Raw genomic sequence first — 550,516 nt, forward strand, 5'->3', positions numbered from 1 at the left:
TAAGCAGGGGTGGCGGCGTGTGATGACTGGATGGGTGACCTCACTGCCGGCAGCCCGCCTCCAGCCGCTGGGAAGATTTTACAAATCACAGAGCCACAGACTGGTTTGGGTGGGGAGGGACCTTAAAGATCATCTAGCTCCAACCCCCCTGCCCCGGGCAGGGCCCCCTTCCCCCAGCCCAGGGTGCTCCCAGCCCCGTCCAACCTGCCCTTGAACCCTTCCAGGGAGGGGGCAGCCACAGCTGCTCTGGGCACCCTGGGCCAGCGCCTCACCCCCCGCACAGGGAACAATTTCTGCCTTAGATCTCACCCAAATCTCCCCTCTTTCAGCTTAAAACCGTCACCCCTCGTCCTATCCCCACACCCTGATCCAGAGTCCCTCCCCCCCTCTCCTGTCCCCCCTTTAAGCCCTGGGAGGCCGCTCGAAGGTCTCCCCGGAGCCTTCTCTTCTCCAGGCTGAACCCCCCCAACTCTCTCAGCCCGGCCTCCCAGGGGAGCTGCTCCAGCCCCCCCAGCATCTTCGTGGCCTCCTCTGGCCCCGCTCGAGCAGCTCCGTGTCCTTCTGCTGTTGGGGGCCCCCGAGCTGGCCCCAGCACTGCAGGGGGGTCTCCCCAGAGCGGAGCAGAGGGGGAGAATCCCCTCCCTGACCCTGCTGCCCCCCCTGCTCTGGCTGCAGCCCAGGGCACGGGTGGGTTCTGGGCTGCGAGCGCACGGTGCTGGCTCACGGGCAGTTTTCCCCCCACCAACCCCCCCAAGTCCCTCTCCTTGGGGCTGCTCTCCATCCCCTCCTCGCCCAGCCTGGATTTGTGCTGGGGATTGCCCCGACCCACGGGCAGGACCTTGCCCTTGGCCCTTGTTGAACTCCATGAGGTTCACACGGTCCCACCTCTCCAGCCTGCCCAGGTCCCTCGGGATGCCATCCCTGCCCTCAGCGTGTCACTCACTGCACAGCTCAGTGTTGCTTCGACAGCCCCTGAGATATGCAACACCCCAATTCCATCGGAGCCATGTGCTCCCGGCAGCATCACCGCTTACCACCACCAGACCAGTGCCACCAGCATCATTGGGCCCACGGCCACCAGTGCCCAGAGCCCACCAGCCCATGATGGGGGACAGGATGGGGCTGAAGTTTCACGCGTCCTTTTCCATCAGCACCGGAGCTGAATGCGAAGCTGCCTGCAGGGATCAGGTCCCGCCAGAGCAGACATCTGTCATTCAAGCAGTGTCCCACTGTCCTGCTGTCCCACTGTCCCACGCCACTGCCCCAGGATGTAGGATGGGGGGCATGGGGCTGCGGAGCCAGCACCCATGAGGATGGGGACAAGCACCCTTGCTCCCAGAAGAGCTCCTGCATCTCCCTTGGGAGACCCTCCAGCCCCCGGGCAGGCAGCCAGGGACCCTCATGGGCTGTGGGTGCTGCCTGAGGTGCTGCTGGGGGGGGGGGCACCTGCCCCCCAGCTTGGGGGGACGTGACCCTTGGGGGACCTTCGCAGCACCGGCAGGGCAAGGCAGGGCTCGGGAGCTCTGCCCTCGGGGATGGGTGGCCCCGGTGCCCCCCTCCAAGCTGGTCCCCACCCCGCCCCCCCCCCCCCCCCCCCAGGCAAGGTCCCGGCCCCCCGGCCCGGGCCGAGGAAGGAAGCGGCGGGGGGGGGGGGGGCGGGCGCGGCGGAGGGAAGTTTCTCCGCGGGACCGCCCGGGGCGGCGGGAGGAGGCGGCCGCAGACTTCCTCCTCCTCCTCCTCCTCCTCCTCCTCCTCCTCCTCCTCCTCCTGCTCCTCCTGCTCCTGCCGCTGCCGCCGCTTCGGCCCCGCGCCCGCCGCGCCATGTCCCGGGGTGAGTGCGGGACGGGGGGGGGGCCGGGGAGGGCCGGGGGTCCCGGGGCCGGGGGTCCCGGGGCCGGGGGTCCCGTTGTTGGGGGTCCCGGGGTGGCGGGAGGAGCCACCCGCCGAGGCTGGGACCCGGCCGGAGCGGGGCGGGGGGTAACGGGGCTCCGGGGGTAACGGGGGTAACGGAGCTGCGGGAGTAACGGGGGTGCTGCCCCGGGAGCGGAGCTGCGGGCGGGAGCGTTGGCCGGCGGCTGCCGGGACAGCGGGGACAGAACCGGCCCGACCCCCACGGCACTGCCCACGGCACCCACTGCGCTGCTCACGGCACCCACTGCACCCACGGCACCCACCGCAGCTGCAGCCACGGGCGCCCTGACCCTGCACGCGCTGTCCCCGCCGTGCAGTGCTCACACGGTCCCGCTGCCCGCACTGCACGCCGTGCCCCGCTGTGCCTGGCGCTGCACGGGCTGCACTGCACGCCAGAGGGCACTGCACTGCACCCACTGCACCCACTGCACCCACTGCATTCACTGCACCCAGTGCATTCACTGCACCCACTGCATCCACTGCACCCACTGCACTGCACCCTCTGCACCCACTGCACTGCCCCCCTTCACTGCCCACTGCACCCACTGCTCCCGCTCACTGCACCCACTGCATCCTCCCACTGCCCTGCACTGCCTGTTGCGCTTCAACTGCACCCACTGCACCCCCCGCGCCTGCTGCATGCCCCACTGCACCCGCCAGGGCTTGGGGGTCCCCCCCCTGGAGAGGCCTGGGGGGGGCCCCCCCGCTCCCCAGTCCTGGCGTGGGGCCATGGGGGGTACACTGGGGGGGGGCTGTGGGGGGGACGTGCTACGCCACCGGTCGACCACCAGCTCCCAGTTTGGTTTGTGCCGCCTCTCAGTGCCGTCCCACTGCTGGCCAGCTGCAGGGTGGGGGCACCCGTGGGGCCCCCAGTGCCTGGGGGACGCGTGTGTGTGTGTGTGTGTGTGTGTGTCCCCACCCCTGGAGGGGCTTGGCGTGGCCGTGGCTCCATGGATGGGGGCACGGGCTGGGGTCCTGCTGGGCTCGCTCTTCTTTTCTTGGCGGAAGGAGAAGCACGTGGGGCCGTTGACGGGTGTTTTGGGGGGGGTGGGGTGGGCAGTGGAGCTGGCACTGGGGCCGCCAGGAGCTGGTGAATGGGCTTTGGTTGGGCCGGAGCACCAGGAGGTGCCAAACTGGCCGGTACTGGTGTGCTCGACACTGTGCCTCCCCCACGCCGCCGCTGTCCGGGCTGTTGTCTCACCCCAAGGCCGTGGAGCATGGCCTGGCCTGGCTGGCCCTGTCCATCCATCATCTGTCCACCCGTCCATCCCTCTGTCCATCCATCCATCCATCTACCTGTCCATCCCTCTGTCCGTCCATCCATCCCTCCATCCCTCTGTCCATCCATCATCCATCCTTCTGTCCATCCATCATCCATCTACATGTCCATCCATCCATCCATCCATCCATCCATCCATCCATCATCCGTCCCTCCATCCATCCCTCTGTCCATCTCTCCACCCAGCCCTCCATCATCCACCCATCCCATCCATCCCTCCATCATCCCTGTGTCCATCCATCTCCATCCATCCATCATCCATCTCCATCCATCCATCATTCATCCCTCCATTTCTCCATCCATCCCTCCGTCCATCCCTCTGTCTGGCCCAGGATCCCCCCGCCGCCGGCAGCCGTGTCTGGCGGGTGCTGCCCCGTGTCCCACCGTGGGGTTGGGGAGGGGGTTTGTTCCCCTGGGGGCGCGGGGGCTGCTCCTGCACCATCCATCAGGCAGGAGGCCGAGGGGCAGAGCGGGACACGGCGGTGGAGCTCACCGGCCCGGGAGGAAAATAAAATGAGGAAATTAGTCATGACAAGCCTGCAGCTGGAAAATGAGGGAAATCAAAATCCTTCGACTCAGCGTGAAAGTTATTTTAGTCACGACAGCAGGGCCGGGGGTACCAGCAGCAGTGCACCCCGTCTCGGCCGCGCTAGCACTGGGTCCCCACCCCACTCCCACGGCGGTGCTGGTGCCAGGCCGGCGCGCTCGGCCCCACGGGGTCCCTGCTCGGTATTTATAGATTTTATTAGTTTCCTCTTTCGGCCTGGGGAGCCAGCGGCAGCGCCGGGAGGGCCGCGCTGTGCCCCTCTCCCCTCAGAGCAGGAGGTGATGGCTGCTGACCCCCTGGCCCCAGGTCAGTCTGGGCTGGTCCGTCTGTCCGGGATGGACACACTGGCCGTGGGGTGCAGGATGTGGGGTGCAGGGTGTGCTGTGCACAGCATGGGGTGCAGGCTGTGGGGTGCAGGCTGTGGGGTGTGAGGTGCACAGCACGGGGTGTGAAACCGGGGGGGGGGGGGGGGCGGGCAGTGCACACTTTGGGGTGCTCATGGCGTGAGGTGCAGGGTTTGGGTGCCGTGGGGTCGGCCAGGCCAGCAGAAAGAGGGGTTGGGGGGTGTTTCTGCTCTGCTCCCCCCCCCCCCCACGGAAAAACCCAGTGGGGGGATGCCCCGGCTGTGCGAGATGGCAGCGGGTTTTGCTTCCCTTTTCTGCTGAAGAAGAGATGAGTCGCTTTTCCCGTTCCGGGGGGGGGGGGGGGTTGACGATGGGGGGGTGGGGAGGTCACAGTGCATGACCCGCAGCCCCGCTCGCCCGCCCACACCCTCTCCCCAGCACCCCAAATCCCGGCGGAGCACCCCAACAGCGTGGAGGGTGCCCGGGGTCCCGCTGGAGTGGGGGATGCTGAGCCCCGGGGGATAGGCACTGTGTGTGGACCCCCCCCCCTTGGGGCTGTGGGGACGAGTTGGGGGCATGATCCGGGGGGGGGTGGGGGGAGGGGAGCTGAAGCCCTCCTGCCCCCCCCTCCTCCTCCTCCTCCCTCACCTCCTCGCAGCGGCGATGCTCCCAGGGGCACAAGCGTTCCCCCTTGCGCCCCGTCCCCTTCCTTGGCAGCCCCACTGACTCAGCCTTCCCTGGGACGGGTGCCCGCTGGGTGCCGGCTCATCCCGGGGTGCCCACGGACCCACAGCCCCATTTTGGGGGGGGGCAGGGTTGTAGGTCGCGCCGTGTCCCGCTGCGGGGCCGTGGCTGGGGCTCGGGGGTCACCCCGTTTCCCCGAGGGATGGGGAGCTGCGGGCTGGGTGGCCTCACTTCACCCCTGTCCCCTGGGAGACCTGCCCCTTGCACCCCGCTTCTGGTCACGGCAGCTTCCCCGTGTCACCCCCCCCCCCCGGGGCCAAATCCTGCCCATCCGTTCCACCGCCGACGTTGTCCTTGGGCTCCACAGCGGCTCTTCCCACCCGTGTCCTTCCCCCGGGTATTTATAGACGACGACGGGCTCGGGCCGCATCTCCCCTCTGCAACGGGGTGTCCCCAGCACCCCGGTACTCCCTGGGGTGCCCCCCGGCAGCCCCTCGGGGCAGCAAACTGCCCCCGCCCCCCACCCGGGCTCTGGGGCTGCAGTGGGACCCCTCTCACTCCCTGCTCCTGTCACCCTGATCCTCCTCCTCCCACTCTCCTGCTCCCACCCACCCAGATTCTGATCCCCTCGATCCTGCCCCCACTGCCCTGATCCTGCTCACCCTGCTCCTGTCCCCATCACCCTGTTCCTGCCCCCGTTGCTTTCCTCCTGCTCCCCCACCTCTGCCCCTTCTCCCACCACCTCGGACTCGTCTCTCTGCTCCGAGCCCCGCAGACCCCAGCGGGGTGTCATGTCCCCCCCCCTCCCCCCCAGGCCTTGGGGCACCCCCACCGCCGCAGCCTGGTGCCGAGCAAACCCTTCGCGCCGCGTTTTGCGACCAAAAACTGAGGCCGAAGGCCGGGTGTGCGTTTGTGACCTGCCCGGGATCCCGCGCTGTGCGAGCAACCCCCAGCCGGCTTCCTGCTGCTACGGGGGGGGGGGAGCAAGGGGGGGCTGCCAGCCATGGTCCACGGCTCCCCCGTGCTGCGGCCCCCTTTGTGGGCTGAACACCCGGGGATCCCCCCCCGCCCTCCAGCCCCGCTGTGGAAACAGTTTTGCAGCGGGGAAACTGAGGCACGGCACCGCTGGGGGGGGGGGGGGGGCCGGGTCCCCCACTTGTCGTGCGTGTCCCCCCCGGGGGGGGGGTGCAGGCAGGGAGCCAGGCAGGGCAGGGGTCACGGCGCAGCCGGCCCCGGCGCGGGCAGGAAGCCGGGTGTCAGGGTGGGAAGGGGAAGAGCGACTTCCCCATCCGAGGGGGCAGCGTCCGGCCCGGCCAGGGCTCGGGGTGGGGGCTGTGGCCCCTTCGCCTCCCCCAGCCACGCTGCCTGCCCCAATCTGGCCCCGCGGGTGGGCACCCTCCCTGCACCGTGGGGCGCCCCCCCCCCCCCCCACGCCGTGGCTGGGCTGGGCTCGGCGGCGCCCAGCTCCCGCCCGCAGCAGGAAGGGGGGAGCAGGATGCGGCCCCTTAATGGCAATTGCAGAGGGAGCCCGAGGAGGGGAAACGGGCGCTGGGCTCGGGGATAAACACAGCTGCCGGAGCGGACGTCAGCCCCGAGGGGCCACGGCACCAGTCCTGCTTGGGGCGTGCGGCACCGGGGCTGGCGGCACGGCACAGCATGACATGGCATTGAACAGCATGGCGTGGCATGATATGATATGGCACAGCATGGCGTGGCATGGCACAGCATGTCATGGCGTGACGTGGCATGGAATGGCATGGCATGGCACGGCATGGCATGGTACAGCATGGCATGACATGATATGGCACGGCATGGCATGACATGATGTGGCATTGCATGGCATGACACAGCATGATATGGCATGGCACAGCATGGCATGACATGGCACAGCATGGCATGATGTGGCGTGGCATGGCATGGCACGGCATGACATGATGTGGCATGGCACAGTATGGTATAGCATGATGGCACAGCATGGCATGACATGGCACAGAAATGCATGAGATGATATGGCACAGCACAGCATGGCACAGCATGACATGGCATGGAACAGCATGGCATGGCATGATATGGCATGGCATGACATGACATGATGTAGCATGGCACAGTATGCTATGGCATGGCACAGCATGGCATAGGATGGCATGGCATGATGGCATGGCACGGCACAGGATGGCATGGCATGACATGACATGATATGACATGACACGGCATGGCATGGAACAGCACGATGTGGCATGGCATGGCATAGCATGGCACGGCATGGCATGGCATGACATGGCATGGCACAGGGCACTGCAGCAGCCTGGCTGGCCTGGGAGCACGTCCTGGGGACAGCGCTGTCCCCATGCCCACCAGCCACGGTGGCACATGCGTTCCCCCCCCCCGGGAGGGGGGGGATGCAGTTCCCTGGGGGGGGTCTCAGGGCTGCCCCTGGCTGGGAACCCCCCCGGAGCTGGGGGCTGGAGGGCGGACCCAGCGTCACCCAGCCCTCTGTACCCTCGGAACCACGGCCACCCCAGCCCCGCCGCCCTCCCCTGACCCTGACCCTGTCCCCTCCCCACAGGCTGCTGAAGGGAGGGACGAGCCGCGGGGATGCAGAGCATCAAGTGCGTGGTGGTGGGCGACGGGGCGGTGGGGAAGACCTGCCTGCTCATCTGCTACACCACCAACGCCTTCCCCAAGGAGTACATCCCCACCGTCTTCGACAACTACAGCGCGCAGAACACGGTGGACGGCAGGACTATTAACTTAAACCTGTGGGACACGGCTGGCCAGGAGGAGTACGATCGCCTCCGGACGCTTTCCTACCCCCAGACCAACGTCTTCATCATCTGCTTCTCCATCGCCAGCCCGCCCTCCTACGAGAACGTCAAGCACAAGTGGTACCCGGAGGTGTGCCACCACTGCCCCAGCGTGCCCATCCTCCTCGTCGGCACCAAGAAGGATCTGAGGAACAACCCCGAGACCATGAAGCGGCTCAAGGAGCAGAACCAGGCGCCCATCACCACCCAGCAAGGCGTCAGCCTCTCCAAGCAGATCCGCGCCGTCAAGTACCTGGAGTGCTCGGCGCTCAACCAGGAGGGCATCAAGGATGTCTTCACCGAGGCGGTGAGGGCCGTGCTCAACCCCGTCCCGGCCAAGCCCAAGAAGCCCTGCGTCCTCTTGTGACGGGGCTGCCGGTGGGTCACCAGCGAGAGACGATCCTGCCCCTGCCCCACCGCCCCCCACCCCGAGACACTGCCCGGTGCCGCCAGAACCCCCCTCTGCCCACCCCGGTGCCTCGCTGTCCCCTCCCCGGGGACGGTAGGACCGGGGCCACCAGCCCGAAACCGCCAGCTTTAATAATACAGAACCTCGTTTGCACTAACTGGTCGCCCGCCCCGGGGGCAGCGGGACACCCCCCACCCCCCCCCCCAGCCCCACAGGATCCCCCCCCACCCCGGTCCTGGCTGTCAGCGTTTGCTTTTGGGTGACGCCTCTCCGGTCCCGGCACAGAGCAATGAATGCTTCCTGAGAAGGGGGTGCCCCCGGGGTGGCCAAACCCCCTCCCCGCCCCAAGCATCCCAAAGGGACCTGCCACCCCCCTCCTCGAGCACCCCGTGGGGACCCGCCACCCCTGACCCTGCTGGGGGGGGGTGGGGGGTGGGGGAAAGGGAGGGGGTGTGCGGTGGGAGCCCCTCAGCCCCCCAGCGCTCAGCCACCTCCGAGCATCCCTCTGCCACGGCCCCATCCTGCTGTGGGGTGCTGGCGGCCGCGCCGGGGGGGGGGTGTGGGGGTGTGGGGTTGGGGGGGGTCTCCGGGGTGGGTGTTTGGGGTGAGGCGGGGAAGCCCGGCGCTGGCGAGAGCGGAGCCGGGGCTGCGCGGGGCGGTGGGACTCGCCTGTAACCAGCCGCTCCCCGAGTCGCTTCTCTTTTAATAAAAAGTTCTGCCCAGGCTCCCCCGTCTCCTGTGCTCTCCCCTCCCTGCGATCCCCCCCCCCCCCGCCTTCCCCGGGCACAGGGACACCCCCGCAGCCACCCCGGGGCGGGGACACACACACACACACACACAGACACGCACGGGTGCCCCCACCCCGAGCTGGACCAGGTCCCCTCATCCTGCCAAGGCTGAGCAGAGGGGGCTCAAACCGGGGTCCCTGCCCAGGGTGGGGGCTGCAGCTTGGGGTGCCCCTGCCATGGCCAGCCCGGACCCCCAGCCCCCGCCCCACGCCCACTCAGGGGACGTGAGAAGGCGTTGCAGGAGGTGGCCGCGGGGACGTTGCACTGGGTGGGAAACGGGGACACTGGGGACATTGCGGGGGGGGGGGGGGGGGGTGCTGCCGGAGCCCCGCCGCGGAGCCGCCGGCAGAAGCTAGAGCCCCCGTGTCCCCCACGCCCCGGGGGCTGCGGGGTGCCAGGGGACCCCGAGTCCCGCCGAGGATGAGGATGGCGGCTGCTGGGCCACCCCCCTCGCCAACCCCCCGGGGCACGTGCTGGCCAGTGGCCGGCTGGATTTTGGCAGGGCCCCCCCACCCCCCCCCCCGCCACTGCCACGCACACCCCGGCCCCTCGTCCGGCCCCGGGGCCTTTCCTGCAGGAAGGGCCAAGACCCGGGCGCCTGCCACAAGCCGCTTTTGTTCCCCGCTGCCATTTCCCGGGCAGAGCCGGGGGGGGGGGGGGGGGGGGGGGGGGGGGGGGGGCGTGGGGGGCCGCCGGGGGCCGGCGTGGGCGACGAAGTGCCCGCGGGGCAGGGTGGCTGCGGCCGCGTCCCGTCCCTGTCCCCTTCCCGTGGCCTTGGCGCAGCCTTCCGGGGGTCGGTGCAAAGTGTGGACACCCCCTTCCCCCCCCCCCCCCCTTCCCCCCCCCTTCCCCCCCCCTCCCCCCCCCCTTCCCCCCCCCCCCCCCGGCTCTGCCCGGGAAATGTGCCGAACCCTCCTCCCACCGTGGGGGATCTCCCCATTCCCACGGGGGTTGTGTGCGTCCTGCTCCCACTGCAGCCGCAGGATTTGACCCCACTATTGTTTTTTTGGGGGGAGGGGGTGTGGGGGGGTGGTCCCTTCTTTGGGGCCAGGGCACCCAAAGGGCCATGCCCCCCCGCGCAAGGGCTGAGCCATGGGTGCTGTGGTGTGGGGACCCGGGGTGCTGCAGTCGGGGTGTCCCCGTGCCCGGGAGGTTCTCCTGCCAGGGCACCGACACAGACAGACCCCCCCGCCCCCCCACCCCCACCCCCCCCGGACTGGCGGGGTGCTGGGGCAAGGCGGGGACCCCGGGGTGGGACGCCGAGAGGGGAGCAGCAGGGCTGTGGCCCTGGCCCCGGCGCGATGAGCTCATGGCTGTTCCCCTCCCAGCTGCGATGAGGTCAGGACCCCACCATGAACCACCCCCCCACCCTCCCCCGGCACGGGGCAGAGGGGAAACTGAGGCCCCTGGCAGCTCCCCTGCCCCCCACTCCGCACCCCCAGTTGTGCCCACCCCAGCCCTCCCGGCCCCGTTGGCCCCCGCAGCACCCGTGGGCTGGGTGGGGAGCGGAGCCTCCAGCTGTGGGGTGGACACAGACCCTGGCACCCAGTGGGGGCGGGGGGGAGGCTCCCATCCCACCCCACATCCTGCACCCCAGCACCCCAAGGCCACATCCTTGCACCCACAGGCCAGACCCCACCCCGACACGGGGTCACCGGGAAGGGATGGGACCCACCGGCCGGGCCGGGTGGAAGCGGCGTAGAGTTTGCCGAGAGCTCACAAAAAATACTCGGTGTTTTATTTCCACTTCAAACCCGAGGCGCAGATGCCACACGCATGCAGGGCAGCAGGGATGGATGGGAGCCCGGGCACGGCGCTCCCCGAATTCCCGACGGCTCCTGGTGCTGACAGGCCTCAGCCCCCTGCTCGTTCCTCTCCCAGAGCCTCCAGCAGCGAGCCCTGCGCTACGGCTCCGAGCCCAGCACCGGCTCCCCGCTGCACAGGATGCGGCCGTGGCCCCTGCGAGCCAGAGCCTGCCAGCACCCAGCTCCCACCCCGACAGCACCCGACACCCACCCTGGCAGCCAGAGCCCGCAGATGGGGGGGTCCCCACCAAGCCCCCAGGGCAAGCAGCGGCACCGCTGAACCCCAGCAGCCGCCAGCTCAAGCCCCACGGCCCAGGGGAAGCCGCACGGGCGTCAGAGCCAGGACCTCCGGCACCAGCCCACTCGCCCCACTCACCCTTCCTCCCCAAACTGGGCTGGAACTGGAGCACAGCACCCCGGCGGGCACCCTCTGCTCGCCGGAGGGGGCTTCTGCCAGAGGCAGAGCAGGAGAGCAGGGATGCTCTCGGCCTCGGCTGCGCCCCTGCCCTCGCCGTGCTCCCACGCAGCCAGCGCCTCGGGCGACGCTCCCGTCCCAGCACCACGGGCACGGGTGGGCCGGGACCCTGCCCCGGCGCCGGATGGGAGAGCAGCACCCGGGGTCAGCCCCCCAGCTCGGGAGGAGCCTGGACCCAGCCCCGCGCACCGCAGCACGGGCCCGGCTCTGCCCCAGCCCCTGCAGCCTCCAGAAGTCCGAGGCTGGGGGCTGCTCCGCTTTTTGAGGGGGGGGAGGGTGTGCAACCAGAGAGATGCAGGGGCAGCAAGTGCTCCTGCTCCCCAGGCTGCCTGAAAAGCCACGGTTTTTGAGGACCTTGGCCGAGGACCCCCAGCCTGGAGGAGGAACCGTGGGAGCACCCAGGCGAAGCAGGGGCAGGGCAAGGCTGGTCCCCGCCGTGCCCCGGCGCTGGGGGCACAATCCTGCTCTGCCCGGAGCATCCTCCAACGGAACAGGCAGCAGGTACCTGCCCCCCTTCTCTGTCCTCCTACCCACGCCGGGAGCCGGCCGGGAGCCAGGGCAGGGGGTCCCAGCCTCGAGGGTCCCCTGCAAGAGCCCCCAGTTCCCCCTGTAAAAGAACTCCAGGCGCAGCCAGGGACCATGCACAGATTGGCAGGACCCGGGACGATCCTTGCAGCAGCTCCACAGCAAACACCCCAACCCCGGGGGGCAGCGGGAGGGGGAAGGGGCTTTCTGCCTCCCCCAGGGGATGAGCAGCCCCCCGTCCGGCACCGGCACCACGGCCGGCTAGAAGTGCTTGTCCTCCAGCAGCGAGCTCACCACCAGCTCCTTGTTGCCGAAGTCCCAGAAGGCAGTCATGTGGAAGGCCATGTTGGAGAGGACAACCAGGTACTCCAGGAAAGCGAAGACGGTGTACACTGGCAGAGGAAACACAGCAAGTGAAGGGAACCCGCAGCCAGGTCGGCCCCGGGGAGCTGGGGGATCTCCTGGGGCACCCCTCCTCGGGGCAGGGGGCTCGTCGCCTGCTTGAACCCAGGTGGGAGGAGGAGGGTGGCTGGGCGCTGTCCCTCCCGGGGGAGCAATCCTGGCTGGGATTTGGCAGGCAAGGCGTCAACCCCAGTCCCCTCCCCGGCCACATCCCCGCCCCGGCACGGCTGAGCTGCAGGGGGACCCACATCCTTGCCCGGCCCCCTCACCTCCAGGGCTGCAGTACCAGTTGTGGTGGAAGTAGACGCACACGGCAAACGCGAACGTGATGAAGGTGAAGAAGAAGAGCAGCTGCTTCCACTTGTACGACTTGCGCTCCTGGAAGAAGCCAAGAGCTGGGTCACAGCCCCGATCCCATCCCCGTCCCTCTCAGCCCTCGCCCCTGCGCACCCCGGAGATGCTGGAGCAGCCACCCTCATCCCTGGGGAAGCTCAGCCCTGGCCCCCCCCAGCCCCGGGGGGGCACGGGCAGGCACTGGGGGAGCCCCTCTGCACCCCAGTTCCTTGGGCACAGTCCTTGGGTAAGGACCACGGGCTGCACCGGCTGCTTTGGGAGGGCTGTGACCGTGGGGATCGCACCTCTGCAGCGATAAACCGAGCTGCTGCCGGGGCTCCCCGGGGGGGGGGGGGGGGGGGGAGCTGGGGGGGGGAGGCATCCATGGGGGGCTGCAGCGTGCCCAGGGATGCGCAGAGCGGAGCTTGTCTGACAGCAACGAGCCGCAGTGGTGCTGGGATGCAGCCGGGGCCCCCGCAGCCCCCCCAAACGCTGGCCAAGGGGCTCTACCAGATGGTAAATCCTCCGGCTGCAGGTAGCCCCAAGCTTCCCACCCCACCCCCCCCCCCCACCCCCCCACCCCGGGGTGCTGCCCAACCGCCCCGGCGCGGGGAATTCACCGGCACCCCATCGCTCGCAACTGCGCCGGGGGAGGAGGAAACCACATGAAGGGGCGGCAGCCGTGCGCGGAGCCATCGCATGAGCCGCCCTGGCACCGGGCGGGGGGCCCCATCCTGCCCCCCCCCCCACACACACACCCTCCCCAGCACCATCTCCGACAGCGCAGCGGGCGGGAGCAGAGCTGCTACATTTGCATTGGCAGAGTCGTGTGTGTGTCCCCCCCCCACACACACACCCCCTGGCACAGGGGGCACCCAGGGACCGGCCGGCTCCCCCTCAGTGGGGTCCCCCCAACCCATCTCCCTGCCCGCACGCTGCCCCACCGAAGCTGGGGGGGGGTACCAGCTCCAGCCCCATTCCTCCCTTTCTCCCATCACGCTGAGCATCGTGGATAAAGAAAAACTAAAGTCCTGGGGTGCGCAGGGAGCCCCGTGGCAGAGGAACCCCAAACCGCAGCCAGACACCAAGGGGGGCTTAGGGGGGACCCCAGTGTCCCCGTCCCAGTGCAGGGTGGCCAGCATGCCGAGCCCTGGGGCAGGGGGGCCGGGAGGGAGGGGGTCAGCCCCATAGAAGGGGGCTGGGGATGCCACGGACGGCCCAGACGTGGGCTGTTATTCCTGTTTCTGGGTGGGAGGGGAATTTCCCCGCCGTCTGACGCTTCACGTGAGACAGAAACTCCATTTCCAGGGACCGCTGAGAACGAGGAAAATTTAAATCGCCCCATCACACTTTCCATTACACACACACCCCCCCCCCCCCCAACCCCTCCGGAAAGCACAGCAGCGGGCTCAGCCCCCACGCCCCACGAGCACAAACAGGTCACGGCAGGGAGGAAAACCCAAAGAGGAAGGACGGCCCCGTGGTCACCTTCGGCATCTGGGGACACGGGGCCACCTCCGCCCCGCGGGGCCCCGGCAGGTCCCTTCCCGCTGGGGCTGACCAGGGTCCCTCTCCCCAGCCGGGACCCTCCGGCGGCTGGGCTGCCCCCAGGCCCCCCCAACCCGCTCCCCCCCCCAGGGAGCAGGAGGCGGCTGGTGCTCGGCCCTGGGGGTGCGGGGCCAGGCGAGCGCCCGGTGCAAACCCAACCCGGGAGTTAAATAACAACGAGCAGCCGGAGGCCGAGGCGTTATGTAAAGTTTCACACCGGAAAAAAGCAGGTGGCAGAAAAAGCCCTGGCTGCTTCACCCAGGTCCCACGGCAGCGGAAACGGGGGCGCGACGGAAGCGGCGGCCAGAGTCCCGCGCCCCGCTGCGCGTCGCCCCGCGTGTCACCGTGCTGCACCGCGTGTCACGGGGCACCGTGCTGTGTCCTGTGTCACAGGGCACCGTGCTGCACCACGTGTCACAGGGCACTGTGCTGTGTCCTGTGTCACCGGGCACCGTGCTGCACCGCGTGTCACAGGGCACTGTGCTGCACCACGTGTCACAGGGCACCGCGACATACTGCACCGCGTGTCACAGGGCACTGTGCTGCACCGCGTGTCACAGGGCACCGTGCTGCACCGCGTGTCACAGGGCACCGCGACACACTGCACCGCGTGTCACAGGGCACCGTGATGTGTCATGTGTCACAGGGCACCGTGCTGCACTGCGTGTCACAGGGCACCGCGACATACTGCACCGCGTGTCACGGGGCACCGTGCTGTGTCCTGTGTCACAGGGCACCGTGCTGCACCGCGTGTCACAGGGCACCGCGACATACTGCACCGCGTGTCACAGGGCACCGTGATGTGTCATGTGTCACAGGGCACCGTGCTGCACCGCGTGTCACAGGGCACCGCAACATACTGCACCGCGTGTCACAGGGCACCGTGACATACTGCACTGCGTGCCACGGGGCACCATGATGTGCCACGTGTCACAGGGCACCATAACATGTTGTGTCACGTGTCACAAGGCGCTGCATCATGCTGCACCGCATGTCACAGGGCACCACGACATACTGCACCGCGTGTCACAGGGCACCGTGATGTGTCATGTGTCACAGGGTACCACAACATGCTGCACCATGTGTCACAGGGCACCGTGACATGTCACAGGGCACCGCGACATGTCATGTGTCACAGGGCACCGCGCCGTGCTGCACCGCGTGTCACAGGGCACTATGACATGCCAAATCATGTGTCACAGGAAACTGCGACGTGCCGCTCGTGAGTCACAGGGCATTGTACCATGCTGCTCGTGTCACAGGGCACTGCGCCGTGCTCTGCTGCGTGTCACACAGCACTGCAACATGCTGCATGTCACAGGTGTGCAGTTCGTGTGTCACAGGGCATCGCGGCATGCTGTGTGTCACTGCCCCGTGTCCCAGCGCCTGTCACAGGGCACTGTGCTGTGCTGCGTGTCACTTCCCCATGTCACAGGGCACTGTGCTGTGCCACGCTGCGTGTCACCGCCCCGTGTCCCACCGCGTGTCACAGGGCACTGTGCTGTGCTGCGTGTCACTTCCCCATGTCACAGGGCACTGTGCTGTGCCCCGCTGCGTGTCACCGCCCCGTGTCCCAACGCGTGTCACAGGGCACTGTGCTGTGCCACGCTGCGTGTCACCACCCCGTGTCCCACCGCGTGTCACAGGGCACTGTGCTGTGCCCCGCTGCGTGTCACCGCCCCGTGTCCCAACGCGTGTCACAGGGCACTGTGCTGTGCTGCGTGTCACTTCCCCGTGTCACAGGGCACTGTGCTGTGCCACACTGCGTGTCACCGCCCCGTGACCCACCGCGTGTCACAGGGCACTGTGCTGTGCTGCGTGTCACTTCCCCGTGTCACAGGGCACTGTGCTGTGCCACGCTGCGTGTCACCGCCCCGTGTCCCAACGCGTGTCACAGGGCACTGTGCTGTGCTGCGTGTCACTTCCCCGTGTCACAGGGCTCTGTGCTGTGCTGCGTGTCACTTCCCCGTGTCACAGGGCACTGTGCTGTGCCACGCTGCGTGTCACCGCCCCGTGTCCCACCGCGTGTCACAGGGCACTGTGCTGTGCTGCGTGTCACTTCCCCGTGTCACAGGGCTCTGTGCTGTGCTGCGTGTCACTTCCCCGTGTCACAGGGCACTGTGCTGTGCCACGCTGCGTGTCACCGCCCCGTGTCCCACCGCGTGTCACAGGGCACTGTGCTGTGCTGCGTGTCACTTCCCCGTGTCACAGGGCACTGTGCTGTGCCACGCTGCGTGTCACCGCCCCGTGTCCCACCGCGTGTCACAGGGCACTGTGCTGTGCTGCGTGTCACTTCCCCATGTCACAGGGCACTGTGCTGTGCCACGCTGCGTGTCACCGCCCCGTGTCCCACCGCGTGTCACAGGGCACTGTGCTGTGCTGCGTGTCACTTCCCCATGTCACAGGGCACTGTGCTGTGCCCCGCTGCGTGTCACCGCCCCGTGTCCCACCGCGTGTCACAGGGCACTGTGCTGTGCTGCGTGTCACTTCCCCGTGTCACAGGGCACTGTGCTGTGCCACACTGCGTGTCACCGCCCCGTGACCCACCGCGTGTCACAGGGCACTGTGCTGTGCTGCGTGTCACTTCCCCGTGTCACAGGGCACTGTGCTGTGCCACGCTGCGTGTCACCGCCCCGTGTCCCACCGCGTGTCACAGGGCACTGTGCTGTGCTGCGTGTCACTTCCCCGTGTCACAGGGCACTGTGCTGTGCCACGCTGCGTGTCACCGCCCCGTGTCCCACCGCGTGTCACAGGACACTGTGCTGTGCTGCGTGTCACTTCCCCGTGTCCCAGGGCTCTGTGCTGTGCTGCGTGTCACCGCCCCGTGTCCCACTGCGTGTCACAGGGCACTGTGCTGTGCTGCGTGTCACTTCCCCGTGTCACAGGGCACTGTGCTGTGCCACGCTGCGTGTCACCGCCCCGTGTCCCACCGCGTGTCACAGGGCACTGTGCTGTGCCACGCTGCGTGTCACCGCCCCGTGTCCCACTGCGCGTCACAGGGCACTGTGCTGTGCCACGCTGCGTGTCACCACCCCGTGTCCCACCGTGTGTCACAGGGCTCTGTGCTGTGCTGCGTGTCACTTCCCCGTGTCACAGGGCACTGTGCTGTGCCACGCTGCGTGTCACCGCCCCGTGTCCCACCGCGTGTCACAGGGCACTGTGCTGTGCCACGCTGCGTGTCACCGCCCCGTGTCCCACCGCGTGTCACAGGGCACTGTGCTGTGCTGCGTGTCAGTTCCCCGTGTCACAGGGCACTGTGCTGTGCCCCGCTGCGTGTCACCGCCCCGTGTCCCATTGTGTGTCACAGGACACTGTGCTGTGCTGCGTGTCACTTCCCCGTGTCACAGGGCACTGTGCTGTGCTGCGTGTCACCGCCCCGTGTCCCACTGCGTGTCACAGGGCACTGTGCTGTGCCACGCTGCATGTCACCTCCCCGTGTCCCACCGCGCGTCACAGGGCACTGTGCTGTGCTGCGTGTCACTTCCCCGTGTCACAGGGCACTGTGCTGTGCCACGCTGCATGTCACCTCCCCGTGTCCCACCGCGCGTCACAGGGCACCGCAGCCAGCCGCACTGCACCGCGCCACCGCACAGCCCCCCGACCCGCGCCTGGCGGGGGGGGGGGCGGATTTAAGACACCCCCGGATTCCCCGCGAGGGGCTCCCGGCAACGTGGCAGCCGCAGGCTGGGGGGTGCCAGGCAGCCGAACCTCCCCAGGGACCCCTAGCAAAGCCCAAGCCACGAGCGGGGCGGTGGGCGCGGTGGACGCTGGCGAGCAGACACGTAGCTCAGCTCCGGTGGGCACCAGCAGCGACCAGAGCTCCAGCCACACTGCCCGAAGCACCAGCAGCCCGGTGCCTTCCTCCTCCTCCTCCTCCTCCTGCACCAGGGCAGGGGTAACGCGCTCCAGCTCCCCCACATCCCCCCGCAGTCCCCGTCCTCCTCCCCGCTGCGGCCGGGCGTCCTGCCCACGCTGCCGCAGGGCCCGTTCCCTGAGGAGCAGCAAACCGTGCCAGATTTCAAGCCAGCGGCTGCTGAGAAACCTCCGTTCAGCGGCGTGGGCATCTATCTGCCGTGACACGCGCTGCCTCCCGACACCCCCACGCACCCCCGGGGACACGCAGGGGCGATCCCCCGGGGCTCTGGGGTGAGCTGGACCTGCCCCGGCAGTAAGGATGAGCACCTAATTATCCACTCGGAGAGCGCAGAGGGCATCTCTCCCCGCCCCGAGGCCCCAGAGATGCAGGGTCAAGGGCGGCCGCTCCTCTGGGGACCCCCGCCAGGGTCCTGCGGCAGGAGACCCCCCAGGTTAGTGCCTTGGAGGGGAGCTGGCAGCTCTGAGCAGCCGGGCAAAGCCTCCACACGCCAGCTCCCTGCGAGGGAACAAGAGGGATAAGAACATCCCAAGGATGTGGGGCGGGTTGGCTGTGAAACGCTCAGGGCACGCGCTGAGGCAGGCAGGGTGGGTTTGCAGCCTGGCAAACCCAGAAGGAGAGAGGTGCAGCCCTCCTATCCCAGGAAGGAAAAACCCTGACCCTAAGCCTGACCCTAAGCCTGATCCAGTGCAGTGCAGTACAGAACCTGCTTGCCAGCTGGGCTGGGGCAGGGGGGTGCTGGGGAAAAAGGGTGCTGCCGGGGCACCCCCGTGCCTGGCACAGGCAGCAGGCATCAGCCGCCCAGCATTGGGGTGCTCCCAGTTCAGCTGCTTCAGGCTCCCCCCAGCCCTTGCTGGGGCTGCTGGGCTGGCGCAGCTGCAGCGGGCAACGCTCGGCTGCCAACCCCAGCTTTGCAATTTCCTTCTGGCAGGACAGACCTGGGCACCCGCTGTCCCCTGCAAGCCACTCCAGTTTCACACAGCCCCTCCCCGGCACCCCCCGAGCCACCCCTCTGTAGCTGGATGCACGTCTGGCCCCGAAAACCACAAGCAAACTATATTTAGTCTGGCAGCTCGCAGGCTTTGAGCTGAGGCACGTTACCCGTGCACACCAAGGTGAGTCAGGAGCAGGAGGCCAGATGATGGGGGGGAAGAGGAGACCATCTCCACCAACCCACCCGGGGGGGCACAGCCCTGCAGCCCCAGCCCGGGATGCTGCGCTGTGCGGCCCCAAGTCCACCAAAGGCTCCCAGCGTCTCCTTCACCATTCCTGGGGGAACCCCTGACTCCATAAACCCGGCTCCAAGTGCTGGAGGCTGGCTGCTGGGAGCGGGCAGATAGGAAACACAGAGCCTCCTGCTTCTTCCACTGCCTCTGGAGAGGAAGAAGAGGGACCCAGCAGAGTCCACACCCCAGATCCCAACGGGGACAGGGAACGGAATGGCAAAGTGACATGAATTCAAAATGCAACAGCTACGCTCTCCTGGGACCCGCCAAGCACCGGCTCTGCTCCCGGAGCCGTCCCTTCCCGGGGGACAAGCGGCACCCTCGGGGCTACACGCTGCACAGCGGGCCCAGCTCCCCCTCGAGCTTTTCTGGCTCCCTCTGCGGTGACCCCGAAGACAAACTGCCCGAGCACTGAGGTCAGCGCTGCGATATTTATAGAGGGCTTGTGCGAGCTGTGCCGCTGCCACCACCAGACTGCCGGCTAGGCGCCGGTGCTACCGAGGAGCGGGGCCGAAACCACACGGCGCTTGCCGGCTGCCTTTGCAGCACCCCCTGCATGGCTTCAGCAGCAGCTGGAAACTCAGCTCGGACCATCCCACTCTGGCAGCACGAGCAGAAAGGGCTTAACTGGCGCCGAGCGGGGACAGGAGCAACCTGCCCCCCCTCCCTGCTCACGCAGTTGGGGTTTGCACCCGAGCAGCAACCCTGCCCTCGCCCTTGCTGGAGGAGAGGGTCCCCAAAAGCTGGCGGCGTGGGGCCGGGCTCAGCCTGCGCCCCACTTTGGGCAGAGCCCCCCCCCCCGGTGCTGGCAGCACGGCAAGACCCGGCCCCACAAACGGGCCCGAAGCAGCCGTGCCCGTGTATCTCCCCTCCGAAACGCGGCGCCCGGCGCTGTCAGCCGCTGGGCTAAGGTGGGGGGGGGGGGGGGGGGGCAGGGGAGGGAAATATGTTTGCAAACAAGAAGTGAAACCGCTCCGCTCTGCTGCGCAGCTCATCATCTCCGCGGGGGCAGCGCCAGCTGTGGAAGGAGGGTTTTTAAAGGGCGTGCAGCCGGCCGGGAGCGGAGAGCGACCGCAGAGATGCCAGCCACAGCCAAGCACCCAGGACTGGGTGCGCTGCCCCGACCCTGCTACGATCAGTCCATAGCTGGAGGCTCTCTGGCTCCATTTCCCTTCCTCCCCAAGCTCTCTCCCCTGCTTTGCCCCCTCCCCTCCTCCTCTCAGCCCGCTTTCTCTCTTCTTCCCTCCTGCGGAGCTTTATTTTCCTTTCTCTCGCTATTTGCCACCTTGCAACTGGAAACCGCCTGTACTTCCCCATTGCAAACAAGTTCCTCAGCACCTTCCTGCCCTTGCAGAAAGGCAGTTGCAACACCAGCCCCGACGAACGCGAGGCTTTTGCAAGACCAATTCCTGTCACTCATGCACGGAAACTCCGGCAGACCTGGGGAGCTTTGCCCCCTCCAGCAGCTCTAAAAAGCTGTGTGAGGCGCAGGGCCTGAGAAGGGCTGTGCACAGACCCCCTGCTCCCTCCTCGAGGCCAAGCAGGGGGAAGGCTGGTTCCTGCCTTCCAGTTCCTCACATGGAGTTTGTCCTGAAGACAGTCCCAGATTTAGTCCTGGAGAATCTAAACCCGCCCTGGGGACCCTTGGTGGCTTCCTCTGCTCTGAAGAGGAGGGAAGGATGCGACACTGTGGGGTCCGAGTCATCCCCTTCATCCGTTCCCTCCTGCAACTGCCGGTTCCAGGGCTGGAGGTAACAAAGGTGAATATAAAAAGCCCCCCCCCCCCAACAGAAACAGAGCCAGAATCCAACCCCAAGATGCCGTGACCCGCAAGAAAAGATCACTCGTGCCCTGACCTAAAACAGCCCCGTGAGCCTCTGGTTTGCCCAACTTCTCCCTGCTCCTGCTGAGGCCAGCAGTTCCCGCGGGCTGCTCGGCTCGGGGCGAGGGGGATGTGGTGGTGGCCCTGCCACCCCTCCGTGCCGAGCCCAGCCCCGCAGAGCCCTGCTGCTGCTGCCAGCCTTGGGACCCAAACAGCAGGACGAACCCCAGGAGACCCTGCCCGGCCCGGAGCAGCCGTGGCCCCGTGGGAGTGATTCACAGCCGGAGCCCAGCTCGCGCATCACGAGACACCGACGGAGCGACAAGAGCTGCCCGGTGACGATAAGGGCGAGCGCCCGCTTTATCGGAGGACGGCACCCGCGGCCGCGTGTCGAGCCCTCGGCCCGCTGCACCCAGGCACATCCAACCCGGCGGCCGTGCCACCACCCCGCAGTGCTTTCTTTTTTGGAGGAGCTCACCCGTCGCCCTCGCTCCCCGGGCAACAGCTCCATCTGCCGACACGCGGCCCCGCGGGGAGCTGGTGCAGGGGACACCGCGCTCCCGGGCAGGGGCGGGCGAGCCCCAGCTTCAGGGAGACACCCAGCTTTGGGGGGGACCGGGCACCCCTGCGAGCAGCTCCCCTCCCTCAGCAGGTCCTCTCCAGGATCGGAGGAGGAAGCCGTGTCGGGCAGTCGCACCTTTGACCAGGGCATCACCGTGTGCCCCCCCCCAGCCCTTCCACCCAGGGCTGTGCCGTGGTCCACGCGTCCCCAGAGGGGACAAATGCTCCTTCGCTGGGCTTGGGCACGTGCACCAGGACACAGAAGCACCCCAGCACGGCTCGAGCATCGGGGAGAGGGTAACGAGGACAAGCTGCCACCTCGCCCACTGAGGCGCACAGCTGCGGTTCGGCAGCGGCTCCCAGCCCAAGTGATTCCTGGGTGGGGGAACGGGGCGGGGGGCTGGTTTGCTGCGCCCCTCATCCCGTGCCCTGAACAAGCCACCCAGCAGCACCGGAGCAGGAGATGCTCCAGTGCCGATGGGTGCACAGCACCAGTGACACCCAGCCCACAGGCTCTGTGGGTGCAGGCAGCTCCCCTGGCAAGGCCACCACCCCACTGCAGCTCCACGGACGTGCAGACCCACGGGACGTGCTCCGGACAGCCATGCCAGCACCTCCTGCAGCTCCTCGGCGGGTGATGCGGCAGAGGAGGGACAACCTGCCTGCAGAAGCGCTGCCAGACAAGCAGCAGGGCACACCGGGTGAAAACACCGCCGGCGGGACTTGCCTCATGGCATTCCCCAGCATGAAACTGGGAGAAACCCTCCCAAATCACCTGGCAGAGAAAAGCCAGGCGTTTAGAGGCAGGCTGCTCACCTCCCTGACGCGATCCTCCGGCTCCTGTGCCATGATGGGTCAGGGACACATTACGCCACAGCTCGGTGCCTGCAGTCCCTGCCACACGCAGCGACACGTGCCCATCACCACCAGGCTCAGCCCAGGGAACAGCTGCCCTGCCCAGCTCACAGCCAGCATCTGGGTTTTTGGTGTGGTTTGTTTGTTTTTTTTTGTTTTTTTTGTTTTTTTTGGCTAACATGCTGCAATCAAAGCACCTGGGCTCGCTGCAATGCTACTGTCTGCAAAGGTGCAACGCCTGCAGATACGAGCTCCCCGGGAGCCCATGTCTGAGGTGCAGTGCTGGGGGAGGAGATGCAGCGGCTTGGCATTCTCAGAAAACAAACAAACAAACCAAAACAAAACAATCAAAAAAACCCCAAACCAACCAACAACAACAACAAAAAAAAAATCAAGGCGGCAAAAAAAGATGAAATAAAGGAATCCTCAGGAGAGCTGCCAAGGAGTGACTGCTGAGCTCCCATTATCCCCGTATCACCGGAGGCAACGGATCACTTCCCAGTGAGAGGGGAACCCCAGGATCTCCAAAAGCCCCTTTCACAGGGAATCTTGCAGCCAAACAGCTGCTGGCAGCAGGCTTTCCCAGGTCTCTGAACCACAGCAGCAAGGGGACGGGCTCGGCGAATTGCCGGAAGGGGACGATAAACAGCCGTGATGGAGCAGGAGCCTTCGCACGGCGCTCTGTAAGTGTCCGAGCAGATGCCGAGCACAGCACCTACCCTGCCCTGTATTCCCGTATCCCGTCCCTTGGGAGAGACTTGCTCCCGGCCCTCGCCAGCTTCCCGCTCCCGGAATAAGGGCACACACCTCCCCAACCCGAGGGGGGGAAAAAAAAAAAAAAAAAAAAAAAGCGATCACCTTCCCAGGGCAACACGGCCCAGGGAGCCCTGGGGACCCTTCCCCAGTTAGTAACGGGGACTGCGAGGGTTGGATCAGCTGGGTGAGACGCATTCCTGGGGAGAAGAGGACAGAGAGGTGCAGGGAACCCAGAGCACCAGGCGAAGCCGAGCGTGCAGGAGGCACAGAAGCAGCTCTCACGAACGGAACTTCAAAGCTGCCGGTGCCCACGGTGGTCCGGCACTCACGGCACAAACCGGCACAGCACCAAAGCTGCATCCAGGTGATGGAGCCAGAGCCCCTGGCTGGATGCTCTGCCTGACCAGCGAGTCCCCAAGCCCATGGGCCCCCTCCCCAAACAATGAGCCCTCCCCCCCCGCCAGCCTGCTCAGTGCAGCCATTCCTGGAGGAAAGGGCTAACACTTCTGCTGCCCGCTGCTGGCAGCCGTTCCCAGCTTGCAGGTTCCCCAGCACAGAGAAGGCAATTCCAGCTCAGAAACAAGCAACCTCAAGCAAGGAGAAGAGGGCGGCAAACCCGGCCCATGGGGACATGAGTGGAGCAGGTTTTCAAATGTCAGCTCTGAGCGCAAACCAGAAAATAGGAAATTAAAAGATTCCTCCCCGCTTTGTCTTGGTAAGCTATGAATTTTGGTGACCAGGTTTCCCAATTTCACCGGGTGGTGTTAACTTCTTTAGCAGCCAGTTGTGTCACGAGTGAGCGGCAGCCGAAGCCCCCCCACTGCCAGCCGAGACCCCCCTCCCCAGCACCCAGCACTGCCCGGAGAGAAGAAAGGAAAGTTTCTGTACCTCAGGACTTACTGTGTGTTTCTTAGTCATTCTCCAGAGGATGCACGTCAGGAGCATGTGGCCCAGAGCCGACGTGATAAAGACGATGAAGGCATTTTCGTGGATTGCTGAATCAACAAGACAACAAGTTTCCTGTTACATCTGAGCTAAGGGGAACGTGGGGCTGTGGGAGGACGAAGGATTGCTTTCTGCAGGACGCGGTGCTGCTGTGGGTCCCAGCATGAGCAGCGGTCTGGGGACTTTGCAGGAGACAGGCACAGCACAGCTCCGCACCCACACAGAAAATGGGAAGGGGGATTTAACCACAAAGCCGCTCGTGTGAGCCCCACAGACCTCTGTAAGCCCAGGGCTGGAGGGGGGGGATGTGAGTTCTGGAATATTCATCCTAAAGGTGCCAGGAGGGTGTTTATGTGCTCTGGCACCCGGTCTGAGAGTCGCTTCACATGGCTGTAAACCTCAGGCACCCTTGAGAGCAGCTCAGCATTACCAGTCTTGTTCTAGGGATGGGGAAACTGAGGCACAGAGGGGAGGTTTGTGGAGTGATCAAGTTCTAAATATAGGAAGGGCCATCTTCTGGCTTCCTGCGTTATCTACCTGCCAATTAACAGCTGCCATCAGCCTCACCACCAGCATCAAGGCCGTCTCCTGCATCACTGAATTAGCACAAATAAGAGGGGTCAAGCTGGAAATGCAGCCAGAGCGACACCATGCCAGAGCAGCTCACAGAACCCCGAAGCCACACACAAAGCCCATGCGTTATTTTCAGGCAAGTGCTTCAATTTAAAAGAGTTTCCCAGCCTCTTCTCCAGGAACTGAACCACAGGCTGAATCCCCAACCACCCGAGTGTAAGAAAAGATCTTCCCTGCTTCCCGCCGTGATTCCAAGGGAAGGGAAACAGCGTGAAGAGCGATGGTAGAGGTGAAGGCGTGAGCCATGTCCTGCCGAGATGGTTAACCTGAGCCTGTTCTCACCTCAGCACGGCAGCTGAGGTCTGAAACTTTCCCCACAAACCTAAGATTAGTCTGGAACAAGGATCTGAGAAAACAGGGTTAGCCTCAGCTCTCGGTATGGCTTTTGCCCAGCCGCTCTGCCGCACCTCAGTCTCCTCGCAAAGCTCCGCGCCAGCCAGGCAGAGCCATCGGCCACGAAACGCGGCACAGGCAGAGCTGTTCGGGTGACGATGGGGACTGGGGCATCCAAACCCCAAAAGAGCATCTGCTCATTTCTAAGGGCATGCTCCCTGAGGGGTTGGAGAAGCCCCATGGGCAGGTCTGTCTGCAGTCCCCTGGGCAGCTGGGGACACCGGCGGAGTGGTGACAAGCTGTCTCGCCGTGGGGGACAGGGAGAGCTGGCAGGAGACGGGGAAGGCGAGCTGGAAGGGAACATCCCCTAAACCACAGGCCTCCTTCAGCCGGAGGTTCACATCCAGCCACCCCAGGTCACTGGGCTCCGCTGCGGATCTCCACCCACACCCTAAAGAGTGTTTGATTCCGCTCATGACACTGCAGCCCTGAAACCAGCAGGCTTACTGGTGAAGACCCAGTGGAAGCCAGTGAGCACCCGGGCGGTAGGAAGCTTCACGGGAGCGCCAGCCGGCGTGCCAGCGACACGGGCTGCTCCGGGCACGGCGAGCGAGCGAGGGGCAGGGGAGCAGCAAAGCAGCAACCGCTGCGCTGCGAAAGGCAGGAGCGAAGCGAGCAATCAGCCACCTCACCGGCCCGGGGAGGGGGGGGGGGGGGTTGCTGGGGCTCCCGCTCTCCTTAGCTGCTTTTTTCGGAAAGACGCGACGTCTCCGAACACCCGCTTCGACAGGGAATCGGGACGGCGCCCGTACTGCTCCGTGCTCTGAAGGGGAAACCGTGCTCTGACAGCAGCAGCGGGATGGAGGGAGCCTCGGAAATCACCCACCCGGTCCCTCCGCGCTGGGGCTGGGCCCCTCCACCCCACAGCCACGTCCCCAGCCTTCCAGGGAGGGGGCTCCGGTGGCCACAGCCCCTTTCCAGCTCGTTGCTCTAAGCCCCCACCACATCTGCCTTCCAAGAGCTCGTTTTCCTCACCCACCGCGAGTAGGAAGATATTCTCAGCCCAAAATCAGCTGCATCCCTGCCCCTCATCCCACCTCCCTTGCTGCGAGGAGACAAACACTTTTCTGCCAACCTCCCCTCACCAGCACCGCTCCCAGCCTCCTCAGAGCTCCGGCCTCGTCTCTCTCTCTCGAGTTTGTGAGTACACCCTCCAGCGTGGCCCCACGGCCAGACACAACATCCATCATCATCATCATCATCATCAAACGGGGTGCGGGGACAGCCGACACGTGACTCTCCCGCTGCCAAGTCCCAGAACTGGGGTTGTTCCTGCTGCAACAGCACCACCTCGCTGGCTCGTGGATTCGAGTCCTCCTGAGCCAGCCCCCGGTGCCGCCTCCAGATCTCAGGATTAAACAGCGGCTGGATAATCATCACCAGCACTTAAATTCATTTCAGACGAGACTATGTGGGAGAAGAGCATTTCCCAGCCTACCGTGACCGTATTTCACACACACACTGATTTAACCTGAAAAATTCTGATTTTGTTTTCAGGTCACGGCAGGAAATTTTACCCGGACCATTTTGTGGGAGGGTGTTTAAACCGCAGCTGGAGCGTGAGCGCGGGCTGGAAACCAGCTCAGAGCCAAAGCCAAGCTCAGCGGTGGAGCCGGAGCAGATCGCAGGGACGAGCACTAACCTGCCTTTGCTCAGCTGCGGTGAGACACCGTAAGCCTGGCCTCGGCGCACGGGCGGGAACTGAGCCCTAAAGTCTGACCCTAGGCTTGAGATAAAAATCCCACCTACGGTTTCAGCCAATTATCAGCAACCAGGAATTCTGCAAAGAACACTGCTGTTTGCACATTATGGACATAATACTAATTTTTTTTTTTTTTTTTTACTATTTTTTTCTCCTCCAAACTGACTCCACAAAAATCCCACCTACGGTTTCAGCCAATTATCAGCAACCAAGAATTCTGCAAAGAACACTGCTATTTGCACATCATGGACATAACACTAATTTTACATAAATACTAATTTTCATAGAATTTTTTTTTTTTTTTACCATTTTTTTTCCCCTCCAAACTGACTCCACAAAAATCCCACCCTACGGTTTCAGCCAGTTATCAGCAACCAAGAATTTTGCAAAGAACACTGCTATTTGCACATCACGGACATAACTTTATAAATACTAATTTTAATAGAATTATTTTTTTTTTTTTTTTTTTTTTTTTTACACACTATTTTTTCCCTCCAAACTGACTCCTTCTAAAACACTGGCGTGAAGCAGAGCTCTGCAAAGCCTCGGCAGCCGCGAGCAAGACCACTGGCACGGCGGTGAGCACAGAGCGTGGGAGGAGACACCTACCATAATTTTCAGACGAGGACACGTACGTCAGAATAAGGAGGGCGAAGTTTTCAAGCAGGTTGAGCAGCAGGTTGAAGTGGCACAAGCGCGGGTAGCGGGGGTGCGAGCAGTGGCAGCTCTGGTAGTGGTTCCAGTAGGCGACTGCCACGAGGAAGCGGGGAGCCGAGTGGAGGCCGATGCAGAGACGCCAGACGTAACGCTGGGGGGTCTCGCCTCCGATCGCGGCGCTGATGGAGGGGAGGTAGTTGGGGACCTGCAAGAGAGACACCCGCTCGTGGGGAGAGGCATTGGGAGTGTGTCATATTGTCCTATTTATAGCTCTTCGAGATACTAAATTTTTTTTTTTTTTTTTTTTCCTAAATACGTTTATTCTTATTTCAAAATCCAGCAAACCTACAACAGCAGCATCCCCAGTTCACCCGCCCCAGGACCACGCAGCCCCCCAGCCCTGCTGGGACAGTCCCTGGGTGCTGGGGTGCCCCATTCCGGGTTTTAGCTTTACACTTTTGACCCTTACTCCTTCCCCTTGCTCAGTCGTGGTCCACCACGTGTTTTCTGCCCCCAAGTCTGGGGAGAGAGAAGGGTGCCTGGTTTTGTTAGCCCAGCTCTGATGGGGAGAACTGATAGCAGCAGCAGGCAAAGACCACGTTCAAGGAGGAACATAAAGGCAGGAAAAGCGCCAATGCAGCCCCGGAATAAACTCCCAACCTTGAGAATTTCACAGCTGGGAGACCTCCCGAGCCAGCTGCAGTTCCTATGTGCTGGGTAATTTGCTTTTCCATGATCCTACCCAGTCTCCCCTGGAGCCCATGCAGAACTGTGCACTCCCAGTGTCCTGTGGGGAGGTGTCCCCCATATCGGCTACTCCCAAGGCACCCAAAGAGCTGGTTCCTCAGGCAGAACCTGCCACCTCCACACGACATCCTCCACTTCTCACCCTGGCAGAGGGGTGCAGCGTATCCCTCAGCAGCCTGCCTCGCCCTCCCTGATCCAGGATTCTGGCATCGCCATCACCCTACATCACCCCACTGCGTACGGGCACGAGGAACACCACAGACCCTCCCCAAAACCCTGGAGTCATCTCCTGCTGGTATGAGGATGACTCCTGCCCTCTCTTCCCAGCTTGTAACCAGTTGCTTATCTACACTTCTGCTGTGGCTGCTTGAAAGCCCTGGGGAGTAAACCAATCTCATCCCTTTTGGAAATCCACATGGTCCCTCTCAACATGAGCTCCCCAGGCACGTGCTTGTGACTCCTCTGAAGAGCTCCAGCAGATCTGAGGGGCAGCAATTCCTTTTATAAAAGCTGGGCTAAAGTCTTCCACAAGACAATATATTTATCTGTAGCTTCACCAGTTTTATTCCTTCTCATAATCACCACCAATGCGCTCAGTACAGGCATCAGCCTGACCAGTCTGCACTTCCCCAGGTCCCTTTTAAAAAGCCAAAACCTCAATTGCCAGTCCCAAGGCATCACAAGTACAACAAAATAAAGCAGCTTGTTCAAGATCCTGTAATACTTCTGGTAGGAAAGCCCAGAAGAAGAGAGGAGCCCTGCCACTCCGCCAGCTGCCCCAGCCGAGCAGCCGTGACCCTGGAGGGTATTTTGCTGATGAGTCGCTTACCCCGCAATGGGTCGCGGTCGTCTCTTGGAAATGGAAGAGCAGAGACCAGATTACACAGAAAAGAAAGCCAAAGAGTGGGCAAAACACAGTCCCAACGGCCAGCGTGGTAAAACGGAGCCGGAAGAGGATCCCATCTCGATCCAGGGGCAGCGGTACCTGTAACATCTTGATGGACCTGAAAACAAAACAAACAAGCAAATGTTTGCTGGGGAATGTCTGTCCTCCTGCGAAGTCCAGTCCCAAACAGCCCTGGATGGGGACACACACATTCAGAGACGGCCTCTCACACCCGTGTTTAACGGGACAGGCAGCCAAAAGCACCGTTCTGGAGACGCAGGAAGCCCGAGACTCACGTACAACAGCGAGCAGGGTCAGAGCAGCATGCCGGGGAGGAGCGGGCAGCGGGCCATCCCGCGCCGCTGATGGGGCTGGAAGGGCACGTCAGCTCTTTTTCGGCGGGGCACGTCTATCTAGACCTTTCCTGGGCTGTGCCCGGAGCTGCCGCACAGGACGGGACAAGGGGTTTATCAAGCCCGGCCGCTCGCTCAGGGCTCTCCAGCTCAGTCTCAACACTCGCTGGCTGCGATCTCCCCGCTCAGCCATGGCTGCACACCCTTCAACCTTCCCCTTGGCAGCAGCCCAGACTGCCAGGGTTAAACCTGAGCTAAACCAGTCCTAACCATCACACGTATCTTCCTTCAGGCTCTCCTCCCGCCGCGCCTGGCCCCAACCTCTGTGTCCCAGACAGCCCCCTCCCCTGCCCGGGGGGGGGACAAGGGCCACCCAGCAGCCCAAACACTGGGCTGCCGACATTCTGCCCCCTGAGCGAGCAGTTCCGGACCCCGGCCCTCGCCTCACACATCGCTCAGGATAAATCCGATTTATAAGCGATCCCGCAGAAGCCAGTTTAGCAGTGAGGGCTGGAGTGTGGGCAGCTGCCCCCGTGCCCACCCCAGCAGCGAAGGGCTGTGGAAAACACAGCTCAGCCCCCACCCCCCTCACCACCCCCCCGTGGGGGCTGTGCTGCTGCGGTTGGGGGGGAACGTGGATTTATTTGCAGGCGGAAAGCAAAGCACAAGGGCAGCTCCACCGTGGTTCTGCTGGAGGCCAAGGAGGTGGGGAGTGGGATCCCAGCCCACACTCATGTCCCTGGGATGTGTGTCCCCCCCCAACCCCCCCCCAGGAGTGACCCCAGCCCCGAGGGGATGGCTCTGGAAGGCAGGGCTGTCTGAGGCAGCCAAGAGCAATGCTGGGATTGGGGGGGGGGGGGTCCCTGGCACCCTGCACCTCCCTCCCTTGGGGACACACCGAGCATCGCCTGGTGGGAATGTCTGAGGCGTGTCCGCCCTCGGGAGTGGGGGGGACACAAACAGATGGTGCCCCCGCCATCCCCAAAGGGAGCCCCCATTAGCTTCTGCCCCCCCCCCCCCAAGGGTCTTGCCCAAAGGGCACAAATAAAAACGCCAATTTTCTGTGTCACACGCCGAAGGGCCCCCAGCACCCCACATAGCCCAGAGACCCCCTGAAACCCTCCCCGGGCACCCCAAACCCCCCCAGAGACACCCCTCCCCGGGCCAGACTCCTCCTGAGCCCCCCCCCGCCCCGGGCACGCCACATCCCCCTCAGACATCTCACAGTGCTGTGGCCCCTCCAGCTACCCCACACCCACCACAAACATCCTCCCCCCCCCAACCCCCCTAGCTACCCCGCACCCCCACCACAGATATCACCCTCCCGCACTGGGAACCCCAAACCCCCCAGACAGCCCCCTCGGGGGCCCCACATCCCCCCCAGAGACAACCCCCCGGGGATCTCACAGTGTTGTGACCTTTCCGGGCACCCCAAACCCCCCAGACACCCCTCTCGGGGTCCCCACATCCCCCCCAGAGACACACCCCCCCCCCCCCTCGGGATCCCACAGTGCTGTGACCCCTCCGGGTACCCCACACCGCCCACGAGCATCCTCCCCCCAGCTACCCCACCCCCTCCCTACATACATCACCCCCCCCCGGCACCCCAAACCCCCCAGACACCCCTTGGGGCACCCCAACCAGCCCCCCCGAGACCCTTCCCGGGCACCCCCGAGCCACTCCCTCAGACACCTCACTGCTCCCTGAGCCCCCGAGAACTGCGCCCCCCCAACCACCCCCCCAGCCCCCCCGCACCGCTCAGCCCCCGCCGCACAGCTCCATGCCCCGGCCCAGCACCGGCACGCCGCCGCCCCCTTCTTCTTGTTCCTGTTCCTCCTCCTCCTCCTCCTCTTCCTCTTCCTCTTCCTCCCGCCCCTTCCTCGCCCCTTCCTCGCCCCCTCCCCCCAAAAAGCGCCCCCTACCGACCAACCCTTCTCACCTCCTCCTCCCGGTCCCTTTAAGGCTCCTCGGCCCCGCCCCCTTGCGCCTCGCTCGCGTCAGCGCTCGCACGCCGTCGGATTGGGCCGGTCGGAGGAAGAAGTCCCGCCTCCCATACCCCGGATGTCGGGGGGGCGGGGTTACCGTCCGCGCCTTTCTGGACCCTTCTGCAGCGCCAGCCGCGTTCGGGCCAATGGGCGCTCGGGGCGCAGTGGACGTCACTCTCCCCTTTGCCCAGTCAGCGAGACGCAGTCATTTACACCCGTAGTCGGGGGGGGGGGGGGGAGGGGCGCAGCCTCGCTTTCAAAGGGCGACAGCCAATGAGCGGCTGGCGCGTCGTGGGTGGGGCTAGCCAATCGGGCTGGCGGGCGGCGGGTTGCGGGGGAGGTTGGGAGGCGCGCGGAGTGGATTGTGACGCATTCCCCCTCTGAGGCGGCGGCGAGCCCCGGCCCGGCCCGGCCTGGCCCGGCCCGGCCGCTCCTGCCCCGGGCACCGGCGGTGAGCACCGGCACGGCTCAGCGCTTCGCGGGGGCGCCTCTGCCGCCTTTCTTTTCCCGTACTCCGGGAGAGCGGGCCGGCCTGGGGCTGAGGGAGAGGTTGGTTGGTTGCGGGGGGGGGGGGGGGGTGGTGGGAGTGGGGCCGGTTTGAGAGGCCCGGAGCGGGGGGAATGGGGGGGTGGGTGAGCGTTGAGGGTGGGGAAAGGGGTGTACGGGAGCCCGCCGCGCCTGCCCCTCGTGGGAGGGGGGTCCCTGTGGGTACATGGGGAGATAATCCCCCCCCCCCCCCATCGTGTTTTTGGGCGCTTTCGGTTTATCGTTTCGGGGTCTTGGCGGAGCTGCCGGGTTGATCTGGGGAGAGCGGGGGATGGGATGGGATGGCGCGGGAGAGACGGTAACGCTGTGAGGGGGGTTTGGGGGGGACGCAGGAAGCAGCGAGGGGGAACAGTGGGCCCGTCTCCAGGGTCTTCGCTGCTGGGGGTGTCTGGGGATGTAAAGGCTAGGCTGCTGTCAGGGGGAGTTACTGGAAGTTATGTTAATGAATTAATTAAATTTCTGCGGGTGGAGGTTTATGTAATGTTACTGTAAAACTGTAAATAGAGCCCGTTCCTTCAGGAGTGAGGGGATGGCTCCTCTTCAGCTGGGGATGGAGTTCGGCGAGGGGCAGAGGACTGTTGCATAAAAAAATTCCTGACTTTTATAAATTCTGCTCCAGCTCTTTAGTTCTCTGGTGTCCCTGCCATCAGCGGCTCTGAGCGTGTTTTCGTGGGACAGCTCTGAGCCCCTTTGGTTAACACAACATTTCCCACGTGCGGGCTGTGCGGTCGGGAGCCCGTGGTCTGCCTGCGGTGTCCCCCTGCTCCTGGCCTGGGTTCAGGGGGCTCTGGCACGTCCGCAGCATCAGGGACCACCTAAAGCCCAAGGTCTGTTTTGGCTGAACCTGAGCTGCTGAGGGTCAGTAGGTAAGGAAGGGTGGGTGTCAAAGGAAGGGGGAGTGACATTTTAATAACTTGTTGGCGTTATTGAAAATAGGCTTCGGATTTATTCTGAAATAGAATTTGGTGTTTAACGATCCTTAGTACGCTGAGCTTGAAAAAGCAGTTGCATAAATAAGGGCGACAGGGAAAGAAGAGGGGCTTTATGATTTGAGAATGAGGTTGAGAGTAGCAAGATTAAACGAGAGCTGAAAAGTGCGTGGACCCTTTGTACCTGGCCTTCGGGAGACTTGCTTAGGGACAAAGCAAAGGTTGGATTTTGAGGAAGCAAACAGGAGGTGGGTCTGCGTTTTTGTCGTGTGATCCAAAACCACTTTCTGTTGGAAAACAAAAAGCATCCTCGGCACCGCAAAGGCGAGGTGCTAAAGGATGAGTTGGAGGTGCAGCTGGGCAGTGTGTGTGGTACGGGGAGTTGGGGAGCAGGCTCTTGGCAGGGTTGTGGGATGCAGCGTTGCCCTGTGTCTCACAGAAGAATCCCGTTGTGTGGCAGACAGCTCTAGGCTTAAGGTGCTCTGACAATTTCTCAGATCAGCTTTTCATTTGTTATACCAGAATCATTTTATTTGAAGTACTCTTAAAGTGCATGAGAAAGTCCATAAGGACTTGCATGTGTGAGTGGGAAGACTTGTCACAAGATTGTGATGTACCTGCTGTTCTGAATAGTTGAAGATTACCCAAAACATCTGTTTAGTTGCTCTTTAACATAGGTGTCAGGTACTACTCTGCTCTTGGAGTGTTCTAGTTTCCAGTAGTGCTGGGATGGCTGCAGGGGTATGGTGGGTACCTATGACTGTTCAAAATCTAGATTTGACTGTTCCCAGAAGGTGGTATGGTTTGGAAGGAAAACAAATACATATGATTCTGCAGAGAAGCTGTCAAACCTGGGCAGAGGTAAAGGTGTGGGGTTTGAGTTTAACTTAAGTTGTTGCCAGCCAAATGGAGAATACCTGATAGGAGTTTATTGTTATCCTGGATGTTGAGCCTCCTGGAAAACCTAAACGAAGTTTTAAAAATGCCAAAATGCTAAAAGTTAGTGTGTTGGTACATAAAACTGTTATCCTAATGTGATAGTAAGTAGTACTTTGTAAACATCCTTAGTATGGGCCATGTCTTAGTTTTCTAAACTTATTAGTTCTGTGCTGATGTGGATTAGTTAATGCTGCCAACAATGGATTTTTTTTTTTTCCTGGATAATATTGGCACTTTCAATGGTAGAGCTAACAGGTGTTAGCCCCAATACAGGAAAAGACTACACATTTCTCTGGAGTATGGCTAAGGATCTTTCATGATTTTATTTTAACTTGGTTGGTTTTGTTGAAAAAAAACTGTAACACTGTGTTTGTACTTGGAGAAGAGATTGGGGTGAGGCTGCATTACTAAATGTATCTGTAAATAAAATGACGGGTGTTGTAAAGGTAAATTGGGCCCCTGCCTAAAATGGGGTAAAACTCCCCTGAACAAGTATTTAAAAACAACTTTTAGAAAGTTAATATCCCAGTGCAGCCCCGTGAGCAATAGATGGGAAGCAGATGGAAGGTGTATTGCTGTCATTCTTGTGCAGTGCATTTCCACTTGTCTTGTTTGAAGTAGTTAGCAAACAGGGTTTAACTGAAAATCAGTCCTGGAAAATCCTGGGGGTGTCACAGGAACAGCTGTGGCATGGTGTGGATCCCGGTGTGCGTGCTCAGAGAAGCATCCCACTGGGGTTGTCTTCCAGGTGTTGGGGGGGCTGAGCAAAAACGAGTTTATGTTGCCCGATGTGGCTCAAATGTGGTAGAAAGAGATGTGGGAAGCGCTGTTAGTGTCAGATGTTCTGGAGGGTTTTGTTGAGAACACAGGGGTCGGGGGAGTAGTTTAATTTATTAGTTTTTTTCAGTGTGTAAGACATACAGAAAATCTAGCTGTAACTAAGGGTGGAAGGCAGGTTACTTGTCATTAAAGTAGTAGTGTTCCTGTCCCTTTTAGTGTTCTGACAGTGTTTTAAATTGCTTAGTGTGACTTAAACATGCTGTCGTGCGTTTTATGGCCTAATTACTCAAATTAGATTGCTTACATCAACAACAGGGAAGATGAAAAATGAGTTCTCAAGATAACCTTTAAATAAAAGCTGAAATCTTCTTTCCAGGTTTAGGGGAGAATCCTGATATATCCTGAAAATGTTCAACAAATCCTTTGGAACTCCGTTTGGAGGCAGCACTGGCTTTGGAACAACTTCAACTTTTGGACAAAGTAAGTAATACATCTAAACTGACTTTTCAGTAGGTGAGGTACTTTTTCCTGGAGGTGCAGCTAGAGGATCTGACAGAGGTGGCGAGTGTTTGTGTGTGATGAAATTGCAGTGCTGCTAGGCTGTGCAGCTCGCTCGCTTTGCAGTGATCGGGTTCGGGAGCCCCAGGTTTCTCCACTAACCGAGCTTTTGATTTGAGTGGACACCAGGATTCCATGCACAGTCCTTCAAACTTCCTTTTATAAAAGGAGTGGAAACTCAAATGCTTAGATACAGGCTGTCTTGCCAGGGTGGGGGGAAAGATTCTTTCAATCAGGACTGCAATACACTGGGAAGACTTGGAAGGAAAAAGCATGTAATCCAAGGAGTGTCTTCTGGAGATAGACATTGTGAATACCACAGTGAGTGAATTGTTAGCCATTAAAGGAGACCGCAAACTTCTCCATATGGCCTATTTGTTAGAAAGGAAACACAGTAATTTGTTTATATTCCTCCTAAATCATGGTATGAGACCACCAACTTCCAGGAGCCATCAAAAGTGGCAGAGGAGAGTCTTTACATTCTGTAGAGGTAGCTGACTCGGATATCATAGCCTTTGCTTGAAAAGCTCTGTAGAAGCATTAATTGTGCCACTTCACATACCCCAGACACTGGTGTATAGGTAGTTGTGCACAAACTTCTTTTGGAAAGCTAAAAAGGCAGCAGCAGCGTTTAGTTTCTAGTACATGTGTTTAGAATATAGTTCCATCTAAACCATAATGCCAATTTTCAGATGCTGGCTTTGGTACTACAAGTGGAGGAGCGTTTGGAACATCAGCCTTTGGGTCGAACAATAATACCGGAGGCCTCTTTGGGAGTACACAAACAAAACCAGGTATTGCTGTGTTAGAAGGATGTTTTTAAAAAAAGCAGGGGGGGAAGGGAAAGAAAAAGGAAACAACAAGCAGCCATCAACAAAAGTAACAGAAAACCCCAAACAAACCAAAAAAATCTCCAAGCAGGTGATGATTGCAAAATACGATTAGTCTGTTTCTGTCTTCAGGAGGATTGTTTGGTTCAACTACATTTAATCAGCCAGCCACCTCCTCCACAAGCACTGGCTTTGGGTTTGGTGCATCAACAGGGACTTCAAACAGCCTGTTTGGAACTACTAGCACTGGTGGAGGCCTCTTCTCATCCCAGAATAATGCCTTTGCACAGAGTAAACCAGCTGGGTTTGGAAGTGAGTAAAACTGCTGCATCTCTCTTGAGTATTGCTTATTTTCTTTGATCAAAAAGCACAGAATGTTGGATGTATGTGTGGACCTGGTACAAGTGTTAATGTGGGTTTTTGGTGGGTTTTGTATCCTGAAAGATACGGTAACATTATTATGGTCCTGATATGCTACAAAATCTGTAGCTGCAATTCTAGCCATGGGTGTTAAGTTGAAAAAGGTGGTTGGCTGGCATTTTCTATTCTTAAAATTTTTTTTGTGCTGCTTGATTATAGCTTTTTTTATTCTGCTGTTGTGGAGCAGTGACTGATTTTGCTTCTGGCACTAGAATGCTTGAGATGCCTCTTAAACTCTGCTGTAATTCCGCAAAGCAGAAGCAAGTGCCTGCAGACCCTTCTAAGAAGAGAGAGGAAACTTTACTGATTCCCTTTATACAGATTGTTTTCTTAGCATTGTCAGGAGTAGAATGAAACTGGCTGCTGTGGTTATTCTAATGTTTCCTGGGGTGATGAGTTAGGGACAGTATTTTACAGCAGAATATTACATGAGCAGACTATTGGTTTCCAGCATTGCTGTACATGTATTTTTTCTAGTCATTTCTTCTAGTTCCAAATTATTCTGTAATTTGAACAAAATATTTGGGTTTAAGTTTTCAAATTCAGGTTTGTTTTAGAGTTGACCTTTTTAATTTTTTTTTTTTTTAAGACTTCGGAACCAGTACCAGCAGTGGGGGTCTCTTTGGAACCACTAACACTACTTCCAATCCTTTTGGGAGTACATCTGGCTCTCTTTTTGGCCCAACTAGTTTTACGGCTGCTCCAACTGGCACAACAATTAAGTTTAATGTAAGTTCTTGTTTTCCTTCTTAATCATGCCTGTTTACTGTAGGATGCATTACATTTTCCAGTTATTTGTGTAAAGTAGTGTCTTGGTCACTGAGCTAAACAAATTGACTAATTCATATGCAAGTATGCAGTGTTCTGAAATGATTTGGAAACATCCCCTTTAGTGGAACTGTCGCAGTGAAAATAGGATGTATAATTAACTCTAAAGAACTAGACTTTTCTTATTCTGACTTTGACTAACTTTTCAAACGTGGAGTAATGCCTTCTCTAGACTTGCTAGGTTTACACCTGTGTTAAAGCTGAAGAGGTAAAGCAGCTTTTAAAATTGAGCCTCCTCAGGAAGGTAGGAAGTGCCACAGAATTCAGGGCGATCAGTGCTAAATATTAACAGCAATAATGACTTTTTGGAATGTGTCAAATTCAATTTTCTAAGTCAGCATGGCTTTGGAAATGTAAGCTGAAGTGGGATGACTGATGCCCTGTGTTTCCTGGGAGAGTTCCCTTTAAGAAAGGGGTTGAATATCGGAAGTTCTGTGGCAGTTGAAAACAGAGGGTGGCTGTGAAAAGAAGCCATCATGGAAAAGGGGTAACTGCTATCTTCTGGAAAGAGGCTGTCTTTTTCCCAAATACTGGTTTATGCATATCTCAGCCCTCTTCATTCCTGGACTGAGCTGATTTAACAGGCAGACTTTGTTATTTCAGGATGTAGACAGAACTGTGGTGATAACTTGGGCAGCCTGAGAGGTGTTGATGTGTACTTTCATAGTACAATTTAAAAAAATGGGGCATAATGAAATCCATGCATACCTAGAAGATTTGTGTCACAAATTTAGGTAAACTACTTTTAAACTGAAACTGAAAAATGAATTGCACTGCGTTGTTTTGAGTGTTGCTGGGGTAAATTCCACTACTGATTGCTACTGAACGTGCCTCATCGCTGGGTGAGGCTGCAGCCACACAGATAGCAGCAACACCCTGCTTCAGGTCCTGTGCTAAATCTAGGCTTTAGCAGCATCTGCTGAGAGAGCACTGACTATATTAATGAAAGTCTACCTGGATCTTAAGTTTGACATCTTAACCTCTTCTCTTGCAGCCACCAACCGGTACAGATACTATGGTAAAATCTGGAGTGAGCACTAACATCAATACCAAGCACCAATGTATTACTGCGATGAAAGAATATGAAAGCAAATCTCTTGAGGTCAGTCAGTGAGTGCTTAGATGTGCTTACGTTGTTTGGCTGTTCATTAGCATTGGCTTAGTAGCACTTTTTTGACTGTAATAAGTACCTTCTGCGCTCATTAATAGGAGTACAACACTCAATATCTGCATCATTCACAGAAGAGAGGCATCATCAAGTATCTTAATGCATCACCATGTTAATTTTGTCTGGTTTTAAATGCTTGACACCGCAGTGTTTGAAGAGCTGAAATTCCATCTTGCTGTCTACCAGAAGGGCGAGAGACCCTGTTGGGAGCAATCCTACACTGCTGAGATAATGGCAGAATCTCGTACAAAACTCAGCTGTGTTCCCAAACATTTAACCCTGAGGCCTTTCCATTCAGGTTGACTTATTTGATACTTCAAAACAGGTCTTATATTCAGAAGATCTGAAAAAGCTCTGAAGTAAAATTGAAACCAAGACATACACTGCAGAGGTACATCTAAGTTTAGGTCCTGTTTATGGTGTCCTTATTTTTAAAAATGGAGGCATTAAAGCTTTTCTTGATACCTTTATCCTGGAGTTGGCTTGAATGCTGTGTAAACGTGCTAATGATACTGTTCTCGCCTTATCCTCTGTAAAAGGAACGTCTAAAGAGAACTGGATTTTCCTTTACTAGGAACTGCGTTTGGAAGACTACCAGGCAAATAGGAAAGGGCCTTCAAATCCCGTAGGAGCAGGAGCAGCTGCAGGCTTGTTTGGGTCATCTACTGCTACATCAAGTACAGCTACAGGACTTTTTGGTTCTTCTACTACTAATACAGGCTTTTCGTATGGACAGAATAAAACAGCTTTTGGAACCAGTAAGTACTGCCTGTCCCCTGTCATTACTGTGACTGGGTATGCAAATATTCTATTAAGCTATTTAAAATTCTGTAATTAAAGATGAGGAAACACTGTGAGCTCAGTTTTACTAGTTGCTTTATCAACATTCAATAATGAGGTTCTTTGCCGTAGAAATTTCTACTGGCTTACTCTTCAGGGCTTGCAGACTTCCTCTGCATCCCCCAGGTTTTGCTGGAAGACAGTTTGTTAGAGCATCTGGCTTTACAAGGAAGTCAGCTAGTTCCCATGGGTGAGCAAAACAATTTGAAGTAAAACCACCAGGATATTGCTCATGATCAGTAGGGTGATGGCATCAGATGGTTAGTGGTGAAGTCAAGATTCTACTTCTGCTAATGAGCGAACATAAATTCCCTGAAAGTAGACAAGTTAATTTATAGTAGCTTAACTAGATTTTGCTGGGAGCTTTTCTCCACAGTTGATCAGGGTTCGGATGTGGACCTGTTACATGTTGTGCCATTCTGGTTTCACGCTGTCTGTCTTGGCATCCTTGGTCAAAAAGTAAAAGCCAGACAGGAAGTAACTAATTTCCATAAGTGTTTGTATGTCTCGTAGTTGCAGATCAGTTGTGCTAACCAGTTAGTGTACCTTTTTGAACTTAATGTAAAACAAGTAGTGCTGAAAAATTCAAACACAAATTTTATTTTTATGAGCTTCTGTTGCAAACCTAAAAGTAGGTAGGTATTTGTATTTGTGGAGTTACTGTGAAGAGCAGATCAAAATGCTACCGTCCATAGAAACAGAAGTGATGATCTGCTGTAAGAAAGGCTGTACTGTCCTGGGCTAGAATTGTGTCTGTCCTTAGTGACAGGCACTGCTGGGCTTAAACCCCGGGGTTTGCTTGGGACCCGTGTGGGTTGAGCTGAGCTGCTGTCCTTGAGAACGATCAGCATACAGGTGGCCTCTGCACCCCACGAAGGTATGGTTGGTTAAAACAGAGGGACTGCCCAGCCTGACGGCTTCGCTGGGCGTCGTGTTTCTCACGCAGTCAGCTCTAAAGAAAGCACCTAGTTCCGCAGCGGTGGCAGCGGCAGTTGTGAGGAGGAGCAGAAGCTCTCGGCTGCGCGTGCACCTTTTTTACCACACGTAAACAGCCCTTTTCCTTTGGGGAGGAAAAGGAAGGTGGTGTTGGAAGTTGTGGTAGAAGTTTCTGTAGTAGTTGTGCAGGTTACAGAACAGAACCGCTGTGCCCGCGGCGTGCCCGGTGAGCTCAGGCGCTCGTGGCAGGGTTTGCTTTGTACTGCAGAGACCAGATGGACCATATCCAAGCTGGTGTCCTTCTGGTGAGACCTATCTGTGAGGGAAACTTGCTGGTCATCTTCGAGGGTTTTGCTCACGCTGACTTCAGGACAAGGAGAATCTGATGAAATATCTAGTGTGAACACAGATGGCTTGCTGTGTTGATGACCCTGGGTGTTTTGCTGTTCCATTGAATTGAGGCATCTTTTTTCCTGTTTGAATGTGCTGAGCGTGGAAATGCAGTGGGTTTGGATAAATACTTGAGGGTTTTTTTTTTTTTTTAACCAATGTGTTTTATATTTTGTAGGTACGACTGGCTTTGGAACGGGAACAACAGGGGGTCTTTTTGGTCAGCAGTCTCAAAATACAAGTCTGTTTAACAAACCATTCGGTCAAGCCACAACAACACAAAACACTGGCTTTTCTTTTGGGAATACCACTTTAGGGCAGCCAAACACAAACACAATGGTAAGATAAATTGTTTGAACCCTTAAAGGTGTAAACTGTGTTACAACTACTCCAGCTAGACACAGGAGGCTGCAATATAGTGATTTAGGTCTTAAATTGTACTACAGCTTCCTAAAACTAGGAGGAAGAGCTTTGAACGCTTCTGTCTGAGCTAGCAACTTCTTGCCAATCAAAATTTTTCATTCATGGTAATTGGACAGCAATACAGCTTTTAACAAATAACTTCCCATTCCCTTCTTTAAGCAGTCTGTTCTCTATCAATTCAAGTATTTCCAGTCATGTTCACAGATAATAAAATTCCATGATTAGCATTCTGTGGAAATTCATTAACAATTTTGTACTTTCTGGTGACTAGTGAGGAACATTTGTGGGCTCTTCCGACAGAGGATGCTACATAGCTGTAGTTCGTTGCATAGCTAGGGGCTTTGGCTCCAGATATAGCGTATTCTTTCTGAAAGTGTTGTGATATCTCCCAGAAAACTCTGAAATGTTTCTTTTCCATCTCCCTCACTCAGTGATGAGGAAATTCCAATATCCTTTTAAGCTTGCAGCATAAATTCTTTGATTTTATTTTTTTAATTTCCTTTTTGTAACTAATTTCTCAGAGAATGACTAAAGCTTCTGAAATGCTTTTCACCCACCACCTTCCCCCAGCAAAAGGGGCAATGCTGTAGCATGATTTTATTAACTGACTTTGTGCGTTAGTTCTGTTATTGTCAGTGCTAGACTTCAAAAAGCACGGCGGCATTATCTTAACCAAGTTCCTGTTTGTAGGGTCTCTTTGGGGTAACCCAGCCCTCACAGCCTGGAGGACTTTTTGGAACAGCTGCCAATACAAATGCTGGTACTGGATTTGGAACCGGAACTGGTCTTTTTGGACAAGCCAACACAGGATTTGGTGTTGGCGGTTCGGTATGTCTGTCCCTTACTAATTAAAAAGATAAAAGAATAAAATAGAAAAGGAAAATAAAACTAAATGGCTCAGAGTCCTGTTCCCGGGTTTTGACCTCCATGAAAGTAGCTTAAGATGCAAAAATAGCGTGGTTTTGTGTAAACTAGAGGATACAATGTAAGCATGTGTAATAGTACTAGTGTTGCAGAAATAATTTTTTTAATAAGTAATGTCTTGAGTGATAAAAGACAGCAAGAGAGACTGAACACCTCACGGCTTGTATATTGCTAGGAATGCCTCAGGGTGGTGTTGAAAATATGGGTGTTTAAGTTGTGATGATGACTTGTCAAGAATCGAGTTAATTTTCAGTTATTTAGTCATTTTAGCTTTGAGTAAAAAGACTTGTTTCCAAAAGGTGCTTGCCACATACTAGCACATGTGGCTTGCAAAGAACACACCCCTGTTGGGAGTCCGGGTTGTGTGGTCTGACTTGTGCTTGGAATTAGTTCTGCTTTCTTGCCTACAGTCATACACTAACATAGCTTGTCTGGAACCCATCTGTCAGGCTTATGGATTTGTGTGTTCTTCCTTTCAGACCCTGTTTGGTAACAAGCCGGCTGGATTTGGAACCACCACGACCAGCGCTCCCTCGTTTGGTACAACCACTGGCGGCGGGCTCTTTGGTAACAAACCAACCCTGACTTTAGGAACCAATACAAACACTTCCAATTTTGGTACATATAAAAAAAGTGGGATTTCAATCACTTAAAGCTATACTGCATATACCACACACCTGGCTGCTGAGTATCGCATGCTAAATGATTACAAATGTTAAAATTCTCAGGTAAGCCATGCTTCTGATGCATGTTGCTGCAGGGAAACATCTTGGGGTTTGTGATACACCTTTCTTCTTGGTGGTACTCCCTGGTTCAAGAAGGTAGATGTTAAGTAAAAGTACTAGTCTTTCAATGAGTGCTTAAGAGAAGGTGTAACTTGTAACTGAAAACTCTTGAAATCAAAGAATTCATACAACATAGAGGTTTGTTAAGAAGCTGTAAATACACTGTGGTTGCACAGGAGTGCTGAAGGTAATAGGGCAAAACAAGTGATATCTGTAGCCTCATGGCAGGAATGAGGAGATGTTGCACTGGAGTGAGGGTAAAAAGAAACAGTCAGTTCCAGTTTAACTGGTAGCTGTTGTTGTCTCTTATGGTGTGAAGGATCAAAGTCCTGAAGAACTGGGTCTTGTGTTAATGTTGGCCTCCGATACTAATGTTAGAGACCTGGTGTGGAATGAGTGTGTGATTGAGCTGGAGAAATGTGTAGTAATGGTTCGAGTAAATGACAGTCTTCCTTCACAGAGCAACAAAACTGTATTCCTGAAAGTGAACAAGTGTGGGGTTAGGTCCTGACATCTGTCCTTTGGTGGTGTTTGGTTGTTTTGTTTTGTTTTGTTTTTTTCCATTTGAATATCAGCAATAAAGTCTAAAATGCAATTAGCCTGCCAGAATAGACAGAAGGAAGAAATTGTAAATTCTCAGACTGCCAGGACAGCAGCTCAGCAAGCACAGTGTTGTGGTGACCAGCTGTGGGTAGCTACCACGGTATTTGTGACAGTTGCTGCCCAGTCCCTTGTGCTTGTGCTCTCCAAGATCTTCACAGCCACCTTGTTGTGTTGATACTGCTTGGCAGTGAACAATACTGATGAAGTGTGTGTTTTTAATTTGCCTGTGTTACTTGCAGTGGTACAGTTTATAGGAAAAATGGAGTTTGGTTCTAAGGTATTTCTGATATTGGTCCATGACTGCAATTTCTAGTTTAATTCTGTCTTTGCATACTAACCAACCATAGCATGGCTTCACAATCTTCAGTTTAAGAACTGATCTGTCTAATGTTAATTTGGATTGTAGTTGGTTACAGTTAGAGATGTGTCTTTGAACGCTGTGCTTGAAGGAATTTGAGTTGTTACCTTCTATGTCGGCAAGAATCAGAGACCTCTGTGTGTGTGGTATAAACAGTATAAAATGGGATTTGTTCTTCCAGGCAGTTGAGAAAACTTAATACATTTTATTCTGTTGCCAGATACAGCATCATGTTCATTCTGGCTTTCAGTAAACCTTTTGAAGTATGTAACATTAAAAAGCTTATGAAGGCAAAACAGTGTTTTTCTGTACTGATGTTTTCAGTATTATGTTCATAACTCAGATATGCTTTTTTACCACTGAAGTCCCTTCTTGCCTCGTGTCAGTTTACCTTGCATTGTGGGAAACAGTGTGAAATTTGACCTTAACTGTGACAGGGCTGTCTTTGAGCTGGTGATGCTTATTTATTTAAATATGTGGTTTTAATTTCATCTCTGATAGTGTTAGATTAACAAGCCACTACTTCTATTGTTGAAGGTTTTGGTGCCAACACGGCTGGAAATAGCTTGTTTGGAAATAAGCCTGCAGCTGGGACTCTGGGAACAGGACTTGGAACTGGATTTGGGACAGGTAAACAGTTTATCAGCTTATTTCATGTCAGCCTAAGTACAGTCCTCAAGCTTTAGTGATAACATAGCCTTGGTATTACTTGTTAACTCTAATGCAATACAGGCTGTAGATGTTTTAGCCTGAAGCTTTGAATCTCAGCCTCAAACCAGAACCAAGTAGAGCTTGCTAACACCGTGCTGAGTAACCTTTTAGAAATTGTAGACAACAGGGCTTACGGTGGTGGCCAGTGGCTCAAAAAACTGGTGGCATCCTCTGTGTTCAAAGCCTCTGGTCTGATTGTGTGAGTCTTGAGTGTCTGTAGCATTGATGGACATGTTGAATGTTTCTTGCAATTTAAGATGTAATTGATTCTTTGTTGTGGGGCAAATGAGCTTGTAAGTTTGAAAAAGTAAATGATGGTCATCTCTCCTGCCACAGCTCTTGGGGCAGGACAGAATTCTTTATTTGGGAACACCCAACCTAAACTTGGTGGAACACTGGGGACAGGAGCGTTTGGAACACCAGGATTTAATACATCAACAGCTACTCTGGGCTTTGGAGCCCCTCAGCCTACTGTAGGTAAGTGTACGCTAACCCGAGTTCAATTGCTGCTTCCTCCCTTGTTCAGATGTGCCTAAACATAGAAGCACATCCCACCCAAATGCTTTGGAGGGGGAAAAAATTTTTGAGCATCTATTTGAGGCCACTTCTGTTCTTGGTAGCAGTGGAGACCATGTTAATAACTTTTTTTTTTATGCTAATTATATACATACAGTTTAAATTCAGAGTTGCTAATTACTAATAGTTGCAGCTGTTTTGGAGCTTTGTCTTCAAGATTACCAACGTATTTCTCATCATTGAATTTGGGGCAGCAACAGTAGGTGCTTGCAAAAGAAACATAAAGGAAATGTAGTGCTAGCTGCTTCAGTATTTCCAGATAGGATAGCTCGAGGGATTTAATTAGCGGGTATGCTTGTGCTGTTGGTGAAATGAATGGTCTTTGGCTTCAGGCACTTGCGCTCCCATTTTGTGTTCACCTTGTCTGGCAGATCTGAGCACGTTAATCGAATGGTGTACATAACCAGTGCTCTACCCCCTGAGGCTGTGATTTTAGGAAAATTATTTTAAATTTGGGGTGGGTAAACAACGACACATGCGTGGCACACACCAGTGGGAAGACGGGCCCAGGAAAGCTGGTTGATAATGGATCACCTCCTCCAAGATCTGGAGAGTTCCATCCCAATGAGCAGGAAACTAGGCAAAATGACAGAAGCTTGTGTGGATCAGTGAGGAACTCTCAGCAAAGCTCAAACACAAAAAGGAAGCATACAGGAGGTGCAAGCAGGGGCAGGTAATCTGGGAAGACTACAGAAATAGTGTCTGATCATGCAGGGATGGGTTTAAGAAAGCCAGAGCCCAACAGGAACTGAATCTGGCCAGGTCCATCAAAGGCAACAAGGAGGGCTCCTATAAGTGGCAAAAGGAGGATTAGGGGTGGCTGGTGGATCAGAGGGTCGTGCTGCCATCCAGAGGGACCTGGGTGGGCTGGAGAAACGGGCCAGCAGGAACCTCATGAAGTTCAACAAGGGGAAGTGCCAAGTCCTGCCCTTGGGGAGGAACAAGCCCAGGGACCAGCACAGGCTGAGGCCGCCCAGCCTGGCAGAGAAGATCCCGGGGGGCACCACGTTGACCATGAGCCAGCAAAGGGCCCTTACCACAGAGAAGGCCAACGGTGTCGTGGCTGCATTGGGAGGAGGGAGGTGATCCTTCCCCGCTGCTCAGTGCTGGTGAGGCTGCACCTGGAGTGCTGGGTCCAGTGCTGGGCTCCCCAGCATGACACGTGGACATACTAGAGAGAGTCAGGTGAAGGGCCACGAAGAAGCTGGAGCATCTCTGCTGAGAGGGCTGGGGCTGTTCAGCCTGGAGAAGAGATGGCTCAGGGGAAGCTCATCCACATCTACACATACCTGTAGGGAGGGTGTCAAGAGGATGGAGCCAGGCTGTGCCCAGTGCCAGGACCAGAGGCCACGGGCACGCGCTGGAAGACAAGGAGGGTCCCTCTGAACATCAGGAAACACTTTTCACTGTGAGAGTGACCAGGCACTGGTACAGGTGGCCCTGCTTGAGTGGGGGACTAGGAAAAAGGTGACCCTCAGAGGTGCCTCCAGCCTGTTCTGTGATACTGTGAACACTCCTCAAAGTAACTTTTTTTAAATATACTAGTTATGATGGACAAAATGCCATTGAGGGGAGCTACGTTCTCATGACGAAATGCTCTCACCGGGGTGTTGCAGTCAGATTCTGTCTTGCTTCCATCATACTTCTGTATTTCTCATGCTTGGACATCCCTTGATGTAAATCTACAGGTGATCCAAGTATTCAGCTCCACAGGCAATGCCTGCAGTGGGGCGGCAGAGGGAAGGGTCTCGCTGGTTAACATCTGCTCAGTTAAACCAGCTTTCAGTCTGGGAAGAGCCAGTTGCCTCAAATTCTACTCTTCCTTGCAGACTTTGTCCAACAATAAGCTGTTGTTTCTCAGAGTGGCTGTGTTGTTCTTTGGCAATGCACAGATTTGATCAGATTTTCTTAAAATTAGAATTTGCTTTTGGTTGCTTGAAGCATGTCATGGTGTGAATGATTATAGCATTTTAATGGGCATTAAAATTAGATGTTAGAAGATGGAGCCAAAACTAAGAGGCCATTGTTGTAGAGAGAACCGTAGACATGTAAGTTTGGTTGCTGTAGCAAGAATATCAGAACTTAGCATCACAGACTTCATTTTGTTTTTTTCTTTAAAAGATGTTTCAGAAGTCAGATGTATTAGTTAAAGATTTTGGCAGGCCAAGCTCATTCTACTGATGTGTAGCTCTCCATGCCCTCAGCTTCTCACAGGTAGAAACTTAATGAATGTGATTGCAAATTCTGATGAAGGAATAGTGTGATTTCTTCCTTCAGACTGCTGCAGAAATGGTGTCTAAAGAGCCAGGGAAAGGAATGCTGAAGTTTTTATAGGGATTTGAATTCCTATGAGGAGATCTTCTTTTTGAAAGGATGTCTGTTCTACCTACATTGGTTCTATTAATAAAACGTAAAACTAAAAAATTGTTTTTTTATAGCACTGACAGACCCAAATGTGGCAGCTGCCCAGCAAGCTGTCCTTCAGCATCATCTCAATAGCTTGACTTACTCACCCTTTGGAGATTCTCCTCTATTTAGAAACCCCATGTCAGACCCAAAGAAGAAAGAAGAGGTAAGTGCATGTAAACATTACATCCACTTTCTGGGTAAGATTTGAAATTACTTAAGTCAATGTTTTGTGCTCACTATCTTCACTTAAGTACACAGTGAGCACCAAAATGTTTCCATCTGTACACTCATACTGGTACAGTGGCTTTTGTGCTCTCCAGGATGCAAACTGCTTATGCTGTGGCTTTTTTACTACTTTTGACGACATCAGAGCCTTGGCTTTGGTGTTCTTGTCATGCTCACTGCTGCTAGTTGAGATTAAAGATGGGTAATTGTCTATGCTTGGAATATTTTTAGTGCTTCGCTTGAGCTTTGCTGATGATGTCTCTTATGACAATCTCTGACAAACCTTACCCTGTTGGTTTGTTTTAAGAGGCAACAAACCAAATTTTTAAGTGTTAAGTGAGGTTCTAAATGGCTGCTGCCCCTGGGCACATTCCAGGGGCTGGAGGTGAATTCTGCCCAGAGACCCAGGGGTCTCCGTCCCAGGCTGAGGGACGGGGCTGCCGCTTTGCGGCTTGCACGTGCAGTCGGTTGTGAAACTGAGCACACACACGGAGCGCTGGCACAGCGGGCTGCACGGCCACAGGCGAGGCACTGCCTCCAACAGCACTCGTGTAACACTGCCAGGACTCTCATAATACATAAGCATATACAACCATATCTCCTTCCTCCTCCTTGGCTGATAAGGGTTGAAGTTCCCTTGTGAAAGCACACCTGGTCACACTCTCTAGATACACCTGCACATCCTTGGAACCCTGGAGCATTGGCGTGGCTGCTCTGCCCATCCTATAGCCTTGCCCAGATCTTGAGCTCTCTTACCTGCTCCATGGAGCAGGCTAGTCCAGCTTGGTGCCACTAAAAGATGCGTGCACCCACACACTCGTTTCATGGGCACCCTGTACTCATGGATCCCTTGATAACACCATGAGCCCTCTGCCTCTCCAATATCCCTGCCAGGATCCAGGGCCTCCAGCTTGAAGCTTGCTAGTGAACTACACACACACACCACCACACACAAGAGGTTTGGGGACAGTGCAGGTGCTGTGCCTGTCCCTTACTGCCAGCAGCTGTCACCCAGCCACGCAGGCCTGTGAGCTGTGGTTTTGTTCCAGCAGATGTTGCGGGAGACTTTCACTTGCCCCAGTCCCCTCCAGTAGCTACACCTGGGACACACTGGTCCCACCTCAGGGGCTGGAGCAGAGATCCTTGTCTGCTCCAGGCACTGAGGCTTCCCCTTGCTCCAGCTGCTGGCTCTGCAGGCACGGGGTGCCCCCATCCCCAGTCTGACTCCAGTAGCTGTCCCCAGATTCACTCAGCCTGGACAGGAGGTCCCAGTTGGCCCTCTCCAAAGCTATGCCTGTAGTTGCTTAATGGCCCATCAGTGAGTGACTGGAGACTTTTGTTTCTGTTACCTGTTGTCAACCAGTGTTGTGTTTCTGGTTTTGTTTGTTGCTTCCCCCTTCATTTATTATCCCCTTGGAATTTCAGAGGTCATTGGCTGGATAGCCTTAACAAGCAGGCACTCTCACCATCCATAAACCCTTACAGTAAGTGATATGATTCTACATCTTTTTGTTTCAGAGGCTGAAGCCAACTAATCCAGCGGCTCAGAAGGCCTTAACGACTCCCACCCACTACAAGCTGACTCCCCGTCCAGCAACCAGAGTTCGACCAAAAGCATTGCAATCAGCTGGCTCTGCTAAATCTCATCTTTTTGATGGCCTTGATGATGACGAGCCCCTGTCCAATGGTGCATTCATGCCAAAGTTAGTGTTTCTTTTGTGTATGTTGGAGGGAGGAGGTGGTGCAAGAATCTTTGGATCAAATTGAGTAAATTTCTGTATAGTGTCCTAAGTTCCATGACTGTTTTGTGACCTGGTTCAAATACGAATAGCAATAACACGTTTTTTGTAAACATTGAACAGAAATGTTCTCTGTGGAGGAGGTGAAAATGGTCACCTTAAACTGTTAAGGCCAAATAAGCTGTAAAGTGAGACCATCCCATGATTGGAGCGGAGCTTGTGTAAAGTCAATTAGGAATATTACAAGGAGACCTTGTATGATATAACACTTCCTGCTTCTGAAGCAGAAATGTTATTAGGTTTGCTTATGCATGCAGTACAAAGGCAGACTTCTGACGTTGTCTTAGCATAGCACTGGTTCTATTTTAGATCCGCAGATGTTTCTGTGAAGAATTAATAATGCTGTGGATCTACCCTACTGAGGCTTTTGATTTCAGTCTTCGAGATCACCAGTGGCAATCAGATTGAAAAGCAGTTTGGAAAGCTTTGGAGTTTAGTTAAAAACAACAATGAAAAAAAAAACGGAGAAAAATGCATTAGTCATTGAAAGTACTTCTAAGCATAGGCTTTTAAAAAACATTTTGTAACTTTTGTGAACTTGGTTTATCTTTAATTTAACCTGAACCGTCTGTTGACTTTCCAGGGAGAGAGCAGAGTATGGAATTACTCAGTGTTTTATTGAAAAACACCAAATGTACAGAAGATCAGAACCAAGGGGTACTTTGACTTTGAGTGCAGTTGGGATGGATGTTCAGTGCTTTTCAGACTGCAGGCAGTGAACCCTAGCCTAGCCATTGATGTGCTCCTAAAGTGACCCTGCAGTAAAGAAGAACCTGCATCTGTGGGCCAGACTTTCTCTGCACAGATAATACTGTGCTTTACTGAATTTGGGCTTTCAAGATTTCAATGGCTTATGTTTTTCATAAACCTAAGCCTTGAATGGAATTCCAGAAAGAGTTTTAGTATCTCAGCTACTGTAGTGGTCTTACAGAAGACTTCATATGTCTTGAGTGTGGGAACAGGTCTTACACAGCTGGTTCCTGGTCCCTGGAGTGTGCAAATTAAGCATGAAATACAGATTTATGCAGTGGGTATATTCAGATTTCTCTCTCATGCTTTATTTAGGAAGAGCATCAAAAAGTTGGTTTTGAAGAATCTCAACAGTAGTAACCTGTTCTCACCTGTTAATCGTGAAAATGAAGACCTGGCTTCTCCATCAGAGTATCCAGAGAATGGAGATCGGTATGTTGAGTCATCATGCAAGCTGGTTATGCCTGTCTCTCAACTATTATTATTAGAATAGGTAGTTATTTTCAAGGATGTCATCTTAGCTGTTCATTGGAAGCAGGTTGACCTATTGTGAGATTCATTTCCGCTTAAACTAGCTGTGTATTCTTCCTGTGTGGTCACATACCAGTTGAATCCATCCAAAATGAGTTCAAAGAGGAATGACTTATTTTCTGGATATGTCTCTCTCTTCCCTGTAACAAGAAACTAGGCCATTTCTTGAGGAAGGTGATAAACCTGACTCTGAGGTGAGAAGAACGTCTCCTGCTTAGTCCCCCTCAGTAATGAGGGGATTGTAGGGAAGCTCTGCTGATCCAAATGTCTCGTAATATATTTTCTACATAGTAAAATGAGCTATCTCTAAGGCCATCTTTTCCCCTTCAAGTGCCTAAATTCTTACTTCCTCTAAAAATCTGTGGCCATATTTCAGATTAACTCTTTAAATCAGAGGTTGGAAAAATTCCTGACCAGCTAAACGTTTTTATTTTGTTTAAAGCAACTAGAAGAAGGAACTGATTATGGGAGGGGGAACCTTGTTTCTGATCACCTTAGTCCTGACCTGTGCACTTCATAATTAATGGGGCAGAGGCACTTGTTTGCTGTGGTGCGGGTAGCCAGGTCCAGCAGGCAGCTCTCTGAAGCTGGTGTTTTGGAGTGACTGTCGTGATAGTGATCTCAAGCTTGATTTGATCATGGTGCCTGCAAGATTTAATCATCCCATTCTTCTAAACCTGTGTGTGTTTGGGGCACAAAAGCCTGTAACAGCCTGGTTTGCAAATCATTGAATTGTTCAGGTTGGAAGTGACCTTGGGAGGTCTCTGTTCCTCAGGCAGTCTCAACGCTGAATTCAGACCTGGTTGTTGTGGGCTTTGTCCAACCTCTGTGGGTAGATTCTGCAGCTTCTCTGGGTCCCTGTTTCAATTCTTGACTGTCGTCTTTGATTTCCCCATTTTAATTTGACTGTTCTTTCCTCATCCTTCTGCCACACCTGTCTGTGGGGAGCTTGAATTTTGTCTTGGGTGTTGGAAGGCTGCTATTACACTCTGCTGCAAGCCTTTTGACCAGGCTGAACAACCTGTTTCCCTCAAGCACTCCTCACAGGGTGTGTGCTTTAGTCCCCCAAGCATCATGGTACCTCTCTCTAGGTCTTATCACTATCTTCCTTGTAGTGGGAGCCCCAGATTAGATGCAGAATGGAGAACGGAGGTCGCCTAGCAAGGGCAGTGTGACCCTGAATACTTGCATCCCTCAGTCTCCTGACTGCAGTTGATGTGATGGTTCTGTTTGCTTTTTATATGAAAAGACAGCAGAATTTTAGTGCTGACATAAGCCCCTTGGAACTCAATAATTCAACTTCATTCTTCATTTATTCAGGTTTTTCTTGTCGGTACCTCCCGATGAAAACCACAGACAAGATGGTGAGCGAGAGGAGGAGGAGGATCATCATGAAGTGACTAGATTTTACACCAACCCCATTGCCAAGCCCATCCCACAGACCCCAGAGAACACTGTGCACAAACACCAGAACAGTGTGGACGATACCATTGTGGCTCTGAACATGCGGGTGGCCTTGCGAAACGGTCTGGAAGGCGGCAGTGAAGATGCCTCATTTCATGATGATTCCCTGCAGGATGAGCGCGAGGAGGAGCCTGAAGCTGTGCATCATCTGCATCCTGCAGGTTAGGCTCTGTGTGGGCAGGAGACACGTAGTTCCCAACAGCGCTTCGTGCTCAGCTTTTACTCTTTGCCTTTCCCTCCTCTTCAGAATACACATCTTGCTTTTCAGTCTCTTACGTAGCGCAGAAATTTTTTTCTGCCAAGTCAGTGAGCAATTAAATTTCATCACCCACTTTTATATTAGATTGAGGTAGTGAGATGTGTGAAAGGGAGGAGGAAGAGGACCCAAATCTGTAATTGTTCTGCAGTAGTAGACTGAGTTGACGCTTGTTCAGGAGCAAGATTGTAGAGTTGGAAATCTAATGCTTGGTAGTTACTAAGATGCAAAGTGCATCGTAGAGTTTGCCAGGAAAGGAACAGACCATTGAATGTGGCTGTGTCTCTAGACCCATCGTGTGTGTTTTCAGTATTCCCAATTCTGGTCTCAGGGTTTAGTAAAACTAAAAAAGATGGACAAGTGTGAAAATGCGTTGAGGAGTTTTGAGTACCTTTCCCTTGACTAAGACTTTATAGCTGCTGAAGAGGTGGGGACGTATGTTTATGTTTTATGGGGATGTATGAGATTTTTAAACTCATGAGTGATCTGGAGGAGGTGAAGAGGAAAAGATTTATTCATCCTTTCAGGTAATATGTGGCATCTAATGAAACTAGCAGGCGATGTGTTCAGAAGAAATGGCCTCAGGCATTTTGTAGGTGCAAAAAGCTTTTGTGAATTTTAAAGGTCATTAGACAAATTGATAGTTGAAATAGCATTGGAGGCTGTTAAATGTAAAAGATGCTGCATCTTGGTCAGCAGGTACCTGAGCCCCCAAATTATTAAAGCTGGGTGTTTCTGTCAAGTGTTGCTGTATGTGTTTGCATTTTTCCTTTTACCTGTGCATCTGCTACTGATCTCTGATGACAGGCTAGAAGAACCTGGCACCATTTGTCTTAAATTTCTATGAAGACTGTGGGAATAAGGCATCTTGATTTCTCTGGTTTTGTTGCACTGATTTGCAGTTCTTGAGACCTTCAGTTGTTGAGGCTTGCAAAAGAAAAGGAATGAAATATTAAAAGTTGGGAACTTGCTGTCAGCCCAGTTCTCAATGAATTTTGTGTTGTAGGAATTGTTCTAACGAGAGCTGGCTATTACACCATCCCATCCATGGAGGAGCTAGCTAGATTTACCAATGACAGAAATGAATGTATTGTGAAGGACTTCACCATAGGCCGCAAAGGTAAGCACATAGAGCTTCTCCAGTTGCATAAAGCTGAACCAGTGGTTTGAGTTCCATGCCCTCAATATGATTATAAACAGCACCCTTGGGTCATGAACAGCTTGCGTCAAAGGCTTGTAATATTTGAGACTGGCAGCACTAACTACCTGTGTTTATGGCGTGACTTGAGAAGCTTGAATATGGACAGAACAGCACCTGTAGCTTTTGAGATGCTTGCTGTTCTTAAACATGAAAGTTGTAAAATCCAAACTTGCTGGAGCACTGATGCAACCCGATTGTCATTGCTTCCGTCTTAGTTGTTACCTATGCTGGAGCTAGCTGAGCTTTAGTGAGGAGCCCTCAGCCCAAACAGTATTCTTTACTGCTTTTATTAAAAAAAAAAAAAATCATATGGTGTATACTATTTTTTAAAACACTTTTTCTAAATATGCTATAAAGCTGAGGGTACATGTAGTATTTGTGTTGTCAATATGAATAGCCAAGTGATAACAAAAACCTTTCTGTGCAAAAGAATTGGCTATAAAAATGTTAGTAATGCATCTTTGGTATCTTTGCACTGGGAAGTTGTCGTCAGTTGTACGTTGTTCTGCAGACGTGACAGAGCAAGGGGGTAAGGTGGGGAAGGGAGGAGTACAGCAGGAAGGGAGGTTCTCTGGCATGAGATTTTTTCATGGACAAATTGTGGTGGTTTTGGTTTGTTTTGCAGGTTATGGATCAATTTACTTTGAAGGAGACGTAAATCTAACTAACTTAAATCTGGATGACATTGTACATATCCGTAGAAAAGAAGTTATTGTTTACCCTGATGATGAAAGAAAACCACCTATTGGGGAAGGTTTGAATAGGTAATTTTTAAATGTGTGGGGACAGTGGCTAGTGAGGATGTCTTCTATAATAGTGACAGCCTGCTGTGTTTGCAGGCAGGTACCAAGAAATCTAAATCAGTGATGTGCATTCAGATTGCAGCATTACACAGTTACTAGATGTTTGCAAGTTTCTGAACAAGAAATTAGGTTTAAAAGCTGGTTTGAGCCCACATTTTCAATTTTCAGCTCCTAGATGTGTACTTTAATACCTTTGCCTTAAAACCTTGTAGTCCCTTACGCTTTTGTCTGTCTTTAACAGACGAGCAGAAGTTACCTTAGATGGCGTCTGGCCTACAGATAAAACATCTCTCTGCCTGATAAAAAGCCCTGAACAACTGGCAGAGATGAATTATGAAGGTAGACTGGAGGCTGTGTCTCAGAAGCAGGGCGCTCGATTCAAGGAATACCGCCCAGAGACCGGATCCTGGGTCTTTAAGGTAACATTTTTATAAAATTACTTATAAGAATATCAGAAGTACTCTGAAGTTAGAATCTCCTGAGAACTTCAAAAACCTCTCTAAACTTCTGTAAACTGTCTCACGTCCTTCAGCTGTAGTGCAAACTGGCCTCACCAAACTGTGATCAAAACTCCTTTGAGGGGCTGAAGACCTGCATGAGGCAGATGTTCTTGGTCTGTCTAAAAGCCGGATTTGTCCCAGGTGTCATAACTGCTGCGTGGGGTGGACAGTTGCTCCAGCTCCATTGTTCAGGACTGTTAGAAATGGATGCCTGAAACCTCTCTGCTGAGGTGTGACGTATTTGCCCTTCTCATTGCACAGGTGGCACACTTTTCCAAGTATGGCCTGCAAGATTCAGATGAGGAAGAGGAAGAGCATCCTTCAAAATTGGACACAAAGAAGTTAAAAACAACACCTGTGCCACCCCCAGGGCATCTGCCGCCCCAGCAAATGACCCTAAACGGCAAGCCAACGCCTCCATCTCAGGTAGAAGGAGGACAGTGACTAAAAGGGAATTCATAAAATGAAATTTGAACACTAGCTGGTGCCTAGGGAGGGGTTGTTGGCATAAGAAGTAGCCTGGAAAACGAAGAGCAAAACCTTACACAAACTTGCGTGAGCTCAGTAGCTCTTCTGACCTCTTGAGTGTCTGCATGTTCTCTTTTGTTAAGATACTTGACATTTCATATGAGGATGCGTGGGGGATGGGAAGGCTTTAAACACTCGTTTCTTGTTTAAGTTCTGATCTAGATTGAGTTTGGCACATTTGTACCACTTACAGAAGAAAACTCATTTTTGTGAATAATGAATATATGCTATATAATTACAATGCCTTGTGCTGCCTGCCTTGAGAATGCTGTTGTGCATTAATTTGATTTGACCATTATTTAGTATGCAAGACTGTATGCTTTATATTTTAAGAATGTGCTCTATTTTTACTAAAAATTACTTTTTTAAGGCTGGTTATATGCTGGATTTTTAAGTGTATTTGGATGTCTCTGCTTCTAAAGGTCTATAAAACATCCCCAGCACTATGCCTCTGGCTTACATAGGGAAGGTAGCATTTTATCCAGTTCACTGGTAACCCCTTAAGGTCTGATGCTAATTACATTTTTTTTTTAAAAAAGTCATTTTGCATGGGTTTAAAGGTTAGTCTAATTGCGGCTGATGTGCTTGCATCTTCCAAATGTCATTAGTATGGATATTGTCAAGCTAAATTAGGAGCTGCTTCATTGTGGGTGAAAAAACAGCCTATCTGGAAGGCATCCTGGCACCGATGGGATAGAATATACTCTATGCCAGCTGTTAATGGTAAACATTTGTGAACTACCTACAGCTTTTTGAAGTAACTTGGTCATAAAGCAATAAGCAAGTGTAGAGAGCAGGCTGCTTTTTTTTTTTCCCAAAACAGAGTTTTTGATTTCCTTGGTGTGGAAGTAAACCTTCAGCAGTTTGGGTGTGCAGGAGGGCTGAGCAGAGGGTACTCAGCAGCTGGACAGAACGTGCTGAGAGGTTTTTGTTGCTGTGCATAAGCAGGATTTCTGATTTGCCCTTTAGTAGTTTGTGTGTGCAGTGCAAGGCGAGCTCGCTGAGGCACAGATCACGTGCCAAGGCGCTCGTGATGTGTCACAGCACAGGGAAGCAGCGGAGGAGAGTTTTATTTCTGCATCTCTGAAGTCAAAGCATGAAAAACAGCTCAAAGAGGCAGTACTGTCAAATGGGTTGCACACTATTTTTTGCCCTTTTTGGTACTGGCTCTAGTCCTTTTGAAACAAGGTGTTACAGCAGCATTTCCCAATGACTTTGGGTGACTTGGAGCCCTTCTGGCCAAGGGTCTGTTGGGAGATGTCCCAAGTCACGCTTCATCACTGCTTGCGCAAAAGAACAATTTCATGACTTTTGTGGTGGGACAGCATTAAATCAGCTGGGAAATGCTTTTAATCTTAGAGTCTGTGAGCTACTTATAACCTCTAGAAACACATGAGCCGCTCCAGCTCTGCCACGCTAGGTCCCCACGCAGGTTAGAGGGGCCCGGAGCAGAGATCTGGCGGCAGCAGTTCACCCCAGCGCCTTTCGGCACGGCCAGCGCCGGGGCAGGAGGCTTGAGCGCCGCGCAGCCAGCCAGTGCCAGGGCAGTCTGCTTTTTGAGCAGAACAACTCCTGCAGTGACAGATGAGGTGAGCTGCCACCTCCTGTATGGATTCTGCTTCGGAGAATCCCATGGTAGTGCACCACTGCCTCCTTATTGCTCCTCCTGGCTCACTGGCTAATTAAAACTCATAGTTCACCCTGCTCTTATAAAGAAGATTCCTTAAGTATTTACATTTTGAGATGAACCCCAGGCTGTCTAACAGACTTGCCTGTGTGTACCTCCTTTCAGTTTCCCTTCTTGTTCAGATTAATGGGGTCAGAGCTGATGTGTTAAGCAGTCAAAAATATCAGGAATGTATGCGATTTGTTCAGACCTGCCTTAGAGATTCAAAAGTACTTAGCAATTACTTGTCGGAGTTAATTAACCTCTTTGACTTGCATACCATTAACTAAGGTTTTTGTTTCTGAAAACAGGGAAAACATCTAGCTTTGTTGCCCAAACCACTGAGAAAGAGCCTATCATGGCTTAAAAACTTGCCAAACTCTTGGCCTGTAAAACACCTGAAAATAACATTATTTGGTCTGTAGGAAGCATTTAGGATCTAGAGTTGGGGTGTTTTTCTTCCTTCACTAGCTTGAATATTAATGAATTTATTAATGTTGCAAGGTCCACAGGAAATAGTTACACCAGAGACCTGGCTGCATTAAAGCACAATGAAGGGAATAGTGAAACTTTCTGTGTTTGTAACCATATTTTGACTTGTAAATCTGTTCCACATAGTGTAGGCATGCTCAGATACCACTAGCTAATGCTCCTGCCATGTCTGCCATTAAGTTCTATCTTTACAGACCCCCTAGTCTAATTTTATCTGCCTCATCGGATAACCTTCATCGCATTTCTTGGCTGATTCTAATGAGCTAAGCAACTGCCATTTGAATATGCTCTTAAATTCCTTAGCATGATTTCCAGTGCACTCTCTGCCACTGTTCCCTTGCACATATATGTATTTTCATCGCTCCAGAGCGTTGCTTCAGCCATCTGTACGTTGTTGCTCCTGGACACCAAGGAAGCCATAAGCTTTCACAGACACTCGTATCTAAGCAGCAGAGGATGGTTAGACTGGGTGCACTGGTTTGGGGTCAGAGCCCACCGGGAATCCCCCAAAGGCCCTTCAGCTGAGTCGGCACAGGGTGTCGCTTTCAGGTTGGCCTGTGAGGGAACAGCATTCTCCAGGGGTTTTTGTCCAGTCAGACAGTTTCTGGTAGCAGAGCTGACACGCAGCCAGGTGGCTCGCGGCGTGCTGCCATGCTCTCTGCAGTTTGGTGCTGGCAGGGAGGGCTCGCTGCTGTCACCAGTCGGCGAGCTGGGCAGAGGTAGGGATGATGAGTGGTCTGAGCTAACTTCTGGTGTTCTGCTCCTTGTTTATACCTGGCTGACGGTTTTCTGGGCCTGCCTGGAACAATTGAAGGGGTGTAGAGGTCACCTCAGGCTCATCACAAAGGTGATGCCATGTGTTTGCCTTCAGAAAAATTGTAAAGCTACTTCTTCCCCTTGCCTTGGACTAGCAGTGGAGATGAGAAATTGAACTGCAGATTGGAAGAGAACTACTGTATTTAACTACGGATGTGCCAGTGATAAGTAGAATACCACTGGAAAAAACCCACAGTCTTCCAGTCCAATGACTGTTGTTTCCTGGTTTAAAATTAAAAAAAAAATAAATAAAAAATTCACATATGCGTGTGTGCACACACACACTCTGTGAACCAGTCTTACGTGATCTTGAAGGGGCTCATGTCCACTTAATAGAAGCTTTAAGCTCTTCGTGGAATATTGACTCAATATTTTAACTGGTGCAGCGTCACAGCTGGGGAAGCAAAGCAGGTATTACAGTGACTCATCTGCTCATCAGCCACCAGTGGTACCACACATTAGTGCTGGAGAATCGCTGCTTTTAAACTGGCTGCTCAGTCATCTACGATGTCCCAGGCTGAACTTGGACACAGGAAACTTTTCTTTGTGTGATAGCATTTTGAGTGAGAAGGGGAGGCAGAATGAACAAACCTCTCTTCTGTTTTGTTGGTCATATGAAAAGCGGAAAGCTGAAGAATAGTTTCTTAAACTGAATGGCAGAACTTGGTAAACTTCAGGAGGTCACCACTAGACCCTGACTTCTCCTTCACTTTAACTTGCACTGTTACGTTACAACTGAAGATAACGGGAATAGGTTGTAGATATTCATCCCTAAACTTAATGTGGAGTCTTGGCACGAGCAAGGGAGTACTCCGCTTCATTTGCAGGTGATTGTTGAAACTATTTCATACTCTTTCTTGGCGAGCTGTTGCAGTGTGGTGTTGTCTAACATGGCCTCTGCATGTGTCTGCAGACGCCGGAGGTGGAGCAGCTGGGCAGGGTGGTGGAGCTGGACAGTGATATGGCAGACATCACCCAGGAGCCCCCACTGGAGCCCGCTGGTGAGGATAACAGGGTAGAAGAGCAGGAGGCAGTGCCTGCCTCCACTCACATCGCCTCCACCCTGGGCATTAACCCCCATGTCCTACAGGTGAGTGTCCTGCAACTTCCCCTCTCTTTCAGAGAGGACTTGGTAATGTTTATCACTGACTTCTCAGTTTGCCTCCCCAAGTATATTTATGTACCAGCTTGTACTAAACTATGCATCACGCCTGTAGTGTGATTCAGACTTACACATTAGCCTTCTGCGTTTCTGCAGTAAACCTTTATAGACATGAAAAGCTTAGTGCAGAAATGAAAATCATCTTAAGGCTAGAATTCAGATTTCCAAATTCTGAAGTGTGGGCAATGTGATAAGCTAAACTAATACCTAGCCAGGACTGTCTCAGGACCAGCTTGTGGAAAACAAGGTAATAGGATAACCGGTCTTGATTTGGGGTTTGGTGAAAGGATAGTACCTGGACCACTTGTGGGCTTCTACCTGTGGTTTTAATTTGTAAGGAAAAAATAGTGCAGTTATTCCTTAAGCTGAAAAACAAGTAGATAGAGCTAAGATCTAAAAAAGCATGATTATTTTAGGACTTCACACCCATCCTAACAAGTACTGTGACACTGACTTTAGTAGTTTGTAAAAGCTGACAAGCTTGTGTTCATTTGTCCTGAACTGTGCGCCTTTGCCATTACTTGAAATGTTGGTGGCATGAGCGTATTGTTTGGTCATCTGCAACACGAAGTTCTCTTGGTTGGGAAAGGAGCTGATTAGATCAGCTAGCTGCTGCTGTGACAGTGATTGCTAATGTGCAGGCTTGGCCATCCACCTTTTCTTTAGATTATGAAAGCTTCCTTGCTTGCTGATGAAGATGACGTAGATTTGATCCTGGATCATTATCCTGGGAAGCAGCCTGTAAAAATGGATACTTCTCAAGAGATCTGCTCTCCGAGGCTCCCTATTTCAAAATCGCAAGGACAGAAAAGATACTCAGGTATTGTGAGAAACCACAGACTGCTTGAAGAAAGAATTCAGTTCTAATATTAACAGGCAAAATCCTATCACTGGCTGAACATATGGTAGAACAGTTGTGTACTGGGGTGGGTTAGCTTTGGCCAACAGCCAGATGCCCACCCAGCCACTCTCCCACTCACCCTCCTCAACAGGACAGGGGGAGAAAGTTGGATGAAAAATGGGTTGAGATAAAACAGGGAGATGGTGTTGCTTGTGACAGTAACCAGTAAACAGACTTGATTTGAGTAGAATTAATTTATTGCCAGTTAAAATAGTTTTGGGTAGTGAGAAAGGCAAAACACTTTCCTACCCTGCCCCTCCTTTCCCAGGCTCAGCTTCCCTCCGTGGTTCCCAACTCCTCTGTCTCCTGCCCGCTCCGGGGGGGCAGTGGGGAGGGGGAAGGGGGGGGGTTGTGGCCAGTCCGTAGCAGTTCCTCACTGACACTCCTTCATTCTCACGCTCTTCCCCTGCTCCAACATGAGCCCTCTCCTGAGGGCTGCGGGGGGAATATGTGCTCTGGTGCCTGAAGCACCTCCTTCCCTCCTCCTTCTCTGACCTTGCTGCTTGCACTCCTGTTTTCACTCTTTTTTTGGTTGGTTGGTTGTTTTTTTTTTACCCTGCCTGTGTGGCATTTTCTGCCCTTTCCTAATATCCCACAGAGGCACCACCAGCTTTGCAGATTGGTTCAGAGGTACCATAAATTCCCCCAATGGACTCAGCTGTGGCCTGTGGTGGGTCTGGTGTGGACACCAGCTGTGTTCAGCACAAGACAGCTTCTGGCCTGGTTTCATCCCTGTGGCCCCCCCAATACCAAAACCTTGCTATTTACACCCAATACATTCTCTAACTTGTGATTTCAGTAGGAGCAATACCTCTGATAGCAAGCATGGAGTTGCTTCCTCAGCTAAATGGGCAGACCTAAGATGTTTTTGTAGGGACAGTTTCAGCCCTGGTCCTGTTCATAGTATCAAAGTATCTGCTTTCCCCACGAGCTGCTTCTGTTCTAACAGTCTAACTATGACAATATCCATTAAATTGGCGACTTCTTTAGAAACTGCAGATTTTGGGGTGAGACTGTGTAGGTACTGTTCTTGGTGTAATGCCCTGTGCTTTTGTTTGGATAATGCAAATCAGGCCGTGCGCAGTGGGTTTTGCAGTTCTCAGTACTGTAGATAATCATGCTTAGCTATGTGTTACCACCACAAACCATGGCAAATGTTTTCACTGGCTGCTCAAGAAGTACTGAAATACCTTTAAAATATCAGAAACATACCGCTGAAACGTGCATACCCCCTTCACTCAAACCTTCTTCCTGCTTCTTCCCTCTAGCTGGTGGGCTGCTGCAATCCAAATTTGCTAATGTAATTTTCCAGCCACCAAGTGCTGCCCTGCAAGATTTGAAGGGACCGGGGACTTCGAGCAGTCCCCCTTCTGCTGCCCTTTGGCCGGTGACTTCTCCGTTAGCGTCTGCGTTCTCTGTACCACCAGCAGTCCCTGAGGTACAGATGAAGACAGTTGGTGTCCGCAGGCAGCAGGGGCTTGTACCTCTGGAAAAGTCCATCACCTACAAAAAAGGGAAGCTCCTGATGGATATGGCACTCTTCATGGGGCGCTCATTTCGGGTTGGTTGGGGACCCAACTGGACACTTGTCAACTGTGGAGATCAGCTGAGTGGATCGAGTGAAATGGAAGATCTTCAGTCCGAGTCTATAGAATATGGATTCCTGCCAACTCCCGTTGTTCCAAAATCGTGAGTAGCAGTTTCCTTCAGGATAGTTCTGACATACTCTCTTAATTTTTGACAGAATTGTAGGTTGATATTCCTTCTGATATACAGAAGCTGTGAGATTTCCTTCAGCTTGATACTTTATAAAAATCTGTATCTTAAAGACCTGGAATATCATATTAAGAATAGGAGGATTTTTAACAAGAAAATAGCACCATCATCCAGCAAAAGGTTAAAGAGAGAAAGTTAAAAATTGTTGTCCAGGAAGCTTCTAATCTGCCATTGATTATCCCTCAGGCTATCTGCCTTACCCAAGAAATTGCTTGTTTAGCTTCTGAATTCTCAGATGCTTTTAATTCTGCTTGTCTATAAAGCAGCATACAGACCTTCCCTGAGCTGAGTAACTCCATACCTAAATGTGACCTAGGTGGTCTACCATTTGAGCCTTCCAAAAAACTTGTTTGTTTGGTGTTAAATCAGTGTATCTGATTTGCTGGCAGAATGAGGTGCTGTCAGAAACTGCACTGGGCTATGGCAAGGTGTGCTGATTGCCTTTTGAGAACGTGAAGCACCCATTTCAGAGAGGTTGATTGGACAAAGTCTGATTCGGAGTCCCAGACTGCTTAACCAGGTTTTTCATACCTAGCTGTTGACCTTGGATCGTACATCTTACTGTTGTTATGTTAAAATTAGGACAAGCGGCAAAATGCAGCCGCCACATGATGGATGCAGTTCACTCATGTGGAGAACAGTTCAGAACGTGACTACCTGTTTTTATCTTCCTTTTTTTTTTTTCTCCAGACTCTCAGAATCCTCTTTCAAGGTTCATGTAGAGAAGCTGAGCCTAGAACAAAGGAAGATGGACAGACACAAAGAGTTGTACCTCATCCCTCTGGAGATAAAGCTGAAACACAGCACTGTCCATATGGATGAACACTGCCCTCTCCTAGCGCCCAACCTGGGAGTTTCTGTTGTTCACGACTACGCTGACTGGGTTAGGAAGGCCTCTGAGGATCCTGCTGTGACAGAGAGTGAGTATGGAGTAATTCTTTTCCCAATGGTGATAGTGAATCTGGAAAACTGTCCAGTTCAGATTAATTTCAGGTTGCGTTAGAGCAGTGAAATGGGAATAAAACAGAAAAACTGTCTGTAACTCAGCATTCATTCTGAAAGCATAAGCATGGTTGGTTGCATCTGGGGAGCTTGCTGACTCCTGCCTTGACTTGCAGCAGTAGGATATCCTTTGACATAGTGTCCTGGGTTGAGTGAGTGGTGGAGTTTCTTGGTGGCAGGGGAGGGGGCTATCGGGGCGGCCCCCTGTGAGAAGCTTCTCGAAGCTCCCCCAGCTCCACGTCAGCTCCACTTCTGTTTGGGAAATTGAGCCAATCGGCTGCGCCTCTGCGATAACGTATTTAAGAAGGGACGTGGTGACGGGCAGTGGGACTGGTGAGGAGGAGTTGCTGCAGCTGCATGAACACCAAGGTCAGTGGAGGAACGGAGGAAGAAAGGAGGGGGGAGGTGTGCTGGAGCAGAGACCCTCCTGTATCCTGTGGTGAGACGGCAGGGCGGCCCCCCCCCGCCACCCATGAAGATCTACGGTGGAGCAGACATTGATTTATGGCCTGTTGTTCCTGCTCAGATGATCAAGGTTCTGTGCCCGAAGAAGGCCGGGGTCTCATGGGAAAAGGCAGCCCCGCTGCTGTAATTCAGTGCTGGGAGGATTGCAGCATGCGGGGGTGTCCCACACCGGAGCAGCTCGGGAAGGGCTGCAGCCGTGGGAGGGAATCCAGTCAGAGAAAGTTAGTGACTCATGACGGAGCAGTGTGGGGACCGCTGCGGCCCATGGGAGGAATTCAAGTCAGAGAAAGTTTGTGGAGGACTGTCTGCTGTGAGAGGGGGACCACGACGGAGCAGGGGGTAACAAGTTTCGGACACTCCCCTCACCGAAGATGAAGGAAGTGGCAGCGCTGACTGCACCCCCCATTCCCTGCCCCTGCGCCACTGGGGGAGGAGGTAGAGATATCGGGAGCAGAGCTGAGCCCGGGAAGGAGGGAGGGGTGGGGGGAAGGTGTTCTCAAGATGTGGCAATGCTTCTCACTGTCCTACTCTGTTATGTGTTGTTAGTGTCTGTAATAAATGTATGTTCTTTTTTTTTCTTCCCCTAACGAGTCTGCCTTTTGCTCGTGATCATAAAAGGGGGATTTTCCCCCATCCCAGTCCTATCTTGAACCCCAAGCCTGGCTCTCTGTCCCTTCTCATTGCCGGAGGGGAAGGGAGAGAGAGCTGCTGCATTGTGGTTGGCTGTCAATCAGGCCTAAACCACGACACAGCCTACGAGGTTGCGCTTACGATCTTACATGAGTCCTCTCTAAATACTCTCCTGTATGTTTTTACTCCTGTCACTCTGTCCTGAACAGCTATTGTGAAGCACTGGTACTTGGCATGGACTCTATGTGAAGCGATTTGGGGGAACTTGAAGGAGTTGGAGGCCAGCTTGGAGGAACCCAGTGAATACATCCTGGCCCTGGAGCGCAGGAAAGCCTTCTCTCGCTGGCTGTCGGAGTCTGCTGCAGGACGGATCGAGGAGGAGGTCTCTCTGTCCCGACACGGCAATCACATAGAGGCTGTGTTCAGCTGCCTCACTGGGAAAAGAATTGGTGAAGCTTGCAAGCTGGCACAGCAGTCAGGTAAGGTGCTTGAATCTCTCGGCTTCTTGGGCGTGGAGGAAGAGAGGCACAAGGAGAATTTACACTTTGAGAGCTGATAGTAACTGGCCACCCTGAGTGCGGGGTTTTCCCTTGTCAGACAGTGGTTAGGCTGGGGGCTGCTGTGTCTCCTTGCTGCTTGAGTCACGCTTACACTGGCTTCCTTGTCAGCTCTCCTAGAGTTGGGAAGTGATGCTGTATTGCATTGGGAACTGTTTCTTTGCATAGTATCTCCTTCAAATGTTGGTGGTTTGGGGTTTTTTGTTGTTTTTTTTTAATTACTGTTTTTAATTGAGCTTCTCTTAAGCTTCTTCGTGTTTGTTTTAAACCCCTGCATTTCCAGAGCCTAACGGCTTGTTTCATCTTGGTCTTTTGCGTCAGCTCAAATCTTAAAACTTTTCTGTTAATCTGTCTCCTCTGGGCGGGTCTGTCCTTCCCATTCCTTTGTCTTTCCTCCACCTCCATTCTACAGGGTGTTTATGGTATGCTTTCTTTCATAAGAAGTGGTGCACAAAAACCAGTCATGCAGCTGTAGGCTGATCGAGGTGCCCCACACGTCGGAAGCAGGTAGCTGTGGCCCTGGTAAGTGGGAGGATTTGCCTGATGTGCTGTTGTCTCCTGTCCAGGCGACCACAGGCTGGCTCTGCTGCTCTCCCAGCTGGCCGGCAGTCAGCCCGTGCGGGACCTCCTCACCATGCAGCTGGTGGACTGGCACAGGCTGCAGGCAGACTGCTTCATCCAGGAGGAGAGATTGCGGATCTTCGCCCTGCTTGCAGGAAAACCTGTAAGTTCTGTCACTCAGCTCTTTTGTCACTGACTTCCCCTTCTTGACAGCAGGGACGTTCGAGCTGTAACACTCGACCACAGCACGTGGTACGCAGCAGGAAAGGAGTACAGGGTGTTGACCTGGGTTTTTTACTAAAGTAACCTCATGCTGTTGCGTGCCTGGAATGTACTGACCCTTGTGCAATACGTTTGATTAAACTTAGTGATTTGTTTCTTTAGGTGTGGCAGTTATCAGAGAGAATAAGTATCAACGTGTGCTCACTGCTGGACTGGAAGCGTTGCATGGCTGTCCACCTCTGGTACCTGCTTCCTCCAACAGCTTCCATTTCCAAGGCACTTGCCATGTACGAGTCAGCATTTCAGGTAGGTCAGTCATACCTGGGTAAAAGGAGATCTTACTCTGTGCCATTGGCTGTCCCATGCTGCACTGGCACTTCTGTGGGCTGTCAGGGGTCACTGCGGAGGTGCCGAGTGTGGAATTGTGTACGGGGTCATTATTTCAGTTGTCACCGCATAGGATTCTTTCCCCAGCTTTAGTGAAGAGCTCTAGCATCAGTGCGCTTTGATAGGCATGATCCTTCCCCTGCAGGAATGGGAATAAAGCACTGGGACTGAACCTGTTGGTAATTCTCATTGCTCAAGCTTTAGGGTGTTCTGGTAGTGACTGACGTGAAGCGTGTCTCCCACTGATGGAGTGTCTCCAGGTGTTTTCCAGCTAGACAAAACTAGGAAGATGGGTAGTGACCACCAGCAGGGAGGCTGTTGGAGCTGGATAGCCAGTCAGTTTTCCCAATGGGTCCATTAATACTCAGGCTTCCTGACTTGTGAGATGGTCTTTGCCGGGCCGTACACCCTGTTTGCTACACTCACTGTTCCTACAGCCAGTGTGGAAGCTGGCCTGCAGGCACTGCGTGCCTGCATGCATTATGCAAAGCCTTGTTTGTTGCTGCAGAGCTGTCAGCCTCTGTGTACAGAAAGACAAAGGGTTCTGCTGAAAAAAGTGTTTAATCATTTAACTAAAGATAGTTCGGCCCTTGATCTGTACTCCTAAAGATAGCCCAAGCACAGCATCAATTCTGGTAACTTCTAATTGATGCGTGCTTAATGCTGAAAGAATAGTGTTCTCTTTGTACATAGTGTGTCAGTATAACGTGCTCATCGCTTCAAAATACCAAGCTGGAGTTTTATCATGACTTGAACTTAAGATAATGCTACTAGGGTAGAACGTGGGGGTGGTCTCACTGCAGCTTGATGAATGCACACTGAGCTGTGTGGAATTCAGAGTGCAATTCTGCTCAGAGAACTGTCTTTAAACTTTACTGTTAAAACTATTTCTTTAGAACACACCAGAGTGTGAAAAATATGCCTGCTGTCCTCTGCCTCCTTACCTAGAAGATTCTGGTTGTGTAATTGAAGACGACGATAATGCAGGAAGACCTTTGAGAGACGTGTGTTTCCATTTGTTAAAGCTCTACAGTGACAGGTAAATGGGTAAATAGGTCAAAAAACATTTAGTGAAGGCTTGATCAGTCAGTGACTTGTTGAATTCGCAGACCAGGGGTATGAAATCAGCCTCAGTATTCACTGAACCACTTACAGTAGTCAAAAACCTGCCTTGCATGTACATCCCTAAAGAATGTGGTGCCACTGTCGCTGCTGGTGTTGGTATAGTTGATGAAGCTTAAGCTTTGGAGCATGTTTGTGTGTTTTTTGGTTTTTTTCTTGTGTGTTTTCTGAGTCTGAAGAGTGCAGCAATCTTGATTCAACTTAGTTGCCTTTGAGGCATTGAGAAATCTGCAGGAAGAGCGCATACAGAAGAAAAGGTTGTGACAGTCTGCATGCAGACTCAGAAGAGCAAAAGGATTTTAACAGTTGCTCCTATCTTTCTTAAAAAAAAAAAAAAAGGGAAAAAAAAAAAAAAAACACCACCACCCCCACATAAAATTGCTTGTATGGAATAATTGGACGTGGGTGAAGGGCAGGAATTAAGTAGCACCAATTTCTGATTTTTTGTGGGCACAGTTAGCTATTTCTGTTACAAATATTTTTCCCTACAGGCACTATGATCTTGACCAGCTGCTTGATCCCAGGAGTGTAACATCCGACCCTCTGGACTATCGTCTCAGTTGGCACCTGTGGGAAGTGCTCAGAGCCCTGAATTACACCCACCTCTTCAAGCAGAGTCAAGGCGTGCTGAATGCTAGCTACGCTGCCCAGCTCGAGAGCGAAGGCCTTTGGGAATGGGCTGTCTTTGTGCTGCTGCATGAGCCCCATACACAGTGAGTCAAAGATTTTTATTTTCTATTCCTTGAAAGTAGCATGTTCTCTGTTTTAAAGAGCTGCTATGTATACAGTAATTATCATGGCTTCTCTCCCATTAAATGGGAACTGCACAGCTGGAGAACTTCATGCCACCAGTGAAAATTGTGTGCTAGGATTACAAAGTGCCATGAATAATTCTGCTTAGTTAAATGTCTTGTTAGATGTTAAATAGTATTGTATTGTAATGACTGTAACTCCTGAACTGTGCTACAGAAGCAGATCTCATCGTTTTGATACCCTGTGGCCATGTATTTTGTCTCTGGCTCAGCAAACTTACTACATTCGAGAACTCGTCCTGAAAACTTCATTAGTGCAAAATATCATAACTGTTCCCATTGGAGCTGAACAGAAGGAAGTGTGTTTGAAAGGAAAGCTTGGGAATCACCAAAATGCATGTCCTGCTTCTGTTGTGAAATACAGGCTCAACAAGAAATTGTCTTGAACTTGTAAATAACACATCTTTTGTGGAGAGGTGTCTGTTGCTGTTAATGTTTACAGCTACCAGTAACACACTGCAATAGAATTTTTTTCCAACTGATAACTTCAGCTAGAGCCTGTACGTTACTTTTAGGGGCCTGGCTCATCCTGAAGTGTTTTTAAGCTTAGAATGTTCAAGATGTTATGAAACACTAGCAGTGACTTCTTTCTTAGTGGTTAACCCACGTTCAGCTGATTTTTTAGAACTTTCCTTAACAAGAAGTTACAACTTGGTGCTGCTGCCTTGTTCAGTGCTCGGCTGCCAGTACTGAGCTTCTGCTGGAGTGGGAGGAAGGATTGCTTGCTGGAGTAACACCTTGTCCTCTCTCCCCCAGCACGCGGGAGAAGGCCGTGCGTGAGCTCCTAAACCGGCACTGCGCTCTCACCGAGACACCGGAGTCTTGGGCCAAGGAGACTTTTCTGACTCAGAGGCTCTGCGTCCCCCCGGAGTGGATTCACGAGGCAAAAGCAGTTCGAGCGAGGGTGGAGGGCGACAAGCACAAAGAAGCCCTCTTCTTGTTCAAGGCTGGACACTGGAACCAGTGTCACAAGCTGGTTGTCAGGCACTTAGCCTCAGGTGAGTCTGCTCTCCTGATGATTTTTTTTTTTTTTTTTTTTATTCTGTTTTTGAACAGCGCCCACAAACACAGTAGGAACAGAAATCCTTGGGTGTTCAGTAACAGGAAGGGGTAGGGCTGTGTTTCTAGCGACTGGGTTAGTAGAGCGGCTCTCGCTTGATACCTGGTGGGATGGTTCTTCACTGCAGACACGTGAGAAGGGCAGGGCTTAACCTTCTGCACGTCCACCTTCCTGGGCCAGAGGTGTCTCGGGGAGCAAGGGCAGCGGCAGCATTCCTGGAGCCCCGACCCCATGGGCGTCCCTGCTCCAGGAGATGGGCTGCCCTTGGACTTGCCCTCTGTAGGTCGGCGATGAGGTAAGGGTTTCAGGCCACGGCTGCTGGTGTCAGGGAATTGCAAAACTGCCTGCAAGTACAGTCCATCAGTTGCTTTTCTTTAACGATCAGTGACTTGTAAGAAACCCTTTTTGCTCCGTTACTAACATACCTGTTCTCTCTAGATGCTATTATTAATGAAAACTACAAGTACCTAAAAGGATTCCTGGAAGATCTTGCTCCTCCAGAGCGTAGCGCGCTCATCCAGGACTGGGAGATGGCAGGGCTGGTCTACCTGGATTACATCCGTGTTATTGAGATGCTGGATAGGATTCAGCAGGTAACAAACTAAAACAGTTGCAGGGATTTTTTTCCTAGAGAGTCTCACTTTTAGAATAATTTCTACTCATTATTCAGTGCTAATGTTAGTGTTTCCCTTTGGCAGACACTAGTAAACAGAAATTGGTACATGTCTGAAAACGCAGAGAGATTTGGTAGATACTGTCAAAAAGTCAGATGTGGGCTCTGCCCTGCTAACGTGCTCTCTGGAGCATGGCAGTGAGGTAAGTAAAAGAGAAGAAACAAAATTAGCAGTTAGTTGGCTCGTTAGTGGGAGTCTGCATGCCAGTCCCCTCTAGTTCAGTTCCAGACTTCCTATTTCCACCACTTCAGGCGTTAACTTTAAACAGGTTTTAGTGTAGCTTGCCTTCTGTTGGATAGATTGGGCTTAGAGTGCGCCCGGGCAGTCTGCGAGCGATTCCGCCGACCGGTTTCGGGTGACTCGGAGGCTGACTCTCTTGTTCTGCCTCCAGCTGGATTGTTCCACCTACGAGCTGGAGCGGTTACACACCAAAGTGACGTCGCTGTGCAACAGGATAGAGCAGATCCAGTGCCACGGGGCGAAGGACCGCCTGGCTCAGTCAGGTACGGTGACACCAACATCCAGCAGCCGAAAGCCGCTTTCACAACCCAGCCCAGCTCGTGCTGCCCGTGTGTCTGTCCCTGGTGAGGCAGCTGTGTGCTGCTCCGGTAGTTCCCGTACCTGGTTGTCACTTGAGGCAGCTTTTGTTGCCTGGTTGATCCGGTGTCTGATCCCTTAATAAGCAGTAAAGTTAGTTAGCTCTACGGTGCCCAGAAGAGCGTGAGCATAGTTGCAGGAAACAGTCTGGGCTGAGGAAAAAGGTCCCATTTTTATTTTATTCCCTGTATGGAGAGAGGCGATTCCCAGCTGAGGCTGGGAAAGGCCAGGTCACGCTTCCACCGGCCCAGCCACATCCCTTTGCTCCAAAACTTCCTGCTGAATCACTGTGGAAGCTCCCCGCCCAGGAGCCTGCAGAAACACTCCTCTCCTTCCTCCTCTTTCCAGACATGGCCAAGCGCATCACTAACCTGCTACGGGTGGTCCTCAGCCTGCAGCACGCCCCGGAGCCCGTCTCCGACTCCGCGCCTGACCTGCAGCGCGTCCCCCTCCGCCTGCTCGCTCCCCACATCGGGCGGCTGCCCATGCCCGAGGACTACGCCTTGGAGGAGCTCCGCAGCCTCACCCAGTCTTACCTCCGGGAGCTGACGGTAGTGACTCAGTGAGGACAAGAGCCCTTCCCCACCCGTGGACAGTTTTTACCATTCCTAAACCCTTACCCTTGTTCTGAGGGCGAGCAACCTCTCCGGCTGCACGGGTGTTTCCACAGAGGTTTAAAAACAGCTTTAGTATGTGGGCTAAGGCAGGAATTTTTCTCACCCGGGGGAGCATTGAGACTGGTTGGACCTCGCCGGCTGCACCATCAACCACCCACCACCTTCCTCGAATCAGTAAATCATGTCTTGCCCAACCTGCCTGCAGTTGAGGTGGTACCTGTGGAGGGGGGGCAGGGTGTGGGCTTCCTTTCCCAGCAGATCCCTTTTCCCTCCTCGCGGTGCGGCGCAGAGGATGGTGAAGCAAGGGTTGGGACAGTTTTCCGTGGGCAGATTCCCACTTCCGTGGGGCCGCGCTTGGCAAACCGATGAGCCTGACCGCGGGTGAGCTTTAACTGGGGCTTTCCATGAAAAGCGTGCTCTGTGGGTGGGAGAGGGAGAAGGAACTTCAGGAGGGTCTTTTCCTGCCTTCTCTTGGTAAGTTGGAGACCTGCGAGCGTGGTGTTTCTCTGGCTTCTCCATCCACCATCTCCAAAAGCAAAGCAAGCTCTTTCCCTGCCTGGGGAGGAAGGGGGGTGACACATCCCTGTGCCCGAGGACGCGTGGCTCCTGCGTCCCAACCACGGCAGCTTGGCCGAAGAGCTCCAGGACCCCGGGTTTTTGGCGGGGGGGAGAGACACACACGAACAGTGCTGAAAGCAAAACAAAAAAACCTCCCCAAAGCGTTCAGCCACCCGAGGAGCAGAGCCCTGGGCTGCACTGCTGCCTGCCTGGGGAGCTGGGGGCTGTGCACCCCCCGGCCCCTCCGCTGGGGTGACACTGAGCAGAGCCCCCCCCCCCCCCCCCCCTTCCAGCCTGAGAACATCCCACAGGCACACCCCGACCCTGCCCACGTGCTCTGGTCTGTACAGTCTTTGTTGTTGCTGTGTTTAGAAACTGACTATTTTTGGAAGAAGGAGGAAAAAAAAAAAAAAAAAAAAAAAGAAAAAACAAACCCACAACAAAAACCAAAACTGTCTCTTGGTCTGCTCTGGGTTCAGGGTTATTGCAGCGGCGCCTCCTGCCCACAGCTCGCGGCGGCTTCCAGCCTGCCTGGTGCTGCTTCACGTCGGCTCACTGAAGGTCTTTATGCATGAGGGTTATGTAAAGGTTTTTATTAAAAAAAAAAGAAAAAAAAAATATAAATAAATGATCTAGATTATTTTCCTGTCTTTTTGGAAACAATAAATAAAATGTTTATAGTATTCCTGTGCTTTCCTTCGCTTTTTAAGAACGATTGCGGTTTGAGGCATGTGTCCCTGGGCCTGTCCCGTCTGCATGCCGTGGGCTCGGCGTGGACCTGGTCCCGAAGGACGGGGACAAGGGGCTGGATCTCCTCTTCATGCTGGCCTTTACTGGTCAGACTGGCCTGAGACCCCTGGGAAAGGTTAGGGTGAGGAAGGCTCGTGGAGGCTGGGGAGCACTGCGAGGGGGCTGGGTGCACCCCGAAGGGCTGCGGCAGCGACGCGGCCCCTCTCACCTCAGGCAGGTTCTGTCAGGGTCGAGGGGGAAAGGGTGGAATGACGAGACCACCCCCGGCCTCGGGGAGGAGGGGATGGGAATTGGGGGGCCAGGTTGGGCATGGGAAGCTGGAAAAGTTGTCGTCTCCTCAGCCCCCTGGGGCCACCGTCCCCCCATCGCCCCCCCGTAAATGTGACACCGGCCGTGCGACGTGCTCGGGGAGCCGGGTCACGCCGGCTCCCGCTCCTTCCATTACCGTAATTGCTGCTGCCCCGGGCGGAGCAGCGGCGCGGCCGGGACACGGGGCTGGGGATGAATAATTCACCGCCTGGAAACAAAACCTCCAGCCTTAAAAACGATCGGCGGCGGCTGCTGCTGGGGCTGGGCGTGGGAGGGGTGCCAGGGCGGTGTCGGGGAGCGCGAGGCGGCGGCTGGAGCTGGGGGACGCTCACAGCTCCCCTGCGACACGGACCTCTGCCACTTGCTGCTTCGTCTTCTGGGTCACGTCCCTTAACCTCCCGGGATTTTGTTCTCACCAGATGGGAATAATCTTCCTCTTCCCTTTCCTTCCTCTTTTTCTGTGCGCGGCCATCCCTCCACCCTCGGCTCTTCCCCCCCCGCCCGCTGCCGTGGCTTCGGTGGGCTTCAGTGCCCCGGCGTCTCCCTCGCAGCCTCGGGGTTTCCTTTTTCCAGCTCGCTCTGGGCCAGGGTTGTGGGGAGCCACCCCCTCTCCCCGCAGCCCCCCGAGGCACCTCGAGACGGTGGTTTCCAGCTCAAGAAGCTGCCGGCAGCTCCAGGAGGGCAGAAGCTCCGGACACAACGCAGCCAGGAGCGACCTCGTCCCTGCCTGCTCCATCCCACCCCGTGGTCCTTGTCACCCCGGTCCTTGTCACCTTGTCCCGGCCCGGAGACGGCAGAGAAGGAGCTGCTGCCCACCGGCCTGGCTGGGAGGGTCTTGGGGATGGATGGTTCAGGGGGCCGATGGGCAAAGCCCCCCCTGGGCTTCAGCAGCCGACGTGGCACTGCCGGGAGCTGCTCAGCACCCAGACCCGTCCCAAAGGGGCTCAGCAGCACCCACACCCCATCCCGGCCCCCCGCCAGGTCGCAGCCGGCAGACCCTCGGCACCCGTTCTCCCCGAGACCATCAGTCCCTTGGGACACACACACACACAGACACCTGTACCCCCCCCCCCCCCAGCGCCCTGTCCCAGCCCTGACGTCACCCCAGCGCTCGCAGGCAGCGTGGGCCCCCCCCCGCCCCGTGTCCCCCGAGACCTGAGCGCGGCGGGATGGAGCCCGGAGCTCGCCCGCTGCTCGCCCTCTGCCTCGCCAGCTGCCTCCTGGCTCCGGGTAAGCGGCGGAGGGGGCGGCGAAGGGTGCTGACCCCCCCCCCCCCCGCCCTCCACCCAGCCCTGGGTGCGGGGAGAGGGAACCCCACCCCACCCCCCCCAAGCCCCCTGCGAGCAGCAGCGTCCCCCTGCACGTCTGGGATCCCGGCGTGGGGGGACCGGGGTCGGGGGGCTTAGGCTGGCAGCGGGGAGGGATGGGTGTCCCTGCGTGCTCCCCCCACCCCGCTCAGCTGCCCGTGGCTGGGTTCTGGGGGTCGCTGGGTGGGTGCCGGGGGGGGGGGTGGGTCTGGCTGCACCCCCAGCGCTCGTGGCCGTGCCCCCCCCCCCCCCTCCCCAGCCCCTCTGTGGGTCCCTGCAGGCTGCCGGGGGGCTCAGGGCAGGGTCGCCTACAAGCTGCTCCACGACCTCTTTGCCAACTACTCCAGCGCCCTGCGCCCCGTGGAGGACACAGACCGGGCGCTCAACGTCACCCTCCAGGTCACCCTCTCCCAGATCATCGACATGGTGGGTGGCACCGGCACCGGCACCGGCACCGGATCAGCCAAAACGAGCCCGTCCCCGTCACCCTCCCGGCCACCGCGCAGCCGGGCTCTGCTCTCCCCCAACCTGCCCCCCCCCCGGCACGTCTCGCTCAACCCAGCGCTGATGCTCATCCCTCAAAACCAGCCCAGCTGCCCCCGAATTATCTCACACCACTTGCAGACATCTCAGACCCGCCCCCTCCCCGGCCCCTCCAAAACCAGCACACACACACCCCCCCCTCCCCAAAATGAGCTCGGACCACTCGAAACCAGCTCAGACCTCACCAAAAACCAGCGCGGTCCCCGCGAAGGCAGCTCAGCCCCTGGGGACCCTTGCAGAGGCCGCGGGGCTGAGGGATGAGGTGGGGGGGGGGGACGGGGGGGGGTGTCTGTCCCCCGCACCCACCCGCTCCCCTCGGCAGGACGAGAGGAACCAGGTGCTCACCTCCTACCTGTGGGTCCGCCAGGCCTGGCTGGACGCCCACCTCACCTGGGACAAGGACGCTTACGGCGGCATCGACAGCATCCGCGTCCCCAGCAGCTACGTCTGGCGGCCGGACATCATCCTCTACAATAAGTGGGTTGTGCTGGGGCTCCCCCCCTCCCCGACCTCACACCCCCCCCACACACACGCTGCTCCTGGAGACAGGGGGAGAGGCGGGGGGGGGGCCTCAGGCTGGGGCTGCCAACATTGGGGCTGCACATGGGGGGGGGGTCCTGGGGTGGGTGATGCAGGGAGATGGTCACCCTGACTGGGTGAAAATGGGGGGGGGTAAAGGGGGGGGGGGGTCTGGCACCAGCCTGGAGCGCCTGCCGCTGGGACATGCCACCCTGGGGGTGGCCAGGGGGGCACCGAGCCCCCTGTTTGTGGGGCAGGATGACACAGGGAGGGGACATGGTGCTGGGGAAAGCACTCCCCCCACCACCACCACCACCAAGGATGTGGGACTCGTGGCCATCCCAGCCCTATGGCCCTCCCTCCCCCAGCGCCGACGACCGCTTCGGCGGCTCGATGGAGACCAACGTGGTGCTGCGCTCCGACGGGCGCATCATGTGGGACTCGCCCGCCATCACCAAGAGCTCCTGCAAGGTGGACGTCTCCTACTTCCCCTTCGACGGGCAGCGGTGCCGCCTCACCTTTGGCTCCTGGACCCACAACGGGAACCAGATCGACCTCCACAACCGCCTGGACACCGGCGACCTGACGGACTTCGTGGAGAACGTGGAGTGGGAGGTGCTGGGCATGCCGGCCACCAGGAACGTCATCACCTACGGCTGCTGCTCCGAGCCCTACCCCGACGTCACCTACACCCTGCTCCTCCGCCGCCGCGCCTCCTTCTACATCTTCAACCTGCTCCTGCCCTGCATCATGGTCTCCTTCCTGGCACCCCTCGGCTTCTACCTGCCGGCTGACTCGGGGGAGAAGGTCTCGCTGGGGGTGACGGTGCTGCTTGCCCTCACCGTCTTCCAGCTGCTGGTGGCAGAGAGCATGCCGCCCTCGGAGAGCGTCCCGCTCATCGGTGAGCCCCAGATCCCTCCCGTGGGGTGCTGGGCAGCACCCGCGCCAGGGTGACCGTGGGGTGGGTGTGTGTGTGTGTAGGGGTGGAGTTGTGGGTCCCCACCCCCTCCCCATCCGTTGCCCACGCAGGGAAATACTACATCGCCACCATGACCATGATCACGGCCTCCACCGCGTTGACCATCTTCATCATGAACATCCACCACTGCGGTCCGGGGGCCCGACCCGTGCCCCCCTGGGCCAGGCGGTTCATCCTGCACCACATGGCCCGGCTCTGCTGCGTCTACGAGGTGGGCGAGAGCTGCAAGAGCCCCCGGCGGGCCCCGAGCGGGCGGGAGGGCAGGGGGGAGGCTGCGGGGCAGGGGGAGACCCCCGGGGAGGGGGAGGCAGGGGTTTGCCCCCGGGACCGTTGCCTGTGCCACCATGACGGCTTGCTGAGGAACGTCGGCTACATCGCCGGCTGCTTCCGACGCCACCGAGCCGCCCAGCGCCGGACCAGCGAGTGGAAGAAGGTGGCCAAGGTGATGGACCGCTTCTTCATGTGGGTCTTCTTCCTCATGGTCTTCCTCATGAGCGTGCTGGTCCTGGGCAAAGCTGCCTGAAGGCCCCACGGCCCCACCGCCCCCATGCACCCCCTTCCCACCACCACCCCCCCCTCCCCAACCAGGGACGGTGGTGGCTGTGGGTGCTCTGACCCCCCTCCCCCCCTCCTCCAATGGAGCTGTAGGGTGGGGGTTCCCCCAGCACTGAGGAAGAGGAGCCCAACAGCGGGGACCCCCACCCCGGCTGCAGGCTTGAGGGGTCCCGACCCCGCTGCGCCAGGGCGTGCGCCCACATCCTCCCCTTGCACCCCACGCCCGAGAAACCCAACAAAATGGAAATAAACCCTGGAGCGTGTGTCGTCCTTCTCCTGCCTGGGGGCTGCAGGCTGGGGAGGGGGGGGTGTCCCTGGGGTCTCGCAGGCAGCAAAAAGGTGGGGATCCCTCAGGGACCCTTCACTCCGTGGGGCCATCCAGAGCCCCGCAGTGGAGGGAGGGCTGGGCAGAGCCTGGACGTGGTGGATGTATAGTGCTATAGCTCTAAAACTATGTATAGACACACATACGTGGTGCTGGACACACACACCCCCACCATTCACCAGCCGTAGGGGCTCGTGGCCTTCAGGAGGGGGGTTCCCCCCCCCTCAGGGATCCCATCAGCCGATGGGGAGGGGGGAGAGCAGCCAAAGGCTGAGGGGCACCCACGGGTGGGGGGGTGAGAGCCGGGGAGGTGCTGGGGGAGCCGGGACGGGGTGCGGGGGACACGGAGGGTCCCTGGGCTCAGGCGCAGGCGCTGGTGAGAGGAATTGCCTTAGTGGGGGGGGGGGAAAGGGGGGGGGGGGGCATCGCCCCTGGCTGGGGGCAGGAATCCGGCTGGGGGGACCCCAGCGAGGGGAAGGGACATGGTGTCAGAACCCAGCGCAGCCCCAGTTTCCCCCCCCATGCCCTCCAGCAGCGGGGTGGGGTTGGCAGGAGGCTGGGTGGGGGCACAGGTGACCCCCCCACCCCCAGAACCACACTGCCCGCTCAGCCCGGGGGGGCTTTGCCATGGTGGGCACCTCGGGGGCTTTGGACCTTTCCTTCCCATCCCGCAACAAACCGTCCGGCTCCGGGACTTCCCGCATTGGCCCCCCTGAACCCCCCCCCACATCCCACTGAGGGGGAGTGAGCAGCCGGGGGGGGGGGGGGGTGAGCAAGCAGCTGGGGCCTGGGCTCCACACAGAGGGACCCTCTGGGTTCCAGAACCTCTGCCCAGTGCTACTGCTGGTTGGAGGGGCAGGGGTGGGGGGGGCCTCCTCCTCCTCCTCTTCCTCCTCTTCCTCCTCTTCCTCCTTCTCCTTCTCCTTCTCCTTCTCCTTCTCCTTTTCCTTCTCCTTCTCCTACTTCTTTCTCCTTCTCCTCCTCCTCATCCTCCTCCTCATCCTCATCCTTGTCCTTGTCCTCCTCGTCCTCCTCCTCCTCCTCCTTCTCCTCTTTCTTCTCTTCCTCCTCCTCTTCCTCCCCCCTGAAGCACCCCCATAGTCCCCTGTCCTGCAGACCATAAGCTTCCATCGGCTGTGTGGTGGTTTGAGCCTGGGCAGCACCCAAACACCACGCAGCCACCCTCTCCCCCTTCTCTTCCAGCAATGAGCAGGGACAGATGGGCCACGCTTGGGGTTTGAGATAGGACCAGGAGGGGCAGATCACCCATTATGGTCATGAGCAAAAGGCAGACTTGTTAGGGGAAGAAAAAAAGAACATACATTTATTACAGACACTAACAGCAACGCTTAACAGAGTAGGACAGTGAGAAGCATTGCCACATCTTGAGAACACCTTCCCCCCACCCCTCCCTTCTTCCCAGGCTCAGCTCTGCTCCAGATATCTCTACCTCCTCCCCCAGCGGTGCAGGGGCAGGGAATGGGGGGCATGTAGTCAGTGCTGCTGCTGGATCTTGTTCCCCTGCTCCAGAGTGGTCCCCCTCTCACAGGAGACAGTCCTCCAGAAACCCTCACTAATGTGAGTCCCTCCCACGGGCCGCAGCGTTCCCCACACTGCTCCGTTGTGGGTCACCAACTTTCTCCAGCTGGATTCCCTCCCACGGCTGCAGCCCTTCCCGAGTTGCTCCGGTGTGGGACTCCCCCACACGCTGCAATCCTCCCAGCGCTGAATTACAGCAGCGGGGGCTGCTTCTTCCCACAGGCTCCTGGCCTCCTTTGGGCACAGTCAGCCCTCACAGACCATAAATCAGTGTCTGCTCCACCGTAGATCTTCATGGGTGTCAGGGGGCTGCCCTGCCGTCTCACCACAGGATACAGGGGGGTCTCTGCTCCGGCACACCTCCCCCCTCCTTTCTTCCTCCGTTTCCCCACTGACCTTGATGTTCACGCAGCTCCTCCTCACAAGTCCAGCTTCTTCTTACCACGTCCCTTCTTAAACACATTATCGCAGAGATGCAGCTGATGGGCTCAGTTTTGGTGCAGAGGCGGAGCTGACTTGGAGCTGGGGGAGCTTCAAGAAGCTTCTCACAGAGGATCACCCCTGTAGCCCCCTCCCCTGCTACCAAAAAACCCCACCACTCACTCAAACCCAGGACAGGCCGTCACCCTCAATTTCAAGTGGGACACCCCAGCCCCTCACATCTGCCCACACCAGCCAGCGAAGGGCACAAAGCAGGGGGGTGCCGGGTGTCACAAAGGGGGGGCTTCCTGCCCTGTGATGTCACAAAAGGGGGGGGACTGCCTGCCCGCCCGCTGACATATTAAAGGGGTGAGCAGCAGGCGGGACGGGGGACCACTGCAGCCTGGAGTCGTTTTGGCAGCTGATGCCTCTGCCACGCCAGTCGTGTCGGGGGAGGTCCCCGTGGCTCTGGGGACGGGGCAGGGGGGTCTCTGGGGGGTGCCATGGGGCTCTGCAATGGCCCCAGCGTGACCCAGCTGTTCTCGGTCCTGATGTTCACGCTGCAGCTCTTCCTGCTCTACGCCGTGCTGCGGGCCAAGCGGCTCAGGGTAGGCGGTGGCTGCACCGCGTGGCGTGGGGTGTTCTGGTGTGATGTGGTCTGGTCTGGTGTGCTCTGGTGGTGTGCTCTGGTGTTTCCTGGTGTGGTGTGGTGTGGTGTGCCATGGTACAGCATGGCATGCCATGGCATGGTGCGGCGTGGCATAGCATGGCACAGTGTGACATGGCATGGCGTGGTGTGGCATAGCATGGCACAGAGTGACGTGGCGTGGCGTGGTGTGGCATGGGGGGGGGGGGCTGTGGTGTGGGGCCGGGAGCTGCCCCTATCTCACCCATCTCCTGGGGTTCCTGTAGAGGACTGGGAAGAAGCCGAAGCACCAGAAGAGCGCAGTGAGAACCCAGCCAGGGGAGCAGAGCGGTGAGTGGCCCCCGGCACCCCACACATGGCTGACCCCCCCCACGGCCCTGAGCCGGGGCAGTGCCGGGGGGGGCTGCCGGCCGCTCACCCCATCTGCTCCCTCTACAGCTTCTCTGCTGGAGGAGCGGGGAGTGGAGAAGCCCGAGCTGCCCCTGGAGACAGGGTGAGTGGCTGGGGGGAGTCCCCCAGACCCTTCCCCACACCCTCAGTCCCCTGCCCCGTCCCGCTAGCTGAGGAAGGGGAGTGCTGCCTGGGGGTCCTGCCAGCCAAGGATGGGGGGCTGCCTGGGGGTCCCACCGGCCGAGGGCAGGGTGCTGCCTGGGGGTCCTGTCAGCCAAGGATGGGGGGCTGCTGCCTAGGGGTCCCACCGGCTGAGGATGGGGTGCTTCCCGGGGGTCCCATCAGCCAAGGATGGGGTGCTGCCCAGGGGTCCTGTTGGAGGGGCCGGGGTGTAACGGGGTCTCTTCCCTCTCCTCCTCTGCAGGGCCAGCACGGAGGCATCGAGCAGGAAGAGCCCGTGCCCACAAGCCTTGCTGACCTCCCTGTCGAGGAGCAGATCCATTTCCATGGGATCCCTCTACTCCTTCCCGGAGCCCTGGCCCGGTGCGATGGTGGAACTGGCCATGCTCAAGGGATCCTCCCAGTCCCCCAAGGATGCGGAGGGGCCGGAGGGGGATCGGGGAGCAGCCCTTGGCCAGGACCCCCCATTGGAGCTGTCAGAAGGGACCAAGAAAGAGCGGGTCCCCGGGGATGGGGGGGACAGGGGGCAGAGCCCCGTGGGTGTGGAGCTGCCCCCCGACAGCCCCCTGGGCAAGGACACAGACAAGTGGGAGCGTATTGTGGAGCTGATCCACACCATCTGGACCAGCCAAGCCATGACGGAGCAGCTCTGCAAGCTGCTGCAGGTGGAGCTGGTCCAGTGGCAAGCGGCAATGGAGGGCGGCGGCAAGACCCTCAGCAAGGAGCCCCCCCCCCCCAGGCCGGAGGTGAAAGCCCAATCGGGGCTACTGGGGGACAGAGAGTGGCCCCAGGGTCTTGGAGCGGAGCTGCCGTGGGCGGACATGGACGTGGAAATGGTGGCGGAGTGGGATAAAGACAGCGACAAGGATGTGGAGGTGGAGAGGAGCAGCCCCACGGACGTGGAAAGGCTCAGCCCCATGGATGTGGAAAGGAGCAGCCGGGCAACTGTGGAAAGGCTCAGCCCCACGGATGTGGAAAGGAGCAGCCGGGCAACTGTGGAAAGGCTCAGCCCCACGGATGTAGGAAGACTCAGCCTCATTGATGTGGAAAGGAGCAGGCCCATGGAGATGGGAGTGCTCAGCCCCACGGAGCCGGGCAGCATCAGCCCCGTGGGGCTGGGCAGGAGGATCCCGTGGGATGCGAGGAGCAGCAGCATCTCCATGGGGCCAGGCAGGAGCAGCCCCATGGAGACGGACACGAGGTGCCCCATGGGGCTGAAGAGTCGCATCCCCACGGACCCGGGTGGGAGCAGCCCAGCGGAGCCCGGTCCCCGGCCACGCGTGCCCGTGGAGAAGGTGCGTGGCTGGGTGGCCCTGGGGCGGTGCAGGGCAGGACGGTGCCTGCGGGAGGGCTGGGCCCGGCTCTTGGGGTGGCTCAAGGTTTGGTGGGGACATCACAGTCGGCCCCTCCACCGCCGCTTCTGCAAGCCCCCGTGGTGGCCACGCTGGTCCCAGGGGTGCAAGGGGCTCCCTGGGTACTTGGCATCCGCGGAGCACTGGCCTGGGAACCCCCCATGTGACATCTTCAAAAATTAAATATTTTCTCTACCCCTGATGCCGTGGGTCTTCCAGCCATCCCTTGGTGAATCTTCTCCCCACCTCCCTTTGACAAGCCCCCCCTTTCTGTCCCTTACTGAACCCCCCCCTTCTTGTGCCTGGTGTCCCCCAGGCTGCTCCTGCCTGGGTCTGGGTCCTCGTCCCCATTCCCATCCGCATCCTTGTCCCCATCCATCCCTGACCCCATCTGCTCCATCCCAAGGATCCCACACTCTGGCCCCAGCAGCCCCAGTTGGAATCGTGCCCCCATGCTGGCAGGAGGCTGGAGGGGGGGCGGGGGGGGGGGGGCAGTGTCCCAAGGTTGTGTCCCACCATCCTCAGCAGCGTGATTTGGGGAGGAGGTTGAGGAGGGGGTGTCAGGGCAAGTGCCACATCCCAGCACAACAGGGCTGGATCCGGCATCAGGTCCTGCAGGAAAAGGCCGAGCCCCCAGTGGGAATTTGCACCCAGCAAAGGCAATTTACCCCAAGTGTTCCAACCCGGACTGGGAGCCTGGGGAGTCGTAAAAAGGTTCTGAGATCCCTGTGGGTTAAATTAAGGTGAAATGACACCAACCAACCAGTTAAAATATTTACTTGTGGTAGAAACAACTTAATAAACTTGGAAAAGGGTGGTAAGCACTGGGGTCTCTTATTGATAAATCTGTAAGAAAGAAAAGGAAAGGAGAGGAAAAGAGTCCAGATCACCACCCCAGGTTCCAGCGCTGCCTCAGTTCTGGTTATCTCGAGGGGTGGGGGGGTGGGTACCCCCCCAGCAAAGTTTTCTATCACCTTTTAAGTTTGTTTTATCAGCTGATTTGCACACTAGACAAAGAGAAGGGGGGGTATGCCAGGAATTTATTTCCATGAGACGAGGAAAAGCTGGAGCACGGTTTCTGCACATGCATGGAGGGGAGGGGGGTGCACCAACCCCTCGTTCAATTGAGTCGGTGCTCATGCTTGCCCCCCGCCCCCCGCCGCCTTATTTTTTGCTTAGGTCCATGTGGTGCTGGTTATTCTTTTCTTATCAATCTTTTAACCCAAACAAACGGCTTCACTCAGCCCACCTTTCCCCACTTTGGGGCTTATCTAAGGAATTTGGCACAACAGCAGCAAGGGAGTGGGGATGTGCACCCCTTGATTTTGACCCCCCCCCCACCTACCCACCCAGGGTGGCTTCCCCAGACCGGTCACAACGGCCTTGAAGTTGCCCTGTGTCAAGGGACATTTGGGGCATCAATTCCTGCAGTTCCTCACACCCACCCAGGGGGTTTCCTGACGGGCTGCAAGGCAGGAGGGGGCAGCGGCTGCTCGGGGAGAGGGATGGTAAAAATAACCAGGAGGGTGGCGGTGGGGGCTGGATCTGGGCCCGAGCGAGCCCGGCCAGGGCTGCTATAAAAAGAAAGAGCGGCCGCTTCTCACCTCTGCAGCCGACAGCGGGTCAGCACCGAGGGGCTGGGTGCCGTGGGAGCCGGGGAGCAGAACCCCAACCCTGCTGGGGGTAGGGGGTGGGGTGGGGGGGCAGGTACCGCTGCTCGCTGGGGCGCAAATAACGGGGTCGGGGTCTCGGCCGGTGCTGAGCGGGGTGCCCCTGGCTGGGGAGACAACTTGGGGAGGGGGGGGGGTTGCTGTCCCCCCCCCAGTCCGTCCCGCTTCTCCCCCACCCCCCTGCTCTCGCTCCCCTCGCACCTCCCCAGCCGCTCATCGAGGAACCTGCTGCTTCCCAGCTCCCCCCAACCCACCCCACCCACTCCCCCCAGGCTTCCCCCCCGGGGAGGTTCTGCCCAGCATGGAGCATCTGGCGCTGGGACTGGTGCTGCTGGTGGGCACCCTGGCCGCCAGCAGCCCCCCGCGCCGCCGAGACCTTGACCCCGTCAAGGAGGTGGCGCTGGACATGGCCCCCGCCGCCTTCGACGACCAGTACCGGGGCTGCAGCCGCATGATGGAGGAGGAGCTGGCGGAGCTCAACCGCACCGAGTTCGCCAACAACAGCATCTACGCCAAAGCCTGGACCCTCGCCGCTGCCGAGTGGCGGAGCCGGGGGGGTCGCGTCCCGCAGCCGCCGGCGCTGCGGCCGGAGCAGGCGGTCGCCCTCCTGGCGTACACGGCGCAGGGACCTTTGCACCAGGCGTTCAACGCGGCCGTGCGCGAGGCCGGGCTCTCCCGCGAGCGATACCTGGGCGCTTTCTGCTTCAAGGCGCTGCATTTCCTCCTGAGCGAGGCCCTGAGGGTCCTGCGGGACGCCCGGCCCCGCCGCTGCCACCGCGTCTACCGGGGAGTCCGCGACATCCGCTTCACCGCCCGGCAGCGTCAGTCCGTCCGCTTCGGCCACTTCACCTCTGCCTCCCTCCGGAACGAGAGCACGCTGCCCTTCGGCCAGGACACCTTCTTCTCGGTGGAGACCTGCTACGGCGTGCCCATCAGGGACTTCTCCTTCTTCCCCGACGAGGAGGAGGTCCTCATCCCGCCCTTCGAGACCTTCGAGGTCACCCACGTCGCCCGCGACGGGGACAGAGCCCTCATCCAGCTCCGCTCCCAGGACGCGCTCAGCACCTACAACTGCGAGCTGGTGAAAGGTGACGTCCCCGCTGGTGGGGCGCAGGGGGCTGGGGGGCGGCCCCGTCCCATCAGCTCTGCTGGAAAAGGGGGGGGGGGGGGTGTCCCGGTCGTGGGGAGGGGGCTGAGGGTGCTGGCCTTGGGGTGCACGGCCTCGCACGACTCCCAGCTGCTTTCCCCTGGGGTTTGAAATGGGGGCCCTCGGCGGCAAAGCATGGCACGGCATGGCATGATACTTGGTATGGCACAGCATGGCATGACATGGCATGGCATGGCATGTCAGGGTATGGCATGGCATGACATGGCACAGCACTGTATGTCATGGTATGGCGTGGCATGGCACAGCACTGTATGTCATGGTATGGCGTGGCATGGCACAGCACGGCATGAAATGGCACGGTATGGTAAGGCATGGCATGGCATGGCACGGCCTGGCACTGTATGGCATGGCACGGCACGGCCGGGCCGGGGCGAGGAGCAGCACGGTGCGTGGCGCACAGCACCGTGCAGAATTGTGGGGTTTGGGTTTTTTTTTGGCAGAGAAGAGATGCAGGAGCCGCCCGTGCGTCTTCAGCGCAGGTGAGCCGAGAGCCATCCCCCCACCCCCCCCAACACCCCTCTCTGACAACCCCCCTCTGACACCCCCCCTCTGACACCCCCAGGCAGAAGCATCCCCGGGGACCCCCCGCAATTCTGGGGGCTCCTCCTGGCAGCCGTGGCCCTGGCAGCCGCCGGTGGTCCCTGAGCTGCGAGGCGCCACGGCGAGGAAAAGGGGTCGGGAACGGGAGGCACCGGCTTCACGGGGGGGGGTGTGGGGGTGGGAACCACCTGGATGAGGCCTTGGGACACAGCTGAGCGACTGGGGGGGGGGGGTTGTGTCTGTGAGGGGCTGTCCCAGACACGGGGGGGGGGGGGGGTGGTGCCAAGACGGGGACGCGGCAGCCGAGCTGCTTTTGGGGGTGCCCCTGCCCCGCCGGCTGCCCCTGGCTCCCAGGGGAATAAAGACTTGGGGTGTCCCCCCGGGGGGTTTCCTGCGGCTCCTTGTGCTGGGAGCAGCTCGGGGGCGGGGGGGGGGGAGTTGTACCTGGGGTCTTCTCCAGTCCCCCCAAATCTAGAGCATCCCGCAGAGCGACACCTGCACCCCAGATCCTGCTCAGCTCCCCGGGGGTCCCTGCGCCCCACGGCCACCCGCAGCTCCCCAGCCCCTCGCTGGGGGCTCCTCTCCCTCCCTCCCACCCCCCCGCACGGGTTCTCTCTGCACCCACGGGCGTCTCCAGGACATGGGTGACACTGAGCAGCCTTAATGTTCTTTAATAAATTCTGGGGTCCCACAGCCGGCTGCGGGCAGGTCCCAGGGCCGGCCCGGGCAGCGCTCCCGGCTCGGCGAGGCGAAGCGGGGTGGGTGGGGGGGGGCCGGGACCCCCACGCAGAGCGGGGCCAGCTGACGCGGGGCCGTGGGGACCCCCACGGCGGGGCACGGAGACAGACCTCCCGGGAGACATCACGTCCCTGGGGCAGCGGTGCGGGGCCGTTGGGAGCGGGGACCCAGACCGCGGGGCGCTCACCCGTCACGAGTTGCTCCCCGGTCTCAGCCCAGTCCGCCGCTCTCGGCGGGGGCCGGGGAAGGCCACTTCAGCTCCCGCGTGTCGACGCCGAGGGGGCTGAGCACCACGCAGGTGAAATTGGTGCTCAGGTGCCGGGCGCCGAAGGAGACGATGTGCAGGTCGCGGCGCAGGGCCACCCCCGAGCCTCGCGGCTCCTCTCTACGACCCAACAGGGACCCGTCAGCGCCCCGATTCCACCACACACACACCCACACACACACACACACACCCCTGCTCCCCAACCCCGGGGTTCTGGGATCCCTGCCAGAGCCCTGCGCACCCCCCCTACACCCCAAAACCCCAAAACCCCCCCCAGCCCCGATACTCACAGCACCGTCCCCTCGCGCACGGCCCCGTCCGGGTGCAGCTTCTCGACGAAGGAGCCGTTTCCCAGCCAGTAAAGCAGCGTGAGCTCGGGGAGGTCGCTCACCGCCTCGCACGACACCGTCACACTCTCACCTGGAGCCCGGGGGGGGGGGGGGGACACGGATGGACGCGGGGTCAAGGGGGGGGCTTCGAGGGTCCCCAATGTGCTCCCCCCCCACCCCCCAGCCCCCCTGCGCAAAAGGGAACGTCCTCCCATCCTCACTGTCACCCCAAAAATCTCGGCTGCGGGTGGAGGATGCACCCCAGGAGCTGGTTCAGAAGCTCCCACATCCCCCCCCCCCGTGCCTCCCCACGGCTGGGGGTCTCACCGCAGTGACCCCCCCCATCCCCACGTCTGTATGTGTGTGTGTGTGTGTGTGTCCTGCAATGGCCTTGGGGGGGGGTCACTCACCTGGGCGGGGGGGCTGTGTCGGCTTCCGCAGGACGGTGATGCTGGGGGGCTGCAGCGCCATCGCGTCTGGGGGAGCAGAGCGGGGTGAGTTGGGGGGACACACACAAGAGCCGCCCCCCCCCCACCCAGACACCCCACATCTCCAGGGTGGCGGGGAAGGGTCCCACAGAGGGGACACAGCTCATCCTCAGCCCACCCCACCCCCCGCCTCCAGGCCCCTGGGTGAGGTGGGGGCACAGAGCCAGGAGTTGGACCCAGCCCTCCCCCTCCCTGCCCTCACCCCCCGGCCCCCCCCAGCAGCCCCCCCACTTACCCGTCCAGCAGGAGGCCAGGGCCCAACAGAGCAGGGGCAGGAGGAGCCGGGCAGGGGGTCCCGGGGTTCCTGCGGGCAGAGAGGGGGTTCAGCTCCCCCCACACCCCCCAGCATCCCCTGAACTGGTCATACCCCCCCCCCCCGAATCCCCCCAGTATCCCCCCCACACCTTCCAGCATCCCCTGAACTGGTCATACTCCCCCCCCCCCCCCCCGAATCCCCCCAGTATCCCCCCCCACCTCCAGCATCCCCTGAACTGGCCATACCCCCCTGGCCCCCAGAATCCCCTGGCCCCCCCGCAAAAGCATCCGCCTGGTTTCCCTCCCCGTCCCGCTGTCCCCCCGGCCAAACCCCGGCGGGTGCCCCCCCGCCCCCTCCACCCCGGCCCCACAGCAGCCGTACGGGCGGGGCGCGGCGCAGCCATGGGGCAGCGGCTCCCGGGGCGGCGGCGCTTTATGGGGCGGCCCGAGGGGGCGGCAGCGCCGTGACTCACCGGGACCCGCCCCCCACCCACCCCCCCGGGACGTGCCCAGTGACCCCCCCGTGGCCCGGTGTACCCCCCCCCCCCCCCATGTCTCCCTGTACCCCACAGCCCTCCGCACCCCACAGCTCTCTGTCCTTTGCCCCTCCGTGTCCCCTGGGCCCTACATCCCCCCAGATGACCAACCTCGCTGCTCCCCCCCCACCTAAAAAAATCCGCCCCCCCCCTCCAGCCCGGTGCTGTCACAGGGCTTGGCGACAGTCCCCGGGGCTGGTGGCAGCACCGAGCCCACAGCCCCACGCTGCGCCCTGACTGTATCGGGGTGCTGGGCCATGGCACCCCAATTTGGGGTGAGCCTGGGGGGGGTGGGGGGGGGCCACGGACAAGGCAGGGTCTGTGCAGAGCGAGGTGCGTGAAGCCCCCCCCTGCCCCGGGATTGGGGGGGAGCCCTGGATGCTCGGGGGATGGCTTTGGGGGTGTCCCAGTTGGGGCAGCATCCCGGTTTAGTACCAGCCCCCCCCCCCCGTGCCAGGGGATGAAGGAGAGAGACCCCCAGGGACTCCCCTGGGGGGGAGGGGGGGTCAGGTAGAAGCCCTAGGCGAGGCGGGGGGAGAGCCAGAACCCAGCCCCTCCTCAAACCAACGCTGGGGGCCCAGCAGCAAAACACACAGGGAATTCAGGAACCCCCAGAGATCGGGCTGTAAAACCGGGGGGGGGGGGGGGTGTCCTCCTTCCCCAACCTGGGAGAGGCTGGGACCCCCCTCCCACCCCACCCCCCCGGCCCTGGCAGCGCCAACGCCTGGGAAAAAAAAAAAAAAAAAAAAAAAGCCCCTAAAATCCCGGCGCGTTTCCCAGCAGATGTTATCGAACGGTTCCCAGAAGGGCAGGAGCGCGGCCGGGCCACCTCCGACGCCTCGCCAAGTGCCACCACGCGTCCCCTTCCTCGTGCCGAGGCCACGACGGTGCTGGCATGGGGGACACCCCCCCTCCCCGTGCTCCTCCACACCCCCCCTGCTCCCCACAAACGCTCAACCCAGCTGAGCTCAAGGGCACACGTGGGGCAGGGGCTGAGACAGGGGGGCTTTGTCCCCAACCCCGTGTGGCAGCTGTCCCTGTCCCTGTCCCCCCCCACCCCCCCGGGCCTCCCCAAGGAACACAAAGGCGGAAGGAGGAACCGCGGCGGGGAAAGACGCTCAAGAAAAACCCTGAGCCAACGTCTGTTTCCAGGACTCTTATTTCTGTTTGGCACAACATCGTGACGTGGTTTCACCCAAAAGAAAACCGAAAGGACTCGGCGGGGCGCGCGGCGCAGCCACGACGGGGTCTCCCCCGGGGAGACGCAGCCGAGCTGCCGCTGCTCCCCAAACCCCCCCTCGCACCACGAGCAGGGGAAGGAGGGACACACACACACACACACACACACACTCGGCCTCGTGTCCCCTTGTCGCGTGTGTCCCCCCCACCCACCCCAGCCAGACCCCGGCACCCTCGGGGGGCCACGGCTCGAGCCACCTCCCTGCCGCCTCCAAAACGTCCCCGGGGTCGGGGACCTCGCCCCCGCACGCTGCTGTCACGGGCTGCACCCACCCGCTGCCAAAAAAAAAAAAAAAAAAAAAGAGCTCAAGGTCCTTCGAGCGAAAGGGACGGAGGCTCAAGGCTCCGGGAACTGGAACCGCAAAGGGAGCGGAGCGACACCGGGGCAGGGAAACGCTGGCACCAGCCCAGCCCTGCCCTTCGCTCCATCCCTTTTATTAGTGCCAAAAAGAGCGATCCCCCGAGCCCCGGGGCAACCTGCTCTTGCCATCCCGACCCCATCCCCGACCCCCCCCCCCCCGCCCCCCCCCCGGGGAGGAACACGGAAAAGAGGGGAGCGTCCAAAAGGGGCTGCAGGAGAGCGGCTTGGTTCCTCCCCGCACCCCCACGGCAGCGGGGAAGGGACGCGGCAGCCAAGAGTCCGGCCCGCGGCACTAAGGGCCCTGTGTCCCCTCCTTTGGGGCGCTGGGCTCCAGCCCCCCATTCCCCCCCCCCCCCCGCCCCAGGCAGCGTCTCCTCCGCAGCCCAACCCCGAGGCTGCTTCCCCGTGTCCCATCCTCGCTGCTCTGGGGAGCCGGCGATGCCTCAGCCCGCTCCCCATCGTTTTTCCCCCCCTTTCGGCAGCGGAGGGAGATGGAGAACAGCCCCCCCCAGCCACACACTGGGGGGCCGGGGAGGGAAAGGGGAGAAGCATCTCTTTTCATCTGCGATAGAAAGTTTTAAATACGCTCATTAAAAGAATCGCCTTTTTTAAAAAAAAAAAAAAAAAAAAAAAATACTTCCCCCAGCCCTAATGGGAGGGGGCCCCCGGGCAGAGTCCTCCCTCAGCCCCCCCCCCCCCGGCGCCACAGTCCTCAGGGGCGGCCAAGGTCCTGAGAGGTGACGGAGAAAAGCCAACGTCCCCAGCTGGCTGCTGTCCCCTGCCCTGGGCACGCGTCCTCTCGTGGCTCCGTGGCTCCCCGCCCTTACTCCAGCCCCAGGATGTAGTTGATGCCCTGGACCAGTCCGATGATCACCGGCTGCCAGGCCACCAGGTAACGCAGCCAGTCCAGCAGCTGCCCGTACATGACGTGAGGCCTCTCCCAGCTGGGCAGGAAGGAGTTAAAGAGCCACGGGGGAGTGGGGGTGGGGGGGGAGAGGGAGCCCACCCAGGAGCCACCCAAATCTGCCACCACGTGAGGACGGGGTGGGGGACACAGCCCCAACCCTCTGCCAGTGGCAGGTGCCTGGGGAGGGATGGCTGCGGGCAGGCTCGCCTCGGCTGCACCTCAACAAGGGGGATTTTGGGGTGCAGGCAGGTGTCCTGTGGGATTTGGGGGGGGGCCCTGGCTTCCCCACCTCCTCCCCGCGAGGGACCCGCTTTGGCAAGCGGCAAACCCGGCGGCCGGCTTTGTGGGGACCCATTCTCGTCCCCGTGGGAACATCCAGAGGGGGAAAAGCAAAACCTGGGGGCTCCAGTCACCCCCTGCAGAGGGGAGGGGAAGGATTTGGGGTGGGGGGGGACACACTGTGGGGGTTCAGCCACCAAAGGCTTGGTGAATATTCTCACCTCTCCCCCGAGGGAGCAGCAGCCTCGCTGGAGCAAAGGAGCAGCCAGCATGGCCCCAAGCCCCTCGGGCGCTGTGCCCCCCTGCTCCCCTTCCCAAAGTCCAACGCGGAGAAAGGATACGGGTTACTGAACATCCTCTTGAGATCCACCTTCTCTTTGCAGTACGGACACGTCTGCTTCTTCCCGACGATGCACCAGCCGCGGATGCAAAACTCGTGAAACCTGGGGAGCGGCGCGTTAAGGGAAACGGCTTGGGGCTGGAGGAGGGCGGCAGGGAACGCACCACCCGTGCGGCCGAGTGTGGAGGAAACCATCGAGCTTAACAAAAAAAAAAAAAAGACACCCCTCACGGGGTGCTCGGCCCACGCTCACGCCGGGTCAGAGCGATGTGGGAAGCCCCTCGATACGAGGGGTACGAGGCAGGGATGGGGCTGGCTGGGCCTTCGGGGGTTGGCATGGCCCCGGAGAGCTCTGCAGGCTCGAGGGTGAGCGTTAAGCAAGGCTCCTGCAAAGGCTTCCCGGGGATGAACAACCTATTTAAGGAATTTCTCCCAGGGTCTTGACTCCCAGGTGCCAGCTCTGCTCCGTCACGGCCAGCGGGTAACGAGGATTTACCCAAGCTGAGCGGAGGCCTGGGAAGTGTGAGGGGGGCTGCGGCACGGTGAGGCACGAGGGTGTCACCGAGCAAACACAAACTCCCTGGGGTGATGCCTCTGCTGCTCAAACCAAGGGTTAACGCCAGGGAGCAGCCAGCCCTCACCCCCGGGGACCACCACGAGCACCCACAGCCCCAAACCCACCCACCCCGGAGCCGCAAGGGGCCCCATGGCTGAGGCCAGGCTGGCATAAACCTCACCAAACAGTTTCTAGCGGTTAAATTCAGGCAACGAGCTTTGCCAGCGTGACTTTTGCTCAGGCCCAGTTTGGAAACCACCTCGCAGCCAGAAAATGCAAATGGTGCCAGAGGACATCCCATCTCCACCCCTGAGTCACTTGCCAGGAAAAACCCCTGCTCCGTCCCCCCGCCCCGGCTGGGGCTGGGCCATGACCAGGCACTTCCAGTTTCAAAACAAAAAATGACTGTGTGTCGATCAGCTGATGAGGGCTGAGCCCTTCCAGGGAGCTGGAAAACCCAGGTGCAACCGGAGCCGCCGGAGGAGTTCTGGAGAAGGAGGAAGCTGCCGGGCTATGGCTGGAGCAGGGGGGCTGCGTGGGGCAGGCAGTGCTCCCCCCCAAACTCGACCCTTGGGAGGCAAGTGCCGCGCAGATTTGGCAGCTGGAAAGTGAGGTGCAGCTCTACGGCAGCGGCGTCCGAACGAGGAGGGGGGGGGGGGGGGGGGGGCCGAGAAGGGGAAGGAAGAGAAAACAACCGCTCATAACGCAGGCGGAGGCGGCGAGGAAGTGATGTCGGGGACACGCAGGACTGTGCCAAGTCAGCTGTGACACAGGCAAAGATCACATGCAAAATCACAACGGCGCCAAGTCCCGGGACGGGCGTTTTTTGAGTCCAGGTTGGGGGGGGAACCGTGGGACAGGAGGTGCCGGCTGCCAGCCCCGGAGGAGAAGGATACACGTGGTTGCAGGAGAGGCGGTAGGTGTTCTCGATGATCCCCTCCTCGTTGACGTCCACGAAGATCTGCTGGCCGCAGACGGCGCAGACACTGTCGGAGAGGTGCTTGGTGGGCATCCCCGAGGCGCTGTAGAACTGAGCGAGGGCAGAGCAGAGGGAGAGAGGTGACAGCGGGAGGGCGAGCGTCCCGCGCCACCTAGCCTCGGCTTTTGGGGCTTAAAAAAAAAAAAAAAAAAAGCCCTGTTACAGGTCCGGCTGCGGGAAACAACTACGACAGGACAGGGAGCTGCTCAGTGAGGCAGGGGGGGTCACCACACCCCAGCCCCGCACGCCCCTTCCCCACGCTGGGGACCACCCAGCTTCGCTGCCGGGGAGTTGTCGGCTCGCTGCCGGGGCTGGTGTGCCCACACCGGGCAGCGAGGCCGGGGCAGAGAGCAGGAAAAGGCGGAGGTCACAGCTTCGACCCGACGTGAGAACCTTGGGCTGGCAGTGGGATACGAGCCCCAGCTCGCTGAAGCTCGAGCAGCCGACGAGCGAAGCGCAGAGCAGCCGCCCCTCTCCCCGGTGTTCCCAAGCCCGGCGCAGGAGGGTGCAGGCACACAACTTGGCGGGGGGTGTGTGTGTGTCCCCTCCCGGCACAGCTCCAGTCCCACATGCTCCAGGGACGGCCACGAGCTGCAGGTCGCTCCTGCTGTGCCCCAGCTCCCACGGCCAGGCTGGGAGATGTACCATCATCGAACGTCTGAGGTTGGAAGGGATCCAGTGAGGGTCATCGTGCCCAGCTCCCTGCTCCCCTCGGGACTGCCTAAACCAAACCACAGGACTAAGAACACCGTGCAGAGGCTCCGTGAATTCCGACGGGCTTGCTGCCGTGCCCACAGCCCTGGGGAGCCCACTCTCAGGACCAACCACCCTCTCAGTGAAAAGCCTTTTCCTGAAGAAAAATCCTAATGGGAATCCTGATGAAGTCTGAACTTCCCCTGATGCTTCCTCCCGTTTCCTCGTGTCCTACCGCTGGTCACCAGAGAGAGGAGGTCAGCACCTCCTCGCCTTGAAGAAGTTGTAGGCTGCGATGAGGTCACCCCCCAGCAACGAGGTCACCTTCTCTTCTCCACGCTAAAGAAACCAAGTCTTGTCCTCGAGGCCTTTCACCACCTCGGTCGCCCTCCTCTGGACACACTCTCATAGTTTGAAGCCCTTTTTATAACGAGGAGCCCAAAACTGCACCCAGTACTGGAGGTGGGGCTGCCCCAGGGCAGCGCAGGGTGGGACAATCCCGTCCCTTGACCGGTTAACGACGCTGTGCTTGATGTCCCCCCTGGACACTGCTGGCCCTTTGGCTACCAGGGCTCAGTGCTGACTCCTGTTCAACTCGCCATCAACCCAGACCCCCGGCTCTCTTTCCGCAGGGCTGCTCTCCACCCTCTCATCCCCCAGTTTTTACGCGTAACCAGGGTTATCCCATCTCAGGTGGAGAATCCAGGACTCGCTCGTGTTAAATTCCATACGGCTGGCAATCGCCCAGCTCTCTAGTCTATCCAGATCTCTCTGTAAAGCTGCTCTACCCTCCAGGGAGTCCACAGCTCCTCCTGGCTCAGCAGCAGAGACCTGGCACAGCTTCGCTCTGAGCATCCAACAGAGCCGTCGGGCTGCAGTGCCAGCTGGCAGCAGCTTCCTCCCGGCAGCCCTGCAGCCAGGCCAGACCCTCAGGTTGCCCCTGGGTTACTAGAGGCCTGGCCTGGGTGCCCACCACCCACGTAGGGGGAGACCCAAGCCGTGCTGAGGTGTCCCAGCGCGAGTAGAAGGCAGCTGGTGAGGGGCTGGGGCAGAACCTCCAAGGAACAGCAGCAGAAAGCTCAGAGAGGAGGAGGAAACGCAAAGTCCAAGACCCTAAAGAGCTGATGCAAAGAAGCACGATGACCTACTCCACCGGTGTCCTAGGTCACGTATTTTTTGGTGGGGTGTTTTTTTTTTGGTACCAAGCGAGCGGGCTACAGATTCTAGGCACGCAGGAAAGTGCCCTGTGTGTCCACAGGGACAGCACGAGGTGCAGCAGCAGGAAGCCCGTGGGGTGAATCCGTGCTGGTGGCTGCAGGTCCCGGAGGAACGCACCCGCAGCGTGGCCCCAGAAACAGAAGCACTCTTCAGCACCGGAGATTTTAAAGGCCCAGCTAGAAAAATATTTGTCAGGAGGTTAGAGGGGCCGAACGGATCCTTCCACTCCTCATTTCTTGTGCTTCTGGGGATGAGGGGACACCCGCAGAGGCTTTGCTCTTAAAGGAAGGATCTCGGAGCGACTCTGTTAGGTCAGAAACCTCCCAGCCCAGACACCACGGCAGTGGGCTCAGAGAGCAGAGCGAGAAAAGCAGCAGCCTCCGGGCGCCCTGACTCAAGGGGGGAGTTTGATGCACTTTCCCTTTCGGGGGGAAGCAAAAGCTGGTGCTGCTATGGACACGTTTCAGGCCCCCCCGTAACGGGGCAGGACTCTGGCCTAGGGGACAGCACGGCGTTAACTCACCCCGATCGTGGAGGCCATGTAATCCGCACACATCTCGGCAAAGTCCCGCTCCAGCACCCCGTAGTAAAGACCGTAGAAGAGGAGGGAGATGCCGAAGTCCATCGCGTCTTCTGGTTTGATTCTACAACAGAAGAGCCCAAAAGACATCAAGAGGGTTTTGGATTTTTTTTTTTTTTTTTGGTGGGGGGCTGGTGAGGTGTAAAGCCAGTGTGCTGACACAGCCCACGGCACCAGTTCAGGTACCAGCATCTCACCCGTGATCCCCCCAGCAGGGAGAGGACACCCCAAGAGTCTCTTTGGCCCCGTTAATCAGATTGCTAAGAAGACAACTCTTTATCCAGAGTCGTAGCCAGCGCCTTATTCCACATGGTGCGTTACGTCCCCCGCCCCAGGAGTGGGACCCGAAAGATTCACTCACCTGAATAATAAGTTAAGACCAAAAAGTGTAAACATCACAGCCATGTACCCTACGATTCCAGTGGCATAGCTGATCTTGTATATTAGTAGAAACCATTTATAAACCAGCCTGTAAAGAATTAAAACAAGAATTTAACTACTTCATTTTTTCCTGAATGAAACTGCACCAAGCACCCAAAGAGTTTCCCTTTTTAAACCCAGATGATGGTGCCTGCAGACACTGCAGCTACCCGTACGCACGGGCAAGAGAGCTTTAAATTTCTAATTCAAGCTACAGATCCGCCGCTGCCACGGGCCATTCACGGTCTTGGCTTCCAAAAGAGAAACCTCAGGATCTCCAAAGGCTGTAAGCAAGTGTGCTTCATGCTGGGAGTGCCTTCGGTGAGGCTACCAGCCCAGGTGGGATCTGCCTTTCCACCACCCCCCTTGGCTACCATGGGCATGGGGCTGGTTGCCAGCAGCCCCTTAGTGCTTCACACCCACCGACCAAATTGGGCAGGGGCTGCACGCCCCCGGGGTGCAAAGTTTAAGGCAATGATCTGCAGCAGTGAAACGGAAAAGAGCTGCTTGTAATGGTTACCCTGGGGCTGAGGAGTTTTCCCAGGAACACTTGTACATGTGCTAACCTGGGCGTTGTCTGTACCAGAGGTTTTCGAGTTGCCCTGAAGGTGACAAAAGCTGTGACTGCTGAGAAGAGCACCCAGATGACCAGGAACCGCCACCAGTACAGCTTGATCGTGAAATACAGAGGCACTACCCACATCTGGAAGAGGGTCACCATCTGCAGGAACAGAGGGGAGGCATTTTGAGCTGGTTCTCTGCTCATCAGACATCAGGAACACCCTGCCAGTCCTGGCAGCCGTTCTCCTGTATCAGAGGGCCCTGAACAGCACCAGGAAACTCAGAAGGTTTGGTCTGTGGCGCCCAGAGAGCAGGCTCAGAGCCCGACGGAGTCGGAGGCAGCAGCCAGGCGAGCTTTGGTAGCAAAGGACTAGGGCTGGAGGCAGAACGTTGAGGAAACATCTCCAGAGGAAGGTACAGGAGGTTATCCACCTAACTAGTTGTTGTAAGGAGGCTACCTAAACCTTCATCTTCCCAGGGCCCCAACATTGCAACCACAGACACCTCAGGCAGGCGTTAAACAAGGAGATGGGTGCAGCGGAAGGTTTCAGACTCGCCTCTGCCCTGCAGCCCACCCCCAAAAGGGATCTACAGCTCCCGTGGTGCTGCCGGAGGGGAACAGGCAAACAGGGTCAGGTTGAAGTTCACCGAGGATTACAGATATTGCCTGGAAACATTAATGATGATAAGGAAGGCAGAGTGAGGTTGTTTCAGGTGAAATAAGTGTCCCTGAAAAGCCAGTGGCATCAGCAGGTGGCAGGTTCTGCTCAGCAGAGCCCAGCGGTGCTGCCGGAACCCTCAAACCCAGGCTCCCTGCAGCAGGAAGCCCCCGTCGCTGCTGAGCAAGCGCCCAGAAAACGCAGCTTCCCTTCGCGTCGCCCTCGGATCCACTTGTCCCATCACCTGGGGTCAAAGCGCTACGTAAAACCGAGTTATTGGCATCACTTCGAGCAGAAACTTGAGGCCTCCAGGTGCATCCACCCGCAGCTCTAGCTAGAACCACTCCCACGCTGCTGGGAGGAGGAGGGTGTCTCAACACCAGACAAGAGAAGAAAACCAGGAACATCCTTCTCATCAGCTAAAGGACGGCATCACTCAGCACCCGCATTCAGCCTCGGAGACACTTACGTTGTAGGAGCGAGGGTGCCTCTGTTTCCACTGAACCAACAGGAGCTGTGCCACCACGAGCGTGGCGATAAGGATGAGGACCATTTCGGCGTGCATAGCCTCGTGACCGCGGTGCTTGGCGTGCATCCGTGCATGCTCCACCCTGCAGCAACAGGGAAAAATCGGCTGAAGAGCAGGCGGGCACGGGGCCGCGGGCCAACAGCGCGGCGGGGCTGACAAACGCCTCGGCACACCGGACCGAGGGACGGCACGAAGGAGTGCTGTGGGGACGGGCGCTGCGTTGAAATCCAGAGGAGGAAGGACAAAAGGCTTCTCTGAGACTAGCTCGTTTTTAAAACCGTGAAAGCCAAGACCGCCATCCAGCCCACCCTGGTGTGAACGGGGCAGAGAGAACTCACGCCGACGTACCCGAACTAACGAACGTGGGAGTGCTCGCTTCCCCGTGACCCACCCGGCAGCTCCTCGTGCAACAGCATCAGCTGAGTGTCTGTTCAACACCACGAGCGTGTGCTAGCGCTCAGTACCAAACCCTCAGCCCAGTTTCAGAGCCACCAGCACCATTCTCCCTCTCGCCCAGCAAGGAAAAGGCTGGACGGGAGGCAGGGGCAGGGTCCACGGCCGGCAAAACTCACAAACCCCTGCAAACCACTTCTCTCTGCCCTGGGCAACCCCATCTGCATCCAGGAACAAGAAATTTCCAGGCTGCTGCTCTACAAACATCTGGGGTTTCTTTGCAGTTGGTGCTTTTTGACCAAAAACCAAGGCAGAATTAAGGTCTGTTAACATCCTGACATCTTGGTCTTAAGCTGGTAAGATAGTTCAAGTTAGGGGGGGAAAAAAAAATAAATCCAAACCCAAGTAATATGCCAAATACTCTGACCTTAAGTCATCCTCTATAAATTAATACTGAGAGGAGACCAATCCTACTTTGCTTTTCAACAAGTGTCTGGCTGGAGCTGGTTTGGCTAAGGAAGAAGGAGGAATATCTAGTAAGCAGTTTAAAAGAAAAAAACATTAGCATTGTCTTTTAAGACAGTTCATACTTTCCTCTAACAAATAATGCCGCGCAGGGAACGCTGGCCCCGTCCTCTCCTGCCGTGAACATGGGCTGCGCTGCTGGTAGCTCCGGTCAGGAGCAGGAGCTCACTTGAGCACGGGTTCACCTAACACAGACTCACCTCCATCTCTCCTCTGGGGACAAGTGTGACAGATCAACCTAGGGAGAAAAAACAAAACAAAACAAAACAAAACAAAGAAATCAGCCGCTGAAGTTTGGGAGCAGCAGGACCAGCCTGGAGTGGATAACTTATTTTCTTCTTCTCCCCACAGGGCGCAGCTGCTGGTTCATGCCCCACGCTGCCTGTTCACCGCAAGTAACGCTGACACGGCACCCTGCTCCTTCATCTCCCAGTGAGACCCGATCGGTGGCGACAGCAGCAGCAGAGTCAGCTGCAAAGCCATCCCGTGAGACCCTGGGATTGCTCTTGGAGAGCTTGAGGAAGGGAAACCCTGGATTCAGAAGCTTTAAACAACCAATCCTCAAGGTGCCCATCACGACACCACAGCCCAGAGCCATCCTTCGAGCCTCCGGGCAGCACAGGGAGAGCTGCAGAGTCCCCCTGCTCCTCATCACCTGTGAGTACTTTTCCCCTTATACTCCCAGATTTTACTGCAGCCAGGGCTCTGCCCACCATCCCGTGCCACTTGCACCGGAGAAACTCATTGAAGTCCCACGTTCAGAACCCAGCCAGGTTCTCTGGGCTCAGTGCACACCACGAACAGGACAGAGAAGGGAGTCCAAAATCCCAACCAGCCTGCAGGACAGAGGGTGGCGTCTGCACACCAGCAGCAAACCATCACCAAAAAAATTTTCAGAAAGAATCACGGAAAAAGGAAGATTTGGGACTTGCTTTGCTGACATGGCTGGAAGTTTCTCTCAGGTGTTACAGTGCAAAGTCTTTGCCCGGTCAGAGCAACCAAGAGCAATGGGAGTTGCTGTGATTAGTGACGAGAGATGACGGGCTGGTGTAATCCGTGCTTAACACACACCAAGGCTGCCAGGCTGGGCAGGGTGTTAAGGACTCCTCCATCTGACAGGTTTAGGGACAGAAGGAACCGGACTAAGTGATTTAGAAGCCTCCTCTGCAAAACTGCGACTCTGTGCTAACCCTCAGCTTGCAAGCCAGCAGCACCCAAACCTCACCCAGAGGCCGAGTCTCGCCAAATCCCCTGTTTTTCCCAGTGAGATCTGGTGGGAATATTCTCACCTCCAGGCATTTGGACCAGGGAGGGGTGAGGGGACCTTTGACATTGCATTTCAGCTTTCTCTTGGAGCTTTTTATCCTCACGGAAGAGCTGAGGTGGCCTCCAGCACCGGTCACGTCCCTGCACGGGCCGACTGGCCGGGCACCACTCGTCCCAGCGCCAGCACAAACCCTGGGGGATGCAGCAAACACAATCCTGCAGCTCGGACTTCACCTCGCCTTTCCTTGGCAGATAAAACCTACAGCGGCTCACCTGGGGCTGGGCATATATATACACAGTTTACAAACCCCCATCTGGCAGGAGACCCCCCTGCGTGGCCGAGGGGCTGGGGACGGTGAGGGCAGGGCTGGCCAGCCCCGAATGACCCGGCCTGACGTTTATCAGCGAGCAGGCGTGGAGCCGTAAGGAGAGAGAAGGAAAACAAATCACAGCGAGGACTTTGTTATCGCGTTTTCCTGCGCACACCGGGGACGTGTACACAGCGACGGGCTCCACCTTGGCCCCAGCCTCGGATCACCGGGTACGGAGCCACCGGCTCGGCTTCAACCTTTACCCCAGGGCTCTCCCGGTCCCTCGGGGCTGTTCCCCCCAGGAGGTGTCTTGCAGCCAGCACCTCCAATCGCACCGGGGCTCGTGCAGCTGCCTCGCTTCCTCTTCAGCGCCTAATTATACCCTGGGGTGAGGAGGCAGGGAAACACACGGGTGGCAGCAACCCGTCTGCGTGCTGTTACACATCTGCTGCGCTTCACCCCAGAGCGACGCCTGTGAGAGATTTGGTCCCCGAGGCCTTCAAGGAGCACTTCAGTACTTCAGCAGGCGCAAAACACAGACCTAGAAAAATCCCTGTTTGAGCTCGCTGGCTTGTGTAGGAAGCAGCGTGTAGGTGGTGACGATCCGACACCGGCTCCGAGAAGGGAGCTTGTATCGCCCCAAACTCCCCGAGCAATTCTGTTTCCTAAAGCAACCACGTCCAGATGAATCAGTTCAGTCGCTGTTTTCCCTTCAAAAAGTCGGCTACGCAATTCGTAGTTAGAACAACTGCTCTGATAACCAGTTTTTAAAAAAATAATAATTTTTAAAAATGTTCTCAAGTCACTGCGAGCAGGAGGAACTGAGAAACTCCAAGCGCTTGTTGGCCCAGCTCAGCTCTGGTGTAGGTGAATCCCCCCACGAGCTCTAGGCAGTCACCTGGGGGCTCCTGCTGCCCCACCCAGGAGATCCCTGCTCCCCTGAGTTCTCGCTGCATGAGGACACTTTACAAGCACAGACAGTCCTGCACCTTCAAGACAGCAATTATTTCCCCCCCCCCCCCCCCCCCCCCCCCCCCCCGATACAGTGGCTTCTGGTCCCTCCTCCTCCATGCCACGCCAGCAGCCGCTCCATCCGCCGCCGGTCTGCCCCACGCTTGGGAGCACTTCTCAGCCTTTTCCAGCACCTTCCCTAAATCTACAAATTATTCCAGCAAACGAGCCAAAGCCTTCTCAGCCCCCAAACCTAAGGAAATCCCATGGAGGCGAGGGCTTCCAACCTATCTGTCCTCTAAAGCCAACAGCAACTGCCACCTTCACTGTCCTCGCAGGACATCGGACATAATTTTCTCTCAATTACGGGGACTGAGCTTCGCCAGATTCTCCAGAGCTTAAAGCTCCTGAAATAACTTTATTAAGGGGGGCTGGGACGTGACGGACAGGACGTTCAGGCAGAGGGAGCGATCTGATAACTGTCAGACAGGACTTGGCAGAGCAGCCGCCCCAAGCTGGACCTTCCAGTTAACCCCTTCTCGATCTGCACGTCCTCTTTACCAAAGAAATTGAGTTTTGGTTCTAAAAACAAACAGCAATAGGGAATTCAAATGTGAGAGACGGTGCCAGGAAGCACCTGCTCTCACTATTAAGCGTTAAGCTCTATTTCCAGATTGGGGTTGGCTCATTTTAACACCCAGGTTTTGGGTCCCTTCCTATCCCCGCCCACTGGCTGAAGAGCTTCTGCTCTTAAATCTCCCTTCAGCAGCCCAGCGAGGAGAGGGGTTGGACAGGAACCATGAGGATGGCTGCAGGATCTAAAGAGATGCTCTACCACGCCTCGAGCACCAACCCACTGCCACCGCCGACACCAGCACAGGACCTGCTCCGTGCGCCCAACTAGAGCTCTTAGAATATTTTTTTTTTTTTTTAAATAAAGAATGATATATTCTGCCCTCCATCTCCTCCATAACTCACGAACCACTCAAAAACCCCAGCCCCCCTCTGAGTGATAACTGGGAGAAACTGGATATCTATGATTAAAGTCTAATTCTCTCCTCAGACATGGTATCGTGGCCTTTGGACGAAACTCATGCCACTCCCCCGTTTTCAGCAGGCTAATGCCCCAAAGCCACCACAAACCTGAGATCCTCAGCACTGGGACAGTCAAGAGAGTTACCTCCCTCTAGGAGAACACAAATGCTGTGGTCGCCTACACTACAAACCCCGTAACTGCCCGTTTCTCGCAGCCCAGAAGCAGTGAGAGAGGAGGATCTCCGGGCACATGTACCAACCGCCCTGCTGCGAGCCAGCGGTAATCTCCTTACACTCTAAATCTGGGAAGGAAGGCAAGGAGAACATCTTGAGGATGGAGAATAAGCAGCTGCCGATTTCAGTTCCAAGCTACAGAGCAGCCTACAGCTCATGTCGCGCGGCTCCGTGGTAGTTTGACCATCAAAGACAACAGCATCCAGCATCCACTAAGCACAGCACCGGGCTGAGGCACAAGAGCTGAGGCTGCAGCACGCCTGGGGCCTGAGCTCGCCTCTCCCTCGCCCCCAACCTCAGTATTTGTTCCACATCACCCACTAGAAAAAACCTGAAATAACTGGAAGATAAATCTCAAGAGCGCCAAGAGTCCAGACGTTCACCCCAAGCAGATTTTTGAGGAGGCAGGCTCTTTAGCTAAAATCTGAGGAAATTCTAGAATCTCAATTCCTTGCTGCTTCTGCTCATAAAAGTAACAGCCGGCAGGGAGTAGCAAGGTCCCAACTGATCAAACATTTCAGCAATTGTAAACGAAACCTCTGACGACAGCCTGAGCTGCAAGCAGGCAGAGCCAAAGCCACGCGACACTCAGCGTTTGTCCCGTGCGGGTGCCCCAAGTGAAAATGTCAAACTGCTTCCCGAGCCCCACCGTTAACGGTTCGTCGGCAACCTGCTCAGCCCAAAGACCTGCCAAGAGCTCAGAACACCACAAGGATATGGATTTTGTCCGGACGGACTTGGGGTTTATGGAATCCCAGCACAGGGATAAGCAGGGTCCTGCGTGAACCTCCTTACCAGCTGCCTCCTGGCAACCCCCCCTCAGCCAGCCCTTAAAGCTGTTTCCTGACAGACTGAAAAACAGGAATTTTATTTCTGGGGGTCAGAGACTTCAAATCCCCCACGTTTTTACAGGAAGGAGGTTTCCCACCTGCTGCTGGCACTGAACTCACGAGCGCAATAGTTCACTGCTTACTAGCTTGCTTTAAGCCTCGCTTATAGCGACGGAAGAGATTCACAGGAGGATGCCAGGCTTGCTCATTCAGAGATTGTTATCCAGCGGGCACACGGACACCTTGGCACTCCTCAAAGCCTGGCTGGAAAAACACCCCTCCGGCCTAAAACCCCACCAGTGAACACCTTAAAATACAACAAGCAGCAACTCGGGAGCGACCGATGCGTGGCTGAAAGTGCTTTGCTCACTGGAGTTGGGGTTGGATCCCCCCATCGCCTGCCCTTCGGCAGCAGCTCGCATTCTCCCCGCGCTTCAGGAGGCCAACGGCCCTGCCAGGCTGCCAATTTTTGAGGAAAAACACTGAAAACCCCCAACCCCCCTGCTCTGCGTCCCCGCCGCCGTGCGTGCAGAGCCGCCCTCTGACCAAAAGGAAAGCTCACGAGCTGACAGCGCGAGCCCCTGCCCCCTACTCCAGCTTTCTGCGCAGATTTATTATTTTTTTTTTAATTTATTTTCAGCTTTGTAATTTTTCATCTCCAGGCATGCTTGAACGCCAGCACGGGAACAGAGAGAACTTCAACTAAAGCCCTCGACCTCACATGGCTTCACCCCACCAAGAGCAACAAGAGCCACTAATTATCTCAGCAGGCTGAAGCGGCTGCCAGCACCCGAGGGCACCCCCCGAAACGCAAATTCCACCCACCCTGGTCCTGCAGTTTTCCCAGCAGCGAGTTTTGCAGCCGGGGGGTGGGGGTGGGTGGGGATTTAACAGCGGAAAAGCTTCGCAGGTGCCGAAGGGCCCCACTGGTGTCCCCAGGGCCCCTCTTCGGCCCCACTTCCCTCCCACTGCTCAAAGGCCCCCCCCGAATCGCTGCTTTCCTCTTCTCAGCACTCTCCAGCCGATTCCTTCCCCCCCACGCCCCGTGGCCCAATCTCCCCTTCCCCAGTCCCCCCAACACCCACGAGCACCCTACAGCCCCCCCCCCCATCACTTCTCCCAGCGCCCTGCAGACCCGCCAAGAAGAGCAACCCCCAGAACCCCTCCTATCCCAGAGCCCCCCCACATCCCTCTGCCCCAGGGACCCCCCACAACATCCCCCCCTGTCCCCGGGACCCCCAGAACCTCTCAGGGATCCCCTGCCCCAAGGACCCCCAACCTCCCCCCCTGCCCCAGGACCCCCAGAGCCCCCCAGCCCTAACGTTCCCTATACCCAAAGCCCTTCAAGCCCCCCACAACTCTCCCCCCGCGGCCCAGGGACCCCCAGTAACCCCAGTGCAACACCCCCACCCCGTCCCAGCACCCCCAGGCCCCGGGCCCGCCGCTGGCCCCTCCGCTCCCGAGTCCAACCCCCTCCTCTTCCCCTCCCCTCCCTGGGACGCGCCCCGGAGCCCCCGGCCTCCCGCTACCTCCTCCACATCGCGGTCGACGGGACCTCCAACCTCCACTTCCAGCACCGCCGCCATCTTTCCCCCCCCCCCCCCAGCGGCCAGCTCCTTCCGCCACCGTCCGCCAATCACCGGCTACGCTGCCGCGCCTCCGACCAATCGCTCAGAGGAGCGCTGCCACGCCGACCAATCACAACAGGGGAGGGGGCGGGACAGCCGCCGGGGGAGTCGCGGCTGGAGAAGGGAAGCGGCGAACTGTCACGTGTGGGGGATCGTCTGCCATTTCTAGGCGCGGAGCGGAACGCACACTCCGCGCCGGCAGGCCCGGTGCAACCGGCCGCCTCCGTTTACACCGGTCGCCTCCGTTACACCGGCGCTGCCTCGCACTGCGGAGCCGACGGTGCCAATATTGCCAGATCGCCGCCTCCCCGCCACTTCCCGCTGCATCCTCTCCCCGCTGTTTCGAAGGGGAGAGTACATGTCAGACGGTCCCTTAGCGCCCTCTGCGCGGGGCGGTGACGCGGCGCGGCTGGAGGACTACGTGTCCCGTCGTGCACCGCGGCGGAGCGGCGGGCTGGGGGTCGGAGGTCGGAGGTCAGGACCGGGGGGGGGTGTGTCGGGACCGGGGGGGGGTCGAAGGGGGCTGCAGCGAGGAGGGAGCGGCGGTGGGCGGGCCTTGCGGGGTCAGGGGTCGAGGGTCAGGGGTCATGAGGATTGGGCGGGAGATTCAGGCGGCGGCTGCGGGATCGGTGCGTTGGGTCTGGGTACACCGGGGGGGGGGGGGTGGAACTGGAGGGGCTGAGGGGATTTGGGGGGCAAGGCTGGGGGGGAGTGAATGGGTCTTGGGGAGGGGGGAGCTGTGGGGGGGGGTCACTGCTGTGGGGGGATGTGGGGGGGCCGGAGCGAGGCCGAGGCCAGCACGGCCTCAAGGAGCGGCTGCCCCAGTGCCCCCCACTTCAAACCATTTCCAAATTGGGGGGGGGGGGGGGGGGGAGAGGGTCCGCTTGACCCTGCCGCTGAGCTGCCTGTTCCCCCCCCCCTTCCCAGGGCACAGGGACCCGCTGAGGGGAGGGGGGGGTCGCTCATCTCTGGGACCCCCCGGGATGGCTCCGGTTAAAATCAGCCACGTCGTCTCCTTCTCCTCGCAGGTCTCCGGGGCGTCTCCTCAAGGAGGGGGGGGGGGGGGGGGGGTCGCTGAGCTGCTGAGGATATGGGGGAAGGGAGGGGGTGTCTCAGTGCTGGGGGGCGCTGGGTTAGGTGTTAATTAGCACTACAGGGTGCTAATTAGATGCGATTCAAGCAGCGTGTGGGCTGCGGGAGAGCGTCCCGTGTCCGTGTGTGTCTGTGTGTCCCGGGGGGGGAGGTCAGGGAAAGGGGGAGGGGTCAGCACCTCTCTGCCGTCGCTCGCAGGACCCCAAGTACCCGGCGGAGAACCTGCTGTGCCAGGACGACCCCCAGCCCTGGCTCAGCTGCCCCCGGGACCGCAGTGGGGAGCTGAGAGCGGAGCTGCAGCTGGAGAGAGCCAGCGCCATCGGCTACGTGGATGTCGGTCTGTGCGTCCATGGGTCCGTCCCCCCACCCCAGGATGGGCTCGGACCCCCCCCACCCCCCAACCTCGCCTCCCCTCTTTCTTTTAACGCAGGGAACTGCGGCTGCGCTTTCCTCCAGATCGAGGTGGGACGTTCCTCGTGGCCCCTTGACCGGCCCTACCTCACCCTGGTGCCCAGCGTCGCGCTGATGACACCGGCGGACTCCAAACTGGGCCGGAACCGCTGCGGGGTCCGGATGTTTAAGGAAGGTAAAAATCACCGAAATGGGGAAGAACCCCCGGGGGCTGGCGGTGGAAGGAGCTGGGGGACCCCAGGAACTGCGGCCGCCCCGGTCGCTGCGCACCCTCCGCTCCCCTCCCCGTTAACGTTGTCACCGTGTCCCGGTCCCGCAGCGGGGAAACAGCAGCACAGGGTGACGAGAAGAAGGGAGAGGGGGTGCCCCCCCTCTTCCACCCCCACATCTGCCCCCCAACATCCCTCTCTCCCTGCAGCAGATTTCCTGGCGCTGGCGGCGGGGCAGAAGTGGGATCGCCTGCGGCTCACCTGCAGCCAGCCCTTCAGCAAGCACGGCCAGTTCGGGCTCTCCTTCCTCCGCGTGCGCACGCCGCTGGACCCCCAGTCCTCCCAGTCCCCCCAGCAAAGCCTCGTAGGTGCCTCTCGCCACGAAATCACGGCGATGGGGGTTTCTCCGCCGCTGCTCGTGCCCCGCGCTGGTTGAGGGGGGAGCACATCCCCATTCCCTGGGGGATTCTCTTGTCCCACAGGAGGACGCTGAGCCCACGGACGGCGCCTGGCGCTCCAGCCCTGCCTTTTACCGGACTTTTTTTCCCGAACCGCGCTCGTGAGTAGCCCGGGGAGGGGGGGGTCCGTCCCCCTGTGCGGGCTTGGGGGACCTGCGGCTCTCCCTCTCTGTCTCCAGGAGCTCGAGGGAGGAAGAGGAGCTGAAGAGCCGCCTGCTGCAGCTGGAACCCAGTGCCTGGAGCCCGGCCCACCTCAGCCGCCCGGCCCGCATGGTGCTGTCGGCGGCGCGGAGCCGGGCGCTGCGCCCCAAAACCGCCACGGCCGCCCCGGGGGGTCACCCGGAGCTGCCGGGTGAGCCAGAGCCGCCGGCGTTGGGTGCGTTGCCGTTTGTGTGTCCCTCAAAAAACCATCCAGGGGGGAACTTGTCCTGCTGGGGGGTGTACCCACAGGTCCCGGTGGGACCCCGTTGCCTTCCTCTGGGCGACTGCCCCCCCCCCCACCTCCTCGCTGGCGTGACAGAAGCGTGCTGGTGAACCCCACGCCTCACCCAGCAGCCTCCCGGGATCCCTTGACTGGCCGTACTGGGGCAGCTGGAGGAGGGGGCCGGCCGTTTGTGTCGGGCGGCTGTTTTCCCACCGCTCGCTGCTCTGGTTTTTCAACCCGCTCCTTTCCACGGGGGAGACTGGGCGCTGCTGGGGGCTCACCGCTCCTCCCCTGCTCCCCAGGACCCGCGCAGGATGTCCCCGCAGCCCCTCCCCGAGCCCGCCGGCCGCCCAACAGCAGGCAGAGCGCTCCCGGCCCCACGGGCAGGTAATCCCCTCGCCTCACCGGCTTCCTCCCACCCTCACCCCGGCCGTTTCTCCGCTCTGAGCCTCACCCAGCCGGCTCCGTGCCTGCGCCCAGCTCCCCTCTGTGGTCCCAAGCTCCTTGGGGTGGGCAGGATGAGCCCCGAGCTTACCCCCCGTGCCGTTTTGGGGTGCTGCTGCAGGTCTGTGCCAGCCGCCTCCAAGCACTCCGGCTCTGGAGGGAGAACCCGAGCCTGCAGCCAGCGCCAGAGACGGGCCAGGAGCGGTGACAGCGCTCGCAAGGGGACGGGCGTCTGCCCCATCTGCTTAGGTGGGTGTTTGGGGGGGGGTTTGGGGCATCCCCCAGCTCAAGCAGGGAGCGGCAGCGCATCTGTCTGTCCATCCAGACAGTCCCAGCAGCGTGCCCTGGGAGGGGACGGGGTGGTGGGAGAGAGTTTATGGCAGGGGTGGGGGGTGTCTCCATGAGCTGGAGCAGATCCTGTCCCCAACATCCCCGGGGAGCTGCGGGATCGAAGTGGGCACAAACTGGGGGGGGGGGGGGGGACAGGGGACAGCAGGGGCTGGCACCGGCCCTGCTTGTGCATTGAACCCCAAATTTTCCTGGGGAGAAGGGGTGATGCTTCACACCTGAGCGGGGGGGGGGACACACACACACGACACAAATGTGTCCCCTCCCCTGCCCGCAGGCCGCTTCAGCCTGGATCTCCTCCCTGTGCACGCCTCCAGCTGCGGGGAGGAAGACCCCGCCGCAGCTCGGCCTTCCTCCCTGGGCGCCTGGGTGTCCTGCCCCATCTGCGAGCTGCCCTTCACCGCGGCGGAGGTGGAGCAGCACGCCAGCACCTGCGGGGAGGAGGGGGGGAGCCCGGGTCCCCCCTCCCCATCCTCATCTTCATCCTCCTCATCCTCCCGCCTGGGGTAAGGCTGCGAGGGCAGCAGCGGGGGGACACACGAGCCCCGTGGCAGGGGCTGGAAGCTGCCACGCTGGCAGAGGCATCATGGACCTCAGTTAATTGGGGGGGGGGGAGGGAGAAACCCCTTCCCTCCCCCGCGGCTGGGCTGAGGGGGGAGGGGTGTGTGGGGACACCCCAGGGGTGGGGAAATGCTGTAATGATGAGAGGTGCTGCTGGAGAATAAATTAAAGATGAAAAAAAGAAAAATCCCCTGGGGGGGTGGGGCTGGGTGCTGCAGGGTGGTCCCGGGGCGGGGTCCTGGAGGTGGGGACAGTGAGGAGGAGGAGGAGGAGGTGGTTATGCTTTTCCTCCCCCCACACTGGGCACAGAAACAAGGAGGAACAAGACAGAGCAGGAGAAAAAATACAATTTATTTACAAGTAGAAACACTTTAAAAATGCTGCTGTCCCCCCCCCTCCTCATCACCGCTGAGGCAGTGGGTGGGGGACACCAGACACTGTCCTGCTGGGGCCTGGCTGCTGCCCCCCCTTCCCCCCCCCCCCAATCCTGGGGGCTCCCAAACCCGGGGGGGGGGGGCCCTGGGGACGTTCCAGCCCAGCTCTGTCCCCCCCCCCACCTCCCTGGGGGTCCCCCCCAGGGGAGGGCTCAGCCCCCAGTAACTGCACAGCCAGGGCTGAGGTGGTGACAAATATCAGGGTCACGCCCCCTCCCCAGCACCCACGGGTGGGTGCAGGAGAGGGGTGATGGTGGGTGCTTCACCCAGGGCAGTGGCACGAGGTGTGGGGGGGGTGTGTTATGTGTCCCCCCACCCCAGCGCACTGGGGGGGGCAGGGAGCGGGGAGCAGCACAGCTGGGGTGACCTCAGAATTTGGTGTCCTTGAGCGGTCGGCGACTGGCCTGGAAGGGACAGAGCAGAGAGGGGACGGGGGTGACCGAGCCCCCCCCTACCCCCCCAGGGACAGGGCAAGGGCCGTGTGTGTGTGTGTGTGTGTCCCCACCGTGAGCCCGGGGGGGCCGGTTCTTACCTTGCCCTTGGGGGACTTGGCGGTGGCGATGCGGGGCGAGCGGCGGGCGCTGCCGTGGGGGGAATTCTTGGGGGTGGTTTTCCGGCCGGCCGCCCGGCGCAGGAGGCTGTTCCCCAGCTTTTTGGGGGTGTTGAGGATGCTGAACGCCATCGACTGGCGCCTCTCGGCCTGGGGGGGGACAACACACACACGACATGGGAGCGTGACCTCAGAGTAGGACCGGGGGGGGGGTCCCAACCCCTTTTTTTTTTTTTTTTTTTTTTTTTCCCCCCCCTCTCCAGAGCTCACCTGCTTGCTGGGGGGCTGCTGCTCGCTCCTGCGGCTGACCTGGGAGCTGCGCCGGTCGCTGCGCTCCCGGGGGGTCTGGGGCCGTGGGAAGCAGCTGGTTGGCTTCTTGGACTGGGGGGAAAAAAAAAAAAAAAAAAAAAAAAAGGGGATAAACTGGGACCCTCGGCTGGGAAACAAGAGCCCCGGAGGGGGCGGGGGCCACCCCCCCTCCCCAGGCTGGGGCAGGCAGAAGGCTCAGCCCTTCGCTGCTCGAGCTCTGCCCTGCCCCGGGGCTGCTGCAGCCCTGCTCCTCCACATCTGGAGAACATCTGCCAGCTGTACCGCCCCAGCCTGGCTCTGGGGGAGGTTGGGGGGGGGGGCTCAGCTCACCTCGGGGGTGTCGGGGCCCTGGTGGGACTCGTCCGAAAGGCGTTTGCGCTGCTGGCGGGTGGTGATGCCGCCGGCCCAGGCGGCGCTCAGGGTGCTGCCGAGGGTGCTGCGCCGGGCGGCCGTGCCGGCGGCGATCTGGGCGGGCTGCATGCTGGCCCGGCGCAGCGTCTCCTTGGGGTCGCCCATCTTCATCTCCTCGTCCGTGATGGTCCCCAAGGAGTTGGAAGGCTGGGGAGGAAGCGGTGATGTTCCCTGCAGCGCCCCGCCCCCCCCCCCCCCCCCCAACCCGGGGTCAGGAAGGGGCACCCCCTTCACCCCCCCCCAAAATCCCCTTACCCTGTTCTCCAGGGGGTAACAGGTCTTCAGGTGGGGAGGGCAGATGCGGTTCCGCTGCTGCAGCTCCGCGATGCGGTTCCAGTCATCCAGCGGCTCCGGCTCGTCCTGGCACGTCCCCAGGTAAATGCTGCTCCGGCCTAAACCCAAAGCAGAGAGGGGGCTGAGAGGGGGGTCCCAGGCAAGAAGGGGGGGGGGGGGGGGTGTCCCCCCTCCAAGCCAGGGAGGAGCCCCCCCCTCACCCACACGCACCGAGGCTGGAGCTGCTGCCCCCCTGCAAACGCCGCAGGGAGCTGCGAGTGACCGGGCGGTAGCCGGGGAGGCCCCGCAGCGCCGAATCGCCGGGGGTCTCCTGTGGGGAGGAGGTTTCCAGCTTGACCAGAGAGTCCTGGGAGGGGAAGCTGGTGAGGGAGCGGGCGGAGGCGGCCGAGCGCAGGCGGCCCTTGGCGGGGGCGGCGGTGGGGGGCTGAGCCCCGGGGATGCTGCAGAAGGAGGAGTCGGCGCTGTCGGGTTCCTCCGTCTTGGCCTGTTTCTGGGAGGGGGAAACCCATTGATCATGGAATCACAGACTGGTTTGGGTGGGATCATCTAGTTCCAACCCCCAGGGTGCTCCCGTCCACCCTGGCCTTGAACCCTTCCAGGGAGGGGGCAGCCACAGCTTCTCTGGGCACCCTGGGCCAGCGCCTCACCCCCAGCACAGGGAACAATTTCTGCCTTAGATCTCACCTAAATCTCCCCTCTTTCAGCTTAAAACCGTCACCCCTCGTCCTATCCCCACACCCTGATCCAGAGTCCCTCCCCTGTCCCCCCTTTAAGCCCTGGGAGGCCGCTCGAAGGGCTCCCCGGAGCCTTCTCTTCTCCAGGCTGAACCCCCCCAACTCTCTCAGCCCGGCCTCCCAGGGGAGCTGCTCCAGCCCCCCCAGCATCTTCGTGGCCTCCTCTGGCCCCGCTCGAGCAGCTCCGGGTCCTTCTGCTGTTGGGGGCCCCCGAGCTGGCCCCAGCACTGCAGGGGGGTCTCCCCAGAGCGGAGCAGAGGGGGAGAATCCCCTCCCTGGCCCTGCTGCCCCCCCTGCTCTGGCTGCAGCCCAGGGCACGGGTGGGTTCTGGGCTGTGAGCACACGGTGCTGGCTCACGAGCAGTTTTCCCCCCACCAACCCCCACAAGTCCCTCTCCTTGGGGCTGCTCTCCAGCCCCTTTGTCCCCCAGCCCCCATGGACACGCAGGGTGCCCCCACCCAGGTATCAACGCCCCCCCCTCCTCAGCCCGTGGCAGGTGCTGGAGTGGCCCGTGGAGTGCTGTGCCCTGCAGCTGCCATCCCACGGGGCAAGAGGCGAAGAGGAGGAAGCAGATAAAAGTTTACCACCCTCCTCCTCTTCCCCTCGCTGCCCCCCCAGCCCCACTCATCCTTGGCACAAGGCGTCACGGGGGAGCTCGGTGCAGAGTTTGGGGGCACAAACAGCCCCGCAGCGGCTCAGCAAACTGCGCGTCCCTGTCCTCAGCACAGAGGCCCTGCCCCACGGGTCCCTCCCAGCCCCACGGGTCCCTCCCAGCCCCACGGGTGCCGCTCACTTTCGTCATGGTGATGTTGATGGTGGTGCGGCGCCGTGCCGAGCGGGTCTTGCAGCCGGAATCAAGCGAGAGGTCTCCCAGGGAGCCGGCGCTGCTCTCCAGCTGGGAGCGCGTGCGGCTGGGGATGGGGGTGAAGTAGAGGCTCTCCAGGGACTCCACTTTGTGGGGCAGACGCTGGGACGCCAGCGGATCTCCGCCATCCGGCGGCACCGCCGAGGCCTCCGACTGCGAGCGGCCAGCCTTCCTGCAGAGACAGGGCAGGAGGGCAGCGCCGAGGGGCTTAGCGGGGCAGCGGCGGGCGGGGGGAAGCGAGGAACCGGATTTCGTGGTACCTGGTGGAGTTGAGCGGCTGCGCTTCCTCGAGGCTGAGGTCGAGGCTGTCGGCGCTGAGGTCAGATGGGTGCTGGTGGAAAGGCTCCCGGCCCTTCAGCGTGTCCGTGGCCACCTGGAACTTGCCGAGCTCCCGTAGCTGCCGGTTGGCAAACTCCACCTGGATAAGAAGCGGGGAGGGGTGGATCCTCCGAGCGAGCGGGCAGCGGAGGCGAGGAGGAGGAGGGTGAAGCCCCGCCATGCCGTGCCCACCTGAGCCTCCAGGCTGCGGACCTGGCTGGTGAGGTTCCTGCAGCTCAGCTCCGACTCCTTGGCCTGCAGGACGCTCTGCTGCAGCTCCTTGGTCAACCTCTCCGACTCGGTCCGGAGCTCCGCGTTCTCCTTCTGCAACTGCTCCATGGCCTTCAGCTTCTCCGCCAGGTCTTGGTTCTGCTGCTTCTTTGCGTCGTAGTGAGTTTTTGCCTTCTCCATCTAGGATGTCAAGGAGAGAGAACCATCGAGCTTCCCCACAGAGTGGGGACGGGGGCGGCGGGGCTGTGCCAGCCCCTGGCATACCTGGCCTTTGTAGTGCTCGGCTGCCTGCTCCTTCTGGGCGAGCTGCGCCTGCAGCTCTGCCACCTTCTCCTGCTGACGCGTGGCCTCTGCCTGCAGCTCCCCTTCCAGCACCTGCGGGCAGGGAAGGGACCGCCTCAGAGCCACCCTGCACCCCTACATTGCCCAGCTGACCCCCACCTCCCCAGGGGAACCCACCACCAGCTCCTGGCCAAGAGCTCAGCACCCCCCCCGCGGGTTTTGGTTCCTGTTTACCTTAACTCTCTGCTGCTGGGTTCGGGCAGCCTTCTCGTGCTGAGCCAGCTTTTTGTTGAGCTCTTCCACCTGGAAGAACATGGCTGGGTTAGACCAGGTCTGAGCACAAGACAAGGGGAGCAGGTCCCGTGTCCCTCCCGCCCGCTCTGGGAGCAGCCTCAGAAGGTTTCCTGCCCCCGGGGCGGGGGCTGCTCAGCAGTGCCCAGCACCGAGGAACCTCCCGGCGTTGTGGTTAGTGAGCCGCAAGCTGCGTTAGTCTTTGCAAGGACGAGCTCTGTGCCACCCAAGTGTAAGGAGCAGCCGTGCGCCAAAGAAGGGGGGGGCAAAGCCAAGACCCCTTTTAGGCGGGAGGGGGAGGGAAGCCGGTGAGGCGATGCGGTTGCTGCCGGGGTAAGAGCCCAGCCCGCCGCGGGCATCCTCTGTGCCAAACCTGGTGCGGGGGCCCACGCCTCTTCGGGGAGAGGCATCCCACCCCCCCACCCCCCGGGGATGCTCCTGAGGTCCCAGGGGTCGGCCGTCGCTCTCAGCGAGGGGAAGATGGCCAGCACACCCCAGCTGGGCTCCCCCTGCTCCAGGGGATGTTGGGGAGCCCCCAGCCCGCCCACCGCCCCAAGTCACAGCCACAAGGCCTCTGCGGGGTCCCTGGGCAGCTCAGGCTGGGACTGTGGGGGCAAACTAAACCGGGGAGGGAAACGGGGCTTGTCCAGCGTTGTTTCCCAAGCGCTAACCCGCACCATGTCTGGGACTGAGGCTGCTGCGAAGCATCCCACCTCTGGCCACATCTGGATTGCACTTTCCGGGAGCGCAGCACCCTCCTTCCCCACACCAGTTCCTGCCAGCTGGGCGAGGAGCTGAACCCCAGATAAAGGCAGGGAGGGGGGGAAGGGCTGGGCAGAAGGAATGAGGTATCCCAGCTCCCCCCCAAATCCCCTCTCTCTGAAGACAAGGTATTACAGGAGCAAGGGTCCCGTGCCGAGGGGCCCTGGGCGCTCTTGGCTGCCGGCCACTGCCCACGGCCACGCCAGAGGGGCGAGAAGCCGAGGCGTGGGCAGGCAGCAGGTTTGGGCCCCGGTTCCTACTCCCCGGTGGGGCAGGGAAGGGGCGAAGGCGCGAGCCCAGAGACCTGGAGCCAAGCGCCCCACGGCTGGGTCCCCACCGCACACAGTTCACGAGAGGAGAGGGCGGCTCCGGTGGGAAGCGGCAGCAGCCGGGGCCGTGCACCGTCACCGTTTAAGCAGCCGGCACTTCGCGTGCGTTACCTGCTTGGCTTGGTCTTTCCGAAATACCTCTAGCTGCTCCACCTGCGAGCGCAAAAAGCAGAAGTGAACACGCAGCCGGCGCACACCGCGCCGCCTTTCCGGGGAGCATCCGTCCCCTTGGCGCTCGGGGAGCGTCTCCCGCACCCCCAGCTCCCAGGCCGAGCGGGAGGACGGGGGGTTTTGGGGAGTGCCAAAAGGCCCCCCTTTCCCCGGGAGCCCTTACCTGAGCTGTCAGCCTCTGCCTCTCCTCCAGCAGCTTCCTCCTCTCCTCCAGCGCCGCCGCCTTGCTGCTCTCGTACTCGTTACTCATCGCCTCCATCTTCCGCGCCGCCTCCTCCGCCTTCTGCCGGCTGCTGGCCACCAGCTCCTCCGACGCCGACCGCAGCCGCTCCAGCTCCCGCGCGTGCCGCTCTCTGGCCTGGCCCAGCTCCGCCTCCAGCCGCTGCTGCCCGCTCCTCCGGCTCTCACCGAGCCCCCGGTTCTCCTCGGCCAGCCGAGCGTTGGCCTGCTGCAGCCCCGCCAGCCGCGCCGCCGTCTCCGCTGCCTCCGCCTGCAGCCGCTGGACGGCCCGCTCCTGCTCCGCCGACCGTTCCCGCAGGGACGGCGCCTCGGCCGCTTCCAGCTTGGCCCGCGCCAGCTCCGCTTGCAGAGCGGCCAGGGCTTTGGCCCTCTGCTCCAGGTCCTGGCGGTGCTGGCTCTCCAGGGAGGAGCGCTCAGCCTGCAGCTGCTGGCAAAGGTGCTTCACCGCCGGCAGCTCCCCGGCGAGCGCCTGGGCGCTGCCGAGCTCCTGCTGCAGGGCGGCGAGGAGCTGCTCCTTCTGGAGGCACTTGTCCTGGCAGACCTTCACCTCCTGCCGCAGCTCGTCCTCCCGCTCGGTCTGGCAGTGCCGGTCCCTCTTCAAGGCCTCGATGGCCACCCTCTGCTTCTCCATCTCCTCCTGGCACCGCTGCACCTCCACCTTCATGAGCGAGCACCTCTCGGCCGCCCGGGAGGCGGCGGTGGCCATCTCCGTCTGCAGAACCCGCAGCCTTTCCTCCAGCTTCTTGCTCTTCTCCGACTCGGCGACGATCAGGCGCTTCAGCTCCTTGCTCTCCCCCTCCTTCTCCGTCACCTGCCGATGGAGGATGGAGACCTCGTGCTCCAGGCTGCCGATCAGGCTGTTCTTCCTCTCCATCTCCTGGACGCACTGGGACACTTGCTCCTTCCAGTTCTCTTCCGACCGGCTCTTCTCCTGCGCCGCGGAGCGGAGGGACGCCAGCTCCTTCTCGGCGGCAGCGGCGGCGGTTTTGCTCTGCATCAGCTCCCTGCCCTTCTCCTGCAGCTCCTTCCGCAGGGCCTCCAGGGCGCCGTCGTGCAGAGCCTGCGCCGACCTCGAGGCCTCCAGCAGCTTCTGCAGCTCCGACGCCTTCTCCTTCTGCTGGGCCGCTTCCTTCCTCGAGGCCTCCAGCTCTGCTTGCTCCACCATCACCGCTTGCTCGAGGGCAGCCACAGCCTCCTGCTGCTCCCTGCGCTGCTGCTCCAGCTCCTCCACTTGCAAGCGAAGCGCCTGGTTCTCCTTCAGCTTCTCCTGGTAAAGGTCTTGGCTCAAGCCGGCTTCCCGCTCCCTGGGATGGGTCTTCTCCAAGCTTTTGAGGGAGGTCTCCTTGGAGCAGGTGGCCTTGACGCTGTCCCCCTCCGCGTCCCTGCTCCGGGCGGCCTCTGAGAAGCCCTGCAGCTCGTTGTCCACCTTGGATGCCCGCTCCTTGGCCGCCTCCGCCGAGGCGAGCTCTCCTTTCAGCTTGCTGACCGTCTGCTGCAGGTCCCTCAGCTCCTCGCCCCACGAGACATTTTTCCGGCGGAGCTCGTCCAGCTCCTTCTCCTTCTCCTCCACCAGCTCCCGGGAGCGAGCCAGCTCCTCCTGGTGCACCGACCTCTCCACCCTCTGCTCGTTGAGGGCGTTTTGCAGCTGCACCTCCAGCTCGGCTTTGCGGGCTCGCTCAGCGGCGCAATCCGCTTTTCCCCGTTCCGCCTCCTGCCTCAAGCGTTCGGCTTCCTCCTCCCGGCACGCCAGGTCCCGCCGGTGTTCCCGCAGCGTCAGCTCCAGCCTGGCGCCCAGCTGGGCCAACTCCCCGGACAGCTTCTTCACCTCCACCTCTAGCTCCAATTCCCGCTGCCTGCCGGCGGCGGCCGCCCGGGAGAGCTCGGCCTCCGTGCTCCGCAGCTGTTCCACGGCGGTTTCCAGCTCCTTGGATTTGAGCTTCTCCTGGGAGAGCTGCTGGGAGACCCCCTCCAGCACCTCGGCGGCTCTCCGGGCATCCGCCTCCAGCCCGGCTGCGCGCTGGGCTGCCGTTTGCTCCACGACAGCCATCTTCTCCTGCAGGGAGGAGACTTCAGCCCTCAGCTTCTGCTCCTCGCCCTCCTTCTCCTTCGCCCGCGCCCGGGCACTGGACAGGTCGGCTTGGAGGGCGACCAGCCTCTCCTGGTGCTCAGCGGCCAGGCGCTCTGCCCGGGCTTCCAGCGCAGCCGTCTTCTCCTGCTCGGCTTGCAGCCGCTGGCAGGCTCGCCCGTGCTCCCGGCTCAGCGCCTGCATCTCCTCCTCCAGCCGCCCGCGTTCTCCGTCCTCCCCTCGGGCAGCGGGGGAGGCTCCCAGCGCCTTCTCCCGACTCTCCTCCGGCGCCCGGCGCTTGGCCGGCTCCTCGCCCCGCTCCTGCGGAGCCGGCTCTCGGCCCTGCGTCAGCCGCTGCCTCTCCGCCTCCAGCTCGGCGATCCTGGCCAGGCTGCCCTCCAGGCTCTCAGCCGCCCGCCGCTTCTCGTCCTCCAGGATGCCCTCGGTGTTCCGCAGGGATTCCTCCAGGAAGAGCAGCCGCTCTTGCAGGCGGGTGTTTTCCCGGGCCAGCCTCTCCCTCTCGGCCAGCCTCTGCTGGCTCTCCTTCAGCCTGCCCTCCAGCTCCCGCAGCTGAGCCCTCAGCCCCTCCGCCGCTCCCTGCTGCCGCTGGGCGCCGAGCTCGAGGATCCTGGCTTCCAGCTCGCTGACTTTGCGGCTCAACTCAGCCTTCTCCTCCGCTGAGGCGGCCTGGCTGGCGTCCTGGGCTTGTGCCATGGCCTGCAGCTGGCTGCTCAGGGACGCGTTGGCCTCTCGCAGGTGCTGGAGCTGCTGCAGGGCAGAATCTCTCTCCCGCAGGGTTTTCTGGTGCTGGGCGTCGAGGGCAGCCAGCCGCCCGGCCTCCTCCTCACACCGTGCCTCGGTGTCCTGGGGCTCGCCGGCTTCCCGCGCCCGCAGGTCCTGCTCCAGCCTCTCCCTGACCCGGTGGCTCTCGGAGAGGGAGCTCTGGAGGCTGGCGACGAGGCCGCCCAACTGCTGCTTCTCCTCCTCGAAGCGGCAGCGTTCGGCCTGCAGAGCCCCCTCCCGCAGCTGCTTCTCCTCCTCCAGCCGCAGGACGGTGGCCTGGAGCTCGGCCCCTTTAGCGGCGAGGCTGGCCACCTCCTGCTTCAGCTCCTCCAGCTGGCAGAGAGAAGGGGACACACACACACACACACACACAAAACACACACCCCCCCCGGCATTACTCAAGCTGCAGCCAACACTCCCATGGGAGACCCAGCCACTGCACCCCAGCGGGAGCTGCCCGGCGCCCGCCTTCCCTCCTGGCACCCCGCTGCACCCCACCGCACCCCGCTTTCCCCTTAAGCCTTGTGCCAGCCCTGCTCTCTCAACCCAAACGCCTTTTCTCACCGTGCAGGAGCCGCTCCCTCCACAACCGCCCCACAGAGCACTCGGCCCCACAAACCCCATCCAGCAGCAGGGAGCAGCCAGCTCTGCCCCACACGGCTTCGCCATGCATCCCCCCAGCTCTCCCCAGTTAAGAGTTTCCCATCCAAGCGCTGCCTGCCCTCGCTGCGGGAGCCAGAGGCTCTCTTGAGACCCCGCTGTACCTTCAGGATGTCGCCCATGACCTCCCCTTTTTCCTGGGCGCTGCAGTCCCCCAGCTTGGCCAGCTGATCCTCCAGCAGAGAGATCTTCCCCTGGAGAATCTCGATCTTCTCTTCCGAGCATTTCTAGGGACAGAGAGGTGGGACTGAGCGTGAGGTGAGGAAACCAAGCAAAGGGAGGCGCAGTCACCCAGATTTTTTGAACGCCAAGCTTGCTGGCAGCTTTGTCTCGGCAAGCTCAGGGCTTCTCTCCTCACTGTGGGGACAGCGGCCCGTCCCACCGTGGGGGACCCTTCCCAGGACGGCTGTCGCACAGCTTCTTCCTGCCCACGGAGCCGGCGGGGCAGGAGGAAGCCCCAGGAGACGTCGCCCAGCCAGGGGGGGCTGGGGGGGACCCACCAGACCCCCTCACCTTGTCCTGCAGGGCAGCACGCAGCTCGCTCTCCAGCTGCCCCTGCTTCTCCTGCGACTGCGCCAGGGCCGCGTTGTGCTCCTCCGAGAGCTCGTTCAGGGCTTCCTGCAGCTGGACCAAGTGGCTGGCGATCTCCCGCAGCTGCAAAGGGTTAAAAAAAAAAAAACAAAAACAAAAAAAAAACAAAAACAAAAAAAAAAAAAAAACACCCCCCCGGGGGGTCAGAGAATCCCCACAGCTGCCCAGGGCCTGGCTCAGCTCCCCTCTCCCGAGGGCTGAGCATCCACAGACGTGCCAGGTCCTGGGGGCTCACACCCTGCCCCTGCAGCACCACGCACGGGCAACTCCCCCCCAGCCCCTATTTCCCCCCCACCCTTCAGATCAGGATCCAGAGCCCAAAGCCAGCTCAGTCACCAGGTCAAGGTCACACGAGGCCAGTGGCAGAACCATAAGGAGCCCAGCATCCGGCACTGCCATCAAATCCTCCCCTCTGGGTCCCACAACAAACAACTGTGGGGCTGCGGGGACGGGGAGAGGACACACCTTGAAGGAAAGATCCCCATTCTCCTCGGAGAGCTGGTTGATTTTTCGGTCCATCTGGCCTTTTTCAGTCTTCAGGTCTTGGCACTGCTTAAGGGCCTCATGCAAGCGCACCATCAGGCTGTGGGAGAAGAGGTTGTTAAAGAGGGGGGTGCAAGCCCAAGGCAGGTGAGGACATCGCTGGGGATTGATGTTGCTGGTTATTGCTGAGGAAACTGAGGTACAGAGGCACCTCTGCACCGTGGTGAGAAACCACCATAAATTCAGCTCTAAACTGGGTCCCAATATGTCACAAAGCAGAGCGGGGATAAGTGGAGCTTGCAGGAGCCTGACCGCTCCAAACCGAGGGCGGAGGTGGCTGCAGGACTCCGGCCACCCTTCTGCAAAGTGACATAAAGGAGGAAAGGACAAAAAAAAAAGGCCTGGCGCCTGCCAGCGAGGCTGGGCATCCTTCCCAAGTAAACACATCGCTGCACGGGATGGGGCAAAGAGCGGGACGCAGCGTGGCAAGTGACAGAATTCAATCGCGCGACGCAAACTGGATCAAACTGGAGGGCTGGCGGCTGGGGAAGGGGCTGGCGTCGGGAGCTCCAGGATCAGCCTGGAAGCTTTCAGTGGCGCAGAGCCTAACCCAGGTGGGCAGCACACCCCTTCCCCACAGCAGCGACGGCCGTTCCTCTGCCGGGCTGAGGGTAAGGAGCAGGTTGTCCGAAGATGCTGTGTGGTTTGGGACCGGCTCCCTGCCCGCTGCGATAAAAATGGGCGACGGGCCACAATCGCCTCGGCCATGAGGTGCAGCGTGCTGGCTAGCACAGCCGTGCCCTGGGCTGCAGCCAGAGCAGGGGGGGCAGCAGGGCCAGGGAGGGGATTCTCCCCCTCGGCTCCGCTCTGGGGAGACCCCCTTGCAGTGCTGGGGCCAGCTCGGGGGCCCCCAACAGCAGAAGGACACGGAGCTGCTCGAGCGGGGCCAGAGGAGGCCACGAAGATGCTGGGGGGGCTGGAGCAGCTCCCCTGGGAGGCCGGGCTGAGAGAGTTGGGGGGGTTCAGCCTGGAGAAGTGAAGGCTCCAGGGAGACCTTCGAGCGGCCTCCCAGGGCTTAAAGCGGTGACAGGAAAGGTGGGGAGGGACTCTGGATCAGGGGTGTAGGGATAGGATGCGGAATGATGGTTTTAAACTGAAAGAGGGCAGATTTAGATGAGATCTAAGGCAGAAATTCTTCCCTGTGCAGGGGGTGAGGCGCTGGCCCAGGGTGCCCAGAGAAGCTGTGGCTGCCCCCTCCCTGGAAGGGTTCAAGGCCAGGTTGGACTGGGCTGGGAGCACCCTGGGCTGGGGGAAGGGGGCCCTGCCCGGGGCAGGGGGTGTCACTGGGTGGGCTTTAAGGTCCCTTCCCACCCAAACCAGTCTGGGGTTCTGTGACTGCCGAAGCCATCTCCTCCCCAGGGTGCAGCACACAACAGGAGGAAGGTTTGCCCTCACCCCTGTTTCGTGCACTGCTGAGGAAGGGACAGACAACACAGAGCCTGGGGACATGCGAGTGACAGGGCCCAGCCTAGCAGGAGGGAGCGGATGTCCCTGGAGGATCACCTCTCATTCTTCTCCCTCAGCTCCTCCATTTCCTTGGGCTCCAGCTGGTCTGTGGCTTGCTTCTCGTTGAGCAGAGCCAAGCGATCAATCCGCTGCTGCATCATGGTGATCTGAGCCTCTGGGGAGGGTGGTGAGAATGAGCCCGTTACCATCTTTTTATGTCACCTGAACCCCCCCCAACAGCACGGCGGAGGATGTCTGTCCTTCTCCCGCGCTGGCGAGGAGCTGCTGCACAGAACTCCTTTGCAGCAGGAGATGGAAGAGCCAGGCTGCCAGCACTGCCGCTCGGCACGGGCATTGCTTCGCTCACGGCGTTTGCTGCCCAGGTTATATAAGGGGATACGAGAGGGAAGAAGGAACCTGCAGTCTCCGCCTGCGTCTGGGGAAATCCCCAGCGTGGAGGGTTTTAGATGCGGATGGTGAGACTCCTACACCCGCCAGCCTGCTCCAAATCGTTTGGCAAGGGGGACCAACAGCCATCTCCGAGAGATGCTCGGAGTTGTTACAGCAGCATCAGAGGTTTCTCTGCTCCCAGCAGCAAGGCCTTCTGCGTTGCACTTTGTTCCATACTAAGGGGTGAGGGTCCCCTTGGCCCACCGTGGAGCGAGGCACAGCAAACCCCGAGCTGCCCTGCCTGCTCTGGAAAGCTGAAAAGCCGCAAGCTGCGCTCGCTTGGGGTCTGGCAGGATGGACTGCACACAAGCACAGTCGTGACAGGGTCCAAAGTCACAGAAACTAGAAGTCCCCGCCCTGGAGAGCCCTCCCCGCACACCAGGAGGTCCCGCTAGCCACCGACCCTTCTCCGTGATGAGTTTCCGATTCTCTGCCAGCTCCACCTCCAGCTCATCCCGGTTTTCTCTCTCAACAGCCAACTGCTTCTTCAGCCGCCGCAGCTGAAACTGGGGGGTCTGCATGATGTCCCCCATGGGCGAGGACGGAGCGCCGGGGAGCATGCTGCAGAGAGGCACACGGCGTAATTTGGTTATCTGGAGCCAGACCCGCTCTGGTTCCCCCTCTCTGGGGGGCAGGTTCGGAGCAATAACTGACACCTCATTGCCTGAGCAGAAAGCCCACTCTCCTCATCTGGCTGACACTAGGGCCAGCCTCCGAGCGTCCGGTGTACCCGTACAAAACCAGTTCCAGGGCAAATCGCCCACCTCCCTTCGCACCATATCCAGAATCCCCCCGCAGAGCGCCCAGCTTGCTCAAGAGAAACTCTTCTCAGCCTTGACACAAGCCTGATCCTCCTGAATCCTCCCCGGGGTTGGAGAGGACCACAGGCTGCTCTGGGAAGCGTCTGTGCTTGTTAAACTGAAACGAGCTGGGCTAAAAAGGAGCTAATTACAGCCCGACCTCACGCCGATACCGTACGTCCCCATGTCAAGCCCGAGGAGTTTGCAGCACCGCGGCAGAAAGGGCGTCTCTGTCGAGTCAGCGCCCATCCTGGCTGCATCGCTGGGTCCCAGAAGCTTCCCTGCCCGCGTGTGTCCCCCCCCCCCCCGCCTCCCCTCGCTCCCCCACCCCCCCCCCGCAGCCAAGACGTACTTGTTGGCGCTGGAGGAGGAGGAGGCAATCTTCTGCAGCTCCAGGAAACGCACCTCTCGCTTGTGCGGGAGGGGGAGCAGCGGGGAGTGCTCCTCGGAGCTGCTGCCGGACGCGCTGGACACGGGCAGCGGCGCTGGGAATCATAAGCGAGAAGCAGGCTGTGATCCTCCCGTTAATGCCAGAAGGGAGGGGTTTCCAGCTGAAAATCCCAAGGGCGCAGGAACCGCGAATCCCAGCGGGGAAGGATCAGCCCAGCAGAGAAAGCCATAAACCTGCCGTACATCCCTGTGGGCATCCCACCCGCCTCGCTCCTCCGGCAACAGCGGCGAGTGCCGCAAAGGCCGGGGTGCCACGAGCTGGGAGAGCCCGGTGGGTACAGGGCAGCCCCGCTCTTAAATTAGAGCTTACAGGGAACCATTTCATAGCGCTCGGTCCTGGGGCGAGGGGATCTGGATGGAGTTGGTGCTTTTATGGCTTGGCAGCTACAGCCGCACAAATGGGGGCGGGAAAAAAAAAAAAAAAAAACAAGCAAAAAATGTTTTTATGCTCTAGAAAAGGGTCATCCGTGCCGGATGCCGGGAGCTGCACAGGAAGATGCCAGCAGCGCTCAGCACTCGCATCATCCCACACTGCTGCTCTCCACAAAGGTTGTGGACTGGTTTTGTCCCCCTCCAAGCTGACACTTGGATGTCACTACAGCAAATGCGTTAACCTGTCGGTCTGGCCAGGTGAAAAAACGTGCCCAGTGCCTGCTCTGCCTGCACAAGGCTGGGCCCGTTTCTCCGGGCTGGTGCCACAGTGCAGGCAGTTAGGAACCGGCGCTCACCTTTCCTCTGCAGAAACATCTCCAGATTCTCATTCAGGCTCTCCTCGTTGTCCAGCACAAATCTGAGGATCGCTGCCAGCTCAACCTGTGTCGGAGGAGCCGTGGGGTCAGCAGCTCTGCTGCCTTTGATTGCCCGCAGCACCTGCCCTGCACCATCTTTCAAGGGGTCCCCGAACATGAGGGCAGGTCTCAGAGCACCCCGGAAAAGCACCTCTGCTTCCCCTCCACCCCCCTGGTCCAGAGAGGGGGAACCCAGAATGGATTTACCTGGGTCTTGTAGTCAAATTCATTCCAGTCCCCGGGGCTCTTGCAGCTCATGGAGGTGTGATACAGGAGCAGCACGGCCACCTGAAATGAGGGGAGAGCAGCGTCACCAACGCTGGGGCAGTCACCGGTGCTGGCTAGGAATAAAGCGTGCCCCGCAGTTACCTTGGCCAACGCCAGCTCCTCTCCCTCCAGGAGCTTCTGTGCCGAGACCAGGCTCTCCGCGGCCGATTTGTGCTTGCAGTGCTCTGTGAAGTGAAGCAGGATTCCCAGTCATGCAGGAGCCCCCCGGGCACGCTGCCTGCCAGCCCGTGGCGTGTGTCCCCTCCTCGAGGTGACGCGCTCGGACTGGGGGGCACCGTGAGGAATCCCCGAGGAGAAGGGGCACGGGTGGGGAGGCACAAGGCTCCGGAGCAGAGCCCTCAGTGCTCAGCCCCTGCCATTAACTGACAGGCTTTTATTTCCCTCCCCAGCGACTTCCCCCTCGGTGCAGCCCCCCCACCTCGCCCTCAGCACCCCTCTGCACCGTTTGCTCCATCGCCACCAGCACAAACTGAGTCCCGTCTATGGAGGGCGGGGATACGAGGTGGGATACGGTGTCTCCCCTTCCAGGAAAGACTGAGCAAAAATGCAAGAGACTCCCACTTCCCCTTCCCAGGGTTCCCACTCAGCGTTTTCCAGGGGGATTCGAGCAGCTTGAGGCCAGGCACCGGGCTAGGACGTGACACCCCCTCAAAGCAGCCGCTGGCACCCTGCCCTTCACCCCCTGGATCTCCTTTGCATCGAGCCTGGGCTCTGGCAAGGCTTCCCATCCCGAAGCTTTCCTTCCCGCAGCCCTGCCTGCACCTCAGGAAGCTGCTGAGGCGCAGGGGGCGTCACTTTGGGGAGGGGGAAGCCTGCAAGACCCCACAGGGGTGGGGGGCACCGAGCAGGGGCAGCTGCTTCCCCCCAGGCGCCGGCGGAGGCTCTTACTCTGCAGGAAACCACGGATGAAGGAGATCCTCTCCGGCAGCGGCTGCTCCAGCACAGACTCCCCCTCCTCGCTCCTGTGGCTAGAAGAGTGCAGGGGTTAATGCTTTGCTGAGGGATTAACCAAACGGTGCTATTTTTTTATTTTATTTTTTTGCAATGGAGCTTGCTGAGCGAGGCGCTGGCTCTCGGGCCATACGGTGTTGCTCTGCCCTACTCCCCCGCGCCAGGGCGGGTGGTGAAGCAAAACCCAACCCTGCCGTGGCCGGGAGCGGGAGTGGACGCTCCCCACAGCCCCGACAAACGTGGCTGCGTTTGGTGAGCAGGCGGGGCCGGGCAGTCAGACACCCCCCTCCCCTCCTCCCTTTCCTCCTCCGGCATCCGGCGCAGCAGAGGGAACCGGCGGCATCCCCGCCAGCCAGGGAGGCACCGCGGGGGCCGTGCGTGGAACGGGGCGTTTTTGTTGCTATTGCAAAGTGGGAAACGGCGTTTTGGAAGCACTCAGACCCCGCTCCCCTACAGGGCGCTTGCCCTGGAGCCCACGCTGAATTTTGGGGGGGGGGGGGGGGGGGGCTGAAGCCACCTCTTGCAGCTCTTATTCGAGACCACGCTCTTCCTCAACAGCCACCAGCTCAAAACAAGACCATGTGCCTAAAACCTGTGCCAGCCGGCGCCGCTTTGGTACCTTCAGTTACTTCCAGGGTGACAACAGCAGGGACTCAGCGTGGGGAAGGGGCTGGCACGAGGATTTTCTCATCCTCACAGAGATCCACTCCCCCCCCCCGTCCCCTGGTGCTGGGGGGAGCTCCCCAGCTCAGCCGGCTGCCGTGGGGTCCGCCCCGCTGCCGCCCCACTTATCAAGCCACGGTCAGGCCTGTTCAGTGAGCGCACGCTGCCAGTGATCCCGCCTAATCGGAGCTGGAGCACAGACCCAGGAGATTAACCAGGTCTGACTAAATATATCTCTGGTGCAGGCGGCTCCTTCCTCCCCACCCACCGCAGGCAGATCCCTGCTCCGAGCAGGCTCTCGTTACACGGCGCGGGAGGTAATTATAGCAGACAGGCTCCCACAGAGCCTCCCGCCGGAAGGGTTTGAAAGCAATGCCGCGCTCAGCGCCGAGCGGCAGCCTCACGCCCTCCCAATTTGCCTCTCCAGCTCGTTAACAACGTGCAGCTGGAGCAGAGCGTGCTCGCTCTTAGCTCCGATGCCCATTACGGCTTGAGGGTTTTAATCGCCATTCCTCCCGATTCCCTCTGGTTCTGGGATGGAGCAAACAGGCTCCGTCCTGCCCGTGTCGGACTGTGAAGCAGCCCGATGTCCCTGGAGAACAGGAGCACTTCGTGGGGCGGGAGCTGTCATGCCTCAAGCTGCTTTGCAGACCCAAGGTTTCCTCAGGATCCCGAGGCTGCAGCTCAGGAAAACTTGCTGGGCTGTTTCCTCACCTGAGCAGCATTTACAGAAATAAAGCATCTCCCATGAAGGTCCGGGAACCCCCGTGCCGCTGGCACCAGCGCTCGGCTCTTTGGGTGAGCCCAGACCTCAGTGCCAGATGTGACAGCAAGCCTCAAACGACAGAATCTCTGGTCAAAAAAAAATCCTACCTGAGCAGCTCCATGGGGCCCAACAGCTCTGCCCGGGGCTCTGCAGGCAGAGCCCGGCCACGCAGCGGGAGCAGACCCTCACCCAGCTGCCTCGAGCAGGTTTGTCCTCAAGCCTGAGCTGCTGGCAGAGCATCATCTCTATACGGTGCTATATATGTCTCTATACTAATGCCATCGACGTATGGGGGCTTCCAAGCAGGGCAGCCCAAAAGGCTCATCGTCCCGCGCACGGAGGCTTCACGTGCGGAGGCACGAGCCCCGTGTTTCACCACAGTGGGGTTCAGAGCACCAGGCTGCCTTCAGCCCGCCGGGTGGTTTGGCTCCCCCCCCCGACTCACATTTTGTTGATGATCCTGATGAAGACGCTACAGTCCTGGAGCTGTGAGAGATCACCGAGGGCATTGGCACAAACTTTGGTGCTGTTCACCTAGAAAAACGGGATGAGACAGTCAGAAGGCAGAAGCCAACACCACGCCGTGCTGTGCCAACCCGTCGCCTCCCAGGCCTGGCAGGGGACGGCAAGACCACTCTGGGTGCAAGAGCCACAACAGCCCTTCCGACCACCCCTGCCCTGCCCCGGCCAAAGCTGAACGTGATCCCAGGCAGCTTCCACAGCCAATCCAAGCTGTTCCAGCATTTCTGGTTACTCAACAGGAACGGTGAGCAAAGCTTCTCCTGCAAACACCCACCTGCCCACAAACAGCAGGGACTCGGCTGCCCCAGGACCTGCCCCAGCTGCAATCCCTCCCTTAGAACAGCCCCGAGGAGCTGCAGCCAGGACCCACCCGGGCAGCGCATCCCACCTACGGAGCAAAGGAAAGCTTTACCCAAGCGAGGAGAGCCGCGGCTCTCGCGTCGTGAAGAGGCATCTTTGCGGGGCTGCCAGGTCACTGCCCGGACCTAGGAATGCCAACAAAAAGGGGGGGGGGGGGGAAAGGCAATTAAGGCCAAGCATAGTAACCACATCAATATGCACCTTGCACTCAGCGCCAGGCACTCATGTTTGTCGAGGGAGAATCTACCCTCCCGAGCCTGGCTGGTGGGGGGTTGTACAGTGAGCAGCCAGTATCCTGCTTTTCAACAGGCACCGAGCTGCGATCGGCGCTGCCGAACAGCAGCGGGGTCCTTACCCACAGCCCCCCCCCAGGATTTATCCCCGGGGGTCAGGATCCCGACGAGCAAAGCTCAAGGGAAAAGGGCTGCTCAGGCTCCTCACCCCCAGCACCTCCTGCCGTACCTCGCCCTCACCCCCAAACTTCTCTGAAATTTCTGGTAAGAGGAATTTGAAGGCCTGGCACCTCGGGAGCCCATCAGACCCCGTGCCCGGGCTGGTTTCAGCCCCAGCCCCCTGGGGAGGAGGGCAGCATTCTGTCAGGCCTGTCTTTCAGGTCCCGCCGCAGTGGTGCAAAACAACCAGTCGCGGCTTGGGCCAGCCGTCACCCCGAGGGATCCCGCGTCACCATGGGGCACCGCAAGACTGCCATCATCCCAGGAAAATTCACCTCCCTCTAGAAAACATGAGCAGCAGCTTTTGAGGGGGAGACAGCGTGGTTCAGAGCACAAAAATCGGGCATGTGCCAGGGCAGGGGCTGAGCTCCCATCGCGGTACTGCCCGCAGCTGCTCTGGCTTCCTCCCAGCCACGGCCACCGGCCCCCAAAATGCCAGCGGGGTGGGAACTGGGGGTCCCTTGTCCCCCACCTCCCTGGCTGCCACCAGCCCCCCAGCAGCTGGGACCCTCGGGGCAGGGGGGGTGGGCAGGCTGCCTGCTCTGCCCCTCAGCTGGGACATGGCCACGGGGGCTGGAAGGAGCCTGCAAAGGTCACCGGGCCCCAAACAAGCCCGGCGAGGTGCTGGCCAAGCCGTCGGAGCGCTGCCAGCTCTCCTGCCCGCTGCCACCAGCGCTAAGGAAAACCACTGGCCAGGGAGGGGGAGCCCCCCAGGCATTACTGAGCCACCCCAGTGCCCCGAGGAGCGCTGCCTGGTTCCCTCCACAGCGACCTTTGCCTCCGCGCCAGCCGTCCCCAGTGCCACCCCGGTAATCTTCCCGGCGAGGGAGCTGCTGGGAGCGGAGCAGAGGTGGGAGCTGAGCGGGGGCCCTGGCCAAAAATCACCCAGATGGGGAGGGTGCTCCTCTCCCCGTATTACACCCCGAAAACACACCCCCCCCCCCAAGGGCCCTGCTGGGATCCGCAACCGTTCCCAGCAGCGCCCAGCACACCACGGCCACCTGCCACTTGGCTTTTGGGGGACACGGGGCACCCACCACCTCCGTGAGCCCATCTGGGAAGCGCAGGATCCTGGGCAGGATGGGTCCTCCCTCCAGTTGGGCTAAAAAACAGCTCCTCGCCGCGACACCCAGCACCCACAGCCGGGGGCGCAGCGTGCCCAATCTCCCCCAAAATCCGCCCAAAACCTCCAGGCAAAACACGCGTGCCAGCCCCCCAACACAGACTCCCTCCGCGGAGGGCCACATCCTGCCAGCGGCCGAGCTGTGTTTTTACCGGAGAAGTGCCGGCGCTCAGCAAAATGCCGAGACAGGCAGAGCTGCCCTGGTCACAGCGTGGCGTGTCTCCTTCCCTGCGCCGTCTTTGGTGAGCACCAGAGACCAACACCGGGACCCTCAGTGGGGAGCAGACACTCGCGCGACGGCGGACGGGAAGCAGCTGGGGAGCCCAGTGCGTCGGTACAAAGCGCGGCAGCGAGCGTTTTGTTTTAGTGTTTTGGTGGTTTTGTTTTTGTTTTGGGTTTTTTTGTGTTGTTTTTTTTTTTTTTCCTTTTTTTTTTTTTCCCCAGGCATGTCCCCAGGGAGGGGAGCTGCAGCGGGTCGGTGGGGAAGGGTCCGGTGAAGGCAAGGGAGGGGGGGGGGACACACACAAAGCAGTGACAGCATTGTCCTTTGCCGCTTTCCCCCCAGCGCTCGCTCTGGTCAAAACACGGCGTTACGCAAGCCTCCAGAGCTCCCGACCAGCCCGAGGGACGCACCCACGGTCCCCCCCCCCAGCCACCCCAGTGTGTGTGTGGGGGGGGGGCTGTCCTGCCGTAGGGCGCACCCAGCAGCTCACCCAGGCAGAGGGGGAGACCCCCGGAGGCCCCCCTGCAACGGGGATGGGGCCCACGGCTTGCGTGGGAAGGCGGCGGGGGGGTGGGGAGGGTGCGGAAGGTGGGGGGGGGGGGGGGTCACAGCCGCCACCCCAGAACTCCCGGATGTTGGCGAAACCCAACTGGGCCGAACGCAGAGTTGGGGATTCACACCTTGGGGGGCAAGGGGGGGGGTTCATGGGGCGCCGGGGCTGGGAGATGGCGAGCTTTGCCTCCCCCCGCCTCCCTCCTCCTCAGGCCTGTTGAAAACAAACAAGGAAAAGGGATAAAGTCTTTGTTTGGGCCTTACCGGGGGCGTGCGGCCGGTGTCGGCGCGGGGAGGGGGGGGTTTTAATCCGCCATGAGCGCTGGCAGCTGGGGAGCCAGCGGCCACGCACAAAAGAAAAAGTTGTCGGGTATTTTCCTCGGCGGGGCTGGCGGGTGACGGTTCCCCCTTTCCTGGCCCTGGGCCACCCCACGTCACCGCGCCGAGGCCGCGCTCGTTAAAGGCGCCCGGTGCACAAACCCTCCGTCACCGGGAAAGCGGCGACGTCCCGGCCCCGGCTGTGGGTGCTGTCACCCTGCCAGGGCTCTGGGTGACGGGAGGGCGCTGGGGACCCCCCCCCCCCCCAACTGCCAACCCCCTGCCTCCTGTTAATTCAGCTGGAGCCACGTCCCAGCTGGTTCCCCCCCCCAAAATTTTACCCCCAGCCCCGCAGCAGCCGTGGGTTTAGGGACCGAAGCGGGACCGTTGTCTTCCACCGGACCCCGGGGCCCGTCCCTCGCCGCCCACCCCCGGGAGCCATCCCCGCGGCGTCGGGGCCGACGAACCGGGGTCACGCACGCCTCCCACCCCCCGGCTCGGTGCTGATGGAGCCAGCGGGGATGGAACGGCGGAACGCGAGCGGAACCGGCAGAAGGAGTTTTTCCTACCGGATCGGGAAGGGCGAAGGCGCGGCCGGGACCAACGGGCCTTTCTCCGGTAACGCACCCGGTGCGGCTCCCCCCGCGCCGGCAAACGGCGGCGAGCTCTAGTTGTGCGTGTGCGTGGGGGGGGGTGTGTGTGTGTGTTTTCCTCCGTTAAGCCTCGGGGCTGCTGGCGGGGGTGAGGAAGCGGAGCGGAGCCGCTCGGCCCCGCCGACCCTCACGGCGAGCACCGGGCCCGGTCGCCCCGGGATGGCGGCGGGCCCAGGCCCCACCCAAGGCCCCGGCTCCCGCCGAGGGCGATGCCTGGCCGCGGGAACCACCAGGCCGGCGGGAGATGGATCGATTCCGCCCCCCCCTCCCGGTAACCCCCCCCCCCCCCCTCCCGGTGCCCCCGGTGACCCCTCCCCCCGGTACCGTACCCGGGCCGCCGCGATTCAAACGGCTGCGCCCGCCCCCGCCGCCTTTCTATTGGCCGCGGGCCGGGGAGGGGCGCGTCACGTGGGGCGGAGCGGAAACTACAAGTCCCAGCGGCCCCTGCGGGCGGTTGGGGGGGGAAGGTCTCGCGAGAGCAGGTTGCTGGGGGCGACGGCGGCGCGTGGGGCCGGGAGTGGAACATCGGGAGACATTTGGGGTCACGGGGGGGTTGGGGGACCGCAGGCCTCAGACCCCCACTCGGGACAGGGGGTACATACAGACCCACGGACTGGGGGGGGGGCAGGGGACACGCGAAGCAGGGATCCCCACAGCAACGGGCAGGGGTCTTGCCCCGGGGGGGGGGGGGGGGCGGAACACGCCGACACGGAGAGGAGGGGCAGAAATCACCCTGTTCCCCCCCCACTTCATGGGTGGGCATGGATCCATGGAACCCCCCCACCCCTCCCTCAGCCCCTGCCCCACGGTGGGGGGGGGTGTGGGGGGGTGGACACTGCTCTGGGTGCATCCCCACACTGGCCCCCCCCACCCCTGAGCCCACAGAGGAGTGCTGGAGATACTGGTGCCATGGGGCGGGGGAAGGGGCACACTCACACCCCCACCCCCCACCAGAGTGCACGGGGGGACCCTCTACACCCCACTGAAACGGGGGGGGGGGGGGGGGCACAACCCAACCTTACAGCTCCCCTGCTCAGCCCCAAGAGCAGGGAGAAGCTGTGGGGCCACCTCTGACCACCCCCCCCCCCCCCCCCCCAGCACCTGTGCCAGAAGCAGAACCAGTAGGTACCATTAAGCAGCTGGGAGACTGGAGTGGGGCTCCACGGATCTCATGTGGGTGTGTGTGTCCCCACCCAACATCACAGACAAGGGCTGGGCTCCCCCCCCCAACAGCTGGCGCAGAACAGAGCAGCCGGGCACTGGATGAACATGGTTTTATCTACTGTGGCCAAAAATAATAATAATAAAAAAAAAAAAAAAAAGAAAATAAAGGTCCAAATATGTAAAAATGAGTGGGGAGGGTGTCGGAAGCCACCGGGTCCCGCTCAGGGCATCACACCCGTGGCAGCCCGACTGGCTCCAGCCCTCCCCACGCCGGCATTCCCTTTGTGGTCAGCCCTGTGCAAGGCAGCGGCCGGCAAAATGCAGCCCCACCCACCCACGCACCCACCCACCCACGAGGAGGAGAAAGGCCCCCACACAGCGCCGGCGGGGGCGAGGGGCTGGCGACGGGGGTGTCTTGGCGAGGAGTAGGAAAACCGGGGTGTCTGTACAAGTTCTGTCGTGGTGCCATGGGGAGGGAGGGGAGAGGAAATAAAGACCAAAAAAAAAAAAAAAACAACCAAACAAACCAAAAACCCCAAAAGTGTTGAAGCGGCGGAGCTGCGGGGAGGGCTCAGGGGATGCCAAACTGTACAACCAGTTCTTCTTTGGCGTCGACACGGATCTGTGAGAGGGCGCTGAAGGCGTAGGCAGCTATCCGCGACACCTGCAGGCACACGGAGAAAATTATCTCAAAAGAAACTTTCCCCCCTCAAAAAAAAAAAAAAAAAAAACAAACCACACCAGGGGTGGCCCCAGCCCATCTCGCACCCACCCCGAGCGCTCGGCATCACTGGGAAGCACCCACCCTCCCCCCTTGCTCACAGCACCCACCCCACGGGACGGGGCCCAACACTTGCAGCCCCCCAAGAGGCGCTGGGGCAGGATTGTGTGCCAGGGCGGTGGGAGCTCTCGCCCGGGGGATTTTTGGGGTGGGGGCAGGGAAAAGACACCCTACAAACGGGCTGAGAGCGATGCTGGGCCTTTTCTGTGCGAGGCGGCGACTCTCGGCACCGAGGAAGAGCGTTTTCTCAGCGGCTCCTTCCTCAAAGGGATGCCCCGCTGCCACGACGCGTGGTCTGAAGGGGCTGAAAGGAGCTGCCTGCACACAGCCACCGCGCTGAAAACCCATCCCCAGGCTTTTGCCTTCAGTGCTAACGAGTCTGTACAGGGGCAACCCGAAACTCAGGATTTTGGGCAGTGGCCACGTTGGCCACCGGCACTGTGACTCTCACAGGAGCGCTGGCACAGCCTGTGTTCCCCTGGCGAGGCTACACCCAGCTAAAAACCCCCAGGAGCGGCTGCTGGGGTGAGCCCCACGGGCATCTCTGTGGAGCACTGAGGGGGGGGGACACTCCAATCTGAAGACAACCCCCCCCCTTCACCTGCTGCAGGTCTGCGAAAGGGACGGGGTCGCTGGCGAGCACTTGGTGGGGTTGGGTGGTCAGCGACGGCAGCAGCGGGAGCTTCTTCCAGTGCGTCAGGTTGTTGCTCAGCATGGCCAGGCGCGTGCTGCAGGGTGAGGAAGGGGCGGAGGGACACACACACACACACACACATAAGGGTCAGCGCCAACGGGGACACCCAGGTGTGGCAAAAAGTGGGTGCTGAGCCTCCAGGCACCAGCAGCACCGAGGGGGAACAGGGCAGAGCCTCGCCGTGCCCGGCATCCACCCCTCACGGTTCCCCGCGAGGACCAGGGAGCTTCCAGCTCTCCCCACACAGACGCTTTTCAAGCAGGAGCGATCACTTCCAGCCACCTCCCCGTCTGACCCCAGTGCTTTCAGGGCAGGAACACAGGAGCTCTTTGTGCCCGGCGGTAGCGCCGGGAGGGCAGAGGAGAGGAGCGGGGCTCAGCACCACCTCCCCGGGTGCAGGGAGCCCAGCTCTGTGCCAGGTTTACCCTCCCAAGGATCACCCCACCCGGGGACGTGGGGTTTTTGAGGGGCTGCAAGTGCCCTGGGGGAGCGGGGCAGGTCCCACCTGTACTGCCTGGCTCTGTCCATGTACTCGTGCTGCTCCATGCCCTGGGAATCAGCTGCCGACACGTCGATGATGTTGCTGCAGAAACACAAGACAGCGGCAGGGGGGGTCCCTGCTGTGGGCTCGATGCACCCTAGGATTTTTTCAGCACCCCGAAACAGACAGCTCGGGGATGTTACAAGGCCGAACTCGCAGCAGGAGTGTGCCAGGAGGGAAGTGCTGAGGAGTTTTTGCCTGCAGCTGCCCCAGGGACAGAGGGAGGCAGAGAGGCTGCACGGGGAGCCGGGGGTGGCCCACACCCCAGCCACTCGGGGAAGGAGGCTCCGCCACGTCGCAAGGGCTGCGAGGATTAAGCGCCTGGCAAACATCCCAAGAGCCCCGGTACCGGGCCCTGAGCTCAGATTGGAGCTGGGCACTTGCCCAAGTCCGTGCCACAGCCCCAGCAGGGTGTCCCCTGCCTCCCCCCCACCAAGCAGAGCAGTGCTCAGGGCTGCTGTGACACACACCGGTTGTCACCAGCCCCTCCGTGCCAAGTGGGGAGCAGCAGAGTCCACGAGCAACCCAAATCCCACCCCACACTGCCTGTGCGCATATGGGGAGAGGGGAGGCAGCCTCCCCAGGGAGAATAGAGCACCCCAGCGCTGGTGCCCCCCAATCTGCACACCCCTCCCCCCCCAAGGACTCACTTGTCCCAGTTTGGAGCTGGGCTCCCCAGTGCTTGCCCCTACGGTCCCCTCCCACGCAGGGTCTCGCCTCTGCATCCCCACGGGGCTCAGAGCAGAGGGAGGGGGGGCTGTGGGAGGGACACGGTAGGGCACTGCCACATCTCCCCCCACCTCCAGCCCGGCAGACCCCCACCGAGGCCATCGCCACTCCCCCCCCCGCGGCGCTCACATGGCTGTTTTGGCGAGGATGGAGGACAGCATGGCCTGCTCGTCGGTGCGTGCCGACGGGAGGTTGTGGTAGCTCTGCTCCGCTCCGTTCAGCACCTTGTTGGGAGGGCTGGCTGCTGGCTCCAGCAGCCGCTTCGTCTCTTCTTCCTGAGGGAAAAAGGCGAGAGGAGGATCAGCTCTAGCTGCCTCACACCACGGGCCAGGGCGAGCCTCACCCTCTGCCTGCCAGGCTGCCAAGAGGGCTCCCTGCGCTTCCCAGGATAACGCCGGCACAACCCCAGCTCTGCCAAAGCTCTGGTCATACTCCCCTTCCCCAATTCCTTCCCTTTTTCCCAGCCAAACTCCCCACTGCCACAAAGGGAGCAAGCACAGCAGCAATCAGGCAGCGCCTTCGGAGCCCACAGCCACTCCCACCCACGAGCCCACGCAGATCCACGGAGGATCCCAATCTTCCCGCTCCACGTGCCAGCGCCGGACCTGCCCAAAGGTCTTCGCTAATGAGGACGCACCTGTTGCATCCCAAACCTGCCCGTGCTGACCCGGAGAGACCCCTGCCAGCCTTTCCTCACACCCACACCTGCACAAAACACGGCTCATGCGCGTTATTGTGTGGCCAGCACACGGTGACCCCCACTGGCCACAGCCCAGGAGCATGGGGGTGCCTGGAAAAGGCTGTCGGAGGGAGCAGATCCACGGGGTATATATTCCCCCCGCCCCGTTCCTCAGCTCTGGAGTTGCAGCTCAGCCCTTAATCCCTGGGGACGAGCATCCTGGCAGGGCACAGGCAAGGCCTGATTAAATTTCCACAGGGAAGGTGACAGCCCCGATTTTGCAGCGGGGACGGTCAGGCTGTCCCGGGAAGGAAAACTTGGCCCCGCTCCCGTCAGCGAGCCTGGAGCTCACGCTGCACCAGGATGGGGTCTACAAAGAGGAGGGGCGAGAGGGGGGACAGGGACCCAGGGTGACAAATGGGCCACCCCAAATTTGCCAGGCAAAGTGGCACAGCTCCCCTGGGGGGCGTGGACAGGCCGTTTCCCCTCCTGCTGTGTGTGTCCCCCCGCCAACCTCTGCCATGGTGGGGCAGTGTCCTGCAGAGAAAGGATGCCCCCCCACACCCAGGCCCCCTCCCAGACAGGACCCGGGACCCCCAACAAGCATCTGGATCCTCCAAACAGGCCCCGGACTCCCAATGGACATCGGGACCCCCCCCCAAAAACGAGCACCGGACACTCATCAACCGGCCCCAGGATCCCCAAACACGCCCCGGGACCCCCCAGACAGGCACCCGGACCCCCACCGAACAGGCCCGGGGGACCCCCTCAAACAGGCACCAGGGCACCAAGACAGGCCCCAGGACCCCTCCAACGGGCACCAGGGCCCCCACACAGGCCCCGGGACCCCCCCAAACACGCTCCGGGCACCCCTCCCCAGACAGGACCCAGGGCCGCCCAACAAGCAGCCGGACCCCCCGCAACGGCCACAAGAACACCCCAAACAGGCCCCGGACACCCATTGACTGGCATCGGGACCCCCCAAAACGGGCAACAGGGCCCCAAACAGGCCCCGGGACACCCCAACGGGCACCGGGAGTCCCAGACAGGCCCCGTATTCCCCCGACACGCACCAGGACCCCCACAACAGGCCCCGTACCTCCCCCCATACAGGCCCTGGACCCCCCCGACAGGCCCCGGGACCCCACCACCGGGTCCCGGTCCTCCCGCAAATAGGCCCCGGCCCCCCCGCACCTGGTCGGAGGCCTCGGCCTCGCTGCTGTAGCAGCAGCCCATGGCGGGGCGGGCCCGGGGCCGCGCGTGGGGCCGCGACGGTGTCCGGCAGGGGCCGCACCGCCCCGGTCACGTGAGAGCGGCGGGGGAGGAGCCGCGCCCCGCCCCCGTGACCGGCTGCCGCATCACGTGGGAGGAGATGGGCCAATGGGAAGGGGAAGAGGGGAAGGGGGTGACCGCTCGCTACCCGCCCCGCCGGAGGGCGCCGCCGTCACGTGACGGGAAGCCAATCAGCACGCGTGGGGCCGTCACGGGGAGGGGCGGGGCTCGCGCGTGGGCTGCGTCACGCGGCCGTGGGCGACGCGCGTGAGTGGTCACGTGAGCGCGTGCGCGAGACCCACGCAAAACAATCCCCGCCCGCCCCACGCGCGTGCGCGTCCCAGTGCTCCCAGTTCCCACCGTGTCCCCAATGCTCCCAGTGTCCCCCAGTACCCTCCATATCCCCAGTGCTCCCAATGCTCCCAGTGTCCCCAGTGCTCTCCCGCTCTCCAAGTGCGCCCAATGATCCCAGTGCTCCCAGTGCTCCCAGTGCTCCCAGTGCTCCCAGTGCGCCCAGTGTCCCCAGTGTCCCCAGTGCTCCCACTGCTCTCCCGCTCTCCAAGTGTGCCCAATGATCCCAGTACCCCCAGTGCTCCCAGTGCCACCCAGTACACCTGATGCTCCCAGTTCTCCCACTGCCCTCCCTATTCCCACTATCTCCAGTGCCCCCAGGTGCTCCCAGTATACCCCCAGTGCTCCCAGTACCCACCATGTCCCCAATGCTCCCAGTGTCCCCCAGTGCTCCAAGTGCACCCAGTGCTCCCAGTACCCACCAATACCCCAGGTGCACCCAGTGCTCCCAGTTCTCCTATCGCCCCCAGTACCCTCAGTGCTCCCAGTGCCCTTCATATCCCCAATATCCAGAGCACTCCCAGTGCTCCCAGTACTCCCAGTGTCCCCAGTGCTCCCAGTGCTCTCCCGCTCTCCAAGTGTGCCCAATGATCCCAGTACCCCCAGTGCTCCCAGTGGCACCCAGTACACCTGATGCTCCCAGTTCTCCCACTGCCCTCCCTATTCCCACTATCTCCAGTGCCCCCTGGTGCTCCCAGTACCCACCATGTCCCCACTGCTCCCAGTGTCCCCCAGTGCTCCAAGTGCACCCAATGCTCCTAGTACCCACCAATACCCCAGGTGCACCCAGTGCTCCCAGTTCTCCTATCGCCCCCAGTACCCTCAGTGCTCCCAGTGCCCTTCATATCCCCAATATCCAGAGCACTCCCAGTGAGCCCAGTGCTCCCAATGCTCCCAGTGCTCCCAGTGCTCCCAGTGCTCTCCCACTCTCCAAGTGCGCCCAATGATCCCAGTACCCCCAGTGCTCCCAGTGCCACCCAGTACACCTGATGCTCCCAGTTCTCCCACTGCCCTCCCTATTCCCACTATCTCCAGTGCCCCCAGGTGCTCCCAGTATACATACCCCCAGTGCTCCCAGTACCCACCATGTCCCCAATGCTCCCAGTGTCCCCCAGTGCTCCAAGTGCACCCAGTGCTCCCAGTACCCACCAATACCCCAGGTGCACCCAGTGCTTCCAGTTCTCCTATCGCCCCCAGTACCCTCAGTGCTCCCAGTGCCCTTCATATCCCCAATATCCAGAGCACTCCCAGTGCTCCCAGTGCTCCCAATGCTCCCAGTGTCCCCAGTGCTCTCCCGCTCTCCAAGTGCGCCCAATGATCCCAGTACCCCAGTGCCACCCAGTACACCTGATGCTCCCAGTTCTCCCACTGCCCTCCATATTCCCACTATCTCCAGTGCCCCCTGGTGCTCCCAGTACCCACCATGTCCCCAATGCTCCCAGTGTCCACCAGTGCTCCAAGTGCACCCAATGCTCCCAGTACCCACCAATACCCCAGGTGCACCCAGTGCTCCCAGTTCTCCTATCGCCCCCAGTACCCTCAGTGCTCCCAGTGCCCTTCATATCCCCAATATCCAGAGCACTCCCAGTGCTCCCAGTGCTCCCAATGCTCCCAGTGTCCCCAGTGCTCTCCCGCTCTCCAAGTGCGCCCAATGATCCCAGTACCCCAGTGCCACCCAGTACACCTGATGCTCCCAGTTCTCCCACTGCCCTCCCTATTCCCACTATCTCCAGTGCCCCCAGGTGCTCCCAGTATACATACCCCCAGTGCTCCCAGTACCCACCATGTCCCCAATGCTCCCAGTGTCCCCCAGTGCTCCAAGTGCACCCAGTGCTCCCAGTACCCACCAATACCCCAGGTGCACCCAGTGCTTCCAGTTCTCCTATCGCCCCCAGTACCCTCAGTGCTCCCAGTGCCCTTCATATCCCCAATATCCAGAGCACTCCCAGTGCTCCCAGTGCTCCCAATGCTCCCAGTGTCCCCAGTGCTCTCCCGCTCTCCAAGTGCGCCCAATGATCCCAGTACCCCAGTGCCACCCAGTACACCTGATGCTCCCAGTTCTCCCACTGCCCTCCATATTCCCACTATCTCCAGTGCCCCCTGGTGCTCCCAGTACCCACCATGTCCCCAATGCTCCCAGTGTCCACCAGTGCTCCAAGTGCACCCAATGCTCCCAGTACCCACCAATACCCCAGGTGCACCCAGTGCTCCCAGTTCTCCTATCGCCCCCAGTACCCTCAGTGCTCCCAGTGCCCTTCATATCCCCAATATCCAGAGCACTCCCAGTGCTCCCAGTGCTCCCAATGCTCCCAGTGTCCCCAGTGCTCTCCCGCTCTCCAAGTGCGCCCAATGATCCCAGTACCCCAGTGCCACCCAGTACACCTGATGCTCCCAGTTCTCCCACTGCCCTCCCTATTCCCACTATCTCCAGTGCCCCCAGGTGCTCCCAGTATACATACCCCCAGTGCTCCCAGTACCCACCATGTCCCCAATGCTCCCAGTGTCCCCCAGTGCTCCAAGTGCACCCAGTGCTCCCAGTACCCACCAATACCCCAGGTGCACCCAGTGCTTCCAGTTCTCCTATCGCCCCCAGTACCCTCAGTGCTCCCAGTGCCCTTCATATCCCCAATATCCAGAGCACTCCCAGTGCTCCCAGTGCTCCCAATGCTCCCAGTGTCCCCAGTGCTCTCCCGCTCTCCAAGTGCGCCCAATGATCCCAGTACCCCAGTGCCACCCAGTACACCTGATGCTCCCAGTTCTCCCACTGCCCTCCATATTCCCACTATCTCCAGTGCCCCCTGGTGCTCCCAGTACCCACCATGTCCCCAATGCTCCCAGTGTCCACCAGTGCTCCAAGTGCACCCAATGCTCCCAGTACCCACCAATACCCCAGGTGCACCCAGTGCTCCCAGTTCTCCTATCGCCCCCAGTACCCTCAGTGCTCCCAGTGCCCTTCATATCCCCAATATCCAGAGCACTCCCAGTGCTCCCAGTGCTCCCAATGCTCCCAGTGTCCCCAGTGCTCTCCCGCTCTCCAAGTGCGCCCAATGATCCCAGTACCCCAGTGCCACCCAGTACACCTGATGCTCCCAGTTCTCCCACTGCCCTCCCTATTCCCACTATCTCCAGTGCCCCCAGGTGCTCCCAGTATACATACCCCCAGTGCTCCCAGTACCCACCATGTCCCCAATGCTCCCAGTGTCCCCCAGTGCTCCAAGTGCACCCAGTGCTCCCAGTACCCACCAATACCCCAGGTGCACCCAGTGCTTCCAGTTCTCCTATCGCCCCCAGTACCCTCAGTGCTCCCAGTGCCCTTCATATCCCCAATATCCAGAGCACTCCCAGTGCTCCCAGTGCTCCCAATGCTCCCAGTGTCCCCAGTGCTCTCCCGCTCTCCAAGTGCGCCCAATGATCCCAGTACCCCAGTGCCACCCAGTACACCTGATGCTCCCAGTTCTCCCACTGCCCTCCATATTCCCACTATCTCCAGTGCCCCCTGGTGCTCCCAGTACCCACCATGTCCCCAATGCTCCCAGTGTCCACCAGTGCTCCAAGTGCACCCAATGCTCCCAGTACCCACCAATACCCCAGGTGCACCCAGTGCTCCCAGTTCTCCTATCGCCCCCAGTACCCTCAGTGCTCCCAGTGCCCTTCATATCCCCAATATCCAGAGCACTCCCAGTGCTCCCAGTGCTCCCAATGCTCCCAGTGTCCCCAGTGCTCTCCCGCTCTCCAAGTGCGCCCAATGATCCCAGTACCCCAGTGCCACCCAGTACACCTGATGCTCCCAGTTCTCCCACTGCCCTCCCTATTCCCACTATCTCCAGTGCCCCCAGGTGCTCCCAGTATACATACCCCCAGTGCTCCCAGTACCCACCATGTCCCCAATGCTCCCAGTGTCCCCCAGTGCTCCAAGTGCACCCAGTGCTCCCAGTACCCACCAATACCCCAGGTGCACCCAGTGCTTCCAGTTCTCCTATCGCCCCAGTACCCTCAGTGCTCCCAGTGCCCTTCATATCCCCAATATCCAGAGCACTCCCAGTGCTCCCAGTGCTCCCAATGCTCCCAGTGTCCCCAGTGCTCTCCCGCTCTCCAAGTGCGCCCAATGATCCCAGTACCCCAGTGCCACCCAGTACACCTGATGCTCCCAGTTCTCCCACTGCCCTCCATATTCCCACTATCTCCAGTGCCCCCTGGTGCTCCCAGTACCCACCATGTCCCCAATGCTCCCAGTGTCCACCAGTGCTCCAAGTGCACCCAATGCTCCCAGTACCCACCAATACCCCAGGTGCACCCAGTGCTCCCAGTTCTCCTATCGCCCCCAGTACCCTCAGTGCTCCCAGTGCCCTTCATATCCCCAATATCCAGAGCACTCCCAGTGCTCCCAGTGCTCCCAATGCTCCCAGTGTCCCCAGTGCTCTCCCGCTCTCCAAGTGCGCCCAATGATCCCAGTACCCCAGTGCCACCCAGTACACCTGATGCTCCCAGTTCTCCCACTGCCCTCCATATTCCCACTATCTCCAGTGCCCCCTGGTGCTCCCAGTACCCACCATGTCCCCAATGCTCCCAGTGTCCGCCAGTGCTCCAAGTGCACCCAATGCTCCCAGTACCCACTGATACCCCAGGTGCACCCAGTGCTCCCAGTTCTCCTATCGCCCCCAGTACCCTCAGTGCTCCCAGTGCCCTTCATATCCCCAATATCCAGAGCACTCCCAGTGCTCCCAGTACTCCCAATGCTCCCAGTGCTCCCAGTGCTCCCAGTGCTCTCCCGCTCTCCAAGTGCGCCCAATGATCCCAGTACCCCCAGTGCCCCCAGTGGCACCCAGTACACCTGATGCTCCCAGTTCTCCCACTGCCCTCCCTATTCCCACTATCTCCAGTGCCCCCAGGTGCTCCCAGTATACCCCCAGTGCTCCCAGTACCCACCATGTCCCCACTGCTCCCAGTGTCCCCCAGTGCTCCAAGTGCACCCAGTGCTCCCAGTACCCACCAATACCCCAGGTGCACCCAGTGCTTCCAGTTCTCCTATCGCCCCCAGTACCCTCAGTGCTCCCAGTGCCCTTCATATCCCCAATATCCAGAGCACTCCCAGTGCTCCCAGTACTCCCAATGCTCCCAGTGCTCCCAGTGCTCTCCCGCTCTCCAAGTGTGCCCAATGATCCCAGTACCCCCAGTGCCCCCAGTGGCACCCAGTACACCTGATGCTCCCAGTTCTCCCACTGCCCTCCATATTCCCACTATCTCCAGTGCCCCCAGGTGCTCCCAGTATACCCCCAGTGCTCCCAGTACCCACCATGTCCCCAATGCTCCCAGTGTCCCCCAGTGCTCCAAGTGCACCCAATGCTCCCAGTACCCACCAATACCCCAGGTGCACCCAGTGCTCCCAGTTCTCCTATCGCCCTCAGTACCCTCAGTGCTCCCAGTGCCCTTCATATCCCCAATATCCAGAGCACTCCCAGTGAGCCCAGTGCTCCCAATGCTCCCAGTGTCCCCAGTCCACCCAGCATTCCCAGTGCTCTCCTGTGCTCCAAGTGTGCCCAATGATCCCAGTACCCCCAGTGCTCCCAGTGCCACCCAGTACACCTGATGCTCCCAGTTCTCCCACTGCCCTCCCTATTCCCACTATCTCCAGTGCCCCCTGGTGCTCCCAGTATACCCCCAGTGCTCCCAGTACCCACCATGTCCCCACTGCTCCCAGTGTCCCCCAGTGCTCCAAGTGCACCCAATGCTCCTAGTACCCACCAATACCCCAGGTGCACCCAGTGCTCCCAGTTCTCCTATCGCCCCCAGTACCCTCAGTGCTCCCAGTGCCCTTCATATCCCCAATATCCAGAGCACTCCCAGTGAGCCCAGTGCTCCCAATGCTCCCAGTGTCCCCAGTCCGCCCAGTATTCCCAGTGCTCTCCTGTGCTCCAAGTGTGCCCAATGATCCCAGTACCCCCAGTGCTCCCAGTTCTCCTAGTGTCCCTAGCACTCCCAGTGCCCCCAGTTCTCCTATTGCCCCCAGTACCCTCAGTGCTACCAGTTCTTCCAGTGTCCCCCATAACCTCAATATCCCCAGTGCCCTCAAGTGCTCCCAGTACCCCCAGTACCCCAGGCAACTCAGGCTGAGCTGGGTCACAGGTGGGGCCGCACTGGGGGCACTGGGACGATGTGGGGTGTGGAGCGGGTACACTGGGGGGTGGGGCGGCCCGATCCAGCCCCCAGCCCCCAGTCTGGCATCCACCAACCTGGACCCACTGGATGCTCCCCCAGTCCCAGTGACAGGACCCCAGCCCCAGTATGGAAACCCCAGTCCCAGTATTGAGACCCCAGGTACAGGGACAGGACCCCAGCCCCAGTTTCAGACCTCAGCCCCAGTATCAGGCCCCCGGTCCCAGTTCCAGGTGCCAGCTCCAGTACCAGGCCCCTGTATCAGGACCCCAGTCCCAGAATCAGGCCCTAGCCCCAGTAAAAAAGACCCCAGTCCCAGTTTCAGGTCCCAGCCCCAGTATCAAGACCCCAGTCCCAGTTTCAGGTCCCAGCCCCAGTATCAAGACCCCAGTCCCAGTTTCAGGCCCCAGCCCCAGTATCAGCCCCCAGCCCCCCCAGCCCGTCCCCGTCCCCCGTAAACTGAGCCGGTTGCGTCTCAGGTGACACCATCAATAATTGAGGGGGTCGGGGTGGGGGGGGTGGCTGCTGCCTGCCTGCAGCGCAGGGACAGGTACATGCCACCCCCACCACCCTGTCCCCTCCCTGCCGGGGACCCCCTGCAGCTCAGGGGGTGGGTTTTGGGGTGCAGCGCCCCCTCAGCGCACTGTGGGGCTGGGAACTCCCCGAGGTGTCAAGGGTGCTGAGCACTGCCAGCTCGTGGCACGTGTGGGAGCGGTGAGGACCCCCCCCCCAGCATCGCCTGTGGGGGTTGTTTTTTTTTTTTTTTTCCCCACAGCCTCACCCCCTTTCCCCCACCATGGTGTCGCCGGCGATCGCCCTGGCCTTCCTCCCCTTCCTCGTCACCCTCCTCATCCGGTACCGGCACTACTTGGTGCTGCTGTACCGGGCGGTGCTGGTGGGCTGGCTGCGGGACCGCCTCACCGGCGTGCCGCGGGAGCAACGCGCCTTCCAGTACGTGCTGGCCCACGCCATCCCCGGCGACCCCCGCCACATCCTCCAGACCTTCGACCGCTGGTGCTACGGCTGCGAGCACCTCAGCAGCGTCGGACCCGTCAAAGGTGAGCGAGGGGAGGGGGTGGGGGGGTCCCGGCACCACCGGTGCAGCTGTAGCACTGCTGGTATGGCCGTGGCATTGCGAGCGTGGCCGTGGAATCATTGGCACGCCCTTGGCATCATCAGCACTGCCACAGCACCCCCGGCACAGCCGTGGCACTGTTGGCATGGCCATGGCATTGTTAGAGTGGCCGCAGCATCGCTGGCACAGCCACGGCACCCCTGGCACAGCTGTGGCATTGTTAGTGTGGCCGTAGCACTATTTGCGTGGGTGTGGGATCATCGGCCATGCCCACGGCACCATTGGCACAGCTGTGGTATTGTTAGCATGGCTGTGGCATCGCTTGCACAGCCACAGCACCGTTGGCATGGCCATGGCATTGTTACCGTGGCATCGTTGGCACAGCCATGGCATCGTTCGCATGGCCACAACACCCCTGGCACAGCCATGGCACATCTGTGGCATGGTTAGCGTGGCCATGGCACTGCTGGTGTGCCTGTGGTACTGTTAGCATGGCCATGGTACCATTGGCATGGCTACGGCACTGCTGGCACAGCCGTGGCACCATCGCCACAGCCACAGCACCCCCGGCACGGCCACGGCACCATCTCCAGGGCTGTGGCATCCAGGTGGCTGTCTCACCCTTGCCGTGGCCACAGCCCCACTGGCACAGCCCTGGCACTGGCGGTGTAGCCACAGCATTATTGCCACAGCCATAGCACGGTCAGTGTGGCCATGGCACAACTGATATGGCTGTGGCATGGCCGTTGAGGCTCTGCCCTCCCAGTGGCACTGGGAAGGGCTGGTTGTGGCCACAGGGAGGTTTGCCACTGCCCTTCCCCTCCCTCCCGCCCCTCTCCGTGCTGGGGACCCCCTTGGCACCATCCCTGCTGCCCAAGGAGGGGGGGAATTTTTTGGGGGGGGCGGGGTGTGTGGCACAGGGAGGTGTGGATGCAGCCCCTGAGGACCGTGGGCCGTGGCAGGGCGGATCGTGGAGCGGCTGGTGGCGGAGCGGGCGCCGCGGCGGGTGCTGGAACTGGGCACCTACTGCGGGTACGGCACGGTGCTGCTGGCGCAGGGGCTGGCCCCAGGCGCCCGCCTCTACACCGTGGAACCCAACCCCAGCCACGCTGCTGTGGCAGAGAAAGTCATTCGCCTGGCCGGCTTCGACGAGCAAATGGTGAGTGCCACGGGGCGGGGGGAAAGAGAAGAGGAATTGGGGGGTGGGGGGGACGGACACCCCAATCCTGTGCCGGGGATACCTGCGAAAAACTGGCTCCTTTCCCCGGTGGGTCCTGCCACGCTGCTTGGACCCCTGGAGCACCGTGGTTGGGTGTGGGCTGTGTGTGTCCCCCCGCCTTCTCTGCTCTGGGGGTGCAGAGGGGCTGAGGTGGGGGGGGGGGCTGGTGCAGGTGGAGCTGATCGTGGGCCCCTCGGAGGAGGTGATCCCCCGCCTGCAAGCGCAGCACGGTTTGCTGAAAGCCGACTTCGTCTTTATGGATCACTGGAAACGCTGTTACCTCCGGGACCTGCAGCTACTGGAGACCCACCAGCTGCTGGCCCAAGGGGCCACCATCCTGGCCGACAACGTCCTCTTCCCCGGGGCCCCCCACTTCTTGCAGTATGCCAAAACCTGCGGCAAATACCGCTGCAAGGTGCACCGCGCCAGCCTGGAGTATTTCCGTGCCATCCCCGATGGCATCGCCGAGCTCCGCTATGTTGGGAACTGCTGAGGCAGCACTGGGAGGGGAGTGGGGAGCACTGGGATTCCGCCCCCCCCACCCCATAAAGGGCACTGGTGTGGACGGTGGTGGCTGCCGGGGTGGGTGGCGTCGTGCCAGTGCGCCTGGCATGCTGGATTTAAGGCGGGGTTTTGCTTGGAAATGGAGTTTATTAGGGAAAAATAAGAAAGAAAACTATACAATGACTCGCCGCCTCACTGCGTGCTTCCCCAGTGGCCGCAGGGTCTCTGCGGCCCCCCCCCGGGGGGGTTCACCCTGCAGCCCCCCTAAAGGGCTGCAGCCATGGGAGCTTCACCAAACTACCCCCTCCCCGGAGCTGGGGGTGGGGTGTGAGGGCAAGGGGTCTCCCCACACCTCCATCAGATCATCCACTGGTCCTGATCCTGCTCTGCCCCCTCCATGTCCACCTGGGAAGTGGAAAGGTTTGAGGAACGCCCCCAAAGCAAAGGCCAGCCCCCTTGCCCTCACCCCAAAAACAGGGAGAGATGGAGAGGGACAGGGCTGAGGGGGTGGAGAAAACGACACCCCCCCCTCATTATTTACCTCGTTGATCTCCCCGTCATCGGGAGACTCGTTATAATCGTTCATCTCATCCATATCCTGCATGTCCTCGTCGTCCTCTGAGTCCTCTTCGCTGTCTTCATCATCCTCGTCGTCCTCTTCCTCCTCCTCGTCGTAATGCTATGGGTACAACAGCTCCAGCCCCCCCACCCTTACCCCCCCACCTTACACAGGGGTGGGGGACCCCCCACCCAACCCCCCCACACCCACCTCGGACGCCGGTTTTCCAATGGGCACCAGGTTGTTGTCCTTCTCGGCTATGCTCTGGAGCTGAGGAGTGGCAGGTGGGTGAGCACCCCAACACCTCCCAGAGTCCCCCCAGGGAGAGGCAGGGGGAGTCCCAAGGAGTCAGCACCCACCCGTGAGGAGCACCAGCAGAGCCCAAACACAGAAAGTTTTAATTTTTTAAATAAAAAATGACCCCAAAGCTGAGGTATCTGCTTGAGAACAGCTGCTACGGATAATTACAGCGCAATTAAAACCCTTCACCCAGGGGGACTCACAACTCCTTCCAGGTACTGGGCTTTTAATTACTGATTGAAATGATTTTTTACTTAATTATAATAATGTAATTGCTGAGATTTTTTTTTTTTTTTTTCCCCTAAACTTTATCCAAAGAGATGCTTTTCCCCCCAGCCATACTCAGGGGCTGCAGCACTGAGCAGCACGCCCGATACCTGTGGGTCACCGGGATCACTAATCACCGCTGAGATGGTTAATTAACTAACCAGGAGGTACCGAGGGAGCCTGGGGCCAGCCCCAGCCCCCTAACGAACCCCCCCAGACAGCAGGGAGGGCAAGGCCATGCAACCCCCCCCACAAAAAAAGGCCAAAACGGTGAAACCGCTGAGGAAGCAGCACACAGAACCAGCCTGGGAACTCCCCAGCCCTCCCAAACCAGCTGGGGGGCTGCAGCGACCCCCACCCCCATTCCCCCCTCACCCATACCCGCCTCAGCCCCCCAGCGCCCCCCCTCATCCCCAGCAGCCCCCCCCCCAGCTCCATCCCCGGCTCCCCAGCTCCCTGCCTCAGCCCCTCCAGCACCTCCCCAATGCCCCCCCTCATCCCCCCCCCCCAGCAAACCACACTCCCCCATGCCCCCCATCTCCCTCAGCACTCCTTCAACGCCCCCCTCATCCCCCCCAACCCCTCCCCTATGTCGTCCTAATTCCCCCCGCAGCCCCCGGTGCCCACCCAGGCCTGGTGCTGCTGCTCCTGCTGCTGCAGCTCGGTCTCGTCCACACAAGGCCGGTCGAGGTTGAACCAGAGGGACTCGGTGACGCGCGGGAGCAGGGAGGGGAACAGCGTCGACATAGTGGTGGAGGAAAAGGGGGGGGTTGGGGGAGGGGGGGGAAGGGGGGCGGGCACCGGGAGCAGAACCGGCCGTTACCGGCCCCCACCCGGAAGTACAACGCGGCCCGTGCCCCGCCGGAAGCAGTTCTTTTGCGTCTGGCACGGCGCATGCGCGGAGGGGGTGGGCGAGGCCACGCCCACGAGGGGGGGAGGCAGCGGGGGCGGGGTCAGCGCGGCGAGGCGAAGCCTGATTGACAGCTGGGGGGCGGAGTCTGCCGCCCCCCTCCACGGAGCGCGTCCGGCTGCGGTGGGGGGGGCTGACCCCAATGGGGTGGGCGTGACCCCCATAGGGGGGTGTCTGTGACCCCAATGGGGGGGGGAGGGTGACTCCAATGAGGTATCTGTGACCCCAGTGGGGGGGTATCTGTGACCACCTCTGGAATATCTGTCCCCCCCGAGGGCTTCTGTGACCCACGGGGAGGGGTATCTGTGACCCCAGTGAGGGGGCACGTGATCCCGATTGAGCATCTGTGACCCCAATGGGGCATCTGTGTGTCCCCCCGGGGCATCTGTGAGCCCCAAGGTGGGGGGGTGACCCCAATAGGGGGGTATCTGTGACCCCCCCCGGGACATCTGTAACCCCCAAGGTGGGGGGTTGACCCCAATGGGGAATCTGTGACCTATGATGGGGTGTATCTGTGAACCCCCCGGGGTATCTGTCCCTCTGGGGCCTTCTGTGACCCATGGGGGGGGTATCTGTGACTCGTGGTGGGTACGTAAATCCCGTGGGGTATCTATGACCCCAATGGAGGGGTACCTGTGTGTCCCCCCCCGGGGGCATCTCTTACCCACTGGGGTTTCCCCCCCCCCAGGGCCCTTCATGGACACCCTGCAGCATTGGGAGGGGTTGGATCCTGCCCCTCACGCTGATGTCAGGGTGTGGGGTCCCCCCCCCCACTCCCCCCCCTGCCACGGGAGGGAAAGAAAAAACATCCACGAGTGGATTTTGGCAGGCGCTGGTCCCATCACGGCGCCGGGAAGCCGGATCCTGGCTCCACGCAGGGCTGCGGGGGGGGGGGGGGGATGGGTTGGGTTTGGTGGGGGGGTGTGGGGGTGTGTCGGGGGGGGGGTGTGGGTGTGTGTGTGTGAACCCCATCCCCTCTGTGCCCCGTGGGTGCTGCCCGACCCGCCGTGCCCCGCGCCGGGCGGCATCCCGTGATCGGCGATCGGCGGCCAAGGGTTGTGCCGCACCGCGACCTTTGAGATGAGCCGCGCTCGCCCCGCGGCACCCGGCACCTGGCACCCCCCGAGGTAAGCACCCTGACAACCCCACCCCCCCCCCGCCTTAAATACCATGGAGCCTCAGCACTGGCCCCCCCCCCACCTCGACAGAGCCATGGTGGCCACATGGGCGCTGCTGGTAGCCCTGGCCTGGCCGACGGCCACCGCGCCGGCACAGAACTCGCTGCTCAACATCTGCATGGACGCCAAGCACCACAAAACGGAGCCCGGCCCTGAGGGGCAGCTCTACGGGCAGGTAGGGTCCTCACCCCCCCCAAACCCCACCCCACCCCGGGGCACCCACCGGCACCCCCCACCCTTGGGGTCACCGGGATGGAGGGTGGAAAAAGAAGGGGGGGGGGGGGGGGGGGGGCGGTCCATCACCCAGTGGGGCCACCCCACCCGTGGGTGCCGGTGATTTCGCTGGCACGCCTCCCCGCGCCGCTGAGCCCCGGTTGCCCCGGCGCAGTGTGCCCTCTGGAAGGAGAACGCCTGCTGCACCGCCAACACCAGTATGGAAGCCCACCAGGACCAGTCCTACCTGTACGGCTTCAACTGGGACCACTGCGGGGCCATGCCGGAGAAGTGCAAGCGTCACTTCATCCAGGACACGTGTCTCTACGAGTGCTCCCCCAACCTGGGGCCCTGGATTGACCAGGTGGGTGCAGGACCCCCCCCCCCAGGTCTCCCCCCCCCCCCCCTCACTGGGATGAACTGGGGTGGTGCCGCAGGCAGACACCAGCTGGCGTAAGGAGCGGATCCTGAACGTGCCGCTGTGCCGGGAGGACTGCGAGCAGTGGTGGGAGGATTGCCAGGACGCCGTCACCTGCAAGGTCAACTGGCACAAGGGCTGGAACTGGACCACAGGTTAGTGTGTGTGGGGGGGTATTGGGGGAACTCCCCCTCCCCAAAATATGTCTGGACCTCCCCCCACACACACAGGTCCCCAGTTGCCCTGCATCTTGCCGCAGGGGAGTCGGCCACATCATTCCCCATCCTCGGTGGCTGCGAGTGGGTCTGGGGGTGTGGGGACGGGTCTCCCCAATTGGGGTGCTGGCAGCGTGGGGTGGTGCTGGCATTGGGGGGGGGGTGTGTGTGTGCTGGCAGCTGGTGGTTGGGGGTCCCATGGGTCAAACGCACCTCAGTAAAGGCAGCAGGACCCCTCAGGACACCGATACCACGCGCAGGTCGCAACAGGGGGATGGCCCCCCTCCATCCCAAAGACCCCCCCCACCTCATACACACCCCCCCCCCCCAGGCACCAACCAGTGTCCCCAGGGCGCCCTGTGCCAGAAGTTCAAGTTCGTTTTCCCCACGCCGGCTGCCCTCTGCGAGCAGATCTGGTCCCACTCCTACCGCTACACCCCGCACCACCGCGGCAGCGGCCGCTGCATCCAGATGTGGTTCGACCCCGCGCAGGGGAACCCCAACATCGCCGTGGCGCGCTACTACGCCCACGCCGCCGGCCCCCCCGGCCCCCCACTCCCCGTCCTGCTGGCCCTGCTGCCCCCCACCCTCCTGGCCCTGCTCTGAGCAGGGGAGCTGCAGAGGGGATGGGCAAAGTGGGGAGAAAAAAGGGGGGGGATCCGGGCTCTGCCCCATGGGACACCCCCAAACTGCACCATCCGCTCCGTGCCCCCCCCTCAGTATGTGGCTGGTGAATAAATGCTCCTGCCCTGCTCGGTGTTGGGGTGCTGCGGGAGGTGGAAGGGGGGGGCGCGGCGGGATGGGAGGGGGGAACCTGGTCCTGCTCCTCTTTGCGGGGGGGAGGGGCGCAAAGCGGGGACCTCACCCCCCATTTCTCTGTGTCGACCCGCCAGGCAGCGTGGCATCGCCTGCCCCCCCCCCCCAACAGGTGCGCCCTGCAAAGTGGGGGGCATGGGGGTCCCCGCCACTGCGATATGAGAGGGGGGTGTCACGGGACCCCCTGAGGAGTCTCAGCTCTCAGAGCCCGGGGGCGGGGTGGGGGGGGTCACCGGCACCCCGGAATGTGCAGGGTGGGACTGGGGAAACGATAGGGGGGGGACGACCCCGGGGACCCGCCCCGAGGGGGGGGACACGGCTGCCGCGGGGGTCCTACCAGCCTCCAGCCCTCCCCCTGCCCCGTGTCCCACCTCGGGGGGGGCTCGCCCACGTGCCCCGGCCGCCCCCGTTTTTGAGCCCCGGGCCTGGCCCCCCTTGCAGCGCGCCCCCCCCCCCACCCCGCCCGGTGCCCGCCGGTCCCGGTGCCCGCTCTCCGATCCCCCGCCCGCCTTTCCCAGTTTCCCCCCGGTGCTCCCTGCCCCTCGATGCCCCGACTCCCAGTGCTGCCCGTCCCCCCGGTGCTCCCTGTCCCCACGGTGCCCGTCCCCCCCGGTGCTCCCAGTCCCCCCAGTGTCTCTCCCCCCAACGCCCCCCTCCCAGCGCTCCCAGACCCCCCAGTGCTCCCAGACCCCCCAGTGCTCCCAGTCCCCCTGGTGCTCCCTGCCCCCCCGATGTCCCACCCCCCTAGTGCTCCCAGACCCCCCAGTGCTCCCAGTCCCCCTGGTGCTCCCTGCCCCCCCGATGTCCCACCCCCCTAGTGCTCCCAGTCCCCCCGGTGCTCCCAGTCCCCCCAGTGTCCCTCCCCCCAACGCCCCCCTCCCAGTGCTCCCAGACCCCCCAGTGCTCCCAGTCCCCCTGGTGCTCCCTGCCCCCCCGATGTCCCACCCCCCTAGTGCTCCCAGTCCCCCCAGTGCTCCCAGTCCCCCTGGTGCTCCCTGCCCCCCCGATGTCCCACCCCCCTAGTGCTCCCAGTCCCCCCGGTGCTCCCAGTCCCCCCAGTGTCTCTCCCCCCAACGCCCCCCTCCCAGTGTTCCCAGTCCCCCCGGTGCTCCCAGTCCCCCCAGTGTCCCTCCCCCCAACGCTCTCCCCCCGTGCCCACAGTCCCCCCAGTGCCCCCCACCCCCGGTGCCCGCCCCAGTACTCTCAGTCCCCCCAGTACTCCCACACCCCCCGGTGCTCCCCATGCCCCCCCTCCATTCTTCCCCCCCCTCCCTCCCAAGTCTCCCGATCCGCCCCGGGTGCTTCCCCCCCCAACTATCCATCCCCCCCCCCCCCCCCGCCCCTCATCTTCTCCCCGCCCCTATCTCCCTCCTCCCCCGTTTCTCCCCGCCCCACCGTTTCTCCCCGCCCCCCCCCCTTTCCCCCCCTCCTTTCCCGGTTCCCCCGCCTCCCCCCCGGTGCTGCCCCCGCCCGCCCAGCGCGGAGCGCGGCCCCGGCGGAGCATGGCGGGCGCGGGGGGCGCGGGGGGGCCGGTGCCGGTACCGGTACCGGTACCGGTACCTCCGTCGGTACCTCCGTGGTACCACCGGGACCTGAGCCGAGCCGCCGCCGAGGAGCAGCTCGCCCGGGCCGGGCGGGACGGCAGCTTCCTGGTGCGGGACAGCGAGAGCGTGGCGGGGGCCTACGCGCTGTGTTTGCTGTGAGTGGGGGGGGGGGACACGGGGAGGGACACGGGGGGGGGAAAACCCCGGGGGTGCCGGCGGGGGTGCCGGAGAGATCGGGGAGGGGGGGTGGGGTTGTCTCAGGGGGGCACTGGAAGGCATCCCCGCGGGGGGGTCTATGGGGAGCAGCGGCGTTGTGCTGGGGGGGACACCGGGGGTGGGGGGATGCTGGGGTGCAGCAGTGGGGAGCACTGGTGGGGTAGTGGGGAAGCATTGGTGTGGTACTGGGGGAGCGCGGAGGGATGCAAGTGGGGGTGACCCGGGGGGCATTGGCTCCCGGAGGACAGCAGGCACGGGGTGGGGGACACACACACACACGTGTATTGGCGGGGGGCACACTGGGCACGGGGGTCACCAGGACTATGGGGGGGACTGGGAACTTGGGGAGAAATGGGCACGGTGGGGCTGGGGGGTTGTGGGGAGACCGGGAGGGCGCTGTGGGGCACCGGTGGGGGACAGGGCACCCACTCTGAGGTGGGGGTCCCGGGCACTAACAGACTGGGCGGCACTGGGGGCTGGGGGAGTGGGGCTGGGGGGGACAAGCCGTGTGGGTCACACTGGGGGGGGTTTGGTGGCTGATGCCACGTCCCAGCTGAGCGCTGGGGGTCCCTGAGGTGCTGCCCCCCCCCCCCACCCTCCCCAAGAAGTGGGGCTGAGAGTGCGGTGGCCGAGCCAGGTCACCCTAATGTCCCCTCGGGGTGCCGGGATGTGTGGTGCCGGGGTGCGCCGTCAGCTCCCCTCGGGGCCCGGCTGCCTGTGCCAGCGCCGGGACCTTGATGTGGTTGTGGGGCAGGCGGTGTGGGGCGGTGGCGAGGGCACCTCGAAATTAGGCTTTTTCCGCTCCCCAAGAGCCCGTGGGCACTGGCAGCCGCCAGCTCCTTACAGCAAATAAATGGGGGGGGGGAGAACCAGGAGTTGGTGGTGAGCCGGCCTGCCCTGGCTTGGGGGCTGTGCCGTGCCGGTGCTGGGCACGCAGACCCCCGGCCTTGTTCCTCATAGCCGGTGGCTTGTGAAAATTTGGTTTGGTGGCCATGTGGGCACAGCGTGGTCGCCGGCTCCCCTCTGCGAAGCCGGGGTGGCGAGCGGTGCTGGGGGGAAGAGCACGCTTCGCCCCTACGAATACCAGTGACTGACGGTGTGCCGTGGGGCTGGGTGGGTGGGTGGGTGGGTGGCAGGGAGGGAGGGGGGGGGGGGGGGGGGCTGCAGCCGGGGTCTTGACATGGCTCACCGAGAGCCGGGACCCTGCAGCGAGGCAAAACCCAGCACGGGGGGATGCCACGGCGGGTGGCTGTGCCGAACTCTGCCGCGACCACGACCGGTGAGGGATCCCTGCACGGGGGGTGGGGGGGGGTGGGACAGGAGCGTGCCACGGTCCCACCGAGCAGCCCCCTTTGCCAGCGCGGGGGGCAACCGGGGGCCGCTGGTCTCATCGGCATCGTCCACCGCCACCGCCGGGGCCTAAAAATAGCTGCGGGGGCAGGAGGAGGAAAGGGAACTGCGCCGGGATCCCGGCAGCGCCGTCTTCCTTTAACCCTCCCGCCGACGTGCCGCGGCACACCGGGGCTTCGCGGTGGGGTGGCATCGCTGGGTGACACCGTGGGGGACACACACACAGAACCCCACAGCCGGACCCCCCGTCCTGGCTCTCCGCTGGTTCGCCCAGTGCCAGGGTGGTGCGGGTGGGTGCAGGGTGCCCCCCCCCCCCCCCCCCCCCCCCCCAGCTATGCCAGGGTGCTGTCAGCGGTGGGTGGTCCCGGCGATGCCGGTGGGGAGCCCTGGCACTCGCCGGTGGCCGCACTCCCACATTATGGCTCTTTGTGCTGGTGGCCCCCCCCCACCCCCCACCCCGGCCCCCTGGGATTAACTCACCAAAATAGCAGCCGCAAGCAGCACAGGGCTGGGCGGCCCCCCCCCCCCCGGGATGGCGCCTGGAGGGGGGGGGGGGGGGTCGTGTGTCCATTCCTCCCCACCCCCACGCTTCCATCCCCTGTGCTGGGGGTCCCCATGGGGACTCTACCCATAGAGACACCCCCCCCCATGCTCCCCCCCTAAACTGAGGTTTGGGGACCCCCCCTTTGTCCCCATCCCCCCCCCAATTTGGGATTCCCCATACTGACCCTGTGCTGGGGTTCCCCATGCACCTCCCTGGCCCCCCATCACCCCCCCATTGGGATTCCTGCTATTGGAGACCCCAACTGTGCTTCCCACAGAGACCACCCCCTCTCCCCAGCTGGGGGTCTCTGTGTGCCCCCCCCCCCCCCCCAGTCCCACCAGATGGGGGTCCCCATACAGAGCCCCCTGACACCAGCTGGGGGTCCCCCACATTGACCCCTCCAGGACTCCTTTGAGTTGGGGACCCCCAGATCCCTCAGTGGGGGTTTCCCATATGGACTCCCTACCCCCCCCCCCCCCCGCCTCCAACCTGCAGCAGGATTTCCCATACAGCCTCCCATAGCGGGTTCCCATTCAGCCCCCCTCAAACTGGGGGGGCTCCCCATGACCCCTGGTTGGGCATTGGGGCACCCCGGAGCAGCACCAGTGCTGGAGGGAGTGGGTGCTTCCCTCCCCCCTCCCCCCCCCTCGGGGTGCAAAGCTGGCTGTAGCTGGAGCAGGGGCAGAAATTGGGGATCCCCTTTCTGGAGGCTGTGGGAGGACGCTCGTGCTGTGCCCCCCCCCCCCCCCCCCCTTGCTGGAGGAGTTGGGGAGGGGGGGCTGGGATGGGGATCTGGTGCTGTGAGGAGCAGGGTGGCACCGGGGGACCCACCCCTGTGGCATGTGGGGTGACACTGGGGGACCCGACACTGTGGGGAGCGGGGGGTGGGGTGGCACCCCCTGGCGCTGTGGGGCACAGTGTGGTGACAGGGGGACACGGCTGGCAGGGTGTCACCGGGGTGGGGGACACGGTGGCTGGGCTGACGGGGGGGTCCTGGCGTGGTGACAGCCACCAGTGACCTCCACGAGCCCCATGGCCACGAGCCAGCCCAGGAGACACCATCCCTGCCGCTGGTACTGGGGGCGGGGGGTCTGGCCATGCCGGGGGTCCCCAGCCCCTGCAGTCTCACTGCTGTGGAGGGGACGGGGAGGGGACATGTGTGGGGTCCTGCTCCCCGCGCCCGCTGGCACCCGCACCCCATCTCTCAGCACCGGCCGTCACCCCCTGCCCTGGGATCACGGCCCCGGTTCCTGTCAGCTTCCATTGAAAAATAAATTGTTTCCTGGCATCCCGGCTGCCAGTGGCTGCCTGCTCCTGCCTGTCCCTGCCTCCTTCTTCCCTGCTCCCTGCCTGCTCCTGCCTGTCCCTGCCTCCTTCTTCCCTGCTCCTGCCTGTCCCTGCCTCCTTCTTCCCTGCTCCCTGCCTGTCCCTGCCTGCTCCTGCCTGTCCCTGCCTCCTTCTTCCCTGCTCCCTGCCTGTCCCTGCCTGCTCCTGCCTGTCCCTGCCTCCTTCTTCCCTGCTCCCTGCCTGTCCCTGCCTGCTCCTGCCTGTCCCTGCCTCCTTCTTCCCTGCTCCTGCCTGTCCCTGCCTCCTTCTTCCCTGCTCCCTGCCTGTCCCTGCCTGCTCCTGCCTGTCCCTGCCTCCTTCTTCCCTGCTCCTGCCTGTCCCTGCCTCCTTCTTCCCTGCTCCCTGCCTGCTCCTGCCTGTCCCTGCCTCCTTCTTCCCTGCTCCCTGCCTGTCCCTGCCTGCTCCTGCCTGTCCCTGCCTCCTTCTTCCCTGCTCCCTGCCTGCTCCTGCCTGTTCCCTGCCTGTCCCTGCCTGCGGGGCGGGCAGGGGATGCTCACTCCAGCACACTGACGGGCACAGCGGGGCTGGGACTGCAACATGGCAGGAGGACATGGGGGTGTCAGTTGGGGGGATCCCCGTTTGGTCAAGCATGGGGGGGGTGTCACTCTGGGCCCCCCCCCCCCCCCAGCACCCATCTGTGCCCCCCTCCCTGCACCCATCTGACAGGAGCCGGGCTGAGACCTGGCAGCTCATTACATGCCACTGGTAACGGTGGGACTGGGGCTCCTCGCTGCGGGTGCTCATGCAGGATGGGAGCCTGGTGTCCCCCGGGGGGTTTATGGGGGGGTTGTGCAGGCAGGTGGGGGGATGCCCCCCCCCCCCCCTCGCCATGGCCCCCCCTGCCTGACCCGCCCCCCCCTGCTGCCTGCAGGTACCAGAAGCACGTTCACACCTACCGCATCCTGCCTGATGAGGAGGACTTCCTGGCCGTGCAGGTGGGCAGAGCCCCCCAGGGACACTGCCCCCCCCCGAGGGGGGTACCCCCCTACAGCGGGCAGTGGAGGGGGTCCCCAGTGTGGGCTGAGGGAGGTCGGGGTGCCCCGGCCTGTACCCAGCTAAAGTGGGTGGGGGGGGGGAGGCTGTGCTGGGTGGGAGCAGCACCACAGTTACAGCCCCTCACCCCCGAGTGTGCCGGGGGGGGGGGGGGGGGGCTCCCTGCCCCCTGCCTCTGCTGTGGGGCTGGGGAGGGGGGGCTCGGCCTCGGCCCGGTGCTACCGCTGTGCCGGGCTCCAGCACGGCTGGGTGTCTTGGTTCCAGCCCAGTGCCACCAGTGCGCCCGGCTCTCCGGCACGGCCGGGTGTCTCGGCAGGGTTTGTCCCAGTGCCACCAGTGCGCCCGGCTCTCCAGCACGGCCGGGTGTCTCGGCAGGGTTTGTCCCAGTGCCACCAGTGCGCCCGGCTCTCTGGCACAGCCGGGTGTCTCGGCAGGGTTTGTCCCAGTGCCACCAGTGCGCCCGGCTCTCCGGCACAGCCGGGTGTCTCAGCCTGGGCCCAGTGCCACCAGTGTTCCCAGCTCTCCGGCACGGCCGGCGGCTCGGCAGCTCCCATCTTGGCTGGCCGGTGCCGCCGGGTATTTTTAGAGCAACAGAAACCCCTTTGTGCCGCCCCGGGTGGGCAGGAAAAAGCCGCCCCTGGGAGGGAGGAGGCGGGGGGATGGCTGCACCCCACACCCCGCACCCTGCCCGTCCCCCCCCTCGACACGCAGCCACGGCACCGCGGCGGGTGCCACGTCCCCCCCGGGCCCCGCTCCCCACGGAGAGTGTCAGCCGTGGGGCTGTGGGCTGAGCCCCCCCATCTTGGATGGGGCTCGCTGCCCAGAGGTGGGGGGGACAGGGTTGGGGGTCCCCACCCCCGCGGGGTGACCCCGTTGGCAGGCGGTGACAGTCCCCGGTGTCCCCGCAGACGTCGCAGGGGGTGCAGGTGCGACGCTTCAAGACGCTGAGCGAGCTGATCGCCCTGTACCTGCAGCCCAACCAGGGGCTGGTCTGCACCCTCCTCTTCCCCGTCGAGCGGGAGAAGGAGAACGTGGAGGACAGGGACTATTCGGGTATGACCGGGGGGTGGGTGGGCTCCCGGAACCCCCCCAGTTCCCTGCGGGGTGTGGGGGGGCTGTGACAGACACACCCCCCCCCCCCGCTCCCTCCCGCCATCGCCCCGGTGCAGATGGAGAGGATGAAAAGCCGCCGTTGCCGCCGCGCTCCGGCTCCACCAGTTTCTCCAGTAGCCCCGCAGGGCTCAGCCCCACCGCCCTGGGGCCAACCCTGCCGGAGGGGTCGGCGGAGAGGTGAGGGTCTGCACCCCTGCCTGCACCCCTGCCTGCACCCCTGCCTGCACCCCATCCTCACCCTCCCGGCTCCCTCCCCGCAGCACCAACGGGCTGAGCAGCATCTCCCACGAGTACCTGAAGGGCAGCTACTCGCTGGACCTGGAGGCGGTGAAAGGGGGGGCCAGCAGCCTCCCCCACCTCAACAAGACCCTCGTCGCCTCCTGCAAACGGTTGCACAGGTGGGCGGCCCCGGGCGGGATGGACGGACGGACGGACGGACGGGCGGGTGTGCCGCCGGCTGAGCCCGCTCCTCTCGCCCTCCCCAGCGAGGTGGACAAGGTGCTGGCGGGGCTGGAGATCCTCTCCAAGGTTTTTGACCAGCAGAGCTCCCCCATGGTCAGCAAGATCCTGCAGCAGGTGAGGGGGGGACGTGGGGACACGGGGGGGACATCCCCCCCCGCCTCGCCCTCACCCCACCCTGGGGCTTGTCCCCACGGACCTGCCACAGGGACGTGTGGGTGGAGGGAAAGGCAGCAGAGAAACACCCCCCCATCCTGCCCCGTCCCATGGTGCTGGGGGGTCCTGCCCCTGGGGGGCTGGGATGGATCTGGGGGTCCCATCCTGCCCCTTTAGGGGGGCTGGGGTAGATGTGGGGGTCCCATCCTGCCCTGTCCCACGGTGCTAGGGGGTCCTTCACTTCTGGGGGGCTTGGGTGGATGTGGGGGTCCCATCCTGCCCCGTCCCATGGTGCGGGGGGGGTCCTGTCCCTGCGGGGGGCCAGGGGTCCCATCCTGCCCTGTGCCACGGTGCCAGGCGGCGGGGCAGAGCGGGGAGCAGGAGCTGGAGAGCCTGGTGCTGAAGCTCTCGGTGCTGAAGGATTTCCTCTCCAGCATTGAGAAGAAGGTGGGGCTGGGGGGGGGGGGGGGGGCGGGGGGGTCCCCCCTGGGGGGAGTCTCTGCCGGGTCCTGGGCCAGTGTGTGGCCGGAGCCCAATCCAGAGGGGGCTGGGGCCGTAATGAGCTGCCTGGGTGGCATTGAGGGGACCCTGTGGGGGGGCTTGTGGGACTGGGGGGGCTAATGGGACTGGGGGGAGCTGGGGGAACTGGGGGGGCTTTTGGGGCTGATGGGATTGGGGGGAACTGGGGGTGCTGGTGGGGCTGGGGGAGCTGATAGGGCTGGGTGGGCTGGGAGGGGCTGGGGGAGCTAATGGAGTGGGGGGGGCTGGAGGGGTTTATGGGGCTGGGGGGACAGAGGGACTGGTAGGGGCCAATGGGATTGGTGGGACTGGTGGAGCTGGGGGGGCTGGGAGGATCCGGGGAGGGGGCTGATAGGGCAGTGGGGCTGGGGGGGGGTTGATGGGGCTGGGGGAACTGGTGAAGCTGAGGGGCCTGGGGAGGCTCTGGGGGCAGGTGGAGCTGGGGGGGGTCAGAGGGACTGGGGGGGCTTGGGGGGCTGGTGGAGCTGGGGGGGCTGATGGGGTTGGGGGCACTGGTGGAGCTGGGGGGGGGGGGGGGGTGATGGAGCGGGGGGGCCGCGATGCCTGGCTGACACCACCTGGTGCTGCCCAGGCACTGCGGGCTCTGCAGGAGATGAGCTCGGCCGCCCCCCCCGCGCCCCCCCAGCCCCTCGCCCGCAAGGCCAAGAGCATCCCTGTGCAAACCTTCGAGGTGAGCGTGTGTGTGTGTGTGTGTGTGTGTGTGTGTGTGTCCCACGCCCCCGGGGTCCCATCCAGCGATGGCAGGGGGGTGTCTCTGGGATGGGGGGACCCCCCCCGGATCCCCCCCTCCAGCACCTGGCCCCCCCCCCCCTCCCCCCGCCAGGTGAAGCTGGACGTCACCCTGGGGGACCTGACCAAAATCGGCAAGTCACAGAAGTACACGCTGAGCGTGGACGTGGAGGGGGGGCGGCTGGTGGTGCTGAAGAAGCAGAAGGACTCCCAGGAGGACTGGAACACCTTCACCCACGAGAAAAGTGAGGGGGGGGGGGGGGGCACCGGGGGGAGGCATCGCTGCACCTTGGGCTGGCCACGCTGCAGCATCCCAGGGTGGGGGGCGGTTGGTTGTCCCCATCCTGGGGGTCTCCCAGAGCGTGGGCTGGGAAAGACAGGGTTTGGGGGGGGGGGGGCACGGTGTCCAGCTGGCACCCAGCACCCCCTTGCCCCCCCCCCGGCATTTGCCCCCCGTCCCCCCCAGTCCGGCAGCTGATCAAGTCGCAGCGGGTGCAGAACAAACTGGGCATCGTTTTTGAGAAGGAAAAGGATAAAACACAACGGAAGGATTTTGTGTTCGTCAGCGCCCGGGTGGGTCGCGTTCTGCTGGGATTTTGGGGGGGAGGGGGGTGTCCAGGGTTGTGGGGGGGGGCTCGTAGGGATTGAGGGGTTGGGGGGGTGTGTATGTGCAGGATTTAACCCCCTGGTCTCCCACGGGGGCTGGTGCCCCGTGTTGGGGAGGTGTGTTTGGCTGAGTTGGGGGCGGCCAGGCGGGGGGGGATGTGGGGATCCCCTCTGCCCCCACTCACTGTGTGTCTCCCCCCCCCCCCCCAGAAGCGGGAGGCTTTCTGCCAGCTCCTGCAGCTGATGAAGAACAAACATTCCCACCAGGATGAGCCCGACATGATCTCCATCTTCATTGGCACCTGGAACATGGGTGAGCGCCAGGGTGGAGAGGGGAGGGGGGGGAACACCCTTTTTGGGAGGGGGGGGGGCACAGAGCCCTTTGGGGCAGGTTGTGGGGGGTGTGTGTGTGTGTGTGTCCTGTGACCGTGCCGCTCCCCGCCGCAGGCAGCGTGCCCCCCCCCAAGAGCATCACGTCGTGGTTCACCTCCAAGGGGCTGGGGAAGACGCTGGACGAGGTGACGGTCGCCATCCCCCACGACATCTACGTCTTCGGCACCCAGGAGAATTCCCTGGGTGACAGGGAGTGGGTGGATTTCCTGCGCGGAGCCCTGAAGGACGTCACCGAGGGGGAGTACCGCCCGGTAGGGACGGGGGGCTGGGGGGCACAGGGGGGTGGTATGGGAGGGGTGACGCTCGGTGGCCTGCTGGGTGCTGCGGGGCTGCCTGTTTTGGGGTGGGTGCTGGGGTGGTGGTGGGTGCTGAGGCAGTGGGTGCTGGGGGTGGTGGGTGCTGGGGAGAGTGGTGGGTGCTGGGGGTGGTGGGTGCTGCGGGGCTGCCTGTTTTGGGGTGGGGGCTGGGGGTGGTGGGTGCTGGGGTGGTGGGTGCTGGGATGGTGGTGGGTGCTGGGGGTGGTGGGTGCTGAGGAGGTGGGTGCTGGGGAGAGTGGTGGGTGCTGGGGGTGGTGGGTGCTGCGTGGCTGCCTGTTTTGGGGTGGGTGCCGGGGTGAAGGAGGGGACACCCAGCACCCATGGCACGGGGCAGGGAGGGGGGGACACCCCCCCACCCAGCGGGGTGCTGCTCTGGGGGGGGTCTCACGGTGGCGGGGGGGGGCCCGCAGGTGGCCATGCAGTCCCTGTGGAACATCAAGGTGGTGGTGCTGGTGAAACCGGAGCACGAGAACCGCATCAGCCACGTCGGCACCTCCAGCGTCAAAACCGGCATCGCCAACACCCTGGGTAAGGGGGGGCTGCACGGGGGGGCTGGGGCGGCACGTGCCGCAAGAGGAGGGGTCCGGGCACGTCTGTGTTGCACAGGGAGGGGTCCCAGAGCACGTGCGTTGCACGAGGAGGGGCCTGTGCACAAGGAGGGGTCTCAACATGTGTGCCTTGTGTGGGGAGGGGTCCCTTCATGGGTGTGTTGCACGAGGAGGGGTCCTGGTGTGCGTGCGTTGCACGAGGAGGGGTCCAGGCATGTCATTGTTGCACAGGGAGGGGTCCTAGGGTGCATGTGTTGCACGAGGAGGGGTCTGGGTGCGTGTGTGTTGCGTGGGGAGGGGTCTCAGCATGTGTGCCTCGCACGGGGAAGGGTCCAGGTGTGTACCGTTGCACAGTGAGGGGGCCTGGAGCACGTGCATTGCACGAGGAGGGGCCTGTGCATGGGGGTGTGTTGCACGAGGAGGAGCCCATGTGTGTGTGCATTGCACGAGGAGGTGTCTCTGTGTGTGTGTGTGTTGCACGAGCAGGTGTCTGTGCACATGTACATTGCACGAGGGGGGGTCCGGGCGGGTGTGTGTTGCATGAGGAGGTGTCTGTGCACGTGTGCGTTGCACGAGGGGGGCTCCGTGCTAACAGCCTGAGTAGGGCCCATCCCCCCCGTCCTGGGGGGCAGGGGGCTCCCCACCCCCCGGGGGCAGCCGACCCCCCCCTGGTCTGACTCTGCCCCCGGCCCCGCAGGGAACAAGGGAGCCGTCGGCGTTTCCTTCATGTTCAACGGCACCTCCTTCGGCTTCGTCAACTGCCACCTCACCTCTGGCAACGAGAAGACGGCACGGTGAGCACCCAGGCGCCGGGGGGGGGCCCCGTCCTGGGACACCCCCATCCCCGTGACACCCCCCTGTGTGTGTGTGTGTGTGTGTGTCCCCTCCCCTCGCTGAGCAGGAGGAACCAGAACTACCTGGACATCCTGCGCCTGCTCTCGCTGGGGGACAAGCAGCTCAGCTCCTTCGACATCTCCCTCCGCTTCACCCACCTCTTCTGGTTCGGGGACCTCAATTACCGCCTGGACATGGACATCCAGGTAGGGGGGAGGGTGTGTGGGGGGGCGCTGCTGGTGTGTTTCCCCCCCCCCCCCCCAAACCCCAGCCCCGTGCCAGCCCCTCTGTCCCGCAGGAGATCCTCAACTACATCAGCCGCAAGGAGCTGGAGCCGCTGCTCAAGGTGGATCAGCTCAACCTGGAGAAGGAGAAGCACAAGATCTTCCTGCGCTTCGGTGAGGGCTGGGGGGAGGTTCTGAGGAGGGTGTGTGTGTGTGTGTGTGTGTGTGTGTCCCACTGCTGGGACTGTCCTGACCCCCCCCACCCTGCTGTGGGTGCAGGCGAGGAGGAGATCACCTTCCCCCCCACCTACCGCTACGAGCGGGGCTCGCGGGACACCTACGTCTGGCACAAGCAGAAGCCCACGGGGGTAGGTGCTGGGGTAGGGGGTGGGGGTTTAGGGTGGGGGGGGCACCCCAGCTTGACACCCTCCCCCCCCCCCCCCCGCCCCATCCCTGCTCCTCCCCATCCCTGCCAGGTCCGCACCAACGTGCCGTCCTGGTGCGACCGCATCCTCTGGAAGTCCTACCCCGAGACTCACGTCAACTGCAACGCCTACGGTGAGCTGCATGTGTGTGTGTGTCCTCCACTGTCCCCCCGACTCCAGGGATGGCCCCCCCCCCCCCCCAAATCTGACACACCTCCCTCCCCCCGTCCCGGATCCTGGCTGACCGCAGGGTGCACAGACGACATCGTCACCAGTGACCACTCGCCCGTCTTCGCCTCCTTCGAGGTGGGGGTGACGTCCCAGTTCGTCTCCAAAAAAGGTGCCTGTGCCCAAGGGGACACCCCGCTCCCCTCCCTGTGGGTCCCACCTCTCCCTACAGACTGGGGAGGGGGGGGTCCCAGTTGGGCGGCGGTGGAGGGGGGGGTATCCCAACACCTCATCTCTCCCTGGAGGGCTCTCCAAGTCCTCCGAGCAGGCATACATCGAGTTCGAGAGCATCGAGGCCATCGTGAAGACGGCCAGCCGCACCAAGTTCTTCATCGAGTTTTATTCCACCTGCCTGGAAGGTGAGGAGGGATGGCTCCGTGGTATCGGGGGGCTGGGGGAAGGGGGGGCGGGTGTCCTAGCAGGGTTCTGGGGGGGCTGTGCTACATGTGTTATTCCCCTCCCTTATCACAGAGTTCAAGAAGAGCTTTGAGAACGACAGCCAGAGCAGCGACAACATCAATTTCCTCAAGGTGCAGTGGTCGTCCCGGCAGCTTCCCACGGTGAGGAGGGGCTGGTGCTGGGAGGGGGGAGCCACAGGCAGGGAGATACACACACACACACACACACCCCCCCAACCTTCCCAGTGCCACCATCCCATCCTTTCACCCTCAGCTGAAGCCCATCCTCTCCGAGATCGAGTACCTGCAGGACCAGCACCTCCTGCTCACCGTCAAATCCCTCGACGGCTACGAGTCCTACGGTGCGTGCTCCCCCACTCCCCGGCACCGCGCCGCTCTCGCAGGGTGGGTGGGTGGGGAGGGAATCTCTTGGTGGGGGATGCAGACCCCTGACACCCCCCTCACCCCAGGAGAGTGCGTCATCGCCCTGAAGTCGATGATCGGCAGCACGGCGCAGCAGTTCCTCACCTACCTGTCGCACCGTGGCGAGGAGACCGGCAACATCCGCGGCTCTATGAAAGTCCGCGTGCCCGCCGAGCGCTTGGGCACCCGCGAGAGGCTCTATGGTGAGGACACCCCCCCCTCCCCAACACACCCCCCCACACACACCCCACCCCGGGGGAGCGGGGGGACACTTGCTAAAGCCCCCGTCCCCTCGCAGAGTGGATCAGCGTTGATAAGGATGAGACGGCGGCCGGCAAAGGGAAGGTGCCGCTGGGTGCCAGAGCCAACCAGGATTACGCCAAGTACGGGGGACAGGGCTTGGTGGGGTGGGGGGAGCGCTGGGGGTGCTGGGGGTCCTGGCCGGGGGGGTGCTGAGGGTCCTGGGCAGGGGGACTCAAGCATCAGAGCATCCCTCCGGGTTGGTGTATGTGATGTGTTTGGGGACAGTCCCGGTGCTGGCTCTGCCACGCGGGTCAGGGCTGGGGGGGTCTCGGTGCCTCGTGAGAGCGGCGTTGGCCCCATCCGGGGGGGGGGGGCGTGTCTGAGCCTGGGAGGGGTTTGGGGAGGGGCTGTTGAGCACCCTGGGGCACCCTGACACCTTTTGTCACCCAGGTCGGTGGGGCGGAAGCCCACCAGTGCCGAACCACCCCCCACCACCCCGGCAAAGCCCCCAGAGGAGCCTGAGAAGGGCAGCGCCGCGCCGGCCCCCCGCCCCCCCGCCCCTCACCGCGGCACCCCCAGGGAGGAGGCTGCCCCAAGCCGGTAAGGACTGGGGGGACAGGGAGAGCTTTTTTGGGGGGGGGGGGGCACCCCACGGCTTCCCCTGGTGGGGTGACACGCTCACCCCCGTGCCGGCAGGTCCAAGGTGGAAGCAATGCCAGAGCCGGTGGCGGGGGGGCCGCTGAAGAACAGCTTCAACAACCCGGCGTACTACGTGCTGGAGGGGGTCCCGCACCAGCTGCTGGCGCCGGGGGACCCCGGCAAACCCCCCGCCCCCAAAGCCAAGGGGCAGCTGGGGGTGCCCGAGCGACGCCGACACCCCTCGGCCGGGCAGCCGCCGGCGTGCCGCGGCGAGGAGAGCTCCTCGGATGAGGACACCGGCACCCTCAACCTGCCGCCGCCGGATTTCCCGCCGCCGCCCCTGCCGCGGGAGCTGGAGCTGCCCCCCAACCCTTTTTTTGGCAGCGCCAAAGAGGGGCCGGGACCCCCCGGGCGTGAAGAGCCCAAACAGCGGGTGGGGGGTGCCGGCGGTGCTGCCGCTTTTGGGGAGTCCCCCCCGCCCAAGCTGCACCCCCGGACCCCACCGGTGGCCGGGGCTGGATTTGGGCTGGAGGGGGGGCCCAGCGGGATCCCTGGTACGGGGGGGCTGCCCACAGCCGGTGCCGGGGGGCTGCCTGCGGCGGGGGGGCTACTGGACGACCGCTCCTGCTCGGTGCTGCAGATGGCCAAGACGCTGAGCGAGGTGGACTACGGCGGCGGGAAGGGGAGGGCGGCCCCCCCGCCACCGCTGCTGGCCAAGGGGGGGCGGCTGGAGCTGCCCCCCCGCTGCCTGCACCCCGACTATGGCCGTCCCCTCGCCTTCCCCCCCCACTCCATCCGGGAGAGCATCCAGGAGGACCTGGCTGAGGAGGTGGGTGTTGGGGGGGGGGGGGGTGGGTCAGGGTGCTGGGACCCCCCTGCCCCCCCACCAACACTTCCCGGTGCCCTCCCTTTGAGGGGGGCACTGGGGCTGTGCTGGGGGAGGGGGGGTTTTAGGGGTGCAGTGGTGGTTTGGGGTGTGGGGCACGACTCCCAGCTGGGAAGGGCGGAGGGTGCGCACTCATCCTGCCCTGGCTGGGATGGGGCAGGGGGATCCCATCCTAGGGGGGGTGTGGGGTGTGTCCCCAGGGGCGCGGTGGGGCGGGGGGGAGGTGACAGCAAGGCTGAGGGTGCAGGTGCTGTGGCGCAGGTGCTGTGCCAGGGGGGCCGTGGCGTGGGGGCCGGGCCCGGCGTGGGCGAGTGGCTGCGGGTGCTGGGGCTGGAGCGGTACGAGGAGGGGCTGGTGCGCAATGGCTGGGACGACCTGGAGTTCCTCAGGTGAGCAGCCCCCCTGGGGGGGGGACCCCTGACACCCCCCAACATCCCCCAGCCCCCGTGTTATCTGCCCTGATGGGTCCACGTCCTCCCCAAGGGGTCACAGTGATGTCTGGGTGGGGGCACCCTGCCCAGGGGAGACCCTTGGGAGTGTTCCCCTCAAGGGTCCCCACTGCCCCTGGGGGGGTCCCTATTGCCCTCGGGGGGGTCCCTGCTTGCCCCTGGGGGGATCCTCATTGCCCTTGAGGGTCCCTGCCTTGCTCCTGGGGAGTCCCCACTGCCCTCGAGTGGGTCCCCATTGGCCTCAGGGGTCCCTGCCTGCCCCCGGGGGGTCCCCACTGACCCCGGAGGTCCATGGCTGCTCCTAGGGTGTCCCCATTGCCCTTGAGGGTCCCCGCTTGCCCCTGGGTGGGGGTCCCCACTGCTCTTGAGGGTCCCTGACTGTCCCTGGGGTATCCCCATTTCCCTCGGGGTCCCCGCTTGCCTCTTTGGGGTCGTCCCCACTGCCCTTGGGGTTCCCCACTTGCCCCTGGGGGGTCCCCACTGCCCTTGGGGGTCCCTGCTTGCTCCTGGGGGTCCCCGCTCAGCCCCAAGGCGGGGGTGAGGAGGAGGCTGAGTGGGAACCCGGAAACCTGAGTGGGGGCTCCTGCACCCACCAAGGGGGTCCCCTCCCTGGGGCCAGGGTGTCGCCCCTCCACCCCGGGGGGGGGTGGTGAGCCCCATGCCTGTGACACCCCCCCCCCCCCTTCCCCAGTGACATCACAGAGGAGGACCTGGAGGAGGCCGGCGTGCTGGACCCCGGCCACAAGCGCGTCCTCCTGGAGAGCCTCCAGCTCCGCAAATAGCTGGGGCTGAGCATCCCGGACCCCAGGGCTGAGCATCCCACATCCTGGGGCTGAGCATCCTGGATCCCATGGCCAAGCATCCTGGATTCCATGGCTGAGCATCCTGCATCCTGGTGCGGAGCATCCCACATCCTGGATCCCACGGTTGAGCACCCCGGTGCCGAGCATCCTTGATCCCACGGTTGAGCATCCCGCATCTCGGTGCTGAGCATCCCAGATCCCAGTGCCGAGCATCCCACATCCCGTATCCCATGGCTTGAGCATCCTGGTGCCAAGCATTCCGGATCCCATGGCCAAGCATCCTGCATCCCGGTGCTGAGCATCCCAGTGCCGAGCAGCCCACATCCTGGATCTGGTGGCCGAGCATCCCGGTGCTGAGCATCTCAGATCCCGGTGCCAAGCATCCTGGATCCCAGTGCTGAGCATCCCAGTGCTGAGCATCCCACATCCTGGATCCCGGTGCCGAGCATCCCACATCCTGGATCCCAGTGCTGAGCATCCCAGTGCCGAGCATCCCACATCCTGGATCCCAGTGCTGAGCATCCCGGTGCCGAGCATCCCACATCCTGGATCCCAGTGCTGAGCATCCCACATCCTGGATCCCAGTGCTGAGCATCCCGGTGCCGAGCATCCCACATCCTGGATCCCGGTGCTGAGCATCCCACATCCTGGATCTCAGTGCTGAGCATCCCAGTGCTGAGCATCCCACATCCTGGATCCCGGTGCCGAGCGTCCCACATCCTGGATCCCAGTGCTGAGCATCCCACATCCTGGATCCCGGTGCCGAGCATCCCACATCCTGGATCCCAGTGCTGAGCATCCCGGTGCTGAGCATCCCACATCCTGGATCCCAGTGCTGAGCATCCCGGTGCTGAGCATCCCACATCCTGGATCCCGGTGCTGAGCATCCCGGTGCTGAGCATCCCACATCCTGGATCCCGGTGCTGAGCATCCCAGTGCTGAGCATCCCACATCCTGGATCCCGGTGCCGAGCATCCCACATCCTGGATCCCAGTGCTGAGCATCCCGGTGCTGAGCATCCCACATCCTGGATCCCGGTGCTGAGCATCCCAGTGCTGAGCATCCCACATCCTGGATCCCGGTGCTGAGCATCCCACATCCTGGATCCCAGTGCTGAGCATCCCGGTGCCGAGCATCCCACATCCCGCCCCTGTGCATCCCACCATCACCAGCAGCAGCCATCATCTGCAGCCGGTGGGAGTACTGGGACCACCCCCCCCCCAGGTGCTGGGTAATGGGGGGGGAGGGTTTGGGGGGGGGGTGGGGGGCAGGGGGTCCTGGTCAGACAATTTCAGTGGAGGGGGTTCCTGCTGATGGGGCCTCCCCTCGTTTAAGTTATTTCTTATTTATTGAGAGAAGGGACGAGCGTTCGTCTTGGGGGGGGGGCGGGGATTTGGGGGGGGGGGGATATCCCCGGGGACCTCTGGCTCCCACCGCAGCCCCTCACAGCCGGGGACGAGGAGGAGGAGGAGGAAGAGGCTTGGAGCAAAGTCGTGTCGCAACCCAAGTGCCTTCGTGATACCCGGCCAGTGCCGAGCTGGGATCGGGGAAGGGGGGGGGGGGGGTGTTTGTGGGGTTGGGGGAGGCTCTGCCAGCCCCTGGATGACACCAGGCAGAGCTGGGGGGGGCCCATCCCCACGCCGGGGGGGCCCCACTGCAGCAAAGCTGGATCAGTGCCTTCACCCAAACCTCCACCCCCCCCCCCCCCGCCCCAGTGCCTCCCGCATGGGTCGTGTGTTCCCCTGTTCCGCGCCCCCCCCCCCCCCCCCCAAACTCCCTATTTGCCCATTAGGTACTTGCTGGATCTGTGTGTTGTCCGTGTCCCCCCCCTCACCTCCGGGGTCTGCTTCACCCTTGGTCCCCCATGGGTGCCCCCCCCGGGGGTGCTCAGCCCCCCAACCTCACCCAAGTGCCCTTCCCGGGGGCGGTCCTCAGGGTGGGGGTCCCCCAGCCGTGCCTTCTCCCCCCCTCCCCCTTCCCTGCAGGGTTGACCCCCCCAGGCTCTGGGCTGCACCCCAGGGGTGATGGGGGGGTGATACCCACCCCCAGACAGGTTCCTCAGACCCCCGTGCCCCCCCCGCCGCTGCTCCGGCTGAGATGAAGGATGGGCCTCGCCCCCCACCGTGCCCCCCCCCCCTCCCTGTGCCCCCCCCCCCTCGTTCGCTATCGGGGCCTTTGCTGTGAATTTGATCCAACTAAAAGCGGCGGCTGTGGGGCCCCGTCTCGGGGGGGTCTGAATTCACCGGCTGGTGTGGGAATGGTTAATGGTCTGCGGGGCGGGGGGGGGGGGGCATCGAGGGAGGGGGCCGCCTGAGGGACCATGGCCCAGCAGGGGCCAGGATCCCCCTCACTGGCCATACTGGCCCCACCGTGATCTGGGACCCCCCCAGACTGGCCATACTGGCACCAACACCCCCCGTACTGGCACCAACACCCCCCGTACTGGCCATACTGGTCCCACCATGATCTGGGACCCCCCCCAGACTGGCCATACTGGTCCCAACACAGTCCTGGATGCCTCAGGCTAGCCCTACTGGTCCCACCATGATCCGAGACCACCCCCCCCCCCGGACTGGCCATACTGGTCCCAGCCCAGTGGACGCTGGTCCCGTGTCCCCTCCCCGTGGAGCAGAGCCCTGCGTGGGACAGTTCTGCTGCCCCATTTGGAAAGGCCCATCCCTCCTGTCTCCCTTTGCCCCACTTTGTCCCCTCCCCCCCTCTGTCCCCCCCCATCCCCAAAGCACAACCCCCGCCCCACCCCAACACCCGACCCAGACCCCAGCGGGGCATCTCGGTGGTCCCTTGCAGACAGAGTCTGTGCCTGCACCTCCCGCTGCCCCCCCCCCCCGCACCCTCTCTGCCCATCCTGGGGGGTGCAGGGCTTCAGGCTCCCCCCCCCAGCACCCCAGGGTGCTCCTCGCCTCCCTCCCGCTGCCCCCAGGGACCTTCCCCATCACACCCCCGCCACGGGGCACGGGGGGGTTGGGGGGCGGGGGGCGTGGGGAACCCCTCTCCTTTCCCTGGCCTCGTGGGGGCTGCTGGTGGGGGGGTCACCCCAGGCCCCTGTGGCTGTTCAAGGCCTTTTTTGGGGTGGGGGGTGGGGGTCTGTGGCATCGCCAGCATCACTTGGGGGACCCCGCCAGCACAGGGGGGCTCAGGGGGCTTGGGGGGGGGGTGGCCGTGCAGACCCCCATCACCTACAGCCCTTTGGGGGGGGGGATGTTGCAGCCAGGGCAGGGGGCCGGCAGCGTCTTCAATAAATTAAGTTTTATTTGGATTAGTGTCGTTTGCAAATGGGGTCAATAAATTACATAACAGTTAAAAAACAACAACAACAAACAAAAACAAAACAAAAAACCCAAACAAACAGAAAAAAAAAAAAAAAGAAAAAAGAAAGAAAAAAAGAAAAATGATGAAACCCAAGCCCACCTCAGCCGGGATGGGGAGGGGGGGGGGGACCCTCGGCGTGGGGGGGCGGGGAATGGGGACAGGACCCCGGCACGGTCTCGCCGCTACTCACCAGGCCACGAAACCCCCCCCGGCACCCCACCCACGGTGGGTGCAAGGGCCTGAGCTGCACCCCTGGCCCCCCCGACCCCCAAAAGATCACTGCCGAGATGTGCCGGGGGAGGGGGGGGGGTCCCGGCTGCACCCACACCAACTCGGGTGGGAGCACCCATCCTGCTCCCAGCACCGCGGCGAGGGGGCGCGGCTGCTCCGAGGCGCGGGGGGGGGGGGGGGTTGTTCCATCCCACGCCACCCCCCTCTCTCTAGGGGGGCTGCGGCATATTGGGGAGGGGGGTTCAGCCCCGGCACACTGGGACAGCGGCAGCTCCTGGTGCCTCGTCCCCGTTGGCGGCATCTGGCGAGCGCAGAGTCCTGGGTTTGCCCCCCAAAATCTCACTGCCCCCCCGAGGCAGGGGGGGTGTGGTGTGTGTGTGTGGGGGGGAGGGTCTTCTCCCCTCCAGTCCCGCCAAGCCGGGATGCTGCTGGGGAGGGGGGCAGATCGTGTCTGCAGGTGGGATTTGGGGGGGGTATCACCCCAGTCCCTGCACCGATTGGGGGGGGGTCTCGCTGCCAAATTCCCCGGCGCCGCTCCCCAGCAGCCCCCAGGAACCCCAGCCCTAAAGTGCTTCCTCATCCCCCACCCCAGCAGCCATGGGGGGGGGGGGGGGGGGGGGCGTGTCTCCCAGGGTGGGGTGGCGGGGGCCACCATGATACCAGAGCACCCGTAGTGCCGTGGGGAGCCCCGCAGCTGCCCCCCACCCCTGGGGTGCACCCCAAAAGCTGCGCCCGGGGCATGCCAGCTGGGCCAGAGGCTGCTGCCCCCCCCCCCTCTCTTTGCACCCCCATGGTCCTACAGCACCCACGGGTGGGGGCTGCCCCCAGAGTTCAGGAGAAGGGGGGGGGGGGGTCTCCCCTCCCCGGGGGGGAGCAGCTTTGGGTGCAAGCAGCACGGGTGGAGGGTTGTTGGGGTGGGTGGTGGGGTGGTCCCCAATCCATCTCCCCACCAGCAGCCATTTGCCGGAGTGGCATCGCTGGGGGGGTTTGGGGGGTGGGCAGCACTTGGGGAGGGGGGGGGGCGGTGTGTGTGGGGGTTTTTGGGGCGGGGGCAGCTGGATCCGGCAATGGTCGCATCAGAAGAGGTTTGTCTTGAGGGCGTTGGGCTTCCGATGGAAGGAGGAGAGGACGCCGGAGAAAGGTCCCGGCACGGCTTCGGCGGGTTGCCAGGCCTTCAGCAGCTCGGCGGCGTTGGCGGTGCCGCCGGGGGGGCTCACCCCGGGCCAGATGGGTGCCTTGAGGGGTTGCGGGGGGTGACCGGGTCCCATGGGTGGCCCCGCGCTGGGGCTGGGGCTCAAGCTGCTGCCGGGGCTGCCGAGGCTGCCGGCGGCGGGCAGGGACGCCGTGCTGTCGGGGGTCGGGCTGCAGTTGGACTCCTTGGACTCATCATCCTCCGAGGAAGAGCGCGGCTCCGATTTCTTGCCAGCGGGGCCGGCGCTGCCCCCCGCGCCCTTGGCGTTGGCCGCCCGCTCTTGCTTGCGGAATTTGGCTCGGCGGTTCTGGAACCAGACCTGGGGTGGGGGGGTGGGGGGGAACGAGGAGGGGATGGGAGGACCCCGCGCCGCCAGTCCCCCGGGGGATTTGGGGAACCCCCTGGTGTTCCCCTTGCAGCACCCCCGCTCCCACGGGTGAAACGTTTCCCTGGGGTGGGGGGAGGTTTAATATATTTAAAACCTTCGCGGTGTTGCCGGAGGGCGCTGGCACCGGTGATGGCGGGGGGGGGTCCGCAGGAAGATGGGGAGGGGGCACTGCCGGGGCCCACGCTGCACCCCTGCCTGCACCTCGCGGGGTCAGAGACCCCCCCCTCACGCAGCCTGTGCCCTCCCCACGGGGTTCCTGTGGGTCCCCCCATCCTTGGGACCCCAGTGGGCAGCCTGGGACCCCCCCAGCCGAGGGGGGCCGGGGTTGGGGCACCCGGGGTGATCCCTCCTGGGCTGTCCCCACATCACTGAGCTGTGGGTCACCACAGCTTGGGGTGCAGCAGGAAGACCCGCCCCACCTGCCCCCCACAGGCCAGCACGGTCATGTCCCCCCCCCCCAGTGTGGCACCCTACAAGCACCCATGGAAACGGGGGACCTTTATTTGTCCCCCGTGTGCTGACAAAGCGACTCCCTCCACGGTGCCCCAGCCCACGCTGCCTGGGCAGGCGCTGCCCCAGAACACCCGATTTCCACCCAAAAGCAGAGGGGAGGAGGGGCTGAGGCCGGGGAGGGGGGACCCCCACCCCTCTCCGGGGGGGTCACACTGGCCAAGAATGGGAGCCTCTCCCTGCAGCGAGACTTGGCGCCCCGTGGGGACGGGGGTGCTGACAAAAAGGGGGGGTCTGCACCGACAGAGGGGCCGGTGTCCCCCCCCCACCGCCTCTCACCAACCCCCCCCCCCCCACCAGCTCCACGCGTTTAGGGCTGAGGTAAATCCCCGCAGCCGGGTACCAGCGCCTCAGGGATGTGGCAGAAAACCAAACCTGCCCCCCCCCCCCCTTCCCCAATCTTTGCTGAGGGTCCCTCCGAGCCCCCCAGCAGAGCAACGCCCCGTCCTGGGAGGGGGTGTCCCCACGCTGGAACCCTGCAGTGGGTCCCCACCGCTTCCCCGACACGTGAGGAGCGGAGCAGGAGGGTCCTAAGGTTGGGGTGCAGCCGCCTGTACCCCAGCTCTCACTCTGTGCCCCCCCCATCCCCAGGGCCCCCCCCGGCAGCTCACCTGCACCCGGGCTTCGGTGAGGTCGATCTTGAGGGCCAGCTCCTCACGGGTGTAGATGTCGGGGTAGTGGGTTTCAGCGAAGACTCTCTCGAGCTCCTTCAGCTGGGAACTGGTGAACGTCGTCCGGATCCGCCGCTGCTTCCGCTTCTCGTTGATCCCCGACGGGTCCGAGAAGAATTTGTAGGGCACTGGAGGGGGGGGGACGGGGACAGGGACAGGGACAGGGACGTGAGCAAGGCTGGCACAGCGGGCAGGGATGCACCGGGCAGGGCAGGCAGGAGCGGTGGGCAGGGAATGGCAGGCAGGGATGGATTGGGAAGGGACGGAGCAGGCAAGGATGGAGCAGGGATGGTTTGGGAAGGGATGGAGCAGGGATGGAGCAGGCAGGGATGGACTGGGAAGGAATGGAGCGGGAAGGGATGGATCGAGCAGGGATGGAGCGGGGATGGATCAGGCAGGGATGAATTGGGCAGGGATGGAGCGGGCAGGGATGGATTAATTCGGGAAGGGATGGAGCGGGCAGGTATGAATAAATTGTGCAGGGATGGAACGGGAAGGGATGGAGCGGTCAGGGAAGAATCGGTCAGGGATGGAGCAGGCAGGACACCGCGGGCAGGGATGGAGCGAGCAGGGATGGATTGGGAAGGGATGGAGCGGGCAGGGATGCCCTGGGCAGGGCACACTGGGCAGGGATGGAGTAGGCAGGAATGGGGTGGTCAGGGCAGGCAGGAGCAGTGGGCAGGGCACACTGGGCAGGAGGCACCGGGCAGGGATGGAGCCGGCAGGGATGGAGCGGGCAGGGATGGAGCCGGGCAGGGATGGAGCAGGCAGGGATGGAACGGGCAGGGATGGAGTGGGCAGGGATGGAACGGGCAGGGATGGAGCGGGCAGGGATGGAGCGGGCAGGGATGGAACGGCAGGGACGGAGCGGGCAGGGATGGAGCCGGCAGGGATGGAGCGGGCAGGGATGGAGCGGGCAGGGATGGAGCCGGCAGGGATGGAGTGGGCAGGGATGGAGCCGGCAGGGATGGAGCGGGCAGGGATGGAGCGGGCAGGGACGGAGCGGGCAGGGATGGAGCCGGCAGGGATGGAGCCGGCAGGGATGGAGCGGGCAGGGATGGAGCGGGCAGGGATGGAGCAGGCAGGACAGGCAGAGCAGCCGCGGAGCTCGGGCTCTGCCCCCCCCCACCTCCGCGCCCCCTGGTCTCGGTTGTTCGTTGCCGCCGCCGCCCCCTCGGCGGGCCGGGGGGTCCCGGGCGGCGGGAGCGGGGCTGGGGGGGGCAGCGGGGCCGGGCCCGGGCCGGGTCGGGGGGGGCCGGTACCGTCCGGCGGCTCCTTCGTTATCGGCGCATCCGCAGGCAGCGCGTCCGCGGCGGCAACGAAAGCGGGGCGGGGGCTGGGAGCTCGGCGGCCGCGACCCCCCCCAAATCCCGCTCCGGGGCTTCCGACGCCCCGGGGACCTCGGGGGATCCGCGGCCGCGCTGTCGGGACCGGGAGGGGCGGCGGGGGGCGGCCGTGCCGGGGCTGCGGCCACCGGGAATCGATTGCACCGGGCACCAGCGGTACCGGGAACCAACGGCAGCGAGAATCGACAGGACCGAGCCTCGACGGCACCGGGGACCGATCGCACCGAGCCCTGACGGTACCGGGAACCAGCGGCAGCGGGCACCGACGGCACCGGGCACCGGTACTGCAGGCACGGGGAACCCGACGGCAGCGAGCACCGACGGCTACCGAGCCCCGACGGCAGCGGTTACCGACGGCACCGAGCCCGGACAGAACCGGGTATCGACGGCAGCGCTCAACTACGGCACCGAGAGTATCGGGGATCGACGGCCCAGGGAACCGACGGCCCCGAGCGCCGGTGTCAGCGGGCACCGACGGCGGGGGCTGCTCCCCGCCGCCCGACCCTCCGCCGCTCATTGGGGGGGGGGGTCCCCGAGGTGGGAGTGGGGCTGGGGGGGGGGGGGTGGGGGCCAGGTTCCGTTACCTGCCGAGTAGGGCGAGGGCTGGTGGTCGCGCAGCGCGCCCAGGGCGCAGTTGGCGGAGGCGAGGGGGGGGCAGGCGGGCCCGGCGGGGAACCCCCCCCGCATGGGGCTGTACTGGAAGGAGCCGGCCTGGCTGCAGGGGCTGAACTCGTAGGCGGACGCCTCCATGGCGGCCACGCAGGAGTCGTAGGAGTTGAGGTAGGAGTAGTCCATGGCGAACATGGAGCGGCCCCGGCTGCCGCCCGCCCGTCACCGTCGCCTCCTGCCCGCCGGCCCCCGGCCCGCCCCCGCCATCCGCCGCCCCAGCCCGCCCCGGGCCGCCGCGCCCCGTAAATATACCGGCGGGGGGAGCGGCGGACAAAGGCTGCGCTCGCCGGGGGCTTTTGCATGACAATATCTCCCGGGGCCGGCGGGCGCAGCAGGAGCGGGCGGAGCCGCCGACACCCCCCCGCCCCCCCCCCGCAGTCCCCCCTCCCGCCCTTAACCCTTCGTGGGTGCCCGCACCCCCCGCTCCGGGCCCCGCAGCCACGCACGTCGGGGCGGCCCCTCTATCGCTGCCGGTGTCCCGGCCCTCGGTAGGGTGTTCCCACCCCGGCCCCCACCCCCCCACCCCACCCCCCCCCCCCGAGAACCGGCACCAGCGGCCCCGGCCCCATCCCTGGCTCCATCCCATCCTCATCCCCATCCCCATCCTCATCCCTGGCCCCATACTTATCATCATCCTCATCCTCATCCCCATCCCCATCCCATTCCCATCCCATCCTCATCCCTGGCCCCATCCTCATCCCCATCCCCATCCCATCCTCATCCTCATCCTATTCTCATCCCCATCCCCATCCTCATCCTCATCCCTATCCCCATCCCCATCCTCATCCTCATCCCATTCTCATCCCCATCCCCATCCTCATCCTCATCCCTGGCCCCATACTTATCATCATCCTCATCCTCATCCCCATCCCCATCCCATCCTTATCCCTGGCCCCATCCTCATCCTCATCCCCATCCCATCCTCATCCCCATCCCATCCCATCCTCATCCTCATCCTCATCCCCATCCCCATCCCAGTGTGCACCCCCCACTCCCCCCAGCCCCACGGATCCATTCCCACTCTCCCCCCCCCAACCCCCTCCACCCACAAACACCCCACAACAGCACGGGGTGTGTGTGGGGTCCCTAAGGCAGCCGCCGGGCACCCACCCATGGGTCAGGCCCCCCCCACCCCATGGCAGAGCTGGGGTCCCCCAGCCAGGGCAAATCCCCCCTCTCCCAGCCCCTTGCAGGGGTCCCGCGGGGTCGGGGGCTCCTTCACCCCCCACAGCTCTGATGGGACCTTGCCCGTCCCCAGCTCCAGCTGCTCTGGGGGGGAGTGGGATGATCCCGGGTGGGGGACACAGGGCACCTTGAGCCCTGTGGACCCCCACGGGGGTGGCCGCATCCGTCCCACACCCAGGGGACCCCCGGCCTCGGGGAGAGATGCCCCCTCGGGTGGGGGAGGAGGGCTGGGGAGAGCCTGGTCGAGGGCAGGCGATGCCCCCCCCAGCAGTGGGGAGCAGGGAGCCACGGCCTCCCCCCCCCCCTCCCTTGCACCCCCTTCATCCATCCACCCCAACCCCAGTGGCGACTGGGTCCCCAGTGTCCCCAAGCACTGGGATGGGCCTGTCGTCCCCTGGGACCATTGTGAGGGGACAGGGGGTTCCCCTTCCCCGGGGTGGGGGGGCTGTGGGGCTGAGCAGGAGCCGGGGGGGCAGCAGGGACATCCTGCTACCGGGGGGGGGGGGGAAGCAGGGGGATGAGGGGGGTGCTGAGCCCCCTCTCCTCCCCCTGGGGGGGCTCTGCTCTTTGCCCCCCTAATTTGAAGTCCTGATGAATTTCAAAGAGGCTCATTCCCCACCCCAACCCCCCCTTCCCCCCCGCTGCCCCCACCCCCCCACACCCCCCGCCTAGCTGAGGCCAAGGTAAAGGCTTTGCCCCTTTTCAGTGGCACCGGGGGGGATGCAGGGAGGGATTTGGGGAGGATTTGGGAAGGATTGGGGACATTTTCAAGACAAACACTTTCACTAAAGAGGATTTAAAAGTCTAATTACGCCAGGCTAAGGGCTTTGTGCCCCCCGCCTGGGAAGGAGGGGGGGTCCTGCCCTCCCAGTGGGCACCAGCCCCCCGAGGCGGGGGGGGGGAAAGGCCGGACCCTGCCCAGGTCCTGTGGGATCAGCTCTGCCCACGGGGCTGGAGGGAAGTGGGGGGCTCATCCACGGCCCCCGCGGTCCCAGGGGCTGCCCAGGACCTGTCCTGCCCCACATCCTGCCCCACATCATCCTGTCCCACATCCCGCAAGGCAGAGCTGGTGCCCCCCCACTCCCACCGGGGCTCCCCTCGCTGGCCGGGGCGGGGGGGGAGGCACTGTCACCCGGGTGGGCCAGGGCCAGGTCCGGTCCCTCGCGTGGGACCCTCAGGACACCCGTGGGTGCGGCAGGGGCTGGTGGGTGCCCCCCACCCGAGCCCACCCCAGCTGCGCCGGCCGAGCGGGCTTGCTAAACAAGTTAATTAGATCACGGAGCTGGAGGCTGGCGGCTGAGCGAGAGCCCTGACTGTCAGGCTGCTGGAGTTGTGAAAAAGTTAATTCAATTAAGTTTTCCCTCTAAACTAATTAGGCAGCAATCTGCCACGCAAGGAGCTGCTGCTATTGCTACCCAGAGCCAGGGGCAGAACGGGGTGGGGGGGGGAGTGGGGGTGGGGGCGAGGAGGATGAGGGGTTTGAAGGGGGAGTGAGGAGAGGGAAGGGGACACGGTGGGGGGGGTGGGTGGGCTGGGGTGCCCTGTCCCTGCCCGGCGTGGGGGGTCAGTGCTGGGGAGACACACACACACCCACCCACACACACCCCCCCAGATCCCCGTGGCTCCTGTGGGAGCTGGGATGGAGATGTGGGTGATGCCTCCAGCTTTTGGTGGGGTACCCAGTTGTCCCCAGCATTGCCTGATGGGGTGGGGGGCGCAGGCTGACCCCCTCACTCCCACCCCCATGACATGGGTGACAATGGCAGCGGGGTGGGCTGGGCACGGCCAAGGAGCTGGGGACAGGGACCCCACACACCCCCCCTGGTCCCACCGGGCTCCAGGGGCCGCCTGTAACTTGAGGATCGTGTCCTTGTGCCCAGGTGGGTCAGGAGCTGGAGAGGCTGAGGGGACCACCCCTCTGATGGGACCCCCCCTTCTGCTAGATCCCCCCTTCTGATGGGACCCCCCTTCTGATAGATCCCCCCCTCTGATGGGACCCCCCCTTCTGCTAGATCCCCCCTTCTGATGGGACCCCCCTTCTGATAGATCCCCCCTTCTGATGGGACGCCCCTTCTGACAGATCCCCCCTTCTGATGGGACCCCCCTTCTGATAGATCCCCCCTTCTGATGGGACGCCCCTTCTGACAGATCCCCCCTTCTGATGGGACCCCCACCTCTGATGGGACCCCCTTTCTGACGGGACCCCCTTTGGGCATAACCCGGGTCCCCCGCACAGCTCAAGTCCCAGCTTTGTCGGGGTCGTTGACCATGCGCAGCCCCGTCCCAGCGCCTGCGTCACCGTCCCCATCCCCTCCGGGCCATGTGACCCCCAGTGGGGACACCCCCCCCACATTTTTTTCACCAGGGGGGGGTCCCGGCAGGTCCTGGCCCTGGTGCCACTGGGACGGTTGGTCCTGCCCTGTGCACGGCCCAACGGTGCCGGAGGCCTCCGGTCACCGTCGCTTTGTTCCCGGTGACAAAGCCCCGAGCCGGGGCTGCACCGAGGCCCCTCCGCTCGCTGGAGCTCGCCTGCCCCTAATCGAATTAGGAGCCCGGCACGGGGCTGAAGGCTGCCGGTAATTGAATTTCCCCCGTCACAGCCTGATGTTTCTCCCCTCCGGATCCTGCCTCCCGTTTATTGTTCCCGGCCCGGCTGCGGTGGCACATTTATTTGATCTGTCAGAGGGAGCCCTTTCACCCGCTGCTGTTTGCTCAGAGGACGCCGGCACCGCGCCTCCAGCACAATTAAAAACAAATAAAATGATTGGGGAGGGCCCCGGGTGCCCCCTCCTCCCGGTGCCACCCCGGCCGGGACGCTCCTGCCGACGGGGACCTCGTGGCTGCGGTCGCTGGGGTCCGGCGCTGCACGGCGCGGCAGAGATCGGCATGGCACGGAATGGACTAGCGTGGCACGGCAGAGCGCAGCGTGGCGTGGCAGAGTGTGGCACAACACGGCCCGGCATGGAATGGAATGGCATGGCAGAGCAGAGCGGGGCACGGCACGGCGTGGCATAGTGTGCCATGGTGTCACCCGGCACAGCACGGCATGGCACGGCACGGCATGGCACGGCACGGCACGGCTGGCCACAGGGTCCCCGCTCTCCCTGTGTCCCCGCCAGCAGCTCCAAGCAGGGCGATGCAGGAGCCCTGGCACTGGGAGCCCCGGCACTGAGATCCCCAGAAGTGGGAGCCCCAGGAATGGGAGCCCCAGCACTGGGACCCCTGGCACTGGGTGCCCCAGCACTGGGACCCCTGGCACTGGGACCCCGGGCACTGGGTGCCCCAGCACTGGGACCCCTGGCACTGGGACCCCCGGCACTGGGAGCCCTGGCACTGGGACCCCCGGCACTGGGAGCCCCGGCACTGGGACCCCTGGCACTGGGACCCCTGGCACTGGGACCCCCGGCACTGGGAGCCCCGGCACTGGGACCCCTGGCACTGGGACCCCTGGCACTGGGACCCCCAGCACTGGGAGCCCCGGCACTGGGACCCCCGGCACTGGGAGCCCTGGCACTGGGACCCCCAGCACTGGGAGCCCCTACACTGGGAGCCCCGGCACTGGGACCCCCAGCACTGGGAGCCCCGGCACTGGGACCCCCGGCACTGGGACCCCCGGCACTGGGACCCCTGGCACTGGGACCCCCGGCACTGGGTGCCACGGCACTGGGACCCCCGGCACTGGGAGCCCCGGCACTGGGACCCCCGGCACTGGGACCCCTGGCACTGGGTGCCCCGGCACTGGGAGCCCCGGCACTGGGACCCCCGGCACTGGGACCCCTGGCACTGGGACCCCTGGCACTGGGACCCCCGGCACTGGGAGCCCTGGCACTGGGACCCCCGGCACTGGGAGCCCCGGCACTGGGACCCCTGGCACTGGGACCCCTGGCACTGGGACCCCCGGCACTGGGAGCCCCGGCACTGGGACCCCCGGCACTGGGACCCCTGGCACTGGGACCCCCAGCACTGGGAGCCCCGGCACTGGGACCCCCGGCACTGGGAGCCCTGGCACTGGGACCCCCAGCACTGGGAGCCCCTACACTGGGAGCCCCGGCACTGGGACCCCCAGCACTGGGAGCCCCGGCACTGGGACCCCCGGCACTGGGACCCCCGGCACTGGGACCCCTGGCACTGGGACCCCCGGCACTGGGAGCCCCGGCACTGGGACCCCCGGCACTGGGACCCCTGGCACTGGGTGCCCCGGCACTGGGACCCCCGGCACTGGGACCCCTGGCACTGGGACCCCTGGCACTGGGACCCCCGGCACTGGGAGCCCTGGCACTGGGACCCCCGGCACTGGGAGCCCCGGCACTGGGACCCCTGGCACTGGGACCCCTGGCACTGGGACCCCCGGCACTGGGAGCCCCGGCACTGGGACCCCTGGCACTGGGACCCCTGGCACTGGGACCCCCGGCACTGGGAGCCCTGGCACTGGGACCCCCGGCACTGGGAGCCCCTACACTGGGAGCCCCGGCACTGGGACCCCCAGCACTGGGAGCCCCGGCACTGGGACCCCCGGCACTGGGACCCCCGGCACTGGGACCCCTGGCACTGGGACCCCCGGCACTGGGACCCCCGGCACTGGGACCCCTGGCACTGGGTGCCCCGGCACTGGGACCCCCGGCACTGGGACCCCTGGCACTGGGACCCCCGAGCCCAGCAGTGCCGGTGTGGGGGTGCTGGTGTCATGGCACGCAGGTACTGGGGAGGGGTCGGGTAGACGGGGCTTGGGGGGAGCTGCTCCTGGGGCTGCCGGGGGGGCACCTGCCTTCGTACGCGTGCACAGCCATGCACAGCCTGGCACAGCCATGCACACGTGTGCACAGCCATGTTACACCCCTGCACTCCCCAGCACAGCACACTCAGCTCAGCCCTGCTGCCCCGCTCCCACTCCCCCTTTATCATCACTGCACCCCCACCTTTTCCAGCCCCATTTTCCCCTTGCACCCCCCAGTTTTTGGGGTACCCGGAGAGGCCCCAGCGATCCCAGCTTTGCCCCGCGGTGCCCATCCTGCCCCGGGGCTGGTGGGGTGCTGAGCCCCCACATCCATGTGGGGCGTGGGGCTGGCGGTTCTCACCGGAGGTGACAGCAGGTTTGGGGATGCGGCTGGGGATGCTCTGAGGCACCCCAGTGTTTTTGGGGACCCTCTCCCTGACTCCCCCCCCCCCCCATCCCGCCACAGCCTGGCAGTGCCAGCGGGACGCTCGGGCAGGGGGGACATTGCTTTGCTGGGCCACGTTTTTCCCCCAGAGCCCCACAAGGCTCGGAGCTGGATGCTCAAGGAAAAGTGGAGAAACAGGGATTTTCCCCCACAAATCCCCCCCCCCCAATCAGCCCGGGGGGGGGGGGGGATGGGAACCCTCCTCCACCCCAGAGGGGACGCACCCCAAAACTGCTCGCAAGGGGGACCCTCACCCCGGGGTCCCTCCGTCCCTGTCCCAGCGCTGGAGGGGGCCAGGACCAGCCCCCAGCCCCCCTCCAGCCCCGGGGACCCGGCAGGATCCGACCCTGCAGCGCTGAGGGAACCTCCCGACTACAAACCCGCGCGAAAAATCCCCAATTCTGCCCGGTGAGAACGACCAAAATTGTCTGGGCCCTTCGCTCCGGCTCTGACACACCGCAGTGAGGTGACACCCCTGGTATTAAATATTTCCCGGGAGCCAAGTGAGAAGAAAAGCAGCGGGGAGGATTTGGGGCGGGGAGGTGGGATGGGGAGATGTGGGGGTGCTGCCGACGGCTCCCGGGAGATGCAGGAACCACCCCCCCCCCCCCCCCCCCCCCGGGGACATGCCCTGCCCACGGGCAGCCCCCACCTCTGCCCTCCCCGCCCCAGTCGCAGAACGCTGTCTGTGCACACCGCGTTTATTGGAATAAATAAAGAGAAGAGGGCGACGTACAGAGTCAGGAGTGTCTGGTGGCTTTTAAAATCCAGCGGTGGCACGCCCCGTCCCTGTCCCACCCCCTTGCCAGCCGCTGTCCAACCCAGCCTCCGCTTTAGGGAATGACAAATCCCCCCCCTCCCCAGCCAGGCTGAAATCTGCTTTCCCCCTTTTTCTTAAAAAAGCCCCAACACCTTCTCCAGTGCCAAATTAACTCCCCCCCCTCCCTGTCAGGACCCTCCACCAAAACGTCCCCGAGGCACCTCGCCACCCCCCAAGAGGTGCAGGCTGGTGGGGCAGCTCCTGCCTGCCCGTGCCCGGCTCCGGGGCGGCGGGGGGGAGCACGGCGTTGCCCCCCTCCCCACCTCCCGCCTGCCCTCGCCGAGGCTCACGGCGTTTTATTGCCGGGGCTCGTCGCTGCCTACAAGAAGTAAGTGATGTTTTCGGGGTTCAGAGGCGCTTGGATGTCCAGTTTTCGGGATTTGCTGTCTTTCTCCACTATCTCCAACCGCAGGGTCGGCATCTTTGATTTTTCCGCTCCGGGGGAAGAGCTGTCCTTGGTTTTCAGGAGCTGCTTGTCCGAGTCCTCCACCGTGATCCTCAAGGTGCAGCCCCTGGGCAGCAGGTCCTGCTCGTAGGCAGCTGCCAGCTGGTTCACCACGCGCCGCTCCACCTGGCGAGGAAAATCCAGCTGCCATCAGAAATCCCCCGCCAGCACCCCCCGGGGGAGGCGGGCAGCTCTCCTCCCCTCCCCGGCCAGCGCAGGACCCCAGAATCTCCTGCTCATCCCAATTATTCCCTCTCTCTGTTCTGGAGAGCTTATGCCACAGACTGTGACCTCGGGAGCCGTGGGGACCCCCTTGAGTGGGACAGCCCCAAGCAATGGCCCCCTCCTGTGTCCCCTCCACCCCCCCCCCGGCGCCCCGTCCGTGGCTTCACCTCGTGTTTGATAGACCGGGCACCGTAGTGCAGGTTGTAGCCGTCAGCCAGCACGTCCATGACCTCCCTGTCCCACAGCAGGGTGATGTTGTGCCTCGCCTTGGCCTGCCGGGTGAGGAAGAGGAGGAAGAGTTACCGATGCCTCCGAGCAACGCCGGCACCCCGGCCCTTGAGCAGCGGGGACACCGCAGTGGGGTGCTGAGTGTCCCCGGGCCGAGGAAGAAAGGCCACCAGGCCAGACCCACCAAAGCAAGCAGTCCCTTAATTCTCATTTATCACCCCCAATCGCTCAGAGGTGCAAAGACCAACTGGACAAATAACGTCTCTGAGCGTGGCCCGAAGCTCAGCCCTGTCCCAGGAAAGGAGGAACCGTCCCCCACCATCCCAAGGGGTCCCCACCCTCCCGGGCAGGGTGCCCTCACGTTGAACAGCGTGTAAGACAATGGTAAGGATGTACATTCCCTCTGCGTCCGCATCAGGAGGCTTGAAGGCTTGGGCAGGGATCTCCTCCTGCTCGTGCGTCACTTGAGAAGTTGCCTCTCAAGCTACGGATTTTTTTTTTTACCTTCTTGGCCCAAAAATTCAGCTCCTTGTTGACAAGCTGGATGAGTTCCGAGTGGCAAAAAGGCAGAAAATAGACAACCTCATTGATCCTCCCCAGGAACTCGTCTCGCCTGAAGTGAGCCTGTGGGGACAAGGAGGGGAAGGTCACTGGGGACAGGGCGGGTGACCGCGACAGGGGCAGTAGCGGCAGTGACGCTGCTCCCCAAGGGATCACCCCCACCTCCCACAGCTCACACCCCCCACGGCCACGCCACGGAGCTGGGAATCCACTCGGGTCACCGGGGTGGCTCTCAGCATGGCAGGAGGAGGAATCCCTACTGCGGGGGATGACAAGAGGAACTAGAAATGAAGCTCTCCTGTGGCGTGAGCCCAGCTGCAGCCTCTCCTGCTGTTCGCTCCTGCCCCAGCCCCTTCCAGTAACACCCCTCGTCGCTCTCCAGCTCCCCCAGGTCTGGGGCTCAGAGGTCAAGTTCTTGGTCTCTGTCGGAGCTGCCAGGGAGCAGCGCCCCGAAGGGCTTCAGAAACGTCTTAAAGAAACTATATGTTGTCGGGATGTGTCGCCGCGGTCGGGTTTTCCCAGCCTCTCTGCAGCAGCGCCGGGAGCTGAGCAGTGACCCCCAGGAGAGCAGAAAACCCCCCAAATCCCGCTGCAGCACTTCCCACCCCATGGTCCCCTTCTTGTCTCACATCTTTGCTCTAATACAAGAGCACAGGCAGCGAGTAAAGCTGTTGTTTATTTCTGCCGGGCTCTGACCTTGCTTCTTTGTGGCTGAAGAGCAAAAAATGACGTCTCGCAGCTGGGGGAGGAATATGGTGGGTATTGCATTGGATGACCGAGTGACCAAAGCTCAGGACACCTGAAATATAAGCCGTGAAAGAAATCATCTGTACCTTCAAGATGGGGCGAATAACCTTTTCCTTGAACTGCTTGGAGATGGTTATCTTGTCGGACATCTGGACGTCCTCTGAAAGACAGGAGGACAGGGGGTGTCGGTGGCTACGGGGGGGATGCGGGCAAAGCAGAGAGCCAAGGAGGCAGGGGCTGGTCAGGGGGGTGAGGTGGGGGGGTGCGGGGGGGGGGGGTCAGAACAGACCCGGAACCTCCACAGGTGCCACCCAGCTTGGTAGTGGGGTCTGGACATGGGGTCTGGGTCTCCCGTGGCTGCCCCCCATGCACGTTGGGTGCCCCGAGGAGAGCACCCTACACTGATGTCTTCCACTCCCTGCCCCGCACCCCCGGGAGCTGCCCTCCGGAGGTTTTTGGGGTGCAGGGGTCCTCGCTCGGCCGCTGCAGACCCCGGCCGGCGGCCAGGCTCTGGGAGCTGGTGCTGATTTCATTACACATCGGGGACATCATCACCCCAGGCGGCTCCGCGGAGGCTCCCACAGCTCTGCCAGGGACAGGGGAAGGGACCCCCCCGGTCCCTTCAGCAACCAGCAAACCCCACGTTCAGCCACGCACAGCTCCGGCTCTGGCCGGCGTCTACTTCCCTCGGCTGACTGCAGATGGAGCCAGGGTCTGGCTGGCTCCCAAATCCCAGCTCTGAACCACGGACCCGCGGCTCAAACGCAGGTTTTTACCTCCTCCGCTGAACCAAATTCCCTCTTTTCCTTTGTCTTTATCCCCTCAGCTCCCCCCGCGTTTAACTCCGCGGGCTCTTTTAACGCAAGGACGCTCAGGGCGATCCCTCGCCTCCAGGGCGCCCCGGGCTGGATCCTGACACGCAAAGTGGTGGAGGAACACCCACGCTGGGTGCTGGGAGCCTTGGTGAGGGTTGTTGTGCCTTCAGCAGCGGCAGAAGGGACTCGGGGGCTTCACCAGACCAACACCGGTGCCGGCATGAAGAGGAGCTGTGTGCTCGGGAATCACGCTCGTGGAACCCGGGTGTGTCCTGGGTGGGGGTTTTGCTGCACAACGTGGGGGAAAGGGACGGTGCAGCCCGGCCCCATGGTCTAAAAAGAGTGTGTGGGGGTCTTCGGTTATAAGGATTTGGCCCATTTCACCTCTCTGTCTTCTGTTAAAAGACCCCGAGGGTTTTTTTTCAATAAGCAACAGGGATTTGGCAGGGCACTGTGGAAGAGGAGAGCTGGCGGAGGCAGAAGCGCCAGGGCTGCCCCCAATATTCAGGTTTGCCACCTGTAATATCCGCTGCTTCCCCGCGCAGATGCAGAGATGCTGCGGAAGCGGCTCCTTCCCTTTATCTTTCCATTTATCTGCCCACCCAGGCACTCACGCCGACCTCCTGGCCGCTGCCTTCGCGAGCGTCTCCAAGCCAAGAGTCAGTAAATTGCGAGGAGCTCCACGAAACCCAATTGAGGGCAGGCTTCCGAGCCGAAAGGCATTTTCCGGCTACGCTCTCCCGCCGCCGTTCGCTCACTGCAGCTGTCTGCTGTACAGTTCTAGAAATTAAAATTCAATGCTTTCCTCATTTAGGAGAAAAGCGCTTGGCATTTGAAAATGTTATTCTTGAAAGTTCAGTTGCAGGCATGCTTTGTCCTTTACCTAGCTTGATTGAAGTTTAAAGATTCTGAATTAAGCCAGCTTTGGCATCCACTTCTCAAAGTAAAAAGGAAGAGACAGTGAGAAAGAAGCTGGAAAATACATTTGACGCCAAAACCCAACACGTTTTCCTGCTCCCGTGGAGCTGAGGCAGAGGGCTGTGGTTGTTTCCTGGGCACAGCCTCAGCGCACACCGCAGCATCTCCGGGCATTTCCACCGGTGAGCAGAGCTCTCAAGACTGACCTTTAGGAAATACGGTGTATCCGTGACGACTGATGAGGTTTTTTTTTTAAAACTGATGAGAGAACAGGGGATGCAGCTGCCAGACGTGACTGCCTGGTTACCCACTGGCACAGCAGCACGCGACGGAGACAGGTTTTCCCTGTGCTCCCTCTGCCCGTGTCTGTGCTCACAAACTGCTGCGTGTTTTAGAGCTGGAGGGGACGGCCCCTGGCACAGGCATCACCGTCCGTCCGTCCGTCCGTCCGTCCTTGGCACAGCAGAGACCTACCAGTCCCTGGGGCCTCCTGGTGCCACTGGAGTCATCACCAACCGGCTGGGGAAGGTGGGAGGGGGGTTGCACGTAAATTGGGGCTCTGCTGCCTTCAGCAGAGTTGTTCAGTCCAGATCTTGGAGGCTGCCCTTACTCTATTCAATTCTCCTTTTATTTCCTAGTTCACATTATTTGGATAATTTTCTACAGGACCCTGACATGTGGGTCCAGGGTTCCCATTCCAAGGTGAAGTAGAACTGGTTAAGCTCAGTCCTTTTTGGAAGGACTGTGTGGAAACAAAACTCTTCCTCTTTAATATGTACCACCCCAGTGTTTTCTAGAAAGCATTTGGGAGGGTCTTGAAAGAACGGAAGGGGTGAGGGGACATGGGGAAGGGAGCAGAGCATGAGGAAGGCTGAGAGGTGGGATCTAAAGCCTTCTCCAAAGATGTGATCTCCCTCGGAAGGGCGTGATCTTGCATAACGAGGATTTTAGAATGGAGCAAGCCCAAAGCAGAGGGAGGACGGTGGAGGTTGGGGTGTGGGACTTTGCACCAACAGGTCAGCCCGGAAGGTGACGGTGTGAGTTCCCGGGCACCCCGCAAAGATGAGGGAACCGCCTTCTCTTGCCCTCCCTCTGGCAGAGGAGCACCCCCGAGGCAGAGGGGTGGCTGAGCCAGTGTTAGGAGGGAGGGAGGTTCTTCAGGGGTTTGGAGCACGACACTGAAAGAGCAGTACCTAAGTTTTCTGCGATCCTTTTCTTGCTCATCTCCATGGCCTCTTGTCGGAGCTGCAGAGCGTGCTGGGCGATCTCATCGCTTGCCACATTGGAGGTCATGATGAAGATGGCATCCTTGCAGTCGATGGTCTTTCCCTTCCCATCCGTCAGCCTGCCCTGCAACAACAGCGAGACGACACGAGCGGCGTCAGCGGGTGCCACAGGACAGTGTCAAAACACGAGGCAAAAGCACTCGGGTCCCGTTTTTCACCCTGAGCAGATTTATTTTTGAAGGGTTTGAACACTCAGGGAGGTTCGAAGGACTCTCAGAGGCTCTTGGCTCAGCCCTGCCCCTGGATGGGGTTTAGGTTGGGACGCTGGGCTTGGTGCTGGAGCGGCTGAGATGTGAGATGTTCCCCTGTGCCGGCAATTTTTGGAGGCTGAGCGGGGCAGCCACAGGCGTCGGTGCCTTGACCAGCTCCAGCGACATTGCCTGGGTGTTCACCAAAGACGAGTTGGTTCAAAGCTCCCTGTGGCACCGTGGCTGCCTGGAAGGGCTCAGAGGGGGCTTTGTGGGGGTCTGAAGGCACCAGGGGCAAGCACAAGATGCTAGCAGCCTGGCCAAAAATATGTAAAGCCAAAATAACCTTGCAGAAATAATCGGGTTGTGGCTATAACGGAATGAACTGAGCAACGGAGAGGCCGTGACAGCAAGAGGCAACAGAGAGTGTCCCTCGGCGCCGTGGGATCGCCGGGCAGAGCAAACCAGCCCAGCACCGCGCTCCGTGGGGGGAGCGACCGCTGCCAACTGCGGCAGCATCAGCCCTCCTCCCACCAAACCAGCGCAGGAACCCTTCAAAAGTACCAGTTCTCTTGATTAATAAAATCAAAAAGCGAGAAAAATAAGGAAAAAAGTAAGCAGCTCCCCAGGCAGTTTCTTTCCTCGATACGTCTCCAGCAGCAGATATCCAGCACAATGATACAAATCCTTGTTGGGTGCTTGAGATTAACATTTGGGTTATTGCCCTGTCAAGTGCGTGGTACAGGAATTGATTTCACATTTAGCTGCTGCTGCGATGATCTATGCAAGAAAAAATTGTGTTATTAATCCTTAAAAGAAAAAACAAAAAAAAAAAAACCCTCCCCAAACCTTCCAGTGTGTTGCTCTGGAGTTTGGTTGCCTCTGAGGACAGACTGGGACCTTAAAAATAAACTGAAATGCCGGCACGCGATGAGCTGAGGGCCCAGCAGAAGGGGCAGAGCCTGGAGAGATGCTTTTGTCCCTGGCTCCCACCAGCTCGTGCGGAATAGCTGTGGCTGCTCACGACAGGTCGCAGGCCAAGGGTCCCCCAGAGACCAGCAGACAGCAAAGGGCCCCAAAATCGCAGATTTGTGCTCCCTTCCTCCGACAGCGGGTATCTGCTCTCGTCCCACTGCCAGCAGGATGGGGCAGTGTCACGCGTGGAGACGCCTGGGAAGAGTATCGGGGAGGTAACTGGCATGGGTTTGCCTCCTAACGTCGACAAAACCCCTTGGGTAGCTACTTTGGAGGAGTCTGGGGCTGTGACCTGGGACTTCAGTTCTCTCCAGAGGAGGCCAGCACACTCCTGGAGATGCCTGGGAGTCTTCTCGGAAAGCCCCCGGGCACAGACCTTCCCCCAGCACACACAATGTGCTCGGGAGCTCCAGGCTCCTCCGAGATCGCTGCTTGAGGAGTTCTGCGGGTGCGAAGGCAGGGCCGTGCTGGTCGCTCTTCAGGACTCCTCCCACTCTTCTCCAAAAGTGTTTTGGTGTCCTGGGTTGAGTGAGTGGTGGAGTTTCTTGGTGGCAGGGGAGGGGGCTATCGGGGCGGCCCCCTGGGAGAAGCTTCTCGAAGCTCCCCCAGCTCCACGTCAGCTCCACTTCTGTTTGGGAAATTGAGCCAATCAGCTGCACCTTTGCGATAACGTATTTAAGAAGGGACGTGGTGACGGGCAGTGGGACTGGTGAGGAGGAGTTGCTGCAGCTGCCTGAACACCAAGGTCAGTGGAGGAACGGAGGAAGAAAGGAGGGGGGAGGTGTGCCGGAGCAGAGACCCCCCTGTATCCTGTGGGGAGACGGCAGGGCGGCCCCCTGACACCCATGGAGATCTACGGTGGAGCAGACATTGATTTATGGCCTGTTGTTCCTGCTCTGATGATCAAGGTTCTGTGCCCGAAGAAGGCCGGGGTCTCCTGGGAAAAGGCAGCCCCGCTGCTGTAATTCAGTGCTGGGAGGATTGCAGCATGCGGGGGAGTCCCACGCCGGAGCAGCTCGGGAAGGGCTGCAGCCGTGGGAGGGAATCCAGTCGGAGGAAGTTAGTGACCCATGACGGAGCAGTGTGGGGAACGCTGCGGCCCGTGGGAGGAATTCAAGTCAGAGAAAGTTTGTGGAGGACTGTCTCCTGTGAGAGGGGGACCACGATGGAGCAGGAGGAAACAAGTTTCGGACACTCCCCTCACCGAACATGAAGGAAGTGGCAGCACTGACTGAACCCCCCATTCCCTGCCCCTGCGCCTCTGGGGGAGGAGGTGGAGATATCGGGAGCAGAGCTGAGCCCGGGAAGAAGGGAGGGGTGGGGGGAAGGTGTTCTCAAGATGTGGCAATGCTTCTCACTGTCCTACTCTGTTATGTGTTGTTAGTGTCTGTAATAAATGTATGTTCTTTTTTTCTTCCCCTAACGAGTCTGCCTTTTGCTCGTGATCATAAAAGGGGGATTTTCCCCCATCCCAGTCCTATCTTGAACCCCAAGCCTGGCTCTCTGTCCCTTCTCATTGCCGGAGGGGAAGGGAGAGAGAGCTGCTGCATTGCGGTTGGCTGCCAACCAGGCCCAAACCACGACATTTGGCTTCTTCAGGAGACATCTCGAGTCCTCGGTAGACTCCCCCCTAGGTTGTTAGCTGAAGAGATTTTTTAACGATGAAGGCAGGTCCATGCTGGTAGCTCTCTGGGACTCCTCCCAGGCATCTCCAAGAGTGTTTTGGCTTCCTCAGGAGGCAGCTCGAGTCCTGGGAAGCAGCCCCACACTCCTCCTAGGTAGTTAGTTCAGGGGTTTTGTCCATGGCGGTGGGGTTGGAACTAGATGATTTTTAAGGTTCCTTCTGACCCAAACCGTTCTACGATTCTACATTTGGGGGAGAAAAGGTGTGAGACAGATCACGTGCCACCTTGAAAAGTCATAAATTAACCAACCTGAACTGTAAAACAGCAATTAACAATCCATTAGAATACCGATGGACTACGAAGTCCCCGGACTACCTGCCTGCCTGATGCGCCAACGCCCTGACCCACGCCTGGGACCTAGGAGCTGATTTCCTCCACGCCATGGAGGTGCACAGGAGGTGGGCACAGGGCACCCCCGGGAACGGGGCCGTCACCCTCCTGCCTCCTCTCGTCGCTCCTGCTCTCTGCTGTGGACCAGCAACCCGCCTACTCCCACACTGAGCTGTCACTGAAGTGGTTTTTCCTTAGCAGTATCCTCATGACACAGTCTTCAGCGTCACAACTTCCTGGTGACACGGGACAATCTACCTCCCAGGCTTCTTCCTCAGGTTTCCAACTTTTCATCGCTGGCTTTTTCTTTGCCTAAAGATGTCATTTATTTCACCACGACACCTCAACATCACCCTGTTTCCTGGTGTTAAAATGGAAAAGAGGTTGACTGGCTGAGTCACGTTTTTTGGAAGGGACTGTCGGTCTGAAGCATTTCAGCTCAGCCCCAGGACACCTCCTGCATCCGTCACCCCTCACACCACTGCCACCGTCACCTTCCGAACGGCCCCTGTGCAGATTCCGACCCTGAAAGGCGGATTTACCTCATCGAACAGCTGCAGCATGATGGTGAGGACATCTGGGTGGGCTTTGTCAACCTCATCGAAGAGCACCACGGCATTTGGACACTGCCTCAGCTTTTTGGTGAGCTGCCCGCCCTCTTCATGGCCCACGTAGCCAGGCGGAGAGCCGATAAACTTGGCGACCTAGGAGGAAGCAACAGGAGGTGTGAAAGCTGCTCCATGGATGCTGGGAACGAAGCCCAGGTAGCTCAGCAGGCAGCCACGACTCTTTCCCGCAGACAAATCAAGTTCTATATTATTTGTGACATCTATCGTGCCCCAGGTATCCCAAAATCTGCTTAATAAGCAACAATTTGGCGAAATGGAGCTTGGTGGCTGCTGAGCAATTACCTTGCCCAGAGCTTTAACCAGCAGGATTTGCGGGAGCAGCCATGGGCAGGTGAAAAGGCACCACCCCTGCTTTTCTAAACAGTGTCTGAGTGACCCATCCCAGCTCTCCAAGACCTATTTTCATCTCCTTTAGCCTTTTTAAGCCCAAGAATTCGAAGGATTATAAGTGGCAGGTGGCTCTGGTGGGGCATCAAAGCTTGGGAAGAGGCCACAAGGAAAATATTTTTCCTGTGTCAATAACCAACTTCATTACTTCTCGACACTGTGGTGTTTTTACTTTTAAATTAAGTTTAAAAATTTAGTAGATCATTTAGAAGAATATTTCTGACAACAGAAATGTTTTGGCAAAAATGACAAGTAATTTTTGACACACAGCTTGGAGCATTTTCAAGCAACCTGGCTTTGTGGGTGTGCTTGAAGTGACAGTCCTTCAGGTGTACAAAAGTTGAAAAGAACAAAATTATCAGTGAATTCTGTGTGGTTGTCTGGGACACTGGACATGGAGAGTCAACAGCCAGCTGGTTGTACAGGAATCAGAAGGAATTCTTGGAGCAAAATCCTGAATCCTCATAAAACAAAGAAATTTCCTCTCCTTAATCTAGGACAAGGAAGCAGCACAGCTGAAGGGCGAGTCCATCGTGGCCTCGGTGCTGGTGAATGACAAAAGCCACGTGTGTCCCCTCTCGGTGAGCCTGGGGCTGGCGGGGGAGAGGAGCCACAGCCAGCACCGACAAGCACCCAGCTCGTACTGGGGAGACGTGGACCTGCTCGAGCGGGGCCAGAGGAGGCCACGAAGATGCTGGGGGGGCTGGAGCAGCTCCCCTGGGAGGCCGGGCTGAGAGAGTTGGGGGGGTTCAGCCTGGAGAAGAGAAGGCTCCGGGGAGACCTTCGAGCGGCCTCCCAGGGCTTAAAGGGGGGACAGGAAAGGTGGGGAGGGACTCTGGATCAGGGGGTGGGGGTAGGACGAGGGGTGATGGTTTTAAACTGACCGAGGAGAGATTTAGGTGAGATCTAAGGCAGAAATTCTTCCCTGTGCAGGGGGTGAGGCGCTGGCCCAGGGTGCCCAGAGAAGCTGTGGCTGCCCCCTCCCTGGAAGGGTTCAAGGGCAGGTTGGACGGGGCTGGGAGCACCCTGGGCTGGGGGAAGGGGGCCCTGCCCGGGGCAGGGGGTGGCACTGGGGGGGCTTTGAGGTCCCTTCCCACCCAAACCAGTCTGGGGTTCTCCGATTCTCCCATGTGGCTGCTTTTTGCCGAGCGATACGACCCGGCTGCCCGGGGAGAGCTGCGATTCCCTTCCCCGAGCATCGCCGCCCCTGCCCGCTCCCACGGACACGATGCAGAGGTGAGGGGGGTCCCGCTGACTCGGGAACGGGCGAGCAGAAATCAGCTGGTGGCAGCTAATTCGTTGCATTTGTTTCACTACGCCTGGGGCTACGTGAGGCTCCCCAGGCTCCTTCAAAGGACGCTGTCTCCTGGGCTGACCTCCTGATCCTTGTTTGCTTGAAAAATTTATATTGCTCTCACCGCAATTCTCCACTTTATTCCTTCCCTTTGCTCTGCCTCTTGTCTTTGTCAGGGCACAGTGTTTTATATCTTACGTTTATACTGCTACTCTTAACTCCTCTTTGTACTGAATCATCAACATGGCTTTATTTTTATCTATTTTCTACTCCTACGGTGTAGGAGGCTAGCATAACCGATCTATCAGGCTAGCTGCAGGCACGTCTTTGTCTTTTCTTCCCACACAACTTCACCTCACCACTTTGGACAAAATAACACATTTTTCTGGACCTTTTCTAGCCCTGGCCATTCCAGGGCTCTGTGGTTCCTAATGATGCTGCTGAGGCTCCCACTGCCTCGTGCCAGGTCAGAACTCGAATTGGCCCTTGTCACACCGAGTGAGAGGGTCTGCCTGACCCCTGCCCTTGGCAGCAAGAAATGCAAAAAAAAAGGTACTCCTGTCTTGGACCGGGCCTTCTGAGCTCCTCCCCAGCACCCTCCTCCTCTCCTCCAAGATACCATCTTCCGAAGTCCCAGCCAGTGAGTTTTCTTCCTCCTCCTCTTTCCCTGTCTCCAAAAAACAACGCAGCAGCTCCGGTGTTTAGGGGGATGATCCTCAGATCCCTCCTGGGATATCTCCCATCCATTGCTCTCTGGATTTGGGCGCACCTCACCACCAGTATCAATACAAAATACATGGCTCCAAAAGAAAAATATTATGACCCTATCCCAGCTAGGACCCTCGTTTCTTTTTGTACGGTCAGTGGGGAGACGGAGCCCTCCAAAGGGATTTAGGGCCCCCCCAGCTCTGGGGGTGACCTCGGTGAGATGTCCCACCTCTCCTGCGGCACCAGAATCGGGCAGGAGGTGTGATGGGAGGGGTGGACGCTGCATCACAGCCCTGTCTTCTGCTGGATTCCCCCTCCCTTTCTCCAGTGGGAGATGTGCCGAGGCGGTGATCCCGCACTGGACTTGGCAACGTGCTGGAGGCAAGGAGGGGAACGGGGCTTTAGGCTGAGCTTTGCCTGCCCGGGCACGGGTCCGGCACGGGTGGGTGATGTACAGCATGTGGCTCGTGCCCAGGCTGCAGGTTTTCATGCACAATATGATCTCTCCTCGGTCACTCTTCCCCCCAGGGTTGACACTGTGTACAGAAGCCACAGCATCGGACACAAATTGTTAAAGCTGTTCTTGCTCCTTGGTCTCTGTTCCTAATTTTTTCGAGTTAAACTTCCTTTTTTTGTTTTTTTTGGCTGGTATTTCCCATATTGCAATTTACTGCCCAGCCTGAAGCAACTGCTGGTGCTCTGCGTCTCTGACACACCAAACTGCCTGTTTTCTGGAGAATGTGGAAATAATTTGGGAAGGTCCTGGATGCCGCTTCCAGGGTGAGACAGGAGATGCTTGCTGCATTCAGCAGCAACAGGGAGATGCTCAGCACCATCCAGGACAGGGACCAAACGCAGGGGAACGAGGGCATCGACAGGATTTGTTTAAATTACCCATTAAACTCGAAGCTGCACCCCTTGGAAGCAGAGTCAGACCGTTTACTAACCTCGTGCCTCTCCTGGAACTCTGACATGTCCAGTCTGATGAAACCCTGCAAGAGAAATAAATATTTAATGTGATTTTTGATGAACACGCTCCAAGTTTCATTACATTTAGAAGGCTCCTCCAGAACCAGGCAGGTGGCTGCACAGCTGAACACGCGGTTTTGTGGCTCCCGAAGGCTGCTGGCACTGGAGTGGCCACATCCACCACAGAACTCCGAGGGTTATTCTGAGGAAGAGGAAGATGATTGCAGTTTGTCAAAGAGAGCCAGGAAGAGTTCCCACTGCCAGCTCACAGCCCCCGGCCGAGATGTGCTGTGGATGCTCTGCTCCTCGCTAGAGCCACAGCAGCACAGATGGAATGAAACAGCAACTCACAATTTGCTAAATCAAACGGATATTCTTGCCGTTCAGCTCTTTAGAAATAAATCAGAAGAAGAATGCAACGCCTCCCCGCAAAAAATAAAATAAAAATCAAAATCATAAAGCCGAGGTAAACTAGGTTTGTGGGTGATCACCTCCAATAGATAATGTCAGAGAATTTACAACTACTACCCAAGCTTCCTTTTTGCATTTGAAAAGCTGATGATTCACGGCAGACACGGAATTTCCTGGGCTTGCAGCTATAACCCAGCTCCTGGAGGTATGAGACTAGACTAGACCATTTCAGTTGGAAAGGACCTACACTGATCACCTAGTGCGACTGCCTAAGAAGAAGACAGGCTTGATCTTTCCGAGCACCGGCGTGGGCACGGTCAGCCGGACACCACAGCTCTTTGTTGGCATCTGCCCATCGGAGCCTGCACCCCCCTGCTCCGCTGGGCCCGACCTCCCGGGCAGGATCGGGCAACGATCCCGCACCGCTACACACCTTTGGAGGCTGGTTGTAAATGTGCCAACACAAATATTATCCCCCAGCAACAGCCAGACACCCATGAGAAATCGTTATTTGCTGGGAAGAGCGAATGGAGGTGGGAGGATGCGTGGATTGGGGATGAGCACAGGTATCTATTGTGTGGAAGGAGACGTGTCTGTGCGTACATCCCACCCGGGCACGCGTGCACAGCACAGTCACCCGCGGATCACAGAATCACAGGAGGGTTTGGGCTCAAGACACCTCAAAGGTCATCTAGTTCCAACCCTCCTGCCAGGAGCAGGGACATTTTCAACCCGATCAGGTTGCTCAAAGCTCCGTCCAACCTGGTCTGGAATATTCAGCTTCGGAGCTGACGGGTGGGACATCTGGCAGCGTGCAGGGAGCCCGGAGCTTTTCTGCACCGAACCGAGACGGTGCTGCCATGAGCTCCCACGGGACGGAGGAAAGCAGGAGGATCTGCCTGGTTTGGCACTCTCCATGAAATGCCCATATTTTGGGGGAGGGTGGTAAGAGTTGAGGCCGGTTCAGGCCAGATTTCAATACAAAACAACCACATTTCCTTGCACAATATTAAAATACCAACAAAGTGCCCAGGGCAGGGCGAGGTGTACAAAACTGGGGCGTGCACACCCAGGAGTGTCCCGCTGGCGTCCCGGCTGGCACAAACAAAGCAGAGCTGGGCTCTGCAGGACCTGCTTCGCTTTGCTCCGACCCTGCTCCCAGTCCTCCCGTCCCTGTTTGCACTCACGCAGGCTGGAGAAGGAGGTTAGCATCTGCCCTGCCCTTGCAGCCTCTCTAGCGGTATGAAAATGGGACGGTTACGGGTTTTCCTTCCTTAATCCGTCAGTTCCTGCGAATTGCCGCACCCCCATCCCCGCCCGTGGGGTTTAGGACCCCCCCGCACACCGCTCATTACAGCACTGACGGCCGAGCTGATTCATTACCAATAAAACTCTGATTTGTGCATGCGATTGGATTAACACAACATTCAGTGTTTAACTGATTTCTCCATTTGATGTCTGGCCGGGCATTGACCAGTTCCAGGTGCGGGAGTTGGGGATGAAGGTGCTGCAGAGGCAGGAGCCGGGATTTATTGCTTCTGGAAGGCAATTATGGAAGGATGAGGAAAAGAAACCAGAACTGCCAGTTTTATAGAGTTGTTTTACTTTTGATCTTCTTTCTACACGTGTCATTTTCTCTTGTGCCCGTTCTCTGCCGGAGGATGTGGGGGAGAGGAATTAATCTGGTGTCGGTGCAGGGGGCAGCTCTGCTTGTGCTTCCTCCTTGTCCACAGGTCCAACCTCTGAGCCCTCCCCACTCCTCCGTGCGAGAGAGCTGGGCTCGTCCTCAAGGCAGGCAGAGGCTTCAGTGTGAATCGGGGAGCCCGGCTTTAAATGCTCGGTGTTTTTATTAAAATCTCAGACATCCCTGAACTATTCCCCTGCTAAACTACTACCAGCTAGAAATAATTCTAACCCATCTTCACTAAAGACTGCCAAGTGGAAAATAAACTAGACCACACAAACAGCTTCTGCTGTTTGGATCCCAGACATTTCAGCACTAAGAACCCGAGCACAGAAGCAGCGCTGAGATCTCCACTGTGCGTACTGGTACAATGCGACAAGTGGTGCAGCTACGGACATGTAAAATGTATTTTTTCCTTCTACTAATTCACAGTGTTATTAGTAACAGAGGCCAAAAAATACGTTCGCGACACAGGATGTTAAAATGACAGCAACCTCAAATGGGAAACACAAGATTTTGTTAAATCCATTTAGATTTTTACAGTTCAAATATACCAGTAACACAGACAGGGACCTTCAGGGGTTCATTTTAATGCAGCAGCAGCCCTTTCCTGGGGCGCACGGGCAGACCTCACATTTCTCTTTTACAGAAGAATTCAGTGTGCTGCAATGCAGCCGGGCTGACCGGTGAGCCCCACTCCTGGCCTAGCAAAGCCAGACACTGACCCTGCCGCTGAGAAACCAACCCCAGCCCGTTGTTACAAGCACCCGGATGGCAAAAAGCAAAGGGAAGAGGCGTTACCTTCTTGACATCCTTATGGATGTACTTGGCTGTCTGCTTGGCCAGCTCGGTTTTACCTGTTCCAAAGACAGGAAGAAAAGACTCGTGGTTAAACCAGGCTTGTCCGCTGCCTGTCTGTCTGTCAGCTGTGCTAACGCCGGGGCTGGCACCCCCCTGTAATCAATACACATATTTTTTTCTGCAAATGTACTGTGGGAAGAGGGTATTGCTGTTGGATCCCCGGGATAACACCCTGATGAGGGCCCAGGGCCGGGCAGCAGTTAAGGGGTTGACAGGAGAGCAGTATCACCCAGCGGGCTGCTTCACTTCTAATAGTTGATGTTTACATGATGGGCAGAGAGATCTTTGATTTTTTTTCTACAAAAAGGTGTGGTTAGATCAGGTTTTTGCTGTGTTTACTCTCGACATTCTCGGTTTCGTGCACAATGTCTTTTACTCTCTAAAGAATTTCAGGAAAACAGGATATTCTTTTTTTTCGTTGATTTAGATAAAATGTCTGTCATAAAATTCCAGGGTTAGCAGCAATCAGTAATGGAGCAAATCCACAGTGACTCGGATGAACACACGCGCCAGCTCACGCAAGGCCAGATCCCGTCCTCCCAACCTGTCCATTCAGGGAAAAACTTAATTAAACAGGCAGGCTCTACCCGGGGCAGGAAACATCCCCGGCTCGGCCAGCAAACCCCTCTTCCCTGCTGCCACCCACTGGCACCTAATTGCTGGGTTTATGAGGTTTCTCAGGCGGAGAATCTGGCTGATTTTGGCTCCTGGGATGGCCAGCGAGGTGAGGTGCAGCCTTTCATGGCCGTGGAGGAAGCTCAGTGGGTTAACACCAGCACCTCACACACTGTCGTGTGCTACCTGCACCGCGCAGAGACCCGCTTTACATTTATCTGCACACTGAAAAATAAACACTCTGACATGTTAGGGCAGAGAGCAGGCACATAAAGAACTATTCTAAGTAAAAAAATCCCACCTTAAAAAGCAAACTAGCTAAAAAAAAATGTACAGTCTTACCGGAGAATGACACATCTGCCCCAGCCCCACCCTGACCCAGCTGTATTTTGGTGACTTTTGGTAAATCGGGTGGCTCAGATCTGCAGGATCACTTAATTAGGTCACCACAAAAGGGCTGCAAAGATGGGGAGTCATCACTGCGCGGGGCAGCCTGCTCTGGCAGGTGCAACCTCTGCCAAAATTCAGCACCTTATTTCAGTTCAAGCTTTGTTGACTCTGTATGTTGCCATATCGTAGATCCCAATGTGTAAGCATACGGGTATATATGTGTACTTACACATATTGTATATATATACATATATAAGAATGGATCTTTAAAGTGCTTCACTGCTGTGGGAATCTACTGAAATGTGAAAGCATGTTAGATAGTTTAGTTTGCACACATTTGGGCCTTCAGATTGCCGTTACATCCACACCCATGTAAAATATCCATCTGAGACGATAAAGCTCTCAGCTTCTTTGCTTTCTGATTTCAATATTCATTTTTATGGCAGTAAAAGAAGGAAAAAAAAAAAAAACCAACATGGAAATACATGGGAGCCAGAGAGCTGATAATTTACATTACTGAGCCTTCAGACCTGCTACAAACAGCGCGATGGAGTCTCAAAAACTATTTCTTACTGGTTTTCTACAGCTTTATAGCAATCTGTTCAGAGTTAATATTTGGGCTGCCCCTGCTCTGAGGCAGGAGCCTGGTTGGGCAGCAACAGTGTGTGTGTCCTGCTGCCTTAACCCCGCCAGCACCGGCACCTTCCCTGGGACCACGGGAGTCAGCGGATGCAGGAAAAGCACCGAGGCTGTTTCAAATGTCACAGTTCGGTTACTTTAAAGCTGCTTCTTTTTTTTTTTTTTTTTTTTCTTTTTTTTTTTTTTTTTTCCCCTGACTAAAAGTCATTTGGTCCATTTCATGAACTGATCAGCTGCCATGTTGCATTTTATTGTGCTCGAGGACAAATATTATCGGTGTCAATAAAATCCCATCATTACAAAGCAATCCTTGCCCACAGGAGCAAGATGAGCAGAGATTCGGTTTGCAAGCAGCAAATTTCTTCTATTACCCCACCCATGGAGGCATTCCTACTGGAGAGCACCGGGCTGTCAAAATAACACTTTTATTGTGAAAACTGCCCCTTTTATGAGGCTTGGAGGGCAGAGGGGGCCCCAGGATAATCCAGCGTGAGGCTGCGTGTGCCCCAGCACGGGACGTGGCCGCGCGTGCCGGAGTCTGGCGGTGGTTGTCCCGCGGGACGATGGACTTGGGTGACCGGTTGGAAGGACGACAGCACCTTTAATTGGTATTTTATGCAGAGCCTGGGGAAAGGGCTGTGGGTGCTGAGCCCCAGGAGCAGCCCTGCCGCAGCCCCCTCGCCCGGCCCAGCCTCTCCATGGGGCTCTCCGTCCCGCTCACCACAACCCAGACGTTACCTATTCCAGATGATCCCAAGAAAAGAAAGACCAGCGGGTGTTCCTCATCATACCAGCCATTTTCCTTCCTCCGAATAGCTGCATTTAAAGACAGCGAAAACAAAAAAAAAGGGGGCGGGGGAGGGGAAGGCATATAAATCAATGACACAAAAGCAAGTATAATTATCACTAAGTATACACTATGTTTTACTGCTCTCTACCCACTCAAAGTCCTCACTACCATTAGTGCTATCTAATTTGATTAGCCAGCCAAGGCCCCAGAGACACCTAATCAGGTTAGCATGGATTTGGAAAGCTGCCCAGAGCAGATTTCGGATAAAGTTTTCCAGGATGTGCACTCAGCGTTGCCAGGGAGACGGCGGGGAGGGGGGACAGGGATGGATAGATGGATGGATGGACAGATGGATGGATGGATGGATGGATGGATGGGTGGATGGATGGATGGATGGATGGATGGATGGATGGATGGATGGATGGATGGATGGATGGATGGATGGATGGAGCGGCGGGGGCTGGTGAGGGGAGGGTGCAAGAGGCACGCCGCGTTGCCAGCTTGCAAGCTCAACCTTTCTGTGAAAAAGCGGGTTTGAAGAGGTTTCCGCATTATTTCTTGCGCGTGGATGGAAAGAGGGAGGTGTCTGAAGGTCTCAACAGCTCTGAACTGGTGCAAGGCCTGAAGGACTGGGTGGGGAGAGCCAGGTATCGCCGTGTCTCCCTGGACAGCAGTGCCCAAGGGCATCCTGGCTAAGATACCAACGTAAAATTTTACAAAAGACAAGGAGGGTTTGGAAGCTGCAACACCCGCTTACCTCCCAAACTCCTAGTCCTAACGGCACACCCCTTCCTCAGGACACCCATCTGCCTTGCAGAGCTGGTGAGGCCCCCCCCCCCCCCCCCCCCCCCCCCCGACGTGTCCACAGCCACCCAAGATGCGATTCAGCCTCATGGAACAGCCCTAGACTCTGTGGGCACGTTCACCAAACCAGTAGAAACCCGTAACATTACTGCATTAGGCTTATCTGGAAGATAAGGAACATCTTTTGAGGCCAAGAGGATCAAACAAAGTCATCTGCAGGCTGGATCTGGCCCTTGGAACACAAAAGTGACTGTCCTGGTTCAGACCATGGATCCATTGCTGCTTGGCTTTTTGCCTAAGTAAATGGTTCTTAGCATTTTAATATTAGATACTCCCCTTGGTTGGGCTGGACTTGCTACCTGGTGGATGGCCTGCTAAGCAGCAGCCACAGGAGGAGGCTCAAGGACGTGAGCAAATCCCATCAGTGGGACTTTTCTCCCTATATTGTGCTGACCCCCAGCCATCTGCAGCCTGGGGGATCTCCTGTGCCTGCCGTGGTGTGGATCCTCCACGGGTCTCACTTCCAAATACCTGCTCAGCCTCCCCCGGAGTATGGGCAAGTGCCACGAACCTCTGAGAAAAGCCCTTCCTGAGCACAGCTTATGGAAAAGATTCCTGAGGCATCTGCACCCTGAAACGTTTTGAAGTGACCACCAGCAAATGTGAAATACCAGTGCAGGCGGGCAGGGTGGTTAATCTGCTTCAGTTCAGGCAGTGGCTAAAGATGGCAGGGAGAGAAGGAGGTATTCCCTGGGCTCTGTTCTGAATTTCCATCTGCAGGGGCTTCAGATCTCATCCAGATCTTGTAAGAGATGAGCGAATGAACTCTTATTTTAGGATGTTTGTAAGAATGGTGGCTCAAGGGAGGGGATTCTCCCCCTCTGCTCCGCTCTGGGGAGACCCCCCTGCAGTGCTGGGGCCAGCTCGGGGGCCCCCAACAGCAGAAGGACACGGAGCTGCTCGAGCGGGGCCAGAGGAGGCCACGAAGATGCTGGGGGGGCTGGAGCAGCTCCCCTGGGAGGCCGGGCTGAGAGAGTTGGGGGGGTTCAGCCTGGAGAAGAGAAGGCTCTGGGGAGACCTTCGAGCGGCCTCCCAGGGCTTAAAGGGGGGACAGGGAAGGTGGGGAGGGACTCTGGGTCAGGGGGTGGGGGTAGGACAAGGGGTGATGGTTTTAAACTGACCGAGGGGAGATTTAGATGAGATCTAAGGCAGAAATTCTTCCCTGTGCGGGGGGTGAGGCGCTGGCCCAGGGTGCCCAGAGGAGCTGTGGCTGCCCCCTCCCTGGAAGGGTTCAAGGCCAGGTTGGACGGGGCTGGGAGCCCCCTGGGCTGGGGGAAGGGGGCCCTGCCCGGGGCAGGGGGTGGCACTGGGGGGGCTTTGAGGTCCCTTCCCACCCAAACCAGTCTGGGGTTCTATGCCAGTGGGACATGAGGACACGCATGGAAAGCATCACTGGGATTTGTCTCCCAGCTTGTGTTAAAGAGTTTCCAGCAATGACTGCGGAGCAGGTGCTGCCCAGGGGCACAGCTCTTCCCCACGAGACCAGAACAAGAGCTCACAGGGGATGGCAGCCCTGTTATCCTCGTGCCTGGACCGCTGACTCTGCCCCTGAGCCAAACTCGAGCCCCAGGAAACCAAAATCATCCGAGCTTGCTCTGCTCTGGGTGCACCACTGTGTGCTCCTTCCCACCAAGAGCCGTGGATGGTCCCCCAAGAAGGGACCACAGGGCATGAAACGCTCTGGATCATGGCCTGGACATGATTTGGCAGCAGGTTCAAGCAAAACGATGTGATGCAAGGCTCTGGAGCAGAGCACGGAGCTCACCACATCACCGGGAGCTAACCACAGAGGCGCTGCAATATCCTGAATTTCCAGCTCCTTGTTCAGACAGAGCCTCGCATCTCCCTGATTTATCTATTTAAGCAGGGCCTGTATCACAGCTCTTAAAAAGAGTTATTCTTGCCATATGGATTGGTGCACGTGCTGAAGCGCTTTGTGATGTTTTGTAAGAAGTGACCTAAACCAAAACTGCATGGTGTTATTAATGATGGGGAGGTTGTGCTGAGCAAGGGACCTGCAAGCATGCTCTTGAATGGCGCACGGCAGCTGCCAGACGTCGGCGAGACCGAAGACGTGGCACGTTGTGTTTGACAGAAGTAGGGCACGAAACGGGCAAAATGCCCAAGAATGATACCCTACGCTATTTTGAAGGTAGCAGAGGAAAATTGCAGCATCAGAGGTAGAATGAACAACAGAGGGGAAACACTTGGAGATCAGCAGCTCGACCACACTTTGAAAATAAAGCACTTTAACGGCCACTGCGCAAGTGGCACTGCAAAGTTCTGCATTTGCTGCCTTGCAGTGGCGTCCACAGCAAACACAGGAATAAAACCGCATCCCTCTTTGTGACTGCCAGCCCCAAAACTGCATCTCCTCTCTTTCTGACTGCTATCCCCAAAACACAGCCTGGGACTGAGCCTCTGTCCTTGTCCCTCAGCCCCGGGCTTGGAGCTGCCCGTGTCTCCCAGCACCGTGGGGAGCTGTGGGTTTGTCTTGTCCCCAGAGCCGGCAGGAGAGAATGGCAGTAACCTTTAAAATTGGGGAATTCTGAAATTCAACCTCAACAAGAAAGTCAGTCCAGAAAAGCCTCTGCCTGATGGGGTATAGGAAAATAAAAGAGCCCTAAGAAAAGGCATCCTAGCTGTGCCACGCAAAGAGATCTTCCTGCAGAAACAGGGAGAGTAAACCGACATGGGAAATATTTAACAAATATTTCCATTTTGCATGTAAAAAGAAGCTGAATATTGTAGCCTGCAGAATGACAGTGAAATGCTGCCTCTGCCAGCAGGAGACATGGTGGGAAGATGATAAATAGCAGCAGAGCAAGCGAAATATTCCAGCAGCTGGATCGTATAGCTGCACTGAGGAGTCTCACGTGAATTTGCCACGAAGCTCTTGGAGTTGCTCCTGTTGCTGAGAAGACCTGCATGCAGCCGAGCTCCTCTGAGCCCAGGTCTATATTTGGGGAGACCCAGGTAGGATGAAAGCTGATAGATTCAGTGAGGATCAGGAAAACAAGTGCAAACCCTCCAGTGAGGCTGAAAACTGTAAGAAAAAAATCGATCTACTGAGGTTAACAACGAGAGGTTTGAGGATTGACTTGACCACAGTCATTAAGTATCGCCACAAGAAAGCACACAACTTGCTCATCTGGCAGACAAAATTAACATGCTCCAGGGGCTGGAGCTGGATGAATTTAAACTAGAAATAAGGCAGAATGTTTTTTAATAATGAAGGTGATTAACCATTGCGGTGACGTACAAAGAGGAGTGTGACTGAAGCCCTCATCCCTGCGAAGTCTGCAGGGAAAGATGGGAGGTGGTGGTGCCTCGGAGTGAAGGTGAAGGTTTGCATCGCTGCGCTAACAGCCGAAAAAGCCCAATTTAACCTTAAAGTCCAGGGCACGCCCACCCAGGGAAACGGGGCTGAGCGCAGGGACTGTGGTTAGTGAGAACTGGAGCCCCAGAGCTGGACGCAACCGAGATGCGTCGCTTAGTGCCTCAGCCATGCTAATAAGTCCTGACTCCTGTCAAGGCTTAATTAGCCCGGGCGTAGAGCCAGGCTGCAGGACTGGCCTGCGTCCGGCTCTGCCTCGCCCTGCCCGGGTGCCTCTGCTCGGCCCCTCGGCCCAGCTCGGGCTGCGGCCGGCGATGCGGCTTTTGGAAATCACGGGCAAAGCCCTGCGGGCATCCAGTCCTGCCTTCCAGCCGCTCGCGGGCCACGACACCCCCCCAAAACAGCCACCATGGGAGGAGGAAGAGGAGGGTTGACACAGAGGTGCAGGAGGGTCTGTGCCAGCCCCTGCACGCCTCCGAGCGCACCCCACCGCGTGCCCTTCCCTGTGCTGCACGCGCTCCTTCCCCGCCTTTTATCGCAGCCCACCCGAGCTCAAACACTCGGGGTGGATATATTTTATAAAAATTGATGGGGAATAACATGACCGCCGAGAATTTCTGCAGCTATCTCAGCTAAGATAATAAAGGTAATAAACTTCTGCTTCAGGGCATGGAGTGACCACTTGCAGGGGTCAGCATGCTCAATGGTCCGAAGGCAGTGAGGTTAAGTGCGGTCTTTTTTCACTTCCCTCTGCAGCAGGATACTAGACTTTATGGGTAAATGCTCGTCTCACTCATAGCAACTCCAGGGATATAACGCACCCTATAAAAAACTACCATAAAGTTAGTGCTTGCGATTCAGCGTGAGATGCTGGCTGGAAGGTGTTGATCAGCAATAGTTAGAACAACGGAGCGATGAGGTGTCAAATCTTTTCTACAAGCAGCCCTAGAAACGAGGAGATATTGTAGCACACAGCCTGGCCTCGTCGCTCCTGAGGTTTGGAAAACCTGCAAAATTCTGGATGTCACCAGAGAGAGGCCACCGCACCCCCAGGTCTCGCAGCCACGGTGGCAGGGGGATCTCCTGGGTTGGCCATCGCACAGCTCAGCTTCAGCAAGGGGAACAAAGATGCCGTCCTAGGGCAGAGCAGGACATCAGTGGGAAGGGTGAAAAACTCAGCTGGGAAAGCCCGCGGGAGCACTCCTCTCCTCGGGGTTTGCATCCCCAAAGCAGCTGCTGGCCACGTTGACTGCTCTTCATTGATAGCCAGACAAGAAATCCATGCCATGCCTCTTGGCAAGCTGTCCCCTTCCTCCTGTAACTTCGGGGATGGCAGAAAGAAAGAAATAAAAGGAGGTAGATCACACTGCTTTGCTGAAATTTCATTAAGGCATTCAGACCCAATGTCCAAGCAGAGAGGCTGATGATGACGCCTGGGCCTTCTTCTTTGGAGCCATTTCCAGTGTCGCTGCAGTGCTCTCACTTTATTTTGTACATCTGTAACAGCGTAACTGTAGCGCTGTGTCTCTGAGAGGCCCTTCAGCTTGCTATTGAACTGATAAATTCACTGTATTACTTTACACAAATCAATACCCTAGCAGTTATCAGGGGTTGATGTGACCGAAATTGGTTTCAGCCAATTTGAGAGTGTAATAAATGTCCATTTATCAAATCAATTCATTCAGCGGTGCTTCTCAGACCGCCTGGGCTCAGGGTACCAGAGGGTGATGCCTCCAGGTCCGTACCCACCATGGGATCTCTCTCTTCCATCCAGGCTCTGCATCTACGGTCCAGGGTCTACCACATCCCCCAAGAACCGCTCGTCCAGCCGCACTGTCGGTGGCTCTGGGATGGGGAAGAAGATGAACCTCAAACTCAGCCAAAGGTGCTTCCTTGCGCAGTCTGACCCGACTTGCAGGCAACCTGCCTCTGTTATAACATGTGTTCCACACGCTGAAACACAGGACTCACAAAGGATCCTATCTTGTCCAAAATAAACCCGATATCCTTCAGTCCAGGCCAGGACAATATTACTGCTCACTCATTTTCCTTTGAAACGTCAACTGATTTCAACATCTCAGCCACTCAGCGTGTTCACAATTTGTAATTTTGTAATTAAAAAGTGGATTTTCTGCACCACCCTTTATTCAGAAAGTCTCTACGCTATAAAACAAACAACACTTTTCCTTCCTCCTTCCTTATTCAGCTTCAGGAAGAGTCATAACAGGCTGCTTGAATCCAAAAGGTTTAGAGAATCAGCACTGAGAAGTGGTGGTTTTGGACATCCCACCCCTAAGTGACCACTGCCTGGCAAATGATAGCTATTTGTAGAGAAGAGGTATTCTTTCTCTGGCATGATATTTAGGATATGAGATCACAAATCAAACCAAAAAATCTTTCCAAAAATGCCCTCCTTTGGTTTATAACCTCAGACAGGAGATGCTTTCTGTTGCTCCCTAAGAAGCACACGCTGCTTCACCCTGGTGCCTGTGCATCTTCAAGTGAAAAGCCAAATGAGACCTAACCAGATTCAGAGTACCGTCATTTACGAAAGCGCCCTGGAAACACGACCATAAGCCTCTCAGCTGCTCGTTTGCATGACCCGGTTGTAGCATCCCGGCTGCCATTAGTTCACGGGATCGCAGGAATGACCTGCCCGCTTCTTTCCGACATGTTTCGAGATGGAATACTTAATTTGGATTTTGTTAAAATGCAACAAACACCTACACCCACAGAGGGGAGAGTGTCAGTCGGCCAAGCTGCCCCCTGCCATCGCCGTCCCCAGGCAGAGCACGGGGAGGAATCCAGCACCCTCGGAGATGCCCCGTTACGATCGATTAATCACCATCCACCTTCTCGCGGTCCGGCCAGCCTCTGGCCTGCTTCCTGTAGCAGAAAAGAAAGCAGCAGGGTTCGGATCTATCCCGTGGAAACAGCAGAGAAGGGATTCTTCCCTCTGCCGTAGAGATGTTGAGCTGTTGGTGAGCTCCGTGAGAGCATCCTGGCAGTCGCAGCCCCCGTGCAGCCCCACCGCCCCGCAAACCCCAGAGCGCACATTCCCTTTGTATTCTCGGCTGAGCCCCTCTGGAGACTGTTTGGATCATGCTCCGAGTGACGGATTAAATCGGATTATTCAATTAAGGCAGCAGTTATAAATTAAACCTATCAGCTAGGCTCGGTAAATCTCGAGATGTGGCGTGCGGCGAGTCTCCCAGCCAACACACCGCATCGGCGAGTGCGAAACAGGAGGCACGTGGAGTCCACAAAGTGGCAGCAAAACCAGCTGGGAATAAAATAAATAACAAGAATAGAGAGGGAGTGCTTGAAAGAAAAAGTCATGTCTCTAAATTCACCCTTCCTGAACGTAAACAACAAAAATGGGGCAGAAGGGAAGAAGGGGAGGAGGGGATGGAGACTCTCCTGCTACCTTTTGGTCTGATATCCCGAGGCTGCGGGGGTATCAAGCACATTCCCTATAATTCAATAAGAGAAACCTCCATAAAGGCAGCCACTTTAATGTGCAGAAACACCACCTGTGTCAGAAACAGGCACTACCCATTAATCAAAGCTTCCCAATTAGCCCGTACTGCTGCCCCCAGGCACAGCCGCTCTCCAAACACAGAGGGTGTCTGTTGTGTTTGCAGGGGGAGAGCTGGCTCTTTCCAGGGCTTCCAGATCGCACAGGACTCGTCTTTGTTAACTAGAGAGCTATGGGGTTTTGTATTTATGACAGCGCGTCGCTCGCAGTTCTGCCCTGACCTCAGCCCCCTCTTACCTCACTGTCCCGTTTTCAGGCACTAAACTGGGATGCGTGGATGGTTTGGGGAATTATTAACAGGATCCGGAGCCTTTCTGACTTTGAACTGGAGAATTGAACTCAGCCCAGCTTGCTGGAGCCTTCACTTCCTTACAGCCTTTCAGTGGCCAGCATGAAATAAACCGCTCCCGAGTGTCGAGAGGCTGCCCCAAGCTCGTGCCACCAAGGAAAACCACCTCGCACAACCAACCGGGTCCCCCCTTTTTAATTTTCCCCGCAGGCGCTCCGGTCGGGGCCGTGCGCTCCGCCGCGTGCGAGCGGCGAGGGCCAAGGCGCAGCGCTCCTCGGGAGGGAAAGCGGGTGGTTGGGAGCTGGAGAATTGAACTCAGCCCAGCTTGCTGGAGCTCTCATTTCCCAGGCTCAGGCTCTGCCAGGCTGCTGCCTTCAGAGCCGCGGTGGTATGAGCAAAGCCAGGTTTGCAGCCAGAGGTCAGAGCATCTGCTAGGCTAACCGATCCCGTCAGAAAGCATCCCCCTCTGCTCCGCAGATGCCCAACACCCTTTCGTCTCAAAGTGCCCAACTGATTAACATAATGAAGTTATGCTCAAAGCAACTGTCTGTGCTCATCTGAAATTCGTGGTTTCTCTTGGGGCCCATGTGCCTAAAATCTGGTCTGGTTTTTTTTCCCCCAACTCCATTCTCTGCTCTGACAAAAACCATTACCTTTTCCTCCAAACCCTGCTGCACACTTGTACGGTTCCACCGCAGCCACAAGAGGCCAGACTCCTCATTTATTCCCTGTGTTTATTAATTATTTTTTTTTTTTTTAACAGTGAAAACTTAGAATTTGGCGTGCAGGAAAAACACCTGAAGACAAAGGCACCAGCACCCTGGTTTGGGAATGAGGGCCAAGGGCTTTCAGCAGACCCGGACAAGGGAACACTAGCTGACGGAATACTCCAGGCTCGCGCTATCTGCAACGGATTCACAGACAGAAACCACCACGTGTTTGACCAAATCTACAGCGCAGACAACGGACGCGGCTGCCCAGACAGAAAACAACAGAAGCAGATTCATCAAGGCAACGTGCTTTAAAGAGCAGCCTCTTAATGGTGGCAGCTCTCTCTCGGCAGTGGATAGAGCAAGAGAAAACAGGGTCCCCTTGTACCTGCAAGGGCTCACGGACACAGCAGGGAATGTCCCAGGAACATGCTGCTGCAAAAGGGTTTGCTTTAACGTTACTTTCAGTACTGACTGGCAACACCTCCAGAACGGTGGGGATGGCAGGAACTCAGGAGGCAAATAACCCTTCTGATAGCTAGCATCCATCTCACCCTCCCCAAAGCCTGGCTATCTGATGACTAACCACCACCAACTGCCCTCTGAGAGCTCAGGATCGTAACTCCCGCTGACCAGAGAGGGGCCAGGCTCTGAACTCCAACTGAAATCAGGCTGTTAGGAGGTGAGAAGAGCTTTGTGTCATAAACTGCAGCTGCTTCAGATGAGCAACCGTTTCCTCAGCAGCAAATGCTTCATTTGACACAAGAACAAGAGGGCACCGGGCAGAACTATCAGGAGGCAGATTTAAATGAATAAAAGGGTCTATTTTTTCACTAGCTATGAAAAAATCACATCCCTGCCAAAGGATGCTGCAAAGGCCAGACGTTTACAGGAGATCCAAGGGAAACTTGGACAAATTCATGACAGAAAAATCTCTCATGGGCTGCTGCACACAAAGATGTAATTTCTGGTTCAGGGCACTCCTGGCTTGCAAATCAATGGACACTGGGAGAGTAGAGGGGAGAAATACCACTCTCTATTTAACTTGCTAAAGCTCCCTGTGCTCTGGTACCAGTGACAGGCTATTGGCCTTTGATCTGATGTAGCACACACGGCCAGGAAAGTGTGGCTGAAGTATGTGCTCGTATTTTATGTGGAATGAAGCTCCAAATCTGTAAGGGCTACAGAAAAATTCCCCAAAGCAGCCCGTGTGTGAGCGGCTTCTGTACACAAAGCTGTACAAAACCACTCATAAATTATTAATGAGTGATATTCTTAAGACAAATGCTCTTGCAAAAAGATAGCTCGATGTTCAAGTGCCATCACGTTCAGCCGGTGTGTTTAGCTGAGAACTGCCTGCGTGCTCAGAGGTGTGTGGTGAGCATCTCCCTGACCAGACCTGACCTCCGAGCCACTGTGCTTAGTCTGGGGAGAAATGATATCCTGATTTGTTTCCTGAATGAAAGGGCTTGTAGGCCCCTCACTCCAGTGCCTGGGAAGAAAGCACCCGATGGTCCTCTCTGCTCTTACACCTGGAAGAGCCCCTCTTGTGATGGGGTTTTCCCTCTCACACCCAAGAAACATCTGCTGGACCTCACCGTGAGTCCCCCACCAGCCTCAGTGGCAGCCTCAGATCAGGGTTTGAGGGCATGGCTCGCTTTCCCTGCGGAGCTGAAGACGTGGGAGGGCAGAGCGGGCGGCGTGCGAGGGGTCCTACCTGCTCCCACCGTCGCTATTGCGCTCTCCTGACCGATGATGTGCTCTTTTAGCCGTTGCTCCAGAGGAAACCTCCGGCGTTCCTCCACCTCCCTCCTGCGTTGCTCCTCCTGGAACTGTGAGAGGGAAGAAAACGTTGGGATCAGAGGCTTTTTGGAGCAACAACATGAACACTGAGTAGGTACGTCAAGTTTTTTCCCCCTCCCCAGGACTGTGATGCCCTGCACGGGGATCTCTCTGACACCCAGTCAGTCAGAGCTCTGCCCTGGCACTGGGAAGCTGCTGGGGCAGAGGCAGCTCGGTCTGGAAGCGCCAGCCCAAGCAGGAGGAAATTTCTGGATCTGCTGGGGATGGGTCTGGGATCCGTGGGAATGGAGAGAAGAGCATCACTGTCTCCTGTGCTGTATGCCCGGGAGGTCAGACGCCACTGCTTTGCAGACAAACCCACAGCAGCACGCAGGACGGCACTGGGAAAAGCTCTTTACTCAGGACATTTGCTTTTGCCACCTCCAGCTCACAAGGCAGCAGAGCCTTTGAGAGCCAGAGACTTATGCACTGCCTCCTCCCAGAGGAGCACAAGGCTGAAGGCTGAGATAGTGCACAGAGCAGTTTACAGAGACATCTGACACAAGCAGAGCTCTGAGATGCTCAGGGTCGGGATACAGGCAGAATCCCAAAGCGGGAACAGTGAACTTCTAGAGAAAAAAGGACAAATCCAACCCCTGCTCATCTTTAGAAAATGCTGCAAAACTTTCTGCTGAGCACCTTTCCCCATCAGGAGCAGAGGTTGGCCATCTCACCAGTGAAACCACTGCTCTGGAAACAACCATCCCCCAAAGTCAAGGCTTAGCTAAGGACAGAACATGAAGAGCCCACAGGGTTTGTGGAGTGAGTAACGTAACACGCGTAACCGGCCCCATCATTTAACCCGCCTTCCTGAAGGGGAAACACCTCCAGCATAACCAGAAAGCAGCTGCAGAAGGATCCTGCTGCCAGAGCCGGAGTGGATAAAACCCCCCAGCCAGGTTGCCAGTGTTTCCTGGGCCAGTAGTGACTCTGACAGAAGTTTAAAAAAAATAAATAGCAAACAATCCAATTTTGGCTGGTGCTATCAGTCTCGCGTGTAACGCAGAGATGCCATCAGCCCTGACGCCTCATATGGAGCAATAACTTCCCTGCGGATCCCAGTGGAACAGCACTGTGGGACAGACACCGGCGCGTCTGTGGGGATCTCCGAGTACTCCACGAGGCTCAAAGCACTGCTCTTGCCATATATCTGTGTCTTTCTGTATGTCTCGACAAATCTTTTCTTCCTCCCTCCTCTTCTGCCTTTCTTAAGGCGCAGAGAACTGTGTTGCCAGGATGCTGAAGAGTTTGAATGGGTTTACAGAGAGGTGGGAAGATGTGCAATGCCCTCGTCCTCCCTCCTTGAAAAACCAGCATTGTCAAAGTCCCTAGGGAGGAAGAAAATCCCTTTTGTGGGTGAAAGACTGCACCAGTTACGGTGCATTTTCCAAGCTGTCCCACTATGGTTTTCTTCTCAGGATCTGCTCTGGAGAGCCCTGCTCTCCTCTGTGCCATCTCCTCGGCGGAGCAGCCAGGTCAACCCCGAGCAGCCACCACAACCCCCACTGAGCAAAGGCCACCAGAAAGAGAAAAATCCACCGAGAAAAACATATTTTAGATCACTCTGGGATACAACCTGCAACAAAAACCCCCACTAATCTTGGGTTTTACACGAGACACAAGCTTCCACTCCTTTCTCTTCCGTTCCCTCCTGCATAGGTACACGTCCAGCTTCTCCCACCTCCTCCCTGCTGTCGTGATGCTGGAGCAGCACATCTGACCTGGGTCTTGCTCCTCCCAGACGTTTCTGCCAGATATTTCAACCATGTTTGCCCTTGACTTCAGTCCTCAGCATTGGTGATGAGGAAACTGGCAGCTGAGGAAGGCAAGGCTTGTTCCTGGTTTGAAATGGTGTCAGTGGGGACTGCGTCCTCCCCCTCCAACGACTGATGTTCAGGTCTCCTGACGAGACTCCTACGGCACTGCACCGGCACTTCAGCGGATTACAGCGGCGTGACGTGCTCTGAAAGACATGCAAGGAGCAGTACTCTGCTCTCAGGTCGAAGGCAACCAACCTCCTGGGCTCGCCTGGGCTAAGAGGTTCTCCTGATGGGATGCCAAAAGCACGAGAGATGTTCGCTTTTAACGAGATTTGCCCTCTCCGTGCTTTGGCAGACCTCACCGTGAGATAATCACAGCTGTCACCAAGATGGGCACGGCAACCACGTTCACCAGCTTCCGTTATTCGTCCTCCAGCATGGCATCCCTCCCAAGCATGACTACATTCACGGGAAAATATTCAAAGGGAAGAGGTTCAAAAGCACAGCCTCAGCAGAACCAAACCTCGGCAGAAAACCTGCAGATGCGGAGGGGACAGTGTTTTTTGCCTTACAGGAAAAGGAATTTAAAAGATTAAAGGCAAGTGGGATGGTAAACTTCTGGTAGGCTGCAGAACACGAATGAAGCTATCACAGCCTTTGGAAATCTGGAGAGTGGTTCTTCTGTCCGAAGGCCAAACACCGTCTTGAGGTGATTCTTGTGGGTTTACAGAAAGCATAAAATCAGCTTTCACTGCAAGGCTGCTCTGTCCCTGACACTACAGATAGGGTTGTGTGTGGCTTAACAAACAGATGCTTTGCAAACAACCAAAAGAGACTTTTTTTTTTCTCATAAACTATGGTTAAACCAACAACCTGAGGATGTTCTGGATGGAAAAAGCAGACTGCACTCGAGCCACAGCTGAATGTTTGCTTTCTTTAAAAGGGCCATCAGAGGTAACTCGGTCCAAGGCAGGGGCCAGGAGCTCAGGTTCAGGGGGTCCTCACACTGCTGCGTGCCAGAAGGGAGCCAGCAGAAAGGGCAACTCGTCCATAAAAATCTTTTTGCAGCCACTGATGGAGACAGGAGACACCACTGGATGGATCTGACTGGGCCCAGTATATCAGGAGAAAGAGGAGTTGAATGGCAAAGAAAGACTTGGAAGAGCTGAGATCAGTCCTGAGGCTGTTTCCCTTCCAGTTCCATGCTGAAGACACTAGTTTCGAGGGACACTCCCTTCCTCTTAGCCCCAGATACATGACAGCTTATTTAGATTTCACCAGACCGTTTAGCAATGTGAACTAGCTCAAGAGTCCTAAACACCAGGCAAGCGTGGTCTAGCACAGGGAAAACACACGCAGAATTCTTTTTTTTTTTTTTTTTTTTTAAGAGTAAAGGAAATCAAAATAAATTAAAAATACATATGAAAACTCCTTGTTATTCTGTCACAAGGATATGTAAATAAAATCTATGGGATGTGCCCATCCAGTAATAGTTCTGCCAATTCATTCTCTAGCAGTGATTAAAATGAGCAATAAATTCTCAAAGACTCTCGGTGGAATGCAGATACTGGGGTGGATGCAACCCTGGGAGCACCACATCCCCCCCAGCTGAATATTCATCACGAGCTGGCTTGACTGTCTTATGTTTTATACACAAGTACAATCATTTTCATCAGGAACATCTCTATAGATATATTTCCTTCCTCTCCTCCATCTATTAGTTAAGCATAAAAACCAATGCAGCTTTTCAAACTCTTAGGGGCAGGTTTCCTTGCCAGTGCTGGACTCCAGAGACCATTTACCCGGCAGATAATTCCCCCCTCCCTCCTCCTCGTAAAGATTGCAAGTATTTTATTCTCAACTTTTCTTCCTTAAAACTTGCCTGGAGAGCTGTCCGAGTGACCAAGCAGCACTTCTGGCCAACACAAGAAGGTTCCTTTGTCGTGGTGGAGCTTGGACAGCCCAAGAGGAGAGATCCCCGTCTCCCCACACAGGACAGAGGTTTGGCATTTGGGAACATGGTTTTGAACTGCTCGAGCAATGATTCTCCTCAGTGAGCACAGAGAGCACTGCAGTTTTGACTGCCTGGCAGGTTTAATTCATGGTAATATCTCCCAAGTGCAGTAATTTAATTTAATTTAATTACCTTCATCTTCCACTTACGGGCAAGTTCTTAACCTCAGGTTTTCCAGCACGCAACTTCAAATCCCAAACCCACAGACCAAACTCTGAGGTGCACAACGTCAGAGGACAAGTCTGCAGCCAGGAGCAAACCTGCCCCAGGTTCTGCTTCTGCGAACTGGTGGCACTGGTACCCCCCTTTCAGCAGGCGGGGGGGTATTTCACACCCTGGCTGGCCTGGGACCCTTGGAGAGATGATGCTCAAGAGGCATCGCTCATCACTGCTGTGGGCCTCATACCCAGGAATTTTAAATCCTTGACATCAGGCTGCAGATCCCTCACTGTCTAATAACCTGCTACTCGGTAAACCTACTTACTCCTGGGCTTTTTATTGGATCTGCTACAGCCAATATGGCTCTTTTCCCTCTTTAAAATACCTTATAACAGGGACTGACGAACGGGACATGGTTGTGCTCCAGCCCACTCAAGGAGACAGTGAGGCTGGAGGGGGGAGATGGGTGTTTCACAACCAGACAGCAGAACTGGGTGTCTTTTGCCTCAGACTGGTGCTCGTGAATGCGTGGATCCCAGGCCCACAACTGGACTCTGGATTCTCAGACCCAGTTCTTTTCCCAGCAATTTCAGAAAATACAGTAAAAACAACTCCCTGATTTTACAGTATGTTTGCTAAGGGGTTACAGAACTATATTACTGGTCCTGTGCAGGTCACTGCTGGGAAAGAAATGTTAAAATAGAAGAGGAGAGCACACAGCCACAGCTAAAACACTTCAGAAGTGTTTTTTTTTTTTTCTTTATGCATCATGTCATTAATTTATACAGAACTCTTTCTGAAAAAGCATGGAGCTGGAGGTGTGCTAAGGGTCTTCTTTAAAACTGGTTTCATCGTGGCAAAGGAAACACAAAGTCACCTGAATCTCAGGCTCACTCACCTTCGTCTGGGACGCTTTCAAAAGGCTCATGACCTCCCCTTCACGGGCGTAGTCCAGGGGTGTGTGTCCCATTTCGTTCTTCTGCAGGGGGTTGGCACCTGATGGCAGGAAGGAATTAATAAGATCAGGGGATCAGAGTTCAGTCTTGGGGCAGAATGAGCAGGAAGCACATCTTGTTCCTGCCGTCCTAGTCTGTGTCCCCTCCTAACCTTCGCCCCAAAGGGTATCTGGATCAGAAAGAGACAATGTACAACCAGTGGTTACATGCGCGGGTGTCCAGGGAAGAAGAAAAGGAATTGTCACTGCTAACAATTGGCTTGGCAGGGAAGAGCTGCTGTGGGGGGATGAGAGCACACGGTCACCAGAAGAAAATACAGCTTCACAAAAGCACCCGCTCCCCATCCTGGGGGAGCCACATGGGACCATTACGGCTTCAATTGGACACGCTGCTCTTCCTCTCTGTTACTCCAAGCCGGAGCTGGAGCTGGCTGTAGTCTGCTAAACAGCTGCCACCCTAAGCCACAGGAGCAGCTTCTGGAGGAAAAGCACACTCTTTAGAATTTAATTTTCAAAAAAAAGGCAACAAACCCCAAAAACTGAACTAGAGGGAGTCAGAGAGGCACCCTCACAGAAACAAGCTTGCACAGAGAGAGCTCCCCATCCTCTGCCCCATCCCAGACGCGCTGGATGGCAGAACATGCACAGTCAAACTGGTCCCAGTTGCAGTGATGGGATGAATATTGAGGAAATCTTGGACAGGGCAGTCCGAGAGCAGGAGAGGGGTACTGGGGAATAACCAGTGCTGCAGGCAAGGATTAATCTCTGGCTCTCGGCATCTCAGTCGGTATCTCTAAGGTGCAGGGACTCAGCACTAATGTCGGTGCACTCTGTGACCCCACGACAGCTCGCTGTCGCCAACCAGACACTAAGGGTTACGAGAATGAACCTTCAATTCAGCTTCAGCCCCCTCCAGGCTGGTGCTGGAGCTGACCATCCCACCCAGTTCAAAGCTACGGCGCTTACAGAGCCTCGAGAAGCAGCCTGGTGAGGGGAGAGCCCGTTACTCTGTTCAGTGGGTCTGGCCCATTCACCAGTACAGCAGAGGGGACAGCGGTGACAAGCTGCTGGGAAGGGCAGGCTGACCCCCCAGCTCTGCAAGGGGCTCGGCAACCGTCTTCCATCCCGCTGCAAAGACAGGAGGGAAGCGGGTACCTCGGCCCACGCAAACCAGGCTGCAGCTTCTGCTTCTGCCCCGCCGGAGAGGGCGCAGAGCGCCAGGAGTGCTCAATAAACGTGAGCAGCCATCATAATATATGAAAGAAGTGAGAGGCCTCTCTGCGAGCATGAGCCAGAGAGATTAGCCATTTCTAAGCATTGGCATCAGGGATCTATATTTGCTTACAGAATGAAAAATGTGCTCCATAAACATTCGACACAGAGTAATTTCTATTGCAAGCCTTGTCATTGCAAATAAAGAATATGATTGAGACAGGTGAGATTATATACTGCCGAGGCCGGCCACTCAATATCTTTTAAAGAGACAGTGGTGGTGCCACCCCCGCCCCCCCCAGTTCCAAACCCCACCCCAGGTTTGTGCAGCGAGGAGGGGGGCAAGTTTTCTGGCTTCTCCGAATGATGACATCCTCGAGGCTAGGCCTGCTCTCATTTCAGATGAAGGTTGAGGGTTTGTTTGGCTTTTCCCTCGCCCTGGTTCTATCAATAATGGCTATCCAATATTGGCCTAATCCCCCTGTTAATGGCTTTGACGACTTGACTAATTGCTGCAATAATTGATAGAACCCGACTCCTACAACTGGTCGATTCCAACCTCGAGTACCAGCAGCAATAAAATATTACGCCGCAATAAATAACGGTGTCACTTTGCTTGCTAATAGAAGGTAAAAAGTGGCGACCGGTTCGTCAGCGCCCCGACCTGACCCCCTTCCCCATCCCCACCTCCTCCCCTGCCCTCTCCCACCCCGGCAGCTGGCTGAAGCGGTGGCGGAGGGGACGCCAACCTTTGGAGACTTAATAGAAGGCAATTTGTCACCTCCCACTAGCTGTCTGTAGCTGGAGATCGACACCTGGGCAACACCTCGGGCTGTGCGAGTCCGTCGCCTCCTCCCGCACCTCCCTGCTCATATTAGGAGGCCCCGGCTTATAATATTTGATAAATAGCACACTGGTTCACTCCCAGCATCCGCGCAGCGTCGCGTCGCTGGAGCAGCTGCATAAGGTCACTCATTGGGGAAATATGTTTCTGTCAGCGGTATCGAAAAAAGTTTAGTAGAGCGACAGGCCTCAATTTTTCAAATTTTATTAACTCCATCCTCTTAACAATTTGTCTTGAATTCCTTCAGATTCTGGATAACTGTCAATAGAGCTCGTGATGCGGCGGGTGCTGGCACCCGGCTCCTCCGCTGCTGTCAGGGAGATGGGGATGGCAGGAGGAGGGGGAGACGGCAGAGGGAGAGGAGGAGATGGCAGGAGGGTGAGGAGGATGCCAGGGGCTCGCAGGCGATGCCAGGGGCTCGCAGAGAGCTTGGAGGAGCATCCCAGTGATTCTTGCAGCTCGGTTCTTGCTCTCCGTCCTCTGCCGCAGTCTGTCCTGGGAGGGCAGAGGAGCGGAGAGCTGGCTCGGGCAGCAAGAACAAATCTCACGCCTCGGACAGACAGAGAAGGACTCACAGCAGCATCAGTGACCTATATGGACACTCAGAGAGCGACATTTCTCCGAAGCCTGGGCACAGAGGTGCTTGGGGAAGTCCCGGACACTGAGACAAGGGATGAAGTGCAAGGATCTCATTTCACAGCGCAACCAGGCGCTGCGGAAGCTCCTGCGTGGATTGCTGCTCTCGGGGATCCTCAGAGGTAACCGCCAGCTGAGCACCGGGGGCTGAGCCTTCTTCTGCCGGCCGCTCAGCAGGAGCTGCTGTGGGGACAGAGGATGCGGGTGCTATGAACTGGCACGAGATGGTCCATGTCCTGGTGCTACCCCGAAGGTCCTGTCTGCAAAAGAGCTGGGCAGAAGTGGTGACCTGTATGGTAGACAAGCCGCCAAAACGCTAGACATCTTGTTGTTGTCCTTCCTTTGCGTCCTGAAGATACAATCTGGTGAAGGTGGCAACCAAGTCTCCAGTGCAGAAGACAGCATAGCTTCAGTCAGGAAGGTCACTGAAAACCATTCTCCCCAGTATAAAGCCACCTCTGGTCTCCCAGCAGCAGAGCTGCTAACTTCATAATTAAGGTCATCAGCCAGGGACTGATCTTGCAAACATCTCTTTGCAGCGGTTGCCCAGCCACCATGAAGGCACTTCAGCAAGGGTTCAGGCAGGGCCTGGGCACTGCAGGCAGCTGGGCTCAGCCCGCCCTCGGCCCAGCAAGGGGCACGGACAATCCTCAGACCATGGAGCTCCAGGACACTCCTCCCTGCTCTTCACGGCACTGTGCAGGCTTTGTCACCCTGCCCTACCCCTGGGAGCACCCCAAGGTCTTTCAGCAGGCTCACTGAGCACCCCTTCAGCCAAAGCCACTGCCCTGGACCTGCCACAGCCCTGCCTGTCCATCCTGTGCTCCAGCTCACTGGATTTGGGGAGCACCCCTCTTCCTGCAGCAGACTCTGCAGCACCCCATCCACAGTTTGCCAGGGGGAAAAAAAAAAAAAACAAAACAACACAAAACCCAAACAAATTTTTCTGATGAAGCAGACTAAATCCCAGAAAGAAGAGCCTGGAAATCCCCAAGCCTGCAGTGGGTAAGCTGCTGAGGGTGCTGGAGATGGGCATGGAGGGCGTCTGTCATCCCAAACCAGGGAGGCTCTGAGCACTGGGAAGAATTGCACAGCTCCGGTGCGCTAAATGCAATTTGCCGCCGCAGTTACACCTCTCCGTGGCCCTGTTCAAACACCACCGTAGTCTGGGATTCACCAGGAGGAAGCAGCCCATGCTACCTGCTGGGGATTACACAATGTCATCAGCCATCAGCTCTGACAAGGAATGACATTATTATTGTTCCACATGGCTAGTTAAAGTAATATAAAAAGACTTCTGTCCTCCTGAGTCTTCAGTGATTGAATTAGCATGATCACCCCTTTTTCCAGTAATGTAAACCTGTTTTTAAATCAATGAGACACACATTTCACAAGCAGCTTTTAACATACAACGTGAATATGAAAGTAGCCACCCCAGCCTGTGATCCTACCACTCTTTCCCTGCCTGATATTTCAGTAAATACAAGAGACACATTACAGGGCACTGCTCCACTTGCTGGGCAGTGACCTTCAGCTCTTGCTGAGGACCTGACCCTGCTACTACATCGAATACATCTTCCCAAGTGCTTGAATTTCAATGTGATCATACGCTCCCCTGGGATCCTCCAATCTCATCAAGGGAAGGCCCAGAGCAAAATTTTCAAAGGTACTGGGTAGAAGCAGAAGCTGTGGACACACTTGAGGACAATACTCCAGCCCCACCCCTCTTATTGGTGGCATTTGCTAATTATCCTGGCTACGAGAGTGTATGAGATCAAACCATCTCAACGTACTGCCACGCTGAGGGTAATTCTGCCTGTGGTCCCTCCAGTGAAAACATTACTCTCCATAGGAGTAAATGCTCAGCGTACTGAAGGACCACGGTGGGCAGCCGCAAGGTCCCAAGCTCCGATGTCCCCCCATACCCACACACATCTACACGCAGCTCCACGTGTGTGTGCACACACACACACGTATCCGAGTACTTTCACTGAGTTGAAGAAATCACGTAAGAAAGTAACAGGGAGGAAAAAAGGAGAGAGAAAAGAGGCGAATGAAAATTCTCAAGGAAAAGCAGCTACCCCAAAGCCCAGCAATCTGCCCCAGGGAAGGCGTGTGACTGGGGATCCGGACCCCCTCTCCTCCGGCTGTCCCTTCCAAAGCGATACAGACCCATGGGGAGTGGGGGGCAGAAATCAGTGTGGCCCAGAAACGACGAGCTGCAGAGCAGAAGTGATGATAAAGAGATCAACAAAACCCACCACCACCAAAAACCTTTCCAGAGATACAGGCAGTTGCTAAAGGGGATGGTAAACTACAGACGTCATGGGCAGGAGCAAAATCCACGCTGGCTGAGGCTGCGTGAAAAGCAGGTCTTGCCAAACAACCTTATTTTCCCTCTCTGAGGGGACTACAAGTGCAGCTGAGAAGGTAACTGCAATTACGTTGCACCGAATGATGAGAACCACTCATTAGCGATTCGTAATATCCTCATTAAAAATGTTAGTGTTGCACAGAGCAATGATACCCCAAACACTAATCACAAGAGTTAGAAAATGATGCCCAAGCGTGCTGCTGTGCCCAAATGTGGTGATCTCACACCGCTTGGCAGGATTTTCAACCTCCTCTCCTACACGGTTCCTTGAATCATTTCCTTCTGTCACCAAATGAAGCATCACTTTAATGAGAACCCCCATGAAAAAGCTTCTTTTTGTAGCCTGGCAGCTCAGCCCATGAACGCTGCACCGGGAGAGCCACACATGCAGACGAAGATGGCTGTGAAATGCCATCCTCCCCCCTGCCCGAAGCCCTCCCGGCTTCCCGACGGGTGCCATGAGTGTGATCCCCCGGGCAGCGCGGAGCTGCCGTTACCTGCCCTGGGTTCAGCTCAAGCATCGAGCGCTGGGTAACAACCCTGCAGTTCCTGGGGAACAGGAGCTGTGCTCCTGAGGTCCACCCTTGCTCTCAAGGCTTGGAAAGCCTTTCCAACATGAGTTTGACCAGCAGCAGGCATTAATTCTTGTGCTGCCTCTCCTTCCTACGATCCCCCTCGCCTTCTGCTCCCTGGTTATACAGCCCAGGACTGGCTCATTTTGCTGTGGCTCAGCTCTCAGTGTTTCTTCCTGCTCCTGCTTGCCTGGTTGTGACTCTGCACCTTTTCCGGAGCCTCCACATTCCAAGGGTCGATGCCGCTCTGCGCTCCTCTCCCAGCTCGCCCAACTTTGCATCTCACTGCATTAAAAATACATTCTGTCCCAACTGACCAAGCTGACAACTCGTCCACCTCTTTGAGGATTTGTTCTCACTGTATTTACCTCGTCACTACTGTGACTCTGCATGGCTTTTAATAAATTTCAACACACGCACGACCAGAGAGATGGTGCCTTGATACGCAGTTGAAAAGGGGATGTAGGATGGAATGGTTCAGACTTAATTAAGAACTAGATGTTTCCGGAGTAGAGAGAGTCTACGTGGAAAGGAGAGATCCTCTAAGCCTGAAACATCGAGAGCTCCCGAGATGAAGGTCAGATGCTGACAAAGCAGGTAAGAAACAGCAAGGAGAGATCATCGCAGAGGTGCAGCTTAACCAGCACTCACAAACCAGGCTGAGAACAAATCTCTGTGTGCCGCTGACAGACGGCAGCACCAAAGACCAAAACTAGAATGTGCAAACTGGAACGGAGGTGTTAGAGGAGACTGATAATAGCAGGAAGGAAGGTAATAGCAGGATGCCTTAATGCCAGCATATAAAATGTATTGCAGTGAAGGAGTAAGTCCCATTGGTGGAGCAGTGATGCTAGGTATTAAAGACTGGAAACAAAAAGAAGGTAAGTTGATTGTATGAGACAGTAACACAGAACTTGTACAGAATGAAATGTCCTGACTGAGTAGGGAAAATACAGTACTCGGATCACACCTCTGAGAGAGTGAAGGACGTGACGTGCTAAGAAAACTGCAGACTGCAAGGGCAAAAAGCACGATAGTAATAACTTGATAAATTGGTAAGAACCAGAGACTAAGAGGTGCTTCCTGAAGCAACTATTCAGAAAGCTCCCAGGACAAGAAGCCAGCCCTAATTCTGGTCGGACAGAGCAAAAGGCTTTTTCCAAACCCTCAGCTCCTAAGCCCCACGCTGCAGCAGGACACACATTCATGCTTAAGTTCATTACAAGCAAAACCCAACAAAGAATCCATTGCCAAGGAGCTTTGTTCTGAAAGAGGAGCACAGGGATCTCGCTAGAAATAAAGCAGCAGTGCACCAGCAGAAAACTTCCAGAAATGTGGATGTTAAAGGCTAAAGAAGCCCATGCTGTTTATTAAAAAGTCTTCATAATGAGAAAAGTTAGGCTCTTAAGAATAAATCACCCTCCCATCCTTCAAAGCCTGGAAGATGCATCCAGATGAAGAAAACAGAATGGAGCACTTGCTCTGGCAAGTTAAATGGAAAAAGCAGAGGTCAAAAAGGATTTAAAAGAAGCCCTTGCTTCAGGAATAAAAACTAAGACCTCTTTTTAGCCATATCCGAAGCTGGAAGTCAGCCAGGGGAGGTGAGCTTCCACAGATGACCAAGGTGAAGCAGGAGGGCTAGAGATGATGCGAGGAACGGCCAGCTGCACTCACCCACCAACCCTCTTACAGGGACACACCGCAGGAGCTGCCTCAAGTTGAAGCATCAGCAGAAACAGTTTTAAAACATTACTGAGCGTTAACAAATTGCCAGGCCTGGAGACTTTTCACTGAGGAGTTCAGAAGGAGCTCAAACACCAAGTTATCCACCAATGCTAATGACTCACGGCTTGTCATATCCACCACAGGATGGAAGTGGAAGGCAGCAAATGCGACACCAATCTGTAAAAAACACTTATACAAGGAAATACAGCAGCAGACACGTGGAAAAAAACATGTAAGAGGAAAAGTCAGCACAACCTTTTTTAGCAGAAAGCCTTGCCTTCCCGAGCTGAGGGCAGTGCCAACACCGGTCAGGTGAAAACCGGGATCTGCTCCACGCAGATGCATCTCTGATGTCCAACAACCTGGAACCTGGAAGTCCCTCACCTAAGAATCGAGTTGTTACAAGGAAAAGGCTCCTCATGGAAAAATAATGACTTAAACACTGAAAACAAAGGACTGGCAAGAGAGCAAGTGGTCAGTGTCCACGGGGGAAGAAAGCTATCCAAGGGATTTCTGCTGATTGATGCTTGCGTGGTCAAGCCAGCTGCGAGTGACTGGAGTGAGCGCTAATACCGACATGATGAAGATGACGACCAATATTAATTTATTCAAAGCCACTTAAGTGGCAGCAATGAGCTGGCAAGTGAAACTCAACTTAGATAATACATGTAAACCAGCGCGCGCGTGGAAAAATCAATCTGAATTACATACAGGCACGGAGCCACCCTTCACAGGGAAAGCGGGCACGAGGCGTTGGAGCCGCCATGAACAGTTCTGTGAAAACATTAACTTGCTGCTGAATCAAAGTGGGAATTAGTCCAGAAAGAAGAAAGTGCCAGACATCTGTCCTGCTCCGAGTTCTGCTCTCCAGTGCTGCTCCTGGCTGCTCGGGGAGGTGCGGGGCCGCGGCTGGATGCCGGGTGCTCCCAGCCATGCCAAGTCCTGCAGCGCTGAGCCCTGGGGCTCTGTGGCTGGACACGATGAAGGATGGAAGAAAAAGGAATATGTAGACCAGCAAGCTGCTGGCAGGGCTGAGGAGCACCCTGGATCTCCTGAAACTCAGCCCAACACTTATTTAGGCAAACACGTCTTGTCCCGAAGGTGTTTTGGTATCCTCAGCACCCTGTAACGCAGCAGCACACACCTCAGGGTATGAACTGCTGAATGCTCTTTTAAACTCAGAACAAGCCCTGCACAGTTACTTGATCTCTTTTACGCTGTTGCTGGGACAAGGCTGTTGTCCTTCTTTATGGGTGGACTCTTTGCCCATAGGTTTTTCACCACAGCATAAAATTACAAAATACAACGAAACGACCACATTTGCTTTCAGTGATCCGAGTGGAACTCTGGAAAAGAAAGAGCTCTGCAAAGGTCTGCCCAGTGCACAGGTATGATCCCGACCAGAACCTGCCCTCCAGAAAAATAACAGTAGAGTACTGTATTCCCCTAGGAATGAATACAACACTTCACATCGCCGCACCTCTGAGAGCAGCCGGGAACAGCTCTTAGGAGGAAAAATGGGAAGACCTCACGATGAGGGTGAAGAAGGGGAACCAGGTATGCAAGTTCTTGTACTCCATGCACGCAAGTTTTTGCACTCTGTGCACAAGACTTGACATATCTGAGGAAAAAAGGCTTCCCCCAAGACAATACAAATATTAGCTAGAGTCTTACTTCAAACTGCTTTCAACTTGCACAGGTGGTTAAATTCAAACTGCCTTCAAACACAACGTTCTCCAGCAACACACAGGAAGGACCAGAGCATGGAAAGGCTTGGGCAATTTGGACTCTGTATTTTGGGCTCAGAAAAACCTTTATTTTTTGCCATGCCTTTTAAAACAAGTTGACTTCCGTGCTCCTTTCAGTCTTTCTTTATTGTAATGTGTGTGTAAGTTGTTTTATGCCTACTTGATACCTGGGTGTGAAAACAATCTCCCTTATTCTTGTTTGTAAGGTAGCAGTATGAGAAGGGAAACTAAAGAATCATCTATATCTACACACGTGTGCAGAGCTATTAAATTCATGACAAACATCATGTCACTGTAGAGTTTTGTACCCAGAAACATTTAGAGAGGGATCTATTTGCTCCCCTGCCCTACGGGGAAACTATTCTCAAGCACTCCGACATGGACATAAATGTGCTCGCACGTATACCCTTATTGCTCTCGCCACAGTGGGATGTTGGATGCTTTGATGCTGGGATATGATTGGTGTCTAAATCCCAGTCCCACAGGATTTTAATTACTGGTCTGGCGCGGCTGGGAGTGGAACTTGCTGCCGTCGGATGGAGGGGGTCGATACGCTGGCCCAGAACATATTGAGCCACGGTGCTTGCAGACACTATTGCACTATTTAATCATCTTTTGCAAAATTTACAGTGCAACAGAAGGAATCAATACTGAATTTATCACATTCCCTTGTAAATATGAGCACAGAGAGAGAGAGAGAGGATTTCAGGCACTCTTGCACGACAGCTGGCCTGGGATGGATGCGTGATAGCAGGCGCCAGACCTGGAGCAAACCTCCAGGACAGAGCACCCAGGGGTGGCCACCACGTGTGTGACTCCCCAAAAACACTGGCCCCGACACCCCGCTGCGGCTACGGGCTGAGGAAGAGCTCAGGGGGGGACTCAGCCACGGTCCCTGCCCCGACACCAGGGCCTGGGCAGTGTGGGATCCGCGAGCACACGGCTCTGTAGGAGCAGGGATGCTCCCCTGGCACGAGCACTCCCCACTTTCATGCATCCCAGCCAGCAAAAACAGAGTTATTATTTCACACTGGTCTGGTTTTGCTCACGAGGACTGAGTTACAGCCTCGCTCGTCACAAGACAAACAGCTCCTAACTCCAGCTCACGCGAGGCAAAACTATCTCCGTGAAGACAGAGCAGCCCGTGGTTTTCATCTCCCCAAATCGAGTCGCACCAACACCGGCTGTTCAAGACAAACACACACGTTCTCCCAGCTCCCTGCGGACACTGGGCCCTTACAACAGGTGCCAGGGAGCAGTGGGTGCCTCTGTTGCTCCGTCCCGTCAGCTGGCACCGCCTCAGCCACACCACTGCTCCTTCCAAAGCCCTGCCTGATGTCAAGGCATGCAGCAGAGATAAGGGTGAGCCAGGAAAAGCTGCCGAAGTAGCTTTAGAATAAATGAAATGATTTTCAAAGGGAACCAGCTCACGTGGGAACTTTTTGAGCGTACCATCTACTGTCTTGGGTCCCGGGGCAGCGCTTTGCAACCTGACTGATCTCCAGCCCTCAATGGAGAACCAAGCAAAGCAAAAAAAATTCAGTAGGTTTAAACTCACTGTACAGTTGCAGCTGAACCTTGGCTGGAAATTTCTGGGGATCCACCCGTTTGCAAAGACCTCCTGTTCAGAGACTGCCAGCCTAGCAGACCTACAGCAGCTCGACTTTGCAGTTTCTCGGGTTGTTTCCCTGGTTTTGCTCTTGTGTACAGCAGCGACCCCACTGAGCGCAGGGAAATGACAATGTCACCTCCCCAGGATGTGATCAGGCCCAAGGTATCTCCTCTTTGTCACCAGGGACCTGGAAGGCCACAGCTTCTAGTGATGTCCTCCACCCTCTCTAGGAGAACGAAGCCCTTTCCACCTGGGATGCAACTGAAAACGCTCTGAGACATATTGTACAGAACTGAAACACGAGGAAGGCAGCTATAATTACAACCTGATTTTTCCTGAGAATACCCCAAGTGCTTTCACCTTCTGATGCCAAAAGACCATCCCTTGTAATGCTGGCTCTGTAATTCATTTACCCATCATTCATCCTAGTCACAATATCTGCAACTGTACTGTACCAAACCGGCGAGTGTGGAGCACTGCCAACAAATGGACTGTGCTAAATTTACTGGCAAATCGCATTCAGAAGTCTGGGTTATTGCAGCTCCAGCTAAAATGTTTGCATAAATGTATGTTCATTCCTTCCTCTCTCCCCTCCAATTACAGATGTGTGCACTGAGCTGACTTGATTGCTCACGTTTTTCCAGAGAGACTCGAGCACAAGCCCGAGGCACGTGTGCTTGAATCTCTCGCAGTGGCAGGGGTGGTGAGGCTGCTCCTGGAGTCAAGATCTGAGCTCTGCTTGTTCCACCTCTACTCCAAGACCATCAATCCCAGTCCAAGAGACTGTAAGAGCTGCTATGAGAGCAGGGACCACTGCTGGAGTCCCGCCAAGGGTCCCACGCAGGGAGAAGGAGGCAAAGGGGGTTTTGGAGCAGGCGTTTCCCACTCAGGAACAGCCTGGCAGGCTGGCTCTAGGAGGAGCTGGAAGCAAAGGGGGTTTCTGAAGATGGGAGGCAGAAAGCAAGGTGGTGATCAGTGATCAGGAGAGTGCTGGGGAGAATGAGAGAAGCATAATGAGGCTGCTCAGGTTTGGCAGGAGATGTGTCTGTCCCTGCGATGGGGACAGAGAGAAGGGAGGCCCTGACGACGGGCAAGGGTTCAGTCCCTGAAGGAAGGAACTGTTTGACTTTTAGGCAAAGATATGCCATGTAGGACATCACCCATCTCTGTGCATTTCCACACAACAGCAGCCAACAGTTTGACCAAGCCCTCATTACATGGACACCCCCACAAAACACACCTCGGAAAAGCACTTGGAAGAGCAACTCAATATCCAAGAAAAATGACAGCTGAGCTGCTAAGTGCCAGGGAGACCTTGCTTCTACGCTTCTTCCTGCTCTCATGTGTCTTGGGTGTGTACAGGAGGAAAAGGTCACAATATTTTGTATTTCATAACCTCTAGCCCCAGAACACGACGGGTCTCTGCAGCATTTTTTCAGCCATGACAACTCTTCCCAGCATGAGGCTGCAGAAGGTAAGCAGTGTCCCGTGTGGGGAGAAGGGCTATCTCCCTGCAGGGCAAATCCCTCAGCGGTGGTGTTGTCCCTGGGTCTGAAGCCCATGGGGTTTCCCCTGGCTGTCCCCCCTCCCCACTCAGCCTTGCTGAGCCTCATCCAGGGCACAGGACAGGACGTGGGGGTCTGCCCAACTTGCAGGGGTTGGGCTCCAGTAGGAACGTCTGAAGCAAGGAAGGTTGACCCTTGGTGGAGGAGGATCAGGTTAGGGAATGTTTAAACAAGTATCCACGAGCATTGAGGGACCTGAGCAATGTCACTGTGAGGCTGTTCTTGATGATGGTTAAAAGGTGAGGAGAGGCCCCTGGGGATGGGAAGAAAACAAATGTCACGGCTGTCTTCAAGAAGGACAAGAAGGAGGATCCAGAGAGCTACAGACCGGTCAGCCTCACCTTGATTCCTGGGGAGGTGATGGAGCAACTCATCCTGGAAACTCTTTCCTAACATGTGAAGGACAAGAAGGTGCCAGCATGGATTTAGGAAGGGGAAAGCAGTGGATGTTGTTTATCTTGACTTTAGTAAAGTGTTCAACACTGCCTCCCGTAACATCCTCACAGACAAGTAGATAAAGTGCAGGCAAGAGAAGTGGACAGTGAAGTGGGATTGAAAACTGGCTCAACGGGCAGGCTCTGAGGGTCATGAGAGGCAGCAGAAGTCCCAGCTGGAAGCCTGTCACTAGTGGGGCAGGGCTGCTGAACAGCTCCATTAATGACCCTGATGATGGGTAGAGCGCGCCCTCAGCCAGTTTGTAGGAGATGCAAAACCGGGAGGAGTGGCTGATGGACCAGAGGGTCGTGCTGCCATCCAGAGGGACCTGGGTGGGCTGGAGAAACGGGCCAGCAGGAACCTCATGAAGTTCAACAAGGGGAAGTGCCAAGTCCTGCCCTTGGGGAGGAACAAGCCCAGGGACCAGCACAGGCTGAGGCCGCCCAGCCTGGCAGAGAAGATCCCGGGGGGCACCACGTTGACCATGAGCCAGCAAAGGGCCCTTACCACAGAGAAGGCCAACGGTGTCGTGGCTGCATTGGGAGGAGGGAGGTGATCCTTCCCCGCTGCTCAGTGCTGGTGACACACATCTGGTGTCCAGCTCTGCACTCCCCAGGTCAAGAAAGACATGGAGTGAGTCCAGAAAAGGGCCAAGAAGACAAGCAAAGGACTGGTGCCTCTCATACGAGGAGAGGCTGAGAGCTGGGGCTGTTTAGCTTGGAGAAGGCTCAGAGCGATCTTGTCAATGTGTACAGATACCTGATGGGAGGGAATGAAGAAGATGGAACCAGGCTCTTTCCAGTGGTGCCCAGTGACAGGACAGGAGGCAACTGGCACAAACCAAAACACAGGAAATTCCGTTCAAAACATAGGAAAAACTTTACTGTAATAGATATTGGGCACTGGAAGAGGACGCCTGGAGAGCGTGTGGAGTCTCCATCCCTGGAGACATTCAAACCCCAACCAAACACAGTCCTGGCAACCTGCTCTGGGGGACTCTGCTTTGAGCTGGGGCTTGGACTAGATGGTCTCCAGAGGTCCCTGACAACCTCAGTGATTTCATGGCTCTGGGATTCTACAATGCCTCAGCACCCCAATGGGGAAACACAGCTCTCCCCTCAGCTTCCACTTTGTCTCTCAGGACTATTACAGAGTATCTTTGGACCTAGATGCTTTTGTCAGGGGCAAAGATACCGTTCCTTGAGGAGCGTACACTATGAGACAGCAGCTGGATACAGTGAGAGGAACACATGCCATCAATGAAACACTGCTGAGCAACAGGCGAGGCATCAACAAACCACTTGCAATGTCTCCTGCAAGCAACTGAGCACTGGGGAGAGCACGAGTTGAGAGAAAACAGCAGCTCTGCGGTGTCCAGGTGAGCTCCTTCCAAGCCAACAGGCTTGCTCGACAGCCCATCCGCAGGGCAGCGGTGGCTGATGCCCTGGCTGTCAGCAGCATGATCTCTCAAGAGCAAATGACAGCGTGACACACAGGGCTGGGACAGGCTGCAAAGGGCCTTTACATCGAAGCCGAGCAGATTGTGCTTGGCTTAATAAAGGGGAGGCCACTCAGAGATGCACAACAATTTCTGGTGAAACCTCTCCACCTTCTTCAGGTTTCTAAGCTTCTTCAAGCCTCCTACTGCTCAATTCCCCCGGTCAGGGTCTGCCCTCCTTCACAGCCCCACTTTTGAGCCCCATGCCAGGTTTGAGATCATTAGAGTATTTGAACCCTAAACTTTTCTCCCCACATTAGCCCAATAAAGTAATATCGGGTACTTGTTCAAATCTAAAGCTTGCAGGTGTTCTTTGGACCTAAACCCCTGCTGTGTATTTGTCACACAGGAGTGAAAAAAAAAAAAAAACAAAACCCAAACCAACCCAAAACCCAAGAACACAAGCATGTCCCAAGAAATTAAACAAAACGAATCACAACTCATTCCATTGCAAAACACCCCCCAGCCCTCATCCGCAGTAGTGCCGGGAGTGTGAGAGCGGACAGGCCTCTAGGCAGGGAAATAAAAGCGCTGCAGGTTGTGTCTTTGCTGCCTTTATCACCACCCGGAACGCGCCCGCTGCAGCGCTTGCGCTGCTGCACCCACGCAGCTACAAGGGCTGAGCTCTGAATTCAAGCCAGTCCTGAACTCAATCCCGCTCCTAAATTTCCTGCGGAGACTTGCTGGAGGGCAAGAGGGCTGGTAGCAATGTGGGCCACCAGCGAGGTTCGGTTTGAGTATCGGCAAATGTGTGGAGATACGAGGAGGATGGAGGGCAGGAATACACCCACTCTAGGTATGAAGACACCCAGTGTGGTTATTAATAGGGTACGACTACCCTACTGCCTGCAGAAAGCTGAACCTTTTAATACCAGCTATTTCATGTAGCCGATTTAAATACTGACGTAATAAAAGCTCCCTCTAAACCAAAGAGACTTCCATCATCAGCGAGCTGGAGTCGCGGCCTTCCTTCCTCCAAGCCAAACACAAAGCCCCCCGAATCGATCGTGCCTGCAGTAGCAACTGGTGCACTCTGTGGCTGTGAGCTCCCACCCACACTCCTTCCCCCAAAAAACCAGATATTTATGGTGTCAGCTCAGGTCAGGAGACTGTGAAATGTCACCAACAACCGCCCAAAAGGACAACAGCGCGGCGACTTCGTCTCGCGGTCCGCTGGGCACACACATGCTGACCACAAGGCGATAAGGTCCTGGAGGGGTCAAGCGAGTCACTGAATGGGCCACAAAAGGCCAGGGATGTGGGGTGAGGGGCAAGTGCACGGGGGCTTCCCTTAAAAAAAAAAAAAAAACAGCGCTGCACAACAGGGTAGTTGTTTTAGCAGAGAGGGGGCTTGGCAGTTAATGGCTTTGGCCCCGAGGGCAGGGCATCGAGCGAAGGAAGTGTTTGGGCGAGTAAATGGACAGTTAGTAAAAAGGCAGGTGTAGGGAAGGGGAAGGGAGGGAGCGAGGGGAGCCTGTTCCATGTCAGCAAACAGGAGACATCCTCCGCGCGGATGTCAATGGCAGACTGCATGGGGAAATTATCCTCACAAAGGGCCCGGGGCAGGCGCACTGTGAAAGGTGTTCGATCTCCACTTCTGAGACCTTCAGCCATGTATTCATCGCAGATTATTCTAACAAGGACGCAAGGACCGACGCTTTGTTAAGAGCATGGAACCAGGAGGAGGGGAACACCCCCGGTCAATGCGGTGAAAACCTTGTGTCAGGCGCCAATCGTGAAATCAAACTCCAGCGTGCCAAACTCACTGAAAGGAAAGGGAAGGGTCTGCTGTAACACTACCAGCTCAGAAGAATTCACCTGACAAAGAGGGCAGACGTATTTAGCAAGCAAATCGTCATAAATTTTCATCGTAACTATGACCTCAAAGGGTAAGTGGGTGTTGTGGAGGGGCTGGTGAATACGGATTAATCTGAAGGATGTTGCAAACTCAGCCTCAGGATCCTACAAGGACTTTCACATCGTGCACCAGGTGGAGATTCACGGTGGTGGATCTGCTATTCCCAGGGTCTCGGCACTGGGACACGCTCGGACCTTTGCAAGACGGTGATTTTCACTTGGAAGTGCATTCTTAGCGTAGACTCTCTTGAATCTGTACCCGGAAGGATTTTCATGAGGCCGGATTAAGAACAGAATGGTGATGAGCAATCGTCACATTTTAGTGCTGTGGCTGACAAATTCAGAATTTTCACTCCGATTTGGTACACAGTCCCTTCGGTTGTACTCAAACACAATCCTACAGATTGTTACACGTTTTTTTTTTTGTTTTTTTTTTTTTTTTTTTCTGAGATTCAAGTGAGTTCTTCTGAGCTGAGACACTTTGCCATGAACAAAGAAGCCTCTCTGAGCATTGAGCAGCAGAAGTGGTCATTCACAAAGACGGCAGTGGCTCCAGTACAGATACAGAAACAGCTTTTGAACAAAAAGTACAGTCCTCTCTATTAAGAAAGGCCTGTATTGTAACAGCACTCAGATAGCCGAGCAGGGGACAGATGTAAAAATGAGCTGGACTTGCTACTTGCAGTTATTTATTCAGTAGGGTGAAATTCTTTAGTGCCAACTTCACTTATTTTGCGCCCATATTTTACCCGTACTTAGGATAACCAAGCAGCTGCCTCGGTACTTTCAATCAGCTAATAATACACGTCTTGCAAGGAGACTTTCAAAGACAGAAGCAAGCAGCAAGTATCTTTGTAAAAAATGTTATTGCAGCTTTTCCCCAGGGGGTAGGGGGGCGGCTGCCAGCCCAAACCTGACAGACTGAGGAGCCTCTTGCTGGCAGCTCTGCCAGCACCTTCGCTCGTGACCACGACATAGGTACGTCCCCGCTGACGCCGTGGCTGTGCCCGTGTACCAGAGTCACAGAGGACTGCCCCTCGGCCCCCATGGCTAGCCCACGCTGGCATTTTAGGCATTTTTAGAGAGCAAACTGTTGAGATTCACACCAATCCCACAGGTGAAATGATACTCCCCAGCCTCAAGAGTCACCGACTCACCCTGCTCCCATGTGTTCGCAACGCTGCTGCGATGAGGAATTTTCCACGCCAGCGTTTCGACCACGCTGCCTCCCCCCTGTAACAGCACCTCTTGCTCGCTGCCCTCACCACCAAAGCCCTTCCTGGTCTGTGCGTTCAAAGCTCATCACTCAGCGAGGGGAAGCCCACTCTGCTGCTTCCACAGCCAGCCCTGCCCACGCCCGTGGGAGCTCAGAGGTCCTCCCGGGCCAGCTTCTTCTGACCACCAGCGCCCTTGGAGGAGGAACCGCGGAACACGAGCCGTTGGACGGCGCAGCAGACGTGCAGCCGGTCAGATGCAGGAGGAAGCGCCAGGTTCAGTGCTCGCGCAGTGTCTACACATGCTGCGAACATGGAGGAGGTCTGCCACGTCAGGCAAACGCGCTGGACCACGCAGGGGCCAATGTTTTTGTCTGCGGACTTGCCAGTCACCACACGCACACACTCCCGCAGCCTACAGAGCAGCTGCCTGCTTTTTCAGCTCCCTTCTCTGCAAGCATCCCCGAGGAACCTTGGCTAAATCCATTTGCAATAGGGTTTATTTCAGTGGCTCCTTTTTTGGGAGGCTAATTTATAGCCATGAGAGAGGGTTCTGGTATCTGGCAGGCTCCCAGAGAGGAATCCCGACCCAGAGTTAACTGTGGAATCCAGTGGTATCGAATCACAACCTTTCACTCTTGTTTTTCTATTTGTGAAAGATAACAAGCATATGGTATAGATGAGTATCAAGGTTCAATGCTCCTACAATTATTTTTCTTCATCTCTTCTGGGGATGTTTAGCCTTCACAGATGCTACTTTCCATTATCTTTTTAGTTGCTTTCTTAAGGAATGTGCCTTATGTGAGCCCGTCTTACAACTATCTGCCTGCCTGCTTCCCTAGAATTAACTCCAGAGACGCCCACACCATGAAGATTCCAACATTTCTATAATTTTTGCAAAAATCAGCATCTGGCTAGAGAGTCTCTCCACTGCAGGGACCAGGCTGCCAGCGCTCAGCTGCTGGCCGCTGCATTTGGCAGAAGGCAGCTGGCAAGCACATGCTCGGAAGCGGGCACAACGTCGCTGCTTCTTGCTCGTTCAAAGGTGCCCTAGGTGACCCTGAGGGGAAGAGTTGGAATTGTTGTAGTAGGAGGAGTGGCAGGGACAAAGGACACAAACCTGGAGGAAAGCAGAACTCTACTGACTAGCTCTGCGGTCTGCAGAACAATTTGCATCGCAGCAGATGCAGCTCATTTAACAGCACCGTGAAGATGTAGATACACATTCAGCAGACCCCGGTTCTGGATAAGGGCGCAACACAGACGCAAATGTCATCCTGGTAAAGATCAGCAGGAGGGTAAAGATAAAAACCTGTTGTCATGGTAGCACATCTCTATTCTGTTAGCTAAATGCATCTTCTTCTTTTCCTCCACTAGTGCTGATGAGTTTTCTCCCCGTGAAGACGGGCAAGCATTGCAACAGGTTGCCCAGAGAGGTTGGACAGTGTCCATCCTTGGATGTTTTGTAACCTGGTTTGGTCTCACAGCTGACCCGGATTTGAGCAGGAGGCTGGACTAGAGACCTCCTGAAGTCTCTTCCAATTCAAACTATGTTCTAATCCTATGAATTTTCATCTCTTTAGTATCATTTAGGTTGGAAAAGACCCTTAAGATCATCGAGTCCCACTGTAAGTACCTCTATGGGCCTGTAATCTAGAGCTGTGAGTACAGAAGAGATGACAGTAGAGCAGGAGCCATGAGAAGAAGCGGTCTGTGATCTAACTAAGAGGACCAAAAACTGCACAAGCTAATTTCTACCAATCCTCCCAAGAGCTGCATTGCCAAGGCACCAACTGCACCTGAGCCTCAACCATTTCATGTGGGTACTGGTATCCACCCAGTGCCTTGTCTACAGAGCAGATCCACTCCCAGTAAAGCAGGAGCTCTTCGATTCCACGCCACACAGCTACGTAAGGGATATGACAGATGAGCAGAGTGCAAATTGCAAAAGAGAAATGTTTAAAATACTGAACAGAGAGACCAGGGGATGCATCCCCACCGAACTGCAGGAAGAAAGGGAAGACTCGATGACTGAGATGAGAACATCCATCAGAAGTACAAGAGAAAAACTAGTGGAGATGAATGGGAACACAGAAACTGAAATATAAAGAGATTAGAGCAAACAGTAAATCATGTCTCATCCTGACAATGGAAGAGCGTGGTCCTTGTCCAAGCCTGACAGTTCTGTGGGACAGGCCTACTCAGAAAAAGTGCTCCTGGCCCAAGAGCCGGCAGGAGCTACAAAACTCACCTCCATCCAGCAGCAACTTGACCGTCAGGTAGTCGTCAGCCAGTACTGCGTAGTGTAGAGCTGTGCAGCCCTTGAAATTGGCTCGGATGTTCAGGCGGTTGTTGAAGTCATCCTCCCGGGTCACAAGGACTGCAGGGGAAGAAGAATGAAAGCTCAGCTCACTGAGACAAAAACCTGAACGTGCACTGGCAGCACAGACCACCACCGGTCTGGAAGCTTGTTAAGGGCCTAATGGCCTTTTCCAGGAGACAATCGAGAGGCTGGTGGGGGTTTCTGGTGGCTACTGTCCCCACTCCGCCGAGCAGCAGCGGAGATGAAGACAACACGGTTTCTACAAATCCCAGTCCCTGTCTTCAGAGCACCCGGGCAGAGGTGGAAGTTGTTGGAGAAAACCTGAGAGAAGATCTCTCAGCCTTGTTCCAACTGCAGCCCTTTCACACCTTCAAAGTGAAATCAGGATTCAACACAAGTAAGCAATACAGAGACTTCTGTAATTTTTTTTTTCCCATTTTCCTGTCCAGAAGGGCCAGAGAACAACCATTCAAGGCTCCCTCCATACCGCCTTCCTCCCCCAGCCAAAGCACGACCCCAGCAGTCGGCACCTACTCCAGCCTGGAAGCACAAAGAACCAAAACCAAGAGAAAAGAGGTGGAGAGGCTGAGGGCTGAGAGCACTGCAGGTCCTCGGGACAGGGGGATGCCCTGGGGATCTCCTCAGTCACTAAACTTCCCTGATCATACCGCTCCCACTGCTCAGGTGCCTGTCTACCTCCGGGAGCCGCCTGCTCTGCTCCACACTTCCCAGCAATGTCAAGGAGCAGCCATTTAAAAGCAGGAATTCTTCTAAAACCCCCTCCTTTGTTAACTGAAAAGTACTAAGTGCTGCAGAGGATGATGCTCAACTCCATTCTGCTCCTGCCCGTATCTACCTCCTTGCTGTCTCCGGTTTTGTGTTGAAACTGGGTGTTTTTTGGGACTTTTGAGTTTTTATCCTGTGCTTGCTCGGCACACAGTGCTTCTCCAGCCCTGTGTGCTCCATGAGGTGTGTTCCTCGATGCTACCAGGATGGGAATAATTCATAATAACACATTTTACAGCTCACTAGAAAGCCTGGAATCCCCTGAGCAAACGCAATTCCACCGAGCCCTGTCAGGTTTTGTGAAATCAGACCTAGAAATTGTGACGTTTCTTTGAACAGAAACTGGTGCTTTCTAAAGCTGATTAATTTTAATTTTTTTGTTCCCTTGAGCTCTGTCCTACTGAACGCCAACATGCACGGATACCCTGCAAAAGGGAAAGCCCAATGACTTGTGCTTGCAGGCCAGAGCAAAGCCGGGCCAAGGCGCTCCCAGGAGGACAGCAGAAGGACCGTGGTGAGACAGACACACTGAAACACTAAATCTTCCTGATCGGGCGCAGAATCAGAGTCTGGAGCGCAAAGCTGGGAAATCAAAGAACGCATTAAATCAAACTGCTGTGCCGAGGCAAAGGCTCTTGTGGGAAGCCAGCACCACCCCAGCTCCAAGCCCAGCTCTGGCTAGACCTGTCCCGTTTCCACACAGCGCAGGCACGAGCTGGGAAGGTGGCAGCTCCGGACACAAACCCAGCTGATGCTCAGGCCGTGGCTAACAGACGTGGCCGAGCTGTTACCGCACCGGCACGGGACCCCTGTAAGGTGACACCCAAAGGCATCGTCACCCTTCCCTGCAGCTCCGACCTGTCCCCGAGCACAGACTTAACAACGTCTGCAAATTTACCCGTGAGCTTAGACTCAGGCGCGCAGTGGGAGAGGCGAAAGCACCTCCGCTGCTCTGGTGCTAATCGAAGACCTATTTTTAGATGCTCTTTCTACGATGGGAAGGAATATTCTCCCAAGGCAGGAGAAACTCTCTCCCGATACTCGGTGATTACTGCAAGGCAGTGGTGATTTCAGCGAACAGAAGGGGAGCTGTGACAGGAGAGGACGCTGTCCCACCATCGCTTGGCTTTCAAGTAAATTCCTAATTCTGGGAGTCTCCAGCAGATCAGCCCGTGTGTCTGGGCAGGGCTCCAGCACCCTGTGTGGGTCTGCAGCTGCTCTAAGGGTCAGGCTTTAGAAAACCTCCTGGTTTTTAAACACTTTGCTCTGCTCATCAGCAAAAACGAATAGTGGAATAAAGGAGTGGCTCTTGTTAGGTATTGAAGGAAATACTGAGCTGCTGATTAGCTGGGAAGGGAGACTTAGGGGAACAGAGATGGCACCTTCACAGCATCAGCCCTGAGAGAGTTCTGCATGCTGGGGAGAAGCCTGACCTAAAGCCTGGCCAGCTGGACAATCACGGCCACCACAGAGGTCAAGTACTCCATGATCCAGAGTGTGATGTGAGCACCACCGTGGCATCTGATGGCGGGGGCAGAGCCCTCTCTCATTTCAGCATTCACCATCTTCACTGGCTCTGTTATCAACAAGCAGATGCCATCACTCCGGGCGGTGGGTTTTGACAGGCACGGCACTTTATATCTGATTTTTGAGGCAAGGGAGGCTGTCACACCCGTTCTAGAATGAAGGGAGACTGAGGCATTCACACAGCTGAGGTTGGGGGGGCAATAGGGCCAGGCCTGGCCACAGCCTTCCCCCAACTGTGGGTGATGAGGATGCCCCACAAGCACACAGCCCCATCGCAGAGCCCAAGCGATGGCAGGGCTGGTACATGCCTTCTCCTGGGGAATGACCCCCACCCCGCTGGCGGGCCAAATTCTGCTCCTGGAGGTGCGCTCAGCACCGAGGCAAACGGGTATTTAACCAAAACTCTGTAAACCCACATTCAGGGACTTTGCCACCGAGGACTTGAAGAGGATCTGAGCACCTAATACCTTGTCACAGCAAAGCAAGCAGACCCGGAAGGCGGATCCGCTGCAGGGCAGTCTCCACGTTCCCTCCTAAGAGCTACCGACACGTTTCCAGAAGATTTGAAAAGTTCAGAAGAGAAAAACACCGTAATGAATACTTGATGCCATCCTAGCCCAGCATCTCCGCTAATGAACCGCAGTACCTCCAGGAAGATCAATTAATGCCCTGGCTCCTTTCCTTTCCTGGGTCTTTTCTCCAAGCATCCAGGGTGAGTATGTATATTTATTTATTTGTCGTCATTTCCTACCCAGGGAGGAGCAGGATAATGAACTGCGTGCGTCAGGGAAGATGAATCTGAGATACTAGGGAGCAGTGCAGTAAAGAGATTAAAGTGTTATTATTGTTGGGTTTTTTCCCCCATGGTCCGTTGTGACAGCTCGGCCGTCATCTGTAAAAAATGTCTCAGAGAGAGATAATCATCGGAAACTCAATAAAGCGTCAGGGGAAGCCTCGTCTACCATCAATCACTGGGTGCCTGGAAATTTTCAGCCCTCTGTCTCCCTTCCTGCCATCCATATAAATGTCTGTAATATATTTTGTGCAGTGTTTGTGGAGCATACCCTCTCGATTTGGATGTTTTTATGAAAAAATATTTATACACGAAATATGTAAATGTGTAAAAAAAAGTAAAAAACAAAGGCAGTTTCTCTCTCTCCCTCTCTTCTTAAAAATGCAACTGAATTTATTCTTTTTAATAAAACATGTCAACCAAAGAATTAATGCAACTTCTTACTGAGTGGCCTTATCTTTTCTTCACCCCAAAAATATATAACATTATAGAGGGATGAACGCAGACAAAACAATTAACTTTACTGGTTGATATACTTTGTCTTAAATAAAGTCTATGTACATGCATTATGTATTGGCATTCCATTGTTCATTTTTTAATGTTGTTTCATACATTTTGCATTTGCTGCTACAGCGATCTGATAGATGCGTGTTCTCACTTCCATCAAGGAGCAGGTCTATGGCACGGGTGGGTTACAGTGAGGGATGAGAGAGGAGAGCTTTTAAAAATAAAATAACGCCCTGTCAAAACTGTCCCCTCACTGATTCATCTTCTTAACTCAACCTGTGTTTTATGAAAGGTTCAAATATTACACCTTCATTAGACTTTATATAGCTTTCAGCTCTTGGCGGCGAGGCAAAAGGCACAGACAGACCGATGGATAAAGTCACCACCCGATTTTGGCTCTGCAAACCACGCAGGGCAAACAGAGCTCTGGACAACCCATGTTGCTTCCTCCAATTCTCTCCTGACAGCAGCTAGGAAAAGGTTTACCTTCAAAGCAGAAGGTCAGAGGACAGAAATGCAGTCCCTGGGGATGCAGCACTTCCCGGGAAGGCGGGCAGAGCTCTGGCAGGGCGATGGGGACGGCTGGGACACCATCCATGATCTGCCAGCTCAGGGCCCAGCCCGGCGGGTCAGCGAGGCGCCGGGATGGGGAGGAGGCTTCTGGCACGGGGAAGGCAGAAGCTGGGGACATTTTAGTGGGGTCAAGTCCTGACAGCGTTCCTGCCAGCCCGGGAGCTGAGAGCCTGGGGACCAGAAGTGTCCGTGGAACATGCAGCTGGCCTCTCTGCTGGGCACCAAGGATATAGAGATCGCCCCTTAGGTTCCACTGATAATCACAAACCCAAGAAAACGTAACCACTATTTGTTGTCATAAAAAGTGGAAACAGTCTGGGAAATTGAAATTGGTCAGAATAAACAGAGCAAGGTTCAGAGCAACCTCTTCTTGTTGAAGATGGCCCTGCCCATGGCAGGGGGTTGGACTAGACGACCTTGAAACATCCCTTCAACCCAAACCCTTCTGCGATTCTGTGAATCTACGTCTGCATCAACATCCCAGCAACGGGGGTAACGTTAGGGTGAGACTGGAACCTGAGACACTGGCCAAGAAAAGTCATAACAAGATGAAATGACACTGCAGAAAATGTCCTTATTTTCATGTAAGGACTTCAAGGGCTGAAAGCTAGCGCTAATGCCTGCCCCCAAACCAGCAGCAGTAATTGCAACCTGTTACATCATTCACCTTTATTTCGATTGGACAAGTCTTTCTTAACTTTATATCTCCTTACAAGACCCAGATTAAAGCTACCAGTGGAATGCACTGCCGTGAACCCTTCTCCTTCCCCAGCAAGAGGCTGCATGAGGGTCAATGGGATGATGCTTCTATCTACAACTTTGTGTTATGTTCTGGCTACATAAAAGCAGGTTATCTCTAGGATGGTGAAGGATTGCTTCCCATAAACATCTACATAGTGTTTTCTCTCATCTTCAGACATACACTTACCCACGTACCACCAGTTACTTTGCATTTAAATGGAAGCTGAAATTAGCTCTAAAAAAAAAAAAAAATGAGGTCATATTTCCATTTCAAAGCCAGGAAACAAAATTTTGGGACCTGAAAAGCAAATGCAGGTAGCTGCACACAAACGATTTTACCTTCCAAAGAATGGAGGCCTTTTTCCTTGGCAGTCTCATACACGCTGCTGAAATCATCTCCAAGGTTTGGATCTGCTTTAGCCGCGAGCAGGATCTTCACCACACTGTTACAAATCAGAAATAAGGCAGAGGGAGAACGTGAGTAACTGAAGTCCTTCAGAGACTGAGAAGGGAGACAGTGCTCAGAAAGCCCTCCTCAACCATTCCCAGCTAGTGAAGGAAAGTTAAACCAACAACCTTAACTGAACATTTCAACAAACAAACCACACCAGCATAGTCTGAAACCAGTTAGATGTGGGAGGCACTGGAGGCAGGGGTGACACTGGAGGGAAGCACAGCCCTCCCACGACAACCTGCGCAGAACAGGCTCTGAGCATGGCTCATACTCCCAGTCTGCCATGGGAATCCTAGAACTCTGTAGGTCTGGATCAGTGGTGGAAATTGTCCCCAGCCGCAGTCAGTGCACAGCCAGGGCCCTGCAGTTCACAGCATTCACATGAGCGGTGCCTCTACATCATGCAGCCAGTGGAAGCCACCCGTGAACAGGCGCCCACAGCCGCTATGAGAGACAGCTAGTCCTTCTTTGCCTCTTTCTGACTCACAAGACAAAGCACCGACCTCAGCATTTCAAAAAATAAATTTCAACTGCATTAATTATATGGGGTTCTGGAAGAAAAGCATTTGACTGCTGCATGAAGTTCAGGCAAATCACCGTCTCTGAGAACCAGACAATTTGTATGAGATCACCACTGAAGACAGCCTGATGATCTGCATCCAGCCCAGCAGCTGCCACCACTCCTGAAAGAGATTTATCCTCTGGATTTGTCTAGAACTTCCCCATTATTTTATATTGCAGCTGCAGGACCCACTGGAGAGGCAGGTCCTCTTGGGGCTGACCAGCGTGGCGAGACAGGCAGGACAGCCCGGACTACAGCTCTCCTACGTGCCAGGACCGAGGCTTTCAGTCTCCAGACCTGTGAAGTTATCAACGCGCTGCAGCAGGACGGATTAACAGGAGACACACAAGGCAGTGTTGGTGTGGAAGTCCTCCATCTCTGCTTCCGAGCCCAAACAATCATCAGGCAAGAATTAGATTTCTCACCACCTCTGAAAGCAGCTTGAAGCCAGTTAATTCTTAATTTTTTTTCCAGGGTTCAAGCTTTCCATGACAACTAGACACTAACTCGTTAGCTAGCATTCATCACTGGTGACATGGCTCATGGGCTGACAGCGACGGGCACTGCAGCCTGACTGACATGTATCTGCAGGCTGTGTCTTGTCAAGTCACATTTAGAATTAAACTTAAGCTCCTCTCCCATTTACCCCATAAATGCATTAGTGGAATAAAAGGTGGTTATTTTATTCTTTGAATACGGTACAAGAGAGGCCAGCTCCTTACTGGCACTGGTATGCTCTTCACCACGTACAAAGTTACTTCTAGTGAGCAAAGCACCAGGCTGGAAGCCAGGAGATCCCCCCGCCATCTCCTGTGTGAGCAGACAGAGTTCACTTATATCTGCATTTCAACAGCGCCCTTTGCTCTAAAATATTGAGGTTGAGCTGCACTGGATCTTATCCATCAAACAGCAACTACCAGCTAGGACTGTGCACCACTTCAATGTAGTCAGGAGCACGTTACACAGAAGATTTTCTCGAATGGTTTGAGTTGCACACCCATGATCAAATTAGATAGTTGATGGTTTAGGACTGGCACTAAGGACGGGGATCAAATATTATGGACGTCGGCAATGGAGGACGTGAAGCCCTAAGTAGCCTCACATCGTAGATGTGCTCACTCTCTACCCTTCCAATCCCTCCAAGCAGCCTGAATTTTCTTTCAGCTCGTCCACCAGCTTTGGTCTTGGTGCAAGGGTCAGTGTGTGGGATCATCTGCTACCCTCAGCGCAGTTCCAGCAAGATGTAACCTTACTGTGTCACCCTCAGTTCTCCTGGCACAGACAGTGTGCTGCCAGGGAAAAGATGCTGATACCAATCTCCCCCTCCACGTTCAGAAAAGGTGTGTCTACACTGCCCTGCTGCATTGCTCCTGAAGGCCACACCAGTGAGGACACCTTACATGGGACTGCCATCTCTCCAGCCACATGACAAGCCTGTAGGTCCTTCTGGACCACCTCAGGAGCATCAATAAGGCATGGGGCACAACACTCATCCTAAAAGTCCTTTAGCACTGCTAGCAAGGGCTTTTCAGCACAAGCCTAGCTCCAGACTCACTTCCACTTCACAAGTCCAACGTGTTGCCTCGTAGAAAGGGACACTGCATGACCTTTACCACTGACCTCTATGGCTGCAGCAAAATGGAAAGCAAGAGCGAGGCTGGGCTGCAAGTAAAGCCCCGTGAGCCCAAAGGCGTAGCCTTGCCTGTCCAGAACAGCTACAGTCAGAGCCCATCAGCCCAGGCTCTTCCACTTCTGGTCATTAGGTAGGAGACCTGTCAATCCTACTTTTGGTGCCTGGCTGGCAACACTGGGCAGGAGGTGCGTCCAAACCTATGGATCAGGAGAAGTAAAGGTGCCCCAGCCAGGCTTTCCAGCTGGGAATGCTCTAGCACAGGTCACTGAGTCGTGCAAAGTTCTTCTGAAAGATCCAGTGCTGGATTCCTCTGGAGACATCCTGCATCTCCAGCACTTGGTGGTACTGAGGTCAGCCCAGTCATCAAGATCTTGAAGAAGCAGTCCCTACGAAAAGCAGGAGGTACAGGATGGAAGATGGTGGGGTAGGTACCGCCCTGTTGCCCTACGGGATCTGTGTTGATGATCTCCATGCTCCTAGAGATGAACAGAAGCTGTCATTAGTGCAATGTGCCTCAATTCAGCCTGTGATGATCTTACCCCAGCAGCTGCCTTACTGCAATTCTTGCATCAGGGCTTCCAGCATCTACACCAGAAAGCCACACCTTTCTAATCATTCAAGTCCTTAGAAGTTCAGGTTCTGATACAGTCAAACACCTTTCTTGGACCTGTCAAGACTAAAGAGATTCCTCTGCTCCAATTTTAGCTGACAGGCTATGATATATTTTAAGGTCCATGCACCTTCCTCATTTTAAGAGCAATGATCCCAAGTCCCTGTGAAGGACTTCAATGCACAACCTTTCAGCCGAGGGGTGAGCTGTGGGTACCGAATGAGTAACAGGGTGACACACAATGACTTCTCATTTCCTTGGTAACTCCATCCATCTTCCTTCCCCAGTCTTAGTGACTACGTTGAAAGAAATGTTCTTCCCAAGCACTTCACCAGGTGTCACCTCCACGTGCTCCCAGCGACGCTTACGAAGCCCTTTCCTCTTCATTCGGCGTTTCTCTTTGGGTGATGACCTTTCATGAAAAGTTTAGCAGAGGACCACAAATGCTAGATGCAAGGTGGTCTAAGAGGGAAAGTGGGAGGGGATAATGTCAGAACTGCTCTGCTCCATTAACAACCCTCTACACCACCTCCCCTCCAGTGATAAGAAACACTTCCTTGGCTCTTAAGATAGCTGGTAGGCTTAAATTTAATACGCACAGATATCATCTCTTACTGGCAAAATCTGGTGTTCCAAAAGCCTGGTCCCATTTTGGGCTGTGATCCAGCTCTGAACGCAGAAAGGCCTCACTGGTCTAATAGCAACGCATTGCACATTCAGCCTCCCTCTCCAATCATCTTTCAATCTCACCTCCTGCCTTTGCAATGTGCCATCCCCTCCAGGCACTTCTGCACCAGCCAGACGTTCCCAGAATCACAAATATTGATCGTACCTATCCAATTTGCAGGTAATGGGACATCCAAGCAAATTAGCCTCTAGGAAAGGTAACGGTGCCATCAAAATACAGAGTAACTGTCCTCATCAGCATAAAGCATGTGAATGTCATTGGAATAAGCAAGGGACTTGCAAAATCAGGTGACAGTCGCGGTGTGTGGTCTAGTAATGCAGTCCCTGGGTGAAAATCTCAGGTTTCCCAGGAAGAAGAGGTGTAACCACTTCCCAATTCATCAGGCAGTTCTGGGGGTCAATTTAGGAAGATCAGGTGAAGGTGCTAGAGAAGGCAAAAGGCATCTTTCTCTTCTGCATCAGCTCAGATTTTATTTATGAATAAAGGGATGAGTTTTAAATGGAAAATTCTCTGGCCCATATACCTCCTGCTTCCTCCCCCTTGCTGCCAGGCATTGGGGCAGAACAATGCTCCATGCCAGAGGGAGAGGGAACACCGACGGCAGGCTTCCCTCCATAACTCACCTGTGCTCAACACCCTCAACAAGCTGAGTTTTAATTTGCTGATCAAGTTTTCATTAGATTAGAGGCAGAACCTATTCATCAGCATGAATATAAATCTAAATTGACCCTGGTGATGAGTCAGAGGGCAACACTTAACTGAAGTTCGCTGGGCAGTACAATCGATTGGAGAAAGTGCTTTGTGCTTTTAATGGCCGGACCAACATATCGTTAAATAAATAAACACATACATATAATACAGGGGGTGGGGAAATCAATGATGAGATGGCTGGACGTGACTGGGGCTGTGTCAGAAGAGACACTGTGCCTGGACCAATGCGTCGGCAGCTGGGGTTGGTGAACCAAGAAGTCCAGTGATCCCCATGACCGTGAGGTATCAGTACAATGCAAAAGCCTTGTCGGGTTTTGATATGCAACTGCCCTGAGCTCTGGCAGCAGCCACAGGTCCTGCCTGGACACAGCGGAGATCCCTTGTGTGGCTATATCTTAACTCTCTGTAAAACTCAGCAGGGGCAGGAGGGTCAGGGGGAGCTGCTGTTTCCACTCCAGCCTCTGTTCTCTCTGATTTTTCCTCGATGAGGTCTAAATGTGGACGTGTGCCTTCCCAGGAATAAGTTTAAGCCTACCTGCGGCACAGAAAGCAGGGCAGGCGCAGCATCCCCTCACTCCGTGGCGGTTTATTATTGACCCAGCTGAAAATGATCCTCTCCCAAAAAAGGGATAAAAAGGGATTATGGAATCCAAAAAGGAGAAAAAAAAAAAATCTTGAAAGGTGATAATTGTTATACTGCTCACAACGGTTTTCTCTTAAGAGCGTGCCTCCGGTGAATCACACCTCAGAGATGTGGTCAAGGCACAGCACCGCTGCTGCGTGCCCGCAGCCATCTCTGAGGGAGCCTTAAAAGCCTTGCTACCTGCGTGTGGTGGTACGAAAATGTGCACAGAGGTGGTTTCTGTGGCTTGGAGAGGTGCAGGGTCCTGCTAAAGTGACGCTATCTCCTTGTGCCTGACCTGCAGGATGCCGTTCATCCCTGGAAAGAGGGGTGGTCCTGCACAGAGGTCTCGGATGGGGGGGGGACGCTGCCGAGGCAGTGGAGCAGCAGCTTGTGCCCAGGCAGGCAGGCACAATGCAGGAATGGCTGAGAGGACACTGTCCCTCAAAGACACCCAAAAAGGGAGTACCTGAAAGACAATGCCCCAGTTTGTAGGATCAAGCCCTCAAAATGTGCTGTCATCACAGCTGAAAACCATGTTCAACGCCTCAGCTCCTTGACAGGCAACGCTACAGGCCATATGTGCTTCCAAAGGCATCCAGATATTTCTCCAGCTCTGCTGCAGACAGCTTTGAATGAGCTGCCTGAAGTGAAAGGAGTAAAAAAAAATCACACGGAACAGATGTATGTACCTAATATAGGTAACAAGACTGCACCAGTGAATCATGTCATTGCCTATAGACAGTAAATAGCTTCAGATAGGTCACCCTTCACTATAAGTCTTAGAACATACCCATTAGAATATTACTATGCATGATGTACTGTTATTACCAATATAAAACATCTATACAGCACCTTCAATGCACAGAGTCTAGGTAGGCATGGGAGAGGCACAAGTCCCAGCAATCTACACTGAGGCAGAGGGCAAGCTGCTTCCCAAGTCCTCTCCTAAGGAGGGTTGGAGGAGGGCAGGCTGCAGGAGGAGGAGAGGGCAAGGGAAGGGATGGGATCACGCTGGGACAAGCACTGCTGGTTCCATGTCAGAGCCTCCAACCCACAGCTCTTTCCATCTACACAGAAAGACAGAGAAGGAAAAGAAGAGCTGAGGCACAGGGAGGAGTCCCTTGTTGTCAGTCATTCCCAGCAGGAAAGTGCTGAGAGGCAAAGGTGAGGAAAGGCAAAGAGATCCAGACCTGAAGATGGAGGGAGAAGAAGAAAGGGTGTGCAAGAAGTCAAAGCAGCAAAAAGAAAATGGAGGAGAGAAGATGATGTTGGGAACAGCTGAGAGGAATCAGAGGATAAAGCCCCTGATGGAACAAGAACAGGTATGTCTGCAAGGTGCTTATACCATGATCTGGATCGAGCACAGCCTCTGCAAGTTCCCTGCCCACACCGAGCTGTGGGGTGCGGTGACACTGGAGGGCAGGGATGCCATCCACAGGGACCTGGGCAGGCTGGAGAGGTGGGACTGTGTGAACCTCATGGAGTTCAACAAAGCCAAGGGCAAGGTCCTGCCCGTGGGTCGGGGCAATCCCCAGCACAAATCCAGGCTGGGCGAGGAGGGGATGCAGAGCAGCCCCAAGGAGAGGGACTTGTGGGGGTTGGTGGGTAGAAAACTGCCCGTGAGCCAGCACCGTGCGCTCGCAGCCCAGAACCCACCCGTGCCCTGGGCTGCAGCCAGAGCAGGGGGGGCAGCAGGGCCAGGGAGGGGATTCTCCCCCTCGGCTCCGCTCTGGGGAGACCCCCCTGCAGTGCTGGGGCCAGCTCGGGGGCCCCCAACAGCAGAAGGACACGGAGCTGCTCGAGCGGGGCCAGAGGAGGCCACGAAGATGCTGGGGGGGCTGGAGCAGCTCCCCTGGGAGGCCGGGCTGAGAGAGTTGGGGGGGTTCAGCCTGGAGAAGAGAAGGCTCTGGGGAGACCTTCGAGCGGCCTCGCAGGGCTTAAAAGGGGGACAGAAAAGGTGGCGAGGGACTCTGGATCAGGGGGTGGGGGGATAGGATGAGGGGTAAGGGTGTCATACTGACAGGGAAGATTTAAGTGAGATCTAAGGCAGAAATTGTTCCCTGTGCAGGGGGTGAGGCGCTGGCCCAGGGTGCCCAGAGAAGCTGTGGCTGCCCCCTCCCTGGAAGGGTTCAAGGCCAGGTTGGATGGGGCTGGGAGCACCCTGGGCTGGGGGCAGGTGTCCCTGCCCGGGGCAGGGGGTGGCAATGAGTGGGCTTTAAGGTCCCTTCCAACCCAAACCAGTCTGTGGTTCTATGGATGAACAAGCAGGAGTCCTTGAAAAGCACATGGAAGGAGTGATTCACCAGCACAGAGTGTTAAGGTTGTCCCCTCCTGCTCAAAGAGAAGGTGAAGCGATCCATACAGAAGAATTCCCATGGGTAAGGGCAGACAGGGACAAGCTTCCAAGAGAAAGCACCCATTGAAATAACCAAATGCTCTTTAGGTGGAGCTGCACTCTGATCTTGTGCCTCCTCCCACCTTCCCTGCACTCACTGAGGGTATCACCCTAAGGTCCATGCACAGATGCTCACAGCATCTGGGGTGAGAACGAAGGGCTCATATGTGTGTAAAACAAGATGGGTGAAGAAAGGAGCATGTGAAAAATGGGAGGAGGAGGATGGGCAGAAGTACTGTAGCTGTGTGTTAGTAAAGAGGAAAAAGGGAAGCTGGAAAGAAGAGGATTGACTGTTAAACCTGAGAAAACTCCCACAAACTTACTTAAAGCAGCCATGTGGCCATCACTCTCACCCACATCCTCTGTCGTCCCAGCAAACAGAGACCTCGCTGCGACACAGAGACTGGCTGCAGCCGAGTCATTTTCTCTCTATCTTCTCTCTTCCCCTGGAAAATGGGGGTACTGCTGCTGCAGAAGCCATTCCCAAGCCTTGCAAGGGCCTGAGCAGCTCCAAGAAGGTCACTCCTCTGGGTACAGCTCCTCCGCACCACCAGAGCTAGGTATATATATTTGGAAGTCCTAAAATCGCACTCCAACCTCTCCCTCCCTGCTGGGCTGGTGCACAAGGGTTACATGGATGGGAAGGGATAGGAGCAGAACCAGGTGCACAAACTCATCTCACGGGAATTCAAGTTTCCGTGCCTTAGTTCCCCCTTCCGCACCACCAGTTCTCCACCTCGTAAGGGGCTGAGAGGATGACTCAGTATTTCACTGCCATTTTATTTCTGCTGAAACAATGAAAAACAGAGTAGCTATATGCAGAAAAGGTCACTACACTACAAATGCACAGACACTTAGCCTCCTCCAGTCCTAACTGCTTTGGTTTTTAATTTATGATAGCTTTGTTGCTTATTTTAACAAAGGCACAAAACTCAAAATGCTCTCAGTAAGCATTTAATTAAAGCTTAATTACTATAAATATGTTAAATGTGCAAACCTAGCAGGTGCAGCCAAGGGAAAGAAGCCCCTAGCAGTGGTTTTCACACAGACTATAAATTCTCCCTTTTAAAACTGATGTCTTTCCGGGAGAATTAAGAAACCACTTTGAAGTAGGTCTTGAAATCCAGAAGAGCAATATGCTTTCACAAAGACTAAAAATAAAGCAGACGAGGAGTCACTCCAACTGAAAAACGTAAATGAGACGTGAAGTGGAATGTGTGTGTGTGTGTGTGTGTGTGTGTGTGTACGTGCACACCCACTCACCTGTGTTACTCCTCAGGCCTGAACAGAAAAGCACAGTTACAACACAGCACTGCAGACTGCGCAGAGTGACAGTTACACCTCGGTATGCTTAGACTACAACCAGCACCACTGTCTCATCAGCAATGTTAAAGCTATGGGAAATTCCCCCAGCCATGGGAATTACAGCATAAAACCTTCCTTTGATCATGTAAACGTGGTCACAGCTGATCTGTCTTTAGCCCACAACCTGGTTACAACCTGCATTATCAGAGAGCTGAGGAATTTGGGCCTGGACTGCCTCTCACACAAAAAACAAAGAACTATAAATGAATCTATCCACACTTCAGGAAGGTAACTAATAAGCTAATTAAAATAATAAAAGGAACACAATTCCTTCAGTAATTTTTTTATAGCATCTAAATTATCTTAATGAAATGCTTCTGAAACACAAACATCGAAATTAGATGCCCGACTGAAGTATTTGGCCACTTCCCTTTATGTTTATAACTATCACCACTGCAGTGTTTGGGGGCTTAACGTGCTGGAACCACATGCTGGGGCCCTGGGTGTTTGTAGCACAAGAGAGAGCCCCAGCTGCATGCCAAGACAGACACGGAGTATAAGGGATGCTAGAAAAGAGAAATAACTCCTCCAAGCCGCTGAGCTGAGACAGAGTGGATCCCAGGAGTCCTGATAGCCCGGGACCACTAGATCATAAACTACCCCAGGGTGGAGAGGTGCCAAAGCTCAGCTGCAATCGCGCTGCGCATCTGCATTTCAGGACAGGGAAGATGCAGAGGAAGATGCCAACTAGGACTAGAAACACTCCCTGCTCGCCGAAGAGTGATCCTCTAAAGAACCCCTCTGCCTGGCCCTGCAGCTGCTGGAGGTGCCAGTGCCTCTCCCACTTCACAGGGTTCGATGGGGCTAAACTCACCTGGATTTGGAGCCTTGGGGAGCCCATGAGAAAGGCTCTGCTTCAGCGTGACATGGAGCCCTGAGCCTGCTCCTTCCCAGCTATGCACCCGCCTCCCCTCTGAAACCCATCCGCAGGGATGCACCAGAACACTTCTTAATGCTTTGCTCTGTTTTGGACACAGGACATTTTCAACAGGAAGAGAATGATCAATGTTTTGTCGTAAAAAGGAAAGATAGACCCCAAACTTCCCTGCTGGCGTACAGGATTTCATCTCGTAGCTGATGGCAACTGACAGAACTCATTAATGCAGTGCCTCTGAAATTAAATTAAACATATGGACTGTAGCTGTCTAATTGGAAGTGAGGGCTGTGAAAATTGGGAAACATTACAGAGCTAAAGGACAGGTCACAGAAACCTCCAGCAGCACTGCAGAGACTGAAAACATAGTTCTTCTCTGAAAAATGACTTTGGGAAGACAGCAATTTGGGGCTGAAGGCTTACTTTTTCTTAGTGGTTCTAAGCTGAAAATACTCATTCCAGCTACCAACGTCACAGCCCCCTAAAGCCACAGTGCAGTGAGTAACTTGCGCAGGTAGCAGCAACCTTAAAAAAAGAAGTGGTGACAGAGCAATCAGGTTGAACAAAATTGAATGACCCTGCTTTTGTTGCAGGCTAACAATACATGCACCGAAATTAGATGCTCAGCTGGCTGCACCTTGACCATCTCTGAGCCACTCGTTACCGTTTCTGGGATGTGCCAGCCAGGGAAAGACCCAGCTCACCTTCCCCTGGTTGACTGATGGGCTAAGAACCAAGAGTCGTAACAACTTATAATCCACCAAATCAGCTGCTGTGGCTGGATAAACCAATTTTAGATCATTGCTCTTTACAGAGGGACCACACTTTAAAAAAAAAATAAATCCTGCATCCTAATGCAAAGCAGAGTAAGTCATATTTAGACTAATTCCTACCTCATGTATGCACAAGGATTGCAAGAGATCCAGAAAACCAGCAGGCGCTCTGCAGTGGGAAGGGAAAAGCTAATAAACATTTAAAATTCTGCAGGCAAACCCGTGCCACTGAGCCAAAGCCATCAGCTCCCAGGCTCTGCCCTCTCCACTTCCAGAGCCGACCGCACACACAACGCCCAGCTCGGCCGGGTTCGGGTTAAAAAGGTCACCCCGTGGTCTACGTCTGCGATTTGTCGGGGATTTCAAACACTCTGTGTGTCATGTTCCAGCCCAATACATTTCCCAGCCAGCAGCGAGACCCCACTGAGGACATTAGAAAGCTAAAAACCATACGGAGGGCCAGAAACATGTCTGGCACAACCTCAGTGGTATCAACAGAGTTGTTACACCAGGAGTAAGTCTGGCTTGTGTTTATGTCTGCCTCTGTGAAGCATCTAATTACTCTTCCACTATATCACTGGAGACAAGTCCTACCAAGCTTCAGATATTCAAGGACTTCTCAATTTTCAATTAAAGTCAACATTCATCCAAAATGTGAGAAAAATAAAACACCATTTGCCCGACACAGCTAAAAGCTTTTTTTTTTTTTTTTTTTTTTGCCAGATACCCAAATAAGACTTGCCATCTTTATCGCTCTGCCAGTCCGTTACAAGGGACCAGCCCGGGTGCTGAACGCTTTTTACTGCCTAGATGCTTTTATTAGCATTTCTACTTGATTTTAGAGCTGATTTTAGGTAATTATTGCACTACGAACAGCCTTCCTCCCTGTCTCCTCTTAGCCTTTGCAACTCGGGAAGCCCTGTTCTGGTCCACCAGTCGCTTGGAATGGTCAACAGCCGTCACACTCCATTGCTGACCATTGTCCACTGGCAAAGGTGGGAGGCTCCAAAGCCCGTCCCTCTGCGGTCGGGCAAACAGCGGGGCCCGTTGCTGCTCGGACATCAAAGTTAAACAAACAGCCCCAAGCCCCCGCCTCTGTGCCCGTCTTAAGGAGCTCCCCAAGGAGGTCACGACTTTCAGCTTGTCATAGCACACATCAAAGTTTGCACCACACACGAACTCGGCACATGGATTCGAATCGTGTCGCCCGAGAGCGGATATTCAGCTTTTGTGCACTGCTCTAATCCTGTGTTTTCCCAAGTAATTAGGCTTTTTTGCTTATGAACTTGTGACTAAGTAAAGCATCCCTGAGAGGTTGTAACATCAAAGCTCATTCTCCCGTCTGTCCCACGTTTTCCAAAATTGGATTTCTTTTTCTCTTTTTTTCCTTAAATAAAAAACTAATTGAATTTAGTTGTAGACTGAATATATTTAAGAGTGTCTTTAAAAGGTTACAAGAAGCCACAGCGATCATCATGGGAACTAAGGAGGGAGGGCACAGCATTCAGAAAGGCCTAGCATGAAAGACCCAGCAATGGCCCCACAAGCCAGGAGGGACGCGGCAGCTCTTACGGGAGCTATTTCTGATGGTGGGGTGTTAGACTACCCACCACAGTGACACCCCAAGGTTACGGACTCATCAGAGGCCAAAATCTACTGCCAATTCAGCAGTCACCTCTCTGGGACTGCAGAGCAGCCTACCTCAATCTGTCACACAACGTACTGGGCACAGGACGAGTGAAAAGCTCCCTCGGGTTTAGCTCGCCAACACAGCCCAAACTTTACGGAAACTCTGTGAAGCTCAGTAGGACTTTACAAAAAGGGGTGGCAGCTGTGGAGTGACTTACCCACTACGTGACGGTGAATGCCGAGACAAACGTACCTGGAGTTCCTGCTGATAGCTGCCACCATGAGAGCAGTCCAGCCAAGCCTGTGCCTCGCGTTCACGTCTGCGCCCTCCAGCAACAACCTGGACAGAAGAGAGACAAGTTCAGGAAGAAGCCGCAGAGAAAGTGTCCCGAGCAGACTGGAGCTAACGATGGAAAGCGCAGTATTTTACTTCACGGGAACTTGCTCCAGCGCAGCCCAGGAGAGCCGGCATGAAAAGCGGATTTAATCCAGTTTCTCCTCAGCTACGAAACTGAAATGAGCTGGTAGGTGATAACAAGCACAGCCCTTTGAAATGGCGCAATGCCAACTGTCTTGTTTTCTTTATCTTTTCTTTCTTTCTTTCTATTCAGTCTAATACCCGAAGAACCAACCAGCCGCATGATGGAGAGGGAAGCTGATCAACCCGCAACCTGACGGCAGGTTCAGATCTTCAGGCTGCACTGGAACTTTTAGGGTTTCAGAAGCAGCTCGGCAGATCTCCAATGTCCATATCAACGGGAGACATTTTGCTATTTTTTTGTACGACATGAGAAGAAAGAAGACAAACCCAAAACGTACGAGGCATCAAACCACCCTTGGTGCTTTCTCAACCTTTGCACTGTTTTCCCTAATCCCTCCCTGGCACCTTTTAAACTTTGCTCCTACACAACTTCTGCTGGTTTTTACTTTGATATTCTTCAGACTCCAAAGCACCAGAAGGCTTCTCTACCCTTTTTGCACCCCCTGATCCTGCAGTAACAGCACTGTTACTCTCAGCACTAGATTCCAAGCAATACCTTAGAGCAGTGATATTTCATAGAGACAAACCTACCCAACCCTTCTCTCTTTCATTGCCAAACATGAGATCTAAATAACCTCCTGTAGCCAAACCCAGTGAATGTGAGGAGTCCAGCCCCCCCCGAGCTGCCTGTGCTCCCCACAGCAAATGGTGAGGGACACATCCTTGAAGAAGCTAAATTCACCTCATCCTAAACCAAGTGCCAAATGGTATGGTATGAAATGACAGCCTGGAAGTGCCATTCTCTCTGCAGACCACAGACTTCAGACACAAATTTTAGAATGTTCCAGTGAAATGAGAAGAGACAAAGTCTGAACCCTACATGTTCAAGTCTACGACTACAATCCCATTTACCCCCCAAGAACACGGTGCTGCCCGTATCAAGCCAGGACAGCTGTAGGTCAGATTTTAGAAAGCAGGGAGGACTATGTGGGATTCAGCAGTTCTCCCCCGTTGGCTCATCCTTCTTCCTTTCCCCGAACAGAGGCTTTTCCTTCTTCCTTTCTGGGTGAGGCTGTTCCTGCACAGCACATCTTCCATGCAGGTGTAACAGGGAAGAGCTCCCATTAAACTCCGTGCTGTGAGAGACACAAGTGAAAACACAAGCCACGTTTCACACATGCAAAAACCACACTTGAAGTGTTTTAAATCCCCCCAGATCCACGGATAAGGAGGTTGATGGCAGCTGTGGCTGCTTGCATGCATTGAAAAAGTCAGATCACTTCTTCAAGGACTTGAGAAGTGTGTCTCCGAACTTGGCCACCCTATTCAAATGAATTGCCCTCAGCCTGCTGTGGTGGTAACTCTGTCAGATGGTTAATAAAGGGTGCTGAGATGCAATTAGTGAAAAGAAGCTAAATGCACCATATTCCTCCTCCTACAGTTGGAACAAAGGAAAGCATGAACGCTAGCCTGGAAAACCCCCACAGCAGTATACAAGGTCTCTGCAAACCTTCTTCCACCTGGTCAAAAATCTGCACAGTGGTTTCACTAAAAACTTATCCCAAGGAACAAATATATAATCCTAGAGTTATTTCCAACCAGCAGTACCAATACCTCAGCTTTGGCTCATGTCTTGAACACAGCTGAACACAGTTCTCCCTGCTGCCCTGAGAAACCAGCCAGTTAACTGTCATCCAAATCAGATGTCCCAAATGACCCCTATCCCTCTCCAGCTGAACTTTTTGCCCAGTTAAACTGAGACTGTGGGGGCATGAGACACAACAGGCAGATGACTTCAGCCAAGCTCTACAGAGAAGCACATTGGATAACTCTTTGGACTCAGGTGGAGGTATGATATGTAGGTAGTGGGTACAGGTGGGTAATTTGACCATCCTTTTTTGACAGAAGAGGTAGCCAGTGCTGGTGCCCTGGTACTGGATGCTCTGAACTGCTCATCAGGTACTTGGACTGAGATCCAACAGCTAAAAAAATAGAATAGTAACTGGTCCCCTTTATTCGTAGCTCCCAATTGTGGTTCAGGAGGCCACGACCTCTGTCAGTGATCCACAGCACCAACAGAAGATTTATGTTCTCTTTCCTGGGTTTACAATCAAAAGTTTAACAATAATGAACTATTCGTCAAGTAAACAGTAAGTCCATGATCCAAAAAAGTTTGATACTTGATGCTACACAGTAGCAGAGGAACAAATTTTCATGCAGAATCCTTACCAGGTCCATGCTATGTATGTTTGCACATCATTAACTCTGGGCAGGTTGCAGCTCCTGCATTATCAAAAGGTCCTGCAAACTCCAGCCCGAGGTGCTGCACGGGACCAGCCTTGGCTCCCCCCAGGATATGTCCTCGTGCTTTCTCCTTCTTCCAGCACCTAACCACTGAAAGCAAACGGTGCTGCCAGCTCTGCCGCCTGAAGGGCACTCCCAGACAGCAGAGAGCTTAAAGGAGAAACAGCCGTGTGCAGCCACGAAGCTCTCCTGTCCCTGTGAGTGCCTCGACGCACAGACGATGGCAGCCTGTGCGCGGGGCAGATCGCTATCTCTGGAGATCAGCTACGCATACGGAGGGTGTTTGCACTCACAACAGAGAGATAAGCAAGTCTGACTCGGATCCAGGGCCGCTGCTGGTCACAGCCATCACCTGCTCTTGCTTGGAGGGATGCTGCCTGCAGGAGAAATCCACACCATTGCTCCATCTGTGCCACCGCGTGTGCCGCGTCCTCCGCCCAGGCACAGAAAGCTGCTCCTTCAGACGAAAAACTGCTCGCTCGCTGCCGCTGCGGGGGCCAGCTGCAGCCCCAGCTCCCCCAGAAACCACAAGGGGCTGTAGCCAAGCCCAGCAAGAAACGGGGGAAACCTATACTGAGATCTTACTGTCTCCCCTCCAACCCACCCCAGGTGCTTTGAAAAATCCTTTCGTAGCCATCGCGACGCCCAGCCACCTTCCGATCTTCTCACGGAAGGATTTGTACAAGTTATTTCTGAATTTCATTTTATTTACTAGGCCATTTGAAAGTACTCTGAATGCAGTAACTTCCACCTCACCCCCTTTCTACCGTGTGTCAATCTGACAGTCTAATAGCCACATAAAATCCAGGAAATAAAGGCAAATATTACTGCAATGGAAAGGAAGCCTGACAGGGAACCCAGGAGAGGCAGGGGGAAGTCAGACACAAAGCCTCCCGAGGTATGAAGGCATCAGCTAAGCAAGGATGGAGGCAGCCACATCCCTTCGGGCTGGTAACTTTCACCTGACAGCTAAAACCTCACAGCCCAACACTGACCACTTATTAACGGGGATAAATTAATGTAATCCACAAAGTATTAGCCCTATTTGCACTTGACCATGGCATTAATGTGATTTAACACTAAATGTGCAAAAGTCCTGGTCGCCTTCCACCAGCCAGTGGGTCGCTCTGCTGCAAAAGCTTGGTCTTACCTCTGCATGTCATGGATTTTAACATTTGTTTTCCCATGAATGGGAACTGCAGCCAAACACTTTAGCATCTCCTCGCGAGACAGAGGACAGGCCGGCAACCTTCACTTAAAGCACTTTGGAGCCACTAAAAATGAGATTTCCACTCACTGGAAGGCTTTTATTCTCTGCAGACATACTGGTAAGGCATATTGAACAATGAATTATTTTCATTCTCAGATAAAAAAATAATGAAATAAGATCCCAGTCCAGCAGTCAAACCTGTTAAAACATAGTGCATCCAACAGGAAGGATGCTGGAGCCTCTGCTGCGGGATTCAATTACAGGCTTGGAGCTAAGATATTAGAATTAATCTAGTAGTTTTCCATTCAGGAATCTAGATAATCGTAAGCATCTGGAATGCCACATGTCCGAGCCCAGTAGAGAATTACCAGCGTCACATCATCTAGCATAATATGCATTGACATTTCATTTAGGAGCTGTATGATTTTTTTTTTTTTTAAATCATTGCAAGATGCTCAGCAACTTAACAGATTTTCTAGACAACTGAACTTTATGTTCAGGGTCTTCAAGCCTATCATTAATTTTTTCCCCGCCTGATTTAATGATATGACAATCGATAAAGCGACAATCACTGCTCAGATCCTAGACAGCCAAATGTATTTACCAGCAGGAGTATTTTTTTAATTAAATAAAATCCTCTGATCAATGTTTAAAGATGTTTATCCACATTTTAACCAAATAAGATCCAGGACACTCACTCTTACCTCCTAAGGAGTTTCTCATGCATATATAGCTCTATTAGCACCATTTTCAGTGTTTCTCAAATGACAAACTGGTCCTTGGCTGCAGCAGCCCCACCAAGACGCAGCCCCTTGAAGAACCCTGCTAAAAAGCAAGTGCTTTTCTTGTTTGGTGGTGTGTTTGTATTTGAAGCATTTCTGGTTTGGGTTTTGTTTGGGTTTTTTTTTCAGGTTTTAGGGCAGAAAGCTCATCTGTTTCTCCAGACAGACAGGGTATTCTGCATGAACAGCTTTTCCTGACAGGCTTCTAATGGTTAGAACCTGTGAGCGAGCAGTGACAGCTCCTGGTTCCAGTCTTTGACGGACGTGCCCTCTCCCTGCAGAGCCTCGGCTCCAAGGACAGAAATGGGGACATTTTGCAGGATTGAAGATTTCTCTAGAAAGGAGCAGAGGCTCTGGACCAGCAGAACATCACCACCAGCTCTGGAATCTGCTGGAGGAGCCCGGGCAGAGCGGCACCCGCTGCTTTGTGCTATTTTACCGTGAGACAGCAGCTCCCAAAGCTTCAGCACTTTGATCCACCCAGAAGAGAAAAAGAGCCCAAGCTGGTTGTGGCGACAAGCCTTCTCCCCCCGCTGCCCCCGGACAGATGTGCCTCCTATTCACCCCGCTGCCGGGGTTCTGGGTGACTAACTCGGTGACACCGCGCTCACAGCCGAGCCCAGAGGGCATGTTTGAGTTTGTGCTCAGCGCCGGGAGCATGCCCAGCGCTCCCTCCTGACAGGTGGAGGAAGAGGAAGCTGGAAACTTGAACTTTTGTGACAACAATAGCTTCTGTTTCTCTCAGTCACTTAAACATCTCCCCCACCCCTTCCCCAATATGTCACTGTTTAACTGCAGGGGTGGGGGACACCCTCAGACGTGCTCAGCCTCTTCTAACTTGCCCTCTGCTTTGCAGAAGAGGGAGGGAAGAAAAAACATCCAAACCCAACAATATATCTAAACATGAAAGCACAATCTCCATCAGAGGCCAGGGAAAGGATCTGCCTGGTCAGGAGAACAGGGTAAGATGCTGAAAAAAGCCTTTGATCTTGCTGCTGTCTCCTTCGAGATAGCTCACGTCTGCTTTTCAACCCCTCACGATCACCTCAGGGCCAGTAACACACCGTGGTGGTTCATGAAAAAGCACAAACCCACGAGGCGTTGGGCAGGGTCGGTGCAGATGGTTCAAGCAAGGCTTGGGAAGGGATGAGGAGAGGAGCAGTGGGTTCGCTGCAGCTCCTAAGGCAGGCAGGCTGCTCCCAGGACAGGCGGGTCCCAGAGCGGACGGAGCCCCGAACACACACAGCACAAACTGGGCACGTGGAGAGGCAAGTGGCCAAGGAGAAACTCTGAGAAATACATTTCCAAAATCAAAGGGAAGATCTTATAAATCATAGAACCCCAGACTGGTTTGGGTGGGAAGGGACCTCAAAGCCCACCCAGTGCCATCCCCTGCCCCGGGCAGGGACACCTTCCCCCAGCCCAGGGTGCTCCCAGCCCCGTCCAACCTGGCCTTGAACCCTTCCAGGGAGGGGGCAGCCACAGCTGCTCCGGGCACCCTGGGCCAGCGCCTCACCCCCTGCACAGGGAAGAATTTCTGCCTTAGATCTCACCCAAATCTCCCCTCTCTCAGTTTAAAAACCATCACCCCTCGTCCTACCCCCACCCCCTGATCAAGAGTCCCTCCCCACCTTCCCTGTCCCCCCTTTAAGCCCTGGGAGGCCGCTCGAAGGTCTCCCCGGAGCCTTCTCTTCTCCAGGCTGAACCCCCCCCAACTCTCTCAGCCTGGCCCCCCAGGGGAGCTGCTCCAGCCCTCCGAGCATCTTTGTGGCCTCCTCTTGCCCCGCTCGAGCAGCTCCATGTCCTTCTGCTGTTGGGTGCCTAAGAAGGGAAATCCAAGTTTCAGAAGGGAAACCGAGCTCCCAGATGTGAGCACGGGGTGGTCTGAGGGCACAGAAGGTGGGTGAAAGCACCGCAGGTGAGAACACACAGAAAGGGGAAAGCTGAAGTGACACAAGGTGAACATGAAGAGACTGATACAGACATGGTGAGATGCTGGTCTTCGTTCTGTGCCTACACAGCCTGCAAGATGCTCCAACACTACGAGTAGATTTTGTTTTTCAAAACAGGCTGAAAGAGGGAGAAAAGGTTGGGACATACACACCTTGCCTCCTGCTACTGCCCAGGGAACAGGGGAGGGCAGTTTAGCAGTGCTGGCTTCGCTACCAGCTAATGTGTGCTATGGTTGGCATCACCAGGTTGGGGAGGAAGAAAAGCCTCACCCACAGGAGCCCTGATTCATTCCTGACTTCTCAAGTCACTGCAATGCAACAGTGAAGTTGTGCGTTGGAAAAATACTACACCAGCCTGTCTCTGGTAGCAGCCAGGAGCAGATAGTTGAGGAAAGAACATGAGTAATCAGTTTGCAGAGGGACGAGAGGATAATACACTAACTTCTGGCAAGCCATAACACACTGGTTTCTGAGCTGGAGGTGACACGTGGTTACCTGCGTGAATTTGAGCTCGAGTTTCCGACTCCCTGGCATCCACCAAGTTTCACAACTTATGTGCTGCTTAAGAAAGGACTCTGCATTTCTTCTAAACCTGCTGCCTGACATCTCCCTGAGTGCTCCTTAGCTGCAAGGGAAGTGGAATAATTGCTCCCATCTGTCACCATCACTCGTGGTTTTACAGGCCACTTCCATGCTGGCCGACTGCCCTTCCCGGTGCTGCCAAACCCAGAGCTGCTGGGCTGTCTCCCTCATGCGGAGGCAATCCTGCCCTCGGCCAGAGCGATAAACACCTCCATTAATTGGAATTAACCCTGTGATGGCTACCAGATGTATTCCCCACATCCAGCCATGCCAGCTGCCGGTGTTTGCTTCCAGAGAGGGGGATTTGGGCACAGCAAAGGGTTTGAAGTTGTTTTGGAAAGAGGCGTGAGATCTTCTGTCTCTTGTGGCCGGCTGGCAGGACGCCGACTGCAAAGAGATTGGTCTTATGACTCAGCATGCAAACACCATCAGTCCTGGGAGGACAAAACACAACAAGAAGCATGAAAAAAGGCCACCACAGAGGAAGTGTTAAAGCAAAAGGCTCCTGGGAAACCAGTGAGAAACCAAGCAGCGACAGCAGAAGTTACCACTTTATTTCCCATTTTTCCTTCTCAGTCCTTGCTGCCGTTTGGGAAACCTGCTCTGCAGTGCTGCCTGGTAAAGGCTGTTCCCTTGTGGTTTCTCAGCTATCCAGTACAGGAAAGCACAGTGCATGCAAGCATTCTCTGGTATTTCATAGCCAACACAAAGAAATCTGGGCTGTTGTATCTGCTCCAAGCCCACGGGGCCATGCGCCAAGTCAAAAACTTCCACTGAAACAAAGTACTGTATAATTTGGTCCACGCATTAGGAGAAGAGATTAAAGGGGACATTTACAGGAAAAACATCTGTTTATCCTAAAAAACCCAGGTGTCCATTAACTCAGATACATACTAACAAATACAGGCCCAGTGAGGGTAAACAGACAGCATAATATAAAGCGTGTAGCAACGGAAATAAATGCAATTATAAATAATCTTCCAATCCTGTCTCCAACCCTCCCGCACTGCCACTGCTGAAGACGTTTCACAGCTGTTTAGGACAGAAGATAAGGTGCATGTCTGGCTGGTGGCCAGAGGCAGTCATGCTTCGGTAACCGTTGACATGACTCCTACATTTACCCTACAAAGCATTCAGGTGTCCCTCTAGCATAAGGCCCTGTGCACGATATTCACAGTACTGCTAATTATTCTGAGACAGGAAGATGCTCTGACAGGTACAAGATGGAATATCTGCTCCTGAGATCTGATGGTTTCCCGGCTGCGGGCATGACTTTTTTCCAGAGAGAAAAGCCACCAGCGGGGCTGAGCTCCAGGAAGCTCTGACGCAAACAGCTCATGTCCAGCTCCGATTTGGGCTCATTTCAGACAAGGGATTCTCAAAAATCCATCCCTGGACTGAGAAAGGTGTTGATGCAAGTTGGTAACCAAAGCCTGATTCACGACAGAGGGATTTTCTGTCCAGTTTGTGATTTCATATGCAGTTTCTGATTTCTTTAATGAACCCTTGAGAAGCAAACAGAAGGTGCTGAGCCTACCCCCAGCGCTGGAGAGGACCGAAAAGGAGACAAGTCCAATGTCCAATGTTTTACCTAGAAACAGACTCATTTTTATGGATCTGCTGTAGTCCTGGCAGCTAAATTCCGCTCCTCCTAGCAATTTAAACATAGAAAGATATATAAAAGGCATAAAAGACACGGACAAAAACTGCTCTGGTCTAGCTGGGAGGACTCTGCAGGTCCTGCACGTCACACATGCCCCAGAGCAGAAAGGGCTCGCACCCTTCTAGAAGAGCAGCCTTCTTTTCCAGCACATCTCACCACCGTGCCAGGTAGGGATTAGAAAGCAAATCACCTCCACGACCAGAGCTCAGCCAGCACAGCAACTACCGCAGCCCGTGAGCCCTCAGCTCAGTCTCCTGCAGCTGACCACAGCTTAATCTTTTCCCACTAGCAAATGTCAAAACAGCATGACAGGGTATGCCCGGGGTCAGAGGTGTTTCCATGGTGGGGAAACCCATCTGGCCCTGCCAGCACGCACCCCACGTATGCCGTACGCTCCGGAGCACACCCCGCATCAGCGCTCCTGCGACGGATCTGAATGAGAGCTACGTGGGGACTGAACAGCCCTGGAGCACCGTGCTGGCGGGTGGCAATCCCCTCTGTGACAGCAAGGGCACAGAGGACTGGAAGCAGGGCTGGTAACGGACCAGGACCACCCTCCTCCCAGCTGGGCAGAGTGGGGTGTTCTTGCCCTTGGGATCAGGATCATTTCTTGGGTGTAAGCCTGCCGTGCCCACGCTGGGCCAAAACCCATCTTGCTGCAGAAGGGAACTCGTGCCTGACGAGCTTTGTTGCCTACACAACAAGGGAGAAGAGACAGACACAGCCTGAGAGGAGGCAGCACGACGATGAGTCAGAGGCAAGATGAGTGGCACTCGGCTGCCTGACCAAAAGGGAGGGATCATTGTTTGGGGCGATCAAGCTTGACTTAGCTGCTTCTGCAACCCTTCGGCCTAAAAAAAAAAAAAATCAGTCTGGAGAGAGCAAAACCAGCTGCAGAAGCTGACACGGAGCTTCCTGCCCCACCACCATGTCTGGCTGGATCCCTCCGAGAGCGGGAGAGCGCCTGGTCATCTCCAGATCTCCTCGACATGCAGATTTGGGTTGCTGCCCGCTGTTACGAACAAGCCTGATAGCCACAGTCTGACACACGCGCCGTGTTTCCATGAGTCACAGGCGCACAGTGCTTATGAGAATATTGTTCCATCATATTTATCTGGCGAGGAAACTCTGCTGTAAGCCTGCACTTTTGTGGGTGGCTTATTAAGAAACAAAGCTGGAACACAGGGAATCAATATTAATACTGAATATAAACACAGGGGGGATTGAGGCAGTAATTCTTTATGGCTTTGCTTCTTGCTTTCCCTCCAAATGCACAGAACAACTGAGGCTGAGGGAAATTAAACTATCCACATTAATTAGGTGTTATCTTCTGTACTGGCTAACAACACGAAGGGCTTGAAGGGAATAGCTGGTTTGCCACACACTCCAAAGGGAACAGACTCACGAGTTAATATGCTCCTTGATCTCGATGAAGAATTCAGCCTGGTTTCTTGCATTTAAAAAATGGGTAAAGATGAGAAAACCTGTCTGGGAGCTGAGAGGAGACAGAGGGAAGAGGAGAGCCTATGGCTCAGGGGCTGGATCCAGCCTTCGGACACGCAATTCTTCCTGCAGCAGCACTAATGTGTGTGTTAATAGCAGGTCTGCCTGAAAGGCCTGTTCATCCTTAACCAAGGACAAAGCTGCTGGTCAGAATAAAGCGAAATTCCACTGCACATAAACCTCCCATTCATTTCCGATATATATAACTTCAGTCTTTCCAGGCTTGACTGAGAAATTTCTAGTTACTGGCTGAGCTAACATTCATTTTGTCTCATTGCTCTCCCTATTTAGCAGTTCAACAGCAAAAAGGGACCCAGAGAAAGCCTTTCCGAGTCAGGTGCTCTGTATGCTGTTTGTGAGGAGAGCTCGGTGGATTGTGCAGGTATCCTAGCCCAAACTCAGAGCAGCAGCACGGCTGCCAACCAGCCCGAGGCTCACGTGCTGCCCGAGGGTCCCAGACACAAATCCTCCTTTCAGTCCCTCCAGCCCAGTGTTCACCTGTGCCTGTGGCTCTTCGGGTTCCCACAGAGAAGATCTGGACATGCATAGGACAGATTGGTTTCCAAGATCAAGCGCTTTTAATTTTGTATAACTGTTATCACTTATTTTCCACCTCCATTCACGTCCCGATGGCTGGAACAAAGCACCGTGTTTGCCTGCAGCCTCGTGAAACATGAGCTTTGGTACAGGATAATCCTTACACACGTGGAAGCACTCATCATATAGCAGTGCCCTGCTATCTGTTACTTCTCCGTACATCGTTTAGGAGCTCTGTAACTGCCTGATGCTCCTCTAACCATTGCCATTACCCCATTTTCTGACCTTCCTACTCATCCGATGCGATTAACTAATTTGAGGACTATGATGACGAGATGTAAATACTCAGAAAGAGGCAGCGAGAAGACCTGCACTGGAAGATTCACAGTCCAAGACGGGGAGTCTGAGATCTTCTGGAAAGGTAACCTGCTCTGAAGAGCCAGGCTCCTAAAAGCCAGCACCTTCTCTGGTTGACAATTTTGACGCTGCTGCTCCTGCCCCCTCCATCTTCCACATCACGCCTCCTGTCCCCAGGTATATAAGGCATGATTTCTGAAGTCTCCCCATACAACCCCTCCTTACATTCATCCCTACAGGAAAAATTGCTTCACTCTTCCTTGCACCAGGTCACCATCACACTTTTCAGGAACACAACCTCAAAACAGGCAGCAGATTATGGACATACACGCCACAGTCTCTACACCTCCCGTTCTTTGACTATCACTCATTTTAGGAACCAGATGCCAATTATCCTTATTGGCATTCAAATCCTGTACTGGGGGTTTCCACAAGGATGATACCCTCGGCCCCATCATCCTACACATGGCTGTTGGGGTGATGAAGGGAGTCACTCTCTCCCAAGAGACAATCCACAACTCTTTTGGGATAAGGGACACAGTTATCCTAAAAGCTCTTCAGTTCAGGTCTCTGCTTATAGCACAGCCTCTGCTCCAAACTGCCTTGGAGCCTCTCTCCACCCTGTTTTCTCACTGCAGTTAAGCGCAACTGTGACTTAACTCATGGTTTCAAAATTACTTTCTTTGTACCTCACACCACCCTCTCTCACACATCCGTTTTCTACACTTCAGACGAAAGGCTTGCATTTCCTAGTCATTGTATTACGAGGTTTTAATGCATAAAGGGCCATGACAAGCTGTCAGCTGAACAAGGCACTTGAAAAATGCCAGCTCCCCAGTTTGTGCAGCAAGGAAAAACAAGTCCCCAGCAGCAGATGAAGAGAGCATGTAGCTGAGAATGCGGTCTGGAGAATTACAAACATCTGGCTGCTTCTTCTAACAGTCTTTGAGCCAAAAGGACAGAAAACTGAACAACATCAGCAACTGCTCCACAACACGAGCAACAACACGTCTCTGCTCAGCTTTCCTGGCACGGCCTAATGAGACAGGTTACTGAACAGCAGAGAACACGTGTCTTGAATCGCTCTGCGACGCCTGAGCGAGACAGCGCGCAGGAGTTCAGCCCTACCGGCTTTTCACTGCCTTTAAGTTATTATACCAAGACATCAGGCCATGGGAGAGACTTTAAATAAGCCTAAAACTATATCAGAAAACTCTGTCACACCAGCCTCCCTGCTCCTACCTCACTACCAGCGTGTGGAGCAGGCAGGGGACAGCGCTGTCTGGGGGGACACAAGGCACGAACAGGGTGTTGCGTGGCCGGCGCTGCCCTCTCCCGGGTGCAGCCCACAGTGCTCAGCCCAATGTGCTCACAGCACACACGCTGCAAGTTCCCTGCCCACACCGAGCTGTGGGGTGACACTGGAGGGCAGGGATGCCATCCACAGGGACCTGGGCAGGCTGGAGAGGTGGGACCGTGTGAACCTCATGGAGTTCAACAAAGCCAAGGGCAAGGTCCTGCCCGTGGGTCGGGGCAATCCCAGGCACAAATCCAGGCTGGGCGAGGAGGGGATGCAGAGCAGCCCCAAGGAGAGGGACTTGGGGGGGTTGGTGGGGGGAAAACTGCCTGTGAGCCAGCACCGTGTGCTCACAGCCCAGAACCCACCCGTGCCCTGGGCTGCAGCCAGAGCAGGGGGGGCAGCAGGGCCAGGGAGGGGATTCTCCCCCTCTGCTCCGCTCTGGGGAGACCCCCCTGCAGTGCTGGGGCCAGCTCGGGGGCCCCCAACAGCAGAAGGACACGGAGCTGCTTGAGCAGGGCCAGAGGAGGCCACGAAGATGCTGGGGGGGCTGGAGCAGCTCCCCTGGGAGGCCGGGCTGAGAGAGTTGGAGGGGTTCAGCCTGGAGAAGAGAAGGCTCCGGGGAGACCTTCGAGTGGCCTCCCAGGGCTTAAAGGGGGGACAGAAAAGGTGGGGAGGGACTCTTGATCAGGGGTGTAGGGATAGGATGCGGGATGATGGTTTTAAACTGAAAGAGGGCAGATTTGGGTGAGATCTAAGGCAGAAATTCTTCCCTGTGCGGGGGGGGAGGCGCTGGCCCAGGGTGCCCAGAGCAGCTGTGGCTGCCCCCTCCCTGGAAGGGTTCAAGGGCAGGTTGGACCGGGCTGGGAGCACCCTGGGCTGGGGGAAGGGGTCCCTGCCCGGGGCAGGGAGTGGGACTGAGAGGGGTTTAAGGTCCCTTCCAACCCAAAGTCCTCTAGGAATGTCACACTCCTGCCCTGCTAAGACAGACTTTGGGCTTTACCCCTTGCAGGTGGCAAGAGCAAGAGCCCCAAAGGTAACCCTGTTCATGCCTCCTCTGTCAGCTCTGCAGCAGCTCTGGAGCTCCTGGGCTGCAGAAGTTTGTTCTAAGGCAGAGGCTGAAGCCACCCACAGCAGGGAGAAAGTCAGTAGTTTTCCCAGTCTTCTCCCCAAGCCTGGATGCTTCTTTGAGCCAAAAGGATGAAGGTACATGCCAGGCAGAGGTAGGCAGGTTGCTCCAAACACCGAGGGTGCTGCAGGGGGGAGGCAGCTCCCCAGTGACTGGACTGGTAGGAAAGAGCACAGAAACAAAGGGAGAGGCTGCAGACGTACAGCACAGCTGGCCTGTGTACAGCCACCAGCCCTCCCCAAATCAGGGGCAGCACAGAGCATCCCTCTTGCTGCTCTGCCTGACCAGGCTCACAAATCACCCAGACATCCCTAAGTAGCAGCTTCCTGCAATTACAAGCAGCAGAGCACATGTGCCAATTAGCTGCACACCAATATCCTCTTTGGTCCTTGATTTAAGCCAGATCTCGGCCCCGGGGTGCAGCAGAGCCAGGCTGTTTCCTCTGAGATCCTGGGGAGTGGAAGGAGCATCCCCTGGCTGCAGGCCTGGAGGGTTCTCCTGCCCTGCCACAGGAGGACGCAGGGAGAGCAGCTCGCAGCACTGAGCTCCCTGGATGCCTGCACTGGCTGGGAGATCTCAGCCAGAGGGAAACATCAGGTGTGGTGAACACAGGAGAGCAGCGGTGTCTCTGCTCCCCTCCTGTGCAAGCTGCCAGGGTACCAAAACAATTTTAATTCTGTACTGGTTGTGGGCAGCGTTTGGGGCATGGGAGACCTCATCACCACTGGGTTACTGGGAAAGACCAGGCAGGACAGCCAAGCTCTGCTGGACAAGCAGCTCCACCTGGTTCTCAGACAGTTCTCCTCAGCCTGTGTTTTCAGGACATTTGTTTCCCCACCACAGCTCCAGACTAAGTCCCTGGCACATGCTGAAGATGAGATCAGCGCTGGCCTGCCAGCAGACATATTTTGTTAATGCAGCACCACTGCTCACAAACCATCCTGGGAACGGATCGAGGCAACCCAAGTCCCTCCCCAGAGCTAAGGTCACGGGAGGAACCGAGTGGGCAGAGAGCAAAAGTGCCTCTTGGGGACTGCTCACACGTTCCAACCCGAGAAACACACTTGTTTGTCAACACCCCAGGGAATTTAACGCTGCTAGACAGCTCCCGAATGATGCCACAGCACAACCCCAACAGAGGCAGGCACAGCCAACAGCAACAAGAGCTGGAGGCATATTGTCTGTGGGACAGGAGCACAGGGACAGCTCTGGAGATGCTCCGCTCCCTAACGGGCACGTGCTTGGTCACCCAACCAGCCACTTCCCTGCCAGATCAGCTTGGGTGGCACAGCCAGACCTGAGCTCTCTCCTGTGCTCCTGGTGGGACACAAGCCCCTGTCCAGGCTGGAGAGGAGCCCACAAAGGCTGTCTGTTCAGAGACAAACCCCCACAAACGAGGCTCTGCAGCTTCTGGCCTGGAGGTGTACATCTGCACCATGCTGCATGGCAGGGCCTCATGCTCTGTCCCCTCCCAGCACAGGGATCTGCAATCCACCTTCCACTTCACAGGTAACTGTGTTCACCGTCCCTTCCAACCCGCTCTGGATCCAAGACGGTGAGGTGAGCACCCCAAGGGGTGTGGGAGCAGCCAGCACCCGCCGCTCTACCCCAGGAGCTGTGCCTTGGGATGCCCACCCCAACACGGACAAGCGCCAAGCCACAGCGAGTGACAAGGATGAGCCCACCCTCCCCCGAGCGCTGACAGAGCCTTCCTGCCCTCCCAGCACTGCTCTCTCACACCTCTCTAAAGCTCACCTGTTGACTTCTGAAACGTTGTTGATCCTTGCAGCTTCCAGCAGAGCATCTTCTGAAAACAGAGAAAGAAGGGAAAACCAGTTAGCAGCAAAACACACACACGCGCACGTAATAACCCAGAGGTGGCACAGGCCACTGCAGCAGAGAAGGCAGGGCCTGTGCTTACAGCTCATTTCAAACACCACAGGTGAGGAAGGATCTATTTCTGCGAGCAGGTTACTCCAAAATCCCCTTCCTCGCTTGCTGCCTTTACCACAGCCTCCCTTCGAGCCCCGGTGCTAGGCTCTGTGGAAGGCAGGACTGAACAGCAGTTCTCAAAACACAGCCACAAGCCGACACATGGGAACCTGTGTGCAAGATGAAGCCCTGGCCTGGCTGCACAAGTCCCTTCCTTGCCTCTCCAAGCCCAAACGCAGATGTTCAGCCAGCTGAAACAGCAGCTTCTTGCATGCCACATCGTTAAAATGAGAGATCCCTGGGGCAGCAACTCAGCAGATGCAGTCAGGGATGTGAACTGCTCCTCCTCTGGGGACCGGTCTCTCCCAGCTTGCCAGAGATCACCTGCATCTGCAGGAAAATAACTCTGCTTACAACCAGGGGCTTGGAAGGTGCCACGGGATGGGCCTGGCAAAAGGCTGGAGCGGAGGGGAGAGGCCCTGCTGGGGCACCCGGGGCTGGGGGCGAGCCAGCAGCGGCTCCAGCAAGGAACCAACTGCGTCAACAACTGGAGAAACAAAGACTTCTCCTGTGTGGGCAAAGCAAACCCTGCAAACTGCAGGCTCTGGGGTGCAGCAGGCGTAGTGGGGCAGCTGGCACTGGGACAGTCACAGCCTCAGCCAGAGGTTTCCAGACACCACGTGAAGGCCAGCCAGTTCCTATCACAGGCACAGAATGACACCTCCTGGCTAGAGGGGGTAAGGACAGCACCCCAGCTCTCACAGATCCACAGAGCTGCTGGAGCAGGAGTTGTTCAAAACCAGTGCAGCCAGCAGAGCTGTACTGGGGCATTTGGGAAGCTGGGACAATTCTCCCCAATTCTTACCAGCCTTCAGGTGCTTCCTGCTCTCTCCCCAACATTTTGTGCTGCCTCCTTTCTCTTCTCCAAGTCATTTGTGTCTGTGGCTCAGCCTTCTGCCTTGCATCTTTAACCCGTCTTCCTAGAGAGCAGCCCTGCCCTGTGCGCCCCATCCCCTGGTCCAGGGGTGAGGGTCCCTCTCTCGGGGTACGAACACACAGCCACAACCGAACAGAGGATCACGGCTCACCCCAGCAGCCAGCTTTCTGCAGAGCTTCGAGCCGCACCGCAAACCTCAACGTTTCCTTCGCTGTCCTGAAAGTAACAGCACTCAGTGTGCTGCAGGGAGCTATTCTGGCTAACGGATGTCATTGGTGCCTCCAAACTAAAAGCTTTCCAGCACAAATTGCTTGTGGTCTTCCTAGGAAAGCTGAGATCAGTGGGCACTGCGGGTTTACGTGGGCAGTGTGCTGTCTCAAGGACAATTCACCAGGCTGAGTGTGTCAGAGGGGAGCAGGGGACGTGTTTATGTGTCCCCCCCAGGGGATGGCAGCTGCTCGCTGTCCTGAGTACCATGGGTGAGCACCGGCAGGACAGGGCACTCAGCCCTGCCCCAGACACGGGGTAAACTCCCAGCAGTTGGGGACAAATGACCTTTGGTGTCCAAGTCACTGAGAGTTCAGCCACCACAGCCTAGACTCAGGCCCAGCACAGCTGCCTCTTCCCAGTCATGGAACCCCAGACTGGTTTGGGTGGGAAGGGACCTTAAAGCCCACCCAGTGCCACCCCCTGCCCCGGGCAGGGACACCTTCCCCCAGCTCAGGGTGCTCCCAGCCCCGTCCAACCTGCCCTTGAACCCTTCCAGGGACGGGGCAGCCACAGATTCTCTGGGCACCCTGGGCCAGTCCCTCACCGCCTGCACAGGGAAGAATTTCTGCCTTAGATCTCACCCAAATCTGCCCTCTTTCAGTTTAAAACCATCATCCCGCATCCTATCCCTACACCCCTGATCAAGAGTCCCTCGCCACCTTTCCTGTCCCCCCTTTAAGCCCTGGGAGGCCGCTCAAAGGTCTCCCCGGAGCCTTCTCTTCTCCAGGCTGAACCCCCCCAACTCTCTCAGCCCGGCCTCCCAGGGGAGCTGCTCCAGCCCCCCGAGCATCTTTGTGGCCTCCTCTGGCCCTGCTCGAGCAGCTACGTGTCTGTCATGTGCTGAGGACCCCAGAGCTGGACACAGTACCTGGTAAAGAACAACATGGGGCTTCCCCAACCCTCCCCATAAAGCAAGAGTGAGGGGCAGGCTCTCTGAAATGTGCCCCAGCTCAGCAAGGGTCCCCTGAGCTCTCTGGACCTAACCTTCTGCAGCCACATCCCCACATCCCTCCCCTGTCTGGGAAACCATCCTGCCTGCTTCCCGTACCCTCCCTGCCACCCTGGCTGGGGGGTTTGGGGCTCTTGTGGCTCTGTCCCCTCTGCCTGCAGCCACAGCCAGGTGGCTGCCCAGCTCTAAACACTAACCAGTCTGCAAACCAGCTCCTGCAACAAAGCCAGGCCTTGGTCTCACAGACCTTTCCTGAGTACTAATTACACACAACTCTCTGTAATGACAGTGAAACCTCCTGAGTAACCAACCTGGCAGCCAGCGCAGCAGTTGCTGCGTTATTCACAGGGAAACCAACCTCTGACCTGCCTGAAACTACTGAGTAAGTGTCCTGCTCTGAAGTCACTCCCGCCCCAGGCCTGTGTCACACCAGCTCGTCACCAACAAGCCCAAACCCGCGAGCACCAAGTGCCGGTTCACGAGGAAGGCACCGCAGCGAGCAGGGAAGATCCCTCTCATGCACACACCATCTCCTCTTCTGGAGCTTGTACTGATCCCGGAGCCTGAAGGGCTGAAGGCTGATATGCAGTGTGCCTGGCACACAGCAGAGCAGCAAACATCTCAGCTCCAACACCACTTTGTCCAGTGACACCAACGAGGCCGCTCCATCTCCTGTCCCGCGGCAGGAAAGCCGAGTGACAACAACCGGGGGCGGAGAGGCCAAGCTCAGGACTGTACCCCCAATACTCCTGAAGAGGAAAGACATTCTCAGCTTCTCTCCCAAACACAAAACACTGCATGAGTGCCAAAAATGGGACTTGCTGTGGCGCAAACCTAGTTACACATCAACCTAAAAGCAGGCAGCTTGCCTCAGCAGCTCACGGGGACGATCCCGTGTGCTTCAGCTCAAACGCACACATCAGCCTTTCTACACCCAAACCTAACACTGCAGCAACAGGGCTTGTGGCCACCCACCAACTGCTTACTTCCCACAGCGGGGTGGACTCTGAGAAACCTTGGGCTTATCAGGGTAGTCACTTAATCCCTTCCCAACTCCAAAACCTTTGTACTTGCCCAAAATATCCTATGTTCAAAGCAGAGGAGTGGGGAGAGGCTGTCCTGGGGACAACATGCACTCTGCCAGCTCAAACCCTCCCCTGCCTGCCTTAGGGACCCGGAGCCAGGTCCTCTTCCAGCACATATCACAAAACCCGTCCGCAGAGACCAGCTGGGGTGCAGCCAACAAGAGCACTGGCTATTTTATCTCAGTGGCAAACGTGAGGCTCGTTATCTTCACACTACAGAAGAATTTGGGTGTCCATCACGGACCAGGACACCTCTGGGCTAGGGATCACAGACACCACTGTCCCTGGAGGGGCAGCGGCAGCAAGCAGGCTCCATCTCCAGGGAGCTCCCCCCACACCCCCCTCCCTGAGGGGCACAAGCTCCTCTGTTCCACATCAAGCTCCCAGTTCCCACCCCGGGGGCTGGGGACAGCGAGCAGCAATAATCACCCTTGGACAAGTGGTCCCTCATGTAGCAGTACGCCAGCGCAGCGATGAGGGCAGGCACCGCAGCTCCCGGGGGGCAGCTCCCGTCTCCGCTCCGATGCCCACTGGGGTCTCCTCTGCGACGGCAGCGTCGCTCAGCACCCGAGGGCCGTGGTGCTGGCTCTCCAAGGGGCACCGCGAGGCCGGACAGCCCCAGCACAGGACAACCTGCGCCAGCCAGGCCGGTGCTGCGTGGTCTGGGGGTCTGCAGCTGGGTCAGCTCTGGGACCTGCAGCCCCTCCGCCATGGGGGCCCCCTTTAGGCCTGGGCCCAGATCTATGGGGGTGTTCCCTGGGTCTGGCTCCACTGCTAATGGGGACCTCCCCACTGCTAGGGGGGTACCCCCTGGGCCTGGCCCTATTGCTAAGGGGGAGCCCCCGGGGTCTGGCCCCATTGCTAAGGGGGAGCCCCCAGGGTCTGGCCCCATTGCTAAGGGGGAGCCCCCAGGGTCTGGCCCCATTGCTAAGGGGGAGCCCCCAGGGTCTGGCCCCATTGCTAAGGGGGAGCCCCCAGGGTCTGGCCCCATTGCTAAGGGGGAGCTCCCCAGGCCTGGCCCCACTGCTAGGGGTGAGCCCCTCAGGCCCAACCCCATTGCTAGTGGGGTACCCCCGGGGCCTGGCCCCATTGCTAAGGGGGAGCCCCCCAGGCCTGGCCCCACTGTTAGGGGGGAGCTCCTCCGGCCTGGCCTCATTGCTAAGGGGGTACCCCCAGGGATAGGCCCCAGTTCTATGGGAGAGCTCTCCAGGCCCGGCCCCATTGCTAAGGGAGAGCCCCCCGGACCCAGCCCCGTTGCTAGTGGGGTACCCCCGGCGCTTGGCCCCAATTCTAAGGGGGAGCTCCCCAGGCCCGGCCCCACAGCTAGGGGGGAGCCCCGGGGGTCTGACCCCGTTGCTAGGGGGCAGCCCCCCGTTGCTAAGGGGGAGCCCCCCGGGCCCGGGCCCGTCCCCGTTCCCGGGGGTCGCCCCCCCCCGGGCCCGCCCCGCCATGGCCGCCCCGCGCTGGGCGGCAGGGGCTCGCGGCTCCCCCTGGCGGACGGAGGCGGGAGCGGCCGCAGCCCAGCGGTCCCAGCCCCTTCAGCCACCCCCGGAGTCCCGTAGGTCGCCCGCGACGGCGACAACCGCGCCCGGAGGAGCCGCACCAGCCCCGGTGGTGGCGGGCGGGACGCCAGAGAGACCAGCATCGTCCCCGGGATAACGCCGCTCCGCACGTTTATCCCCCCGCCCCCCCCCCCCCCCTTTCTGCTGCCACCGCTGAGGAGGCCGGCGAACCAAGATGGCGGCTGCCGGCTGCCCGGCGCGGTCTGGGTGGGGGGCGGCGCAAAGCCTGATGGGAGTTATAGTCCCCGCTGCGCCCTGCGCGGCGCTGCCACCGCTGCAGCGGACTACAGCCCCCAGGGGGCGGCGCGGCCCCGCCCGCCTGCCCGCGGCATGCTGGGAAGGAGCGCTGACTCCTGCCCTTGCGTGGCGGCGGGGGGGGGGGGGGCGGAGCCTCAGCGCTGAGGGACCAGGGTTCGAGACTTGCTTGGGCCCGCCCTGGCAGACACGCGCGCTTGCACACGCGTGTGCGCGCACACGCGGCCGGCCCCGCGGGAGCCCATTGCACCCCCCCACACCCCCCCCCCGTGCACCCCGGGGGAGAGCAGCGCTCGGGATGGGAAATCGGGGAGCAAATACCGCGGGGAGGCTCAGCGTGGGGGGGTTTGCACGCCCAGGTGGACTCGGTGCTGCTGACACGGAAGCTACATACGTGTGCATGAATCTCGGCTGTGCGTGCACATGCGTGCCTGTGAGTGTATGTGCATGCCTCTTTCATGCACAGGGGCAACGTGTGTGCACGCATGGACGCGCGTGTGCATGCACGTGTGCGTGTCCTGGCGGGAGGCACCGAGCAACCCGCTGCCGGCCTGGTGCCGTTTTAATTACCAGGGCTTTGCTGACATGAGGGACCCAGGGACGGCTCCAGCAAACCCCTCACCACCCTCAGACATCCCCAAAAAGCATCAAGTTGCCCCCCAAAACCCCCCCAGGCCCTTCAGCTGCTCACCGGCGACGATCCAGGACCCTTCCCCACCATCCCACGGAGCTGCTCCCCAGGACAAACAGTAAAATCGCCTCCCCGCGCTAGAAAAGCTTCTTGGTAGACGATAAAAATGCATCTAACGGGATGCTTGAGAGAAGGAAAATGCAGAATCGTGTGGTTTAGGGGTGAGGTGAGAGGTGAGCGGCGCGGGGGGCTGCGCTGGGAGACGGGCTCCCCGCGAGGGCGAAGGAAACAGGTGCTTCCACGCCCATGCGCTGCTCAGGGAGGCTTTTTTCTCAAATCTCAAGTGTCCGGCACCAAAAGGAGCGTGAGGCCGGCGGGCAGGCTGCTGCCCCAGTTTCGCTCCTCCGGGCCCATCAATATTTCAGAGCTGGAGGAATTCGTGCTGTCTCTCACCCCGGCTTACAGCTCCCCGGAGGAAAACGGGGATTTCTGCTTCGTTATTTGGTGAAAAAACACTATTAAACGCGGCCATGTGCAGGGGGAAGGAGCTGCGGCTGCCCGGAGCCCTGGGCCAAACTCGGATTGGGGAGGGGGGGGTGGTCCGCCAATGCTCCCCATTTCCCCATTATTCCAGCAGCCGCTTGCACAGTTGGACGTTACGTGCCATTGCTTTGGCATTTGAATGATGGGCTCAGGCAAGCTCGGGGCCTGCCACGGCTTCTGGGTGGTGAAACTGGGTTGAAAAGTTGCATTTTAGCAAGGAAAAGTTGACAAAAATTTTTTGAGAGGAATTGGCTTTACTTCACGCATTATTAACTAGCTGTTTTCTGCTCAGCAGCACCTGGAGAAGAGCTGGATGCGGAGTTGGGTGCTGCTGGGCCGAGCCATGCTGAGCCATGTGGAGCTGTGCCAAGCCATGTGGAGCCATGCTGAGCCATGTCGAGCCATGTTGAGCCGTAGAAGACGTGCTGAGCCATGCCAAGCCATGCCAAGCCCTGCTGAGCTGTGTCGAGCCATGCCAAGCCATGTTGAGCCATGCCGAACTGTGCTGAGCAGCGCCAAGCCGTGCTGAGCCATGACGAGCCATGATGAGCCATGCTGAACCATGCCGAGCTGTGATGAGCCATGCCGAGCCATGCTGAGCCACAACGAGCTGTGCCAAGCCGTGCCGAGCCATGATGGGCCGTGCTGAGCTGTGCCAAGCCATGATGAGCCATGCCGAGCCGTGCCAAGCCATGATGAGCCATGCCGAGCCGTGCCGAGCCATGATGAGCCATGCCAAGCTGTGCTGAGCCATGATGAGCCCTGCTGAGCCATGCTGAGCCGTGCCGAACCATGATGAGCCGTGCCGAGCCATGCCGGAAAGCTCCAGGCAGATCATGGGAGCTCGCCGGTGCCCGCGGCAGCTTGCCTTCCCGTGAGATCCTCATTTTCTTCGACGCGGCGATGAGCCTTTAGAACCCGGCGGCTGCATCTCTCCACCGGCTCCCGGCAGCATGGGCCCTGTTTGCGCGGCTAATTTAGCCCTGCGCTCAGCTAATTAAGGACGGAAGGGCAGAGGTGAGGCTGGCCCAGCTGTGCTGTAACCTCTGCCGAGAGGTGCCAGGGTGCCCGCGAGGACTGCAGGGCCAAAGGAGCCAGTTTGGGGAGAGTGGGAGCCACTGGGTACAAGGTGGCCCTGGAGAGGAGGGGTGGGCACTGGTCCCCTCGCTCCCCTCCCCGCTCCCAGCGCCCGGTGCCGGGAGCAGCCAAAAATCGGCATTTCAGCACCTGGGGGGGGGCGTGCAGCTGGGCTGCGAGTTGTGTCACAGGAACTGCCAGTTCCCCCAGTTCCCCAATCCAGCTCCCCCACCCTGACTCCCTGGTTCCCTCAGCTCCCAGTTCTCCCAATTCCATTTGCCCAGTACCCCAGCTCCCACAGCCCATCTCCCCCAGCTCTGCTCCTCGGCTCCCAGTTCTCCCATTCCAGCTCCCCCAGCTCCTCCAGACTAGCTTCCCCAGCCCAGTTCCCCCAGCCCAGTTCTGGCTCCCCCAGCTCCCCCAGCCCAGTTCTGGCTCCCCCAGCTCCCCAGCCCAGTCCCCACAGCCTGGCTCTCCCAGTTCCCCCAGCTGGCCCAGCACCAGGCAGGATTTCCAGGCCTGTAGCTGCCATCTGTCCTATTTTGGGCTCAGTTCTGCCCCCCCTGCTGCTGTGCCTGGCCCCACTGGGGACGTGGGTGCTCCTGCTCCTGAGAGCTGGAATTGCTGGGGGGGGCGGTGGGAGGCGGGGGGAAGCCAGGCTGGGAAAGGCTGCGGGGTGCTGGCACCCACTGCGCTTGCCTGGGGACAGGGTGGGAATAATAATAAAAATAAAACAAAAACAAAAACAACCAAACAGGTTTCAAGAGTGGAGCAGACACTGGGCTGACTGGGAGGGCTGGGTGGAGGGGCACAAGGGGACAGGGCCCCCCCCACAGCAGCCGTGTCCCCAGCCCTGCTGTGACCCACTGGTGACGGCAGCGGGGGTCCCCCACGTGGGTGTTTTCAATGTTGGGATGATCCAAAGCTCCCTCGGTTCTTGTTCCCCGAGGCAGGAGCGGCGGGGGGACACGGAGCCCGGGGATGCAAGGTGCCCCCGTGCCCAAGTGTCCCTGCATGGTGACATACCCCCCCCCCCCCCCCGCACCCCTGTTCTCTGGAGAGGGCCCCGTCCTGGGACATGTGGCACGGGAGGGGGCTCTGGGGGCATGCACCCATGTGCGTGCACGTGTGTGCAGGCAGGGACGTGTGTGTGCACCCATGGGCGTGTGTGCCCATGTCTGTGTGCAGGCAGGGACATGTGTGTGAACCCGTGTGTGTGTGCAGGCAAGGGACATGTATGTGAACCCATCTGCATGTATGTGCAGGCAGGGACATTTGTGTGAACCCATGTGTGTGTATGTGCAGGCAGGGACATATGTGTGAACCTATGTGCATGTATGTGCTGGCAGGGACATGTGTGTGAACCCATGTGCATGTATGTGCAGGCAGGAACATGTGTGTGAACCCGTGTGTGTGTGCAGGCAAGGGACCTGTATGTGAACCTGTGTGTATGTATGTGCAGGCAGGAACATGTGTGTGAACCGGTGTGTGTGTATGTGCAGGCAGGGACATATGTGTGAACCTGTGTGCATGTATGTTCAGGCAGGAACATGTGTCTGAACCCGTGTGTGTGTGCTGGCAAGGGACTTGTATGTGAACCCATGTGCATGTGTGTGCAGGCAGGGACATGTGTGCAAACCTCTGTGTGTGCAGGCAAGGGACATGTATGTGAACCCATGTGCATGTATGTGCAGGCAGGGACATGTGTGTGAACCTGTGTATGCAGGCAAGGGACATGTATGTGAGCCCATGTGTGTGTATGTGCAGGCAAGGGACATGTGTGCACCTGTGTGCGTGTGCAGGCAAGGGACATGTGTGTCCACCCATCTGTGTGTGAAGGCAGGGATGTGCATGTGCACCTGTTTGTGCAGGCAGGGACATGTGTGTGAACCCGTGTGCAGGCAAGGGACATGTGTGTGCACCCGTGTCCATGTGCACCCGTGTCTGTGTACAGGCAGGAACGTGTGTGTGCATCCATGTGCATATACGTGCAGGCAAGGGCCGTGTGTGTGCACCTGTGTGCGTGTGCACCCGTGTGCGTGTGCACCCGTGTCCGTGTGCACACAGGGACATGCATGTGCACCCGTGTGCACGTGCAGGCCGCGTGTGCACTGGCGCGAGCACCGGGGGGGCGGGGGGTGCGTGTGCACAGTGTGGGGTCTGTGCAAGTGCAAGAGGTGGGTGCTGCCCCCCCTCCAAGCTCTCCCGGCCCCTCGCCCAGTGCTCCCAGTGCCCCTCTAGACTCGACCCCTCCCGCTGCTCCCGGTGCCCCCCCCCCCCCGGGTCTCTCCCGCCCCGCCACTGCTCCCGGTGACCCCCCCGAGCTCTCTCTCCTCCCCCCTGGTGCCCCGCTCCCCCCCCCCCCCGTTTCTCCTCCCCCGGTCTCTCCCTCCTCCCCACTGCTCTCGGTGCCCCCCCCCCCCCAAAGCTTTCCCGCCCCCTCGCCCAGGGCTCACAGTGCCCCTTTAGACTCGACCCCCCCCGATGCTCCCGGTGTCCCCCCAGCTCTCTCCTCCCCACCGATGCCCTCCCCCCAGCGTCCCCCCTCCGGTGCCCCCCCCTCCCCGGTCTCTCCCGCCCCCCCCCTTCCCGCGACTCTCCCACTTCTCCCGCCCCAGCTCTCTCTCCTCCCCCCCGGTGCCCCCCCCCCCCCCCCTCCGGTTCCCCACCGCGGTCTCTCCCGCCCCCCCCCCCCCAGCTCTCTCTCCTCCCTCCCGGTGCCCCCCCCCCCCCCCTCCAGTTCCCCACCGCGGTCTCTCCCGCCCCCCCCCCCCCAGCTCTCTCTCCTCCCTCCCGGTGCCCCCCCGTTCTCTCCCCCCTCCCCCTATCTCTCCTGCTCCCGGTGCTCCCCCCACCCCCCCCCTCCCCGGTGCCCCGCCCCTCCCGCGACTCTCCCGGTACCCCCCCCCCAGTCTCGCCCCCCTCCCCCGGTCTCTCCCGCCCCCCGCCCCGCCCCGGCCCCGCCCCGGCCCATCGCGCCCCGCGCCCCGGGCGGTGCCGCGCACCGGGGATGTCGCCGCCGCCGCCGCCGCCGCCGTAGGGGCCGCCGCCACCCGCGGCCACCGGCACCGGCGAAGGGTGGGTGGGTAGCAGTAGTAGTGGGGGGGGGGGGTGTGTCGCGGGGCCATGTCCGGTCGCGACAGCGTCCAGATCCCCGACGACCGGGACTTCGGGGCATTCCGGGCGGAGTGCGAGTCGGAGCGGGGCTGGAGCCTCACCTACAGCAAGGCGGGGGTGGCCGTCTGGGTCCAGCTGCTGGAGCCCGAGCGCTCCCTCCACAAGATCAAGGTGAGGGCACCCCCCCCCCAACCCCCCCCCCAGCATCTGCACCGGCGCTACTGGGGGCACCCAGCGCCCCGGGGTGGGAGTGGGAGGGAGCGGTAACATCCTCGGGGAGCCTGGAGTAAGGTCGGGGTGGGGGGATGTTGGTGAGGATGTGTGAGGGGGGGGGGCTTGGAGGGAAGTGGGGACCCTGGGGTGATGCAGCACCTTGGGGTGAGCAGGGACCCCGGGGGTTAGTGGGGACTTGGGGGGTGAGTGGCACCCTGGGGTGAGCAGGGACCCTGGGGGGCAAGCAGGAGTCCTGTGGCAAGTGGGGACCCAGGGGTGATGTGGCACCCTGGCGCGAGTGGGGACTCGGCCGAGCTGGCACCCTCTTGCAAAAAGGGACCCCAGGACAAGTGGGGACCCAGGGGGAAAGCTGGGACCCCAGGAGAAATGGGGACACTGGGAGGGAGTGGGGACCCCAGGACGAGGAGGACCCCAGGGAGGAGGGGGGTGCGCTGGCACTGCGGGGTGAGCAGGGACAAGTAGGGACCCCTGGGGCTGCACAGGGGTGACAAGGGACTCACCCAGGGACAAGCAGGGACCCTTGGGGGTGGGGGATTGTGGGGCCTCGGTGCTGCTTGTCCCTGCCCCCCCTGCCCTGGGGGGGGGGCTCCTTGGGCCCGCTCTCACCGGGACTGTCCCCAACCGGGCTGTCCCTTGCCCCACCACCCCAAAACGGTTTCCCAGGGGCTCCCCGGGTCCCTCCACATCCCTCAGCGGGTCCCTACCCACCGCGGTACTGGATTGCCGGGCTGGCACGGGGCAGGCGTGTGCTCATCCCACCTTGTGTGTCCGTGTGTCCCGTCCCCCCCCCCGCCAGCACGGTGGGCACAGGGGACCCGGAATGGAAGGGGAAAACTTGGGACAGCACCAGCGTCAGGCTGGGCTTGCCGGTGGCCACGGGCCACCGCGCCACACTGGCCGGCGCTACTGCAAGGGCTGGCACCGGTGTCCCCCACCCCGCCGGCGCGGTCCCCAGGGCCGGGGAGTCGTGTCACCGTCACGGGCCGTGCCGGGGCTCGGCGGTGACGCGGCCTGCTCGCCCCGCCGCGCTGCAGCAGCGCCGGGGTAACCCGTGTGTGTGTGTGTTTGTGTGTGTTGTGTGTCCCCCGGGGTGCTGGCACCGGCGGTGGCACCGGCTCCCCCCTGGGAAGCTGCCTCCGTTTGCTGTCCCCGGCATGGCAGAGCCGTGGGGTTTGGTGTCTTTTTGGGGCCGCCGTCACCCGAAGTGGGGGGGGGGGGACACACACAAGTCCCCGCCGTGCCCCGGTGGCAGTGCCTGCCGTAGCAGCGAGCCCTGTGGTGGGGGACACACACACACACGACAGACATGCGCACACAGGGGACACCCCCCCCCCCCCCAAGCCCTGTCGCTTGCTCTTGGGGTGTTGCTGCATCCCCCAAAAAAATCTCTGGGGGTGCAGCTTGTGGAGCCGTTTGGGTGCAAGCACGCGGTGGGGAGGACACGGGGCCGGGGGGGGCTTGTCCCTGCCTGTCCCCACAATCCCAAAGTGCCACGTCTGCCCGCAGCCATTGACGATGTCCTGGTCCCCCCCACGGGACCCCTCACCCCTGTGAGGGGGGGTCCCCAAAACCACGTTGATAACCTGCGGGTGCTGAGCAGCACCCAGGCAGGTATCGGGGAGCGAGGGAGGAGGGGGGGGGGGCCCGGCGGGATGGGCACCCGCCCCAGCACACGTGGCATCGCCAACGTGGCACGGCCACGCTGTGGCTCCCCGGGGAGGGGGGGCTGGGGGGCTCCTATTATGCTTGGCACCGTGTGTGTGTGTGTCCCCCCATCCAAGAGCGCTTTTCCTCGCAGTTTACTCCTTGGCTTTCTCCTTCTTGCTCCTGCTTGTTAATTAACTGAGAGGTGAAGGTCTCGCCCCCATGGTGGCCCCCCCTCCCAGGCCCCCCCCCCCCCCCCCCAGCCGCCTTTCCTCCCATTAGGGATGCAGCTCTCGTCTAACCTGTTTTCTAGAGTCTGGAAACAAGTTTGTACCACCGGGACCTGACACAACCCCAGGGCTGATTCACCGGGATTCAGTGGCCTCGGGGTTGCCCCCGATGGCTGCGGGATGGGGGGAGCCCAGCTGGGACACCCCCCCCCCCCCTTTTCATTCCCCGCCCCAGGAGATGCTGCCCCTGGGAATGGGCTACTCCGAAAGGACGGCCAGGAGCCACCCCGTGGGATGCATCTGGGGGGCGGGGGGGGGGGCCTGGAGCTTTACTGGAGCCACTGGGACACGTGTGGTGCCCGGACCCCGGCTCCCGCTCGTTATTTATTCATGGGGTCACCTTGAGACGCGGCGCCCGGTTGCTAATGATCGCGCCGAACATCTGGGCCACAGGGGAGATCTTCTCTTTAATTAATGACCCACGTGGCCGTGGCTACTGGTGCTGCCTGCATGGGGGGCCTGGCACCCCCCGGAGCAGGGGGGGGACCCCGCCAGCAAATCCGAGCAGCATCACCCCCTCCCCCCCCTCCCCGAGGATGTGGGGCAGAGGGTCGAGGTGACCCCCAGGGGAGTTTTTATCCATCCCTGGGGTCCCCAGCCACCTGCGTGGCTGCTGTGAGCGTGTCCCCAAGGTAGTCACAGCCCCCGCAGGTGTGGGTGGGGGGGGGTGTGGGGGGGGTCCCCCTTAGTTCTGCTCCTGTCCCACAGCCCCAGCACAGTGCTGGTGTGGGCACAGGCAGCCCCCACCCAGAGCTGCCCCCCCTCTCTGCACAACCCCAGGGACAGAGCCTGGCACGGATGGCCCTTGTCACCCATCGCATTCACCTCCCTCTTCTTGGCCTTCCTTCCTCCTCCTCCTCCTCCTCCTCCTCCTCCTCCTCCTCCTCCTCCTCCTCCTCCTCCTCCTCCTCCTCCTCCTCCTCCTCGCCCCATAGAGTCAATATTGACTCAGGGCTGGGGCCTCTGCACTGGGTGCTTCCCGGCTGGCACCGTCCCCTCTCCTGGGGGACCCCCCCAGCCTTACCCCGAGCCCCCGCCCCTCGGCACCCCGCGGGGACATGAGTCACCCACGGGTGGCACGCAGCCAGCGTGGGCAGGTCCTGAGTCACCCGGCTGGTCCTGCCCGCGTGGGCACGTCTCGGCCGACCTGCCTCGCCGCACTGGGAATAAACGGGAGCGGCGGCAGCGGCGCCCAGCATGGTGCTGGGGGGGTGTCAGGGGGCGGGGGGGTCCCCAAGAGTGTCGCCCAGGGCTGTGCCCCCCGAAGCCGCTTTGCCAGGCTTGTCCCCTGTTTTCGGCTGCCCGGGGGCTCACGTGGCGGAATTGCGATGGAAGGCGCATGGGGGGATGAGCGGCCGTGCACGCCGTGGGGCTGGGGACGGGCTCCGTGGGCTGGGGACAGGCTCCGTGGAATTGGGGACAGACTCTGTGGGGTTGGGGGTGGGAGCAGGGACAGGCTCCACGAAGCAGGGACATGTTCCATGAGCTTGGGGACGGACTCTGTGGAATTGCGGACAGACTCCGTGGCACTGGGGACAGGCTCCGTGGAATTGGGGGCAGATTCTGTGGGGTTGGGGATGAGCTCCAGGGGGTTGGGGACAGACTCCGTGGGGTTGGGGATGGTCTCAATGGGTTGGGGACAGACTCTGTGGGGTTGGAGATGACTCTGTGGGGTTGGGGACGGGCTCGGTGGGGTTGGGGACAGACTCTGTGGAATTAGGGACAGGCTTCGTGGGGTTGGGGTCAGACTCCGTGGGGTTGGGGACAGATTCTGTGGGGTTGGGGATGAGGTCCATGGGGTTGGGAGCAGGTCTGTGGGGTTGGGGATGAGCTCCGTGGGGTTGGGAGCAGGTCTGTGGGGTTGGGGATGAGCTCCGTGGGGTTGGGAACAGACTCTGTGGGGTTGGGGACAGGATCCATGGGGTTGGGGCTGGGCTCTGTGGGGTTGGGGACAGGCTCCATGGGTGGCAGCTTTGGCTCTGCGAGCAGCAGCCCTGCCCCACTCGAGGGGTCGGGCGCCGGGATGTGCCACGGTGCCAGGCGCTGCCATTCCCCTTGCCGGGGTCGGGGGGGGGTCTCCGGCAAGGACCCGAAATCCCTAAACCTGCTCCCAAAGGAAGGGCTGGCGGCTCCCTCCGCCGGAGGGGCCTGGGGGGGGCCAGAGCCATCCTCAGGGATGGAGCAGGAGCCGGTGGCAGGGTTGTTTGGCGGGGTGGGGGGGGGATGCTGGTACCCGGCTGCGAGGTGCGGGGGTACGTGCGTTTCCCGGGGTGCAGGAGCAGCATCCCCAGGGCCCGGCTCCGGCCGCCCTTGGCCAGCATTTGGGGGAGGATGGCGGCTTCTCCTGCCTTTTTCTCCTGGTTTTCCCAAGGATTTTGCCGCCGTGGTTACCGGAGCTTTTGGGGGAAACCAGTGATGGAGGGGGGAGAGGCGAGGTGGGGAGGTGCCCCCCTTTGCCCCCCCCAAAGATCCCCCCAGGATCCGGGGCTCAGCTCCGTCCTGCCTCAGGGTGTGCCCAGGCTACAAGGTGGCTCTGGGTGGCAAACTGGGCCAGACTGGGCTGAGCTACTGGTTGAGATCGAGCTCCTCTTGGGAGTGGGGGGGTGGGGTGGGGGGGGGGTGCGTTGGTTTTTAGGGAACCTTCGAGGTGTCCCCATGGCCACCTTTTCCCCCAGGATCCCCGCAGCTGCCCTCCCCCTCGGGGTTTCCCCACAGCCACCCTGTCCCCCAGTGTCCCCACTGCCACTCTCCCACCCCGGGGGTCCCCACAGCCCCCCCCCCCCCCTCCTGGGGCAGTTTCTCAGCTGCTCCCCCCTGCAGTGCAGGATGGAGTGCAAGGACGTGCCGGCGGAGACGCTCTACGACGTGCTGCATGACATCGACTATCGGAAAAAGTGGGACACCAACGTCATCGAGACCTTTGACATCGGGAAGCTGACCGTCAACTCCGACGTGGGCTACTATGCCTGTGAGGAGGGGGCCGGGGGGGCGGGGGGGGATGTCCCAGGGGGGGGTGCTGAGCCCTGGGGCTGTCGCAGCAGCATCCTCAGGTTCAGCATCCAGGTAATGGCTGGTCATTGCTGGGAGGAGCCCAGAAACCAGTTCAGGAGGGATTTGGGGGGCAGGTTTGGACCCCCAGAGGGGGATGCCTGTGCTGGGGGGGGGGGAAGGGGGGGGTCTCACCGTGGTCCCCCACTACTGTTTTCCCCAGGGAAGTGCCCCAAGCCCCTGAAGAACCGGGATGTCATCACGCTGCGTTCCTGGCTGCCCATGGGCACCGACTACATCATCATGAACTACTCCGTCAAGCACCCCGTGAGTCCCCAGGGGGGGGCTGGGGGGGTTGAAGGGGGCCCCCCCGCGCCAGGATGGGGCTGCGTTTATTTGTCATAGCTCGGGGTGGGGTGGGGGAGGTTCAGGCTGGAGGCATCGGGGGGGTTTTGGGGCTCAGGGCAGCCCTGCTTGCAGTCGGTGCTTGCCTGTACCCCATCCCGCCACCGACCTGTCCCTGTCCGTGTGTGTGTCCCCCCCCCTCGCTGTGTGTGTCCCCCCCTCCCCTGCAGAAATACCCCCCCCGCAAGGACATGGTGCGAGCGGTCTCCATCCAGACGGGCTACCTGATCGAAGGGACGGGAGCCAAGAGCTGCACCATCACCTACCTGGCCCAGGTGGACCCCAAAGGTCGGGGAGGGGGGGACAGACAGACGGACGGACACCCCCATTCCTGCACCCCGGGGCTCTCAGCCCACCCAGGGCTGCCCGAGGTTGAGAAATCGGGCTGGATGTTTCCCAGGAACGGGACGGGGGTGGGCTCGGGGACAGGCAGCAGCAGGCAGGGAGGTGGCCGGGAGCATCTCGAACAGCCACCAGAGCCAGACCAGGGGCACTGCAGAAAAAATTTTGACCCGGTTCCCTTGAAAAATCTCTTTTTTTTGGGGGGGGGGGAGAGGGGGGGGTAGAAGAGCTGGCCAAAATGCTGCAACAGCTTTTTTTTTTTTTTTTTTTTTTAAAACTCAGCAAGAAGCTGAGTGGGTTGAACCCCGATTTCCCAGCACTGTCCCCGTCTCCCCTCTCCAGGCGGGTGTCCCCAAGCCCTCCCGTCCCCGAGGCGGGTGAGTTGGGGGTCCCGTGGGGGGGCTGGTGCTGGTTCCAGCCCGACTCCTTTTATCTCGCAGGTTCCCTGCCCAAGTGGGTGGTGAATAAATCCTCACAGTTCCTGGCCCCCAAGGTGAGTCGACCGCAGCGGCGAGTGTCCCCCCGGGGTGGTGAGATGGGGAATGGGGGGGGGGGGGTGGAGGGCTGAGGGCTTTTCCCCCGCCTCGCCTCCACCCTCGCCCTTCCTCCCAGGCGATGAAGAAGATGTACAAGGCTTGCCTGAAGTACCCGGAGTGGAAGCTGAAGCACAACCCGCACTTCAAGCCCTGGCTGTTCCCGGAGCAGAGCCGGCTGCCGGCGGTGCCGCTCGCCGAGCTCTCCCTGCAGCACGCCGACTCCCTGGAGAACATCGACGAGAGCTCCTTGGCCGAGACCAAAGACGACCGCGGCGAGGCCAGCGACGAGGACAGCGTTAATTAACACCCCACCCCCCGGGGGATATTTTGTCCCTGTGACACCCCCCACCCCCCCCCCAGCTCCCCGCTGTCCCCCTCCCAGCCCCCCCCCCCCGACGCGGTTTGGGGCTCTCTCACGCGTGTGTGTGCGCTCACACTTTCTGGTTTGAAGGGATGGGGGGGGGACGGGACACCCCGGTGCTGCCATCCCGCCCTCCCCTCATCGCTTGGGGGGGGGGGTTAGCGGGGGCGGATAGCTGAGACACACACCCCCCCCCCGCCCCCCAACTGGGAGCCGCCACACCCCCGGGGTGGGAAGTTGGGGGGTGTCCGGTTCTTTCGCAGCCACCGCAGGACACTGATGTCCCCATCGGTGACAAACCCAAAGTGCCCTTCAGCTCTCACCCTCGGGGGGGGGGGGGGCAAAAATGAAATTGGGGGACCCCGCCCCGGCTCCCCAGCCCTGAGGGTACCCCCACGCTCCCCCTCTGCTCCGCTGTCCCTCCTCTTCATCACTTCTGTTACTGACAACTGCCTTCCTCCCGCGGGACCCCCAGCCTGAGTGGACCCCCAGGGTGGGGGGGCTTGGGGGGGGGGGTGTTCTGTGGCACCCCCAGGCATGTTGAGGCGGGGGGGCGGGGTGTGTGGTGTGTGTGTTTTTGGGGTCTTGCAGCATCTCCAGGCATGCGGGGGGGGGGGGGGGGGGGTGGGGGGGTGCTCCTGGCTTGTCCAAGCATGCGGGGGGGGGTGCTTGCAGGGTCCCGGCACCTCCAGGCATGTTCGGGGCGGGGGTGTGTGTCTTTTTTTTTGGGTCTTACAGCACCCCCAGGCATGCGGGGGGGGGCGGGTTTGGCATGTCCCTGGCACCTCCAGATGTGCTGGGGGGTGGGGTCTTGGGGGCTCCCGGCACCTCCATGGATGTTGGGGAGACCTTGGGGGGGGACGCTCCCAACACCTCCATGCATGTTGGGGGAACTTGGGGGGCTCTCAACACCTCCAGGTGTGCTGGGGGGTCTTGGGAACCTTCTCAGCATCTTCAGGTGTGTTGGGGGGGGGGGGGAAGCGCTCAGCACCTCCAGATATTCTGCGGGGACTCTGAGCATCTCCAGATGTTCTGGGGGTCACTGGGGGCTCCCAGCACCTTCAGGTACTTTGGGGGGACTTGGGGGGGGTCTGCCAGCACCTCCAAGCGTGTTGAGGGGGGGGGGTTCCTGCACACCCCCCCCTTTTTTCCAGGCGAGGGGCCCCGAGCTTGGTGTGTGAACACTTTCTATGTTAGAATTAGAGGCCTTGAATCGGGATTTTGGAGCTGTTCCTTGGCCGTGCTCCCCCCTGCATCCCCCCCCCCCCCCCGCTTTGCCGGGTGGGGGTGGGTAGGCGAGGGGAGGAAGGAGATTTTGTACCTTGTACTGGAGCTGATTATTTAGGAATAAAACAAATAAATCCAGTGCCGGGGGGGTGACTTGGCCTCTCTGTCCTGTCCCAGTCCCCAGTTTGGGGGGGGGGGGGGGGGGGGCCATGGGGGTCCCCAACTGCCCTTGGGGTCATGGTTATGGGGTCCCTGGGCTGATCCCCTGGAGCCAGCGTGGGCTTTGGCCCAGGGGGGGCCCCTGGTGCCAGAGAAACCCCTAAACCCAATTAGCACTGGGCACCAATCAGGGGCAAGCCAGACCAGTAACACCTGTATTGCCTGTCAAACACCCCACTGGGGGCACAACCCCCCCTCCCCCCAGAAACACCTCTGGGAGAGGAGGTGGCGGGGGGGGGGGCTCTATTTGGGGGTACATCCTTGTTTTCTCCAGCGTTTCTCCATCACTGCAAGGAGGCTGGAAAGGCCTCAAAATGGGGCTAAAAAAATATAATTTAGGGGGTGTCCCTGCAGGGCCAGGGGCTGCTGGGGGAGGGGGGGGGTGGGCTGAGCCCTGTGGGGGGGTCCCCGGGGTCCGGTGGGCCCCACGCTCTAGCTCCAGGGAGGATGTGATATCCCCGAGGCCTTCATCCTCCTCCTCCTCCTCCCGCTGCTATTCGCCAGGAAACCTAAAAACTCTGTGTGTGTGTGTGTGTGTGTGTGTGTCCCAGCACGGCCCCCCCTCCCTGGGCTGCCGGCCCCCCCCCGGACCGTGGATGGGGGTGGGACATCCCGCGCGTGGGGAGCGAGGAAGAAGAGGATGAGGATGGTGGGGGTCCTCGGGGGGGGTGTGTGTGTCCCTCGGCGGGCGGCCGGGCCGGGCTTTGCAAGGGCCGATCTTTATTTATTTAATTATGGGAAGGGTTTTTCCCTTCCCCCCCCCACCGCCCCCTCCACTCGTGTGTGTGTGTGTGTGTGTGTCCCGCCGCGCCCCCCCCCGTGCCCAGACCGGAGCCGCTGCCGGAGCACGAAGCCGCCCGGACAGGTCAGAGCGGGGCGAGGGGGGGACACACACACACCCCGGGGGGGACACACACACACACCACTTCTAGGCGTGCAGCCAGCCCCGGCACTTCGGGGGGGGGGGGGGGTTTGCACCGAGGGTGTCCCTTTACACTCCCCCCCCCCCCCCTTTTTCCTTCACCCCCGGCTTTCCGCGATGGCTGCGTGTCCGGGGGGGGGGGGCGGGGAGTGATGCACCCCAATTCCAGGCGTGACCCCGTGTTGCCGTCACCCGTGGGACCGGGGTGGGCACGGGACACACACACGCACGTTTCCGATTTCACCCCGTTCATTTATACCCGCCGCATTTTTCACCTCCCCCCCCCCCCCCCCGGCCGCCCCCGCTGTTCTCCCGAACCGGCATTAAAAATAGGACCCAATTAAAAAAAATGGAGCCGGGCGCCGCTCCACCCCTGCGCGGGGCAAACCGGAGCCAAACCGGAGTGTGGGGGACACACACACACACGCGGGGGGGGGGGGGGGGGGTTGCAGATCACGGGGGGCCAAACCCCTCAGAGGGGGGGGTTCGGCAAGAGCCGGGGGCTCAGGTAGGCTGCGGGCTGGGCGGGGGGGGGGGGGGGAGCTTTTTTGGGGTGCTGGGGTGGGTCTGTCCCGCTGCTGGCTGGGGGTGGGGGGCATTAGTAACACCCCCCCCACCCCGTCTCGGTGCTACTGGGAGGGGCGTTGCTGCGGGTCCCCTGGGGCCTCAGGGTGCCCTTCGTGCCACCTCCGTGCCCTCATTTGGGCTGAAGGTTTTGGGAGGGGGGGGGGTCTCACCCGGGGGGTCCCACCCCGGGGAGAGGGGGGGGGGGGAGTGGGGAAGTGCGGGGGGGGCTGCAAGCAGCAGGAGTGCTTTGTTTTGGGGGAGAGGGGTATCGGACCGGACCCCCCCCCCCCCCCCCCAAGGGCATCATGACCTGAACGCGGGTCCGAGCCCGGTGCGTGGGCCGGTGGGTGCTGCTGTGCCCGACCCCCCCGCACCCGGGGCACGGCCTCGCGTGGGCGGGGGTGTCCGTGTGTCCGTGTGTGTGTGTGTCCCCGCCTCCCCCGGGAGCAGGCGGCCAGCGTGTCCCCGTCCCCGAGCCGCTCTGCGGGATGAAAGGAGCATTGTCCGGCCCGCCGGAGTGCACCCCGCCGCCACCGGGGCGGGGGGCCGCGGGGGGGGGCCGCGGGAACCTCACGTCTGCCCCCCCCGCACCCCCAAACCATCCCGCTTCGGCTTTTTCCCCTGGGAAACTGGGTGGGGAGGAAAAAAAAAGGGAAAATCAACCCCTTCTTTTATTTTTTATTTGATACTTGTTATATTTTTAATTTTTCTTTTATTTTATTTTTTATTTTATTTTTTACTTTTTAAATTATTTTTACATTTTAAATTATTTTTAATGTCTTGTTTTTAAATGTTTACTTGTTTATTTTTGGTTTTTTATATATATTTTTTACTTTTTTATTTGAAAATTTTAATTTATTTTTACTTTTATTTTTGTTTTTATACATTTTTCATCTTTTACTTTTTTGCTTTTTTTATTTTAAATTTTTTATTTTGTTTTAAAATTTTCTATATTTTTCTATAGGTTTATTTTTAGTTTTATTTTTTAATATTTTATTTTTAAGTTTTAAAACTTTTTTTTTTTTTTTTTACTTTTTCACTTTTTTATTGGTAAATTTTGTTTGTTCGTTTGTTTTGGGTTTTTTTTTGGTGGGGATGGAAAGTTCCCCTGGTTTTCCCCTTGGCTTCCATTTCCCTGGGGCTGCCAGAGCTCGGTGCGGGAACACACCCGGGCCCGGCAGAGCTGCCGCTGGGGCTGAGGGGGGGCTGGTGGGGGGGACCCCTGTTCCCCCCTCCGGGAATCACCCCCCCGCCAAACCGAGGGGCTTGGTGCTCCTCACCGCGCTGTGCTCTCTGCGGGGGGGGGCAATGGTGGCCGGGGGGAGTTGGGGGTGCAAACCCTGCCCGGGAGGGGACACACACCCCCTAACTCCGCGGCTGGGGGTTTCTCGGGGGACGCAGAGCTGCTGTGAAAGGGGAGGTGGGGGGGGCAGCTTGCACCCCTGATCCAAAACTGCTCAGGACTGAGGCCCCCCCCCCCCCCCCCCCCCCCCGGCTGGATGCACCCCCAGCACAGCCCAGTTCAGCCCCAGTACTCCCCAGCTCAATTCCAGAATGTCACGGCTCCCTCCCCAGCAGACCCCAACTCAATCCCAGCTCAATCCCAGCTCAATCCCAGCTCAATCCCAGATCAATCCCAGATCAATCCCAATACTCCTCAGCTCAATTCCAGTACTCCCCAGCTCAATTCCAGAATGTCACCGCTCCCTCCCCAGCAGACCCCAGCTCAACTCCAGTTCACCCCAGCTCAACCCCAGTACTCCCCAACTCAATTCCAGCACGCCCCAACTCAATCCCAGCTCAATCCCAGCTCAATTCCAGTACTCCCCAGCTCAATCCCAGCTCAATCCCAGCTCAATCCCAATACTCCCCAGCTCAATCCCAGCTCAATCCCAGCTCAATCCCAATAATCCCCAACTCAATCCCAGCTCAATCCCATCTCAACCCCAGTACTCCCCAGCTCAATTCCAGTACGCCCCAACTCAATCCCAGTTCAATCCCAGTACTCCCCAACTCAATCCCAGCTCAATCCCAGCTCAATCCCAGTACTCCCCAACTCAATTCCAGCACGCCCCAACTCAATCCCAGCTCAATCCCAATACTCCCCAGCTCAGTTCCAGCACGCCCCAACTCAATCCCAACTCAATCCCAGCTCAATCCCAATACTCCCCAGCTCAGTTCCAGTACGCCCCAACTCAATCCCAGCTCAATCCCAGCTCAATCCCAATAATCCCCAACTCAATCCCAGCTCAATCCCAATACTCCCCAGCTCAGTTCCAGCACGCCCCAACTCAATCCCAGCTCAATCCCAGATCAATCCCAATACTCCCCAGCTCAATCCCAGCTCAATCCCATCTCAACCCCAGTATTCCCCAGCTCAATTCCACTATACCCCAGCTCCCCCCAACACACCCCAGCTCATTCCCAGCTCAACCCCAGTCTCCTGGGGGTCCCAGCTGTGCCGACAGCCCCATCCCCGTTGCGGGGGGGACACAGCGAGGTGCAGCAATCCCCCTGCCCCCCCCCCCCGGTCTCATCGCTTGGTGGGTTGAGGGACATGCCCAGGGCCACCGGTGCGGCGGTGGCAGAGCAGGTGCCGGAGGGATCAATCCCAGGGAGGATGGGGTGTGGGGGGGTAGCAAGGTGGGGGGGGGGGAAGCAGGACCCCCAGTGCCTGGCTGGCAGATTTGGCAGATTTATTTTCTTTTTGGGCAACGGCTCGGCGTGGCCCAGTTCGCAGCCAAACAACGCCGGCAGCTGCGGCTCTGCCGGGATCCCTGCCAAACGCCGGGGTGATGCCGCCGGTGGCTTTCTCTCGCCTTCCTCCTCCTCCTCCGCCGCCTCCTCCTCCTCCTCCTCCTCCTCCTCCTCCTCCTCCTCCTCCTCACCGCGTCCCGGTACGGCTGGCATGGCCTGAAAAATTATTCCAGCCCAGTCTGCCGGTGCCACGCGGTTGGAACCGGGACGGCCGCTGCTTCGTCCTCCGGTAACATCCGACCTGGCTCCTCGTGTCCCTTCACCGCTGCCACGTCCCCGGGACCACCGGGACGATGCTGGGGTGGGGTGTGCGGGGCCGGGGGGGTGCTGTGCCTGCATGTGGGGGGTGTGTGTGTGTTGGGGGTTCTGCAAGGTTTCAGCATTGCTGCCAGGGTTGTAATTTTTAATTTGCGGCATTCACGCCTCCCTAAAAACAAAACAAAACTGCCTTTGAAGGTGTGGGTGGCAGATGTGGGTGCTGGGGGGAGGTGGGGTCTGGGGGGGTCACCAGCAGCTCCCACCGGGGAGGAAGCTGAGAAAAACCCCTCCAAGAGCTGCTGGTTGTTTTTTGGGGGTGCTCCCTTCTGCGGAGGTGACTGCTGGGGCCGAGCTGTTAGGGGATAGCGGGACGGGGATATTTATAGCAATTTTGGGGTTTTGCGTCCCTCCATGCTCCTTGTCCCCTGTGTGTGTGTGTGTGTGTGTGTGTCCCAAAAGCAGGTCGTTTGCTGCCAAAACAAAGAACCCTCCAAGGGGGTGAGCTCTGAGTATTTTGGGGGTGTCTGGGGGGAGCCAGGGAGGGATGCTCTCCTCGGGCAGGGTGGCACGTCCAGCCCCATCCCAAAGCCAGGCGAGAGCTGGTGGGTGCCAGGTATTTTTACCACCCTGTTCCCCCCCCACACTCGGCAAATTGAGTTCTGTCCCACCTTCGTGGGTGCCATCACCAGGGGCGTTGGGTGCCCCCCACGGCTGGCGGGGTGTTAGTGCTCGGGGAAGTTTTGCAGAGGGATTTGAGGTGTTAAATAATTGAAATGCAGAGCGAAGACCCTCCATAGCAGCAGGTGAAATTTGGGGTGTGTGTGTGTGTGTGTGGGGGTGGTTATCACTTGCCCACCCCCCCAACCCCTCCAGCCTGCTTTGCTGCCCGTGGCACGGCGTGAGCGTCACGCTTGAGGCGAAAAAAAAATAATAAGTTAAAATTAATTCCGGGCTTCCCGCCTGGTGGGGGCAGGTTAGAAAGTGCTGCTGTGCCCCCGCCCCCCCCCCCTCCCCCCTCCGTCGGCATGGCCTTCCTCCTCCTCCTCTTCCTCCTCCTCCTCCTGCCTGTGCTGTCGGGTGATGCCACCCTGGTTTGGGGCACCCAGTGAGTGGCTGGGGCTTGGACACCCCAAATCTGCAGGTGATATGGGGGGGCTGTGCGGAAAGGCTTTGGCAAAGGTGGGGGGACATGCGGTTGGGGGGTACCTGCTGTGTGTGTGTGTGTGTGTGTGTCCGGTAGCATCCGCACGCCACCGTCGGGGTCTGTCCTTGCTGGGTGATGCTGTGGTGGCTGGGGGTGCTTGGGGGGGGGGGTTTAGGGGGGGAACATGGCCAGGGATGGGGTGGGACTCGGCCCTGGGGGGGGGGACACTGCCCCGGGGGGATGTGGGGGGGTCCGTGCATATGGGGGACACTTTCCTGCCCTATTTTGCAGGCGGCTTCTAGAAAGTGTGTCAGGAGCTGAGAGTTTCCCGGGAGGGGCTCAGGGGGGGGCAGGGACACCCGGTGCCAGATGGATTTGCGCTTTTATTTTTCTGGATTTGGCCTTTTTTAAAAAAAAAAAAGTTATTTATTTGCCCCTTTCTTTTTCTGGATTTGCCCCTTTTGGGGGGGGGCTGGTTTTGCCACTTTTTTTTTTGCTAGATTTGCCCCTTTTCTTTTCCTGGATTTGGCCTTTTTTTTTTTTTTTTTTTTTTTTTTTCCCTTTTTCTTGTGCAGGATTTGCCCCTTTTTTGCTGGATTTGCTTTTTTTTTTTTTTTTCTGGATTTGCCCTTTTTTTTTTTTGGCTGTTTTTTCCCCCCATTTTTTGCAGGCTTTGTGCCTTTCTTGCTGGGTGTGCAAGCCCGGTGGTGATGCCCGGGGAGGGGGGAATGCCCCGGGGGGGATGCCCCGCGGGGGTGGATGTCCCGGGGGGGGGGGGGGGGGGGGGGGGATGCCGGGTGCCTTTGCTGCTGCAGCCCCGGGTGCGATTCCCCCTCCCGGGTTTTGCTTCCGGGGGGGGTGGGGGGTGGAACGGCCACGGGGGGGGGGACCTTGGGGAAACGGGGAACTGCCAGTGCCCTGCCCCCTGTCCTCGATGCCTTCCTCATCACCCTCCTCATTGCCTTACCATGGCCTTCCTCATCACCTTCCTCACACTCCTCATCACTTCCCCCATCGCCTTCCTCTTCACCCTCCTCACTGCCCTTCTCATTGCCTTCCTCATCACCCTCCTCCTCACCCTCCTCATGGCCTTCCTCCTGAAGCTCCCGGCAGGCGGGGGGGGGGGGGGGGGGGGGGGGATGGCGGTGTGTCAGCTCAGGGTCGTCTGTCCTGCTGCTGCTGCCGTCCCTCCAGCACAGCCCGGCCACACTGCCGTGTGCACCCCAAACTGCCACGTGCACCCCAAACCGCTCTGCGCACCCCAAACCACCATGTGCTCCCTGACCCGCCACATGCACCCCGACATTCCGTGTGCACCCCAACCCGCCGTGTGCGCCCCAAACTGCCAGACTGCCAAGTGCACCCCAAGCTGCCGCATGCACCCCAAACCACTGTGCACACCCCCACCCGCCGTGCACACCCCGATTTGCTGTGTGCACCCCCACCTCCCGCTCGCACCTCCACGCACCCCCATTTCCTTGCACCCCCCCCCCCCCCCCAACCTCTCCACGCACCCCCCAGGGGCAGTTCCCACGGGGGGAGCTCGCCAGGCGGTGCCCCCCGCGGGGGGAAGCCAGGTTTTGGGGGTGCTCCTGCGCCCCCGCAGCCCGCGGCACGGCTGGGAACCCTCCACCTGCCTCAACACGAAGCTCTTTGAGCGCCGAATCCCTGGAGCAGGAAGAGGCTCCGTGGAACATTTCCCACCCCACAATTTTGTTACTTTTGCAAGATTTAACTTGATTTTCGAACGCTGCCCCGGGGCCCGGTGCGGTTGAATATTATTTGCATGTTTTATTTACGGGCCTGCGCTCCACCGTGAGATCTTGAAAATGAAAGAGCTTCATCTTCCCAAACCTTTGCCGCTCCCGACCTGACGGGACTCTGGGCGCAGTTTCGGTGGGAGGTCTGGGGGGGGGGGGTGGGGGTTGCAGTGCTTCTGGGAACCAGGGCTCGGTACGATCCCGCGCCCCTGCTTCTGCTTTTGGGTGTTTTTTGTTCACTGAGGTTTGGCATCGGCAAGTTTCAGGGTGAGGATGCGGCGGTGGCTCTTTCGATTCCCGGCTGAGAGCGGCGGCTCCAGGCAAGTGGGTCCTGGGCTCCTCTGCCAGGCTGGGTCCGTCCCCCGGGTCCTGGGGGAACACTGGGGACACCGGCCACTGTCGTGGCTGCGGATCCTTTCTTAATTTAGGCAGAAAAGGGTAAAAGTCACCTTGGCTCGAGGCTGGTTGCCTGTGGCGACCGAGTGACCAAGTGACCCCCCTTCCCCGTTCCCACAGGTCCCCCCACGCCCTGGCTCCGTGTCTCCGGCGCCCACCGGGACCCTCGCTGCCCTCCCCAGGGGGGATCCACGGGTGTCCCCGGGGTGGTGGGGATGGAGCAGCCACCCATCCCATCCCAGCCTTGGTGCTGCTGGTCCCAGGACACCCTGTCTGCGGTGCCGGGGAGCTTCACCTCGCCGCTTTCCGGGGACCACCCTCCCCGTTTCTTCCTTCCTCTCTCTCGCTGAAGGCCCTGCCCCATCCCGCCGTCAGCCGGGGCTCGGCCGGCACCGGGGTCCAGCTTCCTCCTCTCCCACGGCGGCTCTCGGCCGTGCCGGGGCACCGCAGGTTTTGCCAGAGCCCGTGAGCTCTCGCAGCGCGGGAGCGAGCGGCGGTTATCGCGACACAGCTCCCCGCTGCGTGCCGGGCTCGTAACGCCCGGCTCGGCTTTTTGGCAAGTTCCTGATCAGCCAAGGCTGCATTTGAGGAAGTCCTTGACCAGCCACTTCACCCCCTCCGCTGAGCCGAGGTACCGTTCGCCCGCTTTAATTAGCTCTCCTCAATTAACGAGCCCAAGGGCCTGGGGAAGGAGAACGCCGGGGTGGCGGCAGGGTTCTCCTGCCGGGTTGCCGGTGCTGGCGGAGGAATGGGGATGGGATTTCGGGTGGACAACCCAAGGGGATCCTGCGGCTGTTTCGCTCCCTTGAAGGGGCGGGCAGGGAAGAGCCGTGGGGCGGCCGCGGTTCCGCTGCCGGTGCCGGTGCTGCCGGAGCCGCTCGGTACGGCTCTGCCACCGATGCACCAACCGGCCCTGGTCAAAGCCCTTGACTCCCCAGCACCTCGTTAGGGGTGACGGTGATTTAACTGGGTGCCATGGGGGTGTGGGGGGCTGCGTGCGACGGCCTCTGCAGTGCTCATGGCTTTGCCAGAACCGGTGGAGGCAATGTACTCACCTACCACCCCCAACCAGAGCCCACGGCCCTGCCCATCACACACACAGCTCGTTAATCTAACGAGCCCGGCCTTCATTAGTGCAATCCCGCTGCCCTGAGCCATTTGCCTCCTGTTAGGGGAACTGGTGGCCCCATCAGCAGCAGTGGGATGAGGCGGGTGAAGGACAGGCACAACCCCACGGTCTGGGGGGGGGGGGGGGGGGGGTTGTTGGGGGGCACCCAAAGGTAGGTGACCCTCGGTGGGGGCAGGGAGGCCACGGTGCAGGGTGCTGGGGAGACTGAGGGCAGTGTGGGTTTGGGATGGGGCTGCCCCTGGCTCCCGCAAGCCCACGGAGTGTTTTTGGCATCCCAGTTCATCCTCCCAGTTTGCAGGCAGCAGCAGGTGTGGGGGGAGGTGTGTGGGTTGGGGGGGGGGGGGGCGCGGTTTGCAGCCCCCCCCCGCCTGCCCCACGTCACGCCACTCTTACAGCTTTTAAGTCTCTTACAAAACAGCCTCGGCGGAGTTGCCTAATCCCGGGGAGGAATGCGGTGGGTAAGCACGGCGAAGGTTTGCGAGCCGAAAGGGGCGGTGGGGGCCAGGGTTGGGGGTGACCCCCACCCCGGTCCCCAGCAGCCAGCTGGGTTACGGCGTCTCTCCGCATTGCTTTTATTGCTGGAATTCCCTCGTGTCTTTTTGGATAAGGGTGAAATGATTAATGACCGGAGGAGGGAACTCAGCAGGGCCCTGATGAATTATTTACCTGGGGAGGGCAAAGGGCCGGGGAGCTGCCAGCCCGGCACACCGGGGTCCCGGCGGGTCCCTCGGCAGAGCTTTGGCCCCGTCCCCAGTGAGCAGCCAGCACGTCCTGGGTGCTGGCAGCAAGCAGAGGTGAGCGCCCGGCTCTTCCCTCGCAGTGGCTTACCCTGGGGTGGGGGGCTCAGGTGCGCACCCACCCCCTGGCACCCCAAATTCCCGGCTGCTGGAGGTGGCTCTGTCCCACCATGGCTCCGGTGGCCCTGGCACAGAGCGGGGGGCCGCTGTCCCCTGTGGCATTGGGTGATGCTCGTGGGGACTCCACGGCTTCTGTGGGAAGGGGACACACATGGGGACCCCCCTAGGCCCCCCCCCCTCACCTTTCCCTCTGCTCCCCCATGGGGTTTTGCCCCCAAGAAGCACGTCACAGGCAGCGACAGGCCAGGGGACAAGCCTGCCCGCGCAGGCAGCACCAGACGTCCTGTGACAGCGATGTCACCCAGCGACGTCACTTGTCTATTTTTAATAGTAAACGGTGGTTTTGGGTTTTGTTAGGTTTTTTTTTGTTTTGTTTTGTTTTTTTCTTTCATTTTAGCTGTGGAGGTGGGAGAAGGAAAGGGCCCGTCTGCGGGTGCGCAGCCCCTGGGGTTTTATGCTGCTTCAGGGATTTTTCTTTTTTTTCTTTTTTTCTTTTTGCTGCTGGTTGGGTTTGCTGGGACCAATGGGAAGGTTCCTGGGTGCTGCTGGTTTCTCCGGTGCAGCCGGCCCCGGGGTCCCCGTTTCTCCTTCCTCGTCAGGAGACGAACGCACCTCTTTTGCAACCTGAAGCAAAACCCGACTGTGCCGGGAGGTGCTGGGGAAGAGGCACCGCGGCCGGACCCCCGCGGCAAAGCCGGCGAGATGTGGGGGGGGGGGCCGGGGGGGGGGGTCTGCTGGGCTCGGCCGTGCCCGCCGCTGAAACCACGAGTTCTGGCCGGAGGGCTCGGAGCTGCCTGAGTCAGAAAAAAACGTGACTCTGACGGGCAGATTTGGTGCTCGGCCTATTTACAGCCCCCGGGAAATCCTCGGGCTCTCATTTAGCCGGCCTAAAAAAGCCGCTGGCAAACCCAAAATAAAACGCGCGCCGGGGTCACCGGCAGTGCCGCGGGTAGCGCAGCCTTGTGCTGGCAGGACCTGAGACACCTAGTGACACCCCCACACACACTCCGTGTTTTCCGCCCCCCCCCCCCCCCCCGCCCCCAATCTCAGGGTGCCCCAGGGGTGCTCTGCTAAGTGGATGCTGTGCCGGAGCCCAGAATTGCCGGAGCATCCCCCCCCGGGCACCGCGTGTCCTCCGGCGCAGGGCCGGATCCTGATGCTGGTGGAGGTTTGGGGGGGGTGGGGGTGGGTGGATGACAGTCCTTGAGGGGGGTGCAGCCCGCAGCTCCCTGCCCCCCTTCCCCCCCCCCCCCCCCCGAATTGGGCATCATCCTCACCAAATTCCCGGGGTATCATGCTGCCCCCCAGCACTCTCACCGCTGTGTCCCAGTGGCTTCCGCCGGCTCTTTGCTTGGGGGTCCAGCTGTGGGGGTGTCACAGCCAGCGTGGGACTTCCCCGTGGGACTTTCCCTCCCCCCCCCCCCCATCAACCCTGCCCTGTCCCCCCCAATCCCCTCCCCACACAGCGAGATGCCGCAGCAAGCCTCGTCTCCATTTAAACACCCAAACCTGGATCTCCTGGGGTCGCCGCAGCCCCCTCGGGTCAGGGGGGTGGCAGCATCGGGGGGGCACAGGGCGGTCGGAGGCGGGGAAATCTTCATTTTGGGGGGGGGGGGACACGACACACGACACGACACAGCGCGGAGATCCGGCCTGATCCCTGTTGTTGTCTCCATCCCCAGGTCCTGATGCCGTCCTGAGCCCCGCCGGGCGCGGGAGATGTACTGAGCGGTGCGGGGTCTCTGCGGGGCGGAACCCCCCCCCGCCATGGCGGAGGGGGGGGCTCTGCCGGTGGCCTCCTGGTTGGCCGCCCTCCACCTCGACCAGTACGTGGAGAGTTTCCAGCGGAGCGAGCTGTGGACGGTGTGGGATTGCCGGGAGCTGACGGACCAGGAGCTTACCCGGCTCGGCGTGGTGCTGCCCGGCCACCGCCGCCGCATCCTCTTGGGGCTCCAGAAAGCCTTCGCCGAGACCCCTCCCCAGGCCGGGACCCCCCGCCCCCCCCCCCCGAAAACCCGTGCCCGTGAAACGCCACGTCTTTCGCCTGAGCGCCGCGACGGTGCCGGAGGAACAACCGGAGCGGGAGTCCTGGGAGGTGCCCGGGGTATCCCCACTTCTGGAGCAAGAAGGAGGGGTGAACTTCACCCAGCTGCCCCCCCCCCATCCCACCCAGGGTGGGCTGCCGCCCCCCACTCAAATTCTCCTCATCGCTAACGGGGAGCAGCCCCCCGGACCCCCCCTCACCGCCGGCCCTGGCCGAGAAGCCCCCGAGACCCCCCCCCGTGCCACCGCTGCCGGCCAAGCGTCACCAGTTGGAAGCCAAGTGCCAGTCCCAGGAGGGCCCCCCCGCCCCCCCCAGCCGCCCGCCGGTGCTGCCCCCGAGGGCCGCGTCCCAGAGGAGGTGAGTGGGGGGGCTGTGTTTGTGTGTGGGGTCGTGTTTGGGGGTGCCCTGAGGTGGTGGGGTCACCGTGGGGAGCTGCTTGTGTTAGGGGGGGCGGGAAATTCTTGGGTGGGTGCATGTGGTGAGGGTGTGGGTTGTCCAGGGTTCTTCATGCCCTGCCCCCCCCCAGCCCCAGCACATCCCCCGGGGGTCCCCACACCCCCCCAGCGTATCTGCTGGGGGTTCCCACAGCCCTCAGACTCGGGGGTCCCCACACCCCCCCCAGCACATCCCCTGGGGGTCCTCACACCCCTCCCCAGCCCCAGCACATCCCCTGGGGGTCCCAGATCCCCCCCAGCCCTGGGTTTTTCCCACACCCCCCCCAGCACATCCCCCGGGGGTCCCCACACACCCCCCCCCCCAGCCCCAACCCATCTCCTGAGGGGCCCAGACAGACTGGGGGGGGGTGGGGTGGGGTGGGCAGATCATGAGAGGAGCTGCGGCTGCTCTAGTGTCACACTGTCCCGGGGGGGGTGTGTGTGTGTCACCCCCACGGACACCTCAATTTTGTTCCTTTAGGGTGTGGGGGGGGGGCGGCTGCGGCTCTTTTCTCTCAACCAGCCTCTCGGGGGGGCTGGATGCGACCACCCCAGCCTGGTTTGGGTTTCTGTCGTGTGTCCCCCCCCCAACCTTTTCCCACACTGACACCACCCCCACCCCCCCCCAACCCCCCCTGCCCTTGCCTGCAGTGCGGGCAGCGCTGAGACCCGAGGAACTTGTCACATGCTGTGGGGACAGGCAGCAAACCGCAGCAGCGCCGGGATGGGGAGGGGGGGAACCGTCGCGGGGGCGGGGGGGGGTAGTAGAACAAGCAGCTACCGGCTGGTGCGGCCGGATGACACAAGAGCAGCGCTCGCAGCCCTTCCTCGATGTCCCTGTCCCCCGCCTCGTCCCGTCCCCCCCCCCCTCAGCCGCAGCACCTCCCTGCCAGCGCAGGCTTTGCTGCAGCCAGGCCGGGCTGCTCCTGCTGCAGCTCCCAGGGCATGTGTGTGTGTGTGTGTCCCGCGCCCCCCCGCCCCGCCGCAGCCGCTGCACCCCCAAAACCCTGCGGAGCTGCAGGTGGGTGCGAGGTTGAGGTGGGGGGAAAGGGGGGGGGGGGCGGGGTTCTGGCAGTTTGTGGGGGTGGAGGAGAGGAGGAGGGCCCCCCCCCCCCCCCAACTGCTGTGAGCATCCTCCTTGGTTGGGGGGGGGGGGATGTGGGTGGGAGGAGCGTCCCCAATGTGGGGGCGTCCCCTGGTCCCCCCCAGTGCTCCAAGGGACGTGCTGATGCAGCCAGGGAGGGGGGGGGGAAGGTTCTGGCTGGTCCCCGGAGGGGTGGGGAGGTCAGAGACTGCTCCCGGGGGGGCGGAAAACGGGGTGTGGGGGGGTTGCCCTGTCACCCTGGGTGCCAGATGGGACCCGTCCCTCCCCTCTCCCGCCCCCAGCCCCGTGGCACCCATTCCGTCAGGAAGGTTTGTTCAGCCCCCCCCCCCCCCCCATTGGACTGTCCCCATCCCTGTCACCCCATCAGTGCATTTTGCCACTGAGGTGGTTCCCAAAATCCATTCCCCCCACCCCCCCCCCAAAAAATCTTCCTTGCGAGGCCAGTGGCCACCAGTTTGTCACCGTTTGGGCCAGCTCAGGAAGTTTTGGGGCTGGTGGAGCTTTTGGCAGGAACCGCGGGGGGTGACGAGGTCACAGCCCCCCCGCTACTAAATCCGGGGGGGGGGAGGGGGAGGGGGGTGTCCCCCCGCTTCAGGCCCGGGTTGGTGGGGGGGATGTCACCGCTGCGGCCTGCGCGAGATGGCAGCGGGGCCGGGGGGGGGGGGGTTTTGGGGTGCGAGTTGCACCCCTCTGGCTTGGGGGGGGGGGGCAGCCAGGGGGTCACTTCCTGGGTGCCACCGCTGAGAGATGCCGGATCGGGCCCACGGGGCCGGGTTGGGGGCGGCGCTGGGTTCCACGCGGGGAGCAGAAATATGTCACAGGATGTATGTACGGCTCGGTAGTGGCTGTGGGGACGTATAGCGTGGATGTATAGCGGGGACGTGCGCGTGGCTGGTCGGTAATGGCAGCAGGGACATATAGCGGGGACGTATAGCGGGATCCGTGTGCACAGCTGGTCGATAACAGCAGTGGGGATGTATAGCGGGGATGTATAGTGGGATACGTGTGTGCAGATGGTTGATAACGGCAGTGGGGACGTATAGTGGGGACGTATAGCAGGATACGTGTGTGCAGATGGTTGATAACGGCAGTGGGGATGTATAGTGGGGACGTATAGTGGGATATGTGTGCACAGCTGGTCGGTAATAGCAGTGGGGACGTATAGTGGGGACGTATAGTGGGATACGTGTGAGCACCCAGTCAATAATGGCAGTGGGGATGTATAGCGGGGACGTATAGTGGGATCTGTGTGCACAGGCAGTCAATAACAGCAGTGGGGACATATGGCAGGGATGTATAGTGGGATCTGTGTGCACAGCCAGTTGCTAACAGCAGTGGGGACATATAGCGGGGACATATAGCATGATCTGTGTGCGCAGGCGGTTGATAACAGCAGTGGGGATGTATAGTGGGGACGTATAGCGGGATACGTGTGTGCAGATGGTTGATAACGGCAGTGGGGACGTATAGTGGGGACGTATAGTGGGATATGTGTGCACAGCTGGTCGATAACAGCAGTGGGGACGTATAGTGGGGACGTATAGTGGGATACGTGTGAGCACCCAGTCGATAATGGCAGTGGGGATGTATAGCGGGGACGTATAGTGGGATCTGTGTGAACAGGCAGTCAATAACAGCAGTGGGGAAGTATGGCAGGGATGTATAGTGGGATCTGTGTGCACAGCCAGTTGATAACAGCAGTGGGGACATATAGCGGGGACATATAGCATGATCTGTGTGAGCAGATGGTTGATAACAGCAGTGGGGATGTATAGTGGGGACGTATAGCGGGATACGTGTGAGCAGCCGGTCAATAATGGTAATGGGGATGTATAGCAGGGATGTATAGCAGGATATGTGTGCACAGCCGGTCAATAACAGCAGTGGGGATGTATAGCAGGGATGTATAGTGGGATATGTGTGAGCAGCCGGTTGATAACAGCAGTGGGGATGTATAGTGGGGGACATGTGCGCGGCTGCTTGGTAATGGCCGTGGGGACGTATAGAGGGTATATATGCACAGCTGCTTGGTAACAGCAGCAGGGACTTATAGCGGGGACGTATAGAGGGGAATGTGTGCGTGGCCGCTAGATAGTGGTGGCGGGGACTTATAGCAGGGTACACTGTGGCCTCTTGGTAATGGCAGTGGGGATGTATAGCAGGGATGTATAGCAGGGTATGTACACACGGCTGGTTGGGAGTGTGCAGTAGCTTATATACCTTCCTACTGTGGTGCATATATACAGTAGGATATGTATGTGCTGATGCTTGATGGCTGTTGGGAATGTATACAGGAGGGTATGGATAAGGTCGGTGTTTACTGCAGGGTATATATCCATATGGTATGTGTGCTGGTGCTTGGTTGCTACAGCAGGTACCTGCTTGGTTCCTGTATGTAGGTGTGTATGTCAGGGTGTGTATAGGCTGGCACTTGGTCCCTATGGCGGATGTATATGGCAGGGCACATATAGGCTGGCGTGCAGTCCCTATGGCAGATGTATATGGGGACTGGCCCTGGGCTACCTGGGGGTCCCTGGGGGGTGGGGGGGCACTGCTGGGTGCCCTGGGCCTAAAGCAGTGGGGTGAGGCTTGCCCACCTCAGGGTGACACTTGCCCATCTCAGAGTGACACTAGCCCATGTCTGGGTGGCACTTGCCCATGTCTGGGTGAAGTTGCCCACATCAGGGTGCTGCTTGCCCATGTCAGGGTGTCGCTTGCCCACGCTGGGGGTGATGCTTGCCCATATCTGGGTGATCTTGCCCTCGCTGAGTGACACTTGCCAATGTCTGGATGATGCTGCCCACGTTAGTCTGACACTTGCCCACACCAAGGTGTCGCTTGCCCACGCTAGGGGTGATGCTTGCCCACGTCAGGGTGACATTTGCCCACGTCAGGGTGTTGCTTTCCCACATCAGGATGTCACTTGCCCACGTCAACGTGCCACCCACGTTGGGGGGTGACGCTTGCCCACATCAGGGTGTCACTTGCCCACGCCGGGGTGACAGGGCCATCTCAGCCTGGCTGGCTGCGGGATAGAGTTGCCCCCCCACCCCGGGGGACACTCTGGGGTGCACAGCAGCCCCCCCCCAAACATCCGGGGGGGGGAAGGGCAAGAGGTTGATGGCAGAAAGGTTGGGCACAGTTTTGGGGTGCTGTTGCCTACAGGAGAGAAACACCCCCCCCATGGCCCCACCTTTTGGGCAGGGGGGGCCCAGCCGAGCTGTGGTGGTGGGGACAGGAGATAAGGCACCGATTGGCACTTCCCTAATGGCAGAGGTTTGGGCATGGCTGGGGGGGGCGAGGGGGGGTCAGGGGGGTGATAGGGACCCACGCTGCCCCACGGAGCCGGGGGGAGGGGAGTAGGGGCAACACGTGAGGCCCGGGGAATGACCTGGAGAGCGGGCAGAGCATCGGGGGGGGGAGTGTTTTGGGGAACTGGGGTGTTATCTGTGCCCGCACTCCGCAGTTCCTGTCCTGCCAACCCCCCTGGGGCGGGGGGGGGGGCAACGGTTTCCTCCCAAACCCTCCGGAGATGTCCCCAGCGAGCAGCAGGCAGGACAGCCGGGGGGGGAAGAGGGGGCGGAAAACGCCACTCGGGGTGGCCGTGCCCACCCAGACCCTGTCACCTCCCTGGCCCTGGGTCTCCCACACCCCTGGGTGCCAGCCCCCCCCCTCTGCCCCAGCAAACCCCTGTCTGGTGCTGCTGGGAGCAATGGTGCAGCCCTGGGCTGTGGGAGAGCTTGCTGCCTGCCCTGCACATCCTGCCCTGCTCACCCTGCCTGCACTGCCCGCACTCCCCTGCCCGCATTCCCCCTGCCCGCACTCCCCTTCCCTCACTCCCCTGCCCTCACTCCCCTGCCCTCACTCCCCTGCCCGCACTCCCCTGCCCGCAATCCCCTGCCCGCACTCCCCTGCCCGCACTCCCCTTCCCGCACTCCCCTGCCCGCACTCCCCTGCCCGCACTCCCCTTCCCGCACTCCCCTGCCCGCACTCCCCTGCCCGCATTCCCCCTTCCCGCACTCCCCTGCCCGCACTCCCCTGCCCTCACTCCCCTGCCCTCACTCCCCTGCCCGCACTCCCCTGCCCGCACTCCCCTTCCCGCACTCCCCTTCCCGCACTCCCCTTCCCGCACTCCCCTGCCCGCACTCCCCTGCCCGCACTCCCCTGCCCGCACTCCCCTGCCCGCACTCCCCTGCCCTCACTCCCCTGCCCTCACTCCCCTGCCCGCACTCCCCTGCCCGCATTCCCCCTTCCCGCTCTCCCCTGCCCTCACTCCCCTGCCCTCACTCCCCTGCCCTCACTCCCCTGCCCGCTCTCCCCTGCCCGCACTCCCCTGCCCGCACTCCCCTGCCCGCTCTCCCCTGCCCGCACTCCCCGATGCATGGCTGGCTGCGGCCGGTTCCCATGGCAGTGCCTGCTCAGAAATGAGGTCACCCCGCCCCGGCCTCCCCCCGCTCCGCAGAATTTTCCTCCCGCCGCTCTCCCCCAGCTCCCACACACCGGCCGCGGGGGGCCGGGACTCTCCGGGGCTCGGTGGTCCCCGGGGGCTGCCGGTGCCACCGTGGCCGTTGCCAGCCTTTCTCTGGCTCAGCCGCGGGGCGATGCCGCTGGCCGTGCCGAGGTTTGGGGGAGGGGGTGTGGGGGGGTGGGATGGATCCTGCACCCGCTGCTCCGGCTCGGGGTTCCCGGGGGAGGGAGTGGGGTTGAGGATGGGGATGGTGACGTCCCCGTGTGTCCCCTGGGGTTCACCCACCCAGCTGGGGGGCTGTGAGGGGCTCGGGGTGGGAGCTGCCTGCTCCCTGCCCTCTCCCTGCCTGCAGGGCTGGACAATCAGGTGCCTCATATTTTTATACCCTGAAGAACCTTCCTCTTAATTTCCTGCCCTTAAAAAGTCCATCACCCCGGGGTTTTCTATTTCTTGCCCATTTTCCTGTGTTTCTCAGGGGGCCAGGAAGCAAGCAGAGAAAAAAAGAGGCAGGAACAGCCAAGCCAAGGGCTGGATGGTCCCCAGGGTCCCTCTCCCCTCATCCCAGCCAAGGTTTTGGGGCTGGGGGCACAGTGGGCAGCCCACTGACCCAAGAGAAGCCCAAAGCTCCATTATTTCAGGGGGGTTTCTCGCTGCTCAAGTCTCCTGTGCCCACCCCACTGTGGGGACCACGGGAGGAAGGGAGTATCCCCGGGACCCTCGTCCCGCTCGGGGGAGCCCCTGCAGCCACCTGCAAACTAGCCGGGGAAGAGGCGCTGCCGTTGTTTAGGCTGGAGAAGGGAAAAAAATAAAACCTGATCCAGGACGTGGGCTTCAAGGCTGCTGGTGGCTCCCAGTGTCCCTGGGAGCCAGATAAGGAACCTGAGCCGTGCTGGTGATGTGGGCTCGGGTGCCAGAAAATGTTTTCAGGCTAGAAAAGCACCAGTGTAACTCGAGCAGGGTGAAGTCTTTGCCGTTGGAGGGGCTGTTAGGAAGTGAGCTTGGGTCTGTGGAGGTTCGGGGTGCTTGATGCCTTTTGGGGGGTGCCAAGCTGGCTGTGCTGGGGGGTCCTTGTGCACCCCGAGCCCCTCACTCTAATGGCTGTGGGTGCCTCGGGGCTCAGAGGGCAGGGAGGGCCGGGGTAAGGCAGTGCTTGCTCCTCTCTCCCGCAGCATCCCAGACAAAGAAGAGGTCCCTGACCCGCCCCGAGCACCTGGCATCCCCCCAGCCCTCCTTCCCCGCACGAAACCGCCGGCCCCGCTGCCGCTGGAGCTGCCGTCCAAGGCCAACCCCCTCTTCGTGCCGGAGTTCGGTGAGTATGGAGGAGTGGGGGTCACACCTGGACCCCTCCAATCTTCCCCTGTCCCAAATCTTCCCTCGGGACGCCTGGCTGGGTCTGTCCACCCAGCCATCCCATGGGTGCTGTGCTTTCCTCTCCCCTTGGTTTGTCCGTCTGTCCCTATCCGGGTCCCTCCCGCCTCCATCCCTCTCTTTGCAGTCTGGGCTGGGGATTTTCAGAGGGTGCGAGATCTGGGCTGGGGATTTGGGTGCACCCTCTCTCCGGGGTGGGGAGCAAAGGGTTTGCACGGGCTCTGAAAGCAACTGCATCAATTCACAGAGGAAAAATACACACCCCACACCCCCCCCCCCCACCGCCGGGATGTTAAATGCGTGAGCCTTCGGCTGCCCCCGAGCTGCGGCTGGAGGGTGCTGGGGGAGCACGGCAGGAGCAGGATGTAGCCCCCGACCCTTCGGCAGCTCTTTGCACCCACCAGCCTCATCCTCAGGGGCGTCACCAGGGCTCCACTGGCTCATGATGGGGTGCAGCTCCGGTCCCAGGGTGTCACCTGGGGAGCAGCCCTGGTTGGGGGCTGCTGCTCTGTAACAGCAGTAACTCGGATTTCTGTGCTCCTTTTTTTAAAAGCTCTAATCCCGCTTGAATAGCTCTGCTGAAAGGAAGAGGAAGGGGCAGGGTTCTGCTGGGCGCTGGGTGCCTGCCCGGGGTCTAGCCTGGCCAGCAGCCGTGCGGGAAACGGCACTGGTTTAACTGGGAGCTGGGGTGTGTTTCAAAAGCTCGGAGAAGCTGTGGAAAAGATTATCCTTTTTCGGTGGGTGTGAAGGGAGGGAAGTTGCTCCTGCCCCTGTCCCAGTGGCTTGGCTGCTCCTCCGCACCAAAAAAGCCCACGAGCGCTGGGTGCTGCAAAGTCTGTGGGGGGGTGGGGGGTGGTCCCCTGTGCCCAGGGAGAGCACCCACCCGCACCCCTCATCCCCACGCAGCCTGGGAGCATCCTCGCCCTGCCGCCAGCACCGGGGCTCCCTGGGCCATAACCCCATCCTCTGGATTAGGATTTGGGGAGACATCTGGTCCGGGGTAACACCAGGGTTTGGGAGAGGGTGATTGCGGGGGACAGGCTGTCTGGGGCCACTTGTCCCCTGCGGGACGGGGGCTTGCTGGCCAGGATTTCTGCTGGGTGAGGAGGGACCGGCTGCTCTCTCCTGTCTTTCTCCAGGATTTTATTTCCCGTGGGTGCTCAGGCTCGAGAGCCACTTGCTGCTCCTGGCTCTCCGATAAGGAATGGAGGGGGGGAAGGGAGGGAAATCCACCCTGAAAAACAAGCCCCTGGGGGCCCCCCAGCAGTGGGAGCTCCCGGGTAGAGGCACCAGAGCCTGGGTGAAGCCGTGGTGCCGGGGCTGGTGGCACCCAAGTCCCCTCCCGGAGGTGCCAGGAGGGTCGTGATGGTGCCGGGAGCTGCCACCAGCAGGACTTTGCCCTTCCCTGCTCTTTTCCCAAGTGCTTGATAAAATCCCCGTTGTCGCACCGACTGGTTGTTTGCCAAGGGCAGAGCGAGGCGGGGAAACCCCCCCCCTGCTCAATGCCCTCCTCCCCGGCGGGCTCCGGCGCTGGCACATCCCCGTGCTGGTGGGGACAGGCAGGGGGGTGGCAAGAGGGGGACACGGGTCCCTTCACCCCAGCTGGTTCCCAGCATCTTTCCCTCCGCTTTTGCAGATGACTCGGACTACGAAGACTCTGCCTGGGAGGAGGAATTAGCCGGACCCGCGGGGGAAATGGCCGACAAGGTTGGTCCCACCATGGGGCAGGAGCGAGCGGGGTGACCAGCCCCACGGGAGCGGCGCTGGCCTTGGGCTGCTTTGGAGATACTGGTTAGGGATGGAGTGGCCGGGTCTCCCACGGGGGGCTGGAACAGGCCCACGGGCAACCCCAGGGTCCCCGGGGAGCCCCAGCACCGCCCAGCACCCTCTCCGCAAACTTGCGTGTGCGCAGAGTGCGCGCTAGTGGACATCGGCAGCATCGCAGCCTGAATTTAACCCCCTGGATCCGGGGATTTATATCTGCCCCGCGCTCTCGAGGCTGAATTTGGGTGGGTCTGGGTGGATTTGAGGGGTTGCAGCAGCCTGAGAGACCCCTGAGTACCTGCAGCCTCCCCCCCCCCCCCCCCCCCGCCTCCACAACCTTCTCTTGGGAACAGGTTGATGGGGAGAGATGGTGCCGTGGGTGCCCCCCCAACCCCGGCCCAGCCACCCCCTGCCCCGGGGGCTGCTGCGTGGGGCACGGGCTTGTGGCTAAACAGCCGTGGCAACTTGCTGGCAGAGGTTCCCCCTTCCCGGTCCTGCCCGTCCACCCTTCACACACACACACACACACACACACACACACACCCCCGCAACTCTGGACCACGTATTGCCTGCCGCTGGGCAATGAGGGGGAAACTCAGGATTTCTCAGCAAGCACAGACACTTTTGTTTGCTAAAAATAACCAGCCCAGAGCTCAGCTCCTCCCAACAGCCTAGTTTCCGTCCTGCTGCAAGCAGGAACATGCCCCTTCCTGGGGGTTGGCAATGCCTGGGCACCTCCCGGCGCCGTGGGCATCCGCGGACCCGGGAAACGCGGGGAGTGACTTGGCATCTGCACCCCTTTTTCTCCATCTCTCCCCCCCTGCCCATCCCTCGTGGTGCAGGCGGGTGGGGAGGGGGTCAGGGGGGGTCAGTAAGGGCCTTCTGCTGTCAGCTTTGGGCAGCAGAGGCCAGGGGGGGAGGCATGGGGCTGCCCACGTCTGTCCTGGCAGGAGGATGCTGAGCCCGTGACGGGGCGGCCGCGGTCCCTGCGTGTCGACAGCCTCTTCAGCGAGGATGAGCTGATCGAGGACTACTACGATGCTCCCCGCGCCAAGTAGGAGCTCGCCTGCCCCCCCCCCCGCCTCCCCCCACTGTGTTTGTGCGTGTGTGCATGTGCACGGGCAGGGCACACGCGTGTGCACGTGGGCAAAGGAGCACGAGCGGGCAGGGAATCTGCACACGCGTGTGCGCGCAGCTTGGGAGAGGGGTGTGTGTGTTTATGTGTGTGCGCACGTGTGCGGCGATATTTTGCGTGCACGGGTATGTGCGTGTGTGTATAGGAGAGGGATGCGTGTGCTGGGGAGGGGTGTGCTTGTGCCTGGGACACACACACACAGACACACGTGTGTGTGTGTGAGCACAGGCAGAAAGCGCTTGTGCATGGTGGTGGTGGTGGGGTGTGTGCGTGCACAGGACAGGGACTCTCACGTGTGCGTGCACAAGCAGAGAGCAACTCTGCACGTCTATGGGGGTGACCCCCCCGTCCCCTTTCCCAAGGCTGGGGACACCCTGGCACGCCCCCCCCCCCCCCCCGAAGAGGTGACTGTCACCATGGTCCCTGCTTGCAAACAGCCAGCACTCGCATTGCCAGCGCCTCGGGGAAGGGTACGGGGAGGCCGAAGCGTGCGGGGGGGCTGTGCCTGCCTGCCTGCCAGCCCCCCACCGTCGTTCCCCCCCCCCCCCCCCCCCCGCCCCCCAATCTGGGAACCATCAGCCCTTAACCTCCTCCCTCGGCTCCTCGTCCCCAGCGGTGGCAGCGGCTGGAGGGACCACGGCAGCAGCCCCGGCACGCTCGGTGACAGCATGGAGGGCACTGCCACCCCGCTCTCGCCCACCATCAAAGCGGGGTGGCTGGACAAAAACCCGCCACAGGGGTGAGTGATGTGCCGGGGGGGGGGGGGGGGGCAGCCCACAGACCCCTCCACACACCCCTCCACACACCCCGGTGCCTTGGGGTGTGTGCACCACGAGGGGAGACGCTCCCCCACTGCTCCCCTCCCCCTCTTCCACCTGTAATTCCTGCTCGCAGGGGGTGTGATTTTGCTTTGGTGAAAAGCCATCCCAAGGGGTTCCTTCAGCTCCCTTCTACCCCTCGATTTCGGTTAAAAATGCCCATTTTTGAGGAAAGAGCCTTCCTCAGGGGGGCTGCGCTGAGCCAGCTGAGGAGGAGGAGGGAAGGCTGCAGCTCAAACTTCCCCCTGGCCCTGCACCGCGCGTCGGGCTCGCTGGGAAATTTGTTCTGGGGAAGCCCTGAAATAGCAGCGATCCCAGAAAGCAGCTGGGGGGGGGGGGGGAGGGAGGGGCATGTCGGGCTGGCTCCTGACCCACACCGCTGCCAGCCCCTGCTCCGCAGCGGGCACACGGGTTTGGTGGCCGTGGTGTTTGCCACAGGAGGGGCTGTGGCTGTCGGTGCCCGCGGGATGCCGGCCCCAAGCCGGGCGATCCGCAGCCCTGGCTGCAGAAGTAAAATTCAGGGTGTGGGGGCTGATGGGGGGGGGGGGGGGGTGTCTGTGTGCCCGAGGGCGAGTGAGCCCAGCAAGCCCACAGTGAGCCAGCAAGCCCAGCAAGCACACAGCGAGCCCAGTGAGCCCAGCAAGAGCACAGCGAGCCCAGCAAGTGCACAGCGAGCCCAGGGAGCCCAGCAAGCCCAGTTAGCCCAGCAAGCCCACAGTGAGCCAGCATGCCCAGCAAGTGCACAGTGAACCAGCGAGCTCAGCAAGCACACAGGGAGCCCAGCAAGAACACAGCGAGCCCAGAGAACCCTGTGAGCCCAGCGAGCCAGGGAGCCCAGCGAGCCCACCAGTGATGTTAGTGCCGATGCAGAGCATCCAGCTGCAGCGTGCTTGGTTGAAGAAGTAAAACTCCGGGGGCTGCTGGGGGTGTCTCTGTGTGCTGGAGAGCAAGTGAGCCTGGTTAGCCCACCGAGCCCAGTTAGCCCTGTTATCCCAGGGACCCCAGCGAGCCCAGTGAACCCAGCAAGTGCACAGCGAGCCAGGAAGCCCAGGGAGCCCAGTTAGCCCAGCGAGCCTGAGGAGCACGCTTCTCCCCATCCTGGCAGGGAACCCACTCAAAGAGCCCCTGTGCCAGTTGAGAGGCAAAAATCAAGCTGGAGACGTGAAGGGTATTTGGGGGCTACTTAATCTGGGCTACGAGGAAGCCTGGAGGCTGCAGTCCCGCCGAGGAGGAGGAGGAGGAGGAGGAAGCTCTGGCTGTTTGCAGCCTGGCTGCTGGGGAAGTGAGAGCAGCTGGAAGGTCCCTGGGAAGCTGCTCCGGCAGCTGCTTGCGGGGGGGAGCCGGAGCCTGGGGAAGGCAATTGGAAGGAAAACCAGAAACCCCAACCAGCGGGAGGTCGGATCAGGGCTGGGGCGGGGGGGGGGGGGGTGTCTCTGCACCCCATGGGATGGGGACGAGCTCCTGATGGGGAGTGGGAGAGCCTGCGGCAGAGCTGAGCGCTCTTAATCCCGGTCGGTGTTGGTGGTTACGTAAAGGCCGAGCGCCGGCGTCACGTGCGGCGATGGCGAAACCCGAGCAAACAAACCCTTAAGCAACAGCCACCGGGGCTGGGGGGGCTGGCACAGCAGCCGGGGGCGGGGGGGGGGGGAGCCCTGGGGGTGCAGGGCTGGCGGGGAGCTGGCTTGGCTTCCCTAGCAGCCCTGACGCCAGGGTGATGGGCTGCAGGGTTCAATGCCTTGCCCCGTGTTGTGTGGTGGGGATGTGTGCAAGGCTGGAGGGGGGGGCAGGAACAAAGGGGTCCCTGGTGGGTTCTGCTCCATTCTTGGGGTCCCCCTTCTCCCCTTCATCCCCATCCCCCCTGCCATGCAAGAGCCTGGGGTGCCACCAGCCCCACCTGGCACATGTCCCCTGCGTTGAACCCTCACCAGCTTGTAGGTCCTGAGCAGTAATTACAAATAGAGATTTGGATGGGGCGGGGGGCGGGGGTGTGTGTGTGTTGGCTTTTAGGGGCAACCCCCTTTCCCAGCTCCCACGTTTTAATTGGTGCCGGGAGGAAAGGCTGGCGTCCCCATCGCTGTCCCCAGCAGTGCCACTGGAGCTGGGGATCGATGGCGAGGTGGCCCCAGGCTTTTGGCAACTGGGGCGTGAACGCGCAAGCGGCGTCACCCCGAGTTCAAGGGCGACATAGCCCATGCCGCGGGGCCGGGGCTGACCAGGGAGGGGGCTGCTCCAGCCTGGGGGGGCTCACCCCACCCTTCCTGCACCCTGGTCCCCTCGGGTGGGTAAAGCTGGGTCACCCTGTCCCCTCCAACGGGTCGCTCTGGTCCCTTCCCAGGTCCTACATCTACCAGAAGCGCTGGGTGAAGCTCAACGCCGACTACCTCCGCTATTTTGACAGTGAAAAGGTGAGTGAGGAGGATTTGAGGGGGAGGAGGGGGTAAGGAGGTGTCCTCAGGGGGGGTCACATCCCTCTGGGCATCCCAACCATGAGATGTGGCCGTGCCAAGGGGCAGCATCCTGGGAGCAGATGGGTGCTGGGGTGATGCTGGCACCGGGGTGGGATGCTCTCGGGGTGCATCACCATCCCGTCACCCCGAGACTGGTGAGCAGTGTGTGTCTCCCCCCCACCCTACCCCATGTCCCCCCCCCCCCCCCCCCCCCCCTTCGCCCCAGGACACCTACTCCAAGCGGTTCATCCCCGTCTCCTCCATCTCCCGCATCGCCAGCGTCGGCGATCAGAAATTCGAGGTCATCACCAACAACCGCAACTTCGTGTTTCGGGCTGAGAGCGACGGTGAGCGATGGGGAGTGGGGTGGTTTGGGGGGGGGGGTGGTCCCTGCTCCAGGGTGGCCCCAACTGCTCCCCCCTTCCTCTGGCCCGAGGGGTGAGCCCCAGAGGGTCCCAAGGGCTGACCCCCCTGCCCCATCTCTCCTCCGGCCCCGCAGCGGATCGTAACGAGTGGATCCGGACCCTGCAGCAGATCGCGGAGGAGCGGAAGAGCAAAGCTCCGGAGAGGACGCCGATGTACCCGGCCACCAATGGGGCCACCGACCCGGCCGACAAGAGCGGCTTCCTCGAGCTGCGGGGGTTCAAGCACAAGCTGTTCGTGGCGGTGGCGGGGGACAAAGTTTTTCTCTATAAGAACGCTGAGGTGGGTGGCTGGGGCGGAGGGGGGTGTGGGCATTGAGGCGCCATGAGGGACCCCCCATCCCGTTTTGAGGGGGACCCCTTCCCTTTGCCTCCGCTGAGCAGAGCGGCGGTGAGCTGGGGCACCCCAGGGCTGCCCCCCCCCCCCCTCCAAAATGCAGACAGCTTGGACCCCCCCCTGGCTTCAGCCCCACCGCCTCCGAGCCTCGGGGTCCCCCCAGGAGCATCACACCCACTGCAGATTCCCCAGAGCTCCTGGCCCACCCTCTGGCACCCTGTGCACCCCCAGGGCTGGGAGCTGGGCTGGGAAGGGGCACAGGGACCCACAGCACCCCCCCTCAGCTGCCCTCCCTCACCCCCCCACCCCCCATTCCCCCTCCCCAGGATTATCGGCTGGGGATCGGCATCACCTACATCGAGATGAACGTGGGGAATGTCAAGGAGGTGGATCGCCGGGGCTTCGACCTCACGACGCCATACAGGACTTTTAGGTGAGGCGAAGGAGGGGAAGGGGTGCCGGGGGTGCTGCCCCCCACCCCACCCCCCGCTTCGCCCCACAGCCGTGCCCTCCCTCACCTCCCCGCCCGCAGTTTCTCCGCCGATTCGGACCAGGAGAAGGAGGAGTGGGTGGAAGCCATGCAGCAATCCATCGCCGAGGCTCTCTCCAACTCGGAGGTGGCCGAGAGGATCTGGGCGGTGGAATCCAACCGCTTCTGCGCCGACTGCGGCTCGCCCAAGCCCGACTGGGCTTCCATCAACCTCTGCGTCGTCATCTGCAAGAGATGCGCAGGTACCCAGGGCTTTGCGGGGGGGGGGCAGTGAGAAGGGGCCTTGCATCCCCTGCCCCGGGTGGGGGGTGCAGCAGGGCACCCAAAAAAAAGGTCCCCAACGGCTCGTCTCGCTGGCAGGGGAGCACCGGGGTTTGGGCCCCGGCATCACCAAAGTCCGGAGCCTGAAGATGGACAGGAAGGTGTGGACGGAGGAGCTGATCGAGGTATCGGTACAGTGCAACCCCAAAAGCTCTTTTTGGGGGGTCTCCCCCCCTCCCTCCCATAACAGACCCACTGGCTATGGGCTGGGGAGTTGGAGGAGCACGGCGGGGATTTTCCCAGCCCTATCCGAGCCCCTTGGGGTGACGCTGCGGGGTGGCTCGTTTGGGGAGGGGACACCCCCGTCCCCCCCAGCACCCCTCTGTCCTTGTCCCCACCGTCACTTGTGTGTCCGTGCGGAGAGCCGGCGTGGGGAGAAGATGGCTGCTGCAGGGCCGGGGCACGGGGCCAAGCAGCGGAGCAACACCCCCCCCCCCCCCCCCCACCCTTCCAAAAAAAAGCCGCCGGCGTGGAGGAATGCGTCGGCGCAGCCAGCGCCGGCGGGGGGGCAGGGGGGGGGTCAGGGCAAGGGGGGGGGCGAGCTGGGATTTGTTACCAGACCCAACCCCAGCCGCCATTTCCAGCCTGGCTGGCCTCGCTCTTCCCAGCCATCCCAGTCGGATCCAGCATTCCTGCCTGGCGTCCCACCCGCGCAGCCCCCGCCTCCGGCATCGCCTGCTCCCCGAGCCCCCAAACGCTTCCAGCTGCTGCTCCCCTTCCCGGGCAGGCTGCCCTAAACCCTTCTCTCCACCCACCCCCCCCCCCCCCCCCCCCAGCTTGCTCCAGCCCCTCCCCAGCCCTGCTTGCACCCATGCCACCCCAAAGAGCTTGGTGGGTTGGGGCGTGGGTGCTGGCAGAGCACCCCGTGGGCTCGCTGGGGTGATGTGGGGCTCCCACCCAGATGGCAAGGGGGCCACGAAGGGCCCTTTAAATCTGCCCCCGATGGATGCTGAGCATTTCCACCACCACCCCCCCACCCCCCCCCCGCCTGCAGCTGGGCGCTGCTTTCCAGATGTGATTTTCTGGGGTGGGAAAGGGAGGTGTGTGTGTGTGTGTGGGGGGGGGGTGTTGGTGGGGGCTGAGCCGCCGGTGCTGCGGGGCCGTGGGGCTGGGCAGGGAGCGTCCCTGCAGCGTGCGGGTGCTCCTGCACCCTTGCCCACCCGCGGTCCCCCTGCATCTCCCCCCCACCTCATCCAAAACATCCCACAAAGCGCCCCCCCCCTCCCCGACGCCACGGTCCGTCCCGTGCCATCGGCCTCTCCTTGTCCCTTCAGCTTTTCCACCAGCTCGGCAACGCTGTGGCCAACCAGTTCTGGGCCGCCAACGTGCCCCCCAGCGAGGCCATCGCCCCCCCCAGCAGCAGCCAGGAGAGGAGGCGCTTCCTCATCGCCAAATACCGGGAGGGCAAGTACCGCCGCTACCACCCGCTTTTTGGCAACCAGGAGGAGCTCAACAGGGTCAGTGTGTCGTCCCCCCCCCCCCCCCCCCCGGGGCTGGGCATCATCTCGGGGGTCCCGCCTGGGTGCTGAGGGGTGCAGAGGCTGTTTTGGGGAGCAATGGCTCTGCCCAAGCGGGCTGCCTAGCTTCGTACGTGGGGCTGGAAGGTTTTCCCACCCTCCTGGATCACCCCAGACACCCTGTGTCCCCACCACGCACCCCGAGCATGGGGACAGAGTGATGTCTCTTGGGGGCCCCTTGAGGACCCCCCCAGCCCCTCCTGCAGCCAGATATCCCCAGGGTTCATCTCTCTCTGGCTTGGAAATCCTGTCAGGGTCTGGCACTGGGCTGGCACGGGGTCCAAGGAGGGCTGGGGAGGCGGGGGGGCAGCAGCTCGAGCTCCCCCCACAGCATCGGGGGTACCCAACCAGCACCCCCAACCCTCGACCAGGGCACCCAATCCCAGTCCCGGCCGCTGGGAATGTTTGCACAAGAGCTGGGGGTGCGCCGGGGGCCCCGGGGTGGCTGCCGGAATTTGCATGTGGGCTTGTTTGTTTTTCTCCTCCGGCTCGCCCGTCCCGCCCCGCCGCCGTATGACTTCACCCCGGCTCCTTAAGGGAGGGATTCACCGCCCGCTCCAAAATTTTTCGCCCAGTTCCAGCCTCCTTTGTCCTGCCCCAGGCTACTGGGAGGCGGTGGGAGTCCAGCTGCTCGCCACGCTCCCACCCGGCTCCTTTCGCCGGGGTGACTCCTCACCGGGGAGGGGGGGGGGGGTCCTCTCCTCCTCCTCCTCGGGAGCCTTCGGCCTCACCGGCCATCCTCTCCTGGCTCTGCCGCAGGCTCTGTGTGCGGCCGTCACCACCAGTGACCTGGCAGAGACGCAGGCTCTGCTCTTCTGCGGGGCGGCCGTGACCTGTGACACGGGGGACCCCCAGTACCCCACGCCCTTGGCCTTGGCTGAGAAGAGCGGGCAGAGGCTGCAGATGGAGTTCCTGCTCCACAACAAAAACTCCGGTAAGGGCTGATCCCTTGAACCCCCCCCCCAGCCCTCCAAGGGCTTAAACCCACCGCCTGGAATTCCCTGCCAGCTGTCAGGGTGTCCCGGGGGGTTGCAGGGATGATTTGAGCTGATCCTGGCTCCGTATCCCCCACCCAGCAGCTTCCCGGCACGGGGATCTCCGGCTTTGCACCCCGGGAGAGGGATTCTGGGGAGCCCTTGGCTCAGGGCTGGGGAGGGAGGCTCCGTCCCAGTTTGGGGACGCAGGGCTGGAGTCCCACTGGGGATGCGGGCTGGTGCTCCGGGCACTGGGAGGGATGGGACCAAGCTCTCCCGCACCGTCCCAGCCCTCTGCGGGCACCCCCAGCCACCTCAGGTGGGCAGCCCCCCACTTCCAGCATCCCCACCAGGACCGGTCTGCCACCATTTTACAGACCATCCCCCCCCTGCTATACCTTCCCTTCCCCACTCCTGTGCCACTAAAAGTGCCTACCCCCCAACAAACCACTCTCCGGGTGTGTGTGCGGGGGGTCGGCTCCCACGGGACCGATCCGCACCCTACCGTGGGGCGAAGCTGGGATGGAGGGGGGCTGGGGGCCATCACCTCTCCTTCACCACCTCGGTGGCCAAGCCCGTCCCGCAGAAGCTGGAATTTGCCCAAAATCGGGGCTGGCTTGGCTGGTCTGGACATGTCAGCAAAAAAAAGGGGGGGTGGGGGGGTGGGGAAAGCGGTGAGGCTGCCCCCGTGAGCCCTGAGCTCATCCTGCCGGGGCCAGCTCTGGCAGACAGCTTGTGGGGGGTCAGCCAGTCCTGGGGGTGCTTTAGGGGTGTCCCTGCACCCCATCTCTGCTCGGTCCCCAGAGGAAATGGGGGGGGGGGGGGGGGTGCGTCTTCCCGGCAGGCAGGGTCGGGAAACTGAGGCAGGGGAGGGGTCGTGCCCGTGGTCGCACGGGGAGGCTGCGGCAGAGCCCTGGGCTGTTTTTTGAGCCACAGGACTGCAGTGCTCTGCCCTCCTCCTCCTGTGGGGCAGCAGGGACCTGGAACAGCCTGGGGGGGGGACACACACCTGGATGATGGGGGACACCGGTCCCCACCTCCCAGAATGTCCCCGTCTCAGCCCAGTGGTTGGGGCTGGACCCCTCCCTGGGGGACAACACGGACTGCTGTCACCCTGTCCCGCACCCAGCGGGGTCCTGCTGCGTCCCATAGCGCGGGGCGGGGGAATCTGCAACGGGGGTGCAGCCCCCCAATTTTCCCCCTCGCCCCTGCTGTCGCCCCGTTTGCAGAGACGCCGCGCCTGGAGGTGGGGGGCAGCGAGGAGAAGCCCTACTCGGTGCCCCTGCCCTCTGTCACCCACAACGGCTTCCTCTACAAGACTCCCTCCATGGCCAAGCCCGTCAGCGAGAGGAAGGGCCAGGAAGGTACATGGGGGCCCGTCGGGGAGGGAAATAGGGGTGCAGGGGGGCAAAGGAGGGGCCCAGAGCTGGCACCCAAAGGGGTTCTGGGGAGGCTGGTGGGGGGGTTGCCCCGTCCCCTTCTCCCCAGGGCGCTGGGGAGGGAGTGGGGAGGTGCAGCATCACCTGGTTTGAGTAGAGGAGGGTGGGTGTTGCAGCTGCGGGGGGGTGTTAAGGTTTGGGGGGTGGGGGTGGGGGTGGGGTGTGGGGGGAGCACCCAGTGGGTGCTGAGGGATCGCCCAGCACCACCCTGTGCCGCGCAGAGTTCAGCCGGCGGTGGTGCACGCTGCAGGATGGCGTCCTCAGCTACTACGAGAACGACCGCAACGCCGTGCCCAACGGCGAGGTGAAGGTGGAGGAGATCGTGTGCCTGGTGAGCAACCCGCCCCACGCCCACGGGTAAGGCTGTACCCCCCCGCACCCCCCCCCCCGAACCCTACCCCCCCCCCCCCCCCCCCCCCCCCCCCCCCCACGCCACGGCACCCCGACATCCCTGCCATGGGGGGGGGCTGCTGGCCCCAACCCCACTGCTGGCCCCTGCAGCGAGCCAGAGTCTTTGCAAGGGGTCTGTGTAACCCCTTTGCAGCCCCTTTGCAGTCCATTTGTAATCCCTGTGCAATCCCTTTGCACCTCCTTTGCAGCCCCTTTGCACTCCCTATGCAATCCCTTTCCTTTGCAGGCCCTTTGCAATTGCCTTGCAACTCCTTTTCAACCACTTCGCAGCCTCTTTGCAATGCATTTGCACCCCCTCTGCTATGCCTCTGCAACCCCTTTGCAGCCCCTTTGTAATCCCTGTGCAATCCCTTTGCACCTCCTTTGCAGCCCCTTTGCAACCCCTTTGCAGCCCCTTTGCAGCCCCTCTGCACTCCCTATGCAATCCCTTTGCACCTCCTTTGCAGCCTTTTTGCAATTGCTTTGCAACTCCTTTTCAACCACTTTGCAGCCTCTTTGCAACCCATTTGCACCCCCTTTGCAGCCCCGCTGCGATCCGTCTGCAATCCCTTTGCAGCTCCTTTGCAGCCCCTTTGTAATCCTTGTGCAATCCCTTTGCATCTCCTTTGCAGCCCCTTTGCAATTGCTTTGCAACTCCTTTTCAACCACTTTGCAGCCTCTTTGCAACCCATTTGCACCCCCTTTGCAGCCCCTCTGCGATCCGTCTGCAATCCCTTTGCAGCTCCTTTGCAGCCCCTTTGTAATCCTTGTGCAATGCCTTTGCATCTCCTTTGCAGCCCCTTTGCAATTGCTTTGCAACTCCTTTTCAACCACTTTGCAGCCTCTTTGCAACCCATTTGCACCCCTTTTGCAGCCCCTCTGCAATCCCTTTGCAGGCCCTTTGCAGCCCCTTTCATCCCCTTTGCAATTGCTTTGCAATCCCTTTGCAGCTGCTTTGTAACCCCTTTGCAATCCTTCTCTAATCCCTTTGCAGCCCCTTTGTAACCCCTTTGTAGCCCTTTTGCAGCCCCTTTGTAACCCCTTTGCATCCCCTTTGAAACTCCTTTGTAACCCCTTTGCTGCCCCTTTCCATCCCCTTTGCAGTTGCTTTGTAGCCCCTGTGCAGCCCTTTTGTAAACCCTTGGGCATCCCCTTTGTAACCCCTTTGCATTCCCTTTGTAACCCCTTTGTAACCCCTTTGCACCTTCTCTTTTACCCCCCGTGCTTTTTGCGAGACCTCGTCTCCATTCCCCGTCGCAGGATCCTCTGTTTTACCTGCGCATGTTCAGTCAGGAAGGGGCTCCTCTTGCCGGGGAGGACTTTCCCCTACTCCAGGACAAGTTTTTACTATGTTAGTAAGGAAAGCTCACCCATGGTTCAAGTCGTTCTCGCCTTGGTTTTATCAGCACCTTTTGATCCTGGGCACTTCTCTGGGTATTTCCCCGACTGGCAGTCTCATGGTGTCACCCCTCGCGCTCAGCCCAGGAGTTTTTTGGTTTAATCACAGCGTTGCTTCCTCAAGGTCGAGTTCCCCCATTCCTTTATCAGCTCCTGGCATTCTCTCGCCACCCTCCTTCGGCCGTTTTATCACGGAAGATGCAACAGCGGGGTGTTCTCCCCGCCCCGCCATGCCCCGCCACCCACCCAACTCCATCCCACCCGCCCCCCGTGAGCACCCAGATTTCCCCCTTCCCTCCCTCCCGCAGGATCGAGAGCACGTTCGAGGTCTACATCGAGTCGGAGAGGCTCTATCTCTTCGGGCTGGAGAGCCCCGACTCCGCTCGGGAATGGCTCAAATCCATTGCCAAGGTAGAAGGGGATGGCTGAGGGGGAGGCCCGGGGGGCTGGAGGGGTGATGGAGAGGATGCTGATGGGTCCCCCATCTGCCTGGCTCAGTCCTTCGTCCCCCCCCGCGCCGAGGAGCTGCTGGCTCTCGATTTCGAGCGCGTCGGCCGGCTCTACTACAAGGGTGGCCTCAACCTGGAGCGAGCCGAGGAGGGCTGGTTCGCCCTGGCCGGCTCCGCGCTCCACGTCTGCTTGGAAGGCGGCGAGCGGCAGGAGCCTCTCCAGCTGCGCAAGCTGCAGGAGCTCTGTGAGTCCCCCCCCCTGCCCCACGCCGGGCACTTTGGATATTGGGGGGGGTGGGGTGTACCCAGAGAGGGTGGGGGCGACCCCTAAATCCTCCTGGGTTGCACCCAGGTTGTGGCGGGGAGGGTGGTTTGGGGTGGAGCCGCTCTCCCTCCTCTCCCATCCTTTTAGCCATCCCTGGAAAGTTGATGCTTGTCCTGTTTGGGTCTGTTGGCCACCCCCCCCACACCTCCGTGGCGTGGGGGTGGGTGTGTGTGTGGGGGCTGGGGACCCCCTGTTCCCACGGGTGACGAGCTCTCTGCCTTCCCTTCCAGCCATCCAGGGAGACAACGAGGTGTTGGTGCTGGTGGAGAGGCGGAGGTAAAAGCAAAGGTGTGGGGGGGGAAGTGGCGGTGGGGGGGGGGGGTTAGACCCCTCCAGCGAATTATCACACCCTGCCCGAGCCCACTTTCATCCTGGGGTGCCTTCACCCTCCCCACCATCACTGGGGACCCCCAAAAGAGAGTCAGGACCACCCCCAGGCCCCCAGGGCCAGCCTTCCCGGGGGTCCCAGCTGCATGGTGGTGGAGTTTGAGAGGTGCAACTGGACACCACCCCCCCCCCCCCCCCGCCTCGCTGAGGCCAGGCTTGCTGGCAGGACTCTGTACATCCAAGGGGAGAGGAAACTGGATTTCCTGGGCTGGGTCCATGCCATCCAAAAGGCCGCGGGCAGCTCAGGGGACACGTTGTCGGAGCAGCAGCTGACCGAGTCGGACGTCCCGCTGCTGGTGGATCGCTGCATCGACTACATCACCCAGTGCGGTACGTGCCGTCAGTGGGGAGTTCAGGGCCCTTTAGGGCCCCTTTCCCCACGGAGAGGTGTGGGGGGGAGGAGGGGGCTCATCCCCACCGGCTCTGCCCCAGGGCTGACGTCCGAGGGCATCTACCGCAAGAGCGGGCAGAACTCCAAGACCACCAGCTTGCTGGAGATGCTGCGCCGGGACGCCCGCAGCGTCCGGCTGAAGGAGGGGGAGCATCAGGTGGACGATGTCGCCAACACCCTCAAACGCTTCTTCCGCGACCTTGGCGATGGGCTCTTCACCGGGCGGTGGGGCCAGGACTGGCTGCGGGCGACTGGTGAGCTGCTGGGGGTGTGGGTCGGGCTCCCCGGCTCTGCTGCAGCCCCGCTTTGTCCTCTCCTGCCAGGCTGTGGGGTGCACATCTGCACCCCACATGCTCCGGGGGGGGGTGGGGGTGGGGGGCTGAGAGGTGGGTGGGGAGTGGAGTGAGCCCACAGTGACCCCAGGCAGCCCCATGAGACAGGGCAGAGAGCCAGACCCCCCCCTCCCTCACCCCCTGCCCATTGCATCTGGAGCCGGTTCCTAAATATTGGGGGTGGACATAACCAGCGGCAGAACAGCCACAGGACGTGGCCCCGGGGAGCTGGGGTGCTCCGGCCTCGCAGAGCTGGGGTGCTCTGGCCCCACAGAGCTGGGGTGCTCCAGCCCTGGGATGCTCTGGCCCCATGGAGCTGGGGTGTTCTGGTCCTACGGAGCTGGGGTGTTCTGATCCCACAGAACTGGGGTGCTCTGGTCCCACAGAACTGGGGTGCTCTGGTCCCACGGAGCTGGGGTGCTCTGGCCCCATGGAGCTGGGATGCTCAGGCCCCACAGAGCTGGGGTGCTCCAGCCCTGGGATGCTCTGGTCCCACGGAGCTGGCGTGCTCTGGTCCCACGGAGCTGGCGTGCTCTGGTCCCACGGAGCTGGGGTGCTCTGGTCCCACGGAGCTGGGGTGCTCCAGCCCTGGGATGCTCTGGTCCCACGGAGCTGGGGTGCTCTGGTCCCACAGAACTGGGGTGCTTTGGTCCCACGGAGCTGGGGTGCTCTGGTCCCACGGAGCTGGGGTGCTCTGGCCCCACAGAGCTGGGGTGCTCTGGTCCCATGGAGCTGGGATGCTCTGGACCCGTGGAGCTGGGATGCTCCAGCCCTGGGATGCTCTGGCCCCACAGAGCTGGGACGCTCCGTCCCCACAGTGGGGCAGGAGGGTCTGAGGTGGGGTCTGGTGAGGGGGATGATTAATCTCACCTTCGTGCCCCTCCATGCTCCTCCTCTCCCTCGTGCCCCTCTCGCAGGGCTGGAGGATGAGGAGGCAAAGATTGGCGAGTACCGGCGGCTCCTGGGCACCCTCCCCACGGTGAACCGGGCCACGCTGAAGACGCTCATCAACCACCTCTTTCGGTACGACGTGGGGGGCAGGTCCACGGCACGGCAGAGCCCGGGCTCCCGTGGGGCATCGCCCCATTTGCTGGGTGGTCCTGGGGAGGCTGTGGGGTGGGAGGAGAGCCCTTGTCCCTCCATCCACATCCCCAGCGAGGAAAAGAGCGGGATTTGGGGTTAAGCTGCGCCCAAAGCTGAGCATCGCATCTCGGCGTGGGGTGCATTCCCCTTGGCAAGGCTGAGGGGGGGTGGTTCCTGGGGGGGCTCCAGGGCAGGAATCGCAACAGGGTTCCCCACAGGGTCCAGCTCTTCTCCGGGGAGAATCAGATGAACACGCACAACTTGGCCATCGTCTTCGGGCCCACGCTCTTCCAGACGGACGGGAAGGACTACAAGGCAGGCCGTGTGGTGGAGGACCTCATCAGCCACTACGTGAAGATCTTTAATGTAGGTTCACCCTGGCTCCGGCGCTGCTCCGGGTCATGCCGGTGTGCGGACATTCCCAGGGGATGGGGAGGTGGAAGGAGGAGGAAGCTGGGTCTACTCTGTCTGCAGACATCTCCCGTGGGGAGGGGGGCCGATGTTCCTGCAAACCCTGGAGACCCCCGAGGCTGGAGGTGTTGGGCAGGGGAGCAGATTCTCCTGGGGACCCCCATCTGCTGCTGCGGTGACACTTAAAATGGGTCTGGTCATCTCTGATGGCTCCTTGGGCTCCTCTTCCTTGGCAGGTCAACGACCAAGAGATGAAGAAGCAGCAAGATGAGATCATGGCCATCATGAAGATGCGGGAGGCAGCGTCCAGTGGGACGCAGGTGCGTCCCGGACACGGTGACCTTCTTGGGGCATCCTCTTCGCATGGGGACCTCACCGCCTGCTCCAGCATCTCCTGGAGATGCTCCAGGCCGGGGGTGTCCACGCGGGGAAGGGGGGGGGATTTAGCCCACACGTGGGAAGCTGCAGGTCGAAGGGCTTTCCTGTTGTCCTTCAGCAAGCCGGGGACTTCATCTGTACCGTCTACCTGGAGGAGAAGAAGACGGAGGCAGAGCAGCACGTCAAGGTGAGCGGTGGGTGGAGGGCGCAGAGGGGACAGAGACCCCCCCTTATATGGCCAAACCTCTGTGGTGTCATGGGGGGGTGCTCTGAGCTGGCACAAGGGTGGCATGGCCCCAGACACTGGCTGATGGAGGCCTGGCCCTTCCCCCCAGATCCCGGCCACGATGACGGCTGAGGAGCTCACCTTCGAGATCCTGGACCGGAGGAAAATCGTCATGAAGGAGAAGGACTATTGGAGCTGCTTTGAAGTGAACGAGAGGGAGGAGGCAGGTTGGTGTGGGGGTGTGAGGGTGGTGGGGGTGGGGATGGGGGTGGAGATGGAGATGGATGGGGATGGGAATGGTGATGGAGATGGAGATGGTGATGGAGATGATGATGGAGATGGAGATGGAGATGGAGCTGGGGATGGAGATGGAGTTGGGGATGGGGATTGAGATCGGGATGGAGATGATTATGGGGATGGAGATGGAAAAGGAGATGGGGATGGTGATGATGGTAGAGATATGATTGGAGATGGAGATGGAGGTGAAGATGGGGATGAGGATGAGGATGGGGATGGGGATGGGATGGATATATAAATAAGGATGGTGATGGGGATGGAGATGGAAATGGAGGTGGTGATGGTGATGGTGGTGGACATGGGGATGGAGATGGAGGTGGGGATGGAGATAGTGATGGTGATAGTGATGGTGATGGAGATATGGATGAGGATGGAGAGGGAGGTGGAGATGGGGATGAGGATGGAGATGGGGATGAGATGGAGATAGAAGTAGGGTTGGTGATGGAGCTGGTGATGGAGAAGGGAATGGAGATGGAGCTGGTGATGGAAAAGGGAATGGAGATGGGGATGGTGATGGGGATGGACATATGGATGGGGATGGAGATGGGGATGGAGATATGAATGGAGATGGAGGTGATGGAGATGGAGATAGTGATGGTGATGGAGATATGGATGGAGATGAAGATGGAGATGGGGATGGTGATGATGGTGGTGGTGGAGATGGGGATGAGAAGGCTCTCATGAGGACCACACCATGGAGCAGTGCTGGGACGGGCTACAGGTGCTCGGGGGAGGCCGGCTGTGGGGCCGCAGCTTTGCTCGCCACATCCAGGTTGCACGTGGCCGAGCGCTGCAGATGGGCCGGTGGCTGGGGCCAGGACCCACAGGGCATCTGTCTGCAGCCTTGGGGGGATCAAACGCCTCTGAGACCTGGTGGGGGGTGTCCAGGCTCCCCGGCCACAGGGAGCAGCTCTGGGGTGCTCGTAGGCAGCAGCAAGTGAGAGCAGGATGAGACCCTGGTCCTGCCCACCAGTGCCAGCTCCCGAGGGAGATGGGCAGGGTGCTGAGCCCGATGCTGGGCACCACTGGGAGCCTCCGCTGAGCTGGTTTGGGCCCTGCCAGCCCCAAGCCACCCTCCAGCCCCCGCGGGAGACAAGCAGGAGCTTGATGGGCGCTGGAGACACATGTGTGACCCCTCGCTGGGGGGGGTGCCACCCCCCGGGGGTGCTGCCTGAGCCCTGCCCGTTTCCCTGCCTGGCAGAGCGGCCCTTGCACTACTCGGAAAAGGTCCTGCCCATCCTGCACGGGCTGGGGACGGAGAGTTACCTGGTGGTGAAGAAGCAGATGTCCATGGAGAACATGCTCATCTACCTCGGTGAGGGGCCGGGGAGCCACGGAGGGGATGGGGTGGGGTGGGGATGAAGATGGGGTGGGATGGGATGGAGATGGAAGTGAGGATGGGATGGGGTGGGATGGGGATGGGAATGGGATGAGATGGAATGGGAATGGGGATGGGGATGAAAATGGAGATGGGATGAGGATGGAATGGGATGGGGAATGGGAATGAGGATGGGATGGGCTGGGGTGGGGTGGGCTGGAGATGGGGATGGGATGAGATGAAATGGGAATGAGGATGGGGATGGGATGAGGATGGGATGGGGAATGGGGATGAGGATGGCATGGGATGGGATGGGATGGGATGGAGATGGAGATGAGGATGGGGATGGGGATGGGGATGAGCATGTGATGGGGATGGGGATGGGATGGGGACAGGGATGGGATGGGGACAGGGATGGGATGGAGTTGGGGAGAGGGATGAGTTTGGGGTGGTGATGGGATGGAGATATGGATGGGGATTGGGACAGGGATGGGGACAGGGATTGGGACAGCACCCCATCCTACCAGCTGCGACCCCATAGTAAAACCCCAAGGGACTGACCATTCCCGGGCCACATCCTGCCTGGCCGTGCCCGCAGAGCAGGCACCTGCCCCGTCAGTCCCCGTGCTGGGGCTGGGACTGGGTGCTGTGTACTCATATCTGGGGAGACAGGGCCGGGGGGGGGGGGGGCTTGCTCTTGCCCTGCGGGCTGGGGTCTGGCTGCACCCCGCGCCCTTGCTGGGGGCCCTGACCCCCCCGGGGGGGCCGGAGCCGCTCAGGCCTGTGCCCCCAGCCAGCAGAGTGGGTGACTGCAAGCACGGCATGATGAAATTCCGGGAGGAGAGGAACCTGCTGGGGCTGGGCCTGAGCACTGGCTTCCACGACCGCTACTTCATCCTCAACCACACCTGCCTGCGCCTCTACAAGGAAGTGCGGGTGAGCCCTGCCTGTCCCTGCCTGTCCCTGCCGGCTCCCTGCCTGTCCCTGCCTGCTCCCTGCCTGCTCCCTGCCTGTCCCTGCCTGCTCCCTGCCTGTCCCTGCCTGCTCCCTGCCTGCTCCCTGCCTGTCCCTGCCTGTCCCTGCCTGCTCCCTGCCTGTCCCTGCCTGCTCCTGCCTGTCCCTGCCTGTTCCTGCCTGCTCCCTGCCTGCTCCCTGCCTGTCCCTGCCTGTCCCTGCCTGCTCCCTGCCTGTCCCTGCCTGCTCCCTGCCTGCTCCCTGCCTGTCCCTGCCTGTCCCTGCCTGCTCCCTGCCTGTCCCTGCCTGTCCCTGCCTGTCCCTGCCTGCTCCTGCCTGTCCCTGCCTGTCCCTGCCTGCTCCCTGCCTGCTCCCTGCCTGTCCCTGCCGGCTCCCTGCCTGTCCCTGCCTGCTCCCTGCCTGCTCCCTGCCTGTCCCTGCCTGCTCCCTGCCTGTCCCTGCCGGTCCCTGCCTGTCCCTGCCTGTCCCTACCTGCTCCCTGCCTGCTCCCTGCCTGTCCCTGCCTTCACTTTCCTTCCCAGTGGTGCTGTGTTGGGACATCAGTTGGGATGCACTGGGGCACTGCAGGCAGCACTGGGGCATCGCAGGCAGCGCTGGTGCTGGCACCCCCGAAATGTTGTCTGGCTCCCTTGTCTGACACTGCACCCCAGCATGTTGCTGCCTCCTTCCCCCGTCCCCTGCCCCTCCCCAGCCTGTCCCCTGCCTGTCCCCTGCCCATCCCCTGCTTTTCCCCTGTCCCCTGCCCGTCCGTAGGGTCCGCAGGCAGGTGCTCCCCTCTCTCCCGCTGCACCTCAGCGTGTCCCCCCCCATCACTTTGCACCCCCATTATCCGGGCTCCTCCGGTTTGGGGGGTTCCGCTGCCCATTGCTCCAGGCAGCCAGAGCGGGGGATGAAGGGGGGGATATGTGGTGTGTCCCCCCCCATCCCGCCAGCATTGCGCTGGGCTCTTGTCACGCCGCTCACATGTGTCCCCCCATCATGTCACTTGTGGCTTGTGCCGCACTGGGGGGGATCCTGGGTTGAAGGGGGGGGTGGAGTTGTGGGGCTTTGCCCCTACAAAACATCTCCCAGCAAATGGGGGGGTGATGCTGGGACCGGGTGTGCTCTGGCTTTGCTGGGACACCTCATTTTGTCCCCGTCCCCCCCTCTTGGGCACAGGGAGGGGGTGCAGCTCACAGGCAGCACCCCAAGGGGTGCTCTGATGTTGGGGGGGGAGCCCAGCAGAGCCAAAGCGGGACAGGGGGAGTTGGGGGCACCCACCTTCACCCACCGTGGCGGCGGGGGGGCACTGCTGCCCCAGCCATGATGCTGAGGAGGGGTGTGACTTGGGTGTCCCCACGGGGGACATGGAATGCCAGGCTCTGGGGACCCCCATCTCCGGGGTGACCCCATGCAGGGACAGGCCTCTCGTGTCCTCCCCCTTGCCCACAGACACCCCCTCTGCTCTGTCCTGGGATTCACCCTTGACCTTGGCTTCACCACATCCCCACGGCTTCTCCCCCCAAAACCGAACCCCCATCCTGGCGGGGGGCAGGGGGGACAGGGTGGCGAAGGGTCTGGCGGTAGCCCGGCTGTCCCCAACCCTAGGCCATGTCCCCTGTCCCCCCCCTCCCCCAGAGCCACAAGCCGGAGAAGGAGTGGCCCGTCAGGAACCTGAAGGTTTACCTGGGTATCAAGAAGAAGCTTCGACCCCCGACGTGGTGAGGGGAGGGGGACGGGGACAGGGACGGGGACGGGGACAGGGATGGGGACAGGGATGAGGATGGGGACAGGAACAGGGATGGGGATAGGACAGGGATGGGGATGGGGATGGGGACAGGGACAGGACAGGGATGAGGATGGGGATGGGGATGGGGACAGGACGGGGATGGGGACAGGATGGGGATGGGGACAGGGACGGGGATGGGGACAGGGACAGGACAGGGATGGGGACAGGGATGGGGATGGGGACAGGGACAGGGACGAGGCTGGGGAGAGGGGTGAGGAAGGGACAGGGCTGGGGACAAGGGCCAGGGCTGGGGATGAGGATGGCGACAGGGACTGGGATGGTTTTGGCTGCTGGGACCCGTCTTGCCACCAGGTGTCAGAGCAGCCTCGCAGAGCCCGTCTGCGGTGGGGGGGGTGCGGGGGTGTGTGCGTGCGTGTCAGCGTGTGTGTGCATGCATGTGCATGCGTGTGTATGTGTGTGCATGTCTGTGTGCATGTGCATATGGCGTGTGCACATGCACGTGTGCGCATGTGGGTGTGTGCATGCCTGTCAGTGTGCATGGGTGTGCATGTGTGTGCGTGCATGTCACCGTGCGTGTGCATGGGTGCGCATGTGTGCATGCGTGTCAGCATGTGTGTGCATGTCAGCATCTGTGTGCATGTGTGTGCATGTCTGTGTGCATGTGCATATGGCCTGTGCACATGCACGTGCGCGCATGCCTGTCAGCGTGCATGTGTCTGCATATGAGTGCGTGAGTGTGCACGTCAGCGAGGTGTGTGCATGCGTGTGTGTGTGCACATGTGCAGCATGTAAATGTGCACGTCAGTTGTACATGTGGGTGTGTGCATGCATGTCAGAGGCTGCGTGTGTGCACACATGTCAGTGTGCATGGGTGTGCATGTGCATATGGGTGTGTGCATGTGGGAAAATGTGGGGGGGGGGTTGCAGGGCCCCGGGGGGGTTTGCAGAGCCCCGGGGGGGTTTGCAGGGTTTGGGGGGGTGGGTTGCAGGGTTGGGGGGGGGGGGTTTGCAGGGTTGGGGGGGGTTGCAGGGGCTGGGGGGGTTGCAGGAGCCGGGGGGGGGTTGCAGGGGCCGGGGGGTGTTGCAGGGTGTGGGGGGAGTGTTTGCAGGCTCAGGGGGTGGTGGGTTGCAGAGCCGCTGCCCCTCACGTTTGTGCTTCTCCCCCAGCTGGGGCTTCACCGTCCTCTACGAAACCGAGAAGCACGAGAAGCAGCAATGGTGAGGGCGAGGGGGGCCGCTGGGACCTGTCCCTGTCCTGCCAGACAGATGGACACGGGGTGGCTGCTCTCCAGAGCTGGGGTGCCTTTGCTGGAGGGGTGTAGATGGGGATTTCTGTGGGCAGAGCTTGGCTGGGCACCCGTGGACCCACTCAGGATCCCACCAGGGGCGGTGGCTGTCCCACCTTGTCCCCCTCAGTCCCCCCTTGTCCCCTTCAATCCCCACCCTCATCCCCTTTTGTTCTCCCCTTGTCCCCTTCAGTCCCCTCCTTGACCCCTTTGGTCCCCCCCTGTCCCCTCTGACCCCCGCCTCGTCCTCTCCAATGCCCCCCTCATGTCGTTCAGTCCCCCCCTTGTCCCCTTCCATCCCCCTCTCGTCCCCTTTGGTCCTCCCCTTGTCCCCTTCAGTCCCTCCCCTTGTCCCCTTTGGTCCCCACTTGTCTCCTTCAGTCCCTGCCTTGTATTCTCTGATGCCCCTTGTCCCCTTCAGTCCCTTCCTTGTCCCCTTCCGTCCCTTCCTTGTCCCCTTCCATCCCCCCTTGTCCCCTTCAGTCCCCCCCTTTGATACCCCCTTGTCCACTTCAGTCCCCCTCTCATCCCCTTTGGTCCCCCTTTTGGTCCCCCCTTGTCTCCTTCACTCCACCCCCCTTGTCCTCTCCGATCCCCCCCTTGTACTCTCCAATGCCCCTCTTGTCCCCTTCAGTCCCCCGCCTTGTCCCCTTCAATCCCCCCTCAACCCCTTTGGTCCCCTCCTAGTGTCCTCCAGTCCCCTCCTCATCCCTTTCAGTCCCCCCCCTTGTCCCCTTCACTCCCCACCTTGTCCCTTTTGATCCCCCCCTATCCCCTTCGCTCCCCACCTTGTCCCCTTTGATCCCCCCCCCGTCCCCTTCGCTCCCCACCTTGTCCCCTTTGATCCCCCACCCCGTCCCCTTCGCTCCCCACCTTGTCCCCTTTGATCCCCCACCCCGTCCCCTTCGCTCCCCACCTTGTCCCCTTTGATCCCCCCCCCATCCCCTTTGCTCCCCCCCTTGTCCCCTTTGATCCCCCCCTTGTCCCCTCGCCTCCTCATGCAAAGCACCGGCTCGGTCCCCAGCAGCCCCTGGAGCCGAGGAGCAGGGGGTGGGGTGGGGGTGTCCCCGAGGGTTCACCCCTCACCCCGTGTGCCCCCCCCTCTGTGGCGCTGACGCCGTGTCCCCACAGGTACCTGTGCTGTGACACCCAGGCCGACCTGCGGGAGTGGTTCGCCACCTTCCTCCACGTGCAGGTGGGGAGCGGGCAGGGTGACAACCCGGGGTGGGGACACAGACACACACACACACACACACACACGCGCTTGGCTAGCAGAAACCCTTTCGGGGTAGCCAAGCATCCTTAGAACGCTGGCATCCTGGCGCGGAGGAGAGGTTCCCCGGGTGGCTGAGGATCGCAGAGGTGGTCTTCAGCTCTCGTTCCCCCCCCACACACACACTTCTTGTCCCCTCTGTCCCCAGAACGGCGGGGCCCTGTGGCCCTCGGACACCTCCAAGGTGCGGGCGTCGCGGTCGCAGCCGGACTCCAGGCTGGGGAACATCTCCCTCATCCCGCTGCGGGGCAACGAGAGCGAGATGAGGAACAGTGTGGCTGCTTTTGCTACTGACCCCCTAACCGTGAGTGAGATGGGACACACCCACCCCCCCCCTACACCCACCCCCCCATCCCACCCTCCTCGGGGCCGTGTCGCCCCTGCACCACGCGCTGGCGGAGGTCCTGGTCCCCAAATCTTGGGGTATGTGGGGTGTCCCCACTCCCATTCCTTAAGCACCAGCATCAGCTTCTGGTCACCCTGGAAAGAGCTGGGAGCGGGGGAAAAGGAGTAGGGGGGGTTGATCCTTTGGGTGCCCTCCCCAGTATTGGGGTGTTTTCCCAGGTGTGGGGGTGCCCCAAACCGAGGGGGTGCTGCCGGGCTCCTGATTTTTCCTATACCAGTGGGGTGGTTTCTCCATCCCGGTCCCAAAGCAACCCCTCCTCCTGCTGTCCTGCTGTCTGTCTGTGCAACAGCCGTCCTGCCCAGAGGGGGGGACACAGAAACACACTGGGTATCCCCAACACTGCAGCGTCCCCTTGGAGGATGTGCTGGGGGGGTGTGTGTGTGGAAGATTCCCTGTGCTCTGAGTTTTCACCCCCCCTCCATCCCCTGGGGCTCCGGGTGATGCCGGGATGTGGAGGGTGCTGGGGACTCACGGGGACCTCTCTGCTTTTTGCCCCCAGCTCCTGCGAAACGTCTGAGCTGGAGGCCTGACACGCTGGTAAGCGGTGAACCCCCCATTCCAACCCCGTGCCCCCAACTCTTGCCTGCCTCCTCCCCCCCCCCCCCCAAACCCCTCCCATCCCACCGGCGCAGGCAGCGGGAGGTGAGAGCTGATGGCTCTGGCTGTCCCACTGCCACCCCGGCTTGGGGACACAGGCAAACGACACACATCCACGGTGGTTCCCCCCTCCCTGCATGTCCCCCCTGCAAGGTGGGACACACACACACACACACACACACACACACACACACACGGCATCCCCCTCCCCTTCGCTGACCCCTCGCTCTCCCCTTGTGCCGTAGGTTCGTCCGCAAGCGGGGATCCCCTCAGGGACCCCCCATCAGCCCCGCACCCCAGTACCTGCTGGGGGTCCCACCAGCTCCAGAACCTCCTCTGGGCCTTCTTTGCCACCTCCCTCGCCCCCCCCCCCCCCTCAGTGGCTGACGGGCAACCAAGAGGGGAAAGAACAGCGAGGCCACCCACGCACCCCTGGAGCTGGGCTCAGGAGCCCACGGGGACCAGGCAGTGCCAGCCCCCCCCGGCCCAGCACAGCCATGGGGGGTGGGGGGTGCTGCAGCCGTTTTGGGGCGGGGGGGAGGGGCTCTTGCTTTTCCTCTCTTTTTAGAAGTCTCTTTCCTTTCCAATGACACTCCCGGCGGGATGCATTCCCGTGGGATGCGCCCCCGGAGCATCACGGTGCTCCCATCACTCTTGGGGAGGGGGGGGAGCCCATCTTTGAGGTCCCCTCCCTGCGGCGCAGGGCATCAAAAGCCTCCGGGTCCCCCCCCCAAATTGAGGAGGGGGGTAGGGGTGCATCCGACCTCTGGTGCCCCCCACCCCGTGGCTCCAGGCTCTGCTGGAGGTGGAGGGGACAGGGTGGGGGGGTGGCAGGAGCTGCCCCCGCTTCCCGCCGCCGCCTCTTGATGATATTAAAGGTCTTGGGGAAACGGGGCGAAGGTGTCCGGGTCTCTGTGTGTGTGTGGGGGGGGACAGGACCGGGGGGGGACAGTGGGAGAGCCCATGGGTGCCCTGGATGCACCCACTGGGTGCTGCCACCCCACTTGCCTTGTGCTGGCTGGACTGACAGGGGTCAGCGGGGCCGGGTGGGGGTCAGTGAGGGGGGCCCTGCCCGGGGGGAGGTGGGGGGGTGGGGGACACCCACTGGGGCTGTGTGGGGCCAGCGCAGGGTGCTGGGTGCAGCCCAAGGTGCTGCCGGTGCGCCAGGTCCTGCTCGGTGACGCCGGTCACTGCGCTGCGGTCATGGACACCCCGTGATACACCCCCACAGCCAGATCCATGTTAAAGCCCCCCAAAACCCAGCTCAAACCCACGGGCAAGCCCCCCTAAACTCAGGCTAAACCCACAGCCAAGCCCACCCTAAATCCATCCTAAACCCACAGCCAACTCCACACTAAACCCACAGCCAAGCCCACTCCGACCCCACCCTAAACCCACAGCCAAATCCACGTGCAACCCACAGCCAAGCCCCCCTAAACCCAGCCCAAACCCACAGGCAAGCCCCCCTAAACTCAGGCTAAACCCACAGCCAAATCCACGTGCAGCCCGCAGCCAAGCCCCCCTAAACCCACAGCCAAATCTATGGCCAACCCCACCTTACACCCACAGACAAATCCACGCTAAACCCACAGCCAAGCCCACCCTAAACCCATCCTAAACCCACAGCCAAGCCCACCCTAAACCCACGGCCAAGCCCACCCTACCCCAGAGCCAGCCCCACATGAAGCCCACAGCCACCCAGCGCTGCCCCATACCAGCTGCCGTGGCGGGGCACACACGTGTGCGTGCGTGCAGGCACGTGAGCAGGCGGGTCGCAGGGAAGGATCTGCCTGCTCGTCCTGCTCCACGCGGGCTCCTCCTCGCAGCACGGCGGCCCCGTGGAAGTTGCCCCCCACCCGTGGCAGCCCCACTGCACGGGGGCCGATGCCACGCGTGGCCGCCGCTTGCCCCTGCCCCTGCCCTTGGGCATCGCCATGGAAACCGGCTGAGCTCCACCATGGCCCCAGGGGCAGGAGGTGGCCTGGTCCCTGTCCCCAGGGATGCAGGGATAGGTGCAGGGATGGACTCAGGGATGCAGGGAGGGATACAGGGATGCAGGAATGGATGCAGGGATGCAGGGAAGGATGCAGGGAGGGATACAGGAATGGATGCAGGGATGCAGGGAGGGATACAGGAATGGATGCAGGGATGCAGGGAATCAGGAATAGATGCAGGGATGGATACAGGGATGCAGGGATACAGGGATGCAGGGAGGGATACAGGGATGTAGGGATGGATGCAGGGATGGATACAGGGATGGAGGTATGGATGCAGGGATGCAGGGATACAGGGATGCAGGGAGGGATACAGGGATGCAGGGAGGGATACAGGGATGGAGGTATGGATGCAGGGATGCAGGGAGGGATACAGGGATGCAGGGAGGGGGGGAGGGATGTGGGGAGGGATGCAGGGATGCGGGGAGGGATGCAGGGATGTGGGGATGGATGCAGGGATGCGGGGATGGATGCAGGGATGCAGGGAGGGATGCAGGGCTGGGAGCATCACCCCCCGCTGAGCTGCCTTCGGTGGCGCTGGGTGGGGGTGTCCCACCACTCCTCCTCGCGCTGCGCCCACCCAGGGTGGGGGGGAGCTGTGAGTCACGCGTGGGAGAGAGCTGTCAATCTCCCTAAGCACTGCAGGGGGGTGGGGGACCCCAAGACGGAGAGTGTGGGTGAAAGGCACCCACGTCTTCACTGCCCCCCCCCCCCCCCCAGCCCCCCACCCAAAATCCCGCGTGGATCGGGCCCCTCGTCACCATGAGTGGGTGAGGCCCCAGGGGGAGGAGAGGGGCAGAGCCTCCAGCACCCCCTGGTCCACCACCACCCCCCCTGCCGCAAGCAGGGAAGGTGCAGGCAGGGAGCGCCCACCCCAGCCACCTCTTGGGGTCCCCCGGAGCCCATCAGGGAGCCCCCGGGGTTCTGCTGGAGCAGGTGGGGGGAGGGCAGCACCTTTGCTGTGCGTGACAGGGGAGCAGCCCCCCTCCACCCCCCCCAAGTGGTTTTTGGGGTGCCTCTGCAGAGAGCCCGGCCGGCGGCAGGGCCCAGCCCTGAGGGACGCTGCTGGTGCCCGTGGGTGGCACCGTGGGTGGGCCTGGCACGAGGCGTGGGTGTCTGCACGTGGGCCTGAGATCCAGAACTCTGCACAGGGTCTGCGGCGTGTGCTCAGTCGTGCAACGTGTGCTCAGGGCATGCAACACATGTTCAGTGCATGCAACGTGCTCAGGACGTGCAACACGTGTTCAGTGCGTGCAACGTGTGCTCAGGGTGTGCAGCATGTGCTCACTGCGTGCAACACATCTTCAGTGCATGCAACGTGTGATCACTCTGCAACATGTTCAGTGAGTGCAACGTGTGCTCAGGGCATGCAACACATCTTCAGTGCGCGCAGCATGTGATCAGCACATGCAACACATCTTCAGTGTGTGCAACGTGTGCTCAGGGCATGCAGCGTGTGCTCACTGCGTGCAGCACATGTTTAGTGCATGCAACGTGTGCTCGGTGCGTGCAACACATGTTCAATGCGTGCAATGTGTGCTCAGGGCATGCAACATGTGCTCAGGGCGTGCAACACGTGTTCAATGCGTGCAACGTGTGCTCAGGGTGTGCAACATGTGCTCAGGGCGTGCAACACATCTTCAGTGCGTGCAACGTGTGATCACTCTGCAACACGTTCAGCGAGTGCAACGTGTGCTCAGGGCGTGCAACACATCTTCAGTTCATGCAGCATGTGATCAGCGCATGCAACACATCTTCAGTGTGTGCAATGTGTGCTCAGGTCATGCAGCGTGTGCTCACTGCGTGCAGCACATGTTTAGTGCATGCAATGTGTGCTTGGTGCGTGCAACACGTTTAATGTGTGCAATGTGTGCTCAGGGCATGCAGCGTGTGCTCACTGCGTGCAGCACATGTTTAGTGCATGCAACGTGTGCTCAGTGCGTGCAACACATTTTCAGTGTGTGCAATGTGTGCTCAAGGTGTGCAGCACATGTTCAGTGCATGCAACATGTGCTCAGTGCGTGCAATACATTTTCAGTGTGTGCAACATGCTCAGGGCGTGCAGTGTGTGATCAGTGTGTGCAACACATCTTCAATGTGTGCAACGTGTGCTCAGGGTGTGTAGCATGTGCTCACTGCATGCAGCACATTTTCAGTGTGTGCAACGCGTGCTCAAGGTGCACAGCATGTGCTCACTGCATGCAACACATGTTCAGTGTGTGCAACGTGTGATCAGTGTGTGCAACACGTTTTCAGTGAGTGCAACACCTGCTCAGTGCGTGCAACACATGCTCAGTGCATGCAACGTGTACTCAGTGTCTACAACCTATGCAGTGTGTGCTCCGTGTCTGCACTGCACACTCAGCACATGCAACACCTGCTCAGCGCCTGCCACGCGTGCTCCACGTGTGCAACTCCATGCATGCAATGCACGCTCGGCATTTTTGCTCGTGCTCCCAACAGCGCTGGGTGCTGCCCGCACTCATGCACCCCCTGCTTTGCACACCCCCACATTGCACACCCCCGCTTCACACACCCTTGCGTTGCACACCTCTCGCTTTGCACACCCCTGCTTTGCACACCCACTCTTTGCACACACACGTGGATTCGATATGCCACAGTGTGCACCTGCGCAGCAAGCAGGTCCCTCTGGAACCCCTGAACGCAAGATTTAGGGTGCCCCCTACCCCCTCCAGAGCAAAGCGCTTCGCAGCCCCACAGCTGCACCGAACTGGTGTGTGCTCAGCCCCATGATAAGGGGGTGCTCCCCACCCCCTCCAGATCCAGCCCCGTGGAGGCGAGCACCGCGTACCCCAACAATTGTGGAGGCATTTCCAAACCAGAAATCCCTCACCAAGAACTCGCCTGCTGCAGAGGACGAAGCCCACCTAGAGCCAGCCCCCCCCTCCGTGTCCCTCTGCCCCCAGGCAGAAGGGGAAACTGAGGCACGGGGCAGCCACGGGATCTGCTGAGGAGCTAACCCCCCCCCCCCCGGCCACAGCTCTAGCGGAGCCCAAGGTTTGTTTTCTGGAGCAATCCCCCCCCTTGCACTCTGGTTCCGTGCCCTGGGGTGCTGCCAGACCCCCCCACGTGCACCCCACACCCACAGCAGCTCAGCCCCTGGCCCCGCGTCCCGCCGAGCTCTTTCCCCCCCCCCTTCGATAATGAACTCAGCAGATTATCAGCTCCCAGATTTAATAGAGGCGCAGCCACACTCCAGCAGACTTTAAAACAGTCATTATTTCATCAGCAGCCCCATTAAACTGTCACCGCCTTTTTTCAGGCTCTCTCACATTTTTTTTTCTTTTCTTTTTCCCCATCCCTGCTTTTTTTTTTTTTTTTTTTTTTTTTTTTTTTTTTTAATCGGAGCATGAAGCTGCCTCCCCGCGACGCTACCGAGAGGTGACAAGGGGATGGAGGACCACCGCCTCCCCCCTGCTCTCAGCTTACCCAGCCATAAAATGGGCTCAAACCGGGGAAGGATTTGGGGAAACCTGCTGAAATTTCAACCGCCAGCCTCGCTCCCCCGAGCCGGCACGGGGGACCCCCCCACCCCTCCCAGCAGCTCCGCTCACTCCCAGCGGGGCCGGGGCGGTGGGAAGGGGCTCTCGGTGGTGGGGAAGGTGGGAGAGGGGCCTCGTGGAAGGTTTTAGGAGCATAAAACGAGACTGCTCGGAGGATTTTCTCCAGCCCGTGCTCCACCCCCCCGCCGCTCCCCTCCTCCCTCCCCAGCAGCCGCCCACTCCCCGCTCCCGGCTTAATGGGAAAAATAAAGGCAATTTAAATAACTAAATAAATGTCGAGCAGCCGCGCGGGAGAAGGGGGTGCGGAGGCGGGTTGTGCCCGGGGAAAGGCACCCGCTGGGGTCCCATGGGATTTGGGGGGGGGGGGGGGGGTGGGGGGGGTGGAGTTGGTCTTGCTTCTTCTGACTCCCGTGGGGTGCTGGCAGCGCCGGGGGGGCTCGGTGCTGAGTGCTGGGTGTTGGGGGCTCGGCATCTTTTGGGGGGGGAGGGGGGGGGAAGGAGAAGAGAGGGGTTTTTGAGGGGGGGGGTGCTGCCCTTGGCTTGGTGTGGTCAGGAGTCGTGGTCAAGGCCAGCCGGTGGGGAGCGGCAGAGGTGGAAGCTAAACTGAGATTTTTCCCAGTTGGATGGACCCCCCCCCCCCAAAGTGCCACGGGGTGGCCGAGGGCCCGTCCCCAGGCCAGTGCTCTTTTAGGGAGCCCGGAGAGCGGGGTGGGGGGGGACAGGAGGGAAGTGCCGCTCCCTGGGGGCCACAAGACCTGGGCGATGTGGGTTGGGGGCCCAGCCCTGTGCCCCGCTCCAGCCCTGAGCACTGGGTATGGTGGGAGCAGAGTGGGCACAGACTGGGGGGACTGGGGCAGGGGCACAGGTGCTCCTGCTATTTCGGGCACAGCACCCTAATTTCGGGGTGCCAGCCCAGCTCCTGTTTCTCACCCTCCTTCGCCGCACTCGCTACGAGGAGGAGCTGGGCTCGTCTTTCTCCGTTAAGCCGACGTCAATTTGCATTTATTTAAAAATCCCCGAGGTTTCAATCGCGGCGGCCGTGATGCTCCAGCCTGGCCCCATCCCTCCTCCGTCCCTCACCGGAGCTGGGTCCAGCGCTGAGGAAGCAGGATGGGATCCCCAAGGCTGTGTGTGCAGCATGGGACATATAGATCTATAGAATTCCCGACACAGCATGGCTGCTAAGTTGATCCTGCGGCCGAAACTGTTTTGCAGGAGTGGGCACGGCTCTGCCTCTTTGCCCCCCACAGGGAATAAAGCCCCAGGTGGCATCTGGGTTGTCCCCCTCTTGCGGCAGATGTGGGTCACCAGGGCTCAAAAATCCCCTTTTTCCTGGAGAATCCCGAGAGGGATGGAGGACCCAGAGCTGCACGAGCACCCGCCGCCGCGGGGACGTTTGCACACCCGTGAGCCCACGCACACGTGGCGTGCGTGAGCAGAGCGCGTGCCCCCCCCCCCGCCCACACACGTGTGCGCACCCAGAGGCACACGCGTTCGCTTCGCCCGGCAAAAAAAAAAGCCCTGGGGAGATGGCGGGGGGGGGGGGAAGGAGTGGAGAGACGGGCACAGCCCAACAAAGTCACCCCGCTTCCACGGTCGCTGCCACTAGTGTAAACCTGCTTGGTTTTGTTCCGTGGAAAGAAGCGGCTGTGAGTCGCCGTCGTGGCCAGGCCTTGAAGGCAGCACAAAAATAAAAATAATAATAAAAAAACACACAGAAAGGAAAACCTGGAAAAAAAAAAAAACCCAAACCAAAAAACAGTGGGACTTGCTGACATGCATGCATGAAAAAAAAAAAAAAAAGCTCTTTGCAAAGAATCACTTTAAATTGGCTATTTATCGGCGCAGCATCCCGCCGGGAGGTTTCCATGGCTACCTGTGAGCCCTGGCAGCCGCGGCGTGCCAGCCCCATGTGCCACGCCGCGTGTCCCCGCCGTCCCACCGGTGACAAACGTGGGGGCCCCCCCGGCGCCGACCCCGATGTCGGGACCCCCGGGGTTGGTCCCCACCCCGGGGAGATGCCGCTGGGCATCCCAAGGGATCGGGGGCTGGTGGTGGGATGCGATGGCCAGCCTGGGGATAGGGGATGTCCCGACCCCCAGCTCTGTCCCCTCCGGGGAGGGACTGGGAGGGCATCGCTTCAGGGGGAGCCCCAGGGTGCTATTTGCTGGGTGAAACCCAGCAGCAGAGACCCCCCCCCCCACCCCGGTTGGGTGCCTCTGGGTGCGGAGCTGGAGCTGGGGACGCGTCCCCGGCCCTGAGGACACGTTGCACACCCACGTCCCTGCTCCGAGCCCCGTGCTCGTTGCTCCAGGCGACCCCCATCGCTTCCACAAGCGGGTTTTATCCCTTCTGTGACCCCCCACGGATCCGTCCCATGGGACCCCCCCCACTCTGGGAGTGTCCCCAGTGCAGAGGATGGCTCAGCTGGGACAGGGGACAGCAGGCAAACCCATGCCCAAGAGCTTGGGTGCCACCAACCCCGCGGTCCTCGGGGGCTTGTTCAGCGACAAGACGATTATCTGCACGGCTCCGTGTAGCGCGTCGCCTAATCATCGCCCAACAAAAGCCCCCGCCGCCGCCTGGCATTGATTTTGTACAATCCATTACTGCTTCTGCACGTTTAATCCCTCGCTGATCCCTTTTGTGGGAGCCAACCCGCGCGTGAAGGAGGCGGGCAGCGATGCTGCTAATTTCCACGGCCCCACATCTGGCTGGGCCAAAGGGGGGGGTTATTTTGTTTGATTTTTTTTTGTTTGTTTGTTTATTTTTTTATTACTATCATTTATTTTTTTTTTCCCTGATATTTTTCCCCAGCAGCTGCCCGTGGTGCTTTTTAGCCCTTGGTTTCATCCAGCGCATGGATGGGGCTGTGGGGAGGGAGAAGCTCACAGTCCCATCCTGCACCCTGGGTGCACCCCTGGGCCCTGCCAAGGGGACACTGAGGGTGCAGGGACATCTCCTCTTGGCTGCCCAGCACTTTTGGGGTGCAGGTCACTGCGACACCCCTCCCCAGGAGCACAGAGCCCCGTCCTGTGTCCCCAGGGCTGCCTGGTCCCTGTCCCATCCCTGGTCTCATCTGCAACCCACCCTGCGGGCACAGGGGGTGGTGGGTTGAAAGGAGAAGCCCCCCCCCCAGCTCCCTCATGTCACCCTCAAATCAGGGGAGGGACCCCTGCCTCTGGGTGATGGGCACAGCCCGGGGATGGATGCTGCCATGCCAGGAATCATCACGCAGGGATTTTGGGGACACGTCAGACCATGGAACGTGGGAAACGTGGGTTGGAAAGTGGGGGGGAAGGGTCCCCCCCGCCAGTCACAAGCCCCTCATCTCCCCGGGTCAGAGCTGGGCGAGGGCACCCATGCATCCCTGTCCCCTCCCTGTGCCCCAGCTGGCAGCGGTGACTGGGCTGGGGATGCCAGGAGAGGCTGAGGGGCAGGTTTGGGGACAAGTGCTGGATGTGGCCCCGGGCCCAGCTGCCTTCTGCTGCCCCGTCAGCCCCCGGGAGCTGTGGGGGGGCTGCTGGGCCCAGCCGGCGATGGTGTGACACCAGCCCGGAGATGGCAATTGACTCACACCCTTCCCTTTCCCCTTCTTTCCCCTTCTTTCCCCTTCCCCATCCTTCTCCTTCCCTTTCCCCATCCTTCACTTTCTCCTTCTTTCCCCTTCCCCTTCCCTTTCCTTTTTCCCTTCCCCTTCCCCATCCTCCCTTCCCCATCTTTCCCCCTCCCTTTCCTCATCCTTCTCTTTCCCTTCCTTCCCCTTCCCCTTTTTTCCCCTTCCCACTCCCCTTCTCATTTCTCTTTCCCTTCCTTTTCCCTTTCCCCTTCCTCTTCTCCACTCTTCCCTTCCCTTTCTCCTTCTTTCCCCTCTCCCCTTCCCCCTTTTCCCCCCTTCTCCCCTTCCCCATCCTTCGTCTTCCTCTTTTTTCCCCTTCCCCTTCTTCTTCCCTCTCCAAACCCCTTTCACAGGCCCACGGAAGGTCCTTGCCCCCTCCGGGCTGCCTGAGCCCCTTCCTGGGGTTTTTGGGGTGCTCCAGCCCGAGTCGGGCCAGCCGGGTGCCGGTGCTGTGGCCGTGGGCTGTCCCGGGGTCTGTCCCGTGGCCGCAGACCTGGGACCTGCCAGGCGGTGGGAGATGCAGCGCCAATTCTGTGAGTGAGACAGCAAAAAATGGGAAGAAAAAAAAAAAAGAGAAATAAAATAATAAAATAAAATTGGAGTGTTTACCGGGAGGTTTCTGGGAGGGGAATGGGGCTGCTGGTCATAACCGGGGTGCCGATCAGAGCCCCCCCAAGCACGCTGCTCCCACCAACCCCTTGTCCTCACTGGTGGGTGGCCGGTGAGCAGATCGCCTTTCCCCGCGCCGCTGGGTTTCAGTTCCCTTCCCTAATCCTGTCAGAGAACCTATTTTTTTTTTTTATCAGCCGCTTCCTCAGCTGCCGGTTGACCTGATGGGGCAGGGGATGCCCAGACCCACCCCCCCCCAAGCAAGCCCCCCCACTTCTCCCTTGGGTCCCAGTTGCTTGCGGGGAAGACAACAGGCTTCGGCATGGGATGGGGGTGGGTGGGTACCAGTGGGACCCACCTCTCCCCGCAGCATCTTCCCCAGCACAGAGACAGGGATGCGGTGGGATGCTGCACCCCCACAACCCCCAAACAACCTCCAAACAGCTCCCCAGGACCCCCAAAATACCGGGGGGGGGGGGCTTCTCCGTGCTCTTCCCACCCCATGGCAGAGCTGTTGTACCTGCAGACATGGGAAATCATTTTCCTGATCATGATTTCCTTTTTTTTTTTTTTTTTTTTTTTGAGAACAGCTTGTACCGACCTTGCGATAAAAACAAGGCTCCGGGTTCCTCTGGGTGTTGTTTTCTGTTCTTTTTCTGTTCCCAGGATAAATGTCAGTGAAAATGGAAAAGCCTTTCTCCGTTTTGCCATCTTCTTCCCTCCCCGAAAGACTCCTCGGGTTTTCGAGCGTGCTGGGAAAAATAGCGGAAAAATCGGAGAGGGGAAAAAAAAATCCCCAAATTGCTGAAATTGAACTTTCCCACAGATATTTCTAGAGGTGTGACAGGCCTGGCACTCCCTTTGGCGGAAAACCCGACGGTGTTGGCCACGTTCTGTCGGGCTGGATCCATCCTGGGCTGGGCTCTCCTACTCATCACGCAACAGCGCTGGGGCTCCCCCCAGATTCCTCCCTCTTGCCTTGGGTGGAGGTTCAGGCCATGAAAAAGCAGCGTGGGGGCAGCAGGACGGGCTGGGGGGTGTGGAGGAGCTTTGTCCCCAGCTCATCGGAGCACGCTGGAGGTTTGCAGCGGGGCAGGGGAGAAGGGGGGGTGTGTGTGTGTGATGCGTTTCAGTGCAGCGGCAAAAGCTGGGGCTGCAAAGTGAAGCTGCGTGGAGCTCCCACACTCGCTGCCCTCCCTTTCCCCCAGCACCCACCCCCAGCACCCTAAGACTGCCGGCAGCACCCAGCACTCATCCCCCCCACCTCCCCTCTGCCCAGCATTTATTCAGCGTGGTGGATACACGCAGAGGGATGCTTGAGAGTCACCCGTAAGGAACCCCTGGGAGTAGGAAAGCAGAATGTGGCTCGGTCCCCAGCACCGTCCCGGGTTGCTGGGTTGAGGTGCCGGGGTATCTCCGGAGGAAAAAAACATTTGCATGCACAGGCGAGGGAGCAAACGGCTCTCTGGAAGCCCACGGCTCTGGGCGCAGGGCGGCAGCGATGCCGAGCCCTTTTGTAGGGAAACTATCCGCAGAGCAAATTGCTGTGTATCAGCAAATACATCTACATTAGCGGTGGAATTGGTATCCTGCACAATGAGCACTCGAGGATAATGCACGGCTGTTCCGAGCTCGAAAAATTCAATCCTGTAGCTAAGGAGGCGCCGCGGAAGTCGAAAAGCAAGGCTTGTTTCATATTCATGCCACAAATACTGGGACGAGGGCATGTAACTGTAACGACGCCTTTGAAGCACCGGCAGCGCTTCATCTTCCTGACAATAAATAAAGATACAGAGCCCGTGTCAGCGCCGGGAGCGGGGATTGCCGTGAACTCCGTTAGAAGGGTGTTTGCTGCATCTAACACAGAATCGTGCTGAGAAATGAGAGGGATTTGTAGGAGACGCCACCTCAGATCCTCCCGGGACCCTCTCCCTCCAGCTGGGAGGTGGGGGTAAGGTGCCTCCTTTAGATGTGCCTGGAGAAGGTTTTGTGGTGGATCTCGGTGGCCGTCACCGGGGCCTTGCTCCTGCACCGGGGGCCCGGGGCTCCCGTCCCACGAGGCTCCAGCAGCCGGGCTCAGCACCGGCACCTTAGCGGGCACAGGAGGGCGGAGGTGGCCTTGGAGCAGCTCGGGTGGGTGTCCCCAGCGAGCGCAGGCGTTCGCGCTGCGTGTGTGGAGAAACTTTTCTACCGCAGAGGAGGTTGGAAACCCGGAGAGGCTCACAAACACCCCGGGGGGTGGTGGTGGTGCTGGAGAAATGCTTGCCTTCCCCAAAGGGCAGGTTCTTGGGGTGGTGCGCGCTGGCAGATGATGGAGCAAGACCATCTGAAGGGAGCAGGTGGGGACCAGCTGCCTGGGTGGAAAAGTATCTGCCTGCAAAGTGCAGGACTTGGAGGAAGAGAAGCTTTGGTGGGTGCAGAGATGAAGCCGGGCTGGTTGGATGGCTCCATCATGACAACGTGAAGCAGAGACCTCTTTGCTTGAGGCTGGTGGAGAAACCTGCTGAGAAACTCTCAAGATGCGGCACGAAAGCCAAAACTCGGCACTTGGGATTCTTCACCTTTGGCACCGCTGAACCAGCCGCCCGTTTTCACAGCACCCACAGAAGGTTGCACCCTCTTGGCATCTGTGTGACCTCCTTCACACTGGGTGGGATCCTGTAGTCCTTGTTTGCTTTTCAAAACCAAGCCAGAATCACCCCCAGGTTCCTCAAGGCTCCCGCCCAGCCCTTTTCCTGAGTGCTTCCAAGCAAGAGCAAGCCGGGATTTATCTGCAAAAACCAACAAAACAAAACAAAACGGAGCATGTTTAATGAAATGCATCAAAACATTTCAGCAGCAGTGGAAGCGTTCCATCAGGCTATTTAAATTTCTCAGCATTTGTGAAACTCCCGGGGCTGCAGACGCTGAAAGGAGGAACCGTGTCTCCTAGGGAGAGAGCCCGAGCACCCGCGCTGCCGTTTGCAGAAGGGCTCTCAGAAGCTGCCTGGATACGGGGTTGAGTTTTCTCTCGAGGACAAAATAGTACAGAGCAACGTGGAGCAGAGAAAAACACGTCTTTTAAATAGCAGGACTAACATTTGGATAGGGGAGGGAGCCCGGCGTCAGGCCGGCCGCACGGAAGGATTTGCAGGGTGGTTGAGAGCAGGATGGGTGTTGGGAATACGCAGACGTGGGGTGTCCCCGCCTTGCGTCTGGGGCTGGGTGGATGAATGGATCCTTCTGGGGGGCCCTTGCACCCAGATCTGCTCTGATCTTTTCAGCAGCTTCTGGCTGGGGACCGCCGCCAGACAAAAGCGCCTCTTGGGAATAAGAGAGGCTGGGATAAACAACCAGCTTTCCCAGGAAGGAGGGGGGACTCCCCGTAGATGTCTTCGTGCCAAGATGACGTGGGAAGGCGGCTCCGTCGCGTGGGGGTTAGCAGGCTCGGCGGGTGTCGCGTGGCCCGGGCAGCGCCCGCCTGGCTCCCCACACTCATCACCGCTGCTTCAGGGCATAGGGACCGGCCCAGCCCCGCCGTATCCACGGGGGTCTTCAGGCTCATCCCCAGCATCAGGGGCTCGAGGTTTTGGGCTCTAGAAAGTTTGCAAGAAGCCGAAGGGGAAAGCAAGGCTGTGCGAGTCCTCCTGCACCATCCCCGCCTCCGCCGGAGCCCAGAAACGGAGAAAGATTGAAAGTTGCTGCGAGTCTGGATGCATTAATATCATCGTGACGCGCAACTGTGCGGTGACAGCCTGCTCAGCCTGCCCAGGCCGAAATGGGAACCATCGTGCAGCTGTTTTCCCCCAAGATCCAGACTGCTGGGAGGAAATGAAATAATATCAACGTGGGAAAGAAAAAAAAAAGGAAAAAAAGGGAAAAAAAAAAAAAAAGGGAAAAAAGAAAGAAAGAAAGAAAAGAAACAAAAAGAAATAAAAATGAGAAAAAAAAAAACAAAAAAAGGAAAAAAGAAAAAAGAAAACATAAAAACAAAAAGAAATTGAAAAAGAAAAAAGAAACAAAAATAAATAAAAAATAACAAAAAGAAAAAAAGAAAAAAAGAAAAAAAAGGAAAATATAAAGGAATGTATGCAATAAATAAAATCCCCAAGTTGAATGTTTGAGCCTTCCAAGGCTTTGCCCACCCTTGGGCTGGCACCAGCCACTTTGGTGGGAGAAGATGGGTGAGCACTGGGATGGCTCCCAGTCCCCAGGGCACCCTCCAGTGTCCCCCAGCACGTCCCCCTCCCGAAGGAGCGCAGGATGTGCTCCAGAAACCCCGGTGAGCTCAGCCAGAGGATGAAACTGTTGCGAAATTTGAGATTTGGGATGGAAATACGGATTAGATTAAAGTGATGGTCCTGAAAATAATCTCAAATTAGCCCTGGCTCTACTGTCAGCCCTTGGGGTAAAATTTGGGTAGGTCATCGCCAGTCTGTGCCTCAGTTTCCCCCTCCAGCCAGCATGGGCAGAAGATCTCATGTAATTGATACAATACACTGCTTATTTATGTAAACCATGGGGATATTAATCCTTGTGAATTTGACAGGAACTGATGTGATTTGAGTGCTAATGTCTTAATATCTAGTGCTGCTCTTAAAGTCCCAGCTGGTGGGTTCACGATGGAGCGGGGGAGTAGCAGCACATCCGTGCTGATTTTAAAGCGCGCTCCTCCCCTCTCCCCCCCCAAAAAATGACCCCGGAGGGATGGAGATCTGCCAGGCCAGCGAAGAGCAACCCAAAAAGCTCCTTTGGGTGCAAAATCTGACGACCTTCAAGCCGAGCTCCCAGTTCGGGGGGGTGGGTTGGCACCACTGGGCAGCGCGGGGGGAGTGGAGGGTGGGTGCAGGGTGGGGGCACCCGCCGGGGGGATGCGGCTAAACCCATGGGTCCGGGAGATGCCCCCGGGTTCCCCAGGGTCCCTGGGGCAGCGGGACCAGTGCCGCCCGGTATCCGTGGAGAAGCAGGACCAGTGCCACTCAGCACACCTGGGGCAGCAGGATCAGTGCCACCCAGTATCTGTGTGGGGAGCAGGACCAGTGCCGCCCAGTGCCCCTGGGGCAGCGGGACCAGTGCCACCCAGTATCCCTGAGGGAGCAGGATCAGTGCCACTCAGCACGCCTGGGGCAGCAGGACCAGTGCCACCCAGTATCCCTGGGGGAGCAGGACCAGTGCCGCCCAGTATCCCTGAGGGAGCAGGACCAGTGCCACCCAGTATCCCTGAGGGAGCAGGATCAGTGCCACTCAGCACACCTGGGGCAGCAGGACCAGTGCCACCCAGTATCCCTGGGGGAGCAGGACCAGTGCCACCCAGTATCCCTGGGGCAGCAGGACCAGTGCCACCCAGTATCCCTGAGGGAGCAGGATCAGTGCCACTCAGCACGCCTGGGGCAGCAGGACCAGTGCCACCCAGTATCCCTGGGGGAGCAGGACCAGTGCCACCCAGTATCCCTGGGGCAGCAGGACCAGTGCCACCCAGTATCCCTGAGGGAGCAGGATCAGTGCCACTCAGCACACCTGGGGGAGCAGGATCAGTGCCACCCAGTATCCCTGAGGGAGCAGGATCAGTGCCACCAAGTATCCGTAGGGGAGCTGGACCAGTGCCGCCCAGCACCCCTGGGGCAGGAGCACCAGTGCTCCCAGCACCACCCCGCGCTGCCCGCCGCCCCCGCGGCCCAAGGCGGACCGAAGGATCCCCGGGGGGGCGGTGTTGGGGGTCGGGGGGGGGGGTGGGGGGGTCGGGGCCGGCCGGTCCCTCCCCAGACAAAGGCGGCGGATCCGCGCTGCGGGCGCGGCCCCCGCGGAGGAGGCGGAGGCGGGGGGCGGGGGGGGGGGGAAGGTGCGGAACCCTCCGCGGGCGCGGCTGGATCCCCCGCCCAGACCCGCGGAGCCGCAGCGACGCCGTCAATCAGCGACAGCCCCCCCCCCCCGCTTCTTTCCCTTACCCCCCCCATCCTCCTCCATCCCCCCCACCCCCCCCCCATCCCTTCTCCGCCCTCCCTCCCTCCTCGCCGCGCTGCATCGGGCTCGGTGACAGCAGCGGAGCGCGGAACGGCGGCTCCTCGCTGCCTTTAACCCCCCCCCCCCCCTCCGCTCTGTGTGTGTGTGTGTGTGGCCCCCCCGCCGCTGTTCCGCCCCCCCCCCCCCCCCGGCAGGGCTGCCGAAGCATGCGGAGCCATGGGCCAGGGCTGCGGACACTCCATCCTCTGCCGGAGCCAACCCTACCAAGCGACCGCATCTGACCTGTGAGTGCCCCCCCCCCCGCGCCGGCACAAGGGTTGGGGGGGCTGGAGAGGGGGGGGGGCACGGCGCCGAGAGGGAGGGATGCTCCGGGGTGAAGGAGCGAGGGAGACGGCGGGGAGAAGGGAGGCAGGAAAAAGTTCCTCCTGCTGCCTGACAGCTGGTGGGGAGGGATAGTGGCAGGGGGATGACAAACGGCTGTGACCCCCCCCCACAAATTTTCACTAGCCACCTGTGTTAGCCCAGGGCAGGTCATCACTGGGGGCTGACTAAAAGGCCCGGTGGTGGGGGGGGGCTGGTGTGAACAGCATCACCCCATTTCCCGAACCACCTTCACCCTGTGGGGACTGAAGGCTCCTGGCGTGGCGGTGGGCTTGGGGGGAGGCACCCCTCCAACCCCCCCCCCCCCGAGTGACTTTGTGAAACGCGGGTCAGGCCTCTGAATCGTGGTTTTGGTGGCCCCACGCAGGGAAAGAGAAGCCACCCCCCCACCCCCCCACACCCCACACCCCACCCACGCAACAGGTCTGGGGGTCCTGGTGTCGCCGCGCCTGTTTGAGCGCAGCGAGGTGGGGAGGGGGCTCCGGGGGGGGGGGGTGTCCCCGGGATTTTATCCCACGGCGCAGGCGATGAGGGGCTGTGCGTGCCAGCAGTGGGGTGACCTTGCTGCGGGATGACACGGCTCCCTGGAAGCGGTGAAGGGTGATGCTCCGGCAAACCCACGTGGGAAGAGGAGGTGGGGGGGGGGGCTGAGCTGGCTAACGGGAAGGATGCGGTGCCTGAATCCCGATCGCCCACGGGCTCGGCTGGGGGGTTGGCGGGGACCCCCAGCGCTGGGCGCGCGTGTGTGCAGCGCTCACGAGGCTCCACAGCTGCTGGGGAGCAGCAGGCTCTGCACAGGCGGTTTGCAGTACGTGGGTGCTCAGCCTCCCTTGGTACCGAGAAATCTTGGGTGCTCTCAGTCCCACGACCCCTCCCCCCCCATCCCTGGCAATTTCTGGGGTCAGCCCCCCCCCCCCCCTCCCTATTGCCAGAGGGGTGGTGGGGAAGGGACGCGGGTGTAAGGGGATGAGGAGGAGGAAGCCTGCTCGGGGCTTGGATTCCTTTGTCTGGCGGTGCCAGCTCCACGTGCTCAGGCACTAGCCAAACCGCCTGGCTCGGTAGCCTGCGCCGGGACCACCGCTCCCAGGGGCTGCCTCGCCGCACGGGGATGTGCCTGGCAGCAGCCCCCGGTCCCCCAGAGCGGGTGCTTTAGGTGACAACAGGACCACCGCGGCACGAGGGAAGCTGCCACCTGCTCCCGCCCCAGCCCCACACGCTTCCCTCCGGCATCGCCAGCTTTTCCCACCCTCACGAGGTGACCTTCAGGTGACAAGTTTGCCTCTCCCTATAGAAAATAGCCTCCAGCATCTCCCCTGCCTACACGCAGTGTGGGGCTTAGACCCACCTTCCAGACGCACGGAGAGCTGCTGATCCCCCTACGCTGCCGTGGGTGCTGGGTCCAATCTCCACGGGCAGCATCCTTCCTCCGCAGCTCTCCCGGCTCGCTCCCTGGTGCTGGGAGCGCTTTGTTCCCTGCAGAGATCCTTTCATGCTGCCACCAGAACGTGTGCCCGTGTCCTTTTCTTTCAGCAAAAACACACAAAGGTCTTGAAATGCCACGCCGTCCCCATGTTTCCTCCGGCTGGAATGCCTCTGCTGACTTGCAACTGCTGGTTAATGGCTTTTTAAGAAATGTAGATGCTATAGAAACTTAGCGCAGCCAGACTGGCAGCGCCCAGGGCAGGAGAGGTGAACTAAGATGCTTCCCCCTTTTACCCAGGATATAACCTCCTGTCCTTCCTAGATGTTTGTCCCTCTTCCCGTATGCCCTGGCAGCTTACACAGAGGTGGAAAAGCTTCCCAAGAGCTTTCAGCGATGCCCTTGCCCGTGCAGCCCCTCCAGCGCTCGGCCGGAGCGGGTGCCCCCGGTGAGGCCGGCGCTGTGGGGTGATGCCACCCGCTCTCTGCCTCCGCTCCAGCCCCCCGCGGCATTGCCTGCCGGCTTGTTTGGCGGCGGTGGTGGTGGTGCTGCCGGCAGATCTCAGTGATGCCGCTGCCCGCCCTCGCTGCTGCCCGCCGGGGGGATGCTGAGTGGGGCCGGGATCCAGCCGTGGGCCAGGTCTCCCACGTGCGCGGCCGATGAGCTGCAATTTATTGCAGGGGAGCATCGGGTGGCAGCCTGTCAAGTGCCATTTTGCGTTATCCAGGTCACGTTTTAACCCATTTTCTCCTTCTTTTTTGTCCCCTGGTGCGAAGTGTGTTCCCGGGCGGGCGGCTCCTGACCTGGTTAGCGGCGGGTGGGATGTTGGGGTGCCCGGAGCCGCTGCTCTCACAGCATCCGACAGCAGCTGGGGCTGGGGGAGAAACAGCCGAGCTCTGCAGATTGAAAACACTGAGGGGGAGACGATGCTCTGAGCATCCCTGCAGGGAAGGACCCAGCTCAGCAGGGGCTGGGGAGAGGTCAGGGCATCCTTTGGGGTCCCTGCTGCCTGGGTCACTTTGGGCAGCTGCCTGTCAGGAGAGGAGATGGGGACGTGGGACCTGGCCAAGTGTCACCATGCTCAGCACTGGTCCGGTGACGGGGTCGGTGCCAGGCACGGGGTGGAAGAGGGAGCGTGGCTGAGGTCGCAGCTGGGACGAGGGGCTCCATCCTGCCCGGGGCACAGCTGCCCGAGTGGCAGAGGGAAGAGCCCTGTGTCCTGCGAGGGGACAAAGATGGGTCTATGCATCTTTGCAGATGCATGAGCGTGTGCTGGTTATTCCAAGTCAAAGCCAGGACACGGAGTGTGTGTCCCCAGGTCAATGCCAGGACACAGTGTGTCCCCAGGACACTGCCAAGACCCGGACGGTGTCTCCCCATCAAGGCTCCTTCAAGGATGATGTGTAGTGCCCCATCCCCATTTCACCTCCCTGATCCACCCGCCTGGGAGCCGCTTCCTCCCAGCCCCAGGGGTGCCCGTGGGAGCAGCTGGAGGGGCTGATGGCACGGGGTGACATACGTGATGCTGCTGATGTCCCTACCTGCCGCTGCCTGTGTGGCCTGGGCACACATCAGAGGGAAACCCCGCTCCCTCCCCACCCTGCGCATCCTCGCCGTTACTCCCGCTTCTTTCCCAGAGCACGGCCCGAAGGGCAGCGCTGGCGGCAGAGACGTGGCACCCAGGGGACACGGACTAGGTGACCTTTAAAGGTCCCTTCCAACCCAAACTGTTCCACGATTCTGTGGTTCACTCCGCTGGCATTAACTCTGCAGGTACCCAGGGAGCAGCGCTGGCTGGGGCACAGAGGGCACAAGCTGCCTGGCAAAGTGTTTCAGCTGCTTTTTGGGGGGCTCCGAGCATCTGCAAAGCTGAGGGCAGGCTGCCGAGCCCACCCCGAACCTCTGCCCCGTGGTTATTGCTCGTCCCTGGGTGGCACGTTTAAAGTGTTGTGGAAAATACAGACTCGAGCACGGTTGGGGCGGCTTTGCTCCTCGCCGGGCACCCGCTTACCAGGGCCGAGGGGTTCAGTGGGGTGAGGGCAGCCTGGTCCCACATTGCTGGGCTCCTCAGGATCTGCAAGCGGCTGCGTGTGACATTCTTTGGGCTTTTGCAAATCCTCAGGCTGTTCGTGCCTCTGCCTTCCGCCAGCACCGTCAGCGGCGAGGTGTGTGGGGCATCACCCACCCACGTGGGCACCCAGCCCTGGAGCTTGGAGGTGCTTTGCAGAGAGGGTGGGAGAGGAAGCTCCAGGCACCCTGCTGACACCCTGCACGTCCCCGTGCCTGGGGAGGTCTCCTGGGTGGGACCCCTCCATCGCCCTGCGGCATCCCCCCCTGAGCATCCTTAGCTTCAGAGCTTCAGCAAGTGGTTTTAAAGTGTCGGGGAATTAACCTCTGGTGCTCGCCGGCTGCCGGCCAGCTGCTAGTGCAGATGCAGGCAATCAGGCTGGCATCCACTCCGCCGGGCAAGCTGGCACACCGGGGGGGCTGGCCACGGCCCAGGGCCAGCGAGGGGCTGCACCGAGCCTGCCCTCCCCCAGTCCAAGAGCATCATCATCTCCAGCCAAGCCCCTCCCTGCCCCACGCATCCCCCCGCTGAGCTGCGTTGCTCCATTGGCTCCAGGAGGATGAGCATCCATCTGGGGAGGGCAACCAGCTCCTCGGTGGGGGGGATGCAGGATTCCCTGGAGCAGCGGAAGATATCGGAGCCCTTTCTAGGAAGCCTCCCACTCTCCTCCGACCCTGGTCCCCGCTTTTGCTTTTGTCTCTTTTCCCGGCTCCCACGTGGCTGGCCGAGAGCCGTGCTGGGCTGCGGCCAGAAATCCAGGCAGGGCCCGGCGCTGCCTGGGACTTTCTGCCTGTCCAGCTTTCTCCTGCAAAGGGCTGAGTTGTCCTTGTTAATGGATGGGCTTGTCTGGAGCAAAGCGGGGGGAGCAGGGGGAGGTTTGGGGGGGGATGGAGAGCACTGGGAGATGCTTTGTCTGCTGCTGCGGCTCCTTCCCCACGGCAGTGGGAGCCGGGGAGGGGGGGGGGGTTTGGTGATGGAGAGGCAGCAAAGCGCAGGCAGCGGGCAGCCTGGCAGCTCGGCCCCCCCTTGGCGAGGGGTCCAAGGTGGGTGGGGGGGTCTCGCCTGCCTTGCAGCAGCGGGTGATGACCCCAAGCTTTGCGGTTTTGGAAGGGGGGGGTGTGGTTGGAGGCTGGATTGGGGGGGGCCTTGGCCATTCACACTCGATGGTGGCCCACGATGCGTGGCGGCAGGAGGGTGTCCCCAAACCTTGGCGTCCACGTAGCAGCCTCAAGGGATGGGCTAGCACAGCTGTGTCAGGACTCGCCAAGTGACGGCTCAGAAATATCCCGGGGGGGCCAGTTATTTGGCAGCCCCTGGTCCTGGGCCCGTCCCCAAATCCTGTGCCTTGCCTGCTCTGGCAGAGCCCTGCCTGCAGCACCCACGCCAGAGGGGGCAGAGGGGAAAGGGTGACCCGAGAGCTTGCAGGGAGCGTTTTGGGTGGGTTCAAGCCTTCTGGGTCTTTGTCAGTTTGTGGTTTTGATAGTAGATCAAATAGAAAAAAGAGGTGGTTTTGGATGGGTGCATTTCCCATTAAAAAAAAAAAAAAATTAGAGATATATATATATAAAATAAAACCTGATTTTTTGGCTGAAGCTCAGGGGGTTCAGGGCTCGGGCCGGGTGTTGCAGCCGCAGAGGACGGCCTCGCAGTGTGCCTTGGCATCCCCAAAGCCCTCTGCTCGCCAGATGCGGCGGAGGCCCGTTGCACCCCAGGAGGGAGAAAGCAAACGGTGGCTGCTGGTACAGCCCTGTCACCGAAGTGATGACTGAGCCAGAAAACCTCCCCTGGCTTGTAATCACTTCCCAGCCCCTTCCCAGTTTGTTATTAGCTTGCATGTTTGAGCTGGGTGACTCAGAAGCCACCGAGGAGCTATTTATAATGAGCATTTGAAAGGCTGAGGCTGGTGGAAGGCTTTTTTTTCCTCCCTCCTCCCCGTTTTCTTGAGCTGCTGCCGGCCTCTTGGCTGCGGGCAGCCGTGTCCCTGGGTGGTGGTGGTGGGGGGGGGTCTGGCAGGGGACTGTCTCCGTCCCTGTCCCTGTCCCCTGAGGTTCAGGGTCTGTTTGCTTGGGTGTGAAGATGCTGCTGCTCCCTTCTGCCTGGCGCGCAAAGGCCCCACGCGAACCCCTCCCCGCCGATGGGCACCCCCAAAACCTTACCCCGTCACAGCAGAGCCCCGATGCTCCTTCCCGGGGTTGGGGCCGGGGAGGGGGAAGGTGCAGGCAGAGCTGCTGGAATTTGCTCTTACCTGGGAATATGGGGAGCCGGAGCGTGGGACAGGAGCTGGATGGCACCCAGCCCGGGGAGGATGGCACTGCTGGGCACGGGGCGGGGACGTGCCAGCCCTTTGGCTCGATATCCGCACAGATTCGCAGCGGTTTCCAGGCTGGGGTTTGTTCCCAGCAAGGGGATAACGCCGGTGCTGCCCCTGGCCCCGCAGCCAGGTTGGGGCCATAGCCCCCAGCAGCCTCAGCTGGAAGGACACAAGCCATGGGTGCTGCTGTGGTTTTCCTCGCTTTCAAAAAAAAAAAAAAAAACCCAAAAAACCAACCCCAAAACAGGGCCTTTCCTCTTTTTTTTTTTTTAACTAGTGGTAATACAGCCAAGCAGCATCCTTCCCACGTGGAAAAAAGCAAATTAAATAAGAAATGGGCAATGGGGAGAGGAGCCGGCACCAGCAAAGTCGTTAATCTCCTGGCTGGAGTGGGGTGATGCCACATCCCCTTACGGTTTTGTTATCAACTGCTGGAGGCAGGAAACCTGCCCTGTTGCTGCCGGTGAGAAAAATGAACTCAGTGCCAGCTGAAACCAGGACACCAGCATCAGGCCTGTGGCTCAGCGGGGGCTGCGAGGAGCTTTGGTCCCGAGCCTGGTCACCCCTGGGGAGCTGTGGGACATGGGGACCCCCTGCCCACCGGTGTGGCGGGTCTGGGGCTGGGCTTGGGGTAGGGTTTAGGCTAGGACTAAGGTCAGGTTATGGTCAGGGCGAGGGGCAAGGTTAGGATCAGGGTTATGGTCAGGGCTAAGATTAGGGTTAGGGCTAGGGTTAGGGTTAAGTTTAGAGTTAGGGTTATGGTCAGGACTAGAGCTAGATTTAGGGCTAGGGCTGGGGTTAAGGCTAAGGTTAGGGTTAGGGTTAGGACTAGGGCTAAGGTTAGGGTTATTGTCAGGGCTAAGATTAGGGTTAGGTTAGGGTTAGGGCTAGGGTTAATGTTAAGTTTAGGGTTAGGGTTATGGTCAGGACTAGAGCTAGATTTAGGGCTAGGGCTGGGGTTAAGGCTAAGGTTAGGGTTAGGAGTAGGACTACTGTTAGGGTTGTGTTTAGGACTATGGCTAAACTTAGATTTAGGTTCAGGGCTAGGGTTAGAACTATGGGTAAGGTTAGGGTGAGCGTTATAGCTTGGGTTAGAGCTGGGGTTAGGGTTAAGGCCGAGTTTAGGGTTAGGGTTAGAGTCAGGGCTAAGGTGAGGGTTAGGGTTAGGGCTAAGCTCAGGGCTCGGTCTGGGCTTGGGGTTGGTTTCCCAGGCCAGGGCACCCGGGCTCGCTCCCTCTGCCCCACAGCTGAGCCGGAGCCCGGCCGGGACCTGCTGGGGGGTCCCAGCCCGCCCGGCCTCCCCTGGGGTGCCGCACTGCTGCTGAGTCAGCAAACACACGGGGGGTGAACCCCCCCCAAACCCCCAATGCTTTGCTAAAGCCTGAGCGAGGGCTGCTGGCGCAGAGCCCGAGGGTTGGCTGTGGGGCCATTTCAGTGTCAGATGCCAGGGTGACGGGCACCGGGGTGCGCAGGGCCCCCCGGTTGCACCAGCATCACCCCGCCACCGCCTTCAGCTGCCGGGCACCCCTGGGGTGTTGGGGGGGGGGGTCCCCATCACAGGGTCTGGTTGGCCGCTGCGCAGGCACAGCGGTGGCAGGATGCAACCGAGCTGGCGTGGGATGAAACGGGGGCCGTGGAGGAGCACCCCATGGGTAGCACCGTGCCTCTCCGCTCTGCCTGCAGATTTTGGGGGGTTGAGGGGGTTTGGCAATGGCTGGGGTCCCCCCTGCCCAGCACTGGTGTCCAGCTCGGGCTCTCGGCACGCTGGGCTGGAGCGCGGGGCTCGCTCCCCGGCTCCCACGCACACGCCGTGCACACACAGACGTGCCTGGCTTTGCACTTCTCTCGCCAGCCCACGGACCTGCTGTCCCATCTCCCTGCCAGCACAGCGGTGGGGTGGTGGGTGGGAGGGTGGGGCGGATGAGGGAGGGGGTCCCCAACATCGCCGTGGGCCCCCCTGCCAAACCCCCACCTCCTCAGAGACCCTTCATCCTCACCAAAACAACAGCAGCTGCAGCCCACCCACGCACCCCAGGAGCTAATCCCAGGGGTGTGGGGGGGTGAGGAGACCCCTTTTTTATCCCCACATTCCCAAAGGCCTTATTTTGGGGGGTGCTGGACCCCCAGCAGCTGGGCTGGAGTTCCCTTTGGGGCAGGAGCCTCTGCGACCCTGAGCACCCCCTGTTTTTGTGACACCCCCCCCCCCCTCCGCTATTGTGGCTTCTTCGTGATGGGCAGCTGCACCGAGAAATCCTTCCGCATGGCCAGACAGAGCCTGAACCTGCCGTCCCAGGGGGGGTCCGGGGGGGGGGGGGCGGGTTGTGGGGTGGGGTGGCAGACGCCGGGCTGAGAAGAAACCCCCTAATTAACACATCGCAGCTCTCCGCAGCGGGAGCCGCAGGCTCTCAGGATGCCGAGCGCTGCGGGGAAGAAGGGGAAATAAAACAGGAAAAATTTAATTACCAGAGGCCACGGTGCTGAGGCGTGGCACTGGCTGAGACAGCATGGACCATCTCCCCCCCTCCTTCCCCAAGGGACCCACCCCCGGGCTGCCCGGCAGCCGTGGGGTGATGCTGGTGGTGTTGGTGGCTGCAGGCATGGGCTGGTGCAACCGGGGGGCCCTGCGCGCCCCGGTGCCCCTCACCCCGGCGTCTGACACCGAAATGGCCCCACAGCCAACCCTCGGGCTCTGCGCCAGCAGCCCTCCCTCAGGCTTTAGCAAAGCGTTGGGGGTTTGGGGGGGGTTCACCCCCCATGTGTTTGCTGACTCAGCAGCAGTGCGGCTCTCCGGGGGAGGCCAGGCGGGCTGGGACCCCCAGCAGGTCCCGGCCGGGCTCCGGCTCAGCTGTGGGGCAGAGGGAGCGAGCCCGGGTGCCCTGGCCTGGGAAACCAACCCCAAGCCCAGACCGAGCCCTGAGCTTAGCCCTAACCCTCACCTCAGCCCTGACTCTAACCCTAAACTCGGCCTTAACCCTAACCCCAGCTCTAACCCAAGCTATAACGCTCACCCCAACCTTACCCATAGTTCTAACCCTAGCCCTGAACCTAAATTTAAGCTTAGCCATAGCCCTAAACATAACCCTAACCATGGGCTTAGCTGTAACCCTAACCCTAACTTTAGCCTTAACCCCAGACCTAGCCCTAACCATAATCCTAGCCCAAACCCTAGCTCTGGTCCTGACCATAACCCTAAATTTAGCCCTAACCCAAAACTTAACCTTAACCCTAAATTTAACCTTAGCCCGAGCCCTAACCATAGCCCTAGCCTTAAACCTAAACCTAACCTCAGCCTTAACCCTAGCTTTAGCCCTAACCATAATCCTAATCCTAGCCCTAGCCCTAAACCCTAACCCTAACCCTAACCATTGCTCTAGCCGTGACCCTAAAGTGAACCTTAGCCCTTGCCTTAACCCTAAACTTAACCCTAACCTTAACCCAAAACCTAAATTTAGCCTTGACTTTTACCCTAGCCCTAGTCCTAACCTGAAACCTCACATTAGCCATAACCCTAACCCTGACCCTAATCCTAACCCTAGCTCTAGTCCTGACCCCTAGCCTGTGCCCCACTGAAGGAGGAGGGGTCTCTCCTTCACTGCCACTGCCCCTGTCACCCCCCGCTGTCACTATCTCCCGGGGGGAGAAGCATCGGTCCCTCGCGGAGGCCCTGACACCCCCCCAGTGCCCGTGTCCCCACTGCCACCCCCCTGGCACCCACGTCCCCACTGCCACCCCCGGGTCCCCAGCTGCCTCCTCTCGGGGAAAGTTGGGGCTTTGCAAATTAAAATTAAGCTCAGCTCAGCAGAGTGGGGCTTTTGAGCAAAGGGATGTCTGATGAAGCAGCTCTCGTGTCCTTCCCCTTCCCTCCTCCGACACTCCCCGTCCCTGCGCTCGCTTTTCCTAAAATTCCAATTTTTTTTTTTTTTTTTTTTTTTTTTTTTGTGTGTGTGTTTGCACGGTGCCTGCGCCTCATTTACATCCCTGACGCGGAGATTTGGCTCATTTTGAAGGGGAGGCCGGCCCGGAGAGCGGCTGCCGCTCGCACCGTGGCCAGACCTGGGGGTTTTGGTGAGAAATCTGGGGTGTTGCAGCCCAGGAGAGGGTCCCTGCTCCGGGGGGGTCTGGGGGGCTGCGGTTCCCAGGGAGGGATGGGGTACGGACAGCAGGAGCGGGTCCTGTTCTGTTCCCAGGGGATTTTGCTGGTGGCAGCGGCGACCTTGGATCCCGAATGGGGGGGGTTGAGCGCAGTTCGGTGCTGGGCAGGGATGAGCAGGATGGGGAGGGGGGGGAAAAAAAGCCAGGAAAGGGAAAAAGCAGCAACCAGTGCTGGGAGGAGAAGGAACCTGCACTCAAACGCTGCCGCTGGCTGCTTTTTGCTTTTTCCTCCCGTTATCAACTAAACCTACTGAACTGAGAGATGAGCTGACCGCGTCTGCAGGGCTGTGCTCAGCCGAGGACAGTTCCCTGGGGATTTGGGGGAACCGAGGGCTTCCTCCCCTCTCGCTCCTGCCTGGTTTGGTGCCGGGGCTGCGGCGTGGGCTCAGCTCCCTCGGGGTGCTGGTGGCCTCGCTTGGAGGTCCCCAAGGTGGTGGCAGTTCTGCTTTCCTCCCTGCTCCCCTGCTGCCGTGCAAAGCTCATGTCGCCCAGCATTCCCAGTGTGTCCCCCCCACTTTGGGAACAGCTTGCTGGGGGGGGGTGGCTCGGGGATACCCTCCTGCTTCCAGCGAGCTGGGTCCTGGTGTCTTGGGGTGCAGTGCAACAGGGATGGGGATTTGCAGGGCTGCTGTGCAGTGGGGATTTGCAGGGTTTCAGGGCTGCTGTGCAACAGGGATGAGGCTATGCAGTCTTGCAGGGCTGTTGTGCAATTGGGATTTGCAGGGTTGAAGGGCTGCTGTGCAACAGGGGTGAGGCTATGAAGTTTTGCAGGGCTGTCGTGCCATGGGGACAGGGATTTGCAGGGTTGCAGGGCTGCCGTGCACAGGGGACAGGGATTTGCAGGGTTGCAACCCTGCCGTGTAATGGGGATTTGCAGGGTTTTGGGGCTGCCGTGCAACAGGGATGAGGATCTGCAGTCTTGCAGGGCTGTCGTAACGGAGACAAGGATTGGCAGGGTTGCAGGGCTGCTGTGTAATGGGGATTTGCAGGGTTGCAGGGCTACTGTGCAATGGGGATGGGGATTTGCAGGGTTGCAGGGCTGCGGTGTAAAGAGGATTTGCAGGGTTGCAGGGCTGCTGTGCAGTGGGGATCAGTGGGGTTGCAGCACTGCCGTGCAATGGGGATTTGCAGGGTTGCAGCACTGCCAGGCTTTCCAGCCCCATCAGCCGGGCCAGGCTCCAGTCCTGCAGCCCCTCAAAGCCGCCGGCAGCCGCTGCCTGCACACGACCTGGCGCTGAAGGGCCGGGCAGCACCGCCGGGGGAGGGGGGGGGGAACCACATTTGCTGTGCAAACAGAGCTCAACCCTTCCTCAGACTTATCGAAGGCGCTTTGGGGCTCGATGCGTTTGTTAAGCAAATAAATCGCAGCCGGCAAAGCCTCGGTGCCACCGTTCCCCTTCCCTCCCGCGCTCCTGCCAGCTGGCGTGTCACCACCCGGCATCCTGCAGCACCTGCCTATTAATATGCGGGCCTGTAATTACCCACCACGATGGCTCCAAATTAAACACCGGGAGCTCCGCCGCCAGCCCTGCCCGGCCTGCCGCAGCGATGCCTCACCCGGCGCCGCGCTCCTCGGATGCGCCCGGCGAAATTCGTGGCTTTGGTCCTCGGCGATCGCAGCGAACAGGCAATTTTCTGTCGCGGCTTGAGGCTGGTGAAGATGGAATCCGAGGCGACCAGGGCTGGTGTGGGAGGTTGGCGGCCTCCGGCTGCTCGTCGCTGCTGAAGGATGTAGGAGAGGGCTCCTGGGGGGGGGGAACCCTGAGCTCCCCATCAATAACTGCCTGAAGCACCCCCAGTTTGCTGCTCGCCCTGCCCCAGGCTGTCCTGTGCCCCTTTAGCATCTCCCCTCTGTCCCACCGTGGGTCGTGTCCGTGTTCTCCAGCTCTTGGGGTCCTTTGCTTCCCATTTATTCCCCCCCACCCCCAAGCCTATCCCCTTCTCTCCGGGCCCCGGTGCCCACCCCAGGGACCCTCCCTCAGCCGGGCGATGCAGCCGTGGGTACCAATCTGTTCTGTTCCCCCTCTCCTCCCCCCCCCATCCTCAGCGACCAGCCCCAGCTCTGCAGGCACTGGGGACACTGCTGTCACCCCATGGGGACACCAGCTCTCACCCTGCCGAGGACCTCGCTGGCACCAGAGCCAACCCCCCCCCCTCCAAGGTTTCCGACTCCTCCAAAGTCACCGGAGTCACTTGTGCACTTACGGGCCACTAAGTGCTGTAATTACAGATATGCTTTAATTAGCATAATTGCGTTTCTACACAAATAAAACATTTGGCATAGTTAATTCCTAGTCTGCAGCTCCAAACCCGAGACTTTCCCCCCCCATCCCCTCGCCTCGGGGACAGGGGAGCGGGCGGCTGCCAGCAGCGAGGGCTGGCAGGGGCACAGGAGTGGGGTTCCCACCCCCAACCAGTAGATTCCACCCCCTCCCAGTCCCCGTCCCAGTCCCAGCCTGAGCTGGAACCCCTCTCCATCCTTGGACACGGCACTGGGCTTGCTGGGCATTGGTGTTGGGCTTGCTGAGGCACCATACTGGGCTTGCTGGGACCCGACACTGGGTTTTCTGGGGCACCATACTGGGCTTGCTGGGATGTGACACTATGTGTGCTAGGACACAGCACTGGGCTTGCTGGGGCACTGTACTGGGCTCAGTGGGATGCAGCACTGGGTTTGCTGGGACGTGGCACTGGGTGTGCTGGGACGTGGCACTGGGTTTGCTGGGATGTGGCACTGGGTGTGCTGGAACGTGGCACTGGGTGAGCTGGGACGTGGCACTGGGTGTGCTGGGACATGGCACTGGGTGTACTGGGACATGGCATTGAGTGTGCTGGGACGTGGCACTGGGTGTGCTGGGATGTGGCACTGGGTTTGCTGGGACGTGGCACTGGGTGTGCTGGGACGTGGCACTGGGTGTGCTGGGACGTGGCACTGGGTTTGCTGGGATGTGGCACTGGGTTTGCTGGGATGTGGCACTGGGTGTGCTGGAACGTGGCACTGGGTGAGCTGGGACGTGGCACTGGGTGTGCTGGGACGTGGCACTGGGTTTGCTGGGACGTGGCACTGGGTGTGCTGGGACGTGGCACTGGGTGTACTGGGACATGGCATTGAGTGTGCTGGGACGTGGCACTGGGTGTGCTGGGATGTGGCACTGGGTTTGCTGGGACGTGGCACTGGGTGTGCTGGGACGTGGCACTGGGTGTGCTGGGACGTGGCACTGGGTTTGCTGGGACGTGGCACTGGGTTTGCTGGGACGTGGCACTGGGTGTGCTGGGACGTGGCACTGGGTTTGCTGGGACGTGGCACTGGGTGTGCTGGGACGTGGCACTGGGTTTGCTGGGACGTGGCACTGGGTGTGCTGGAACGTGGCACTGGGTGTGCTGGAACGTGGCACTGGGTTTGCTGGGACGTGGCACTGGGTGTGCTGGAACGTGGCACTGGGTGTGCTGGAACGTGGCACTGGGTTTGCTGGGATGTGGCACTGGGTGTGCTGGGACACGGTGTGTGACTTGGTGGGACATGGCACTGGAATTGCTAGAACACCGTACTGGGCTTGCTGGGACACGGTACTGGGCTTGCTTACTGGGATTGCTGGGGTGTACCACTGGGCTTGATGGGACATGGCACTGGGCTTACTGGGCTCGGTGTGACACAGTTGTTTTTTTGAGGCCATGGCATGGGAATTGATGGGGCACCATACTGGGATTGGCGGGACACGGCGCTGGAATTGCTGAGACATGGCACTGGGTTTGCTGGGACACAACTGCAGAAACCGAGCCAGCCCTGGGGTGCTCTGCCCACCCCCCAGGCACCTGGACACCCCCCCCCCTCCCTGCACCCACAGCCCCCCACTTTGGCATCGCCCCACTGCCTGCCGGGCTTCCCACAGCTTTTGCCGGGCGATGCGAAAGGAGCTGAGGAGCCACATCCCGGCCTTTCGCCAGAAAAATGCTGGGAAGAGTTGGGAAAATGGCCGATGCTCGTGCGCCTGCAGGGTTTGCTAAATGCCCTTTTCATTAAAAACATAAAAAAAAAAAACAACCGAAAAAACAAAAAAAAAAAATGAAAAAGGGAAAAAAAAAATTCCATTTTTCTCGAGCTGAAAATGAAAGTGATTATGTAACGAGCAATAAATTACTTAAAGAGAATGACTCATTAGAGCAAATACAGAAAAAGTCACCACGTATTTTTAGCTCGAACACCCCGTGCTGTACCCAGCGTTAACCCTTGTGGGATGCAGCCTGGCCCCCCACCGTGGCCGGGGTGACTCCCCCAGAGGTGCCACGTTCTGTTCCGTGAGGATTTTGTCCCTGCGCCGTTCCCAAGGGAGCATGGAAGTGCTGGGGCCGGCGCGGCTGAGCTGTGGGTCCCCCATCCCGTGGCCCCTCCTTGGTGGGGGGCTCATGGGGTGCTGCTCACCCTGGATCCGGGTCCTCATCCCCGGTTCCGCTTCCCCTCCCAGACATTCCCACTGGGATAATTAACCCCGATCCCTTCCCCAGCAGCGCAGACCCCGGGCACTGCTGTTTTCTCCCAGCCAAAGAGCGTGATGAATTAATTTGGAAATAGAAGCGACGCACAAATTAATTGGAGGAGAACAAGTGAGCGAGCGAGCCGATTTTAATGCAGGTTAAATTGGCGAGTGAACGCGTCGTTAAGAGAAGAGCGATAACGAGGGGGGAATTGGAGCAGGCAGGTGCCAGGCGAGAGGGTGGCAGCGGCCGCCCGGGCGTGGGGTGCCCACGGAGCGGTGTCCTGAGAGGTGGGAAAATCCTGGGGACACCAGTGGGAACTTGCAAGAGGGAGTGGAGTGAGAGCCCGGTGTTACCCCCACATCAGGGTCCCCCGGGGAGGGGGGGGGGGGGGGGGGGCCTTGGGTTGCTGGAGTGGAGCATCCGTGTGGCCACATCTGCCTCCAAGGAGGAAAATTCCACTGGGAGGAGGGCGGGAGGTGCCTGAAGGTGCCAGGGAAGAGCTGGGGACCCCTTTTATCCCTCTTCTGTCAGAGGGGTCTCACTGGGTCTCGGAGGGGAAACTGAGGCACAGCATGTTTCAAAGCATCAGCATAGGAGGATATAGCGCCCGGGCATCCGTGGTGCCCATGGGGACAGAGCTGTCCCTCCCCAAGTGTCTGTGATGCCCTTGGGGACACAGTTGTCCCTCCCCAGGAGTACGAGGGGGTCCTACCAGTGTGGGGGAAACAGAGGCCGAGCCGTGCGTGCTTGTGTTCCCAGAATGAGAAAGGGGGGTGGGAGCGGTTGCCCAGCGGGTGCCCTTCTGAGGGAGGAGTCTGTAAATCAACTAAATCTGCCCTCCTGCCCGGGCAGGGAGGGGGGAGCAGGTTTAAGGGGGGGCACGGCCACAGAAAGCTGTGCTGGCCACATGCGCCCAGGCTGTGAGAGATTCAGTGGGGTGCTGAGTATCCCCGGGTGAGGGCTCAGAGCATCCCTGGGGACAGGGCTCAGAGCATCCTTGGGGACAGGGCTCAGAGCATCCCTGGGGACAGGGCTCAGAGCATCCCTGGGGACAGGGCTCAGAGCATCCTCAATGACATCAAGTGATTTTACCATTCGATTTTGCTTTTGCAAAACCCACGGAATTCCCACGTTGGTGTTGGGACGGGGACCCTCTTCCCTCTTCCCCAAATTTCTCAGGCGTCTCCAGAGCAGATGGAAACCCACCCTGCTTCGCCGTCCCCCAGCACGGCCCCGGTGCTGGTGGTGGCACCGCAATCTGTGTCACCTGGAAGCAAAGCCACCACCAACCGAGGGGCCAAGGCGAGCAGAGGGGACAGCCGGGAGCGGGTGGCAGAAGCCCCCATGTCCTGCAGCTGGAGCGGGGCCAGCACAGAGTGACACAGCCCGTCGCTAACAGATATTGCCTATTATTCTTTTATTTAATCCGGCAATAAATTCACATCCTCCATATGCCTGGGCCAGTCTGGGGTCTTCCTTATTGCTGCTCGGCCACCTGGAATAGCCAGCGCGGCACAATCATTAACGCACTAACAATGTGCGTAAGTACTTCTGGAAGAACATTGCCCACCTGGCTCCGATGCTTCATTTATTTTTCGCTTAGAATGTATCAGAAGAGTCATTTACAGTGAGAAAAGGCAGGGAAAAATCCAAGGCAAAACCAATTGAAGCTGCTAAATCAGGCTCCGGTCATGCTGGGCTGGTCAATCTGCACCCCAGTGCCGGGCACGGTGTGTGGGGCACCCCCCGGGGGGGGTTTAGGGCAGGGAGGGGGGGGGTTTAGGGCTTTTTTTGCTGGGGGAAACTGAGTCACAGGGCAGCTGGAGGTAGGTCAGGCTTTAAGCTTTGCTCTCTGCTGTCCCAGCCTGGTGTCTGTGGCTGAATAACTCGCAGCGGGGGCTCATGGGGCTGGGGGTGACCCCGCACCCCGCTGCACCCACAGCACCCTGTGCCGGGGGGCTGCGTGTCTGGGGTGTGCTGGGACCCGGGGAGATTGCTGTCCCCTGAATGCACGCTGTCCCCTGATGCTCGCTGTCCCCTCCTGATGCACGCTGTCCCCCAAGCACCTGCCGTCCCCCCCTCCTAACGCGTGCCCTCTCTCCAGGCACTTGCTGTCCCCAAAAATGCATGCTGTCCCTCCAGACACGTGCTGTCCCTCCGGGCAACTCCCGTCCCTCGGGACATGTGCTGTCCCTTGACACACGCGCTGTCCCTCTGGGCACGTGCTGTCCCTTCAGGTACCTCCTGTCCCTCCAGAACACGTGCTGCCCCTCACGACACCCGCACGCTGTCCCTTAAGACACGGGCTGTCCCCCAGGTGTGTGGGTGTCCTTGCAGACCCACGCTGTCCCCCGGGATGCAGGCTGTCCCCATGGATGCCATCTGTCCCTCTGAGCACGTGGTGGTGACCCCCACCCCCCCACGTGCAGGACGCTCTCTGGGGACAGGCTGCGTGTGACAGAGGGGCTGGAGCCACCCAAGGGGTAAAAGCCCTTGCAAGCCAAGCTGGAGATGTCAGTGGCCACCGTGGCTGGGGCTTGCTTGTGCCTGGGGACTGGCCGAGGTGGCTCCGTGCGAGGAAAGGAGTCGAGGGACGGCAGGAAAAGGGATGGAAAATAGGGAAAAGGGGATGAAAATGGGGGGAAAAGGGTGGGAATGGGGGAAAGGGGATGGAAAAGGAGAAAAGGGGATGGAAAAGGGGATGGAAAATCGGGGAAAAGGGATGGAAATGGGGGGAAAATGATGGACATGGGGGAAGAGGGGTGGAAATGGGGAAAAGGGAATGGAAAATGAGGGGAAAGGGATGGAAATGGGGAAAGGGGATGGAAATGGATAAAAGGGAATGGAAAAGGGGAAAGGGGGATGGAAAATGAGGGAAAAGGTGTGGAAATAGGGGGAAATGGATGGAAATGGGGGAAAAGGGATGGAAAATGGGGGAAAGGGGAAACGGGGGAAAGGGGATGGAAATGGGGAGAAAAGGATAGAAATGGGGGAAAAGGGATGGAAATGGGGAAAAGGGACGGAAATGGGGGGGAAAAGTGATGGAAATGGGGAAAAGGGATGGAAATGGGGAAAAGGGACGGAAATGGGGGGGAAAAGTGATGGAAATGGGGAAAAGGGATGGAAACAGGAAAAGGGATGGTAAATAGGGAAAAGGGGATGGAAAAGGGGGAAAAGGGATGGAAATGGGGGGAAAAGGACGGAAACGTGGAAAAGGGAATGGAGACGGAGGGAAAAGGAGTGGAAATGGGAGGAAAGGGGGATAGAAAATCAGGGAAAAAGGATGCAAATGGGGGAAAAGGGATGGGAATGGAGCAAACAGCCATTTAAACCCCTACCAGGCAGCCCTGCGGGGGCTCAGCCACCTCCTTGGGCAGGGCAATGAGCTGCCAGGGGCAGGGGGGGCTCTGCCATTGCGCTCACCACCACCCCCCCCCCCCATTAGCCTTGGCTCCCCGGCCAGGGGCTGCGGGGGCTGCTGGTGGCCCCCCCGGTGCCCGGCGCTCTCCGAGCTGTCTCCATAGAGACCCTCTGAGGGCTCCATCACTTATTCATCACCGGCATCGCTCGCTCAGCCGGGCCCCTTCGGTATCGGGCTCAAAAATCCAGCGATGACAGCAACAACAGTAGGAAAACCTTCCCTGCCCGTGCCCGGGACGTGCTGCCAGCGCATCCCCACTGCTGGCATCACCCAGGGACTGTCCCCATCCCTGTCCCTGTCCCTACCAGGGAGCTCGGGGTGGCGGCGGTGATGGGGATGGGGTGAAGGGGTGATGCCTTCACCTTGCTTAGGGTCGGGTGGGTGTCCCCGGCCCATGGTGGAAAGGGGAAGGGGTGTCCCCAACCAGGGGGACACAGAGCTCGTGCCCCAGCGCCGGAAGATATGAGGGGAACAGGATGGGGCTGAGCGGCCACAGGGCTGCAAACGCTGGGCCATGTGGGGTGCAAATGCTGGGGTGCACAGGGTGCAAATGCTGGGGGACACAGCATGCAAACACCAGGCTCTGTGGGGTGTAAATGCTGGGGTGCACAGCATGCAAATGCTGAGGGGCACAGGGTACAAATGCTGGGGGGCACAGCGTGCAAATGCCGGTCTGTGTGGGGTGCAAATGCTGAGGTGCACAGCGTGCAAATGCCAGGGCTCTGTGGGGTGCAAACGCTGGGGTGCACAAAGTGCAAACTCTGGGTTGTGTGGGGTGCAAACACTGGGGTGCACATTTGCAAACGTTGGGGTGCACAGGGTGCAAATGCCGGGCTGTGTGGGGTGCAAATTCTGGGGTGCATAGGGTGCAAATTCTGGGGTGCATAGGGTGCAAATGCCAGGCTGTGTGGGGTGCAAATGCTGGGGGGCACAGCATGCAAACACCAGGCTGTGTGGGGTGCGAATGTGAGGCTGCGTGGGGGGGCAAATACTGGGCTGCCACTGCCTCAGCTGCTGCTCCTCTGTCTCGGCCCCCTGGGCGGTGGGGGGGGCTGCCAGGCTGTGGGACCCCCACCCAGGAGGCAGCTGTGGGGCTAGGGGGTCCCACCGCCCGTGGGGTGTTTGCCACATGCCCGTGCCCACACTGGCTGTAGGGTCGGCGTCGGGGACTGGCTGTGGGCTATGGGATGGGGGGCGTGGGGAGAAAGGTGGGGAGCGTGTGTGCACTCCCACGCCCGCACACGCATCCGATGGTTGCAAACTGCCCCCCCCCCCCCCCACGTGTGCACGCCCCAGCACCAGTGATGGTGGCTTTAATGGGAGGGGAAGGAACCAGTGGGTTCTCCTTGCTGCTCCGAAGCGGTTCGGCTACAGACCCACAGACTCTTGGTGACCCCACGCATCGCCCCGGGTTGGGGACACACACACACCCACACACCCCCCCTGCAGCACCCCCTGCACCGCCCAGGCAACGCAACCCGGTGCAGCCCCGTTTCGCCCACCAGCCAGCCAAGGGGCCGCGGCCTCGGGTGGGATTTATCGGTGTTGAACCCGCCGCCCACCGCCGGCAGCAAATTTGATATCGATCTGCAGCTGCGCCCAGCGCCTGGTTGCAGCCCCGGCCGGGGGGGATTATAGCAGCCGAGCAGGAGAACAGATGGATTTATTTCCGCCCGAATTTAGAGCTGGCAAAGCACCCCAGATTAGCGGCTCCGGTGAAATAACGCCTCAGTTTATCTATAGATACAGCGGCTCGATTAGCGGCCACGTCCCCTGCTCGATCCGACACGATTTCCAGCCGGTAACCCCCACGCCACGCTCCCCTCCTGCCCCGGCTGCACCATGCGAGGTGCCCGCCGCCATCCCAGCACTCCCACTATCCCCACTGCCATCCCAGCGCTCCCACTATCCCCACTGCCATCCCAGTGCTCCCACTAGCCCCACTGCCATCCCAGCGCTCCCACTAGCCCCACTGCCATCCCAGCGCTCCCACTAGCCCCACTGCCATCCCAGCGCTCCCACTAGCCCCACTGCCATCCCAGCGCTCCCACTAGCCCCACTGCCATCCCAGTGCTCCCACTATCCCCACTGCCATCCCAGCGCTCCCACTATCCCCACTGCCATCCCAGCGCTCCCACTAGCCCCACTGCCATCCCAGTGCTCCCACTAGCCCCACTGCCATCCCAGCGCTCCCACTAGCCCCACTGCCATCCCAGCGCTCCCACTAGCCCCACTGCCATCCCAGCGCTCCCACTAGCCCCACTGCCATCCCAGTGCTCCCACTAGCCCCACTGCCATCCCAGCGCTCCCACTAGCCCCACTGCCATCCCAGCGCTCCCACTAGCCCCACTGCCATCCCAGTGCTCCCACTAGCCCCAGAGATGCTGCTCGGGGCGGAGGGGGGGGGGGGGGGATGGGGGCAGGTTTCTGCAGATGTTGGTCTTTTGGGGCTACGTGGGCTTCGAAGGCTCAGCCTCGCTTCATAGCAGCCCCCCCCAAATCTCTCAACTTTGATGCCAGTGCTTCCGAGGGAAAAGTGGAGTTTGTGGGTCCTAAACCCCAAAGGGGGTTCCTCCTGGTGGTTTTTTGTGATTTTTTTTTTTTTTTAATGAAATAAGGGTTAATATTTACTAACCTGCATGAACTTTGCTCCCTCCTATGCCATTAAACACCCTCCAGCTGAAGCAGGGCTGGGGTGCCTGGCAGGCTGCCACCCTGAATCCCTAGGGAGAGGCAGGCTGGGCAGCCCAAGTTTCCAGGGAGAGGCAGGGTGAGCTCCCCAAGTTTCCAGGGAGAAGACGGGTGGGCACCCCAAGTTTCCAGGGAGAGGCAGGGTGGGCAGCACCGATCTATCGACCCCAAGTCGGAAACAGGGAAAAAAAATCCCCTGGGGCAGGATGGACCCATCGGCAGCACTGCTAGGAAATGCTCCTTGACCTCCTCCAGCACCCGGATTTATTCCCCAGCAGCTCCCGGCCCTGTGCCAGGGCTGGGGGGGCTATGCCACATGTCGTCCCCCCCCCCGACTGACGGTGACATTCCCCTCCGAGGGACGCCAGTCCTGGGGGGCTGCGTGAGCCAGTGAGCCGGAGCATCTCCTAATTATGGCGGGTCATTAACAAGCCAGATGGGAAATGAGCTCTGTTGCACGGCGCTGGCTGAGAATGCAACCGCGGTGCTGCGGCGCCGTGTCCCTGCACCCCCGTGTCCCTGTGTCCCTGCACCCCCGTGTCCCTGCACCCCTCTGTCCCTGTGCCCCCGCACCCCCGTGTCCCTGCACCCCTGTGTCCCTGCACTCCCATGTCCCTGTGACCCCGTGTCCCTGCACCCCTGTGTCCCTGTGCCCCTGCACCCCCGTGTCCCTGCACCCCTGTGTCCCTGCACCCCTGTGTCCCTGCACTCCCATGTCCCTGTGACCCCGTGTCCCTGCACCCCTGTGTCCCTGTATTCCTGTGCCACCGTGTCCCTGCACCACATGTCCCTGCATCCCATGTCCCTGCACCCCTGTGCCCCCGCACCCCGTGTCCCTGTGCCACTGTGTCCCTGCAGCCCCATGTCCCTATGGCCCCGTGTCCCTGCACCCTGTGTCCCTGCAACCCATGTCCCTGCGCCCCTGTGTCCCACTGTCCCTGTATTTCTGTGCCACATGTCCCTGTGTCCCTGCACCACATGTCCCTGCATCCTGTGTCCCTGTACCACCGTGTCCCTGCAGCCCCATGTCCCTGTGCCCCCATTTCCCTTTACCCCTGTGTCCCTGCATCCTCATGTCCCTGCACCCCCTGTCCCTGTACCCCTGTGTCCCTGCACCCCCGTGGCCCTGCACCCCATGGCCCTGCACCCTTGTGTCCCTGCAGCCCTGTGTCCCTGTGGCCCCATGTCCCTGTGCCCCGTGTCCCTGCACCCCTGTGTCCCCCTCCCCTGTCCCCAGGCACCCCCATATCCCTGCACTCCCGTGTCCCCCTCCCCAGGCTCCCCTGGGCGAGCAGTTGGGGACAGGGGTGCCGGGGACACCCCACACCATGTCCTTGTGTGGGCTCAGCAGTGACCCAGCACCCCGTGAGCCCGTGAGCTGCCGTGGAGAGCACCCAGCAATTTGGGGGGGGGGGTGGGGTGGCGGGGAGGTGTGTGTGATTGCTGGTTGCCAGCCCCACGGGGAATCTGCTAGCCCCATGGGGAAATTTGCTAGCCCCACGGGAAATCTGCATCATGCAGAGCTGGCAAGATCTGTCTGGGCTGGATGTGGGCTGATACTATACTGGGGTGTCACCTCAGTGGGGTGTCCCCAGACCTGTGACCCCCCCCCCCGGCCTTAATCTTGGGGTACCTGGTGGGTGCTGTGGTGGCCCAGTCAGGGGGGGGGATGGGCTTGGTGACCCCCTGCCCTGTGGGAGGTGACACGGGGTGCAGGGCTGGAGCCCCCCGGGGGTTTGAAAGCCGGGTGCTGGCTGGCTTCACCTGAGCCCCCCCTCCCTGCCCCGTGAGCCCCCCCAAGACATGGTGCCTGGCTGCTGTGGCCTCGTTAAGGCCAGCGGCTGATGAAGATCCCTGCGCCTCCCCTTCGCTGCCATCTCTAATTATAGCCCAGCTGGAGGGTGACTCACCAGGGAGCAGCCCCCCCCGTGGGGCCCTTCCCCACCCGTGGGTGCCACGTCACCACCCACGGGGGCTGGGTCCCTGCCCCTCTCCCCCTCCTGACCCCCCACCCAGCACTGGGGTGCTGCTCCCCGAATCCAAGGGGTGGTCGGCGGCCGTGGCTCCAATCCCGTTTGCTGCACCCGGCGGTTCTTATCCCTCATTGCCATGGAAACAAATCCCACTGGTGTCCGCATCCGGCCCACTCCCACTCGGCCAGAGGGGAAACTGAGGCTGGAGTGGGGGGGAAGAGCCTTTCTAAAGGTTTTTTTTCCTCCGTGGCTGGGAGGGAAGGTTCCTCTCCTTGCACCCGTGGCCACATCACCCTTAGGTGCCAGCGCAACCCGGGGGGGGGGCTGTGTCCCAGCCTGGGGGGTGCTCGGTGGTGGCCTGGTCCCAGGACATTTCCCTGTCACCCCGTGTCCCCACGGGGTGCTCACGGGGCGGGGGGGGGGGGGTGCTGAGGAATTTATCCTTCCACCTTTTGGGGACATTCTGCTTTTGTGGGTTCAGCAGCGTCCCACCCCTTTGGGTTGTGAGAAGATGCGAGAAGGGTTGAGCCCCTACGAGCCACCAGTGCATCCCCACAGAGCCCTGGGGAGCAGCAGGACCCTTTGGGGCTCCCAGTGGTTTGGGAGGGGGGGACACACAAAAACCAGGGACCTGCGCTTTTACTCCAGGCAAAGCTTCCCCTGTGCATGGGGCAGCACCTGCAGCTGCCCCGGGGTCGCGCGTGTGTCTTCTCTGATGGCTGATACGTGGCTGCGTTAGCGCCCAGGAGTGGAGCAGAGGTCTTGGGGACACCCCTCTGCCGTGGGGCTGAACCCCAGGGTCATGGAGTGTGTGTGTGGGGGACAGCTCCAATTTAGCTGATGTGCGTGATGAGGCGAGCCAAGGGGTTCACGGGGTTTGGAGGAGGAGGAGGCACAATAATCTCCTTCGATCGCCTCTTATTTCTCATTTATTTGTGTTTTCACGTGGTCACGCCACCTGTGTGTGTGTCCCCCCCCCGCAGCGTGGCACGTGGCTGACACGTCGTGTCCACGGTCCCCATCAGCTCCTTGCCCTGCGTGAAGCTGTTAAGCTGTGGATCCGTCCCCTGTGTTTTGTTTTTTTTTTTTATTATTTGGGGGTGGGGGGGGTGTGTGCTCCCCGAGCTGAGGCGTGGCCCCCATGGGATGTAGGGGGACCTCGTTTCTCCCTGGGGTCCCTGTATGGCTCAGGCCATGCAGGGGGGGCAGCCCCCCCCCCCCCCCCCCCCCAAATCCTAGTGCTTGGCCCTGGGGGAGGGTGGGAGACTTTGGGGAGGGGGGACTTCTCACCCAAGGCGATGGGGGAATATATGAGGGGGGGGTCCCCAAGTGGGGTCTTCTCCAGATGAGGGTCCCTCCCTATCCAAGAATGGGGAGGGGGTGCTCTTCCACTCCAGGGGGTGGGTGGGAGATCCCCAATATCCTCTGGGGCTGGAGGGGGTGCGGGGGGGGGGGGTCACTCTGTACCATGCAGAGTCACCCCAGAGCCAGGGATCCCGGCCTAAAAAGGGGGTGAGGCTTCCAGTGCCCGACCAGGGAGGATCTGGGGGGACCCCCAACCCCAGCCTGGGGCACAGCCCTTAAAAGGGGGGGGGCTTTTGCTGGAGATGGCATGGGGGGGGAATTGGGGGGTGAACCCTCCCCAAGAGGGAGGGGAAGGTGCAGGGGAGGCACCTCCCCACCCAAACCCTCTACCCCAAACCCCATAAGGGGAAGGTTTAACATGGGGGGGGTGTGTGTGTGCGTCCCCGGATGCCAGACCCCATAGGAAAGCACTGGCAGCCCCCCACCCCATAGCGGGAGCACCCCCACCCTCCACTGGGGAGTGATACCCTGACCCCCTCCCCACCTCGGGACCCCACACCCCTGCCGGGACCCTCACCTTGATCCGCACCCCACACTAAGTGATACCCTGCCCCCCACCCCACACCCTGCCCCCCACCCCACACTGGGGAGTGATTCCCCGACCCCCACCCTAGCCGGGGGAGCGATTCCCCGACCCCCACCCCACCGCATTCCCCCCTCACACCCCGGGGAGCGATTCCACGACCCCGGGGACCCCCACCCCGACCCCGCCCCACTCCAGGAAGCGATACCCAAACCCCCGCCCCTCACCAGGACCCCCACCCCAACCCGATGAGCGATTCCCCGACCCCCACCCCACCCCGGGGAACGGTTCCCCGACCCCCACCCTACCCCGGGGACCCCCACCCCGACCCCCGCCCCAAACAGGGGAGCGATTCCCTGACTCCCCCCCCCACCGGGACCCCCCCCTACACCCCGGGGAGCGATTCCCCGACCCCCACCCCGGGGACCCCCACCCCGACCCCCTCCCCACCCCGCGGAGCGATGCTCCGACCTCCACCACCCCCCCCGCCCCCCACGGGGGACCCTCCTCCCTTTCCCCCTCGCCCCCCCCGGCCCCTCGGGACCCCGCGCAGCAGGTGCGGAGCGGGGCGCGGGGCGGAGCGGGGCGGGGAGCGGCGGCCCCTGCCCGGGGGCGGGGAGCGCAGCCGGGCCGAGCCGGGCCGAGCCGAGCCGGGATGGGGCTGGGGCTGCAGCATCTCCTCACCGCCCTCCTGCAATTTTTCAGACGGGGCCAGCAGGTTTTCCTGAAGGTGGAGGACGCCGTGCCCGGCTCCGAGGCGCTACAGGTAGGGACCCCCCCCACCACCACCAAACCCCCAAACCCCACGGGCGTACCCCCTGTACTCCTCTCCCACCCGCGGCCCCCGACTCCCTTCCCACCCGGGAACCCCCATCCCAACCGCGTCCCCTCCCACCCGGGACGCCTAACCCACCTCCCCTCCCACCCGAGACCCCCGACCCGCCTTCCCTCCCACTTGAGACCCCCACCCCAACCGCCTCCCCTCCCACCCGGGAGCCGGGGAAGCGGGGACCGGGCGAGCCTTGCCGAGCCCACTCCCCACCGGGTCCCGGGGTTGTCGGGGGGTCGCCGGGTTGATACTGGGGGGGGGAGAACTGGGAGCGCTGGGGGGGGAGGAGCCTGGGCTCCCGGTCCCGCTGCCCGGGGTGGGGGTGCGGTGGGACCGGGGGCTGCGGGACCCCCCCACGCCGCGCCGGGGCTGAGCTCTCAGTCGCGGGGAGGGGGGGGGGGGCTTTCCCGAACCCACTTGCACCCGCTGATATCCCCTCCTTGGCGGGGGGGGGGAGGCTGCGAGCCCCCCAAAAGAACCGGGGGCGGGCTCCTGCCCGGTGGGGAAACTGAGGCACGGAGCTGTGGGACCGACCCGGGGGGGGGAGGGGGGGGGAGTTGGCCGGGATGGGGAGCACTGGGAGAGCGGGAAAGGGCGCTGATGTCGTGTGTCTCCCCCCCCCCCCCCCCCCCGCTCCCCCCCTTCGGTGTCTCCCGAAGCAGGGGGGCTGGGGGGCAGTGTCTCACCGGGGGTGCCTTGCAGGCAGTGGGGAGGTGGGGGGCAACGGCGTCTCTGTGTCGTGTGTGTGTCCCCCCCCGGGGCTTGGGGATACGCTGGGCTCCGTGTCCGTCCCCCATCGTCGTCGCCCCCCCGCCCCGTCCCACAGCCACGCAGGAAGGAGGAAATGGGCTGGACCGGGCGGCCCCGGTCCCTGTCCCGGTCCCGGTCCCGGCGGGCCCGCAGCCGAGCCGGGGCCGCGCCATGGGGACCCTCCACGACACTGTAAGCGACCCCGGGGGGGGGGGGGGGGGAAAGGGGGGGGTTTCTACCCAGCCCCCCCCGAGGAAATAGGGACCCCCGGGGGTCAGTGGCCTCAGGGCTGGGGATGGAGAGAGCTGGGAGTCCGGTGTGCCCCGGGGGGGGTGTCCCTTGTGTGCTGAGGGTTTTGGGGGTGTGCTGTGTTTGTGATGTGGCTGGGTCTCGGGGTGCTGGAGTTGGGGTCCCCGCTCCCCCCTGTCCCCCTGCCCTGCTCCGCTTGAAGGGGCGGGGGGTGCCAAAAAGCTTGGCTGTGGGCAGCCCTGGCTGAGGTGGGGGGCAGGCAGCATGCCCCACTGTGGGTCCTTTGGGGGAGTGAGGGGGGGGTGTCCCATCAGACCCCCCAGCAGCACCCTCCTCCACACCCTGGCCTCCCTGTGCAAGCTGCCCATTTTATTTTGGAGGGGGGGGGGAAAGGCTGCCCCCCACTATGTAAATGGGAAAACATCGGGTCCTTTGTGCTCCTGCGCCTTCCAATGCACCCGAATTTGGGGAAGGGGTGTTTTTTTTGGGGGGGGGATGGATTCACCCCCCTCTCACTGTCCGTCTGTCTGTTGTGCCGCGTTTGTGGTCCCCTCTGCGTGCCCCAGGGACACGCACACACACGGAATGGGGGGGCACAGCCCCGCTCCGGTGGGCTCAGGCTGGGCAGGAGGGCGGTGGGTGGCTGCGGGTTCAAGGTCGGAAATTAAGGGAAGGAAATGCTCTCCGGGAACCAGCTGAAAGCTGCTGACGGAGGGAAAAGAGCTGAGCTGGGGGGGGCCCGCGCCCGAGGTGGGGGGGTGGGCTGGGGCTCGGGGAGGGGGGGGCACTGAGCCCCCTGGGAGGGGCAGGATGAAGTTTGGGGACATCGGAACTGTCACCAGGCTCAGGGACAGGGTGGGGAGACTCCTTATTGGGGGCAGGGCAAGAGGCCCTTTCTGCGGTGTGGGGGGGTCCCTGTGACTCCTCTTGGTCCCAGACCCCCCCACACCCAGGAGGGTGCTTACAGTTGGGGGGGCACTGAGCCCCCGCTGCAGCACCCCCCACCCCTCTCTGAGGGTACCCGGAGGGGTGGAGGGAGCTGCAACCCCCAGTTCTGGGGGAGCAAAAGCCACCCAGATGTGGGGGGGGGGGGGGGGGGGGGGGGGCTCATTTTAACCTGGACCACTGACCTTGTCTGGAGCTGCTGGGGTGGCACTGAGGAGGAGGAGGAAGGAGGAAGGGGGGGGACAACATGTGATGGGGCAGAGCTCTCCCCAGCCACAGCAGCACGGGGCAAAGGGACATGACCAGGGACGTGCGGGGGACAGATCCTGCCACACCCCCCCCCGAAATGCTCCAGGGGTCCCCAGCAGTGCCCTGGGTGCTGGTGGAATTTAGGACCCCCAGTCCCAAGCCTGGGGGGGGTGGGGGGGAATGTAGGTGTATATAGGGGGTATATAGGGCTTGGGGTTTTGTTGTCATCCCGTCCCCCCCCCCCCCAACCCACTGTGGGGTGAGGCTGAAGATGTCTGTGCCTCCTCTCCCTCCCAGCCGCCGGCCCCAATGCAATTACCGCTGACGGGCTGATGAATCAAACCCTAATTGATACGTGTTCGCAGCCTGGCGAAGCAGGAAGGAGCTGGGGGGGCTGGGGGGGGGGCCCTGCTGTGCCCAGGGTGCTGGGGGGGGGTGGCCACACTCGGGCACCGCCACCCCCTCCCCTGCTCCTCATCCTCCCTCAGTGATTCCTTCACCCAATTCGCAGGGCTCGGCGTGCCTGGGCTGGTGGTACGAGGCTGCTCCTGCCTCAGTTTCCCCAGGCGTGGGGCCTGCCATGCTCGGGGACGGGGGACGGGACACCCCCCCCCCCCAACCGAGGGCGGTGTGGGGGGACACGCGTGTGCGGGTGTTTTGTCCCGGCGCTGCCGGCGTTTCCTCCGGCCGACACAAACACATCAGCAGGGCTGTAACGGGGAGGAAAAGGGCCGCGGCGCACAATGCGGCCGGAGCGCTTCTTTCCATGACGCGGGGCAGGGCCAGCTTCCTCCCCCCACCCCGCCGAGCCGCAGGGCCGGGGAGAGGAGGGGGCAAAGGGGGACCCCCAAACTGGGGTGGATGGGTGCGCCTTAGTGGTCCCCAGTTTGGGGGTCCCCACCCGCGAAAACTCTTTCTGTGCAGCCGCTCCAAGGGGCGCCAGCTCCTTGTGCAGGATGAGGCCGTGCCGGCACGGCGTGTGCCCCGGGGTTGCCTTTTTATTTTGGGGGGGGGGGGATGTGGGGTTCAGGTGGTGGGTCCCTGCTCTCTCGTGGCCCGCGGCATCGCACCAGGCTTGTGGCCACCTCCGGGCATCTGGAAGCAAAGGTGGGGTGCAGAAACGGTCTGGCCACGGTGGCACAGCCCTGGGGGGGCTGCACGGAGAGCCCAGAGCCCAGCTGAGGTTGGGGGTGCTGCAGCTGCACCCCAGGGTGGGGGTGCTCCGGTTGCACCCCAGAAATGGAGGAGCTGGGATGGGGGTGCTGTGGCTGCATCCCAGGGTGGGGGGGCTCCGGTTGCACCCCAGAAATGGAGGAGCTGGGATGGGGGTGCTGTGGCTGCACCCCAGGGTGGGGGGGCTCCGGTTGCACCCCAGAAATGGAGGAGCTGGGATGGGGGTGCTGTGGCTGCACCCCAGGGTGGGGGGGCTCCGGTTGCACCCCAGGAGTGGAGGAGCTGGGTGAGGGTCCTCTGGTTGCACCCCAAGGTGGGGGGGAGCTGGGGTGGGGGTGCTCCAGCTGCACCCCAGGGTGGCACTGGGAGATGTGGAGGTAGGTTGGGGGGCAGCTGGCTCTTTGGGGGGGGGGGGGGGCGGTTTGACCTTTGGCGTTTGCTGGAGGGGGAGGAATTTCTCGCGCCGCATCGCCCTCCCAGCCGCGACGTGACACCGTGGCCGACCTTGACCTTTTGGAGCCGAGCTGGGACATTTTGCGGGGAGGTGACGGAGGGGGACACACACACACACACACAGAGTGACATCCCTGGTAGTGCCGGGGGGGAGAAAGGGGTGAATTCACTGGGCTCTTCTCCTCCATCTCCTACTGATATGTGGGATGCGGGTGTCACCCAAGCCCCCCCGACCCCAAACTCCCCCCAACCACGGGAACACTCACCCCTAAAATGAGCTGAGGAGCCAAACCAGCTCTGGGGTGACCCTCTCGGGGGTGAATCTGTGAACTTGGGGGACGGGGCTGGATCTTTGGAGCCGACTCCGGTCGCATCCCTACCCCAGCCGCTCCCCGGGTGTGGAGGGGGAGGCTGCTGGGGAGGGAGCTGCTGGGGGGAGGCGGAGGGGAACAGATGGGGCTGGTTGCCGAAAACTCCCCGTTCTTGGCGCAGGAGCGGGGCCGGCTGCTCCCAGCCCGGCTCCTTCGCGGGGTGCTGCCAACCCCAGAAGCAAATCCTCGCTGGCAGCTGTGTGTCAGCCAGAGCGGGGATTTTCTTCCTGCTTTTTGGCTCAGGCAGGTCCCTGCGCGTCCCTCTGTCACCCACACACTGGGTAGGATGGTGCCTGGCACCTTTGGGTGTACTGGGGCTGGCTTTGCGACCGGCTGTAGGCAAAGGGGTTGGAGATGGGAACCCCCAAACCGGGCGCTAACCCCTTAAACACCGGCACTGAAACCCTTCCAGCATGGGGAGCCATCGAATGGGTGGCACTGGGCTTCCCTGGGCCGTGCCTCAGTTTCCCCAGCTGAGTGGTGGGACCCCCTCCATGATTCCCAGACCCTTTCCCGCCGGCTGAGAGTCAGATCCTGCCACTGAACCCTCTTATATATGAAAAATAAGAGGTCCCTGTGCAACCAGAGCAAACCCCCCCAGGGAGGCGGCTCTGCCCGGGCCCTGCTCCGGAGCACTGCCCCAAATTGAATTCCTCCCCAGCTGCAGATGGCCGGGAATTCAATTTTCCCAGATCCATCAGAGGCTGATAAATAAGCTCTCTAATTACCGCACAGATCCCATTAGCGCTGGCCGTGCCGGGCAGGGGGGGATGTCGGGGGGGGGGGGGGGGGGGGATGTGGGAACGCTGCAGCTCCAAATCCCCGCCGTGGGACCGGGTTGTCCCCGTCCCTCCGTGTCTCCGGCTGCATCCCCGCAGTGCTTTGGGGAGGGGGGTTTTTGCCACGATGCTCCGGAGCAGAGCCAGGCTGGGGGCACCTTGGTATGGTTGATCTGCCAGGGGAAAAAAAAAAAAAAAAAAAAAAAAAAAAAAGTCCAAGAAAGTCCTTAAAACCCAGCTGGGAGGTGCTGGTGGCTGTTGGGGACAGGAAGGGGATGGTGTGCCAGGGAAAGCCTTCCAGGAATGCAGCATCCCAGGGATGCGCGTGGTGCCAGCTCTGCCGCCGGTGCCAGTGCCACCGGCTCAGTCCCAGCCACCCCCCTGGTATTTGGGGGCCAGGGTGGGCACGGTGGCTGCTCTGAATGTCCCCGTCCCTTGGGATGATGCTGGCCCTCGGGTACCGGGTGTGTTCGCAACGATGGAGTGGTTTCCCTGCACTTGCCTCGGGAGGATGGAGGGGGCTTGGGGGTGGCAGCTGTGGCACAAGGACAGAAGGGGGGGGGCCTGGGGGATCTTTGGGGACCGATGTGGCTTTGCCCTCCAGGCCCCCAAGGCAGGGGCTGGCGTTGCCTGCCGGGATGTGGCCAGTGTGCTGAGCCAATGCTTGCCCAGGACTGTTTTCCGCTGTGAATTTGCAAAGTGGCTCCGGCTGCACCCCTGGCCCATCCATGGGGTCACCCCCCACCCCGCCCCCGGGTCTGGGCATCCCCCTGGCCCTGTGTACCCCACAGCTGGGCCCGATCCCTGGCCTGTCCCCATCCTCTGGTGTGTTATTTATTGTCACCGCAGCCCCGTGGGACGGGCACCTCCGCGCTGGGAACAGGGCGGCTGGGTCATGCCCCTCCCTGGGGACACCGGCGTGTCACCGCTGCACCCCCAAAACAGGCTGGGGCACTGAGAGAGGGGTCTCTGTCCCCCTCCCTGCCATGGGACATGGGTTAGGCTGCACGGGGGGCCCCAGGGGGTGGCAGGGAGGGGTGCTGGGGGTCCCCGGGGGTGCAGAGGTTCCCCCAGGACTGGCTGCTGAGCCATTTATCTGCTCCATGCAATTAATTTCCCACCGAAAGTACAATTTCCTTCCCAGCGGGAGAGACCCCCGGCCCTAATCGCCAACTAATTAGCGACAAATCGTTTGGCCAGCCGGGCCAGGCCCTGCTGTTCCAAGAAGGTCGCGATGTTCTTGGGGACGGGAAATCCTTGAGGAGGACGGCCGAGGTCCCGGCCGTTTGTCCTGCCCGACAAAGGGACATCAACAGGAAGCGACCTTGACTTTGGCCCCGTTCCACCAGCCCCGGGAGACGAGGCCGGGATGAAAGGGGGGACGGACCTGGGGAGCATCCCTGAAGGTCCCCGGGGATGACGTTAGGCTGGAAAATTTGCTTGCAAAATGAAAAACCACCGGGCGGAGAGGGCGGCGTCCCCAGGGAGCGTTGGTCCACCTGGTCCCAGGCTGTGCAAATGCCCCTTGCAAATAGGCCGGTGCAAACACCCTGTGCAAACTCCCTGTGCAAACTGCCCTGTGCAAATGCCCTGCGCAAATGGTTTGCACTGCCTGTGCAAACTGCCCCGTGCAAACCTCCCGTGCCCATGCCCTGTGCAAACGGCCTTTGCACACCGGCCCATGTAAACACCCTGTGCAAATGCCCTGTGCAATTGGTTTGCGCTGTCTGTGAAAACTGCCCCCTGCAATGGTCTGTGCAAGTGGCCTGAGCGACCTGCCTGTGTAAATGCCCCGTGCAAACATTTTATGCAAACAGCCTGTGCAAACTTCCTCGTGCAAGTCGCCCTATGCAAATGGTCAGTGCAAACTGTTCTGTGCAAATGGCCTGTGCGAACGCCCCATGCAAAGGGCCTGAGCAAACCACCTCGTGCAAACCATCCTGTGCAAAACTGGTCTTGTACAAACGGCCTTGTGCAGATTGCCCCATGAGGACCCCCTCCCTTTGCAAACGTCTCGGTGCAGCCCACCCTGCACCCAGGGCACTGCCGCTGGGTTTTGCTGCGGTTCTTTTGCAGCCTCTTCAGTTTGGGACTCACTAGTAGAGCAAGAGCACCTGAAATGACTTTAAAGGTGCTATTTAGGGAGAAGCAAAGAGCTCAGGTTCCTGCAGTCAGCATCTTGGGTGGTGGTTAAGTGTGTGTGTGTGGGGATGTGCTGAGCTCCAGGGTTGCTTTTGAGCTCAGCGCACCCTGGTCCCGCCTGGCTGCGAGCCGGGGAAACTGAGGCAGCCATGCAGTTTTCGGGTGGCTGATCCCCCAGTTTGCATCCCCCCACGCTGGGAAGCCTCAGCCCCTGCCCGTGGGTCCCCACTCCTCATCCCTCAACCACAACAGGACCCCGGGAGGGCCAGTGGCCAGGGGGAGGCAAGAGCTAGCCCCGAAGTGTTCCCTCCCTGCTTGCGCTCGTTATCCCACTGATAAAAGATGAGGTAATTAAGGCGCTACCTCAGGTTGCAGGTTGCTGCTGCCTGATTAGATTAAAGCAATGTAATTTGGGACCGAAAGCAGGGCTGTAATCCGGGCTGGGCAGGCTCCGAGGGGATGGATGGCTTCCCGGCTAGGGTTGGGCGGAGCTGCCAGTTTTCCTGTCTGTCCGTCCATCCATCCTCTGCTGCCCTGGGATGCTGCTGGGGTGGTGGGAGGGTGCGTCTCAGGGGTACTGCTTTCACCCCTGGGGACCAGGACGGGGTGCCAGGGAGCGTCGCAGCAGAGCTGGCTGGAGGGGGACAGCAAAGCTCGCGGCGGGGTCCTGCAGCTTTCAGGAACCGTTTCCAAGATCCCGTGCCTCAGTTTCCCCGCTTGGCCTCCGCCTGCGCCAGGCTTCCCGCCTGCTCCTTCTCAGCTCAGCGTTGCTAACGCGCAGCCAGAGCTTGGCTATATTTAACCGCCGCGGCCGGAGCACGGGGCCTTGCAGCCGGAGGTGGGGGGGGGGATGGCGGGGAGCAGCCCCCCGGGGAGGGGAACCAGGCTGGGGGGGAGCTCGGCATTGCCGGAGGCGAGAGAGGAGGATGAATCACAGCTCGGGGATATTTTTAACGCCGCCAGATTGCTCGGCAAATGCTTGGGCAGGGCGGCGCGGGCTGGGTGTTTGCTCGCAGCCGCCAGCTGCTGGGGCTCGGTTTGGGGGGGGGGCTCGGTTGCTCCCCGGGGGTCCCGGGGTGTCAGCTTGCTGCCACGCATTGGGGAGGTGGCAAAGGGGCAGGGAAAACCCTGCAGTGGGGGCAGAAGGGGGTCCTGGACCGTTGTCATCCTCTGCAGAGAGGAGGCGGGAGGGGAAAAAGTGCCCTGGAGAGGGGAAAGTGATGATGGGGAAAGTGGTGATGGGAAAGTGGTGATGATAGGGAAAGTGGTGATGATAGGGAAAGTGGTGATGGGGAAAGCCAGAGCTGTGGCTTGGGAGAGGATCGGCGTGTCGCTGCCTGCGGGTTTGGGTACAGGCAGGGAGCCCCCGGGGTGGTGACCCTGGCAGAGCCCGGCTGGCAGCGAGCGGCAGCCGGAACGCAAATGGGATTTGCTTTTTTTTTTTTTTTTTTTGCCTGTCAGCCAAGGGCTGGTGGCCACGGCCGAGCCGGCGGGGGGAGGGAGCTGAATCACCACCCCCCCCACCCCCAGCCCCGGCTCTGCGGGACGGGGTGACCACCCTGGTGCCGCGGGGAGCCCTCGGTGAGGATGACTACGTCTGCTCCTCCGGGGATGCTCCACCGAGCAGCAGCATCTGGGAGACGCTCCTCAGTCCTGCAAGATGCCGCAAGGCTGGGGGCTGGCAAGGCGATAAATGGAGTGATGGAAGGGGGGGGGCCGCTTTTCCTTGCTCACCCCCCCCCCCCCTCCCCTCCCCGCTCACAAGCATCCCCATCCCTTCGCACCCCGAGCTGGCAGCCGGGCAAACGCACCGGGCATCGTCTGCCCTGTGGGTGGGGATGATGCCCACGGGATGTGGGTACCACGGGGGGGGGGGGGGGCGGTTGGGGGTGGTTTTGGGGCGGTGTGTGTGGGGGGGATGCTCTGCCCACAGAGATCCGCTTGCTCAGCATCTCACATGCTCTAATTCGAGTCGGGTGCCCCAGCTTGGGGAGCGAAGTCGTCCAAGCCGGAGTGATGCCCGGCTCCGTCCCGCGTCGGGGCTGACGCACTTAATCCGCTTCCAGAATTAATTGGGGATCCTCTCCCTCACGTTCCCAGGTGGATAAAGTCTTGCGGGGGGGGGGGGGGGGCGGTGGGGGGGGGGGGGTTCCCCTTGGTACCCTCAAGGGGGCTGAGCACCCCCTCGCTGCACTGGATCCGCCTCCTACCCATTCCTGGCGGGGCTTTGGGCTGGGAAGAATCAACCTGAGCTCCCCCCTGGGGGGAAAAATCTCCACCATCCATCAACCCAGGAGCAAGGGGTGGTGGGGGGGACACACGTGGGACAACACCCCCCCCCCCCCCCAGTCCTCTTCCCTCCCCCCGTGGCAGGCATGAGAGGAGCTTTGCCAGAGAGGAACCCGGCCAGGGTGGGATTTCTCTATTCCATAAACATCCAGAGAGGCCGGGGGGGCTCTGGGGGGGCTGAGCCCAGCTGCTGTGGCTGGGGGGGGTGAGTGAGGGGATGGATCTGTCCCAGAAATCTGCCCCCCCTCCAATGCCTGGCCGGCCCTTCCCGAAAAAAGCCACGTTTTTGCTGCCTGTGAATTCCCTGGATGCTTTTCCATCCCAATGGGGTCTGGTTTGGGCGGGGGGGGGGGGGCGGGGGGGAGCTGTGCTGGGGTTCCCTGTGTCCGGTTGGGTGCTGGAGCTGCTGCCAGCACCCTGACCCCTGGGGCTGGATGGGTGCTGGAACGGCTGCCAGCACCCTGACCCGTGGGGCTGAATGGGTGCTGGAGTGGCTGCCAGCACCCTCACCCCCATGTCCGGATGGGTGCTGGAGCTGCTGCCAGCACCCTGACCCCTGGGGCTGGATGGGTGCTGGAGCGGCTGCCAGCACCCTCACCCCCATGTCCGGATGGGTGCTGGAGCGGCTGCCAGCACCCTGACCCGTGGGGCTGGATGGGTGCTGGAGCAGCTGCCAGCACCCTCACCCCTGTGTCCGCATGGGTGCTGGAGCGGCTGCCAGCATCCTGACCCCTGGGGCTGGATGGGTGCTGGAGTGGCTGCCAGCACCCTCACCCCCATGTCCGGATGGGTGCTGGAGCGGCTGCCAGCACCCTGACCCGTAGGCCTGGATGGGTGCTGGAGCTGCTGCCAGCATCCTCACCCCCATGTCCGTATAGGTGCTGGAGCTGCTGCCAGCACCCTGACCCCCGTGTCCGGATGGGTGCTGGAGCCCCTTCCTGCTCGCCCTGCAGGTGCTGGGCTTTGGGAGCCTAATTAGCCCCTTAACGAGCCCCTTGGCATGGGTGCAGGGATCCCAGGCTGTGGAGTGTGGGCCGGTGTTGCCGGCACTCGGGGGGTGCTCCCGGCCCTGCTTTGGGGGTGCTGGGGGACGGATCCTTTCCCCCACCATCCTGCTGCTCTCGGGCACGTTGCCTGGTTTGGGGGTGCATCTGTGGGGGCCAGAGCAGGGGTACCCCCCTCCCGTGCACTGCTTGGGGGGTGTGTGTGTGGGATGTGCAGTCAGAGGCTTCCCCCACCCCAGCGACCGGCTGCCTGCCTGCAGCAGGGCACCCCGAAATGATGGGGAGGGGTGGGGAGGACACCCCAATCCCATCTGTGCCCCCCCTCCAGTTTGCTCGTCACTTCCCCAGCACGTCACCACATCCCGCTGGATGGGGGACCCCTTCCCCATCAGGAGGAGGAATTTGGAGGGGGGGGGGGATATGGGGGAGTCCTGTGCCCCCCCGATTGTGCCAGGCAGGGCTACATCCTGGCTGGAAAAGGGTGCAGAGCCCCGGCTGCAGCATCCCTGGGGCTGAGCAACACGGCGCTGGGGGCAGGTGGGAGAGTGTCCTGTCACGGGGGAGAGTGGGGGAGTGGGATCAGTGAGATGAGTGGGATGAATGGGGTAAGTGGGATGAGTGGGATGAGCATGATGAGTGGGGTAAGTGGGACAAGTGGGATGAGTGGGACGAGTGGGATGAGAGAGACAAGTGGGACGAGTGGGATGAGTGGGACAAGCTGGGTGAGTGGGATGAGTGGGATCAGTAGGGTGAGTGGGACAAGTGGGACGAGCAGGATGAGTGGGATAAGTGGGATGACTGAGATGAGTGGGATAAGCGGGATGAGTGGGATCAGTGGGACAAGTGGGATTGGTGGGATAAGTAAGACGAGTGGGATGAGTGGCATCAGTGGGCTGAGCAGGATAAGTGGGACAAGTGGGACGTGTGGGTTCAGTAGGATGAGTGGGACAAGCAGGACGAGCGGGGTGAGTGGGACAAGTGGGATGATGGGGATCAGTGGGATGAGTGGGATGAGCAGAATGAGCGGGATGAGTGGGGTGAGTGGGATCAGTGGGGTGCTCTACCCATGCCAGCACCGCTCCCCTCAGCCCCCCCCGCCTCTCTCCCCTCACCCCGGGGTGGCTTTTCCCTTCCCCCCCGCCCTCAGCTCCATCCCCCATTCCCAGCCCCAGTAAAACCATTCCCAGTGTCCCCGCGCCGCCGCTATTTCCCGCAGCCCCCAGGGATCCCACTCGGGGTCTCCCCCACCTCCCCCCGCCCCCAGTCCATGGACGATGGGGATGCTGAGCCGCCGCCAAGGGGACAGAGGGACGGATGGACGGACGGACGGACGAGGCCTGGCTGTATTCTACAGTGCATGTGTCTCCAGTGTGAGTAAGCGACTGGAGACGCGGCCCTGTTGGAATAACAACCAGCGCCGGCCTCTGCGGCTGGAAGTGCCAGCACCGCCACCGGATCGGGCCCAGCCAAGACCCCACCCCCACCCCGGGGGGGGTGGCACAGGGTTGGGGACCCCCTGCGGTGACACCGGGGGGCGGGGGGGGGGATTGACACCTGCTGCTGGTAAAACGGGGACCGAAGGAAGAGCGACCCCAGTGCCCCAACTGGGAGCCCCCAGCAATTCCCAGAATGACAGTGGGATGATCCCGGTTTCCCAGCCGAGGGCTGGAGGAAGGGATGGGGGGGGGGGTGTGTGTGTTACACTGCAGAGCCCCCCAGTTCCCCCCAATGTTTCCGTGCACTCCCCCCCCCCCCCCCCCCCCCGACAACCTGCAGCCCTTTTGTCCGGCTCCTGCCCCCCGTTTCTGTGCCCCGGCACCCGCCAGCAAACCCGGGGGAAGGGGGGCTAGCACCGAGGGTGGGGTGGCTAGTGCAGGTCTTAGCACGTATAGTGCAAGTATCGGTGCGGCTAGTGCAGGTGCCGGTGTGGCTAGCACAGGGGGTGGTGTGGCTACTGCAAGTCCTGAAGCGGCCGGTGCAGGTGTTGGCGGGGTTAGTGCTGGGGGTGACGTGGCTAGTGCAGGCATCGGCGTGGCTACCGCTGTGGCCCCGGCCCGGCTGAGCCAGGAACTGGCGTGGCTACCTCCAGCACCGGCGTGGCTAGCGCACCCATCGGCGTGGGAGTCCCCCAGCTCTCCAGCCCAGTGCTCCCAGTACACCAGCACGCTGAGCCCAGCACACCCCACGGCGAAGCCCCTCCCACTTCCCTCCTCTCCCATTGACCGAAAAGCACCATTCTAACCCCAAAACAGGCGGGGGGGGGGGGCTGGGGAAGGGGAGCCCCGCGGTGCCCCTCACCGTGGCTTCAGGGCCCCCCCCGGCCCCGCTCTCTGTCCCCAGGACGCGCTGCTGAGCCTGGGCGCCGTCATCGAGGCGTCGGGGCTGCGTCACGCCCTGCGCCACGCCCTCGCCTGCCTGCTGCCACGCGTGGTACGTGGGGCCGAGCCCGCGGGGGGGGCTGTGCCGCGGGTCGGGGGGGGGAGTGTGCAGGAGGACGGTGCGCTCCGGGCGGGGGGGGGACGACGACACGCACACTGTTGTGGCTTGTGGTCCCCGGTTCTCAGTGGTCCCAGGGGGTGCTGGTGGTGGCCCGGGGGTGGGGATGGTGGTCCTGGGTGCTGGTGGTCCAGGGGTGCTTGTGGTGGCCCCAGGGATGCTGGTGGTCCAGGGGTGCTGGTGGTGGTCCTGGGGTGCTGGTGGTAGCCCAGGGGTGGTGGTGGCAGTCCTGGGGTGCTGGTGGTGGCCCCAGATACTGGTGGTGGCCCCAGGGGTGCTGGTGGTAGCCCAGGGGTGGTGGTGGCAGTCCTGGGGTGCTGGTGGTGGCCCCAGATACTGGTGGTGGCCCCAGGGGTGCTGGTGGTAGCCCAGGGGTGGTGGTGGCAATGCTGGGGTGCTGGTGGTGGCCCCAGATACTGGTGGTGGCCCCAGGGATGCTGGTGGTAGCCCAGGGGTGGTGGTGGCAATGCTGGGGTGCTGGTGGTGGCCCCAGATACTGGTGGTGGCCCCACAGGTGCTGGTGGTGGCCCAAGGGTGCTGGTGGTCACATCTGTGTGTGTGTGTGTGTACGTGCAGGTGTGCACACACGTGTGAGTGCGCACATGGCTGCACATCGGTGTACGCGTGTGTACGCGTGGGCAAGTGTGTTGGCACGTACATGACTGTGTGTGCACACGTGTGTGTGTCTGTACATGGTATGTACATGTGTTTACACCCATGGGTGGGTGTGTACGTGTGTTTGTACATGTGTGTGTGTGTGCACACTTGTTTATGCATGGGGTGCCATGGCTCTTGAGTGGAAAAGCCCTGCGTGCCTGGGGAAACTGAGGCAGACAGGGCCGGGCCCTGTGGGGGGGGCTGGGGGTCCCATGGGGGGTCTGGGAGGGCCTGAGAGGGTCCAGGGGGGTCTGGAGGGGTGGGGGTGGGGGTCCGGGGGGTTCTGTGGGGTCTCTGGGGTCCAGGGAGGATCTGGGGGGAGCCCAGAGAGTGTCTGGGGGGTCTTTGGGGTCTGGGGGGGTCTGGGGGGTTTGGAGGGGTCTGTGGGGGGCTTGGGGGGGTCTGTAGGGGCCCAGGGGGTGTCGGGGGGGTCTGTGGGGGTCTGTGGGAGCTTGGGGTGGTCTGTGGGGTCCGGGGGGGTCTGTGGGGTCCAGGGGGGTCTGTGGGGGATTAGGGGGGTCTGTGGGAGCTTGGGGGGATCTGTGGGGGTCCAGGGTGTGTCTGGGGTCTGGGAGGGTCCATGGGTGCTTGGGGGGATCTGTGGGGGCCCAGGGGGTGTCTGGGGTCTGTGGGGGTCCGTGGGGCCCAGGGGGTGTCTGTGGGGGCCCAGGGGGGTCTGTGGGGCCCGGGGGGGTCTATGGTGTCTGTGGGGGCCCAGGGGGAGTCTGTGGGGCCCGGGGGGGACTATGGGGTGCCCTCTCCTTCAGCACTGCCATTCTCTGGCCCCCCAGGAGCACGTGTACATTTATCTGCTGGATGGGGACACGCGGCTGATCTGTGACGACCCCCCCCACGAGCTGCCGCCCGATGGGAAGCTCAGGTGGGCACACGGGGACACGCCCGCCCACACGTGTGCGAGGAACACGCACACCCACACGTGTGCAGGGGGCAGGCATGCCCACGTGTGTGGACAGGGACATGCCTGCCCCTGCATGTGCAAGGGACACTCACACCCACATGTGTGCAAGGGACACACATGCCCACACGTGTGCAGAAGGACATGCAGACCTACACATGTGCGCAGGGACACACATACCTGTGCGTGTGCAAGGGACATGCCCACCCATGGGTTTGCAAGGGACATGCATGCCTGCAAGTGTGCAAGGGACACGCACACCCACGTGTGTGCCAGGGACACACACGCCCTTGTATGTGCAAGGGACATGCGCGCCCACCTGTGTACAAGGGACACGCACGTGTGTGCAAGGGATACACCTGCCCATGCATGGGCACAGGGATGTTCCCACCCATGCGTGTGCAAGGGACATGCACGCCCACGGGTGTGCATGGGGACAGACGTACCCACGTGTGTGCGCAGGGACACGTGTGCCCACATGTGCTGTGCAGTCCTGGTGGCTTGTCCCCTCCCTGAGCACGTGTGTCCCCTGCCTGGGGGGGTGCCCCTGGCTGAGGGGTTGGGGGGTGCCCCTGCCCAGGGGTGCTGTGGGGGGGTGCCCCTGGTCGGGGGTGCCATTGGGTCCTGTCCCCCGCCATGGTCAGTGGCTCAGGCTGTCCCTGTCCCCATCCTGTCCCCATCCCCGTCCCTGTCCCCCCCGCAGGGATGCGGTGCGGCGGCAGACGCGGGTGCAGTGTGGGGGGCTGCCCCCCGCCGAGCTCCCTGGGAGGCAGCTGGGACCCCTGGCAGCACCCCTGGCCCCCGGAACGCAAGGTGGGGTGGGGGGGGTTGGGGGGGTGGGGATGGACGGATGGAGATGGATGGATGGATGGATGGATGGATGGATGGATGGATGGATGGATGGAGATGGATGGAAGTGGGTGGATGGATGGAAATAGGTGGAGATGGATGGATGGAGGTGGGTGGAGATGGGTGGGTGGATGGATGAATGGATGGATGGAGGCAGGTGGAGATGGATGGAGATGGATGGATGGACGGATGGATGGATGGAGATGGATGGAGGTGGATGGATGGACGGATGGATGGTTGGAGGGAGGGAGTGATGGATGGAGAAGGATGGAGGGAGGGAGTGATGGATGGAGATGGATGGAGGGATGGAGTGATGGATGGAGATGGATGGATGGATGGATGGATGGATGGATGGATGGATGGATGGATGGATGGATGGATGGAGGTGGATGGAGATGGATGGAGGTGGATGGAGGTGGATGGATGGAGATGGATGGATGGATGGATGGAGGTGGATGGATGGATGGCGGTGGATGGAGGTGGATGGAGATGGATGGATGGATGGATGGATGGAGGTGGATGGAGATGGATGGAGGTGGATGGAGGTGGATGGATGGAGATGGATGGATGGATGGATGGAGGTGGATGGATGGATGGCGGTGGATGGAGGTGGATGGAGATGGATGGACGTGGATGGATGAAGATGGATGGATGGATGGAGATGGATGGATGGAGGTGGATGGATGGAGGGATGGAGGGAAGTGGATGGAGGTGGATGGGGATGGATGGATGGATGGAGATGGATGGGGATGGGTGGATGAATGGATGGATGGAGATGGGTGGAGACGGATGGATGGATGGATGGATGGATGGATGGATGGATGGATGGATGGATGGGTGGAGGTGGATGGGTGGATGAGTGGATGGACGAGGAAGAGTCATTAGGTGGATGGGTGGGGGGACGGACATATGGGTGGGTGAGGAATGAGCCAGTGAAAGAATGGTGGGTGCAGCGGCATGGGTGGGTGGTAGATGAGTGGGAAAGCTAGTAGGTGAGAGGATGGAGGCATGGCGGGGACGTGGCGGGGACGTGGCGGGGACGTGGCGGGGATGTGGTGGAGATGTGGTGGGGATGTCATGGGGACATGGTGGGGAGGTCATGGGGACGTGGTGGGGGGATGTGGTGGGGACATGGTGGTGACGTGGTGGTGACATCACGGGCACGTGCCCCCCCCCCCCCCCCCCGGTGCCGACCCTCTCCCGCCTTGCAGTGCTCATCATCCCACTGGTGGACCCGGACAGCGGGGCCGTGCTCTGCGTCCTCCTGGTGAGCGTGGGGCTGCGGGCAGTGCTCGGGGCGGGGGGGACGACACAGGGACAGGGACACAGAGCTCCCCACCGCCCCCTCAAAAACCACCCCCCCCCCCCCTCCCCAGGTACATTGCGCCCACCTGAGCGACTCGGATGAGCAGAACCTGCGCGCGCTGGAGAGACACGTGAGTGCCCCGGGGCTCGGCCGCGGGACCTGGCTTTGGGGGGGGACGTGTCTCCCCATGTCCCCGCCGTTGTCCTTTGTCCCTTCTCTGTGTCGTGTGTGTGTGTCCCCCGCCCCAAACTCGTCCCACCTGCGCCCCCCCCTACCCCCCACCCCTTGCAGGCCTTGGTGGCGTGCCGGCGGCTGCGGGCCCTGCAGAAGCTGCAGCCCTGGCCCCGTGTCAGCCTCTCCACCAGTTCCTCCCAGAACTCACTGGTCAAACCCGACAAAGCGCCCGACACCGGTTACAGCGACCTGGACTGCAAGATCCTGCAGCTCTGCGGTGAGCTGGGGGCGGGGGGGGGGGTTCCCCCTAAACACCCTGGGGTGGTGGGGGGGGTGGTGAAATCAGGGTGCTGAGCCTCTCCCGGCACTCTCGCCCCCCGTTCAGGCGAGCTGTACGACCTGGATGCCGCCTCACTTCAGCTCAAGGTCGTCAACTACGTGAGTAATCGATCGCTGCGCCCCGTCCCGTGGCCCCTGCCTCACCCTCCCCACCCCCCCCGCCCCCAGCCCTCAGGACACAGCGAGGAGCCCTGTTTTCTCTCCCCCAAAACCCCTCTGAAACGAAACAAAACAAAAAATTCCTCCCCACCCCCAAACAAAGAAACGCCTCAAGCGTCGGCTGGGCAGCCATCAGTAGTGACCAGAGTGAACAACCTTCTCATAACCATCAGTAGTCTTCCGAGTGAACGGTGCCACCCTAACCACAGGACCCCTGAAAGTAAATCTGTGGGTGTCCCCCTCCCAACCCCCCCGCTACACTCTAGCATCCCCCACACAACCCTCAGTAGCGCCCAGGGTGCCCAGCGTTGCCCTCGCCATCAGTAGTCTCCAGAGTTAACCTGCTCGCTCACAGAGGGGAGGGGATCTGGGGCAGGGAGTGGGGGGGGCACTCCGCTCTCCGTGGCACGGGGAGGGGGGGTGCTCTGGGTGCAGGCAGGCAGAGGTGGGGCTGCATCCTTCCCTAGGGCGGGGATGGTTTTTGGGGGTGCTGACACACCACCCCCCCCCCCGCCTCCACCCCCTGTGTCCCCCACCCCCTGTCCCCTCCCCCAGCTGAAGCAGGAGACCCAGTCACTGTGCTGCTGCCTCCTGCTCGTCTCCGAGGACAACCACCAGCTCTTCTGCCAGGTGGGGGCCACCAACCTGATACGTGTGCGTGTGTGTCCCCCCGCCACCACGTAGGACCCCCCCCCACTCGCCGTGGGGCCAGTGGGTCCCATTACAATCCCCCCCTTCACACACACCCCAGCACAGCTCCCACACCAACCCCCCCCCCCCTCCCCAAAATCTTTTCCAGGTGGTGGGGGACCATGTTCTGGAGGAGGAGATCAGCTTTTCGGTGAGGCGGGGCGGGGGACACGTGGACACGGGGGAGTGTGGGACATTTGGGAGGGGAGGCAGGGGGTGCCAGGGGCTCACCTGTGTCCCCCCCCTTGTCCCTGTCCCCCCTCCCCAGCTCACCTTCGGGCGCCTGGGGCAGGTGGTAGAGGACAAGAAGTCCATCACCTTGAAGGACGTCAGTGAGGTGGGTGCCAGCTCTCAGCGGGGGCCTGTGTGCGCACGTGTGTGTGTGTCCCCCCCTTGGGGACACTGTTGTCAACCCCCCCCAGCAGTGTCCCCATGAGGATTCTTGGCGGGGGGGGGGGGGGGGGGGGCGTTGTGTATGTGTGTAAAATTCTGCAGGAGGAGCACAAACAGCTGAGCAGCATGTTGGGCTGCGAGGTCACCTCCATGCTGTGCGTCCCCGTCATCAGCCGGGCCACCTCCCGCGTGGTGGCACTGGCCTGCGCCTTCAACAAGCTGAGTGGGGAGAGGTGAGCACGGGGGGAGGGGGGGGGGGGGGGCGTGGGGGTGCCGTGGTGGGTCGTGGGAGGGCGGAGGATCCAGCCCTCGCATCCCCTCATGCTGCGGCTGCATTTGGCTATGGGGTAGCATTGTCGCTGGGGAGAAATGGGAAGGGAGGGGGGGGCGTGGGGACATTTGGGGACACGTGTCCGTCCCCCCACCCGTGTGTGTGTGTGTCCCTCCCCTGCAGCTACACGGAGGCGGATGAGCACAAGATCCAGCACTGCTTCTGCTACACCTCCACGGTGCTCACCAGCACTCTGGCCTTCCAGAAGGAGCAGAAGCTCAAGTGCGAGTGTCAGGTGAGCGCCTCGTGTCACGCCAAGCCCACGCGTGCACGTGTCCCGTGTCCCACCGGGCACTGACCGTGTCCCCTCTGTCTCCGCCAGGCCCTGCTGCAGGTGGCGAAGAACCTCTTCACGCATTTGGGTAGGTGCAGGGAGCACCCCTGGGGGGAGACACGGGGGTGGTGGGGGTGTGTGTCCCCCCCCAACATCTCCCCAGCTTGGGGGGACACTGTCCCCTGCGGTGCCGAGGCTGCACGGTGGCACACGGGGACGTTGCACGGGCACAGGGCGCTGCGTGCGCTGAGAAACGCGTGTGCACGGGCGCCCTGCTGCACACACACTGCTGCACGTGTGCGTGTACCGCTGTGTGCACACACATGCTGTTGCATGCACGCATGCTGCTGCACACACATGCTGCTGCACGCACACGTGCTGCTGCATGCACTCTTGCAGTTGCACACACACTGCTGCATGCACATGTGCTGCTCCATGCACACACACTGCTTCATGCACACACACGGTGTTGCATGCACGTGTGCCGCTGCACGCACACTGCTGCATGCACACGTGCTGCTGCATGCACGTGTGCTGTTGCATGCACATGCGCTGCTGCATGCACATGTGGTGTTGCATGCACACATGCTGCTGCACACATGCTGCTGCATGCACACACGTGCTGTTGCATGCACACGTGCTGCTGCTCACACACTGACACGTGCTGTTGCACACATGCTGCATGCATGCATGCGCTGTTGCGTGCACACACGCTGCTGCAGGCAAAAGCTGTACCACTGCGTGCTTGCACTGCTGCACACCCACGTGCACCGCTGTGGGGACACACGTGCTGCCGTGGGGACACGCGTGCGGCTGCACACACACTCCCCCCTCCCAGGCAGCTGTGGTTGAACACCACGCACAAGCATGCTGTTGTGTTGCATGGGCTGGTGTTCGCTTGCACAGGGTGTGTTGCCCTTCAGTGTGCACACACATGTGTGCACACACGTGCACAGGCATGCAGACACACACGCACATGTGTGTGCACACACGCATGGGTGTGCAGACACACGTGCACCCCAGTGTGTGCATACACATGTGCACCCAGTGTGTGCATACACACAGGCCTGCAGACACATGTGCACACACATGCATGGGCATGCAGACATGTGCACATGCACGCCTGCACACACCTGCAAAGGCCTGCAGACACACATGCACATGTGTGCACACATGCATGGGCATGCAGACACACATGCACACACAGAGGCATGTATACAAGCACACACGTGTGCACACACATGCACAGGCATGCTGACCCATGTACACATGCGTGCGTGTGCACACCTGCACAGGACTGTAGGCACACATGCAGATGTGTGTGCATGCACACACAGGGGTGTGGCCACACGTGCACATGCATGCACGGGCATGCAGACACAGGTGCACACACAGAGGCATGCACACATGCAGACATGTGTGCACACACACGCACGGGCATGCAGAGTCACGTGCACATGCAGGCATGCACATGCATGCACAGGCTTGCAGACAGAGGTGCACACATGTTTGCATACACATGCACGGGCACCCAGATGCGTGCATAGACGGAGGCCTGCAGACACACATGTACACGTGTGTGCACACACACGCACAGGTGTGTAGACACACATGTACACGTATACAATCCCCCCCCACCCTGTTTTTTTCCTCCCCACAGACGACGTGTCCGTTCTGCTCCAGGAGATCATCACGGAGGCCCGAAACCTCAGCAACGCGGAGATGTGAGTGGGCTGGGGGGGGACACGAGTCGGGGGGGGACACGTCTGGGGAGGGGATGGGGGATCAGGCCCACCCCCCAAGCCCCGTGGGTGCCACCGGTGCCACCGTGACCTCTTCCAGATGCTCCGTGTTCCTGCTGGACCGCCTCAGCCACGAGCTGGTGGCCAAAGTCTTTGACGGCGGCGTGGTGGACGACGAGGTGAGGGTGGGGAGGGGGGTGGTCTTTGGGGGGTCCTGGGGTGCTGGTGAACCCCCCCACTCCCCCCCCCCCCCCCCGAAAAAAAAAAAACCCAAACCAAACCAAAACAACCACCCCCTCCCCTGTCTCTCCCTACCCACAGAGCTACGAGATCCGCATCCCTGCGGACCAGGGCATCGCGGGGCACGTGGCCACCACGGGGAAGATCCTCAACATCCCCGACGCCTACGCGCACCCCCTCTTCTACCGGGGGGTGGACGACAGCACCGGGTTCCGCACCCGCAACATCCTCTGCTTCCCCATCAAGAATGAGAGCCAGGGTGGGCGTGGGAGTGGGGGGGGGAGCGTGGGAGTGGGGGAGGCGTGGGAGTCAAGGAGGGGGCGGGAGTCGGGGCGGCATGGCGGGGACCTCTGCGGGCACCGTGCTGTCACGCAGAGCACGGACGCGGCGGCGTGGCCGTGTGTCTGTCTGTGTGTGTCGTACCCCCCCCACCCGCTGAGGACACGGGGGTGAGCCCGGCCGGGCATGTGGGCACGGTCCTGCCCCCACGACATGGATGTGGTCCCGTGTCCCCCCAACATGGGCATGATCCTGTCCCCCACACGTGGGCACGATCCTGTCCCCCAGTACAGGGGCCTGATCCTGTGCCCAGCCCACGGACACAGCACTGTCACCAGCACGTGGGCACAATCCTGTCCTCAGCTTGTGGGCACGGTCCTGTGTCCCCCTGACATGGGCACGATCCTGTCGCCCTGATACGGGCACGATCCTGTCCCCACCATGTGTGCATGGTCCTGTGTCCCCCTGACGCGGGCACGATCCTGTCCCTCAGTACAGGGGCCTGATTCTGTGCCTAGCTCATAGACACAGCACTGTCCCCAGCACGTGGACATGGTCCTGTGTCCCCCGGACATGGGCACAATCCTGCCCTCTTGCCCCTTATGGGCACAGCACTGTCCCCAGGACATGGGCACGATCCTGTCCCCAGCATGTGGGCACAGTCCTGTGTCCCCCCCAAAATGGGCACGATCCTGTCCCCCTGATATGGGCACGATCCTGTCCCCCAGTACAGGGGCCTGATCCTGTGCCCAGCCCACGGACACAGCACTGTCACCAGCATGCGGGTGCAATCCTCTCCCCTCGGCGTGTGGGCATGATCCTGTCCCCAGAACGGGGGCCTGATCCTGTCCTCTGTCCCCCCGTCCCCCCCACCTTCTTCTGCTCCCAGAGGTTATCGGGGTGGCGGAGCTGGTCAACAAGATCAACGGGCCCTGGTTCAGCAAATTCGACGAGGACCTGGCCACCGCCTTCTCCATCTACTGCGGCATCAGCATCGCCCACGTACGTGCCTTTGGGGGGGTGGGGGGGGGGTCCCTAACCTGGTGAGGGGGGAGCCCCCCCCCATCCCCCTCCTCGCTCTGCCCCAGCGCTGGGCCACAGTGCAGAGGGGCCGGGATGGGGGGGGGGGGGGACATGAGCGTGGTCCCCATTCTTTGGGGACAAGTGGTGGTGGCGATGGGATGGGGGGGTGGGGAGCACCCATAGGGTGCTGGGGGGGGTCTGCCCACCCCCAGCTCTCCCGTGTGTGTCTGCCCCCCCCCCCCAGTCGCTGCTGTACAAGAAGGTGAACGAGGCGCAGTACCGCAGCCACTTGGCCAACGAGATGATGATGTACCACATGAAGGTGAGGTAGCACGGGGACACCTTGGGGACAACCAACCACCCTGGGGACACACACCCCCTCGGGGGGGGGGGTCCCGCTCCCAGCACGGGCCACCGGCAACGGCTCCCGCAGGTCTCGGATGACGAATACACCAAACTGCTGAGCGAGGGCATCCAGCCCGTGTCCACCATCGACCCCAACTTCGCCAGCTTCACCTACACGCCCCGCTCGCTCCCCGAGGACGACACCTCCATGGTGAGGACGTCGGGGACGGTCCCCAACTGCCACCGCCTTCCCCCTTCCCCCCCCCCCCCCCCCCCCCCCCCCTACGTGGTTGGGTCGTGTACCCTGACCCCCTGGGGTGCTGGGGTGGGAGGGATGCGGTTGCACCCCTGAACACCATCGCCCTACCTGCCAGGCTGGGGTGATGCTGAGGGAGGGGACACACACACACACCCCCCCACACCCACACCCACCCACCCACCCACCCACACACACCCCTCCACCCCCCTTGCTGGGTGTTGTCACCCGCTGCCACCCAGCCCGTCCCCGCAGGCCATCCTGAGCATGCTGCAGGACATGAACTTCATCAACAACTACAAGATGGACCGCCAGACGCTCACCAGGTGCGTCCCCAACCCCACCTGGGCAAGTGGGGGTCCCTGGGGGAGGGGGGGGGGGACACACCACCACCCCCCCATGTCCCTGACACTCCCCGCGCCCCCCGTGCCAGGTTCTGCCTGATGGTGAAGAAGGGCTACCGCGACCCCCCCTACCACAACTGGATGCACGCCTTCTCCGTCTCCCACTTCTGCTACCTGCTCTACAAGAACTTGGAGCTCGTCAACTACCTGGAGTAAGGCCACCAGGCGCTGTCCCCCAGCCTGGCCGGGGTGCTCCTGACCTCCTGCCTGCCTCAGTTTCCCTCTTTTCCCACCTTCCCCCCCGGCCCCCTTCCTCCCTGCCCCCCCAGAGACATCGAGATCTTTGCCCTCTTCATCTCCTGCATGTGCCACGACCTGGACCACAGAGGCACCAATAACTCCTTCCAGGTGGCCTCGGTGAGCCGAGCCCTGCGCTGGGATGGGTGCGGAGGGACGGGGAGGGGGGAGAGGGACACACACGTGGGGACAAATTTGGGGGGGGGTGAGGGAGGGGGTTGGGTCTTCACCCCCATAGCGCTGCGATTCCCGGCTGCTTTGCCTTGCAGAAATCGGTCCTGGCTGCGCTGTACAGCTCGGAGGGCTCCGTCATGGAGGTAAGGTGTCGTGTTCCCCCCCAAACCTCCCCCTACCTGGCTCTCGGGGGGGGTTCCGGCTGTGTGGCAGCACCCCTGCCTGCACCCTGCCCTCACCCTGCCTGCACCCTGCCCACACCCACGGCCCCGACCTCTCCCGCAGAGGCATCACTTCGCCCAAGCCATCGCCATCCTCAACAGCCAGGGCTGCAACATCTTCGACCACTTCTCCCGCAAGGTGAGCGCTGCCCCCAGCCTCCCCAATTTTAACCCCTCTCCCCACCTCCCACCCCCCCTCCCCCATCCCCTCCAGCCCCCCCAGGGGTGCAGGGGCTGGCAGGGGCCACGGAGCCGGTCACAGTAGCCGCCTTGCCTGGCTTTGTAGGACTACCAGCGCATGCTGGACCTCATGAGGGACATCATCCTGGCCACCGACCTGGCCCACCACCTCCGCATCTTCAAGGACCTCCAGAAGATGGCAGAAGGTGAAGCTCATGTGCTTGGGATTTGGGGTGTGTGTGTGCTGTTTCGGGGGGGTGGGGTGGAACTCATCCCCATCAAAGCTAAGAGGTGGCACCGCAAGTCCTAGCTGTTCTTCACATCCTTGTGTTGGGGGTGCTGGAGGCGGGGGAGGATTTGGGGGGGGGGGAGGTCCTTCCTGAGCCCCCCCCAACCCCAACCCCTGTCCCGCTCCCCACCCGGCAGTGGGCTACGACCCCAAGAACAAGCAGCACCGCAGCCTGCTGCTCTGCCTGCTCATGACCTCCTGTGACCTCTCCGACCAGACCAAGGGCTGGAAGACCACCAGGAAGATTGCAGTGAGTGCCACGCCGTTGGGGGGGGGGGGGGGGGCTGACCCCCTGAATGCCCCTCCACCTCCCCCTCCCCCAGCACACACAGATGTCCCCAAGCTCTGGGGACGGGCTGGCCCCTTGCAGTGGCATCGTGCCACCCCTGGACCAGCCAGCAGCCCCCTCCCCAATGCAGAACCGTTCTCCTGCAGCCATGGAGAGGGGTGCGGGGTGAGGCGAGGGGGGCACCCCAGGCATGCACCCCCCCAACCCCCCCGCCATGCTGACAGCCTGTCCCTTGCAGGAGCTGATCTACAAGGAGTTCTTCTCCCAGGGTGACCTGGTAGGTAGGACCAGGGCTTGGCGTAGGGTTGGGCTTGGCCAACACTCTTGGCCAAAACAAAGGGCGTTTGGATGAGGTGAGGGGGAGGGAGAAGTGGGGGGGATTGCCTGCGAATGGGGAGGGGGGGCCACCAGCATTGACCCCCTTCTCTCCTTCCTTGCCCATTGCTGCAGGAGAAAGCCATGGGCAACCGTCCGCTGGAGATGATGGACCGGGAGAAAGCCTACATCCCCGAGCTGCAGATCAGCTTCATGGAGCACATTGCCATGCCCATCTACAAGTGAGGCCCCCCCTCAACCCCGCCAAGGGCTGGGGGTGGGTGGGTGGGGCCCTTTGCCATTTCCACCCCCCCCTTTCCCATCCAGGGTGGGATGGGGGGCTGCTGAGCAGGAGCTCTTGCAGATGTGAGGGGTGGGATTTCCAAGCAGTGGGGATGGAGGCGGGGGGGGGAGCAGGGTTGTATCCAAGTGAAGAGGTGCAACGTTATGCTGATGGGGGTGTGTGTGTGTGTGTGTCCCAAAAAAAAAAAAAGGTTGCTGCAAGACCTCTTCCCCAAGGCGGCGGAGCTCTACGAGAGGGTGGCCAGCAACCGGGAGCAGTGGACGAAGGTCTCCCACAAATTCACCATCCGGGGTTTGCCCAGTAACAACTCCCTGGACTTTCTGGATGAAGAATATGACCCGCAGGCCCCCGACCCCCAACTCAATGGCTGCCTGGAGCCCGAGGGGGGGCAGCCCGAGCTGGGGGCCGAGTGAGGCAAAGAGGGGGGACACCCACCCCCCCCCACGGCCAGGCCAGGAGCAGCCCCAACGCTCATCCCCCAGCGCCGTGGGGAGGAGGTTTGGGGGACACTCCCCCCCCCCCAATCAGTGACTCTGGACCATTGCGGTGCGGTCTGCACCCACTGGTGTCCTCCCCCACCCGTGGGTGACTGTCCCCTCCCTCTGGGGCAGGTATTCAGGTGTGTGTCCCCCCCCCTTCCCTCCACCCAGTGATCCCCAAACCTTTCTTTACTGGGAGCCTGCCTTGGTGGCTGGGGACACTGGGGAGGGGGGGGCTGGATGTGCTTTAAACTGCCTTAAGGCTCCCGTCCCCATGGGTCGACACTGGGGACGATGTCCTGGTGGAAACATCCCATGGAGGGGTCATGAAAAGGGGGGGTGGGGGGGTGGGGGGCGGTGGAAGTGCTGCTGGGGTGAGCATGAAGGGGCTGGGAGGTTTGAAGATGAAGGAGCCAGGATCGGGCCCGTGGGAGGAGGTTGGCTCAGGTTGGGGGTGGAGGGGGGGTTGGGGGTGGGAAGAGGCACCTGGAGTGGGATGGCTGTGGCCGTGACCGTGGGGATGCTCTGCCTGCACCCCCCCTGCCAGACCGGCCCCCACCATGCTTCTCCCTCTCCCCCCCTTCACCCCAGGACCCACCCCCCACCCAGACCCACTCTCCCCGTGGGAGAACTCGTGGAATCCCAGAGATTTTGGGGTGGAAGGGACCTTAAAAATCACCCAGTTCCCCCCCAGCCCCCACGGGCAGGGACACCTCCCACTAGCCCAGGTTGCCCAACTCGTCTCCCATCCCCTGCAAGGGCTACACACGCGTGCCAAGGCTGGGGGGGGTGGTGGTGGTGTTCCTGCTCCGTGTCCCCCACGTGTCCCCTGCGTGTCCCCACCGCCTGGGTGCTGGTTCGGCTCCGTGGTGCCCGCCCTGGGAGCGAGGAGCTGCGCTGTGAGCAGCCCCAGCTCGTGGTGGCTTCCCAAGTCCGATGTCCCGTGGTGCCTCTGGTCCTGCAGACCACCATGGATGGACCCTGCCATCCTCCCATGGTCCCTCTGGTCCTCCCGACCACCATGGGTGGACCCTGGTGGGTTCTTGCTGTCCTCCTGGTCCCATCAACGGCCATGCGTGGACCTTGCAATGCTCCTGTGGTTCCTTTGGTCCCACTAACAGCCATGCATGGACTTTACCATCCTCCCATGGTCCCTCTGGTCCTACAGACCACCATGGATGGACCCTGCCATCCTCCCATGGTCCCTCTGGTCCTACAGACCACCATGGATGGACCCTGCCATCCTCCCATGGTTCCTCTGGTCCTACAGACCACCATGGATGGACCCTGCCATGCTCCCATGGTTCCTCTGGTCCTATAGACTGCCATGCATAGACCCTGATGGCCTCCTGTGGTGCCTCTTGTCCTACTGATCACCGTGCATGGATCCTGTTGGCCTCCTGAGGTCCCGCTGGCCATGCACAGAGCCTGCTGGTCTCCCACCATCCCTCCTGCCCTGCTGACTGCCATGCATGGACCCTGCCATCCTCCCGTGTTCTCTCTGGTCCTCCAGACCATCATGCATGGACGGTGATGGCCACCTGTGGTGCCTCTGGACCTACCGGCCACCATGCATGAACAGTGATGGTCTCCTGTGGTGCCTCCTGTCCTGCTGATGACCATGCATGGACCCTACCAGCCTCCCATGTTCTCTCTGGTCCTCCAGACCACCATGCATGGACTGTGATGGCCTCCTGTGGTGCCTCTGGACCTGCAGACCACCATGCATGGACCCTGCAATCCTTCCATGGTCCCTCTGGTCCTACAGACCACCATGCGCGGATCCTGATGGCCTCCTGTGGTGCTTCTTGTCCTACTGATGACCATGCATGGACCCCACCATCCTCCTGTGGTCCCTCTGGGCCTGCAGGCCACCATGCATGGACGGTGATGGCCTCCTGTGGTGCCTCCTGTCCTGATTACCATGCATGGACCCTGCCATCCTTCCGTGGTCCCTCTGGTCTTCCAGACCACCATGCATGGATGGTGATGGCCTCCTGTTGTGCCTCCTGTCCTGCTGATGACCATGCATGGACCCTACCAGCCTCCCATGTTCTCTCTGGTCCTCCAGACCACTGTGCATGGATGGTGATGGCCTCCTGTGGTGCCTCTGGACCTGCAGACCACCGTGCATGGACCCTGCCATCCTCCCATGGTCCCTCTGGTCCTACAGACCACCGTGCATGGACCCTGCCATCCTTCCATGGTCCCTCTGGTCCTACAGACCACCATGCATGGATCCTGATGGCCTCCTGTGGTGCCTCTGGTCCTACTGATGACCATGCATGGACCCCACCATCCTCCCGTGGTCCCTCTGGGCCTGCAGGCCACCATGCATGGACGGTGATGGCCTCCAGCGGTGCCTCCTGTTCCCCTCACCACCACGCCTGGACCCTGCTGGCCTCCCCACGGTCCCTCCAATCCCCCAACCCAACACGTGTAGACCCCCTCAGCCCCGGGGTGGGGGGGCTCTGCTCAACCAGCCCCCCCAGGGTCCCTCCAACCATGCGTCACCCAGGTCGGTGGCACCCCCAACCAAAACCCCCCTCAACCACCACCAAAACACCCATGAGCAGGGGAAGCGGGGCGGCTCGCCTGGAGGGTGGGGATGAGGGTGGGTGCTGAGCCCTGAGGGATTGGGGGGGTGCTGAGCACCCCCCCCCCCCAGCTGCATCATCCGGCTCATGGGAGTGGTTTGTGTGGGGGGGTTCACCATCATGGCCAGGGCCAGTGGTGGAAGCGGCACGGTAAAATCCTGGCGCTGCCAGGGTCGGTCCCACGGGGATCGGTCCCACCAGGGTCAAGGGCAGCACAGGTGGAACTTGGGGGGGGTGTGTGTGGGGGGGAGTGTGTGTGGGGGGTGATTTGCTACCCCATCTTTGCTCGCCCCTCCCTGCCCCCCCCCAGCATCATCCCACGGTGCGGTGATGCTCCCCGGCTGCACTGGCTCCCTCTGGGATTTGGGCTGCGGGGCGGCCGCTCCTCTCATCGCCTCGCGCCTCTTTTCTCGGGGGTCTGCAGGAGCAACACCCTCCACTCCCCCCCAAAACAAACAAACAAAAAAAAAAGCCGAACTGCTCCCCCGGGGATGACGTGAACTGAATTCCTTTTGCCTTACCTACTCGGAGATGCCTTTAGCGAGACGCTTTGCCCAAACCCTGGTAGGACACCCCCCCCCCCTGTCCAGGTGACCACCCCTGGCTGCTGGCCCACGGCTTTGGAAGACACCCCCCCCCCCCCACATGATGGCACAGAGCGGGGGGACAGGGACAGGCCCAGAAGGCAGCGAACCCCCAAACTGCAAGAGGAGGAAGGTGGCTCCAGCCTCGATGCAACACCAGCACGGCCATGCCCCCAGCCTGGTGCCAATCCGGGAGGGACCTCGCCATCCCAAACTGGTGTCGATGGATACTGGGAGGCGGGGGGGGTGTAGGGGGCGGTGTCCTGCATTTGGGGTGCCCCATCCCGGGTACCACGCCGTGGCAGGGCATGCAGGGCCGCCCGTTTCCCAGCTGTACCCCACTTGGCCAGCTCCCGCCGCTGGCGTGCGTCGGTGGTCGCCGCTCCCTCGGCTCCCGGCCCCATATGTGCCCCTATGGATTCCCCTATGGATTCCCCTATGGATTCTCCTATGGATTCCCTATGGATTCCCCTATGGATGCCCCTACGGATGCCGGGGTGCGTGGCTGGCACCCTGCCTGCCTCCCCCACGCGTGGCACAGGCGTGTGCAACCGCCTCCGGCTTCTCCGTCCTCCCTCTCGCCGCGCTGGTTGTTCTGGGCTCCGACGCAGCCCCAGGGGGAGATGACTGTCCTCCTCCACCTCCTCCTCCTCCTCCTCTTATTCCTCCTTCTCCTCCTTCTTCTTCCTTCTGTTTCTATTCCTCCTCCTCTTCCTCTTATTCCTCCTTCTTCTCCCCCTTCTCCTCTTTCTTGTCTTCTTCCTCTTCTCCTCCCACTTCTCCTTCTCCTCCTACTCTTTTTCCTTCTCCTTCTCCTCCTTCTTCTCCTTCTCCTCCTTCTTCTCCTTCTCCTTCTTCTTCTCCTTCTCCTACTCCTCCTCTCCTTCTCCTCCTCCTCCTCCTCCTGTTTCTCCTCTTCCTCCTCCTTTATTTTATTTTTTTGGTGGGTTTTGTTTTTCCTAAATAAATTTCATACGTTGATCTCCCCGCGGTGGGTTGGTGGGTGCCTGGACCTGAACCTGTGTGAGGCGTGTGAAGGGTGTGAGGCATTTTGGGGTGCAGGCAGGGGTTTGGGGTGCAGGCAAAGCTTCCCTTGCGAGGGGACCCCCAGGTCACCCCCAGCCCCCGTCACAGCCACGGTGGGGACTGGGTGGCTGCAGCTGGGCCTCACACAGCCCAAAACTGCCCTTGGGGACACACACGGACCCCTCCGGATGTTCCACCCCCCCAGGGGACACCAGCGGCATTTGGGGTCCCCAGCCTGGAGCTGCCCCCTCCCGCCTCTGACACCGATGGCTCCGTGCCCTTGGTGACGTCCGTTTGCCTCCCTGGGTGCACGTGGGGTGCCAGGGTCACCCATCACGCCCCTCACCCTGGCCTTGGGGCTCCCCCCTTCCCCCCATGTACCTCAGCCATCGCTTTCCTTCTGTCCTTCTGTCCCTAGATGTCTGTCCGGCTGTCCCCACCCTGTCCCCTTTTCCCGTGCCCCACACCGCATCGTCCCTTTGGACACCCCACCCCCGTGACCCCCAGGTCCAGGACGTCCCCCACCTTTGGGCCACCCCCCCTCCCAGCACTGGGGTGGGTTTTGGGGGGGCTGCTCAGCACCCCCCCTGCCACCCATCCCCATCCTGTGCCTGGATGGTCCCCTGCAGTGTCCCCAGCTCCCTCCCTGGGGGGGGGGTGGCACCTGCACACTGGTCACACTGGGCAAACCCAGTGCCCCCAGTGCTCCCAGTGCTGGACTCCCCGCAGCAGCCAGTGGGTGCATTTTGGGGGGGGTGGGGAGGGGGCTCAGGCTCTGTGGGTGCGATCCTGCGGCCGGGTGCTGTGCCTCGCCAGCGCGGTCCTGCAGGGAAGTTCCACTGCACGGCACTGCACAGGGCCACACAGCACTGCACTGCAATGCACTGGACCACACAGCACTGCACAGGGCCACACAGCATTGCACTGGACCACACGGCACTGCGCGGCACTGCACCAGGCCACACAGCGCTGCACAGCACTGCACGGCACTGCACAGCATGGTGCAGTACTGCACGGGATCATGCAACACTGCACTGCACTGCATGGAAGCACAGCGCACCGCACTGCACAGCACTGGACCATTCTGCACATAATCCATTGGCTTGCACCAGGCAGCACGGCGCGGCGCTGCGCGGGGCCACAGAGCGCATCACTGCACTGCACTGCACCTCACTGCACAGCACCACGCTGCACTGCACATCACTGCACGGCACCATGCCACACTGCGCAGCGCCGGGTCACAGTGCTGAGCAGCACACTGCACGGCACTGCACCACACAGCATAGCACCGCACCACACTGCACTGCACTGCACAGCACCGCACTGCACAGCACCATACCACCCCACCCCACACCGCATCACATGACACTGCACAGCACTGCACCGCCCCAGACAGTGCTGCACTGCACTGCACCGCACCTCACTGCACTGCACATCGCTGCACAGCACTGCAATGCACGGCACCGCCCCAGACAGTGCTGCACTACACTGCACCGCACCTCACTGCACCGCACCGCACCGCACTGCATTGCACAGCACGGCACTGCACAGCACGGCACCACCCCAGACAGTGCTGCACTGCACTGCACTGCACCTCACTGCACCGCACCGCACTGCACTGCACGGCACAGCACTGCACTGCACGGCACCACCCCAGACAGTGCTGCACTGCACTGCACTGCACCTCACTGCACCGCACCGCACTGCACGGCACAGCACTGCACTGCACGGCACCACCCCAGACAGTGCTGCACTGCACTGCACTGCACCTCACTGCACCGCACCTCACTGCACCGCACCGCACCGCACTGCACTGCACGGCACTGCACGGCACAGCACCGCACTGCACGGCACCACCCCAGACAGTGCTGCACTGCACTGCACCGCACTGCACTGGACTGGACCCCACTGCCTGGCCCGGCCCCGCAGGCCCCTCCCCGCTCCCCGCGGGGTTGCGAAGCCGCGGGCGGGCGGTGCCGCGCCCCACGCTCCGTGGGTGGGTTCGGGGGGTGCCCGTGGGAATAAACCGGGGGCCGCTCCCACGGCGGCTCCGATTGGCTGCTCTGGCGACGGAGGCGGGCGAGGGGGGGGGGGAGACAGCCAATCAGGAGGGGAGGGGCTGCCCGCAGGGTTTGAGGGGGGGTTTGCACACACACACACACACGCGGGGGGGGTCGTGTGTGCGTGGGGGGGGGGTGCACGTGGGGGGTGTGCGTGCACACGTGGGGGGGGTGTGTGTGTGCACGTGTGTGTGTGGGGGGGAGGGTGCACGCGTGGGGGTGCGCACGCACAAAGGGGGTTGTGTGGGGGGGGTGTGTGTGCGTGCGCGCGCGTGTGCAGGCACGGGGGGGCGCACCTCCCCCTCCGTCCCCACGCGCGCGCGCGCGCAGGGCGGTGCACAAACACAACACCCCCCCCCCCCCCCTCATCTTTTCCGTCTCTCCCGTGTCCCCCCGCCCTCCTCCCTTTCCTCCTCCCCCCTCCCCTTCCGTGTGTGTCCCCCCCCCCCTCCCCTTCCTTCCCCCCCCCCCCCCCCACCTCCCCGCGCGTGTGGTCCCGCGCGTGCCGCCGCCCCCCGCCCCGGGGCCGCGCCGCTCGGGGGCGGGCGGAGGCGGCGGCAGCGCCCGAACCGGGAGGGGGGGGGGGGGGCCGAACCTTTCCGAACCTCGCCGAACCCTTCCGAACCTTTCCGAACCCTTCCGAACCCCTCCGAACCTTTCCGAACCTCTCCGAGCCGGGCCGTACTGGGCCATACTGGGCCGTACCGGGCCGTACCGAGCCCAGCGCCCGCCCCGCCGCCGCCTCTCCTCCCTCCACCATCCAGCCAGTAATTTTCCAAGCCCGGTCGGCGCTTCCCGGTTGAGCTGCCCGGAGGATCGGTGGGGCCATGGGAGACAAAGGCACCCGGTGAGTGGGGCGGAGGGGAGGGGGGTGGGGGGGCACCCCCCCGGAGTGAGGTTGCGGGGGTGGGGGGGATCCCAAAATACCTCCGCTGCCCGTGTCAGCGCTGCCTGCACCGCCCCAGCGCCGGGCTCAGCTGCAAACATCTGGGCATCGCTGTCCTGGGGTGGGGTGGGGGGGGTCACCCCAGCTCTCCCCACTCGTGTTTCAAGTGAGAGGCTGGAGCGACCCCCAGGAACCGGACCCTGATGTGTGTGTCACACCCCCCCCCCCCCCCCCCCCGCCCCGAACATTTGGGGGGTGCCAGGTCTTGAGGCGCGGGGACACGATGCTTTGGTCCCGCGGGGGGCTGCCCGTCTTTTGGGGCGACACCCTCCCCCCAACCCGTGCCGGTGGGGAGGGGGTTCCCTCTGGCCTCCCCCAATTTCCCAGACCCCTGGGGACGCAGCTTGGCCGAGACGGTTGCTGTGAACCCACCGACCCTGGGAAAAAGAGGTTGGGGATTTGGGGACCGCAGGGGGAGAGCCCAGTGACCCCCGACAGCCCATACACGGGGCGCCTGAGGAGAGTTTTTGGGGTGTCTCCCGTGACACCCCCTCCCCGGCCACCTCTGGCTGTCGCAGAGGGGTGGCCAAGGGGTTAAAACCCCATTTCGGTGCCATCCCTCACCCCGACCCCTTGCTGACAGCTCGCTGGCCCCCCATCATTCATTATTTAGGGCGCTTAGGGGCGCTCCCGCTGGCCCCCCAACACTGGCAGGCAGGTCAGGGGGTGCGGCACTGCCCTCCCCTTGTCCATCCCCCCCCCCCCCCATGGTACCTGGGTGTCAGGACCTGGGGGGCTTCAGTGCGGCTGGTGTCACCGTCGTGGCCGACAGCAGGAGGGAAGGATGAGGAGGGGGGGACGGGACCCGGCCCTGCTTTGGCAGAACCTTCCAGAAACGCTGCAGCTTTTTGGGGTGTCAGGATGGAATTTGGGGGAGTCCCGCTGACACACACCTTTTCCCCACCCCCCCTCCCCCCCCAGTATTTTGGGAGCGGAGTGCTGTCACCGCTAGACAGGCTGCCTGCATGCTGCCACGCCGGCTGCGGACAACAGCATCCGTGTCCCCCCCAATTCAGCACCCCTAATTCTCAAGAACCGACGTGTTGCACCCCTGGAGCTGAGCAAGCAGCCCCCCCCCTCCACGCCCTGAGTCAGGGGGGTGGGGAAGGGGAGCCCCACTTTTGCAGCAATGAGGCTGGAGCACCCCTTGGGTGCGATCCCTTCCAGGATGGAGCCACTTTGGCCCCGGGAGATTTTGGGGTGCCCGTGGGGAGCACGGGCAAGCGGCGTTCCTGTAGGCTGGCAGCGACCACGGTCAGGAGAGCCATGAGCGGATCTTCTCCCTGCCCACGCAGCGCGTACGGAGAGCGCCGGGGGGGGGGGGGGATTTAGGCTGATAAATCCCCCCCCCCCCCCTTCCCCTTTTGGCTCATTTGGAGCTCCGACCCCAAATCCACTCGGATTCATCCCGAAGCCGCGGATGAGGGGTTGAGGGGTTCAGCTGCAGGAGCTGCTTTACCATCAAATACACCAAAAGCATCATTTCTGCTGATTACTCTGGTGCCACCCCACTTTTCTCGGGAGGGGTCACTGCTCCTTGTCTGCCAACCGACCGGCCTCGGTGCTGCAAGATTTGGGGTCACCCTGCTCCCGGCCTGACCCTGGGTGCTCCGTGCAGGGTGGGGGGATCACCTCCAGGGTGCTGCCAAACCCTGGGCGTGGGGTGCGGGAGCCGTTCCCGGGTTTGGTGGGGTGCTCGGGGGGCTCGGTTGGGTTTGGTGGGGTGCTCGGGGGGCTCGGCTGGGTTTGGTGGGGTGCTCGGGACCTCAGCCGGCGTGGCTCCGTGCGTCATCGTGCCACTGTTCCCAGCCTCCCGCCGAGCCCCCTTCAAAGCCCCGCGGTGGGAAGAGCCGGAGGAAGCGGCTCGGCGGAGTAAACAGGCGAGTTTGTGGCTACCAGCACCGCCGGGGACCGAGCCAGCCCCGACCGCTGCCAAACCCAGCGCCTAATTATTTGCAGCTTCTCCAAAAACTTCACAGCTCCTTCCACCCAACCGGGGCGGCCGCAGCTCCGGGGGGCACCCGCTGGCCTCCGCGGGCCAGTTGGGATGCTTGGCCGGTGGCCCGTGGTTTGAGCTGGTGGTTTCTTGGTGGTCAGCGGAGACGAGGCTGGAGCTGGGGTGGTCCCGGCACGGCAGGACCCACCTCGGTTGGCACCGGGCACCCCATGGTCTCATCCTGCCCCTCTGCGGCATCAAACCATGCTGGGGCCGTCTTGGGGTGCTCTGCGGCCCCCCTGCATGATGCCATGGGGTCCGGGAGCGGGATCCCCGCTGGGAAGAGAGAAGGAACCCTGAAAGGTGGCTGGGGAAGGGGAGAGAATCCTGCTTCCTGGATGGTGTTTGGAGAACAAACTGTGGGAATAACAGCAGGATCCAGACACATCCCGAATCCCACAGCCAAGGCGTTTCCTTGCCAAGGAAGCCGGGGGGATGCTGCCGCCGAGCTGGGATGCAGCGGGGATGTGGGATGCAGCGGGGATGTGGGATGCAGCGGGGATGTGGGATGCAGCGGGGATGTGGGATGCAGCGTTGGGCCCGTGGGATGCTCCTGCTTTGGGCTCGGCTGGCACGATGCTCCAGGCTCATCCCAACACGGCTGGCACGGAGCCCCCGGCCGCCGGAGCGTGTGATGTGGTTGCTGGCGGCTCCGTTATCCCCGGAGGTCCCTTCTAACGAGGCTCTGGCTAATTAGATCTGGCCGCTGGCCCCATTAGCGGGAGAACCCATGGAAACCCCCGGCTCCTCCGCCCCAAGTTCAAAGGCAATCGGTGGCGTTGCCGTCAGACCCCTGCTTGGTGGAGGCTCGGGTGGAGGTGGGGCGGGGGGAGTCAAATCCTCATAAATCTTCCCCACGGAGATCAAATGGACCCCACTCAATTATCAGCCACTGAAGAAAGCGATCGTTAGCCCCGGCCCGGTGCCTAACGAGCTCATTAAGGTAGGGGCTCAATGGCAGGGGGAGGGCAGGAGAGCAGGAGCCGGCTGTGCGGCAGCGTGCCGGGGGGCTCGGGGGACACCGGGGCTACCGGCCCGTGGTGTGGGTCCACTCTGGGCTTGGAAATCACCAGTGGGCGAGTGGCGGCTTCCTGCCTCGTGTCTCCGGCGTTTCGACACCAGGAAGGGCTGGAGGGGAAGGGAAGGCTTCATGCTTCCTCCTCCCTTCCCTCCAGATCCGGCAGCGGTGGGGGGCTGAGGGTCCCCCAGAGAAATCAGTGTCCCCACATGCCCCCTTCCTCCCCTCTGCGTGTCCCCTTCCCCTCTCCCAGGGGTGCTTTCGGACAGAGCACACCATTTTTTTTTTTTTTTTTTTTTTCCTCGGGGTGGATATCCAGGGCGTGGGGCTTTCTTGGGGGGCAGCCTGGCGGGGTTCTTGCGCCCGTAGCGTGGGGTCACTGCGAGCTGTTGTACCCAAAGCGTGGGGCCAGGCAGGGTGCTTGTACACCGTGGGGCTGCGTGGGGCTCCTGCACCCACTGCACAGGCTCTGTGGGGCTCCTGTACCCATAATGTGGGGCCAGGACAGGCTCGTGGGGTCGTGTGGGGGCTGCGCAGGGGTCTTGAACCCATAAGTGGGTCTCAGGCTCTGTGGGATTCCTGCACCCATGGTGGGGGGTCAGCAGAGGCTCCTGCACCCACAGCATGAGGTCACGTGGGGCTGTGCAGGGTCCCTGCACCCATAAGTGGGTCTCAGGCTCTGGGGGGCTCCTGCACCCATAATGTGGGGCTGGGTGGGTCTCAAGCTCTGTGGGGGTTCCTGCACCCATAGTTGGGGGGGTCAGCACAGGCCCCTGCACCCATAAGTGGGTCTCAGGCTCTGTGGGGCTCCTGCCCCATACCATGGGGTCACCCCAGGCTTCTCAACCCTCACAGGAGGTTTTGTGGGGCTCCCGCACCCCCAATGTGGGACCACCCCAGACTCCTGCACCCCCTGGTGTGGGGGGGCTCCTGTCCCCATAGCGTGGGGGACCGGGGAAGGAGCGCTGAGTAATTGTTTCCTGCTCACCATCGATCTCGCGCCATCGCCGGGGGTTCGTTAGCGGGTTCGTTTGTGTAACGAGGGATGGGCAGGAGGCCTCGATGCTGCGCCCCCCACATCCTGGGGAGGGGGGGAAGCTGGTCCTGGCTGAACCTCCAGCCTTTGGCCCCATTTCCCGGGGCTTCCCGGCGTCGGGATCCGGCACAGCGAACCGTCACCACGCTGAGCCCGGTGCCAGGCCTCTCCGGGGTGTCCCTGGGGTGCTGGTCCCCTGGGGGGGCGGGGGGGGGGGGGATGTGGGGTGACAGGCTGGCAGACAATGCTCCTCACCTCGCTTTTATGGAACGCCTCATTAATTACCTGGAAAAATCCCCCCTGCCCTGTTAGTTGCTCGCAGGAGGATGGCATCGCCTTCTCCATCCCCAGCGCTGAGACTGGGTGCTCTGATCACCCCTTGGCCTTAAAAAGCAATTAATTAATTAATTGTGGGGAAGGGGAAATGCTGTGCCCTTCCCTAATGAGCCCAGGCCCTTTATTCCCCTGCCCAATCCCCTGATTTCTTTAATTGCAGCAGCTTTCCCGTGGGGACACAGGGATGTGGGGACACGGGGGACATCGGGGTGCAGGGGGGGTGTGGACATGGGGACAGAAGGATGTGGGGATACGGGGATGCAGGGGTGTGGGGATGTGGGGACACAGGGCAGGAATGTGGGGACATGGGGGTGTGGGGTTGTGCAAACGTGGGGATGTGGGGACACAGGAATGTGGGGGCATGGGGAAGGGATGTGGGGACACGGGGGACATGGGGATGTGGGGCCAGGGGGACACAGGGGACACGGGTGCAGGGATGGAGGGGCATAGGGATGCAGAGATGTGGGGACACAGGGGACACAGATGCGAGGACGCGGGGATGTGGGGGCACAGGGCCACTTGTGCTGTCCCTCCTAGCGTGGGGGGGGCCCTGCCCTCCTCTGGTTTGCCGTGTCGGGGTGTCTCTGCCCTCCCTGGCTCTGGGGGGGCTGTGTTCCCCCCACCACCCCCGGCAGTGCTGCCCGCTCCTTCAGCACGAGGGCGGGGGGGGGACATGGGGAAACTGAGGCACGATGAGGCGAGGGGGGTCACCGGTGGGGTACAGGCAGCTCTCCTTGCTGGGGGGGTGGGGGGGTCCAGCCTGGCCTGCTCCCTGCCCCTTGCACTGTGGGGAGGGGGGGGGGCTCCCCAGTGTCCCATGGGTGAAGGCACCATCACCCACCCGGGGTCCTGCAGCACCCATGGGTGCCCTGCCTGCCTTAACCCCCCCGCCCCCCTCTTTGCTCTCTGCAGGGTGTTTAAGAAGGCCAGTCCCAACGGGAAGGTAAGCGGGGGGGTCCCTGGGGAGGTGGAGGAGGGGGGACACCCCCCCCCAAAATACTGCTGGCACAACTCGGGGTGGGGGAGGTGGGGGAGCACCCCAAAGTTGCTCTGCACGCTGCGTGAGCACCCTGCGGCAGCAGGGAGGGAAACTGAGGCACGGGGTGTGGGGGGGTGGTCTGAGCACCCCCTAACTCCCGCCCTGTCCGTGTTGTGTGTCCCCCCCCCCCCAGCTCACCGTCTACCTGGGGAAGCGGGATTTCGTGGATCACATCGACGTGGTGGATCCCGTGGGTACGTGGGGGGCTGCCGTGGAGGGGGAACACTCGGGGTGGGGGGGGGGACACAGACACAGCGCGGTGGGCTGAGCTCGCCTGTGCAGCCCCCCCCAGTCCCTAGTGCTATGTGTCCCCCTCCCCGGCAGTGTCCCCTAATGCCTCAGTGTCCCCCCGCTCCCTGACAGTGTGTCCCCCCCCCCTGCCTTGCAGTGTACCCCCTGTCCCTGGCAGTGTGTCCCCCCACCTCAGCGGTTTCCCTTGACACCTCGGTGTCCCCCCCTTCCCTGCAAGTGCCCTCCCCCCCTCAGTGTCCCCCCCAGTCCCTGGGGCTGTGTGTTCCCCCCACCCAGTAGTGTCCCCCACCCTTGTGGTGTCCCCTAACACCTCGATGTCCGTGTCCCCCCCGCCTCAGCAATGTCCCCTAACACCTTAGTGTCCCCCCCTCCCTGGCACTGTCCCCCTCCTTGGCAGTGTGTCCCCCCCAAGCATTGTCCCCTAACACCTCGATGTCCCCCCCCCCATCAGTGTCCCCTAACTCCTCAGTGTCCCCCCCCCTTACCCTGGTGCTGTGTCCCCCACCCTGGCAGTGTCCCCTAACACCTCGATGTGTCCCCCCCCCCCTGCAGTGTGTCCCCCCACGTCAGTGTCCCCTGACACCTCGGTGTCCCCTTGCAGACGGAGTCGTGCTGGTGGACCCCGAGTACCTGAAGGAGAGGAAAGGTAACGGGGAAAGGGTCGCTGGTGCCGGGGCCGCGGGGGTGTCCCCACCGTGGGGACAGCCGTGTCCCCCCCACCCCGCTGTCGGCCTCTCTGGGCCCTCGGGTGACGTTTCCCAGCCCCCTGCCACCACGCCGTGACACCACTTTGCCATGATACCACCCTGCCGTGATGCCACCATCGCCATAATGTCACCCTTCCATGATGCCACCATGCAGTGGCACCACTCTGCCAGGATGCCACCATCCCATGATATCACCATGCCATGAGGCCACCATACCATAACGTCACCATGCTGTGATGCCACCTTGCCATGAGACCACCCTGCCATGAGACCACCCTGCCATGAGACCACCCTGCCATGAGACCACCATGCCATAATGTCACCATGCTGTGATACCAGCGTGCCGTGATGCCACCATGCCGTGAGATGATACCACCATACCGTAGTGTCACCGTGCCATGATGCCACCACGCTGTGGCAACACCCTGCCATGATACCACCTTGCCACCCTGCCATAACGTCACCGTGCCACGGTGCCACCGTTCCACAATATCACCCTGCCATAACGTCACCGTGCCACGGTGCCACCGTTCCACAATATCACCCTGCCATAACGTCACCGTGCCACGATGCCACCCCACCACCAACCTCCACCTCCTTGTCACCCTCCCCAGTCTTCGTGACCTTGACCTGTGCCTTCCGCTACGGCCGCGAGGACCTGGATGTCCTGGGCCTGACCTTCCGCAAGGACCTCTTCGTGGCCAACGCCCAGGCCTTTCCCCCGGTCCCCGAGGAGAAGAAGCCCCTGACGCGGCTGCAGGAGCGGCTGATCAAGAAGTTGGGCGAGCATGCCTACCCCTTCACCTTCGAGGTGCTCCTGGGTGCTCTTCCCTTGCTGCTGGAGGGGACGGTGACCCCCCCGTCCCCTTTGGGGACATCGGGGTCCCCTCCGTAGAGCCGCGGTTGGGGGTGAGGTGCTTCCACCCACGATGAAGATGCGGTTTTTGAGTGGTGGATCTTAGGAGCAAAAAGCAGCCAGCGGTGGGGAAACTGAGGCAGTGACACCAAGCTTGGAGAGGTCGGGGGTGGGGGGGGTCCCCCAAAGTCAAGTGGGGCTTGGGGAGCTCTGGTGAGGTGGGGGGGGGGGGGTGGACCCCCCTATTTTGTGCTTCTGCACCCCCCAATTGCAAACAGCCCTGAGCGCTTGCGAAATAATCTTCATTCCTCCAAGTCCCCCAGATTATCAAAAAAAAAGAACCCCAAACTCATGGATTTTCATAACTCTTTGGGGTTTGGGTCTGGAGAAGCTGAGCCGCTGCCTAGGAGGGATCCAGAGCAGGACTTGGGTTGAAATATGGCCGGAAAGGAAAAAAAAAAAAATTAGGAAATGTAATTAGGAAAATGAGGAAATTCTTCCTGGCTGTGGGCAGGAAGGGGAAATGGTGGCGGCACCAGGAAATCCCAAGGTGGTGGCACTGGGAGGGGACTCACTGCTGAGTGGGTGATGCCGTGGGTCTCCGAGGTGAAAAGGTGGTTTGGGGATGGGGGTCCCAGCCCCCCCTAACCCCCCCGTTTCCCCTTCAGATCCCCCCCAACCTGCCTTGCTCTGTCACGCTGCAGCCGGGCCCAGAGGACACGGGGAAGGTAAGGTCCCCCCTCCTCGTGCCACTGGGCAGCGGTGACCGGCCGTTGGTGGGGGTCACCTCTTCGGGGGGTGCAAAGGGGGGGTTCTCTGCCTCCTTCTCTGCCCCCCCTCCTGGTTTCCAGGCCTGCGGTGTGGACTATGAGGTCAAAGCTTTCTGCGCGGAGAACCTGGAGGAGAAAATCCACAAGAGGTGAGTGGAGGGGATCCATCCTGCTCGGGTGGGAGCAGCGTCCTTGAGGTGCTGGCAGGGGCTGCGAGCTGGCAGTGGGAAATGGACCCCCCCCCCCCCCCGGCTTTGTGACTTGCAGTGGGTGAGATGGGGATGGGATGGAGGTGTCCTCCAGGTTGGGGTTGGGACGGAGATTTTTGCTGGAATGGGGCTGGAGTTGGGATGATGATGTTCACCAGGATGGAGCTGGGATGGAGATGTCCTGCGGGATGGTTCTGGGATGGAGATGTCCTCCAGGCTGGTCCTGGGATGGAGATGTCCTGCAGGATGGTCCTGGGATGGAGATGTCCCCCAGGCTGGGGCTGGGATGGAGATGTCCCCCAGGCTGGGGCTGGGATGGAGATGTCCTGCAGGATGGTCCTGGGATGGAGATGTCCCCCAGGCTGGTCCTGGGATGGAGATGTCCTGCAGGATGGTCCTGGGATGGAGATGTCCTCCAGGCTGGTCCTGGGATGGAGATGTCCCCCAGGCTGGGGCTGGGATGGAGATGTCCCCCAGGCTGGGGCTGGGATGGAGATGTCCTCCAGGCTGGTCCTGGAATGGAGATGTCCTGCAGGCTGGTCCTGGGATGGAGATGTCCTCCAGGCTGGTCCTGGGATGGAGATGTCCTGCAGGATGGTCCTGGGATGGAGATGCTCTCCAGGCTGGAGATGCTCCCCAGGATGGAGCTGGGCTGAAGATACTTTCCGGGGTGGGGCTGGGTGAGAGATGATCGAGGGGTTGGGCTGGAGACATTGCTGCTGTGCTGCAGGCCAGGAGCCCAGCCTGGCACGGCTGTGGGGCTGCCCCATGGTGACCTCCCCCCCGTCCTTCTCCTGCCCCAGACGACCAGAAGAAAAGAGGGATTGGACCCCAAACGGGCTTGGGTTCTCCTCTCGCTGTCTCCCCCCAGGAACTCGGTGCGCTTGGTGATCCGTAAGGTCCAGTACGCGCCGGAGCGACCCGGCCCCCAGCCCATGGCCGAGACCACCCGGCAGTTCCTCATGTCGGACAAACCGCTGCACCTCGAGGCGTCCCTGGACAAGGAGGTGGGCGAGAACCAGGGAGGGGACACTGGGGGGGGGTTGACCCCGGGGAGGACGGGGACCTCACCGTCCCCCTTCCTTTCCACCCCACAGATCTACTACCACGGAGAGCCCATCAGCGTCAACGTCCACGTCACCAACAACACCAACAAGACGGTGAAGAAGATCAAAATCTCAGGTGGGAAATGGGGCTTTGCCCTCCCCCGGCTGCCGTCCCCGTCACTGTGGGGACCCTCCCCAACCCCCCTGTCTCTCCATCTCTCGCCCCAGTGCGCCAGTACGCCGACATCTGCCTCTTCAACACCGCCCAGTACAAGTGCCCGGTGGCCGTGGAGGACGCCGAGTGAGTACCGGCTGCGTGAGGACAAGGCGAGGGGCCCTGGGGACCTCAGTGGAGCCTTGGAGGTCTCCTGCCCCAGTGCAGCACCAGCGGGATGTTGCGTTCCGCGAGCAGGTCCTGGTGGGAGGAGTGGGAAGATGGAGACCTTTTCTTTGATGGCATCCTGGGGGACATCACCCCCAGGCTGAGATGAGCTCCAGGCTGGGGCAGGGATGGAGATGTCTGTTGCGTTGGGTCTGGAGTTGGGATGGAGTTGTTCTCCAGGCTGAGACTGGGATGGAGTTGGGATGGAGATATCCTCCAGGCTGGTCCTGGGAAGATATCCTTCAGCCTGGAATTGGGATGGAGATGTTCACCAGGCTGGGGCTGGGATAAGGATCTCCTTTAGGCTGGTCCTGGGATGGAGATGTTCTCCAGACTGGTCCTGGGATGGAGATGTTCTCCAGACTGGGACTGGGATGGAGATGTTCACCAGGTTGGGACTGAGATGGAGATATCTGGGCTAGGTCTCAAGTTGAGGTGGAGATATTCACCAGCCTGGGACTGGAATGGAGATGATGGTCTGGGTCTGGAGTTGAGATGGACATGTTTACCAGGCTGGGGCTGGGATGGAGATGTTCACGGGTCTGGGACTGGGATGAAGTTGGGATGGAGATGTCCTTTAGGCTGGTCCTGGGATGGAGATGTCCTCCAGATTGGGACTGGGATGGAGATGTTCATCAGGCTGGGACTGGGATGGAGATGTCCTCCAGACTGGGCCTGGGGCAGAGATGTTCCCCAGGCCAGGATGGAGAAGCCCAGGGTGGCCAGTGGGGCTGTCGGAGCTGGGCGGGGGGAGCTGGGCCTCTGGCTGATGGTGGCCATCACCCCCAGCGACATGGTGGCCCCGAGCTCGACGTTCTGCAAGGTCTACACCCTGACCCCCTTCCTCGCCAACAACCGGGAGAAGCGGGGGCTGGCGCTGGACGGCAAGCTCAAGCACGAGGACACCAACCTGGCCTCCAGCACGCTGTGAGCCCCCGACCAACCCCGGGGCTCCCCCCGACAGTGTGGGGGGACACTGAGCCCCAGTCCTGCTCTGGGACTGACGTGGCGTTGGCGGGGGGGATGACCCTGTGGAGGATTTGGCGGGGGGCTGGTCCCCGTGGACATCCCCTCGCTGATGCTGACCTGCTCCTCCCTCCAGGTTAAGAGACGGAGCCAACAAGGAGATCCTGGGCATTATTGTCTCCTACAAGGTCAAGGTGAAGCTGGTGGTGTCACGAGGAGGGTGAGTTTTGGGGGGGGGACACGGACACCCACACCTCTCCCCACCCCCTCCCCAGGTGCTGCTCCCCGTCTCTTCCCTCACTCTCCATTGGGGTTGGGACCAGCCTCGGCACGTGTCCGTCCCCCCCACCCTGGGGATGCTGCGTGGTCCCCAGGGATGGGATAGCAAAGCTGTGGCAAGGTGGTCCTTGGGGACACCGGGGTGGCCTTTGTGGGGTGAGGGGGGGGAGGGAAAAAGGGGGGGGGGTCATTAATCCCTACAGTATCCCCTGCTCGCCCCCTCCTCTTTGCCGCAGCCCCTTTCGCAGCCCTCGCATGCCACGAGTGGGGCCCATCACCCCCCAACACCTCCCCGGGGACACAGCGGGATGGGGGGACACACACACACAGAGCGGGATGGGGGGGGGACACAAGGTTTGGCGGGGGGGGTCACGGTGACTAATGTATTGTTTTCTTTGACCCACGCCAGCCTTCTGGGAGACCTTGCCTCCAGGTAACTCCCACGGTCCCCCCAAATTGCTGCTGCTGCAGACCCCACCACCCCCACCTTCCCCCATTTTTCCCCACCCCCCCACCCCCCCCAGCCCCCTCTGCTTGTCACCCTGACCCCACACGTGTCCTCGGGATGCCACTGCTGTTGGGGTCACCGACTCCCCAGCAGCCAAAAGAGACAGGACAGGGCTGGTGAACTGGGGGGTCAGAGCCTCTGTGTGTCCGTGTGTGTGTGTGTGTGTGTCCGTGTGTCCCGTGTGTCCCCCCCCCCCCCCAAATTTGCCCCGTTCTGCTCCTGCTTTGCCCGAGTTTTACCCCGGCGTCTCTTGCAGCGACGTCGCGGTGGAGCTGCCCTTCACGCTGATGCACCCCAAACCCAAAGAGGAACCAGCACACCGGGACGGTGAGTGTCCAGCCCCGGGTTGGGGTTGTGGGGGGGGCAGCCCCGTTGTGGGGGGAAGGGGCATGGTAGGGATGGGGGGGGGGGGGGTTGGGGGGAGGCGGTCTTCCCGCTCCCCTATCCGCACCAGCGAGGCTGCGCAGTGCCTGATGATTTTCAGCGCCTGTTGACCCATTCCCATGGCAAATCTTGGGGTTAAAACCATGGGGGGGTGCCCCCCCGCTGCACCCTAAACCCTGGGGGGGGGGGGGGGGGGTCATGCCCTCCCCTCCCCATGGGACAGCGGTGACACCCCCCGGGCCGTCTGCGGTGACTAACCCTGTGCCCTACGTCCCTCTGTTCAGTTCCAGAGAACGAAGCGCCCATCGATACCAACCTGATAGAGCTTGACACAAAGTAAGAGACAAAAAAAATCCTCCCCCTCCCCCCCCCCCCAAAAATCACTGACCCCCCCCAGATCCCCAACCCGCCCCCCCCAGGGGTCTGTGTGGGGGTGGCGAAGCGTTTGCATGACACCCCCCCCTAAACCCACAGACCGCCCCGGGCTGTGGCATCTTCCCTCCTCCCTCGCCATCTCCCCTACCCCCCCAAAAAAACCCAAACCAAACCAAAAAAAATCCTAAAACCCCCCAAATCCAGGCAGAAATCGCAGTAAGGAAGCGCCCACTGGGATTGTGTGTTGGGGGGGGGTGTGTGGGGCCCCCCCGGGGATGGGGGTGCATGCAGTGGGAACTGCTTTGCAAACCAAGGGATGGGGATTTAAGAGCTGCCCCCTCTCCCCCCAAAACTGCTGAAATACCGGGGTGAGCCGGCACAGCGGGGACCCCCAAATCCTGCACCCCGTGTGTCCCCCCCCTGCTATAAACCTCCCCCCCCGCTTTGTGTTTTGTGTGTGTGTGTCCCAGCGACGACGACATCGTGTTCGAAGACTTCGCCCGCCAGCGACTCAAAGGGATGAAGGACGACAAGGAGGATGAGGAGGAGCGGACAAACTCCCCGCAGCTCAACGACAGATAAGCGACCCCCCCCGCCCCCGCAACCCCCCACCTCATCCCCCACCCCCCCCCACCCCCCGCAGCTCACCGGGCCCCAGTAACACCAGTAACACCCGTGCATTAAGGCTGCTTCTCTTTTCTATAATGATTTAATTTTGTTTTCTACCTGGGAGCCTCGGGAATGGCCAACAGCCGTTAGAACCCGCGCCGCATCGTCGCTCTTCATCCAGCTGCCAGAGCTGCTGTTTCCCGGATGGGGGGGTGTGTGGGGGGGGTGCTGGAGGTGTTTTGGGGGGGGGGGCCACAGCATCGCAGCATCCCCCCATCCCCATCCAGCCCCCCTGCATTCCCCCCTCCCCAAGCCCTTTCCTATGAGCTGCCTCTTTTATGCGTTTTATATAAGTCTGGTCTCAACACCAGTTTGCTACAGGGAGAGGGGGGGTAGGGGGGGGTGCAGCAGAATTTTTGGAGGTGGGGGGGGACGGACGAATATTTTCTAGGCAGCCTGCTCATGGGAAAGGGCACCTGTGCGCCTCGGTTGTCCCCTCCTTTCCCCCACGGCTGGCCCCGCTGTGTGCTGGTGGGGGGGTCCATATGTGTGTGTCCCCCTCCCCGGGATGCACCAGCCTGGCTTTGCCCCTCACACCCTGCCCAAGACTTGACCCAGCGCTGGGGTTTCGAGCTGGTAAGACTGGGAGGGGGGGCATCCTCCCCCCCCCCCCCCCCCCCCCCCCATTCTTACCCCCAAATCCTCCTAAAGCGGCCAACCCCGGGGTGGGTTTTTTTTTTTTTTTCTTTTTAAATTTTTTTGCTTCAGCTGCGGTGGTTTTCCACCAGCGTGGCCTCCCCGGAGGAGCCGAGCTCAGGGCTGGGTTCATGGTCTTGGAGCTGGCAGCTGAGGGGGACACACACACCCCCCCCCCCCCACCCCGGGGCCACGCCATCAGCCACACACTTGGGTTGGGGGGGGGGGGCAGGGGGCTCCAAATGCCCCTTCCCAGCCCCAGCAGGGCTGTGGCATAACAGCTTTGTTCCCCGTGGGGTTACACCAGGGATGCTTTGGCCCCCCCACGCCCCGAGCTGCAGAGCTTCCCCTGGTTGATGTTCCCCCCCCCCCCCCGCCCCGCCATCGGTGCCTGTGTGAGTTGGGGGGGTCAAGCACCTATCTGGGGGGGGCGGGGTGGGAAGGGGAACACAGCCTTGGCCACCCGTGTTTCGCTGGGTGCTTGTGCCTCTCGGCTCAGTGCTGCCCGGCCTGGGGCCCATCACCCCCCCCCCGCCTCCCCAAAACCCCCCACCCCACCTCTGGGGGGGGGTCGGGGGGGGTCTTGGGTCTCCCACCACCAACCGAGAGGCTTCTGCCCACTATTTATTGTGCCGTTGCGGTCAGCGTTGTCATCCGAGAGCAACCCGTGGGGAGATAGCTCCATTGCCCCCCCCTCCCAATCTGGGGGGGGTGTGCAGGGATCAGCACCTCCCGTTATTTTGGGGTAAAGCTGATGGGCAGCGTGGTACTTCTTTTTTGTAAAGTGGTTACTTTGTACTGTTCACTGATAACCCGCTTCTTTGGTTTCTTCCACCATATCTGTGACGTTTCTGTGTTCTGTCAAATAAATTATTCTAGTTTATTAAACTCAGAAAAAAAAAACAAAACAAAAAAACCAAACAAACAAAAAAACAACAATAACAAAATCAAAATACAGTCCCAGCGCCTGGGCGCTTCTGTTGGCTCAGGGCAGGGGAGCTGGCACAGTCCTGGGGTGTTCTCCAGCATGGCCCCCCCACTGTGATGCTGGAGGGGTCCCGGGGGTCCTGTCCCCCCCACAGCAACTCCCTGCAAACCCACGCGAGCGGATTTTCTTGTCGCAGCACCTCAGGCTCCCGCTGCTCCTGTCCTGGCAGATTAATTTATCCACGCAAACCCGTCTCCAGCACCATCCTGGTGTTTCCAGCTCCCCCCTCTCCTCCCCGGGGCTGCTGGGTCACCCCTGGGGCTCAGTGGCTGCTCAGCTGCCCCCTCCAGACCCCCCTTTTCTGGCTGTAGGAGATTTTAGCCACCCCTAGTCCCCGCACCCTGCCGTCTCCCGGCTTCCAAGCTCCCCCAGCTCCGGCGGGTAAATCTCGCCTTGGCTCCCATCCTCTGCTCGCGCCCAAGCGTGCACCCCGCGAGCTCCGGGCTGGAGCAGAAACCACGCAAATCGATGCTAAAAAAAAAAAAAAAAAAAAAAATCGATGCTAAAATGGGCTAAAAGAGGGCTCGCACCAAGCTGCCGCTCCCGCCACCCTCCTTGCTTTTAGCTAACGGGAAATCTTGCTCCTTGGGGTGGGAAAGGATGGAACGGCTCCCTGCCAGCAGAACCAAGGCGTTGGAGCACCACGTCGCTCTCGTGCCGGGCTCTAACCCCACCCCAGCAACCCAGAAACGCCGGCGTCTCTCCGTCCGGCCTCCAAGACCAGCGCAGACAGACGGACGCAGCTTTAATGAGCTACTTAAACGACCAGCTGCGTCCTGGTGAGGAGCTTCTCCGAGCTGATGGTTTATGTTGTGCCCGAAAGGCTGGCACGGCAGAGCTCCAGCCAGCCGGGACACAGTGCCCACAGCCATGGAGGAAGAGCAACCATCATAGCCCTCATCATCAAACCCTCCTGCAGCAGCCGCAGCTGGAAAAGCTGAGGTTTCTCCAGCATACCTAGGGTAGCAGAAGGGAGGAAGAACTCCCGGGGGATGAAAGCTGAGAGCTGGACGCCAGCTCCGTGGCACGGTTGGGTGGGATGGGGAAATTGGGAAAGTCCTTGGTGCACAAGTGTCCTGGGCTCTCAAGGAGCGGAGGATGCTCGTGCTGCCGGGGGAATGGGCCCCGTTAAACCCAGCTGAGATCAGCCCAATCTCCTCCCCACAAACAGGGCCCAGCAGTGGTAGAGTAATAAGAGGCCTCGAAGCAGAATTTCCACCCTCCCAGGTCCTTAAAACCCCCCAGGCACCCTCGGAAAGAAAGCAGGGCTGGCAGCAGCCTCCGGCCTTGTGCAAAAGCGTTGCCTGGGTTTTGCCTCCGCTCTCTCGCAATCTGGGCGTTGGAGACTGGGCCTGAATGAGAGGGGGGGGAACACATATGGGTTCTGGCTTCTCCCCACTTCCCAGGGAAGGGAGGAGAAACCCAGCGCGCTGCTTGCTCCCAACAGCAGCCACAGCACCACTCTGGATTTGCTCCCTGCTGGGAAACGGCTGCGGCCTGGCGAATCCAGCTGCTCTCCCCAGCCGCGATGCCTTGCCCTGGAGTGAAGCCAGAAAGGAAAAAACTCTTGCCTCAGTGAAAACAAGGGTCCTGGAAGACCTTTCCGTGGTCCCAGGGAGAGAAAAAGGTTGGACACATCCACGTCCAATGCAGCTGCGAGCTGCCCCTTGCTGCGCTGATGCTGTGGGGGAAGGAGAGACTGTCCCAGAGCCGGTGCAGCTTGGGGGTGTTTGGCATTTGGGCCGGGGGCAGGAGCCACCCCGACCTCCCCCACCAAGGCTCCGGCAAAGCTGAGTCCCCATGGTCACACCCCCGGACCCTGATCAAACATTGAGGCGTTTTGAAACATGGAGGAGAAATGTCCTCAGCACCCAGCGTTGCGATCGAAGGGAGATCCCTCCTCAGGGCAGAATCCCTTTCCATGGCAGCTGCAAGTACTTAATATTTTGGACATCTCCACTCCCCTGTCAAATCTGGTTCAAGCTGGACAAGGAGGCTTAAGTTATTTTTGGGGAGAAAAAAAAAAAAAAAAAAAAAAAAAAAAAGGAAGTTTAGATGAGTTTAGATGAGTACAAACTGTGCTATTGCTTAAGACCCATTTCTGTAGGAAGCTGAGCAAATTTGCTTCCCCGTCCTCTCCGCGCTACCTGCATCACTGGGACGTGGGATGGAGTCACGCTCAGCTCTGCTGCTTCTGCTCACCAGCAGTTCCTCCACCACGTCCCTGCAAAGGGGAAGGTGAGGAAGAAGAGGAGCTGTGGGGGGGGTCTCCTCCTCAGAGCCCACCTCCTCCAGGGCCAGACCCTCACCCTGGGGGGTTCTTTTTCCCATCTCAAGGCTGCGTGTGGAGGAGCTGCAGCGGCTGAGCTGCGCGCCTCGGTGTTGTCAAATCTCCCACTTGCTCAAAAAAAGATCCCTTGAGGGGCGAGATCCCACCCGGGGGGACCCTTGGTGCCTGTGCACCCATCAGCCACGCGCTGCAAAAGCCACTTCCCAAACTCACGGAGCCGGGGAAGGGATGTCGGGAGCCTGGAAAGCCAAAAGCCCTCCAGAAATCCTCCCAGGCCCTTTGCCAGAACCCATTCACACCAGTCTGACCTGGGCACAGCTGGACTGGTTTTGCTGGAAACCCTCCAGGGGTGGAAAGCAGAACCAGGCCTTCCTGCATGAGCTCCCCCAGGAGCATTTCCAGGCTGGCTGCTCCAGCACAAGAAACCCCCAGGGTCCCCCCGCTTTGGGGGGTGAGCACCCCATGCCCCGCTCTGCCACAGTCCCTGACGCCCCAGCTCCCCGATGAAATATGTTTGGCATAAGGAGCACACAGGGTTTTTTTTCCCCCCCTCTCCCTCAAGTAACACCTTGGTAACAGCGTAGGCGTTGCCAGTCACTGCCTGGCTTCCTCAGGCCCAGGAAATCACATTAGCTCAATCAAATTTAAACTTTCAGTTGGTGGTAAAAGAGCCAGAAGACACCAAAGCCTTTTCTTAGCCTGGACGCTCTCTGGCTGAGCAGGGGGGAGGGCAAAGCTTGCAGCAGGCTGGGGGCTGAAGAGGTTTGTTCCTCTTCCTTTTGCAGGCTGCAAACAGGCTGCGTTTGCACTGTGACTTCCTGAGCAGAGGCCACTGCTCCTGACACACACACGTGATGAAATGCCAACACCCCACGGCGGGTACAGCCTTTCCCCCGGGCCTGGAAAGCAGCGGGTTAAATGTGCCACAGAAGAGCCCATTTCCTCAAACTGTACTCCTGCTTTTTTGTCTGTTTTCTTCCGAAAAGCGTGGTGCAGACACGACGGGTCTACGATAGAACGACGGCAGGATGTTCTCCGCTTGCAGACATGACCAGAACTACAGGTTACTACAGTCACAGCTATCATTTGAAGGCTGGCATGCCGGCGAGCAAGTGACACGATCAAAATTTTTTTTGCTATATTAAAAAATAGCACTCTTCACAGTTGGCTCTGTTCACTACAACTGTCTCAAAGTGGTATCTGCATGCAAACAGATACCTCGCAGCCTACGCGAACTGGAACGCAGACAGGAAACACACCCCACCTCACCGAAAGCACCATCTACCCACACTTCCCACAAGACTGAACCCAGTCCCAAACGTGCAGGGAACCGTCGCTTGCCGCTGACAGTAAAGTCCTCGGTTTCTGTGGATGCCACGTGTGTGCTGTGACCAAGGGAGGGTTTTTGCTGCTGCCCGGCCCGCCGAACGCATGGCCTCTGTGCACAAAGATGGGCTCTGCTTCCCTGCCAGAGCTGTCCCAGCTCCCCGCGTCGTACACGTGCACCGTCCCGTCAAAACCTTGAAGAAAAGACAATCGGAGAGATGGCAGAAGCGAGTTGCTTTGCTCTAGTCCCACCGGGCTCACGCTCAGCCTCCCCGCAGGCCTGCTGAAATGAGGACAAAGGCCCAGACTGAATCTGCAACAGCAGAGCATCCGAATCTCAGAGGAGCTTGTCTTGAGCTCACAGCTGCCGAGGAGAACACGGGCCAGATCCAAAAAGCCTGCAGGTACACTAGGCTGTATTTGCAATGCTCTGGCCAAGGGGCAGCTCTGTTGCCCAGCTGGTCTTATCCCTGTGGCCAGGCTGTCCCTGGGACCATCAGAGCAGCCTTTGCTAAGGGCTTAAGATCTCTGTTCTCCCAGGAGGGAAGCGGGAGTCCCCCCCAAGCCCATCCAAGCCCCTTCTGTAGTTGTTGGGGAGAGGCAACTGCAGAGGATGATGGTCAAGCTCCTCGAGAAGGAGCTCTGAGAAACCACCCCCTAAGCAGGGTGTTTAAAGGAAGGGGGGATCTTGATAGGGAGATCAAAAAAGCATCCAGAAAAGGAGATCTCTGCCCAAAACACATACCTGAGACAGCGAGGCAACCTTCCAGAGCAGGAGCCCAGGAGACGCACAGGAATTCCGCCCCCGAGCTGGGAGAGGGGACTCTGCACTTCACCGAGGCCAAAGGCTCAGAGGTTTTTCTTATGTCTGTGAGGGTGAGGTGCCCTCTGCTCGAGAGGCGAGCTACGGGCTGGGAGCTCGAGGCAGAGCCTTGAGGCCCTCGCCCCACTCCCATGCACCACCGCTCACCGCGCAGCGCCGAGGGGACGGCCGCGGCCTCCGAGGGTCCCTGCGGCTGCCGCACGTCAGCCAGGCACAGCCGGCCCCCGGCGCAGCAGAGGAGCAGGGCGTTGCAATCCAGGAAGGCCAGGCCGCTGAGCTCCTCGCTGTCTCTGGAGGCTAGAAAAAAAAAAAAAAAAAACAAAAAGCCAAAAAAACCCAAGAGATGCAGATGTCAGACACCACCAGGAGCATCTGCGTGATTTCTCGGCTGCAATCTTGCCCGAGAAAGCAGATTTCCAGCTTCGTCCCTGGAAAGGAATTTCAAGCAAGGCTCCTTAGCTCTTCGAGAGAGTCAGAAGCAGTGACGGATATCCTGCTCAAGAATTCTCTCTGCACTGGATCCATGCAGAGCGGGCACAGTCTGCACCCCTCAAAAGGTGATGTTAACACCCAGACAGGCCCACGATTAACACTAATTCTGCTGGAGGTCCCATGGGGGACCTGGCATGGAGCAGGGCTCTGCCAGCGAATGCCTCCAGCACTACCCCTCAGCAGCAGGAGCCACACGAGTCCCTGCAGCGTGGGGACATGGCAGAGCAGTGACAAAGGGTCCTTCCTTTTGCTCAGCACATGGACGCACACAATGCTTTCCTCCCCAGGGGATGAGGTGTGTGGGGACTGAGTCTTAGCGTGTAGGTAAAGGCAGACGGTCTCCAGGACCCCCAACAAACCAGAGGTGGATGAACCACCTCGAGGTAAGGCAGATTTCAACGACCCCAAGTGACGTGACTCGGAACAACATACACAGCAGCCCTCTTCTAACCCGATTCCGGGCGCTGAAACAATCGACAGTGCTCTCCTGGGGCACAGATCTGGAGCAGAAGCCTGAGAAATCACTGTCACAGGAGTAGGGAGAAGCTGGAGATGGAGCAGAGCATTGCAACCTCTTCCCTCAAGACAACGTACTTTCTGCAAATATCTTTCTACCCTTCGGCACGTGCCTGGGAAGTACCCACCCAGTGAAATGTTTGCCACTTGAGCAGTTGCCCTTGCTTTAGCCAAACCCTCACTTGCCAAAATCAGAGATTAGGCTTGGTTTGAATACCTGCCATGTAGACATTTTTCCTCGATTCAACCTCTGTAATTTGGATGCTGTTGAGTCTCGAGCCGTGAAGGACCCACGGAGCTCTGGCCGAAATGGTTGCAATTTTAGCCCAAGGTTGCCCAGTGCCATTTTCTGTAGGTAGGGCACTTACAGATTTAATAACATCTATTTGAAAGAGATGTAAGCAGTTGTAAAACACATCAGGAGTTAAGTAATCTACAAGATTAAGCTGTTTCACAAAGACGCCTTGCAAAGCTAAAACTGACCTGCTAAACCAGTAAAAAAATCCAATTATGACTAACCCTCTCCAGAATAAAACCCCTCTTCCCAACACATCCAGCAGGGACTGACCATTTAAAATCTAACGAAATGCATGGAAAGTGGTGAATCAAGATGTTTCTTTTCAGTGAAGAATAAGAAAACTTCTAATAGCATTTCGCACTTCCTTCCTGGTGGTTTCAACGTTATTTCACAAGAGTAAACCAAGCAACAGCAGTCCTCTTCTAGAGGCAGGCAGGCAAAGGCTTGGAGAGCTGAGGTGGTTCATGGTCTAGCCCGAAAGGTGATGTATGGAACTCTTTATTTCTAACCCGTGGAGTTATTAAGGAAACGTTTTGCCAACTATATGATTCAGGTTTTTGTTTGTATGACTAAGAGCTCACAAGTAAGTGGAAAGCCAACTGTGACAGGCCTACAGCTAGGAATTCCCTTATGAGGTTTGTGCTATTGAGTCCATTTCTTTCCAAGCCACCAGAACTGGTGTAGACACTTGTCTCGTGCCCTTCTCCAGCCCCTGCCACACAAGGGCAGTCACTTGGGACTTCACCGAACGGGACTGCCACTCCTCTCTCTCCTCCTCCTCGTTTTACACCCAGGAGGAAGAGGAAGCTAGAGGTGCTTGATGCAAGGGCTACACTGAGAAACTACTCAACCTCAGAAACGCGTTCCCTTACCAGTGTCCTCTGCTGACACCTGCCAGATGTGGAGGGAGCTGTCTGGCGGGCCACTCGTCACCAGCAAGCTGAGGAAACAAAAATAACCCCACAAAACCTTTCAGGAACAGAAAACAGCCTTTTTCTCTCCAGCCTGGGACAAACTAGTCTGCTGTTCCTCTCGTGCTCAGGAGCTCTTGCCTCTGCTTGGAGTGGAGAAGGGGGCACAAGGACCAAGATCCCACAACTCCTCGTGCCAGGGTGCTCTACACAGCCCAGGCAAACACTGTCCAAGGCAACAGTATTTAATTAGCAGGTTTTCCAAAAGCGCTAGACTGAGAATGGTGCAAAAAGCCTCAAAGTAGCAATGGGGGCTTGTGCAGGAGGAGAGAGCTGAATGAGTGAAATGAATCAGCTGGAGGGAAGGGTGTTTGCTTGGTCTGCAATCCACAGCTGGAAAAAACCTTCTGAACCTGAATACACAGGGACTTACAGAGCGGTGGCAGCAGCCACTGGTATCCTGCTCTGCTGAGCACTTCCACGCAGCACCAACTGAAAAAGGGAGAGATGGAAAAGGCAGAGCAAGGGAGTTAGACAGGCTCTCCTGTGCTCACGAGTGGGGCAGGGAGGGATCCCTGGTGAGCCAGCATCAACGTCATCAGCCCCTGCAGCTTGCTCCTGGAAGAGGCCGAGGATTCAAGTTATCCAGCAGCAGCCTTGGTCTCCCTGCCAGCTGCCCCACTGCGGCTTCCAGTGCTGCAGAAGCGGGGTACACTCTGTTTTGCTGAGCACCCCATTAAATGGCTCCTTTCCAAACACCAAGATGGGGTTCTGGGAGGACCTCTACGTGTCACTGGGAAGCGGCTCACACACATGCTGCTCCCAGAGCTGGCACACTCATGCAGCTCACACCTCATGCTGTTCCCAGAGCTGGCAGGATTGGCCAGCTAGGTTGGGAAAAGGCAAGGAAAAGGAGCTTCCTCTCAGTGGACAAGTCCCCTCTCCATCTCCAACATGCCCCAGAAGGACCTCGTGGCCATACCTGGTGTCCGGCACGTATTTCAGGCTGTACACTGGGCGGTTTGAAAACCCACCACATTCCACCTTGAAATCTCTCTCTGGACAGAGGCCCTAGAAATCAGAGGCAAAGTCATTTTGTCACACTTAACAGTGCAGAACTTGGTGTGGTTGGTCACCATGAAAAAAGACAAGAGACACAAGACACGCTCTCGCTTGGTAGAGCTCTTGCTTGTCCAGTAATGCCTGTTTCAACAGGAGCTATAGGACTGAAGGATCCCAGAATAGTTGGAGGAAAAAAAAATCTGGAGAAAGCTCCTGCCAAGAGCTCTGCTGGGGTTCACTGCCATCTGTGCACATCTGGCTCAGCTTTCCGCTTACGCAGGGACCAAACACCACCTTCTACTTAAGCGCAGGGGTCACCCACCCAAGGACCAACCCCACTGTTCGGCAGAGTGGTCGCCCAGGCTTGGGCACCTCAGCGAGTCCCTTCTTCATTCGCCTCGGTGTCCCCATCTGTCCTATTTCCCCAGGAAACGCTTTTGTTCACGTATCTGGAGGTGAAGTTTTCATGGCACGAGCTGCCCGCAGAGCGGCAGGATTGCACGGCCGGCCTGCCAACCTGCGCTGCCTCAAGCGGACAGGAGCCGGGTGACTCACGCCCGTTACCTTTTAACCAAATCTCCTCAAAACCTGCCCAAACCTTCGTGATGAGCTACAGAAGCCAGGGAACAGCTTGCAAAGCCCAGCTTAGCAGAGCCCGGTCTCTGAAGACACCGGGGCGAGGAGGACAGAGAGATCTGGTGCCACCCTGGCTGCAGCACCCACCTGGGTCTCCTTGCCCAGCAGCGTCGGCGGTGGGACCAGCTGCAGGATCTCGTTCCCACCAGACTGTCCGTACCCGGCTACGCAGACACCTTGGGGTGGGGATGGAGAACCAGGGACACGGTGAGGGGACCCCCCACGGTGAGGGGACCCCCCCCCCCCCCCCCGAGTTACAATACGGCTCGCGCTGAACCCGGGGGCATCCCCCTCCTGGCATCGTGGGGCGGCTCCGTGGACTCCCCTCAGGGCCCTTCGCCCGCCCTGACCCCACAACCTCCCTTCTCTCCCCACTCCGTGGCCATTTTCGCCCCAACCCCCCTTTTTCCCCCTCCTCGGTGACCCCTTCTCCCCGCCCCCCCCCCCCCCCCCCCATCAGCACCCAGGCTGGTACCGCCTCGCCCCCACACTCACGGTTCCCCCGGGCCCACTCGATGACACGGGTGGGCGCCTGGAGCTCGAAGGTGTGCAGGTCCTCGTACCTGAGGGGAGAAAAGGGATGGCGGGTGTGTGTGTGTGGGGGGGGGCGGAGGGGGGGAAGGTTGGCGGGGCCGGGGGGACCGGGGCCGCGTCTCCCTCACAGGCGCAGGGACTGCAGCAGCCACTCATCCTCCTCCTCCTCCTCCTCTTCTTCGTCTTCCTCCTCATCCTCCTCCTCCTCCTTCTCCCCGGCGCCCACCGCCTCCATAGCAACGTCTCGCCCTCCCGGCGCGCCTCTGACGTCACGCCGCGGCGCGCAGCGATGACGTCGCGCGAGGGCCGCGGTCCCCTCCGTGAGGGAAAAAACTGCGACTTCGGGTGTTAAAAAAAAAAAAAACCAAAAAAACAAACAAAAAAAAAACAAACCACCAAAACCCGCGTTATTCCCGCGGAGTGTCCGCGGGCGGTGTGCGAGGGCAGCGGGAGGCCTCGGGCCGTGTTGCGGTGATGTCCTTAATCCTGTTTTGTTCCCGGGACGCGCTAATTAATTCACTCTCTAAACCCCAATTTTGGCGTTTTTAGAAAGCAGGTGGTTTTTGTTACAGCGCCGGGCACCCAGGGGGATAGCTCCTGGTGACTGTGTGTGAAGACAACAAGCATTTCTACCACCTTAACCATATGTACTCCTTGCATTTCTATCCTACAGCTTTTTCCGGGAGCTCATTAGCATATGTTAATATCATGTGCCCCTGTTGTTGTCACCAGGTGGTCTTTGTTGGGTCTTTGGATGAAGGCTTATAGTCTTCCTCGCTGTCTCTGCCATTTCACCCTTACTTCTACACAAACCCAGTCCTGTGGTCACGTAGATCTTGTCCTCCCAGGCTGGCCCACGCTGGTTTTGTTGCTAATTTCCAGCTGCCTTATCTTTACGTTTCTTTGCATCTGCTACAATAAGGCTGTGTTGTGGTTTAGGCCTGGTTGGCAGCCAACCGCAATGCAGCCGCTCTCTCTCCCTTCCCCTCCGGCAATGAGAAGGGACAGAGAGCCAGGCTTGGGGTTCAAGATAGGACTGGGATGGGGAAATAATCCCCCTTTTATGATCACGAGCAAAAGGCAGACTCGTTAGGGGAAGAAAAAAAGAACATACATTTATTACAGACACTAACAACACATAACAGAGTAGGACAGTGAGAAGCATTGCCACATCTTGAGAACACCTTCCCCCCACCCCTCCCTTCTTCCCGGGCTCAGCTCTGCTCCCGATATCTCTACCTCCTCCCCCAGTGGCGCAGGGGCAGGGAATGGGGAGTGCAGTCAGTGCTGCTGCTTCTGCCATCTTCAACGGGGGGGGAGCTTCTGGAACTTGTTTCCCTGCTTCAGCATGGTCCCCCTCTCACAGGAGACAGTCCTACACAAAATTTCTCCAACTGGAGTCCCTCCCAGGGTCTGCAGCCCTTCCCGAGATGCTCTGGCGTGGAACACCCCCGCATGCTTCAATCCTCCCAGCGCTGAACTAAAACAGCAGGGGCTGCTTCTTCCCACAGGCTCCTGGCCTCCTTTGGGTACAGTCACCTTGATCATCCATGCAAAACACCTGACAGGCCATAAATCAGTGTCTGTTCCACTGTGGATCTTCATGGGTGGCGGGGGGGCCGCCCTGCTGTCTCACCACAGGATACAGGGGGGTCTCTGCTCCGGCACACCTCCCCCCTCCTTTCTTCCTCCATTCCCCCACTGACCTTGGTGTTCACGCAGCTGCAGCAACTCCTCCTCACAAGTCCGACTGCCCGTCACCACGTCCCTTCTTAAATACGTTATTGCAAAGGTGCAGCTGATTGGCAGAGTTTTGGTGCAGAGGTGGAGCTGACCTCGAGCTGAGGGAGCTTCGAGAAGCTTCTCACAGGGGGCCGCCCCTATAGCCCCCTCCCCTGCTACCAAAAAACCCCACCACTCACTCAAACCCAGGACAGTTCCTTTTCCTACAGTTATTCTAACTATTCCTCAAAAGATTAGCATTTGTTTGGTCCCATTTGCAGCACAATAGTTAAATGGTTAAAACAGCTTAAATGGATCTTAATAATTCTATTCCACAAATATCTGTTTTCTAGTAATTTTAGTTCACAGGTATCGATATTTTAACAGTTGGAATGCTCAAATGTAGGTAACGGGGCAGGACTACGTGCAGATTTGTAAGTACAATACAGGTGATAAAGCAGTACAAGTGTGTGCAGCTTCTCAGATATACAGAAATATCTGTGTATGGGTGTGGTGATGAATCCAGAAGCATCCCAAATCTCTGTCAAAACCAGCTTAACCTCTGCCCTTTAGTATAACGTGGTTATGCGATGGTTTCCAACTAAAGCTTCCTGAGGTAGTTTTTTTTTGTTTGTTTTTTTTTTTTTTTTTTTTTTCTGTCCAGCTCGGGGGCCCCCAACAGCAGAAGGACACGGAGCTGCTCGAGCGGGGCCAGAGGAGGTCACGAAGATGCTGGGGGGGCTGGAGCAGCTCCCCTGGGAGGCCGGGCTGAGAGAGTTGGGGGGGTTCAGCCAGGAGAAGAGAAGGCTCCAGGGAGACCTTCGAGCGGCCTCCCAGGGCTTAAAGGGGGGACAGGAAAGGTGGGGAGGGACTCTGGATCAGGGGGTGGGGGTAGGATGAGGGGTGACAGTTTTAAACTGAAAGAGGGCAGATTTAGGTGAGATCTAAGGCAGAAATTCTTCCCTGTGCGGGGGGGTGAGGCGCTGGCCCAGGGTGCCCAGAGCAGCTGTGGCTGCCCCCTCCCTGGAAGGGTTCAAGGCCGGGTTGGATGGGGCTGGGAGCACCCTGGGGGTTGGAACTAGATGATCTTTAAGGTCCCTTCCCACCCAAACCAGTCTGTGATTTTTAACAATGAAATGTGTGTCATTCTCAGGTACTTTACGATTTTCCTAACAAGTGCTGTGCGTCGCCACCAGTTCCCCCTGCCAAGAAGCCGCTGATCAAGCCGAGGTGGCAGGGCTGCCCTCACCCTGAGCCCACCTTTGCAGGTGGTTGCTCTTGCAGCAATTCTTTCCTCTCTGCTTCTCTCCAGTGTAGGCTCAGACCAGGCGCTGAAGGATCGGTGCCACTAGCTTGCTTCGAGCTGTGGTTCGCTGCCTGTAACAGCGACGCTTCAGGATCAGTGGTGATAATTGGGAATTTATTATGGATGGCTGTGCTTTTTCTGTCTTCTGGCTGGGTTTTAGCTGGCATGCACGGTGTTGTGAGGCAAGCTGCGTCTGTTTTCTGTAACACTGCAAGGTGGCAGCCTGCAGCTTCCGAGGTGGCTCTGGAGTAATCAGAAAAATAACTTGTTTTTACAGAAATATATCTGAATGTGAATCTTTTAGTCTGTGTAGCGTCTCTTGTGTTATTTGACAGTCTGTACTGTTTATTTTTCCCCTTAGTTTTCAGCGTGCTGTCAGTGTCAGTCCTGCAGAAGTTGTGGGAGGGGGAATGGAGATGCTTTGGGCAGTTTTGCAGGGCACCCGAAGTGCTTGGGGAGGTGGGGGGACATTCTGGGTGACGCGATGGGCTCAGACGTGGGCCTTGCTGGCTGAACTCTGTGCTTGGGGCTAATTTGGGGCTGTCAGTACAAAAGTGAGTGAGGAAGAAGCAAGGGCAAAAGCAGGTACAGAGGCAGAAATGCTGTGGAAATGGATGGAAAGCCAGACCCCTTCCTTCGGCTGAGAGGCTGCTCTGGAAGCAGTAACTGGAGCTGGGCAATGTGAGAAGTGCTTTTCCTCACCGGTGGTTACTTTCCTGACATCCTCCACTTTGTCACTTCAAGATATGTTGGTGTTGGAACCGTTCAGGGAAGAGGATGGCAAGAATTCTCAGGTACAGAGGAAGAGCTGTTTCATTTACCTTATATTTTGTAAAGTAGCTCAACAGTCTGAAATTCGCCAAAAGCCTCGTCTTAGCAATTCTGTCTACATACCGTGATTCAAAAAGAAAGTGTTGAGTAAACAGCTTGTGAAGAATCTGAAACAAACTGACTGCAGGTTTTTTGTTTTGTTTTGCTTTGTAGTTTTTTTTTTTTTTTTATGCAAACAGTATGATTGTTATAGTAGTTTCGGTTGTTAGAGGCCTGTGAGGGGTGTTGCAGTGAGCCGGGAGTAAAGCCACGACAGTACCAGCCGCACGTGAAAGTACAGTGGTGTGTCACTCTGTGAGCTCAGAGCTATGCCAGCCTTTTGTCACCTTCTCCTGTTAACCCTTTTCTCGTCTGTGTGCATTAATCGCAGGACATGAGCTTAGCCTGAGGCGGACAAGTGGCCAAAATCAGCTCGAGGTGTCCAGCAAGGTGTGAGAGCAGAGCAAAGTAGAAATACCAAAGGAAGGGCTGGGAGCTGTGGTACAACCTTGCTCTCCTCCTGCCCTCCATCCCTGATAATCCACGGAGAAACAGGTTTTGTGTCCCCTGAACTCCAAGGTCCGGTTTAGGGGGTGGTAATAAATGTTTGGAAATTATCTCCTGGTGGCCACTGTCTGAGGAGAAGGAACACGAGGCACAACAGTGCGGGGAGTGGCTGGATGCTGTGGATTCCAGCTGGGGAAAGCAAAGAGCCCCAAAACGGTTTTCGCTGCACATTTTTGCCTTTTATTTTACATTCTCTTTATCTTTCCGGTGCACTAAGGGAGAAAAGTGGGTAAGTGGAGGCAAAAGAGAAAAGGCCCTCCAGTACTACAGATAATGCAGGGTGGTTTTGAACTACCAAGGCCTGGATGAAGATAACAAGTGAAACAGCCATTTAAGTTGAAACAAAATAAACATTTTAAAGCTTTTTTTCAAGATCTCTACAGAAAAGAAATGTTTTAATCTCAGAATGTTAAAGAGGAAAGAGTAAAAAATGGGAACAGTCATTACAGAGTTAGGATAATAAGGTCAGACTGGGCTGTTTTGTTATGCTCCAGCATGGGACTTTGTCATATATATTAAGAAAATGCAAAAATAATATTTGTTTGAGGTAGGGTGTTTTTTTTTTTTTTTTTGCATGCAAAGAGCCTGGTAAGGTGAAGGAGACTGAGAGTACCTGCAGCCTTAGCTGCTTCTCTTAGCCCGCTGGCTTTGTGCTGCGTCTGGTTTTGGGCGTTGGGGACATGTACGTTAGGAAAGGAAACTGTGGAGGAGCTTGGAACGGAAATCGTCACTTTGAGAACTGATACGCCCTTTAAATGAGATGAAATGGTACTTGCCTACTGCATGTTCGAGCGGTCTGAATGTTACACAGTAGTTACAAGGGTAAAAATAATATTTCTGGTTGCAATTTCTATAGCTGAGCCACCCTCCGGAGCTTGGAAAGAGGCTCAGGACATTATTTGGACTTCACTGTAGCTTTTCCACACAAACAAAAATCTGTCCCCGTATGGAGTGGATGTGTGTGTCTGTGCAGCCCCACACAGACCGGTGTTATTGCTGCACCCCAGAAGTTACTTAAATAACCATGGCTGTGTCGTTCCTTGGAAAATTTGGTTCTTGCAGGGTGAGTTACCCTTTTGTCTGTCACAGAAGCGTGATCCTCTTGTGCCCCAGCCTTGGTGGCACTGAAGCGATGACGCTGTGTAGTGGCTTGAGCCCAGAGGGCAACTGAGCACCACCCAGCTGTTCACTCACCCCTTCCCCCCTCAGGAATGGGAAGGAGAAAAATGGAGCAAAATGGCTCAGGAATCTAGATAAGGACAGGGAGGGGTGGCTCACCCATTAGGGTCATGGCCAAAAGACAGACTTGTTAGGAGAAGAAAAAGAACATCACTTGAATTCAACGCTAACAAAGACAACACTTAACAGACAAGGTGGGGACAGTGAGAAGCACCACCACATCCAAAACACCTCCCCGTACCTCTCCCTTCTCCCCAGGCTCACCTCTGCTCCTCATCTCTCTCCCTCCTCCCCCAGCAGCGCAGGGGCAGGGGATGGGGGTTACAGCCAGCTCACTGCTCCTTCCTTCTTGGGACAGGGGTGAACGCTGCCCATCCCTCCCCTGCTCCACAGGGCTCCCCTCTCACTGCAGACAGTCCTCCATGAACCTTCTCCGCAGTGAGTCCTCCCCACGGGCCGCAGCCGTTCCCGTTCTGTTCTGGCGTGTGTCCCCCCCACGTATTGCAGCCCTCCCAGTGCCGAACCACAACAGCGGGGGCTGCTTCTCCCCTCAGAGTCCCGGCCTCCTTTAAGCGCAGTCTCCTGTCCTGGTGTGGGCTCCTCCACAGGCTTGAGGTCGGCATCTGCTCCACCGGAGACCTCCATGGGTGGCAGGGGGTTGGCCCTGCCATCACCCCACGGGATCCAGGGGTCTCTGCTCTGGTGCACGTCCCCCATGTCCTCCTCCTTCCTTCCACTGACCTTGGTGTTCATCCTTCTCCCAACTCCTCCTCACAAGTCCCCAACCCCCTCCCAGGTTCCCCTTCTTAAATACTTTATCACAGAGGGGCAGTTAATGGGCTTGGCTCCGGCCAGAGATTGGTCCAGCTTGGAGCTGCGGGAGCTTTGAGAAGCTTCTCACATGGGGGTCACTGCCGTAGCCCCCTCCCCACTACCAAAACCCACCCCACAAAAAACCAGCACAGCTCGTGGGCAGGAAGGCTGGCAGTGCCCCCCGAAGGAGTTCAAGCCCACGTATCGCCTCTTCCTCGCAAGTGGAATCACAAGGGGCCAGGCCATCACCTCTCACAGCGAGGAGGGAACCCTGCCAGAGCAAACCGAGCGGCTCTTGAGGTCTGCCGGTTTGTGGGAAAACTCCTCCAGAGGTCGAGAGAGCCTGAGTCTGAAAAATCCCCACAACGAGTTTAACAAGAAGGGTTCCCTGAGGATCTCTGCTGTCGTGTACAGGCGGTATCTGTGGGCAGATACTCCATTTTATCACACTTTGAGTGTGTACGGATGAAATTTGGCAAACTAATATGCAAACCTCAAAGGCTGGGAGTGTGAACCTGGCTGCTGAGCTCTGTAGGACGGCGTCTTCTTGAACTTGTCCTGAAGTGCCAAGGCCTTGTTTTCATGAAAACTGTCACTGCTCTTTTCAGCTCTGCTCTCTGAACTCAGGAGAGAAATAACTCTCCTTTCTGATATTTAACTGTCACGTAGGGCGGATCGGTAAGATCTGGCAGAGCCTTTTGACTAGCTGTCACAGTTTTTCTTTAGTTAATCAGTTATTGAGGTCCGGACATATTGCAGTCTTCAGGGGTGAGTGACTGTCACTGCTGAAGGCTTAGAGCTGATGAAAGATTAGAGGAAAGACTCTGTATTCATCAAAGGAATGTTACTAGGTGGGCTCTCAGAGGATTTTTGTATGAAGGGTGAGCTTATCCATGAAAATGTATGGCTCAGCCCTGGAGGTCTAAGAATGAAATTAGTGAAGGCTGAGGTTGTCATTCCTCATTCATGGCTGAGGGCACTTAGCTGTTCATTTAGCCCCCATGTGGAAACAAACCATTTGCTCTATATAAAGAGGACATTTGTATTTCTCCAAGAAGCACAAGTGAGTCTTTTTTATTCTACAATAGATAATTTGTCACCACAGAATCCCTGCAAGCCTGTGGAGAAGAAGAATGGGAAGTGAGAAGGTTTTGAGGCAGCCTGGCTCGCCTCACAGAGCTGATCTCTTAAGACAAAATGATCTGAGGAGCTTTTACTAAGGCTTATGGGACGAGATGTGACTCCTCTGAATGTAGATGAAGGTACCCAGTATTTGCTTTTCGAAGACACCATTGTTTTACAGGCTTCAGTGCCCTATAGTAAGATAAAATTGATGTTTTGGGTGCTGATACAATTTATCAAACATTTATTTTCCCTGCAGGGTTATCTTAAGAACATCCATTATTTGGTGAAGAAGTTTTGGGGTGTGTTCTCGTCTCGGGCACAGTAGAGGTGATGGTCAGTACTGCTTCTCCAAGGGGTAGGATGAGATGGGTGCTGAAACGAGCTGTTCCTCGAGTGGCAGCTAGTCAGCATTCTGTCATGTTCCTGTGGGCTCCACACCGAGAGTCATCACCCCTGGTACATTTATGGGAAACCTCAGAGTGATGTAGAGGATTTCTTGGAAAGTTGGGGAGGCCTGCCCTTCTTGGAGGCTCATTGCCCTGAAAAGCCAACCTTTTGGACCAAGTTAAAGAGTATTTCGCTCTGGCCAAGGTGCCAGTCACTGTGATGAGCTGATGAAAATCAGGGAGAAGGTGGTGGACAGTGGTGTTCCCAGGACCTCCCTGTGAGCAAAATGTAAATTTGGGACTACTATATTTCCTTTGTAGTCATTGCTTAGCTTCAGGGAGAAGTGGGAAGGCCATTTCTCCAAGACTGTGTGTTGTTGGAGTTAGCTGTTTTGAGCCCCAAGGATTTCCTGTGCAATTTGGGGGAAGATCAGCTGAAAGTTAGAACAGGAATGGCTATCAAGAGTTGGTACCAGATCATTTGTGGCAAGCACACTGATAGTGTTTTGTTTTTTTTTTTTTTTTTCACCCCCGTTCTTTGTTCTCATTTTTGAATGCAGCAGACCTTGTGTACATCTGTATGGCCACAGAGCCCATCCAGCCCCATCCTCTGCTGTGACTCTGAAATCCAGACCCATGCAAGGCAACTACATGGCTCAGTGTGTTCAGGGATGAGTATTTCAAACAGAAATGCTTTTTTTTTTTTTTTTTCTTTCTCTTTTGCCTGAGAAGTCAAAGAAATGATGGGTCTGCTCTTTGGTCTACCAAGCAGACAGGAGGGAACTGGGAGGTGGACTTCCCATCAGCCAGTCTAAAAAAGGAGGCTGAGGAATCCTAAGGACTTGGAACCATCCTGCAATCCATGTGTCCTTTCAGGCACACATGGGCTTGTGGTGTTAAGCTTGCCCTGGCCACAGACAAGGTCTGCATGAGGGTTGTGTGTTCATCGTCAGTTGCTCTGGACTCACAAATCGCAACACTCGGCCTAAAAAGATGCAAAATGTCGAGGTACAGCCTGCCATGTGCCTGCCTACAGCGTTTGCAAGGCCCATAAAGTGACGACCCAGACTGGTGCCATGGCAGATGCGAAATGTGTGAGGAGCAGAGATGGAAACTCCTGGAAGAGCGTGGAGTCCAGCTTCCTCCTAGACAACAAGATATTTGCTGTAAACAGAAATAGGAAGAAAACCTTTTATTCCAGTGAAGGTAACATTGCTATTTAAAGCAGAACAAATCCCAAACGAATGTGACAGATTTGGGAAGCACAGCATTTCCTTCTCAGAGCGGTGCATAAGCTGTTTTCAGTGCCCTGGGGTCTTGTGTCCTGTGAAGAATCAGGCTTAGTCCTTAGAAAGGCTTTCCTCTTCCTCTGCTAGGTTCTCCTGAAAAATAAAATGTTAAAGTTAGTACAGCATATTCTACTTAAATGGGGGTTATTTTGTTAGTGTGCTGGTGGTACAGAGTCCAGTGTTTACAGTTTTAAGAAATATGTACTGGAACAGTGGAACTGTTTGGAAGGATGCGCCTCCAGAAGGTGAAGATTTTGATTCTTTTTGGTGAAATTCACAGCCACGGGACCCCGGTGTGTGTGTGTGTGTGTGTGGGGTGTGTGTGTGCGCAGTAGGATAAATAGGTTCAGAAGGATGAGACGCATTTGTGGAGGGGGTGAGTCCGACAGAACCTTTAAATCCCGTGGTCTGGGTGCAAGCTGTGGCCATCAGCAGAATTTGAGGAGACGAGGATCAGCTCACAGTGTCCTGGTGATGGGGCTTTCCCCAGGCTGGTACTGCGTGCTGGCGATGAGATGCTGCTTTGGACAGGTCTTGATCTGGGTTAGTTCATGTTCTGTTTGTGACTCTTCTAGTTGCCATGCTATATTAAATTTCTAGGGAAATTTACCTGCAAATGTAACCAAGGCACCTCCTCTCTTCACTCCTGTTCCCTGGGCTGGAGTTTCCCAGAGCGGAGCAGAGGGGGAGAATCCCCTCCCTGGCCCTGCTGCCCCCCCTGCTCTGGCTGCAGCCCAGGGCACGGGTGGGTTCTGGGCTGTGAGCACACGGTGCTGGCTCACAGGCAGTTTTCCCCCCACCAACCCCCCCAATTCCCTCTCCTTGGGGCTGCTCTGCATCCCCTCCTCACTGGGGATTGCCCCGACCCACGGGCAGGACCTTGCCCTTGGCCTTGTTGAACTCCATGAGGTTCACGTGGTCCCACCTCTCCAGCCTGCCCAGGTCCCTCGGGATGGCATCCCTGCCCTCCAGTGTCACCGCACAGCTTGGTGTCATCAGAACTCGCTGAGGGTGCATCTATCCCGCTGTCCCTCTCACCAACAAAGATGTTAAACAGCGCCGGGCCCAACCCCAACCCCTGAGGAACGGCACTCGTCACCGCTCTCCACTTGGACATGGAGCCGTTGACCACAACTCTGAGTGTGACCATCCAGCCAATTCCTCATCCACCAAGTGGTCCACCCATCAAATCCTTGTCTGTCCAATTTAGAGACAGGGATGTTGTGCAGGACGGTGTCAATGCTCTGCACAAGTCCAGGTAGATGACATCAGTTGCTCTTCCCTTGTCCACCAACGCTGTAACCCTGTCGTTGAAGGCCACCAAATTTGTCAGGCACGATTTGCCCTTAGTGAAGCCATGTTGGCTGTCACCAATCACCTCCTGATTTTCCATGTGCCCTAACATAGTTTCCAGGAGGATCTGCTCCATGATCTTGCTGGGCACAGAGGTGATACTGAGTGGCCTGAAGTTCCCCAGGTCTTCTTTTTTTTCCCTTTTTAAAAATGGGGGTCATGTTTCCCCTTTTCCAGTCAGTGGGAAGTTCACTGGACTGCCACGACTTCTCAAATATGATGGACAGTGGCTTGGCTACTTCATCCACCACTTCCCTCAGGACTCGTGGATGCATCTCATCAGGTCCATGCACTTGGGCACTTTCAGACTCCTTAGATGGTCTTGAACCTGATATCCTCTCAGTCACCTCTTCAATTTATAGAACCCACATCTTCCAGTTTTTCCTTGAAGACGATGAGTTTCTGACCCCAGGACTCTCCTCTGGGCCCCTGGATAGTTGATCCCTGCACACATGGTGCGAGGTGAGACCTTAGCTGCTCTTTTTTCCTACTGTATTTTCTGTTTTCTGGTTCCTTATCTGTTTTCTTCTGCTTTTCTAACTAGAAGAGGCAGGATTTTTTTTTTTTTTTCCTTTTTCTAGGGAGCTTTTCCTTGGAAAAGTTGATCTGCTGAAACTGCATCAGATTTGACGTAGTTTAGATTAGCCAAATTCCTGGAGGATAGAGCAGGCTTGCTGAACAGGAGCAGGCACCGCAGAAAAGCCCCATGGCCAGGACCAGCGCAGAGGCTTGAACTTGACCTTCCTGCCTGGCAGTTCCCTGCCAGGACACTGTGATGTCTGTCACCTCATATTGCTCATTTTGGGAGAGATCTTATATTTGTCTCAATGTAGACAAAATTCTTATTTTTCCTGTCAAGGGCTAGCATTTTGCTTGTGCTTGCTTCAGCTGTGTCGTTGTGCTAATGCCAGCTCTTGAGGCAGTCAGTCTGTATGCACTTCTATTTATAGGAACCGGGTATTTTTATCCTAGCCTTATAAGTTTACTTATATTATATTTATTTATATTATATTTCTAACATTGGTTTATGACATAAACCAAACCAATTTTCTGCAGGTATGTCGTGCACACTCTTTGGGTATGTCCTCACTGGCAGCTTTTGACTTGCACGGGAAGAACTGGAGGGGCCAGGATTACTGAGAAAGGAAAAAGATGCTTGGGAAGTACTGAGAAGTTAAAGTTCTCCAAACCCCTTTGAGAATGTAATTTTGAAATTAGAGATGGGGGAACACACTTACTTCTTTCAGAGGAGGAGTGGTATTACGATTTTTTTCCTGTCTTCTAAGTTGCCACCTGTAACGTAAAGTGCTCAGTGAACTTGAATTTTGGACAGTGGCTTCAAGCAGAATAAGATGCTTTAGTTTATGGACAAGTGCCTTATGAGAAATATTGTGGCTTTTCTTTTTTTCTAAATTGTGTTCTCTGACATGGATGTATAAAATGACAAGAAAATAGAACTATGGAGTAAGTTAAATCCTATCTCTTACCTGAGGTCCAGAGATACCACAGATCACTGTGATAAGGGGAAAGCATTTATTATATCTGCTCTGGAGACTCTGACATGGGGTGGAGGTACTTAATTTGCTGGTACACGGGGTAGCTGGGTACTGGACAGAGTTGCTGCGAAGAGCAGAACAAAACTCCATGTATTTTTTCCTACTTCGTGGCAGAATAAATGAGCCCTGCAAATCTGAAGCACGTGGATGTGCAGAGATCATCGAGGGGAATGTCATTGTTCATTTTCTGGTTTGGGATTTTGAACATTCTCCCTGTCTGCAGTCACATTCCCATATTCTTTCAGTTAAGCTTATAAACCCGTTTGACCTGGGAAAAATGTGCAAAACAGTGAGAGGATAAGAGAGTGCTTATCCTCCGCACACTATTTAATAATCTTTCTTTTTTCAACTTTTATTTGTATTTTCCAGTGAGTGAGGAAAGTGAAAAGCAAAGGAAAAGGTAAAAAAAAAAAAAAAAAAAGGGATTAAACATCCCAAAAGAGAAGAAAAGAAGAGCCATTTTGAAAAAGCTGAACTTTATGAAAAATTATCCTGGAGCTAGACAACAATGTTCATTTCAAAATTTCTGTGGAAAACTTTTAAAAAATGCCAGAAAGGACTGAAAATTATTCAGCAGTAGCTGCTGTTTCTGGCTAAGAGGTGTCTGCGACAAAGCTCTGTTTTCAGATTAGAGCACGTTCCACTCCGTTATCCTGCAGGTTGTCTTTGAAGCAACAGACACTTCGTGGAGAGGGATGCTGGGACCCTTGGTTAGAAATTGTTAAATGCGCCTCATTTTTGCTGGGTGATGTAAAGATCAGTGGAGCTTTACCTACCTCCGGATCCACTGAGCGATGGCAACCCTCTTGTATAGCAAAAGGCCCAAAGTCAAGAAGAGTAAGAGGATTCCAGCAGCTTTCCCCATATTCCTTGCAACTCTCAGCACTTGGAAGAGAGAAAGAGAGAATGTTACGCTCTGTGTGCACCAGGCGTTCCTGGCACAACAAAACGCTCGTCGGAACAGCCGTTTGTTGTGGATGTTCAGATATTAATTAGCTCAAGCACTCAACCCCAAATGAGCAGATGCTCACTTGCATGCTCCCTCCCTTCTGCTCTCAGGCTGGGTCTCCAAGGCACCTCCACCACTGCTACTTGGGAGCTATCGGCCTTCTTATCTTTTTGAGAAACAATAAAAAGCCTTGAGGTATGCAGTGTAGAGGCTGAAGCGATGCTCTGTAGGCCTGGAAACCAGGAGACTTTGGGACTGCGTGGTAAGGAGTTTGAGGACATAGAGAATGAGCAGGAAGGCGTCCGATGTGGTTCCCTGATAAGGACATGCAGATGGAGAAATATCCAAGTATAGCGCTGAACAATAAGTAACATGAGCTGAATACTTACTTCAGCTCCTTTAGTGTGTAGTTAGTGTATGAGTAAATATGTATGAGAGTTTTTTCATAGGGAAAATGCAAAAGGGACACCTAAGCAACCTCTAAGGAGACCCAGGTAGAAGCCTAAAACTTGGCATTGGCCTTTCTCCATGATTTGAGAGGAGCAGAACATTACCATGTGGGTACCCTGCCCTCCACGCAGGCAGGTGAAACACCAGAGTGGGTTGATATTTGAAGAGCAACTGATTTAACATATGAGCTGTTATCTGCTCAAAAGAGTTGTCTTTCTGCAGTGCCCGTGGGCCTGTTACTGCCTGAGCAACTTGCCATTTGCCTGGTCAAATAAACAGCAGAAAGATCTAATAGTTCATCATCATCATCATCATCATCAGAACTAATGAGCGAAGAGGGTTGGGGAAGAGCTTGGAGGTTGCCAGGTGCTGATGGGTTTGTGGAGCACTGCTGAGTGGCTGCGTGCTATTTCTTAATTAGCAAGTTAGAACACCTAATGTATAGGAGGGTAGAAGTATGCATCTCAGAGGTACGTTCCAGGATCATATTTATTTATGTTCTATCCTCTCAGGACTGGAGCTCTGCTGGAAATCTGTGTTAAGAGGAGAAGAAGATTCTCCTAAGAGGGTTTCGATGAGCTCAGAAGACACCCCTCATAAACCATCTTAATGAACCGTGTGCTGGCAGCGTGGCCCCTGCGCTAAATGGAATCGATCTGCACTTTGTGTGAGTGCCCTGAGAATAGTTTGATAGAGCCAGGCCAGGCAAGCACAGCTGGAATGAGAAAAAAAGAAGGCGAGGTAAGAAAAAAAAATAATAATCTGACACGGCTAAATAGCAAGGGACAAAGAGATGCCTGAACGAAGTCTGAAGTGATCTGGAAGTATAGATGGAGAACTGCTGAACCTGTTGAAGAAAAACAAAAGCGAAGGCAGCGCGATGTGCAGAGAGGGGCCACCCCACCGCGCTTACTGTGCAAAGAAGGAGGCGGTCCGCTGTCAACGCTGCCCCCAAATCCTACCAGCTTGCAGTCAGGAGGGGCCCATCCGAAATCGCAGTGACAATTTCTCTTATTGTTGCACACCTAAATGAAAACACGTGTTTTATGGCACGAAAAATAATCACGAGGCGGCCCTGCGTTTCTCTGAACAACAGGCTGCTAGCACAGCTTGCCGGCAGGCACAGCAGAGACAGGCTGGATGGAATCCATGTCCTCAGATAAATTTGTTGCTCGGCTTTAGCTGCCACTGTGGAAATGTTCAGCCTGTTTTGAGCAAAGGTGAGAGACTGGTGCCCCTGGTCACAGGCTGTCGTGAGCTGTGTGGCTCCTACCCATCATTAGGTGTCTGCAAAGTGAGGGCAGTGGGAGTTCCCGACCCATCACTGGGGTGATGGTCCCGCTGGAAGAGGTGCTACAAACACAGCGGGAAGAGATGACAGCATATAGAAAGTGAAAGATGGTTATAGTTGTCTTTTTCCGACTTAGTAGGAGTGCTTTTTGCAGTTCTCGAGCCATTTTTAGTCTCAAAGTTGGGAAGTGTTTTTGCAGTCTTTATTAATTGCAGAGCTACCCCTGAGCTTGTGAATGCTTTGACTATTTCTGTCACGACAACGTATTTCACAAATACGTCAAAAATTAATTTGTCACCTTCATGTGATTCAAAAATTACTTTTTTCTTTTTTTTTTTTTTTAATTCCTGCAAGATAGGACCATGACTCCCTTGGTTGCCTATTTATTTGTCCTGTCTGGGCTGGATTACTTGGCTCCTGTGTTTCTCGGTTCTCACTCACAGCTGAACCTCTGGTGGGGTGCAGCGGGGGGTGGCGAGCAGCCTGAGCATCCTTGCTGTGGGCGAGGAGCAGAGGGAAAAGCTCCTCAGGGATTTTGGGCCACATTGCAGTGGGGGGCTGCGGTCAGCCTGTGTCAGTGCCACGCGCTGAGATGATGCAGAAATGAGCCTCTTTAACCCTCTCTAGATGCTCGTTGGCCAATTTCCTATTTTTTTTTTCCTATTGTTTTTCTTATTATTTGTTATTAGCCTAGATTTGCGTTGTTGTCTGAGAGTATGGACCCACAGCTCTGCTCCCCCCATCTCAAATTTGCACGCCCGTGTAGGTAGTGACCATTTCCCACCCAAACATAGCGTCTCTGCTTCGAGTAGCATTTCTGTCTCTTCTGGGGAGACAGGGTCGAGGCTAGCTTTCTTCACCCACTTGTGCAGCCCAAACCATATAGAGCAATAATTATTAATTACTGTCTGTGTTTGTTTAGTTTAGAGAGCCGCTTCCCAAGAGAAAAGCGTGAATTTGGGGGGGTTATAGCCTTTTCCTTTGGCGAAGGCAAAAAGACACGATTATTCCAACTACTTTGAGAACACTGTTGCCAAGAGCATAACTTCTGATGGATTCAGCCACCTACAGCTGGTGACAGAGCAGAAGAAAACCAGACTTCAGACCCTTCCAATTACAGGTTGACAAACTGCCAGTAACTTTTCTTACTGGTCCTTGGAAATTACAGATAAAGGACCAATAATAGCAAATCTTACTAATATTCTCCCTTAGCATCCACATTAACACCCAGACAGATCTTCTGCTCATCTACGATCTGTCTGGAAAGGGGCAGGTACCTTGGAAGTGATGTAATAAAAAAAAAAAAAAACCAAAACCCCACATGCGAAATAATTCTGCCAGTATTAATGTTGGAAATGTAGACTTTACGTAAGACAGTGCAGCCAATGCTGTACAAAATCTGCCGTTTCTGTGTCATTTGAAAGGAAAGTGAGGTTACAGAACTGAGCATGCATTTTTTGGAAGATCATTCCGACTCCGCCTAATTTAAATTCAGTAGCACTGACAGACGCATTCATGGATGGAGTGTTATGATGTGGAAGTTGGTTTTCACAATATTTGAGGGAACAAAGAAGACAAATGGTAAAAGTGACCAACAAATTGCTATGAATTGCTGGGCATGGCCAGAGCAGAATCTGGGAGGACAGTCACGGGTGAAAATCAAAATAATCTCTGTGCTGCTGAATCAGGAATGATTCTGGACTTCCAATACTGCTTTTGAGAGACAAATTTACACTTCATATACTCTACTATTCAAAGGATACTTAGATGTTTTCTACTTACCCCTCTGCCATTGCATTTTTTCTCCGTACAGTCATTGTTGAGAAAAGCTGCGCTGACGCATGTCCTGTTCATACATATCTGCAGAGAGAGGCAGATTTTTATTAGTGAAATGATAAAATGTCAGATACTGGGAAAGGGCACTGGCTGGTGAATTGGGGTGAAAGTAGTGCGAAACAGCGGGCCAAGACTTTTCAGTCATTCGCTGCATTTCATTCAAGACTTTTCAGTCTCCAAACGAGCACCAGGGATGCATAAAATGAAGATCTCAAGTTCCACATTCAGGACAAACCCACGGGGAGACTGAACATACACACTGAGGGTTACAGAGTGAGGGCACAGAAGTCACTTCTACCTCAGGAACTGAGTAACTTAGAGTTGAAAATGATGGAAAGTAGTGCCAGTATTAGTAGGAAGCACCATGTGTGTGTGCTCTGTTAATACCCTTCCCTGCCTGAGACTGGTGGAGGATTCTGGGCTGGATGGACTCTCAGACACAACCGGCCTGAGCTTTGTATGTAAATGCCGTGCTATTCCCCCAGCACATTCTCCAGTTCTTGGCAGTTCGTGGCTCAGGAACTCCGGTCTTGTCCTGTCCAGTCCGCATGAACAAGACCTTGGAACTACAGAAGATGCTTCCTTCGGGCAGTGAATAACTTGGAGCATCTTCCTAGCTCTAGGAGACACAAACGCATCTCCTCTGTGCAGAAGGAGAATGAAGGAGATATACTTTCAACTTTTTGCCTTGCAAACTAGTTGTTTTTGGGATGAATGTTTGCATTTGGTGGTGTGAAACCCATGTCTCCTGAAAGGACAACTCTACCGAAGCCAGCACTGAGCGGCTCCTTCCCTTTTGGTGGAACTCAGCACCTCTGCTTTTCTTAGAAATGCTTTCCCTGCCATGTGATAGAAGGAAACTCATCCTTTAATATGTCACCAGCTTGACAGGAATTTGGTCTTCTGTGTGGGTCCAAGGGAAGAAGTGAACAACACTTCAAATTCTTTTGTATGTACAACAAAAAAAGGTTGACTTTGGTTAGTAGCTTCAAAAGAAGAGTGCAATCTATTGCTTTTCCCTTCTAATGAAAAAAACAGCAGCTATTTTGTTGGCCCCTCTGTCTGAGGTGAAAAAAAAAAACAAACAAACAAACCACAAACCCAATGTTTGGTATTTTTCAGTTGCTAAAGGGGGCCTGAAGGCACTATGGTATTTATATCAGAGATCCAGAACATCTTCTTTAGAAACATAAAATCCTTCCACTTAATTTCCGCCCTGTGCTATTCGTATATCCCTCCCAGCTTTCTAAGGGTACCTTGTTTCTACCGCACGATGTGCCGTCTTTCACGGATCCCTCGTCAGGGGTGTCTGGGTCCAGGTGAAAGTCGAGGCCCCAGCAGAGCTGGTCGTTCACGATAGTCTGAACCACGGTCTCGCCGTCTTGCCTGGCGGGTACCCTGTCAATGTTGGCACACTGCACTCTTCCGCACAGGACGTTCCTGGGAGGGACAGACAGACTGCTGCAGCATTTGTCGAGACATCCAAGGATGTGGTGATCCGTGGCGCTGGTCCACACCCTGGGATGAGTTTGACTGGTTCCAGCTCACACGCTGGGAACAACCCTGGGCACGGGCAGAGGCTCCAGCTGCCCAGGATCTATCATTTTAGGCAGTTTGCCTCCAACCACCCCTTTTCTGAGGTTAAGACATTTAACTAGTATCGACACAGACTCTTTTTAACCAGTTGGTGTCAGTGCCTTGGGCGCAAAGGCACAGCCCTTTCATGTATCTCTCCAGAAGCTGCAGCGACACTTCCATTTGAGTTTTTGACCCTCACTTGTCATGTGTTTTGCCCATTTTATATCCTGTGTGAGAAATACTGCTGGTTATGCCAGGAAAAATTGGGTGTAGTTATTCAGAAACACATCTCTCTGCCCAGGGGTGGCAACAGTGAAGCTCAGGTGCCGCCTGTGTAGTGCTCAGTAGGAAAACAGGAAATAAGCTCAAATTCTGAATTTGCATCCTAGTGTCTTCTCTAATGACCGCAACGTCCCCCTCCTTGGTGAACTGCCACAGTGCAAGCATGAGGAAAGGCTAGGTACTAGCAAATTAATATTTTTGAGTGAATGTTAATATTCATAAGGACAGAAAATCTCCAAGGTCCTGGTAAATGATCTTCTTCCTTTTGGATGATTGTCCATGCCTGCACTGAAGTGTGGGTCGTTCTCAGCAGGCCCTGCACTCAGGAGATGACCACAGAGGAAGGATTGGAGAGTGATGAGTTCAAAAGTTGAGGGACTGCACGCTGCAACACTGGCCTATCTAGAGATGTCTCTCAAGATGTACTGACTGATGACTGCTGTGCATGGCAGCAACATGGAAAGAATTAATACTATAGGAGAAAACGGGGTAGAGAACCCATTATCAAACTGAACCCATTATCAAAGCCCTCGCCTGGTGATGGGATGACCCCTTACTGCAGGAAAGCTGGAAAGTGTCATGGACTGAACTTCCATTAATGCTGGGAGATAAGATTTAAAGTTGTTCTGGACAAGCAAAGAAGAAAATTCTGTCAGCTCCTGTAAAAAAGAAAACAGTCCTCACATAACTTTTTGGGTTGAAACTAAAGTGCAAGAAGGACCCAACTTGAAGAAATGCTGCTGCAAATTGACATGTGTTTTCTTCCCCTACTTGGACTGTTAGACAGGTAGGCTCTCGGCAATGCTCGCACATCACTCCTTCATCTATAAAAACCAGGCAGAAGAGCCTAACAGAGCCTCATAGAAAAAGCTGCTTCTCTTGTTGTGCCTAATCCCAACCAAAAAAATTCAAGTTAAAAACCCCTCAGAAACAACGTTCTATTTGTGTGCTTGTACAGCAATGAGTAAGAGTGATGTCCCAGTCCTGCCTGGCTATTGGCAGGACTGGGACGCCAGTCACCACCAGTAACCAGCACTTACTCTTCCAGGCATTTCGTGTAGTACATCCCATTCCAGCCGCAGTTCCCACACCGGTCGCCTCGAACATTTACTTCCCTGAAGCAGCTCAGCGGGGCGCGATGGGCGGCTGCAGAGCGAGACAGCAAAAGGAGATGTTCACGGAGAGGCAGGGACTGTCCACCCCCCCCTAATCTTTCCAGATGATTTTTGTGTTTTTTTTTTTTTTGTTTTGTTTTGTTTTTCGTTTGTTTTTTTGTTTTGTTTTGTTTTGTTTTGTTTTGTTTTGTTTTGTTTTGTTTTTCTCTGAAATTAAGTTCTAGTCAACCACAGCTTGCTTTCAACTTGCCATGTTTTTTGGGATTTCCCCCCCCCATTATTTCACTTCTCGTCCTCTTTTGAACCAGAATAACCAATGTGAGAATGAAGTGGCTAAATGAACAGATTTGCCACCAAGAGATTGACCAATGATCAGAATGGACCATGGTCATTTAAACAGAACAACGTAGAGCGTAAAATGGGATTAAAAGCCTAAAATCTTTCCCAAACCTATTTTTTTCTTTGTCTAACTTTCTGTTAGACTTCATATATCTTACATTTAACGTGAAACCAACATCACTAGCATTATATTCAGTATTAGCAGCACTAATCAGATGTCAGAAACAGCTCAGAGATCTGGATTTCATGAAGGCAGAACCATTTCCAACCCAGAGGACTCTCAGTTTCTTCAGAACATCTTTATATTCACCAAGGGTTGTATAAGAGTACCAGAGCACTGAGGGAGAGGATGGAAAGCCCGTGGTCAATGCAGGGCTCCCATCAGGTGTTTTTACAAGTTTTCAAGCATCCAAAATGTTCTCAAAGTAAAACCAACTGCCAGACTTCCCAGCTGTCCCGCGGAGGTGGCTGAGATCACTGTTGGCCACACTAGCACCGTATAGACACTCATGTGGCAATTCCTTTGGTGTCCTGTGTCAAAATGATGCCAAAAGTATTCTGTCTTATCAAAACATTCTGCCTTCTCAATATCCTTGCCTTTCCCAGCAATGCCTTACATGAGAAATGCTACTGTCTTCATGTGCAGGAGTTCCCAGAGACTCCAAACTTCTCATAAATGTGGTGGCTCACAGGGGAACTGTGGTTTTATTCACAGAAGACTTTTGTATGCTCATAAAGAAACCTAGGACTCAGATCGTGATGGGTATTACTGCTATCACTAACGAGGCAGTGCAGAATAGATCCGTGCTGCCACAGCTTGAGGACACGTGCACTGGGGAAGTTTGGTTACTTCCTGCAGAACTGAAATAATCTGAAAGAGGATGTGGGCAAGGGTTCAAAAAAAAAAAAAATCACATGCGTGCTTCAGGTTTGGACTGGGGGGGGAAATTAGATGCACGAATTGTAGGTTGCGGTCGCTTTCAGAGGTGCAACAGTGATCCCGACGACGGTCTCCTGCGCATCTTTGTTTCGGGAGAGTGGACACGGGTGGCCACGTTGGCTGCTCCCATCGCGCGCTGGGCACGGGGTGTTCCTGAACAGCACCTCAACAACTGCCGCCCGAGGAAACCCCTTTTCTGGTACCCTAACTATTGTAAATATAGAGAACTGTAGAATCATTTAGGTTGGAAAAGAGCCTTAAAGTCCTTGAGTCCAATATTCTATATACACATTGCTATATATATATATGTAGTTATGTAGCTATTGTTATAAAATCATGGGGTATTAAAAAAAAGTATTCTTTAGTATTTTTTATGTGAGTGCTTATATTCTTAAGGAACTGGCCCATCTATCTAAGCCTGTAGATATATAAAGAGTAAGCAGTATATATATAAAAAGTAAAAGTGAATCTTCACAAAGGGTAAACAGTGAATCTTCAGTGACTGCGGAGAAAACTGACTTTTTCAAAGCAGGGGGCAGGGAGGGGGGAGGACACGCGAGGTGGAGCGTTATCTGACGGCGAGGGCTGACTCTGCATGAGGAGATGGGGCAGCTCCTTGGGTGAGATCTCTTGCCTCTGCCAAACAAAGCCTTGCACTGTGCCTCGTGGCTGTGGCAGTGCCCGTCGTAGCAGCGGTTGTTGCCGCAGGGGGTTCCGTCTTCCTTATATACATCCACGGGGCAGGACCCTGAAGAGCCGTTGCAGTACTCGGGGAGATCACAGACGCTCCTGGCTTCTCTGCAGATTTTTCCTGCTGGCTGTAACTGTAAAGAAAAGCCCACAAAACAAATTTTGAATGCATTTTTTTCCCCCTAGATCCTGGCTGACCTGAATCGCTGAAACCCCTGTGGCAGAATTTTAGGGAATGTCCCAGAAGTGTAGGATGAAGAACAGCAACCTGGATTTGCAAAAAGTCGGACAGAATAGGGATTGGAGGAAGGCATAAAGGACTAAAGCCCTTTCTGTCCTGCAGAAATTGAGACATGGCAAACGGTGACTGCTGATATTCCAGCAGAGAAACTCGTGGTTTTATTTGTGCTTTTCAGGTTGAATCTAAAATCTCTTTACAAATATAGTGTTGCTGGATTTTCCCTACAAGTTCAAAATCAGCGGGAGTGTAAGTGAGGTTTTAAAATCTCTTTCCTTTCAGCCACACCTGTGATTGCTGGACGTTTGGTCTGTGACACTGATGCTTGCGTTGGGCCAGTCAGTTCTGTCCATACGCCCTCAGTTTGCTCCTCCTGCTGAGGGTTTTTGCCTGACATAATTTTGGTGTTTCTAAACTGTTGGTTTTCTACTTAAGCATGAGTAGTTTCTGGTCAAGTTTATGGATATTTTCAGACCAAATATACTGAGAAATACAGGAAAAAAACATTATAGCATCTAACTAACAGCTCTGAAAAACAAATCATTAGTCTGCCCTACGTCACAAAGCCAATAGGAGTTGTTGCTGTTATAAGTTACCTGACATTTGTGACAGCATTCGCCTCTGTAACAAGAAGCCCCCGGGGTGAGCAAGCAGCTGGAGGAGAGGCAGCATCCTTCTTGCAGGCATGCCTGGAAGTAAATAATGCCACACCATCTCAGTGTTAGGAGCTTTTATTTGCATCAGCTTCTCTAGCTTAAGAGACACAGACTTAAAGGATGTTAAAGGAAAAAAAAAAAAAAAAAAAAAAAAAAGTGCTGTTTTCTGCTCCTTATTAAACTCCGGACATTCTGGAGTTCTGTGTTGAGGGGAAATATGCCTCGTGTAGGCACTTTTAAAACAATTCACATTTTTCTCTGAACACTAGTGCTACCATCTCATCGCCTCTGTTAATTAGCCAATCTACCTGCTTCACAGGGGTGCTCTAAGAATAGGTTCATTAATGTTTCCAAAGCACTTGGAAACCTTGCTGAGCACAATGGGAGAGATCAGCCTCCCTTTCTATCCTTTTTTTTTCTTTCTTTCATACTTTCCTTCCTTCCTTCCCCTTTTCAACTCTTTCAGCAATGACCCACCATTTCCTTAGTTCAAATTCCCAATCTCAATCCCAAATCATTCAAAGTGCTAAAGCTGATGGACTCTGAACTTTATGGCAAAACCACAATTAATTACTCAAATTTTAAGGATACCTGGGTTGTAAGAGTATCTGCTTTGTAAGGATTGATAGTTAATGGCTTTTTAGCATAAAAGCAAGGAGAGGAGACAGGAAGAATAAAAAATTGATCACACAGTGATGACAGAGGGGAGATAATGGGGACATCAGACCAGAGCTTTAAGGTTGCTAATGGAAAACAGAATTTTCTTGGGTCTCCTGAAGAGGATTCAAACTTATAATGTAGTATTTGAGAAGGAACGTAGGATTGTGTAAAACTTATTGTGGGATGTTTTAAGGCAAATGTGGGGATGTGCAATGCTGTGTGTGGGATGTTTAGGGAAAGGACCAAAGGCAGGGAGAGATTAAGGTGGGCTGGGGAGAAACAGGTGTGGGAAAATAGAAAAAAGGGGAGACAAAAGGGGCTGATAAAAAAGGGGCTTCTGGTCAGGGCATTGTATGGCTCAGCCCCATGCCTGACGGAGGAGAAGAGATCTGGGACCAGTGGCTGGAGAGACTGGGGGTCTGGGGGCTGTCGGGGGTAGGATTTGCTTTTTCCCAGTGTAATTTTTTAAAGCAGGTGAATCCTCTTTACCAGCCAAGTGCAGGATGTTCAGCCCAAGCCTGGATATAATGTACATGCAAATCGTTTTACATGAGAAATGTCAGTGCAAAGGACGAGTTTTGACAAAGCTACAGAAGCTTCGTACAAACAATGATCACACAGAACGCAAACAAGAGTTTTCACTGGAAAACACAGACTTTCTGAAGTGACTCAACTACATGGATCCTGGAATTATAGCTGCGAAGATGCCAACGTGCAAGTACTTCAGAAAAGCACTTTTTTCACCGACTTCAGGGTAAATATTACAGAATAAAGAAAAACTAGAAGAAAACCTGAATTTACCTCTAGATATGCTCTGCATGTGTTTACGCAAGTCATGCATATTTTGCCCTAAAATAAGGCCATATTTGGCAAGTTCCCCATTTCAAGGGAATTCACAGGTGTGGAAGCCAGTGGGCTTGTTTGAATGTATAACAAACACTTCAAAAATCATTTCTTCCCATGAGTCAGTGAGCTTTTATAGTTGCAAAACCGCCACAGTTTTATAAACACTATTCTACCATGTAGACTGCAGTGAAATTTTTAATTGCTAACCTTGTCACTGCCACAATCACATTCTTCCTCTTTTTCCAAGACACCGTTGCCACAGAGTTCAAGAAGACGTGATTTTAAAGATGGTTTGTTGAATAGGCAAGGTAGTTTTTTTCTTATTACTTCATTGTAATACTCTCCCATTGTGCAATTACTGAATGCCAAGCAAGATCTATAAGAAAAAAAAAAAGAAAAAAAAAGTAACCATACTGTATAGATAAACAAATTGATGGACTTAAAGAACAAATAGATTAACTAGCAAAGAGGAATGTGGAACATTTTAGGGGGAATAAGCTTTTTTTCTCTCTTATTTTCAGGTATAAATATGGGCATGGAAATTACTCTGGCCAAATTGGAAACAGCTCAACTGAACATGCCAATTAATTGTTGTTTAGGAATCCTGGAAGAACTATTGTCTAAAGTGAGAGGTTTGGAAACATAACTGTGATGAGTACGTCGGGATAAGCAGGGTACTATTGGAATGGATGACGGCAAAAACTGAGGGGCGAGAGAGCCATGAAGCAGAGTGCTCAGACTTGCTGAGGTTTTCACCCCAGCTGGGTCCTCAGTCCCCTTGAGGTCACCAGGGGGGTGACCTCCAGGTGGATGGGATGGGGCGGATCATCTCGGGGTGAAGCGGGACTGCTGGCGACCCCGCTGAAATGCCTGTTTCAGTGCTGATGGTATTGAAAGAACAGGCAAATCTGCCAGGAGACTTCAGTTTCTCAGATCCTTGATGTCTTCAGGGAGGCTTTGTTGGTCTCCGGTAAAAATAAGGGTCTAATATTGAGCATGAAGCCTGTGTCCTTCTCGTTGCTGCAGTGTGCGCGTTGCAGGGAGTGAAACAGAGGCAAGGGCTTCTTCACACCAAGAAAAGGATCTTAAGACTTGGAAGCCAAAAAATCTGTGATAAAACCTTCACTGCCTGCTGAAGTCCACTGCCTGTTGGGCACACCTCTAGAGCTGAGAGGAACGAGTCATTTTTAAAGACATTCTATTAGCAGCGGTACGTGGAGCTGACCATTGTAAGGATGTTCCTGCAATATTGTGTGGTGTCTTTGATGCTAAAACAACAGAAGCTGACATCTACCAAATATTCTTCACAAGTTTCAGGAGACATTAATTTATTAGTGGAATTATTTTTCTTCACGATGTTCCTACATCAAGAGAGCAGGTACGAGGTGCAGCTCTGGCTATGAAGAAACCAAAACCAAAGAGCTCTTGGAGAAAGCAGGCAGAAAATAAATATTCTGTGACCAGCAGATCCAGGGAAGGCAAGTTTTCTGTGCATTTGTGTCTCAGGGAGAACTGCAGTCTCTCGTTTTATCTAAATAACTAATTTCACTTGACAAATCATCATGATTTAGGTTGGAAGGGATGTCTGGAAGTCCCTGGTCCAACCACCTGCACAAAGCAGGGCCAACTTAGAGTCCCATTCCTCTGCCAAGTTGAGCTGGAAGGTGCAAAGGTGCTGGGGAAGAATGAGCACATGCACCCCCCCTCAGAAACACGGTGTTTGCTCAGAGGTGGGCAGCTAAAGGCAACGGCCCAAACCTCGCCCTTAGTGCTGTAGGGAAAGCCAAGCTTCACTTACCCCGGGGATGTTCGCATGATGCATCCTCTGAGGGTGCAGTTGCAATTGCAAAATCTGTCGTGAAATTGTTCCGTGTCGTCGTGGCTGAAGCCTAAGCTGTGGCCTATTTCATGGGCCAGCGTCATCACGTTGCTGGTGGTGTCGTGGCCGGGGAACTGCAGGCAGGAAGAAAAAACAGAGGCCCATGTTTTCTCAAGTCGGTGCATGTTGAAGTGGAGAACTTCAGATCCAGAATTTCAGTGTTTTGCTCAGTAACTGTGAAATTTGTGCTAGCTAGGGACTTGCACTGGCAAACAAACAATTAGGGAAACCAAAGGACCCCTATTGAGAGGTGGTCTGGGGAAGCACTGGAGAATTGGTCCTTCACCATCTCACCTTCTTTAAGAAATGGCAAAGCCAAGACCAGCATCACCTCCTTTATGCGCCCAGTTTAGGTGTTACCTGCTAATTGGTAAAAGCCTGAGCCCAGGAATTACGCAGAATGACCTCTTGAGGTTCACTGTGAATATGAAAGGTTCATTTTCCTTTCAGGCACTGTGAACCCGCGAGGTCTCCCCTCACCGAGACGACACCCATGGAGTTCATCTGGCACATTGTCCCCTTCCAGGCAAATCCCCGTTCCTTGTAGCGCTGGCCACTGCAGTGGGAAAATGTGAACATTAAAGAAGTTCAGGACAACTTTTAATAACGGGATGCATCACCTGAATTGCAGCTGGAAAATAACGGGTTTGGGTAACAAGTAGCTCCCTTTTTGAAGAAAAGTGCAGCATCACCCGTTTCTCCTATGGGAGCCCCATATGCAGCTGGGCTGGTACCTACAGATGAGGTGTGGAAGCACCAGCGAGGCAGAGCCACGGTTTATAAACTCATTGGCCTCCTCCCTACTTTAAAAGGAAGAGTGGCCTGTAGGCTATTTCCATAAAATAGAATTATTCAAAACGATTTTAAATAGATTTGGCAATATAATACGTTGAATTTGAAAAATAAAATCAATAATTTTTGAGATATACATTTTATTATGCAGGTTTCTTTTCCCCCAAAATGAAGGAAAAGGGAACAGATAAAACAGAAACAAGGTGCTAGTTCTTAAAAAGCAAATGAATGAAAGAAGTGATTAAACATCTTGCAGTTTGAGATCTAACTCCCATGTCCTAGTGAAAAGGTTTAGTTGAAATGTTGAGTTGTAGACCATATAGAAATGAATTATTATATCTAAAAAATGAGTGGCTTGTATATATAAAAGTGAGTAAAAACTAAAAATGAGATTTAAATAATTCAGTTACAGACAACCATATCAAAATTGGAAATGAGCTGTACACTCGGTGTGTGCACATGTGTGGAAAAATATAAAAGAGGACAGTGAAAGGGAAAAGTGAATTCTTGTATCAATTTGCATGACAAATCTGTGCTGATTAGTACATAGACCGATTAAGCTGTTACTTTTTTTTTTTTTTTTTTCCACGAGATATGACCAGGACAAAAGACACATCAGCATATATATGTAAAAATTAAAAGAAAGATGAAAATGTCCTTGCTCCCTGCTTATCTCCCCCGCGCCGGCACACGAGCTGAGCGATTAAAACGCGGGATGCTTACAGCAATAATTGGATATGGTCGTAATTAATGCGACTGACGGCGTCTCTCTGGCACCACGCGGCAAAGCCCTGAAGTGCCTGGGCCAGGCTGCGGCCGGGTGGCACCCGGTCCCTCCTGGTCCACATCTCCACCGCGCTGATGATGATCTGCAGCTTCATGGGCTTGTAGACCTGGACGAGAGCAAGAGCTTCCACCACCTCCGCGTGCAAGAACCAGCTTCTTGCTCGAAGTGGGAGAGCTGAGCGTGCCGGTTATTTCTGCACATGAATGTGATTTAATGGAGCTTTCTGTGTGGCTCGTGGCTGAGTGCTTTGCAGCTGATGCACTGGTGCCTTGTTGCTGTGCTCACACAGAAGCAGCAGAAGATGAAAACTCATGTGATGTTTTGGAGGACGCATAGCAAGAAGGAGGTGAAGAGACAGGGAGATGGTAATGAGCTACCAAAAAGCATTTAGTAGCTCATTACTCATCCCAATCAAGTGTTTTAAAAGGAGTGATTTAAAAATTTATCTTTAAACTGGCTTCGCTCATATTTGAAGCAATTTTTTTAGCAGTTGGAGTGGGTTTTATAGTGTTGAGGAACACACTGGTTCCTGGTGGAGTAGCTGCAGCCAGGCGCAGATTGTTCACCTCTTTCCCAGGGCAGCGGGTCAGGCAGCCGGCCGACAGGGCAAACGGTGGCTCACAACTAAAACCACATCATTAAAACTCACCGTGTTCAGGAGGTTGCTTATGGAAATGAACAGATGCAGCATGCGGGTCTCGTTGCGGTGGTTAACTTTGAACTGGAAGAGGAGAAGGGCTGCGTCACCACGCTGGACGCCAAGGCCTGTCTCTGCCATAACGCAACGGCCGTCGCGTGGCGATGGTTCCTGATCCTCACCAGTTCTTTGTTTGTGATCAGAGCCAGCTCCAAGTATCTGGTGGGCACGGGGAGGACTGGGAGACCAGGAACCTCCTGGAAGCGAACAAATGACGCTGCGGTTATTGAGGTATGTCCAGGAGCTCTGCAGCTTACACCGCATTGCAAAAATGCAGAGTGGTGTTACTTGAACTAATCCAGAATTTCCCTTAAGTACCAGAACACAGAGCAATTCCGCATTAGAGAAGGATTAATGAGTAATCAGGGTGAGAGCAGAGAGATTCAGAGACAGAACACAGCTGTAGATGGGGCTTTCTTGGTAGCAGGGGGATTACCTGGCACTGCTGGCGTTCAATCAGCTCACTACAAGCTGCAGACTTCTGCACGCGCTCAGACCATTTTTTAAACCGTTAAAAGTGGCACCACAAAAACTGCCTCCAAGGGAGAATTGAGAGAAGTCAGCACCAAGCCTGCATCAAGCAGCTCAGTGCTGGGAACCAGAAGGCTTGAGCAGATAATTGCAGATAAAAACTGGTCCTGAACTGCAATTTTTCAAGCCATGCCAGGGCCGCTAAGATAACTCTTGGTTTTGCTTCATTTTGCTCAGCACACCTGCCGTTACACAGCAAATGGGAGGGTGTCTGCTGCTCGACCCAGCCAGCGAGACACCCTGTGTACTGTGCCCGGGATCCAGCAGCCTCTGGAAAGAAGATTTTTAGTATTTCTTGCTTGTGCCCTTTGCATGTTTAACTATGCATGAGCAGTTCCATAGTTAAAAAAAAATCTGCTGTAGGTGTGATGCACTCAGTCCTGAGCTGGGTAGAGCTCATTGACTTGCATTCTGTACATCCAGCACATCAATCGCTGGTAGCAATTAGTTAGTTGGTAATTTGGGGGGGTTATTCTTCTCCTCCAAGCAAGGTGACAGTGTTGTCCCATCTCTGCTGGGGTGAGCACACGGGGAGTCTGTGAGGGCGTTCAAGTTCTGCAGATTTGGTCAAGTAACGAGGAGAAAATGAAGCTGCCCCTAAAAAAGCTTGAGTGGTGGCCTTGGCACTAGCTGAGATGGGAATGTGGGAGCCATTTCAGCAGTTCTCTTGAGTAGTTCCCAGGTGTTTTGGTGGTAAAAGAAAGGAGGAGGAGCTGCTCTCTCTGCAAGACAACTGTCTAAATGGTTTGGCTGTTACAGAAGTATGCATGGCTAAAAAATTGCTATTGCATCATCTCTCTTTTTTGTTGAACAAATACCACATTATTCTTATTCTTATTCTTATTCTTATTCTTATTCTTATTCTTATTCTTATTCTTATTCTTATTCTTATTCTTATTCTTATTCTTATTCTTATTCTTATTCTTATTCTTATTCTTATTCTTATTCTTATTCTTATTCTTATTCTTATTCTTATTCTTATTCTTATTCTTATTCTTATTCTTATTCTTATTCTCGTTCTTATTCTCGTTCTTATTCTCGTTCTTATTCTTATTCATTTTCTTCTTATTATTTTCTTCTTCTTCTTCTTTCTTCTTCTTCTTCTTCTTCTTCTTCTTCTTCTTCTTCTTCTTCTTCTTCTTCTTCTTCTTCTTCTTCTTCTTCTTCTTCTTCTTCTTCTTCTTCTTCTTCTTCTTCTTCTTCTTCTTCTTCTTCTTCTTCTTCTTCTTCTTCTTCTTCTTCTTCTTCTTCTTCTTCTTCTTCTTCTTCTTCTTCTTCTTCTTCTTCTTCTTCTTCTTGTATATTAGTACTACTACTACTACTACTACTACTATTATTACTATTACCATTACTATTATTCCTTTTTCCCTGGCAGATTCTCATTAAATTCAGTGAAATTGTAGCAATTTATAAAACTATATTTGCACCATGGGAGCTGATAAGTAATTCTTCCATCTAAATGCTTCATATTACTATCAGGAGGCAGAATCTCTGAATGTCACTCTTTCTTTCACCGAACACAATTACAGTAGGCTGGCTTAGGCCAGGCTGTCGCTATAAATAATCCACACTCGTAGGTACAAAAATAACACTTTATCTCAGCGCTTTTGAAAGCAGGAACAGCAGTGGCAGAAGTCCTCACAAGCTCTAAAAGCATTCGCAAATCAAAGCGAATAAACTATTTTTCTAACCAAGGCGTTTCTGGAAACATCCGCATCAGTAATATCCAATATCAAATGATGTCAGAGCAATCTAATTTCCTTTGAAAACATGGAAACTGTGTTTCTGAACAGAAAAGAACTAGCAGATGTGTGCATTTTGACATCACTAAAGCTTTTTTTGGTGTGTAATTTAAGCAAACTGGGGCAGTAGATTTGCTTACTGTAAGGTGAATACTAACTACAGACACAGAGTTGATCTTTATTGCCAAGATGTAAAGACGCGTTAAATGAAGGCCCAAGGGAGTCAGACCCAGAGCAGAAGTTGCTCCACATCTATCCCTGTGGTTGACAGAGTGTGGTGACAGATTTGTGGACAGCTCCATCAGAGAAGTACGATGAACGGTGATGGGACTCGAAAATATTCTGCTGCTCAAGAAGAGCATAAAAAAGCAAAGAAGAGCAAGCAGATAGGGTGTAGGACTAGGAGTCACGTCAGTAAGGCAGGTGGTGTAACCTTCCCCCTTACTCAGTGCTCACAAGACCTCAGCACAAATTGCTGCTGGGAGAGGGGCACCCAGCCATGGTCTCAAAGTCTTGCACCTCCAGGTCCCCCTGGAGATAAGGGAAAGGCGGCACAGACAGAAAAATGGGAAGAAAAGGGGAATTTCATCCTCAGGGCGTCTCTTTCTGACACACCAATTGGGAAGGCTCAGGCCTTGCAGGTGGTTGCCCAGAGGGGTTGTGCAGGCTCCATCCTTGGAGGTCTTCAAGATCCGACTGGGTAAAGCCCTGAGCAACCTGGTTTGCCCCCCGGAGCTGACCCTGCGTGGAGGAGGAGGAGGCTGAACCTGCGACCTCCTGAGATCCCTTCCAACCTATGGTCCTTTGAGATGGAGCTCAAGATTCACCGGTGGGGCTGGTAGCACCTGCAGCCCAGGAGCACCTCCAGCCCCCGTGGGGCAGCCCTACAAGAGGAAGGTCTAGAGGGAAGAGTGCTGGATACAGACCCCTGGTCCTTGAGTCTACGCTTTCCTTTCTGGAGTCAGGTAGTAGAATATTGGTTTATTATCTATAACAGAATGTCAGTAAGAACTGAAATTGCTCCTGTAGCTTCTGATCACAGCTTGTTTAGAAACATCATCTAACTGTGTTTAAAAATAATTAATCATTTCAGATTTTTTTTTTTTAAACCTTCAGCTGCTTTTACCTCTGGAGCTGACAGACATGTCAACTCCCCTCTTTATTGCCATCTTAAAAAAAAAAATTCTTGTTTGCTACTTGCACTTTCAGTTCCACCAACATTTTTAAGACCTGAATATTTTTGTCAGGGCTTGCGAGATGAACTGGCGAGTGGGAAGGGATCTCAAGAGAGAAGCAAACCCAGGGCAGGGTAATCTGCAGCTGACAAAGTGCTACCTAACACTCCTCCAGCAACAAAACGGGGTCTTAATTTCACAGAGTGATGCTGAGGCACGGCTGTGGGTATGGTTTCCATACCATGTGAGGGTGCTTTGCTCCTTGTCGCTATACAGAAATCCTTTTTGCTTCCAGACCTGCTGATGGTTTATGGTGTGAAATCCCTGTCATGCTTTTATGAATACAACGGGAATTTTCTCTATGGTTGGATCACCCCCAACATTTACCATAACCTGTATGTATACACATGAATGTGCAACATTGACACGAGCGGATGGAGAGTCCTTACTTTGATAACAAGGATTTTATGACTCACGTTTACAAGTTCTCCATCTTCAAGCAGATGGTCCTGGTGCTCTTCAGGCACTTGGCACAGCTGATGTGAGCCGCCTTCCAACGCCCTTCGGTAAATGAGGTGTTGAAACGTCGAGGAGTTCTCCACGGGCTCGATTTCGTAACTCAGATCTCCAATTTGCAAAACTCCGCTGCGAATTTTCAGACAGAGAAGTCAGTCAGAGATGTGATCTAAATGACTTCTTCAATTGTTTAGGAAATACAAAAATAAACAAGGTGCAGGGTGCTCATCACAGTGTGGCTGGAGGTGCAGGGCAGCCCTGTGCATCTCACTAACAGGTAGAAGCTCCGGGAGCCACCTCTGGAGTTCAGGGCTATTAAGATCAGCCCATATTTTATGTTTTGAGTTTTTTTCTTTGAAAAGAGGGATATGGAATGATTTAGCTCGTTCATACCACTTCTCCTGTGGGCAAGGATCCTGTGAAAAGGTACAAGGAGCTCACCTAAAAGACCTTTTATGGAAAAAAAGTGTCATGCCCAAGGTTTAAGATACATAAGACAGCCTTGAGGGAGAAATCATGCTCTGGGAAAAAGCAAAGAATGTGCAGATGAATGCTATATATTAAATGAAATTGAGAAGGCAATAAAAGCACTGTGCTACAGCTCTTCCAAGGAGCACCAGTCTTTAAAATCTGTTTATCCCCATGTAGACACTGCAGCTAAATAGGCTGCATCTGCCAATAAATTTGTATCCTAAAAAAACTCACTTAATTTGGAGATCTTTTGGGGTGCTTGTTTGAGAAAGAAGGTGCAGGTAGGTCTATTCAATCCTGGTCTTATGCCTGATCTTGTAAGAGAGGCTCGGTGGGTCTTAGCTTTGCCAGAGTTTGAGTTTAGTCCAAAAATGTTCATAATCACTGGTTTGTGTATCACAATAGGAAAATGTGGCCTCCTCAAATACTGAGCTGGAAACCCAGAAGCCTTTGCTCAAGGCAGTTGTGCTAGTGTGTTTACCAAGGTCTTTAATGGGGAAAAAACTTGCTGTTTTCCCACCCTGTGAGTCCCCTGCATCCGGGCTGTGAAGGACGTTAAGTCTTGTGGGAATCTGATGCTGGTGCAGATCATGGGCATCTGGGTGCTGTAAACCATGGGGGGCTGTGGGGGAGGCTGGATAACTTCCTTCCAGCAAAACCAGTGAAAATAATGCGAAATAAAATGAAGCGTTTTCCAAGTTAGGACAATCTCTTAAAAAAAAAAAAAAAAAAAAAGCAGCTCCTGCTTCCCAGGGCTGGTATTTCTGGAGAAGATCTAGGATTTGGGTTTGATAACGTTGCAGAGGGACAGAGGGATAATGTAAGAAAGATCTGCTGGGCTGTGCATGGTTCATTCACATATTCTCTTAATATTCTGCAGACAGGTTACGCAGGTATTCCCTTCCCTGTAACTGATATTATAGACTGAGTTCTACAGGGAGGACTTCAGGAGGGACGTTGGTGATGGTTATGGGTTTAAGGCAATGTTTTGGGAAGTTTGATTTGTTGGAGATTGTTATGCCCATACAGGTTCGCTTTCTGTCTCCTGTTCAGAGCTTGCACTATCAGAAATAAATATATCCCAGACATAGAGTGCCCCCGAAGAGGAAAGTTGCTTGAGAAATTCTTGGTTAGTTTGCTGTCTTTCCAAATAAATCTTTGGACTGTCTTGGCATGTCCAACCTCCTATCTGCTTACAGACTGCCATTTTTGGCAAAAAAATTAATTAAAAATTGTTTTTGTTTTTGTTTTTTTTTTTTTTTTGGTTGTTTTTTTTTTTTTTTTTTTTTTTTTATGAAATATCTGTGTTTAAAATCTATACTGGAGATGCTGTGAAATCTGTAACGCTAAAAAAGATCTCAGCCGTGTTTGAAGATTTGAATTTTAGTAGGAAGATGCAGCAGCAAGCATCACACGGAGAATTGAGGGTACCTGCTTTAAAAAGGGAGATAAATCGCCATCCCAGTTGATTTGATACTGAACCCCCCGTTCTCCCCTGGGAAGAGGCCGACCTGATCCCGAAGCATGTGCTGAGGGAGACGATGGATCCCGGGGAGCCCTCCACAAACCCCTCGTAGTAGCAGTCATCCTGCAAGGTGCAAATGTGGCTTCAGGCTGTGGGAAAAGCTCCCGTGCCAAAAAAACCCAACCCTGCATCAGTGAAGTGACACATAAACCCTCCCCAAAACCATCTTTTACCACTTTGAAAGGGGGATTTCACATGCAAAAAAAGGGGAAGGCATAGAAGGTAAGCAGGGAAAAAGCAGGAGCCTAAGAGCTCATTGCTGGATAATGATGAATTTTCTAGAGGGGAATTCTGCGATTTCTCCATTTTTCTTTTCATTGAGTAAAATTATTTTAAAAGCTTTAAAAATTTGAAAGGGAAATTGGGTGTGCTGATCAACCTGAAATTGTTTTTCCAGTTTTTATCAGTCTCTATACAATTTCCTTCCATTTTTTTTAAACAAGCTGTGTAAAAATAACAGATTTTTTTAGAAACAGAAAGCTGTCCCTTGCTTAGATTCACTGGTGTATTTGAATGACCCTGCGAGGAGGAGGAGGGTTGTGTAGTTCTGGCTGTCGCTGAACCCTTGGCAGACGTCTAAACTTACCTGAATATATGGAAACTCGGTTATCAGCTCTCCCTCTGGACTGTATGTGAAAATCGGGATGTCCTTGGCTATCAGATTTCTGAAAAGCAAAGCAGAAAATCCTTGGCACGGGTCCATTAATTCCCCGTAATGTCCCTGTGCAAAAAATAACAGAGGAAGGAAAACTGGGGAAGAGCCTTACTTTGCCCGCGTCAGATGGACGATGTGGTGACTTCCTTCTGCTGTTATTAAATAGGACACGTCCCCCTGGAACTGCCGAGGCACTCAGTAAGTTCAGAAATTAATCCAACAGTAGAAACACTATTTACAGGCTGACTTTGGCTGGGAAGCCAGAGCTGTCTCCTTGCCCTGCTCTCCCTTGGGCACCCACCCACGGCCCCCACAGAGGCCACGCTCTAGACCCGCGGCTGAAAAAGCGTTTCTGAAAAAACAAATGACCTCTGTGAAGGTCCCATCCTTTGCCTCCAGCTGCCTGGGCACTGTAATTTCCGAGTAGATGATTGTTGAATCTTCAGTAGAACCTGAAAGGGATTCTGCGTTTAGGGAAAAAGGGCATTAATCACACCAGGCAATGAAGGATTTCCCACCCTTGCAGTGCAGAAGGAGGATTGTAAGTGGAAGCTTGAAAAATTTGGTATGTTGAAGTTCTGTGAGTCCATCTGTCTTTGACGAGAGGTATAAAGGAGGCGGTTGAGCAGCTCTTTGCTGCCTTCTAATGAAGCCTGGGATACAAGAACCTCCAGAGAACATTTTTTAAAAAGGGGAAGAATGAGATGACTTCTGTAATTACAAGATGCCGAACCCAGCCCGTGTTCCCCAGCCCATGTCCCTCCATGCTTGTCCCCACCCTGCGTCCCGTGCCCGTGTCCCCAGTCTGCACCCCCCACCCTCATCCCTCCCTTGGCACCCCCCACCCTCATCCCTGCCCTCGCACCCCCCATCCACACCCCCCCCTCCCCCAGGTTGCCTCCCGCAGCCCGTGTCCCCCCGCCGCCTTCCCCTGACCAATGTCCCCAAGCCCCCGACCCCCAGCCCCTGTCACCCCATGCATCCCCCCCACACCCCCCTGCCTGCTTCCCATCCCACTTCTCTCCCCCTGACATCCCCCCCCCCCCCCGCCCTTAGGGGTACCCAGCCCTGCTCCATCCCCCCTTCTCCCTGCCCCTCACCTGGGCAGAGGAGCAGGATTGCTCCCATGACCCACATGCCTTGTGGGGGTGGGCAGCACCCCATCCCCGTCCCCCTCCAAGCCAGGCCACCCCTGTGGGGACACTCCATCAGCACAGCCCGCACCCCAACCTCCCCTGGCCTCAGACCACCCTGGGGGGTTGTCACCCTGTTCCCATCCCCACCGCCTTCCTCGGCTGTGGCTCCATGCCTCCCCTCCCCGCAGACCTCTTGGCCCCACTCCCCATCTCCCTTGGCCCCTTTCTGGCCCCCCCCAACTGCCATCGGACCCCCCCAGCCCCACGCTGTGCCCGAGCCCCTGCTCTTGCTCTCATCCAGCTTCACTCCTGCACCACTAACTGGCACTGGGGGCCAGTTCTGGCCCTGGAACTGTCCTGCCCCCACCCCAACCCCTCACCCTGCTGCCATCCAGCCCTGTCCTGCTGTCTTCCAACTGCCACCCGGGCTCCATCTGCTGCCTCCCACCAACCCAACCCCCTCTGCCTGCTCTTCCTCCCCTCCCCTTCTCTCTCTTTCCCTCCTGTTCCTTCCCTTCTCCAACTGCCACCCATCCGATGCCATCCCATCCCATTCCACCCCACCCCTTCTCCAACTGCCATCCCACCTTCCCCCTCCCATCCCCATGCCATTCCCATCCCATCCCAACTGTCACCTGGGCCTGTTCCACCACCTCCCAGCACACCAGTCCCACTTCCAACTGCCACCATCCCTCCTCCAACTGCCACCCATTCTCTCTCCTCTCCTCTCCTCTCCTCTCCTCTCCTCTCCTCTCCTCTCCTCTCCTCTCCTCTCCTCTCCTCTCCTCTCCTCTCCTCTCCTCTCCTCTCCTCTCCTCTCCTCTCCTCTCCTCTCCTCTCCTCTCCTCTCCTCTCCTCTCCTCTCCTCTCCTCTCCTCTCCTCTCCTCTCCTCTCCTCTCCTCTCCTCTCCTCTCCTCTCCTCTCCTCTCCTCTCCTCTCCTCTCCTCTCCTCTCCTCTCCTCTCCTCTCCTCTCCTCTCCTCTCCTCTCCTCTCCTCTCCTCTCCTCTCCTCTCCTCTCCTCTCCTCTCCTCTCCTCTCCTCTCCTCTCCTCTCGATACACGTCACGGGGTGGGATAATGAAGCTTTTGTTTTCGCTCCTTTTGCTTCCGAGTGCTCATGATTATTCTGCTCCATTTCGGAGGCAGGTGATGGTGCTGAGTTGCTGTTTTCAGAGACCCACCATGGGTGTCTTCATGCCCTTTCCCAAGTGGTAACACTTAATTTCCAACTCATCAGTGCATGTTATTGGTTTATCTTTCTCCACCTGCGTTACGCTGCCTTCATCGACGCCAACACGTGACTGCTCCATCACCCAGTGATTCAGGATTGTGGCGTTTTTCTGCAGCTCTTCCCAAATCACATTTACCTCCTTTCCTAATTTGTATCACAGGGAAGTTTGCCACTTCCCTGCTTCATCTTTTTCTCTCTCTTGCAACAGCATGACAAACTAGATGGGACTCAAACCAGTTCCTGGCTGCCTCCCCTTTATTTTCTACTCTTGTGAACATCATCTCTATTAACCAGGTAGTCATTTACAGGAGACAATTTCTTTTAACCCACAGTAGCTTTGTTTGTTTTTTTTTTTTTTTTTTAATTATTTTATTTATTTTTTTGGGAAGGTAAGAGACAGAAAGTAATGACATAATGGCATAAAGGAGGAGGAACCATGTACAGAGCTTGCTGGAGGGGATGGAATAGTGTTGACAGGCTTCTGTAGGTCTTTGAAATAGAAATGCTGGCTAAGTTGTAAAACATAACAGTTTAAATTAAGGAAAACAGAGGTGTCAGGGGAAGAATCAAAGGAAATGGCTGATGTGAGAAGCTGCAGCAGCAGTGATTTCCCAGGATGAGAACACACTGGTGAGGGTAGCCAGGAGGCATGAATTAAGTCAGATCTCATCCACCAGATAAAGGGTGATAAATTTGGTACAATAATAATGCAGCTTTAAGAAAATGTCTTTGCCCCAAGGCACTGAGCTCACGCTGAGGTTCCCAGGTGGGGGCAGAAACCCCCCAACTTCCCTACAAGATAAAACCTTGCACAAGGGGCTGCTCATCTCTGAGCTTTTCTTAACCTCTTAAAGGTAGAAAATAGCCCAAAGGGCCAGAGAGGGCTGGGAAGAAGGAGGGGGGCACGAGAGGATGGGAAAACTGGGTGCCCAGTCTCAGTTGCTCGACACCCTCTTGGCTACGGGCAGCTGTAGATTCCCATTCAAACCAGCAGCAGACTGGTGCATGCGACGTGGACCTTTCCTGCTCTGGAGGAGGAGCCAAAGCAGCAATTTCCAGTTTGTTTGAATGACCCACAGTCCAAAAATCCAAAGATTTGTGTTGCAAGGGCTTCCGTGCTTTCCCTGGGTTTTGTTTTAAATTCACCTTCATCCTCCTTCCTTAGCAATGAAGTTGATAGATGTTAGCGAGTATAATCTACATATAAATTGGGCAGCTACTCTTAAAACCATAAATGGTACTATGAATAAGAAACATGCTTTATCAGATAGTGTCCTTGCATTTCCACCTCTCCAGCCTATGACTAAAGGGAATATTGCATTTTAATTCATAAAGCAGATTGCAGCACCAAATCAGCATGAGCGCATCTATCAAGCAGAGGAACGACACCACTGACATATTTTAAATACACCCAAGCACAAAGTACCATGAGGACTTACTGGATTCAGATTTGACCAGAAAACCCTACTTCCATGTGTCTGTGCACACATGTTGGGAAGACCAAAAGCTTCCTGGTGGCAAATGGATGAAATGACTCTGACAGACAGCAACGCCAAGGGCTGAGAAGCGCACAAAGTAGCACAAAGACAATGCAAGACCAATTCTTGATCACAAAGCTCAACCTCCCCCCCCCCCCCCCCAAGGAATTAGGATTCACATAGTTTTGTAGAGCAGGAATTCCCGGGCATGGATACAGGAGTGCAGTGGGATTGCAGACACACCAGGTATCTCCCCCAGCAGCTACAGAATCACACACTCACAGGCTGGTTGAGGTGGGAAGGGATTTCTGGAGGTCATTTGGTCCAACCCCCTGCTCAGGCAGGGCCATCTAGAGCCACTTGCCTATGATCATGCCAAGATTACTCTTGAATATGTCTAAGGGTCTCTCCACCACCTCCCTGGGCAACCTGTGCCAGGGCTTGGTCACCCTCACAGTGAAAAATGTTTCCTGATGTTCAGAGGGACCCTCCTGTGTCCCAGTGTGTGCCCATGGCCTCTGGTCCTGGCTCTGGGCGCCACTGGGAAGAGCCTGGCTCTGTCTTTTGGCATCCTCCTTGCGGGTGTTGATGCACATTGGGAGGATCCTCCTGAGCCATCTCATCTCTAGGCTGAGCAGTCCTAGCTCTCTCAGCCTTTCCTCATAGCAGAGATGCTCCAGGCCCTTCAGCAGCTTCGTGGCCCTTCTCTGGACTCTCCCCAGTAGCTTCATGTCTCTCTTGTACTGGGGAGCCCAGCACTGGACCCAGAACTCCAGCTGTGGCCTCACCAGTGCTGAGCAGAGGACAAAGATCACCTCCCTCGACCTTCTGGCAATGCTTCTCCTAATGCAGCCCAAGACACTGTTGACCTTTGCTGCAAGGGCAGAAGGATGCTGCTACTTCTTCTTGTCTCGAGGACTCATAGAAAGATGCGTGGGGCCAAACAGGATCCTGGCAATGACCTCCCCAAGCGCCGTCCTTTCCAGTAGCAAGAGCTGGAGGATTTGGTGCGTGGTGAGACATGGCACATCTCTCCTCCTCCCTTCCCTCGGTGTGTGCAGGGCTCAGCAAACCCCCAGAGCAAGGACCAAGCCTCCCATGGGAAAAGCATCTTCCAGGGCATGGTGTCTCCCCTGCTCCCACCAGCCTGGTGCAGAGGGACCAAGGAGAAGGCTTTCAGCAGCAGAAGCGGGGAGGAGGATCCCTCTTGATCCCTCCTTGCCTGGTCGGGTGAAAGAGGAATCATCTCAGACACAGCTACACCCCTGCTCTGGAAGGGCAGGTCACCCACTGAAGATGTGGGGAAGGAGCCAGCTCACAGCAGAGGTTTGCAGGGAAGACCAAGGGTTTCATCGCCCGGATCCTGCCAGGGTTTGCAGCTGTGCAGGTTTCCAAGGAAGAAATGGTGAAAAAGGCCACTGAGCAGGGAAGCTACAGTAAAGTGTGACCTGGGAGTGTCTTCCCAGTTTCTCCCCGGGCTCCCTGGGGTTTGGGCCGTAAGGCTTTTATTCTTCTGTGTACAAAAAAAGCCTTCCCCACACTGTCCTGGCTATTTTCAGACTCTCCCAGTATGATAAATACACAACAAATGTCATGTTCACACTCCAGGATAAATACACAACAAATGTCATATTCACACTCCAGGAGTGAAGGGGCACAGTTAAAAGCAGAAAAATCCATGCAAAAAAACAGATATCCATGTCATCAAGTGCTGCACTGTTGGTGCAAGTGAAAAACAATGTTAAACCACCAAGAAAACGATGAGTTCAGCCTCCAGATTCTGGGACTTCTCCATGATGTGTCCCAGTGGAGAAGGTGTGTGAGTGGGGGGTCTGTCTGCAGGGGCACCCACTTCTCAACCTGCAGTTTCACTTTTGTTCTCTTGAAAAAAACAAATGAAAAAAAAAAAAAAAAAAAGTGGATCACTCTACCACAGATGTTATGACATTTCCAACCCAGTTTTTCCTGGCTCTTAAATCTATAAACAGCCCTGGAAACCTCATGGCTTTTTACTTCCCTGCTGTGATGCTGCAGCAAGATCCCTTGTGAGCTGACCAGAAATGATCTGCTTTAAGGAGAAAAGAAGTGTCCAGCCCACTCACCCTGGTGCCTGCAAATATTTCCAGGGGCAGACCATCCTGCACGGAGACGTACAAGAGTCCAGATGACTTAGCCCTGAAAATATCTTTTTTTTTTTCCCCCTTGTTGGCTATGGAGGAGCTCAGCTGGAGAGCTTGGCCCTGAGGGGTGAGAAGCGGGGGGGCATCAGCTGTGGGGGGACGGGGTGTTGCCTGCGGCACTCGGGAGTTTCTTTGGAGTCTTTTGAGTGATTCTGGTGAGCATTGTGCTTTTTTTTGGTGGGGAAGGGGGTATGTGAGGGTACCCTTGGGTGCCTTCTCCGTGGAGCACCGTGGTAAGTGAGGCAAGCTTTCACTTCACACCACATAAAACCAAACCAAACAAACCAAAACCCAATGAAAGCATATTTTGAAGTTCTTGTGTTCGATGGTGAGCATAAAGGAACCATGGAAAAAGAATATCTGCTTTTACAAGAACTTTATGTAGAAGAGCTCTGATTGCAAAATAGATTACATAAACTCATATACTGTTAAGCTGTTATTATAATGGCACTTGAAACAATCTGGCCTTTGCTTCACATCCATGTGTACATAATTTGCACAACATATAAGCTCATAACCCATTTGGGAAGGGCATCTTGGGCGAAGAAGCAGCAGCAAGTCAAAGGGGAGAGGGCTCTTGTGGTGCAGGGGGAGACAGTTGGATGAATGATAAGCTCCTTGAGGTGCATGTATTTTAATATGGATGCAAAACCGGACATAATTTGATTTATCCTCTGATTTTCTTTAATTTTGAGATGAGAAAAAGTTTAAAACCTCGTTCTCCTGCAAGATTTCTGTTGAAAACGAAGAGTGGTCTGAGCTGCTGGGATGTGGAGGGGCTGGTGAGGGGGAATTTAAAAGCAATAATGAGTATTAGGTGAGAAAATTTACTGCTTGGATGTAGAATATTATGCAGTATTGTTCTGGCTGATATACAAATCAGGTATGGGAAGGATCTAGGGTTTCATATTCACAGACTGCATCTCATGGCTCAGAAATAGCCAGCTACATCTGGAAAATGGGTGCTCAGAGTCTGCAGGTTCTTCTGCTCAATGTAATTCTTACTTATTTTTTGTTTCATATAAAACTGAGATGAAGATTTGGAGCAGAAAACGCATTATGTGAATGCAATGTCTTGTAAAAGGCAGCTGCAGGACCCTCTGGATATTAGTATAATGCTATTGCTGTAGATAACAAATAATATTAGCTGGAAATGGTTTCTAGCTGTTAGGCAAAATTATTATATTGTCAGATGTGATGAATGAGGGAAGTGGAGAAGGATTTAGCATCCTATCTTGGTAGCTATATTCTGTAATGTTATTCTGAATGCCGGTTGCAAGCCCCTCTCCCCTGCCTGCTCTAACCTTGCCCTCGAACGCAGATGTTAAGAGCCAGCTGAGGTCTTCTCTTCCCTCGTGAGCAGCCAACATCATCAGGTAAAAAAAATCCAGTTCCTCAGAGCAAACAGCCAGCTCACATTGTAAAATGAGAAAACTCCATTTGAAAACTGGGTAAAATGCTTTCGGTGGATTTTCTTCTTTTATATAGCCATGCTGGCAATGAGGTGCTGCACTAGGGCTCTTCGTGCAGGCTCCACTTCTTCTCGGGAGGTCCTAGGAAGGTCCCCTCCTCCCTGAGGCTACATCCCAGCAATACTGCAATGTGCAAGGTGGGGACAGAACTCCAAGTAATGGTTTTATATTAATAATTTCCAGAGATAAACGTGGATGTGCTGGAAATGATGCTTCTTGGGTGCAGCTCCTGTGAAGGACGCAGAAGGGACACCTGCAGCTTGGAGGAGGTTTATTCCCTCAGAATGAAGCAAACTTCTAAGAAGTGACAGGTGATGTTTGGTGATGTTCATTTTCTTTTTTTGTTCATTTCCTTTTTTTGTTCATTTTTGGGCTTTTTCACCCCAGCTTGCCCACGGGCGTTGGAAGGGGAGGAGCGGTGCTGCTGGTGGGTCTCAGCGTCTCACCCCTGTGGCTCCAAGGCTGATTTCCCTCTGTGGTTCATGGTTATGAGCCATCACCCAAGACCACCATGGGTTTTTTATGGCAGCTGGTAACATCCTGCCCACTGGCGCTGGGGGAAACCCAAATGTGTCCTCTCTCCACGGCTTAATTTTTCTTTTCCTAATGATTAACCAAAGGGAGAGCACAGCGCTCCCCATTTCCTCATAGACCATGCTCCCTCTTCTTCTGGATTGCAACGAATTTTGTAATCTCTTTCCAGTGCCCTGTCCCAGGGCTTTGGGAGGAGATTCCAATCTGTGGCTGAAGAAAGCATGCAAGCCTTGATGGGTTGGGAGATGGCCAAGCATCTCCATGATGCTGGGCTCTGCACGGCTCCCTGCTCAATGTGCTGGCTGCTCTCCATGCTTGGGGCACTTGGAAAAATCCATGCAATCAAAAAAGTGGCTAAAATTCAAAAATCTTGGGCTTTTGTTTTCCTCGGGAACACTTGTCTCTGCAAAATGACTTGTTAAGAGGAGTAAAACCGTCCTATATATATCAGGAGGGGAATGCTGGAAGCATTAGGTAGTGATAATCTCTGTTTGATGATGGTGCTGCCAATACAGGATTATTATATCGAGCTTTTATGATTATCCTTCAAGAAGAATGTTAAAACATAAAGAGGTTGGGAGAAAAATGAGAATGGTTAAAAGGCTGGAAAATGTTTATTACAGTGGGAGCCTCTGGGCACTTGTTTCATAAGGAAGAGTTTGATTATCTCGTACATGAATTTACATGGTCAACAGGGATCTGGTGTTAGACAAAAGATGAAACAAGATCTTATGGTGGGAAATGAATAACATCAAAGTGGAAATAAGGCTTAAGCTTTTAACAGCGAGAGTAATAAACAGAGAACATTTTACTGGTCATTATGAACAGTTCTTCACTGCTAGACGCCTTCTTAGGAGGGGATTTCAACTGAAAACGCCACTCTGGTCAAATGAGAAATGATGGAACTTCGTGCTGTAAGGAGATGTCAGCTCTCCTAGACCAAAAGGCCACAGTCTTCAAAAGCTGGGACCAAGGGAAAATTAATGATCCATGGCACTCACTCTCTTAACACAGTCTACTCCTGGAAGTCCCCAAACCTCTTTAGTGACCTCCTGATCCCATGAAAACTATTCAAGCAGTTGAACTTGGTGTGCTCGTTGGTGCATCTGCAAGATCCTGGGTGGAAACCTTTTTCTTAACATGTGTGCAGCTCTTCTCTCTTGGGAACAGGGGATCCGTGCTGAGTTTTCATGTGCTAACAAACACGTGGACATCTCTTCTTCCCTGTCTGGAGTCCATGGTGCCTCCTCATTTGGAGCAAGAGCCAATGCCTGAGTGTGGTGGCCACTCTTAGGCAACCAAGATGATGCCATACCTGTGCCTTCAGTGACTCTTACAAGCTCACAGCTCCTGCTCACATGCTCATGATAGAAAAGATGCTTTGCATATTAGGTCCTCAATGTAGTGGGAAACACTAAGTGTTTAAAAAACATTTTAAAACCCCCACGTCTTCCACCAAAATCAACCACTAGGTTTGGAGGAACTGTTCTTAACTCTCTTTCAATTAATTCCCCAATCTATGTGTACATTTTTGCTGTGGACAGTGCAGGAGAGTGGCTGTGTCATGTCCTTGTCCACCTGGCAGAGTTGTCTCCTCTCCAGCCCCCTTGGCTGGAGGTCCTCTGCTCAGAAGTGGCCAAGAGCATTGAAGGTTGGTCATGAGAGGGTAAAGATGTTAGTACACTGGAAATGGAGACCCTTCTAGTCTTACATGGGTTGAATATGTGTTGAATCAGCATTAAAAATGTTAATGGAAGAATGAGTGAGGGATAGCCCAAGCCTTCCCCCAAGTCTCTGTCACAGACCTCAACACCTCTAATGAGCTTTGAAAGGTTCTGTTAAACAGAAGCCAGAGGAAAAACATATTTCTGTATGCTAATCTTAGAGAAAACCAAGCGTGTCTCAGAAGGTCAGAGATGTTCATTTGCACTGGACTATCTGCCTGTCCTGGAGGAAAAAGTGAATTAAATAAGCTCTAGGCAAACATCCACATTTTCCACTGCTTGATAGCATCTCTGCCTAAAATTGGAGGTTCATGGTGTTTAACTGACTGTTGTTTCACATTGGCTTCCCTAGTGCAGGAATCTGTGAATCAGGCTGTTGAACAGAAGAGGTGGTTGATGGTACTGTCTTGCACACAGACACCATTTCATCAAGCTGTACCTGCTGCAGTTTTAATTTATCTTTAATGTTTCCTGCAGCTCTGCAATCCTGTAAAGTGATTTTGTAGTTTCCCCACTCAGGAGTAACAGTCCAGGGTCACCACTGCCATTTGTAAGGAAAATAACTGCTACCACCCCTGAAACTCTTAAATGGAGGAATTAAAATAATGCATCCTCCACGGTGCAATGTGGAGGGGAAAGTGTAAAGAAATGTGGTACCACTCCAGTTCAGCTTTATTTAGTGCATTTTCAGCTTTATTTAGTTCATGCACAGCTTTATTTAGCACATGAGTGACTTAGTCACTGAAGGATAGAAACCAAACTAGAAAATTATAAATATTACAGCAAGTCTACTAAAAACTTCACAGGAATAGACTGAAATACATTAACATAGGATATACCACAGTTCAGGGGAACCAAACAGAATTCCAAAGGCGATGATGTCTTAATTAACCAGAGGACTGACATAATCAACAGCATGAGGCTTCCGCACTGCTGTGAATTTTACCCAAATAAATAACATCTTTTAGAAAAGGGAAAGATTTTCTGAAAAATAGACTTTTTAACAGCAGATTTTACTTCCTTATTCCGTAAAGTGTAAATGATTGGGTTTAACAAGGGAGTCAAAATAGAGAAGACAATGTTGCTCATGACATGGACTTCAACAGGGATGTCTGCTTGGTAGGACATGTACGCCACAGCGATGGAGGAGTAGTAAGTGCCCACCACAAGCAGATGGGAAATACATGTTGAAAAGGCTTTCATGCGCCCTTCTTTGGAACTGATCTTCAGTATGGAGAGGATGATGTGGACGTACGAGAGGGTGATGAGCAACAGAGGGACAACCGACACTGTCATAGCTATGGAAAACCCCAAGAACATCTGGAAATCGGCACTGAAGCCCGAGCAGGCAGCTTGGACCACTGCCAGGTGGTCACAAAAGCAGTGGTGAACCCTGGTTGTGTCCCTGTAAGCTAGTTGAGAGGTCTGAGAGATGACGGGCATGGGTATTAGCAGCGCAGTGATCCAGGCGCTGGCTGCCAGCTGGATGTTCACTCTTCTTGTCATCTTGGCCAGGTAACGGAGGGGGTTGCAGATGGCTTCGTAGCGGTCGTAAGCCATGACGACCAGGAGAAGCGCCTCAGTTACCGTCAACATGTGAAAACTGTACATCTGCAGAAAACAGCCCCGAAACGAGATGGTTTTAGCATTGGCCAGGAACATCGCCAGCATTTTGGGGATGGTGGTGGTTGTGAAGAGAACGTCTAACACGGAGAGGTTAATCAGGAAGAAGTACATGGGTTTGTGGAGCGTATGGTCGAGCACAACCACGGTGATGATAACGGCATTACTGGCCAGGATCAGAAGGTAGGATAGCAAGAACACAACAAAGAAAGAGGTCTGGAAATCCTGGAGAGCTGGAAACCCCACCAAGAAAAAGACTTTAGTGGAAACATTGCTGCTGCAGCTCTCCATGGTGGAGCTGGTCAAAACACCTGCAAGGATGAAGAGGGAGTAAGGAAACAGGCTGACGTGCAGGAGGACATTTCTCTAAGGAGCTTTGCAGAGGTTCTGCAAGGAAAACACACGTCGGATGAAATCTTGCAGAGCCAAGCACATTGCAAGACACAGCTCAGCCCTCTTGTCTCTAACCGGCAATTAAGATGATTTGGATTCTCTGATGATGATGTGGATTACATCTATAGGTGGCACGCTCTTCAGCTTTGGGCATGAAGGGTCAAGGCTTCTTCTCACCTAGCTTTGGGTGCTTGCCATGCAGAGCACCCCCCCAATCTGCCCTGCTCCTTCTGGGTCCCTTTTCTGGTCCGTGGGGACAAGGGGCATTTTTTGGGGGTGCAGTTCCTCTTCCCCATTCTGCACCGAAGAGGAGATGAACATCATCATGGAAACGCCCATTTCTCTCCTCTATGGGAAGTCAGGGAATTAGCTCAGCAGCAGTCAATCGTCCATCTCTGTTTTGCTGGGTTATTACCACCTTTGCTCCCCAAAGTCGTTCTCATCACTGTTTTTCACGCCCATGTTACCTCTGGTTGGCTACTTGTGTCTCACTGTGTTTCCCACCGTCATTGCAGCACGTAGTCGATTTCTGCTGCTGTTTCTGAAATTCAGATGAAAATGTAGAATTTCTTTTGGCTTCCAGGTCATTTTCTGGTACATAAAATCAAAGGAATTTTCACGGTATTTTTTTTTGGCTGATGTAGGTCAGCATCGTGTCTTTTACCATAGTAAGAAACGTTTTAGAGATTTGTGAAGTTCAAAGACACTGTAATAAAAAATTAGGGATAAGTATCTGTCAGTGACTTCAGCTCAGATGCAGGGGGACACAATGTATGACAGCTTACAGCCCTTACATATCTTTATTTTACGTAATGTAGCTCTACAGTTGCATTATTCATATAAACTTCTGATACTTTTTGGATTTCTCTGGGAAGGGTAAGGAAGAGCGTGCTGTACTTTTCCATTTATTTTACATTACGAGCTTTTAAGATTCCTGACTGACAAAGATTTTCTTTCCTCTCAATAGAAATACTTCCTTTGTTGCTCATAAAGATTTAATGCAGATTGGAAAGGACTATTCTGCCCAAACCCTATGGAATATGCTGCCTTGCTGCAGCAAAATAAAGCAGTGTTTTGGAAACTTCCAGCATCTTCTAATTCAAGCACTTTCATGGGCACAAAGTCCTTTGGAATTTATCTATTTTCTCTGACATTGGGTAAATCAAAACTAGGATAATGTTCAGAAGAAAAACCACCCTTGTTTTGATTAGGTTCGTGCTAAAAAAAGATGGAGAAATTAAACTTAATTAAGTTTTTATGCCTTTTCTTGGTTTCCTTATCCCAATTTAAAAGAGGGGAAAAAAAGCTCTCTTGGAAATGTTTTGTGCTTGGCCTCAAGTAGTTGAGATTAATGGTCGGTCTCATGCAATTTCCTAACATTATTAAATCTCTGGTAATTTTCAGATAGTTTTACCTTTCACCCAGAAAGTCATCTCCATAACAATGTAGGAGAGATCCATTTAATATTCCAAATAAATAGATCTTCTGCCACACTGAGATTTAAATACAATTGATATTTCGTTTACTCTCTACCTCTCATCTAATCTACCCTTCTTCATTGCTCTTTCTTTTTATTATTTTTTCCAAATGGGTAAGCATCCAGGATGTAATTTGTATAAACAATGCCACACTATTAAAAAGCCCAATATAATTTATTGTATTGAATTAAAATTGCCAGCATGTAATGTCCTTAACATTAGCATTGATTTGAAGTTGTTTTCAGACATAGTAGATCAAATTCTCATTCCTTGGAGCCTGTTGACATGTATCACAACTTATTTTCCCATCCTGGACCCCATGAGAAAAAAAATAAATCAAAATGAAACACTTAATTAGTCTGAAAAATATTATTGTATTAACCAAATAGTATGAACAATAACTCACTTGCACTTTGAAGTTATAACAAGGTCTTCCCTTTTCTTAATGTTATCCTTGGTGAGAAGTGCAAAACTCCTGCAATATATCAATGGGCAAAGCCACTGCTGATATTGAGCATATTTGAAAGCGCTGCCCTGCTCCCCACCCAGAGACGCTCCCCAGAGGTGACCTCTTTGATAGTTTCTTGCCTTGAACTGGGAGAACCACACGTTATTTTCCCAATAGAGCATCTCAACAGTTTTGAATTCCCCTGTTGCGCGCCGCACTGCACAGCAGATGGAATCTGACAACAGATTTGCACAGTCAAGAGCAGCAAAGGAAGAGTTTTCACTACCTAAAGTTTGTTGGGTGATGGAAACACTGGAGTAAGTCGGGGCTTTTCTTGCCACATCTGGAGGAGCTTCGCATGGTTCAATATTGGCCCTTCCTTTGGCATTTCCTTTCCAATGCCTGGGTCGTGCTCTGGAGGTTTCCATCTCCCCCTCTACACCAACCCCAGGCGTACACCGAAGGTGTAGTGCGTGGCCAAGGCAGAGGAGCAGCTCTCAGGTAGGGCCAGCAGCAGCTCTCCCAAACGTGGGCACAGCCCAAATGCAGACCCAACCACAGAGGATCCCGACCTGTAGCTGTTCTCACTCCATCTCCTTTCTCCAGGATTTTCAGGGCAGGGCTGGTACGTGGCTCAGCTGGTTCAGGAGGAACAGGCAGTTGCAAAGACAACATGCACAGGACTGGGATGGGCAACATATCTGGTTGCTTGGGAGGTTCCTTAGGTGCCATCCCTGCAGGTTGGCCTCTTAATTCCACCTCGGACAGGAGCCCTGGACTGCTTCATGCATCATGCTTTGGTATGTCTGGGTACACTGGTGAACATAAAACCCCTTTACATGGACAACCAGGTGGCTATTTCAGCCATTCCTGGGCCACTTCTGTGAGCAGCCTGTCTCCTTGCCCTCCCCATCTCTGAGACCATAACCTCTAAGCCTCACAGCTGCTTCTTTTGGAGGCTTTTTCAAGTGTGGCTGAGGCCAAGGAGAAAAATGACAGCCCTCGAGAGCTGTGTGGACTGGGAAATCCAGGCATGTGGCATGAGAAGATGTTGCCACCTGGCTCTATAGTCAACAGGGAGACGCTCCTTTACAGGGACAGTTCATAGCTGCTAAAATAAACTTGTTCTCCAGATGTCCTGCCAGACAAGTGTCCTCACGCTCCAGATGCCTACATAAATATCTTCACTGTCCCCTAACCATCTTAAGTGAAAGATGTTGGATGGCAATTAGGAAGGGTTAATTTGTGTCCTGTGCAAATAAGTTCTGATGCACTCAGGCTTCTGTGGTGCAGGATGCGTCCTTGGACACCATGGAGAAAAATACAGATTTGATTACATTAGCAGCAATCTGTGAATAATGCACCCGCTTTCATCTCAGGAGCATCTAGACACATAACAAAAACTCAAACTGGTCTCATTTCCATTGCTCCAACCCAATTATTCCTCTAAATTGCTGTCATGTCTTTGATAAATGAAGGAGCTGGAGAGCTTTGCCAGGTGGTGGGATCTGGTGATGCTTTGGGAGTGTGTCCCTCAAAGTCATTTTGCCCAGGATGATCCCTAAGAGGAGAAGTCAAGCCAGGATATAGGTGGGGTTTAGGTGCCAGTTCCTTGGGTCCAGTGTCTTGGGACTGATCCTCAGACTGGGGGAGATGGGGCCAGAAGAGCATCACTGAGAGCTTGGCAAGAGGTTGAGATCTTTTGGGGATCCTGGGGACACAAATATGGATCCCAGTTTGATCTGATGTGTAAAATGTGAGGTGGGATTCATGCCAGATTAGGTGAGATAGTTTTTAAATAGAGTCTTTGAAGTAAACTTTTACTCTAGTGGGTGGTTTGCATGCATCTTTGAATTCTCAGTATATTTTCATAAATATCTCAGCCCCTGCATTCTCCAGTCATGTCCTGACCAAACACCATCACAGCCAGAAACAGTAATATGGTGGAGCTGTGCAAAGTCTCACCTGAATGGACCGAGTGTCCTTGATAACCCCCCAAATGCTCACAACTCTTGTTGAGGTTTTGGTGTGAGATTCACACCTTCTCCAGCATGTTTTTGCTGTGGATGTAATCCTGCAGTCCACATCTTGCTTCAGGGACTAACAGGGACTCCAACTACATTTCCAAGCAGACAACCCTACATAACTATGGTTTTCTGATCTTAGACTATGGATGAGAAAAATGTCTCCTACCTTTAGACACTCGAACATTTAGTTCTAATATTCTTCTAGGAGAACAGGTAATAAAATATCTTTTGCATGGTGTGAAGGAGGAACTCATTGCTGATTATAAACCATTTGAGGTGTGATCTTGTCAGTTAAAATTTAATTTTTAATTACAGGTAGCTTCAGATACACTGACTACAGATGATCCTGGGATTATCTAGCCTCTGTTCATTCTCAACAACTTGGTGGAAAAATATGTTAAAGGACAACAATCTCTCCTTTAGGATGGCAATTTTATTAAACTGCCCAATCCTTTGAAACTCCCATACACTTGGGACTAAGAGCTGCTCTGGCTTAAAATGTCATCACTGTCTTCCCTGGGGACCGGACAGAGATGCTCAAGGTGTCAGTTGGTTACTAGACTAGAATGTTGTATGGTCTTGAGCACACCGCTGTCTGGTGGTATCTGAGAGATCTCATCCCAGGAGTGCAGCTCTGTAGGACCCCAGTGCTGTCACCACCATAGTGGTGGGAGGATGGAGAGGTCAGCACCAAAGCTTACACCCTCAGCAGATCTGAGCTCCCTGATCCTGCTCCAGGCCACGGTGGGTGAGATGCTCCTCTGGGGAAACTCATCTTATTTGGAAGGAGATGTCTGGGAGAGCTGGAGAAATTGCACCAGGAAAATGCTACACATGAAGCCATGGGGACCTGCTCAAGTCTTACTAGCAGATGTTAGAAAGGGAGGCTGATAAATGCTGTTAGACAAATGACCAAATCACAGAATTGTTGAGGTTGGAAGGCACCTCTTGGCTTCATCTGCAGCATCTACAGCAGGTTGGCCAGGACTGTGTCCAGTTGGGTTTTGAATATCTCCACAGACCGAGAGTCCATGACCTCTCTGAGCAACCTGTGCCACTGTTTGGCTGGGGGACAAATCCCTTCCCTGTGCTATGGCTGCACCCAGCAGCACTGTCCCTGTGCCATCCCCCCTTCCCAAGCATATCTGGCCAGGTGTGGGACAGGGCAGCAGAGCTGTCGGAAGCCAACCAGGCCTTTCTGAGATCCTGGTGCTTCTTGAAGGCCAAGTCACCTTGGAGCTCCCACTCTTCCTAGCTGGGACCACGCACTGGGATGACAGCAGAGCCAAGCCCCATGTTAGTTCAGCTCAGTTCATTACTTACAACTTGTAAGATATTTCTTTTCATCTCCTTTTCTTCTCCTTTCTTCTTTTTGCCCTCAGACTTGTCTGAGCTACCTTCTCCCATCACTACACCCTGCTCTTCCAGCTCATGAATCGCTCCTCTGCTGCTGTCTGCCATTCTGTGAGTCTCTCTGGTCCTCCCTATGGTTTCCCCTCCCTGCCTGGAGCCCAAACCCCCCATATCCCACCCTCACCTTCCCTCAATCTGCCAGGTTTTTTTGCAAATCTAAAATTGCCAATTTTCAAATCAACACCACTACCACTCCTACCCGCTACCCCCTTGCATGCTCCTCTCTGGTCATCTGGTTTCTGCGGTCACTTCTTGGAGCGCCTCTTGGTGCATGAAGACTAAAGGCATGTGTCCCCTTTTCCCTGGGCAAGAGGCAGGATCTGGCCCCGCTCCAAGGACATGAGAGCACCTAATGTCAATGCTAAGCCCTGCTCATGCTCAGCTTAAACAGCACAGGTAATGACTCTGCTCGTTTCCACGTGTTTTGTAACATACACCTTCTGGAGCAATTTCCCACTCGAATTTCTGATTGAATCCAAGCGGACACAGTGCCCCTGATGACAGAGCTCCTGGGTCCTCATGTTAAAAATACTCCCCGTAAACATTCGGGAGAAGTTGCCTTTCCATGCATGTTTGTTTTGAAACGCTAATTCTTACACTCGGGTGGCAACGTCAGTGAAAGCAGCACAAATTGGTCTCTCGGTGGCTTGCAGATCTTTGGAGTCTCAGTAATGTTTTTCAGAATAATTAATATCCAGGGATGGTGTAATCAGGGCTTGCACAGCTGGTGCTGGGTTGTGCTGAAGCCTTGGGGAGCCCAAGCCTCAGATTGCATGGATCCCAGTAAGCCTGCAGTAGGACCTTTAAATGTCTTAAACCTTTTAATTTTTTTTTTTTTTTTTTTTTTTTTTTTTGTTGGAGCCCTGATATGTTACAAAGCTCTGGGTGACTTGGTCTATGGGGAGAGGTTACGCTTTCGGCTGCTCTGCAGATGTGGGGCATCATCCTGGAGCCACTTTTTGTCCTCCCATAAGTAAGCTCATGAACACTCCTGTACCCTGTGGATATCCCAGAGTTGCACAAATGGCTTTCATTTTCCTAATTATGTCTTGCTGGAAAATACTTTCATTTTCACATATATTCTAGATTTAAAGAGAAAAGATCCAGCGAAGAATTCTTTATGTAAAAATTTCTTATACTGATGCCATCTGGGATGACATTGTCTCTCTTTATTTCATTGTTTCTTAAAAAAAAAACCAAACCAAAAACCGTCTGCATAAAAATAAATTAGCAGTGTTTGACCAAGGACGGATGTCACAGCCCAGCTGTGTCAGACCAGGGCCCAGTTCACCCCATCTGCTCTCTGCAGTGGGGATGCTAACGGGGAGAGCCCCTTCCTGGGCTCCATTGCGTTCACACTACCCCAGCAGCCCAAACTGTCCCGCTGTCCCTTCGCTGTCTGTCCATGGATGAGTTGTCCGTCAACTTGACCTGCTGGTCCTCTGCATCTCTCCAGCCTTGTGGGCTGTAAATCCCGCTTTGACCTGCTGGTCCTCTGCATCTCTACAATGTCATGGGCTGCAAATCCCTGAGATGCTCTGTCTGCTGCATAAAACCAGGAGTTTCCTGTTTTAAACCATTCCTTTACTGGTTTTGGTGAGCATCCCCTGATCCTACTGTTGAGGGGGTTCAAATGTCAGATCTTCATTCATGTTATCTCCACCCCCTTCACCCTGCTCCCTGCTTGAGCTGGGAGTGATCCTACACAGGAGCAAATTAATGCTTTTGGAATAATGAACCCAGCTTGCCCCAGTTTAAAAGATTGTTGACCACACAATTGCTTTAGAATTTCAGAAGTTCTGGGGAGGGAAATGCTTATTTCTCTTTGTGTGCTTAAAATGCTGAATGTCACTCTTCAGCTACCCAATTTCACCAAGTTTGCACAACTGATAGTTAATAAAAGAGCTGAATAAGGAAAGATTAATAAATGGATATTATATGAATGAGGTGAGTCACACAGCTAGTTCCAATCAGTATTTGGATGCCATAAAAATGCATTTCCCTACAGCATGTGAATTCTATATCAATCACCCCTCTAGCCTGAGTTGCAAAAACAGGAACAGAACAGGGTGTTGGGGCAGGGTGAGGATGACACCTTCCTTCCTCTGTTGTGCTTGGGTTTTTTTCTGTGCACGAGGCATGTGCCATCCTGTTAAAAAGGGGGCAAAGGACCCAGCAATTCCCCAAAGCACAGACAGTCTTATGCAGCTCATACCCCACAGCATCCAGGATGCTCTTCAGGTGAGCAGCCCCAAATTGCAGGCAGGGCTGGGGGTTTTCTGTGCAGCGAGTTGGGAGGTGGGTGGCGGCGACTTGATTCACTGGGGAATTTGTCTGAAGAGCCCTGACTTCGCAGATGGGGAAACTGAGGCTGGAGGGAAGCCGGGATGTCCCTAGGACCCACTCAAGGTGAAGGTGGGTACAATCCTAACTCACAAAACTGTGAGCAGTGGGAACCCAGAATTGCTGTTTGTTTTTTTTTCCTTTTGCCTAGCTAAAAATTGTCAATTATTATTATTATTTTTTAAATTATTTCCTCCCTTTTCCCACAGATATGCACAGAAATAAAATTCATCCCCAGCCCCAGGACCCTCTGGAGAGCTGCTGAGCTGTGGGGTGAAGGATGGTCGGGGCTCCTGGCATCCCGACTCCCGGGACGTGCATGGCGGGAGAGTCCTCCTTCTCTGCTCTAACACTGCCACCCCCTGGCACACCAGCACACAGCTCCCCAGCCTTGGGGGCTCAGTGTCCCCAGGACCTGCCAGACCCCTCCTCTTCTCTGCCAGTGGCAGATGAGGTCATCCATCCATCCATCCATCCATCCATCCATCCATCCATCCATCCATCCATCCATCCATCCATCCATCCATCCATCCACATCCATCCGTCCATCCATCCATCCATCCATCCATCCATCCATCCATCCATCCATCCACATCCATCCATCCATCCATCCATCCATCCATCCATCCATCCATCCATCCCCTCCATTGTCCATCTCCATCCCAAACTGTGGTGGTAACTACCAGGCAAGGGCTCTGCATGCTCCCACCAGCTTTTCAACAGGTAAATAACCCCCACCTAGTTATTTTGGGGGAACACATGGCCTGAGAGACAGGAATTTGGGGGGGAGTCCCTCATGCCTTGCCTCATGTTAGAATCATAGAATGGTTTGGGTTGGAAGAGACCCTAAAGATCACCTAGTCCAGCCCCCCCACCTTGACCAAGGGCATCTTCAGCTAGATCAGGTTACTCAGAGCCCTGTCCAATCTGGCCTTGAACCCTTCCAGGGAGGAGGCAGCCACCACCACTCTGGGCAACTTAAATGCCTGAATTTGCATGGTGATTCCAGGGACATCTAATGAAGCCACCAGTGGGTGCATCAAAGGAAACAAAGTGGCTCTTTGTATGTGGGGTCTCATCTATCCTGTTGTGAAACTCCCTCGCATAGGATAGCATCACATAAAGCTGACACAATCTCAAGAGAGGAGCTGGGATATCAGTGGAAGAGAAATTCAGGGTTCCTGAATAGTTAATGACTGTCCTGACTCAGGGAAATGTTGAGTTGCAAATGATTATACTCTTGGGGCCACTGTTGGACCATCTCATGGATGAGGTGGGCTGCTGGCCACCTGGACGTGAGTGTCATCTTCTTAATTGTTCCTGCAACCTTTGAGAGTTCCTCACAAGGAGGATGATTGCTCGGATGTGGACATTCTCCTCTCCTATTTAGAAAATCCAATTAGCCTGGCTTAATGAGAAGGTGCCATCATGCCTTGGAGGTATTTTCCTGATGTTGCCGCAGCTGAGCTCAAGCTCAGCCCTTTGGAGAGGTGGCCAAGTGTCCTGCTCTCTTAGTGTAAAACAGAGATCAGTGATTGAGCATGTCAGCTTTGCTGTGAGACCTGATCATCACTTGGAAATCAAGAAAAAAAAAAAAAAAAAAGTTAAATTTTAACACTTTGAGGCTATTTTCTGTCATCCTGCTCAGGTGGAGGCTCTGACTGAGAGGGCTTTGGAGATTCCTGAATGTCACCGTGGCACTGCCCATGCTGTCCCTCCTTGGTTGTCAGTAATAGCTGGCTCTAAGCTTGGCTTGTCTCCACGTGCAGCCATTGCAGTGGGGCTTAGCATGGCTCCTGCCTGTTTTCTCAACTGCTTTTGCTCTGCACTTTTCCAGATTCACAGCCTCTCACTGTGACTTTCCAAAGCCACCACTGGAAATGACCCTGTCCTTTCATCCTCCAAAATAATGCCCAAGCAATTTTAAAATACTGAGATTATCTAAGCACTCCCCAAACTCCTCTTTCACCATTTTTGGCTCTGTCCGTTCCCCTCCACTGTAGGTGTCTACTTTGCTCACAGCTGCAGTTGACATTTTGGGGAACATTGATGTGAAAAAGCCATTGAGCAGTGCTGTCTGGCAATGCCACCATGGAGCAGAAAACCAGTTCCTCCCTGGGCTTCCTCCTTTCCATGTGCTGGTGGTCATGATTGCAGTTCTGGTGGCCATCCTTGCTGGCTGGATCCCCCCTACACACTCCTGCTGCTCTCCACTATTGTCCCAACGATCTCGACCAGTTCCCCCTTAACTGGGTTTCCCTCTTGGCTTGAAACCAAAGCATCAGATCATGTTCTTACAACACTATCATCCCTTGAATTGAAAATTTCTGTAAACTCATTTCTGTAAACTCATTTCTGTAAACTCCAGGTTTTTGGACCTTTTTAGCTGCCTACAAAGCTTCCTCCCGCTGATCTTCATGGCTTTGTAGCAGACCACACCACAGTGTTCATTTTCTTGTCCCATCTCCTACAGGCTTTCAACTGGTCTAATTCTCAGTGTGCTCTGAACTTCGGAATAAATCTCTACCTCCGCGATGGTACAGGAAATCATTGCGCTCCTCTTTTGCTCCTGTCTGCCCTTCCTGAAAACATTAGTCCTTTTTCTATGAATGTTCTAATAATAGAAATTGCTTTGCTGGGTCTCTGGTGGGGCAGTATGAGCCATTGACCCACGCCCAGGCTTCCAGCTCTCCCTATTCCCCTCTTGCATTAAGATACAACTGGGATGTTGGGTGGACTGACCCATCATCATCTTCATCCCTCTTTTCTACCCATTAGGCATAACCCTATTTCTGCATGGATCTAAGTCCTCATCCGGGTCCTGCTCCTTCCCTGCTCTCCCTGCTTGCTGCCTCTGCTCCTTATTCTGGATTTATGGATGAGAACCAGGGAGTCTCTGTGCAGGGCGCTGCTCATTGGGCAACCCTCTTGCATCTCTACTCGCCTCCTTCTCCCCCAAAAAGTCTGTGCTAGGCCAGACCAATTTCAGGATGTTTTCTGTTATTACTGGGTTGTCCTGGTGAGAACATGGTTAAAAAAAAAAAAAAATCTTTCACCTGCAGTATTCATTTTTTTTTTGGAAAACCCAGTTTGGAGACAATCTGCCCGTCCCTGTCCCCTGAACCCTTGTGATATTCAGCCAGTGGCCTCACAGAGAACAAAACCCCCGAGCCCTTTTCTTCCCCCGAGGGTTTTCATATCTCATTTATTTCATTTCTCAAAGGACAGTATCTCTCAGTCCTGCAGATTTTAACTGAAATTCTCCCAGATGGACTTATGTAATGTCAAAATGATTTTTTAAATTGCTTTAGCCCAAGCAGTATGTGTCTCCTTGCTGGGCCATACAACCAGCCTTTCCTTCCCAAGGACTTTTTCATTCTAGAAACCAACTACAGTCCTTTCCATCCCTTTAGGTTTGACTAGGTCTGGGCTTAGTGGGATTATATTTCAATAGATTGGTGGTGGTAAACATCTCCAAAAAAAGAGAAAAAGGATACTGGTGAAAATCAGGGATGTAATAACATTTACTTACATAGCAATTTATTTAGCTTACTTTAGTAAAGACAAAATGTATTGTAATTTAGATAACTCTGAGGGCTGATGAAGGCACCGTTCTTCTAAGGGTTTCTGTGTATAAATTAATGTAAAATTTCACTTCAATAACAACTGCAAATTACAAACGCTTCCAAGAAGCAGGAACTTGTTCAATTATTAAGCACCCGGTGGTGCCCGCCTTGAACTCCCTGCGCAGTCTGGCTCAGTGACTAATTACTTTTCAGTAAGATCCTTCTTAGGAGAAACTCTGCCTCTCCTCATAGCATTGCTATCAGCACTCAGGTCATTAGAAGCAATTAAGACTCACTGTAAGCCTGCATGGACAGAAAGGCTTTAGGGAATGGCAGGACCTTGCCTCCCCCCATTAGATGTGGATCAAGCTGCCCACACTGGACATGGTCAGCGGGTTGTTTCCCATACATTAAGCTTCAATAAATCCGTTGCCATCCCGAATGCCATTAATTAGTGCCCATCTGCAGCCTCAGCAGAAAGATTGTGTGGGCAACGAAGGCGTTGCAAAGTACGTTCTGCATTTTAAAGCCGTGCTGGAAGGAGGGTGGGTGTAAGTGGTCACCCAGCTGACACCCTTCAAGGAAAGACCTTGCTTTGCTCTGACTTGTATGACGTGCTTCATAAAAGAAAAAGGAAAGAAACTAGAAAACCAGATGTTTCTCTCAGTGCTTTCTTGCCGTGTGCACACTCTCATTTTGGCCACTTGCCTTTATACAATGCTGTTAAGTCTCCTAACTAACACCTAGCACTCAGAGGTAGTGAGGGGTGGAAATCTGGACTGGACTGTGAAGGATCATGACTTGCAAGCTGTTTTTTTGTTTTTGTTTTTGTTTTTGTTTTAAATTGAATTACAAACAGCATGATGGCCTCTGTCCATAAATCGCAGTCTCTCTGACACCACGTCCCCGAGAAGTGAAGTGCATTAATAGACTTGAAACTCTCCAAGAAGTGCATCTTGTGCATTTATTCAGCAACATAAATGCTCTGAGCTCAGACAGCCTCTGAGTGCAGCATTAATCCCCCGCTGGAAGGTTTTCAAGTCAAAGCACATCCTTCAGGACACATTATTCATTCTGCGTTATTCATAAAAAAACATTCTCGTATTTTGAAAGATTTTCCGAGACTGAAGGCATCTCACACATCGCAAGCGACGCTGTCCCAAAATGGTTACGCCCAAGGGAGCGGGCCAGCAGTTTCGCAAGAATGGAATGGGGGAAAGTTGTGATTTTTCCCTTTTCTTTTGCTTTCCTTTCCCTTACCCAAGTGCAAGATTTCTCCCTGCCCCTTCCCAGCTATTGCTGCAGATGTTGAAACGCAGCTCTGTCACAATTTGCTCTCCTGTGTGTCTCTATAGCACTGCCCATTCATAAGAATTGACATTTCAGTTGAATATATGCCTTGAAATTTCCCTCCTCCGCTGCTATAGAAGAATTTCAGGATGAAATTCAGCAGCACAATAATGAGGATACTTCTCACTGCATTTGCACAGCCCACGAGATTCCCCTTTTTTCAGGACAGGAAGGAAAGTCCTGTGGTTGAAGGACAGGAAAGGGAACCATGAGTTCAGCCTCTGCTTTTGTCTTTGGCTTTCCTCTTCTGAACTCAGCCTGCATTGATATCTGTGATACGGTTGCTGAGAGCTCTCAGAGCAACTCCTCTGTGCATTAAAAGGCAGGGCAGGGATTCAGAAAGCAGCCCCAACATATATAGAAGCAAGGCGGCTAATTACCACCGATGGACTCCAGCCACCCAATTTAGATCCCAGCTCTGCAAACAATTTCTGCAGAATTCAAAACGTTTGCCTCTCAGATTTTGTCTGGCTCTCTGTAAGACGTCAGCAGAGCTCTGATGTAAAATCCCAGCCATGAATCCAGCTGTTTTTTTCCCAACCCCACAGGCAGAAAGGGATCAGCCTCAGCCCCACAAGTGGAGATGTGGCCCATTTCTCATGCAGGACACGGAGCTGCTCATTTGCAAACCCAGCTTAACTCTTGGAGCAAGAGCAGAGTTAGAGTAATCAGCAGAGCCTGGGCAGAAATGAGCTCACTAATGTGGCCTCTTGCAGGCTGGAAGCCCCAGTTTATTAGTCTGTGGACATCTATAATCTCAGACACTTGATATTTTATAATCTCTTTGCTCAAGATAAGTGCTGTTATCGTTTGCTGCAAACTGGTTTTAATTGTTCCAAGAAATTGTTCTTCCGCCACGTCCTCCAGAGGATTTAACACCACTGAACTGACTGTAATGAGATTGGTATTTCGTATTATGAAGTGCTTTGCCATTCGGGTTTTAGTCACTGGGTCTTTCTTAATGCTCGGTTTTCTGTAGGAATTATCCTTTTGACTTACACGGGGTCTGCATGTCTGAATCTTTGAAGGTCAAAGGCTTGCAGTGACCTAAAAGCTGAAAGAGCTGCAGGAAAACTCTTGGTCAGAGAGTGGCAGCAGCAGGCAGGAGACTGCTCTGGGCTGGGAGCCACGGGGCTAGGGCCAGGAGAAACGCTTTCCTTCCAAGGAGTTCATGGGTTTTTTAGAATCATAGAATAGTTGGGGTTGGAAGGGACCTTTCAAGGTCATCTAGTCCAAACCCTCTGCAATAAGCATGGATATCTTCAACTAGATCAGGTTGCTCAGAGCCCCGTCCAACCTGGCCTTGAATGTTTCCAGGGATTGGGGTATCCACCACCACTCTGGGCAACCTGTGCCAGTGTTTCACCTGCACCTTTTGCCCACATGATGCAACACCAATTCGTATTGCTAATTCACCTATTAACTAATGCCTATACTGCTAATTGAATCCCCGCAGCCCCAGGGGATGGTGGCTGCTGTTCACCCCTTGCACGAGGGCGTGCAGGATGGCCACGGCCGGGCTGTGTGCACCCACCGACCCATGGCATCCGTTAGCTTAGAGCCAAATTCTCCTTCAGCTCTGATGCTTTGCAGAAAGCTGTTTGCATCCTACAAGGGAAAAGATGAATGAGCAGCCTTTTGGGCTGCAAGAGGAGATGCAACTTGGTGCCGTGCCACCGAGTAACCAGCTTGGACCAGCAGGACAAGGACATTTTGCTGCAAGAAGACAATGCTTCTCTGCCTTCAGGGGTGTCAAACACCCGGGTCCTGGGATGGAGCAGCAGCCTGTGCACTTGCAAAACTCATGCCAGCTCACAGCAGCTAAAGATGAGGTGCTGAGGAAGAGGAGTCAATAGATGGTGCTCTTCTTTCATGCAATATCGCAGCGTGATATTGCTGCTGAAAGGGGTGTCCACCTTTCCCTGCCACTTTCTAGGCATGGGGTGTGATGACCCCCTTGTTCGGGCCATTTTGGGTCCCTGCCTCTTGCTCCTTTGCAACTGGAGAGTCTGCTCTTCCCACCAGGTTATTCCCTCCTGCTGAGGAGCTCCAACCTCCCACCCTCAAATTAACCAAGTTCTGTGGGTCCTGGGGGGCTGTCTGTGCATGTCGCACAGCCTCTCCGGAAAGAAAGGAGTTATGCAGCTGTAAAATATTAATAATACGTTTTTTAGATCTTCCTGAGATACTGCAGAGCCGACGAGAGCTGATAAAGTTTATTTTCTCTGCAGTGCATTATCTGTCTGATGCAGCCCTGCTTGGGAGGACAGCTCAGGGTCACTTGGGCAAAGAGTATTTTTGAAGGCACTGATGTGGCTGTCTTCTACTTAGGAAAATGTATCTCTGCCGCTAGAGCTAACAAAGCGGTTGTTTAATTATTATTTAATGAGCTTGTGCAGGGAAAGCAGATAATCTTCCCATTGGAAACATTAAGTCCCTCTGCCCACCGTGCCCCATTTCCCGTGGCTGGTTGTCCCATCTGTCAGACCCCAACAAGAAATGCTGGGAGGAAAATGTGTCTGTGCCTTTCTTGGCTGCTGCTGCACCATGACCCTGAGTTGGAAAATATTGTACTTGGAGTTTCCATCTGGGAGTTTTGTTGTGACTTTTGTGATGAAAAGTGAATGGGGCTCCCAGTAAAGGTCTTTCTGTCTTCCCTGGTACCTTATATTCTTCTTGGATGTGACTTTAAGCTGTCCTGGTCCTCAAGCTTCAACATCATGAAATCCAAGTGTAAATTTGTGCTGGAAAACTTTGCTTGGGTTTGTTCACCCATCTGCAGCCAAGACAGTCCCAGACATGGATGTTCAGGGCAGCTGAGGCTGTGTACACCCAGATATCCCTGGGGAAGGAAGCAGGAGGGACCAGCAACAGGATCTGGGCAGGGTGCAGTGCTTTGGCCAGGTGAAGGGATGGACTCAATCCCCCAGAGCTTTGAAACACTTGAAATCCAGGTATTTGAAGAGGTCCAAAACAACCTGTTTGTTTGCTTGTTTGTTTTTGTTGGGGGGGGGGAGGGGAGAAAAAGATGCACACCAATGGCTTTTATGGAGGCTATAAAGTGAACTTGCAAAAACATGTGTAGGATGAGGGTGCATGATCCAGAGAGAGCAGCAGGTCATGGAGCCTCATGACATTTAGTCCTGCAAATGTTACCTCCAGAGATTGTGGCTTATCAAGCAAAGCAGTAAAACTCCTTCAGCATTCATTGTCCAGACCCAATACTTTATTCCAGCCTTGCTTTGCCTTCTCCATCCCATCAAAAACTCAAGAGAGGCAACAACGGCCACAGGAGTCTTGGAGTGCTACCAAACCTGGCCTTCCCTGGACCGAGGGCATGTCTGAGCCTCGGAGGATCCATAGCTGAGGTTGCTCTGCTAAGACCTTTCCCTTCTTATCCTTTTTCCAAGCTATCAGGTCCCTGAGCCCCCCCCCAGGCTTCCCACCACCGTTGCACAGAGAGTGAAGGAGGGGAGCCAGAGAGGGACCATCTTTCCAACCCCACCTAAAAGCTTTATAAATCGGTGTCTGCAGCTGAGCTAGTCCATCTGCAGACAGTTGCAGAGAAGTTCCTGGATTTTCTGGGCAGGGAAATGTATGAGCAGGGTTAGGGCTGGTGGGGAGAGCCGGGTTTCCCAGTAAATTGTGAGAATGCTAATTTTTGAAGCTGCAAAAGGCCAGTGGGGCGGGATGCCCAGGGGATGGACATCCAGGGATCTGTTTTGAAAGAGGCAGTTTACGGAGAACTTGCAATATCTCCAACAGTGTTTGGTGATGTTTCCATCACCTCCTTCTGCAGAGGTGACTGAGAAGAGCCTCCTAGAGCGGATCAATCTTCTGGAGTGGGTAAGATTAGCATCCTCACCTGGGTGCTTGGACCTATTTCCAAGCCCACGGGTTAAACACAGCCCCTCCAGCCAGCTCCCTCTGGGGAACACATCCTCATACTACATCCCCCTGCCTCCACCAAAGATTGTGTGTGTCTCCCCAGCTGTGATGAGATAAATCCCATCTTGTTTTGCCTGGCAGGTGATGCTGGGCAGCGGGTCCTGGCGACTCTCAGGTTGTACGACAACCTCTGCACCCCTGCTCGTGCAAAAGGACCAGCTGAGCTTTTTCTTTGCTGATGCATTTCCAGAATAAGTTCTATGGGCACACATGGCTCGGTGTCCCCAGCTGAGATGACAGCAGATGGAACAAACCCAACAACCAGGGGTGAGGAGGAGGAGGAACACACAGCGAAGGCTGGTGGGGCTGAGAAGGAGCCGTGCCAGCAGCCAGGCAGAGCATCTACCCCGATCCAAGCAAGAAGAGATCCCCGATGGCCACCCACAGCCCAAACATGCAAAGGCACCAGAGGAACCCCAAATGGAGAAATCCCAGTTGCCCTTTGACAGCTTTAACTGGGGCTGCCTGTTCAATAACTCTTCCAGTTCTTATCTGGAAATGCCTTGGTGATCAGTGCAAAAAAGCGATGGGGAAAGTTATTGAAAAATAAGTGGTCTGGGGTTATATAAAAACCCACTCCTGATCACAGAACCCAGGCTAACACCACAGCTTTGAAAGCTAAAGAAATAAATGCAGATAAAGAAAATGGAGTAAGAAAATGAATGTAAGGGAAAAAACACAGAGGGATGGGACCCTTGCACAGAGGGAAAAAGGGACAGGAGCCGGGAGACAAGAAGCAAAGACCAGTTTGGACTGAGACTGTGTAAACAGTTTGCAAAGCCCTGTATCAGCAAACCACAAGGGCAGCTCTGTCATTTTTTGGATTGCAACTTCAGGAGAAGGAAATAGAAAAGATAAAAAATCCTATTGAAAGAGATTGCAAAAGTTTTGGTTAAAATGTACTCCGGCTTCTGAAATTGCAGCCTAAGCCCCACCTCCACACACCCATCCCCACCTCCAGGCTGGGAAGTAAAAGTAAGTGAATGGCCCCAGCGGCTGCTGGCAGAGGAAAACTTTTGCTCCCAGTGCAGTGGGTCTGGGATCTGGAGAGTCCTGAAACTGTGAGTATAGCAGCTGCGAGGAGACGCTGAGGCTGGCTTTGGCACCGAGCTCGCTTGGGGTCTGCCTCCGAGCTGCAGGACGGGTTTAGGGTTTGGTAGATGCGAAGTTTCTCACACTCTTTTTCCCCGTGTTGTTTTGCAAGGCTCCGTGAACCCATTTGTCTCAGGAGCTGTATTTTTCCAGCTCAAGGGGAGAAAAAAAAAAAACCAAAACAAACCATGAGTGATTACAAACATTCTGCATTTCTGTTCTGTGCCGGCTTTCTGCACATGTATTTTGTCGCTTCCTCTCTGCTTGTGCTTATTTATTTGCGTCTTTTTTTTTCCAATAAGGCTGCTCCACTTATGTTCCCAAGCCTTGAGGCTGCCATGGTTAGTTTCTCTTACAGTTTTGCTGCTTCATTTATGGCAACGGCTCAACTCACCCCAGGTCTTGGTGGGATCTCGGGGAGGATGCCAGGCAGGCTTGGACCTGACCTGGACCTGGACTGGCACAGTGTTGGTGCCACACGGGCACCACAGCCAAACCCAAACTTCTCCAGCAGCTCATTGCTTGGGAGAGGAACTTATTGACACTGAGCCAAAGCAGGATCACGGTGTTGATTACGGTGTTGATTACAAAAAGCTGACGTGACCTCCTGGCTCTGAGAAAAGTGGTGGCAGGGAGCAGGAAAGGGTTAACGCCGGGGGGAAAGCCTTTGTGCAGCTCTGCAGGCTACCAGTGAAGATGCAAACAGCCCAGTGACCAAGGTGATGGGTTGCATCCCTCTTATTATGTGCATTTGCTGCTCAGAAGAGGTGTGGGCTTAGCCTGGGGAGTTTTTATTTTTTTTTAGCTGGACCGGTCTGGGGTGAAGCAGCCTTCTTGGTTTCTCCTGGGTCTTACAAATGGTGGAGCTGGTGTGTCCCTTAAACCTGCCAATGTTTAAAGCCTTGGAGGTGGGCACAGAATCCCGGGAGTCAGCCGTGGGACTGGGCTGTCCTCCCTGAAACCCCTGAGTTTTAGCAGTTCCAGGTGAGATTAAGTGCTGGAAGAAGGCGCCGTGCGTTGCTCAGCCCAGCTGACCACGAGTTGGCCACGCTTGCTGCTTCTGTCCTCGGTGGGCATGGGGACAACAGGACTGGCTGTGCTGGGACGGGGTGGGGAGACATCCCATCCAGGGGGGCCACTGCACCCCTCTGCTTCCAGCCCCGGCGGATGTGGGTAACCAGGGACAATCCCCATCCAGGCCGTAGGGAGAGGGAGCCGAGATTTATTTGGGGAGACCTCAAGGCACAGACTTGGAGGTGCTCAAGGATGCTTTAAGTGCCGTGAAACCTGTCACTGCTCCAGTTACCGAGCGGGTTTCTCTTCGCGTGTACGGATGCACCCTGGATCTCTTATATCTCCAGTGCTTTGGGGAAATTTCTGTGTCAGAAAGGCACAGCCCTCCCTCCTGTCTTGCCTGGCTACGTGGCTGAGGCACCTTTTCTCAGTGTGCCTGGGTTTGCAGCCGTGCCATGGGATTTCTCTGGCTGGAACCCCTGCAGTGCACTGGGAAGTGGGTGGGATCTCTGGACCGTGATGCTATCGGGTCCTGCTGCTCCATGTCTGACCCAAGCAAGGCTCTGAGCTCTTCAGTCCCACACCTAGGAAAATTAGGAAAAATGCTAGCCAAGGACGTTGGAGTAAATCAAAGAACAAGGGTGAATGAGGCAAAACAGAGAGACACTTAGGGCTGGTTATAAGCAACACCAAGGATACCCAGTCATGCAAACAGGCCAGAGCTGAGCTTCCTAAGGAGCTTATCAAAATTAATGGCTATATTTCACCCCACCAGCTGTACATGATAACCTTATATAGCATCCGTATGAGGCACTGCAGCTAGCCCGTGGTTGCTGGTAGAGTTCCAGTGGGCAATGGAGCATCTTTTATCCAAGCTCTCATCAGGATCTGATTTCTCACCAGTTGTCCACACCATATCGATCTGCTCCAGAGGGCCTTTTATCAATTATTTACAGAAATTTCATGACTGCATTTTGGCCTCCACCTTGTTTGCACAGACACGTCCAAAGCTGTGCTTTGCTTTGGCCAGCTCCCTCATAAAGTTTCTGAAGGGATGTTGGGGGAACCACTGGCATCAAGCTGGCTGCGAGACCCTCTCCTGACTCCCAACCCTCCTCGTTATTTATTTTTTGGTTATTTTGCAACATACTCTAATTTCTCTTTATTTTCCCTCCTTCTCTTCCAGTTTTCTTGCTTTTGTCAGACATCCCACTGGGCATGGGTGGTATTTCCAGGCTCTGAAATGCTTCGTCCTGGCTCACTCAAGCAATCCCAACCCAGACATTGACCCTTGCTGGGCTGCTTGGTTTGCTGCCTCCCAACCCAGGGGTCTCTGGGGACGCTGGTCTGGTCAAAAATAGATTCCAACCCCCCTTTCTCTGTGGTTCCTGGCTCCCAGTGTGGTCCCAGTGCCTCCCTGGGGGTGCTGGTCTACACTGCGCTGCTCTCTCTGTAGCTTGGCAACACATCCCAGCTTTATCCTGAACCTGGCTTGAGTCATCCCTTGGAATAAAATCTTGGTGTCTCAAGCCATTACCTTGCTAAATGTGAACTTGAAGGATGTCTTGGGAGTCTCATTACCCATCCCAGGATCTGTCATTAGCTCCTGGGCTTCGCAAATACTAATTTTCAAAAGAAATGGAGACAGTGGTGTAAGACGCTGCAGAGCAGCGAGCAACGTGGAGAATTTCTGGCTTGAAGCATGATTCAAACACCGCAAGGCTCTGAAATATCCTCTGGGAGAAACTGATAGCGGGTGGACGGTTGGAGAAACCCTGGGACAGGATCGTTCCCAGGGATGCAGGAGAGGGCTTGCTCGGCCGGGCGCTGGGCTGCAGACAGGCAGCTCAGCCACGGCCAGATGTAGATCCAGCTGCAGGTCTGGGGACTTCCAGAAAATAATCTCTTTTTTTTTTTCACGGGGATTCCTTGATCTGTCTAAGTGTGCCAGTCCGTACCTGCTCTTGGGGTGAGCAGGAGATGCTTCTTCCAAAAGGTGTAATAAAACCTGGCAGCAGAAAGAAAACAAGCAACATCCCTCCATAATAAAGACGACTTTCTGCAGTCCGTTAATATTAAATAATGGAAGAAGGGCATTTAGCTGTGACACGACTTAATTCCCTCTGCTGCCCAAAATATCAGCATTTCTTCCCTTTCCCAATGCAGCTCCAGCCCCGATGGCTGCACTGGGCTGGGGCTTGCTCCTTGTCCCAGCATTGCCCCGTAATGTCACCAACTCTCTTCTAGCCACAGCGTTTCCTCCTGGGTGTTTATAACCAGCTGCTCTTCGCCTCTCCTTTGCTGGCTAAGGAAGTTTCTCACTTCTCTTAAGCTCTACTCTCAGTTCCCCGTTCATCGTAGCAGCATTTCTCTGCACTTACCCTTGGATCAATCCCTCTTGCGTGAAGGTGGCCGGCATCATTCCCAGCTCCCAGTGAAGTAAATCTTACTGGTCTCCCCCCCAAAAATTTAGGAACTCTTTGATTGCTAATCTATAGATTAGTCTGGAGGGAGAAAAGAGCTGCCCTTGAATATCCCATGGAAATAAATGGGTAGGAAGCAAGTGAATTGGTGTGTAAGTTCTCCTCATGCAATACTCGGCATCAGCATGGGGGGATGAGGCCCATGGTCCTGGGCAGATCGTGTGTGCAGATGGAAAATACTGTTTGCCTTTTTTTTTTTGTTTGGTGTTTTTTTGTTTGTTTGTTTGTTTGTTGTTTTTTGTTGTTGTTTTGTTTTAAAATTTATTTTATTTTTTTATTTTTCAAAAAGTTTTAGTTAATATATAGCAAACAACATCTGGATTGCTTCAGGAAGGCTGTGCTCCAGGGACTTTCACTCAGGCTGCATGTACCAGGCATGAGGCTTTTGCAGCGTCTCCTCCTTTTCATTTTGCAACAGCTTCCCCATCAAAAAGATAGTTTTTCTCATCAGAGAGTGTCTGCATCCTCTGGCTGCAGGAGCCACTCTAGCTGCTGTTTTTTTCTCACTTTCATACATTTCCTCCAGCTCCTCCTTGCAAATGGCATCGCAAAGTCTTACAGCTCTTTAGAAATATTCAGAAAAAAGCCCGTTTTTTTTTCTCAATCTTCACTCCTGTCCAAGTTTCAGTAAAGTATGGAAGAACAAAATTATCAGGAAGGTATTTACAGTGTATAAAACCTCAAACTGGAAAAACTCTGGTTTGGAATCACCGTCCTTCAGACTTCTATTGGAAGATGTTTCTCCATAGACTCAAACACTGAATCTGCAGCCTATGGAAAGGCAGGTCCCTGCTGGGGAAAGGGCATTTCATACTTCATTCATCATTTTAGCTCCTATGCTGAGGTTCTGAGCTGTGTGGAGCAGGGAATGCCCTGCCAAACACACAGGAGGTGGTGCTAAAATAGAAAATCCCCACCGAGGACATAAGGCATCACTTTTTTGTGGTATGCACCACATCTGTTCGCCCTCCGTACAAGAGCATGCTCAACATCTGGCACGGTCCAGAGGAGAGAGCTAACTTTTTATTCAATATATCGTGTAAAATGACACTGAGAAGGAGTAAAACCTGCAAAGCCCTGAGATCCCTGCCTGGCAGATGTCTTGCATGTCCTTGAGCTGAACTGCATTCACCCAGAGCACAACCACCAGCACAAACAAACCCGTAATTCACACGGGGAGAAACAAGAGCCGGAGCTGCGGCGAGGTTTACCAAGACGTTGCTTTTGCCCGGAGCGGGACGCATGCTGCGAGAGCTCGGGAAGCAGCAGGAGCAAGACGGCGAGCGGGGGAGTTCCTGGGGGGGTTACTGGCCCCCGATGGCTCCGTAGCCCTGGGCAGCCTTTGAAAATGAAACTGTGTGAATGATTCACGGCATTATGCAATTCCCAGCGTCGCTGTTTATGTAACTCGCTGAGATTGGGGATCTCAACCACAACATCTCCCTCGCCCGTAACCCCAGCGATTCCTTCCCTCTACACCCGGAGCCGTTTTTGCTGTCGGGTGCTTTCCTCTCCTGCAGGCATGAGATGGGTGCTGCCTTCTTCCCAAGGGTGCATGCTGATGGCAACTGCCACCATGAAGGGCATCCAGCACAGGGGGGACAGCCCCACGCCGTGCTTATGGCTCTGCTGGCCTTGATCTGCAGGGAAGCTGCGTGCTCTCTCAGAAACGAGCACCCAAAGAAAACTTTTTTTTTTTTTTTTTTTTTTTTTTGCAGTGGGGAGACCGTCTCCCTTTTATCCTGCCACGTGTCCATCCCCCAGGGAATGAGCACGACTGCGGCTGACCTCACCTTGCATCAGACCGGCGGACTTTGCACTGTGTCCCCAGGCTCGTTGTGTTGCTGCCTTTGCTGTGAGGATGCAACTGGCCATCATACTTCTTCTGGTGGCCACGTTGGGTTGGGTTGGGCCGTGGAAGTGATGATCTCTCTCTGTTGACTTCAGGTGTAGTCCAGGAGGTTGTTCGGGGTGGTTCAGACCTGTGCAGATGTAGGGTCAGGTGAACTCCACAGCTCCAGCTCCTCCGCGTTATCCTTCTGCCATGCCTCATCTCCACAGGGGAGGATGTGAGAGTTCCCATCTCTGTCTTGGTACCATCAGATGAGCTCCAACCCCTTCACTGCATCTTGTAGTGCTGGAGCAGGTGAGGAGCTCTCCAATAAGAGCTCCAGCATCTGCCAGGGAATGCCAAGGAGGGCCGGGAGCTTTGAGACCTCATCACAAAAATGGGGAGGGAGGCTTCATCCTTCCCAAGGCAGAGGGGATTAGGGCTGGCAGGGACCTCCAGAGTGCAGCTGGTCCTGCCTCGTGCCAGAGCAGGGCTGGTCCCTCTCCCTCATCGCCTGTGGTTGCATTTCATGGGTTTCAACAGACATTTTTCTCTTTCTTCTAATCTTTTAATTTCTCAGCAACAGATTTTCTTTTGTTTAGCTTCTTATGAGGTTTCTGGGATGTGTCATCCCTGACACATTTCTCATTACAAAGAGTCACCGAGCTGGGCTGATCTCATTTTCACTTTCTTTTTGCCAGTTGGTGCAAAACGGAACCAGCTTTTTGGGCACATCTACACATTCCTTTTATTTCTCAATCTTTCTCCAGAGAGGGAATGATGTGTATACACCGTCTTTTCCTACTGTTGTATTATAAAGCATCTTTGCACCCATGTTTTCCAAACTAGCTTCCTATTTAACACAGGCATGCTCATAAATACACATATACTATTCCAGTTTTACCACCGGTGAATGTAAATTATCTAGAAATTCATCAGAAGTAAGACAGATTACAGGATCTTTGCTGGCATTTTGTCTCCCCTGCTGGGATTTAATTTGCTGTGTTACATTTGCCGTTATTTACTCAGGCTCTGCTGAGCCCAGCACGTGATTTTCCTTGTTCAGCTAACAGGAGCCACGCTGCTATTAATAAAGACATTGTGATAGATTTATGTCCTTGGGAATGGGATGGGACTCTGGTGTCCCCAAGCCTGGTCCCCTGCTATCTCAGCCAGGACCATTGGGCAAATCCCAGAGAAACTGGGACGTTTTGGGGTAATTGTGCTGCCCTGGTGTCAAAGAAAGGACAGCTTGGAAACAAGTGGAGCATCTTAATCTATGCTGCAAAGGTGTATGAGATTATTTGGCCAAGCTCTGTGTATATGGGGGGTTATTCCCCAAATTGTAGCCCTCCGCTTTGCCACTTTGCAGGTCGCTGTCTCCTGGGAGCAGTGATGAGATGTCAGGAAAGCAAGGCTGTAATTAATGGCAATATTTTATCGTAGCTTGGTGGCATTGGTTGGTGTGGGACTGATCTGCTGGCACATCCAAGCTCGGCTCCCGGGGGTTCTCGTGCCAGGCTCTGCCTTCCCGGGGGATTTTGTGACCCAGGCCAGTAACGTGAAAAAAGCAGGGCTCTGAGGACAAATCCTTCATCTGCAGCTGAAGGAATGATCCCAGCTGATGGATCTGCAGCATCAGGCACCTTTGCTCTCTGAACGACCACCCATCCATCATCTTCCCTGAAGTATATGAGTAAATCCCATGGGTGCTTGGTAGCTGCTGGCTGGGGTGCTGCTGTATGAGCCACTCCACTGAGCCCCTGCCCTGAAAACAGGTCACCCTCGGTGAAACCTGGCCACCCGTGCACCTCGCTAGACTCTTAAACACCGCCGTTGAGCATGGAAAATCCCTCTGAGTTTTGTGGGAGGAGCAATTTTGCTCGAGAGTTTACTTGCAGGCATATAAGGAAGCAATTTTCTGCTTCATCAGGATGCAGCGCTGGCTTTAAAGGGCTTTGTGCTAGGGTCAGTGACACTGCTTGCAGTCACGGGTCCTGCCACCTCAGCCTGCCACCCTGCGTCCCACTCGACACCAGCCTCTCGGTGGCTGTGCCTCCCTGGAAAATGAGTTTCACGCTCCTGTGATCTGGGGGAGAAAAGGTGAAACGCACTATTGAGAGCTCCAGCAGAGCAGCGTTTGGCGTCAGAAACGCCTCGCTGGGCGGAGATAACGCCTCTCCCCTCTGATGATATGTGTGAATTAATATAGCGGTGTCGGAGCTGATGGACATGGCCGTACAAAAAGAGAGCAGTGCAGAAACGCCGGGGCCAGCTGCAGCATCTGCTTCACCGTGGGGCTTCACTCTGCATGGTCGAGGAGGGGAAGGGCGGATGAATAGCGGAGTGTTTGGATGAAGATGCTCAGAGGGGCTCGTCAGAGCGGAACTGCAGCACAGGACCAGCGAGATGTGAAGGTGTGATGAAGAGCAGACGGGGGCTGCATTGTCTCTGCTTGCCATCCACAGTGAAGACCATCCCAGGAGGAGGAGACCCTCGCTGCTAAGGCACTTCTGTTTTTCAGGGAGGAATGCCTTTGCCATCACTCCTCGCCCCACCGCTGTGCTTCTCAGAGGTCCCTTCCCATCCACGTGTGGGGCAAACTCATCTCTTCGGTTATCAGGAGGCCATCAGCTCGCCAAGCAGGCTTCCAGGGGCTGCGCTGTCCTGACGAACACCTTGCCGGGAGCGGAGGGCTGAAGTCAAGACGTGGCATCTCCTCCAGCTTTGCAGAAATGGTCCATCACCGGCACCAATAGACCAACGTGCAGAAACTGTGTCTCTGGGGATGGCTGGAGGGGGGTCAGGAAGGAGGGGGGATGATGCCCTCAAGTCTGAAGGCAGCTTGGACCAACCTCTGCAGGCAGGGATTTGCCTGTGGCCTTTGGCCAAAGCCTGATTCTTCAGCCACTCCAGCCCTCTAGACAACATTCCCCAGCTTTCAAACAGCTGACTCGGACCCTCATTAAGCACGTCATATAATCATGGTGTGTTATGCAAATACAGCCTAACTGCTCTCGGGTAGCTAACGAGGTGAGATGGCCACTTTGGGCTTGTGTTTGTAAAGGGTGCTGGCCTGCCTTCGCTGTGTCTGCAAGAGCTTGCTCTGCACACCCAGGCTTAGTTCCTTCCTCGCGATGCTGCAGACGCAGCATCTCTACTTGCAGCAAAAGGCCTTGCAAAACTCTTTTCTGGGAAGGAGCTTGCTCACCTCCCGCAGTTGTGAGAGGCACCGCAGCTGCCCCCATCACAGCACCCTGAAAGCCAAACACAATGGTTTGCTGCTTGGCTTAAAACCCCCACTGCACGTGGGGTAACCTCGGTCTAACACCCCCCTGATGCAGTTTTGAGCTGGAGGAGGAGGTTTGGCTGGGAGCAGATGCCCGGCTGTAGGAATGCTGCAGAAGCTGTTAGAAAGTCCAAGCTCTTGTAGCAGCACCTCAGCTCATGCTTTGTTCTTTTGGATGAAGTTCCTTCCTGGGCACAGCTGGGTGCAGGGTGCAGAAGTTGCAGGGAGGAATAAACAAGGCTCTTTGCAGCACCCTTTCCTCCCCAGCACAGCCCCACAGCCTTTGCCAGTCCCAGCTTATCCACTGCTCCTCAAACACTTTATAGAGGCAGGTGGTATTTATTTATTTACTAGCTTGTTCTTGGGGAAACTGAGGCACAAAGATAGGAAACAGCTTCCTTGGGAGTTGAGGTTGGGAGCGGGTGCTGTTGCAGGGCTGGTCTGGGAGCAGGTTTGGGTCAGGCTTTCCAAAATCAAGGGGTGGCCCTCTGGGATTGACTATTTCTCACTTTTTCCCATTGTGCTGGTATGGGCCTTGCACACTCCACTAGTACCACGGCGAACAGGCTGGCATTCCCAGAGCAAGGCAGGAATAACAATTGCCACTCTGCATCCTCTTTCTGGGGAGCTGGAGGGGGCTTGGGCTGTCAGGGAGCTGTGAGCTGCAGACCCGAGCCAGGAAAGTCCTCCATCCCCCCCCAGTCCTGTTGGATTTTGCTCTTTTTGCTCACCTCCTTTACTCTGATGCAGGTGTATCTTCTGCTATTTGCTACCTCATCCCTCCTTTCTACCTCCTTCCTGTACCCAGCCTGCTGCACTAATCCCACAGCACCAGCTCTGCCTCCTTCCTGCACAGCAGCGGATCCAGTGAGACCTCTTGACCTCATCTAGGAGAAATTGCTTTAATCAAAAAATAATCTTTCTTTCCATCCGGACTTGTCTGTCTACTAGGAGAAAAACATGGCTCTTGCCAAGCAAGTGCCATCCCCAGAGGATGCTGCCACGGCTGGGCTCGATCCAGTCAAAGGAAACAAGAACCAGAGTGACCTTAGCACGTTATCTTCATGCAATTCTTTTTTTTTTTTTCTTTTTTTTTTTTTTTATATCTATCAGTTAAATCTTATCTGCCTTTTCATTTGGTCTGCTTATTGCCCTTTGTGCTGCAATAAAGTACATTTCTGTTTCATTTTCTTCTTAAAGCAGCGCTGTGGATGAACGGTATCTAAATGCAGTAGGTTATTCTCATTTTTAACTGCTGGCAACCTCTGCAGCGTTTCAGCTCCCTGCCGAGTGTTTCCCCTCGAGTCTCTCGGAGGCTCACCAGCCCTCCCTCTTTCACAGACAGAGCACACTCTCGGGTAATACTGCCGTGGAGGTAGGAAACCCCACTGCAGGGGAGAGGAAAGGGTGCGTGGTGGGATGGAGTCAGAAGGGGTTGTGCATCCTTGGCCACCGGCTGCTGAGAGATGATGCAGGTTGTCCCTAACGTGAGGGGCACCCCCAGAGAAAGAAGAATCGAGTTCCTCCACGGTGGAGTGGGAAATTCTGGGTGCTTATGGTGCGCGGCAAAGGGTGAGGGGCATTCACACCCAGCTTGGGCAGGGATTAGTGAAAACATTTCTACCAGTGCTTTCTACCTTTTCCTTCTTCCAAGAAAACTATGAAAGCTAATTAGGGAAGAAGTTGGACTATTTCCAGGGGTAGCAGCTTCCTGGACACGCATTTACATAAAGGATGCACTCATTTACACAAGAGCCTGGAAAGGATGGGCAGGAGCACCAAAATACTCCTACAGACCACAGGATTTGTTGTTTGCAGGCCTAATTGAGTGCATCTTTGGTGAGGAGGGCTAGCAAAGACATTAATACAAATAACCAGGGAAAGAGGGGCATTAAGCCACCGTGGTTACCAGCTCCATGAACAGGCCCATCCATGGAAATCCAGGCTCAGACTCCTTTTGGTTTCTTCCTTTGCTACCCTGGAACACTTTTTCTTTCCCCTGTGTCACCCCTGAGCTTTCAAGAGGCTCCAGCACAAACTGTACCTGTAAATAATTCATCACAGCACGGCTCCCAGAGACAGGCAATATTGGACGCCATGGTCCGGAGACAGGCAGGTGCTTTTGTTCCTGCACTGCTTAACCCTCCAGAGGTTCAGGGGAGCTTTTCACGGATGCTTTAATTTACGATTGAATTTACTTTATTGATCCCATCCTGTATTTTGTTGTAGCAATATCTTGTCTCTTGAAATGGGGCTGAGGGCAGCAATTGCTTTTTGCAGAGGATGCTGTGGAGCTTGTAACTCAGCGGTGTGCGGGTCCCCCTCTTGAATTTACCTCTCCTGTGCACTGCACTTAAAGGTTGCATAAACAGCACTGTTAAGACAGGCTCCTTTTGCTAGAATTTACATCAACCCATAGATTTGTTAATTTGTTTGAGGTTACGGTACTTGCTCCTTTGCCTCTCATCATGTGGGAAATAGAATTATGCAAAATAATAATGTAAAGCCTTTCACCCCATTTGCTGTAGAGCTTGCAGATGCCGCTAAGATGGAAACATCTATTAGTGTGTACTGAACAACAAGCTAAAGCCTAATGGGTTTAACGTGCCTTCAAACAATACAGCTTCCTGAGCAGGAAGCCTGAGTACTAAAAACCCAACAAAGACATCATCCTCCCGCACATCATTCACTCCACAGATGTAGCTGGTGAGAAGAGAAGAGGGAGCACAGGTCTGAAGGGAAGGCGGTCAGCAGTGCAAGGAGGGGGGACGGTGGCTTCCCACGGATTTACATTTCTTTATGTGGTTAAATTTAGGTGGTGGTTGGGAGCCAGAAAGCAAGAGTGGAAGGATTCTTCCAGGGGAGATGCAAAAACACTGCGGGTAAAAATGAGAGGCAGGAAAGGAGGGCTTTAATTCATTAGAGGCACCGCGTATGGAGGGATGGAGAAGGGCTCGCTGAGCCTCGCTCCTACAGGCAGGAGCTCCTGTCTCTGAGCCCGTGGGGAAGTCCCCAAAAGCCACACTCATCTAGGCAGAGCAACGCTTGTCTGTGGCCTGCTATTGGGAAGGTAATTTGGCCAGCCAGGGCCTCCAAAGCGGCTCGATCGGCGTGTCATGCCCCAGTGAAACCACCAGCCCCGTGCCATATGGGGAGCTGAAACCAGTTACATCCCATGAGGACATGTAGCAGCAAATGTGTCCTCAGCCACAGCTGGTGGGCTTGGCCTCGTCTTGGTGGGATCTTCGTGTCTGGGCAGATCCCTCACACTTGACCCAAGACTGCTCCAGCGCCGTTCCAGAGCTGAGCTAACCCTTGGCTGGGTTTTTCCTCTCAATCCCTTTTCCCATCTCTTCAACGCTCTGGGTATTTTTCTCATTCCATTGCATTGACCTTCAACTACAATGTCACCGTGTAACACATATTGCAAACATACCTAGAAAGCTGAGAGAGCTCGATACAGGGCAGTATATAATGCAGAGGCTGGATCCTGGTCTCATCTGTATCTAACAAAATCAGAGGAGCAGCTCTGGGGCTTGTGGTGCTGCACTACCATGGGAAGGAGAATAAGGCTGAAGGAGATTTGTACCAGCACAGTGGAGACCAGAACCTGCCCCAGGCACAATGTGAAGACCCTCAACTGCTCCTTGTGTCTAGGGTTCAGGGTGGAATTAGGGGAGATGTGGAGATCCATTTAATAATTGACATGGTCAATCTAGGCATGTGGTTGATACCTAACAAAAAGAAGATAGCGTGTGTGATTCAAGGATCTGAAGGGGTTGATCAGAGCAATTAGAGTCCCATAGGTTGGGACAGTAAAAATTGCCCACTTTTCTCCTATGGGTGTTGCAATGATTATTACAGGATCACAGAATGGCTGAGGTTGGAAGGGATCTCTGGGGATTGTGGCAACACTCATCCCAATGCCACCGAGCTGGCTTTCCTTGCTGTGAGGGAGTGTTGCTGGCTCACCTTCAACCCCAGGTCCTCTGCAGAGCCGGTTGGCCCCCAACCTGTGCTGGTGCCTGGGGTTGGTCCTTCCCAGGGGCAGGACTTTACATTTCTCCTGGCTGAACTTCATGAGGTTCTCCAGCCCATTGAGGTCCCTCTGGATGGCAACACGACCATCAGCTGTGTCAGTTGGTCCTCCCAGTCTTATATCTCCTGCCAACTGACTGAGGGTGCACTCTGCCCCATCACCCACGTCATTAATAAGGATGTTAAACACTAATCACCCAGATCATGCTAAAATAATTTTGCCCTTGATTATATTAAACAGCCTTGGCCTCAGTTATGCTCTGATATGGCTGGGATTTGGAAATACTGGGATCCTGGACCAGCACTGCTTTGTTGCCTTGAAATGAAATGATTGATAATTTTTAACCTCTCGGGTGCCCTGGTGATTAGCATGTTAGTGTTTTGCATGCTGCTTTGCTGCTTTGCAGAAGCAAAGTGCTAAGAGAAAATGAAAACCAAGAATAATTAATAATTGCTTACGATGACCGTGTGCCTGCTGTGTGGGTGTTTGCAAAGCATGATAGGATTTTGCTGTGCTAGGCAAGGCAAATTCAGGCAGAGCAACTTAGCATTGTGCTGAATGATTTATTTTGGCAGGCGGATAAAGCAGACCTGACAAAATGACAAGTACCACTACAAAAAGCAGCTACCCGGATCTGTCCCGAAAAACACTCTGCAGTAACCCATTTCTCAGTATCAAGGTAAATATCTTCTGCTTTCTATAATCCCCCCTTAGATTACTGGCCTGGTAAAGAGGAGTTTAGCTTTCTGCAGAAGGCATTGATAGGATTTCTGTTTACCAAATGTATTTGGAAAATGCTTGGGGTATTCCTTCCATCAGAAATGCCATTGGATGTACAGCCATCTCCGTCCAAAAGCCAGCAGCAGGTCAGCGATGTTGCAATGCAAGTTTAACTGTTGGTCTAGCTGGATGATAGCTGCTATGTTCAATGGAGCATGTTGTTTGGCTTGTGAACATCAACTTTCAAGATGCTCTTAATTAAAGAGAGATGACAGGTATGGAGTGTTTTGCTGTGGGAATAATCTGCTGTGAAGTGGGAGCTGGAGACACAGACATCTAGAGAAGCCAAAGGTGAGATGGTGTGGGAGCAGATCAAAAACTGCTGGCTGAATAAATGGAGAACAAGATGGAAAATGCTTTTTCTGTTATTATGCAGCCACATGTTTGGGGATTTTCTTTGTACACAGGCAGTAATGCACATACATGATTTAGCATGAGCTACTCTTAGCACGTCACTGCAAGCATGAGTGGGAAATGATGGTTTCCTTTACTTTGGAGAGTTTGTAGTGATTTGGTAGGCTGGGAGATCAGATTCCTCTTTCTCTCTGTTGTCTTTTAATTGAATGTTAATGTAAGCCAGAGCCAGTCATATAAACGTTGCTTTGTCAAAGTCTTTTGGCAGTGCAATGCTGTAGGTGTCCTGCTCAACCCCGTGCAAACCCAGGCCCTCTCCAGCTGAACATCTGAGGAGAAATTTGCAGAACCACGGGCTGCACCTGGGGCATCTCCCTCTGTCCTGCAGCATCTGGTTCATTCTCTTTTGGCTGAATAATTCCACTTTATCAGTAATGATAGCATCATCACCAATTTATTGCTACATTCAGTGTAGCTGGAAGCCAATTGCCTGGCTCATTAGAGTGTCACCGGGCTGTAGAGCAAAAGATGTCAGCCAGTGTTAAAGGCTTAAGATTTCTCTGCCATTTTTGTGGTGAAGATTTTTTTTTTTTTTTATGAATGCTGCTTAATTTAATCACTCTCATCCCTTGTGGCAGAAGGAAATGAGCTCCGAAGAAGTCACTGAGGCAGAGGGTTACCGGAGTTTCAGAGGCTGGAGGCACAGGAGAAGGGAGAGCTTGGTGCCATACAGTCCTGAGGTTTCTCCCCTAATCCTCTTTTCAGTCCATTCAGCTGTTTTGTTGTTTTTCTTTTTCCTTTCCTTTCCTTTCCTTTCCTTTCCTTTCCTTTCCTTTCCTTTCCTTTCCTTTCCTTTCCTTTCCTTTCCTTTCCTTTCCTTTCCTTTCCTTTCCTTTCCTTTCCTTTCCTTTCCTTTCCTTTCCTTTCCTTTCCTTTCCTTTCCTTTCCTTTCCTTTCCTTTCCTTTCCTTTCCTTTCCTTTCCTTTCCTTTCCTTTCCTTTCCTTTCCTTTCCTTTCCTTTCCTTTCCTTTCCTTTCCTTCCCTTCCCTTCCCTTCCCTTCCCTTCCCTTCCCTTCCCTTCCCTTCCCTTCCCTTCCCTTCCCTTCCCTTCCCTTCCCTTCCCTTCCCTTCCCTTCCCTTCCCTTCCCTTCCCTTCCCTTCCCTTCCCTTCCCTTCCCTTCCTTCCCTTCCCTTCCCTTCCCTTCCCTTCCCTTCCCTTCCCTTCCCTTCCCTTCCCTTCCCTTCCCTTCCCTTCCCTTCCCTTCCCTTCCCTTCCCTTCCCTTCCCTTCCCTTCCCTTCCCTTCCCTTCCCTTCCCTTCCCTTCCCTTCCCTTCCCTTCCCTTCCCTTCCCTTCCCTTCCCTTCCCTTCCCTTCCCTTCCCTTCCCTTCCCTTCCCTTCCCTTCCCTTCCCTTCCCTTCCCTTCCCTTCCCTTCCCTTCCCTTCCCTTCCCTTCCCTTCCCTTCCCTTCCCTTCCCTTCCCTCCCCTTCCCCTTCCCCTTCCCCTTCCCCTTCCCCTTCCCCTTCCCCTTCCCCTTCCCCTTCCCCTTCCCCTTCCCCTTCCCCTTCCCCTTCCCCTTCCCCTTCCCCTTCCCCTTCCCCTTCCCCTTCCCCTTCCCCTTCCCCTTCCCCTTCCCCTTCCCCTTCCCCTTCCCCTTCCCCTTCCCCTTCCCCTTCCCCTTCCCCTTCCTCTTCTCTCACCAGTTAAAATCTTTAAAAATAAATTCCCATTCCTTGCAGTGATATTTGAAAGGGGTTTGAAACATCAAAGATTAAAGCCGCTGAGGTGCAAAGTTGGTACAGGTCTGTGAGCAGAATCACATCTGTTTTGATGATCAAAGGTGTCTGTGAAGGTAGAGGAAGAGGAAACTCTTGGTGAGGAGCATTGCAGGCCAGACCTGGGTCGGGCAATGGCAGCTCTGAACCTGCCCACGTCTGCTAGAGCCTGTTGTTTGCTGAAGGGTCCCTGGAGCCCACCTGGAGAAGGGCAGAAAGTGAGGGATTTTAGTGGAAACTATTTCTGCTCCTGATGGATACCCTACTGCTGGGTTTCTGCTCGGAAAGCTCAGCAGCAAAACCCTGATTGATCAGGGTCAGAGCAGCACTGCAGGAGGCAGCAGGGATATTTGCAACCCCAGCAGGCTGGGACCAATCTCTCTGAAGCCATCGCCAGGTGTTATCCCGGCTGCAGCCCATGGCCAGGGAGAGCAAATCTTCTTCTCCAATTGTATGTTTTCCATTAAACTGCTGAAGAACTTGTTTTGACCACTAAGGCAGAGCTGACCATGCATGTCACCAACCACACAATTATACTCAGTACAGAATGTTTTCACCAGATCTCTTTTTTTTTTTTTACTTCTTTCAAGAAGTTAGGTCACCTTGTCCGGTTTCTAAATGACTTCCTCAGAAAAGTATAACTTTGAGACCAGGGTTTGAATGGTTCTTACAGAAAGACGAAACTATTGCACAACGCGGTTCATGTGTTTGAAGTGGCTGAAGGACCAAAAATCACAGCGCTGCAATTTTTATATATATAACCAGAGAGAGTGAGCATGTCATTAAAATTATTGCCATGTGTCAAGATGCAACTGAGAGGCCTAACTCAAAGCTGTCCTTCTGGGGAATGCTCCCTGGGCTGCTGGTCCCCAAGCCTTTAGAGATTCCTGGCATGAATTCCTACAGTCCATCAAGAGTAGATTAAATCAGGTCTTCTGCTGCCTCCATTAAAGTCCAATATCTTGTCTGGGCTTCAGGAAGCATTAAGCATCCCATGCTGGGCACAGAAGTTTGGGAAGTGCAGTTTTGCCCAAGAGCTGCCTACCTGCAGGGTTTTGCAAAGATGTGGAGAAGTAGTTTGGGATGCTCTGATGGAGACTGCTATAGAAGGAGAATTTTTTTCTGAAAGACTACGTGTGTGTTACGGCAACAGTTCACCTGCAGATGAAGAGGAAGCAGACTGAGAGAGACGACTCACTGAGCAGCAAAGCATAGTCCATAATGTGATCCTTTTTCATCAGTATAAAGAGGTTTTGTCCAATAAAACTGGGATATCTGGAAGACCTGAAAGGCCGGTTGGGCATATCTGAAGACTGTGGTTGTTAATGTGGTCCTTGCTGGATTGTTTGAGGTGCATGCCTTCAGGCATCATGTTGTTGACGAGGTTGGTGAAACCCCTCCTGGTAGGGACACGCGTAGGAAGGTCGGCAGCCCCAGGGGGATGCCGAGGTCCCATGGACATGTGTTTCCCATCCCTGCCATCCTGCACCTCGAGGATGTGCCCGATGACCTTCGTGCCCCAGAGGAGGCTTCCAGGGTCATTTGCAGACCCAACTGTGGATCCAACGCCCCTCCTCAAGGGATTGCATGAGCGGCCCCCCTTCCTCAAATTATTGAGGAGCTGGCTGAGGACATTCACCCTCTGTGGGAGCTTCAGCCCTTGATGCTTTCTGCTCTGTTCTTTAATTCAAGAACAAGCTAGAGCTGTCCCTGCCCCTTGCCTTTATTACAAGAGGATCTGTGCAGTGGTAGGGACTTGTGCCCACTTACACGTGGCTGGTTTTGATTAAACTAGAACAAGCTGATTCCTCCCAGACTCATTTTCTCCTCTCTGTAAGCACAGCCCAGCACATGGGATTTCATCATGTGCTAAGGCACAAAACCTTTTCCTAAAATAGCAGCAAAAGTCTCCCAAACACACAGAAACAGCGTGATAGGGACTTCCCTGTGACAACAGCGGCAAGACACTGTGTGCAGCTTTCAGAGCCCTTACATGGAGGGTTTGCTGCCAAACTGCATGATCAACACTAGAAACACAGTGGAATCTTTGTAAGAAGTTTCTTCCAGACCACCGAGAGAGGAGATGGTGTTTAATCCCCAGTTCTGCAATTTATTGGCTGTTCAGGATTGAGTACATTTCTCTATTCTCTTACACGCGCGGAGTGGGAGTGGCAATGCCTCCCTGACGCGATGCGAGGCTTAGGAGAGCAAGGCCTGCAAAAATATATTCAAAAATACAGAGAAAAGCAGAAGAGCAATGGGTTCCTCTGCGAGCGCACCGTTGCAGAGAGGCTCCTCATTCAATGTGGGGCAGAGCGGAGATGCGCTCATCCCAGTGCTGGTTGCGGAGGGTGTAGATATTGGGTTGGGATGTCGTTGCCTGTGGGTGAGGTCACCTCATCAAAGACCTGGTGGGGACAGTGCTCTTCCTTCTGGGACACTGGGAAGATGTCTTGGGCACTCTTCATGCCTCACTGGTGATAAGAAGTGGCCGTGGCACATCTATGAAGAAGGAAAGTTGCTCTGCACCCTGGCACTGCAAGAGGGGTTGTTTTTGGCAGGGGTACATCAGTACCAAGCACCCTCTGCCCCTGGTCTAGTGCCATGTTTGGTGTTATCCCAACATAGAGCCTAAGCAGGCTCTTATAATACTTCACGGATGTTTACAAAAAAAAAAAAAAAAAAAAAGCCATTAAAAGACCTCTCCCTTCCTTCCTCCTCAGCCTACGCAAGTGCCTATTTGGATTCTCTGAGTTGTTTTAATTCTACTGATGTAGAGGGGGAAAGATGTGAACATGGCTTGGCCCACAATGGGAAAGAGGTGTCAGACAGCTGGTCTTGGCATTGCTTCTGGGAGCACTCAGCTCTGGGGCTTCTCCTGTCTTTCTGTGGGTATGTCCTGCTGGCAGGACCCAGGTTTTGGGAAAAGGGAGGTATCTGCAGACCCCGGTCACCTTCTGATCTTCTCCTGCTGATGGGGTAACCCATCAGACCCAGGCCAGCTGATCCTACCAGTCCCAAATCCAGATGTGGGGGGACCCCAGCCTCAAGACCTTGGAAAAAGAAACTAGATGTCACAGAAAGATGATGCAAAGGATCTGCCGGCTCTGTGGCATGGGCTGTCGCAGATCTAGCTGAGAAAGGTGCAGGGTGGCATCTGAGTTTGTGAGCGGTCAAGCCCTGCACCAAATATCATGGGAGGTCCCAGAGGAGCACCATGATAGACACACTGCCGGGGCTTGACCACCCACCACCATCATCACAACTACAATGGGGCAAGCTGGAAATCACACACTAGCAATTACTAGCTTTCTATTTCTCACTCATTAAAATATTCCCCAGCCTAAAAATGCCCCATGGTTAGGGTGGTTGCCAGCAATGTGTCCCTGAGGAGCAAGAAGGAGACTTGGCCTTGAAGAGCTTTAATTGCAAGACCTCCCACTTTGCTACCTTAGGAAAGTAAATCATCATCATGGAGAAATGGGAAGCACAGAAAGTCTGCCAGATCCTGCAAAAAGCTGAGTTTTTCTGTGACATTTTCTCAGAAGTAGTTGACTTGCAATCACTGCAGAAATTGGAGAAAATGCAGGCAACGGTCTTCACATTCCTGTTTGTTTCCTCCTCCTCAACCATTTCCATCTTGGTTTTGACTTTCTAAATATTCCCCTGCTTGCTCTGGGCTTCTGACTTGTGTCTAAAAACTTTTGTGCAGCAACTAGTGCAGTTACCATCCGAATATCCAGGTTTTTATAAATCTCTTGGCCTTTGCTCTTTCAGCCCACGCAGCGCAGAACTGCTAGATGTTGGCCCTTCTCATGGGCTTGGCTGTTAGTAGTCACTTTTAAAAAAGGCAGGCGCTGAAGAAAAGAGATTGAAATGTTTAATTAAAAATTGTTATCAACATCTTAGGAAGCTCTGCTGGGCAGCCCGTGGGGATTTCCTTCCCTTGGTTTCATCCTGCTGTGTGCACTGGGGCCGGATGCCTTTGCAGCTCTTTCGCTGTCCCTGCTCCCTCAGTGGGACACGGAACCTACCTGAGGGCTCTTGTTGGGCTGTCTTTAACCACCCCACCAGCTCCCAGATTTACCCAGGCCCCCGTCCCTCACCTCCTTAACCCCCTTGGGATGTCCTGCCTCCAACGAGGTCCTCAGAGCCTTGCCCTGACCCAGGGTTTTGCTCTTCTCCACGTTCCCCAGGACCTGCAGTACCACTTCTCTCTTCCAGGAAAGATAAGCCTATGAAAATGTAACGCAGATTTCAGCGAAGGAGCTCTCTGCACTCCAAGTCTGGATGTTCACCCCATGAAGTCTTGCCCTCCGGGCTGTGGAGTGGAGGGCACCCCCCCAAACCCAAGCAGCCTAGGGGGGACACGGATGGTGGTTGCTCTGCGCTGCAGAAAAACTGGGATCCTTCTTCCAGTGCAAGGTTTTGGTCTGGATGGCCAGAGCTTCAAGCAGCAGCTTGCTGGGAGAAAATCAAAAACCCTTTTATGATGGGCACGGTGGTGTTCCCGGGCACACCCCTGAGCTCGGCCTGCACCCTCACCTTGGCACAGGCTGAGGGAGCATGGCTAGGCACATTGACGCCTGGCTCCTCCAGGGATGGGAGGGGGAATTTTGCATTCTGAGACCCCGAGCACACCTCAGCATCACAGCTCATCTGGCTGTACCTCTGAATTATCACCTACCCCATGACTTGGTCCTGGACTGGCTACTACTTTCCCAAAAAACTGGGAAGCTGAGGACTGGGGACCATTCCCAGCAAGAATTTTGGGTGAAACCAGCTTATTTTGGAGGCTCAGTGATTTTGGTAGGATGGATGCAGGTTGTGCTGTTTCCACTGGCCTTGGCAACTGAGAATGGCCCCCAGCCTTTTTCATTTACAAGTATAGACTTGAGCTTTGAGACTCACCAAAACTAGGCTTGCAGCCGTGCATTGGAATGGAGGAGACCTGAATCACAGCTCTTGGTATCACACCCCTCTTTCAAGCCTGTGTTATGTGGGTAGGATTTAAAAAGCTTTGAGGAGTTAGAAAGGGATGCTCTAGGTTGGGGGGGTTGTGTCCTGGGAGCTGATAAGCAGAGAGAATTTCATTTTTGCTGTGTTGCCTTCGTTCTTAACAACGCTGTCTGTTGCTTCTCCCTCCTTTTGCTGGGAGTATGAAGAAGCAGGCTCTGCTGGCAGGGGAGGATTTAGATGAAAGCAGGCTTTGTCTGTAGGGTTATCCCTGCTGAGATCTCCTGGGACAGAAGCGCATGTTGGTGTGCATGTCCGTAAGACCTCTGGCAACTTGGAGATGCTCTAGGCGTTTATGCCCTGTGGCTCTCAAAAAGAACTGAGCTTATGCTCTCCATCAGTTGACTCTCAGGGAAATCTCTCCTCTGTTTAGGAGGGTCACGCTGGTGTCAATAATGATCTCTCCTTCCAGGCGTGAAAAGCATCTTTCCAGACCATACAAGTTAGACAGCCAGATATTTTGATCGGATACAGAAATGTAAACAAGTGATTCCTGCTGCAGGACAAAATGCAGCATCATGTGTGCAGCTAAAGACAAACAGGGTCATATATCTCTCCAGCAGATGAGTCTGTTCCTTCTTTTCCTGGCAGAACACCAGCTGTGTTGTGATCTGATGGCAAACTGCCCCTGGATTCAGGAGAACCGGGGTCCTTGCCTGGTGCTGACACCAAGTCACTGCAAGTCCTTTGCAGGGCTGTCTTCCCTTTCTGTGCTTTGCTCTGACCAGATGGGGGGAATAAAATAGCAGAGTGCCAACCCATTTTGACCTGCTGTGCTGAAGAGGATGTGGGGCAGTGGTGGGCGGCTGCTGAGCTGATGTAAAGCAACATGCCATGAAGGTCCTGGATTTGCAGGGCTGTGTGTTATGGATGCCTGGAAAAAAATGAATCTGGCTTTGACGTTTCCATCTGACCTCATGCATGCAGGAAACAGTACCTGGACATAGCCAGCATGTTTTGCAGGAACATAGGAGTTTTGGCAAAGCTAACTCTGGGAAAACTTTCCTTTGGCTGGGTGACATTTTCCTAGTCCAAACACGGTTGAATCCCTCAGTGGTGATTGAAAGGGGGAAGGTCCTGGATTGCACCTTGCTTCACACGATGCCAACACATCACTTTTGGTGGTGGTCCCTCTATGCTGCTGCTCCAGTTCTCAGGAAGCCAAGCGAGCTTGCCCGTCCTCTTTTTCCCTTTTTCTGCTGTAAATAGTCCCTCTGCTTACAGAGCAGTCCAGTTTGGCAGTGACCCCGCTTTAACCCCGGATCAAAATGAGACATAGCAGAAATCCAGGCCAGGCTGAGCAGCTCCTCCGGGTGAGACTCCTGCCTGGTGGGATCTGGCTGCAAAATATGCAGAGTCGGAGCAATGCCCCACTCTGGCCAGTGACTGGGAAAACATCCACCAAAAGCAGCACCTCGTGGCTTTGGGCAACATCCAAGGCTGAGGGCAGCAGCCCTGCAAGGCCTTGGGGATATTCATCCTGTCCTACGGTGTTTCATCTCCTTAAGGCATGCGATGGTTTGGGTTGGTTAGTTTATTTTAACTCATTTAGGGACTGGAAGGGTGCCTGCGGAGAGCCACGTAGCAGCGGGGAAGGAGATTGCTTGCCAGCTCCTTTCCTTTTGCTGGGTACTTCGCCGAGCTGTGGATGAAGGGGAGGTGGTCTCCGTCCCTCCTGGGACAGTTAATTTGGCGCTTGCAAAATATTCTGTGTGAGGAGCAGGAAGATGGATGTTGCTCTCAGTAATGGTGGGGCAGCTCGAGCCATGTGTTCGCCTGGGCAGCCAAACTCTGAAGGAAATGAGGTCAGAGGATTTTCTGGGAGATGATGGTCTTTGACAAGGTTTCTTTCTGGAAGTGGAAAAGAACCATCACATTTTCCCAAAGGAAATATGTCCTTTACAGACAGGGCTTTGCAAGAAGGAAAGGAAATCAGAAAGTCTGAATTATTTTCCCTGTCCTTCTCTTGACTTTCTCTAAAGAAGCTGTTTGTTGCTGTGCTTGGAAGGGCTCGTTCCTGTCCCAGAAGAGTTCCTGCCAGCATTGGGGATGGCTGCCTGCCTCGGGCTGGATGGGAGCAACCATCCACTTCTGCTGCTGGATCTCAGGGTCAAGGCCAACATCAACTAGCAGCAAGCATCCCAACTGAAATAATCTGTTTGTCCAAAGCCACTTTCAGCTGAAGAAAATACACTCTCTCTTTGCAAATACTAACCCTATTGTCATTTTTGGCCAAGGACTATTTAATGGCCCCGACCTAATTTCAGAAGACCACTGATGACAGGAGCAGGGATAATATTTCAAAGGCTTGTAGTCAAAGGTTCATGTTCAATAATCGTGCCTTGGTGTAGGAGGTGCCATTTGTAATGTTGCAGCTCACAATAATCATGCTGGATGCTCTCTTTTTGTATTGGCAGTTCTTTGTTTTCTGCCACGGGCTCCTGCAGCTCTCCCAGCTCCTGGTCTCTGGTTATCTGAAGAGCTCCATCTCAACCATCGAGAGACGATACGGCCTCTCCAGCCAGACGTCCGGGCTGCTCGCTTCCTTCAATGAGGTGAAAACCAGCTTGCTTCTAGTCTACCTGGTGAACGCTCTCCCTATGCTCCTGTCGTTCCCTTGTGAGACTTCTTGGTCTGTGTGTCCTGCTGCAGGTTGGGAACACGCTGCTGATCGTCTTCATAAGTTACTTCGGGAGCCGAGTGCACAGACCCCGTTTCATCGGCTGCGGTGCCATCCTCGTCTCCTTGGCCGGGTTCCTCATGTCTCTCCCCCATTTCATAACTGGACCCTACAAGTATGACCAGTCTGTTGCCAGTAGGTACTCTAGGAACTTATTTTATATCTTTCAGGACAGATAAAGGAAATGACCTTTCCTGAAAGGGTTGGGAGCTGCGAGCTGTAGGTTTGTCCTCAAGGAATTTTAATTTTATGAGAATGAAATTGTTTCAGTCCCAAGAGGCAACAGCTGGTGGTGGGAAGCAGAGCCAGAGGACAGCTGGAACCACAGGAAAAGGCATGAAAACCATCAAAGCGTGGGCTGGGCCTCTAATTCCCCTTGTCTTCTGCACATCCACGCAGCAGATACACACTGGGTAGCAGGAAGGTCTTCGGCAGCCGTTGGGGTTCTCATCCTCCACGTGTTCAGCCAAGTTGTCCTCATACACATAAGCTACGCCTTTATTTTCATAATTTAGAGAAGATAAGGTCTCATAAATGCTGAAACCCTTTACAGGAAGGAAACAAGAGGTAGAGAAAGGAGTTTGACCCAACCCAACAGGGCATCTTTGGGAAAAATGCTGTTGTCTGCAATGAAGGAGTGTTGTTTTCACACCTAACTTCTGCTTGTGGGGCACCTCATCTGTCTTCCCCTGTCTAGCTGAGCTGTCTTTGAGGGAATGCTTTGAGGCTTTAAACCCCACCAGAAAAATCAACCTTTTTTGAGAAATGTGCAGGTGTAAATCACTCAAGGAGGAGCAGGTCAGGATGGATTTGAGATTTTCTCCCTGAAAGAAGGCGAAGGGATGAGAAAAGAAAGGAGAAAACCACTCTCTTGTTACCTTCCCAAATGCTGCCCTGAAGCTCCAGCAGATCTTTTTGAAGCCTCCACTAAACAGCTTTTCTTTGGCTCACGAGAGAGAGCGCAGCTGGTTCACACAGCTGCAGCTACCAAAGGAAGACTTAATAGGTGAATAATTCATGGATGCAAACAGGGGTCAGGTGCTGACAAGAGTTTGGAAACAATTAGCTACGCGTTTCAGGAGTGCTGGTGCAGGTGGCCCTGTGTCGAGCACTCAGAGTTGCTCATCATTTGGGGCATAACCATGGAAATCCTGCTATAAACACCACCACCCCTTCCCTCAGAATTTTAAGGAAGGTAAAGATGCTAGAATCAGCACTTTCACTTAGGCAGCTCTGAAATTCATTTCTGGGTAAAATGAGTTCTCATTTCCTGATTCATGCAATCCACAGTTTTTCTCGCTTAGCTTTATTGCAAGATTTAGCACAGGTCCTGGAAGTGATCTCAGCTCTGCTTTTTCCACGGAGGTGGCTTTCTTGTGGCAAGTGCATCCATCTCCCTGTGAGCACCTTCAGAGGAGCTTTGCACATTCTTTACATTTTCTTTCACTGGTGTTTCCCACCTGATGTCTCCTGAGCCCATATCCACGTGCTTGCTGCTATGTTAGGAAGTTCTTTCTCCAGACCCAGCTCCTTAGACCTGTTCCCCTTGTTGCAGGCATGTTCAGCAACACCACCGACCTGTGCCAACCCGGGGTGCCGGGGTCCCGGGGGAATCTCAGCGATGCTGGCTGCACCCCCCACACTGCCAGGGAGAACCATGAGGTTCTCCTTGTCATGTTCATCGCCCAGGCACTGCTGGGCATCGGTGGTGTCCCCATCCAGCCCTTTGGGATCTCCTACATCGACGACTTCGCCAGTGAAAGGAACTCCCCCCTCTATTTGGGTAAGGCTGGGGTGTCTGTGGGAGGAGGAGAAACCAGAATTAGGTTGATAGCAAGGCCAGACAGCACTAATTTGCCTTAATGAGAGCAGAGCTTGCTATAGCCTTTCTGCTCTACCCAGTGCTATCAAGGTTTCTGCAAAAAGAGTTTATCTGCTTCAAGCTTGAACAAACTGCAGACAGGCCAGGGGTGCTGGAAAGCATGATTTAGGGGTGATGCTGGGATTTTTGGCCTGGGACTGATAAACTGGAGAGGGACAAAATAACACTGTCCTCCTCCTCCAAAAAGACTTCCACAAGAAGACAATAATCTGATCTGTGTCTTCACAAGAGGCAGCTATGGGCTTAAGGTGCAGCAATGAAGACTTTGTTTAGATGTAGGGAAAATTATAGGAAGCTAAAAAAGCAGGATCCACCATCTGGGAGGTGGGCAAGTATCCCTCAGAGGAGGGGGTGCCAGAGAACAGCTTGGGTATATGCCTAAAAGGGATGTCCCAGGGTGATGGGATGGACAAGGTGGTTCTTGCAAGTTCTTCTAGCCCTTTTCCAGCCGTTATCTGTGACAGCCTTTTGAACTGAACAGGACAGCAAGGGTGGCACAAAACCAGGTTATTACTGTCAAGAGACTGGAAGTACTGCATCAAATTTTGCTCTGATAGATGCTCCAAACCTCTGAACCATATTTGAAAGGATCACCTGTAAGATAGGATTTGGATCTTAGATGTGTTTAAATTTTCTTTGTCAGTATTTCATACAGGAGAGTTTGCTGATGAATTTTATCTCCTTAACCTTGTAAAAAACTTTTGCATTTCTTGAATTTCTTTCACCAAGGGGCACATCTTGTTCCTGGGTATATTTGAGTCTTTCTAGGAGGCTGCAGAGAAGTGGCGGGGAAGATCTGAGGTTTCCAAAACCTTTCCTGTGAAGGGAGCCTGGAAAGCATGGGGTTGTTATGCTTTGCAAGGTGTGAGATAAGACAGCTGCCACAGAAACAGCCCACGTTGGAAGCAGATGTGATGGACCCTGGTTCAGCGTGGTCCTGCCTCAAGGCACCTCCTGTCTCCCGGGATCCCTGCGCTCAGGGCTGAGCCCCTCTCTGCTCTCACCCCTCTGCAGGCATCTTGTTCTCCGTGACCGTCATCGGGCCGGGGGTGGCCTTCATGCTGGGCTCTGCCATGCTGCGTTTTTACGTCGACATTGACAAAGTCGCTGGAGGTGAGTGAATGTGTCCCCAGAGAACCAACCGGCACCCTTCACCCCGCACCCCATTTTCCAAACCAGCAGCAGTCCATCCCCTCTCTGAGCACCCCAACCCCCAAGGGGATGAGGGTGCAAACCTGTGGGGCAGGGGCTGGCTCCCTTTGCTTGCTGTGTCCCCTGTTAAATCACTTCCATCACCTGGGGATGGTCTTGCACTGGTCTTGTCAACACTGGGATGGGTGACCCAAATAAGTTGGTCTTTTCCACCCAACTCGGTGTCACACACACATCTGCAGGGTCAAACCTGGCCCCGTGGCTGCTGGAATCCTGTATTTTAATCATCCTTCAGACCCTCACACTTTGGCTGCTGCCAGGGCTGGTTAGAGGGATGCCCATCTGCATTATGTTTTTAGAGCAGACCTGATTTTCATTCATCTGTGAATTTGCTGCCCTATGCCAGCAGCGGGAGCATTTTTCTGCCAGCCAGCACTAGGGAAGAGTGGGAATATGAAGGATGAGCAAAACCCAGAGAGAAACATGAAAGAGAAAGTTGGAGGGGAGAAATAAGAGAGAAGGAATGGAGAATGGGTACCAGGGCCCTGAGATGTGAAGAAGAGGGAAGGGTAGGGTGGGAGGAAGGTGAAAACAAGAAGAAGAGAAATGCTGGATAGGGCAAGAAAGGGGTTTCCTTTTCCAATGTCTCTTCCTGAGCTGTGTTATTAAAGCATTTGTAGTCGTCTCCCTTTTGGCTGCTCTTGAATCCTGGCCTGGAAAACAAGAGGCTCTTTTCTGGTTATTAACAGAGCAGACACACATTATACAGCTCGGCACATCCTCACGTGAGGAAGGGGCGATGGTTGGGCTTCTTTGGGTGGTGACCAGACAACACCAGCTCTGGAGCTGGGTGAGCAGTGGGTGTTGACACAACAGAGGCATTACTTTTGGCTCCCTTTCAGAGCCCCCGGCTCATTCCTGCTCACTGACTTCACCAGACGTTTTCTCACCTGGACTTTGTCACTATACACATTTATGATACTTGCAGCTCAAGAACACACTCTAGTCTTGCCGCTGCCTCCTCCGATCAGGCGATGTCCAAGCTCATTGCTGCAGCTCTCCATCCTCCTCAGCGGGTGAACCTTGGCAAGGTGTCTGGGCTCTTGCCTTACCTGCCTCTGAAGGACGAAAAAATGGGATTAGGGTCTTCTGTCTGATGCACACTGTGATGCTCACTTCTTCAAAGCCATCTTCTGCAGATGGGTGTTGAATGAGAAGTGTGCCCGAGTAGCCAGAACTGGACAACACCCAGTTTTAGAGCTGTCTTCAGCCTCAAGCTGCCTTCAGCCTACTGGGAAAAGCTAGCGAGCTGTGGTTGCTTAATGCTAAATCTAATTTAACCTGACGTTTTCCTAGAAAAAAAAAAAAAAAAGGTGTCTATTCAGGAAGGGATTTAAAATTCCAATTTGATAAATGCATCATGCAGGGAGAAGATTATCAAATTTCTTTGACCTATCGCTTGTTACTTCCAGAGATGGGAGATTAGATGTGGCGGTATCCACTGTACCAAAATCCAGTAAACTGATTGCAGTTTTAATTGCACACCCCCCTCGCAGTGAGAATAGCTCACTCATGTTAAACCTCACAGTTTAGGAGGAGGTTTCTGGGAGGACTAATTTCCTGGGATTGCTCATGAATACTATCTAACCACAGGTATCCCCTTTTTCTGTAGAAATATTTCTTGGTTCAGACTCCCCGTGTTGTGAATTTACATTTTGGCTTCTGTGTATCCCATTTATGCCAAGTAACCCTCCCCACAGAAAAAGTTATCTTTGGCAGAGTGCCCTGAGAATGACAGGAGAGGAGGCTGGGTGAACTGGAGGAAGGCAGACAGGAGAAAGGGATATAATCCTTATCAAAGCATTTCTAAAGATCGGCTGCCGGTGGCTGAGCTGCAAACCAGGCACCGGCTGATGGGCCAGACTGGTGGGCACAGCTCTGGGGTCCAACTCCTGCTGTGAACAGGGGGACCTTGTGTGGGCAGCCAGACTGTAAAAAACTAAACCGGTGCTCTTGGATGCCGACAGTTATCTGTAGTTAACCCATTTAAATCTTAAGAAAGGATTTTTCCTTCTGTATTGACAGACGTCATGACTTAATCCCCTTGAATATTTCCAAGTGTTTTCAGCACATGAGTATCCCTTCTCTGAAAAAGCTGTGATGGGGGGATGCTTTCCATTGCCTTTCCAGCTCTAGGATGTCCCTGTCCCAGCTGTCTCCATCCAAAGGGCTGAGTGGGTTTTTAGACACCATGGTGATAACAAAGAATGAAATGTGCTTTAGCACCGTGGGATCAGTCAGGTTCAAATGCTGCTCAGACCCCACAGCTGACAGTCCCCAGGTTGGGAGCCACCACTTTGGAGGTGACTGATGTTTGGGGTGACTGGGGCCACCCACCCCCATCCCTTGGGTGCACTGGGGTCCCTCCTTTCACCTGTGATTTAATGCCCATGTCTCTACTTGCGTTGCAGACGAAGTCCAGCTCACGAACAAAGACCCGCGGTGGGTCGGCGCCTGGTGGCTTGGTTTCCTGGTCGCAGCCAGTCTCGTGGCCCTGTCTGCGGTGCCTTATTTCTTCTTCCCGCGGGAAATGCCGAAAGAGGTAGGAGAGGTGCCGCAGATGGCCCTTTTGGCATTGCACACGAATACCTCATGTATTTATATGCACATTCCTCCCTTGCCGCCAGCGTTAGCTGGTGCTCCTGTGGGCAACACAACTGTGGAAGTGGTCGTGAGGTTTATAGCTGCACCCCAAAGTCGGATGTGAGCTGTGCTTTGCTGTCCTCTCCCGTGTCAGAGGCTCCTGATTGCTAAGCAGATGCTTAGCAAAACGCCCGTGAGATGCAAGCAGCTTAATGGCTGTGATAATTTCCTCAGCAGGGCACCGAAGTAACGCCTGTGTGTTGATTCCTTGGCATAGGAGCATCTAGCACCGGGCAAGCTCTATGTGGTCCTTCTCACAGCCACCCTCCTGGCTCAGCTGGGGGTGGGACTCCTTGCTTTCCCCAGGGAAGCAATGGTCCCACTCCTCCTGCTGCACCTCATTTGGGAGACGCTGAACCGATGGCCCTTGTTTCCCTTCAAGAGGAGCCACGCGTGCCCGATGAGGAAATCAGTCCCACTTTGTCAAAAATACGAATAAAACATCAGGAGCCTTCCCTTAGGAGTGGGTTGGTCCCTGGCGGGGTTTGAAATACTGAGGCTGGCGGGTGGTTTGTCTCCTTTCCACTGGAAATCCCCTTTTCACCCCTCACTGTCCACGGGGGCCAGGGTGAGCTGCTGCTCCAGCATCCAGCTTCACCCACCACCTCTTCTCACTGCCACCTCTTTGCTGGCCAAAAGGATTTGAGACACTTTCCAGCCCCTAAACCCCCTGGATCTGTAAATTCTGCAGAGATACCTGGCAGGGAAAAACCTTTATCAGCCTGAACCAGTCATTGCAAGCCAAACTGATGTCTCTCTGCCTGCAGTTTGCTCAGGGGGTGCTTGTCCCTGGCTCTTGTTGGAGCCCGCCGGCGGGACAGAACTATGCTCTGTATTTACTACCAGTTTTTTCACTTCTCCGGAGCCCTCCTGAGCGCTTCAGTGCTCATGCCAAGATGTGAAACAGCTTGCGAGCTTCCCAAGCGCTTCGCTGGCTGCGGGTCCCGGTTTTCTGGCAACCGGCGCGTCGTGAGGAATAATACAAAACAAATTGTTCTTTTAGAGGAGGCATCATGCTATGGTTTTGAATGTTATTGAAGTTGCTGGGATGCACTTAGTAGGTGAAATTGAGCTCGTCTCGATGTCTTGGCCATCCTCTAGCCTCTGTAATTGCCTTTCACATGTGTTTTACCTTGGGGCAGCATCGAAACTTTCTTGTCTAAACAAGTCCATGCACTGTCTGGTGCAGAATAATGCTTCACTTCTCCTGCCGCTGCCTGAATTTCCTCAGGAATGAGTGATTCTGAGGGAGATTTAGGTTTCACCTGCCCGGGCAAATAGGACCTGTTGTACCAATTACACTTCTGGGGACATAATGATCTACTCCTGGGTTATATATGCTGTGAAGTTCACAAAGGTGCTGCAGGCCTGCGAGGTAATGGGGTGGAAAGTGCTCAGCGCTTTGCAGGATGAGGGTGAGACTGAATGCCTTGTGCCTGATTTATCCTCGCAATTCTTGGTTCGCTTTAAAGTCATTATGGATGATCTATATTAGCAGAACCTGCTCAGTGTGCAAGGGTGGCAGTCTACATCTTAGGAGAAAGGTTCTTTATTAGGGCTGATGGGAATATTAATTTCATAAGCAGCTTTTGAGAGGAAACAGTGTACTTCAAACTAAAACAACTGCACTTTCTTGCAAGTGCTCCATTCTGATCAGTCTGAGTAGTTTTGAAGAGTTTAAGGAAGGATTGGTTGGGTATTGATTTAAAAAAGCAGCGGGAAGATTTCATCCTGTTCTGTTGGCTGATGTCTGCAGGGAATGCTCCCACATAGCTGAGTGCCCATTTATCCCTTTGCAGCCCAGACCTTCTTGAGTTTCTTTGCATTTCACCATTTCCCCCAGAAAGCTGATGAGAACTGCTTACAGTAAAAAATAATAATAGGAAAATAATCTAGGTGATGGCAAAATTCTACCCCCTTTGCAGGATGGGAAATGACAGGGCCAGCCGAGCCAGCTTGTGCCCAACCCATGGGGATAGCAGCAAGGGGCCTTGCTTTAAAAAAAAAATAAAAAATAAAATAAAAATGCATCTTTAGAAACTTTGCCAGATGCTGTTCTGGGTAAAACATCTGTCTGCTGTGTGAGCTCTCAAAGCTTTGTAGGAAATCTGCATTATTGTGGGTGATTTTCTGTAGGTATAGCAGAAAAAAAAAAAAAACAAAAACCCAAGAAACAAAACAAAAGAAACAAACAAAAAAAAAATCATGTTCTCTTGTTTGTCCTTGGAGTAAATCAGTGTTTGGCTGCGGGTATAAGCACAAGGGCTTTTGCATCATGAAGGGCAGCCCCTCCCTGGTGAGCTGGAGGGAACGGTGTCTCCGAGGTCACCGAATTGTTGCACCCGCCGTTGAGCTTGCTAGAGCTGCCGTTCCCCTCCAAAAGAGCATCAGCCAGGGCAATATTGCAAAACCCTGCAGAAGGGACGGGTAGGCTTAGTAAGACACGCAGCACAGGAAGGAAATGTGTGTCCCCAGACACAAAGCTCAGCGCTGGCAAAACGTTGACCCCAATTTTGCCTTCCTCTGCCCCGGCCGCTCTTTCCCAGTAGCTCCCCAGCGCCGCGGTGGCTCGTGCTGGAGCTTTAGGGTCACTTCCAGGTTTCCTTTCAGGGCAGAGAGGGAAGGTGGTGGTTCTTCTGGTGCTCAGTCTGGTTTGGGATGGAGAGGGGGAGATGTGGTCTTGCAGCAAGGAGAGGTGGGACCCCTGGGGTTCCCCTGAACCACGAAGTCCCATCCCTGACACACTGCAGAGGGGAAAGGAGGGATGGGGTCAGTGCAGGGTTTTACAGACCAGCAGGTCAGCAGGAACAGACATTGTGATAACCTTTGGGTCAACCCTGTCTAAATACAGCTGCAGCCTCAAAGACAGTCAGCATTTCCTTGGCTGCCTTTGCTTTCGGGGTTTCTGTCCGCCCAAAGCAGGGAAAAAGCAATCAGCAGCAGAGCAACAGGCTGCACGATGCACTTGAAGGCATCAGCTGGGATTTTCCACCGTGTCTGTAAAGCCCCAGCACAATATCTTACCCACAGCAAATAGAAAAAGCACAGATGTGCTCTGTCCACAAAAGAAGCCGAGATGTTTCTGCACTGCCAGCTGTGGGCTTCATTTCTGGAGGCCAAAAAGGAATTTCAGGTGCCCCGGGTCAAGCTGTCCTTGTGCCACGTGCTGTCTGAAGACCCCTGGGACCACACATGTCTCAGTAGATGACAAGGCTGCCTGCAGAATCCAGCAAACAACATCATAGCAGCAAAGACTGGCCCATGGCTCAATCCTTCTCGCTGCTGAAAGCATGACTCCTTTTCTCTGATTTTCATCCTAACTTAATTTTCCTTTCTTTCTCCTGCCTCACTCTATACAACTCATCTGAGCCCTTGGTGGTTTCTTCAGACCAAGGACCATCCTCAATGGGCATCATCCAGCAAACACTGAATAATAGCACAGCCCTCTGTCTATCTGGAGACTTAATTGCCTTGTCTCATCAGCCAAGACAGATCTAGATTATTTATTCTACAACCATATTTCAGCTTCACCTTTATTTGATAGCTTCTTTCTTTGAAGTTCCTGGAATGACTTGTGCACTTGATGTTAACATTAATGATAATGAGAATTCTCTCTTTTGATCCTTTCTCATAAATCAATCACTCCAGACCCGGAACATTTTTATTTCTCTGCTTTGATACTTGTCAGTAAATTTCTAGCATCAAAGTACCCTGAATAATCCTATTTGAGGGACGATCACAGCAAAGCTATAAAGTTGTCAGGCAGGGGATGAGCAGATGAGGCTGTTACTGGACAAACTCTTTCCAGTCAAGACCAGTTCTTTCCCAGTAATTCCAGGTTGATTAATGAGCCTGAACCATTTCTCGGGGTTGTGTCCTGGATTGTGGCGAACTACAGCCTTGGGGCATTTTCTGATTGCTGAGTAGCCAAAGTTTAGCTCGTGATTTACCATCTGTCACCGAGAATGTTACCGTATCCCAACCCACGCAGTTGTATTCTGTCTGCTAAAGGCTTTCCCTGAGCTTCTGCTCAGGCACAGTGTCCGTCTGTCTTGCAGGTTTACCGGCTGTTGCATTGCAGCTGGTCAGCGCCTTCCCAGTCCCAGCAGCTCCACGGGTGACGTGCAAAGGGTTGGGAAAGGGGAAAGGTGCTCTCGGGAGCATCTTAAACAAAAGCAGGAGCGTTGCCCTTGCTCAGCATTTCTCCTGTGCAAGATCTGTCTTGTGCACTCAATTATCTCCTGGGTCCGGTTTCGTTCTGCGACACTTCAAAGTCACGTAGAACCAAACATCCCCCAAATGCCGTACAAAGGGGGTGAGTGACACTTCCTCCTCACCCTGACAAAGCCTCCCCTGTAGCGTCAGCACATGCCATTTGCAAACAGATGCCTCGTGAGAAAGCTCAGATGGATTTTTATGGGAAGCAGGTCTACACATCCCGGTCATGTCCAAGCCCTGGCAGCTCCGGTTTGCTGTCACGCAGTCCTCTCTGGATATCTGCCCCTCTCATCAGTGCTTTCCTCCTAAGCCTCATTGATAGGAGGTTTCCAAAACTTATTTCCCTGCACGTTACAAAGCTTTGTCTAATCTATTTTAGTCTTTTGTTGGTTATTCTGATCATGATTAAATATTTTTTCCTAATTGTTCCTATATTGGTGTGGTTATAGAAAGCCTTCCTTTTGCTGGGCGAGGAAGGCTAGCTAGTCCTCCTCTGCCAAAGAGCTTCTCCATCCCAGCAGCCCTGTTGGTCACCCCCCGCCCCAGCCACAAGCTGATTTTCCCAGTGCTGCACCAGTCTGGATCTGGTCTCCAGTGGTGATGCAGCAGGGTCTACACTCCCCCAGCTTTCCTAGAAACACCGTTCTTGGTTCTTCGCATCACACTTACTCCTTCCACGGCTGCACTGTATGTTTGTGCTGAGATAGACCTGGAGCTATGTGTCACTCTCGTCCTCTCATCTCCAACATTTCCAGCTGTGCAGCAGAAATTATTTTTAAACCCTAAGTGCATGGCTGTGCCCTTTGCACTAAGTTTGGTTCAGTTCCTATTATTTCAGCCCTCTAGTTGCCTACTTTTTCCTATGTGGTGTCCCAGCCCACTCTGTAGGGACGATTCCCACCTTCCTTCTCCTCTGCAGATTAAGTAGGACATGACTTCTCACTATGCCAATGGGGTTTCTGAAAATATTAGCTGGGGCTTCTGCACCAAACCTCCAAGGAAGCTGCCAGCACCTCCCAGCAGCTCAGTACATCCCTCTGAAATGCTCCGTTCTCTTGATTATATTTAGCCATGTTGTGTTTACTCTCCTAATTTTCACATTTATCTAACGGTTTCTCACTTGGTGCCGCGTCCTCTGCTTTGCCCGGGTCTGTAGATATTAGATCTACTGCATTCCCTTTATTTATTTAAACACTGGTGGTGTTGAGGAGGGAGAACAGGCTGCTGCTGATCCATCAGCCCCTAACCCAAGGTAGCCCATCCATCTGGGGGAAATGTGGGTGCCAGCCAGAAGAGATGAGCAGGATGATGCCTCTTTCGTGTTGAGTCCTTCATTCTTCCAGTGCTTAAAGGGGGGACAGGAAAGGTGGGGAGGGACTCTGGGTCAGGGGTTGGGGATAGGATGAGGGGTGATGGTTTTAAACTGAGAGAGGGCAGATTTAGATGAGATCTAAGGCAGAAATCCTTCCCTGTGCGGGGGGGGAGGCGCTGGCCCAGGGTGCCCAGAGCAGCTGTGGCTGCCCCCTCCCTGGAAGGGTTCAAGGGCAGGTTGGACGGGGCTGGGAGCACCCTGGGCTGGGGGAAGGGGGCCCTGCCTGGGGCAGAGGGCTTGGAACTAGATGATCTTTAAGGTCCCTTCCAACCCAAACCGTTCTGTGACGCTATGATCTCAAAGCTTCATGTGTGGCACTTCGACTGGGAGAAGTACAGAAATGGGGTGGAAAGGAACCACGCTCCTTCCTTGCTGTTGCTGATGGAGGGAGGTGTAAGGGGCAAGGTCGTCTCCTGTGGGATGGGAGGGAGAGGCTGGGAGATGAAATCCTTTCTAGAACAGAGGAGGTGGATTTCTGAGGGTGTTTCACAGCGGGGCTGGAGGGGCGTGAAGTGTGGGAGTGCTCAGGGCATGCAGAAACATGATGGCTCTGTGGTGGCCTAGCAAAGTGCATCTGCTGGGATTTTCTGCTGGGATGGTGGCGGACGTGTCCCCTGTCATCTGGGCAATATCTCCAGGTTTTGCTTTCAGTTGCCTGGCTGGATAGTTGGAGCAGATGCTTGAGGAAACAGAGGAATGCCAAGCTGGACGTGCAGCTCCATCCTGGAGGAGATGTACACAGCAGAGCAGAGGGTTAAGAAGCCACCCCCCCCCATATCCCAGGGCAAACCCCAACTATTTGGGCAGTACCTCAGGCTGTGCAGTGGGGGGCCTGCAAGTTTAGGACCACGGCATGCAGACTGGATCGACTCGTTTCACCCCAAAAAGCTCCTGGTGCACAGTGGTAGGAGGGGGCTGAAAGTGTGGGGAAACTTTGAAAGAAATGTTTGTGTCCTGGCTACACAAGTCCATCTCAAATATTCGGGCATTGCCGTTCCTGCTGGAGGTGGCATAGCTTGGCAAGGCCCAGGAAAAGCCTGTCCCTCCAGTCCTGAAGCAGAAGGTTTGTGATGAGGAGAAGTTCCTGGGGGTAAAATGCAGCTGAGACCCCTCCTGCCCTGCCCTGAGGATGCCCCATGGGTGCTGGTGTTGCTCTCGGCTACCTCACAGGATTGCACCTGCATTCCCGAGCTTGCAAGGAGCCTCCTGCCCTTTGCTGGGGTCACTGGGGACTTCCCAACCCACAACGGAGGGTATTTTCGGGGTGCAAACAGCTCACACCTCCGTCTGGGTTGTTCCCAGGGGCCCCAGCAGACATCCCAGGTCCAGCGTGGTGGGACGGTGCTGGGGCAGCGACTCGACCCTTCTGTGCAGGCAGAGACATTGTGCAACGGCGCTGGGGGAGTGAAAAATAACTTCTCCAGTTTCTGTCTCACGACAGATTGCCTGCATTTATTCGAATCCTCCCACGTTTATTCAGCAGTGACCTGGTGCACTTCCAGCGCACGTGAAAAGCTGAAATGAAAATAACTGATGGGGGGAAGTCTCTTAAATGCCTGCTCCAATTTGGGTTATCAGTTAATGGGGAAAGCCTAAAGATCATGACAGGGAAATCTGAGTCTTTGTTTGGAAACCTTTGTTCCTGGGGCTGCCATGCTCTGAGGCTTCCTCATTAAAGCTCCTAAAGCACCAGCAAACAAAGACTAGACAGGGCATTATCTGGGGAGTACTCTGGGGGCCAAGTGGCAGGGTGCGGTGGTGCCACTGGCATGTTACAGGAATGGGCTGGTCTCTACCTTTGGGTTATCCCCAGGGAGCTTTAAAGACAGGCGCAAACGGCTGCTAAAAATAATCATCCCCTTTCCTGTGAGCAAGGTGCCTGTTGGCTGCTTATTTTAACAGTCTAGGAAATGGGGTCCCTGGTGGGACCGACACTCGCTGGAAGAGGCATAATGAAGTGTTTGTAGGGAGCGTGACCTTGTCAGGAGGAAAATAATTCTTTTTGCAAGCTGTGGGGTTTTACATTTTGTTTGTTTAATATGAAAATAACTTCTCTGACCTTATTTTTCACTGGGCTGGGAGTTCCAGGTTCTGCACAGCCTGAGGGAAACTCTGCAGAAGCCTCAAATTAAGCAAGGAAAACCTCTCTGTCACAAAGCAGGTCATTTATCCCCTTTTCCAGTGATATATTTGAATAAAACAGCACTTCTGGCTGCCCTCCTTGCAGGTGCAATCACAGGCAGGTGAAAGCAGGAGCCTGGCTCACAGGTGAGCTGCCTCCATTTACTTTTCCTGCAAAGCAAGTCCAGGTCTCAGCCTTGCTCAGTCATATCTGAATTATTCGTGTCCGTGCAGGGAAACGGGGGCTCTCCCCAGGTCAAGGTCAGGTTAGGGATGCTCTTTCTAATGCAAAGTGTGAAGGAGCTTCCTCCTCCTTGCTCCAAAACCTGTCTGCCTCCTCCCTCTCCCCACCATGCTAGAGGTGATAAAATCCCATTGCAAAACCATGAGATGCAACAAGAGCACATTCACCGGTGGATGTGCACCAGGAAGCTGAGCCCTTGAAGGAATCATCCTGGAAAATCCAAGTGTGTGGGGACATTCTGCAAGATGTTTCCCACTTATTTTTTGTTTTTTTCCTTGGCGTGAGGCTGCGACAGATGGCCGGGGTAGTGCTGAGCAACCAGCCCGTGTTATTGCACCTACCGACTCCGGCTTGCCAAATCTTCTGCTCTGAGTAATGCTAAAATCCCCTGCGGCAGGAGCACAGCATCAGTGGCAGGGCCTGAGCATCTCGGATGGCAGACCCAGCATCCTTCGCCTCCCTGCCCGCAGCGAGCAGGCAGGATTTGTGCTGGTCCCTCCGCGACTTGCTTTCCCTGTGTGTGAACATCCCTGCTTTGTCCCAGAGGAATCCATTTCCTGATCCTTTCAAGCAGCAAAAAAATATATCAGGGGGCCAAGACAGCATGGGGAGAGGAATTTTCCTCCTTCTCAAGGGCTTTGCTCGAGCAGCTGCTCCTCGGGTGGGTGCTAAACCAGCAGATGTGCACAGAAGTGTCCCGCTTGCAAGGGTCACGCTCACACAGAGACATCTCAAACTGGGGAATTTGGGGCTTTTTTTTTTTTTTTTTTTTGTTATGTGCAGACAGTGCCCAGCAGACTGTGAACTCTCTGAAGTACAAACAGCTGGGAGCTGAGAAAGCCGGTCACTAGCAGCTTGAACATATTTTTGGAAAACATTGCAGTTTTAGAGCAGAGAGAAAAGACCCTGTAACCTAATTGAAAAGTGAAAGGAAGCCGGATTTTATCTTTGCATTTAAAAAATGTATTAAACCCTGAGCACTAGCAATAAAAGCCATGAAAGGAGTTTTATCATTTTCGCCCTGTAGAGGCTTTTCAGAAAGGCATCGTGGCATCCACAGCATGGGACATTTTGACCTCTCTGATGTTTAATAATCAGTCCCGGTTTCAAAGGAAAAGAGATTATTTTAGCCAAAAAGCTGTCCTGTTCCTTCTGTGAATTAAGAACATCTAATTTCTGTTGAATGAACTCATTTGTCTGACTCATATTAAATTTGTGTCAAGAATTGCGACAGCTCCATTGCTGAGCTGATGTGGGATGCCAGAGATGGGGCCGCTGGCTCTGTCCTTCTGGCTAAAAATATGCTGTGGTTTCCCGTGAAAACCACACTCCCTCTGAACACGTTCTGCTACTACACATGTATAGTAGCACATCTAGTCTGATTAATGCCCTTCCTCCAGTGATTCCCCTAAAAGCCTGCGGAACAGGGGATGGGATGGACGTCCAAGAAATCCTCTCCTCCCTTGGCCTCCCGCTTGCTGGTGGGTTGTTGGATGCTTGCCTCGGGCATGCAGTCATCTAATGAGGCTGGGATAGACCTTACATGATCCGAACCCTCCATTTTCCACCTCTCCTCTTTGCTTTTGAGCAGTGGCAGTGTGACACCGGGGACACAGGTCCTGCCAGCACCTGGGTTAGTGTCCTGCAGAGCTGTGAGCATCAGCTGAGGCTAAATTAAGCAGAGATGCCTGGACCCATCTTACCTCCAACTGCAAAGTGTTGTTCCCCTGAACAGAGAAGGAAAATGGAGAGGGAGCAGCAGGATCTGTCCCCGTCTGTGGACCATGATGGGAGAGGATGTCCCCTCCACACTGCTGCTCTTCGGTGGGAAGGATTTGGTGAAAATAAATTAAAAATGATAAAGACAGTAGGAGTTGCTAGAATGCTAGAATTCAGCTGGGTTTTCCAGGAGCAGGAGAAGAATGGAGAGGGGCTGGGAGGGGTGAGGGGTCTGTGGCTGCTCCCCAGGTACATCCCCACTCCAAGTGGCTCTCGGTCAGCCCCTCCTGGCTTAGGGGGTGAAAAATATTTTGCCTCCATCCCAGACCCCCTCTTCGCCTGGATCTTTTCCCCCTCCAACTGCTGCCTGCTCTCCTTGCTGGTAATGGGCAAAAGCACCCACACAACAGGGGGTTGGGATAAAACGGGGAAATGCTTATCCTCCCCCCAAAACCAGTGTCCAAACCTGCTTTGGGTGGAGGTCTAGGTGCATCGCTCCTTGGGTTCCTGCACCTGCTTCCCCCACAAACAGGGGTAAAACAGACCCTCTGGGGAACAAAAACATCTCCCTAAGGGCAGCCATAATTCCCAATGCAGACTTCCACCTTTTGACTTTCCATATTCATGTGAGCTGAGCACACGGTGTGCTGTACATGGGTGATGGCCCAGCTTGGCATTTATGAAGCGTGATTTATTACTGTTGGGAAAGGGGGGAAAGCTGGCTCTTACCCCTATAGACCTGTGAGGATGCTTTCAACCCCATCAGAGACCCAATGGGGCCAGCACGGATCAGCAGTCCTGAGCAAGAGGACATCTGCCCAGTATATCCCATACTGGACATGGACAGTGCTGGCCAAGCCCAGGAACATTGCAAACTGTCTGCAAGAAGCATGGGCTGCTCTCTGTCGTTTGGGAGAGAAAAAATGAGTTGAGCTTGGCATGGTTGGTTCAGACAGCTTCTCATCTGTCCCCAGGTGGCGAGTGGGAAGGAGAGCGACAGCAAGAAGAGGGAGGATGTGCTCAGCCAGCTCAGGTCGAGATCTGAACACGTGCAAAACCTCTCTCTAACCAAGTTCATCAAACGTAAGTGTGTGCATCCCCCACCTCCCGCAGACGGGGTTTCTCTGCTTGCACAGACGTATGTCCTGGCAATGGGCAGGCTGCAACGCTGGTAAGAAAAGGGGATGTTCCTCCCTGTGCTCAGCTACCTCTTAGATAAGCCCTCAAGATGTAACTTAGGTGTCCTGTCAGGTTTAACTAGATCTGCAGACCTCTTCCTGGTCTGCTCACAGCAGAGGCTTGCCGTCAGGTCCAGACTACCCCGCTCCACCTCATGCTCATCAAAACATCTGGGGTTGGCAGCTCTCAACGTTGCGTGGCTTTATGGCTCATCTGGACGGTGGGAGACAGAGGCCAAAACCTCATTGGAGCCCAAAGCCAGGCAAGAAAGAGGGGTGCAAAGTGTGAGCCTGGAGCAGAGCCATGGGAAGGGGAAGAGCCCCCCAGATAGAGGGGGGGTTTGCAGCTTGGGTGAATCCAGCTGCTATTGCTCAGCTCCCAGGTCACAGCAAGAATCAGACTCCCAGTAGCACTGGGCAGCTCTTTGTCCCCAAACCTCCTCAGATCCCCCCCCTTTTAAGGCTGGTGACAATATTGGAGACAGGCTGCCCTTCCTGTCCCACCAAGGATGGCTGGCGGAGCCTGGAGCCAGGGCCTGAGCAATTAAAATTGGATGCATGTTTGTACAGGGTGATCTTAATCCAGTGTAATTAGCTTGTTTAGAAATGAGTAGGCTCTTTGTGCTGAAGGGAATCAGCTGGGCTTTAGTCTGTGGACGTTAGCACTCAGGGTTGGGGTTTTTTTTGAAGGAAATACTCTGTATTTTGGCAATTACTTAAGAAAAGTGACCCTCTGAAATCAATCCATGTCAGCTTCCTCCATATTTCCTGAATATTATCACTTTAATTTATTGGAAATTCTCTGTTTTATTGAGGTCAGTGCAGGCGAGGCACAGCAAGACAAGCGTGGGCAGGTTTTTGTTCTGCTAGTTGTACCATTTGCTCACTGGCCTCATGCTAAATTACAGGAGCAGGTCGGGGGTTTATTCCCCCCCTGACCTTGTTGCACTGTCGTTTAGAAAACCCGCGTGATGGAAGCGATTGCGTGGGAACAGATTTACAGTGCTCAGATGGAATTTTCACACCAACACTCTGCTCTTTGCCTCTAAAAATGAATAAAAATGAGCTCCTTGCTCCTGGGTGAAGAGAGAAGGAAATATCTTACCTCTGCTCGAGCTGCAGGTTTGGCTCAGGGCTTGCATCAGAGTTGCTGTTGTCAGGGCTGTGGGAGCTGTGCTAATAAATTCATTATTTCTGAGAATTTATCCCCTAAAGCCCAATTCTGAAAAAAAAAAAAAAAAAAAAAAGTGTCTGTGTTTTTTGTCAGAAAAGCAATCTTGCTGAAATCCCCGGGATTTCTAATACAAAACTGGTTTTAGAGCCAGAAACTGGATGGTAGCTAGTGTGTGATGGTGTCGATGGGGACAATTAGGGTGAAATGTGAGGATTTTAGTGCTATCTCATCAATGGGTCACTGGAAAGAGAATTTTGCCTCCCATTTTGTGGCTGTCCTGTTTAATTTGTCTCTTCTTTCTGTCATCAAGTGTTATTTTCTCTCTATTTTTACTATTCTTTTCTATACGATAGTTTATGGAAACAGAGTCTGGAGGTTTTCCAGCCTGAATCATCTTGCAATTTTATACCTTCTGTTGTTTAAAAAGAGAGACGTGTGATGGAGGAATGCTGTAGGACAGTCTGATCCCTGGACCATGTTCATAGTGAACCTTTTTTACTCTACACCCCAGTACAAAAAGATGACCTGGCTCCTGAAGGAGAGGGGTCCCATTTTTCTGGTCTCAGCAGGCTGGAACTGTTGGGATTGTGCTGTGAAATCTTTGGATCCTACCTCTTTCTTTTTTTTCTGATTGCACCTGGCATCTCTGCATGCAGTATGGGGAGCAGGAGCCCTCTCTGCAGAAAGGCAGGAGATGGGCATTTAGGAGACGGGCAGTGCCAGTCCACCACCAGAAACCACACAAAGCAGATTCCTATCATATTTTACAAGAGAAATAACAATCTGTATATTAATTCAGTCTTATGCTCACAGTTTTTCTCTGCTTGTAAAAAATGTATTAGTTTTATGGGCAAGGGGCCAAGCCTAATGTTGGAGATATTTATTGGCAAGAAGTGATAGGACCTCATCTGCTTGCTGGTCCATCTGCATCTTGAGGGGAGCTTTTACAGATGGTCCCCTTCCAGATCTGCTGGTGCTTTGGTGCTGTCCCTGGGACAGGCAGCCCCAGACCTGCCCAACGTTGATGTCTGCGGGCCCCTGTTCAGGGTGGGATGAAGGGAAGCATTAGGATACCAGTAGGGACTGGATCAAACAGGAACTGCACAAGATCTCAGATTTTTCCATGTGGTATTTCAGCCCTGTTCCTCCTGTATTCCTCTTAAGACGGAGTTCTCCCTCTGGTTGAGGTGTTTGAACACCTCAAGCAGGTTGTAAAATGGACCTGGGGATTAGGGCTGTGCTTTGTTGTTTGGCTCATCTGCAGCTCTTGATCCACTTTCATTGAGAAGGTCCTTTGCACCATCAGCTCTGGGTCAGCCCAGACAAAGCACTTGGTTGGAGTTAGTGGAGTCAACACTTGGACAATTGGCTCATCACGGGTCTTAAAGCCTTTTGCAAACTGGCCTCGTGCTTTCACGTGGGCCAGCCATGTGGGATGGCTTCAAAGCTGGCACAAACCTGGGGGAAACTTGGTGAGAAAAGCACTGCCTGGTTCAGCTGCGATTCAGCAAAGCACTCAAGGCTGCTTCTTGAGCAGAATAAGGCTGAAGAGTGCCTTTAAGGGTTCATCGTTTTCTTAAGGGCTTGGCAGAGGCAAGTTTTAAATTATTAAGCTGACATTGAGGAGGGAGATGTTATCAGAAATCCTGTTTAGTCACTTATTTCAGCTTAAATGATGCAAAATGAAGCATGATTATGGAGGAGGAAATGTGTTTTGTTATTTGTCCTGTTGCTTCAGTGCACGTGGAGATAACTGAGAACAAAATAAGGCTCACAGGAATTTTTGCCGTTTATTGAGAACAAAAAAAAGATCGGTTAGAGTCCATTCCATGAGGTACTTCACATTCTCCGTTTCTCTGGAAGTCACTGGGCTTTAAATCTTTCTGGGGCAAGGTGTGATGAAGAGTGAGCAGTTTGCAAAGTGCTGGGAACTTGGCCTCAAGGACAGGAAGAGCTTTTCCATCCACAATCAGCAATAACAGGATGGAGCTGTGTACAGGATAAATATTGAGGCAAAGCACTGGGGACATTTCCAAACAATGAGGTCAATTACCCAAGAAGGGAACAGGCTCCACTCGCTGGAATTATTCAAAAGTAGGAAAGACAAAGCACTGTGGGGAATGATCTTGGCTCTTGCACAGATGCTCTGTGTGACTTTGGGTTGCACCCTGCACCCCATACGCACAAAGTGCTCCTTTTACAGGTATTGGACCTGCTCACAGTAATGAAGAAAGTAGGATTTAGCTAGCCTGAAGTAATTTCCATTGCTAATTTCTAGGCTTCTGCTGAAAACACCTGGGAGGATGTGCAGCTTCTGTTCACATACTGGGAATTAATCCATTAAAGGTGTTCCTCAAAGCAATTAAGACACTGAGCTTGTGACTTGTTTGTTTCTCTGTGGTGCCTAAAGATTGTTTCAAGGATATTTTTTTAATTTGTATTTTAAAGTTTCCACTTGCTTTTGGTATCTGTCCTTGTTCCTCTCTGGAGCTGTCAGAAAAATCAAATTAGGAATGAGAAGGTGATTAAAGAGGACGGAAATCTTGCTGCCTCCCACCATGAAGTGGGGGACCTTCTCGCTGTTTTAGCTTTATAGCTTTGATCTGGGGCGGCAGAGAGAGGGGTGTAGTTTGATTGAAAAGACCAGAGAACTTCAGGAAAAAGAAAACTTTTTGGTGGAAGTTTCCCACTACCTCCCCCAAAAGGCTGGATTAGCTCTTGGGAGATCTTTCAGCAAGCAGCTGGAGGTTTCATATTTGCAATAAGCCTGAGATATTGCGCTGTGTAAACCAGGCAGGAATATGCCTCAAAAAGCAAGACCTCTAGTGATACTTCAGAGCAAAACCACCTCCCCCTTTGGGGTCCACCTTGGTTTGCACAGGGATATCATGGCAGCTCATTCCCTCTCCGGGTGACTGCTAGCCTCCCAGCTCTCCAGCGTGTTGGTATTCCAGGGTCCTTGAACTTGCCTTGCATGCTTGGACCCCCTTTAATGCCCTGTGTTTGCTGCTCCTCAGCATCTTTAGCTGCTTGCCTAACCCTGAGAGCAGAGTGCTGAGCCGGAGGGGCAATAATCCCATGAACAAGAACTTTGTTTTTGTATATGGGGTACCCCCTTGCATCCACGGAGGGACCCTTACTCTTCACATAACTTTTTAGGACAGCTAAAACACATACACAGCTCGGGGCAACTCCCAGGCAAGCACCAGATAGTTCTCCATGAGGCAATCTCCCAGTGCCTCTGTGTTGGAGCATATATGAAGATTGTCCTGATTGTTTGTGAGCTGCTAAGAGTTAACACCGTTAATTTAGAGCGGGCCCTTGCATTAATCCTCCCTGCTAATTCCTTATCTCTGCTTCAGCATATTGGCTTTCAGAGCTGTCATTTGGGAAACTCAGCATGTGTTTGTCTGAAAGTTGCCCTTATGCATGCCCTTTGCTTGCGTGCTGCAAGAGTCTGGGGAGGGGGAAGGTGGTGGTTCGGGGGGAGCAAAGGCACGAGCAGAAAGTGCGTTCGGGATGTGCACGAAGGAAAAATGGCTCCAGGCTGGAAAACTGCAGCCTCCCAGCTGGTGGGTGTCAGCACCGGGCACCCCGATTCTCAAGGTGCTGGGAGTGGGGCAGCTGACTTTGCTGAGCAGGCTGAAGAGATCTTTTTCTCCATCAGTCAGGGTTCAGCCGCAGGGGAATTTGCTGGAGTGCTTCTTGCCTGTAATCAAAAAATACATTTTTATGATTGAAACAAAAAGGGCATTGAAATTGCAACCACAGCGAACAAATAAATTAACTTTTAATGACTTCCCAGCTACTTTTGTATTTGTTATAGCAGAAGCCCTGCCAGAAAGCTTCAGGGAAAGGAACCGAGGCCAGGTTGACTCAGGCCATGTATGTTTATAACAAACCCTGTAATCACTGAATGCTGCAGCCCTCAACAAGCGGGTGGTGGGCAGAAGTCATGCAGGTTTCCATTTTGCTCTCCGGAGATAAAGACGGTAATTATAGAGGTTCAGCTGAGGCTCAGAAACTATCGTGGAGTTACTTGCATTTCTCTGAAGGCACCATAAGACCTTGGCAGCTCTGAAGAAGAGCTCGGCAGGTGGTATCGCTGCAGAAGGCAGCGGATTTGTCCTCTGCATTAGCAGATGGTCAGGATCACTTGAGCACATCACCCAAGTCTTGATGTGAAATACCAATTTTCCTGGGTCAAGATGCTTCATTTAGAGTTTACTTAGGAAGCATTTCCTCACCGAGAGGGTGGTCAAACCCTGGAACAGGCTTCCTAGAGACGCGGTCGATGCCCCAAGCCCGTCAGCATTTAAGAAGCACTTAAGGTCTCCTCTTCTCTTCCTCTGGAGCTGCTGGTCTCCTTCGGTTATCTGCAGATGGACATGGCATGAGGTCCTTGCCCATGTGATTTCGCAGCTACTACCTACCTTCCTTCCTTTACTTTGCAGCCTGAGCTTGCTAGAATAAAATCTTTTAATGGACAATGCCCTTAATAACATGATTTAACTTTGGTCAGCCCTGAACTGGCCAGGCAGTTGGACTAGATCATCATTGTAGGTCTCTTCCAACTGAAAATATTCTATTCTATTCTATTCTATTCTATTCTATTCTATTCTATTCTATTCTATTCTATTCTATTCTATTCTATTCTATTCTATTCTATTCTATTCTATTCTATTCTATTCTATTCTATTCTATTCTATTCTATTCTATTCTATTCTATTCTATTCTATTCTATTCTATTCTATTCTATTCTATTCTATTCTATTCTTTCGATTCTATGCTATGCTATGCTATGCTATGCTATGCTATGCTATTCTATTCTATTCACGAAGGTGAGCTCTGCAGGGATGGGATGTGTCCAGAGAGGAGCTGCTCTCTATTGACGTTCACTTTGAGGCTGGACGTGTTTTGCACGTGAAGACTCTAATTTTTTTCTTCACCTTTTTGGCAACTAATTTCTGCCATTGATTCACTCATCCCACAGCTGGTTCCTGAGGCAGGGTGTTGAGGGGTCATCAACTTCCCTCTCTCTCCCTGTTTTGCAGTTTTGAGGTGTTGAATTTTTGCAAGGTCCTGATACTTCATCCTGATTTTTTAATATCCAAATGGTCAGGCAATCAGCCCTGAAATGATAAGCCCTGAAAACACACATTCTGCCCTTTCGTAAACAAAACATTTGGAAGAGCTCACCACTCCTAAAGAGTTAATTCTACACAAAAAATGTAGGAAAATTCAAGCTTTTGCCACTTTCCATGGATTAATATTTTGCTGTACACCTCCACTATATGCACCAGGTTTCCCATTTTCCTTTCAGACTTTCCTCTGGTCCTGTTGAGGAACCTCCGTCATCCTGTCTACCTGCTGGTGGTGTTGGCTCAGGTCAACCTCTCTGCCATGGTTGCTGGTTTAGCAACGTTCATGGGGAAGTTCCTGGAGAGACAGTTCTCCCTCACAGCATCCTTGGCCAACATGATCATCGGTAAGTGTTGCTGTCAAGGCTGGCCAGCTTTTGAGCACTTCTTGGAAAATAATCTAGAGTTTACGGAGAACCTCTTCCTCTGGAGCTTCCAGTCTCCTTCCATTATCTACGGTCGGATGTGACATGAGGGCCTTGTCCTTGTGATTTCTCAGCTACCACCTACCTTCCTTCCTTTACACTGTGGCCTGAACTTGGTAGAATAAAATCTTTTAAGACATGGAGAAATGTTTGTTGTCTAAAGTTGTTCGCTATAATCAAGGAGAGGAAACCAACTCATTGCATCAAGGAAGCAAAGAAACATCAGCTATGAATTGTGCATGTTTCTGTAGGAGGAATTACTTACAGCAGTCATTGGGTTAAATGTCTTTTAAAAAGTAGGTAGTAAATAAAATTTTAAAATGCAGTAATATATGCATGCTTTTTGAAGACACCAGGCAGCAAGAGGCCAGTCAGGTTGGTGTAATAATCATGCTTAAACTCTTCAAAATGTTTGCTATAGTTAGACTAAATGCTTGTAATGATTGGGCTAATTGCTTGCTGTTGGTATTGTTAAGAAGGAAAGGAGTAAGCATTAGGCAGGATATGTGCTCATGAGATAAGACTGCTCCTTCTTGTATTGTAATATCCAGAAAGTCCTGTCTGGGGCTGAGGTCTCCCTGTGTGGGTTTGTCATGGTAATAAAAATATGAAGAATAAAGTCCTACTCTTACAATCAACTCAAGAGTTCAGAGAACTAGGCACAGAAGTATTTTAAATAGTGAACAAACAGCATGCATCCTCAGAGAAAGGGGCTTCTGAAGTCTGCAACAAATAAATCAGAAGAAAGTGAGCAGAGCAGACTGGTAAAACTCAGCAACCCAGGCTAAATAGAGGCAGAAAGGTTAAATGCTGAAGCAGTGGTTCCTCTGCTGATGCACCCTGCTGAGTTGTTCCCAGGCTTGATTTACTCACCCTGTTAAAGACGTGCACCATATTTCTTGTTTGAATTTATCTAGCTTTTGTTCCCAGCTACTGAATCTTGCTTTGCCTTTTTCTGTTAGATCAAAAAGCTTTCTGTAGTTGGAAATGCTTCCTTGTGTGGGTATTTATGGGCTGAAAGCAACCTTCCTCTCGATTCTTTGTTGAACTAAACAGATTGCACTTCTTTGGTAGCCCATTGTAAGGTGGATTTTACAAAACTACAGGTCTGTCATGGAAACCTTCACAGTTTTGTAATGATGACATCAGAAGTGGACACATTACTGCATTATACAGAAATTAAATATCCTTTCCAGGTTTCATTGATATTCTATCCTGTCTACAGTGAAAAAACCACATTTGCTGAATTAAACAGCTTTTCACTGGTCACTACATCTTCCATAAAACAGCCAGTTTGCTGCAGGGTCCTGCTGCTTTTACAAAACTAATCTTTCTTAGCATTATTCCACCAGTTCTTGCAAAACCCCTGGTACCCTTCAGATCACTGATGCTGAAAAATAGGAATCTAACAAGAAATCCTCTGGGCCTCCTCTATAATGAAGGGACTGATACAGCTCGGAGGATGGAAAACAAGGACGTGCCTTTCCCTAGGTGCTGTGAACATCCCCGGGGCGATGGTCGGGATCGTGGTAGGTGGTGCCATCCTGAAGAGGTTCCAGATGTCCCTGAGGCAATGCAGTGCCATGTGTGTCCTCGGCATGTTCCTCTGCCTGCTCATGGCTTTCCCCCTCCTCTTCCTCGGCTGCCCCACGCAGAAGGTCGCGGGCGTTACCTACAGCGAGAGGTACCGAGAGCTCCAACGGGACTGGGCACGGGTGGGTCATTCCCAGGGCTGTGGGTACCCCCCCATCCCCAGCTGCACTCCTTGGGGTGGAGGTAGAAATTAAGCAGAATACCCAGAAGTGGGTTTATTCCCTCTTGAGAAACAGTTCATGGTGGTAAAATAAGGCTGGATATTAATGCTTTTGTGAATAAACACTGAATCTGCTGCTTCTGTACTCCTCCTAACTTTGGTGGTGAAATTGGAAGTGAATGCATTTTTGGCACAAACAGTACAAGATTAACATTTTATCTTGGAACGTGTGGCCTGTTACTCACAGGCAAATCATCTGGGCAGGGACCAGCCCTAGGATCATACCTTCAAAGCTGTGGCTGCTTCTCTATGCAGCTAAACATGGGCAGGACCTCATCTTCCCTCAAGGCTTGATCCAAGTCACCATAAATTCACATATTCAGCATCCTGTGGTCTCGGTGGAAGCTGGTCCAAGCCCTCAGTGAGAAGCTCATCACCTCCCACAGCCTGGTGTTGCGCTACACCAAGACCTCATGTTTGGGGCCAAATATGAAGGAAGTGGTTGACTCCCTTGACCATTCGTGCTCAGGAGGCTTTGCTCAGGAAGAGCAAAGGCTTAGAGGTTTACAGAGAAATTTCTGTGGCTCCTCACTTACATATGGGGATTTTTTTTTAAGCAATCAAGTGTTTCTTTACAAATCTCAATATGCATGCGGTATATTTTCTATATAAGATACGTATGAATGTTGCTTAATACCAAACATTAATATTTTCTTTCTGCTGAAGCCCTGAATTTGGACACCATGCCTTGGAGTGTAACCTCCAGTGTAACTGCCCCGAGAGAGCCTACAACCCCATCTGCGGCTCTAACGCTATTGAGTACATCTCGCCCTGCTCCGCCGGCTGCAGAGTCGTAAATATTGATGCCGACAACTCAGTCCTGGTGAGTCATCCCCACTGCGCTAGTGTCCTGGCTTGGGGTGGCTAATGAGGGATGACCACTGCGGTGCTCAAGTCTGGCAATTAGGTTTTCTGATGTTCGTTAGTGTTGGACAAACCCTGCATGGCCCGGTGGGGTGAGGAGGGGAAGGTTGACAATGTCCCAGGAAAACCCAGGTGTCTCTTGGCACTCTCCAGAATAACAGAGCCCTTGCCAGTACAGGTCTTTGGACAAGACAATGAGCAGAAACCTCTTAGGTATTGTTACCACCTGGACTAGGAGCCCAGGGAGTCATAAAGGTTCTGTGATCCTCTCGGGTTAAATTAAGGTGAAATGACACCAAAAGATCCATTAGAATGTTTTACTTGAGGTAGAAGCAACTTAAACTTGGAAAAGGATAGTAAGCAATGGGGTCTCTTATTGATAAATCTGTAAGAAAGAAAAGAAAGGAAAGAAAAGGAAAGGAAAAGAGAAGAGTCTGGTCACCACCCATCTTTCCAGAATTGTCTTAATTCCGGAAATCTCGGGTGGTGGGTGCACACACAGCAAAGTTTTCTGTCACCTTTTAAGTTCATCTTTGTTAGCTGATTAACATAGTAGACAAAGAGAGGCAGGTATTCCATGAACCCATTTCCACTGGAGACAAGGAAAGGGTGGAGCATGGGTTCTGCACATGCATTGAGGGGGAATGGGGTGCACCAACCCCCTCATCCAATTGAGTCAGTGCTTGTGCTCACCCCCCCACACTCACTTTTTCCTCAGTTTTTGCTTAGGTCATTCTAGCATTGGTTATTTATCTCTCTTACTGGTCCTTGAACCCGAACATATGGTTTCACTCAGTCCATGTTTCCCTCCTTTGAGGCTTATCTAAGGAGTTTGGTAATACAACCGTGAGGGAGTGAAGCCGTGCACCCTTCGATACACTCCGCGCTTCCTTGGGCTATGTTCCTCAGACTAATCACAAAGGCCACAACTTGTCAAAGTTTTCTGTGTTGATGAATGTTTGAGGCATTAATTCCTTCAGTTCCTAACAGGTATCTAACCTTTTAGGATGCTAAGCTGTCCTTCCCCACCCATTGCTCCTCCCCAGGTCAGGTTTTGCTGCACGAACCACAGCTTCAGTATCTCCCTTACAACTCAGCAGCTTGAATGGACTTTTTGCATGGAAGATGCAAAGACCTTCTGCCTTCCCTTCCCACCTAAATGGTGACCAACAAGGTCACCTTTCTTAGCTGTATTTCATGTGGTGGGACAGGAGGATGTGCAGTATGGGAAGGGTTAATCACAGCAGCTAGCATGACCCCAGGTCCAAGGATGCCCTTGTACTCAAGTGGTGCTCTCTCCACAGGATGAGTCAGCCCACCTCCAGGATCCTGCTGTGATTTGCCCCATTTCTGTTTCTTGAATAAGGACCTACTGAAACCAGGCTCCCAATTTAGGCGTCACATGCCTGAAGTTCTCTGAAACTGGATGGAATCTGAGTATTTCCATTTTTCCAAGATTGTGAAGGCAAAATATCAATGCAAGTGGTACACATTTTCATACCTCCATGTCTTGCAGCAGGTATCACCCAGCCTGCTCACCCAATAATATTTGCTTGGGGTTTACCTAAAACATTGCTCAAAGCCTAGAATGAACTCTTTTTTTTTTTTTTTTTTTTTTTTTTTTAAAGCAAAATGCAATACTGCACTTGGTCTAAACTGCCCTCCTGCAGTGGGAGGAAATATCAGCTGAAAACACTTGACAGGTACCTACAGTTGCAGAAGCAGCCTAGGCATTTCCATCATATAACTTGTTTTAGCTATGCTACATCTATAGATGAAGAGAGAGGAGATAAATCTTGCTTTTAGGGAGTCAGGGAGCAACTCTGTGTGCCCTGGGCAAGCCCACCTAGAGGGACCATTGCCCCAGTACACACAGTACTGACATTTAGCAGACCTTCAGTGAATGCTCTGGGAGAGACTCGTTACGGGGATGTGATTCCACCTTTCAGCCTGCAGATTTGCAGATTAAAAAGTCGTGATGTAGTTTGCAGCGTGCCTCCCCTCCACCAGTACTGGTTGTCAAACCAAGTGTTTGCATGAGAAGATAATTTAGTGGGAAAGTCCCAATGTGGGGCTTAGAGAAATGGGGTTTGCTCTTGGCTTTCCCTTGATTTGCAGACCTGGCAGGGTTATTTTGCTGCCCTGTGCTTCTCTCTCCTCTGCTGCTCTCTGCCTGTCACCAAAACCCCAATAAGGCTGAGTTTTCACAGTACAATTTGTCTGTTGGGTCTCCAGGCAATACAGTTCAACAAATAAATAGTAAGGAAATCTTTGCCAATTCAAATACCTATCTGAAGAGTGTTATCAATCCATACAGGGTGAGTAGTTTTCAGCTGTGTTCTTGGCACAGGATATAATGGGACTCTCTGGGTGCTTTTTAGCAGCATTTTGTTAATTAACAGTACTTCATTTTAATAACAATTATGTTTTCTGCCAGAGCTTAGTCCCAAATGTGCTCTTCTGCATCCCTGTGCCTGCCTTTTGTACAGAAGATCCTTTTCAACTTCTTCATCCTCCTCACAGATGCCTCCAGAACATTAACATCCTGCACTCCTGAACATGCCCCAAACCTGCGTTTATTATATGTATTCTTAGGTGTAGCCACAAACTACAGCAAAATCAAGGCTCCCTTGATGGTGCCACGTAAATCCTACTTGGTAAAGCTGGCGTTAGCTCTTCCTTTAGCACTGAGATATTTTGCTGAATCTTCTTTCCACCTATTGAGGCATCTTGACCCAATGTAAGCTGCGTGAGAGCTTCTTCCACACTGGGACTGTATCTCAATATGTTGTTATAAATTCCAAGCCATGTGCCAGCACATAGTAGCCGGAGTATGTTGCATCTCCCTGGAACGGGGAGTTCATGGCACACAGTGATATGGCTACAGATGCTGAGCTCTGCTCCTTTATCATGCTGAGCTCAGGTGTCTGCAGAGCAACCTCAGTCCCTCTCCGGTTTTGGGTATTATCTGTTGCAGGAAAGGAAAAATGAGATTATTGCATTTTATGGCATTCCTCCAGCTCCTGCTTTCTGTGCTATATTACAATTTTCTCACTATTTTCAACAGCTCTTTGCCACTGCGGGGACCTGTTGCCTACTGTTTTCCATGCCCCAAACACCTGGGTTTCTAGAAAACCTCCCACTGTGCAGAAAAAGCTACAAATTTGTGCTCAGCTTTGCTGCAGCCCTTCCAGAGGAGACTTGCACAGTGCAAGCTTGGCTTTAACACAGTCATTTGAGAGCTCCTGTACACTGAAAGTGATTTGCTCTTTGCATCGCCCAGTGTCCCCAGATTTCATGGGCACCATCAGGAGCCTGCAAACTTTGCCCAAGACCAGGATCTTGTAGTGACAACCTTTTAGTGCTTTGCAATTTGTTCGGGTCCAGCGTGACCTGTTGAAGTGAGGTGGTCACAGGGCTCCTGGGTTTCTGAGCTCTGCTCTCAGTGTGCATGGCCATGGGTGGGAGCGAGGACATCCCTCTGCTGCCAGCTGGGTCAGAGCTGAGCTGGTCAGCACACTTCCACAAATCAGAGGTACCAGGAGGACCCATCTGGGGGAAAAAAGTTGAAATAAGACAACATCAGGCAGAGTTTGATGTCAGCCAGTTCCTCTCTTAAGACAACAATTGCTAAATGCTACTGTTGGGGTTGTTCAATGCACAGACCTGAAAAACCCAGGTCTGGCCGTGTGCCATCCAGCTGCCCACCCCTGCCTTGAACCACAGACCCCGTTTCAGGGCTGCTCCAGGTTATTCTCCTCTCCCCACTCCTCGGGGTGGTTTTTCCCAGCCCTGGTGCTCTGTCAGCATCGCAGGACTGCTGCCCAGATGATGCACCTCGTGGAGATGGGCCACCGGTGGCTTTGTGGCTTGTCCCCACTGCTCGGAGGTTTTTGCAGCTGGGGTAATGCTCCCTGCTCTAAAATCCTCTGAGGTTTTGACTGCGAAGGGGCAGAGCCCTGCCTGGTGCCTCCACCGGGACATCTCCATCCCTTTGTCTCCATTTGACTTTACACGAATCCCCTCAACGTCGTGACTCCGATTCTCTATAAAAAGGTGGTGGTTGCGCAGATCAAGTGAGTTTTAATTGATCTAATTTCATTGTTGTTAACTGCTTTGGCCCAAATTCATCTCAGCTATTGTAGGCACTTATCTGTGGTGGGTCCTTTGAGACCCACCTCTCCCTCCATGACTGCAGGAGGAACACAGATGAGTTTGGTTTAGTTTGTTTCAGATGGCTGAAAAAGATAAATCCCAGTCTTAATTGAAAATATTAAATCCTCTTTACTAGAAGTGGGAGGAGGGATTGTGTCCTCTTTCCTCCCAAATATCCCCCCGCCAGATGCTCTCAGCTGGGAGAATTTCCTTGTGGGTCTGTTTTATGGGCATCAGCCCTTCCACTTCCCTGGGCAGTGCTGTGGAAACGGGCATTTGGGAGACCCTGGGCTGATCCTGCCTCTGCAGTCACCCTTCTGCAAACTGCCATCCTGCTGTGATTCTGTTCCCCTCTGGCAACAATAAGATCATGCTCATTTTATTTAAAGGTCTCTTCCAAAAGAAAAAAAAAAAAAAAAAAAAAAGAGAGGTTTCTTGTTTAAAAAAAGAAGAGAATTGTGAATAAAATCTGGATAAAAAGAAAAAAAAATTCCACATCCCTTGCCCTGGGCCATCTTTCCTTTGTTAACACTGTGCCAGATATTTATGACCCTCTCTCAAAGGTGAGGTTTTGCATTTTTCCCTAGCAAGCATTTTCTGATTTAATACTCCCCTGAGCTTGGGCTCTGGGTTTGACTGCCAGCTCTGCTCTACACGTGGATGAAGGGTTTCACAGCAGGAGACAAACTGGGTACGGATGATGGAACCCAGGCTGCTCCTCTGGAGATTTCCTCCAAAAAATACAACACAGGCGAGTAAGCTCACATCAGGCTTGCATGTTTTTTTTGTTAGTTGTGGGGAAGACTTTTTCCATGCCAAGGGTCCAAATTTGTGCCGGATGCCAGAGCATTCAGCTGGAAAATGATGATGCTGAAATAAACCTGTGTGTAAACGTCTTCAGGGCACAACAGGAGTGAAACACGGGTCTGGAAGCACAAGCACTGAAGGATTGTTGCAGAGGGGGTAGGGAGGTGTTTCTGGGGCTCACACCAATGAGGCAGGGATGTTTCTGGGTTGGGAGCACTTCCAGGTGCCTCTGGAAGCACGGAGAGATGAACCAAGGTACCATGGTGGTCCCAGCTTCCCCACCAGCCGTGAGGGCTCACCCGTGTGACAATGCCCATGGGACCTGGTGGGACCGGGACCTCCTTCCAGAGATGTTAGAGGCTGGAAGTGAGGATGGGAATGTGTGTTTCCTCATCCACCCAGCATGTTATCCCCAGCCAGCTTCACTGTATGTGTTTCTTTTCTCCCCTCCTCTGCTCCCCGAAGCATGGAGTGTTAATTACTGCTAATTATTTACAGACAAAACCCAAACACCTTCCCTCCCTCTGACAGCTGGCAGCTCTCCCTGATATCTCCATAGGCTTGAGCAGAAGATCAACCTCTGGATTTTCTCTTCTCTTTGCAGAACTACACCAACTGCAGCTGCATCTCCGAAAACGGGCTCGCAGGGTTCGCCAAGCCTGGGACCTGCAGCACCGGCTGCTCCCACCTCTTCTTGCCCTTTGTGGTCCTGTCCTGCCTGGCAGGGATCCTTGCCAGCACCTCCCACACCCCGTCCTTCATGCTTATCCTCAGGTGAGCAGGCTGGGTTGGCCACGGGCTAGGTGCAGCCAGAAAAGACATCCAGAGGTGGCATTTGGAAAACTGAGGGGTCCTTGAATTGAGGGGGAAGGCTTTCTCCAGATGAGGGACTGGAGGGTTAAATCAGTCCTAGATTACACCTTATTCCCAGTTCCTGCTGTTGCTTTTACATGTTTTTTTTTTTTTTTTTCATGTGTTGGTGCAGGGAATGGGGAACGGGGCACGGGGCTTCCCTGCTCCTGTCATCTGGCAGTGCATGTGGTTGTCCACCTTCCATGCTGTGTGTGACTCGGGAGCAGGCTGTGCTTTGCTAGCAGAGACCTGGCGTGGCTGGGCAGAAACATTGAGCATCTCCAGTCTCAAGTGTAATGAAATGAGACCTTCAGGACTCGCACTAACAGAGCTCCTGCTGCCATAAGACTAAAAAAAGCTCTTCCAAGGTCTCTTTGGCTGTTGCTGCTGATCCTTGCAAAGTTAAGCAGCAAGTGGAGGTTTCAGGCTGCTGGAGGTTTTATCATGGAGCCACCGGTGCTGCTGCATGGCCGATTGCTCTTGCAGGCTCACCAACAGGCTCAGGCAAGGTGTGGGTGAGTGGTTGTCACACCATGCCAGGCCCCCATGGCACCTCCACCCACCATGGGGGCTGTGGTGCTCACAGAAACCCCACGTTGCCCTCAGCATCCCCATTCCTGGTCTCAGCACAGCCTTCAGATCCAGCAACCATCCTGTTTCTTTTCCTCACCCACATCTGATACCTCGGTAATGAGACGCACCATTGATTTAGCACAGTAGTACTTTTGGCACATTTAAAACGCAACTTTGTGTTAAGTTAACTACCTTTCTTCCCTCTGATGGGTCTTTCTTGAATACAGCCTCCCTTCCCAGTGCAGAGAAGCAATTAGGACTGTAGTTTCCCACTCCCTTGGAAAGGTGCCTATGGTGCCTATGGGGCAGGCAGCGGCAGGCTGGACCCAGCCTCGACACGAGCCCCAGGCTGGTGGGGCTGGAGCCTGGGATGGGCAGGAGGATCTGGGGCTGTGCTGGGAAGAGGGGAAAACCATGGGGGGAATATCTCTGCTAGTCTATCAATTATATTTCCAGGTACATTTCTGTGGTCAAAGTACTCCAAACAGTTGCTTTTTAGGGAAATGCTGTGGTCAAAACCTGTTTTTACCTTGACTCCCAGCCATTAATAAATCACATTTTACTCCATGAGCAAGCTATGAGTACACCAGGCAGTCAGAGAGGAAAGGGAAGCTCAGTCCCCTGAGGTTCGCTGACCTGGAGGTCCTCTGCCACCCAGTCCTCTCCTATGTGTGACCCCATCAGGAACCACATCCTGAAATATTTATGTCAGAAAACTGGGGTACCAGCAAAATATATGCTGGGGCACCCCACCTCAAAAAAAGCCACTTCCTCAGTGGGTAAATCACTTTTCTTTTTCAGTTAAAAAAGCATCCTTTGTATTGCTTGTGTCTGGCAGAGCAAGAGGCTACATTGGTTTCTGTTTGTGTTTTACTCATGGGGATTTTTTAAATTAAAAGGAAAAATACTTAGTTGAGCTCCTCCCTGTCTCTTATGGAGTTCAGGAGGTTTTTCAGGCCAAGAAAAGGCTATGGTAAGCTTCTAGCCCTAATGTATGAAACTTTATCATTTTTGCCGACATAAATGGGAACTGCCTGGGGTCCTTGGTGGTTGGGCTGAAGGATGACTTTTTGGTTGAGGCGCCATAAAGCTTCGTGCGATGCCACAGAGGGAAACATTCATCTTTGTGGAAATGCCAGAGGGCACACTTTCCATTTTGTTTTTCAGGAGCATCCAGCCTGAAGACAAATCGTTTGCAGTTGGGATACAGTTCATGCTGCTGAGAGTTTTAGGTAAATTAAAATGTGTTGAAATGCCATCCTGGAAAACCATGGCAGCTCTTGGGGATTTCATCCTTGAGCAGCAACAGGGCTACAGAAATGTTGTTTATTCAGAGTTTCAGACCGACCAAAGCCTGCCCTAAGCCAGGGAAAGATTCTGCCTTGAAGGGTTTGGGGGGATGCACATGGTGAGGAGGGGATGAGGCGTCTCTGCCGAGTACATCTACGCAGATAATAAAAAGAGGCAGGGAATAAGTTTAGGTCCTGGGGGGCAGCCCTTGGCTGTGTGCAGATACTGCCATGTTTGCCTCCAGCATGTCAGGGTGGCTGCAAACCATGTCCTGTGATCCCCCTAGTTATCTTTCCTATGGTGAAACCATGTTCACCTGGAGGGCCCCGAGAACATGCCACCTCAGTCATGGGAAGGAACATACATGCCCATGAAGGGCTTTTTACAAGGTCATGTAGGGATAGGATGACAGATAACGGTTTTAAACTGAAAGAGAGGAGATTTAGATTAGATCTAAGGAAGAAATTCTTTATTGTGAGGGCGGTGAGGCGCTGGCCCAGGGTGCCCAGAGCAGCTGTGGCTGCCCCCTCCCTGGAAGGGTTCAAGGGCAGGTTGGACGGGGCTGGGAGCACCCTGGGCTGGGGGAAGGGGGCCCTGCCCGGGGCAGGGGGGTGGCACTGGGTGGGCTTTGAGGTCCCTTCCCACCCAAACCAGTCTGGGATTCTGTGAGGTGAGCATCATTCCTGTGATAAACGATGGTCCCTTATCAAAGAGCAATGAGAAAGAAGGACCTTCTTGCATTCTGATGGGGTGCAAGCACACAGCCAGCCCTTAGCGTGCTGTGCAGGACCGGTAGCTTTGTGGGCCACAGCAAAGGAGACCGTCCCCAGCTACTTTCCACCTCATTTGCATGTGGGAAAGTAAACAGAGTTGGGTCTTTGCTCCCATAACATAAAGCCACTCCTAACACTCTACTTCCAGCGTGGATGCCGGGGCCCGTTCTGTATGGCAGCGCCATCGACACGACTTGCATCCTCTGGGAGAAGAAGTGTGACAGAAAGGCAGCCTGCAGATACTACGACAATAACCTCTTCAGGCAAAGGTAGGGATGAGTGGCCAGGATAAGGGCTGAGGGTGCAGAGGGAAACCGCGGCAAACGTGGCATCAGGCCACCTCTGACATGGAATAAATTGTTGTGTATGCTGTGGTAAGCAAACAGGGACACTTGCATCCCCCTGGCCCCTGCTAACTCCCGCTAGTGCCAAGGGATGGTTTGGAAAGTCATTGGCATCAGCCAAAACCCTGTGAAGGACCATGGGAACTTGCTGCTATAGACCACAGAGGTCCACTTCCAGAAGTGTGATAGTGAGAACAATCGTTCACTGGAACAACCTCCCCAGGGAGGTCCCCAGGGACTCCCCAGAGTCCTCATCACTGGAAGTTTTCAAGATGCGAGTGGACAAAGTGCTAGTTAATCTTATCGAGGCTCCCTTTCCCCCAAAAAGTTGGACTAAATGATCTTTTGAGGGCTCTTCCAACCTGGGCTGCTGTGTGATGCTACAGTTACTCATTTTACCTGCACAGACACAAGCAGCCTATCCTGGCAC

The 550,516-nt window shown here is 57.2% G+C and overlaps 25 protein-coding genes across 54 annotated transcripts in view; 14 read left to right on the forward strand and 11 right to left on the reverse strand.

The window, feature by feature from the left end:
• Positions 1–1,782: 1,782 nt before the first annotated feature.
• Positions 1,783–8,703, forward strand: RHOG (ras homolog family member G). Of its 2 annotated transcripts, none has more exons than XM_042793340.1 (2): positions 1,783–1,831; positions 7,332–8,703. In XM_042793340.1, the coding sequence occupies exon 2, from the start codon at positions 7,361–7,363 to the stop codon at positions 7,934–7,936; it is 576 nt and encodes a 191-aa protein (XP_042649274.1). In that variant the 5' UTR covers positions 1,783–1,831; positions 7,332–7,360; the 3' UTR covers positions 7,937–8,703. The 2 variants fall into 2 exon arrangements, with proteins under 2 accessions (XP_042649274.1, XP_032857166.1); XM_033001275.2 differs by lacking the exon at positions 1,783–1,831 and adding an exon at positions 3,619–4,043.
• Positions 8,704–10,482: 1,779 nt separating this feature from the next.
• PGAP2 (post-GPI attachment to proteins 2) lies at positions 10,483–31,310 on the reverse strand. 6 transcript variants are annotated; one of them, XM_042792777.1, is made up of 6 exons: positions 31,204–31,310; positions 28,855–29,029; positions 27,231–27,483; positions 23,837–23,943; positions 12,243–12,351; positions 10,483–11,963 (listed from the first exon to the last, which is right to left on the reverse strand). In XM_042792777.1, exons 2-6 carry the CDS (start codon positions 29,017–29,019, stop codon positions 11,833–11,835), a joined length of 765 nt encoding a protein of 254 aa, XP_042648711.1. In that variant the 5' UTR covers positions 29,020–29,029; positions 31,204–31,310; the 3' UTR covers positions 10,483–11,832. The 6 variants fall into 6 exon arrangements, with proteins under 6 accessions (XP_042648711.1, XP_042648712.1, XP_032857169.1 ...); XM_042792778.1 differs by lacking the exon at positions 31,204–31,310 and adding an exon at positions 31,020–31,110 and having other exon boundaries at positions 23,849–23,943; XM_033001278.2 differs by lacking the exon at positions 31,204–31,310 and adding an exon at positions 31,020–31,110.
• Positions 31,311–31,573: 263 nt separating this feature from the next.
• NUP98 (nucleoporin 98 and 96 precursor) lies at positions 31,574–71,776 on the forward strand. Of its 4 annotated transcripts, none has more exons than XM_042792147.1 (33): positions 31,574–31,798; positions 34,820–34,923; positions 35,694–35,795; positions 35,964–36,143; positions 36,841–36,980; positions 38,074–38,181; positions 38,822–39,005; positions 40,592–40,752; positions 41,527–41,664; positions 42,240–42,327; positions 44,044–44,136; positions 44,554–44,694; positions 47,232–47,365; positions 48,946–49,130; positions 50,292–50,408; positions 51,828–52,132; positions 53,234–53,347; positions 54,054–54,192; positions 54,473–54,650; positions 54,993–55,157; positions 59,147–59,323; positions 60,062–60,215; positions 61,565–61,985; positions 62,763–62,992; positions 64,379–64,648; positions 65,293–65,450; positions 65,672–65,815; positions 66,793–66,935; positions 67,510–67,731; positions 68,587–68,828; positions 69,329–69,483; positions 69,956–70,067; positions 70,510–71,776. In XM_042792147.1, the coding sequence occupies exons 2-33, from the start codon at positions 34,851–34,853 to the stop codon at positions 70,725–70,727; spliced, it is 5,391 nt and encodes a 1,796-aa protein (XP_042648081.1). In that variant the 5' UTR covers positions 31,574–31,798; positions 34,820–34,850; the 3' UTR covers positions 70,728–71,776. The 4 variants fall into 4 exon arrangements, with proteins under 4 accessions (XP_042648081.1, XP_032857160.2, XP_042648082.1 ...); XM_033001269.2 differs by having other exon boundaries at positions 31,574–31,700; XM_033001270.2 differs by lacking the exon at positions 31,574–31,798 and adding an exon at positions 32,299–32,661.
• A 1,773-nt stretch (positions 71,777–73,549) lies between these two features.
• Positions 73,550–76,545, forward strand: CHRNA10 (cholinergic receptor nicotinic alpha 10 subunit). Of its 2 annotated transcripts, none has more exons than XM_042792772.1 (5): positions 73,550–73,625; positions 73,983–74,128; positions 74,568–74,722; positions 75,133–75,665; positions 75,794–76,545. In XM_042792772.1, exons 1-5 carry the CDS (start codon positions 73,565–73,567, stop codon positions 76,264–76,266), a joined length of 1,368 nt encoding a protein of 455 aa, XP_042648706.1. In that variant the 5' UTR covers positions 73,550–73,564; the 3' UTR covers positions 76,267–76,545. The 2 variants fall into 2 exon arrangements, with proteins under 2 accessions (XP_042648706.1, XP_042648707.1); XM_042792773.1 differs by having other exon boundaries at positions 73,577–73,625; positions 74,050–74,128.
• Positions 76,546–83,121: 6,576 nt separating this feature from the next.
• On the forward strand, positions 83,122–84,788 carry ART1 (ADP-ribosyltransferase 1). The gene is made up of 3 exons (XM_042792606.1): positions 83,122–83,908; positions 84,429–84,467; positions 84,551–84,788. The coding sequence occupies exons 1-3, from the start codon at positions 83,122–83,124 to the stop codon at positions 84,631–84,633; spliced, it is 909 nt and encodes a 302-aa protein (XP_042648540.1). The 3' UTR covers positions 84,634–84,788.
• Positions 84,789–85,183: 395 nt separating this feature from the next.
• On the reverse strand, positions 85,184–87,017 carry LOC122153428 (interleukin 18 binding protein). The gene is made up of 5 exons (XM_042792607.1): positions 86,986–87,017; positions 86,584–86,652; positions 86,271–86,336; positions 85,822–85,951; positions 85,184–85,651 (listed from the first exon to the last, which is right to left on the reverse strand). The coding sequence occupies exons 1-5, from the start codon at positions 87,005–87,007 to the stop codon at positions 85,477–85,479; spliced, it is 462 nt and encodes a 153-aa protein (XP_042648541.1). The 5' UTR covers positions 87,008–87,017; the 3' UTR covers positions 85,184–85,476.
• Positions 87,018–88,280: 1,263 nt separating this feature from the next.
• RNF121 (ring finger protein 121) lies at positions 88,281–103,659 on the reverse strand. 4 transcript variants are annotated; one of them, XM_042792488.1, is made up of 9 exons: positions 103,535–103,659; positions 97,579–97,616; positions 96,401–96,542; positions 95,278–95,432; positions 94,653–94,760; positions 94,235–94,355; positions 91,718–91,851; positions 90,270–90,368; positions 88,281–89,697 (listed from the first exon to the last, which is right to left on the reverse strand). In XM_042792488.1, the coding sequence occupies exons 1-9, from the start codon at positions 103,589–103,591 to the stop codon at positions 89,610–89,612; spliced, it is 942 nt and encodes a 313-aa protein (XP_042648422.1). In that variant the 5' UTR covers positions 103,592–103,659; the 3' UTR covers positions 88,281–89,609. The 4 variants fall into 4 exon arrangements, with proteins under 4 accessions (XP_042648422.1, XP_042648421.1, XP_042648420.1 ...); XM_042792487.1 differs by having other exon boundaries at positions 88,281–89,683; positions 90,267–90,368; XM_042792486.1 differs by having other exon boundaries at positions 88,281–89,683; positions 90,267–90,368; positions 91,718–91,931.
• Positions 103,660–103,762: 103 nt separating this feature from the next.
• Positions 103,763–107,778, forward strand: LOC116962544 (short transient receptor potential channel 2). Of its 8 annotated transcripts, XM_042792482.1 has the most exons (10): positions 103,777–104,107; positions 104,561–104,661; positions 104,924–105,062; positions 105,156–105,311; positions 105,555–105,709; positions 105,828–105,904; positions 105,983–106,179; positions 106,530–106,614; positions 106,793–106,920; positions 107,297–107,776. In XM_042792482.1, the coding sequence occupies exons 2-10, from the start codon at positions 104,617–104,619 to the stop codon at positions 107,527–107,529; spliced, it is 1,215 nt and encodes a 404-aa protein (XP_042648416.1). In that variant the 5' UTR covers positions 103,777–104,107; positions 104,561–104,616; the 3' UTR covers positions 107,530–107,776. The 8 variants fall into 8 exon arrangements, with proteins under 8 accessions (XP_042648415.1, XP_042648414.1, XP_042648411.1 ...); XM_042792481.1 differs by having other exon boundaries at positions 103,763–104,107; positions 104,924–105,311; positions 105,983–106,155; positions 107,297–107,778; XM_042792480.1 differs by having other exon boundaries at positions 103,765–104,107; positions 104,924–105,311; positions 105,558–105,709; positions 107,297–107,778.
• A 134-nt stretch (positions 107,779–107,912) lies between these two features.
• Positions 107,913–129,634, reverse strand: NUMA1 (nuclear mitotic apparatus protein 1). 4 transcript variants are annotated; one of them, XM_042792410.1, is made up of 26 exons: positions 129,578–129,634; positions 125,980–126,052; positions 125,491–125,579; positions 123,554–123,633; positions 122,747–122,829; positions 122,585–122,665; positions 122,318–122,402; positions 121,492–121,624; positions 120,743–120,900; positions 119,947–120,064; positions 118,366–118,483; positions 117,823–117,963; positions 117,414–117,536; positions 113,725–116,982; positions 113,502–113,543; positions 112,243–112,311; positions 111,991–112,101; positions 111,688–111,906; positions 111,438–111,595; positions 111,106–111,349; positions 109,789–110,068; positions 109,540–109,676; positions 109,204–109,431; positions 108,835–108,945; positions 108,547–108,714; positions 107,913–108,418 (listed from the first exon to the last, which is right to left on the reverse strand). In XM_042792410.1, the coding sequence occupies exons 2-26, from the start codon at positions 126,019–126,021 to the stop codon at positions 108,383–108,385; spliced, it is 6,312 nt and encodes a 2,103-aa protein (XP_042648344.1). In that variant the 5' UTR covers positions 126,022–126,052; positions 129,578–129,634; the 3' UTR covers positions 107,913–108,382. The 4 variants fall into 4 exon arrangements, with proteins under 4 accessions (XP_042648344.1, XP_042648343.1, XP_042648345.1 ...); XM_042792409.1 differs by lacking the exon at positions 129,578–129,634 and adding an exon at positions 129,165–129,522; XM_042792411.1 differs by lacking the exon at positions 129,578–129,634 and adding an exon at positions 128,542–129,150 and having other exon boundaries at positions 123,554–123,627.
• Positions 129,635–130,507: 873 nt separating this feature from the next.
• Positions 130,508–135,166, reverse strand: LAMTOR1 (late endosomal/lysosomal adaptor, MAPK and MTOR activator 1). The gene is made up of 5 exons (XM_033001286.2): positions 135,031–135,166; positions 133,287–133,432; positions 132,393–132,470; positions 131,795–131,921; positions 130,508–131,076 (listed from the first exon to the last, which is right to left on the reverse strand). The coding sequence occupies exons 1-5, from the start codon at positions 135,070–135,072 to the stop codon at positions 130,984–130,986; spliced, it is 486 nt and encodes a 161-aa protein (XP_032857177.1). The 5' UTR covers positions 135,073–135,166; the 3' UTR covers positions 130,508–130,983.
• A 7,242-nt stretch (positions 135,167–142,408) lies between these two features.
• TOMT (transmembrane O-methyltransferase) lies at positions 142,409–144,399 on the forward strand. Its single transcript, XM_042793345.1, has 3 exons — positions 142,409–142,670; positions 143,650–143,846; positions 144,079–144,399. Exons 1-3 carry the CDS (start codon positions 142,409–142,411, stop codon positions 144,397–144,399), a joined length of 780 nt encoding a protein of 259 aa, XP_042649279.1.
• A 138-nt stretch (positions 144,400–144,537) lies between these two features.
• ANAPC15 (anaphase promoting complex subunit 15) lies at positions 144,538–146,385 on the reverse strand. Its single transcript, XM_042793346.1, has 4 exons — positions 146,164–146,385; positions 145,180–145,239; positions 144,952–145,089; positions 144,538–144,815 (listed from the first exon to the last, which is right to left on the reverse strand). The coding sequence occupies exons 1-4, from the start codon at positions 146,281–146,283 to the stop codon at positions 144,768–144,770; spliced, it is 366 nt and encodes a 121-aa protein (XP_042649280.1). The 5' UTR covers positions 146,284–146,385; the 3' UTR covers positions 144,538–144,767.
• A 146-nt stretch (positions 146,386–146,531) lies between these two features.
• On the forward strand, positions 146,532–149,222 carry LOC116960201 (folate receptor gamma-like). The gene is made up of 5 exons (XM_042793344.1): positions 146,532–147,573; positions 147,655–147,799; positions 148,013–148,201; positions 148,275–148,410; positions 148,802–149,222. Exons 1-5 carry the CDS (start codon positions 147,527–147,529, stop codon positions 149,074–149,076), a joined length of 792 nt encoding a protein of 263 aa, XP_042649278.1. The 5' UTR covers positions 146,532–147,526; the 3' UTR covers positions 149,077–149,222.
• A 1,512-nt stretch (positions 149,223–150,734) lies between these two features.
• On the forward strand, positions 150,735–167,935 carry INPPL1 (inositol polyphosphate phosphatase like 1). The gene is made up of 28 exons (XM_042792779.1): positions 150,735–150,985; positions 155,159–155,222; positions 156,189–156,333; positions 156,450–156,570; positions 156,654–156,791; positions 156,879–156,969; positions 157,366–157,455; positions 158,120–158,218; positions 158,372–158,522; positions 158,744–158,850; positions 159,094–159,196; positions 159,331–159,527; positions 160,004–160,121; positions 160,839–160,935; positions 161,043–161,181; positions 161,274–161,373; positions 161,479–161,567; positions 161,676–161,757; positions 161,875–161,964; positions 162,098–162,211; positions 162,324–162,412; positions 162,525–162,612; positions 162,721–162,876; positions 162,972–163,056; positions 163,367–163,516; positions 163,613–164,384; positions 164,703–164,830; positions 165,582–167,935. Exons 1-28 carry the CDS (start codon positions 150,789–150,791, stop codon positions 165,670–165,672), a joined length of 3,891 nt encoding a protein of 1,296 aa, XP_042648713.1. The 5' UTR covers positions 150,735–150,788; the 3' UTR covers positions 165,673–167,935.
• Positions 167,936–167,957: 22 nt separating this feature from the next.
• On the forward strand, positions 167,958–169,097 carry LOC122153448 (basic proline-rich protein-like). The gene is made up of 2 exons (XM_042792780.1): positions 167,958–168,166; positions 168,257–169,097. The coding sequence occupies exons 1-2, from the start codon at positions 167,958–167,960 to the stop codon at positions 168,951–168,953; spliced, it is 906 nt and encodes a 301-aa protein (XP_042648714.1). The 3' UTR covers positions 168,954–169,097.
• A 22-nt stretch (positions 169,098–169,119) lies between these two features.
• Positions 169,120–174,314, reverse strand: PHOX2A (paired like homeobox 2A). Its single transcript, XM_042792781.1, has 3 exons — positions 173,946–174,314; positions 171,956–172,143; positions 169,120–170,765 (listed from the first exon to the last, which is right to left on the reverse strand). The coding sequence occupies exons 1-3, from the start codon at positions 174,163–174,165 to the stop codon at positions 170,331–170,333; spliced, it is 843 nt and encodes a 280-aa protein (XP_042648715.1). The 5' UTR covers positions 174,166–174,314; the 3' UTR covers positions 169,120–170,330.
• Positions 174,315–181,059: 6,745 nt separating this feature from the next.
• On the reverse strand, positions 181,060–271,947 carry CLPB (caseinolytic mitochondrial matrix peptidase chaperone subunit B). Of its 5 annotated transcripts, XM_042793087.1 has the most exons (18): positions 271,392–271,947; positions 271,279–271,313; positions 270,703–271,245; positions 266,856–266,907; positions 251,557–251,643; positions 239,324–239,427; positions 233,986–234,114; positions 214,386–214,483; positions 209,430–209,544; positions 198,923–199,000; positions 196,481–196,536; positions 193,563–193,607; positions 190,140–190,301; positions 186,327–186,483; positions 183,487–183,560; positions 182,597–182,716; positions 182,032–182,136; positions 181,060–181,765 (listed from the first exon to the last, which is right to left on the reverse strand). In XM_042793087.1, the coding sequence occupies exons 1-18, from the start codon at positions 271,916–271,918 to the stop codon at positions 181,514–181,516; spliced, it is 2,739 nt and encodes a 912-aa protein (XP_042649021.1). In that variant the 5' UTR covers positions 271,919–271,947; the 3' UTR covers positions 181,060–181,513. The 5 variants fall into 5 exon arrangements, with proteins under 5 accessions (XP_042649021.1, XP_042649022.1, XP_042649020.1 ...); XM_042793088.1 differs by lacking the exon at positions 271,279–271,313 and having other exon boundaries at positions 270,703–271,238; positions 271,569–271,947; XM_042793086.1 differs by having other exon boundaries at positions 270,703–271,313.
• A 5,420-nt stretch (positions 271,948–277,367) lies between these two features.
• STARD10 (StAR related lipid transfer domain containing 10) lies at positions 277,368–285,623 on the forward strand. The gene is made up of 6 exons (XM_042793089.1): positions 277,368–277,629; positions 282,447–282,594; positions 282,838–282,941; positions 283,190–283,307; positions 283,802–283,854; positions 283,974–285,623. The coding sequence occupies exons 1-6, from the start codon at positions 277,468–277,470 to the stop codon at positions 284,199–284,201; spliced, it is 813 nt and encodes a 270-aa protein (XP_042649023.1). The 5' UTR covers positions 277,368–277,467; the 3' UTR covers positions 284,202–285,623.
• Positions 285,624–286,516: 893 nt separating this feature from the next.
• ARAP1 (ArfGAP with RhoGAP domain, ankyrin repeat and PH domain 1) lies at positions 286,517–331,123 on the forward strand. The gene is given in 36 exon segments (XM_042793083.1): positions 286,517–286,569; positions 297,177–297,492; positions 297,494–297,646; positions 297,648–297,895; positions 304,715–304,854; positions 306,550–306,620; positions 307,628–307,731; positions 308,426–308,551; positions 310,966–311,035; positions 311,304–311,424; positions 311,577–311,782; positions 312,163–312,269; positions 312,369–312,568; positions 312,687–312,772; positions 313,922–314,104; positions 314,924–315,098; positions 316,368–316,502; positions 316,799–316,934; positions 318,674–318,776; positions 318,864–319,059; positions 319,370–319,415; positions 319,693–319,856; positions 319,959–320,171; positions 321,167–321,272; positions 321,551–321,698; positions 321,980–322,063; positions 322,240–322,308; positions 322,457–322,574; positions 323,846–323,959; positions 324,756–324,898; positions 326,555–326,637; positions 327,834–327,884; positions 329,084–329,147; positions 329,374–329,529; positions 330,131–330,168; positions 330,474–331,123. Coding segments are annotated over 34 exon segments (4,368 nt in total). The 5' UTR covers positions 286,517–286,569; positions 297,177–297,261; the 3' UTR covers positions 330,149–330,168; positions 330,474–331,123.
• Positions 331,124–345,955: 14,832 nt separating this feature from the next.
• On the forward strand, positions 345,956–400,376 carry PDE2A (phosphodiesterase 2A). 2 transcript variants are annotated; one of them, XM_042792590.1, is made up of 31 exons: positions 345,956–346,198; positions 371,401–371,461; positions 384,269–384,358; positions 385,873–385,961; positions 386,701–386,810; positions 388,058–388,113; positions 388,223–388,282; positions 388,444–388,603; positions 388,712–388,764; positions 389,380–389,454; positions 389,624–389,665; positions 389,783–389,851; positions 390,010–390,140; positions 390,362–390,473; positions 390,561–390,600; positions 392,173–392,236; positions 392,355–392,433; positions 392,576–392,753; positions 393,663–393,775; positions 394,041–394,118; positions 394,230–394,352; positions 394,653–394,723; positions 394,831–394,953; positions 395,071–395,158; positions 395,308–395,355; positions 395,498–395,572; positions 395,720–395,819; positions 396,040–396,152; positions 396,430–396,468; positions 396,642–396,748; positions 397,001–400,376. In XM_042792590.1, the coding sequence occupies exons 1-31, from the start codon at positions 346,131–346,133 to the stop codon at positions 397,221–397,223; spliced, it is 2,838 nt and encodes a 945-aa protein (XP_042648524.1). In that variant the 5' UTR covers positions 345,956–346,130; the 3' UTR covers positions 397,224–400,376. The 2 variants fall into 2 exon arrangements, with proteins under 2 accessions (XP_042648524.1, XP_042648525.1); XM_042792591.1 differs by lacking the exons at positions 345,956–346,198; positions 371,401–371,461 and adding an exon at positions 372,332–372,466.
• A 3,669-nt stretch (positions 400,377–404,045) lies between these two features.
• Positions 404,046–418,854, forward strand: ARRB1 (arrestin beta 1). 2 transcript variants are annotated; one of them, XM_042792404.1, is made up of 17 exons: positions 404,046–404,403; positions 409,801–409,831; positions 410,061–410,121; positions 410,781–410,825; positions 411,501–411,697; positions 412,411–412,470; positions 412,594–412,661; positions 413,593–413,728; positions 413,819–413,903; positions 413,996–414,068; positions 414,939–415,076; positions 415,252–415,335; positions 415,804–415,827; positions 416,159–416,229; positions 416,571–416,622; positions 417,132–417,239; positions 417,388–418,854. In XM_042792404.1, the coding sequence occupies exons 1-17, from the start codon at positions 404,384–404,386 to the stop codon at positions 417,719–417,721; spliced, it is 1,587 nt and encodes a 528-aa protein (XP_042648338.1). In that variant the 5' UTR covers positions 404,046–404,383; the 3' UTR covers positions 417,722–418,854. The 2 variants fall into 2 exon arrangements, with proteins under 2 accessions (XP_042648338.1, XP_042648340.1); XM_042792406.1 differs by having other exon boundaries at positions 404,047–404,403; positions 417,132–417,498.
• Positions 418,855–422,367: 3,513 nt separating this feature from the next.
• WDR73 (WD repeat domain 73) lies at positions 422,368–428,104 on the reverse strand. The gene is made up of 8 exons (XM_042792407.1): positions 427,971–428,104; positions 427,804–427,871; positions 427,396–427,484; positions 426,593–426,681; positions 425,572–425,639; positions 424,619–424,783; positions 423,316–423,690; positions 422,368–422,764 (listed from the first exon to the last, which is right to left on the reverse strand). The coding sequence occupies exons 1-8, from the start codon at positions 428,075–428,077 to the stop codon at positions 422,526–422,528; spliced, it is 1,200 nt and encodes a 399-aa protein (XP_042648341.1). The 5' UTR covers positions 428,078–428,104; the 3' UTR covers positions 422,368–422,525.
• Positions 428,105–437,058: 8,954 nt separating this feature from the next.
• On the reverse strand, positions 437,059–463,725 carry LOC104361357 (disintegrin and metalloproteinase domain-containing protein 9). The gene is made up of 21 exons (XM_042792738.1): positions 463,689–463,725; positions 462,958–463,052; positions 462,701–462,765; positions 462,520–462,598; positions 461,920–461,996; positions 459,871–460,066; positions 456,096–456,170; positions 455,926–455,997; positions 455,213–455,382; positions 454,178–454,253; positions 453,617–453,771; positions 452,026–452,194; positions 450,253–450,345; positions 449,363–449,552; positions 447,375–447,480; positions 445,731–445,914; positions 444,421–444,498; positions 442,261–442,372; positions 440,725–440,824; positions 439,631–439,685; positions 437,059–437,132 (listed from the first exon to the last, which is right to left on the reverse strand). The coding sequence occupies exons 1-21, from the start codon at positions 463,723–463,725 to the stop codon at positions 437,091–437,093; spliced, it is 2,226 nt and encodes a 741-aa protein (XP_042648672.1). The 3' UTR covers positions 437,059–437,090.
• A 9,561-nt stretch (positions 463,726–473,286) lies between these two features.
• LOC104367211 (olfactory receptor 2AT4) lies at positions 473,287–474,258 on the reverse strand. The gene has a single exon (XM_009974295.3). It carries the CDS (start codon positions 474,256–474,258, stop codon positions 473,287–473,289), a length of 972 nt encoding a protein of 323 aa, XP_009972597.3.
• A 17,648-nt stretch (positions 474,259–491,906) lies between these two features.
• SLCO2B1 (solute carrier organic anion transporter family member 2B1) overlaps positions 491,907–550,516 on the forward strand; it is a 59,724-nt gene continuing 1,114 nt past the window's right edge. The window contains exons 1-14 of the mRNA XM_042793289.1: positions 491,907–491,994; positions 505,257–505,360; positions 515,024–515,161; positions 515,259–515,421; positions 516,842–517,069; positions 518,183–518,281; positions 520,792–520,922; positions 531,672–531,780; positions 538,373–538,537; positions 540,107–540,299; positions 541,095–541,251; positions 546,859–547,028; positions 548,847–548,911; positions 549,891–550,011. Coding sequence (XP_042649223.1) covers positions 505,280–505,360; positions 515,024–515,161; positions 515,259–515,421; positions 516,842–517,069; positions 518,183–518,281; positions 520,792–520,922; positions 531,672–531,780; positions 538,373–538,537; positions 540,107–540,299; positions 541,095–541,251; positions 546,859–547,028; positions 548,847–548,911; positions 549,891–550,011 — 1,820 coding nt within the window. The 5' untranslated portion in view covers positions 491,907–491,994; positions 505,257–505,279. The remainder of the gene's footprint in view (positions 491,995–505,256; positions 505,361–515,023; positions 515,162–515,258; positions 515,422–516,841; positions 517,070–518,182; positions 518,282–520,791; positions 520,923–531,671; positions 531,781–538,372; positions 538,538–540,106; positions 540,300–541,094; positions 541,252–546,858; positions 547,029–548,846; positions 548,912–549,890; positions 550,012–550,516) is intronic.

This window comes from Tyto alba, unplaced genomic scaffold (genome assembly GCF_018691265.1).
Source record: "Tyto alba isolate M040663 unplaced genomic scaffold, T.alba_DEE_v4.0 Super-Scaffold_2, whole genome shotgun sequence".
Taxonomy (NCBI): domain Eukaryota; kingdom Metazoa; phylum Chordata; class Aves; order Strigiformes; family Tytonidae; genus Tyto; species Tyto alba.

Bases quoted from the DNA above. Each gene is read 5' to 3' on its own strand.
- NUMA1 (XM_042792410.1), bottom strand. From the start codon at position 126,021: ATGCCTCTTCACGACGCGAGAGCCGCGGCTCTCCTCGCTTGG. The intron at 122,830-123,553 runs GTAAGAGCCTCC...TTCACTTCACAG, and splicing joins CATCCGTGGTTTCCTGCAGA to AGCACTGCAAGCACAAATCG. The intron at 112,312-113,501 runs GTAACGCACGCG...ATGTTCTTCCAG, and splicing joins GGAAAGACCAAGCCAAGCAG to GTGGAAGAGCTCAACAAAAA.
- LOC122153428 (XM_042792607.1), bottom strand. From the start codon at position 87,007: ATGGCTGCGCCGCGCCCCGCCC. The intron at 86,653-86,985 runs GTACGGCTGCTG...CTCTGCCCGCAG, and splicing joins GGCTGCGCCGCGCCCCGCCC to GAACCCCGGGACCCCCTGCC. The intron at 86,337-86,583 runs GTAAGTGGGGGG...CTGCTCCCCCAG, and splicing joins CCTGGCCTCCTGCTGGACGG to ACGCGATGGCGCTGCAGCCC.
- LAMTOR1 (XM_033001286.2), bottom strand. From the start codon at position 135,072: ATGGGCTGCTGCTACAGCAGCGAGGCCGAGGCCTCCGACCAG. The intron at 133,433-135,030 runs GTGCGGGGGGGC...TTTTTCCCTCAG, and splicing joins AGGCCGAGGCCTCCGACCAG to GAAGAAGAGACGAAGCGGCT. The intron at 132,471-133,286 runs GTGAGCGCCGCG...GTGTTTCTGCAG, and splicing joins ATCCTCGCCAAAACAGCCAT to CAACATCATCGACGTGTCGG.
- NUP98 (XM_042792147.1), top strand. From the start codon at position 34,851: ATGTTCAACAAATCCTTTGGAACTCCGTTTGGAGGCAGCACTGGCTTT. The intron at 42,328-44,043 runs GTAACAAACCAA...CTATTGTTGAAG, and splicing joins CACTGGCGGCGGGCTCTTTG to GTTTTGGTGCCAACACGGCT. The intron at 52,133-53,233 runs GTTAGGCTCTGT...TTTGTGTTGTAG, and splicing joins GCATCATCTGCATCCTGCAG to GAATTGTTCTAACGAGAGCT.
- ANAPC15 (XM_042793346.1), bottom strand. From the start codon at position 146,283: ATGTCGACGCTGTTCCCCTCCCTGCTCCCGCGCGTCACCGAGTCCCTC. The intron at 145,240-146,163 runs GTGGGCACCGGG...GCCACTCCTCAG, and splicing joins AGCAGCAGCACCAGGCCTGG to CTCCAGAGCATAGCCGAGAA. The intron at 145,090-145,179 runs GTGGGTGTGGGG...TTGTACCCATAG, and splicing joins TTGGAAAACCGGCGTCCGAG to CATTACGACGAGGAGGAGGA.
- PDE2A (XM_042792590.1), top strand. From the start codon at position 346,131: ATGGGCCAGGGCTGCGGACACTCCATCCTCTGCCGGAGCCAACCCTAC. The intron at 390,601-392,172 runs GTAGGTGCAGGG...TCCTCCCCACAG, and splicing joins GAACCTCTTCACGCATTTGG to ACGACGTGTCCGTTCTGCTC. The intron at 396,469-396,641 runs GTAGGTAGGACC...CCATTGCTGCAG, and splicing joins TCTTCTCCCAGGGTGACCTG to GAGAAAGCCATGGGCAACCG.
- LOC104361357 (XM_042792738.1), bottom strand. From the start codon at position 463,725: ATGTGGGTCATGGGAGCAATCCTGCTCCTCTGCCCAG. The intron at 460,067-461,919 runs GTCGGCCTCTTC...GAAAATTCGCAG, and splicing joins AGCACATGCTTCGGGATCAG to CGGAGTTTTGCAAATTGGAG. The intron at 447,481-449,362 runs GCAAGAGATCTC...CTCGCTCTGCAG, and splicing joins CAAGGCTTTGTTTGGCAGAG to CCGCCCATCGCGCCCCGCTG.
- ARRB1 (XM_042792404.1), top strand. From the start codon at position 404,384: ATGGGAGACAAAGGCACCCG. The intron at 409,832-410,060 runs GTAAGCGGGGGG...CCCCCCCCCCAG, and splicing joins AGGCCAGTCCCAACGGGAAG to CTCACCGTCTACCTGGGGAA. The intron at 413,904-413,995 runs GTGGGAAATGGG...CTCTCGCCCCAG, and splicing joins GAAGAAGATCAAAATCTCAG to TGCGCCAGTACGCCGACATC.
- LOC104367211 (XM_009974295.3), bottom strand. From the start codon at position 474,258: ATGGAGAGCTGCAGCAGCAATGTTTCCACTAAAGTCTTTTTCTTGGTG.
- TOMT (XM_042793345.1), top strand. From the start codon at position 142,409: ATGGTGTCGCCGGCGATCGCCCTGGCCTTCCTCCCCTTCCTCGTCACC. The intron at 142,671-143,649 runs GTGAGCGAGGGG...GGGCCGTGGCAG, and splicing joins CAGCGTCGGACCCGTCAAAG to GGCGGATCGTGGAGCGGCTG. The intron at 143,847-144,078 runs GTGAGTGCCACG...GGGCTGGTGCAG, and splicing joins CCGGCTTCGACGAGCAAATG to GTGGAGCTGATCGTGGGCCC.
- STARD10 (XM_042793089.1), top strand. From the start codon at position 277,468: ATGTCCGGTCGCGACAGCGTCCAGATCCCCGACGACCGGGACTTCGGG. The intron at 277,630-282,446 runs GTGAGGGCACCC...TCCCCCCTGCAG, and splicing joins GCTCCCTCCACAAGATCAAG to TGCAGGATGGAGTGCAAGGA. The intron at 283,308-283,801 runs GTCGGGGAGGGG...TTTATCTCGCAG, and splicing joins GGCCCAGGTGGACCCCAAAG to GTTCCCTGCCCAAGTGGGTG.
- LOC122153448 (XM_042792780.1), top strand. From the start codon at position 167,958: ATGGTCTGCGGGGCGGGGGGGGGGGGGCATCGAGGGAGGGGGCCGCCT. The intron at 168,167-168,256 runs CCCCCCCCAGAC...GAGACCACCCCC, and splicing joins GGTCCCACCATGATCTGGGA to CCCCCCGGACTGGCCATACT.
- CLPB (XM_042793084.1), bottom strand. From the start codon at position 271,918: ATGCTGGTCTCTCTGGCGTCCCGCCCGCCACCACCGGGGCTGGTGCGG. The intron at 199,001-209,429 runs GTAGGACCCCTC...CTTTAAATGCAG, and splicing joins AATAGCGACGGTGGGAGCAG to CTATTCGGAGGAAGGAAAAT. The intron at 190,302-193,562 runs GTTAGTAAACGG...GCTTCCTCCTAG, and splicing joins AGTTCCAGGAGAGGCACGAG to GTCGCCAAGTTTATCGGCTC.
- LOC116962544 (XM_042792477.1), top strand. From the start codon at position 104,617: ATGGCTCCGGTTAAAATCAGCCACGTCGTCTCCTTCTCCTCGCAG. The intron at 104,662-104,923 runs GTCTCCGGGGCG...CGTCGCTCGCAG, and splicing joins TCGTCTCCTTCTCCTCGCAG to GACCCCAAGTACCCGGCGGA. The intron at 106,180-106,529 runs GTGCGTTGCCGT...CCTGCTCCCCAG, and splicing joins GCCAGAGCCGCCGGCGTTGG to GACCCGCGCAGGATGTCCCC.
- LOC116960201 (XM_042793344.1), top strand. From the start codon at position 147,527: ATGAGCCGCGCTCGCCCCGCGGCACCCGGCACCTGGCACCCCCCGAG. The intron at 147,574-147,654 runs GTAAGCACCCTG...CCACCTCGACAG, and splicing joins GGCACCTGGCACCCCCCGAG to AGCCATGGTGGCCACATGGG. The intron at 148,411-148,801 runs GTTAGTGTGTGT...CCCCCCCCCCAG, and splicing joins GGGCTGGAACTGGACCACAG to GCACCAACCAGTGTCCCCAG.
- WDR73 (XM_042792407.1), bottom strand. From the start codon at position 428,077: ATGGAGGCGGTGGGCGCCGGGGAGAAGGAGGAGGAGGAGGATGAGGAG. The intron at 427,485-427,803 runs GTGAGTGTGGGG...CCCCACCCCAAG, and splicing joins CGAGTGGGCCCGGGGGAACC to GTGTCTGCGTAGCCGGGTAC. The intron at 422,765-423,315 runs GTATGTGTTTTG...CTTTTCTTCAAG, and splicing joins AGGTTGCCTCGCTGTCTCAG to GTTTTGACGGGACGGTGCAC.
- CHRNA10 (XM_042792772.1), top strand. From the start codon at position 73,565: ATGGAGCCCGGAGCTCGCCCGCTGCTCGCCCTCTGCCTCGCCAGCTGC. The intron at 73,626-73,982 runs GTAAGCGGCGGA...GGGTCCCTGCAG, and splicing joins CAGCTGCCTCCTGGCTCCGG to GCTGCCGGGGGGCTCAGGGC. The intron at 75,666-75,793 runs GTGAGCCCCAGA...TTGCCCACGCAG, and splicing joins GGAGAGCGTCCCGCTCATCG to GGAAATACTACATCGCCACC.
- ART1 (XM_042792606.1), top strand. From the start codon at position 83,122: ATGGAGCATCTGGCGCTGGGACTGGTGCTGCTGGTGGGCACCCTGGCC. The intron at 83,909-84,428 runs GTGACGTCCCCG...TTTTTTTGGCAG, and splicing joins CAACTGCGAGCTGGTGAAAG to AGAAGAGATGCAGGAGCCGC. The intron at 84,468-84,550 runs GTGAGCCGAGAG...TGACACCCCCAG, and splicing joins CCCGTGCGTCTTCAGCGCAG to GCAGAAGCATCCCCGGGGAC.
- INPPL1 (XM_042792779.1), top strand. From the start codon at position 150,789: ATGGCGGGCGCGGGGGGCGCGGGGGGGCCGGTGCCGGTACCGGTACCG. The intron at 156,571-156,653 runs GTGAGGGTCTGC...CCCTCCCCGCAG, and splicing joins CCGGAGGGGTCGGCGGAGAG to CACCAACGGGCTGAGCAGCA. The intron at 161,374-161,478 runs GTGAGGGCTGGG...CTGTGGGTGCAG, and splicing joins CAAGATCTTCCTGCGCTTCG to GCGAGGAGGAGATCACCTTC.
- PHOX2A (XM_042792781.1), bottom strand. From the start codon at position 174,165: ATGTTCGCCATGGACTACTCCTACCTCAACTCCTACGACTCCTGCGTG. The intron at 172,144-173,945 runs GTAACGGAACCT...CCCCCCCTCCAG, and splicing joins GCCCTCGCCCTACTCGGCAG to TGCCCTACAAATTCTTCTCG. The intron at 170,766-171,955 runs GTGAGCTGCCGG...CCCCCACCCCAG, and splicing joins TCACCGAAGCCCGGGTGCAG to GTCTGGTTCCAGAACCGCCG.
- RHOG (XM_042793340.1), top strand. From the start codon at position 7,361: ATGCAGAGCATCAAGTGCGTGGTGGTGGGCGACGGGGCGGTGGGGAAG.
- RNF121 (XM_042792485.1), bottom strand. From the start codon at position 103,591: ATGGCGGCGGTGCTGGAAGTGGAGGTTGGAGGTCCCGTCGACCGCGAT. The intron at 97,617-103,534 runs GTAGCGGGAGGC...TTTTCTCCCTAG, and splicing joins TCGACCGCGATGTGGAGGAG to GTTGATCTGTCACACTTGTC. The intron at 91,852-94,234 runs GTGAGTTAACGC...GCCCTCGCTCAG, and splicing joins ACATGGCCTCCACGATCGGG to TTCTACAGCGCCTCGGGGAT.
- PGAP2 (XM_042792777.1), bottom strand. From the start codon at position 29,019: ATGTTACAGGTACCGCTGCCCCTGGATCGAGATGGGATCCTCTTCCGG. The intron at 23,944-27,230 runs GTAGGTGTCTCC...TTGTTGATTCAG, and splicing joins GTCCTCGTCTGAAAATTATG to CAATCCACGAAAATGCCTTC. The intron at 11,964-12,242 runs GTGAGGGGGCCG...TTCCTCTGCCAG, and splicing joins CTGGTACTGCAGCCCTGGAG to TGTACACCGTCTTCGCTTTC.